The sequence below is a fragment of the Phalacrocorax carbo genome, chromosome 15, assembly GCF_963921805.1.
Source record: "Phalacrocorax carbo chromosome 15, bPhaCar2.1, whole genome shotgun sequence".
Classification (NCBI taxonomy): domain Eukaryota; kingdom Metazoa; phylum Chordata; class Aves; order Suliformes; family Phalacrocoracidae; genus Phalacrocorax; species Phalacrocorax carbo.
The window spans coordinates 1,649,063-2,066,297 of NC_087527.1; the positions used below are offsets into that span (position 1 = coordinate 1,649,063).

Here is a 417,235-nt window from a genome sequence, read left to right on the forward strand (position 1 = left end):
GTCAGATAGGTCCCATGGAGCACAGCATTGTGCGTCAGGCTTTAATCATATTTGTAAAGCTTCTGTGCAGAATTGGCACCTTCTGACTCAGCTGATGCACAGAGACCCAGCTCGGTTTTCAGAACCCTCTCTGCATTCTGAAAGATAGAGAAATAGTTGTACTGAGGAACAGGGATGGTGTTCTTCAGAGTCACTGGAATTTAATAGATGCAGAACAATTCCTCTTTTTTTCCCCCCCTCCCTGAGAGTTATTTCCCAGTGTAGTACCATATTTCAGTCTGGAGGTTGGGAATAACGCAAACCATCGGATCCACTTTTCCTTTTGTTCTGAGATTTGGATGTTACTTGGGATGTCACCAAGAAAACCTCACATAAACCTTCTATTTCCCAAGACCAGCTGAAGGTTGGTCCCACTGTGGTTCATTCAATTCATGGTTGAAATGACAAAAGGCTCCCTTTGATTTTCATAATGTTTAAGGCTAAACTTGTGAGGCTGCAAGCTCACCTGGACATCATTTCTCCCTGACTTCATGAAACAGGACAATTTCTAATGCTTCATCTATCAACTGCAAGAATTTCAGAGACTTCCTATTATTACTGGGAGAGAGAACACCTCTAATTTGTGAAAATACTAGGGAATCAAAAGGGTAACATAGAGGACCAGCAGTAGTTTAGATACTGCTGCATTTGTAGACGAAGCAACTGGGTGATAGAACTCGCATACCAATACCTTTATCTCGTCTCGTCTCTATCACTCTAGAAAAGTTATCATGTGAGCACACCGAAAGATCTGTGACCAGATAAATACAGGGCTTGTATGCAACCTCTGCAGAACTGGGGGTGACTGAAGACCCAAAGTCAGAAGGGAAAAGGATGGGGGACACACAGCAGCCCTGATACGAGGGAGTTGAGGGTTCCCTGCTGCAGCAGTGGTGTAGGTGTGCACAGAAACCCCAGTAGTGACATTTAGAGGACCCATTTATGCAGGGAAAGGAGGTAGAGTGGGCATTGAAATGCTGTTGTAGGAGAGAATGAGGGATTCAGAAGAGGAAAATGTTGGAATCACGGCAACCCATACACAGCCTGCTTGGGGGCACGCACGTGCCCCAGGCGTTGGAGGGAGAGCTAAGACATTTGGAAAGGTGTGATATGAGGCATTTGTGCAGCGGGGGAATGCAGCTTGCGGATTAAATCCTTGTATGAGAGAGCAAAATCTTCAAAGGAACGGCGGTAGATAGTGAGCTGCCCACAAGAAATGGGAAATAGAGGGCAGGCCGGCCATCTCACACGGAGGAGCTGTGATGACAGAGCTGCTGAGAGCGGCGCGGGGGTGGGGGGGGCAAGGCAGCAAACGGGAAAGGTTGTTTCAAACCGTGTGGGCTGGTTCTGGCTGATCTATGACTTGCTGAAAGCCAGAGAAACTGGTTAGTAACTCAGGCAGGCTGGAGTAGAGGCCAGGGCTGGACAGAGCTCCGAGCAGACCCACGCAGGCAGCTCACTGTGAACTTGGTCCCCGCAGAGCAGCTGAATCTGCCTGCCTGGCTGCTCCTCTCCATGCTGGTGTGGGGGTGGTGCGTCTCAGGGGCTACTGGGCAGCCCCTCCATGTGAAAGTACTGTGCAGAGGCAGGGAGCCTCTGGAAGTTGATATATGGCAAGTTCCTGGCTTTTTTTTTACCTCTCCTTGCTTATCATAGAATCATAGAATCGTTAAGGTTGGAAAAGACCCTTAAGATCATCGAGTCCAACCTCATACCAATGTTAAAAGATGAGAAAGACTCTCAGAGGAAAGAGTAGTGAAGTGATACTAAGACTCACTCTGAGGATTTGTAAAAACGGGGAGAATAGCCTGTGGTTGCGTTTGGGGAATGTAGAACATGCTGGATTCACAGGACTCAGCTTTAACTACAACTGACTTAAAATTCTGATTGAAGAACAAACGTGCCTTAATATAAGCTTCAAGTACTGCTCTATTTTCTGGAGTTGTTACCTTTTTTCCTCTTTCCTTCTTAGTGCTGAGTGTTGAAGCCCACAAGGCAATAACTTAACAACACTAGTATTTCCATGTTCTGTTTCTTTAAGAAGTTCATAAAACTTGTCACGATACCCCAGTAAAGCTCTTTCTGCTGCAGTATCTAATCCAAAGTAGTTTGTATCAGATTTATGTTCTGGCAGCTCTGTGATAAACTTGGACTCTACCACATTGCAAACACAAAAGATTACTTAAAGTTGTTGATACTGAATTTGAAGGACTCTTTTGTTTCACAGAGTCCTGTACACTCGTACCAGGGTTGTGGTCTCCATGGCTCTGCACCTCGTACATTTGCCAACTCAGGCAGCCTGGGATGAAGACATTTCCACCAGTGACAATTTAATATTTTGGTAGATTTAAGCTCTTCTTTGAGTTAAAGTTGTGGATCTGTAAAAGACATGAAGCATTGGGGAATTCAGTGAGGTCTGGTATTTTGACCAGAGGGCCCTTGAGAGGTAAATGCTAGGTTTCTCCTCTCTCACGTAAGTCCACTTAAACCTGATGTCTCAATGCGTAAGGCTTCCCTGCAACCCTGGGTCAACCTTGTGAAATTCCTAGAAAAGGACAATTATGCAGAGCATTATCAGACTCTTGATTCCCCCCGGTGTGAGGCCTTGCAAACTTTAGCCTGAAAACATAAAAGTCTGGAACTATGATGTCAGTCACACCGTCAACACAAAGATTATAGGTGTAACCAGAGGAGGAATTAATCACAAAATCTCTCTGATCTGAAATCAAGGAGAACCCTGGAAACAGCTGCCAAATACCCAAGGCCAGAGTCCTATCATCCTGGGGCCAGATCCTGCGTTATCCAGTGCTCTAAAGCTTGTTCTATCCCCACTTTTTGGAAAGAGGAAGGGTTCCTGACATCCATTGTAGAAGCTGGAATGTTTTATCTTTTTTTTTTTTTTTTTTAATGAATCTATATTTGGCCGAAGGAATAGTAGTTTTTCTTACTATGGCTCCAGGAGAGAAACACAGTTACTGTCTCTGCGCTTCCAAGTGAGAAGTTCACCTGATAACATTAGGTGTACCCTTGGGGTTGCAGCTCCCAGTGACTACCATCGTTAGTAGTACAATGTACTGTCTAACTGGTCCTGGGGCAAAGGATCAGTTTAATAATGAATTAATTAATCTTTAAATTACTTGTCTTGAAAAGGTTATATATTACTTGTGTGGGACCATGCAACCTGGTCTTTATATTGTTTCTGTACTCATGGCCATCACCATCTATTTTGTGTGTTCGTTGTCTGATTCTGCTGACGTTTCTAAAGCATTCACTGCATTTTGGGGTTTACTTCTAATGTTATATCCCAAACTCGTGACTCTCTAGCTCAGAGGGTCTCTGGTGGAGGGTCACTCTGCAGTGCTCCAAGACCTCTCAGAAGTCCAGGTGTGCAAAGGCAGCAGCTGAACAGGAACAGGCAGGGGATACAGCGAACTTCTCGGCTGGCATCTTGTTTCCAGCCCCATGCTCTGTACTGTTGTGTTCTGCTGTGAGAATCCTTCAATTCTTCTTCCCTGTGGGTCTTTAATGCTAGCAGATGGAAACGCAGCTCAACTTTCAAAAACTCTGAATAATTTATTAAGAACAAAATTGTTGGGTCTGAAAGCTGGTTCCTTCTCTTTCTCTTTCTCCTTTTCTCTCTGCAAACTGCCTTTCAGAGGCAAAGTTTCTAATTACAGGTCAGGGAGGCAGGTTTAATCACACAGCAGAGCCCTTGATGCAGCATTAGAGTGTTATTTATACACCTGAATTAATAGGGATGCAGCATTTCAGTTGAGAAGAATAAGGTGGTTTTCAATTTCACTCTTTTTATGTGAAACAAACCACATCAGATTCACTGGGCTTTTTGACCTAAATTATTAGGATTCTGAGTAACCAAAAAATAACTGCCGTGCAGAGCTAGAGCTAGAGACACAAGAATAGACAGAGAACTGCTCATGTAGCAGGGGAACAACAGGAGCAGGATGTATCAGAAAGCCAGGAGCGGGTAGAATGAGGAAGCTGTTGCAAAAACTGAACAGTGTAAAAATACACATATGCAACTGTCTGTCCCAAGGAAAACTCCTGGAGGGTGTTGGTATCCACAGAAACCGAAGGGCAGTCTGCAGTGAGCTGGCATGCACTCAGACACCTCGAAATAGTGTTGTTCTTTTAAGGCCAAGAATAGGAGAGGTGGAGATGAAACCTGAAGCGTGTGAGGGGTCCCTTGTACTCCATGCTGCAGAGAACGGGATCCCTGCACCATCAGTGCTTGGAGTCACTGTCGGCTTTTACTGGAGGTATTGGTTCTGTAGCACTGAAGAGAAGTGGGGAGTCCTGGACGGGATTGCTCCTGCAGCGTTGTGAGCTCCAGCGTGACTTATTTACAGCAGTTCAGAGATGAATTTTCTCTGCTATTTTGAATATGAAACTCAGAATCCCCTGTGGGCTTTCATCCGGTTTTATCTTTGTCTCTAACTTGTGTAGTCTGGCTTCACGTTTGGTTTTTGTTTGGCTGCTTGGAAAGTCTGTGAAAATTGCTAGAACCTTTCTGGACTTTTTTCAGGGTTAAAAAATGGGAGACCTGTGCCTATGCACCTGATTCTCTACGTTATGGAATACGCTGAGCTGACTGAGATCCTGATGCCTGGAGTCGTTGTTCACGTTCTGAGACAGGCCTGTGGTAGGTGTGGTACCTACGCACCAGGTAGATGTGTTGGGCCACGTGATGGGAAAGGGCCCCTAACGCTCAGCATTCCTTCTAGCAACAGTTCTCCTGCTTGTGGCTCACGGATAAGACACCTCTCCCACAGTGTGCCCAGGTACCTGGCAAAGCTATGACACTCACCGTGACCTGCCAGCTCGACACATCTGCCACACAGAAATCCCAGAGTGACAGAGAGGGATCCGATGCTTCAAAATGGCTAAAACGCATGTTCTGCAGGTATGGAGCGAAGCACAGCAGCCAGAACACTGGGCCTTATGCTCAGTATGTGAGACTGGGTATGGCCTTGAGGTCCGAGAAGCTGTATTTTGCTGCGAGTGGTAGATTTCTAGAACCCGTACTCAGCAGTCTCTAAGCTAAGCTAAGAGACAGAAGAATGCAATGCAGTCAGTGCCTGTATGATATGTTACTAAGGTAAAAGAAGGTTATCTCCTTTTGTAAATTTACTTTCAATCCCAAGATAGTTTTTTTTTTGTTTAGATTACCCATACTGTGAACCTTGTTCTCATGTACGTCTGCAAATCATTACCACGTCGCTGGAGTAGTATGTGCAGGGACTAGAAACTGATTCACCAGGTACAGAGTGTCACAGTGCTCCGGTCATCGGATCTGTCAGGCTGGGTCTCCAGCAGTGTGTCAGGATCCAAAACTGGGTTGCGAGCTGGATGGAACCTCAGTTGCAGAAAAGAGTTTACAAGCCTGAGAGAGCAAGCAGAAGAGAAGTCTTCAGCAGAGAGAGATGGAAAATACTGCTCCCCAGGGCGCAGCCCAGCTCTGCTTCCTAGGCTTTGCGTTGCCAACAGGAGGTTTTCTCCCAGGCTGCAAGGGAGGAGGATGCAAGGTCTGTGTGCGCTCTCCCTGTGACATCCCTGTTATTACTGTCACATACAGACGGCTGACACCCGCCGTGACAGAGGCACCCGAAGGTTTGGTGTTGTGCTGTACTAGATTACTTGTCGGGTATGTGATAGTCAGGCTGCCCTTCCTGTGGGAGGAGAGTTAGAGCGCACTGATGCTTTTTGGTATGCTTGCGGGTTTCTCCTCCAAAAATAGCTATCGGTCGAAGTGGGAGGATTTCAGAGATGGGAGAGGATTAGCAGTGATGACATGGATGGTCATATTTCAGGGCAAACACCTGTAAATCAGTCTAAGCCTGTAAGTAGCAACCTATTAAACCGAGTTCACCTCAGCAGTGCTTGCCCTGTGTCTGCTGAGCAGGGCTGGAGCCAGCCCTCGGAGCACAGCTGGCGCTACAAGCTCAGCCTTTCCCATCCTCCGTACCAGTGCAAATGGAGCAACTATGGATGTTTACAGCTGACAAGACAAAACACATTAAAGAGGTGATGACATCTTTTTAATACATCTTCTGTGTTTCTACTTATATCTTATCCCTTGTCTGACCCTTCTTGAGGCTCTGAAATGCTTTTCCTTCTTGTTTTGTTTTTAGGGGCTTTTTATTAGAGAAGGTCTTTTTAGCACAACAGACCAGATTAAGTCTTCCAGTGCTGCCCCTTCTGTTCAGCGGAAGAGCTGCCAGCAGGGATGCGTTGCCTGGTTTTCTAGAGGTGAAGCATACAGCTGTTGTAGCACCCTCTGCCCTTCCCAACCTGCAAGCATGCAGTGAGAAATCGGGATACTACCTTGAATCCTGCGTTATTGCCACCAGCCTCTCCTCTTTCGAAAAGGACGCCGCCGAGAGGAATTTCTGAACGAACTGCTGCAAACTCCTGTTTAATGAACTCTGCATCACAAAGTTTTCTTATAGACGCACGGCTTAACCATGAAGTATTAACAATTGTGAAGTTACTTTGTAAACAAACATGCTGTACCTGTGACCTGGCGATGAAAATGTTACAGGGTCGTGGAGCTCAATCCAGTTCTCCCATCAACTTCCAGAGTGATTTCTGACATTACGGTATTTTTGTGCCTGGGTTCCACTATTCCATTATCCTGGGTTTCTAGAAAAATAATATCAACCTCTCCAAGGCTCTGAAGACATACGAGATCTTTGGCTAGTTCATGCGTGCAGTTGAGATTGCATGAGGAAAGCATCCTTAATATTTTCTGATATTTAATTTTTCTGTTAACCACTCTCCCTTATATAAAACTTATATGTGTGAGTGTGTGTATATATATAATTACTCTTATGTAACTTTCTATAACTTAACTTATAATTTACGGCAAATATTGCCGTGAAAGAAGATCCAGGCATTTCAAATACTAGGTTTTAATAATAGTTTATAAGTTTTCTTCTTTTTTAGAGGAAGCCAGCAAAGTTTAATCATTCTTACGAGCTTGTCACCGCTAGGTTGGAGGGTCGGTTTATATAACATTTTCTTTGGTTTGGGGGTCAGTAGTAGATACTTCAGAGAAAGTATCTAGTATAAGAAGATGTACAATCGAGGTCACTTGGTTTTTTCACCTGTCAGAGAATTTTCTTCTGTAGGTGAGGCAGAGTTAATACCCAGCAGGAGCTGAGGTCCCAGCTCTGACCTCAGCATGTGAGCTGGTCCCATAGGGTCTAATAAACCACCAATTCCAAACGGACTAGATCCTTCCTTCAAGCTAAGCATGTATTTAAGTGATCTAATAACTGCAGAGCCGAGATCTGTTAAATCCATTAAATTGTCTCCTATTTAATGCAACCGGCTGTTCCAATTAATGATATAAATGACTATTTCTGTCATGTGACTACTAATATGGAGGTGCCCAACGGGGCAATATCTGACATTTTTCAGAGCACAGCGGTGCCGTTAGGTCTGCCAGGGAGCAGCAGGCTGTGTTTAGTGTCTATGTAACGCGGGGCACACAGCGCAGCTCGGGATAATGCACGCGCGTTTCTGGTGCCCATCTGCCCCCTCTCCCCCGATGTTTATTTTCTTAAAGAAACAAGCCCAGCTCACCTGATCATGGCAGTTGAGAACGTCAACAAATTATGGAGCTGTTTTATTTTCTCAGATGTTCTCATGATCGTGCAGACATTGCAGATGATCTCCTTGCCTTTGCTGGCTGGCTGCTGTCTCTGACCACTCTGGCAGGTAAACACAGCGAGCGTCCGAGGCCAGAATAGTGGGTTGTGAACAATGAAGAGCTGTTGTTTTTGTCTGTCACTTTGTATTCACAAATAGCAAGTTGTATTGTAAAGACTGAGAAATATGCCAAAGTAAGTCCAGGGAGAGATTAAAGTTCTAGATAGGCAACACAGATCTCCTTGCACATCTTCACACTGGTGCTGTCGCTGCCCTGCCTTTGAGCATGGGGATTCCAGTGATACTGGTGCTGGACTTTCCAGAAGGGACTGGGAATAAAGAAACAGGACAGGTTTGACAGGGCAAGTGTATTTCTACTATTTCCATATGAGCTCCGTAAGATAACTGCTGCGGATCTAAAAGGTTCTTAAGAGTCACCACTTCATCAGGTCAGTTACATACACTGTTCTCCCAAGAAAAGTCCAGCCTTCAAAACAATTTGCATCCAAAGAAATCAAAGTGAATGTCATCATTCCTGTTCTATGGATGCAGAAACTAGTATTTCAGTAAGAATTTATGCAAGTGAAAGAAAAATAGGAGTAAAATCTTGAGTAAGGATGCTCTTGTAAATACGTGGCCTGTGTCTTCACTAAGAAGCGTTCAGAGTTCCTTCTGGCTTTGGAGTTTGGGAATTACTGGGAACAACCGGTGTGCTTCTGAGGTGCTGCATTCATCACTTCAGGACTGTGCTGATAGTCGCTCTCCTTGCTGAAACACAGCACCCTAGTTTCATTCCAGGAACTACGGGCGTTAATGTCTTAAGAAACTTTTGTTAATGGTAAAGTAAGCAGTTTTGGGGAGGGGAAGAATCAGCTGATTCAGAAAGAAGATCCAGTTCTGCACATACAGAACAATAAAGATCTGGCTGTGGCAAAAGCCTGTCCCCAGATTTTCTCGAGTGCATTTGGGAGACACTGCACCTCTGTGGGAAGCGCGGTTGGCCTGGGTGCGTTGCTGGCATACAGCTGTCGGATAAAAAATGCAGCCTGTGCCATTGCCTGAGCAAAGAACATTTCATTTTCTAGTAGGCATAAAGAGTTGCCAGTGTCATTGAAATTTTGTGGCTCTGAATAGTTGCTGTAAATTTCATCTGGGCAATATCCCCAATTGTGTTAGACATAATTACATTCAAAGTTCTTTTTAATCATTTATTTGGAACATGGCCCAAGATTCAGCAGTTTTGGATTGGGACAGAAATTGAATTATTTATTATCAATTAGAGGTTGTCAGAGCCTTTGACACCACGTCGAGCTGGCATTGTTTGGTATCTGTATTAATGATCAGATAGATAAAAGCATGAAATTATTGGTTAGGAAGCTTTTATTCTAGGCTGAGAAGGCTAGTTTGCATACTTGGCTGGATGCTTCCCTACACTCACTGTCATTATGGCTCTGTTTAATCAAGTCAACGTTGCCTGTGGAATCGCTTGCCCATAAATTGATGAATTGAGTGTAAGAATAATTCCCCCTAGATGGAACCCAGTTGTGACTTCCCTTGCCATCCCAGCCCAGCACATTTAGACTCTTCTGCTTTGGCTGTGGTCTGCTATAGACCCTGGAACAATCTTTGTCACATCTGTTCCTTTCTTACAAGAGCAATTTATTGATGGCTGTTGGTGCTATGGTAATGCTGGATGCCGAGCTTTTGTTCCCCCAGGTGAGGGGATGGAGCTGATAACCTCACAGGTGTTCTTGAGTTCTCTTCACAGCTCTCTCCTGCATCCTTCTCTCATCAGCGTGGGTCTTAAAAATGGTTTTTCTTATTGCGTTTTGGCACTTTGCAAGAAACCTCAGCTTAGGAGGAAGATCACGTAACGGAAGACTGCATAGGGTAATCCCAGATACATTGCTGCAGAAAGGGAAACTGTCAGGAAGCCAGGGGAAAGGAGCGTGGGGAAGATCTCCTTGACTGGCAAAGGAGTGGCTGAGGAGAAAGGATGCTTGTGACGTTATCTCATCCCCGTGTCTTCTCGATTTGGCTGTTGCCAAGGTTAGTATAGCCTTAGTGGGAGAGAGAGGAGGGAAAAAACCCCTTCTAGGGAGACACTTGCACAATTTTTTGTGGCAAATAGGTATTTTTTTTGCCTGCACTCTGAGCTGCTGGAAGCAATGTGCGTTAGCCCAGTCCAGAGACTGATCCAGCATGTTACAAGGTATGATTTGAACAAGGTTATATGAAGGTACATGCTGGGTCTGGCGAGAGAGCAGGAAATTCTCGTATGATAGATGTAATAATTCATGTTAAAACTCCCTCACCAGTTCTACTCCCCATTGGAGTCAGTTTCTCTCATATCAATCTTCTGTGAACTCTAGTATCGTTTCTTGAGATTCACATAACTTTCTCAGTGAGATTACTGATCTGTGTAGGGTTTTCTTCTGGTTTGTTTTTTTTTGCTTCACTCACACATATCAAAAGCGGGGTTGTACTGCTGTCACAAGGGCATTATCACGTACACCGCTTTTTCAGTTATTTCATTACAGCAAAGGAAACTGGAACTAGAGAAAGGCAGAAGTTCTCATTTTACTGGGAGATGTTGAGATTTCAAAACCTTTTCCATTCCAGAATGAACCACATTTAAAATCAAACTTTCTTACAAAATGAAACTATGAAAACATTGTTTTTATTTCAGTAGCTTTAAACTGAAAAAAGTTATTTTATATAGTTTTATGTAACTTTTTATATAATAGCATTGGGTTTTTTTAAACTTTTGAAAAACTTTTCTTTACAGTATCCAATACACTGAAAATGCCAAAATAGGCCCTTTTGACATTATTGAAACACCTCATTTATTTTGTGGAACAGAAAAATGAATATGTTTTTCAAAACAGTTGTGTTTCAACAAACATATTTTTCCTTTAGCATTCCTCCACACACAAACACTCATTATCTAGACAAATATTTTAATACTACGTAACTCTCATTCTTTTCAAATTGGTGCCTGCATGGTAAGAAGTACCTCTTCCAGTGAGCTCATTTGGAAAAGCCAAAGCTGCATGTATCCAACCTCTCAGGCTCAGTACTGACCTCCACAAAGGAAAGTGTGGAACTGGAATTCCTGGAACAGACCGCTCTTGAAGTATGTGCTTTGTATCAAAGATGCTATTTCTCAAGGGGAAAAAAAAAACCCACACCAGAAACAACAACCCCGAAAAACCAAACCCAAACCACCCAAAACAAAACCCAAGCCAATCAAAGCCCAGCCTGTAACAACAAATCAACAAAAAAATTCCCCACTTTTGTTATAAATCAGCTTTTGTCTTGACTTGCAGAAGGTGCAATGGCCCCTTTATCCACTCAAATCCTTCTACTTAGGGGGAAAAAAAAAAAGTGGAACTGGAGAATGTGGCTTGTCTTGCTGCCTCGAGCCCTGCGAGCAACTTTTCCCAGCCTGGTAGTGATGTTTCTGATTCCCGACCTCCCTCTCCAGAAGCTGACAAGCAGCAGCGAGATTCAGCTGGGGCAGGCTTGGGAAATGACTAATTAAACAGTGATTGCAGGATTGCTTCCTGGCCTGGGTATCAGACCACAAGGGTGAAGCTTCATAAAGATAGAGTGAATGCAGGAAGCAGTCCTGCATATCTCCACAATGGGGGCATTATGGAGACATGCCCTGGAGGCTGCTTGAGACCTCGCTGAATGGATCCTGATACCATCGGGGAATGGAGTACCTGCTAGTTCAAAGCAAGCCTGAATGCAGGTTTTAATCCCTTCTGACAATTGTTGAGAGGAAATGGCCTTTCCTCTGACCTTATCGTTGTAAACAACAACTAGTCATCAGGTTCGTCCTGCTAAGGGAATAGTCAAGGTCTATGCAAGGATTTTACTTCAGACCATTTTTTTTTTTCCTTCTCTGATTACAATGGTTTAATTCTCTAGACCTGAAATGCATTCTCACCCCTTAATATACTGGCTTCAGGTACATTCTTTGTTAATTATTGAGTCCGTACAGCTCGGCCTGATTCAAATTAGCTTCTCAGAGCTGTGGGCAGACATTCCATGGCCAGTTTCGGTGCTCAGCGCTGTGGTTATTTCTGTGATAGGTGTTGCGAGATACCTTTTGGATGCACCAGTATCCCCAGAACAGGGTGTGAGACAAGCTGACAAACTCTTCTAGCATGACAGAGAATCGCTAAGAGCTGTAATGGCCAACAGGCAGGATGGAGGACTCGCTGCTGGGCATCATTAGTGTGGCAGTTTTAATGTGATAGAAGGATGCATAAGCGTCCGGAATTGCAGCAGTGGGTGGATTTAACTCTATGGATTCATATGGCTTTTAGTGCTAAGACAATACAGGTGACAGAGGAAATGAGACAGTAGCTTTTGCTGCTCCTGGAGTTAGAGCCAGCTGTCCGTAACCAGCAGGACAGAGTGATGATGCAGAAGAGGGCTGACCTGTTGTACTGGCAGAATTTCAGGGCAATGAAATCCACTTTCCCCCAGATCTGTGCAGGACTCTGCCACTGACAGGCCCCAGAACTGGGAAGCACATTGCTGAAGCCACCTGTAAGCATTCCCTTCCCAGTTGTTGCTCATCAGGTGCTTAAGTGCTGTAACAGAGATCAGCTGTCACAGCCTTTCTAGAAGGGAATTTACAAACCTGTTAGGAGACCATTTCTGTGCCTGCTCATAGACCTTGGTGGGGTATAGGAGGTCACTGATGGCTTCGTATGAATGACTTTTTAAATCTAGTGGAGGTTATGGGCACCACCCACCTGTCTGCTCTTTGGTGCCCCACGTGAAGTCAGATGGCTGAGCCAGAAGAGATTTCTCCCTTGTGCTGCACACTTTGGCTGATCACTACAAAACGAGGGACGGGCTGTAGACATCGGTGTGCCTGAGCTCTCTGGAAGTCACAGCTTTTTCACTGGAGCAAAGGGACATTTCTTCCCTAGGTAAAGATAATGAATTGTAATTTTTCCTTGTCGTTGTGATTGACTCAGCTTAACTTCTGCTTCTCTAGCTCGTAAGGATTCTTAATACATGCTTTGGCAAGAGAAACATGGTGTATTTTCAGTAGGCTGAAGTTCACTATATGTAGGCCCGTATTTCTAGTGAAAAACTTGTAAGGGTCTGCAAATGAGACAAGGTTAAAAGCTATTTTCCCTGGTTTTGTAGGAATGTCTGAGTGGGCTGTGGCAGGCTAAGGGGAGACTGGTGGATTTTTATAGAGAGGATGGCTGTTTTTCACAATTATGTGCCACCTGTGATTCGTGTAACGTATCTGTGAGCAAAGGGAAAAGCCTGAACGCTGGGGGGAGCAATCTCTGAACACTGCGTACATCTTCTGCCAAGTGGATGGTCAAGGTCAGGGTCTCAAGTAGTGAAGGAAACTGGCTGGGATCTGCCCTGGGCGTTGTCTCTGGCACCCACGTGTGCCGTGGCCATGAACAGACCGTACCCAAGGGGATGGGTTTCTCTGATTTTCACTGGGGATCTGTGGCTGTGGGTGGGAGAGGCTGTTATAATTGCAGCCTGTCCTGTAAGCACATGAAGTTGTTTTGCTTGATCTGTACCAAAATGAGCTGGGATCGCTTTGCTTCTAGTTTTGTTCAGAAAACAAGGCTGTGACCCACGTGTGCCAGCGGGACTGAGAGAGACGTGAGTAAGTGGGAAGGCTCTCAAGGAACTCTGATGTGATACGTCTGAAAGGATTTCCTTCCCTCCCACCCTGGGGGTTGACCCTTGTGGCAAGTTCATGTAATTAGGCTGCTTGGAGATCTGGTCACGGGTTGCAGCGGGCGCTGTATACCTCGCAGGGCACCGGCACGTCGGGGCAGCAGTGCTCCCATCCCAGTTGCCGTGTGTCGGCATCATCTGTGCACTCTCTGCATCTGGGTCGCGTTGTCAGAAGACTGAAAGGAAGGGTATCAGAGGAAGTACTCCCCTTTCAGTTGGGATTAATGCAGCAGTTCCTGAAAGAAATACTCTCTTTCCACCACACCCCTTTTCCCCTTTGAGATTTACTTATTTCTATATTTGTAGGTGACAGCTTTTTGCCTTGTTGTGGTATTTATCTGTGCTAAGGAGGATCATAAGAAGCTCAGGCACTTACTGATTCAGTAGTGGGAGCCATTTCAACAGTGATAAAAACACTGCTTTGCCCTCAGTTATGAAATACCTGTCACATTTTCTCTTCCCACCCTGAGGTTCACTTTAAGACTTCTTGAGTTATTTTCTCCACTTTATAGAGCTGTAACAAAGGATGGGTGGCTGGACGGCTGTGCCAGCTTTACCTGAGTAAAAGGGGCCGCAGAGAGGCTGAAAGGGTGCCTGTCAGCAGGCCGCTAATTGCATGTGTCCCTCAGCAGGTTGTCCTTCTACCGAAGAATGTTATCTTGAGATGAATCCATAGGCAGGACAGAAGGGTCTTGTTGAGAGAGGGAGGCCAGGGATCTATAGAGTGCTGCTACTTATCAGGACAGTGTCTTCCCAGCAGGTGCAAGAGTGAAAGAAGAGCACTAGCTATGTGAGATCTGCTTTGCCTTGCAGTGATCCTGTTAAAAGGGAGTACGCTTTGATTTTCTTTTGCATAAGGGACCACTTGGGTTGCATTTTGTGCTGCTCTGCAACACTTCTGGAAGTCTGCAGTAACTGGTTAGCATTCTGTGTGCTGGTTTGTGGTGAGGGAACGCTGCTTTTCCTCCTTGTGTTGTCCCATGCATGTTATGCTGTGACACTTCAAATGCGCTGTTTGTAAAGAAGAGGAATCTCTCTGTTTCGGAGCTTGGCGAATACTGTAATGCACTACCTTGGCAGATTTGTACCTGAGACTTTCCCCCGCCCCTTCCCTGTAAAGGAGCAGCACGCTTTGCTGTTCTGCACAACCTGAACTCTGGAAGTGTCTGAATATTCTTGTACAGCTCAAATGTTGCCTGTGGCCTGTCTTGGAAGCTTTTCACTGAGGCCAAGGAAGAGGGTAGTTACTTAAAAATACTCACACGTGGTTAGGCTTTTTTTCTGATCTACTGAGAAATAATCACAATCACTTCCAGATTATCTCTTTGACTCAAAGAAAGTGTCGCCAGAGCTGACAAGGTCTCATTCTCAATATGGTATATATTGTAATTAGGATATATATTGCCATTAGTACCCTGAGACCCCAGGAGAACATGAGCTGAGGATTTTGCTTGTCTGCCCTTACTGAATGCATGTGAGAGTCTCATGAATATTTTTGAAGCAGGTCAAATACTTGCCATGGCAAATCTATAGAGACCCTAATGAAAGCAATCCTTTGAGCAGGAGTGAAGGTGGATTTCTCCTTCCTTACAAGAAGGCTCAAGGAGTGCTGGAATAATTTTGAAGCAGTAGGTAATGCCTGTGGAGTGAGTTTTTGCTCTGAAGTTGGGGAGGGGAAGTTCCTGATCTTCATTCAGCTGCAGGCTGGCACTTAGCATATGTCTGGGGGCAGAGGCAGAGCCAGGTAGGGCTGTGGGATGGCAGTGATATACTCGATATGGAAACAGAGACGCTTCCCAAAAGCAAGTTTGCTGATTATATGGCAGGAACTTGGTGTTAAGGAGACTTGGGGTACGGTATTCTTTAGTAATTGTTGTTGTTATTATTTAGAGGCACTTACATTGTTAAATTAATATCTCACAAACATCATTACCCAGCAAAACGTCACATGTGATGCTGTTGGAAGGTGGGGGAAACAATGAAACTGAGGCAGCCTGTCACCCCCTCAATGCCTCCAGAGTGAAGCAGAGGAAGCCCCCATGCTGCTGGAATTCAGTTTTCGTGCCAAATGGATTGTGAGATCCTTTTTAACCTGACCCCGCAATCGGGATGTGCCTGAACCCTCAAAGGAGAGGGCTGGGTGGAGATGGAGGGTGTGAAGTGCTGGTCAGATGGGTGACATGGGTGGGTAAGACTATGTGGCCTTATCACTTCAGAGCCTGACTGCCAAAATGTCTGGTCCAATATTAGCCCCACCGATTGACTGAGAAACAGGACTACCGAGGAGCCAAGAGGCTTATCCCAGGGTTCAACAGCAATCCTGAGAATAGAAACCAGTACTGGCAAAAGAACTTGCTGTCTGCCTGGAGAGCCCAAAAGCGAGTAAACCTGCACCTCTGAACATCTGGCCATGGGGACTGAGAAGCTTGTGTTTAGCCGTTTGTGTCTCTGGCTGTTGGAAGTGGGCAGGAATCTTCCTGTGCTGTTAAGCCAGTGCTACATCCATAATTAGGGCCGAGTTTCATTCTGTTTCCTTGAGCTCACGCTGCCCTTCACTGACTCATGTTGCCGGAGCTCCTTTTCACAGTTCGGTCACATCCTGAGCCTGACTGAGTGCAAAAGACTGGTTGAGGTCCCAAACGTTGCCATCTTCATAACTAAAGTTCCCTCCTCCTAAGGCACAGGCAGGATCACTAATCCCCTTCCTGCACACATGACGCCCAGAGGGCTGGAGCCCCAGACACTTGGGGATGGAGCTGGTTGCAGGAGGGGAGGCCTGCATTTTAGTGGAGGTGGCAGGCGTCCTGTATCCTATTCCTCAGCAGCTCGGTTCTTTGTTCTTCAGGACTACGTATATCCAGGTAGATTTTTTTTTTTTCTTTTTAAAGAGGCAGAATAATCTCTATTCTGGCCTCAATGCAGGAAAGCTTACCCCCAAACCTTCTCTCTTGTTGGTTTGCTTGGTATTGCCTTAGAGCCAGGAAGGACCTTTTCTGTAAACTCCTGCATAGAGGAGGCCTGTTGCTGTGAACTCTTGCATAGTAATTAGAAGAAACAACTTTGGGCTCCCACCACTGGTTACGCAACATGGCTGGATTCGGCCGCTGTTTGTGACCACGCAGCCCGGCACCAGCCAGCTGGTGCCTCTGTCCAGAAACCCCTCCTTCGCCTCCATCCCCCCTCCAGGGCAGCCGCTTTGCAGATTGCAGGAGTTTCTGTCCCACAGTCAGCTCCCAGGTAAATCCCGTCTGGGACCTATCGAGGGAAATTGTAGCCCCTCAGCAGAACTGGTCCAAGTTTCCAAGGCAACTCTCTTCTAACCCCGTTTTGAACGCTGCCTCCTTCCCATAGCAAGCTGCCCGTTAGTCTCGTCGGCAGCTGCTGTGGGGAGCACGCCACCTCCAGAGTTGTCCTTCGCTGGGCTCTTTATCCCTGTAATGAGCAGCTGGGGGGGCGCGGGTGGCATGTGCTGCTCAGCCCTGCCGGCCCCCCAGGCAGGGCCCTGCGCCCAGCCCGGGAGACGCGTTCGAGCAAGCAAGGGGGTGCTTGTGCTTTTCTACCTTCCCAAGGAGAAAGAGGTGCTCGGGGCTCCCGGGAGGCGCGTGGAGCGGGAGGCTCGAGCACAGATGGGGCTGCTTTTAGGGTTTTTTGGCGAGCAGGAAGGTGACAAGTGAAGAAAAAGGACATGGCGTTTTATTTAATTAGAAAACCCAAACTCCCTAAAACTAGCCTCCGAAGGGCCTCCGTTGTCATCAGCTGCACAAAGAGCTGTGACAAATGAAAGGAACTGAGCAGAGAAAAGGCTGCTTTTTCTTTGTGTCTCTTTCCCAGCTTCTGTTTGCTTTGCTGTCTCCCTTGCTCCCATTGATCAGGCATGTGGAAACATTCCTCCTCCTGCGCTCCCATTGTGGCCGCCTGGTTGCCAGGCTGCCGTTGGCTTGAATAACTTCACTAAGCCAGGCCTCTCCAAAACCATGCCATCCGGCACGCTGGATGTGGGGCCAGACGCTGCCCTCCCATCCTCCTCCTCTCCCTCCCCCTCCCCGGCAGCGCAGGGGCGCAGTGAAAAAATGCGCCAAAGAACAAGGGAGGTAACGCGGAGCCCCAGCTGGCCCAACGTGGGGGAGAGGCGTGAGCTTGCCCTAAGAAAGTTGGGGCAGCAAGGGGGGGACAACAGCCAGCCTGGGTCACCACCCTAAAAAGAAGGTGGGTGGTTGGTGGTGGCAGCAGTGAAGGCTGCTAGCCCAAAGTTTCTGAGCAAAGAGGGGACAAAAAGGCACGTTTACAGGGGACACAAGCTAGTAAAGCGCAGCAAGGTAAACCCCAGCCTTGTTTCCTGTGGAGGGAAGAGGCGATGAGGACAGAACGGGAGGCAGCCGGCTGTGACTGGGAGCGATTCGTGGCCGGCTCTCACTGGCTGCGCTGCAAACGCGTCCCTTCAGCAAACAGGGCACCTTGGGCCAAGCTCACCACTGCCGCTGGCTCGTGCAGTGCCTCTTGTTCCAGCGGCGTTGCACCAGCTGGCGCTGGAGACGATGCCGGCGCAGGTGACAGCGGTGGTGCGAAGCGTGGCTGCACTCCTGAGGAGGGTGCAGGGGCAGGCCGGGGGACCGTACCACCAAGACTTGCCCCGGGATTAACTTGGGGTAGCTCTGGTGCTGAAGATACTGGATTTGAGGATAAGTCGACAGCCCAGGGACCTAGGGAGGCTCGTGCTGTGGCTGCAGAGGGGCCGGCACCTGGCCGAACCTGCCTGCAGCTCCGCTGCCTACAGCCGGATACGAATCTGGCCTATTGTTCTTAGTGCTATTTTTCATCAGTGAAATAGCAGTAAGCAATCTGTGCTTTCAGATGTGCTTATTGACTCAGCATGGCCAGGGCTGGATCCTCACCTGGTGTAAAGCAGCCCTGGCCCATCAGCTCATAGTGTCACCAGTGACCCCCATTTATTCTTCACCCTGCTGGCAGCTGTGGCCCGGCGCTCTGGATCAGAGGAGCTGTATGACCACAGGCTGAGGCTGCAGCCAGGCAGAGGATCCCCTCCCGGTGCTGCGTGGCCCCGGGTCTGTCCGCAGGGATGGCCCCTGCATCCCGGGAGGTGGAGAGAGATGTCTTAGGGCAGCTGGAGCCTGAGCGAGGTTGGCTTTGCTCTGCAGAGGGGTCCTGGGTTTGTACTGGTTTGAAGGGCAGGGACTGCTGAGCTCAGGTGATTAACATAACAATCCTGGGGCTCTGCCTTCATCCTGCGGCTAAAGCCTGGTTTGCTCAATCCAATTTCCAGCCTCTGCCCTTTCTTTAGCAGGCTAATTACACCGGCAGGACAGTGGAAATGACCTTCTTAAAGCCACAGTGCCCCTTGTCTACTTACCTGTCAAAACACAGGAGGCGGAGCACCGATATCATTCAGAGAAATAACATGTTTGGGTGCAATGGTCAAACCCACCGAAGCAGCAGAGCACTCCCTGAAGTTCAGAGTGGTAACCGCTGTGTTGTTTATCAGTAGCGATGTGCACTTGTGAAGATCTTCCCAAGCGAGGTCTGCCTGCTAGCGGGGCCACAGAGGTGCGGGGTCGTGCAAGTTTAAGGAATAGTAAGTGTGCAGTATTACACCAATAATCGTGCAAAGTATGACCATCTCGCGCAGCAACCTGTGAGGGCACTGGGCTGGAAAGCTCCTGCAGCGCTGGCTTCTCTCATTAGACATCCCAGCCTCATTCTGCCGCTGTGACGTGTAGCGCCCGGCTCCAGCGCGGCTCTGTCCTCCGGCACAAACCTGGACACGGCCTCTGGGGCCAGAGAGGCTGTGAGTGTTGTGATGCCCGGTCCTGCCGCAACTACGCCCTGGGTGTGGGCTGGGGCAGGAGCCCGCACGTGGAGCCTGTCTGGGGGCTGCAGCTTCAGGTGAAGCGGCACGGTAAGCCGCAAGCTGTCTCCCTGCCAGGCAAGCCGCAGGAAGCTCTCGGGCTGCGCACGTGGTGCTGATGTGGCCATCGACAGAGCAAAGGTTGGGTGCTCCCAAAGTCCTTCTAAGGGCTTGTCCACTGGAGCAGAGAGAGGTGATTTCCAAGGAGGGTAGAGTATGTTTCCGTACTAGAATTCTGACCAGCTTTGCAAAGACCTGTGCTGTAGGTGGTCGTCATAGTAGAACTATGTCAGCAGCCACATAAATCTGCCCCTTCACAGAGGATAACAGAGTAAAAGCTTGTGCCTGACCAGTAGCTTGGCACGGGACGTGTCTGTTGTTGTCCCGTTGGAACTGGCAGCAACACCTTGTCAGGGCTGCATTTTGCTTAGGGTTGTCTTTGTGTGGTGGTGGTACTTGCTAAGAGGTGAGCTACTGGTTGCAGGAGGACCTCCAAAGTGAAGCCAGTCTAGTTGGTGGCACAGCCATAGCTAAAGTTCTTCTGGAGCCGAAAGGATGGGTTTGCTATCTCGCCGGCTTGGAAAGGAGGAAATATGGTGAGCATCTTGAGGTTTAATGTAATGAAGCAGACCAGGAATAAAATTAACTGGATAGCTGATACAGATGTGTCAGTCACACTTTGCCCCAAAGCCACTGCTGATTGCTGAGACACCTGTTCCGCCAGGCATTGAGGAGAGGTAGGAAAACAATTTTCAATTCATGGCAGCCTTAAAGAGACCTGCTGCACACAGCAAATTTGATGCTGTGATAACTGACACTGTTTGTGACAGACAAATCTGTGGCTTGTGTAGTGAAGCAGTTCAGGAGTGCCTGCTGTCGCATACCAAAAGGCTGTGGAAATGGTACTTGCTAGGAAAAATGTTGCAAGAGGATCCCAACTACCAAAGGCATCTACAGAAAGGCAGAGCAGCAAGATTTTTGAGCGCAATGGGAGCTTTTTAATGATTAATTTTATTTCCAAAGGCAAAAAAGGCTTTTGATCTGATCCTATTGGAAGCTACAAAATAGGGAATTGTTGAGAAATGAGGTGGTATCAGGAAAGCCAATGCTCCTGCATCGAAGTATAAAGATAAACTGAACGTATCTGAAAGAGAAGGAAACAATTACAGGAAAGGCTGTTACTAGAAAACTGCAGGGAGGAGGGCAAATGCGCCCAGGGCAACAAGTCTAGAATAAATATAGGGAACAATCTTGGAGGCATGACCTTGCCCATCCTTACCACCACAGCCTTTTCCTACGTTTTGTTACTGGGAAGGTGGTCACAGGGGTTGCTCTAACAATGAATGCAGGCTTGTAGGAAACCGTACAATTGCTTAGTCTTCTGCAGAGCGATGCAGCTTTCTGACGGGGCAGGGACCCTGTTTAGAGCTATGCACAATAAGATGGACTTGCAAGTGTTACTGTTGATGACAAAGAGCAGCTGCTTGCTTCAAGTGAATCAGGCATCATTTGAAATTATGCCTGTGGATTAATTAAAACTTGTAAGGTAGGAAATGAAATAAATTGGTAACGTGTATGCTACCTGTAATGCAGGTGCACTATGAGACGAGGCAATCTAAAGCACACAAGAAACATTGCTTAGGAGGGAAAAAAATGATCGCTAATATGATTTGCAGGGCTGTTTGTTTGTTTTCCTACATGAGACTCCCTGTTGGAGGAAAGCCCTGCTGGTCCTGTAGGGCAGGGCTCTCCTGGGTTGTCTCTGGTCAAGTGGTGACAACGGGCAGCTTGGCAGAGTCAGAGTGTAGACTTTGCACTATCAAAAATGAAGGCAAGTAGTGTTAGCTCTTCTCCACGTGTGGTTAAGTGCTTTCCATGTAGCTGGTGCCAGGCACTGTCGCAGCCCACTGCTCACGAATGCCTTTGCCAGGTGGCGACCATGTCTGCTTTTAGTTGGAGTTAAGGACCAAATGAGACTTCAGTCTCTGTGTCACTCCTAAATGACACTTAGGCTCGTTTTTCAGGGAGAAGGGTTGGAAAACTGGATCCCATGACACTTTCAATGGGTGAATTCACTGATGTCTTTTTTTTTTCCTGTGCCCTGAAAAACATGAATAACTCACATGTATGTGAGAGCTACCCTGTACCACAGCTGTGTCAGCGGACGATCTTGTGTTTCCCTCAGATTTCACACCACCGTAAGTGACTTGGATCAGACAGTCTCTCAGAGAGAATCCACCAAGGGAACGCTGTTTTCAGCATCCCACACTGCCCCTGAACAGGAGTCAGAGACCTCCCGTTTGAGTCCGTATAGTAATCTGTTGCAGTGCCCCTGTTCTGGGGGAGATTAGTGCCATGGTGTCTACAAGCAGAGAGTATGCAGCCTGATTTTGTAATGAAGAATTATAGTAAAACAATAGGCAGTGCTACCTGCAAAGAATATCTGCTGTGTATGGCTTTATACAGGATAAACTGTCTGGCTTAAATATAGAAGCAGTGTTCTTCTGTCAGGAACTCTAAAAGAAAATGCGTTTTGAGTTGGTGTTTGCTGGCAGTGTGTTTGGTATGTCAATCACTTACCTATCTAAATTCCAAATGTAACAGGTAAAACAACATCAATTCATTCTCCTGTGATTGATGGAAATCATTAAACATTTGAGATGTGTGTCCCCCATCACAGTGCAGCAGTTGTCCGTCAGGATCTGGGACCCAGGGTCTCTTTCATAAGCTGGGCAGCGTGCTGTACCTCCTACAACGCTGGCTGTGAAATCTCCTTAGCTCCCGATTACTCCCTTTCTCTCACTCACAAGGACCTTGATTCAGCTACGTCTGCAGCAGGCTTTTAGTAACAAAACTTCTGTCTGAAACGTGCTGCGTCTGGCCAAACAAGCAGCAGCTCTTGCGAGGTCCTTCCAAGCAGGTTTCTCTCGCTGCCGTCTTTCCCCATGCACATGCACCCCATGCCTATCCCTGGATTTTCTTCCTTCCTTGTGGTGACTGACTCTGTGATTTTTGGAGCACAGGCTCACAGTGCCAAGCTAGAGGATCGCCAAGGGAAGCTTTAAGTGTTCAATAAAAGAAGGAATGCAGGCAGAAAAGAAAGCCCTGACTCGAATGGCATCATTCTCTTTCCCTCATCCCTTTGAGGTTCTCCTACCTTCCCTGCCTGCATGTGACCTCCCTCCTCTCCCAACCAGCCTCTTTCTTTTTTTCAGTCTTCCTCCTGCCCCTCACCCTCCTTGTTCATTGATCTCCCTTTAGGCTTTATTAGCGAGTCCCCCTCCCACCCTTTCTCTCCCTCAGTTTTTCTGATTCTCTAACACAAGACAATTGAATGAGGCCAGACTCCTAAGCCAAAGCTGGGGGTGAGAGGGAAGAGGCGTAAAGATTTAATGATATTGCCTCTTTAAGGAATCCCTAATTCCTAACACCCATCTCCTCCCCCACCTGAGAACCAATTAAAACTCAATGAATTCAAGTGGAGGCTTTTGTGCATCACATGTGCTTGACTAACAAAGCCTTCTCCATGCTGGAATAAAAGCTTCTATTCAGCAGCCAGTTTGTTCTAATTCAAATCACTTCCACTCCAGCATCCTCTCTTTCCTTGCTGCTCCTGAGTTCCCAGGCCCGGCTGCTGACCGACCGTGCAGCCCTGCCCAGAGCTCCGTGCTCCACCTCGCAGAGCCCTACCTTGGTGGAGGTGGAGCAGAGGACAGGAGATGAGCTCCATGTGGTTAACTGGGCAGTCCGTGGTCATTATAGCCCTGTCCCCAGGAGCCTGCTGGGCTGGGGGGTGAGCCCACATCGTGCCCTGCTGCACAGGAGCTCCAGCCTTGGGACCTGCCTCCGAAGGGGCTCTGCTGTGCCCTTGGGAAGCAGCTCATCTGTGCAGAGCCCCCTGTGTTACCCTGCCTATGAGCAGAGCTCAGCCTTCCTTGAAACCGGTGAAAACCCTCTGCTTTCCTCTTCAGTATAGGGGTTACGCAGATGTGGTGACACCTGAAGTAGCAGGGGAGTCCAAAAGCACACAAAGTCTAAGTGAGTCCCAGTAGTTTGTACTTTCATCCGCCTCAGGGCATAGATTGCACTACCTGGGAACCTGGGGGTTGGTTCTGTCCTCTGCCATGCCTTGAAAATTAAAAAAAGGGGCTTGAATAAGGTCATCTGGGGGATAGAATAAATTTGGAAGTCGAATAGCATGAAATATAAAAACCTTCCTTGAAAGCTCTGCAGATCTATGTTTTGAGTGACTTTATGTAGGGAGGCAATTCTCTGTCCACAGGTAATCTTCCTGGTGTCAAACAGGCTCTGCTCAGAGTGTCCGCCCGTCCTTCACTGACCAGCGTTCCCTGAGCTGTTAGCAAAGCTGGATGTGGGACACCTTTCCTCTGGTCCCACCGCCTCCTATTTGTAGAGACGCTTTTGGATTTTTTTTGGCTCTCGTAAGAAATCTCTGTTAGAAGCAGGCTGAGTGCTCTGCTCTGACGGCAACGAGGTTTTTACTCCCTCTGATCTCTCCTGGGAGTGAGCTCCAGCTCTGCAGGGCAGCTGCCAAGCAAGCTATCTGCTTTGCTCCAGAGCCTTGTCTGGTACGTGGCAGTTGGATCGCTCCTGAAACATGTGGCTTTCTCACGGAGTCACAAAGGAGGTACCCATCTCTTGGGTAGCTGGGACCTGTCCCACAAAGAGCGCTGGTAATTAAGGTGAGCTCTTGGAAGCTCGTCTGATATTTGCAGAGGCACCAAGGGTGCGATTGCATTGCAATCATCGCCTCATGCATCAAAAAGCATTGCAAGTCAAAATCATGGCATTTTGAACTCATCTCAAAGTCTGTAGGACTGGTAATTCTTCCTACCACGCCGCTTTGCAGCTGTCAAGCATGGCAGCATACAAGTGTTAACGCACATCAGTGTGTGTCGCAGTCTCCTTGTCAACTTTCATGAATGAAAGATCTGAACATCCCTTAGCGGTCCTGTTTCTCCATATAGCTGTGGTCTCTTGCATCTGACCACCAACCCCAGCTACGGCCAGCATCTCGAGCTGAAGATGTTTTAGTGTTCCCAAAGAGCATGTTTAGGTCTATACTTGTCTGTCTCATTCATGTGTTCATAAATTTGGACATGGAACACTCCTTTGCTGTCAAAAGGTTTTTATTGTTTAGTAAATTGGCACAAATTTTTCATCCAGCTTTTTTCTGTAAGTACAAGTTGGCCTCCACCACAGTGCCGTGCGGAGTTGAAAAAAATTTGTGCTTTGGATAGGTTTTTCTTTAGCAAACCCAGTCGTGTGTCTACGTAAACGCAAAAGAGCAGGGATTCTGAAAATGTGCAAAATGCACTGGGCTCTCAGACTAACCCACAAATTGTAAAGCATGGTTCTTCAAGTGACAAGTTAATTTCAGGTAATGCTATGCAGTATCGTGACAGTATAATCTCTGTCCATGAATACGGTGAGAGGGAAGAAGATCGGAACAAAATCCGTTGGTTTGAAAAAATACTTCATTCCCTGGGAGTGAGGGTGTGCTGATTATTTGGAGGAAGTTAAAAAGTATTTCCCTGTACAGCTTCTGGGTTATTTTCTGCAGCGTGTTCTGTCTGAAGATCTCAAACCTTTTTTTTTTCCCCCTTTTTTTTTTTTGAAGGTAGGGAAGAAAAAAATCTCAGTTTTCAAGTAGAAAACCAGAGTTTCTTGGTCCGAATCACCCAGACAATCTGTGGGAAGAGGTAGAAGCAGCACCAACAACTCATGAGCTTTACTGAAGAGCTCAGTCCTCTTTCTTAAGCCTTCTGTGAATTGCAGCAACTGTGTTGTAAACTGAGGTAGGGGGTTGACAGCGCCGTAGTGCCTGCTCAGGGACCAGCACGGCTTAGTTAGTCCCTAGGTATTTTTTGAATAAACACGTGTAATTGAAGGGAGCAGAAGATCTGAGCTCATGTGTTTGTGTGGTTCGGTGAGCAGAACAGCCCCTTCCTTCGTGATGCAGCTGAACTCTCCTTGTGTCGAACACTGACCTTCGTCTCTGGGGCTCTGCACTTCGTTCCTGTTTCTTGTTAGTGAAATGAGTTTGATGGTCTCAGACTTGCTAGTAAATGGTTTCTACTTCAAAACAAAGTGCAGTCAGTTTGGCAGGAGAGTCCCAGGTCTGACCTAAAACTAAATTACAGCTGACCCTGAGACAGTGAGGCCCCTCCAGGTCAGGGACAAGGGCATTGTCAGGACACTGGGAGCTTGCACTGTAATTAGCAGCAAAGGTATCAAATACCTCCGTTTCCAGCATTCCTACCCTTAAAGCAACATAAGCATAAAATCCCAAAATTTCTCCTACTGCAGCTTCACTAAAAAAAAAAAAAAAGAGGAAGTAAGGCTGAACAAAATTTCATTGATTTGTTTTTTCTCTGTTCCACAGTAAATCCCTCCCCATCTTAAACTGTCTCCCACAATCCCTTGTTCCCTCAGCATCTGGGAATGAATTTACCAGACGCTGCATTGCTTTCAAGGCTCCAGAATGGCCAACGAACTTGAGCACATTTTGTCTAGCTAGCAGGAGCGTGTAAAAGGAGCTTTCCAACTTCAAAAACTTGCTCGGCTCCAGAGCTGCTCTCCCAGCAAACATCTCTTCTATCCCCAGGTTTCTTCAAACACCAAAGAGGCTTTTTTTAGATTCATCCTCCAAAACATTATTTGTTTTAAATACACTTTATGTCACAGGAACATGACAATTTTGAGGTAGGAAAACACTTGTGCTAGCTTTCTTGGTGTCTAGCAGAGTGCCAGTAAGGAGCGGACAGCATGCTATTGTGGCTAAAAACATAGAGAAGGTATAGATTATGTGAGCGTTACGCTTTTGACCTAGTCACCTATGTCACCTAGACACCATGCGCTTGTGTTGCAGAAAATGCTGCATGCCCAGAGCTTCCTCAGGCCTTCTTTGGAAAGAGGAGTGTTTGCTATATCTCCAGCTTTTTGACTCAAATGTTCAAAATTGATGGGAAATTTTGGAAGACGCCTCACAGTTTCCATCCGTCACAAGCGGGCAGTTTCCAAACCCCAAGGGTGTCTGTGAAGCAGCAAACTTGGTGATCCCCAGAGGGGAAATGCTGGAGCAGGGCAGGACATATGAAACAGGGCTTCCAAAAACACCCGTATAATCAGATTACAAGCCTAGTGAGTCAGGATGTCACAAGCCTGAGTATGATCCCACTATTTCCAGTGTAACTCATGAGATTCCTCTCTTCTGGTGTCTCCAGAATTGCACTGGTCATTTCTGTAAACAGGAGAGCAGAATCTGCTCACTGATCGATCAGGAATGCAGCAGGTAGATGGAAGTAAAATCTTAAAAGCATCTAATTAGATTAAGTTTTAGTAGGAACCTTAAGTGGGTTTTTTTATGTTAATATTCTCCATTTTAATACATGTATCTGATAGAGACTGAATTGCAGAGGTTACTGCTTCATTCCTACTTCTAGTAAAGGGATTGTTCCAATATATATAGCGCACCTCCACTGTGAGAAAGGTTTCCTGCTGCTCCTCTGCATCCCCCTGCTTTTCTCAGAGTATCCCCACATTGCTCACGTCCCAGCTTTATGCTGAAGAACGCCTTGGACAGCTACTTTGGAGGGAGCTGGTCCTTTGCTGTTGCGGTGGCTTGGCCGCCAGCCAGCAGGGAGCTCTGAGGAATATAATGTGTGAATCACTTCTTGCTCCTGGTGGGAAAAGGGTCAGTGACTCAGTTTACTTCAGCTTGTGGAACTGCATGGGCATGAGGTAGGAAAGTTCTGCTGGGGCCAAAAAAAAAATAAAAATAGAAAAGTAAGAAGAAAGAAAATGGCATAAGGACCCTGATGCAGCAAATTCAGCCTTGAGGGAAATCCAGAGCAGGCAAAGGCGTGAAAAGATAAATGCTTAAAGGCTGTGAAAAGCAAGCAAAAGATACAAGGGCAAGAATGGACAAGTAGCAGCAGGAGCAAAGTATTTCCCACTAGACTATGAGCAGTGCAGAATCAGAGCTTGTCTTCAGGGAGAGGTTAGCTCACTGGGTCTGTGGGCAGGGGGAATCTCTGCGTCTTGGGACTGAAGAATGGATTTTGAGCCTTTTCCAGTTCCAGTCGCAACATATTTAAAAGCTGGTGTAGGTTGCTGCAGCTGGAATCTTTAGTAACAGCTGCCTCATTTCACATTCCCTAGCCTGGAAGGATTGGGAGCCTGTAAGCCTGAGTGAAGGTGCCCTGGGGTGGGGGAAACCTTCCCTCTCTGGAGGATGCCGCATCTGGCCCCGGAACGCCTGATCGCGGTGCACTGCTGTAGAAAACCAGGAGTTCTAAGAACAACACCCACCAGGCAAGTTTGTGCCTTGCTGTAGACTGTTCTTCCCTGGCAAACAGAAGAATGACAAGTGCTCCTGGACCCTCACAGCCTCCCTTGCCTCTGTCCCCTGTTCAGCAGGGAGGAGGCTCAGGCAGGGGTGACGTGTACAAAGCAGCTAAGCCGCTCCTGCAATCCGAGGATGGGAGCTTTGCCTGGGAAGACACTGGTGTCTGTCTTGATTAGGATGTGATGCCTGATGTAAGTCATGTGACAAGTACAAACAAAATACCTTGGGAAAACCTTGAGGAACCAGGACAGGCTGAGCTGCTTAAGGAGATTTACAACGTGTATTTCTGTCCTGTACATTTGCCTTGGTCTGAACCTTTCCTGTCGCAGGAGCTCTAGCATGCACCCTGGATTTTAAAGATGATCTTTTCTGTTCATTCCTCCAAATAATCTGTAAACCTTCCCAATTTTGTGCTGTTAAGTTTAACAGTGTAGTCCCAGTTACTTTACACCACCATAGTACCAGAATGCTATAAAGTTGTCTTCTGAGAAGTGCTGTTGGGATTTGTGGAGCAAAGGTCCCGTCAGCTTAGATTAGAAAGTAAGTCTTGAAGAAATGGGAGAGTTAAAAGCCAGTGTGAGTGTAATGGCAGAGGTAGGAAATCGATTTTGTCCTGAAAGAGAGGGGATGAAGAAACGGCTTCTGCTTGCTTAGCTCCTGTTGGTGTGTTGAGCCAAAAGTTCTCTGTTTGCGCTGGTAAGTGCCTCTTCCTTCTGGTGCTGCTCTGGGGCAGCGCCAGTACCCAGATTTTCCGCCTTCTGCAAGCATCTCAGCGGAGAATCCAGTCCTCCTTCCCCTGAGCCCTGTTCTCCCCTTGCTCCCCCATTCCCTTGGACTCTGCTATCTTTAAGGCAGATTTTAGAGGTCCTTGACATGGTGCTGACTTCAGCCCCAGATGAATAATTCACACATGCGCCAGACCGGCAGAGGATGTGCAGGTCAACTGATAATGCAGCATCACTGGTCCCTGCCTGAGAAGCTGGAGGCCCAGCAAGCTGTGCTGCAAGGCACCCAGCAGCGTCACTGCAAGGAGACACCGGTGTGCCTGGTGTGGTGCTGTGTTTGGGGTTTTTATCTTTCTTTCTTTTTTTTTTTTTTTGTTCCCCCCATTGGGACACAGGATTTTATTTTTAATGTATAACTTTAATACTTTTTAAAAATGTTAATACAGAAGCCCATTTTGTCTAAGCTATCTGGCAGCCACTGCACTGGGTGATGCCCTCAAACCCAACTCGGGCCTTTTTCTCTTACCCCTATTTACCCCGCTCAGTCCAAAACCTTTTCTGCAGTCCTGGTGGTGTGTTTGGTGCAGCTTGGCCCCATGCTGCACTGTCCTTTGCCCTGACTTGTGCCCATGAACCCCAGCCTTTACATTTCTCTGCGTTATTTCTCTCTTCTCTAGCCTCTATCTGTGCACTGGAACACACCCAGAACTCCCCTTTCTGTTAGACAAACCCTCACTTTTGCCTCCTTTACTCCAAACTCTGTCCTTTCACCTCGCATGATGAAGAAACTGTAGAAACTGAGGATTGAAAGTGGTGCCAAGAGGTCACCTCTGCGCCAGGCAAGGACAGAAGAGACCCTGATCACAAAACCAACATTTGCTTATTTTGTTCTTAAAAGTCTTTATGGATGGGGATTCCTTGGCCTTCTTGACCGACCTCTTCCGTCTTTAGCCATCCTCATCATGGCTAAGTTTCTCCTAATATTTAACCTTTATCTCCTTCTGTGCTAGCTGAGCCAATTGCCTTATCCTCAATGAGCACAAGGAACAGTTTAATCAACGTCTTCTTTAAAACGGTCTAGCACATCTGGTGGATTTCTGTTGTGTCCATTCTCATGTCTCTTCCCTAAAGGTGAGGAAATGCATCCCTCTGTATCACCCCATGAGAAGCTCTGAGCTTCCAGGCGAGGAGGGGAAGAGCAGGGGACAATGCTCTGCTTCTGGGCTGCGGAAGAGCCTCTTAACAGTGGATGCTGTGGGAAAGATCCGCTTCACACGGGTTGCTGAAGTGAGGCCTGGGGAGAGGTTAGGTGGGAGCAAGGGTGGAGCAGGAAGCAGCAACAGATGGAAGCCTGTGACAAACGGTAACTATGAGGTTAGGAGGAAGGTGGAGCTCAGGGCACCTTCGAGGAGAGAGGTCTCATTTTGAAATCCGTTGTTGCTTTCGGTCACTTTATATGCTATCTTTGGAGTGTTCTGTTAAGAAAAAAACCCAAACTAATGGGAACTGAAAACGTTTTCGGCTCCTCTTTGGAGAGGGGGACCCTTTGCAGGCTGCTGCAGAGCGGTGGCACCTGCACAGGGGCCAGGCTGGTGCAGTGCTGGGCGCTCTCGGTGCGCGGAGCAGCTCTGGTGTTAGAGCTGAGCAGTCAGTGTTTCCTCCCTCGTTTGCTGGACCAGTTCAGGTAGGATCAGAGAGAATGGACACCATGCAGTAGACTTTAGAGCTTGTAGAGAGGGAGAATAGTGGGAAGGGCTCTCTGATTTTTCCCTTAGCCATCACTCCCAGGGCAGCAAGCGGAAGCCTGCAGTCTCCTACTGCCCTTCAGAGACCTCTCCTTTTTTGCTGAGTCCCTATTCACTACGCTACAAGTTCTCTTGATGTTTTACTTCTATTTTCCATCCCATGCAAACCTCTTTCCCCTTTTTTGCTTTCCTGAGGCTCCAATCCCTCTTGCTGTTTTGTGATAACTGGGGTGGTCTCCTCCTCTCTCCTCCCCTCTCTCCTTTCTTCCAGTTATCCCAGTTGTCTCTACTTACTCTTCATACTCCCCTTTCTGCTGCTCCTTGTTCACCCACACCTGTTTCTCTTTTTCTCTCTTGCATGCAAGCCCTGTTCCTCTCCTCTATTCTTTCCCACCCTGTTCTTCAACGCTCTGCACCACGTAGCCTGTTTTCCCATTGCGAATCTTGCTCTGCGAGGTTTCTTACATGAAGCGGAGAAATCCTCGGTGCCTTTGCAGCCATTCCTCTCTTCCTGTTGCTGACTCTGTCCCTCCCCCTCCACCTGAATGGAGTCTAGATAATTCCATTTCTCTAAATAGCTCTTCTCCCCCTGTATGCCTGACTCTTGCCCCAAGCCAGCTCCTGCCAGGCAGGAGGGGGCTGAGCAGTGGGTTCCCTTTGGGGCAGACACCCCTGGCTGCCTTGTGCATGTGCTAGCAGGGAGGTTTTGCCATCAGCCTTTCCAGAGGGTCAGCACCCCTCCCAAAGCAGGAGCGAGCCCCACCGGAAGCCACTGCCAGAGCCTGGCATTGCCCCCAGGCTGCCTACTGAGCCGCAGTTAATATCTTCCAGGTTTGCATGTTCAGCATCGTTTCGCAAATATTACAAAAATGATTTGAATTCCAGTTCGTTTATCAACTGTCCAAACTAGATGAAAAGCAAAACTTCTCGTAGCACCCGACTGCCAAAACCTCCTGGCTAGAGACAGGTCTCCAAGACACAATCTCTCCTTAAGCCTTATATGATGAGGGAGGAAAAGAGGTGGCTGCTGTCCTGCCCCTCCCCTAAACTCCACTTTTTGGAACCTCCCTCTCACCATGAATAACTCCAGTGTCTGCCAGTGGTGCTGGGCAGAGCTTTGCCAATCATCCTCCTCAGCAGGAAGTGGACATGATTTTGATAGTGTCACTCTACCACACACGAGACGCTGAATAGCAGCAAGAAAACTGAGCAGTTTTGTTAATCTCGCTGGTGTTTGGCAACCTCTCAGCAGCAGCCACAGAGGCACTACAGCTGTCTGTCTGCAGCCCCAGGAATACAATGCTGCATTATTTTATATTCGGCAGATCATCTTTCCAATCATAAGGTCCAGAATGTTTTATATATTTACTTCTCTGTGAGGAAAGCTTCCTACTGTCACTAATCAACAGATTCTTCAAGACCCGCTGTCTGGTGTGTTACAGAGATAAATGAATTGATATTTACAAAGCATTTTGGGGTCCTAAGGTAGAAATACAAAACATTGCGTGTATGGTTTGGAAAGGGCCTCGGAATAAGTTACATGGTACAGTGTCATTCCCAGTGATGCAAGTCCAACCGCATCCTCTATCCAAATCCTCCTGAAGGCTTGCTTTTTCTTCCTCTGATGTTCACAGATGTTAACTCACATTGGTTCTATTCTCCCTTCCCCAATATTATTTTGGTGGAGAAAAAGAGAATAAACATAATGCAAAAAAAGATAAGAGTGAAGCATCTTCACACTGTGTCCCTCAGAGTGCTCTGCTTTATCTGTCTCATAAATAACACATATTTAAAATTATAGCAATACACTGGCAGTAAACCAAGAGATGTTATCCTTTAGTGTGTCCAACGCTGAGCTCTTGTTACTTGTTTCTTTCTTGTGTTTAATTAGCATTAGTACTGTGCCTATGTTGGGCAATTATGGAGCGTAAAACTTGTGCCAGGTGACTTGAAAATGTCAGTCCCCCCGTTTGGAGTATTTGCCATCCAAATGGGAGAGCTCAGCAGCAGTGAGTTTGGGTGGCAGGGCAGGCGCCAGCGGTGGCTTCCTGATAGCCAGCCATCGTCCAGGTTTCTCAGAACATACAAGAGGAGGTGGCCGAGAGGCTGCCTCAGCATGGCTGCTTCCACTGGCTGCGCAGCCCTTCCCCATCGCTGCCAGCTGCTGTATCACCTCTGCGCATCATTATTTATATTTTTCTTCTGCACCAGCCCAGCTGCCTCTCAGGGCACCTCCACCCAAAGCAGTGACTTCAGCCCTGTGGAATGACAAGTAGGTTATTCTGGAGAAGCAGCTCAAGCTGGACTGGTGGCAGTGGGAGCCAGGACGCTGTGCAGCTCGTTTTCCAGAGGTGGTTACCAAGTCCCTGGTGTCGAGCGTGTTGCTGTGCCCAGGTATGGGGCCGGGAGGTGGGATGGTGTCACTGACGCAGCTCAAGAAATGGAGTGGGTGAATGATGGTTTGGCAGAGCTAATGGGCAGAGGATGAATTTAACTCAGTGTTGAGCCGCCGGCCTTGGGATGAGCCCACGTAACAAAAGATACTATTGCAAAGTATTGTTAAAACAAAGGTGTCCTGGTCCCTGTCCAGGAGGGAGCTGAGGTGTATTGGCAAGTGGAGAAGCAGTCACGAGAGAAGGGGAAGAAGGGTCAAATGCAGATGGCACAGACAGCTGTCAATACCTAGTGCTAAAATGAGTAGAGCTACAGATGCACATGGGCAATATTTGGCAACCCAGTGGCGCACACATGCCTGGGACCCCAGGGTACCCCCTTGCAATAGAAGGGCTCACAGCAGCTGCCACCAGAGGTTTTGTGCCTGCTCTGTTCCGATGTGCTACAGACGCAAACGCGTGCCCTTTCTGAGAGCGATGCACGGCGCAGCCAGGAGAGAGAGGCTACAGCTCTCACCTGACTTCAGCTTTACAGGTGACAACCAGCGTTTCATTTGTTCCTGGCCGAGCTCCTCCAGCCCCCCGGGCCGGGTTGCCCAAGAGCAGTGGCAGAGAGCACGCGGACCTGCTCCAGAAGCCATCAGTATGTGGATGAACTCGTGTGGCAGTGGAGCGAGGCTGGAGCTTGGCACGACTCTGCCTGTCAATTTGTACGAAGGAGAAGCTGCGCGGTGACCCGGGGGCCAGCCCGGCCGCCCTCCGTGGGGATCCGCGGGCGGAGGGCGCAGGCTGGGCTCTGCGTACCTGGTGCTGCGGGGGGCTCCAGCAGCGGCTCCGCTCCGGGCACCGCCGTACCCTCCGGGCACCCTCCGCTCCCCGCGGGCTGTGGGGGGGGGGGGGAATGGAGGGACCGGGGCGCCGGGAAGGCGCTTCGGGTGCAGGTGCCGGGGGTCCCCGGTGCCCGGCTCCCGGCTGGGGGCCAGCCCCACTCCCGCCCTGGGAGCGCCCTCGGAGGGGCCGGTCCCGGGCCCTCCCCGCGCCCGCTTTGACTCGTCCGGTGCCGGCGCCCTGAGACCCCGGGGGTGGTGGTGGTGGTGGGGAGGATGGGGACACCGGGCCGAGGTCTCCGGGGTCCGCCGCGGCGAGCCCGAGCGCAGCGAGCCAGGCCGGGCCCGCCACCCTTTGTCCGCCCGCCGCCCCGGGGCAGGTGCGGGCGCCGCGGCCAGGGACAAAGCGGCCGCCGGGCTCCCGGGCTGCTCCCGCCGCCGCCGCGCCCGGGGCCGGGCGCACTCCCCAGGCGCGGTGCGGGCGCGGCTCCCGGTGCTCGGCCCCGGCGCCGCCGGCGGGTTTTATGCGCAGGGCGGCCGGCGGGCCGGCGGGGGTGGGAGGAGCCGGGCAGGTTGTGCCCGCCGGGCCCTCCTCCCTCGCTCCCTCCCCGCCCGGCGGAGAGGGGTCGGGGGAGGGGGCAGCATGGCCTGTCCGTCCGGCCCCTTTTCCAGCGCTCATCTGCCCCGGGAGTGCGGCGCCGCTCCTCGCAGGGAGAAGAGGTCCGAATGGAGACAGACGGCAGCCAGCCCGGCCTCGCCTCCCCGGACTCCCCGCACGACCCCTGGTACCGCCGCGGCGGCCACCCCCGCCGCTCCCCCCCGCCCCCCCACCCCGGCCCCGGCCCCGGCCCCGGCCGCCCCCTCCCTCTCTCCCCCCCGGCCCCGGCCCCCGGCCCGGGCAGGCGCGGCGGCGGCAGCGGCGGCGGTGCCGCTGCCAACATGGCCGATCCGCGCCCTCCCCTCCCCGCCCGGCCCCGCCGCCGCCGCCGCCGCCACCCCCGCGGGTCGCCGCGGCCCCCCGGCGCGGCCCCACTCACGGCTCTCTCCTTCCGCCCGCAGCAAAATGTTCATCGGGGGACTGAGCTGGCAGACCACGCAAGGTGAGCGCCGCGGCGCCCCGCACCTGCCGCCGGGGCCGGGGGTGGCGGGGCCGGGGCCGGGGCCGAGCCCGGCGGGGGCGGCGGGGCCGGGCCGGACCGGGACACCCAACGGTGGGCGCTGTGCTTGCAGAGGGCTTGCGGGAGTACTTCAGCCAGTTCGGTGAGGTGAAGGAGTGCCTGGTGATGCGGGACCCGCTGACAAAGAGATCCAGGTGAGAGGCCGGGCCCGCGCCTCCCTTCGCCCCCGCCGCGGCCCGGCCGCCACTTTAACCAACTTTCTCTCTTCTCTCCGCATCCCCTCTCCTGCCCGGGCTGCGGGGCTCAGGGGCTTCGGGTTCGTCACGTTCATGGACCAGGCTGGCGTCGACAAGGTCCTGGCCCAATCCAGACATGAACTGGACTCCAAGACGGTGAGATGACTTCTCTCATCTCAGGGGTGCATTTGCTGGCGGAGCGGCTGTGCTCGGAGTGGCTGTTGATTGCGGTGTTTGATTTCCAGTTAGAGGTTGTAAACTATCGATTCCCGATACGGATTGATCAGCCCCTTCTCTGCCCCTCTCGCCGGTGGGTAACCTTGCTGCCATCCAAGCACTGGCCTCACCGTCAGCCCTGGGGCCAGCGTCCTGGCGTGGGTCTGCAGATCCCGCTGATGGTTTTGCCCCCACCCATCGGTCGTAAGGCCCCTCTGAGGAGTGATCAGGGCCCTCTCGGAGCTGGGACACCTGAGCGCATTTGGGGCCAGGATTCACACCGGGAAACAGAGGTGGCTGCGTTTGGGGAGAAGGGAGCCGCCCCTGCCCCCCATGTGCTGCCGAGCATCGCTCCCTCCCCCCAGGGGTGCTGTCACCCACCACCCAGGCCCTGCTTCCCCCAGCCATGGTGGCCCGTGCCCTCCCCTCAGCAAAGAGCCTTCATGCTGTGTGCCTCAGAGACGTGCCCAGGTGAAGTTTTTGTAACGGTTGTGGAGGTTCAAGACTTTATTGTCTCCAAGCATGGCCAGCACCCGCCCATGTGGGCCACCACCAGCCTCTTGGAGCGGCTGCAGCTCCAGCCCTTGCCTTGCAAGTGAGGGCTGATTAGGAGCCCCGACTGGGTGAGCAGAAAGATTTCCATGGCTTCCTGGGTCAGTGGCATATCATGCCCGGTCCTGCCTTCAAATCTGCGGTGCCTGGGAGATGTGCAGGCTGTTTTGGGGGGGTGGGGGTGAGGTGTCTGAGTGGGAGGTCCCTTCTCTGTAGTTTTAGTGACTTGCCTTCCCCTGAATTCCTTTTCCTTATTGCTGCCCTGGGGTGAAGGTGAGGGTAGGGATGGGGAAGCGGTGGGGGCTATGAGGGGGTGGCACGGTGAGGGGAGGTGTTCTGGCTCCGAGCACAGGCTGCCGAGGAGTCCAAACGTGCAACTTTATTTCTCACAGCGCGTGGCTCGGGCATCCTAGCCTTTATCTCGGCAGAAGGGAGAGGGCGGGAGAGCGAGACCCTTTTTCTTAGAGTTTACGGTGTGAGTTGCAGTGAGATTTATGTCTGTTCCTGTTTAACTGCCTGGATCGCTCCCTTTGATGTGTACAGGTCCTTCCTCCCCACGGGAGCTCCCGGTTAAACCTACCCCAGCCTTCCTGGCAGAGGCTGGGTCCCCAGGACTCCCAGCCTTCCTCCTTTCAGGAGTGATGTAAAGTGAGTTTTGCTCTGGGGGAGGGTTACGGTAAAGTGTTTTGAGGAGGGCCCAGGGCTTTCTTTTTTTTTGTTTTTCTTCCTTTTTTTTTTTTTACTAGCCTGTGTAAACACAGTGTCTGCTCAGCTAGTCCTGTCATGAGTCTGCGGGCTGGCATAGACCCCTCTTGGAAAGGCAAGTGATGGATGTCTGTTGTAGCGCTAATCCTGAAAGTGTGTTGGGGCTAGGAGCGAGCCGAAACCCACAGTCTCCATTCTTCTCCCCAAACCGCTGCTGCGGCCTGCGTGAAGCTGCTGTGCAGCCCACTGTGCGGCCCACGCGGGCAGGGAGGGACGGGCAGGGCAGGGGCGGACAGGCAGGCGGGCGCTGCGGGAGAACAGCAGGGCCTCGTGGCGCAGGGTGCATGGGGACCGGCCAGCCATTGAAATTCCCAGCTGCATCTGCTCCGCTCGCCCCGCCGGCGTGGCAGAGAGAATGGGGGCAGTTTTGTCAGGGCCCTTCCTTTGTTAGGAACTTTGATCCTCTCTCCCCTTCCTCTTTATTTTTTATATAGCACACTTTTCAGCTGGGTCACATGTTTTGGGGTGTTTTGCCTGGTAATTGCCAGGTGAGAGGTTGGTCTTGTGGTACTGTGTGGAGCCTCCGTATGGCTTTTCCCTGCTGAACTGAAAGGCTCTGCTGTGAGTCATGGGTTAAATGACACAAACTCATCTGGATCCTAATTTAGGGCTTTATGAAACTTTGCAGGAAAAGGCCCGGTGTCCTGAAAGGCTCGGTGTCTCCTGGCAAGCAGTACTTGGGCAGACACTGTCTATCAACTTGTTGCTTCATTGTTTTCCAATTCTTCCTACCCTAACAAGGGTTGTTGGCCCGATTCTCCGGGGAAACCTTCTGCTTTTCAGACTCCTCTTTGTAAGCTAGATAGCAGTGGCCCACGGGGTTATTTATGGAAATACTTGATATAAGAATTGGCTTTGTGGTCTCAAGGTAAAAGATCTGCGTGACTTTGTAAAGCTGCAGCTGGCCGCTTCCTTGAGCTTCTTCTTTATGTGCTCTAGGAAGAGCAGGCTTGGCAGTGCTGGGTCGCCCTGTCGTTTCTTTGTTGCCATTACTGAGTTTTTGCTGGGTTTGTCTTTTGTGGTGGAGGGAGAGAACTGTGGCTCTCGGGCAGCACTGACTAACAGAGCAAAGGTAGCCACAGAGGTGTGATGAATGAACAAACGCAGTCCTGAGGTCTCACGGGTCCTTCCCTGCCCTTCCCCTGTTTTGGGGCACCGATACCAGCCGGGTTGACCCAGGAGTTACATGACTTGCGCAATTAAATGGTGCCTTAGGTGGCCTGAAGAGCATTACTGAGGAGCCTGGCCGGCCTGCTTGGTACGCCTGCAAGGTCAGGGGGATTCCTTGTCCCCAGAGCCTTGTGGGGTGAAGTGGAAGCAGTTTGTGCTCAAGTGACTTCCACGCACCACAGCCTGATCCCAGGGTTTTGTTTTTTGGATATGATCTGAGCAGTTCTGAATGCTCTTACTCTTAGCAGGTTTCTATCTAGGCTTGTAAAAAGGATTCATTACGTCAGTGGGTGACACTGAAACACAACTCCTCCAGGGCTATTTGTTTTAACACCAGAAATGAGGGAATAAGGTACCAGTGCTTTTGCTTTAACTAGAAAGACTCCAGCCACTGAGGAGCGGTCCAGTTTGAGTAACTTGAGTCTGGTACTGAACTCGCTCCCCTCCGCGTGTTCCCAGGGCTGCCCCTGCAGTCGGTTGCCCCGGCCTCCCTCTACCTGCAACAATAGCTGGTTGTGCAGAAGAATTTGTGAAATGACTGCCTGCTCCCTCCAGCCAGGAGGACGCGTTATCTCTGCCCAGTTGATCACACTCAGGGTAATGAGAAAATGAGGCCGAGCTTAGCATTGCTGACTATGAAAGCATCTTCTTGGCAGGAGCTGAATGACACTGGCTGAGAAGTAAAAGACAGTAGATTATTGTTTTTGCTTATTATCTGCCATCAACCTCCTGGTCTCCTGCCGTCCCCTGTCCTTAGAATTCTCTGTGGGTGTCTGCACTAGCCAGGAAATGGTGGGGGTGTGTGTGTGTGTGTGCGCAGGGAGGGGAGGGAGGGTTCGGATGCCCCAGGGAGGCACCGGAGGGTATGCTAATCTGACGGTGCTTGCAGCTTGGGGAGGGAGGTTTATTTTTGAGTTTATTTGTGCTCTTCACTTTTGCCTCTGTTTACTTACGTGCTGAGTTTATTTGTGTTGTAGACTGTGAGTCAGGATGGAGGTGGGGAAGGCAGGGAGGGGAGGTGGTGGAAGGGCATGGGGAGGCTGAACTCTGGGGCTCTGTGACAAGTGAAAGGACGTGGGACGGGAGGGCCGCCAGGCTGGAAAGCTGAACAAAGCAGTGAGAGGAGCTGGAGAAACACAGCTTCCTTTTGGGCTGTTTGAGCTGCCGGGCTGATGGGACGATGCTCTGGGCTGCACTCTCAGCTGCAGCGTGTCCAAGTGCAGGGATGAGCCAGACCTGCCTTTACCATAGGTCTTTGTAAGCTGATTTGTAGGTCTGGATCATCCCCAGTGTGATGTAACTTTACAGGAGTTGCTGTAAAAATAGGCTATAAAGAAAGAGGTGGTGGCTGAGGAGGAGAGGAGGCTTCGTGGGTGCTTGGCTTGCAGCTGCATTAGTGTTGTCCTGGCTTTTGTGGTGGTGGTGGTGGTGTGAGGCCAATGCAGACACGCGCTCATCCATGCTGAGCCCAGCAGAATGCGTGGCACCTGGATGGCAGCACAGGGACCGGCAGCAGGTTTATAGAGAAGCTGAACAGGCACAATGGAGCGCTCAGCCTGCGGAGGGGAGGTATCGCGTCATTGTGTGCAGCGCAGCCTGGGGAGAGGGGTAGCATGCTGCCCTCCGGCCGCAGCCTCCGCAGCCTGGGGGGCTTTGGACTCCTCGGTTTAATTTGTGCCATCCTGCCTGCTCTTTAATTTCTTCACCCTGTGTTTTGTGGGATGAAATGTTTGGCTTTTTCTGCGCTGCCCCTTTTCTGTCCTGTTACTACCCAGGTGAGCCCTGTACTTGTAGGTGGAGTGAAGAGGGAGAGCAAAAAGGCAAAAGAAAGCACTTTTAGTATGAGGCTGGTGATGCAGGGCACCGAGGGGCAGGCCAAGTGGGAGGGTGCAGCCCAGCCTGTTAATCCCAGCATGTGATGGGCTCTTGGGCGCGTCTGGCCAGCACTCAGCTGGAGACAGACCACTGCATGCTGGGACTTGTAGTCTCCCTGGATTACACCTTACTGAGCAGGAAGGATGTCTGCAGCCAGCTTCATTTTATGCACCTCAGGTAGATTATTTGGGTTTTTAGCAAGGTGCCACATGGGCAGAGATGGCCGTGTGCATGGAGGAAAGCCTGCATCTGTAAATAGGCAGCAAAAGTGTGTTCACCTGTTCTTCCCCACCTCTCTTTCAGATTGACCCGAAGGTAGCGTTCCCACGCCGAGCACAGCCCAAGGTAAGTACTGAGGGCAGTCCTTGCCATTCCAAAGGGTGAAATTTGTGGTGGTGGATCTTATCCCTCTGTGCAAGGTTTCCAGTGCGTGCAACAGAGTCGCTCCCTGGGGTCTGCTCAGGACTCCCTTGGAGCAGGAAATTCTGTGCTGCACCACCAGCGTGATGTGCTGTACTGTGGTACACTCCTGTCGGGCTTGCAGTGCAGCGTTGGGGGCTTGCATGGCACTGGAGGAATGGAGAGACCCCTTGGTTATACTTTAGGATGCACTAGTTGGAGCTGGTGAAGTAAGTGTTGCCCAGGGCAAATTTTGTCTTTCCGAAGTTGCCGCCAGAGTCTGGAAGCTTCAGGCCTAAGGAGATACAGAACAGCTCCATGCTGCAATGTGGTACAGGTGGAAGGAGGGTCGAGTTGGTCTTTATCCTTGAGAGGCTCTGGCATCAAAATGTGCAGTTGCAGGAACCTTCCAGGTGTGCAGCTAGAAATTTTTAACTGAGGAGCCAGCAGCAGGCTGGAGACTACCTTGATGCTTTGGGTCTCCCTTTAATTTTGCTCTTGGATGGGAGCTTTTGAGTTCAGAGTCCCAATCCCAAGTGCTGTCATGGGAGAAAGAGCTGGGGAGAAGCAGTGTCGAGAAGCAGAGAGGGAAGAGGAGACTGGTGCTGGGAGGGAAGTAAGAGGGATCAGGCACTGAGAACAATTGGTGAGCAGGTATCCTGAGTAACTGGAGCCAGGAAGCACATGGTAGGAATTGGGTTAATTCCATTAAGCAGTTTGGTGACAGAAGGTGCTTTAGTGTTAGAACGGGCTGCTCTCCAAGCCAGGGAATTGCTGCGGATTAGCCCTATGCTCCTTGGGGTAATTAGGACCATGTGTTCCTCTGAGAGCAGGGGTGTAGCCAAGCAGCTAAGGGGAGGATGCAGCTGGAGAGCCGGTTCAAAGGATGTCGGTGTGCCTGGCAGCAGTGGCCTCTCTCAGGGTAGTTTGTTTTCTTCCTTGTCCCAGCTGCATGAGTGACAAGTGGCAGAGGGATCTTTGCCATCTTGCAAAACCAAAAAAGATTTAACTGGGAGTTGACTGGGCTCCATTTAAGTGACTGGGGAATGGGTGCAAAATGAGGCTTCCTCCATGCAAGACTGGATGCTTTGCAATTTACAAGCTAGGAGGGCGAAGCCTGGGGAGCCTCCCTGTGCTGGCAGGCCTCCTGCCTATCTTTCCGCTCTGGGAAGCAGAGAGGGCATCTCTGGTGGAGCCTGGAGGAGGCTGGCTGTGTGAAGTGACAGGGCTGTGGGAAGAGCTGGAGGGATGGGGAGGGGACAGTTGTGCCCTGTGCCTTCGGGGTGGTGGGAAGGTGCCAAGAGAGTAGCAGCAGGTTAGCGATGGGAGAGGCTGGTAATGTGCTGTCTGAGGAGGAGGTGGTGGCTGGGTGCTGGCAAGCACGATAGGGCGGTGCAAGGGTGAGAACATGCCTTGGGGTCTGGCGTGGGACAGACCTGCTGGCCGCGTTTGGCCAGGGGGCCTCAAGGAGGTGGAAGCTTGGCTGCAGCAAAGGGGCAGGCGCTTCCCGGCAGAGGAGGGGATTCAGTGGCCTTTTGAGTCTCATTCTCTGCTCACCCTGGGTTTATTGGGTGAATTCCTGTCCTTCCCTCTTCCAGATGGTGACTCGAACGAAGAAGATATTTGTGGGTGGTCTGTCCGTGAACACTACTGTGGAGGATGTGAAACAGTATTTTGAGCAGTTTGGGAAGGTAAGTCTCTTGAGTGGTGTTGGATCAAAGCTGTTGCTTCTGGGGCAAAAAGGAGTTTTCTGAACTTCTGTGGAGGTGGGATTAGGAGCCTGCAAGTCTTCTGCATGGGGTTAGGTAGACTGAAAGTCAGTTATAGATGTTGGGTGGCTGTAATGTCTTTGTAGGGGCTACAGCCAGTGACTCCTGCCCTGTGTTGATTTGAAACAAATTGTTTGTGCTTGTTCCTGGAATTGGTAGGACCTGGGCTAAGGGAAATGATTTTCCACTTTTCCCTATCCAGAGGCCTCTTATGGCATTTTGGTCCTGCTGATTTGCAGTTTGTTTAAATGCTGGAGGAAGGTTTGTAGACACTCTTAACAGAACAGCTGTAGCATCAAACCTGTGATTTTGGCCTGTTTCTAACTCTGAGCCTTGTGATTGATAGTTTGGTAATCCTTTATTAAAATAAGCCTTTTGGTCCTGAAACTTCTCCTGCTGAGTTTTGGGCAAGCAGTGATGTTGGGTTTGGATGTTTGAAGAAAATTTGGCACTAAGGCTGTCCCTTGTGTTGGTCTGTCTCTTCTGTGCCAGCTGGCGGCTCACGGAAGGGTGGGCTTCTGTGGATTGAAGTCACTTGTATTGTGGTCTGTGAAAGCCAGGTATACAAATTGTGAGTCAGGTCTGAATCAGAGGATAGAAGGGGGCCTCGGTCTTGGCCCTTCAGTCCCCTGATAGGAGGTTGTGAGCATCCCAGGAGCAATTGCAGTCATATTAGGCTGAAGGATCCCAAGATTTTTAATGGGATAAGGAACTGAAGGGGATCATCGTGCCTAAATGCCGAATGCGGTCACCTCTGGGGCAGGACACTGTGCCTGTGTCACTGTTGTTTGGTGGTGGTGTGCATGGGTTTGCTGTTTGGGGAAGGAAGTGTTGGATTGTGTAGCTGCTGGGACCTTCCTGCCCAGCTGTGGGGGCAGAACACAGTTTGCTGGGTGGTATTCTGGCCAGGACCTTGCGATAGCATCATGGATGTGGAGGAAAGTACTGCAGGAACTGTAGAGTGTGAGGGTTGAAGGCTTTGGTATTAATTGCCTTCTGAAAGATCCTGCAAAAAGGGTTATGATATGTTAAAGCACATTAATTGGTGAAAGGAAAGGGAATTTTGTAACCAGTTTTGCCAAACTGTTGGAACTTTGGGGTAGAAAGTTAGGAACAAGTGTTTGCTCAGTACCTTTATTCAGCTTCTGAAGTCAAATCTGCATGTCCTGGTATGCTATTGTGACTACAAAGCGGGACTCCTTTGTATTTCTGCTCAGTCCTAAGAGAACGTGGCAACAGCAAAAGTGGTCAGATATCCCCATGTTTGCTAGTTGTTAGCTCTGTGTGGTTTTATCTTCTAGTAGAAATAAGCAAACTATTGCGTCCCCAAGAGCTTTTACATGGTGTCACCGCTAAAGGTGGTGTTGTCCTTGTAGTCTGAAGGTTGTTAGTTTGACTTGCATGTGCTTCTGCACTGCTGATGGATGCGTTTGATAGGAAAACAAAATGTCTTGGGCATAATCCCCTTTTAATCTTAACTGTACCTCTGTTAATTTGCAGCAGAAGCATGTCATGTACCACTCAGTTTACAAGTAGTTACAGTTGCTCTAGTTCGAGAAGTACTTTCCAGTTCTTTTGGGGTGTTACGCTGTTTTGTTCCTCTTGTTTAATGGTCATGTGCTGAAAGGTGTCCTGACGTCAGGAGACTGGCAAGAACTGGTCATGTCAGATTGTTTTCTTGGGACTGGACAGAAGGAAGAGTTCTGCATAGCTCAGTCCAATTCATTTCCAAAGAACCAGCATCTCGGACAACATCCGGCACTGAAAATCTGCATGAGGCTGATGCAGCTGGCCTCTTGGCTCTGGGGAGTTTCCGTGGGGAGAGGTCAGGGCTGGTCAGATTGACTCTCCAGTTGTAGGGCAGTTTTCTGACTCATCTGGACATTTCAGCTGAGGAGAGACTTCTCAGAGCTCTTGTATAAAACATCTCTCCTGGCCTGTAACCACCTTCTAGGCTAAGCCTCAGATAATTCACCAAAGGCTAGGAGAACTGTTTCCTGTGAAATTCTCTCCAGTTGGTAGCTCCGTGTGGCTGATGCGCAGGATCAGTGGGAAAGCTTGCTTCAGAGGAAAGTCTCCATGGCCATCAGCTCTGGGGTTCTGAACTCTGAATGTGCCGCTCTGTGGTTTCTAGGGCTAAGAAAAGCCTGTTGCCTTCCAATTTCAGATGTGAGTCATGGAGAACACAATTTTGGTACACAGGCTCTTTTGGTGTTTGTTCATGATACTCTGGGGACTCCTAGCTTTCAGAGGTCTCCTCGGATCCCTTCTTCAGAGGTATTCTTGGCACCTGACTGTGGTTTTAAAGATGCCATAAATCGAGGAGATTAAGTGAGAGGTGGTGAAGCTTCAGTTGTGTCATCCTTATCTTGGAAAGCCTCTCTGAAAAAATCTTTTCTAAGTCGTTTGGGCCCGTACTTCTTCTGGAATTGGATTGGGACTATCTGAAAAGGAGTTGTTAAGGATACGCTTTTAAAGCTGTTTCCTTAGAGGACTTATCCTCTGGGGAAACAGCTTTGTCCATGCTCCCTCTTCTTCCGAGCAGCCCCACAGTCTTCCAGGATCTGGCAGCAGAAAAATGGCTCCTCATCCTCCTGCCTGTCCAGGGAGGCATGGGAATGCGTAGAATCTAGAGAGGAGAGAGCAGGGAGCACCAGGTCATCCTGTCTTGATTCTGCAAGATCAAGGTACCAGGTTCCTGGGGGTGATTTTTAGTTGATCTTTGAGAATCCAGTGGCAGGCTCAGTTTGGATCTCAAGATTCAGGGAGAGATCATGTTCTGTGTCTGAGGACAAGGGAATACAGACTGCTGAATGGGTTTTGTGTGAAGGTTTTCTTCTAGGTAACCCTCAGGCTGCAAGCCTAAGCATGTGTTAGATTTGCTACCACTTAAGGCCTTTAAATTAGCATAGATGCTTTTTGAAAAATACATTTTATTCCAGACAAAAAGCATGCACATGCTTTAGGAATTAAGAGAGGAAGTGCTATGGCCTGCAGTACAGACGAGGCCAAATTAGATTATCATGATGTTCTTTCTAGTCCAAATCTGTGAAACAAGGTAGCTAGTGTCCATGCTTCTTGGGTCAGAAACAACACCTTGTGTGCCCATTAGCAGGAAAAAAACCTGAAGTTTGGTTGGGCCGGAGATGAAATGCTTTCCAATTTCATAAAACAAAATTCCCAAGTCTTGAGTTTTCCATTTTGCCGTTTCCACTTACTTTCCTATTTTTGCTTTGTTTTCTTTCCTTGCTGTGTCCAAAACCTTCTCTCAGCTTTGTAAAATGGAAGTGGCAAAACAAAAATGAAAATGTGTGAGGAGGAAATCCATGAGTATTACTTAGGGATAAAGGAAGAAAGGGAGAAGCTGGCACCCCACTTCTTATCAAAATGCTTGGTTTTAACAGGCACAAAAGGTGAAGCTTCAGAAAGGATCCCAAATACAGTGTGAGTTTCTCTGCTTCAAAGATCACTTTTTTTTTTCTTCCAAAACTGTGGATGCAAAATATGGGCTGCTGTTTTCCTGAGGAAGAAAATACAAAGGGTTTGGTTTTTTTTTAGTACAGTGAGAGAGACTGAGAAGTGCTCTCAAACTGGCTATGGTTTGTCAGGTGCAGCTGCTAGGGCTTTGAATATAGCGGGATCTCAAGGAAAAACACTTCTGGCTCCAAAATTGGAATCTCTCTGAGAGAGCAAGCTAAGGCCATGGACATGCTTTTTAAAAGAGATTTTTTTTTTTCAGCTGTAGGACAGAAGTCCTGGAAAGAACTTCATTCACAGTATGTGTAGCCAAGTGTCTTGGCTTAAGTTGGGTGGTGTTGGAGATCTGTAGACTGCACAAGGAAGTATTTCAACAGCCTCTCTAGATTCAGGCTACCACCCTCACTGAAACCTGAAATAGAAAGAGAGGAAGAAGAGATCTTGCACCTACTACCTCAGGCATAGCTAGTCCTCTGTCTAGGTCAACATGTATGAGAATGCCTCAGAGGAGCTCGAGTCCCAGCTTCCTCCTTTTCTACTTCACCCTGTGGGAATATGTTGTTCTGATTATTTTTTTGGGGGAAAGGTGTTGTCTATCAGAGTATTTTCTTTGGACTATTGGGTCTCTGATCTTGTAAGCAAGGTTATTTGTTTGAAATCATAACTGGAAAAACTCAGATCATCCTTTTCAAGAGTTGGTCTGATGAGGTTTTGCAGTAGAGAAAGTCACATAAATTACAAGATAGGAGGCTCAGAACAAATAAGATCTTTTTGTCATGGAGCTTATCTAAACTGTGAGATCTTTGCCCCAGGATGTTGTTGCTAAAATTTGCATAGACTCCAAAATGATTGGACAAATTCATGGAAGGTCTTCTAAATATACAGACATCCCTTTGAGTTCAGGAAATCCCTGAATCACAAATAGCTGGAAGATGATGGGAGTATTCTGGGGTCTATTGTAATATCATTGCCTTGTCTTTATGTTCTTCCAAAAGTGTCTGTTGTTCGTTGGTATCTTGGGGTGCTGTTGGGCAAGGTGGACCTCTTCTCTAACTTGGTGCAGCCAGTCCTTTGTTTGTCATTAGGAGAGAAGTCGGTCCTTTCAGAAACTAGGAATGTGGAGGTACTGGAAGAAATGGTGGCCTGGACCCAATTCAGGTGTTTGAACTCATGGTTTTCTTGTGTGCTTTAGCATTTCATGAAGCAGGAGTGCAAGACATACATTCACAATGACGTCTTTGCATGACTCACTAATCAGTTGTGGCTCCAAGAGTGCTTGAAAGGTTCTCAAAAACAGTCTGCATCTCTCCCTGGGCCTGCAGGTGATCTGTGTACGTGGATGAGTTGGTCATGAAAGCTCAGCCTCTCTCTGAGGCAGATTGTGCCCGGAGAGAGATCTGCACTCTAAAAATATCCTGGAAGCAAACAAGAAAAAAGATCTGCAGAGGTCCAAGGATGATTCTGACCTTTAGGCTGCCATCTAATACTCTGCCCAAATTCTGGACCGTTTGCTGCAGACAGGTTCTGAGATCTCACTCGGACAACAACTCTAGGCCAGTCATGACCAAGAGAAAACCACCGTATCTGAGGTGCTGGATTTGATAAGGGCTTGTGTGTCTGTCACAAATACATATTCATGTACACCTGCCAGAAAAATGGTGTGGTTGACTTGGGTTTATGAAATGAGCTTTTCCCTGCTGACTAATTGGAGAACCTTTAGATCCTGATGGGGAATTTCTTTAAAGGCTTGTTCCTGTGCTTACAGAGGGCATGATTTCTCTCACTTTGGATCAGGATAATGTTAATTAATTAATCCTTAATCTGCCACTCTCTGGAAATTTCAGGGATCAAAGCTACTTGTCAACCTGCTGTGGATTTCCAAACTGGATTTTGGATTTTCTTCCACAGATCAGAGGGCAATTTATGCAAATTCTCACATGTAACATGGTTGCAATGAACAGATGGGGAGGGGAGGAGAAGGGGAATCTGATCACCTCTCTTGCAGCAGTAGGCAGTTTGGCTTGTGGTAACAATGCCCCTGGAACAAAGGGTCCTCTATGCTCCGCATCTGGTAGGCAGATAGCCAAAAATGCTGTAGCAGTAATGGCCATTCAGGTCTTCGGTGGTTCATTTGATATTTGCCAGGTGCCCGTGGTGCAGTGCAAGAGCAGGTAGGAACGCCTGGACAGGTTGTCCCACTCACCTGTGGCAAGAGCAGGCTCTGTACCTTGCCCGAGTCTCATTCCCAGAGTTTTGAGTAGGATAAGAAGCATCCTCTGGGAGCTGTGCAGGCACAGCTCGCCTGCTTCAGGGAGCTGGGCTCTGGGACTGTGCGTCCTCCTCCCCAGATTGGCCAGTCCTGTTTGAGCAGCTGGGAGAACCTTGCAGGGTTGCTGATGCCCTCTCTTGACAGGATGGCCAAGTTGTGTCTAGATCCTTTTGGTTTACATTCCCCGTGTCAAAGCTGACTGGACAGTTGTTATTCTTCTGCCTGATTTTTCTACAGCTTTGTTGCCATGGTTCCCTCTAGGACCAGCCAAGCCATCTTTAGTTGCTGTTCAGGTAGAAGATGCCTGTCTCTACAAAGCCTTTGCTTGAATATTTACAACTGTCTTCAAGATCTGCCCATGTGGAAGTGCATCCAACATTTGTTATCAAACTTGTGTTGGAAATTCTATTATTATTTTTTAAATCCGCATGAGGCTGCCATTGGCTTCCTCCTCTGCAGACACCTATGACTGTCCCAGGAAGACTGAAAGATATTAGACTGGGACTAAGCCATTGAAAAAAATCAGGCCTTTTGGCCAAGGCCAGGTGGATTGTACTGCATTCTGTTTTGGTAGGAAATGCCTCATAGTTGTGCATCTGAATATTTTGCCCAGACTGAGGGCTGCTTTGGTGGAGAGTCTCTCTGAGACCTGTGACTGTCGCTTTCCTTTCCTGTCACCACCACATTGCTCTCATCAAAACCAGGTGCTGGTTTGAGAAGTGCCTGCCTCCTCCTCTCAGGGAGGTGCTGCTTGCTGCCCTCACGCAGGAGGTCTTAGTGGCAAATCCATGGAGGATTACAAGAGCTTCCTCCCCAGGGACAAACCTTTTTTCACTTTCTGAACCTGTTACCTCCACTGAGCCAAAGCCTTTCTTTTTCTTCCACTCCCATTTGGTTTTCCAAATCAAGAGTGAGTCACTGGAGACAGAACTTAGAGGAGGTGATGTTGGGCAGCTTGGGCTTAAGGCTCAGGGCTGTGGTACCTACCCCCAAACCGCCAAGTACCTGCCAAAGAAGTTGTCTCCTGTGGTAGGGTTCCTTGGGAAGGATACACCTAGAGAGCAAGAGTCACTGCTCTTGGGGACCCCATTTTTCCTTGACATTTTTGACCCTGGTAGCTCAACACAGGGAGAGACATCATTCCTTGAAATTAACAAACCTTGAACTTCTAACCTCAAATGTTGGATAACTGAAGCTTGGACCAGCAAGTTAAATTGTTCCCTGGGAGAGAGCCTTGACCACTAGGCTAAACAGTTTTCTAGTAAAGTGATCTGCTTTTCTGACTGTGTTTAAAGAATTGAAACAAATATTTATTTAAGGTTGGGGGGGGAGGGAAAGAGAATGGGGAGAAAGACAATTCACCCAGCAAAAAAGCCTTTGTTGAAGTACAGTTATAGTCATAGATTATTTCTACACCCTGATAAAAAGATCAACTTAGGGGTGTTTCTGAAACTCTTAAGTACAGTTTTCCACATGCTTCTGTATCCAGTTCTTGGGTAGCTGACCTGTTTAGTCTCTGTCAACCATCGGGGACTGGCTGGAGTTGGCACCTCCATTCCTGGGTGGTCAGGACCCCCCTTCTGCCCATTCCCAAATAGTCCCGTTCCCCCATTCGCACCATCACGCCCCTGGCTTCGATCCCTGAGGCATCGCCTGCCTCAGCCCAGGCCCGCTGCCTCCCTCTGAGGGGATGAGGCAAGATGGCGCCTCTTTCCCCCCAGAAGCGGGGCGCAGTCGGGGCGAGAGGGCTGTCGCTGCGCTGCGAGCCCCTCGCGGGCGACGGCGGTGTGCCCGAGCTGGCCGGCGGGAGGGCGCGGGCGCCGGGCTAGAGCGGCCCCGGCGGTGCCCTCCCGCGGGCCACCGCGGCCGCCACGCCTGCCATGCCCGCGAGGGCGCCGCCGCTGGCGGGGCGGGCGCAGCGGGGCGGCTTTGTGCGCGGCGCTAATCCGGGCGGCAGCTGCCATTGGCGGCCGCGTTGCCGTGGCGACGGCCCCGCCGGCGGCCGCCTTTGTTGGGGCCCGGCGCGGCCCAGCCGGGAACGGCCCGGCGGCGGGGGGCGGGGGGGGGGCCTTGGTTCGCCACCACAATAGCCGCTCACCGGGGGCCGCCACTCAGGCCTGGTTGCGGCTGCGGGGTCGGTGCGGGCCCGGCTTATGTGGACAGGAGTCGGCCGTCCCCTCAGCGGTCAGCACTTTGTGCGAGGGGCTGGATGGGTGTTTGGGTGGTGCTGGGTCTCGGGGATCCCGGCAGGTCGGGGCAGCCGGTCCCCGACCTCTCCCCTAGCTCCATGCCGCAGGAGGCGATGGCAAGAGCTCGGAGGGATCTGGTGTGAGGCCAGACCCCCTGGGCAGGGTGCTGGAAATGGCTGCTCCCCGTGGGCACAGATGAGGCCTTTCTCCTGGCTCCAGTCTGCAGCCTGTCCCACTGGCCTTTGTAGGCCCCAGCACTGCCTCTGCCACCCCCCACGTTGCAGGGTCCTGCTTTATCAGTGTGCTGTCCGAGACCACCCAACTCATCTCACCTGTTGCCTTGGAAAGAGACAAGAAGATCCTCATGGTTTTCTTAGCAATAAAAACCACCAGTTGTACCTATAGAGTTGGGGCCCTACAGTTGATTGGGGCGAGACTATTTCACATAATATGTTATATATGCATAGACATCTATCTATCTTAGATTTAGTTCATGGCGGGAAACAGATTCCAAACAGAGTATGTGTGTTACTGCAAATATGTTTGTTGCAAGATGAGCATGTTTTGGGGTGCTGGGTAGACACCTGATCTCAAAGTGCCAGGAGAAACTTAGAAAAAAGCTCAGATGGAGGAAGGCTGCAGCTCTCTTCTTGGCGTACAGGGTATGGTTGGGATGAAGCGGTTGCACGTTTTCTGGCTCTGAGTGCTCGAGTGCTGCGGGAGCGCCTGGGCTGTTGCCATGAGGTGGTTTTGTGTGTGGACGTGCACTGAGCTCTGCCACTTGCAGCTGCTACTGCTGTCCAGGCTCTGCGAAGAAGAGGTGGTTGCTGGGGCTGGTTGGCCAGAGTAAGTTGGCACCTGGGCTGTGCTCGTCCTCACTGGGTTTTTCCTTCTCGTGCCCATCTCCCATTGCCATGGGTTTGTGGGCTCCAGCTGCCTGATTTGAGGTCTTCAGGACCAGCACCACTGCCGAGTGCTGCTGAGGCAGCTTTCTCCCAGTGTTTACTGGGGAGGAGGACAGCTATGTGCTCAGCCTTTCTGAGAACTAGATGGAGGAGCAGATCTAGCTTAAAAAAAGAACAAAAACAGACAGTAAAACTTCTTGAAATATTTTTAAGCCGTGTCAGGTTTCCCCCCAGCACATCACTTTTGTGCTAGCACTGTGAAGGGAAATCGTGCAGGGGCAGGAGCGAGCGACGGTGAGGAACGGCAGTGTGATGAGCTGGCTGTGTCTTGGGAAGCTGCTGAGGAGTTGCTTTGGGTCTGTGTGAAGTCTTATGTCCCCGGTGGCTCTGGCTGGAAGCCTGGCACGTTTCTCAGGTGTTTCTTGGCTTGGCCGAGGGAGGCTGAGCTGGGATGGGAACAGCACGGGCTGAGCGAGAGCCAGGTTGTCTGTTATCACCTGGATCTTGCGTGGGGTGGATGTGTTGGATGAACTCAAGGGCATCAAAGATGATCTCTGTCTGCTTGTGGTGCACTGGAAACATTAGCAAGGGCTCCTTCCTTCCTCGTGGCACTGAGATGGGTGTCCCATCTTGTCCTGGGGGGCCTGAGGCTTGGAGCCCTCTCCCTTCCCTGGCTGGGGCTGTGGGCTGTCCATGAGTGAAGCCAGTAGCTGCCTGTGCTGGGGAATGGGCAGCGCTCTGCCCTCATCGGTGGGCTCTGCCAGAGACGGCAGCAATGCAGATGCTTCCTGGGGAGCAGGCAAGGGAACAATCCTTCCACTGAGTCAGGGACACATGGGGCTCACTGCTTGGGGAATGGCTGTCTTGCACGGAGGAGGAGGAGGAGGGCCAGGGCAGCTGCTGGCCAGAGACTGCTGCTGCCTCCCCTGAGCACTTGCATGTCCAGTTTCATAATCGGATTAAGGCAGTGGTATTAGAGAGGAGGGATGGGTCAGTGGGACAGGTTTACACTGGGGCTTACACGGAGGGGATTGGAAGTGTATTTTTTAACCCTACTGGGCCTGACCTGCAGAGTGGTGCAGATGCATCTCTGCAAGGCAACACCCGGCAGGAAGATGGGGGGGAAAAGTGGCACCAGGCGGTGATGTGCTCGCTGGGGAGGAGAGCAGCCCCAGGCCGGCTGGGGGATGGGAGCTGACCGCCCCTCCCCCCGGGAAGGCAGCCCTGCTCAGGCCTTGCAGTAAATTTGCTCTAATTACAGCCTCCAGCAGTGGGAAACCTCACTTAGAGGAAAGGCTCTGCTGGGGTGGGGGCAGGGGTGCTTCCCAGCTTTCCCAGGCAGGCTCTGTTGTCTGAGGCCTCTGCTTCCCCTGTCGCTGGGAGGCCCCTTATTCCTCTCCCCTCTCCAGCTTTGCTTTTCTCCCCCCCTTTAGTTCTCCTCTCCTTTGAGGCCGGGATTTGGGAACAATGCCTTCCCTGCTCCTTGCCCCCCGGCTGGAGCCACAGGCAAACAATTGGGGTCGCTTGCTGCTAGGGGCCAGGCCGAGGGGGCTCAGCCCGGCAACACCTGCCCCGAGCTGGTGGGGGGACCATGCTGGTTGTGGCTTGGGGCCACGCCTGGTGTGGTAGCTGGTGTGTGTGCACACACCCTGTTTCCTTCTTGAGGATGGGAACTCTCATCTTGATCCCTTCTGATTTGGGGAGGCCCGGGAAGCTCTGTGCAAATGTGTTGGAGGATGCTTGTGGAAACAGCAATAATCTGATCTGGAGCTCTTCTCTTTCCAGGTGGATGATGCGATGCTGATGTTCGACAAGACAACCAACCGACACCGAGGTGAGAGTGGTCTTCTGGCCATAGGAGAGGGAACTGCGGAGGGTTTGCCTCCTGCCTTGCCTAGGGAGGGGTTAGTATCCCAGCAGCAGGGCATGCGGGTCGCAGCTGCTCTTTATCTTGCCTGCAGTCACCCATCCTTTTGCATCTGCATCCTTCACCAGCGTCCCTTGCAGCACAGAGAGCTTTTGTCCAGTGTGTTTCCTGTGCTGTAAACTCGCCGAGTTGCAGATATGTGAGAGGAGGCAGCCCCCTCCCCTGCCCGCTTACCTCCACGGCTCCAGCCTGCAGTGTGTGTCTTACCTTGTCCCGAGTAATCTGAGCTCTGGGAAAGCTGACACGAGAGTCTGAAGAGTGCCTGCCTCTCACCCCTTCCTCGGCTCAGAGCCTGCTTGTGCTCCCAGGTCACCTTTTCTTACCCGAGTCTTGCTGGTGGAGTCTGGTTACAGGATGGGAGCAAGGCTGTAATATTTGTGCTGTCCAGACCTGGCCCACCCGTGGGTGTCCCTGCCCCCCACTCTCCCGGTGAGTCTTCAGACCAGTTGCCCCAGAGTGTGTCAGGGCTTGACACCAGCAAGCACTGCACCGGCTCAGAGATGTGTTGGCAACAACTTAACCTGCAAGCTGAGCTTTGGTGTCTTCTAAATCAGGGCCGGTAACAGCCCTGTGCTGGGCCACTCTCATGTCTGTTGATTGAAGCACTTCCAAGCACCTCTGCCCCCGGATCAGCAAGGGAATGCTCTCTTCCTCTCTGACTACACTGTGTGCCCTTCAGGTTTTTGCTTTTTTCTAAAGCCATTAAATCTACTCTGATTGCCTGGCCTATGATGTTGTTCCAGCTCCATCTTAAAAGGGAAGAAGTGTTAACCCCTGTTCCTCCATGGGTGCCTCCCAGTCCAATTAGTCACTAGTCCAACTAAAGGGGTGTGGGGCATTTTGGAGGGAGCAGGAAGAGCTGCTAGCTGCTGTGTCATCAGCGTGGGGCTCTGTCCAGAGTGCAGTAGGCCTGGTGGGGCCCTGGTGGGGCTCTGATGGGGCTCAGGACTGGTTTTGGCATCGGGGTTTTGCTCTTGAACTCCGGAGCTCCTCTGCTCATGGGTGTTGAGGTGAATGGCGTGAAACTACCTGGGCATAGACGGAGGAGTGTATGGAGAGAGACTTTTCTGGCAGTATGGAGAAAAAGTGGGGTTCTGGGCAGTAGATTCCTGTCTGTTTTTAAAAGTTATTTTAAAAGCACCATGGAATTGGCCAGTTCTGGAAAGCAGAAAGCTCTGTTTAATCCCAGCTTGCTTGTAAGGCAAGCTTAAAGACATCCTCCCACCTGCCTCAGTTTTCCGGAAACGGCTGCAGTCAGCTGAGAGTTTAGTCTGCCCACCCAAGCTAGTCTTTGCCAAAACTGTCAGCAAAGGGGTTGGTGAGAGAAAGGAGGTGTGAGTGTGGGCCAGGGGCCAGGAACATCCTGTCCTGTTTTGCTCCAGATACTAACCTTACTTTGGTGAAACTTTGCAAATTGCTTTGCTTGTGTATATCTGCCTTGCTCTGTTCAACTGCATTGCTGTTACTTGCCTGCTTATACGAGGCTTTACGACTGGTGACTGAAGAGGAAACATGCAGGGTGTTTCTGCTGGTGGGGTGCGTTTAGTGAGGATGGTGATGTCCTGGCAAGCAGCTGTTCGTTTCTCCACTGACTTTCTTTGTGTGAGCGTCTGTCTACTAGGATCCTCCCCAGCATTATCGGCCATGTGGTTTTACCTTGCAAATAGCAAAGTTTAAAGAAAAAAATATACTCACTTTGAGAGCAGTTGGGTTCAGAGAGCGGTGTCAAGTACAGGATGAGGCAGAAAGGGGAATCTATAAGAGAATGCTCCTGTTCTTCGTGTGCATAAAAGCAGGATTTGCTGGAGAAGGAAGATGAGTGGCAGCTGGTTTAGAAAGGGCTTATTATACCATCCTAGAAGCCCGTGGCTCCTTCTCTTCTGCCAATAAAAGGATGTGGGTAGCGGGTGCAAACTGCACAGAACTCTGACCTGATCGAGGAGTTTTGCGTTTTCTTCAGGTTTTGGGTTTGTCACATTTGAAAGTGAAGACATTGTGGAAAAAGTGTGTGAAATCCACTTCCATGAGATCAACAACAAAATGGTGAGTGTCCAGGCAGAACCTGGGGGAGAAGGGACAGAGACATGGGATGGAGAATGGAGCAAGGGCACAGGGGTAGGGTGTGAGGCACTTGGGTCCCAACACACTCTCTGCAGTGGGGAATCAGATTTAGTCTTTCCTGCAAAACCACAGCAGACAGTCTGAGAAAGAAACTCACAGTGTGGAGGTAAACCAGCACAATACTGAGGTTTCAAGGAGAAGAGCTAACTGTAATGAGAAATTATCTGGTACTTGGAGGTTTCAAAGTTACATGAAACCTCTTGGTGGCCTGGGAAAGGGGCAGGTTTTACATTATTCAGAAGTGAGGAAAATTAGGCTTTGAGGCCCTGGTGCAGGGCCAGGCAGAGCATCAAGGCCAGCACAAGGAGGAGAAAAGCAGTAGTTTGAGCTCCCCTTTGCCTGTGGTGGCTGCCGAACGAGAGAGGCTGGCAGTGTGCAGGCCAGAGGCAGGGACACTAGGGAAGGACAGTGGGACGGGCTGCTGGCGGCGGCCAGGGCTGGGATTGCCGTCGCTGTGGGCAGCCCTGCCTGGCCTGCAGCCTGGCTGCTGGCAGTGCTCAGTGCCAGCAGCAGTTGAGCCTGATCCTTACTTTCTTGTGGCAGGTGGAGTGTAAAAAAGCCCAGCCGAAGGAGGTGATGTCCCCAACGGGCTCAGCACGAGGGCGGTCCCGAGTCATGCCTTACGGGATGGATGCCTTCATGCTCGGGATCGGCATGCTGGGTAAGCCCAAGGACAGATCTCCTCCCCAGCTCCCGGTCGTGCCAGACAGGAGCTTAGAGGTTTTATTCCAAGAGCAGGCAAGGCGGTCAAGGGCAGCTCTTCCTGGTGCAAGGCCGGGGACGCTGGGAGGGGAGGGGGGGGGGCGGCACCAGGACCCGTTTGTGATCACGACTTGCCCTCTGGTGGCACCTGGAAAAACTGCGAACTTGTCACTGCTGCCCTGCGACAGCCAGAGCTGGCAAGATGCAGCCATGTGCTGGGCAGCAATGGCTCTCTGCAGCTCTGCGAAAGGTCCCACAGTGCCATAGCATAGAGACTGTAATTCTTTAATGGCTCTTGTGGAATAGGATGTAACTACATAGCTGAACTGAGTGTGGAGTAATATGTGCCCAGGCATCCTCCCCCCACACTTCTACAGGCTTTCTGATTAATTAGTTCATTAAAGAGCCCCTGAGCTTCCACTTGAAACAGTGGTCCATATAAATGTCCTCACTGTCATTTAAAGACTGTAAAAATGCCCTTAAAGTACTAGCTAAGTCTTGTCTCACTTTGTTCCCTCCTGCTCTGGGACATCAAGTATCTGGTATTGCAAGGAAAACCATACACTTATCATGGGACTGTCTTGTAAGGAGAAGTTGGTGACAAGCAGGCTGGGTTTCATGCCTATCAATGATTCTAAGGCAAATGTGTTCAGATAAAAAGATCAAAAAAAAAGGAGAAAGTCCTCTGTAGCCCCCACTTCCAGGCCTATAAACCCTTGTGTCTGGATCTGAGAGTCAAACATGATCCTTCCAGTGAGGGTGCTGTTCCTGGCTTCTTTCCCTCCCTCTATTAGTTCTAGCCAGGCTTGAGCTAAACCGAGAGTGCAGTTTGCTCAGGATCATAGCTGGTGTTGCTGGGTAGAGTGTGCTCAGCCTGGCTCTCCCTGCTAAGCCTGCCGAGTAGCAGTTAGTCACTGAACAAAACCCCAGAAAGGGCATTTCCCCCCCAGTGTTTTCACTTGACTTATTGAAGGAAAATAAATCTTCAGCAAAGGAAAAAGCCTTTTCTAAGCCATCTGAATTTAAAGTACCAAGCCTCAAGCTGAGTCATTGGGAAATCCACATACTCATGTCTTGGGAGATCTCAAATCAAATACTCATCTCCAAGTCAGTGCCCTGCATTCTCACAGGCTTGTTCTGTATAGGTAGTCGGCTTCCTGGGGAATGGCAGGAATTGTCCTCCTGCCCAGCACCAGCTAGAAGTGTTCTGCCTGTATTTGCCAGCACTTCTAGTGCAAAAGTGACTCAGAGCTATTCGGCCGTTCAAATGCCCCCACCTCCCTGGTCTCCTCCTATTTGTAAATCCAGCTGATGCATCAGAAAGCCTTAGTCTGCAGAGCTGTGAATTTCTGAGAAGGAAATCTCCATGTCCTTACATGTTTGGAGTAAAGAAAATATTAAATGGGCCTGCTAAACCTCTGCACACATGCAAGTCTGCAGAAGACTCTGCCCAGCAATTTCCTGGGGTTTCTGCTATTAGACAGATTTGTGCTTTCTAACACTAATGTGCAGCAGCCAGGCACGGAGGACGTGGACCCTGTAAGTTTGCAGTAACAGAGCCCTTTTTTCTTCCCCCAGGTTATCCAGGCTTCCAAGCTGCCACCTACGCGAGTCGAAGTTACACTGGCATTGCACCTGGCTACACTTACCAGTTCCCTGGTGAGTGGTGCTCCCTGCTTGGTTTTTTGGTCTGCATTCAGATGATGGGAGTCCCTGGCATGATCTGTGACCCAGGCTCTTCCCCTTTCACCCTTTCCCCGTTTGGTCTTTCTTTAAATTGGAGACGGATGTGGAAGGGGGAGGGGAGAAGCCCTGGAAGAGGTGGGAACAGCCTGTCCTTCATTAGGATTATCCTCACACTCCAGTGGCAGGAAAAGCCCAAGGCTGCTCTGATGCCCTTTATGTTAGCCTCCTCCGTAGGGCTGCTGCTATGATACAGAAGGGCCCCTGCAGCTCTGCCTGTCTCGCTGCCTTTGTGTATGTCTGTCTCTCTTTACCAGAGTTGCCACCACTCTGAAAGTAGCACAGAATTTTAAAACGTGCCTTTCTGTGGGCCAGGAAACTCCTGGGTACCCAAAATGCAGGTGCCTACGATGCTACGGTTGTGTTCTGAACAGCGCCTGGACCACTTGCAGCCTCCAGAAGATGTGCTGGGGCAATGGGCTGCAGGTCCCCTGCAAACTGGGTGGTTTCAATCCTCCAGCCCTTCCATGTGCTCAGAACATGGGCTCTGCAATCAATGGCTGGAACCTGTTGTACTGCAGCTGCTCAGAGCTTTCTGGGGCCTCTTCTCCCTCCCGTTCTCTGCAAGGCAAGGGAATGAAGCAGAGCACACTCAGGGAAAAGACTGCCTTGCTATTTTCTAGAGAAGTGGCAACTCTGAAGCATCCCTTCCTTATTCCGTCCCTCAGTGTGATGGTTTATATGAAGTCTTGATGTTAGGGGCTGGGAATGGGAAATTTCCTCTTTGCCTGAGGCAAGCCCAGGCTGACTGTGGCTGAAAGTTGCTGTTGCCTCCTAGCTGTCTGGAAGCTCTCCATGAATCCAGTTTATGGGTCTCGGTTGTAGTGGCTTCAAGTGCCTCATTGTAAACCCATGTCCAGACAAGTGTGGCGCGTACTGAGCACCCACTGGCATGGCAGCCGAGAGGTAGGATTGGATGGGTCACAGAGCAGTGCTCCAGGGCAGACCTGAGGCTGCAGAGTGAAGCTTGCAGTTGCCCTGCCTTGGCCAGATTTATTCTAAGGATAAATGGATCCTTTCAGTCTCCAGGGCAGGAGTCCAGCACCTTTCAGCACCGGTTATAAATTAGCTTAAAGAAGGCACTGGCCTGGTCGCACTCTGGCTGCAGGCTGCTCCCCCAGCGGACCCTGGCTGCTGTCTCTCTGGTGGGGCACTTGACAAGTTCCTAAGCTGTCTTGCATTTCATTTTTAGAGTTCCGTGTAGAGCGGACCCCTCTCCCGAGTGCCCCCGTCCTCCCTGAGCTCACAGGTCAGTCCCACTCATTTCCTAAACAAACAGGCTGGAAGGGGAGAAGGGGGATTTGGGCTGTTCCAGTGGTGTTGCTGCTCCACAGCCTTGTGCAGTTAGACTGGAAATGTTCCTTATTTCCTCTTCCATCTGTACGAGCTCCATCCAAAGCAGGGGCTGGAAAGGTGGAGAAGCAATCAGGAGCTGTGTGTGCCTCTGAGAAGGGCAATGCAGGTCATACCAAATGAAGGCATGTAATCCTTAGATGGCCTTTCCTGCTGCTTGCCTCATTTTTAGCTCCTCACCACAGAGTGGTTGTAAACCAGATCTGGAAGACTGCAGAGAGCAGGGTGACTTCTCAAAGGTCTACAAATGACCTTAACCTGAGCTGCTGCAAGGATGAGATTTGGAGTGCTGGGAGGAGGGAGAGGGTGTGGGGGCACTCCTGGTTACTCTAATCCCATTTCCCTGTGCAGGATGGGCTGCAGGGAATGCTCTCCCTGCTCCAGGTGGTGCAGCTCCCCAGCTACTCCCTCATGGGCTTCCCAGACTGGAGAAGCGAGCATGGTGGGACTCTGCAGTAAAATCCCGCAGTGCTCATAGGGAATTGCGGAATGAAACGGGGTCAAAGACCATTCTCCAGGGACTAGCACTGGCTCAGTGTCCTCGCAGTGCAAATACCCTCTGGATCCTCAGCCCCTGGGTTGTGTGCAGTGTGTTCTCTCTAGGTGATGCTCCTTCTGTCGACTTTCCCTTCCACGGCCATGTTTTCCCCAGCTCTGTCCTGTCTGCGGTTTCTGTCGTAGAAAAGCAGCTTTGTGTAGCACCCTGCTCCCTGTGTGCCATCTCATTTCCGTGGTGTTCTTCCCCTCCAGCGCTTCCTTGTCCCCACCTGTTTCAGAGTTTGAACCTCTCTCTGAAATGAGGGTGTGGAAAAGCTTCCTGAGAAGCTCTCCTGGAATTATCAGTTCAAACAGGCTTGAAAGGGGGTTTCTGTGGCACAGAACTGTGTCGATCCTCAGGGAGTCTCTGTTCCTGAGGATGCTGAGGTTGGCAGCCACCAACAAACAGATTGCCTGAGGGAGGTAGGGGGAGACTAAATCCTAGCTCCCTCTTAATAAAACCCTTCCCTGACACCATGTATGAAGCTCCTGACCCCCGCCTCTGAGCCTTTTGGTTGCCAAGCAAAGGAGATGTGGGCCCAGTATGTATTTACATGTGTCTTTTTCAGCAAAACCCATAAAATTTGTAGAGGAACATTGGTGACTTGGCAAAAGTGCTTTTTTCTCCAAGGTCCCTTCCTTGTGCCACTTCCTAGTGGAGGTGAATTGCTGGGGGCCCGGCTGTCACCAGCGGCTGGGGTGCACCAGGGCTCTGTACAACAAGAAGTTATTAATGCCGCTGTCCTGGCTGGGTGCCACGTTAGCTTACAGTCCTGAGTGTCTCGCTGAAGTACCAGCTGGGGATCATGGCATTCTTCCCTTCCCGTTACGCTTACCTACTGTTAAACAGTCACTGTACAGCCTCTTGGCTAGCCCAAGAGCTGCGGTTCCCGTGTATAGGCTGGAGTTGGTCCCACGAAGGGCAGGGCCCCCTTCGTTCCTACAAAGGCCTAGCGAGCTGTGCAGTGCTCAAGGGCCCTTGTGCCTTCAAGTGGATGCGTGTGTGTAAATGGGCTGCACTTTATGGGCTTGGCAAGTGGAACTGAGATGAGGGGATGGCACAAGCAGGGATGATTGCTCCAGCGTGCAGGGAGCTAACATGCAGGTGCTTTGTCATCACAACACAAACCTGGTGTCTCAGTAGATAGACTGCAGAGGCAAGAAGGGTTGTTCCTGGAAAAAGATCTGGCATGGTTTTGAGAAGACCTGGCCTCCTTTCTCAGTAAAACAGCATTCATTCAGCTGTGTGTTTGGGACTTGAAGCAATGATGGGGCAGGAGAGTGGCTGCCAGCAGCCTTTCCTCCCCAGAACAGCATCTTTGGGGGTGATGCAAAGCAGCAACATGTTCACATTGGCCCAGGGCCTGTAATGAGCGGCTAACCCAGATATAAGCCTCATATGACGTTTGCTTGAAACAGGCTGGTGCCTGCTACTAAATATTCCTGTATAAGCTAGCCTGGGTTTCAGCCTTAATGCGATTGATTTGTTCTGACCTCTTTTTATGGTGCTCTAAACAGAATCACAGTGAATTTCACATTCGAGCATGAAATGCTGACCCAGTCATTTTAAGGGCAAAGAGAAACATACTGGCTAGATGCCTCCTGCCCTGAGGGCTGGACGCCTGTGGCAGTAGAGTTGGGAATTAGAACTGCTACATATAAATTAAGACTTACTGTTTTAATTAAGCCATTTCTAGTTCCTGATCCCTAGGTATATGTTTTCTGCTCTTCTTCAGTGAACGGCAAGGGGTTGAGCAGTTCAGGAGTAAAACTCAGAGTGGGGAGGATGGTGTGTCTTGAGAAGAAGAGAGAAATAGGGAGAAAGAGGCTATTAAACTGTTATTAAAGAATAGCACCAAGGGTCAGAGAGGAGGGGCTGAGCCACAGGACACTATGCTGCCAGCTGCTGTGTTTCTCCGCATTTACAGCCAAAATCTGGATCTGTAGCTTCAGATTAACTGCATCTTGCAAGCTAAGTAGTGACAGGATACATCTGAAATTTCCCGCTTCTGGTTCAGCTCTTCCACATCGTGCCCCCAGCTGCTCCAGGGTGTGGGATTAGCAGAGCATGGCTAGTCAGTTTGCCCAGACATTCGCTGTGCAGAAGGGTACCAATAAATGCAGGGCTGTGCACTCCCCTGTTGTCATCCTCGGATGTCCTCTGTGGTGCACTAAGCCGATACGTCTGTGTGGGCCTGGTATTTTGCAGCAGGAAAGGAAGGCTCCTGTTGAGGAGTTTCCTGTGTAGCCACAGTGCCCCTGAGATGCCTGTTCCCTCTTTTCCAGCAATCCCCCTCACTGCGTATGGACCAATGGCGGCAGCAGCAGCTGCGGCAGCCGTGGTGCGAGGGACAGGTAACTGCCACTTTCCTCCCCAGCGCGGTGTCCCATCACGGAGGTTTGCAAGGGGCCACGGGAGGGGGGTGGGACGGGGTTGCATTTTTGGGATCTTCACCCTGTAGTTTTGCTGCCTCCCCTAGGTTCCACCCCTAGTCGCACCGGTGGATTTCTGGGCACCACCAGCCCTGGGCCGATGGCAGAGCTTTATGGAGCCGCTAACCAGGACTCAGGGGTCAGCAGTTACATCAGCGCTGCCAGTCCAGCCCCGAGCACCGGCTTCGGCCACAGCCTAGGGGTGAGTGTTCCCTGTCAGGCTCTGCGCAGGGGGAGGAAGATGGAGAGTGGCATGGCCAGGGGAAGGGGCTGCATCTCCATGTGGTGATGGAGGTGAGCAGCAGCGGGTGGCTCCCTCTCAGCCCACAGCCTGCTTTCTGGTTAAGAAATACCACCCACCGCAGCATCTGCCATGCCACCGCTGAGCCCCCGACCACAGACAGAACGTGCAGGATGCAGCAGTTCACTTGGGGCCTGCACCCGTGGGCTCCGCTGGCTCTCCCTGGCCACCACGCAAGGTCCTGATCTCCAGACCTTTCCCTGATCTCCAGACCTTTCCCTGATCTCCAGACCTTTCCCTGATCTCCGGACCTTTCCCTGATCTCCGGACCTTTCCCTGATCTCCAGACCTTTCCCTGATCTCCAGACCTTTCCCTGATCTCCAGACCTTTCCCTGATCTCCGGACCTTTCCCTGATCTGGCACAGACTTCCCAAGAGCCCGTCTTGGCCCTGATGCAGTGTTCGGCAGGGTGATGTGCTCTTTAGACTTGGCACCTCCAAGAGAAACCAGGTTTCCCAGCGTCTGGGCCATGGCTGAATTTGTTGTGGTGGTAATTCTCCTTCACTTTTGTTTACTTAAGAGTGGGGTTTGATTTCTTTGCAGGGTCCCTTGATTGCAACAGCTTTTACCAATGGGTATCACTGAAGCTGGGGACGAAGAAGGCAGGAGGTAAGAGACCTTTGAACAGGAATGGGTAATGAGAGAAGTTCTGAGCTGGCCCCTGTGCTTGGGCTCTTGGCAGGAGCTGTGGATGCTGCTGTAAGGCTGGCTGGCCTGACCCAGCCTGCGGGAGGAGTCCTGTGGCCAGCCTGGGGCTCTCTTCAGCACCAGGGGCTTGGCAGGTTGGGTTTCTACTTTACACTCCCCAGGCTGGGAGTGCTGCAGAGAGATTGCTTAGTGTCTGGGTACAGAGGAGAAGGAAATAGGAGCACCGACAGAAAACGAAAGGTCTGCAGGGTTAGCCAGAGTCACAACCCAGTGTTGATCCTGAGACAAGTTTGGCTCACCTGTGTGGCTGGGGAAGCCTCCTCCATGCAGCTGGTTGTTCTTGCTGCTGCTGAGATGACTGTCTCTGGGAAGCGAGGTTTCTCCTCGCCTACCTGCAAGAAGGACAGAAAGAAAATCTGTCCGATCAGTTCTGTTTCTGGTCCTCAGATGCGCCCGTGAGGGAACTGGTGGATGGTCTCCCTTTGCTTTGCAAATGTGGCTGAAGTTAGCTGGCTTAAAATTAAAAAAAAAAAAAAAACAACCCAAAAAACAAAACAGGTTTTCAAAAAGGAGGGCAAAAACTTGCAGGGAAGGGTGTCCAGCCAGGAGCCCATGGCAGCCTGGCAGGGCTGCACCAAGCTGAGCGCTGGAGCCGCAGCTGGACCCCGCTATGTCACAGGCCTCCCGGGGCCGGGAGTGCCGCAGGTCTGGACAGGCAGGCTGCACGGCGTGTGGGGCCCTGTCTCCCAGGCCTGCACCTTGCCATTAAAGACAGAAGCATCTCTGCCATGCCCTGTCGCTGTGCCAGCGAGATGCAGAGCAAGTCTGCACTGGGGCAAGTTTGGATATCAAGTATTTCTGTCGGATCACACCGGAAGAAAACCCCAAGGGAGAAGCTGTTGGTTGTTCTAGATCCTGTCCCTTCCCTCCCCTGCTGTGTCCTGCAGATTCCCCAGTGACCTAACCGAGGACAGCGGCTGGAGGATCTGGTGAGCCTCGGGGGATGAGCCAAGGTTACCTTTTTCTTGAATCAAACTGCACACTGCTGGCTGGCTGCCAGGCTCCTGCCGCCCTGCCCTGATCTCTCCCTTTGACCAGACCACACTGGACTGAACCTGAGGAGATCATCTCGCTTTCTTACTAACCACCGACGGTTTACGCTTCCCCCCTCCCTGCCCCCAGCCCACCAATTCTTCTTTTATTTATTTTATTAGCGGTTAGTTTTATTTTTTTATTTTATTTTTTTATCTTTTTTTTGGGGCTACCCCTTCTTTTTGTTGTTTGCTCTTTCCCGAGCTAGTAGACATATTTTATGAATTGGCTTTGTGATTGTGTTAGGTAGTTTTTATTGAGGAGTATTTTTATTTGGCTTTGAAACTGTTTTGAATATTTTCAACTCTGTTGTTGTTGTTGTCAGTGTTTTTAAAGCACGGTATGTAACAAGAATGCAGTTCTGAAGGAAAGAAAGAGACACAGAACAAAGGCTGAGAGGAACTGATGTATTTCTATTTTTTTTTAAAGAAACTGTTTTTAATTGTTTCTGTTTTGTAAATGTGAGGCTTTGAAAAGTGTGAAACTCCAAGGATCTGAAAACGTTGGACATCGCTATGGAACAAAACAAATGTATATTTTGCTAAGTGAAAAACACTATCCTTACAGCTGAAAGATTTTTTTTTCCCTAGGTTTAGTTTTCTGTGGGGTTTTCTTTTTCCTCCTGTATAATATGTAAATATCGTGAGCTGAACCTGGCTGCCGCCTGCAGCCTGGCTCCAAGGAGCAGCTCCAGGTCCTGGACTTGGTGCCGCAGTGTGAGCAATACTCTCCAGCAGAATCCTGACAGGACTCCGTTCTTTTTTTGTACACCTTTTACTGTAAGATTTTAAGACCTCTGATGAGATGGAAGGGGGGGTGGGGGCGGGGGTGAAACGTGCTGGCCATCGGCTGTTTTGCTGAGCGGGTTAAAGCTGCTTCCAATTGCTCGATGTACAGACTCCATCACTGGGCTCCGTAGTGCCAGCCTCTGGTTTGGCTTTAGGTAAAGGGCTTTACCGCCATTGCTTGTCTTGGTTACTTTGAAAGGAATTCACTCTCCAAACACTATCGCTTGTGTCAAGATTTCCTGGGAAAGGGGGTCCTCCTCCAGAGGCGAGGGTATCGGAAGGGGTGTCAGCCAGGGCCGGGGGAGGTTTGGGTGGTCGTTCTCTGAAGGGCAGGGTGGTGGGTTGGGAACTCATTAACGGGGAGAAAAGCATTAGGGTGGTGATTTGGGGGCGGGTTAAGGGCTTCTCAGGGATTATATGAATCATAGAATCACAGCTTCCCGTTTGCTTTACTCTGTGTTCTGACAGCTGTGGGAATTTGTCCGTTGTCCTGTGCAGGGGTGATCTGGTCCCTTCTCCAGAACCTGCCGGGGCTTCCCCTGGCATGGGTCAGGCCCCTGCGAAGGAGCTCTCTGCCAGGGGAAGCCTCCGGCAGGATTATGTGGGGCAGGTTTGGGCCTGGATTTCAGTGAACCAAAGACCTTGTTAAGGGGGGTGATTAAGCCTTTTATTAAGATGCAGCCAAACTCTTTTTCCCAGGGAAATAACAGCTTCATCTTAAGTTTTAAAAATCATTCCCTCTCTTCCCCCAAACTGAGCCCCTGTAAAGGAGAGGGGCCTTTAGAAGAGGACTGGGAGGGCCACAGTGCCCACAGGGCCCTTCTCTTCCCTCCCTCCCCCATCTGCCGGAGCCTGTCCTGACCTGGGCGATGCGTTTGGAGAGTTCTGTTTAGGTAAGAGGGTACTTAACAGATTAGTACTGAAAACACAAAGCAATAATTTTTGTTACTGAGACAAGAGTCTGTATGTCTGTTTTTTTAAATATTTCCTAATTAAAGAAGAGCTGCATTTTATTGGGTTTATTTTTATTCTATATACTTAAAATTTGGGTCCGCGGACAGCGCTTTCCTCCCTCTTGTTATATGCGCTGAACTGCTTCCGTGCCCCCTCCAGACACCCAAGGCCAGCTGTGCTGCTGCTGGGCTGTGATTCACTCTCTGGCCAGTGCTGCCACTGCCTGGAGGCTGGGGCTCCGGTTTCAGGGTGGGCATTTTTTTTAAAAGAAATAAAGCTGTGTTTTTAAGCCAGTAAGTTATTACACTCCAATGTTTGTTCTCTCCACACTTGTAACCCTTTTTCCAGATTTCAGTTTTAAATTCCTAATAAATTATTTGAAAACTGTCCTTCTCTCTCATTATTCGGGGGTGGGAGATTTTCAAATGGAGGAGATTTCAGGTGAACTTGGACCTGGCAGGGGTCGCATCCTGCCATTAGGATAAAAGCCCTGGGCAAGGCTCTGAGTCTGTGTTCTGCTCCCAGATTTTGGCAGTGGCCCAGTTATTAATGTGAGGCAGAGCTGGTTTTAATAGTAATCATGTCTCTTCTCCACATTACAGAGGTTTTGTACAGATATTTGCAGGGTCAAGAAAGGAGGAGATAGCGTGGTGCTTAGAAGTTTGACTCAGATGCTCTGGTTTCCTGACTATGGTGGACCAAGGAGGCTAAATATAAGGAAGTAACGTGGAGATTGGAAGGGAAGAAAAGTCCTTAACAGACAACACTGCAGGAGAAAGGTAAAGTATAACAGTGTAAAATAGGGTGGGGAGCCGCGTGCAGCAGCTTTTAATTAAAGAGAATTCTTAAAAATTATCTAAGGCTCAAGCCTGTAAGTTCAGGAACCAGTTGTAAGCTGGGATGTCCTCACAAGCACGCTGAGGATTAGTGGCTTTGTATTCAGCACAGGTTGGGGGAAACCAAAAATAGCATTGGCGGAAAAATCTTTACCCTGCTGGGATTTTTCTCATGAGGCACTCTTGTAACGCTCACAGGCTCACTTTCCCACACTTTGTGATCCTCTTGAATGAAAATGTATGAAGTCCAGCATATGACAGTATTTTTGATTGGGAACTTTAAAAAGCCAGGTTTTGGAAGTTTTCTTGGCAGCATCAATAATAAATCAGACATCGAGAAGTGGGGAAAAAGGAACCATGGAGGTTCACAGGTAACAGAACAGAGGAATAATAAAGAGTAACGGTGGCCAAAGTAGCAAAGGAGAAAGAAAACACTTAAATGGTTATTGAAGGAAAAGACAGTGGACTGATCTGTGGGCAAAAGATTAAATCCTTGTTTCTGAACTAACTGTGGTGCGGGCTGTCCTTTACATCAGCCTTTAATGTTCGCTCAGTATTCTCACTGTTGGGACACAGGACCTGAATCTGTAACTCAGCATCTGTTTGGCTTTAGCTAACCTGTGAGCAGGGAATCCCAGAGAATCAGAGAGGTTGTCAGAGACCAAAGAAGTCAGAATAGTTCTGGTTGTTCATCAGTGTGTCTACCTTTAACTAGGTGTCCTACGGATACGTCAACGTCCTATGTATACCATGGGCACCCTGGCATAGTCTCAGCCACTATAAGGAGGAAGATGTCCTCATCGTCCCTTATAGAAATGTGCATTTGAACCTACTGAAGTGTGCTGAGCCTTAAGATTCCTGAATAAGCATGCTGGCATATTAGGCTATTGTGGGAAGGTAGGCTTTGCCTCTTCCTCTGCTCTTGAAAATTGAAGGCTTGCTCGGTGCTTTAGAAATAAATCAAAGCCCTCAGATATGGTCTGAATTTTGGGGTTGTCCTGTGCAGGGACAGGAGCTGGAGTTGACGATCCTGTGGGTCCCTTCCAACTCAGGACATTCTATGATTCTATGAAATGCAGACTTGCTATCAAGTGAGCAGTCCAGGATCTGTATCTTGAGTGTGTAAAAATGCCAGACCTGTAGCCCTGCCAGCATTGGAGCCTCTGGGGTGTCACTATGAGTGCGGTATTTTGGACTTACCCTGGCTGGCTCCAGGAAGCTTTTTCTTACCCATTTTTTGATCTTATTTCAAGGTTCCCAACTCACCTCATACCTTGGCATAGAGAACCAAAGGGCCTAGCTGGGTTCTGCTTCGGTGCTGGAGAAGGAGAAACTGCTGTCTCTGAGCCCCTGAAGTCTGCTGTGTATGTTGAAACTTCCAACCCAAACCATTCTGTGATTCTATGATTTCCAGTGCAACTCCCTTAAGGTCACGTAAAATCAGACACCATTCCTTGTTTAAGCCAGGTGCGGAGGCTTTCCAGGTTGCTTGGCTCCTATTTCTTGCCTAGTAACACCTTCTCCTCTATGGTTTCAAAGTCAAAAACAGCTTCAAGTTTTTTTCAGTTCAGCTCATGCCACAGGTCATTTGGGGCAAGTGGGTGACCTGTACCTTATTCTCTGAATTAGGCCAAGAGAATCCACGGAGAGAAGCAGGATTAATAAGTGGGATACCATAAAAAGAGGATGCCTGTATTAGTAGGGTGGATATTAGTGTGCCAGCCCTGAAAAATGTCCAGATCTTTCAGGCTGGCTTCTAATAGTAGGATTAAAAGAATTTAGTAGCAAAAATCTAGAGAGCAAATATTTGCCTTCCTGGCTTTCAGAGATTTAACTGCACTGGCCTTCAACTGGTCATGGCACACCCTGCAGTCCATGGATTCCAATGGAAGAAGTCTGCATTTAGTAACATAAATATTGGCTTGTTTATCTTACACCCACGTCAAGGTAAGCTTCTTGTATAAAAAGCTGCATTTTCCTTTAGCACCAGACGCTCTGTCAAGTCCTCTGAGAATGAATTCCCTGGCCCTGCTTTTCCTGCTCTCTGGTGTGTAGGTGGCACCCCCCCTACCCCAGCAGCCCTGGGACCGGTAATGCCATGCCTAACTCTAACCTTTGCATCTCTTCTCAGTGGGTGCAGCCAGCGCTGCTGACTCAAGCCGAGCCATGTGGGGGTTTCGCAGCATGATCAAGTGCACCATCCCGAACAGCTACCCTCTGCTGCAGTTTGCTGACTACGGCTGCTACTGCGGCTTTGGAGGCAGCGGGACTCCAGTGGACGAGCTTGACAGGTTTATAAGACCCTCCTTTTACAAACCTCTTTCCTTGCCTGTGCTTTCCTGGTTCTGCATGCCAGCTTTGTCTTAGCTAGCCCTGCCTATGAATGTCCACAGACCTCTCCAGCTGCTGTGAATGAAGCTTTCTCTCAAAGAATGATTCAAGGAAAAAATGATGTGTAATATCACACCTTGATGCCTTATTACAAAGATAAAATATAATCCCAACAACTCTGTTTTCTCTTCTGTGCAGCTAAACTGCACTTGTTCCATTGTTTTTTTCCACATCAGTGCTGTGCCAGCAGGCTGGACGCAGCTCTGAGCACGCTGCCCAGCGCACGACCATCAGCACACGCAGGACTGATCTGCAAAATTCTAAGAACTGGCTTGGGCAGTTTAGAGATCACAAAAGACTGATGGCCAAGGCGCAGTAAATTGTGTCAGCTGTTGGTTCTTCAGCTACCGGGCACTGACAGGGGGTGGAGGGTGAATGCTGTCTTTTCTTTCCCTGTCCCCAGTGGACAACTCTGTGAAGATGCTCCAGTAAGTATGTGTGTACCAGATGCCTCTTGGACCATTAGCTGGCAGAACTGTGTCCCTCTGAGGGCCTTCATGTCTGCTCTCTTATCACTGGGTGTCTTTTTTCTGTTGTTCAGTGCCTTGTCAAAGGAATACTAGTGTATTTACATGTCTTACAGGTCAGCTGAGTTTGCGTTTATGGTATTTTCTGGCCTTTTCCTCCGTTTCCCAGGTGCTGTGAAGTACACGATCACTGCTACTCACAGGCAAAGAGACTAGAATCATGCAGACACATTGTGGACAACCCCTACACAAAGCCATACAACTTCACCTGCTCCAGTGGGCAGGTTACGTGTAACAGTATGTCCACTTCCGCGTCGCTCCACTTCAAACATCACTGCGGGGGACGGGGCTGCATTACACCCGGTGATTTTGTGGCAGGAAGGCGCGGTGCAAGTCCCTTCCAGCGGGGCTGGCTGTCAGAAACGGGGCACCTCACGCAGGCACTGGAGTGAATATTCTCCATATAGCACACAATTTAACATTTATGAAAGGTATACGGTATTGCAGTGTGTAGGGAAGCCTGTCACCTCTTCAGGGGATTGAGTCCCTGTGGTACTTTTCTGGGAGTCCCTTTAATGGCGGTATTTAAGAGACCGGCGTGCTGACTAGGAAGTGTTAGGCAGCTTCTGCTGGGCATATCTAATGTAATGGCGGAGCTTTTTTAGGGCTCTGGAATGGAGATAGGTAGCAGAGAGGCTGGCAAACAGAACTGCAGGGAGGGAAGGAAGGAGCAAGGAGACGGCTGGGCTGGAGCGCACAGCTTTGGGGGCCGAGGGTTAGCGGGGAGGAGCACATACACCCGCAAAACCGGGGCAACGGCAGCAGCTCCCCGAGCCGCTGCCACGCCCGGCGGTGGAGCTGCGGGTCTGACCGCTCCCGCTCTCTCCTCCAGGCGACAACGACGAGTGCGAGATGTTCGTCTGCAACTGTGACCGCGCCGCCGCTCTGTGCTTTGCCAAGGCGCCCTACAACCCCGAGCACAACAAACTGGACATCGAAAAATACTGCAAATAGTCGTCGCCGCCCTCCTGCCCCTCAGGGCGGCAAGAGGCCGGCGGCGGCCCCTCGCTAATAAAAGCCTTGCAAGGACCCGCCGCCTCCCTCCGGATCCCTGCGCCGAGCGGAATGGCGGGCGGGGCGCGAGGGGAGGGCGGGGCGCGAGGGGAGCGCGGGCCCCGCCCCCTCCGCCGACAAGCCCATGCGGCGCGTGCTGCGCCCCCGCCTCCGCCTTCTGTGATTGGCCCTGGGAAGCGGCGGGGGCGGGGAGGCCCCTCCCCTCTCCTCCCCGCCCTGCGGGCGCGGGCCCGCTCTGCCCCCTCAGGTGCCGGCGGGCTGCCGGAGGCTGAGCTGCGGATCGCTCCCTCCTGGGTCGCCTCACGGGGGCCCTTCCTGCCCTTCGTCACCCTCCCGGTGAGCGAGGAGGAGAGGCACTGCTCCTCAGGCTGCACACGGTTGGCTGCGGGGCAGCTGCCCCTCTCGCGGGTGCGTGTCCCGAGGGGCTTGAGCTGTTTGCCTGGCTCTTCGCTGCTCCGAGAGACCCATCTGTGCTTACCCTGGGGAGGCCGTCTGCCTAGCACTGATCCTGGTCTGGAGCTAGAGGGGAAGGGGTGACTTTGGCCTGGAAGTCGGGAGGCTGTCAGAGGAGCCCCTCTGAGGGTCAGTCTCTGCCCCAGTTTTCCTGTCCTGACAGGGTCCTGTGCCAGCGCTGCCACCCAGGCTTGCTGCTGTTGTGCTACGGAGGCACTTTTACTGGCAGAGGCTCTTGGGAGGGTGCTGGTGAGCTCCTGTGGTTGGGCCTGCTCGTGTCCCTCTTTGCTGACAGGGCAGGAGGAAGGCCCTGGTTCATCACCACGGAACAGCAGTCTTGCCTCCACCAGCCCGCGGAAGGCATACAGCCTGTTGTGTCATCTCTGATCAGGTACAGAATGCAGATCTTGGATGAGTCTGACAATGAGGATCCCCTCAGTATATCATTTTGCAAGCTGATTTCCTGAGAAGACTTTGAGGAACAGTCTTTTACACTCAGCAATACCTGCATGAACTGTACTCAGACATGGAGCAGAACCCATGGATCCGCAAGAGGGTGTTGAAAAAGCAGAAAGAGAAGGAGAAGGAAGAAGCCGGCTTAATACCTTATTTGAATGTACTTGCAATACCGTCCTAGTGAAGGTCACCGGATCTTTGAGGGTATTAGGTTAATAATGAGATAGGATAGTGAGTTACATTTTGTTCTTTCTCTAAAAAGAAAAAACCACAGAAGAGTGTGTGTCTAAGCCGTATACTCCATCTTAAGGCAGATTGAGCCCTAGTTTTGTATCAAGAGCTGTTGCTTATTTTTCCTCAAGTGTTTGTGTACATGAGTTTTCTGGAAACGTTGTGCTCTTGGGGTCCTTCACAGGAATCCTGAGGCTCCCAGATGCACTCCCATCATAGAGCTAAGATGAATCATTCCTAAGGCTGGAAGTACAATATGAGCCCTCCTGTCCTCACACTTTGGCTTTGATTTGTCTTCACATCAGGCTTTGATTTTGAAATTATTGTTTCTAAAGCAGAAAGGTCCTAAGTACATGTAAATGTTACTGAAATCCCTTTGTAGTGTGATAAATAACAAATCCCACTGTAAAGAACAACGTAAAATACCATCACTATCTAGAAGAAACACTGTACTTTTGAGCTATATCTTCACAAGCAGGGAAGAGAGCTGGGGTGCAACTGGAAGCATTTCAGAAATTGTTGGTATAAATTTTCCCTGTACTAGGAACTCTGTAGGTTTGAGGTGAGTATTATATCTACTCCTGGCATCCTGCATTTGGGGCATGCTAGCATTCCCTGGATAACCTCAATGGTTAGGTGAAGGCCACTGATTCATTCTATAGCTGTCTTACTCCATACAGGTTTTTATAAGCCTGTGCTTATGTTTGGTCCCTTGATCACGCATCTCATTCCCATGCCACTTTGGCGGTATGAAAGACCTAACAGTAGATTTAAACAGCCCCCTGAGTGATCCCAGTATATAGGGAATCTTCCTGCATAACATGAAGCTGCAGGCCCCAGGCAAGAGTGGAGGCAGGGGGTGTTGAACCATTTGTGCTGTTGCAAAGCTGCTCTTTAGGGCTTTGAGGAACGCTGTGGAAAGCAGAGTCTAAGAGCAGACTAGTACTGCTTAGACAGACTTACTGCCAGCTTATGGGGAGTGCAGAGTGTATGTGAAGGTCTTCTGCCATGCTGGTCTGTATTTCTGTTCCAAGCACAGTACCTGAAATACAAGGTATTGCTGTGTGCAACAAGCATGGGAGCTCTGAAGCCCTGTGCAGCACCACAGCTGTGGCAGCTGGAGGGTGAGAAGCTGGAGGGATGGTGGCTCTGTGGGCTTACGCTGCAGAAGTGAAGTCTCAGTGTCTTATCTTCCTTTTCTCTATTGTTGTTTTCTAGGCCAAGATTTTTCAGGCTCTGCAGGGAGAGCTGAATTACTCTAACTATATGGGCATTGCAGAGATGAAGGAAAAAGTACTCCAGCTGAGACGAGACATGCAGAGAGCAAACTATGCTCGTGGTAATGACGATGTTTCAGTTGCCATTTGGGCCTGGAGACCAATGTTAGACACTTGTACTGTTGCTTTTCCTCTCAAGCTCTGCTTTTCTTCATCTCTGCCACTGTCTAGTTGGTGATGCAGAAGGGAAAAAGTGCAGAATGTAATAAATGGGTATCTTTCCTTGGTGGGAAGGGAGAGGACACAAGGCTGCACACAGAATTGCAGATATCACCTGTATCTGGAACAGTGATTTTAAACCCCAGTTGGCTTGACTCTGCCTTTCACCTTCCTAAAGCAGTTTTGTTCCTGATCATTCAGGAAAGATCTCAGGAGGACTAGTGATACTGTTTATCGACTCTCTCTTTCAAGCTTTTTCTCAGCAGTCCTCAGAATACCTTATAAAAACGCATGGGCCACAGTATTATGTCCATTACCTTATGGAAAACAGATGTAGTGAGGCGAAGTGGCTTTCTGAATGTCACAATGTGACATTCTGGGTTGATCAGAGGGCTGAGAATTCACTCTGGTCTCATCCTTCGAAGCCTAGTGCCCTGTCTCCTGGGCGGTACGACCAAAGTTTCCCTCTTTGCTTTGAATCTGCTGTGCGCCTGTTGGCTATCCTGTTGCCTCTGGGGCTGGCTGCCCCAGAAGATAAGAGGCACAAATAATATGCATCTTTTGGAGCAGAAACGTCTGTTAGAATAGGGAGGCGAACATGTCTGAGTAATTAATAGCCAGCATTTTGAAAGCACCTTTTACCGCCACAGTGTTCACAGACAAGGTACAGAAAGCAACACATTCAGTTAAGGGTATTTCAAAACCTTTCCATTTAACCAAAAATATTACTTTGGCTTTGTCATTGTTTTAGCTGGGATAGGGTTAATTTTATTCACTGTAGCTGGCATAGTGCTGTGCTTTGGACTTAGTATGAAAATAATATTGATAACACACAGATGTTTTAGTTGTTGCTAGGGCTGGGTAGTGCTTACACTAGTCAAGGACTTTTTTCAGCTTCCCATGCTCTGCCGAGTGCACAAGAAGCCGGGAGGGGAGGGGGCACAGCTAAGAGAGTGGATCCAAACTGGCCAAAGGGACATCCCATATCATGTACGTATCATATCACTGCACGCGCAGTATATTCACTGGGGGGAGCTGGCCAGGGCAGGCAGCGATTGCGGCTCAGGGGCCGGCAGTGTTGGTCAGCGGGTGGTGAGCTGTTGCGTCACTTGTTGTTTGGATTTTTGTTTTTCTTCCTCCCAAGGTTTCATATCGCTCTCTCTCATTATTTTGTTTTTCATTCTATTACTATTATTATTATTGTTATTATTGGTTTATTTTTATTATTAAACTGTTCTTATCTCAACCCACGAGTTTTCTTACTTTGGCCCTTCCGATTCTCTCCCCCATCCCGCAGGAGTGGGGGGAGTGAGTGAGCGGCTGTGTGGTATTTAGTTGCTGACTGGGGCTAAACCACAACAGACAGAGACCACATGTGATGAACTGACCACAACCCCCATTCCCTGTCCCCCTGTGCTGCTTAGGAGGAGAAGATAGAGAAATCAGGAGGGAAGTGAGGCCCAGGAAGAAGGGAGGAGTAGGGGAAGGGTGTTTTAAGATTTTGGTTGTATTTCTCAATACCCTACTCTGATTTGATTGGCAATAAATTAACCTACTTTCCCCAAGTCGAATTGCCTGTGACAGTAATTGCTGAGTAATCTCTGCCTGTCCTTATCTTGACCCATAAACCCTTTCTTATATTTTCTCTCCCCTGTCCAGCTGAGGAGGGGAGTGATAGAGTGGTTTTGGTGGGCATCGAGCGTCCAGCTAGGGTCAACCCACCACACAAAGTGAGACCTTATTGCTGTTGAAGTCAGTATCAAAACTCCCACAAGTTAGGAGAGGAACTGAAGTTCCTATTTGATATTTGCTGCTCTGGCTCCAAGCTGAATGCCTGATTTTTGGTTTCCAGACCATATAGTGGGTATATATTGGCCTATACCTATATATAGGTACAGGTACATTAGACAATTATTGCTGTTCAGCACTGGCTGTTTCTGCTGGACTGTTGAAGGTCCCTCCCAGCTCCCTCAGCTGGCCCAGCTGCTGTGGAGTGCATCCTTGGCCTGCAGCTCTTTGGACACCACCTGCGTGCCCCGATGTGAGGAACTGTGCTACTTGCGCTGTGTGCACAACACCAAAATTCTCCTGTAGCCTGCCAAGCTGTAATTTGGGAACAGCCAACCCTGCCAGGCACGGAGAAGTCTGTGATGTGCAGAAATCCTGCAAAGCCAGTCACTCTGCTCTGCTGGTATCAGGTGAAATAACCAGCAGCTAAAGAGAGTGCTCCACAAATTCTGCCACGCGTTTGGTCTGCAAGGCTGGGCCTACTGTTGGGATGCTAAGCTCCTTGCTGCTGGCATAGGAATGGGAACCCATATATGTCTCTTAGGTCACCCTCTCTTGCCCTATTTTATTGTGGAGAGTGGTCCTTGGAAAGGCAGAGTCAGTCTGGAGAACTGAACAAGACTCAGAATACTTTATTTTAATGGTAATTTTGAGAGACCAGTGACTGTTTATTGAGGACTGGAATGTAAAAACTTTACCCAGCTTGTCTCTATGTTTCCAGTGACTTTCTGGACGCTGTTAGACTGCTCATGTCTTATTAAAACACGCCTGGTAGAACTTGCTCCCAGAGCCAGACACTGTTTTGCCACCTGGAGAGAAAAGAGCAAGTTCAATACCACTGTATACAGATATGGTGTTTCTGCTGCAGCTGTTTTACAGCAGTTACTTCATGACAGAGGATAGCATGCAATTTATCCTAGCTTAACAGATGGGAGAAGTGTTTTTAAGATAATATGAAGAGAACTGAATATAGGTGGAGAGTGTTACAAGTGAGGGAGCGGAGGCAATGGCTTGCAACGGTGTGTCCACGGACAGGTCTTGAACCTGACCTCCTAGGTGTGAGGGCTTGCTGAGTAAATGCTTAGATACTCAGCTCTCTGTGCCCCATTGAGCTGAACTGCACAGTTTGGTTTAGAAAAAACCTAAATGTTCAGTTGATTTAATTGCTCTGTCGTGCATGGTTACCTCCCTGAACCGCTGTTGTCTCTTGGCAGTGAGGATGGGGTGAACTCATAGGCTATGTGTTCTCTGTGCTTTAGTCTGTAACTAGCACATGCTTCCCTTGCCCCATATCTGCATGGGTAGGGTGGGTAAAAGGCTGTTACGAGGGACTTCTGCTCCCTTCCCCAATACACCAAGCAGTAGTGTTGCTGCAGCGACGAGCACGGCAACTACTGCTGACTCCAGCTCTTCTGCGCACCAATAGCATGTGCCATAAAAAGGAGGGCAAGGCCTTCTCTGTCCGTTATGGGTACCTATACCTCCTTCCCTATAAAGTGGTTGAGATGATTCATTTGCTAAATGCTGCGTGCAAGCACTGTCTTGTTTTTGTAACTGTGAAGTTGTGGTAACTGTGGGTTTGGTAACAGCCTAAAAGTATTTAGTAGACTGCTTCAGCAGAGGGTTAAGTAGAATAGGACGAGCTATAGAGCAAAGGGCCCTGCAGTGTTATGGGGTTCTGGTCACTGGAGGGTGATGGTGGGAGGAGTGGTTCAGCCCACACCTTTCTGAAATGCTCCTGCTGCCTTGCTTGCTTTTTCCGAATGCTTCTTGCCATGGGAGCTGCCCTTGTGAACTGCAGAAGGAGCTCATGGAAAGCACCAGAAAGGTGGCTGGCATTCTCTGGTCTTTTTTAGAGGATATAACCCCAGATCAACTGTTTTGGGGCTGGACACAGTATTGTGTGTCCTTTTTTTGTCACCACCTGAACAGAAAACACTTGCTGCAACTGCAAGTTTCTATAGGAGAAACATATTAACTTGCTTTGTAAGAGACCCGATTTCTCTTCCATTTTTCAGGGCATCACTGAAACTTATTTCCTGCATTTTTTGGGTGGTTTTCAAGAGTCACAAGCTCCATGTTTCATCATCCCCTTTAAAACAAGCTTTCCTCTTTGATCAGCTCTTCACAACTCCAAATTTCCCTCTGACTGAAAAGGCCAATCACCATAAATCTGGCAGAACGTTAGGAATTGTCTTCAACCCATTTGGCTGTGTGCAACTCAATAAATGGAGGTTATTATTCCCCTTCATGCTAAGCTGTGAAAACGCATCAAAAAGCATTTGCTTCTTGTCTCGGCTCCGGTGCTGTTTTCCCCAAGCTACAAAGGGGCTCATCTTAGTGAGAAGGCAGCCTTAACCCCACTTGTGTGATAGCCTCAATTTCCTGAGCATCCTCTAGCTTTCCTTCCCTGCAGGCAGAGCTTCTTTATTGTACAAGTAGTAGGTGCAGAGGCAGACGAGGAGCCTCGCTGCAGCCGTGGTCAGTTCTGTGCACCGACACAGGAGTCGAATGTTAAACCCAATTAAGTTCTGTCATGCCAAGTGCTAAATAGGGGAGAGTCATAATCTGATGTTTGTCATACGCCACCCGCTTGAGTGAGGAGCCAAGCACTGCCGCTCTCCCACCAGCCGCAATTTGTGTCAGATGATGAACTCTGGGGCACAGATTGAGCGGCTGCAGATATTGTCTTTAGTATTATGGAGTCCTGTTGGATTTTCCTCTCCTTGGTCCTTGCCAATGTGAAGATGTGGGATCATGCTGGAAATCTGCGTGTAGCATGTGTCTACATCTCTCTATACATTTCTGTTTTTGCAAGAGTCTTCTGATAAAGGAAGAGCAGAATGTCCCAGAAATCCTCTTTTATTAGCAAAAAGGCACCATTTCTGATTTGCATATGCTGAAGCTGCACATGTTTTCTGGGTCTCAGCAAAGCCAAGCAGCACTTAAGTCATTCACTCCAAACCACTTGCCTGTAGCGTGTCAAAGCCACAGCTCTATACTGTTAGGCCCTCTAACACAAGATGCTTCTTCCTTCCCCCCCCCTTCCCCCTTTATTTTTAGCCTTAGTAATAGTTACCTGCTTGTCTAATTGTCCTGTCAGGGTGAGTGGATATGACTTTCTTATTGTCCATCTGGGGCCCCTGCATGATTTCCTGTACCTATCTGGACTTGGGTACATAGGTGACAGAGCACCCAGCTGTGCAGCCCATGTTGGGGACCCTTGCAGTTAGAAAAGCTCACAGAACTAATACGATAGGAGGAAAAGGATTAATGGACTCTTTTGTGGTGTTATTCCAAACACATCATCCACCTCTTTTTTAAGGCTAGAAACAAACAAATTGAAGCTGTTTAACAGCCCATGTACCAGAATTTCCTGTCCCAACAGAAAGAAAGCATCAGCCAGGAGGAATCTGGCATCTGAAAGATATTTTCATAGTATCTATCAGTGATGAAAATTGCCAGACCAGTAGGACTGGAGAGGCAAAGTCTCGAGTAAATTGTAAATTACTGTCTCACTGCTGTTATAGTTTCTGTAATCTAAAAACACAATTGCTAAGGACAAGTTAATTCAGCTCTCAAAACCCCTGCACTGAGACACCACAGAGAATGGCTGGGTGTAGTGATAAGAAACTGACTTCAGGCATTTGGCTGAGACCCCCCTCGTTCCTTTCCCATTGACTCCAGACAGCCTCCTAGGACTGTTGCTGTTTACCTGGGGCTGCCCTAGGATGGATTATGTGAGACGAAGACTCCATCTGTCCTGCCCAGGCCCCAGGTTTTGAATTAATAGACTGAGGACACCAGTAACTTGGCACTGCTTTGAAATACATTGGGTTTTTTCTCCCCCTCTGCAGAGCTGCGAAGACTGGGAAAGGGCAACATCCAAGGCTGTCGCAGGGGAAGATGCACACGCCAGAATGTAGATTTAGTCACCTTCACTGCAGGGTTCCTGAACCTCCCAAATTCACCATGCCCAGGGTCTTCGGTCCTTTTCCAGAAGCTGTGAATAACCAGGTTTGTCAGTAGGAGCAATATGACTGTAAGATGTGGGAGGCTGCACTTACACCATACCCACCAGGCATGAGTCCTCAGGGCCATCTGCAGTCTGTGTTGCCCTTACTGTGTGTGAAATGTCTTTCTCAGGCTGCAGGACTTGATTGCAAAGTTTGCTCTGAGAATTTGGCTAGAAACAAAGGCAATATTTGCCAAATACCAGGGAGGGATCACGGCACCAAGCCTGACAATATTCAAGAAGCACTTGGACAACACCCTCAGACACATGGTGTGAATTTTGGGGTGTCCTGTGCAGGGACAGGAGTCGGCCTTGATGATCCTTGTGGGTCGCTTCCAACTCAGGACATTCTATGGTTCTATGAAATAGGAAGTAGCTTTTATTTGCTCTGGGTAACTCCAACCCCACTTTCAGAGGAACGGCAGAAAAATCCATTATAAGGGACTCTCAGCTCCTCTAGCCAAACCTCAGGAGCTTGTCCTAGTAGGAACAGCTGTAAGAAGAAGGGGAGAGCATAAGCTGTTAATTCAGCTAATTTCATAGTAAAAAAACTGTCCTTGTGCTGTTGTCTGATATGTACTTTTGCCACCCATAGGTGGCCAGAACTATAACTTCAAGACCTGATCTAAAATACTGGTGGACTGGTCCAACAACAGTGAGCCAGAAAAGGTAGGAGAGTATTGAATCATATGGAGGGTAAGGCTGGTTTAAAGCAGACAGGGTAGATAGAAAGGATCTGCGTTTCCTTCCTAGTGTTGGGGGAAGAGAACACTGCTCAGGCTCTGTAAAGCTCTTTTTCTGTTTGTTTCATCCAGTAACACAAAGATTAGCATTCTTTTGTTTAGTCTTTTAGGAACAATATTTATCCTCCTTTTAAAACGCCCCTCCCTTGCAAATTCTGCATAGGCTGAGAGAATAAAGCTGAACACTAGGTCAGCTCTTTTACCGAGTTTGTTGTTTTCCCACAGCATGGCTAATTCGCATCCTACAGTGCTCAACCCTGGAGGTTTCTGTAACTCCCTCCAGGCCAGTAACTGCATCAGTAAGCTGAGAAACACAAACATCTCCAGATAGGTCTTTGCTAGCTACCTGCAATGACAAAGTTATCTTCTGATAGCTGTTATCTCTCTGCATTGCGTCTTCCCACACAAATAGTCCCGAGGGAGTGACAGGGGAAGGTGCCAGTCAGCATTAGAGTGATGCAGATCTGGCTTTTGGTGTAGGAGCTTTAGGCTTTGGCATTTCTCAGTTGAGCGAACTTACTTCTCAGTGGTGTGTTGGGGAAGTATGTTAAGAGGTAAAGTGCTCTGATCCTGCTCTAATACAAGTCAATTTTAGTAGTGCTGGATCAGCTTAGCAGAAAAAAAGAAAAAAAAAGGAACTCCTTCATCTCAGCTTCATATACTTGTTGTATGTATGTTCATTTAACGTATAATAAACCGTGCACAGGAAATTTACTGTAAATGTTCATTTACTGTAATTCATTGTCCTAGTGGCTTAAAAGCATATAGTGTAACCAGTGAAGGATCAGGGTAACAGGACTCATTTATCGGTGATGCTGAAGAGACACCCTGACTCTGCTCCTACAGGCTCAGCTGCTGAACTGGAGACCAGGCAGGGATATATGTGGGAGGTTTAGTTACCTGTCACATTGCTAATGCTAAGCCCTCACCGGAAACATTTTATTTTTTGTTTTAGACTTCTTGGCAGTGCTCCCACACCTTCCCAAAATGCCAGGTCTACTGGCACTAAACCTGAAATCTCTCTTTTTAACACACCTATGTCATGCAAGTTTCAGGATGGTGCAGAAGATGACACAGACAGTGAGAAACCCAGCCTCAGTTCCTCTGCTATGAAGGCGTAAGTGTGTCTTCCTACATGGACAAACCTATGCAAATAAGCACTCTGTGCAAGCTCCCTGGCTGTGTGTGGAGATCCTGCTATGCCTTAATGATTTCTGCAACAGCTTTGTTTAGCAGGACAGCTGTACTATGCCAAAGGTGGAGTAACGTCTGTGAGCTTTCTTCACTACCGAACAGCAGATACCTAACTGGTTGGAAAGTGGGATCTCCATTAAATGAGCACAGCATGCATGGCAGAGGTCCTAGACTTACCTCGTTTGGCTTCTAAGTGAAGCCATCTCTCCTCTGACCCATAATAGCCAGACCTTGAAACATGTTAAGTGTCTTAATTCCCTCTACCTTCTGCAGAAATTGGGTGCCTAAGTATCCCTTAGATCCTGTGCTTTACTTGCTCCTCCTAGCATCGATTTGAATAAACGACAAAGCAAAAGAGAACTTTGCATCACGTGGTTGGTTGCCCTTGCTTTGCTACTTGACCTTTTAGCAGATGACTCTGGCATCCTTGCTTCCAGCTGCTTGTTACACTTCCCGTCAAAATATTAATACAGGACATGTGATGTGGTGAGTAGGACTGGGGCAATTGGAAGACCCCACCAATTAATCTCCCTTGTAGCCAGAAGGGGAGTGGTAGATTAATGCAGAAGGTCAGGTCGAAAAGATAGTGTTCTAGTCTGGGCAAGATTCTGTCTTTTATTCCATCAATGGTTTAATACATCTTACATTACCACCCTAAGGATGGTTACCCAGTAGTGATGGATCTCCTGTTAGGTGTGTGGAAAATTACATCTATTAATAGCTTGAGATTACCTCCTGAGGGAGGCCTGTTGTACAGATTTAATTGTATTTCTCTCTTAATTCATCAGCTGTTAGTAATTACATCCTGCATTTTTGCAATGGAAAAAATGAAACTGAAATCGCTATTGAGAATGCACTTAAATAAATCATAGGAGGGAAAGGAAATTACAATGCAAATAGTATCAGTCTTGTAAACAATTTTAATTCACTACTTAGCTATTCATTAATTAAATAACATCCTCAAAAAACACATTCTGAAAATGTAGCAGCCACACTGAAAGCAGTGCTGGTCAGGTTAGCTTAAAGTAGCTCCTCTGGCGTCTCAACAATATATAATTTTTAAAGGGTTCAGATAGTAAGCAGTTTAGCTTGTCAACTGGCAGCTGAGAGAAATGCTGACTTTCCCTCCTTGCTAGAAGATGTCAGCCTTATAGCCTGTGCTTTCAAATAATCTCTTACACGAGCAATATTCTTGTTCAGCTTATATTTTGAACCTTTTTTTCCTTAATGATCACTGTAGTTCCTCTTGCCTCTTGTTCCCCTTTGCACACTCCACAGTTGACCACTAGTGTTATTGGATCCTCCAGCAGATATCGTGGTTTTCCACATCTCCCTCCTGTGCTATAGCCTCAAGTTACTCAAAGTCCTTGTCCCTCATTCTTCTCTGGGGACAATTATAAAAAAGGTATTTTATTCTCAGATATGGTAGTCGGATTATCCCGTCACAGTGAATGAAAAGGCAAGGCACTCCTTACAATGGCAAGGTAAGGCAGAAAAGTACTTTTTCATCATCATCCTCCTGTTTCCTGGTAAGTAGAGGGTTTAATGAAGAAAACTGGTCAGGCTGACGTGTGTGAGGCTTGCTGCCCTCTCCTGGTGTCATCGGGGGCCATGCATTGGATCTCACAGCTGCCTCTTGGGTTGAGGTTTTCACCTTTTGAGATGATGAGTCCTGCCGGAGTGGAGGGAAGAAGCTGCTTTATAGATGGAACTGATTGCTTTAAACAGGATTAGCTGGATCAATTCAACCAGGCACAGCTTTTGAATTGTCAGTTGCAAAGGCAACAGTGCTGATCAGGTTCTCTGAAACTGCAGATGATCCCCTGTAGTTTTCCAGTTGTGACAAATGGATTAGAACTCAATGCTGCCGAGTCTTCTGGCTACTCTTGCCCGATTTTGGGGGAGCGTTAGGACTTAGTATGCTTTTTGTTTATGATAATGGGAAACAGTATCATGGCCCATCAGAGCCCAGAGAGGTGGTGGAGTCACCATCCCCGGAGGTGTTCAAACAACGTGTAGACGTGGCACTTCAGGGCATGGTTTAGGAGACAGAGTAGCGTTGGGTTGATGGTTGGACTTGATGATCCTGGAGGTCTTTTCCAGCCTTAATGATTCTATGATACCAGTTACAGATCAAAATTTACAGCCACCTTTTGGTGCATGTTGTGGGAACGTATTTTTAGTCAGCACATCTCGGTCTCAGCATTTGATGGGAACCCACCCTCTTACTCTGTAAGGTGACTGACCAGGGAAGGAACTCACCCTGTAGAACTAATTTTTCTCCTGATAGCTACCGAAGCTCAGCTTGTTGGGTCATGTGCAACAATCAAAGGCAGCAGCTCTCCACAGCGGGAATTCAGTTTTAAGGATGCAAAGTGATCTAAACGGGTGGGCCCGATGTTAAGGATCGCAATTGGCAGCTGCTTCTCCCGGGCAGCGAGAGCAAACCTGTAACCAGAGTACACCTGCAGGAATACCAGAAGACAAAATTACTGGCACCTTAGGCAAAAGAAGAGCTATGGAAAGGAGTAAGGAGAGGAAAGTAGTTGGTATTGGCAGTGGGAAAAGGGGCTGTGTGTACCTGCTGTGTGAGGCAACTACATTTAATTCAGGTAGGAAATTTCTTCAGGAGTGCACAGAGAAGAACAGCTTTTAACCTCCATCAGTGAGGAATTTGCAGTTTCATAGAAACTGAAACTTCATAGTACATTGAAGGGAAATGCCTTGTCTTTTAGCACATCTCTGCAGCAGTTTTTATTAGTTATCATAGGTACTTAAATGCTTCTACTCTGATGGTTCTCACATGGCCCAGCTTAGGTCGTACAAGAATGAACCTAAGGCATTTCAGACATTCCTGTACAAAGGATTATAAGCTTAAGAAGTGCAAGCTCAAGGAATTTGTTTCCAGTATCCCGAAGCCAAGAGAATCACAATCAGGCAGCCTTGGTTTCATCTTGTTCTAGGAGGCGTTATTTTTTTAATGTAATAGAACTTGTTCCTGGAAAATTTTTTTGTATACAAACTCTATTTCAAAAGCTTCCACAGGTTAAACAGTGGTTTCTAAACTACATTACCCTATAGATAAGAGGCTAACAGAGAAACCCCATTGTGACACAAAGGACAGTCCTAAGCAGCAACCAGAGATAGTTCTGCTCTTTTCTTCAGAATTTAATTAGGAATTAAGAGGGCCTAAAATCTGGTATTCACACTCACACTGTGCTGTAAGGCCTAGAAAGCTGCCAAAGGCTAAAAAATATAAGCAAAAAAATGTGGGGTGGTGATCTCTGCAGGACTGAATTGATTCAGGGATCTTGCCTTTATGGGCAACTGTGAACCTAGAAGGTACTGATGGAGGAGGTAGCAGAGAGACGTTGGAATGTGTGAATGGAGTTATAGCAGCATGAAGTAGATAGGCAACAGAGTGATGGGGAAGCCCAGACAGGCCACCTGTGAAGCCAGATTCCAACCACAGTAAAAATAAAATACAGAGATGCTCTGGAGAGGGTATTTTGATCCACAAGTGATTAGTAGTCCTTAATTGTGGGACCAAGGATTGTTGCAGGCAGAGTAGCATGGAAACAGGAATGCAGTGTGGGAGGAAGACCTGCTTACCTGCATAGAGGATCCTGCCACCAGCATGGAGTCTGATTCCACCAGGCGTTGGTGCACAAAATTCACTTTTTCCCGGCTCACTGTGTCTCCAAAGAATGTCACATCGGGCTTCAGGATTCCACCACATTTACGGCAGGCTGGGACTTGGAAATCACGCACCTGGTCATCTGTCAGTAAGACATCCCCATCCGGAGCCACACCGAACGCTTCAGCTTTCCAGGTAGGATTCAGGGCTTCAAAGTGCTCCTGAAGCTCAGAGCGCAAGATTTGGTCTCCACAGGCCAGGCAGAAAACCCTGAAATGCAGAGCAAAGTCTTAATGGAGAGTTTCACAGCAGCTGAAGATCTGAAATCTGTAATTTGTTCCTTAGAAGGCCCGGAAGGTCTGTTGCCATTATCCACATTTCTTTACAAAGTAGTACAGGTCAAGGAGCTCTCCTTCTACCTCCCATTGTTGCTTTGCAGGAATGTTCTAGAGGAAGTGCTTTGAACCCTACCATGCACCCTCTTTCCCAGTTCAGGCTGTGCTTTTTTATCAGGAAACTTTCACTGGGCGATCACAGCCAGACTGTGGTGGTCCTCTCCGGTCCACCCACCCTGTGCATTTCTGGCACTATCCACTCCACTTAGCCCTAGACAACCCTTGCATCCTCAGGATCCCCTTGTCCTCTTCACTAAGAGGACATTTGCTGTAGCAAGGAAAGGGGGAATTCTGACTGATGCATGCTTTAATGGAAATGATCCAAATAATGCTCAAAAAAAAGTGGAGTGGTGTTCATGTTTCCTAAACACTGTGCTGTGAACAGAACTGTTCTGTGACATTTTCCTCCACCCCCTAGCCCAACAGCACCTTTAACCATAGCATTGACATTTTGCCTCCTTTCTTTGAGCACATCATCTCCAGGGACACAGCATCAATATTTTGCCTCCTTTCCCAGCAGCTAACACTGCACCTGCTTGTCAGTCACCCCGAACGCGAGGCCGGAGGACTAACCGTCCTCCCTCTGCTGACAGAGAGTACCTGTGCGTGCAGCCGTGCAATTCTGTCACGCGCTGGCTCCCAGCTTTGGTGTGAAGGGCGTCCACATTCTGGGTCACCAGCCAGTGCAGCTTCCCCAGCTTCTCCCAGTCTCTTAGTACCCGGTGTGCTGCGTTTGGCTGGTGGGCAGAGAACTGGGGCCAGCCCACAAAGTTCCTCGCCCAGTACCGCTGCCGCGCACTGGCGCTACGAACAAACTCAGCATGCTGGATGGGCCGTCTGTCTGTCCTGGCGTACAGCCCGACACCTTCAGAGCGGTAATCTGGGATCCCCGACTCAGTCGAGATTCCAGCTCCAGTCATTACAAAGAGCCTCTTGGAGTTGGAAACAAAGTGCTGCAGCTCCTCTACTTCCACGGGATCTGGGGGAAGACAGGCTGGCACGAAAGCCAAGTTTGGAGAGGTCCTGGATACAGAATGGGATCTGACATGATGGGATCCGATGGCTCTGAAAACTCCTGACAACTTCCTGGCAGAGAACATGTTCAGCTAAAAGCCAAGAAGAGACACATGGCAGGCAAAAGAAAGCAAAGAGCATGTCCTTAACTCTGTTTTCTTGGGATTCTCTGGAAAATGATGCTGATAAGTTTTCTTTGCTCTTTTTTCTTTTTAGTAAAGAAACACAAATTATTTTGGAAACGTTAACTAAAGCCCACCATCCAAGGCCAGCGTTCACATGCGCCTTTCACGGGGGGCAACACCAAGGACTGCTCAAGGTCCAAGGACAAAGTTAGCACACCTGACTTGCAGCATCCCTGCTCTCCTATTCTGGTGTGAAGGATGGCTGCCTGAAAGAGCCCGTAAAGACCCGAGCATGCAGAGTCTTTCCCAGGTATGTGCCACCGGGCAGAGAGGAAATGGCAGGGAGGCCAAGCACCCCACCCCAGAGACACGGTGCCGCTGGTGCATCTGGTTCCTCCCCAGAAGAGACCCTTGCTCTGCTTCCTTTAACATTCTGCCTGCTCCACATCAGTCCTTTCTATTTACCCCATCCTCTGCATGTGTTGCGGGAAGGGAGAGGAAAACAACCTCGAAATGTTGCTCTTTCAGGACAAAGGCCTTGTCTGGAGTTACTCCTGGTTGTCTTTTTGTTTGGTTTATAAAGGCCTGGTGCAAAACAGGCCTTGAAATGGGACTGAAGATGATTAGTACACTGCCCAAATGCCTCTGGCACCTCCTCTTTTGGGGTGCCACCTCCCCAGAGTCAGTGGAGGGGTACTGCTTTGCTTCTCCAGCAGGAAAGGGGGCTTTGCTGAGAGAGAAGGGATCACCCAAATGCGTGGGGGACAGAAAGAACTGCCTGGCAGGTAGGAATGGGAGAAAGATCCTACTTTAAGGGAGGAAAGGGGGACAGGCGGGGTAGCTCTGCTGACAAGTAGCCTGGAACTGTGTGCAGAACCTGTTGTGACAGGAGTGGATTGGTTTGGACCTTGATTTTTTTGTTTCATCTCTCTACCAGTCTGTAGCTCTCCTTTCCCCATTTCACTATTTCAAAACTATTTTTTTCTGGGCTTCTCTATGGTTTAGCAAAAAAAGTACAAAAAGTTTTGAAAGAAACAGTACTGAGAATTGACTGTCTAGTATTTCCTCTCCCATCATCTCTCTTTGGAAGGGGGCTTGTATGAGATCTGGAAAGTGGAGGAAGGACTTTTAATTATTGATAAAGGGGGATGATCTCTAAAGAGTGGTTGCAACAGGGCCACACAGTCCGGTGCTTATGGCTTGCTTGGTAGTTTGGGACACTTGGATGCAGATTCATGCCCACTCACACTTCTGCCTTCGCCACCAGAAATTACTGGGAGGGCGCCTCAGGGACTGGGTCTCACTGGGAGTCCTCAGCCAGCTGCATCAGATCCCTTTCAGGTGTTAGAGGCCGTAGTGTGAGGGAGGGCTCTGCGCAGCCCATTTGCTGTCAAATGGTTAAAGCATGTGGGCAGTTTCATAACTGCTGCCTTGAGGAAACTTGTGGTGCCTGTGAGATCTGTGGCAGCTCTGAGAAAGTCAGAGGTACTCAAGTGGTGAGCTTAGTCTGAAAGGGTGGCACCTAAGAACTTTTGATGACTTGTTCTTCAGCACCTGGATGGTTTTTAGACTCCTGCTGTGTCTAAATTGCTTTGCCTCAAGTCTCTGGCCCCCCTCAAGTACCAGTTCTTACAGTAAATGGAGCAATATTTAAATACATTTAAAGTTTGGGTGTTCAGCAGTAAGTATCATGATACTAAGTGGATGGTGGTGGCAAATGGTAGACTTGTCTCAGGTAATCTCCAGTTCTCATGGCTTTTGTCGCCGTCAGTTGAATTACAGGGAAGATTGGATTTCCTCCATAGTCTGAATTACTTTAAATCTAAGCAGTGGATTCTGTTTGCAATGATTTTTGCTTTGTTTTGTTGTTTGGCAGGAGTTGCGTGGCTCATTCCCTCTGAAGAGGTTTAATTTTCCATATGAATTAATTAGAAGGGACAAAGTCTCCCAATAAATTGTAATTTGCTTTGAGAATAACTTCTGTCGTGGTGTTCCCCAAAGGCTGTTAAGCCAGACTGACAGTATTTAAATTGCTTTAATTGATGAAAATTCTCCATTCCTGTCCCTTATCATCAGAAGGTCTCTTGGAAGGACATGTTTCAAGGGGGAATGAAATGAAGATACATATACACGAGAGAGGAGGCAACGGGTAGGCCAGCATTAAAAATAACAGCTAGATCTGAGTGCCGCTGTGGCACGTAGCAGTAGGACAGTGTAGGAGAGAGACTTAAACAGGACAGAATATTTCCTGTGAAAATGCAAAGCTGCTTTTAAAATGTAAGTGCTCAGATGAAAAAATAACAATACTACATGTAATAAGTGAAACTCTTTAGACGCACCTATGGAGGAGATCCGAGGCTAGAGGATGTTTTTAACGCACATCCAAGATGCTCCACAGAGAGATCAGCAGAGTAAGGGAGAAGACAAACAGGGTTCTACAAGCGGTTACAGGCCAGAAACCCAGAGGGACACCCCCGTCATCCGAGTCTCTTGTGCTGTAATAATGACGTGGTGGGGGGGGGGGTAGCAGCCGAACGGAACCCATCTAACCCAACAGGAGCAATAAAGTAAATAACGCCCGACCACTCACCTCTCATAGTGCTGCCCAGCCCGACGGCGGAAGGAAGGGGGCGGCCCGCCGGGAGGGGAGTTTTCTGGGAGATGTAGTTCACAAAGAAACTCAGGCCGAAGCACAAAGACTACAATTCCCATGCTTCAAAGAAAAAAAACCAAACCAAAACCCCAACCAACCAGAAAAACCCCAAACCCCGAAGTCTTGAAATCTGATAAAGTCAGCCTGAAAACTGAGAGCTTCACAGGTGCCCTCGAGGAAAAGTACAAGAATAAAATCAGATTTAACTTGGTACAAATGCAAGCAATGTCTTTGATAAAACACCTCGTAGGTGCTTTCCTTATAAAAGCATGCATTTTCTTTTCACTGATACAAACGGGTTTTGGGCTTACTATGTGGCTAAACAAATAATGGAAGAAAAATCCACTGAGGGCTGTTCAGGACATCTCTTCTAGCTCAGGAATTCCCTGAGATGTTAAATTGGTGGAGGCGACAAGAGTACGCCAGGCTGATGCGCTCGCCCTGCGCTGGCACTGCCGTCGGCACCTACGTTTGGCCCCAGGAGAGGCAGGCCTGTCTGGCAGCCCCGATGTTTGTAGTTAAGCACAAGGATGGAGGAGTAACAAAAGTCTGGTCCATTGCACCGCCGTTAGCGCGGCCAGGTAAAGCCACAAGGTCAGAGTGGGACAAGTGATCTCTGTGCAGCTTTCGGAGGAGGCGTGGGTGAAAAATGAGAGGCCAGTTGTTTGTGGCCGGACCTCTCCAGGACAGTCAGGCACCCTAAGCCGCTTCAGTATTAAATTCTTTGCCACCGAAGAGCTCGTACCAGTCCTGTGGCTCACCAGCTCCTTCCTGGGCTCAGTCTCGCCCATTATCGCTTTGCTGGAGGTGGGTTTCTGCTGCCTTACTGAGCTGGCCTGATGAGACCTGACAGCAGGCAGAGGGGGACGGGGAGGGACCACCTCGCAGTGGGAAGGAGCTGGTGGCTCAGCGCAGCCGGTCTTTGCAGAATCGCACCAACTACTCCCACCCCTCAGCGCCCCCTTAGCGGCAGGGAGCTCTTCCAGTGTTTCCCAGTTGATCCAGCAGATCCTCCTTTCCGGACTGGGCAGGGCGGTGACTTCTTTGACCCCTCGTGTAAATGCGGCCCGCAGAGCTGACACCACGCAGCTACTTTTCGACCCTGGGGCCGTGCTGACCTGCCCGCGGCCCACGCCATGCTCACTGGCAGGACCCGACTGTGCCTCCGCTGGGTGCAGGTGCCGGGCTCGAGAATCAGGTGACGAATGTTACAGATTGCCTGGCGAGAAGGGGTCTGGTTGTTTCTCAAAGGAGCCTTATGTTGGTTTTTTTTTTTATTTGGAAGAACAAATAAATAGGAGGAGGTGCAGCCTGGGTCTAGGTGCTCGCCTATTTTACACATGATGGGCTGCTTTTCAACTGCATTCTCCAAATAGCTCTTGCTCAAGGCGTTGCGGGGATTTTTAATCAATTTTTCTCTCCTTTTATGGTTATTTCAAAGCCCAGAAGAGCCTGTGCCTGTATGTAGTGGCGTGTAATTTTGCAAGCACATGCAGCAGTGCATCCCGCTTGCTTGGTGCTGGGTGCCAGCCCTGCTCCTCCCTGCCCAGCCGCAGTGTGGGGCACGAACCCCCCTTTTGGCGGATTCCTCAGTCTAGGTGCTCCTTGGACTCTTGGTGCCTGTTTTACGGATTTAAAAACGTTTTCTATTTTTAAATTTAAATGCAGTGACTTTGCGTTGGTTGCCACTTGGGCTGGCGAGGGCAGCCCGGGCGCGGCAAAGCCCGTTTCACCCCCCCGAGGGGGCCGGGGGGCCCGCGCCGGCCCCCTTCGCTGCTGTCTGGGACGAAAACCGGCGATTTTGGCCAACCCCCGCGCCGCTCGGGCCCCGGGCGGCGGGACAGCCCCTTCCCCGGCGCTCATTACCATAGCGGCCTCCCGGCACCCCCCGCGCCTCCCGCCGCGCCGCCCCGCCGCCCCCCCCTTCTCCCTCCCCGGTACCCCCCCCCTTCCCCGGTAACGCCCGGCCGCCGGCGGGAGCGCGGGTGTGGGCGGGGGGCGCGGGGCGCGCGGGGGCGCGCGGGCGCGCTCTGAGCGGGCGGCGGGGCGGCGGCGGGGGCGCGCGGGAGGGCGGGGCGGCGCGGCAGCTTTGCGCAGTGGCAGTATCGTAGCCCGTGAGGGGAACCCGAGGCGCGATTATTGCTGATTGAAAACTTTTCCCAATACCCCGCCGTGACGACTTGAAATACAGTCGGCATCGGCAATTTTTGAGGGCCTCTTCGGAGGCTGGTTTGACGTGGTGAAAGGCAGATTCCGAGGCAGGCGGCGTCGCCGGGGGTGCGCTGGGGCTTGCTGCCGGCTGGGGCGCGCCGGCGCCGGGAGGGCTCCGCTGCTCTGCCGGCTGCGGGACGGGAACGGAGCAGGAAAGGACGGGACACCCCGGCTGGGGTCCCCCAGGGACGGGGCTGGCGCGGGGGAGCCCCTGCCGCGGGGGAGCCCCTGCTTCAGCGGGGAGCCGCCCACCCTGACGTCATGCCTACTTTGCATACTCCTTCCCAGCAGCCTTCGCGGCGGTGCCGCCGCTGCGCTAAACGTGCGTGAAAATTGCGGGGACGCGGGTGGAAAACGGGGTACCCCGATCCCGGCTTCGGGGCGGGCGGCGGATGGGGGTGCTTGGGGGGGGTGAGTGGAGCGGGGCTGGGCGGCTCGCCCCGACCTCGGCGGTGGCCCCGGGGCGAGGGGCGGCGGCGGCGGGAGGAGGGGGCCAGCTTTGCGCAGTGGCAGTATCGTAGCCAATGAGGTTAATCCGAGGCGCGATTATTGCTAATTGAAAACTTTTCCCAATACCCCGCCATGACGACTTGAAATATAGTCGGCATTGGCAATTTTTGACAGTCTCTACGGAGACTGAATTTGGGTGTGAAAAACAGAAAAGAGACCGTTTAGGAACCGGAGTTGGAGGAGAGAAGGGCGGGGTTCGGCGCTGGCCCCCGGGCTTGTGCCAGCAGTGGGGGGGCCGGGCAGGGATGGGGCCCCTGTGCTCGGCCCTGGGGAGGCCCCACCTCGAGTGCTGGGCTCAGGTTTGGGCCCCTCGGGACAAGAAGGGCCTGGCGGGGCTGGAGCGTGTCCAGAGAAGGGCAGCGGGGCTGGGGCAGGGTCTGGAGCACAAGTGTGCTGGGGGGCGGCTGGGGGAGCTGGGGGGGTTTAGCCTGGAGGAGGCTGGGGGGAGCCCTTCTCGCTCTCTGCAGCTGCCTGAGAGGGGCTGGAGTGAGGGGGGGGCTGGTCTCTGCTCCCAAGGAACAAGCGATAGGACGAGAGGGAACGGCCCCAAGCTGCGTCAGGGGAGGTTTAGGTGGGATATTGGGAACAGTGTCTTTACTGCAAGGGTGGTCAGGGCTTGGACCGGGCTGCCCAGAGAGGTGGGGGAGTCACCACCCCTGGGGGGGGTTCAAAAATTATGTAGATGTTGCACTTGGGGACATGGTTTAGGAGGCCTGGGGGTGTTGGGTTGGTGACTGGACCTGGTGATCTTAGAGGTCTTTTCCAACCTTAATGATTCTATGATTGCTCCAGTAATTTTAAATCTGGGAGCTGTGGCTACCCTGCATAACCCGAGGCAGAGCATGGAGGTTTGTTAGGTGAAGGCACGAGGGCCAAAAACAGGTTAACATAAAAAAACTTGGTTCATGTAAAAAAGCTCAGTTCTCTCCTTTTTCTTTCCAGGGTGTAGAAGCAGGAATTGGTGTGTGAAAATGGAAGGGAAGGAAGCAGGGTACTGGAGAAGCATTTCTCATGTAGCTCCTGCTTGAGGACATTCCCTGGAGGAGCACGATCTCTCTGAAGGTAGCTACGTGACGAGGAGAGGGCTGGTATTTCTGGAGCGAGTGAGGGGGGTGAGAGTCTGAATCATGCTCGGCTGGCTCCAGAACTGCTCCCCGACCTACTGGGGAACAGCACAGCCTGCATTTTGTGGGGGGTTGTTAACATCCATTGGCATCACTTGTTTTAAAATAATAATAATTAAAAAAAAGCTCCTTATTGTCAAAGGAATCACAAACCTTTACTCTGGAAAAAAGCAGTAGCTGGAATTTGGTGTAAAATCCTATTTTATAAATTAAGTAAACCCTATCTGTTTCTAACTCACAGCTGTTGTTTTATCTAATACTGAAGTAGACCCTCTGGAGGAAGACTAATGACTGTTGCTCACCAGCTCCCTGGCCCGAATCTCTGCTGGAGCGGGAAGCAGATGCCCTCTGTCACTTTGTGTGAGTTAGATGTAGCTTATATTGCTTACACGGTGGTATGTGCCATCCGGATGCTCCTACCCTGCCTGTAAGACCCTGAGCCTGGCAGCTATTTTAAACTACAACTGGGCAGAGTAGAAAACTTAGTAGCCAACATTAATGTTCCCTCTTTATCAGGTTTATTTGTAACGTTCAGCTGTGCTGGGTATCATACACACACAATAGTAACCAAAGAGTGGCAGCGAAACCTCCTAGACTGCCTTTTCCCCCCATTTGTACCGAGGTGCTAGCAGTGTCAATTTGAAATCAAAACCAGAAGCCGTTGCCCTTTGGCAGAATAAGCCGCACTGATAAATACTAAGGCACATGTAGTTTATTGTGAGCGGTACAGTTCACGTAATTGCTTGATTCATATAAACCTGTTGGTAAGCATTGGGTTTATCACTTGATTGTTTCTCGTCTCTTCTAGCCAAAACTGCCTGTGATAATACACTGGCGTGGTGCTTTCATCTTGCATTGCCAAGTCACGTCCTACATCTTATGCTAGAAACAAAGTTTGCTCGTTTAGCTGTAACAGATCCTTCCAACAGGTGTGAAGCTGGACCTTGAATGGGGAAGTTGCATGTTGAGTTTTACTGCCATTGCCTTAAGCCTAAAGCTCTGCCTGAATTTGTCTTTTATGCACTCACATCCCCTTGCATGATATTCATGTGGCAGAGCACAGAAAGGACACGCTGCAATGAAGTCATTGTCATCGCTCTGCAGTTTCAAGTCACTGTCTGGAAGGTGCACAGGTAAGCTTTAAACATGCCTTACAAGTCAGCGTGGCTTCATACCTGTTCTTCTCTGACATAGATTTTATCTGCTGAAAATAACAGTGCTTTTTCTAAGAGGTCTTACAAAACGAGCTAGGGTCGCTCCTCTGTTTGGCAGCCAGTCTGAGATTACAGCCCTGAAGGGGGCAGGTGGACAGTTAATCCATCGAGTCTCTGAGTGTCAAGTGTGTGGAGGTCAGTGGGTTAAGCCACCCTTCTATGGAGTTGCTCCGTAACTGGCAAAGGATGCTTTCACAAGAGGGAAGGTGCCTTGAGCAAGTGCTCTGCCTGGGTTGTGTGGAGCCAGGAAGTCCTAAGTCTAACATCAGGCTGATACTGACTCATTGTCTGACTTTATTTCCAGCTCCCAGCCCTGTTTCCCACCTATAACAGGGGGCAATAACTTCTCGTCACACCTTCTGTGAAAGATAAATCAAGTCATAATGCGTCTTAGTCACAGGGCACAACGTGAGAGGAAGCCCTGTGTATTTCTGTGAGGCACTACCTGCCTTCGTTCCCTGGTGCTTCCCACCTGGAACCAGTTATGAGGGATGTAGCTGCCCTCAGTGCCACTTCCCCCTCAGCCCCACCACCAGTCTCTGAGCACGCCTTGGGTGTGCTGCTCTGGTGGCAGTTTGCTGGCGGTGGCCATCCCTTGGGGAACGGCAGCTGCTTCAGCATGGCGCTTGTGCAGCAAGCAGGCGTTGGTGAGTCTGTAAGACTTTCAGGGACAGAGAGCATGTAGGTGGTGAGGAAACAGGAGTTCCAGGGCATTAGGAAGGACAGGAGAGGGTGAACATTGGGTGAATTTAGCTTGAGCCACGCCACTGAGCAGTTGTCTTAGCAGCTTGGATTTTAACCTGCCCCTACTCCTTAGGCTCTCACGGGAGGGTTAAGGACTGCCAATTTTACGTAAGAAATGTTAGTGTATGAAGAACAATTCAGTTACGAACAGCACCTGGCTATGAAGAGTGCAATGAGCTGGCTGGGCATGAGCCAGCAGTGCCCGGGTGGCCAAGGAGGCCACCAGCCCCCGGGCTTGTGTCAGCGCTGGTGTGGCCAGCAGGAGCCGGGCAGGGATGGGGCCCCTGTGCTCGGCACTGGGGAGGCCCCACCTCGAATGCTGGGCTCAGGTTTGGGCCCCTCGGGACAAGAAGGGCCTGGAGGGGCTGGAGCGTGTCCAGAGAAGGGCAGCGGGGCTGGGGCAGGGTCTGGAGCACAAGTGTGCTGGGGGGCGGCTGAGGGGGCTGGGGGGGTTTAGCCTGGAGAAGAGGAGGCTGAGGGGAGACCTTATGGCTCCCTACAACTGCCTGAAAGGAGGTTGTAGTGAGGTGGGTGTTGGCTGCCCAGAGAGGTGGTGGAGTCACCATCCCTGGAGGTGTTCAAAAATCATGTAGATGTGGACTTGGGGGCATGGTTTAGGAGGCCTGGTGGTGTTGGGTTGGGGGTTGGACCTGGTGATCTTAGAGGTCTTTTCCAGCCTCTAAGATTTTATGATTCTGTGATAATAAGGTTGGTTTTAAAAGCCGTATCACTAGAGGATAGTCACTCATGTGGCAGCCCTGCCTCCCCACGTCACTGACCCTTTCACAGCAGTGCTGGAGCCACAAGCAAAGCTTTGGAGGCAATGCCTCGGTTTTTTTTTTTTACACTGAGCAGCTTGGACATAACCTGTGGGTGCAAGCCCGTTTGGTGCTATGACATGTTAATTTTAGCCCTGAGACAGGATATAAACTGCTTTCTTGACCTGCACTCACTCACAGACTCCCAAAGGACGCTGTAGAAAGCTGAAGATAAAACCTGTGTACCAGACTACAATATGAACAGAGCACAGGAGGGACTTTAATTCTGCAGAAGTAAAAATATTGCCTGAGTCAAGACAGATGCCTGTCACGTGTTGCTAGAAGAAACATACAGATCCCAGGAAAGGCCACGTTTCTGATGGCCTTGGGTCCACTGTGCTGCCAGCAAATGCTAGCGGCTTATGTTGCTGTGCCTCGGGAGGGGAAGCACATCCTGAAGACATCACGGAACAGCCAGTGATAGGTTTTGAGAAAATGTAGCAGTCCCTTCAAATAACGCTTTAAAGTTTGCTCAGGGACCAGCAAGGGGGGCGTCAGGCGAGATCCATGGTGAAGCACATGGTGAAAGTCTTTGCTTGTGTTTGTGTTTGCTTAGACGTAGGTAAGGATGTAATTTTCTGAGGAGTCCTGGATCTGGAGTAAAACCTGGAATGAATTTCCTGGAGGCCGGTGATTATTCGCAAGCATCAGCTGTGACTAGGGAGGGGATATTTCCACGCCCATCTAGTGATTGTTCTTATTATAGCGTTTCTTAACACAGGAAATAATGATGTCTGTTGAACTGTGTTAGCTGGGGAAACTGGGTGTGTTTGTGCCTAGAGAATGAAAAATAAAGCATCGGAGATTGCTAGCAGCTGACCTCATGTTCTCTGCTTTTATGAAAATGCAGCCCCATAATCTAAGCTAGACAAGAGGACGCGTGCTGTTCAGCTCCGAGAACGTTCTCCGACTTGGTAGTATTTTGTAAGGAAAAGTGCTACAGGAGTTGTGTTTCCTGGATCCTTAGCCTTTCCCACACTGATAGTTTTTGCTGTATCTCCCATCAGATTCGGGGCTGAACACTTGGGCTGAGCAACTTCTTTTTACTGCCATGTCGACTTGGCCAGAGCGTGATGGTGGAGTAATCGCTAACCCCGACGAGGGTGGAGCTGCTCTGCGGTTTGGGCAAGGCTGAGGAGTTTGCTGCATTGGCACGTGATTTGTAGTGGTTTGAAAGAAAAAACAAGGAGGAAATGGTGCCTAGCATTCTAGCTAGCTGTCTGTATCGGATGGCCTACCGCTATCGCGTGCTAAATCCAGGAGGGCTGTCACAGTTTTTATACAGCAAAGGAGAAGCAGTGGCTTTCCTCTATGGTGGCAATGGCTTGTGGAGAATTGTTTGGGAAAGATTTCACCCGCCCAAGCTTTCCTGTGGGCCGGTTAAATCACCTGGGGCTCAGAAACGCGGATTCGTTGGAAGGCTCTCGGGGCGCGGAGCGGCAGCGCGCAGGGGTCCTCGGGGGCATCAGGACCCCAGGCGGGCACGGCTGACCCCGGCAGGCTGTCCTGCTCCTCGAGTGAAGAGCACAGGGCTTGGGGCTGCATTCCCGGCCGGGCACCGGCAGCCCCGGGGCTCCGTGGGGACGCAGGCCCGTGCCTCACCCGGCTGGGCTTTGCCCCCGGGGGGGGACCCCCGCCGCGAGGGGAGGGAGGGAGCCGCAGCTAGGCCCGCTCCCCACGGCACCCTTCCGCGCACCGGAGCCCGGGAGCGCGGCCGGCACCGGGAGGCCGAGCCGCCCCCCCCCCGCCGTGCCGGGGCCGGGCTGGCGGTTCCCGCCGGCGGCGGCAGGGGGCGGGCGCGGCGCGGCGGCGGGGCCGCGGATGGGCGGGCGCGCGCGGGGCCGCGCGGGGGCGGGGCGGGAAAGTTGCGAGGCGCTGAGGCGGGCGGCGGCGGCGGCGGCACCGGGCGGAGCGGGCGCGGCGGCACCATGGACGACCTGGGTGAGTTCCGAGCCCCGTGTGTTCCCCGCGGCGGGGGGCGCCGCCCCGCAGCCCCCCGGCCGCGGCCCGCCCGGCCACGCTGCGCCCGCAGCGCCGGCTCCGCGCCGCGGGGCTCGGGCAGGGCCCGCCGCCGCCGCCCGGGGACGTGTCCGCTCCCCGCGGGCAGCGCAGGCCCTCCCGGCTGGCCGCGCCGACCGCCCCCAGACCCCTTGGCTGGGAACCCGCGGGGCCCCCGGTCCGGGCCGTCGGTGTTCGTTCCGCGTCTGCCCCGGCCGGGAAAGGCGCCCTTCGGTCCCGCACCCCGGGAGCAGCGTGGAGCGAGGTCGGGATTCAGCAGGCGCCCCCTCCCCTGCCGCTGCCGCAACCCTTCGAGCCTGTTCGTGGGGCCAGATCAGTAACTCTGTGCGGGTAGGGAGGGAGGGGTGGCTGGGGAGCCCTGGGCGCTGGGGGGAGCACAGCCCCCGCCCGGCCTGCCGCCGGACTCCGAGCTCCTTCCTCCTCGTCCCTTCGCTTCTCCCAGGTGTGCCGAAACCTGCCGGCACGGCGTGGCGGGGAATGTCAGGCAACTGGTCTCACTGGAAAGATCTAGAGAGTTTGAGTTCCTTTGGTACCAAGCCGGAAAGGGGCTGGATCTGCCAAAATCCCTTGTGCTCTGGGAGACATTAGGGTGACTGAGTTCCGCTTGTGAAACTGATTAAATCAGACGCTGGGGAGGGGCTGCGATCCGTTACTTCCACCCTACCTTTAATAGAAACCAGACGTTCTGTTAAGATGTGCTCCAGGAAAATGGCAGTTTCATTACTGGACCTGGAGGCTGAGATTACAGTGCTGGCGTAAAGCTGGTGCTCACACCATCAGGAAACAGACTCTGAATTGGGCTAATGATAAGGCTGACGGGGCAAGGAGTCCACCAGCTGCATGGCGTCCTGGTGAAAGGTTCTTAGGGAGTGAAACCTCACCCTCTGCCTGGGTGAAGGAGCTGGTGGGGCAAACAGAATGAAGTTCTACGGCTGCTTCTTCTCTCAGTTATTGCTTCTTTAAATGGAGACGGTTCTGTTTACCCTTTCTCATATCCCTCAGCCTGGTTATCTCTTGGAGATTTGCTGCTGCTCCTACAGCAAGTTTCTAGCGTGTTCAGGAATGCGGTGCTAGTCAGAACAGGATTCACCCTGTCTGTGTATTGACTTGCTGAGTGGCCCTTCAAGGTGAGCATACAGATAGCGCTGTGTAGGGCCGGTTTAGTGTCTCAACAACATGCTCTTTAATGAACCGTGGGCGCTGTACTGTGCCCACCACAATTGCTGTGTTCCTTGAACAGTGGTAGTGTCACTTTCTGGTTGTTCAAATAGGTTACTGCAGTTTCAACACACTTTTGCTTTCCTTTCTAGGAGGGTTAGAGGTGAACTACGAAGAAATCCTGAAAAAGATCTGAATTTGTGTCTGTTTTGTTCTTCTGAGGCATTAAATGACTTGGCATGACCAAAGGTTAAAGTTGTGATCTGATTTTTAAAATAGAACTTTTTGTCTCAGCAGTTTGATTTCATGAGTTTTAGTTGTGCCATGGCTTTCTCAATTTTTGTGCAGTCTGAAAGACTGGGCAAGATCTGATTGTCTAGCAGTAAGCAGCTGAACAAAAAAAGTTGGACCCTTTTTCCCTGTAAGCTTTTCTTTGGAGTACAAAGTTTACCACGGAAAGGCACACCAGCTATTTTCCCTCTGCAAATCATTGTTAGCCCCAAAATTGCTCACTTATTTTTCTAAATCTGTTCATCTTGGGGCGCACACATAAGGGAACACTGCTGTGCTGGTGTAACTCCCCTGAAACAAGTCAAACTTTTGAACTGAAGTGAGAGTTGTTTGTTTTTCTTTCCTCGTTATCTATGGGTGGATTATCTGAGTTGTGGATTAACCGTGCCATGTATACAGACCTCTGCACTGGCTCTGTCCAGAGTCAAGTTGGTCCGGCAGGACTTGTTGGTTCAGGCGCGATGCCATGTGGACATAGCTGTGCTGCTTCCAGGGCTGGTTTTGGCCCAAAAGTAGTTTAGCATTGAGCCTGAGCTGATACGCCTTGCAGGTTCAGAGCTGATGTCAAGTAAAATCAGCTTAAATATTTCCACACCATGCTTCTGAATCTGTGTGGTGCAGAAATGACTAGTGACTGATGGACCTTGCTGGGCATGGGGGGAGCACCTCACAGAGCCCATTGGTGTGTCTGTTTCTCAACTCCCTGAATTTATCAAAAATCCCCTCTTCCCAGAGCTGATGGAGTTGTTCCGTGTGTACTAGTGCACTGTAAAATGGAGGCCCAGAAGTATCTCAATTTCTCGCTGCTTGGGCTGGAGAGGTTATAAAAACATATGTGAGAATGGATTTGTGTTGCTTTGGGGATTCATTTGGCGTTGGAAAAAAAAAAACTTTCTTCCCTTTTTTTTGTTTTTGTTTCCCCTTAGCATTGAAGAAGTGGTGTTACAGTGCACAGCTCACACAGGAAACTGTTGGAGCTCTGCAGGTGGAACTGGTGCACCCCAATGAGGTGGGGGAGCCTCCGTGGAACAGGACACGCAGTGCTATGTCCGCGTACAGAGCAGAACAGCATGTTGTGGGAAGGGGGGAGGAGGTGGTGGATTCGAGCAGCTGACCAGTCTTGTCCAGATTGCCTTCCCTGAATCTCTCAGGAAGCATATTTTGCGGATGTGCTTGGAGTTTGACAGGAAGCTTGCTGAATGAGTTTGCCGATGTGCAGCATTGTAAATTGGCACAGAGAGCAAACCTTTGTCCTAAAGAGTGAGAATCCTAACTGAGGGCTATCGCCCCTTTCAGGGGATTACCAAAGCGCAGCCTGGCGGCGTTACGTGCGGTGCTTCCAGCACGCAAGCGACCAACCATGCATATTTGTTTCAGACAATTTGGGACGTTGAATTAGATGTTGGATTATTCTTGGTTCTGTGGTGTTACCTTGTCTTAAGTAGTAGGTGTGAACAGTCCATTGGGATCTGCTGGTTGTGGAGGAAGAAACCTAATTTCGTGTGGTGTGTCATGTATTTGATGGTGAGAGAAGTAGGAGAAAGGAAACTTTACATTTCCTTTAGTCACATACTGCTTGATTTTGACTTTCAATGTTTTTTACAGCCTTTTGCTGAAAGGGGTTGTTTGCAAACACTACTGTGAAACTGGCTTTTTTTTTTTTTTTGAGCTTTGGTAACTCCAAACAGAAATGATGTTGCTTTTAGGAACTTTCTTTTGTTGGCTTTGAAATTCTCACTTCTTTACTGCTTGGTTTTGTGGTTTTGTTTTTTTTTTTTTTTTAACGCTTCAGATATTTTTAACTGGATTTTGAAATCAAAAACAAAACAGCATTCACTAGAGCTTGTAAAAGATGTTTTACAAAGAAGTTGCTTCTGTTCAATAAGGACATATTTATGTCAGTGTTTTGGCTGTGTACGTAAACTAGACTGTAAGCTTCTTATTTTAGGTGTGCTTGCTCACTTCTAGAAGGATTTTCCTTTTGTAAGAAAAGGTTGTTTTTGGTTTGGGTAGCAGTGTGGCTTAAATTCTGGGCACAAAGGTTCAGCGACACTGATTTTACTTTAAAAGTTGTTTCCCTCTATTTTAGGAACTCTAACCCACCCTCTCTCCAGGGCTTAATCCTCTCAAGATTGACTTTAAAGGGAGCAATCTTGCCATTGATTTTTCATGGGAGTGTGGAGCAGCATGCATGTGTTTCCATCTGTCATCTCCTAACGTTTGGGAGATTGCTGTGCTCTGCAGGCCTATGCTGTCCGTCCCTCTTTTGAGGGGGATGCTTGCCTGTTTCTGACTCAGCCCCTTCAGTCATACGGCGTGGGTTTTGGTCTTATTCGACTGAAAGTTTAGTGTGAAATTGCTCGTGGTAGGCTACGTCCAGGAAATGGCATTGGGGGGAACACTGGTAAGGTAATTTGGTCCCTTGGTTTTCTACTGTCTCAGGTTTCTGAGTCATTCCTGCCGCTGGGTGAGAAGACTGTAAACAGAACTAATACTCTGCACAATGGGGTTCTGACTTGTTTCAGCTTCTTAGCTGTTCTGACCCCTCGTAAAACAGGGACTTCATTGTCCTGAGCAACTCAGACAGGGAGTCCTCTGCCTCGAGCAGTGTGCTACGCAGAGAGAGGCTTCTTTTCTTGTTGCTCTATTTCCATGGAAAAGCTGGACTATGTGCTGTCTTTAGCTCCTTTGTCCCTTGCTGGGAGAGGTCAACTTATCCCAAGTGTTCAGCTGCCCTCCTGGTTAAAACTCATCCTCTGACACTTTCTACCACTGAGAAAGAAATGGGTAACTTCTCATACATCATCTTTAACTGTCTCTACTTGTTCTTCCTTTCTCAGGGAATCATGATACTTTAGTTTTCTCCAGACCCTTTTTTCCTCACCTCTTTCCCCTCGAAGTGTGTGTATTATAGGAAACAAGTTGCGAAACTGAAGAAATGACGGATAAAATTCTGAAGTCTGGCAGCAGAACAAGCAATAATGATTATCATCTACTTAGATCAGAGCTGGTTTTCTGATCTACTGCTAAGATAGATATGTAAATTCCTCAAATTAAATCTGTGCAACTAGCAAGGGGGGAAAAGCCTGTCCATGGCCACAAAACAAATCTGTTTGAATTGGAGAAATATATTAGTTGTGATACCAGGATCTACTGCAGCTTTGGTGAAAGCCAGAATGGATTCTGAATTCAGTTGTGTTGTGCTAGTTGAAAATCAGTGCGAATGAATAGGATCTCTGGTCCCAGTTTCCTGCTCTGTGTCTCAGACTATGCCTCCCTCTCTTTGTGTGCTGCTCTTCTGTGCCCCTTTTTGTCTGATGCGGAAGCTGCTAATGAAGATGCTGTTCTCCTCCAGCTGCCTGAAAGTCAGACAGTGTCTGTGGGAAGCTTCCCTGGGCTATGATAAGAAGATGGGGTTTAGGAAGTGTTGCTTGCTCACTTTAGCTGTCCTAACTAACTTAGGTTTAATAACAAGCCCTGGAAATACAGGTTGTCATGACTACTAGACTAATATATTTTAAAATGCTAGGTAGGGAACTGTGGAGACCTTTGGGTCCTGTTCTTGTTTCGCTGTGCGTAAAATCTCACCTTGCATCTCATCCAGTTTCATACTGCAGCCAAAAATGGTGATTCCAGCTTCCCCATCTCTTGTGTGCTTGTGGCTTGCTTAGTGAGTAGCGGGCTCCAGAGCAAATTGGTTCAAATTGCTGATCTTTTAGAAAACCAGCCCATTCCCACAAACTGAACGAATGATTTGCCACTGGATCAGTAAACGGCAAGATAACCAAATGCAGTGCAGTGTAGGAGCAAGGAGTGGCACCATTCCTTTCCATTTTGGGCTGAAGCTAAATGGATTGGAGAGAAAGTGGAAGCTGTGATTTCAAATTTAATGTGATTTAACTGCTGGCTGCTCTAAGGTATGGTGTGTTTTGGTTTCTTTTTTCCCCCCCGTCTCCCTTCCTTGTCTCCACAGTAACTGTTGGGCAGCAGTTAGCTGGATCAGCAAGCTGATGCTTCTGAAAGTCTTTTTTTTTTTTTTTCAGGGACAGTGGACTGGGAAGTAGGTGAGGCCACCTCTTTTGGCTGTGGTTTATGTTTAATCTAGCATAAGGTAGCCATTTATCCACAGCCTCAAAACTTGTCCTCTGCCTGCAAAATAGGGCTAATAGCACCATACCTGTGAAGTTTGTTTAATATTTGTTCAGATCTTTGTGTTTCTGGAATAGCTTCCAGCTGAAAGTATCAAAATAGCAACTCTTTCAAGCTTCTCTGGTCACCGTTGCTGGAAAAGCTTACAATGGCAGATTGGAAGTAGATTTATAAGTTTTTATTCCCTTCTCAGCCCTATTTAATGTTCCCTCTCTGCCTTTCTGATTGCTCATCCTTTCTTCATCCTATATTATGACAGGCTGTGAGTAGGGAGAAAAGATTTCCTTTCCCTTCCAAGCTCCCCACAGTAGTTTTACTCTAGTCTTTTTCCCTTTACCACAGAGCACCCTAAAGTCAAAGAATGTCGTGTGCTAAAGATATACCATAAGAACAGGAGGTGGGTGATGACTTTCTCATATCACTCTTCGCTATTTTTCCCATTCTTGCTTATTCTCTTTGGAAATGGCCCCAGAGCAACAGAAAGCAGGTGGCTGGGGACAGTCTCCCTCGAGTCACCAGTGTTAAAATCCATGCTTTCTGTTCTGTGTATGTATGTTTTTAAATATCTATGAAGCAAACAAAGTAGAAACAGCAGCTGGAGTGCTGTGGAACAAGTTTGGTGTTGGTGTTTCAGTTATAGGAACTTGAGTCACTGAGGTTATGTGTTTGTGCTATTTAGGAGTCTGGTAAGCTCTTTTTCTTGTAGCAGACAGTAATTATTCTGAATTTACATGGGAAATTTATCTCAGCAGTTTGAGACAACTCTAAGCTGAGGATCCAAGAGAACTTAGAGCAGGCCACAGTGGGAGGCAGCCTGCCCTGTTATTGCTTGGCTCCTTTTTCCCTGTGCTGGACGATGTCTACGATGTGAACAAATTTAGTTCAAGTTACTTAAATGATGATGGAGTAGCCTGAAGTCTTCAAATGCAGTTTGCCGTGCCACTTTTCACAGTGTTCTTATTATCATGTGCAAGTTTGATGTAAGTGACTTTGCTGGGTGAGCTACTGAGTCCGTCTGGCTGGCAGCGTGCAGTGGAATGTAGCTTGATTTCATGTTTTTTACTGCTTATTGCACGTGTTTAAACCTCTAACATTTTGCAAATGATGGGAAGAACATCAAAAAAAGTAAATGGCGCTCCAGGGAGTAAACTTGCTGAATGACACTTTGTATGGGGAATTGTGCTTTAAACAGCTCAGCTATAAATCAAACTGTATGGGGTCTCCAGGAATAAAGGAATCCCATGTTTTTGTCACAAAATTGAGCTGGCAGACAGAATTAATCCTGTGTCTGTCTAGACGCCTGATAGGATCTGCTTTATTTCCATCCCTGAAGAGCAAGGTGAGCAGAGAATTTTACTTTGTGCCATAGGGAAGTTTGTGGTGGCTCAGGGACTGTGATTAAGCTGACTTTTTGTAAGAGCAGGAGGGGGCAAAAAACCACACAAATGAGAAGTAGGTAGAAAAGGTCACGGGCAGGAGGGCTGTAAATGATTTGCCGTGGATTAGGGTCTTAATATTCCCTTGTTCTATCCTCTTCCACGGTTCTAAACAAGTTCAAGGCTTCCCTCTGAAAAGGTTTCTTTTGGGTTGGAGCCACTAATTTCAGCTGGGTCAGGCAAAAGTGCCTAAGGCTCATCAGTCAAGGTTACTGGTGCCCCATGATTTGGAATAAGATGATGGCCTGGCTGGTCTTCTCTGCTGCTCCCCATTGCTCAGCAGCTGCCTTGGGGCTAGGGTTGTTTTGTTGCTGCGAGCAAATTATCCCTTTTGGGCGGAGGTGGTCCACAAGAGTAAGATGCCTAGGAGTAGTACTTCTGGACTGCAGCTCTCTCCCTGTTCGTTACAGTTTTACGTGGGAGACTTTTCTTGGGCTGTGTAGGCCTGGTTAGGCAGCGTGATACACAGCTGGAACTGTTCTGCCTGGCTGTGAGCAGCTCCAGCAGATAGACAGGATCCCTGCAGAGAGCTGGAGCATTGGGGGAGGGAACGAAATGCCATTTCATCCACGTCATGAAATCTCTTATCAGTGGCCAGCTCAGTGTTGTGGGTGGGTGAGCTGTGCTGGCCAGAAGAAGCTGCCTTTTATTTCTGCTGTGAAATGTGAGGAGCTCAGTGCTGTCAGTCAGGCTGGGAGCTGTGCAGTGGCTGTGTGGAGTTTGGGATGAATTTGTCAGTCAGGTTCTTATAACCCTAAGCTTGTAGTTTTCAATCTGTCCTGCCAGTGCTTAATCGAGATTTGCTACTTGGCTGTCTGAGCAGTTCCCTTGGGCAGTGCCTCACAAGCACAGCTGCTCTGGCATGCTGCTCCCGTACTACTTAATTGCTTAAATCTGCCGCCTCCAGCACCTTCTGCCTTGGGATCACACTCAAAAGCCTTGGCCATGCCAGTTAGAGATAAAATCTGTGAGGTTATCATTCATTTTTCTGTAAGAGTTGGTTAAGGGCTAAATTTGTTGGATGCTACTTTACCATCAAATGTGAGGGAGAAAACTAGATGAAACAGATCACCACGGTACGGCTTACGGTGGTGTGAAATTCAGAGACCTTCTAGGCTGTCTGGGTCTGCCAGAGTCCTCTGAATGCATTGCTTAGGTTTGAAGATCACTCTAGGTGGGATGGAATGGCCAGTGCGATGTGACGTGTTTGGTGCCGCGTTCTCCGGAGCGGTATCGTGCTGGTGTGATCCTGTCTTTATGGAGTTGGGAAGCTGTTTGCTTTGTGTGTTGGGGAGGAGGGTTGAAGAGAAGGGGCTGGGGGTGGTGCAGGGAGGAAGCTTTATGTAATTCTTGGCTGGCTTCTGAGTAATTGTTTTAATGAAATGGAATGCAGTGTATTCAGTGCTTGCTTGGCAGAAACAGTGATTTTTTTAAAAAAAAAATTTCTATTTTTTGGGAGGGGGAAGGAGTTGGAGTAAGTCTGTTTTCCAGCTGCTTTAAGCAGTTACGCTTGGATTTGCCACACAGATAGGAGTGGAATATTGTTCTCAGCGAGGGGGCAGTTGCACTGCTGTGCGCGTGTGGGAGGTTGTCTTTGTACATTCAGTGTGCAAGTCGAAGAGCCTGGTCCCTCTGCTTCTCTGTGGGTTGTGAATGCCAGTGCGGTTCTGAAGTGGATCGGATTAATTTTAAAGTACCCAACAGTAATGGGACGATAGCGATGTGATTAGGTACATTTTCATATAAAATACATATGCATCTAGGTACTTGATAGGAAAATGAATCAATTTTCACTATGCCCTACTTCAGTGTATAGCAGGGAAGAGTATGATGAGTTGAGACAAAGAAGTCAACTTAATTTTCAGCAAGGCTGAAATGTAGGGGCTGGAAATCTTGATTTCTGTAGAGTAGTGCAAAATATTATCTCCTGTTATCTCCGATGATTGTTGGCTTTTATCATAGGATTGGTGGAGGAACAATCAGAGATCATGCTCAAAACCCTTTTTTTAGAAAGTAATTTGAAGAAGGGTTTATTTCATGTACCTATGAAAGGGAAGTTTATTCTCATGCTGCTTCTATTTCAGTATTGCTGGCATTTCCATTTTTGGTCAGTGCTGCAGATTGGTCTCTCTTCATCTTCACCTCTGAAAAACCTACTTTCTCTTTGGTCTTTGTAAATTTTTTTTTTTAATTAAAGTTTTCTGTGATCATGAGTACCCTTGTGAGTAAAAAGCCTTCAGTTGATAGAATAAAGTTTTTCTTTAATAACAAACCAACAACTTCTGTGCAGGGCACTGAGATGAAGAAGCTGCCATGTGTTTAATTGCTTTATTAATACCACTTCTGGTAAAAAGAAATCCTCATTATTTCTCTTGCTGTTGACAAAACGAGCAAGAGACTTGACCAATACTTCTGGCATGATGCCAGGTGATAGGTAGAATGATCGGTCATCTACCTTCTCCCAGTAGGAGGAGATAAGAAAACCTTAAACATTCTCCAGCTGTTCTCCACCTAGTGGCTACGATATATTCCAGTTCTAAAAATGTTAGTTTTCTGTCTGGCTTTAACAATTTTCTTGTCTTTCAGTAGGCCCCTGTCATGACGTTGTGAAACTCTTGGCTACATTCTTCTGCCAATACTTAAAAAAAAAAAAAAGAAAAAAAAAAAAGGAGCTGTAGAGCCATCAGCAATCTCCATCAAATTACCACCCACATCTTCTCTCAAAGTAGACTGGGGGACCAGTTCCCACATTAATTTCTGGAACACTGTCCTCTCTTCATTCCCAGAAGCTGCTTTTAAAGTAAAAAGCCGCTTTAATTAGATTTTTAACCACGTGCTTCTTGGCCCCTTGTACTCTGTTGTCTTTCAAAGATGTTTCTTGCCCACTATCTAATTACTTGGGTTATCTCTAAGCTTTAGTAGAATGCTCATCAGATTGAAAGCTTAATTTTAAAACTTTTCTACCTATTATAGTTATAAGTAGTACTAAGATCCACATGACTGAAAAATGTTAAATATTTTGTTGTCATTTCCCCCTGCCCTGCTTTGTGAGTTTACATTGTGCTTTTGGCAGCGCTTTGTGTAAAGTCAGTTGCTGATGATGACTTACACTTTTTGGCTTATAAAGAGTTTGATGTTACTTCCAAGTCTGCTCCCACTCTCCGTTGCAGAGAACCCTTGCAGAAACAAACTTCTTAAAACTAAAACCCCACCATTTTGAGAGTTACTTTCTTAGTAATTAGATTTTTAACAAGCCAGTTGAACCACGTACCGCATTTGACAAAAGTTCCTTTTTTTAAAGAAAGGGAAACAACCCGCCTCAGAGTGGTTGCCAGGTCAAGCCAGCAAGTCTTTTTAACTTGTCTTTATTCATATCTCAATATACTAACCTTTTATTTGGCATCCTCAGTATCTGGGTGAGATTTGCCAGGACTTTATTTCTCCTTATAGGCACAGGCTTTTCAAACTTGAGATACCTTGGTTTTTAAGGGTAGATTTGCATTTGTTGAATGCTCTTTGCATGTATGCTCTTGGGATGATATATGCTTGTAACTTACTGAATGGGAAGTTGCTGGAGACAATGAAAAATATTCTCTTCAAGGACTAAAATCTCACAAGTTTACATTCTGATATCCCATTTGAGAGACTTCAAGATAGGAATGTCTCAATAAGACTGTACTAAATATGGATACGATTGCAGTGTCTGTACGATTGCAGTGTGTCTCTAGTGTCCCCATTCTCTGTTGCTGAAATCCTCCTTTTGCTGGTAGCCAGGGCATTCTACCTCTCATGGGCAGAATTTGTGCTTCTACTGATTTTAATGAATTCAGGATTTACACTAATATTTCTGTTCTTCATTTCTGCATCTTTATGTGTGCCTCAAGTTTTGTAACTGGCTCTTTGCCTGGACGGGTCTATATTCAGATCTGTTTATGCTGCTTGGATAGGATTTCCACTGTTTAAAAGATGCTATTTTTTCCCTCCCTTAAGTTTCACGTCTATTCTTGCATAACCATGCAAATCTTACCCTTCCCTTTATTGGTTATAGGGTCCACATGCTTTCCTGTTTCTGTTACATTTAAAAAGGCAGCTAACGAACTTAAGATGTGCAAGCTTGGACAGCATTTTAGCTCTGTGTCCAAACCCATTTTTCTGCATGCAGATGGATAGGATTGTAGCGATCTTTAGCGATGTTGTTACTGATGATGGTTACCTGTGTGGCAAAGGGGAGATGCTGGGGTAGCTGAGGTGGTGGGCCTGCTGGCAGTTGAGCCAGTATAATGGCTTGCTGCTGCTGAAAGGGGGGGGTGGCTTTACTTTTACTCACCCTTACCCCTTTTCTGCTCCCTCGTTTGGCTGTTGGGACATACCCCATCTTTCTTGGTGACTGCCATGCTCATCTCTCTTTTCTAACCCAAAAGAAAGCAGTCAATTTTTTTGGCTGGGTGTGTGTTCTGATGGAGTGGTTCGCAGAGGGGTCTTGCAAGAGCCAGAGCCAACACAAGTAAGTGGCAGCAGCACATGTCTGGAAGAGGCAGTAAAACCTCTCCATTTTTGGCAGTGGTGAGCTGTTAATTTGCCTTTCTGCGTCTTGTGAGACTGTATGCTTTGCTGCGCGGCGCTCGCTGTCCAGTGGAACTCATGTGCTCCGTTTCCATGTAAACCCTGATGTAACATGCTTTCCTTCCCTAGATGAGTTGGACTCAGCAGTCACCAAATGATGATCTCCAAGTGGTAAGTACTCTACAGCTGTCGTAAGGTGTCCTCTTAAGTGGTCAAAGCGACACACTTGTCATTTCCACCTGAAGCTCTGGAGTGCAAGCAAAAGAAGCTTGCTGTTGCCCAAAGGTTTGGAAAACACTGCTGTGTGTTCACGCTGTTCTGATTTGCCACTGCTTATGGCACTAAGCTACTGCTTTGAAGCTGTTCAGAAAGGTTATGCAGTGCTGGATTAGCATGTGTTGGAACCTCGGTGCTGCTTATGACAATTTCCAGTTCAAGTCAGGCCCAACTACCTACAGTTATGCAAACCTCAACCAAATACAGCCCACACAAGACTTAAAAAATGCCCTTGTTTACGCTCATTTCAGTGGGCATGTAGCGGGTTGCTTGGTAGCAGCTGGGTACCACACACCTCTGCACTTGGCAGTTTTTCTCCGAGTCCTGTAGCGCAGGGCCGAGCAGGGTCTGGCACAGAAACGATGGTGGTGGTTTCTACTCTGCTCTGCTGTCCTTGTAGTTGTTACTGTTTTCTGCCTGTCTGTTTTCCAGAAAGGTGTGAGAACAAATTGCTCACTTCAGGCCTCTAAAGAACGTACTTTTGGGCTGAAGGAAGAAAGCTAGTCTGCTGGAGGAGACAGATGACTTTCTTTCCCAGCAGCTCTGCATGCTGCTAGAGAAGACGACTGATAGGTAGAGGGAGTCTTTCCTTTTATTGCACAAGGAGGGCAAACCGACTTTTGACAAGGTATTAATTATATGGTATCAACCTGACGTACCTGACTGGGAGAGAGCAGCACGGGTTTGGAGCGGCATCTGCTGTAGCGAGATTGTAGGGTATGATAAACGTCCCAGCGCTGTGACGCTTTTACTGCCCAGTGGCACTATTTCCATGAGTGTTTGCCTGACTGATCAGCCAAGGGACTAGAGATGCCTCGAGCCCTGAGCTTCTGTTTATTCCCTCTATCAGAGCTATAGTTTAAAATCTGTAGTGTCTTGTTTCCTGCTGATTCTATACCCATCCTTGGACTCTGTACTCTGTTGAATGGAGGTCTCCTCTGTACGAGATTTGTTAGGTGTTTGTAAAATGGCATTGCGTGCTGTGTTTTGACCTAGTGCTTGTGGAGTAGGTGCATGCTGATGTAGCAGGAAGGGTCTGGTTCCTCAGATAGCTGGCTTGGCTGAGCCTCTCTTCCTGTAGGTATACAAGGGAGTTGGTATTTTAATCAGAGGTCTTGGCCCTGGGAAATTGTCCCTGAGGGGTCGGTTCAGTGGCTGCTTGTTTGGTTTTCATGATTTTTTTGTTTTGTTTTGTTTTGGCAGAGGAGAGCAGATTTTGCTGGACTTTTTTGAATGTTGATCCCAGTTTCTAGAAACTTTCTGAAGGAAGCCAGCAGCAAATAAAAATTCTTATGACATGCACAAGGAGCGTTAACTTACTATTTTGTGTGCATAGAGGACTAAAATGGTTAGTGCATTGGCGAGCAATGTTTTTATTTTTTAACTTTATTCCATCTAGGATATTGGCTGAAATCCCAGGTCAGTACTGAGATGGTATTAACTGCTTAGTGTCTTGTGTAAGGCGTTTATACTCACTCCAATCTGTTCCTTCCACCAAACTCGGCCAGGAAGCCATTTCACTCGCGTTCAGTTTGAGTGTTGCTGTATTTGAACAGAGCTCGTGTCCTTTACTTTTGTCTGAGCCAATGTGCCTCCCACCCAGAGAGAGTTAGGTCAATACTGGCCATTTGCTAATGCCTTTGTCTGGGGCTTCCTGGAAATGCCTGAAGATCTATTTGCTGTCAGGCAGAGATCAGAAATAGATCTTGCACAAGAAGAGCCGCTCCAGGAGAGGACCGTCAGAGGCTGTACTTAACCGCTTTGGAGACCAAAGCTGTTTCCCATTTGGCAGTTGACACACAGGGAGAGGGATGGAGGCTCTCTAATTTGTGCAGATAGTTGTTCCTCATAATCTTTCATAGGGCTAACTATAACTGCCCGTAGGAGCACCAGTCTGCTTGCTGGTGAGGAGAGGATTCTGACAAAAGACTTGGTAGCAGGTGGAGCTCATAGCAGGCTGCAGATTCAGACTGAGAAATTCCAACTTCAGTATTTTTAGTACAGGCTTGAGAGTCAGACTTGCTTTCTATTCTGATATAATGTGGACTTGCCATATTACGTTGGGTTGTTCAGGGCTGTGTATCAGTTCTCCATTTCTGAAAGGTAGATGATTTTTCATGCTGTCAAGGGGGTGTGAATGTTAGGGTGAGGATTCTGATTTGTGATCTTCGTTGGAATTCAGGTGCAGTGGCTGCAGATGTTACTGCCTGCAGTTGCTGCAGGTCACAGCCTGTTATATCAATATAATTGAAATACGTGGAGGTTTAGATTCAGGGTGTGGAGCTGTCAACTGCTGTGACTGAAAAATGTGACTGTAAATATCTTCTGCTGTTATTCTGTTGTAACTTGTGGGTGAGACAATCATATGAGGACGGTAGCACTTAAATCATGGTGGTCTGAATCACCGGAGGTCATGAGTTGGTGTACTGAGTAAAGGCTGGTTAAGTCTGTATGAAGCATTTTACATATCACAAACTTTTCTTGTGCAATTTCCAACTTCTCTGTTCAGTAAACCAGAACCCGGCTTTATGCTCTTAAACATTGTACAAGTAATGAGAGTAGCTCTGCCTACTGCTTTCGCATGTGCTGTGTCACAGGATGTGCTGGAGCTATGACTTGCAAGTGCTTTACAAACTTTTCCTGACCCTCCTGAAGATTGTTCATAGAGCAGTGGAATAATTTCTTGACTAAGCTTATCCATCTTTGGTAATTGTTTCCTGTTGTTCAGGACTCGGTTTGAGAGTACAGCGAATCTAGATAGAAAGGAACCACACAAGGGTTTATTTTCACTTCTAGCATCATGCAACTGTGGGTCATCTGTCTCTGAATCGCTATACAGGGGCACGCAAGGCACATGTAGCAGACGATCTGGCATTCTCAGAAGCCTTTGGTAGCTGTGAAACTGAAAATATTTTTGTTTAGTGTAAGTTGGAACATGAATTCCGTTTAAAGCACCAGGTCTTAGCATAGGGTGTTTTTTCCTGGCATGAGCTGTTTGCTATGACTATAAACAGACTATAAACAGAGGGAAGTAAATACAAGATGCCTCTTTTCACTTCGAGTGTGGAGAAAGCCATGCTATAAAAAAAGAGGATGTTGTATGTGACAGGAAATAACCCTTCCCTCCCCCCTCCCCAGCACTTTATGGAAGTGAGAAATAAATGAGAGGACGCACCTTTGGGAGGGAGTAGGCTCTGGAACCAGAGATGTCACAGTGCTGTTAGTAAGTTCAAGTACTGCTCTTGGGAGGCAGTACGTGAAGATTACAACAGCCAGCTTAAGGTGGATTTGTATGGCCTTGCTTTGCTCTGTGCTGTCCCTCGATCTTCAACGCCAGTAAGAGTTTGCTCTTCCTGGTGTTTGTGTTGACAGCTTCCGAATGCGATAGCCACAGCAGTGGAGTGGACAGCTCAGGTTAATTTGAAGAACTTGAAAGGCTACGCTTGGTTTTGGCAGCTTTAAAGCTGAAAACAAGGAAACAAAAAAAACATTCAAACCATATTTTCTTTGGAAATTGCTCTGGTAACGTGTTCTTTTTCTGGAGCATCAGGCACACCCCTTCTGAAAGGAGACAGTATTTAAATCACAAATCACTTAAAGTGTGAGGATGCTCAGCAAACCTGTAACTTATTGAGGAATATTTCTCTCTGACTATGTGAGCACTTCTGTGCCATGTGAGACTTGTCATCTGTTACCTCAGCTCTCTAAGGAACTGTTTTGTGGTAGTGGAAAGGGGATGAAAGTTTTTCTGAGGAAGTTGGAGGAAGGCAGAATTATTGCATTTCTCTTCTGTAGGTGGTGGTTCATTTCTCTCAGCCAGTTTGAGCTGGGGTCTAATTTAGTGTTCAAGAGCTAAGTGGAAAAAATCTGGTCCTACAGGAAAATCTTTTGTGGTTCCTTCACACAGCTTGGACGGTAGGCCAGAGAGCGCTGGGGATTTGTGTTGTTTCATCCAGGAAACTGTGCTGACTCAGATCTTCGAGGGAGTTGCAGTGTCTTTCAGCACGCGTGCTGTGTCGATGATCCCATGCCCTGTGGGTCTACTTAAGATTAGGTTACCTTCCTGCCAACTCTGTGATGTGAACTCAGTGATTTCCCAGCCTGTTCCATCAAAGATGACAAGAGGTGGATCTGAGATGCTCACTCAAGGAATGGGGCTGCGGTTCCCAGGGACTGCTGGTGCAGCTTGAGCTGCAAACTGGTCACCTGGTTTCCTACAGACTGCCTGCCTCTGCCCTTGAAAGCTTTGCTGCTGGGTTACAGAGGAACTAGGTGACCCCTCGTGATGCTGGCTGTCTAGCTCCCTCACCGTGCTGACAAATACACCATTGCTGAGGTTACAGGGCGGGTCTGATTTTCAGTGAATGCTTGTGTTAATTTGAAAGCAAGTGGTGTACCAGTTCCAGGAAAGGTCTTGCATTGACCTTTATGGTTTCCAGCAGACATACAAATAGCCCCCGTGCCCCTTGGAGGGATCTGGTGGAAGGTCTGAGCTCACATGGTGGCCCCTGTTGGGTTTTTATAGCATGCAGAGTTGACTTGTCTTTAAAGTTTTACAGTCAGGAGTAGCCTCTGTCAAAAGCTAACTCTTAAGCTCGGCAGCACGAATAACACCAGCAGGTACATGATGTATGCAGCCCCACTGACTGGGCCGTATCGCGATTCTGGGGCTGCAAACCCAGAATAAATGTCACTGTAAGCTCAGGTGGAAGTGGCTGGTAGTGGTGAGGGATGTCTCCAGGATTTAAGAGCATTTCAGTTTGTGCTATCTGCTGATTGCTTCCTTTTCAGGCAGCAGTTTTTCTGGTCTGCATCTGAGATGCAGATTCATTATGGGAATTGGACAGGAGGATAGGTGATTTCTTTCAACTAATGGCAGGATGGGGTTGGATTTTACAGTTTGTGTCATGGCCTGAGTTTTGGGGGTGAAAGACAGTATTTCCTATTTAAAACAGAAGTTCTACTCACTTACTTAGATGAGGGCTAAATTCCGGCATTAGTCTCTTTAAAACATTTTCTAAAAGCTGTTTAAGTCATAAAGTGGCTGGAGCTATGCTTCCAAGAAATGTAACGCATTTATTTTAAAAACAAACAAACAAAAAACCCAACAAAAAAAAACCCCAACCCACTACCCAAAACAAACCAGCATCCCTGCAACTTTTACTGGATTAGTAAATTGAATTAGCTCAGAAAGTGTCTGGTGATCAGCAGGGTGAGTGCCAGGAACAGTGTGGGTTTGCATGCTGGGGGGAGTGGGGATTGCTGGGCCCTTCCCTTACACTGGCAACGTGCGGTGGTGTCAAGTCTGCTGAAACTACAGCCAGAGCACTTCAAGGGTTTGCATTTCGTCCCCAAATGTGCAGTGAGTAGTTACTGATAAACAGTTACTTAAATTGCTTTAAACAGGCTGTATTTGCACACTCTTTTACAACCCCATGCTTGGGGAGGGTGGTAGTGCATGTTAGTTGTGACCAGTTAGTTGGCCACAAGCTCTGGAATAAAATCTCCAGCTTGAGTCTCAGTGGTTGGGACAGGAAGCCACAATCATTGCTGCAGCTGATCATGCAGACCACATCTCACGGTGCAGTGTCTTGTCTTTGTTTAGACGTTTGCTGATAGTGGTCAGGGCTGGGTGCACGGGCTGCTGTACCGGGGAAAGCTAACTGGTTTGGCTAACTCGTATTCGAGTTATGGCATAGATGGGGTTCACGGTGGCTGTCATCATGTGATTTTGAAAGCAGTTCTGTCTGTCGCAGGGTGAATTCTTGTTTAGTTTCTCTCTGCAGCCTGGGGTAGCTAGGCGTAACAACTAGACGGTTGCCTTTGCCGTTTAAGCTTTTCTGAAACACCCACACAACTTTGTAAATCAGTGCCACAAATGCATAGTCTAGCTTGTTCTAAGGGACAGTATTGGTTTCAAAGTACAGAAGCTTCAAGGATTTTTACACATACTGTCTTCTTCTGGAGTTCACCGGTATTGATACTAGTTTGGCATTCTTTTTATTACGCAGTAACACAAGGCATGATTTGCGCCAATACCTGGTTAATGAGAAAGCACAAGGCTTCGAATAAACACCAGTCACTGGAATACATTAAAAAAAATAGCTGAGTGATTGTTTTTTTTTTTTGGACCATGTCATCTGAACTTCCTCTAGGCAGGTCTAGACAATGTGAAGTGAAAATACCGGTGGCTGCTCTGTGCCGGTACTCCAGCAGTTGTTAGGTCTTGCAAATGACTTTTGTGCCTTGAATTTTTCTGTGTCTTAAATGACAATCTGTCCTTGGTTTACAAGAGAGCTGAGAGCTGTTACGTGCCCTGTATTCTAACCACCTTCTCAACATATTGGTTAAATTTTGGAAAACTTCTATGTTTCTCCTTCTCAAAACATTTTGGAAAGTAAGCCAAGCTATTTTGCATGCTTCCTATATATGTAAACCAGAGGACTTTAGGATTTTAAGAGCATCTAATTGCACTTCATTTAAAATAAGACCTTAAAAATTTGTAGTCTTTGTATTTTATTGCTTTTGTAGCCTCTGATCTTTTTGCATTTAAAACCATTGATTAGGATATAATGCCTTGTGAACCTGTTATTACATTTCTTTTACCTGGAAGCTAATGGCTGCATTCACCTGTTTGATGATGGTTTTCATGTTTCTGGTGATTCTGTTCAATTTTGCTGAGAAAATTCAAAGCTGCTGTTAAAAAGGGTTGTCGGTGTTGCACTCTGGGACTCCTTCCAGGCTGAAACTCGAGGGCAGTGAGAAGCCCTGTAGTGAGGCTCCAACACGTCTTTTTGATGCGGCTCTTCTAGAGCATTGCAAATGTTTCTTTTGAAATGCTATTTAATAGGATAAATATACGCAAGCTCCCCATTCCTCTGCAGTTACTCACAATGTAAAACTGTCTTGCCAGGGCTTGGGTTACTGCCCTGAGCTGTCTCCCTATATGTGAGCTGCAGTTCTGCAGATACTGCTGGAGGCTGGGGAGAGAAGACTTATTTGAACCTAATGAGATTTTAGAAGTTTGGATTCAGGGGTTTTGCAAAGAGGCTGCTCGGGTGAGGAGTCTGTGAGCTCAGGGTGTAGTTCTGGAGATGCAATTCCCATTGTTCTTTTAGGGGACAGCAAAGATAAAGGATTTTAATTCAGTATCTTACAGGTATTAAGAAAAAAGGGCTGGAGAATGGTGTGTCATTCTGCAAATGAGGGGTCTGCAGTTTGTCTTACAGCGAGTGAGACATGATTATCCTGTAAAGTCCATGTCCTCATTGAGACATGTCCTTATGGCCGTATTGCTTTTTATTTCAATTTGCCAATCTCTGGGAACCTTCTGTCTAAGCCCAGAAAACCTGTAGCAGTTCTAGTTATTTGGGTAAACAGGGGTGTGGGGAAGAAGAGGGGAGGTCGAGACACCTGTTCTCTGTAGCTGCATCAGAGGAAACACTGTAGTTTGTGCTCAGACATTTAATCCCAATCACCCAGCGTGCTGTGTCTGGCCTGGCAGGGACATGCGGCAGTGGAGATGCTGTGGGAGATGGGACTCTGTGGCTGAATGCTGAAGGTAGTTGCTCCGTGCGGTGGCTGGATGAAGAATCCTCTCTCCAGGGTTGCTTGCTTTCCAGATGTGCTGTGCAAGAAGCAGAGCTACAGGCAACGTGCCGTTTGATGGATGTGCAGATGTGACTTTCAGCTGTTGAAAATGAAAGGCTGATATCTGAGGCATTTGAAGTATCTTGCCTCAGTTACGCTTCCATTTCCTCCCCAGCAGAAGAGATGTAGAAGAAAATTTGACCATCATCCTTTTGATCTGCTTCCTATATTGATAATGCTCTGATTTGCTGTGTCAGCATGGCTTAATAGCTCATCCTCAGTTCTTGAGAGAGGTGAGCTGCGTATGGAAAGCTGAGGTAGTTTTCTCTCTTCTGGCACATAATGCTCTCATCTTGGAGCTGACTGAGTATGCCGTGTGTCTCCAGCCCTTGCACAGGCTGGAGTTATGCTGGACACTCAGTAGTAGAAGGCTCCTCCTTACAGAGGAAAGCAAATTTAGATTTCTCTAAATTGCCTCACTTTAAAATAAATAAATAATGATAAAAAAATCCTAGGCTGCTGATGAATAGTGGAAAACTAATTACTGCTTGAGGAAAAATTAGCCTTAAAAAGTTTCTTGAGGCCAATTGGCAAACGTGAATTTGTCAGTGCCTTGTCACGTAGGTTTTTCCAGAAGTAGTTTGTACTATGTTCTGCTCTGCTGTGCCACCTTAATCAGGGAGCATTTGTAAGATGCGCAGAAGGCACAGGAAGAGGGCTGTGAACAAAGCGTATGTTTTGATACACCTGGGAAGATACATGTAAATAACTTTATTTCTTCTTAATAACTTTACTTAAGGGGTCTGAGTGCGGCTCAGGTTTATAGAAAAGGGGGTTGATGTGTGCATCAGTACCAAGGGGCCCTGGTGTTATCCATTCCTTTTCTGTACTTCAGAATGGTGTTATGATCCCTAAGGTGGCGTTACTGCTCTTTATCAGACAAACCTGGGATGTGGGAAGCTAAAGAATGTGCCCCTGCGGCTGCACATGAGGCCGTTTCTGCTGGAGGATACTGCATTTGCAGGACAGCGAGTGCTGACACGCAGCGATGGCGAAGGAGCCTGTGTTGGAGCCCCTGGAATGTGTGAGCTGTTCCTCGGCCTTACGGAGGTGTGGGCCAGGGAGGCAGTGCAGGAATGTGCAGTGTATAACTTGGGAGATGGTTCCTCTTTTCAGTTCAGCTTGAACTAGTAAGTGGGACTTATCCTAAGGTATTTTCCTGCTCTGTCATCTTGCTGATTTTCTTGGTAAAAGGGATTTTTTCTGAGCAGTTCAATGTGTTGGACATCAGGTTAAGAGTTCTTGTTGCAAGCTGTCTAAATGACTAGCAGAGCTTTGGCAGATGCTGGGAACTACCTTGAAGCTATGCAGTTGGTGTTAAGGGCCACTCATAGATATCTAATGTGTATGCAGAGCTGTGTGTTGGGATTGGAAGACCTGAATCCTGGGAACCTTGTAGTTAATAATGATTTTCGGCAAGAGGGAGGGAAGGGAGAGAGGGGGAAACTAACGCACCTGGACCTCCAGATGTCTTGGAACACTTTATAGCAGTAAAGGTATAAAATATGACATCATACTTCAACTGTCCTTCCTCCACAGGAAAATCTGTGTAGAAAAACCACTCGAATTCTGTGCTGGTTTTGGCTGGCGAAGAGTTAATTTTCTCCATAGTAGCTCGTATGGGGCTGTGTTTTGGATTTGTGCTGGAAACAGTGTTGACAACCCAGGGATGTTTTCCTTCCTGCTGAGCAGAGTTTACACAGAGCCAAAGCTTTTTCTGGTTCTCGTAGTGCCCCACCAGCGAGGGGCTGGGGGGGCACAAGGGGTTGGGAGGGGACCTGGCCGGGACAGCTGCCCCCAACTGACCCCAGGGATGTCCCACACTGTATGGCGTCATGCTCAGCACATAGAGCTGGGGGAAGAAGGAAGGGGGTGACGTTGGGAGTGATGGTGTTTGTCTTCCCAAGTCACCATTACATGGGATGAAGCCCTGCTTTCCTGGAGATGGCTGAGCACCTGCCTGCCCGTGGGGAGTGGTGAATGAATTCCTGGTGTTGCTTTGCTCACACATGTGGCTTTTTCTTTACCTGTTTAAGTGTCTTCATCTCAATCCATGAATTTTCTCACTTTCACCCTTCTGAATCTCTTCCCCTCCCAGCCTGGAGGAGTGAGCGAGTGGCTGGGTGGGGCTTAGTCACTGGCTGGGGCTAAACCATGACAAATATGAACACAAATGTCCTCCTATACCAGGGAGGATGTGGTTTGAGTAGCTGTCTGGCCTGAATGTGGTTTCACTTGAGCGCATAAGTTTTTGGTGGCCCACAGGAGGGAGGAGCCTCTGTGCCTCTGTCTCATGTCTGCATGCAGGTTCACCAGGTGCTTGGCCAAGTTACCTGAGCCCATGCAGTACCCAGGCGTGTGCACACTGAGATCCACTGTGCTACGGCAGACAGTGAATTCAGGTTATATCCGCTGTGTGACTGCACGAGCATAGTGATGACAAGGAGTGTCTGGGTTGGTGGTGTTTTAGCAGGTATTCCTCACGCTTCCACACCCTACTGAGCAGCACACTGTTCCCAGAGTGGAAAACACAAATTTCTATATGCACAGCCTATGCCTGTGAGTAGGCTGAGCCCTACTGAGTCTTTGGAAACCGGACTGATTCCACTCCATCCACGTGTCTGTGAGTTGGCGTTTTGCCAGTGGGCTGTGTTAGTAGCTTCTAGTAGGGGTGGGAGTGGAAGGAGGGGTGATCCTGCGGGGGAGCAATGGCTTGAAGATCGAGTATAACTCTGTCTCTTTAATTCATTGCTACAAAATGGTTAAATCTATCTTCTAGAGGTAAATGATCTCTGATCTTTTAACCTTGGGAGGTTCTGCCTCCTAGAGCTGTGTCTGTAGTATTTTAGGGAGTATTTGGGGCAGCAGTAAAACTGTAGTGAGGTCAGGGTGTGTGGTTGTTTCCAGAGTACTGGGCGATAGCCCCCGAGATGCTGCCATGTGTGCTGGTGTGAAGATGCATGTCTCCGTGCGGGGGCGCAGCACACGTGGCACCAGCAGAAAGTTTCTGCGTGCCTAAAATAGGGACAGGTTCCTGACTCTGCGGGGATGAACAAGTGAGGTGAAGTTACTGCCAAGTTAGCCGTTGCTGTCGGGTTTCATCTTTCTGTCCATGTAAGGATGTAGTGGTGCCCTCTGACGGCTGGTGGTTGTGTGAATTGGTCTGTGTCAGTGTGTGAGGATGATCCAGTCAACTACTTCCTACAGGTTGGGAGGGACTAACTGGTTGATTTACACCTCCTGTAGCACTGTCCCTCAGGAGTTGCCTTGGGAAGGAACGCTTCATTACCCAATAAATCGATCGGACCTTTAATATTTCTATTTAAGTGTTTAATAGTCTATTTACGGAGTGGTCACTGTAGTGAACTCAATCCTGTAACGTGAGGAGCAGCGCTGCACAAGGCACAGCATCTTTATTACAGTTCATCCAGTTACAGCTGTCTGGTCCCATTTGCCAAAGAAAGATAGAGAGGGATGTGTCTTCTTTCCAGTAATAAATCTCCCTTCTTTTCCCCCCATCTCTTGTCTCACATTGTCTTCTGGTAGTGTTAAAAAGTTGCACGGATCCTAAATGAATGCACAGTCCTTTGGGAACTCTTGGGATGAGGTGCTGCATGGAAAACAAAATGTTAATCCCTTTGATTGGGTTTTGAATAATCGCCTCCAGTCAGTCTCTGGACTGCAAAACTCCTTAGGCTGACCTCCAAGGGAGCGATTTGCAGCCTGCGCCTGTGGGTTGCAGAGTTGCTTCCCTCCCGAAGGGCGGCACCGTGCCACCACCGCTCTCGCCCTGCCCTCCTCGGGCAGTTCTGCTGCTGCGGCTGGACCCTTAGAATGGGCACAACTTCTCTAGTCCAGCAAAACTTCAGGGAGCTGTGGTTGCTGATGGGGTTGGATCAGAGAATAGTTTGTGTGGCTGGGAGCAGCAACTGGGGTGGGCATGAATGGGGAGACCTTCCCTCCTTTGTGGCTGTGAGCTTGGAAGGAGCGACTGGGGCGTGAGGAAGGGTCGACCCTGGGTTTGCAGAACATGGAGGTGAGCAAGCACAAGGAGAGGTCCTTTGCCACCCTTAAACCGGTGTATGAGCACCTGTCCTGCTCCCGGCGTGCTCCTTTTCCTGTCCCGCCGGGTGGGGTGGTGCCTTTGTGCGGCTGCTTTGGTACCAGTTGTAAAGCTGAAGTGCAGTTTGAGTAACAGAGTGATTCCTCACCAGCCTTTTCTCCTCCCTTTGCTTCCTGTTCCTCAGCTCTGCCTTGTTTGCTCAAGTCAGGAAGAGGGAGGGTATGGGGGAAGTTAATCATTAAACTCTGATGTCTTCTCCTTAACTCCTTCACAACCTGGGGGCAGAGCGTTCCTGGTACTTCCAGACCCCCCTTCTCCTGCAGACTTGTAAAAGTAAACCAGTAAATCTAGCCAAACTTACTTCTGTGCCATTAGTAAAAAGCAATGGATTTCTGTTCGATGGCTCATTCAGCAGAGCGCTGAGCTGAGCAGGAGGATTTTGTGGTGAGATGGTTACATCTGCCTGTCCTGCAGTGAGGGATGGGGGTAGAGGGTGGAAAAATGGTTTGGGTCCCCTCTGCAGGGCTGGAGGAGCCCAGCACCCTCATGGGATTTTCACTTCCTGGTGGAGTTTGATTTGCCTTTGTCATTGGTGGGGAGAAGCAAAAACCACACCTTCTCGGCTAGCACTTCTCCTGGAGGTTGTGAGCACGAAACCTCCAGTCATAGGACCTGCCTGGTTGAAGGAATTGCGGCTCTCCAGCAGTTCCCTTGAGGTATGTGCCGTTCACTCTGGAATCTACCAGCTGTTGTTTTGCTTAAAAAGATTAAGTTCATTTTTCCCCAGCTGCAGAAAGCTTGTATCCCTTGTATCTGCTTCTGGGGTATTTTGGGCCCTTTAGGAAGATGCCTGTGGCATAAATGTTTCAGAGCATCTTTTTGACTAAATGAAAGGTGTATAGGGTTAATTTAATGCAGTATTTAATTTGCTAATGGCTACATTCTGCTCCCTGAGGCGGGACTGCTTTTTTTTTTTTGTGTGTGTGATGCTTTGGTTTGTGGAAGAGTGAATATAAAAGCAGCACCTTCCTCATCTTGTAATGCAATAATACCGTCCTCCATTTGACCCTTTAATGTATTTTTTTAAAGGGTTGCTAAGTGCGTTGGCTGGTGTGGTCTGCTCTGCTCAGGAAGTGGCTTTGAGCTGGCAGGTGCCTGCCCTCTTAGAGCCGGTAGGCAGCCATTAGGGCGAGCAGTTGCTCGGTTGCTGTTCTGGTGCCACCTGATAACTTCAGCTCCCTGTGACCCTGGTGGAGGATACTGCAGGATGGCTCTGCTCAGGCTGAGCCCTCACACCCCAAACCTCAGCACCAAGTACCTGCTGTGTGCGGGAGGAGAACGAGAAATCCTGCTGAGACTGCCTGATGACAGTTGGGTCTGTGCGGAGGGGAGGGAGATTCAGGGGGTTCCTGATATCTCCTAATTCTGCTGAAGTTGCACTACTGTTGTCTGGCTGAATCCTGCATCTCCAAAGGGACCTGCCAGGTATGTCTTGATGCTCTTATAATGGACAGCGCTGATGTCCCTAGTGAACCAGCTCCTCTCTAATAGCCTTAGAGAGGTGTGCACTAGTGCTTGCTGCCCCAGCGGAAAGCTGGGCACCCGGCCAGCGAGGCTTTCTTTAGAAAGTGAGTACAGTGCAGACCTGCAGTCGCTCGCTGGAGTTTCCCCCACCAGGGACTGCAGCGGGCTCCGCAGGACAGAGGTCCAACAAGTCGGGATTTACCTGTGAGTCACCACAGAAGAGTGCAGGGTTGGGAATTGGCAGAGGAGAGTTCGCAGGGAAAAATCGGGAAAGGTGGGAATGCCGTTTCATGACCCATCTCTGGGGGGTCATGAGGGAGAGCGTTTTTCCTGCTTTAAGATTTCTGAGAGGCACTAACTGTGCGACGTAGGTTCCTCTGCCTGGTGTGAGTGCCGATGTTTCTAGCTGGTGGAAGTTTTTCTTCTCTTCAGGAATTTGTGAGCAGTCTCCACCCAGCAAATTGAGAATTGTTTCCAGGAGAAGAAATGGCGTTTACCTGGCAGCCTCTGGAAACTACTTAACTATTTGTGTGATGTACTGGGAGGGATTTTTGCTGAGAAAACTGAAACACATACTGCTGCTGCACCAATGGACTAATCTGAAAGTTTCATGCTTCTTCCACTACCTTAGACTCTGGAGAAAACCCCTCCCGAGATCTTGTTTCCTGCAGAAAGCAGTGCCTGCGGCCACAGTAAATGACTCTGATGTGGGGCCTGTAATTTGTCTGTGTCAATATCCTGTTGCAAGCTGATCTCTGGGCAGGTTTCTTCTAGGTTGCTGTTCTGCTGGGTCCACTGAGACTATGGGTCCCGGTTGTTTGGTGATTTTCCAGTTAAGACAAAAATCTGGGACTGACACTGTTTTTCTGGCTGCTTTGTTGCCTTTTGGTATTTTCTTTGTATTAGAAGTTTGATTAACCTGTTCAGTCCTGGGCTGCAGTAATGCTTTTCAGGGCATGTGGTAGATCACTGAGAAGAAAAGTACTCCCAAAAACTTTCTGATATGGATAACCTGAATGAGACGAAAGAGAAAAATCTCTAGCCCAGGATTTTACTTTTTTTTTTCCCCCCTTCCTTTTTTCCCTTTCCTGCAGACGCCTTACTGGCAGACCTGGAATCCACCACCTCACATATCTCAAAACGACCAGTGTTTCTAACAGAGGAAACACCTTACTCCTACCCAACTGGAAATCACACGTACCAAGAAATTGCTGTGCCACCTCCAGTGCCCCCACCACCTTCCAGTGAGGCCCTGAATGGCACTGTGATTGACCCCTTAGATCAGTGGCAACCCAACGTATCCAGATACGTCCACCAGCAGGTAAGTGAATGCGTGTGGATGGGGGGTGCGTGTTCTTTTTTTGGTGCAGTATCTCTCAAGGAAGCAGCAAGAAGTGAGGATGAGTTTGGCTATGAACAGAGTGGGGAAGTGGGGCAGAGGTGTGGGCTTTTAATAGAACTAACTGGATGGAGGAAATGGCAGAAAAGAATTTGAAACCCATTGTCATTGTTCTGACAAAATGGTGGTGTGATGAGATTAGTGTTAGTCATCTGCCTTGAAGCCTGTGGAAAGCAGACTGAGTTTCCAGCACAGATGTGCGACTCATAGGCAAATCTGAAGCAAATGGAGAATGTTGTTCCTGGTGTAGCTCATCTGTTAGAGGCTGGTTGGCTATATAGCAGATTTTTTTTTTCCTTCTGCTGGGCTTTGTTCTGCCCTCCCCATGTGTGGGGTTGCAATGCAGTAGTGTATATATTTGTTTTCTATTCTGTTTCCAATGCAAATCTCATTTCCACAGCCTCAGCCCCAGTCTCCCATATACAGCTCTAGTGCCAAAAGCTCCAGTGCCTCTGTTCCTAGAGACGGGCTCAGCTCTCCTTCTCCCCGTGCCAGTGAAGAGGAACACGTCTACAGGTATCTTGTCCTTGTTAAAAGATAAGCCTGACTCACAGCTTGAGCCTGCTGTGGCTCAAGCTGCCTTCTATAAGTGGAAGCAAACACTGTTCCCTGTGTATGTTGTGTTGCCTTGTGTTGGTTTTGATTACCTCTTTTATAAGAGGCCACTATAACTTTCATACTCGCTTCAGACAGTGATGTGGCCCTTCGGCTTGCTCCGCTGCAGAAGAGGTTAAGGATCCATCAGCTAGAACAGGATCTGGGTTGTGCTGTGAAGGGTACAATCCAGAGACAAGTGACAAATCCGTCCCCCTGTTAAGCAGCCCGAAAGTTCTTTAGGAGGTGGGTGGCCTTTGGGTCACTTGTCCCAGGGAACTCAGTCACCTGTGGCCTAGCAGGATGTGCATTGACTTGAACTTCCAAGTAAATTAGACCTTAAATCTTTCATCTCTGTAAATGATAGAGAGTGAACTGGTTTATACTTGCAAAGGTGTCTGCTCTTATGCCGAGAGGTTAGAGGAGCAGCCTGTATGGTAGGACGCACCATTCTGCTGACACGGGGATGAGGGAGAAAGAGGCTGTCAGAATTTCATCTCTGGTGGCCCGTACAGTGCACCGTGTCCTGTGTCCCTTCTTAAAGTGTGGAGACTGGCGTTCCTCTGGTGAGTGTTCTAACCATGCCTGGCTCTTTCTGCTGAGCAGGAAGGCGTTGTCAACCAGAAGTAATTCTGGCTAGAGGCAGGCATATCCAGAGATGGCCCAATTGAGGCGGTCATTACAATTTTTTCAGATGGCTGCATACAATTTGTACAAAATGGAGGTAACTACAGCCATAAGCCCTTCTGTACAAGGGTCTGGCATGGCTTGGTTCTGGTGTGGATTGTAGCTTGTGTGCTTAGGTTAGGAAGAAGCATGTGCTCCTCAGACTGCTTATGTGGACTTTTTTTTTTCCAGTCTGAAGAGAAAGATAATAACTGCCCTTATGGAATTTCGCAATTGTCACTGGTTACAGGTGTCAGAGTCTTAAAGCCTGTTACGTATTCACTTTTTGAGCATAATGTGGTGTGTGTAAGACAGAAGTCCCCATTTTGGATTTGGAAAGTATCTTTGATAAAATCAGAACCTCTAGAACACTAAAAGTTAGTCCTCCATTTGTAAAGCTAGTAGGAGAAAATAATTTCCCTGTCACTGATGACGGGAAGACTGTTATTACAGTGTAATTACTATAAAAATCACTGCATTGGTGCTAAGTTTTATGTCGAAACAGTTTGCAGTTATGTGTGGTAAATGGGATCACCCATATAGGGTAAGGAATAATGGCAGCCAGTGTTTTATGCAGACTTGTGCACAGGTAAACTTCTTTTAAGGCTTGTGTATTTAGTGCAGTAGAAAATAGTTTCAAATTACTTTCTTACAAATGGATTAGAGTTTCCCAAATTAAAGGTTTGAGGACTTGAAGAAAGACCTTGAGTGCTGCAAGAGGCTACCACATAACCTGCTGCTTTTGACTTCTTGTTGATAGCTTGAGGTTTCTCTCTGCAGTCTGTGCTGGCCCTGCATTCCCTTGCGTCAGGGGAGAGGTTTTTGCTGCTTGGTGTGATGTCAGCAGAAATAAGTCATTTTCCTGTATGCCAGCTAATGGTTCTGCTGCTGTTCTGTGTGTCTTGGAGCTGCAGACAGTTAACTCTTTTTGCTACAGGGCTGTACAGCGCACAGTCCGAAACCCTGAGGCCCTGTCCATCAGTGCTGTTCCTTTGTAACTGACAACTAAAGATGTGGCTAAGCAGCACCTGCACTGTGGTTGTTTCACAAAGCACACATCATCTTTCCCCCAGAGCTAAAAGCATTGGTTTGAAAAGAACACAGTATGTGTGTAAACTTTGTGAACCTAATGTAAGTTTCCATCCATCCATCCATCCATCCTCCTGCTGTATCTTGATGTAGAAGTTTCACATGCCCCTTTTATCTTTAGTTTCCCAAACAAGCAGAAGTCTGCAGAACCATCTCCCACAATGAACAGCTCCTCTCTGGGCAGCAACCTCTCAGAACTGGACAGACTTCTTCTGGAACTGAATGCTGTTCAACATAATCCTGCCAGTGGCTTCCCGGCAGGTAAGGAATAGCAAGACATTTGGTATGAGTGGATAGTTTGATTCTCAAAATAGTACCCTACTTTTTCCTCCTGACATTCTTATTGAGGGGGACCCCTCCAGCCCCTGGTCAAAGATTAATTTGGTATGGATGGGATCTCTTGAGGTCTGTGGTGCAGCACCCTGCTCAAAGCAGGCCCAACTTCAAAATTGGCTCTAACCAGAGTTTCAAAGTTAGATTAGGTTGCTCAGGCCCTTGCACTTTAAGTTCTGAGTATCCTCAAAGATGGATGTTCCACAAAATTTCTGGGCAATTTGATGCTCTTGCCTGTGATTAGCATGTATGTCTGGACCTAGGGGTTGGAATGACTCTCTTCTGCTCCCCTTTCTTAAGATGAAGCCACTGGAAGCCCATCACTGCCCAGCGTGGCTGGACCTCACTATGTCGTCCCAGAGAGCAGCAGCTCTGTGGGAGGGAAGGCTGCACCCCCTACGAAAGAAAAGCCAAAGCGAAATGGTGCACGTGGGATTGAAGACGTGCGTCCCAGTGTGGAGAGCCTGCTGGATGAGCTGGAGAGTTCTGTGCCAAGTCCAGTGTGAGTAGTCTTCTGGTGGTTGCTGGCTTGGGTGGGGTGTGACAGGCTCTTGTGGGAGTAGTGGCTGCAGTGTAGGGGCAGATGCTGCAGGAGAGCGACAGGCAGAAGATGGGCTTTGTCTCAAAGGGTCAGAAATCAAGCAGGCGCATGAAGACGCTGGTGGTCTTTTATCTGCTCCTGAATGAAAAAATACATAAGTCACGTTACAAGAGGTGGATTGTTCAAACTCGGATTTAAAGCTGATCACAAATACCCACAGTCTGACAAAATGAATGTTTGGTCATTGTCCATTCCTTAATGGATGGCGGGTGTGTGCCTGTGCTCTTGCACTGCTGTTAAACTTGGCAGAAGGACAGGGTCTGTGTGTGTTGTGGAAGCTGGGTCTGGGCGAGGGCTGGTCAGGGTAGGCAGTGCAGGTGGAACTCGCCGTGCTGTGCTTGTTTGGAGGGGTAGGGGGACTGGCAGTCTAGGAGTGCTCTGCCAGGCTTAAACACACCCTTTTTTTTTTTTTCCTTTTTTTCTTGTCAGCCCTGCAATCACCGTGAGCCAAGGAGAGGTGAGCAGCCCCCAGCGGGTCACTGCCAGTCAGCAGCAGTCCCGTATATCTGCTTCTTCAGCTACACGAGAACTGGATGAGCTGATGGCGTCTCTCTCTGACTTTAAGGTGCCCTATCATGACAACTTAATCACGTCCCTCCCCACTCCCAGACTCTCTTGCCTGTTAGCCACATCTGCTGACCTTAATCAGCCTCTAGAATGCCCTCTTTACCTCTCAAATTTGCTCTGAAAAACTTCCTGTGGTGGTATTTGCGCTTTTTCAGTGCTACTGTAGGTGTTCTTGATTGCTGTAAATTCTCGTCACTAGCAGGGTAAGGCAATTCGGGGGTCTGTTTTTCCTTTGGTTCTGCAGTTCCTGTTTGCCAAAGATAACGACCTTAGTTACTGCTCAGTACAGGGTGAATTATTTTGCTGTGCTGCAACTTAACAAGAAGCAGGGGAGCATGGGACACCGGTCTGCTTACTGACACAGACCAGGCTTTTCTGTTCTGTGGATGACCCTCCTCTTCGGAGTGTATTTTTACCCTGATGTACTTTCCCTGAGGAGGATCTTCCAGGCGTGTGGTGTGAGCGCTGAAGCCTTTGCACCAGACAGCTGGAGACTTCACTGGTTTCCATCTTAAAACAATATCTCTTATTCAGCTCAAAATGGGATTAAAGTCTGAGCTTCTTATGGGGGCAGAGGATGGCAAATACTATTCAGAATCTTGTTTGGAAATCCAACTATTGTGTTGGAAAAGAACTGCTACCGCAGTCATAAGTAGCACATAAAAATCCCATAATAGGATAAGCTTGGGAGTAACTTGCCTGTGGTCACCTTGATGCATGAAGCACTTGGCATATGTACTTGGATAACTTGTTCTTTAGTCATATATGTATGTATTGTTTTTGCATTAGATGATTAACTCTGGAGCTTATTTTCATGAGACTTCATTTACCCATAATTGTAACAAAATGAAAAACATTTTCACTTCTTGCTTTCCACTTTCAGCTGGTTTGCTTATAGCCTTACAGAATTACTCACTTGAATTTGTTCTGAGGGAGGTGGAGAAAGCAAATATCTAATATATTCTCTTTGTTGTCGTTGTTGAGTTTGCCTTTCTTACATACACGTGCAAGTCAGCTTTCGAATTGTAAGGAAGTTCCTAACTCTCTGGTTTTATCTCACATGGAAGCTTCTGCTGATGTTTGGTGTTTCTTGTCTGGGCTGAGCTCCCATCTCCTCCTACCGTGACTTTAGGTGGGGCAGCCAGAGCTGATGAATGCTTTGTGACGAGAGGTAGACAGGACATTCAGTGAGGCTTTGCTGTTTGTTGTTCTCTCTGTGCCACCGTCCATGTGAGCGCTTTTGCTGTGTGCTGTGGGTTTTGAGGAGGTCATTACAGTACCCGGAGTTTTGACCAAGTCCGTGAGCATGCACACTCTGCAGGACTTTGCTCGCCTTGCACTTGCTGGAATTGAATTCAGTCTGCCATTTCTGGCATGTGTACTTCATTTTGTGGGAATCTAGGAGTTACTCACTGTTTTCTCTAGAGTTACTGTAGTGTGTATTTAGTCAGTTGCAAATATTGACACCTTAGTGTTGCCCTTTTTCTCCATATTAGGTCCTAGGGTAGAGTACAGGATATGGACACGTGTCTGTTCAGTCCAGTTGAAAAACTGCACTGTTGTGAAGCTGGAGAAAGTTCCCCCCCATGCTGCTGGCATGCCCCTACCTTGTTCCTTCCGTGTGCTGTGGGAGCGTGAGTGCTATGGCCTTGTGCCCCCGCAGCTTTTATCAGGGCTCAGAAAGCAAGCTTGGGGTGTGGTTGCTGCCACCAGCCTTTACTCCTAGGCGAGCTCTTGGCAGCTGAGAGCGACTTTGCCCAGCACAGATTTTCCTCGCGAGATACAAGGAGGCGATATTTTTAAGTGTGGGTGTTCAAATGCTTTGCAAGCTTGAGAAAAGTCATTAGAATCTGTGTGCAACTCCAATAAAACTTGCATGACAGAGACTAGCCTCTTTCTGTAATACTGCCCGCCTTCCTGGCTTAGTTTCTGGTTGAGCTCTGTGAGCAAACTGAAATGCAGCAAGATTTTAAGATTTGGGCTTCATAAACACAGCATTAATATTTTCTGCAAGGCATTGAGCTCGTCTGTATCTAAACATTCTTCCTGAAGCACAAGGAACATTGTTTCTGTGATCACTTTCCTGACTGTTTTTAACAGTTATTTTCTTTTTTCCTGTCCTCCAGGTTGCTTCATTTTCCCTTCCCTTCCCTTTTTATTTGTTTTTACCTCCTCTATTTGTGCCAACTAGCGGTGTTAGCTTGCCCGTACAAATATATTTCTAGTCTGTACCAGTGGCAGGAGGTAAGTGAGAGAAGTGGACTCTGCAAAGGTGAAAGGTGAAAGGCCTGTACCAGAAGTACCAGACCTGTGTATGGTTGCAAAAAAAAAAAACAAAAACCAACAAAAACCCGATGCGTGATGTGTAATCAGTTGGAGTAGGTAGTTGGTACAACTAGAAGTTGCAGTAGATGGGGATGGGAGGAGTAGAGGCACTGATGTTTAATTTCCCTCATACCCCAGAGTAGAAGGTGTTATTACAGACTGATACTTGACCCTTTTATCACCTTTTGCTTCCTTTAATGAGTTGGTCATTCATTTTGCTTACAGAATCCATTTGATTTTGGTTATCTAGCTCATCAGTTAGAGGGCACTGAGATTACTTAATGCACTTATTTCCAATCTCTGCCATTTCTGTGTAATATGATGCCTGCTTACTGCATAGCTAGATGTTGGTATTTAACTGTTCCGTTACTGTTGAATGTTTAACCATTGCTCTTATTTTGGAGCTAGAATGTTTTTAATATGCTGGAAATACTTGCTTTTGAGCAAAATGTTAGTCTTGCCTTGAAAACGACTGACTTAATTTTAGGTAGTCTGGAAGCTAAGTGTGAACCACAGCATAAAACCAGGTAACTTTTACAGGCGCACCCAGCTTATGCAAAATACAGAGGGAGGGAAATATTGGGAAATTCCCTCATTTTAACTGTGGAATATATTTATTAGTCCTTTTCATCTCTGCTATGACTGAAAGTCTTGCTGTGCTACTTGAGGGGAGGAGCAATCTGTAATGAATTGTGGTCCCCTATTACTCTTGCCTTTCTGAGCACGGTCTCCCTGTAGTGGTACTGTTGTGACTTCACAAGCTTGTGTGCGTGCCACCTCCTGACCCCTTGGGATGGTAGCAGCTTAGCTTAGCTGAAGGTATATGTCTCTCCCATCTCCTGTCAGGTTTTGTGGATGTTCCGATTAATTTTATCCTTTTATTCATGATAAGTATCGCAGAAAGGTAAGTAGAGACTGAGATACTGTACGTGGGCGTAGGATGTTACGTGCCCCGTTATCTTGGAGCATAAGCATCTAACTTCTTGAGGCTTCTTTCGAAAATGTGACTGAGAAGAAGAGCAGGTGTTGATAGCTCTTGGATTTGGAAAATCCCATGTGGATACATCTTTAAAATTGAGAGGGCTCAGCATTAGTCTTAGGTTGACCCACTGAGAGAACTTGTCCAAGCTGCTGTTCTGACTTTCCCTTAAGAAAAAGGAGTAATGCTGGTATGTCTCCTGGAGTTCAGCCAGGAACCACTGAAAATGGGGAAAGGAGGACCCGTGATCTTTTTGTTTTCAAAAGACCCTGTCAGTCAAGGAGAACCAAAACCTCTGTATCAGTTGCTCATGTTAGAGTGTATTTTGGATCAAAATTAATACTGATTTTATTACAGTGTAAATGTGGAGTCTTTGGCCTAAGGGGAAGAGGCTAATCTAGCCACCTAAGCAATGCTTACAAGGGCATGGAGTGACTGACAGACTTGTATAGATTCAGAATGTGTCACGTCCAAGGTGAGATTAGTGATGTGAATAGAACAAAGCCCATGTCATCTGCTCTTGCTGTGAATGCCCTGAAGCTTTGTTTTCATTGCCATGAACTCAGCCAACTGCAGCTTTTTATTAGTGTATCAAGAAGAAAATGTCATGCTTTGTTCTAGTCATTGATTGCTTTTTTTCGGCTTTGAAGTGTAAAATTTACACGTCTGACTATGAGTAAGTTGTTAACGTGACCTTTACTCGCAGTCTAGACATTCCTGGGTTTGCAGCCGGCTTCCTGGCGGCTGTTGTGTGCCCCCATCACAGCTGCAGGTGAACCCATGAGCTGTCACTGAGAGGGTATAGGAAAAGGCTCTTGATGTCTGTAGAACTTCATCTCCTATAATCTCATGTGAAGATCAGCACAATGTCATACAGGTTCTGCTCTTTGATAACCCATTTCCCTTCCTTACTCTTCAAAGTACTGCTTTGGATCAACATGGCTCTTTGATTTGGAGGTCATGATTGCTGTTATGTTTAATTCTTTCCTTTTTTTTCTTCTCCTTACCTCTGCCCTTATCTTTTTCTCTCCTTATTCTTTCTGTCTCCTTTTTGCAGACTAGTTCCACTATGTCTCTGATTTCTGAATCCTCCCTAGAACCGGTTCCCAGTTCAGCAAATGCAGACTCCAGCAACACTCCTCACAGTTTAACGGTGCTATGCCTTTCCAAACACCCTTCTGCAAGTCACAGTGGGGACTCGACAGTGCCAACATCTGCCCCCTCAGCAGTCCTCTGCACTGAGGAAAGCAGTAACACGGTAGTTCTGCCTACTTCAGGGCATTCTGCTGCTCCTCCACACATGCCCTCTTTGCCAGAGACGGTCCCTGTGCCCCCACCACGGGTCTCTTCTGGTTATGCTACTCGTGGGCAGCAGATGACCCCTGCAAGCTTGGTTCAGCTAAGCAGAAAGTCTGACTCTTCTGTAAACGCTTCCCAGGCTGTGGCGGCATCCAGCGTGGAGCTTCTGCATAGATCTGGTAATGTGGAGGCACAAGGCCAGGAGCATGATTTGGCAAAAGAGACTGAGGAGAAGGAGCAGAGAACTGATCCCAAAATCTCAAGTGCACCAATTCCAAATGCTTTAAATGGTCAAGGGAAGGGGCAGGTACCTAAAGAGCTGGATTGGCAGGGAGCTTTTAGGGACAATTCAGCCCTTCCTTCCCAGGGCAGAAGTGTGGAAACAGCTGTAGATGAGCTGTGGGCCCTGGAGCTGTCTGCACGTGTGCCAGAGATACATGCAGTGCATGACAGTGTTTTGAATCCTGTGTATGAACCTTCTGTTGTGGCCCTGGATCGGTGGGATGTCTTCCCAGACACTAAAAACCAATTGGGCTTTGTAGTGGAGCAAGGACGGGAGCTAAAAGGTGAAGTACCACATGAAACCAAGACAGATGGCTGTCCTGACCTGGTCAAGAAGAGGCAGGGCAGCGAGAGAACTCCTAGGAAGGCAGGTACTGCTAACATGAAGAAAGCCAGAGGAGACAAGGAGAGTGAACAGCTCAGAAGCTCGGCAGTTGCTCTGGAATCTCCTGAAAACGTTTGGAAAGCTGAATGGGGTCTGCCATGTGTCTCCAAACCACCCACTGAGAGGATTTCTGCATCAGGCCAGGCAGGCACTGAATGAATGAATGAGTAGGAGAAGTCCTAGCTAGGACTGTTCTGACAGCGCACTAACATTTTCTGTGTGGTGTGAGTGTGCTCACCCACACTAACAGCATGCAGCTCTGAGCAGCGTTACTGACAGCTGCATGTCACGGAGGTTTGAAATCCTCCGCTTTATCTTGTGGTCTCTTCTGTGTGTTGCTCAGCAGCCCAGAACGTGGCAGTTGGCAGGGACTTCCCTGCGAAATGGACCTTTATTCCCTAGCTGAAGTAAGACTCAGTCCACCGAGGCCTCTGAAAAGTTAAAGGGCTGTTTCACACCACTGGAGGATGCTCCTGACTCGGGATGGCAGCTCCTCTGCTCTGCTCCCTTTTTAGGTCTCATTGCTGGGGCTGTTAGTGTTCCCTCCAGTGCTGGAGCTTTGTGCACCACACATCTCTGACCAAGAGTCTTATGCCTGTAAAGGGCACAGAGGCTGTTCAGTCCCCTTGTGATGCTGAGGTTTCCTTAATGCTCAGTGGAGTGGTCATGCTGCACCTCCTATCTTGGCTTCCTGCTGGTTAATCTTCCCCTTCCTTTGCTAGATAGTTATTTTTGGCTGCTGTGATTATCCTTACAGGGTTTTTCCTTGCACTGAGTCACAGCTCGGGGCTGTGCCAAGAGGAATTTTGGCATTGTGGAATAAATGTCATCACTCTCTTGCTCACAGTTGTCACTAATGGCTTGAGTTTGTGCTGTTGCATCTTGGGGCTTGCTCTGACATTGCTCTTCTCTGCTGATACTATTACCTTTGTCATTTAGATTAAATCTTTAATCAAGAGGACAAAAGAGACTGCGAATGTGCATCCAATGTATCGTGACCCCTCTCCAAGGCGTAAACTAGGTCCTGCCATATTTCACAAGACTGAGTTCCAAGATCGCTTGATTGAAGAGCTGCAGGACAGACTGGGCATCGCCAAGCAGGATCAGGAAGAGTGGAAAAGCCAGGATGACTGGCTGACAGAGGGGGTCGTTATCACTGCCAGACCCCAGGGGGAAGAGCAGAATGGTGGACAGCAAGTAGAGAAGGTAGAAAGCAGGGACATGTGCTGGGAAATTCTAGCATGTCCCCCTGTCCAGATAGCACTGTGTGGAGGTGCAGGTTAAGTTTCTGAGTGTCCTAAGCGACGTGAAATGAAGAACTGTTTCTACCCACACTTGTCTGTCCTGGAAAGGGAACCGGCACTCAGGTTCCAGTTCTTGATGTTTAAGAATTGGAGCGGGATCTGAGGGTGCTGGTGTTGGTATCTCTTTGGGCATCTCTGCTGCTGTCGCATATCAAATGTCCATGTGGGGATTATTTTTAAAAACATGCTTGTCATAGAGTCATGCTTTGTTCTCCCCAATACTGTACCTGTGCAGGAAGTTCTGGGTGTAAGATGGTGCGCTTCCTTCAGCTACACAGGGAAGCACATTGTCTAGTTCCCTTCTCTTTATGGCTGCCTTTTCCCCTTAAAATAAACATAGGGGTAACAGCCAGCCTTCCTGTTGCAGGAAGTGCTTGTTGGTTCCTCTTTGGATTTATTCACCTTTCTTCTTCCTCCGTGTCTTTCTAGGTGGTTTTTCCTCCAGAATCCCCGCTCCCCCCAAGGAGGACCGTCTCTGTTTCAGCCTCTCCCCCGCTCCAGCCTTCCAAAGAAGCTGCAAAGACAGTCCCTGCTAATGCTGCTCCCTCTGTCTCTGGCTCTGCACCTCTCCTCCCACTCCCACCTCAGCCTTCCCATGTGCCATCTACCCCAGCTCCTAGTCCAGTCTCCTCCTCTTCCTTCACCTTGGTTCCCCAGCCTCTCTTCCAGTGGGAAACTTCCGATGATGATTATCATGAGCTTTCTGTTGTGGGCACCCCTCCTCCTGAAGATCCCAGGCATTCCTGTTCTCCCCAGGCCTGGACCCATAGCACCAAGACAGTTGTTTCTGTTGGCTGTCAGACTGAAGATGACGCTTTCTTCCCACAGATGCAGGCAGGCTTCTCGCTTCTGGTTTGTTTTTCTTTAGCGGTGTTTTCCAGACTAACTCCTGCTCCCAACTTGATAGCTCAGTAGTTGTAATGTTCAGGTAAAGGCTGCGGGATAGGAGGGAGGACTCGCTGGGGGTATCTAATCCCAGCCGTGCCTGTCTAGCACTGCAAAGTACATGTATTGTGCAATAACCTGCTGGGGTGCGTGTGGTTCCTGTCTGTCCTGATGATCACTTTGTGCAGCAGGGACTCTGTTTTTTCCCTCTGAGGTGAAAAAGGTAGCTCTGGATCTCAGGCTGCAACTCTCCCTGCCACAATCTCGCTTGGAGTACAGGGAAGTAAAAGATGGCAAAATCTTGATACTGTAAAGAGCAAATCAGCAGTCCTTCCTGTGTTTGCCCACTTAGACAGGTGTCCACAGTGCGAGTGGATTTTCGGGGAGCAGATAGTATGATCAAGAGCTGTTTCTGCATCTCCTGTCAGGGAGGGGCTGCAGCTCAAGGGTGGTGGGAATTGTTAGTGTGTACGAGCAGTGCGGTGGTGTGCAGTGTTATGTGTACAGGCAGCTCTCAATCAGTGAGCAAGGAGACACCTCTGCATCTTGAAGTCTTGTACTTTTCAGGTGACCTGTGCTCCTCCCCTCGTCCACAGTGCCAATCTGCTGGCTGCTCGTGCACCTCGGGGCTCCCCCGCCCCTGAGAAGGCAGGACCTCCTTTCTGTTTCCTCAGCATGGTGTGCTCTTCTGCTCAATGAGCGTGCTGCAGGCGCCGCTAGAGCCTGCTCCGAGAGCTCCCAGCGCCATTAATGTAGATGATACCCTGTAGTGCATGGTTTCCTGCTTATTGAGCTCTAAATTGACCTTGAGTGATGGCAGATCCCATGGGTGATGGGAGGGAATTTGAAAGGCCTTTGCATGATAAATTTATGTGGATGCTGTGCTGGCTGCCCCCTGTAAACAGCTGCCTGCAGGTGGTAGAGACAACTCTCTTTCAGGTGGGGACTCACCTGCAAGCTGTCAAGAAGGCTGGATCACCAGGCCAGGTAGAAATTGTAGTGTGCACAGGTGGTTGTGCCTGCACTGAGGTGAGCTGTGGCTTGCAGGAGCGTGTGGTCCCTACAGGCAAGGGTGAAGTGCTCTGTTGCTACACATCACGTTCATCTTACCTCCTTTCTCTGTGGATGGCACTTAGCGTTTGTGTGTAGCGTTTGTGCCTGCCCTGCCTGGTGGCTGCAAGCCCATGGTTAGAGTGACAGAGGATACAGTTCTCTCAACACGGTCCAGCTGTTTTCCTCCTGCTGTGCCATGCAATAAGCCCTGGCTTTGTCCTGGGACTCTGGCCTGGCTTTGTTTACAAAGGCCTGTTGTCTCCCTCCTGTGAGAAGTCTCCTTGCAATGGTGTGCTTTGGAGGCATTCACTGTAACTGTTTGGTAGCAGATAACTGCTGCGTGGCAGAGGGTTTGTTTTAGGCTCAGGACACTGGGGTGTGATGGGGCTGCGCTGTGCTGCTGGACTGGGAGAGGTTGCAGGTTATAGGATGGCTGGGAGGAGAGAGGAGGGGAAAAGCTGTGTCTTGGGCTCCGTTGGGAGTCATGCTGCTTGCAAGGCAAGGCTGATGAGGAGTGTGTGTAAAGAAGCTAAAATTATGTATGTCATGAGAAATTTTCTGCAAATTAGTAGAAGCCAGGGTTTGTCATTGAGTAAGGTAGCCGACTGCAAGTACAGCCAGCTGCAGGACAGGGAATAGGGCTCCTCCTGTGGCTGGAAGGGCACGTTCTGCCAAGGCTGTGAGGCACTTTGGTGTGTCCCTGCTCCCCTGGCTGTGCTGGCAGCAGGCTGGTGGGTTGTTCAGCAGCGTAGATTTTTATGTCTGTTTTAATCTATCCTCTTAGTAAGAGAAAACATGCTCCAGACCAATGAGGGACTTCTCTGGGTCTCTCTAAACCTGGCAGTAGCTATTGCAGTGCAAAGTCAGCCAAAATAATGTGTATTTCATTATTGCGGTTTGCCTGCAAAGGGCGCTTTGGTGGCCAAAGAGAACATGTACTTTGTTTATAAGTTATGAATCTAAGTAAAACATTTCTCCCCCCTCCTCTGGGAAGCCTTTCCAAGCTGTGTGTACTGCGGTGGTGTAAGTTTCAGAAACAGCCTCTGAGACAAGAATCTTAATCCCTTTCCTCCCACCCCTGTGTATTTCCAGCAGTCCAATGATAGATGTGGCAGCCTTTCCACTGCAGCCCTGTCTGCCGGGCTCTGCTGTGGATGCACTGCCCTCTCTCTGGGTAAACAGCCGGCAAGTTGGAGGGAGTTATTCTGTTCTGCCTCCTCTTGCTTAGCTCAGGCGTGGGATGAGAGCCGCCTGATGGGGGCAAAGGAGTCTTTGCAAGAAGATCTGCAGAAGGTGGTGGAAAGGGAAGGAGGGGAAGAGAGGAGATATTCTAGCTGAAAGGGAGGTGAGATGAGGAAGAGGAAAGGGACTGCTATCAGAGAGGAGAGAGTGACAATTGAGAGAGTGCAACAGCATAGCAATAGAGAGAGGTCAAGGGGAAGGGGCCCCCTGGCCAGTGTCTCTGCTTTGTCAGCTGGCCAGGAGCTGATGAGGTAAAGGGAGATTTCTGGCAGAGACTTAGAGAGCACTGTACTTGGGAACTGATTGGGATCTGGTGACTTCTGCTGTATGCACAGTGAAAGAAAATCAAATTCTCAGGTCACAGCTCTGCTGTTACACATCCCAGGGTCTCTGCATGTCCCTGCATGGGCAGAATACATGTGTGTACTTGATCCTGGCTCTCACTGGCTTCTGCAGAGAGTGTAGCTGTCTCCTAGCAATCTCCTCTTGGTCTCTACAGAGGAACCACTGGCAGCAACAGCAGGCGTTTATCTTGTAAGCACAGCAGCACTTGCCTTACAGTCTTTGTTTTCTCTTCCCTGCAGTTCATGGCGCAGGGGAAAGCCGGGAGCAGCTCCCCTCCATCCACAGCCTCCAAGCCTGGCAGTCAGCTGGACACCATGCTGGGAAGTCTCCAGTCTGACCTGAACAAACTGGGTGTAGCTACAGTTGCCAAAGGTGTCTGTGGAGCCTGCAAGAAGCCTATTGCTGGGCAGGTGAGTTGAAGGTGCTATCTCATTGCTGAGTCTTGGGCTGCAGCTGGGAGTAATGGGGAGGGCTGTTTCGTGAGGCTGAAGAGACTGGAGATGCTGGAGAAACTGAAGTACTCTATTTATCCACTGGCTAGGTACGCTGTAAGCTCCTCCAGTGACCTCTACCCTGCCCTTGAGGGACTGCCCTCTCCTGAGATGATAGGTAATTCAGTTTTCATGCTACCCCAGTCCAGGGCTCACTTGAGTAGTAGAACTTGTCACTCTTGCTGATCTCCAGCTGGTATCTTGTCATGCAGTCTAGGGGAGAGGGAGATAGAGTTGTCCTTCATAATTTTTCTTCCCAACAGGTAGTTACAGCCATGGGGAAAACCTGGCACCCTGAGCACTTCGTCTGCACCCACTGCCAGGAAGAGATTGGGTCACGGAACTTCTTTGAGCGGGATGGTCAGCCCTACTGTGAGAAGGATTACCACAACCTCTTCTCCCCTCGCTGCTACTACTGCAATGGGCCGATCCTTGATGTGAGTTCCTTGGAGGGATTAAGGGCGCTAGCAAGGCCTGGGGGTTAATAATTCCACTTCACCCATGTGCCCTGGGTTGAAGATTTTGTTTGGGGACTTCTATTTTTTAATTTGCTCTGGCTTTGAAAGGGAAACAACTTGGCCCAGTCAAATTCTTACACTAGCGAGTGGAGTTAGTCCCTCTTACATTTGCTGAAGTTCCTTCAGAACCCCACGTTGCTCTGTCATTCTGGTAATGATTCCTCAGCATTTGTCTGTTGATAGCCTGTAGTAACAGGCACCAGTGCTGGTCCTGAGAGCTGGACGGGGCCCTGTATAAGGGAGGAAGCAGTGCGTAAGATCCTTTTAGGGTAAAAAAAAAAAAGTGTGCAGTGAGGAAGGCCTTGAATGAGCCAGAGGCGGGGGAGAATTGACTCAGCTCTCTAAAGGACAGCCTATTTTAAGGCATGCTCTTGTCAGTACCAACTTAATGCGTTCTTCTCCCTACCCAGCCCCCCGCCCCCCCCCTTACCTCCAAGCTGAAGCCATCATTTACATGACTTGCACTTTCTCTTCTTCTGAACAGAAAGTGGTGACGGCTTTGGACAGGACATGGCACCCTGAACACTTTTTCTGTGCCCAGTGTGGAGCTTTCTTCGGCCCTGAAGGTACTGCTGGTTTATGCAATCCCCTCCCTGAACTACAGGCAATGTGTAAGGCAGAGCTGCCGTTAGGCGCCAGCCTGAGAGATGACGGGAACTACTGAAGACGGAAGTTCCGAGGGATATAGCTCTTTATGAGGGAAGGATGCTAGCAGTGGTGATCTTTTCTCCCTGGAGAGGAAGGGTATGCATGTGCACGTGTGTGTGTGGGACAGGAAGGGCAGCAGAACAAGGAACGGCTGCCTGCTGTGTGTGTTAGCAGGGGGAAGGATGATCCCACCCGCGCTGGTTACCCTGCAGAGCTTGGCTGGCCAGAGGTAAAGATCAGGAGCTGATGTTCTTTGCCTCTCCTCTCCTTTGGCAGGATTTCATGAGAAGGATGGCAAAGCCTACTGCCGCAAGGACTACTTTGACATGTTTGCTCCCAAGTGTGGAGGCTGTGCCCGGGCTATCCTGGAAAACTATATCTCTGCCTTGAACACCCTGTGGCACCCCGAATGCTTTGTCTGTCGGGTAAGAAACCCAAGGTCCTTCGCTGCTGCTGTGTATGACCCCTCTGATGTCCACCCTGCAGACATCTGGTCCCTTATCAGGAAAAGGCGTCTGTGGGGTAGTGCAGGGCAGCCAGCCCCACAAGATAAAAACACGTCAGCAGCCAAACACCTTCTTGTTCCTCTGCCTGTTTACATTAAACTTTCTAGCTGCATTGCTCTTTCTGTTCCCAGCTGCAATTATGGACTTCTGCAGCAGCTCACAGATAAACAGAAACATTTTCTGTGACCTTTAAATAATTTTAAGCTAAGCTTCTCTCTAAGCACTTGCCTCAGCAATCAGATTTTGAGGATCTTTCTCCCATGCTCCATCTGACAATGTAAACTAATGAGACTGACCTTGTTCAGACAAACATGCAAGTCAGTGAAATAGTGGCAGGCTCCATACAACATGCACAATAAACAGGAATACTGCAGATTAAATGCTTGGCACTCTTTCAGAGAGCGTTGCAAATATTAACTCTTACAGGCCCCAAGAGATAAGCAAAATCAGCCAGTGTTTCCTGGAGTGGGAAGGGAAGGCAGAGACCAGAACAAGCAGCAGGAGCTGCCGATGCCTGTATGACGCTCAGAGACGACTGTCACCGTGCTGTTGGGACTGCCTCCCCAGAACTATCTGTGGCTCCCAGGTGGTGTGCAGAGAGCGGAGGCAGATGATGGCAGTCCTGGCTACATGGGGCTGGGGAAGGCTGTGCCTTTTTGTGCAGAGATGGAGACTTCTATCAAGGAGTTCTGCTTTTTTTTCCCCTGCTGCCATACTGCCTGTATTAGTGGGGCTGGCGCTGATGTCTTCCAGGACACGAGATAGGATTCTCTTCCTGGTTTTGCTGAAGCAGAGCAGACTTTTCAGCTGTCCTGCTGACCGAGGGAGGAGACTTGTTTAATGCACTGATTGTCAGTGTTAGAAAAGTCTTGGACTCGCTGCAGGCAAACTGCATTTGTCCCAACGTTGAGAGTGTTTAGCTGTCCGTGGCTCTGCATGCTGTTTGCTGGACTCCTGTGTACAAGTTGGGGTCCAGCTGTGTGTCCTCCCTGAGGAAGAGCTTGGTGTTGGGCTGAGCAAAAGCAGGATTCTGGAAATCTGGCTTCTCTGGGGCTTGCTGCTGATCTGTTGGTAAACAGGGCAGTATCCTTGATTCTCCCTGACATCCTGCTGCCTCGCTTTCCCCCTCGTACAAGGAGGGGAGTCTCCCCAGTTTTGTGGGGATGGTGAGTGCTTCTGTTGCAGGTTCTGACCTGCCTGACACTGAGGGGGTTGAGTTGCTCTGGATGCTAATAAGCACATAGCCAGTGTATCCTCTTCTCATCTATTCAAAATCATCAGCGCTGTAGGACAGTTTCCCCCAGTAGCGATGCGGGTATACCTGGTGGAGGTGTTGCAGGATGGATGATCCTGTGCAAGGTGTACCTGTGTAATACCAGCCATTCTGGAGAGATCACTTGTAAAGATTAATTGTGCCTCACTTTCTCAGCTGGAAGCAGTCCCACATTCATCAGAATTCTGCTGCATCAAAGTCTGTGTTGGTCCCTGCTTCTGCCTGCCAGTGTGGGGAAGCTGGAGTGAGATTAAAATGGGGGGGAAAAAAAAGGGGGGGGCCATGGTGCTGCAGTGTTTCCCACCTCAGGGGAAAGATTGTTCTCCTTCCTCCTGGCTGGACACATCTGACAGCTCATCTGTAGTATTTTCTTTGTAGAAGTGAAACCAGCTGTGGGAAGGAGTGTGGTTAGTTCACTTGCTTGTGGTTGTATCTGTCCATCTATCAGCCTTTCCTTGGAAACTTCTTGATGGACAGAGTTTGGCTCTTGGTTAGACAGGACGATGCTGAAAGGCAGCAGTTCACCCTGCTCTCACATTACAGCTAGGCTGTGCCACAGAGCCGGGGGGGCTTGTGGAGGTGCCCACATCCCCAGCTTGTTACACAATCTGTCCCCTTCTGCTTTATCCCACTGCAGGAATGTTTCACACCGTTCATCAATGGCAGCTTCTTTGAGCATGACGGGCAGCCCTACTGCGAGGTGCATTACCACGAGCGTCGCGGCTCCCTCTGCTCCGGTTGCCAGAAGCCTATCACAGGACGCTGCATCACTGCCATGGGCAAGAAATTTCACCCTGAACACTTTGTCTGTGCCTTCTGCCTCAAGCAGCTCAACAAAGGAACCTTCAAAGAACAGAACGACAAGCCCTACTGCCAGAACTGCTTTCTCAAGCTCTTCTGTTAGGGGCATCATAGATGTGCGCTAAGCATCTTTCTGCCACCCCTTTGGCAGTTCTGTCTCTCTGAACGTGACTGTGATTTGGAAACCTTACCAGGCAGGGGAGGAGGGTGGGGTGGGAGTGGGGTGGGAGTACTTTCTGCTGCTATGGAGAGGCAGTAGATCCAGAGATGAGACAGACCATTAAACTGGAAATGCCCTTGCTGTGTCTCAGTAGAGAGGGGCCAAGTCCCTTCATTACGGTGTGCGTGTCTGTGTGTGTGACTGTCAGCTGAGCTTAGCTCGAGGGCTCCAACGGGGAGATTTCACCCAGCCCCTTCCTGGCAGAAGGAGCCTTTGCCAGTACATTTCAGCCTGTGTCAGCTCTTGAGCAAATCGTGACGCTTGCAGACTGCACAGCCCTCTGCTTTGACACCTCTTTCTCAGGCTTTTGTCGGCTCGCCTGCAGCCTGAGCAATAGCACGGCGAGGGCACCCTGTGGTCTCAGTGCCACCATGGCTCCACGCACCAGACCCGCATGGTGTCTGTGACTTACTGAGATCGGAGCAGGCAGCCAAGACCCTGCAAGGGTCTCTCCAGTTCCATTACACTGTAAGGAGATGATACCACTTACTCTTTTTGTTTTTCTTTTTTTTAAAGAGGAATCAAGATGTTAATGGGTGGGGTGGGTTTTTTTTGCTTTTTTTTACCACCCCCACCCCCCCGCCCCTAGTTTGTTATTCCCTGCCTTTTCTCAACACACTGGAGCAGGACGTGGAGTAAGCCCTGACCGTCCCTCAGCACCGATGTGCGCTCCTGTGGGTGACAGCCTCTGCCAGGCAGCTCCGTCAGCACCCAGGCCTGCTCGGGGCATCTGCTCCCCTTGCCTGCTGCTCCCGGGAGAGAGGGGGAGGCATCATCCCTTCTTTAAAAGCAGCTGCAGAGAGGTTAGAGCACAGCCTTTTTCATCCATCCCTGTCATGAGCGAGTGAGACGTGTGCGTGTTTATCTGGCCTGAAACTCTCCCATCTATCAGGGCCTGAAACTGTCACAAGAGCAGGGAGAAGTGGAGAGGTTTAAGAAACCAGGAGGAAAAAAGGTCCAAACTTTGTATCCTTTCTTCTTCCTCTCTTTGCTAATGAAGACCTGTCAGCCCCTTGGTATTCCCCTTTTCTGTGCTCTTGTTAAACATGTTCCACTGAGAGATGCTAGAGCAATAACCTTTTATACTGACTGTTACTGGTATAACAAGTCCCTTGGGTCAGGTGTGTGACACACTTGGAGTTTTACTATCAAAGTGAATACTGTATCCTGTCTTTGATAAGAACCGTAGATTTCTACACTGATTTTGAATTCATATATAATTTACTTTTAATCCTCTTATACAGAAATTGGTTTTGAAGTGATTTTAAGAAAGCAACTTTTATATCAAGCTGTGCTGTTCTAGGCAGTTTGCCAGTTGTGCTGGTTTACTGCATCTGTAACCTCAACGCTTTGTTAAGCCTAACTAACATTCAATATTTTCTTTTTGCGGATTGGGAGGGGCTTGAATCTATGGGGAAGGGAATTTGACTATTTGGTTTTTTTTCCCCCCCTAGCACAGGCAGGTGAACTGTGAATAGCTTTTTTCTTTGGTTTTGGGTTTTCTCTTCTTCTGGGTCACCTAAAAGTGTGTTTTTTAGTTTTTATTGTAACCTGTAAACTGCTGTATTTGAATTGCCTGCCGTTCTCCCAAAGCCCAGCTTCCAGGATGTTATAGTGAGTCTTAATATGATGCTGCAGCAGGGAAGAGCTCAGACCTTCGCACTCCAGTTTCTCTTCTTCAGCCTCCTGAAAGCAGAGCAGGGCTAGCTGGGAGGGGTGGGGGGGCTTCCTTTTCCCCTGTGGAAGAAGGGTCTTGTGAAGATGTTGGAAGAGACAGACTCTGTTCCTGACTAGCTGCGTAACTTTGGGCCAGTCGCTAAACCTTACCGTGCCTCAGTTTCCCCATCTGCAAAATGGGGGCAGTTTAGCCTGGATTTGTGAGGTTATTGTGAGGCTTAGTTCATGTTTGCTAAAGCACTTTTAGGTCTCTGGCTGGAGGGTGCTATGGAAGGTGAAATATTACGATGAAATACCCGATGGCATTCTGTGGTACCAGCTGACGCAGCCCGGCAAGCGGTGTTTGGAATTACTTCTCCAGAGCGCTACAGCACTATCGTCGTCGCCATCTGTTTGTGCTTTTCAGCTTGGCAGGTGCATTAGGGGTCTGGGGGCAACTGTGTCAGAAATCAGCCTGACCTTAGGCTGGAATCTGTGGGTTGGTGTCCCGCCTAACCTTGCTGTGGTGCTTTGCTGCCCTGCTTCAGTCGCTGAAACTGTTTTTCACCAGGTTCCTGTACAAATGAACCTCAGTTTGTGGTTGTGAGACTGGAGGGAGCTGTGGAAGCACTAGAGCTAAAGCTGTGTCAGCGGGGCTGAGCGCAGCTCTCGGAGAGTTAGCGAGGCAACAAGCCTTACGCACGTGTCTTTTCATCTTTGAGACTGATCTGACTTAAAATGGACATTTCTAAGCTGCGTGTGCTTATCTTGCTGAAAAGGGCAACTTCATTTGGCCGCGCTACGAGGACGAAAAGCTGTTCTGTCAGGAGTGCTGGAGAGGGGCGAGACGTTTCTAGCACTGCTGCTTGTTGTGTGACACCTGCAAACTGTGTAATCATGTGCCTCAGTTTCCCTGTCTGGGGAGTCTTTAACCTACCTCACTCCTAGTTGAGGCTTGTGAGAGTGATGCTTCTGGCACGCGTGCCGCGGCGGGGTGCTGGTGGTGCGCCCTGCCCAAGGGGAGGCTCGCCTGCCGTTAGTGCTTAATAGAGATGGTTAAACGTCACCTCCTGAGCGAGAGGTTGAGCATGTCTTGGGTTTATCTGGTTTCTGACGTGCCGGGCTGCTGCTACGCGGACACTACTCTGCCAAACGGTGACTCTTCGTGGCCGCCACCGCCGATGTCCAAAATTGCCTGTTGGTTGATTTCAGATGCAGTTTCAGGGTGGAACGGCCACGGTGTGGTCCCGGAGCGGGGTGCTGGGGGGGAGACGGGGGTGCGAGGGCCAGGCGGGTGCCGTGGTGCGGCCCGGGGAGCGGGGGGCTGGGTGTCCCCGTCTGTGTGCAGCCCCCCGGGCCACGCGCTACCCCTGCGGAAGGTTTCACTCCCCCATGTCGGGGCTGGGCTGCGGGACGCTCTGCTGGGTCGACAAGTTATTTGATATTTTCCTCCCTTGTAAACTTTTTAACTCCGCGCTTTTTTTTTTCCCATTTAAAGTTCTTGCAGTTACGCTATAATAAAATTTTTACCGTTGTTCTCGTGTGTGTTGCGATTTTTTTTTCTAGTCCTTAAGATCGTGAGAAGCCAGAACCAAAGCGGGTCCCCTCTCGGGCTGCTCTGGTGGCCCCCCTCGCCCCCCCCGCCCCGAGTGAGGCCTGCAGCGCGCTCCTCCGGCCGCCAGGGGGCGCCCAACGCCCAGGGACGCTTTCCACCCCCTTCAGCACCGCCCGCGCTTTTCCCTGAGCGACAGGCGTGCTGCTCAATGAAAAGGGCGGCCCGCCCTGATTGACACGCAGTTGGGGAGCCAATAGGATGAGCTGGCGTAAGATCAGCGGCTCGTTGCGATTGGGCGTGAGCGGTGGTATAAAAGGAGGTAGGCCCGCCCTGCGGCCTTTCTTTCCCGGAGCCCTCGTGGAGGTGGGTGTGAGGCGCGTCGGCTCCTCAGGGCCGCAGCCGGGGCCTTGGGCCGTGGCTGGGGCCGTGGGCCGCGGCCGGGCTGCCGGGGAGCGCGGAGGCGCAGGGAGGAAGGGAGGGGAGGGGGTCCGGGCCCGCCTGAGCCGCGCTCCTCCCTGGCAGGTCACGGCTCGTCTTTAAACCCACCGGGCGATCCTTGGAGCACCGCCGCGATGCCCAGGGAAGACAGGGCTACCTGGAAGTCCAACTACTTCATGAAAATCATCGTGAGTGTCGGCGCGGCGCCTCGCCGGGTCGCTGCCGCCGCCCGGGCTCCGGGGCGAGCTGGGGGGGGGCGGTTCCGGCTGGCGTGGCCGAGGGGGGCCTTTGTAAAAAATGAGATGGGGTGCCGTAGCTTGGCTGCTCGAGGAGCCGTTACCTGCTGATTGAAGGGAATTAAGGCTAGACCGGTTTTAAGGCTTCTGTGCGAATTTGCTGTGGCAGTTATGGAGAGAATCTGTCCAGGGATCTAACTAGATAGCTGAGCAAAAGGTGTAGCCTTGTGGTGCACCCAGCCTCACTTCGAGCTCAGCACTCTCAAATCTCTGACAGAATTTTTTTACGTTTAACATGCTGATGTTTTAATGCTGGTCTGCACACTGGTCCAGGTTTTTTTGTGTAGTTAGAGTAGTTTTTTTGCTATAGCAACTCCTGGATGATTACCCAAAATGTTTCATCGTGGGAGCAGACAACGTGGGATCCAAGCAGATGCAGCAAATCCGTATGTCCCTGCGTGGGAAGGCTGTTGTGCTGATGGGGAAGAATACTATGATGCGCAAAGCTATTCGTGGTCATCTGGAGAATAACCCTGCCTTAGAAAAGTGGGTATCGCTGTCTGGGTTTGCTCCTGGAACCTGACTGGGAGGAGGAACTGTTGTCTGAGAAGCAGAACTGAAGGCTGTCGTCTTTCCTTCAGGCTGCTGCCTCACATCCGTGGGAACGTGGGCTTTGTCTTCACCAAGGAGGACCTGACCGAGATCCGGGACATGCTCCTGGCTAACAAGGTAGGGGAGAGCAGCCCCCACCAATTCCCTGGGCTGCCAGACACAGAATTAAAAATACAACTGAATCTTCATGGGGGGAACCTCGTTTGGTAGGAGTCCTCAGGGGGTGGGACCTAGGCCCCTGCAGCCTTAGCCAAACTGCCTCACTTGTGCGTGCCTGGGTGCTCTCCCTCATGGAGGAATGCTTCAGGGAGGAGTTGATGCCATCCCACGAGATCTGAGAGGTGAGCATTCTTCCAGCTTCTCGTTTCCTCTTTCTCCAGGTGCCAGCTGCTGCCCGTGCTGGTGCTATTGCTCCTTGCGATGTGACTGTGCCGGCCCAGAACACTGGTCTCGGACCTGAGAAGACCTCCTTCTTCCAGGCCTTGGGCATCACCACAAAGATTTCCAGAGGGACCATTGAAATTCTGGTTAGTGAGCAGTGTGCTGCTGCTGGTGGAGCCCTTCCTTGACTGGAGGGCCCCGAGTGTGGCAGCTGAGGCAGCTGTAAAGATTAAAGCTCCCATTAGCACTGAAATACCGCCTTGGCAGCCTGACTGCTGCACTTCGGGAGCTTGAAGGACGATGCCTGCCTTGGCTCCGGTACGCAGTGCGGGTGATTTAAGCTTTCATCGGATCTCAGGTGCCCGGGTGGGCTCTGCTGGAGGAGCTCCCAGGGGAGCTCCCTGGAGGTAGCACAGGAAGGGCGCTTGCTGCCTTTCTCTGGGCTGAGATGTACCTGCCTGTGTGGTCAACAGTTTTCTTACCTTGTGGAGCTGAGCTGGGAGCCTGTTTTTGTTGTGCTCCTTTGTTCCTTCAGCTCCCTGTCTTGCCACTGGAAATGTGTGTTTGTGTCCTGCTGCATTGATGTGCCTGATTTTTTTTGCTCGTATTTACTCATTTTCCCTTTTTTCCCCTCAGAGTGATGTGCAGCTCATCAAGACTGGAGACAAGGTGGGTGCCAGCGAAGCCACCCTGCTAAACATGCTGAACATCTCTCCCTTCTCTTTCGGGTTGGTGATCCAGCAGGTCTTTGACAATGGCAGCATTTACAATCCTGAAGTGCTGGACATCACCGAGGAGACCTTGCACAAGCGCTTCCTGGAGGTGAGTGCCACAACCCGTACCTGTTACGTTCTGCCTCGCTGTCGTGGCAGCCAGCGCTGCTCCAGAATGAAGTATCATCTCTGGTGTTTTCCGCGAGGTCGCACAGAGCCAGGAGCTCACCTGGATGCCCTCAGAAGTAGTCAGGGAGGATGTTCTATGGGCTTTTCCATCTGAAGCTGCTTCAGGAAGCATTCAAGGCCCTTTAAATCTCTGCCTTGTCTAGTGTCACGGAGCCGTCTTTCATGCGTGCATGGCACGCTATCCTTGTTACGTTGGCAGTGTAGGGAAGTGCCATCGTCTGCTGTGGTTTCTAGTTCAGGTTACTTCTCAGAGCGCAGAAACATATGAGTCTCTCCTCGTAGGGCGTTCGTAACGTTGCCAGCGTCTGTCTGCAAATTGGGTACCCGACCATCGCTTCTGTGCCCCACTCCATCGTCAACGGGTACAAGCGGGTCCTGGCCGTGGCGGTGGAGACTGACTACACCTTCCCGCTGGCTGAAAAGGTAACGGCTGCTGCGCAGGGGTGATTTAAAAACGGAGCCGGGCTCTTTCACAGGAACACTTCTCATGTTACCTAGTGTGAAAGGACTCCTCGGACCAGCCTGCGTGCGAGCGACCTGTCCTGAAAAGGGGCGCGTGCTTTCGTATGTAGTGTACGAATGGCAGGAGGAATTGAATTTTACCTGGCGTTCTTCCTCCCTCGGGCTCTTACGCTTGAGTGTAGCTGAAACATCTCCGATTCTTCATATATGGCAGCAATACATGCATTTGTTTGGCTTCTGGCAGGCCACAAGTGCTGCCTTTATGATTGCAAAGGTCAGTCCTTCAAAATGTTTGTTTCCTTTGAGTTTACTTTTTTCTTTCCTCCCCGCTCTCTTGCAGGTGAAGGCCTTCTTGGCAGACCCCTCTGCATTTGTGGCAGCCGTGCCCGTGGTAGCTGAAGCTGCCGCCCCTGCTGCCGCTGCCGCCGCTGCTCCGGCAAAAGAGGCAGTGAAGGAGGAATCGGAGGAGTCTGACGAGGACATGGGATTCGGTCTCTTTGACTAGTGGCAACCACCGCCTGTCTGTTTGTGTCAGTTGGTCCAATAGGAGAAATAAAAAGCTATTTTACACCTTCATGTGTGCCTGCGTCAAGGGTGTAGTCTGCAGGTGGCCAGGGCTGGGGAGGAGTGTGACTCATGGGGCTGCTGTGAGGAGCTGCTGTTCCTCCCTCGGGGCCTGCTGGGCCCCGCGCCGCTCCCCGCCGCTGGGCCTGAGCGGGGGCCTCGCCCGGCAGCGGGCCTGCCCACCCGTCCCCGTTCGCCCGCGCTCGGGCCGGACTAGGCCGGGCCTTACTAGGCCTCACCGCTGTCGCCATGGAGACGGGCCCGCCCCGGCCGGCTCGGCGCGCGGCTTCCGGCCTCTAGCGCTTCCGGGGTCGCAGGCGGTGCCATGGCGGCCGACACGCAGGTGAGTGCGGGACGGGCCCGCGGCGGCGCGGCGATGGCGGCAGGGCCTGCCCGGGCCGCGCCTGCTCTCGCTCCGCCGCGCTACCCTCGGCGCACCTGCGGGGCGCGGCCCGGCGCTCCGCGGCCGGGCGGGGACGTGGCAGCCGGCCCGGGGCGGGCAGGCCGCGCTGGAGCAGCCCGCGGCGAGGCCGCCCCGGCCGTGGGGCGAGGGAAGGGGCGCCCCACTGCGGGCCCCGGCCGGGGAGCCCGGGCCGAGCCGCCGGTTCCCGAGCAGCTGCGGGGGTGGCCGCGGCCTGGCGAGGGACGGCGGCTCCGGCGCCCCGCGGGGTCCCGCCTGTTCTCGGAGCCAGTTCCCGATCAGCGACTGGCACCGGTTGCGTCCCCCGGGCCCGGCGGGCCCAATGCTGACCCCGGCCCGCAGCGCCTCGACGCGGCTGCGGCTGCCGGGAACCCCCCTTCGGGGACGGAGATCCCAAGCCCTGTCCCCGGTCCGGGCGCGGAGTGGGGCCTGCCGTGGGGTTCCCGCTCCGGGCGACCCGGGGCCGCCGCCTGTGTCTTTTTGGGCTTCTCTCCCCAGCTGGGTGTGTTGGGCTGGGACGTTCCCAAGGCAAATTCTAGCCTTCTCAGCACCAGGTCCCTACTAGTAAAAACAGCACGTTTGCTCTGTATGCACTTGCGGCGGCGTTGCTTGCGTCCTGGCTCTGTAACTTGTGTTCGTGTGCATCCTCATAAAAAGAAAAAGCAAACGGGTGAAGCCTGTCCCAGCAGCTCTTCCCTGGAGACCGGAGGGTCAGAGTCTGTGCAAGTCACTAAGCTGCTTGGGAAGTCCCGTAGCATTATACGTGATTCCTGTTTTTAATTTCTAGATTGCTAGGATAATTTTAAGGTGTTTTTCGTGTCTGTACATCTCCCTGCTTGTGATTATGCAGCATGAGTAAGTGCAGCTTGGTTTGAGTTTGCATATGATGAACTCACGTAATTGAAAGGTCTGGAAGAAGACGAGCTCTTCAATGGTGGCTTGTTCTGTCAGTTCAGGTGGTAACGACATTGGCTGTCCTCCGCAGGTCGACCTGCACCGCTCAGAGGTGCAGCCCCTCTTCCAGCCAGTATTCAGGGGGAGCTCAGGGTGTGAGATAGTCTCAGGGTTGGGGAGGTGCAGGATTACCCTTCCTGCACATCAGCAAAAAAGCTTCGCTGAAAGCAGCTCTTGAGAAGGACGGAGGTAGTTGCCATTTCTCAGTTGCCAGGTTTCCTGTGCTTAGAAAAAAACCCTGTTGTGGCAAAACTGGTGGGGTCTTGCCTGAAGAGGGAAGGAACAGTTTCGATGAGTTTCTAAAGGCATGCTTATCTGCTGCCCTTGCTAAAGATCATGATGGTGGTGATTGTTATTATTAAGATATAAAGTTGCTCAGTTTAAGAGTGGAATTTTAAAAGTCTTTCCTGGAAAGCTGTGTTTTGGTTTATGTAAATGCAGAGAACCTGTGAGCAGAGACCTGGCTGAGCCCTGTTGACCCTGCACAAAACCTTCTGTCTTGCATATCTTGCAAAACTTGGAAGTTCATGGAAATGCTTTCAGTAGTTTAAGGAGCACGTAGCTGAGGACTTAGACTTCTTTCTTGTCTTTTCAGACAGTTTATCTCACTGTCTTGATACCATTTGAAAACTGAAACAAGCTATTTACAGGCATTAACCTTGGTGAGTGGGCTTGGTCCCTTCCCACTGGCAGACTTAGGTACGGAGCAGCGCAGCCTTGAAAAAAACCCATCGGGTTGAATGATGGGATTTTTTTTTGTTTTCCTTGGGTAACCTTGGGCGCTGCTGATAGCGTGTGGAAGGAGTCTGATAGCGAGGCACAACCTTTTCTAGTCTGGCGAGTCCAATTTACAAAATCCCTGCGATGTGTGACTTAATTCTGGAAAAGACTAAAGGCAAGCGGTTCGTTCTTCTGCTGCGCCTGTGTACGGAATGTCACAGCTATTGACAGCCTGAAACCACAGATCAGTTTTTCAGGCTGGGCGCTGACAGTCGGCCCTAGGCTGTCTGCAGCTAGAAGCCTCCCTTTGGGGGTGCCTCGTATGCTGAAAAGCACCTTTGTGTTCTTGAGGCGCGGGGTTTTTTGGTGCTTTTAAAGGTCCCGTACTCTAGGCTGTCTTACCTGTCACTCTGCCCTACTTTTAGAGGTGTTAATATGTCTTAGAGAGCGAGTGCCGTGACAGGGATGTAGGTTAAACAGAAAGCAGTCATCCTTCAGCCGAAAGGGGAGGTTTCTGAGTTTTATTGCATACGATGTACAGTGACCCTTTCCCCAGCAGATAAGACCATGGGTGCACACATTTGGTCACTGGGAGGTTGGCAAATGACATGGTTCTTTGCCCTGGTGCGTTGGTATCGAAGGCAGTCTGATGTTTTTTCATGTCTGTGTGTGGTTTTAGATTTCTGATACACTGAAGCGGTTTGCGGTAAAAGTAACCACAGCCAGTGTGAAGGAACGGCGAGAGATCCTCAGTGAGCTGGGAAAATGCATTTCTGGGAAAGGTAAAAGCGTTGGGGCACTGTTCTGGTTACCAGGGTGGAGAAGAATGTTAACATGTTTTGTTTAAAAGGCTGTCTGAAACTTGTGGGTAGTTTTTTGAAGCAGGGGGCTGGCAGCATTTGGAGTCCGTGCTGTCTCACAGCGTTAATTCTGTGTGTCTTCAGCATTAATTAATTCTAAGCATGGGTTTTTGCAGGTAACACAGAACTCCAGTTACTAGCCCTTGTGCTTTTCCAGTCAGTAGTACGTATATGTATGTAGGGAGAGGGAGAGTATGGAAGATTTTAGATAGTCTTAATAAACCAGTTGAAACAGATTTTTAAAAATCTTTTTGATTTTCCTCATTTTCTGAAGGTGACTGTGGAACAGCATGTGCTCCAGTTTTGCTCTTACTTTTAAAAATATGCACAAAATGTATAAAAAGAGAGAACTCTGACTGTGATCCTGGCAAGCAATGTCATAGATGTACAGGGGCTGTGAGCAGTTCACTGATCTCAGTTGTGATTTGAATGATGTTTGTGTTAAAGAATAAAAGCTCAGTGATTTACAAAGAAATATTTTGAAATATGATCTGTTACAGATCTTCCAGAGGGTGCAGTGAAAGGCCTTTGCAAACTTTTCTGCCTTACTCTACATCGATACCGGTGAGTAAATTGAGGTAGAAAGGCTGTATTATTTAATCTCTCGGTATTTATGTATCTGTTAGTTAAACAGCGTCACATAGACACGCGTTACACTGAAAGATGCTGTCTAGTAATTAGGCTCTCAAGTTACATTTCATATTTAAAGGTCTTACAACGCTTACCTTGTGTTTCACTTCTAATTTTGAAATTAAAACTTGCATCCTGTGGTTCAGTCTGCAAAAATGAATGCCTGTGTCCTCGGGAAGCAAAACTAAGGTGTCTTTTAGACATATTTTAGACACTTTTAGATTGGATTAAATTGTGGCCTGTGGTAGAGAAGCTGTTCAGAACCTGTGTTTTCTTTTGCAACCTGCCAGAGAGCTTCGACATAACTTCTCTTGGCAAAGGAAGGGAATGGAGCTTTCTGCCAGATACTTCTCCTCCTCTTGGAACAGCAAGGATAAAATAACTATTAGCTCAACTACTGAAATGAGAAAGCAGAGTCCTTTGTGTCATGCAAGTGTAGTAATACATGTAATGTTGGCAGGATTTATAAAGTTCACGGAGATATATTTTTCATTCTAGTGATGCAGCATCCCGCAGAGCCCTGCAGCTGGCGCTTCAGCAGCTCGCGGAGTCCCAGCCAGATGCAACAGCGAAAAACCTCCTGCAGTCACTTCAGTCCTCGGGGATCGGCGGCAAGGCTGGAGCTCCCAGGTGCTGGATTAACTTGTTTTGTGTGGAAGCAGCTCGGAGTTGCTGGTAGTCGCTCTTGTGTTCAGAAAGATGATGCTGCTTGCTGGAGGTGTTAAAAACGTTTAGAGACAAAGGTGTTAATGACTGGTCAAATGTTCCTCTCTCATGTCTCTTTCATGTAGTCTGTGAAAGGGGAAGGACTTTCTTGGTGTTACTGCTGGCAGATTGGGTCTGAGTTATGGTTTTGCCTTTGTGAACCTTCAAGTCTGGAGAGATGAGGAACAAACTCTTTTATCAAGAAACAGTCTCCAAAATGATGAGGAGAGGGGTTTTCCTCGCCCATCTGGTGTTCAGCTGGTGGGATTCAAAACCTTATTATAGACAGGGAGATAATGAGATTTGAAGCTGAGCTGAGAAATACACGGCTCGTCTATTGTGGTAGCACGTGGGAACACTAGTGGTTCCAAAAGGTGACTTAAGGTATTGCTTAGCTGGTAGAGGCCACAGAGTGCTGTCCTGCAGTGCCTCCGTGGCTGAAGAGAAGCGTAGCTTTTAGAAAAATACCTGATCTTGGTTTAACGGCTTGCAGTGATATGATATTCACCCTTCAGTCGCAGTGGCTGGCCTTGTGTGCAAGGACACGTCCTACGTTCTTTCACTTTGAGGGAGAGATCAAAATGGGGTGAGGATCCTCAGGGAGCTGCGAGGTGGGATCTGTTACCTGGAGTGGCAGGAGGAGGTGAGAGCAGAAACCAGAACCAAGTAGTGTGCCAGGAGGGAATGTAATCTGAGAAGGGATTTGGCAATCTAAGGCTGGGAAGCTCTGACAGTGAAGATCAGTAGATGAGAAATCTTGAGTCACTTCTTGGGCACTCTCAGCTGGCAAGGTATTTAACTCTCATTTCTGTAATGCCTCTGCAAAGATCCAAAAATGGTCTGTCTTCTGCTAAGGTTTTTCATTCCCAGAAGGCAAGATTTAGTTTCTTTTGTGCCATTCAGAAGTTGTAAGTGTTAAACAGGAGCCAGAACGCATAGCTTATGAGAAGTAATTATTTCCTTTAAATGCTAAGACTTTAGCTGTATTTTTCTGTGACAAAATTGCCTCACTTATAAGGTGGTCTTCTGATGGGCAAGGCCGAGTCTGTTATGGACTAGTAGGTCTAAGTTATGTACTGGGGGTTGTAGATTTACCTCCTCCTCCTGTTTGTACAACAGCAAGAGCAGTGGATCTGCAGCTCTGCTGGCGCTCTCCTGGACATGCCTGCTTGTACGCACAGTCTTTTCAACACCTGACAAGAGACAGGGCGAAACGTGGAAAAAACTGGTAGGTTCTTTTCGGTTTGCAGAAAAATCCCTTTAGAGATAAGAACGTAAATATTTCTGTGTCTTTTAAGTTGCTGAAACATTGCAAATAATTCTGAACATAACCAATAACGTCATGTTAAAATCCAGGTTGGCATGACAATCTTTTGCTTTCTGGTGTATTTTGATCTCTCCTGTTCTGCTGGAGAAAGCAGGAGGTGTATAAAGCATGAGAGCGGGGCAGTTTCGCACCTGTGCAGAGACGCTCTGCATTACTATGGTGCGTACCTGTGTTTCTAGACGAGGTGTGCTAGCGGTGCCTCTGAGGTGCAGCCTGCGGCGTGGCATGAATTCCTCGTGCCTCCCTTGAAGTAGTTGCATGTGATACTCTGTCATACAGGATCAAGTAGCTTTTTGCTTTCTTTTCACCTACTTTAACAACCTGCACGGGCCACCATGCTCATAGCGCCTTGGCATACAGTTGGAACACATTTTAAGAAGAGATGTAATCTGACAGAAATTGCCATTTTCGAAGTCAGAGTTTCCAAAATCGTTATGCATGGTTCCGCAAAGTGGCGCGTGTGGGATGAAAGCAATGGCAGCTGTTGGAAGAATTTATGTGACTTTTTCCTAAGCAGATTCAGCTAATCACTGCCATCTGACACATCTTGTTTGATCTGAGCTCTCTGAGACGCAGGTGCATGAATGTTTTCTTGGCTGTTTCTCTTTGCAGGTGGAGGTTCAGTGTTTGCTCCTTTTGGAAGTCTTGGGAGGTTCTCGTAAGCAGGCGGTGGATGGGGCCATGAAGAAATTGAACAGGCTCTGGAAAGAGGTGATGTATGCCTTACATGGTCATATTCAGTAGCTGTTTTAGGTTCTGGTGGGTTAATGTGCCTTTCTCTTCTTCTTTTCAGAACCAAGATCTGGTGGATCAATACCTATCTGTCATTCTTGGTCTTGACCCGAGCCAGAGTTACGCTGCAATGTTGGGACTTGTGGTGCAGTTTTGCACGGCCCAGAAAGAGGTTGATATTATTAAACGATACAAGGTAAATCTGTTGTACTGCTTTTTTTTTTTTTTTTTGGTAGTAAGTGGCGTCACTTCTCATCATGGAGAAGGGGCCTGAACAGATGTCTCAGTGAGGTTGGTACCTTGCATCTGCCCCTGATTTCATTACCTGTCAATTCAGTAGTCTGACTACTTTAGTCTCCTGACTAAAACAGCTGGGCTGGCTTTATAGAGGAGGTGCCAGATATGTGGCACTTTGGCACTTCGCTGTGGCCTGTGCGTTTATGTAGACGGCCAACACTGCAGCTTTCTGCCTTCTCCCCTGTTGTAGGAATGGAAGGCAGCGTTCAGCTCTCAGTGCGTTTTGAGTGTTGGGCTGAAGGGTAGAGCAGAGAGTACTGACCTCTGCTTGAGTGTTTTCTGTGAGGATGGAAGCAGAGCTCCTGCTTAGTGGATAGGGCTGCCGTCTGGAGGAGAGTGAGGTGGGGTGCCAAGCCTGGCTTCCTGGTGGTGTGTGGGGAGCTGTGTATAGGTTGCAACGTGGCTGTAATTTGGTGTTCCTACTTGTCCAGGGTGCTCTTCTGGATTTCTACTTGAAGACCATCCTTATGAGCAAGGCAAAGCCTCAGAAGCATGTGCTGGTGAGACATATTGTTAAAGCTGTTTGTGCTTTTGTCCTATGTGAAACGTCCGCTGCTATGCTGAGTGCTTTGTTCCCTTTGCAGGACAGCTGTTCCCCGCTTCTTCGGTACGTGTCTCATGCTGAATTCAAGGACTTAGTTTTGCCAACTCTGCAGAAATCCCTCCTACGGAGTCCTGAGAATGTAATTGAAAGTGAGTCTGTCATCTCTCTGCGTTGCTGTGTCAAAGAGTGTCAACAGTTATTCTTTAGAGGTCTGCAGTTGCAGGGGGAGCGTGTATCTCTGGACTGTGCTTTTGCTCCTGTGAGCACTGGTGGCAGGATACTCTGGGGTCTGAGGTTTGGATGTGGAGAAGCGACGTTTGTGGTGTGATCCCAGGTGTCTGGGTATGCGATAGCTACTCTTTGCACCGAGGACAGAATTTCACAGCTGAGTGCTAAGAGTAATACTGAATTAATCTGTTCACTGGGCATCAATTTCAGTGTTTTTTCATCCTACTCCTTACTGACCGTGTCTGCTCTTGATGTGAACTGTGGGGAGGGTGTATTAAAATGCTAAAACCAGTTACTTAACAAAAGTAATAGGCCATTATCTCTTCTGTCTTCAGCAATCTCTTGCTTGCTCGTATCTGTGAACCTGGATCTCAGCCAGTATGCTCTAGACATTGTGAAAGGACTGGCCAGTAAGTACTCGTAACTTCTGGAGGGAGTGATGAATTCAGAATAAAGTGTTCTTCAACTTTCTGGCTGTACCTCTAACAGCTTGATTACTGGTGAAGAGGTTGTTTTATGTGGGAGGCAGGATGATGCTGTAGCTTGGAACTGATATAGTTCACGTGCTGGTTCCACAATCTGAGTCAAGCCGCATGTAGAGATATGTCCTTGTCTTGCTGATTTTATGCAGTTTGTCCTAAGGAGCTTTTAGCTTGTGCATTATTTTCTAGGTCATCTGAAATCCAACAGTGTGCAGCTAATGGATGAAGCAGTTGTGGCATTGAAGAACTTGGCTCGACAGTGTAGTGATCCTTCGGCTGTGGAGTCGCTGGGCAGACACCTTTTTGCCATCTTGGGGGGTGAGTAAATTGTAGGATCAGCAGTGGGGGTGAATAAAGGTTTGCTGGCATCAAGGGGTTTTGTGTAGTGTATTTTCTGTGGTCTTTAGCTGCCTGCATGGTAGGGGTGGCTCAGCCTGGAGCAGAGGGAGCGGGGGCAAGCTTTTATATTTTTAGAGAAGATTCCTGACGTAGCACATTGCCCTCGTCTGTCTGTAAGTCACCCATTTGTTTCTTCTTGGCAGGCTCAGAAGGGAAGCTGACAGTTGTTGCTCAGAAGATGAGCGTCCTTTCAGGTGAGGATGCTAGAAGAAAGCTGCTTCTCTGGTGGAGGAAGTTCAGCAGAAGGCTGAATGAAAGGGATCTGTATTTAAACCTTTAGGATTCCCTGCCTGTCATTCCAAATTGGCTGTGGTTAGTGTCATAGAGGGTGCTGGATACCGCACACCAGTTGTTGACTTTCTCTTCAAAGGAAATAATTGGCTGGTAGGCTGAAATGTGTTATGCAAGGAAGAAGATGACTGTATCCTGAGTAAAAATGAAGACAGCGGTCCTGCAGGGTTGGCACATGGTGGATGTGACATACAGATGGAGTGACAAGAGAGAGAGATTTCTGTGCTAGGATCAAAATGCGAAGGGTCATTCTTGGTTGTTTTCAAATTGTGCGGCAAATGCCGGTAGTTTGGGAACTCATGAGAGAATTCTGTCCTTTCAGGGATTGGCAGCCTTAGTCACCATGTGGTTTCCGGATCCTCTAGCCAAGCTCTGACTGGAACCATGGCTGAGCTTTTCATCCCTTTCCTGCAACAAGAAGGTGAGACCTCTTGCCTTTGATCTGGATTTGCTCAGCTGCTTTCATCTTTAGCAGGGTTTTCATAGGGCCTGGATTCTCGCCTGTTGTGTTATAAAACCCCTTGCCCTGTTTTGATGAGGAGCCCCATGGAGACAGTGTGGTGTCTGTCAGAAGCATGTGCATTCTTTTCCTGCTTCCTTCTGATGTTGTTACCTGCTTTCTGGTTTACGTTCCTGTGTTTTATGCAACTGCTGTACTGATGTGAGCTCTGTGTTACTTCCTAGTCCACGAAGGCACGTTGGTTCATGCAGTCTCTGTCCTGGCTCTTTGGTGTGTTCGGTTCACCACAGAAGTTCCTAAGAAGTTGGTAGAATGGCTAAAGAAAGCCTTCAGCCTTAAAACCTCTACTTCGGCTGTGAGGCATGCCTACCTGCAGTGCATGCTAGCCTCTTTCAAAGGTAAAACTGTGCAGCTATTAATATCTCTTTTGACTGTGTGGCTTAAGAGAAGAGTAGTCAACTTTTGTACTTCCTGATATAAGTAGATAGCTGTGTGGGTTAAGAAAGATTTTATAAGGTGATATCTGTTCAATGGCCTCCTTCATATTTGTCCTTAAACTCTCTTTTGCTTTCAAGTTTATAAAGATGGTTTGTCTCCTTGTATAGCCCCCAAAGTAATTTTTGATGGTTTTATTTTTGTTGTAAGATTTCTAGCTCAGGGACGATGCTTTTGTTTTATATAGCACCCAGCACACTGGCATCCTGGTCTGTGGCTTTGGCTCTCAGAAGCTTTAAAAAAATACAGAAAAATTAAAATTAATGTGTTTAAAGATCTTCAGAAATTCTGAACTTTTGGTGATCCTTTTGAGATTTGCTTCTGTTGGTCCTGTCCCCTTTGACTTCAGCATTTCATTGATGGGTCCATAGGGGAGCAGTCTGATGCCTGTACTGGGAGTATGCCTTTCTTGTTGATGCAGTGTGGATCAAAAAGATGGTATTCATTTGCTTAAGAGAGCGATATCTCAATGTATTGTAAGGATACAACGGATTTGCTGTAATTTCCTCAATAGGGATATGAGTGAAATTTTAATTCTACATTTTTCTGTTGTAGCTACCAGGAATTTCTGTGCTATCATAGGGCTGAAAAAAAGAGCTCTTAAAGCTACTGAGACATCACACAGGATGGTGGTCCTGTGGCAAACTCAGTTAGGCAAACCTGAAGTTGCTCATGCTTGCCATGGGCAAGGGGGATTACTTGCATGTGATGTGTGCAGCTGTTCAAGGGATCAGGGCTCAAGATAATTCATATTCCAAAACAGTTTACTTGCCGCTGGAATGCTGGCTACCATTGCTTTGACCCACCCAGTGACGCATCCAGCTGGGGCACAAAGCAAACAGAGATTCTAACTCATAAGAGTTTGTGGATAAAAAACTACCTGTGAATAGTTAAAGTAGAAAATCACAAGGTCTGTCGTGTGTGAGGTGTTGCTTCTGCAAATACCGGGCACACCTAGCTCAGTTTCCATGGGAGCGAGGGTCGCAGACCAGTGGGTTTCCTTGACTTGTGAATGTGTGAAGTGGAACAAGTGGTTGTGGCTTGCCAGGGATTTACTTTCCCTCTCCTGGGGAAACATAATCTTTGAAGTCAGACTTCTTGTGATTTGAACCAATTCCTTTAATGTAACTGAATTAGCATTTTATTTTGCATCCCATGAACAGAAACTGGTATTGAGATGGGACTGTTTTATCTGTAAGGAAAGGACTGAAGTGGTTATTGTCTAGCTTTTCATAAAGTTTAATGATAATAGTGATTGGCAAATACCCTGGGACATTCAGAGTCTTCCCAGTATGTGTCTGGTTCCTTTTCTTGCCTCATGACAACAGAACCACCATTGATTCCCTTGTGGTGTAAAGTGTGAAGGACCATGTTGTTTTGTAACTTGTCTCTTTCTGTCTCCTCAGGTGACACATTATTACAGGGAATGGACTTGCTGCCAATGCTGATCCAAACAGTAGAAAAAGCAGCATCTCAAAGTACTCAGGTTCCCATGGTAACTGAAGGAGTCGCTGCAGCTTTGTTGATCTGCAGGATGTCTGTAATTGAGGGACAAACTGGTAAGGTCACAAAACATATATTGGAATCCAACATAAACAGGTTCTGATAGTTAATGCTTTTTCTTGACAACGTGCGTGAGAGAGAATTCCTTAATCTGTGTATTGTTTCTGCATAGAGAATCATTGCCCCTTTGCAAACCAGGGAAGGATTTATTCCCAACTCTCTCGGTTATGTCAGCGAAGAGTTTGTGCTCTTCCATGGCTTTGCGAATTCCAGCTTCCATTCACTTAGGGCAGTGTTCCTCTTTATTCTGACAGAAGACGTTTACCCAGACCTTACGTGCCAGGACTTGACTGATACATTAAAAATATTACTTGCTTGTTACTTGGGCAGTATTTTTACATGCCATCTTTGGAAAGCATGAGGACCGGAGTTCTGTCTTCTGTTAGAGGATATGATAAGAACTGTCTGAGTTTGTACATCTGCCACGATACAAAATTCTGGTGTGTTCTGTCCACCAGAAGCAACACACCACTTTTCTCCTTTCCCCCATTCTTAGGAAGGCTTGTCCTATGAAAGATTAAGGTGAAACAGGCTTTATATTTCACAAGTGCAAGTCAGAGAAATATGTTTTTTCAGCAGGTGTTTTTGGGGCGTGCTTCTAGTTCTGAATGGGAGAGATGAGAGGCTTTATAGCTGAAGACAAGTAAAGCTGGAAATAATTCGAGTGATTTCAGGAGACAGAATTCTACTGTATTTTATGTACACTGCTGTGTTCTGACTTATTTTGAGACATCCTTCATAGACATCTGTTCTTTTCCTGTCAGAGTCTAAGCTGAGTGGTTTCTGGCAGCTGATTCTGGATGAGAAAAAACAAATTTTTACATCTGAGAAGTTCTTGCAGTCTGCGCCAGAGGAAGGTAAATTGTCAGTTGTTGTGTATCCAGTTGCCGATGTATCTATTAGCTAGTGCTTATAAGAGCTACTGTTGCTGTTAGCGCTGTTCGGTGATCCTTGGAGGATCCAGTTTCAGATTAAAATGTACAGTGCACTCTTTCAGAAGTGCATCTAGGCCTGTAATCTAAGCTTGAGAATGAATTAATTTATTTCTTAATGAACCTGAGTTACCAAACATTTGTAATTCCAAATATGTATATTTTGTCAAAGTCTCTCCAATACAAAATGCGTTTGTGCGATGTCCCAGTTTGTAAGTAAATAGTTGCAGCCAATCTAAGGGACGTGGAGAAGCCTAAAGGTAAGATGATGATGGGAAAAAGTAAAATAAGGCTGAAGAAAAAGACATGTAGGTGAAAATCTTGAGATACATGGGGGAAGAGTAATAGCAGATAGGAGATCAATTGGGTTATAAATTAGTGTGTCTCTGCTCTGTTTTGTTCTCTTGTGTTTAAAGATTAATTGAAAAAAAAAATTAATGGAATGTGCCCAGCAGAAAGCATTGGCTACATTTTAAATGGAACGTTTTGACAATGAGTTCACGAATCATTTCTCTGAAATGAATTTGTTTATCTTTTGGTCCAAGCTTTGAGTAGGTAAAGTTTTCTAAGTGGGAGATAACAGCATTTCTGCTTTGCTTGCTGTGATCCCTGTTTCCTGAAGACAATGTTCATTCTCCCTTCCAAGTCTGCAAATGTTCTGAAACAGTGTGATTTGGAAAACTTTGTATTGCTCCCTTAGGATGTTAGCTCCAAAAACTAATGCTGATTTTTTGAGAGCAAATATTGTCATGATTTGTTACTGGTTATTTAAGCAAAATCATCCAGCTGACATGCTTAACATCTCCAAACTGTCTGATGTCTTGAATGTTGAAAGTCCTCTGTACCATATTTAACATGGGTTATAGCCCACCCCATGTTTCAGGGCTTTCTGCTCCTGCTTTTATGGTATGGCTGAATATTGATATACAAACCAAAGTGCCTAGTGACAGCTGAAGCTCAGAAGATGGTATGAGGTAAAATACCAAGGCTGCCATTCAAGTAGCATTATGCACTTGTGTGTGGATTCAGTATACGTTTTATTGTCACTGAAGACATTTCGGCAGTGCTCGGGAATTAACGGTATTGATGCGGTGAGCATTGTGTTTATCGTTTAGTTTGCGCTGTTGACTTAGACAAAAATACGCCACACAGTGATTGGGAAAATTCTGCTGGGATCCAGGTAACAGCATTTCTGTGAAATCATGGTTCTGCTAACAGTCTTGGCAGATCTGCCTTGGATTTGTCGCTAGCTTCAGTGGGAAGGTTTATATACAGGCTTAGTTTGGGTAGCTATTTTAATGTGTCCTGCTTGCTGCTTGTTTGTTTTCAGGTAAAAAAAAAATAAATCTGTTTCCTTATGAAGTCTCATGCTATTTTGAATATTTGTCTTTTCCCACAGCGATGTGTACAGTACTGCAGCTGACAGAGCGCCTTCTCTTGGATCATGCACAACGACTGCCTGAAAGTAAAGTTCAGTACGTAGACCGCTCTTGCTGCCACCGATCTGTGTCTGATCTCTGAATGTTAATGCGGGCAGCGGAGGGGGTGGGCTTGGGACTCTGTGCAAAATGTTGATCTCTCTGTGCTTTTGTGTCCGGTTAGTTTGCAGAGCTTCCACCCTTGCTAGACTTCTTTATTTCTCTGTTTCAGGCAGTATCACCGTGCTCTTGTTGCAGTACTGCTGAGTCGGACCTGGCATGTTCGAAGACAGGCCCATCAAACAGTTAAGAAGCTCTTGTCCTCTCTGGGAGGGTACAGACTGGCCTATGGGCTCTTGGAGGAGCTGAAAGTGGTTCTCAGTTCTCATAAGGTGAGTAGTCAAGAAGCCTAGTCTCTGCTTAGCCAGTTGTTTGCTGCCAATCACCTCCCTACTCTGGATTTGCTGTTAGTATTGACATACAGCGTGATATGAAGATGATTCAGTTCCAGATAATCTCCTAGAATGCCAGTCGTTACTAGATTACTGTGTATTACTGTGTCGGTGTTTGTGGTGTGCCTAGTCTTCCTTATATACACAGAAGACATATTACTCAAAATTACTTGGGGAGCAAGCTGCAGTTTTCCATGTCCTTCTTTTATTTTAATCCAAATTTAATCCCTGGTGGAAGACCAAGTGCTCCATTCCTTTCTTGGTGTCCTAGTTCTTTGACGCTGGCGTATAACTCAGGCTGCCTATTTAAAACAAATGTAATATAAATACTTTATTTTTGATAATAGTTGCTGCTAAAAGAAGGAAACAATGAACTCTATATTCTTGGGCATGCTGCTAAGTCAGTACCACGTCAAGTTGTATAATAGATTAAGTTGCATGAATTAGGTACCATGGCTGGGACTTTGTATTCTTCCCATGTCACAGATACAGCCTGAGGAAAGTATTTTTGAAAAGACAGTGGGCAAAATTCGACTCCAGAAGTTGGGCATGCTGTTCCCAGCCTGCTGGTTCAACCTTTTCCCAAAGTCCTCTTTGCCAAAAAGAATCGTTTTAGTTATATCTTACCCTGGCTTGCCAAGTCTAGTGTAGCCTTCCATTCTTAGTCTTTCTGTCACTCTTGCCTTTGTGCTTCTGTTCCACTGATCCTTTACCCCTTTTTTCCTTTGAAAACTTGAGGTTGTTAGTACTGACGGAGGGAGCTGATTATTGGTATTCAGTATGGTGTTACTGGGCGGAAGGGTGCTCAGGGCTCCGGAAGGCTTGGCATGATGTGTTAATGACAAGCTGTCCACTCAGGTTCTGCCTCATGAGGTCCTGGTGACAGAGTCGGGAGAGCTGTCGGAGCTAGGAAAGACATACGTTCCTCCCCGTGTCCTTCATGAGGCACTCTGTGTCATCTCAAGTGTGGCAGGGCTTGATGTGGATTCCTCTGAGCCAGAAAAGCTGGCACTGGAGATGCTGCTGGTGAGCCATCATCCGTCTGTAGGTAAGTGAAGGGACAAGACCACTTTCATGGCCAGTGTATGAGGTTTTTACCGTACCTTTTTATTTTATTTGCAGTCTGCTTCGTATTTATTATGCTCATTTATTGTCCTTGCTAGTGGCAGTGCAGCCAGGTCTTTGGCCAGCCCTCCTCATCAGGATGAAGATAGATCCCAAAGACTTCATCACCAAACACCTGAATGACATATTACAGAGGATCATTGCCCACACTCTGGAGAACCAGGTGATAAACTTCTGCTTTCCTTCTCTTAGTTTTGGGAGATGCTTTGGACAGGAGAGTTTTCTGGAGGAGTTAAGCACTAACTGGTCTATAAGGAAGGAGGTATGTCTAAAAGGTGGGGAAAAGGCAGGTTCAAAGAGAACGTCTCTGGTAAAAAGGAGCTGGGATTTAAGGGGGGAAGAATGTACACCAGCAACTGGGTAGGATTCCAGCTAAAATTCAAGTACTCACTGAACAAAGAACTAGGAATTAGAACATAATGTGTGCTGCCTCAACAGGGCATACTTTTTGGGGACAATTTCAAGGAATACTGATGATAATGTTTTTTCCTTTGTTTTCTTGGTAGTCATCTATGAATGCGGTGGGATCTCTCTCTCTGCTTTCACCTGGTAGAGTGCTCCCACAGCTCATCAGCACTATCTCAGCATCAATGGAGAATCCAGCTTTGTGCCAGGTTACTCGAGAGGAATTTGCCATCATGAAGACACCAGAGGGAGAACTGTATGACAAGTCTATAATACAGAGGTAAGGCTTTATAATTTCTTTTCTCTGTGCACCTGGGTATTGATTCCTGCCGGCATCTAGCGAGTGGGTTTGTCAGATGCTCTTTCTGGACAGGAGTTCCCGGGTTTGTGTGCCTGACCTTAGTCCAGAGCAGTGCTGATTCTTTTCTCTGCTTTTCCTTCTCAGTGCTCAACAGGATAGTGTGAAAAAGGCTAACATGAAGAGGGAGAACAAAGCTTATTCCTTCAAGGAGCAAATCATTGAGCTGGAGCTGAAGGAGGTGAGGTGATGGGAACAGGAAAGCCAGCAGTGAAGGTTCTGACACCAGGCTATCTTGTGTAGTTTGTTGCATGGCTTCTGGCATATGTTTGCACACTGTTGGGAAAGATTCTCTGAACTTCTTTCAATACCTAAGTGTTACCTTCTCTTATATCTGTATTTATATCAATTTATGTGGTATTCTACTTGTTTGTGAGTGCGCTTACTAGTTAGTAATAGTTGTTCTTCCTCTTCACCTCTTGTTCAATGTATGTTGTGTAACATTTTCAGTAAGGGTTGTTAAATAGGTGCTTCCATCTTGTAGACAGCCAGCAGTTCTGTTCAGTCCAGCCAGAGCAGTGGGCGTAGGTGGGGGGAAGAATTTGGTGAAAGCGAGGGAATGTACCAGGTTGACTGGAGTATTCTTTTATTAAAGGTTGACTTCTGTTTGCTCTGGAGAGGACGATATGCCTAAATTATATAATTTGTGGCCAATTTAAATGTGGTAGAAACTGAGGTTATGCTGCTAATGGGGCAGTAAAGTGTTGTTAACCTGCTGACTTTCATTTTGTGTCTACACTTAAGAGTGATATGCTTGGAAGAATATTTTGATACAGTTTTAAAAGTAAATTACAAAAAACCCCAATGTGTCCAACTGTCTCCTCTACCTAATTGAGGGGACAGTGTTAATAGCTCCTGGTTAATAATGTCTGTGGCTCTCTACTGCAGGAAATAAAGAAGAAGAAGGGAATAAAGGATGAGGTGCAACTGACTAGCAAGCAGAAGGAGCTGATGCATGCACAGCTGGAAAGGGAGTCTCAAATAAGAAAACGGCTGAAGGAGGTAAGTTTTGATGGTCTTTTTTGCCAGCTCTGCGGCTACCATGACCTGAGTCATTTTGATGAAAGGAAAATGGAGTAGCGTAGATAATATTTGGCAATAACCTGTTTCCCTCCCTTGGAGACGTTCACCCCCTGCCTGGACGTGGTCCTGTGCCCCCTGCTCTGGGTGTGCCTGCTCCAGCAGGGGTGCGACGGGGTGAGCTCCGGAGGGCCCTTCCAACCCCTGCCATTCTGTGATTTGTTTCATTCATTAGAAATTACATTTAATAACTTGATTTTTTTGGGAGTTTTTTATGGTAACCTCTTTAATTGTTTGTCTTACAGCTTGATAATGAGCTGGAAACAGCCCTAGGACTCCTGGACAGTGTTATAAAGAGAAAGCCTCCTGGTCTAACTCAGTACATCCCTGGTCTCGTCAGTTCTTTCTTGCCACTTTTTCGATCACCTTTAGCTGCTCCAAGGATTAAGAAACCTTTTCTTTCCTTGGCTTCTTGTGTCATGCCTGCTCGACTGAAAACCTTTGGTTAGTATTTGCAGTTGCTATTTAAGGGCAGGGTGCATTATTTTTATGGCAGGGTGGTGAAAACCCTTGCTCTTATAAGCTATGGATTATGACAGTGCACAACAGACAGCCAAGAGGAAAAAACACCCTGGAACAGTGCTTAGGGAGATGACTGTGATGTCCCAGAGATCCTACTGCTGGATGGGACTGGGTCCAAAAACAAGGAATTGTGTAGTTATTGTGACCACCTCTCGGTAGCACTTGGTCGCAATGGGATTGCCTCCCCTGTGCGGAGTTTGGAGGATGTGAGTGTAACTCACGCATATGCGTGTGAAGGAGGCTGTCCCCTGTAAGCTCCAGGGCTGCACTTCCTTCGCTGTGCCTCTCCTGTAGCCTGGGCTGTTGCCCAGAGCTTTGTTACAATTCTTGGGCCTGTGTTCCTGGCGATTTTTCTCTGAAGAAATCTTTGGGTTTAGACTTCTCATGGATTCTTTATTCTTTCATACCAGGTACTTTAGTGAGCCATGTGACCTTGCGCCTGATGAAACCAGAATGTGAATTAGATGAGTCCTGGTGTCAAGAAGAGCTGCCTACTGCTCTGAACAGAGTTGTTAGCTTGCTGCATGCCCATACCATTCCTAGCCGAACGGGCAAGGGAGAGCCAGGTAAAAAATATTGTAGGTGCCTCTGACGCACCCCGCCCCAGTCACTCTGTGAGCTGTTCTAGTTTTGAGGGTTTACAGGTGGTTTTAATGCTTTATAGGTGATGCTTCACTCTTTATCTTTTCTTTTTTTAATCGTTTAAGTCTTCCTAGGGATGAAAAACCTGCAGGTTTTTTTTGTGGTGGTAGTGGTGGAAATGATGTTACAAGTATAGGAAGTGTAGAAATGAAATAACTATTTTTTCTTAAAATGATTCGTACATAAATAATAGTAGTGAAATTAAGGCTCATCTTGCGAAGGACAGTTTCTGCCTTTCAACACCACTTAGCATAAGTGATTCAGTGAGACTAAGTGGAAAGACGAAATAATTGCTTGTTATCTGTGATCTCAGCAGTGAAGTGTCTGTGGCCTCTGCTTGTTTGCTGTGTAGTGCTGCAGTTCATGAATATTTTATTCTGGCACAGTTACAGAAGCAGCAGTTCTTTCCCACTCTTGCCACGAAGGCAAGCACGAATATTTTTACAGTGCCAGAATATGATCTGGGTTCAAATGAACTGTTTTATTGATTTTTTTGTTTTGTTTTGTTTTCTTTTTTTCTTCCACTGGGTTAATTATAATCTCAATCACTTGCAGAATCTGCTTCACGATGGGTCCAAGTACTTGTATCACGACACTGAAGATAATAATAGAGAAGAGGGAGGGTAGGTCTGCTTCCTTGGGAGGCAGGGATAGCTTAAGCTGTCTTAAAGCATCTGGTGTACTGTAGTGATAGAGGTGGTTCATCCAGGCTTTGGAGTTGTTCGTCATCTAGCTCAATTAAAAACTCTGTAGTAGATGGTTTATAATTTTTTAAAGGAGGTGTAGGATTCCGTTTGGTCCGTTACCCCAGTAGTTCAGTTCTCCTCTCACTGTCCTGTTGCCAGTCAGATCCACAGTTGTGTGACTGTGGCACTCGTGATCTTCACAGCTGAGTAGCAGCAACGGACCATGTTGAGCACCACTTTGGTGCCGAGCACCTCAGTGATAATTCAGTGTCTCCACTATGCAATTTATAGTAAGTGCAAATTCATTAACATTTGAATTAATTTGCAAGCTTATTTCCAGGAAGTAGTGGACGTATTTTCAACCCTCCTCCTTCCAGATTTCCTACAGCGCTTAATTAAAGGAAATATGATATTTTTTTTTAACTTCTCCTGCAGGAGGAAGGAAGTATGTTCTGTAACGCTTTGTTGGACAAGTAATGTTATATTCCCAAATTATTTTTCCTCATTTTCCAAGTTCTTCGGAGTGTAGTCTTGCAATATTATTTAGCAGAGGTTAGTTTCTTGGGTTACCGTGAGACCTAAGAGAGACTATACCTCATCATAATGTGGATGATAAAATATATCCTTCATTACTGAAATGCCGAGATACATTTTATAATCTTTTTCCTATTGGTCAATACCAGCTACCGTGTTAATAGAACATTTATCTTCTCAGATAAAGCTTCCTTCCTTGTGCTGCATGTAGAGGGACAGTTGCTTAAGCCTAAAAATATCTGGCCAATAATGAAAAAGGCAGAAAAAGGCAAATCGTTACTGAGCAAGCAGAGAGAAAAATCTGACATTCATATTGAACAGTTAGGAGCTCACCGTGTGTTTGGTATTTAATATCTCTCCCTTGAACTACTTTTGCAGTATCCCTGCCCTACATAAGCTGACTAATACTGCAGTATTGTATCTGCAGTGTTCTTCATCTGCATCTTAGAAATTTAAAATCTGGCGTGCTCTGACAGCACAGATAGGATGTGGAAAGCAAACATTTTCCCTAGACGTCTAATACTTGAATTTTAACTGGATTAACCGGAGGACTGGAAGGAGCATTTGTTATGTCCCATAGCCAAGCCCCTATGAGAAGGAAGGAGCAAAATCTTTTAACACGAGAATCCAAAAGCTTTAATTTTTTTCAAGGGTGGAGGGGAGTTGAGATTTGCACTGGAATTAGAGGAACCTCATTCTCAAGAATCTAGCTGAAGACTGGAGTGACAGGTTAGCTGGGTCAGTAGGAAGTGTTTAAAGGGAATGTAGCTGGCAAACGGGCCCCTACTTTGGGACAAAGGAACTTTAAAAGTGAATTAGGTAAATGGTTTCAGATCCCTGTGTGGATCCTTCTGCTCAGAAGTAAAATTGACCATAATTTTGGTTTTTTTAGCTTAATTCATTTTAATTCTCAGAGTGTACGCACAAACTTAATGCACTTTAAATAATAGATTTTACTTCAACTTTGGTTGTGTGGTGGATTTGATTTGTATCCCGTCGCCTGCTGCTTGCAAGTATTGCCATGATAGGCAAAACCAAGGTTTTGCCTATCTGTCTACTTTAATCCATTGAATTGTTTCAGTTTCATTTACAGTGTGTATTTTTGCACTGTTGAAGTATTGGAAGTAATTTGGGATCCCAATGTGACTATTAAAGCCAGCTTGTTGGTGTAGCAAGCAACAACATTAGGCAGAATCATAGAATCATTTAGGTTAGAAAAGGCCCTTAAGGTCATCAAGTCCAGCCTAGCCCTGAAATGCTGAATGTCACTGTTGGAGCCTTAAGTGGCAAAGTGGTAGAGGCTAAACAGGGCTACCTGTGTGTGCTGCTTTGAACAGGCTAAACTTTGTATGCGTGGGGTAAGTCCAGATACACACGAGACAGTGTCCTTTAGACCGGGTGTTTCTAGGGGCATAGAAGTACTTAGGGTCACTTAGCACGTTTGTACCTAAGGCTGAAGCTGGCCATATCCATTATGTGCTACCAAGGTGTATGTTTTACACCAGTCAATATTATGAAACAGAGACATGCTTAGAGTTGTAACATTTGGGAATACGACGAGGTCAGCTGTGCTCACAGGATTGTTTTTCCTGTTTGCAGGTGCTGCCCCATTATCGGCTCCAGCGTTTTCCTTAGTCTTTCCTCTCCTAAAGACTGTTATGACTGAGGCGCCTCATGACAGTGAAGACAAGGAGGAGTTTCTGGTCAAGATTCTGCAGATCCTGACAGTCCATGCTCAGCTGAGATCATCAGCAAATGGCCAGGCTTTGCTGGTGGATGAGGTAAGTGAGAGCTGTGGGGATCAGATGATCTCCTTCAACAGCTGTTCAGATGAGGCATAGGATAAAACAGCTAATGTGTAAACTGGACAAAGCAGATTAATTCTACAAGTTAAAGTTAACAATGTAAGATTGTTTTCTGTCACAGGTTTCGGTTACCTGTCCAGCTTTAGGTTTCGATTGTGATTTTTATAAGGAGCGTCATACACAGGCAAAGTGTTTTGCGCTCACAAGACATAAGGCTTTTTCTCCTCCCTCCGCCTTTTCTCCCTGCAACCTTTCAGAATGGCCCAGAGTTGCTGCCCCGGAGGGACATGCTGGTTCTGCTGACGCGGGTGATAGGAACGGGTTCTCCACGGTTACAGGTGAGTCCTCAGCTTCGTAACCACAGTCAGGATTCTGCCTAACTTTCATCAGCATCTAACAGAGGGAAATGTGCACCTAGTTCAGGTCTCTGAGGCTGGTGGTTGATACATTACCAATTTTCTCCTATGTTTATGGTATTCTTCTTGGGATACAATGCCTTTATCCTTTTTTCCTGTGGGTTTTATTGCACCAAACGTATTCTTCAGTTTTCCACAGGTGACATTTTATTCCTTTTCTAAGGTCTTTCTCTGGCAAAGAAATTTAGTAGTTGCTCCCCCAGGTAACCAGCAGTAAACTTTGTTCTAAGAGTTGAGATGGCAAAAAGGTCAAAAATAACAAAAAGGGAAAGGGTTGGACTGAACTCATCAGTTCTTGTTCTTGTCATGAACCTTTGTCACTGATCTTTGAGAATTTCTTCTCTTGTGATAGCACTCGGCTGCCACCCTGCGCTCTCTTTGACCAAATGCACAGAAGCAGGTGGCAGCGGTGGAATCTCTAACGCTTCCTCATGGCATTTTAGGTTTTGGCTTCCAATGCACTGACCGCCCTGTGCACAAGCAGCAGCGGGGAGGTCGGCTGTGCCTATGCAGAACAGGAGGAGATCGATGTGTTACTTCAGGCCCTGCAATCTCCGTGCATGAACGTTCGAGATGCAGCTCTCAGGGTAGGTGGGAATCATTCAGGATCACACTAAATTCCTTAATTTTTGGTGAAGTGTATCTTCTCCAGCAGTGATGAAGAGGGACTTTGGCTGTGATGCCAGTCTTTGGATAGTGTGTCTGCAGGAGGAGGCGCTAGCTACAATAATGCTCTAAGTAATGCTCTTTGTGCTAGATTTATCTTGCAGAAGGGAATACCCTGTGTCTATCCACTCCTTTGTCTTGTTAAAACAGGTGTAATTATGACAACTTAATGCCTTCTATTTACAATCACATAGAACTTAGTCTTAAAGAGAGAAATTGTTCAAAAAATTCCTATGTCTGTACTGGACCCACTTTTTGGAAAGCTTCGGGCTTAGTCACATCTCAGAATGTAAAAAAAGAAAGGAAGAAAAACCAAGGGTGCTTGGTTCTCTTTGCCATGAAATAAATTGCAGCTTAGCTGATCTGAGCTGGCTTCTCTGTACTTAGAAGCAGAGAAGACTCTAGTCACCAGAGCACAACCTAGTGCCTAATTGCCTCTCTGCAACCTGTTCTTGAGTTTCACCATCTCACATATTAGCAACAGGGAATCCTTGATCTGCATGGGCAGCATACTGCACGAGCAAACGTGAATTTTGACACTTCCAACCACTGAGAGCTTGACTTGGCAAAAGTTTTATGGGTTTTAAAGTGTCTGTTTCTAAAATCAGATCCTTGCACTGATTCTCCTGTAAACTAATTCAGGGACTGATGGAGCTACAAATGGTTCTACCAACTCCAGACAGTGATGAAAAGAATGGGCTGAATCTGTTGCGTCGCCTTTGGGTAGTGAAGTTTGATGTGGAGGATGAGATTCAGAAGTTGGCAGAGAGGTAAGAGTTGTTCCTGGCTGGTAGGATCTGTATTGGATCAGGACTGGATACTATCCAATCGTAAGGGGATCTCCCTTCCTCTCACCTCAGGGAGCTCCACTGGCAGGGGCTTTGCCTTCTGCAGGTGGAGGACAGCTTTAGGTCCCCCTGATACCGCATACAGCAGTGGCTTCTCTTGCTGAAGGGTGATCGCTCACCTCTTTGTCTGTGCTGCAGGCTGTGGGAGTCTATGGGTCTGGAGCTGCAGCCTGACCTCTGTTCTCTGCTGATCAAAGATGTCATCTACCATGAAGAGGCCGTGCGACAAGCAGGTGCTGAAGCTCTTTCCAGAGCTGTAGCTAAGTATCGAAACCAAGCAGCAGAAGTCATGAATAAACTTACAGAGATTTACCAGGAGAAGCTCTACGTAAGTACTCATGTCCTAAGGGGTTGACAGGCACAAGCTTGTACTTTATTTTCTATTTTTTTATTAATCACTTTTCCTTTTGTCTGTCTTGAGGATGTGCGTTAAGCCTACTGTTGCTGTGTTTGAGCTTATCACAGACTTTAATGTCTTGAGCCTCAAGTTATCAGCCAGTACTGGCACCGTTGTACAGGTGGAAGATATGCCTTAGGTGATACAGGAAGACTGTGGGAGAGCAGGGTCAGTCTAAGTCTTTTTGGGCCTAAACTAGCTCTCTGCTTGTTTTTTTTTACCATGCTCTTTTGCTAGTGGTATCATACCTCTGTGCAGTTTTATAAAAAGGCTTTGCAGATATGGCTGACAGTATTCCCTGCGTGGGTGTCCTTGAAAAAGGCACACTGAAATTTTTTCTCCTTCCAGAGGCCACCTCCAGTTTTGGATGCTTTGGGTCGAGTGATATCTGAATCGCCACCTGACCAGTGGGAAGCAAGGTACAGTCATCTGCAGATTGATCTCATCACTTCCTGTGCATCCAAATGAGATGTTCTAGATTTTTATTTAGAAGTTCAAGCAGTGGAGAAATAAGGGAATGTTAAAGGAAGAAAAGATATGCAGCTGTATTGACTTGCTGGTTTCATGCGTTCTTGTGGCAGAGAATATTTGTGTCCCTCAAGCAGGCTGTGCAGGGCAAACTGAAATGCTCTCAGTTCCATCAAGATATTGGGTGCTGTCTTCTCTGTGACCTGATAAGAACAGAGTCTTTCCCTCTTAGACTGACTGATTTTTGTCTTGTCTTACTGTGTTCCCGCCTCTGTATGTGCAATTGATAGTTTCAAGAGCAGCAGTGCGAGCCTTAATGACCTGGACAAATTCCAGTTTGGATAATTACTTTTTGTCTACTCATACGCCCTATACGGGTTTAATTGGAGATCATCTTGTTTGCTACCTGTCTTAATCGAATCTGTTCTGTAGGGCTGCTGTACCTTGTTGTAAAGCTGCTGTATTTCAGCAGTAGATGAAGTGATCCTGATGTCTGTCTTTATTGGCCCAAGTATCTGTAATGCTTAATTGGGATAAAAGTCATTATATGGCTGAAGGATTGTTGTCCTTTTGGGAACCTGCAGCATGGGGTTATGTAATGAAACGCATGTAGGTTGGACGCTCTGAAGCTCTTCGATTTTGTAACTGTTACCTCTCTCAATTTCTGTAATGTACTGCTGATAGCAAATGTGACTGTCACCTCAAGCAAATTCTGTGAAAAGCCAGTAAGCTCACAAGCTCACCATCTTTGCAGGTGTGGCATAGCTTTGGCCCTCAACAAGCTCTCGCAGCATCTGGACAGTTCTCAGGTGAAGCCCCTCTTTCAGTTTTTTGTACCGGATGCCCTGAATGATCGCAGTCCTGAAGTCAGGAAGTGCATGTTAGATGCGGCTCTTTCAACGCTCAACACTCATGGCAAAGTAAGTCTGAATGTTTCTCTCTCCAGCAGTGGAAAAAGATGGAATGAAAATGTAGATACTGTTTTGGAGCTCATAGAATTTCCTTTTTCTTTTAATTTTTTCTTATTTCTTAGAGGTTGCTGTTACTTGTAACAGCTGAAAACTTTAATGTGGTAGGAATTTTTGTGTGTTTGGAGTGGTTCTGTTAGTGACCAGTGTTGCCTAAGTGTAGTTCTTCCTTCTCATTGCTATATAAAAGAAGTTGCCTTGAATGCACTGGAGTTAAAATGGTATAAAACTAGAGTAATAAAAGTAAAATCAGACCACGGATCTTCTGATCCTGGGAAGGTGAGAATTTCTTTTCAGGCCTCATGCAAAGCAAAACATGAAAGCTTGCTGATAGTTGGCTTTAATTAAACTGAAAACAACTGAAGTAATTCAGAGAATAGAGGACCATCGTTCTCACTGCTAGCCCTTCTCCAGCAGTGTTAGATGGGGGAGGTGTCCAGGGCGTAAATTGCTCAGCTTCTGATTTCCGCCTATGTGCCAGTCGCCTGTTCTGGACAGCCCTCTGCATTCCTGTTAAGCCCAAGACAGTTGGAGTATTTTCATATTATTCATTCTTTCCTTCTGTTTCTTAGAAAAACCGCGTGAAGTTTTTTTTATCTTTCTGTTCTCCGTTTGCAAATGGAGCAAGCAAAAGAGCAGGCACTGATGTTTAGGCTGGCCGTCTTGCCTAGTAGCTTGCATTGCTTTTGGCAGAACCTCATGCTGGTCGGTTTGGGGGATCTAACTTTTAAGAGCCAACTTCCCTCTAGCAGGATATACTTGTTGCCTGTTGGGATGGCGCAAGGTTTTATGTGATGTGACACGTTAAATGAACTGTAAATACAGTGTGATTGTTCAGTTTGTTGGCTCATACAAGACCACTGAGCATAGCAAATCTCATTTGGAGTGGACTCTAGTGGTAAGTTCTGTGGTTTTGTTTTTCAGGACAATGTTAACTCTCTCTTGCCAGTGTTTGAAGAATTCCTGAAAAATGCTCCTAATGATGCCAGCTATGATGCTGTCAGGCAGAGCGTGGTCATTCTGATGGGTTCACTGGCAAAACATCTGGACAAGAGTGACCCTAAAGTGAAACCAATTGTTGGCAAACTGATAGCAGCCTTGTCCACACCATCTCAGCAGGTAGGTGCCTTCCTGGAGGAATTCTCGTGTGCCACGCAGAGGCACGTTAACACTACGATACTTTTAGGGATGCCAGAGAGATGAAAAATTGCTCTGGTGACAGAAAGCTGTCATTGTGGATGCAGTCTATGGGGAAGTTATGTTGGAGATTAATATTTTGTGATCTGATAGCTGGCGGGTTGTTTTACAGGTTCAGGAGTCAGTGGCAAGCTGTTTGCCACCCCTGGTGCCTGCAATTAAGGAGGATGCAGGAGGAATGATACAGAAGCTCATGCAGCTGCTTTTAGAGTCTGATAAGTATGCTGAGCGCAAAGGTGCAGCTTATGGGCTGGCAGGCCTGGTGAAAGGCCTTGGCATCCTCTCTCTCAAGCAGCAGGAGATGATGACCACGCTGACCGATGCTATCCAGGACAAGAAGAACTTCCGTCGGCGTGAGGGTAAGGGACAAAAGCTTTTCCCTCCCAAATGCTTCAAATTTCTCTTGTATCTTCTGCCATTGTAACCAGATCAAATGATACCTGAACCCTGTGCTTGCTTTATCTATGTTTATTTTACTGAATGTTGCAGAGACAGAAAGGGGACGTGTCCGTCGTGAGGCCTTTGATTGTGTATAGTGTCCTAAAATCGCTGTATTTGCACTGTGGTGGAGGAAGGGTTTCTGGTCCTAGCCAATGTGCTTGTATCCCTCCCTCCTGTTTTCGCAGGCAGGTGTTGCTAGGTGGGCTCTTGCTTCCTGAGCAGGAAGAGACCTGTACATATTCCACTCCAGCTGGTCCAGAGGGGCTCGCACAGCCTGCTTGTTCCTTTTGCTGCTGGATGTTTCCTGTCCTTACTTCTGCTTACCTAAGCTAGGACTCAGAGGGCTGTTACATTTTTTAATGCTACTGGGCTTCTTGTCCTTTCTGAGACCAGAAATCCCCACTACAGCACTAGCCACAAGTGCAAGAAGGCAAGAGACTCTCAGCTGTGAGATCTGAGTGCTTTTGGAGAAATTCTACAGATATTTGGCAAATTGTATCGTCCCTTTCTGTCCCCTTTAAATGAAGTTGTATTTTCCTGACTGTCCTTTTTGTTTCATTAGGGGCTCTGTTTGCCTTTGAGATGCTCTGCAACATGCTTGGAAAGCTCTTTGAGCCCTACGTGGTTCATGTGCTACCTCACTTGCTGCTTTGTTTTGGAGATGGGAACCAGTATGTGCGAGAGGTAAGATGCTTTATGTTTCTGAGAACAGAGGGTTATGAGAAGACCGAAACAGAATGGGTAGGAATACTGTTTGTAACTAGGCAAACTGAAAAGGTAGATCTGTCCCTTGAGATACCACTAATAGAGTCTTATCATCTTAATAACTGAAAGCATCTGATTTCATTGACCATTAATTGGGAGCTATTTGGCTAGCTCAGTCGTTGCAGTTAGGCGCTATTTTACGTGAAGGCTTTGTTCCCATTGAGTCTCTGAGGAAGGAAATAACATGCGTTGTGATTCAGCTTGTAAATGATCTCTTCTCCTTGGAGGCTGCAGATGACTGTGCCAAAGCTGTGATGAGCAACTTGAGTACTCATGGAGTGAAGCTGGTTTTGCCATCACTTCTTGCAGCACTGGAAGAGGAATCTTGGAGAACCAAAGCTGGTATGGACCAATATCTGACTGACGTGACTGAGAGTAACCTACAGTTCCCTTCGCTGTCATTCCCCTTGTTTATTCCTTCACCCCTACCCATGGCTGTGATAGTTTATTGTCTCATAAGGGACTGTGGAACTTACAGCTTTTGAGATACAAATGAGTTCCCTGACGCATTTGAACAACTTCTTTTTCCCCAGTAGATTCAAGGGACACTTTTTACCCCCATCTCTAGAAGCTGGAAGTTTCCTGCCTTTCTTCTTTTCCCTTGTACAAAGGAAAAAAAATGGTTTTAGTGTCTTTAAGTGGTATAGAGTGGCTTAATGCATTTCAGCCATTCTGTGTGTTCTGCGACTGGTAGATCTGAGTTTGAGGTAAATGTGATCATCTTCTCATATCTCTTCTTAATGCTGTGTATGGTTTTGTGTTTTGTCTTTTTTTTTTTTTCCTTCTTTCTTTTTGTGTACTTCATGCACAGGATCAGTGGAACTGCTGGGGGCTATGGCGTACTGCGCTCCCAAACAGCTCTCTTCCTGCTTACCCAATATTGTGCCAAAACTCACTGAAGTGCTCACAGACTCTCATGTGAAGGTGCAGAATGCAGGCCAGCAAGCTCTCAGGCAGATTGGGTCTGTCATCAGGAATCCAGAGATCCTGGGTAAGAACTGCCTGCATTTCTAATGTCCTGACATGACTGTGGTTTATAACAGCAAGGTTTATGGTCACAACATTTAGGATTAAATCCAAACTTCTACAGAAATGAAACTACTCCTAGCAAAGTCTAACGTGAAAGCTTAACAGCAGCTGTCCGCTTCAAGGCTTTTTTGAATGCTCTTATACATTTTGTCAGCTCGTGTTAATAGGGTTTCCTCAGTCCCTGTGCTGCTAGTTGCTTTAGAAGGATCTAAAACATCCCATGAGAGAACACCAGCTCACCCTGACATGCATTTTTGTTTCATGTACAAATAAAGTCTTTTCTCTCCCTTTTAAAAATGTTCAGCAATTGCTCCAGTTCTGTTGGATGCTCTCACCGACCCCTCCAGGAAGACCCAGAAGTGTCTGCAGACTCTACTGGATACCAAATTTGTCCATTTCATTGATGCGCCGTCCTTAGCACTGATCATGCCAATTGTTCAGAGAGCTTTTCAAGATCGTTCCACGGACACCAGGAAAATGGCTGCCCAGATCATTGGGAACATGTACTCCCTGACTGATCAGAAGGTACGGTGCTGAAAAAGCTCTCTTACTGCGTGCTGTATTTACTGTGTAGGAGATAACAGAGCAACTGCTAGAGAGAATTTATTTGATTTTGGATTTTGCTGTTAAGGTAGACAATATTAGAATCCATGCAGCTGCTTTAATTAAATATAGGTAAATTAACCAGATAATGGCTATAAAGACAGTGGAAATTCTCAGGTGCTTAAGACTTGGTTTTGTACTTTGGTCATCTACTTATTACCAGATTTATCCCGGTGAAAAGGTCTTGTAATTTTTACCATATAAGAATAATAATAAATAATTATATATATATAAATAAAAAATATATATATTATATATAATATATATAAATAATAAATAATATAAATAAAAATAATAAAAAACAAACAAGCAGAACCAGTACCAGTGAAACACAGATCAGCTGCTTACAAATGGGTCCAGGGTTTGTTTGAAAAGTATTTGTAGAAACTCACTGTAGGCTAAAGATCTGTGTTTAATTTTTGTGCTGATAATCTCTACCTATAAACCTTGTGTAAATGTTAAGAGTGTTGGATTTTCCTTAGATACAAAGTGCCGGGTTGCAAGTGAGCATCAAAAAGGTTTTGAGTGATCAGCATGGAACTAGTGTTGTTTCTTGGACTTGCAGAACAGTTCATTGTGCTTATTTGCAGGATTGTGAAAGTAACTGATTAAGCCCTCGGGATGTTAGGGATGATGGCTATATCATACACCTCCATATCTTGGATAATAAGGGGCTGAATGCCCTTCACATGAAGGTGACTTGTGTTTCTTTCTCATTTTGAATCTAGTTCTTACTCTTTGGGCTCTTTGTTTCAGGATCTGGCTCCTTACCTACCCAGTGTGACTCCTGGACTGAAGGCGTCTCTGCTGGATCCTGTACCCGAAGTAAGTCTTTTGTACAAATACAGTTTGTGTTTCAGTGTGTTAGGTTAGACTTTGTCCTAATCTCCTGTAGATCTGTAATCAGTCTGACACATCTGCCTTAGTAACTTTGACTGGAGATTCTGCCTATTTCTGTTCCTCTTGCCTGTTAGGTGCGTACAGTGTCTGCAAAGGCGCTGGGAGCCATGGTGAAGGGGATGGGAGAATCCTGCTTTGAGGATTTGTTGCCATGGCTGATGGAGACGCTGACATATGAGCAGAGCTCAGTGGATCGATCTGGTGCTGCTCAAGGTGGGGACAACTGTGTCTGAATACCAAGTTTGGACTTTCTCCTATTAAATCAGATTAGCTTGTTCTTTCTTGTGTTCATCAGCTCTGTTCCCTGATTTTTTTTCCAGGTCTGGCTGAAGTTATGGCTGGTTTGGGGGTAGAAAAGCTGGAGAAGCTTATGCCAGAGATTGTAGCCACTGCCAGTAAAGTGGATATTGCTCCACATGTACGAGATGGTTATATCATGATGTTCAACTACCTGCCAATTACCTTTGGAGACAAGTTCACTCCGTATGTTGGTCCCATCATTCCTTGTATCCTTAAGGTACGTAACAAAGGCCCAAAGAGTTTTATTTATTAGAGAATAAAAAGAAGCCTCCAGAGTAGTTTCAGCATCATATCCAGTAATTGAGACATGCAGAGACTTGTCCAGCATTGCTGGACTATGTAAAATATATTTTTAAAATTATAAATTATTTCTTCTTCCAAGTTATTTGCTTACTGTCATTTGTTTGTAGTCACTAGTAATTTCTTGAAATCACCTTTGTGCATTCACAACTCTACAGTTCATTTACTTTCCGTGGATGAGAGAGAAAACCTTGTTTGGTTTTCCTCCTGTTGGTCTTGTATGTTGTAGTGAGAAAGCCCCGTTTTCACGGACACTTTTCTGCCTCTCTTCAGGCACTGGCAGACGAGAACGAGTTTGTGCGGGACACTGCCCTGCGCGCTGGCCAGAGAATCATAAGTATGTACGCTGAGACTGCCATTGCACTTCTCCTGCCACAGCTTGAGGATGGTCTGTTTGATGACTTGTGGAGGATAAGGTAAGGGTTAACCATCTTATTCACAGACATTTGTCTTCCATGGTTGAAAAACTGGTGTGATTTAGACTCTGTGTTGCTCCTCAAGCAAATGCAGAGACCCTCTGGGAAGCAGAAGCACTTGTCTCTTTTTGCTTGTTGATTTGAACACAATGCCTTACAGCACCGAGGCTGAGAAGTCCTGCCAGCTGTCGATCGGGTTTCCTGGTACCTGCAAAGCATTCCTAATAGATTATTAATTCTGGTAGTGACTTTGAAAAGCCCTTCCAAGGCAGTTGATGTGGCAATATTTAGCCCTTCTGTATTGTTTTCCATTTTTCAAATTGCTGAGTAAGTTACTGGTCTCCTGCGTATGGAAATGGGCAGTGGGGCGCTCGCAGCTAATAGCAATCGCTCAAAAATTAGTGGTGCTAAAAGGCGTGTGTCAGCTGAGTGCTGATGAGCGCGCTTCTCCCAGGTGAGTGTCTTCTGGGTAGAGACAGATACTGGCAATGTTGTTGCTTCCTAGAGTCCAGGCTGTTCCCCGATGCGTTGCTTTGATACAGGAATTCTCTCAGCCTCTTCCAGTCTGGGATTCATTCCTTCCCTTTCTCTTTAGCATGCTGCTTAGTCGCGTAGGCAGACCGATCTTACGTGTCCGCCCGTGCAGCCCTTCAGTGCTGGCCCGGCTCCTTCCACTGCGTTTTGTTCACGACTGTACTTGATGTACTGTCGTATTTGGACAGGTACCACCTGAATACCCTGTTTGTAACACTTGACTTGCTCATGTTGCCAGGTTTAGCTCAGTTCAGCTCCTTGGAGATCTTCTGTTCCATATCTCAGGAGTGACTGGAAAAATGACGACAGAAACTGCCTCAGAGGATGACAACTTTGGAACAGCCCAGTCAAACAAGGTAAAGCTGTTCTTGTCTGTTGTGCCTTTTATTTTATTTTTATTTTTATTTTTATTTTTATTTTTATTTTTATTTTTATTTTTATTTTTATTTTTATTTTTATTTTTATTTTTATTTTTATTTTTATTTTTATTTTTATTTTATTTTTAAATCACCATGGAAAGCCTACTAGAAAGACATGTTGAATAATCACATATTTTCTTCTTTCAGGAGTGGATAATGCAATGTTGTTTCTGTATCTTTTCAGGCTATTATTAATGCTCTTGGTGTGGAGAGGAGGAACAGGGTGCTGGCAGGGCTGTACATGGGCCGCTCTGACACCCAGCTGGTCGTGCGTCAGGCCTCCTTACATGTCTGGAAGATTGTAGTCTCAAACACTCCTCGCACGCTGCGTGAAATTTTGCCAACCCTCTTTGGGCTTCTGCTGAAGTTCTTGGCCAGTACTTGCGCAGATAAGCGAACGGTGAGAAATCATGCCTTCCTGTTACTGCAGGTGACCATACAAACTAATTCCTGAAGAATACAGGAAAATTATTTTCTTTATTTTCTATATTTTTTCCTATATTTTGTCGTAATTTTCTTTTAAATTCATTAATTTAACTGTTCTGAGCGTGAGTATGTCGGAGTTATCCCTTTGCTGAAGGCAGCTGTGAAGACAGTGAAACCATTTATCTCTGGTTTCTTGCGATAGTAGGGTTTCCATTCCTACTGCTCTCTCTATACTGTGAACGGTAGTTTATGGTCAAAAGTTAACATCCGCTCACCGTTCACCTTCTTAAGTTCTATAAAACAGGAAAATAGTTCATGAATAAATTTTTGGGGACAGGTTGCAGCACGGACACTAGGAGACCTTGTCCGAAAGTTGGGAGAGAAGATCCTTCCTGAAATCATTCCTATTCTGGAAGACGGACTGAGGTCGGCCAAGAGTGATGAGAGACAAGGAGTCTGCATTGGGTTGAGTGAGATAATGAAATCTACCAGCAGGGATGCGGTAAGTTCTATCTGGAAGGTGAAATCTCCAGGCTCCTAGATATTTATGTTAGGTTGCAGGTATTGCAGTTGAGACAGAATAATACAGCTAGTGCTGGACTTGTTTTATGGACTGAATTCAGGGCTTATAACTAACATGAGTTGCTGTTCAGGCAAATACATGCATTTGTGTCTCTTGGTAAACGTAAAACATTGCACAGTTCTGACTTTTATGAGGTACAATGATAGAAATCATCCACTAGGTAGCCTTAGAGTACAGCAAGTATTTGTGTTGATTAATCCTGGTTTTCTTCCAACATATTTCAAGTGAACAGCAGTTTAGTTTAATTTGTGCAAATTCTGTGTTCTTACCGAGATGCGTGTGTCTGTTGTGCTTTAGATATTCTGTAATTTCATCTCTACGTCTTCAGGTACTGCTTTTCTCCGAGTCCCTAGTTCCTACAGTGAGAAAAGCGCTGTGTGACCCTCTGGAAGAAGTCCGAGAGGCTGCAGCTAAAACATTTGAACAGTTGCACTCAACAATTGGACATCAAGCTCTTGAAGACATTCTGCCATTTTTGCTGAAGCAGCTGGTAAGCATGGCTCAACGTTAGTCAACAACTCGATTAATGATGTTGTGGGACAGGTTTTGAATAATTAGCTTAAAGGAGAAGCAGGATCGTAGAGGCAGACCTTCCAGGGAATGGCAGCTCTATTTTGTCTCCTCCATGGAGTCATCCTAGTCATCGGTAGGGAAGGTCTTGTGGCTAAAGCATAGGCCCAAGAATTGCTACATCTGGCTCTGCTAGGGAACTGCCATAGTCAGCTGCTTAAGTTGTTTGGTCACCATTCCTGATACGGAAAATCTTTCTGATGTGACAGAGGAGCTTGGTTTGGGTTTTTGCTATATAGTATGAGAGCATTTTTAGATAGAAGGACTTGTATGTTGGTTATATGATCACATGGTAAATGCTCGCTTGAAATAGGGTTTATGTTGGTGTGTCACAGATCATCTCTCAGGTTTGTAACTTTCTCTCTCCCTGTAGAATAACGAAGAAATGTCTGACTTTGCTGTGGATGGCCTTAAACAAGTTATGGCTGTCAAGAGCCGTGTGGTGCTGCCTTATTTGGTGCCAAAGGTACAATTTGGAAACAAATTTTAAACTTCAGAACTGTGCTTTTTCCTCTGCTTGCTGCCAGTTTTCTTTGGACTCATATGCCAAAAGGAAGAGCATAGCTGAAGTTTTCTTCTGATTTTATGCTCAAAATATTGTCAGTTGGGTTGTCATGCATTTATACTTAGAAATTTTTCATGTCATAGGTGAATTTAGATTCCTTCTGAAAAAAACTTCTGATTGTCTTTGGTTTTTTAGCTGATTACTCCCCCTGTGAACACCCGCGTGCTAGCCTTCCTCTCATCAGTGGCAGGGGATGCTCTGACACGGCACCTGAGTGTCATCCTGCCTGCTATGATGTCTGCACTGAAAGAGAAGCTGGGGACCAGTGAAGAGCAGTTGGCAAGTAGCATGGCTCAGCTCTCTGTTATGACAGGTTGCCTGAAGATAGAGCTTTGGGTTTACTTCCCAGCACAGAATCTGTGTTCTCTAGACTCACAGATTGCATATTTTAATTCAGTCCATTAGCTGCTTCAGGATGAGCCTTTTTGTCTGGTAGCATATTGTGAGTTGAAAAACGTATGCTTTCCAAATCTATTTGTATCCGTATAAAAGTCTCTTTGGCCTGCAACAAGACACAATTCTCAGTTTACTTATTCTTGGAGAACTGCCAGAGTGTCTAGTTAACTTTGTATTTATTCTTGGTATAGAAGACTGAGAGATTAAAGGGCTGAAGGGAGGAAATCTCCTATTTTATATGCAGCACTCTTTCTGTGCTGCTTCCTGAAACACCTGGTATTTGGACTCTAGAGAACATCCTGGAGTTGTGATTGCAAATAGACACGTACATAAATTAGTGAGTCAGGAATGTTAGTGAGGGTCCTGTTGTCTGTATGCTGTAGATGCCCATTAGCTCAGCTTCTAGCCCCAAGGCTGCCTGGAGACCTCTAATGTACCCATAGACATGCTTGTAATTCGTATTACAACACACAGCATTAAACTACCTAAATAAAGAAAATGTTATTTGACAAGATGCACAGTCTCTGCGGAGTGAGTAACATGGGGAGACTGAGCTACTCCAATTTTGTACATTAGCCCTCCTGCAGCTGGAGAGCGACCTGTGCAGCAATCAGTTCAGTAGAGTTTGGTCATTTGTTAAATTTTGAGAGTTGGCTATATACCTATCCCTGCTCCAGGGCTGAATCGAGCCTTTAATGGTGATGTGACCATCTATTTAATGAGAAACGCTTAGCAAGTGGGATATGTTGCAGTGTTTCTTTAAGACATAATGCTGTGGATAACATGGGGAAACCTGGGTCTAAATCTGGCTTTGTTCTATTTGTGAGTTAACTTAAAGTTAATTTGGACTCTTTAGGAGATGGCAAACTGCCAGTCGGTAATCCTGTCTGTGGAAGATGATGCTGGACAAAGAATTATAATTGAAGACTTACTAGAAGCTACCCGCAGCCCTGAGCTGGGAATGAGACAGGCAGCAGCTGTCATTCTGAATATCTACTGCTCCAAGACAAAAGCAGACTATACTGGTCATCTCAAGAGCTTGGTTTCAGGCTTGATACGTCTATTCAATGATACCAACCCTGTAGTTCTGAATGAAAGCTGGGATGCACTTAATTCAATCACCAAGGTGAGAGGCAGCTTAAAAAGGTTACAGTGGTAATGCCTGGCAATGAGAAAACAGGGATAGCTGGTAAAATACTGCCTAAATTGAACCTTCTGTTTTGATGGTAAACTACATTTACATTTGCAAATGCTGCAAATATTTGAGAGTTGTAAGAGGAGCTTGACTTCAGCTCTATGAACAAGGAGGCAGGAAACAAGTGTCGTCTTGCCACGCTTGAGAGGGATTCAGAAAGGATAGGTGGTTGCCATGTTGCCTTCATCTTTGTCTTACCCCTCTCTCCTGCAGAAATTAGATGCTGGGAACCAGCTTGCTCTCATTGAGGACCTGCACAAGGATATCAGGATTGTAGGGAATGAGGCTAAAGGCAAGCATGTGCCAGGATTCTGCATTCCTAAGAAGGTAAAGGATCAGAATGAGCATGATTCGTCACAGCCACAATACCCCGCTTTTTGGGGGAACTGATTGATACGACTTTGCAGCTATTAAAACCAGTCACTATTGGGGCATTCCAAACCTGTGTGTTGCAGATTACTGCTGCCTTTAAGTTACCCTACAGAAGATTCCTCTTGTAACAAGATCTTTGACAATTCTGTTATGCATCTAAGTCGTGGTTGCTGCCTGCTTTTTGTGGGGGAGTAAGGCTGGACTTCTGTGCCAGATTTCTCTGGTTTAAAAATTCCCTGAGCCGCCACCACTTTTCTCATAGCAACTGGCTTAGTAAGGCATAGATGCAGGAAATCAAACCAAATAAAAGTATCTCTGTAAATGTGGAAGCAGGCAGCTGAAGGTCAACAGGAAATTCAGAGAGACTCTCCAAGTTTGTGCATCTGGTGTATAACAGGAGCAAAAATAAGAAACGTATTTTTTGCATCTTAGCTTCTAAGCCTTCTTACCTGATTTTCATGACAGGGAGTGACTTCCATACTCCTGGTGCTGCGGGAAGGTGTTTTAACTGGTAATCCAGAGCAGAAGGAGGAGGCAGCAAAGGCCTTAGGGCTTGTTATTAAGCTGACTTCTGCTGAAGCTCTTAAACCATCTGTGGTGAGCATTACTGGGCCACTTATTCGGATCCTGGGAGATCGGTTCAGCTGGAATGTCAAGGTGGCTCTGCTTGAAACACTAAGCCTTCTTTTAGCTAAGGTAAGATTCAAAGTAATTGACTGCGGTTTGTGAACATTTTCCACAGTAACCTTCAGAGATATCTGTTGCTGTTCATGTAAATAGGGCCAGGATGTCTGCTGGCGAGGGTTTGATGCTTCGGAATGGCACTGTAACGGGATTGTATTCTTCCAGCAGCTTCTGGCCTACCAAAAAAGCCCCCAATGCTTGATTCACTGGGCTGCTTAGAGAGATTGCAAAATGTTGATCCTACTTTCAAATGTTTAAAAACTACCATGTCATTGATCTCTCCACCATTTCTGTGAATTGTTAAGTGCAAAGATGATCATCTTATGTATCCTTGAATGGAGCTGAGCTTTTATTTAGTGCTCTGTATGCAGGAGGCTGTTCACGATGGCGTAAAATTTTTCAGCAACGCTGCCCCTCTACTTCAGTGTGCAGAAAATAAGATCAGATTTGAAAAGGTTAACAGTTCTGTGGTATTGTTAGATGTTTTTCCTATTTTAGTAGTACGTTAGATCTTGAATAAGGGCCGTTTGTGGTAACTGTTATAGAAGAGGTCATGCTGTTTTTAGGCTTTGATTTCTAGCCATGGTTTCAGACTTGACTGCACCACTTTCCCTTCTTTCATCTCTGGTATAGGTTGAGATTGCCCTGAAACCATTTTTGCCCCAGCTGCAAACAACCTTCACCAAAGCTCTACAAGACTCAAACCGTGCTGTTCGCCTTAAAGCTGCTGATGCTCTCGGTAAACTCATTGTCATCCATGTAAAAGTGGATCCTCTCTTTACGGAGCTCCTGAACGGAATTCGTTCCAGTGATGACTCTGCCATCAGGTAAGCCATAGGTGATATCTCAGATCTTCCTGCTTATTAAGGATGAAAGAAAGGGCTAGGATGAATGAACAAAACTAGTGTAGCTATTTGTGTAGAATCTCTATTTTTTTTTCCTCCCTTTAATTCTGAGAGTAGGAGTTAGTTACTAGTGAAAGCAGTTGACTGTTAATCAAGGGCTGTAAAGCAAAGAATGCTGTAAGAGATGGACCCAAGTATGCAAACGTGGAAGCATTCTCTAGCGTGGAGTTTTCAACTTGCAGAGAGAGTATCAGTCTCCTAACCTGTAGTGTACCTGTAGTGTAATTGCTGTGTAAGGAGCTGTTACCGGCATCCAGAGCTCAGTTTCTTCTGACGGGGGGAGAGGCAATGTCTGACTGTACGTTGCGATCACTTCTAGGGACACGATGCTGCAAGCTCTGCGGTTTGTAACACGAGGAGCTGGTGCAAAAGTTGATGCTGCAATTAGGAAGAATATCAGCACGGTGCTTCTAGGGATGCTGGGACATGATGAGGTACTGCTTCAGCCAGCTGCAAAGGATCCCTGCTGTAGACAGTCTTATTCTTAAATTTTAAATCTGACATTCTAACAAGTATTTTCTAAAATAACTTCTGGGGGAAATTACCAATGATAGAGTGGAAAGAAACTTATATAAAGAGGCATGTGGTTGGGTATTACTCACTAAACTGAATATGGTCTGTAAAATCAATCTCATTGGAGCCTTGTAGTGTGTTAGCTGAGAGTCAGGTGCAAGAATTAGAGATGCCCAGCCAAGCACCGGTAACTGCAAGTCTGTGAGTTTCATGTTTCCTTAGCAACTGTGCCTGGGTTCGACCTGCAGCTCCTCACCAACGTGTCTGAGGCAACTCTGAAGTCAGGATTTGCTTTTTGTCATGGAGAAAACCTGCAATACCTTCACTATATGCACAGATTTGTGTTTGTAGGCTCTCAGGTGGGGTTTGTCATTCAGCGTGAGAATTTTTTCAGATAATGGCAGATTTTTCTCTGATGAGTAAGCAGCTCTCCAAGTTCAATATAGGGTCTTCTGTATATGGCAGATGATAACAGTATCGTCTGTGAGATTAAAATTCATCATCTAGTAATTTCTTCCTTACGCTTTAATCTGTGCAACACAGGCATGCTAGAAATAGAAGAATTGATAAATCCCTACTGGGTTGTAAGTTTCAGGGTGGAGAGGAGTAGTGATGGGACAGTCACATAAGCAAGCCTGGAAGTTGTAAATTAAAAGTATTAATTAAACGAAAAATTAATTAAAAGTTTATTATGGAGATGAGCTCATCTAGAGATGGCTGGAAGCAATGCATGCTTTCTAGACCGTGAACCTAAACTTAACACGTCTTTTAAAACATTGACTTTCATCTTTATGACTTTTCCATTTAACAAATCAGAATTTATAGAAAATCTCTAATTCTTCTCTGCTGGCTTTTTTTGACTGTGGATTTGGCTTTAAGTTCCATTATGTACAACGAACCTTTTGAACTGACAGAAATCCACAGGTAACAGGAGTGAAGGGTGTCTACTAATATTTATTCCTCCTTGTTTTATTTCATGTCACCTTCCGTCACTTGCTCGTCTTGCCACTTCTCTGACGTGTAATGAGCTCACCCGGTGGTACTCTTCTCCCTTTTCTTGTTAGGATGCCACCCGCATGGCCTCAGCTGGCTGCTTAGCAGAACTGTGTGCGTTTCTGTCAGAAGAAGAGCTCAGTACTGTTCTCCACCAGCACTTACTGGGTAGGTGAAGCTGTTTACGGTGACCGTAACTGATTCTGACAGCAGGGGAAGATACGTGCTTAGCCATTGGTTCAGGCAAGCTTGGTGACTTAATTATTTAGGTTCTTCCTCTTTAACTTCAACCTGAATCTCTGCTGTAGATTTTCTTGTGCTTTTCTTTGCTCATGGCTCTTAATCTGTGCACCCCGGCATGTAGGTGCGCACAGGGGGAGAGGGTAGTGGCTGTACTTGGGGGTTACCCATACTACTTTTTCTGGATTTGTTTTCAGATGAGATAATGAAAAGTACCAGCCTGGCGAGTGGTTGCTGGTGCTGACACGGAGAGGATGGGAGGTGACAGGATGTTCAGGCAGGGCAGGTGGGACGGCCCTTCCACATTTTGATGCCACTGTGATCTTTGATTGGCTAATTGCAGACCACATCTGATGGCTTCACATGTTTTTGGAGAATTAACTACTTTGCCTCTAAGTTAGAAAAAAACCCATTAATTTTATAGGAACTCCTAGTGGATGGGAGTGCCATGGGATTAGTCTCCTCTGTGGGATTAAAAAGGGAATCCGGTAGCTGGTTTCCAATTACAGATTACTTTTACAGTTTTATTAGAGAGTCAAAGCCTGTGTAATTCCAGTGCCAAGCTACTCCATGCAGTAAGTGATGTGAGGCCAGCGGGGTTGAACGGGACAGAGTCACTTGTCTGGGTCTGGTGTTCCTGTCTGGCTGAGGCGCTGTGTTCCAGCACGGGTTGTACGGCTGTTTGGGAGGAGTGGAGGAAGCAAGGCATTGCTTTAGATGCTGCTTATTATTATGTCACTTGATGGAAGTGAATTGACAAACTGACAAAAGCTTTCTTAGATTAAGCGGGATGGATAGCAGGAGCCTTGCTACTGTTTCGTTCTTTCATTTGCAGCAGATGTCTCTGGCATTGACTGGATGGTGAGGCACGGCCGAAGCCTGGCGCTCTCTGTGGCTGTAAGTGTTGCTCCGAGCAGGCTGTGTTCCCCCAAATACTACAACAGCGTTCAGGAGATGATCCTCAGCAATGCCACTGCTGACAGGGTAAGTGCCACCCAAGGGCGGGTGAGTGCCGCTGCAAGCGCTTATTGGGAGAAGCTCCAAAAGGGGCGCAGGTTCCCTGTGTCACCGAACAGAACGGAACAAAAATCCCCAAGTGCCATCTGAAGATTCTCCCTTGGCTAGATGCAGTTTTGTAGTGAAATTACATGGCTGTTCTTATTCTTTGAGTTCTGATCTCTGTGGAGATGAGGATTAATAATCTTCAACTGCAGAATAGCTTTCCTTGGGAGTAAATTACACTTCTGTTACCCTATTAGTTCTCATTCGTGGGCCAGGTTTACAAGAAGCACAAATATTTCGTTTTAGCGGGAACATTTTAAATCTAGGGTTGAATGAGTGATTTGGTGTCGGGAACCTGGGGCCTCTGTGGGACCTGCCACCTTCCTCCAGGTGGCTCATAGTTGTCGCATTATGATTTATTTTTTTTTGGTCGTATTACCAAGTAACATTAACCAGTGTTTTCCTGCTTTGCATGCTACAGTTTTTTGAAAGATCTGGTTAGCCTTCCACAGAAGCTCACCAGCCCGTAAGCCTAGTTATAAAGGCTGTTGAACTCTGCTGTAACAACACTTATTTTTGTCTTTATGTTGAAGATTCCCATTGCAGTTAGTGGCATCAGAGGGATGGGCTTTCTTATGAAATACCACATGGAAGGAGGAGGGGACCTGCCTCCAAAACTGTCAAACCTCTTTATTAAGGTAAGACGTTTTATGGGAACTACCCGGCACGATCTGACCCTTTGTTTGAGCTAACTCGTGGGCGGCTTTCTCTGTCCAGTTCCTGTATGGTGCGCAAAAACGGAAATCTCGGTTGCCTTATCTTGGGAAGCTCTAAACCCTCTGATCCTTGAAAATCTGGATGTATCTTTTTGTGGCAAAGTACAGACAGAATCACTTCATCAGCCTGCCTTGCAGTTGTGACTGCAATACTGCTCCCCTACTGTAAAATGGAAATCTGCCTTTTGATCTTTCTGTGGTAAACTTCAGTTTTTCCTTTGCAGTAACAAACAGCCGGCAGAGAAACAGGGAGGAGTGGGTGGAGCGGTCAGATTTTTAGGGTTGCTAAAGGTCAAAGGGCCTTTGTTAGAAATGCATTAAACACCTCCTCCTACCTGGTTTTGCTGCAGTACTTTTTGACTTCCACTTTTGTGGAAGGGAGTAGCTCTGAAAGACAGAAATAAGAGAGACTGAAGTCAACGCTTTTTAAAATCCCTATCTATTTAAATATTCTACCTCAAAATTCCTTTCTTACTTGGTTCTGGGTTGTTTTTTTTTTTGTTTTCCCCTTCCCATAAAGTATCCCTCATGGGTAGAGGGGATCTGAATTTTGAACATTAGAACCTCAGGATATTTTTAATGTCTTAGAAAAGACAGGGGAAGATAGAGTGCTTTTTATTTTGTCTGTCATCTTTATTGTAAATAAAATGTGTTATATTTCCAGGTTTTACATTTCTTTTCAGTTTGCTTGGAAAACCACCAAACATGCAGGTTGACATGGTGATGCAGGCCATCATTCTTCAAAGCCGATTTTTTTTGTTTGAAATCCTACATTTATATACTAATTTGTATGATAATATTGTATTAAAATACAAGTATTGCAGTTCTCGCAATACCTTTATCACAGTATTAAAATGCAGCTGACATTCAGATGTTAGCTTTCATGTTTTAAATGTGTTGAGATTAAATAAAAAATGCAAAGCTCTAAATTTTTTTTTTTTTAAATAATGGAATGCGCTACTGAAGTGCGCCTTATTCCCCAACTAGAGGCTGACTTGGCTGTTGCTGCTGATTGGGTGTATTTTACAGAGGCGCTGACACTATCAGCTTTTGCTGCACTTAGTGGTCATTGTCATTTCCTGAGAGAGTTGGAAGAGAAGCGTGTGACCCTGCCATCAACCGCATTTTTAGAAGTTTTCTTTAGAAAGGTGTCTTGTTCTCAAGGTTTGATCTTCTCCGACTGTTACACACTTCAGTCAAACTTGTTGACTTTTTGATAACAAGTTTGTCTCATTTATACCTGTGAGTTGAAAACTGCTTGGGTTTTTTTTGTTATAGTTTAAAATACTTAAATTAGAAAAAAAAAAAAGATAAACTATTGCTTTAATACCTGTCCTTGGAACACCTGAATTCAAGTCCATCTTTGCCTCCTTCAGTGTCTCCAGAACTCATCCAGTGACATAAAGTTAGTTGCAGAAAAGATGATCTGGTGGGCAAATAAAAACCATCTTCCCTCACTGGATCCTCAGACAATTAAACCAATTCTCAAAGCGCTTCTGGACAACACAAAGGACAAAAACACCAGTGTAAGAGCCTACAGTGACCAAGCTATTGTCAATCTTCTGAAGATGCGAGCGGGTGAAGAAGTGCTTGAGGTACGGACAGAAGCAGACGTAATCGTTGGTAGAGGCTGGGCGGCGCGGCACTGCACTGCGTGTGGTTAAGCATTGTGCCTGGAGCCTCAGAACACGCTGGTGGTCTCCTGATATAGATGGCGTGGGTCGTTCCTTTTGGTGTTTAAGCCTTTATTGCTATTCTCATGCTAAGCCTTGAAGAAATTAGCAATACTGATACAGTGCAACCTTTCAGTGCAGCGTTACTCAAGGTGTTTAACATACCTCCCACGGTTAATGTAGTAGCCTTGCTTTCAAATGCCTTCAGCCCTCACTGTGCTGTAGTTCCCTTAGCCGGGACTGCAAGTTTATCGCTTTTGTCACTTGTGTAACCCTGCCGCAGCACTAGTGGTGCTAGGGAGGGTATTTTAGGGTGGACTACTTTGTACATCCATTTCCAGACCTCTTTTCTGAGCCTTAGCTGCTTTTGGATAGTTCCCATGCCTGGAAAACCAGATGAAGGATTATTGGTATGTTTGACAGATTTTAGATAAATATAGCTTGTAAGGTGCTCACCTTTATTCTTACTTCGAACAGTATGTCATAAGGAATTGGTAATTGGTGTTGTCTTCCTTCCACAGTCAGTTTCCAAGATTCTAGATGCTGCCAGCTTGGAGCTTCTCAACGAAAGCTGCAGGAGATCTCTGAAGAAGCTGGCTGGCCAGGCTGACTCTGATGAACAGATAGATGACACTATACTGACATGATAGTAAAGCTCCGGAAGACAAGAAGACACTGAACCAACCGCTGCATCAGCATTTCAACTCAAACACCTATTTTAAATGTTTTCATTTTTGAAAATGTCAATTCTGATGGGATCTCATGAAAAGGACTCCCAAAGAGTATTTTAGTATCAAATATACCAGAATAGCCTTAATTAGACTCACATTAGCTGAAAATTGAAAATTTGGTCCCCTTTTTGAAACAGATAATGCGCAAGAAACAGATATAATAATCAATACTGGTCAATTGTGGCCAATTGTGAGATGTGGCTAGAGCACATCAGGCTTAAACTCTGGTGACACCTGTTTCCTTTCCAGGGTCTGTGCAAAAACTCCAGTACTGGAAGTGTTGCAGCAATAGAACTTGGTGAAAGTTAAAGTGTATTGTTTTTGTGTACTGCTAACTTGCTGCTTGTGACGGTTCTGAAGACTGAAAATCCCTGTAAAACAAAGTATTTAAAGTAGCCTTAGAAATCACAAATGCGAAAGGGGGATTAAATGCAGCCTGTTTAAAGAAGGAACATTTAATAAAGGCTCTGACTTTGATCCTTCTGGCGTAAACTGTTCTTTTAGCAAATTCATTGGTCAACAAACTTAAACTGTGATTTACTTTTTGGACCTGCTTTTTCTAGGGCATGCAGTTTGGGTAGCGCTGTAATCTCTAAAAGCCTTTTGCACAAGTGAGGCAAGCTATGGTTTAAAACCAAGCCAGAACTGACATTTAATGAAATTTGCAAGCAATTATTCCCATTAATTTCTGAAGTATTTTTGACTACAGACAGCTTTGTAGTTATTCAACTTGTGAAAAATCCTCTATTTTTATGTCTTCAAAGGCTTCACAAGATACTTGGCACTTCCAACATACAGATTTTTTTATTTTTTTTGTCAATGAGTTGTACTGCTCCAAGAAAGCAGTATTTTATGTTACCGGGCCACATATACCTCTTTTTTAAAATTTTATTTTAATTGACTAATACCTTTTACGCCACTTGATGAAAATAGTGAAAACCTTGTTGCAGAATAGAAATTTTTACAAGGAAAAATGAACTTTACATTCTATGCAAAGTAATATTAAGTGAGCTTTACCTGTTTTATGAAACTACACACAAGCTGGTTGTACCTGAGAAGTCAGAGCATTAAGATTTGTTTCAAATGGGTGGGTGGTCGTGGTGGGGGAATCCTCCTTGCATGTAACTCTGGGTGGCTCAAACCATGACGAAGGGAGGAGAAAACAATACTACATGTCATAAAACTTGAGAGCCTCAAATGTAACCACATGGGAACGCCCATTCTGCTAGAACCAACTGGCCGATTGCCCTGGCAGCAGCAGCAAACAAAAGCATTTTATCTTCGCAGCACTAGTGCCTCAAAGGGCAAGATACAATCTCGCGTAGATACTTGGGAGTGCTGTACTTTGTTCTGGTCAAAAGTACAAGAACCTGTCAAAACGTTCTTGGTGTTACGTCAGTCCCGAGGCTGTGGTGTAGGCTCCTGGCAACCGAGGTTTGCCGTAGGGGTCAGCGGAATGCTGCTGGAAGGGGCTTGGGAAAATCAGCTATTTTACCCCTTACCTAAGATAGGCTCAGCTCCAACGGAACCATTCCTATATAGTTGGTTTTTACAGTAGTTTGTGATGGGGATTCCATAACCTCTCTATGCCATCTATTTCATTATATTAACTTTTCAGACTGTCAGAGCTTACCTCGTGTCTAAAAAAAAAAAATATCATTTTCCTTGCTCCTACCTGAGCCCACTGCTGCTTGTCCTGTTCCCACAGCCGCTGAAAATAGTTCATGTGTGCAGCAACTGCGTTTTCACTTCAGTTTTCTCACCCCTGGATGAAACAAGTTTAGATTTGGTTAAGTCTTTTCTCATAGATTTTCATGTTTTCTAAACTTACACTGCTGCCCTCTGTACTTGTTCCTTTCTGATTCATTTTTGCCTCCTCGTGTCACCTGCTGGACCAGGTCTTGCGGGGGAGGATATTCCTTTGCACGCCCTACGTAACACGCTGTTGGCTGTCCCAGCACGAGGCCTGGGTGTTCTTTCTTTGCAACAGCACAGTGCTGTGGATGCGCTTAGTCTGTGAGCAGCTATGAAGCCAAGCTAGAAAACTGCTCTTTAGCTATTTATTTCCAATCGTGTATTTATGCAGTTAGCTGTTTCTACAAAACTGCAGTACTTTCCAGTTGGTCTTACTGAAATTGTATTCTACTTATTCCATAACAGTTACCTGCCTTCTGAAGGTGGTTTTTAATTCTCATTTTGCCTTCCAAAATACTTGCAAATCTTAAACCATCTTAAAACTATGTATTTTGCACTGGATTGGTAATAATCAAAGAGAGAAAACTCAATTAAATGCTCTTAAGGATTTGGCAGTCTTAGGGCACTGGAATTAGTTTCATCCACAATGAATTAGCTGTGTTTTGGGATAACCAAGAAACAGCAGTGAATCCTGCAATGCAAAAGCTTTTGTCCACTGAAACACATACAAAATTTTATGCCATTCAAAACTACTAAATAGGTGGCAAAAAGCTCGGTGGTTGTATTGGAATCGCACTTCGTTGCAGACAGGAAGAAAAAAATCTCAAGTTTCTGTGAAGAATGGCTGTTTGAGCTCTTGATCATGGGCACCTTGGCTTTCCTATTTTATCTTGGATTCTAACTGATGCTCTACATCAACATGTGAAAGAACATTACAGTTAAATAGACGACTTTTTTAATTAACTTGTTAATTTTAGCCAGTAATATTGTTTTTCATTAAGGGTATTTTGATGCCTTCTATTTCCACCTTATGTAGCAGCAAGTGGAAAAACCCATTCATCTTTCCAAACAGCAGCTGCATTTCTGCACTCAGTTGAGTTGTTTCTGAGAGGGAGGAGTGAGCGGTAGGAGCTGACTTCCCCTTATTGAGAATAGGCTGATTTTTCAATTACAGCGAACACTGAATTTGGATTTTGATAGCTACTTTTCACTAAACTACTTACACACTGCAATATAATACATCATAGATAAAATACCCATAATTTTTGCCACAACATGAGAGCTGATAAATTGATTGTGCCAACTTGGAGACTAAAGAATTAATTTTTTTTCTCATTTCAAATGTCTTGAAAATACCAGTTGTCAGTAAAAGATGATTCTTCCCCACAACTGACTGTAATAACATCTTTGAACTGTCAAGCAACTGCCTCTGAGTGACAGCTGAACCGTGTGCATTTCAAGAAGATCAAGAAATAATTTATGAGATGTTTAAACTTACAGGGTGTTAAAAATGTCAGTGGAAAAGTGACAAATGTGAAAGCATAAAATATTCAAATATTTTTATTATTTTTTTAGATAAGTCAGTTTGTACTGTCCGTTTTATTAGGTAACATCACGCCGTCTCACACTTTTTACATGATGAGGTTTCATGAGCTTAAAAACAAAGGTAATAGGAGTCATTGTTATTTGGGGTTTGAGCTGGTTATTTGTATGCTGGATTCAAGGGATCTCCCTGCAGCTACGCAGCCTCCTCTGTCACCTGGATGCTCGGGGCATGTGTTGGGTTATGTGACAGGCTGCCCAAGTGCTTTACGGGGGTGGGCGATACGTGGTAGGGGTTGCTTTAGCACGGGGTTAAGTCTGGACTAGCTGCAAACCCTTTTTAGCAGGGTTTCTGTGAGCATAAGTCTGTTAAATAACACATGCTCCTGGCTGGTAACACTCCTCACACTCCTCTCTCCTGCTGCTCAGTTAGCTGCATCATACATGTTAGGGTTATGCAGCATGAGCTACAGGGTGTGGTGTTTTAAATGCATGAGTTGCAGAGTGATTATGAGGTGGAGGTCACCTCAGTGGATTTCAGGGTGTGAGGAACTTAGCAGGACTGAGCTCTGAAGGCTAGAATACTTTTCTGAAGGTTGAGATTAAGGAAGGTTTATAATACCTTATGATATATAATATAATACATAAGCATAGAGGTTAGCCATACTGTTGATCAGAAATATTTGGAAGATGCAATTTTACGTGCTTAAAAAAAAAATCATCAACCCAGACATGCTATTTTAGCCACACCAAGTTGGTTGGTTTCCAGATGAATTGCATACAAATTGGAAAAATACAACTGTGAACCATATTACAATATCCTATGCTGAAGAAATAAGAAATTAGAATTGGTTAGAGAAAAATGCCTTAAAAAATAGAATCATAGAATTGTTAAGGTTGGAAAAGACCTCTAGGGTCATCAAGTCCAACCACCAACCCAACACCCCCAGGCCTCCTAAACCATGTCCCCAAGTGCCATATCTACACATTGTTTGAACCCCCCCAGGGACGGTGACTCCCCCACCTCTCTGGGCAGCCCGGTCCAAGCCCTGACCACCCTTGCAGTAAAGACATTGTTCCCAATATCCCACCTAAACCTCCCCTGACGCAGCTTGGGGCCATTTCTTCTCGTTCTATCCCTTTTTACTTGGGAGCAGAGACCAGCCCCCCCCCTCACTCCAGCCCCTCTCAGGCAGCTGCAGAGAGCGAGAAGGGCTCCCCTCAGCCCCCTCTTCTCCAGGCTAAACCCCCCCAGCCCCCTCAGCCGCCCCCCAGCACACTTGTGCTCCAGACCCTGCCCCAGCCCCGCTGCCCTTCTCTGGACACGCTCCAGCCCCTCCAGGGCCTTCTTGTCCCGAGGGGCCCAAACCTGAGCCCAGCATTCGAGGTGGGGCCTCACCAGCGCTGAGCACAGGGGCCCCATCCCTGCCTGGCTCCTGCTGGCCACACCAGTGCTGACACAAGCCCGGGGGCTGGTGGCCTCCTTGGCCACCTGGGCACTGCTGGCTCATGCTCAGCTGGCTGTCAGCCAGCACCCCCAGTCCTTCGCTGCTGGGCAGCTTTCCGAGCACTCTTCCCCAAGTCTGTAGCGTTGCCTGGGGTTGGTATGACCAAAGTGCAGGAAATATTCCTCTTAACCAAAAGAGGAAACTATAACCAAAAATGTTCCTCTCAATCAAATTCTGTTGTATAAATGCAGAGAAACATTCTATAGCTTTCAAGTCAATGTTAAAGGAAAAAGCAATACTGCTAAAAACTGTCATTCTCTATGAAACATTCCGTGATCACAGCACAGCTGTGGCTGGATGGCACCTCTGAATTTCAGCTAGTCCAACCTCTGTGTTCAAAGCATGGTTGAGTAGAGCAGGTTGCTCTGGGCACTGTCCAGGCTGGTTGGCATCCACAACCTCCCCGGGCAACCTGGCCTGCTGCGTGAACATGCTCACAGTGTCACAGACACGGTTTGCAGTGGTGAATTTCCACTGATTTCTATCTTCTACTTGTGCTGGGGCCCTACCAAAAACATATTCAAAGTAGGTGTGTCCCACTCCTGAGGCATCTTTAGAACAACGGATTAGATAGATTGTCATTATGGATTTGCATTTTCAAGTCAACTGTCCTTGATTTCTGTGTCATCTTTCCTCCGCCCGCTTATAGGCTCGTTTTACTGTAAAGGTCTGTGTTCTTCAGTGCTAATACAGCTCTCCCTCTACTCTGCACTGGTGCAGCCTCACCTGGCGCGCTGTGTACAGTTTTGGGTGCCACAGGACATTAAGGATGTAAAACTACTAGAGTGTCCAGAGGAGGGCCATGAAGTTGGTGAAGGGTTTAGAGGAGAAACCATGTAAGGAGCAGCTGAAGTCACTTGGTTTGTTCAGCCTGGAGAAAAGGAGGCCGAGGGCAGCCTCATGGCACTCTGCAGCTCCCTCCCAAGGGGAGGAGGAGGGGCAGGCACTGGTCTCTGCTCTCTGGTGACCAACGCCAGGGCCCGAGGGAACAGCAGGGAGATGTGCCAGGGGAGGGTTAGGCTGGGCATTAGGAGAAGGTTCTTCCCCCAGAGGGTGGTGGAGTCCTGGAACAGGCTCCCCAGGGAGGCATCACGGCACCAGCCTGGCGATATTCAAGAAGCACTTGGACAACACCCTGAGGAACATGGTAGGAATTTGGGGTGTCCTGTGCAGGGACAGGAGGTGGCCTTGATTTTCCTTGTGGGTCCCTCCCAGCTCAGGGCATTCCGTGATTCTTTGAAAGACAAATGCATGTTAATGAGATACTGGTGTCAATGAATTGTAAAGTTATGGTTAAAATGTAAAATATCGACTTAGTTTAATTAAATAATCATGCCAATATTTTGGGTTGAATCTATGCTCAACTAAAATTACTTTTTAGATAGATGCAACACCTAGCACATTACCTTTTGTGTTTTTACGGATGTATTGAAAAGCCTTAATAACTGGGAAAGGAAGTCTGGAGTAATTTACATTTTCAAAACACTGCATTGTTTCATCTTAAGAGTTTAAAGTACTAGTAAGAACAATTATTTTTGTAGAAAAATGATCAAGAGAAAACCAGCACGCTTCTTGTGCCCTGTCTCCACCTAAAAGTGGAGATGACCTAAAAAGTGATAGGTCTTGCAGAGTCTGCATAGTCAGCACCTGTGCAATGGCTAGCAAAATTACTCAGGCTGTTTGGGTGTTAAGACAGCTGCGGGAACGCTGTCCAAAACTGCGGGTTTGGGCTGTCGATGGTTGCAGGCACAGCTGCAGATGTGAGGTCAAGGCCCCACCTGAGCCATACGTAGGCACATCTCTGGGTTAAAACTCCCAGGAATCTAATTCCAGACTGGCCTGAATTGCCAGGCCTGCGTGACACACCTGGGCATTTCACTTTGCTTTGCTGTGGCCTTCCTCACCTGCAGGTTGGGCTCTGAAGGGAACTGTTCTTATAGCTGTGCGACTCGCTGCTCTAGTGCATAGGCTTCTTGTTGAAGCAAAACATGTTCCTAGCCATTTTGGTCTTCTCCTATGCCTTCCCAAGAGTGGAGCTCCAGTGCCTGAAGGTGCTGGGGCTCCCTCACGCCTTTGGTGCTTTCCTGGGGGCGGCCTCCCCTTCTGCTACCTCGACGGGCCTCAGGCGAGCGCCCAGGGGAGCTGAGGTGGACGCACCGCTGCCTACCAGAGATGGCCTGGCGGCTCAGCACAGGGGTAAGACGAGCTACCAGTGGACGGGGAGCAGGGCAAGGACCCCAGTGCGGCAGAGGGACGGCACCAGCCCTGCCACAGCCCATCCCTCACAGACCTGTTACGGCCGCCTACGCGCGCCAAGAACCCTCAGCCCCCCCAGCCCCACCTCCTGCGCAGGCGCGGCCGAGGGGCACCGCCCCTCTCGCGCGCGCATGCGCAGCGGCCGCTGCCGAGCTAAGAAGGGGCTGGGCCTCGCCCTTCCCGCGCAAGCGCTTGGTGCCGCGTCTCGCCACCTGTGCGCATGAGCAGAGGGGAGGGGGCGGTGCACGCGCGACGGAGTGCCGGCGCAGCTGGCGGCCTCGGTCGGCAGCGCGCATGCGTGGCGGCAGGACTGTCAGTTCCGGCTGTTTGTTCGGGAAGTGGATCCGGCCCGGCCCGCCGCCGCCCCCGCCGCCGCCCCCTCCCCGCGCGCTCCGCCGCTGCCGCCGCCCCGGCCATGGCCAGGGACTACGATCACCTCTTCAAGCTGCTCATCATCGGCGACAGCGGTGAGGGCGGGCGGCGCGGCCCGGGGGTGGGGGTAGGCCGCTGGCGGGGTGGCCGCCCCTCGCCTCCGCCCTGAGGGGCCTGAGGGCGGCGGCGGGGCCGGGGCGGGCGGCCCTCTCCCGGGGCACCGGCGGGTTCCCCGCGGCCGGCTCTGCCGCGCCGCCGGTGTGGCGGCGCTGGGCTCTGCTCGGGCGGGCGGCCGGGGTACCCCCGCGCTCGGAGCGAGAGGGCGCGTTTGCTTGGGCTTCCTCGGTGTTTATCTGATGAACCTGCGGAACTGGCTACCGCAGGATATTATGGTAAATAGCTTGGCTGGCTTCAGGGAAAGGAAGGTGAGGCACGTCTGTGTGAGGTCGGTACCGGCAATTCCTGCTGGCATCAGCCTTTGCCAGCCGCATCTTCTGAGGGCGCCCACTCATCCCTTGCCGGGCCGGGGAGGGGATTCCCTTCTCCTCTGACAGACGATCTGAGGCATCGGTGGGAAGGGCTGGCAGCTCCTCAGCGCTGGGGACCATTGCTTCCAGTGTGGCAACTGCTACGTTCTAATACTCTTTTATTATCTTAATTATTCCTTGAGACTCTTTCCATGCTCCAACCTGAAGTTTCAGTCCTGCAGTTTGTGTTCTTTAAGAAATCCTTGAAGAGCTGGTAGCTTTGTGTACTTATAGGATGCAAGTACCTAAAATATTTAGGGATAAGGAGTATTACAGATTTTTGAAAACAGACCTGTAAGTACTTCTGCAGCAGTTTCAGACACTTCTGGAGGGCTAGCATGTGAACTCAGCCTGTGTTTGGTGCTTTAGTCTAGGCACATAAGAACTGGGGCTGGAAAGATTCCTTCCTTTAGTCCGTTTTGGTGTTGGTAGCACTCCAACAGCTTACAGTTTAATTTCCATAAACTGGAGAAGGTGGCATCCACCCTCTGCTTTTAATAGAGGTGTGGTCCATAAGGCAGCAGGTCCCTGCATGTAGCGAGGCATGGCTCTTGGGTGAGAGTGTAGTGTTGCACGATCTTGGCAGTTGTCACCTCCAGAAGCTTTAGTTGTATGTAAAAATATTTTATTCTGTGCTAAACTGTGTCTGCATGAAGGGATCGAAAGAGGGAGAGAGGGCCACAGCTTCAAAAGAGCTTAAAACCCTAGGCACTTTTGGGAGCCTATGGATTATTAAACCAGCTGCTGCATTCAGAGTAATGCAGTAACTCTCTTGCTTGCTGATGAGTTTCAGAACTGTTCAGGCAAGATAAACAGGATGGTGAAAACTCTGAGGAAGACTTCTCCTTGTCTTCAACAATTAAATGAAATTTTTAGCTGAGTCTTCTTGAGGCCCTATAGTGTATCCAGTGAGCGGGGAAAAAAGTGTTGTGAGAATTGTCGGGTTGTCTGTGGTTCTTTGTTGTAATTACATCTCACTATGTAGTTTGAATATTGATTTTTTTTTTCTTTTTCTGTTTTTGCTAACCCCAACAGGAAGGCTTTGTCCCTGCTTTCACAAAACAGTTTGCTTGCCTTATTTATTGATGTTTATTCCTTGCAATAGGAAGGAGACTGGTACTGCATAGGACAATTATGTCTCACCTGCTTTACCCTGTATGCAAATGTGTCAGGAGGGTAGTAGGTTTGTGTGTTTTTAGAACAGGTCATCTCGAAAAGCTGCTGCTGATCTCAGTAGTGCCAAATATTTAAAAATAATACAGATGATCTGTGCGTTGCATGTGCTGCTTTAATTAACTTGTGCTTCTTTAATTCAATCTATCATTCAGTAGGATGTGGGGTTTAGAACTGGTGTGGCACAGAAATTTGCTTTTAATTTTGATTTTGCAAAGCCAATAGGCCTCTTTGTATTGTTTTGTTTCGCTTTGCTGTCTTCAACAAGCAAAGAGGCCCTGCTAGCCTTCTCTTTTCAGCTCTTCAAATAACTCTGTAGGAAGCAGAGGGTCATGAAGAGTGTGGTTTCTCTATAGGTGAATAGTGCAGGTCAGAGGCAGTGTTTGTTTAGTGAGATTGTTGTCATCAGGAGCATGTAGCACTTCCTGAGCTCAGGAGGTTTCTCTAGAACCTGCCTGAAGTGCAGAGAGCAAGATAGACGAGACTGTGCCTGTGCAGTGGTGGACAGTCTGACAAAGCAGTGGTCATGTGCAGCCCATGCAGCTCTGCAGCATACCCAGAGGCTGACTGACGTTTTGAGAAGGTGGTGAGGTCTGACAAGTCTGTGGGTTTCAGCATCTACTTACTTTTTATTAAGCTGGAGGCCAAGGCTGCTTGGTCAAGAAGTATAATACTTGCTGAAAGCTTTTTTTCTTTTTTTTCTCCGTAGCTGACTGGTATTTTGCAGGGCTGTTAAAGTTTAGGAACTGCTCTGCTACCTTCTTTGAGCTCAGAGGTATTCAGTATATGCATGCTGTAACTGTATTTTTTAGTAGTGTTCTTTTTTTTTCTTTAAGATTTGTAATACTCAGTGAGAAGTGGGCATGTAGCATCACCAGACATGTGGTGATTTGAACTCTTTGCAAATGAGAATCATGCCTCCTGGAATCGTGCAGGTTTTTAGGGTGGGTTGGTCTGGGCTTTGTTTTTGGTTGTTTTTTGTTTGTTTGTTTTGGTTTTGTGTGTGTGTGCTGGTAGCTATCTTCAGATGCCAGCAGCTCTGAACTGTTGGACTTCTGTATAGTCTTTGCACGTGTCTTTTGCACAGGTCTTGTATTAAGAACTTGCAAGTTATACATCATCAAAACAATTGTTTAACTTCTGCCTAAAATGATTTAATAGATCACCTTCTAGTTCACCCTGGTGAAGTTGAATTTCCTCTTTGTGCCATAGCAGACTTCTTTTTAGGGGGGAAGGGAGAGGAAGGGACATTAACAGCAGAGATGTTATTCAGAGATAACAATTTTGAGGCATTCTGATACTCAGATTCCCTTGGTTGGGTGTGCAGAAATTAGCTTCTTACTGTTTTCTGAAGCACTGAAGAATGCTTCCCTGCAACAGGGTGTGATCAGGGTGCAATCAATCACATAAGGAAAACCTGGATGAAGTGCTACTCCAAGCACTTAGAGAAACGTTTCATGGAACATTTTGGTAAAAGGTACAACTTCAGAAAGGTATGTGTCCTTCCTGTTAGATGTGGAACAAGCCTGTTTTGGGTGGCAATATAGAACAATGGTTCCCAACTCCCCTGTTTGGTTTAGGCTTCTGTTAAACCGTGGCCTTGATAACGTAAGCTTTATAACACCAAACCCTAGTCTGATTGTCAAGTAGTCCAAATTCCACTGCTGTTCAGCACAACGTAGATGAATGGGAGGTAGGCAGTGGTGTTAAGCATGATATGCAAGTGAAATTCAACAGAATAGTTTAGAGCAGTGCTCTGAGTACTTGCTAATTAGCGTGACATACTCGTTTTTGGATCTTTCCTCAGCAAACCTAAGTCTACCGATTGTAAACTTGCTTTTAGTTACTACTCATTTATGACTTCTTAGAACTGACCATGGTTCAGAAGCTACTGTTTGAGATTTTGCTGAGGTCTTGAGGGAGGATGGAATGAAAAATCCCCCTGTATTGCTACAAGCAGCATATTGAGCCTTGGAGGGACTGCAGTGTGCTTGATCTGATCTTCAAGGAGAGTACTGAGATGAGTAGTCAACGTGGATGGTACTAAATTATCCGCAGACAAAATAACCTGGCTAGAGTTAAAAATGCAATGAATGGGTAAAATACTGTTATGTTACCTGACCCCCAAGATGACTGTATTCAAAGATATTGCTGTCTTTGTTTGTCATAGGTGTGGGCAAGAGCAGTTTGCTGTTGCGTTTTGCAGATAATACATTCTCAGGTGAGTGTTTTGTTTACTTCAGTAAGTGAAACGGTCAAGGTCTGCTCCGGTGCTTCTGGCTGGCAAGGAGTTGTTCTTCTGCATTTACTCACTGATAGCTGCACGAGGAATATGTTCCTAACTTTGCTTCTCTTGGTGTAATCCTATACAAGCCATCCAGTCTGATCTTCACTTGCAACTGAAAGTCCCACAGTATTTAAATACTGATGTGGTTCCAGAAATAGCTTAGATTTTTTAGCTTATGCTGTACTCTGTGCAGACTTCCTATTGGCCATTGGGGATTTGGATTGTTTGAATATTGTGCCTAAACCACTTGTATTTATAACTAATTTATTGGGAGGAAGGTCTTAGAAGAAACTGTATTCAAACTAAGTGATTGCACAAGCATTTAAAGTAAAGCTGTGTCTCAAAATTTTCAAAAGTGAAATACTTACATAGTTACTGTCCATTTCCTGAGAGAGTTGGGTGCTTACTCTTGACCACCAATGAGGTAGAAGAATAAATTTATTTTGTAACACTGAGATTTAAATTTTAAGGGTGGCATAGGAGGAGTGGCTTTATGGCTAGAAAAAAAACCTATTGGCCGCAGATAAAAATACGCAGGTCAGCCTGATCTGCTAACGCATTTTGAAAGATAAGCAGATAGGGGGAACCTTGTTCTCTGGTCCAGTCTGAGAGCTACTGCCAAATAGCATTCAGAAGTGTGCTTTGGGACACCCAGTATAAACAAGACTTAGGTCCTCACTTACCTATGCTTCCCATTCAGGCAGCTACATTACCACAATTGGAGTGGACTTTAAAATCCGGACAGTTGAGATCAATGGAGAGAAGGTGAAGCTACAGATCTGGGACACAGCTGGACAGGAGCGCTTCCGGACTATTACATCAACGTGAGTATAACTGCGCTTACTGGTATGTAGCTTAGTGTATGGATCTTGAGTTTAGAGTTACAGTTTAGATATTTTAACATTGCAGTTGATTAATGATAGCTTTGCTGACTTCTCTCAGCTCTTTTAGAGCCGATAGCAGTGGTGATATTGTGGTTAGGTTTGAAACTGGTATTTCAGATTTCCTCACTCTTCTGTGTGTTTCCATAATGGCTTTGTCCTACTCCTCTGCTGCTCGCTCCCAAACGGCGGAACTGGAGTTATTTCACTGTTCTGCATACGCTAGAAAACTTGTCTCTGTGCAAGAGGGTCACCCTCTGATTGTATGTGTTGGAGAAGTACAGAGTGCAAACCCTCTGTCAGTGTTGTATAACGAATGAATAGTTTTGAGAGCGAAGAATAGGGTTTCTGATATTTAGTTTTCTTTTAGGACAAATGCACTTTAGCGGCTATCTTTATGCGGAGTTCTGTTGAAGCAGGCATTCGCATGAAGTTAACCTTTTCCTTGGTTGAGCTCAGTTTCATGCTCATTGTCCTTTTGAACAGCGTGTGCACAGCTTTTCCTGTTCCTGGAGAAACCGCACCCAGAGCTGCGGTGGTGGGAATTAAGAATAAAATGTGTTTATAAACTGATTGCAGTAAAGGTGGAACTGCTCGCCGTGGCACTAGGGGAAGAGGAATAAGTACGCTTGGAAATGGGACTTTTGTTTCCTTTGGGTATTAACAAAAATACCTAGGTATTTCAAGAATTGTTATTTCACTTGGTCTTTCATGACTGACTCTTCTTTTGGTTCCTGTTTGAGAGGAGGATCATTTTCAGCTGATGTATTGGTTAACTTACTCAGACATAAAAATTAGACTGGTTACATCTGTGTTACATCTAAACAGCTAGAAATGGCAAAGTTGAACCTGGTGTGTGCACCGCCCCTTTCCTCTGCGTTTCTGTACGGATATTACTGGATTACTTCCATTGTTTCTTAAGTGTTTAGCTTGAAAAAACTCAGTTGCCTCTTGTAGGGTTCCTGTGTGTGACATCACTTCTTGTTTCATGGCAGGCGGCTTCGGGCAGGAAGTGGTGAGGGGGAGGCAGCGACGCAGTGCTGCGGCTCCATCAGCTGTGCATGTAGACTAGTCACAGAGTGCCCCAATTAGTGCTGAGTCAGCAAATGGCCTTCCTGCTTTCAGATTCCCTGACACAACTCGGAGCTACGTTAATGAGCGTTGGTTTGTGGGGCTGATGCCAGCTAGTTTAGAAAGCCATGGTATCCGGCACTGAATAGGGAATACCAGGAAAGGAGGCTTCCTTTTGTGAAGGGGAATAGCTGCAGATGGGGCTTTCTGTAGTGTTTTATGTAAATTTTTTTCCTTCAATGAATATTTAAAATGGAGAAGCTGAAATGGTTTGAGGGCATTTGTGCCATGACCTGTTTGAACTCTGCTACTGCTTTCTTTTGCATAGCTTTTTACCAAAGTGAGGTACATCTTCCCCTTGGGGAAGTAAAGGTCCCAGTTTTCATGCCTGAACTTGGGTAAAGTAAGTTACAGAATCTTCCATGGTCAGGGAAGAAAGATTTGAATTTTGTGCAACTTCAAGCAAAGAAGCTCCTGTGTCTGAGTGCATTTGGAGCATTGAGGAAAACACTTAGGGAATGCTGGCTATGTTGTCATGAGGGCTCCTCTTGCTGCTAGGTCAGCTAGCTGTGACTGTCTGGCATTCGCTGATATTTTTCAAGAGGCATCCTGGACCTAAAAACATCACCTATCAAAACAGGAGGTAATGAGATTCTGATTTTAGAAGTGGTTCTATCTTTTTTTATTGGCAAAGTAATACCATAACTGATGTGCTTATTCCAAACTGAGTGACAAATTCTGTTACCATGCTAGTATTTATGAAAGGGCTTGGGTGACAAATCACGGGTGGAGTGTGAGTGCACTGTCAACAGTGTAGTAGTCTTTGTGTAGTCTTTGACTAGAATGAGGTTTAGACTGAAGTTAAGAATATAAAGAGGTGTTCCTTCAGTGTTACTGTAGGCCAGGAAATCCATTTACAGTTAAAGGTAGTTCAGATTGATGTTGAGCCAAGCCTGGCAAGCAAGCCTGAAATTAGAGCCCATCTGGTAATAATAGTAATAGGTTGGAAGTACTGCTGTAGAGACCTAGAATTGCAAAATGGTAGAAGTGGTAGGAAGTTAATAGTAGAAAATTGGGAAACGTTAAAAGGTTGTTCTATTTTGGTTTTACTTGACTACAGCTACAGAAGCTGAAAAACAGAATAAAAAAAACTGTTAAGGAACAGAAATCAAGTTCATCTGCAGTATTCTACAGAAACTCAGGAAAAATAAACTAGATCAGAACTTCGGACTGGGAAGTGTAAAAGACAGCAGCTGTTTTTACTGTCTATTAAATGTGGAAATACTGGGATAGCTGGTGCCCAGTGGGAGGAGAGGCCAAGGTTGTGTGAATTTGGTTGGCATGGAGCGTCATCCAAACTCTAAATTGGTTTTAAATTCACCAGAGATGTAACATGCCAGGACTCGGCTGTATTAGCAGGAATACTTAAGGTGCGTGAACAACCAGTTCCTGTACCTGGTTTGCTCTTGTAGAAGGGACTACTCTGTCCTCATTCAGGACTGTGGTTTTAGAATTTAAGCTTTAAATAATAGTTGTCAGATGCTAGCTCAGGATGAATAGTAACAGCAGAGGGACTTTTTGATGTGCATTTTTGTGGAAGGGCGTGTTCAAGAGAGTGATAAGCTTTTTGAGATGATAAAATTGATGTGCCTTGTAAACCAGATATGACAGTGGAAAGACTAGTCAACTGACCTGTGACAATAGATGTGCTGCCAGGAACCTGAAAAAAAAAAGATTAGTGTGAAAACAGTTAATTAGAAGCCTCTGGAATTGGTTAGAATTCTAGAGGAATGAAAAATAAGGAAACATGTACTACAAACTACTGAAATATTAATGAAGTTGCTGGATTAAACCAACGACCATTGGCCAGTTACATGGTGGTTTGGGTTTTTTTTTTTCCTCCTTCTGTAAAGGTTAACATATGCTGGGCCATGTCTAGACTGCGCTCTTCCTAGAAAGGTTGGACTACATCATCCCTGAGGTCTGTTCCAACGTGTGATTCTGTGTGTGATACGATACTGAGCTGATGCAGGCAATAATACCCTGTCTCTTCTAAATCTGACTTAGCTACTGTCATGCTTCATGAAACTAGTTATTATAACTCCAGATGCTAACCTTGGGAAGCATTTACTGGAGAAAATCTGAGAACTTTCTTATTGGTATCTTGTAGTAGGGAGTACCACAACGAACAGCAGGATGTTCCCTTCTGCTCAGAAAGGTAGTCTTCAGACACGTGAGGGGAGAATGCAGGTGGCTGAAGGACACGATGAGTTTGGTTAACCAGTTCCAAAGACCTTCTGTATCGAGTCTGCAGTATCAGTAGGTAATATTTCGAAGGCAGAAGCTTGTATCTTTAAGCTTCTTTAAATATAATTCTATAGGTAGAACAAGCAACTTAGGTGTTTCTTTCAACTGAAATGCTAGCATTAAGCCTTTTCCACACCAAAGCTAAGTGTAAAGCCTTCAGATCTAGGTAACTTTTCCAACCCTATGGAAGATAGTTGGTTTCTACCAAGCATCCAAGGGTGTTTACAGGTCAGGTTTGGTTGTCTTTTACCTCAGTGGGATACTTTTATGGACACTCTAAACATGAATAACTGTTCTATAACTTTTTTTCCCTGTATTTCATTAATGTATTTATCACTAGGAATAGTAGCAGGTACTGGCTTTTGAGGTCTGTAGGGTACCTGGCAGAGCGCACCTACCGTATAGAGGACAGGTACCATCAGTCATTTAGTCCTTGAAAGGGAGGCTGAGAACTTCATTTCTCTTCTGCTGTCATTTCTATGGTCTCCATCTTCCCTAAAATGCAGCTGGAAAGAAGATAAGGCATTCTTTCCCTGGTGTCAAAGCCTCAACTTCCTCTTGGTTGCCAAAAGCGCAAAATTTACACCTACTCCTCCCTGAATGCCAAAAGCCCCATCTGTTCTCTACTCCCCAAAGCCTACAACTTGTTATAAAAGCAATTCTGCACTGCATTGTTCCGAAAAGTATGGGGCAGGATAAATCAGATTTTGTTTTCTAGTACTGTCCAGCATTTGGGGTTGGAGAACCTTTGCTGTTCTTGTTAAGCCTGAAATGTTATCTAGGACACAAGGCTGTATCTAACAAATGATAGAAAAGAACATGACAAGCTTTTTGAAAAAAATGTGTATTATAGGACTTAAGAGAGAATAAAAGGTAGTCATGGTCTTATCTCTTGAGCTGCTAAAAGGCAATGTCAGCCCGTGGAGAAGACGACATTTTAGTGTAGATGAGGGCTTGGCAACCTTTCTAGAATGATGTGCCAGACAATTTTCCCTTCCAAAAATAGAAGCAGTGTATGCTGGTGGGAACTCGGCAGGAGCTAGGGGTTGCTGTCTTGCACAAAAGAAGGTATTTCTGATGAAGTGGTTGGCAATATTAGTGCATCGTGGTGGGAACTCTCAGCTCCTGCAGAGTTTTGCATGCTGTCATGGTCTGTGCTGCTCAGTCCAGCCCACAGTCCTCATCCCTAGGAGCAAATAACGGCTATGCAGACGACACGTCAGGAGTGGGATCTGTATATGCAGGGTGCATGTTATTCTACTCCCTAACATCATATGCTTTGCTTAGAAGAAAACCTAGGTGCGTGGGCAAGGTGGGAGCAGCAGGATGCTCCGTTGGGTCCTCTGGTTTGGATGACTGGGATACTAGGCGTGGTTTTATGGTGTGCACAGCAGAATGAAGCAGCTCTGTGTAGGTGTAACTGAACCACTGTGCTTCTCTGAGGCTGAATGTTGTCTTTGCGAATGTAATGCTCGGTATTAGGGCGGAAGCAGTTGGTCAGCCTGAGGGTTGCTGAATTGAAAGACTGTTAGGTGATACAGGAGAGTTTGAAGATAATTAGTTTATTGTTCAGATGTAGAGAAATCCAATGTGTTGATAGGTTTGGAGATCTTTCCCTTTCTGATGCTATCACACAAAACAGTATTCATCAAAAACTGTGTCCTGTACATGGTAGTGTCAGGATCATTTTTGCCATTTGTGGATTCAGGCTATGGAATGCTTTTTCCTCCAAAGGATCTAAGTATAAAAGAAAGTTGAGCTTGTTGTAACAAAGTAAAGCACAAATGCAGTGCTGTAGTGAGTTCTAAAGCTATTAAAGGAACTGTTTGTAAATGGACTAGAATATTTCATAGAATCATTAAAGTTAGAAAAGACCTCTAGGATCATCAAATCCAACCACCAACCCAACACTGCCATGTCTCCTAAACCATGCCCTGAAGTGCCACGTCTACACGTTTTTTTTTTAACACCCCCAGGGATGGTGACTCCCCAACCTCTCTGGGCAGCCTGGTCCGAGGCCTGAAAGTACATTTGAACATTTGAAAGTGCAGGATCTCTTAGGGGCTGGGAATGAATAATTCTTACCTGAGTTAGTTCTTGCCAAGGGAAGTGAATATACAGTATAAACTACTGGTAAAACATGGCATGGAAGAAATATTTGACTGTGTTCTGAAAGTGCCCAGATAAGCAATAGGAGCGGGCTCTCCTGTTTCATGTCATAGAGGAGTATTGATATCCAGTGCCTGTCACTACAAAGGGTCATGAGAGGAGAGGGATGGGCGGAGATGTGTGCACTCTGTACGTGCTCTGTGCCTGTCTGTGGCAAGTCTGTCTTGACAGTTCATAAAGGTGGGTGGCTTCTGCTGTAGAGGGATGATGAGGCTAAAGGTAGGGAAGAGATAGTGACTTGCTCAAGTGCATCAGTAGCCCAAGTGAGCCAAAGCTTTGAGGCCTTCTTTAAGGTGGTGCATTTGGATTACATCAAAAGGCTTTGAAGTTCAAAGGTGTGCTCGATTAGTTGGAATAAATTATCAAAGAGAACCAGAGTGGTCACACTGGACATCTTTAAAGCACTGTGAAAGGGACAGTGCTGCAAGAGGTGCTTGTGGTAAGAGCTCAAGCTCTAGAAATGCTGCCATAATTTATGGGAAAATCCTCTGTTTTGGTATGCTGAATTCTTGAATTTATTTTATTAAAAACTTAATATAGGTCATAAGAAAGGGGAGTAGATAAAAGGAAATCAATAAAGCTACACAAAACATAAAAACTGGATGCTGGTGAAGACCTCACTGTCAACCATTTCAATTACTTTTTTTTTCCTCCCTAAAACTGACTAATTTGCAGCAGAGAAAATACTTGGTAGCCCTGTGAACGTGGCTGAAAACTGAGAGGGTGGAGCTTGCTTTTTGTTATATAGCATTTTCATGGTGCACACACTGCCTGCCTTTAGTAGGTTCATGCAGGTGATAATGTTGGAATGAATTCAGGTATTTTTCTTACATATCAGAATTGCTTATCATCTTTTCAATGTGCTAATTGCCTAAGACTAATGGGAATAAACTGAAATGAAGCTTATTTTTAATGGCTAAAGGTAGCAGAGCGCATTGAATGCACATATGGAGTTGATCTGTTGAGTAGGAAGGTGCGATCAGAACACAGTCGCTCAACAGGACAGAAATTTTTGTGAGCTCAAGAGAACTGCAACTGAGGGTTGAATATATTTGGAGATCTGCTGGAATTTTAGTCTGCAACTGATCTTTCACAGATAACAAAATTACTGCAAAAACTTACTGTGGCTTGTACAACATGAAGGTTCACATCGCAGCCAGTTCTGAGGACATTTTGGGGGCACCGCTGCCTTTTGCTCATGTAGCCAGAAGGCGTATTAATCTTTTGACAGTCTTGACAACCTGAATGGGGGAGTAGACAGCAGTCTTTGGGCTTCAACACCTGCTTATATAGACTAAATGAGCAGGGAGCTCTCTAGGTTTAGAGGAATAGCATGTGATCTGGCTGTTGTAAAAGAAATGTTGCCCAGTGCAAAGAAAATAGGGGCACTTGATCACTGTAACTTGGAGGTTTGTTATGAGTCCTGTAGAAGCTAAGTGAAAGAGAAAGAGCTGAGAAGGTGATGCATAGCTTGAGTTAATGTTTATTGTCTTTTCCTGCTCCATAGGTATTACAGAGGAACACATGGGGTCATTGTTGTCTACGATGTAACCAGTGCAGAATCTTTTGTGAATGTAAAACGGTGGTTGCATGAAATTAATCAAAATTGTGATGATGTCTGCAGGATACTAGGTAAGTTTCTCATCAGAGAGTTTCAGCATCTTAGTTAGTGGGCTGACCTGCTGAAGTACCAAACTGACTTTTTTTTTTGCCTTTCCTTTTGTAGTGGGGAATAAGAATGATGACCCAGAGCGAAAAGTGGTAGAAACAGAAGATGCCTATAAATTTGCTGGGCAGATGGAGATCCAGTTGTTTGAGACCAGCGCCAAAGAAAATATTAATGTGGAAGAGGTAATCTAATACGCAGAAGAGTATAGATAAACGATTTGGGGGGAAATGGTTTCAGAAAAAATGACAATTACTTTCTTCTCATGGAGGAAGAGAGCTAAAATGCTTGGTACAAGTGGCAAGTGAGTAGGTAAAATGTCAAAAAGAGATATCCAACTGCATTTGGAAGAGTTGGGGAAGTGAAATGAAGGAGCTCACGTTGCATTTTCACTAGCTTTACAGTGCTAACATATTAGGCATGTTCTCAGGAAAGACTTGTCTCTAGGGAGAACGCTTCTAGGAGGTGGGAGAGCCCAATCGTGTCCTGGCCTCGGTTGCCAGACTGACATGTTTTTATTTATTGCTTTGGGAATGGGGATAGAGGTGTTACTGATTTAGCTTGGGAGTGAGTTGGGAAGGTACTGGATTTCCACTTGGTCTGTAAAGGGCTGGGGAAGACCTGACCCATTACCGAAGTATCTAGAAAAGTGGAGCTGCTTCAAAAAAGCAGCATCCCACAAAAGCTAGCCCGAGTTCCTGGGTGGTCTGAACTTGCTTGTTTCTCTTGCAGATGTTTAATTGCATTACAGAGCTAGTCCTGCGAGCAAAGAAAGAAAACTTAGCAAAGCAGCAACAGCAGCAACAGAATGATGTGGTGAAGCTAACGAAGAACAGTAAAAGGAAGAAGCGGTGCTGCTAATGCCCTTTCCCTGCTGCAGAGACTCTGCTCTCAGACAGATCAGCCCCTCCAGCTAGACTCGGGCAATTCCACTGGGGCAGGCTTTGGGAGGACTTTCTCAGTTTTGTGCCGTTATTTAAAGATTATTTTTTCTCCATGTTTTCTATCAAGAGGCGCTGGCACCTTACAACTTCAGTGCCAAGAAGGTATCGGATGGAATCTTGCCCCCCTCTCCTCCCCTGCTCATTCCAGTGCGCCTTGTAGACAAGAAAGGACGTTGCCTACCAAGTGGACTAATTAACCCAAGAGTTTGTATATAATGTATATTGCTTTAACCAGCCTCGCCTCCCTCCTGTTGCTTTGGCTTATGCCTTCTTAATGTCAACCAATCATGGACTGCAGAGTTCATCTTTTTAAAGAAATAGTACAAAGTTCCTAATTCAAGTTGGCCCCAGGCTGGCAGCAACTGCTTCCTGGGGCCTCCGGCTTCATTTCTGTTGGGCTCCAGGCTGGCAACTGGTGCCCCTGGGGCCTATGGCTTCAGCTGGGGCTCAGGCTTTGTTTTCTAGGTACCAGGATTGCAGGTGTTGCTGCTGGAGCCTGGGGTTTCACTTCACCAGCCCCTGGGCTGGCAGCTGGTGCTGCTGCTGGGGCCTCGAATTTCAGTTTGCCATGATCCAGGTTTGTGGCTGGGTCCTGGGGTTTCACCTTCTTGTGCTGCAGCCCAGCTGTACCTGTGCTCTCCTTTAGTTTGTATCAAGATACCGAAAAACAAACTGACCTGTGAAGTGGGATTTATTTGGATAAAACTCTTTTTTTTTTTTTTTTTTTTTTTAAAAAAAGCTTAACTCCTTTGACCTCTGCTTCTGGTTCTGCCAGGGTCCTAAGTGAGGGTCCATTTCTTTTGAGAACAACAAAAACCATGTGATTCTGCCAAAAAACCCCAAACTTCTCCTTGTTGCCCTGTCCACAAATAGGCGATGTGAACTTGAATGTGAATTTTGGTGGCAAAGCTTTTGTTTTTGAGAGAGAAGAGGCATGAAAATAAATCCAGCTGTTCTGGACTGATGTCTGAATATGAAAGCTGCTGCAGGATCATTCCCAGGATTCTTCTGTTAGAAAGGAGGACTGCTGTTCAATGTAAAGAAATGGAAAGCTTGCTTGCTTGGGTTATGTGGTGGTGGAGGATCACCCTTGGAAACAAACTGGTCTCGCTATGCTCAGCAATGTTTTCCTGGCCCTTGTTGGCCTTTCTGGGAAAACAAGGGCTCAGGTCATCAGCCTGAATCGATGTAGTTAAAGGTGGAGAGTGTATGTGCGTGTAACTAGGATATCAAGTGTCTGGGCTGAAAGTACATGCTCAGCACCTGAATAATTGCTGAAATAATAAAAGAGAATTTTAAATTACTTAAAATAACTAAAAGGCATGGAGGGTATGACTTCCTTTAAGACCTTGAAGGTGGACGTGCTCCGTTTGTCATACATGGCCCTGTGGAGTTGCTGGCCGTAGTTTGGTAGGCTGTGATTCACGAATGTCCATGAGCTTTGAATCGGCCCACTTGTCTCCCTTCCTCCCCGTCCCCCAGGAGAGGCTAAATTTTAGTCACTTATTTTGCCTGCGTTTTTTTAGATTTTGTGGGTTGTAGTAAGAGCCCTAATCATACAATCACATCACAATCAATCACTTCAAAGACTTTTTAAAAAATGCAAACAATGAATGTGTAGCACGTTTTTTTTTAAATCCGTTCAGGTGCTGGGAGTGTGTATCCAGCTGCCTTCACCCATCTCTTTTCTTCACATATCTGTCATTGGTAACCCAAGAATGAGAATGAGCTGGGATGATATTGCTAGTGTGATAACTGTAACACTTGAGTGGCTGTGGAAAGTGGCGGTTTAAGTTACACCAGTCCATCCCGTCTGTTTTCTGATGTCGAATGTGGTGTGTGCCCAGGGGAGGAGCCGGGTCAGTCCTCAAAGCCTTCCTGTTGAAATGAAGCTGTCCTGTGCCGGTTACCACTTTCAGCTTCGAGGGCCCAGCTGTGTTACTTTGGGACTCTTGTGGTAGCATGTGTGCAGATCTAGGAGGGAATAACTTCATAGAGGCAGAAGTAAAGAAAATGTCTGAATTTACTGGAAATGATGCAATAAAATGAGGAAATGTTGCACCCAAGCCTGGAGTGTTCTCTTATATGGAAAGATTGGTCCTCTTTGAGTCCAGGTCTTTGTGGCCACGGTTTGAACTTTGCCAATCCAAGTGTCCAACTTCCTGGCTTAAAGTGGGATTTTTTCTTTATTTTTTTTTTTTTCCCTAGAGCTAGCTGTAGAGGAGCAGTTACCTCTCTGCTCTTGCCACTGACTATTGGATGGGGTGAGGACTGTCTCTCTAGTGGTGCTGATGTGAAGTCTCCTAAATGTTGAACAATGGAATGTCTAACTGGTTTGCAAGGATTATTTCTGTAATGAAAGTTTCTAATTATGCTTTTTAAATAATTTTAAAAAACTAAAAATAAAGGTTACAAGCTGCCAAATCTTTTTTCGAAGCTCTGTTTCCTCTGCTGTCCAGCATCTGGAGGTGGAAGGCGGCAAGCCGGGGTGAGCTCTGCTGTATGTAGAGGTTTTTTTTTCCTGGGGGGGGGGGGGGGGGGGTGTGGTATTGGCAAAACCACAGTTAATGCTGTAGTTGCTGGTGTAGTTTGAAATGTGACTGAAAGAGTACGCTGGAACTGGTAACCGTATTTCTGTGTGAAAGTGAGATGCTCGTGGTTTTACTATAATCTTCTGTCCTTTGGCTCAACAAAGTGTTGAGTGAGCTTTGAAAGCTTCTCCTTAAAGGCAGCAGGGGTCAGCCCCTGAGTTGATTAAAAAGCATCTGGAGTCTCTCCTTGCTTTCCCAGGACACGAACGTATGGGGGCTTTGTATAGGAAGCATGCAGGTGTTGCTGTGCTTTTTGCCCTTAGCCCACCCTCGATGCAAAGGTGGGCTATTGAAGGCAGGTCCTCGCTCTGGAGGAGTGGGACAGACGCTTGCTGGGGGAAGGTGCCTCTTCTCCTGGCGCTGCTCTGGTATGGCTACGTAGAGGGGAATCCCGAGGACGCGGAGATGGTCTGAGCTGCAGCTGGCGCAAGCTGGAGGTGTGTCACTGTCCATTTGTATTTTGTGTCTGAACTCGGTAACATCTGAATATCCCTCTAGATCAAGGATACAAATGACTGGAAGGTGGAGACTTAAAAGCTGGCCTTCTGGTTTTCCTGTGTGGCAGGAGGTGTTAATGCTTCAAATGTTCTTTCTCCAGGATCGTTCTCTTCTGAACATCTGCGAGTGCTTTATGTGGCTGAATTCCTTGGGCTGATGAAGTACTAAAGATGGGGTTAGGTGTTGTGGTTGCAGCTCAGAAAGTGAGCTTGTTCTGCAGCTGGGCAAGATAAGCAGTGACTTGAGAGCTGAGACGGTATATAAATGATCTGGTTTATTCTGAAGAGAACTATTTACAAAAGAAGTAGAGCATTGTTTTTACTAAAAATATGCCTTTATAGATTTTTATATGCGTCTTATAAAAACGATACATTTATTTACATTACTGCTACATACAAAAATTACAGCACTGTGGTATATGTACATATCTACAGATACATTCTTTCTGCTTGTCCCTGCTGTGTGCTTTTCCCCTCTCAATCTAAGGGAATCGTTGCTGCAGCACCCAGACACTTCCTTTCTTGGCTTTTTGGTTAAAACAATCTTGCTTTTTATAGCTGAGCGGGGAGTAGAGAGTTTGCCTGATGTAGAGGCATATCTGGAATTTACCATTCTAAGTAGGACAAATGCATGCAGCTATCAAGTCGTTGTGTAAGCAGCACTGCCTGTAACCTCCCTTCTTGCTTCTCTGTGCAAAGTTATTCTGTTGCCGTTAATTGATCTATTGTTCCACCTCGACGGCAAGTTGCTGATCTAAGTTTGTATCAGGATAAAGTGCTAGTGACTTGCCTTGCGTTTGCACTTGTCCCTTGTTTACAGTTGCTTCTTCCCTTGCAGAGTTTACCAAAGGGAGATGGATCCCTTTTCCCTCAGGCTAGTGTAATAAGCATTTGCCCAAACAGTCATCTGTTACTTAACTGTGGGAAAGTTCTTCGTAACCTTAATCTCAGCAGGCATCTTTTCTCTGTGCAGTGTTTGAACAGTGACTGCAGCGCTACTGTTTTATTTGCCATTCTCTCAAAAGCAATGCTGAGTGTTGTATTTAGAGCTGCTGATCCCACTCCTTCAATCTGCTTTGGGATCCTGAGTACCTGCTGGATTAATGTGCTTCCTCCATCTCATTCACTGGAGCCGATGTTTCCTTTATGCCACATGTCCTAGAAGCATCAAGTATCACAAGTAGAGTGTCTTCTAACCCAACACTGCAAGGATGATTCCAGGCTCCTGGCCATGACAGGATGGAGATGAGTGTTTTAATGACAGCTCAAGGTGGAACAGTCAGGGCCTTGCTAAAACACAACAAATGAGAATGTGAAGGACTGCACGGATGAGGTTTTTGAAAACAAAACAACAAAACCTAGCTGCTATGTTAAGGCAGTTTCTGTTCCTGTTGAGTAGCAGCTCAGCACAAGGAGGTCTCCTTTGGTCTGTTGTCCAGTTTATTAAACCCAATTCTCTGCTATTTCTGGGTTTAGTAGTGCAGCTGAGTCTTCAGGGGTAAGGGGCTAGTTTTAAGAAACCATACCCAACAGGCACCGTGGAATATGCTGACTTTCCTCTTGCGATCTCTTCCATCATGGTTATTAAATAAATAAAATTGCAACAGGGTTCAGGCAGGTTCATCCGTAAATGAAGAGATGTACTGTGCCTACCCCCAGATGCCTACCCCTGCGACTGAATGAGTCGCTTTCCGCAAACGTGTAGCAGAAGGCACCTTTCTTCATCTCGTTGACGCATCTTCACTGGATAACATAAGGCCTTGCCTTAGGGTTACAGACAAACATCCATCCATCCTCGTGGGGGTGGGGTCCCCCACAGCTGCTGGGCATGTGGCTTGAAGAGAGTTCTTGGGGCCTGGGAAGTAACATCCGACAGCAGAAAAAAGGTCCATGAGGACCAAGATGTTCACATGGCTTTCCCCCAATAAGCAGAGCATCGTTTTCAAACAGCATATAAGAAAGCTGTTCCTAGGTATTGCTGGCATCCACCAACCTGTGCCTAATTTTGCAGGTATCAGTTTATGTTAATACATATGGGCATAACTGAGGCCTGGCAGCAGGAGCTGCGGAGCACGTGCCGTATGTCTGCCCTGTTGAGAGTCACAACGTAACTGAGGTGGGAGGATGAGGACTTGCAGTCCTGACAGCGTGCTTGGTGCTGCGCTAAGTCCCTTTCCCTCACTTGCACAAGCGGGTACAAGCAGATACTCAACAGTTGAGCATTGCCTAGAAAGGAGAGGGCAAGGTTTAGTTTCCTTCCCTGCCTGTGAGACTCCAGACTCCTCTCCCTGTAAGCAGCAAGCTGTATTGGTGGTGCTTTATCAAAGTATTTCCTGGAGCAGGGTCTGCAGTCCAGGTTTCATTGCTTTCAAGTAAATGGGTTTTACCGCTCAGCTTTCCCACCATTGTTTTCAACCCCAAAGAGTACTCTGCTCCTTGCAACATGGACCTACCTCAGTGCAAATGATTTCATACCGATGTGGTAGTTTCATGCTAACAAGGAAAGATGGGAATGTTCGAATCGTTGTAGGCAGAGGATATTTGTACTGAGGTATTATGGATGCCCTATCTCGTACATAAGTTGAATAATAATAAAAAAACCCAAGCCACCAACCTCTTACCTGCTTCTTAGAAGAAGGTGTTTGATACCTAATTCTAGCAGAAATCTTGTTACTGTAAATAGTGAGCAGAGAGAGCAGCTCCCTGTAGGATGGTGTTTTAGCACCTAAGTTGCTGAGCAGGGCAGAGCTGAACGAGTACCTAGCTCTGTCTCCTGTGGGACAGTGTAGGCGGTAGCCTCTTTAAAGCAATGGGGAAACAAATCAGGGCCTGTGGGTATCAGGAGCTGGGAGCATGTGTGAACATTGCATGACAGCAGCAGGACGTCTCTGAACTTAGGCTGGCGTTCCTCGCTGGTTTATGATGGGAGACTGTGATAAAGAGCTGTAAAGTGCCCATCCAGTGTGCAGGGAAGGTCCCTACTTAAGTATTGCAGGATTTCCAGCACCACTGTGTGCATACACCAGATAGCTACATTCCTTCTCGTTGCTTACAGCAAAGCAGGCTCTGATCATCTTCGGTCAAAAGGAGATTTGGCCACCTGCTCACTGAAGGGCTGAGCAGCAAATGACCCACAGGCAGGGACAAATACTCATCATTTTTGTCAGGCTGTAGCTAATGTTACTGTGTGGGGCAGAGTAAGCCGCAGAATTTCCAGAACTCTGTAGACGCACTAATTGCCTTTGGCTTTAGCGAAGGTGGATGCCTGCGTGCTTTCTGAGGATGAAGCCTGCCAACCCAGCATCAAAGACCTTCTGACAACATTACAGGTAGGCTTTCAGTGAATTACTGGTGAGGGTTTTGGGGGGGCCTATCTAGTTGAAATGACAGGTTTCTTACTGCGTTTGGGAGGGGTACATCACTTTGGGGAAAGGTGTGTGACTTGCTGAAGCTCCACAGCTACTCTTGGCCATTAGAGAGACAGTAGGTGCCCCGGGACTGAACATCCACAACTCTTATCTAGCTTGCAATCTGTTGTAGGTGGTCAGTCTCTTGGGGAGAAATCCTTAACATTCTGTGTAACTACAGACTCTGCAACCCATATCTCTGTAACAGGAGGGAGATAGAGAAGACAGTAACATCAGCAATCTTACAACTGCCTTGATCTGCACGGAGCCTGCATTCCCAGCAAGGGGTGACAGCTACGCAGAGCTGCAGGGGAGATGGCGCACAGGCAGGATCTGCAGCGAGGGCTCAACTTCCATGGAGAAAGCTACGCTTGTCAAAACACGGCAATGCTGGGGCCAGAGGGACCGCAGGCGCAGTGAGATGGGTGAAGGATATCACGGCTGCCAGGACGGGAGGGCAGTTTAAGTGACTCCCCTCTCTTCTCTTGCAGTCAGCCCTCTTCTTCCCCCTGTGCTCGCTGTGATGGCAGTTCTTAGCCACCTGCGCTGCTTTGTCTTGGGGCTGCTTATTTCCTTCTCCAGCACGAGAATGCTTTTAAGACAATCAGATTATTCTTCACAGCAGAAACTGGACTGTGTCAAAGCGCCTAAAATATACCCTGAAGTGTATCACTTCACTTAAAGAATAAGAAAAGTTTCTTTCTATTAGTACACACTGTCAATTTGCAAATCTCCAGTTCATGTAAACATTTGGTTCAGACCAGGTGCGGTGTAAATAGTGCAGAGTCTCAAAGGTTAACTCCTTTGCCCCCTTCTTTTTTCCTCAGTGGATCAGAGTTGGGTCCATCAGCAAGCTGTGCAGCTGCCCCACTCCCCATCTTGAAGCAGGAATTGTTGGAGAGGTTTCTCTTTTTCAAATTAATTTTTCTTGAAAAAGGAAAAAAGACGGTTCCCTTCTGCCCCAACGGGCTCGTTCCCCTGCTGCTCCGGCCTGAACACGGGGGAGGGTCTGGCACTCCGCTTTGTGCCGTAGCCACTGGAGAAGGAATAAGCAAGCTGGCTCCATTCCTTCGGGTGTTTGTCCATCAGCTGCTGGTCAATGACCCTGTGCATGTCATCCTGCAGCAAGGGGAGAGGAGAGGGTTGTTAGTGGCAGCTGACGCTCTAAGGGAGCTCGCGCAGGGATGCGGCTGAAATGGGTGTGAAACGTGCTGTGATGAGATGGAGGAGGGATGACAAGAGCGGGGACAGGTCCAGCTCCCCACCTGGCAGCAGGCTCAGCCTTGCTTGTTGCCGTGAGGCTTTTCAGTGAGCGAGGAAGGTAAATCACAAAGTTCTGAGGGATAACTTGCCCAGGTGGTCTCATGGAGGAGCACTGGGTTTGCTTGGGGCCCTGTGACACCCCTAAACTACGTTCCCCTGCTGTCTGCAGCTTGCAGATATCCCCTTTGGGGGGAGAAATAAATAAAAAAGAACAAATGCATCTGAAAGCAAATGCCAGAAGAAGTAAGGATGTCTGTCCTGAGCAGGTCTCTGTGCTTGCCGTGTGGAGCAGGCAAGGCAGAGCTGCCTGCGCAGCCAACAGTCACTGGGGCTTCTCTGGGGAAGGTGCCACTGGGAGCCGCCGGGCTGGGGCCAGCCGTGGGCCCACCAGACCCCGCGTGGGTTTTGCACCAGACTTACTGAAGTAGAACTGCACTTGTCCCTTAGACCCACTCCTTCCCTAGAGCCAGCAGAGCGGTGGGGGCTCTCTGACTGGCAGCTTGGCGTGCACAACCGCACTGTGGTTTTTTAGATATACCAGAAACACTCTGATTTAATCCGTGTTTGCAGCACAGGGAAATTGCTCTACACAAAATAATTAGTCAGTTCTGTTGCTGCTAATGGCATGCTAATGTGTTCCTTGAAAACCTGGCTATCAATTCTACAAATTTTAAACCTTTAGATCCATTGTTTCTGCTATAATTGCATATTTGAACTGTAGCTTAGTGAAAACGTGTGTACACAAACTAGCCCCACAGGAGAAATCAACCCTTCTCTAGCGGTTTGGTCCCTGATTAGGACTGAGGGTGCTACCTGGTGAGAACGAGGATACTCTGGATGGGCTGTAGTGGTGGAAGTGCTGTTCCTTCACCACCTTGTGCAGGGCAGCACTGAGATGGAAGGGAAGGTGCTGCCATTACCCCGTGGGTGCCCCAGCTGTTCTGTAGCTCAGTGTGGAATAAAACCAGCCAACTTGGACTGGAAACTTGAACGATGGCTAATCTCCTGTTGCAGCATTTTTTGCAGGGAAAAGGATTGATAGACATGGCCTGGACCTGATTTTAGTACGGAGACTTTCCCTGGAGAAGCAAGGGGATGCAGAGCTACGTGGACTAGGGAAGCTTTGGATCTTTTTAGAGCAGGTCTGGAAAGGGGAAAGGCAGAGGGGGAGTTAAAGAGGTTAAGGTAAACATCAACATTAAGGTGAAACAGGTTTCCAGAGGTGAAGCTGCCACATGAAAAGATATAGTGCTTAGATTCTGAAGGCACCTCTTCTAGCGAAAGAGGTAGGCACCCAGGCTCCAGTATGGCAGATCTGTGTCCTTGGTTAACCACATAACAAGGAATGAGTATGATTTTAATATATATTTATATATATATATATATACAAAAAAATTTATATATATATAAAAATACAGTATGCACTATTGAGAGTGTACTGCATTTGGGTCCCTGTCAGTCTGGAGTGTGAATCAGAGAGCACAGCACTTGGCTGTGGAGATTCGGGGTAGATGTACGCAGCAAGGCTGGAGCAGAGCCGCAGTCCCTGCCTTGGCACTGTGCAAGGGCACAGGAGTGTCCGGCGATGAGGAGGGAGGACAACGCTAGTGGTATGGGACCCCTCTGATGAAGAGGTCCCATAAGACTGGATAACATGGTACCAGTGTGCTCTGGGCGTTCCAGGCAGGAGTTTCTGCTCTTTGCAGAATGGGTGAGGCTGAAGGAGGTGCAAATGGCATGTGTCCTCTTCATGAGCTGGATCTGGGCTCCCTTGCATGAGGTAAGGGTTGGAGCTGCCCAAGGCGGCCTTGGGGGCTGGTGGCTGTGGCCACGCAGGCTGCAGATCTCTACTGACGTTGCAGCATTGTCTAACCTAATGGTGCCCCTGTCGCTATTGCACTGAAGCCACTGAGCTCTCATTTCAGAGAAGCAGCCCTCGTTGCTTCCAAGTTTGCTCCATATTCCTTCCCTACTCCCAGTAACACCCCTCCTGCCCCCAGTCAGATAATGATGAATACCAGCGGGGGTCAGACTGGGCGTGGGGGTGAGGTGTGCATCCACTCCTGTGCTATTGCTGTGCTAGGCTCAGATGTGCAGGATTTTGCTTGTGGCATATTTTATAGCCTGTATGATTACGTGCGTACAGAAAACTGTAATCTTGTTGATGGTCCTTGGTGAAGTGCAGACTAGAAGTCTGCAAGAGCAAAATTTTATCAAATTAAAGCCTCCATTTATGCTCAGCTAAAGCAAAGATTCTCATCCCATTTTATCAGAAGCCTTAACCTTTGCAAAGTAGGCCCCAGTATTTTGGGGACTGTAAAAACACCTGACTTGTTTTGTGCCTCTGTGGTTGAGCTTCTATTCTGGGGACATTAGGTGCTTGGCTGCTGACTGGGGTTAAAGCACGGCAGGGTAAGACCTCACCATGAGGTGCAGGATGCTACCCCTTGTGCCCTGGCCTGATGCTGGGTGTGGGGGGATGGTGTGCGCGCAGAGTATCGGTGGGTGATGGAGATCCCCCACTGGCCCCTCTTGCCAGATGATGGTGAGGACAGGGACGGATGTGGGTGACAGTGGCAGTGAATGGAGCACGTGACGGGATGGCGGGTGCTTGGCGAGAGTGTGGGGAGCTCACCTCAAAGGCAGGAGGGGTGTACGACTAAAGCTGTTGGTACAGGAACTGAGAAAGGCCACTAGATCAGAAACCAAAGGAGCCAGATAGTAAAAAGCCCTGAGGAAGCAAACTGTAAGCAGGAGAAAGAAAAGAAAAGAAAAGAAAAGAAAAAAAAAAAAAAAAGAGAAACGAAAACACAGTGGAGTTGAAACAGGAGCGAGGTTTTATGGGAGAGGTTTCTACCGGTCAGGCTGGTTGTTAGTAGAGTCAGTCTTGCATGGTCTGCAACAAATTACTATAAATGGCCCAGACCTTTCCTCTTGTATCTCCTTGTTTCCTATTAAAGTAGCCCTCCCTCGATGCTAGTTTCCAGGAGGAGACAGCTTTGTCTGCTCTCAGGGGCTCTCTGCCCCCACTGACTCCACACAGAGCATCTCCAGGGCAGCTGCTGAACTGCCGTGGGTTTGGGTTTTTTTTTTTTACCTTGATGGAGGGTGAGATTTTAGCTTCTCCATCTTGCCGGATCTTCGGAATTGATGAAAACAGTGCAGCCAAACTGTGAAACAATCGCCACAATCTCTCTGCCTCCCACCTTTCTGCTCCATTATGGGAATGCAAGGACGTGCGGTGTCCACACGTCCCCAAGGCTGCGCCTGCCCAGGGACATCTCCGTCCCTGCACGGACACCTTCCCTCCCTGGGCCACAGCACGTTATTCTGCAAAGTGTATGTTATCCACACTGCGAGCAGCCATGAGATATACTTTTTCTCCATTTTAAATGGGTATTCCTGTATGATTAATTAACAGCTCACATCTGAGAGGCTTTGGAGCAGAGGAGGGCTGTTTCACCCCCCTGAGCACCACTGCATCACTGGCTCCTGCAAAGCCAAAAGCAAAAGCTCCTATCTATGGCTGCTGCAGCTGAGAATGCAGCAAACCCATAGGGAGGGGGGGAAAAGTCACCCAAAGGTGCTTCCTGGGCCGCGTGCCACCCAGACCCTGCCCTGCGGTGACCGGGGGCTGCTCACCTGCCAGGCCTCTAGCTGCTGCGAGAGGTTCACCTTCTGCTGGATGGCGTCCAGCAGCTGGCTGTTGAGGGACATCATGTCGATCTTGCACTTGGCCAGCTCCACCTCCACCGCGTTCTTCCTGGGGGAGAGTGAGAAACTGGGGCATGTGATTTTTTTTTTATTTTTTTTTTTTTTTTTTGTTTAAAGGAAGTGTTAAACATATCCTCGAGGAGAAGTCAACAATTTCTTTCATTGGCAAATCCCCAAATCCTAAGCTCCATCTCCGTCGTATTCTGGACAATCTATTCATCTGAAGAGTGGGACAGAACATCATTATTATAAAACCAGCAGATTTCTGGTAAGCACACTATGAAGAATGCATATGAAGATGAATATGAAGAGATTCCGATACACTGCTGTGTAGGATAATATAGAATCATAGCATGGTTTGGGTTGGAAGGGACCTTTAGAGGTCATCTAGTCCAAGCCCCTGCAGTGAGCAGGGACATCTTCAACTAGATCAGGTTGCTCAGGGCTCCTTCCAGTCTGGCCTTGAACGTTTCTTAGGCGTGGGGCCTCCACAACCTCTCTGGCCAACCTGTTCCAGTGTTTCACCACCCTCATAGTAAAAAAATCTTTTCCTTATATCCAGTCTAAATCTACCCTTCTTTAGTTTAAAACCATCACCCCTCGACCTGTCACAGCAGGCCTTGCTAAAGAGGTCACCCCCACCCTTCCTACAGCCCCCCTTTAAGGACTGAAAGGCCGCAATAAGGTCTCCCTGCAGCCGTCTCTTCTCCAGGCTGAACCACCCCAACTCTCCCAGCCTCTTCTCATAGCAGAGGGGCTCCAGCCCTCAGAGCATTTCTGTGCCCCCTCTGGCCCCACTCCAGCAGCCCCGTGTCCTTCCCGTGCCGAGGAGCCCCGAGCTGGAGGCGGCGCTGCAGGGGGGTCTCACAGAGCGGGGCAGGGGGGCAGCACCCCCTCCCTCGCCCTGCTGCCCGCGCTGCTGGGGATGCAGCCCAGGGGATGGTTTGTCTTCTGGGTTGTGAGCGCACATTGTTGGCTCATGTCCAGCTTTTCACCTCCCAGCACCCCCAAGTCCTTCTCCGCAGGGCTGCTCTCCATCCCCCCATCCCCCAGCCTGTATTGATACTGGGGGGTGCCCCCACCCAGGTGTAGGACCTTGTGCTTGGCCTTGTTGAACCTCATGAGGTTCTCACAGGCCCACCTCTCCAGCTTGTCCAGGTCTCTCTGGATGACATCCCGTCCTTCTGGTGTGTCAGCTGCACCGCTCAGCTTGGTGTCACCTGCAAACTGGCCGTGGGTGCACTCAATCCCACTGTGTCACTGGTGAGTATGGAAGTGTGCCTGGACACACGCAGGATCTACCATTAAGAATGGAGATCTAAACAAGGTAGAATCTACATTTAAATATTTTTTCCTTTTCTTCTGTTTACTAATTTATGGGAAAGGAAAAGTTATGTGCTAAAACCCAAACGACCCATGTCTGAACACTTGGTCGGTAAGTTGCAATATAAAACAAACAAACCCATTACAGAGTACAACTCTGCTTTTAGTTGGGACTTGGACTAAAGGAAGGAAGACTGTTTATCAGAACATATGCTTTTAAGAATGACAAATTGTTAAAGTTGTTTGAATTAAATGTTATGCTCTAAGGAAATTTCCCAACTTCAGTGGGGTTGTGCCGGCGCTTGGCAACCCCGCTGCTGTGTTTCTTTTGAGGCATTTGGTGGCTGCTGGGCACGTGATACCACGGCCAAGGTTGCCCAAAGGGCCTGAGTGCTCAGTGGCTGAGATGTTCCAGCTGCTACTGGCTAGTGGAGAGGAACTGTCCTCTAGGAAAGAGCAATTTCCGAAGCTGCCCAAGCTGGGAAATGCTGCTCACCAGGCTGGGAGCACACACTTTAGGTTTCTGGTTAACTGCTGTGTCTTTGGGAAGCTGTAACGTGACTTGCTGGGGACCATCTTTCCTTGCAAAAATTTTTGGGAGTAATAATTGCATCTTATTAACCGTAGCTAATTCATTGCTTCCTAATAGATCCCTTGTGCTCCTCTGCAGAAGAGCAATTTGGGAATTTGTGTTTATATTCCAGGTAGCAGTTGCCTGACACCTCCTATTATAGGATCCTACTTTCCTATTGCTTTCTGTGTTGCCAAACTTCAGCTTCAAGCTAAAAATTTTCCATGCCAGCTGTCTGCCTCAGGCAGTGATTTTATTTCTGTTCTGAGTTAGGGCTTTTTTTTTTGGGAGGGCTTCAACAAAAATGACTTAACCCTTGAGGTGCGAGGTGGGAAAGATATCAGGAGCCTCCCAGGTGGCTCGCTGCCTGAGAGCAGCCTGCTCAGTCTGTGGAGGGATGTTTTCATTTCTAGCAACAAGATGCTCTTGTCTGCTTTCACTTGCAGCCACTTTCTGCTCATTAATCACCCACCACTCACCCATGCACACTTGTCATGTCTCCCTTTCTCTGGGCTCCTGCCGCTGCAGGACAGTCAGCCGTAAATATTAGTGCTTTGTCCCAGCGGGGTCATTAGCCACCGTGGAGAAGCTGTACCCTTCCACTCCCGGCTATGGGTTTGAGCACCTTAAATAGCCTTTTGCTGTGAAGCTCCTTGTTGCTCCTTGGATATTACTGGGGGATTTATTGCGGTGGCAGTGTGTTGCCATAGCCACAGCAGAACCAGCAACCCACACGCACTGGAAATGTCAGAACTACCTCTCTGCACCCAGCAGAGCAGCTGGGATGCTCCTGACTTTTGCCAACAGATGGAGGTGTTACAGAGGACAGCGATGGAAATTTGGTAGCTGACTACCTGGGTGAGAGCAGCATGGATGATCAGGTCATTTAAGAAAAAGACGAAGGGATTGTGCATGCTGATTTAGTTCCCCACATCCTCAGAGGTGCAATGCTCTCGTGCTCCTCCTCTTGCTGAAGGTTTGAGTATTATGTGTTTCCATAAGAAGATGGACTGGTGACGTCCTGGCCAATCTGCTTATTGAAGAGATTATCAGATGTATCCTTTCTATCTAGAGCACAGGGGCATGAATATTCCTGCCCCTCTCCTTGGGCCAAAGGGTGCTCAGGGAAGTGTGGCAACCCCAAGCACAGAGCCAGGGAAGGCGGGGGTTTGGGGTACGGGGTAGCAAAACTGCACAGGAGGATGGGAAGAATAAAAAGTCAAAACAGTGGGAGAATTCTGAAAGGAGAAATAGAGAGTTACAGAACCGGCAATGCAAAAAAGACCCTGGAACAGGAAAGGAGAGCGCAATATCAGAGAAATGGTTTAGGGAAGAAGCCCAAGCAGGGCTTTAATGGGGATGGGCAGGAAAGCAGGATTGTGTGTCTGGAAGAGCAAAAGAAGAAAAATATGACAAATAGGGCAGACCTAGTGCTTCCATTTAGTTCCCTGAAGTTCTCTCTGCCTTGCTGTGACTCAGACCAGCAATAGGGATGGCAAAAACATGGTTCACAGCATCTTCCTAAATGCCCCCAATCCTGCCATGGGCCAGCTCTGGAAATCGGCGTCTCCTGCCCTGTTCCCAAGCTCCTGGCAGCATTTCCCAACACCAGCTAAGCCCAAATTCACTCCATCACTTTTGTAACAGCTACAGAAATTCGTGGAGGGTAGGAGAAACCCACCGGGACAGCATCTCCAGCCAAGGCACTCCATAATTGCCAACCCAGCTGGGCTTTGGCTGTTCGCATCACTTACTTGGCAATGGCCTCATCTCGGTCCCTGATGGCTTGCAGGAGCCGTTCATTTGTCTCCTTGTCTTCGGCAGTACCTCGCAGCCGGTCCCGTTCCTCCTTCAGCGTCGTCATTTCCACACTCAGCAGCGTGACCTGTGGGCAGAGGGAGGGCATGAAACCCAGGGTGGCTCAGACATATTCACCATGAGTGGGGGAAGAAAAAGACACAAGGGCCAACCTGGCAGCTGAGCTCTCCTGCTTGTAGGAGAAGCTGTGTCTGTTGGGAAGGGGCTGTTAGCGCTGGTGCAACCCCCCCTGAAATGTGGGGTTTGAGCAAGATGGGTCACCTGGACAGCCTCAGTAACATGCAGCAACAGCACTGAAAGCTGTGCGGGGCAGGGCCCGCCTGCAACTTTGCTGTCACTATGGCATTAGTGCTGAAATATTGCCCCTCTCCAAGCGGTTTGTCCTGTGCGTGCATCCTCTGAGTCTGCCTGTTGTATTCTGGTCTTTCCAGAGTTAAATTATTGTAAACATCATTTAATAGCAAAAAAGATTTTTTTGGAGAGGCCATTATGTCTCCTGAAGTAGTATGAAGCTGAAGACAAAGGATGTGCAAATTCCCTTTCACTCCATGGAAGGTGTTACTGGCACATCTTACAATTTTAATTAGACTTTAAAATATGTGTGGAGTCTTAAATAGTCTGAGAAATGATCTATCGTTTTGGTCCTGTGCAGAGTGAGTTAATAGGGTGTGAAATCATGTAAGGATTGCATTAGCACAGCTTTGTAATATTTCATACACCTTTAATTTCTTTGTCTAGGGCACACACATGCTCTGTTACGCTACTCCACCAACTGGAAACCCCTCCAGCATTTGACCCACCTTCTTTCTCTAAATGCAGCTCAGTAGTGCTTGAATCCTCAAAGAAATCTTTGAATAGAGGGCAGTTAAAAAGGGCTCATCACATCGGTGGCATGGGAGGGTCTGCCATGAGCATGGCATGTTGGGTCGCGGGGGGGTGGGGTGTGGGGATGGCGGGGTGTGGGTGTGGGGGGAGGAGGGCGAAAACGCGCCCTGTCTGTGCGCAGAGGCTCGCTGCTGGGTGCTGGGGCTGCCAGGGAATCGGGGAGCTCTGCCCGAGCTGTGCCCTCCCGCAGACCAGCACGGGAGGCACCTCAGAGCAATGATGGGCTGGAGAACAGTGGTGGGAGCTATGTGAAAGGTGCTGAGCACCACTGAAATCCCGGGGGACAGCAGATCAAGATGCCCCAAAAAACTGCATTCGGGGATAGAATTGTAGAATCATAGAATGGTTTGGGTTGGAAGGAACCTTTAGAGGTCATCTAGTCCAACCCCCTGGAGTGAGCAGGGACAGGGATTTGGGCTTTTAACATTTTTTGTCTGTGTTTCAGGTAAGGATGAGATGCTACAGAGGGAGGAAATGGACCAGGCAGAAGGTGTGAAACCACTTTCCATGGGCAGGAGTGATTCCTGTCTCCACCAGCTCACCTTGCTCTCAGGCAGGAGCAATGAATGTGTATGGTGCCACCAGGTCCCAAAAGCTGTTTAGGAGGAGTTCCCCTTTTATTGTATCAATGCCAGTGAGGGTGCAGAGGGCTGTGGAGGCAGCGATGCACTGCTACCCGGGGTGGACCAAATTTCTATGTGCATTGATTTTGCTTTAGTACTGAACTGACGACAATGTTGCCTCTTCTATGGGAGGTGGGAATAATTATTAATCTTTAGCAAGTGTGAGGCTGGGTTATGGGCAAAGCTGCGGGATGCGTGTACTTGCTGCGTGAAGCTGCAATGCTTCTCTAATAGCAATGTCTGCTGCACGTGTAGTTATGGCTCATCTTTCACCATATAACACAGAGGTGTGAGAAGAAAGTAGAACTGCAGTCTTCCCGTTACTCCCTAAATATTCAGAGCTTTTCTAGTCAGGGACCCCTAAAAGCAGAGATGGTGGTTCAGACTTGCGATCCAGGGTGGGTTCCCTGGCCCTTCCTGGCTGGGGAGTTCAGGGAGACCAGCCACAGCAAAAAGCAACCAAGTGCTGCTAGCTCCTGGTGTCCTGTCAAGGTCTCAAGTGCCCAGGAGCAGTGGTAAGGAGGTGCTGCACCCAGACAAGCAGGCTGGTGTATGGATGGTTGCTCAAAATCTGTGAATAAGCCTCTAACGGTCTCTATCAGCACAGGACAGTGGCAGCACAGCCAGAGCAGTGTCTGAGCGCATGCTGCACTAGGGGCGCAAGTATGGACCCTTGAAGGTGTCTCTTGTTGGTCTCTGAGTTGGTCACATCACTGAGAGGAGCAGTTCTTGGGGAAGGACAGGTACCAGGGCTGCGCCCTCATCACAGTCTGCCTCTGATCAGAGGCAGTAGCTTTGCCAGCAAGCCTGCTTCCCATCCGTGTACACATGCAGCTGTCGCTGCTGGGGTTATTAATGATGCTCTCACTCTTTTTCCTTCGGGCCCGTGGTGGGCGCTCCCATAGCCCTGCACAAGGCTGTCAGACCTTAGGTTGTGCTGACTTGCTGAACAAGGATGCGTTTTCTCTTCTCTTCTCCAAAGGGCTATGGCAAAAGGGCAGTATAGCACTGCTGACAAGACCAACCAAGGGCATTAATCCCATTCCCTGCTCAAATGCAGTTGGTACTGCACAAGCAGGTGCGCTAGAGGCTGCTTCTGCTGCAGCCTCCAGATCCCTTCCAGCATTTGGAAGCTTGTCCCATAGAGATAGGGATTGCAGCGCATCTCCTTGAATGCCTGCTTCCTTTGGCGGCTGTTGGCATAGGCCCTCAGCCACAGCCGATGCTACGTTCGGTGGGATGCAGTGTGATTATGTGCTTTGGGTGTGGTGTTGGTTTTGGTGTTGGATCATTTATTGCTGTTCAGATTGTCTTAGCCGGTCCCTGTTGGCCCTGGAGTGCTGCCTGGTGCCAGGCTGGCCATGATTAAGATTCTCTAGGTGTGCATTTATGAGGGTTTTGTGATGCTGCTGTGGAAGGCCCCAAACTTTGCGCCATGCCCAGCACAGCAGCGCTGGTTTGTCCAGCCAGTGGTTGCGTACACCCTTTATGAGGGCTTCGTGCGAGCAAGGCAGGTCACACTGGATACCTAGGGGTTTCCAGTACCCCGTATCAAGCAGCCTTGTGCTTTGGGGTCTTCTGCTGAGAAGAACTTAAGCGTGACAGGTTGGTTGAAAAGCAGATTGGGGGAAAGGTTTAAAGGAAGTTTGGCTGCTTGAGGTGGTGTCTGGGATGGGCCCCAGACATCTTGTCAAAAACTCTGATAGTAAATGCATGAAGCCTCTGCACTGAGCTTAACAGAATCTCCCTTATGGTTTTGGCCCAAATTCTCCTAGGTTATTTATTATGTTGAGCTATTCTGCGGAAGGCATGTCTTGGAGGATGAACACTGGAGTTACAAGACCACACGTAAAGAGTGGGAATTGCTAACCTGGCTGTGTAGTCGCTGCAGCTCCTCCAAACTCTGCCTCAGCTTGCCCCGTTCTCCCTCCATTAATTCCCTCAGGGCTCGTGAATCCTCGCTTGTTCGCCTGATCTGTTCCTCTAAGGTGTCGTCATCACTTCGTCGAGAGCTCTGACAGTGGGAGAGAAATCTCTTGCTCAGATTTCACTTTAAAAAAGGCAACTGCATTAATTTGATACTGGTTTGGGATGGGGGGGTACTAGACAAGGAAAAAGAAAGTGTGAATGTGACTTTGGTAGCGTTTCGGTTTTGTTCCCATATACCTCCACAGCAGAAACATGCTCAGCCAAGGGTGGTGCTTCTACAGATGATAAAAAGAGCATGCAGACATGTTGTCACCTTAGCATAAACCACATTTACGGAGACCTACTGACCGCTTGGTAACATAGCTATGGCCTCTGTGTTTGTAGATCTTTTGCAAGACTCTATTTTTTCATTTAACAAATACAGCTTCGCCTCTGTGCTCAGCTCTTACCAGCTGCACAAGTACTGAAACGAGGAGGGCGAGTACTCCCACGCAGGCCTGCAGTTGCAGGGTCTGCGCCGTCTTCCTCACCATGGCATCTCAAGTAAGTCATACTGGCAATGCAACCAGCTTGTGGGTGATGGAAATAGGCCTGATTCGAGCCATTGCAACAAGTGAGGTGTTTTTTCAAAATTCTGTGCTCCCACGGATGCGGAGTGGTCCTCCATGCCACCCCCTCCTCTCCAGCAGCCCTGGGACCATAACCCACAGACACTGCCTTGTGCCAGCAAAACCCTTCACCTGGCTGTGGATTTGAGCGTGGCAGCTCTTGCCAAGACATTTGTACCCAGTGTCAATTTGCAGGGGCAGGACCTACCCACATAGGGGTTATGATGGTTTTGTGATACTGTTGCTAATAAAGCAAGGATTAAAAAATCCTAAGGGAGATAACTGAACTGTGATGTATAAGACAATCTGCAGTGTTTGCATGTTGAAACTCTAACTTACTGCAAATCTCAAAGAAAGCCTACTTTCATTAGTTTTCCTGAATGACTCCCAGACCAGTGATGGTTGCATCAGCTTGAAACTTCTGATGGTCCGAGCACTGCAGGCTGAAACCCCCTGTGCTGGCTTGGCTCTTGGCTGACCATTTGAGACACATAATGCAGGCTGTGCACTGTGGCAGTCTATCTCTGTGGGACACAGAGGTTTTCTCAGAGATTGAGGACTTCAGGATCCAGCAGAAGCCTGCAGCCAGCTCAGTCACCTGGGCAAGGGGCCATACACAAGCCAAGGTCTGTCTGTGCCACCAACTTACCGTGGAGTCTGCCCCATCCAGCACGTTTTGGATCAGTCTTTTCAGCTCGCTGAGAGCTGCCCGTAGGCTGCCGGCTGGGACATCTTTGGCTGATGAGGTTTCTGAGGACTCGTCCATGGATGAGTCTGTAGAGACTGCTGAGTCTGCGCTGTCATTTCCTCTGAGATGGGAGCAGAGATATCGCACTTGGCAATATGCTTCCCAGAGCTGCAGCCTCAGCTGGAACAAGAGAGCCTGACATTAGCCTGAGAGCTCAAGGCCATGGAGATCCTCCTTCCATGGTGAAGTGAGGCACGTGGTGGCCAAACCTCACAAATATTTGTCTAGATTGCTATGTTGGCTTTGAAATGGATGCAGAGATTTACTTTCATATGGTCAAAAGGGTGTTGATACCAGGGCTGAGACCACAACCCCAGTTTTCTGGCTCTTGGTTCAGCTCCAAATCCAGATCAAATGTATTACACTCTCTCTCCCTCTGGAGCTGGTCACACAAGTTCATGGGCTTTCCCAGGGGCCAGAGGGCAAATACCTGTTCTCGTTCTTGTTCCAACTCCTCTGCCTCCATGCTCTGCTCTATCTCAGATAGCAGGGATGTGCTCGTTGTGTTGAAATTTTGGAGACTTCTCTCCTCACTGAGCTCTTCTACCTTCCCCTGCAGCTGCCGGTAGGACAGCCGCACCTCCTGGAGCTCCAGCTGGCTTTGGTGCAGCTTGCAAGAAAAAAATCAATGACTTTGTCAAGGAAGCAGGGAAAAAAAACTATTAGTGGAGGTGATATGGACTGGATGAATCTCTTGGTTTGTGAAGGAACTGAGAGGGAGGAATGGGTGTCACGAAAGAGGGTTTCCAGCCAGGAGGAATGTACTCTTGGCTGGTATTGCTATTTATTGGAGCTTAATAATCTCCAAATGTCATTAGAGACTGTTTAGACTCCAGAATATCCTGAAAGATAAAAATAGCAGGTTAATCAGCACTAAAATGAGGAACATGGTGAAGAAGTTGGGACTTAGATAAAAAAATTTGCTGAAAACAACTCAGCAGGAAGTGAATCCAAACAGAAAAGTAATATAGAGCTCTTTTAAAAAATCCATACATGTATATTAAATAAAAGGGAAAAAATATGCAGGGCTGTTTGGAGAGCTAGGGATTCAATGGTTGTCAACCCACAGAAGAGAAACGAAAAAAATCTTGCTCTCTACTAAGTTGTCTGAAGCTGCAAAGGTGCCGGCTTGCTCTCTGAGGAGCGATGTTTGGTGACACATGGCTGGGAACACCGTGGGGCTTGTTGGGAAGCTATCTGAGCAGTGAGAGCTACGAGGGCAGTTACTGCCGCCTGGGACAGCAGGGTCTAAAGAAGCTCCTTCTGGAGCCCATTCTATTATTAAAAAATAAAGTAAAATGAACTGCAGCCAGAGTTCCCTGCTTCCTTTTACATTTCCCTCATTTCCCCAGCACCCTGTCCCATTCCCTTGCTCAGATCTCCCTCCCAAGCTGCTCTTTGCTGCCAAGATGCCCCATTGTGGCTCCTGTTATCTGTCCTTACGGGGAACACCCAGGACCTTGCTTGCTGCCATGCTTACATGAGCCTTTTTATTCTTCCAATTGTTTTGTACCCCAGTTCCTCATTATCTTCCTGGTCAATTTTACTCCAAATCACGTCTTTTCCTCCATTTTCCCCCCCTTCCCTGTCCCATCACTGCCTCCTCACCTGCAGGTCCTTGTCATGGCTTTGTCTCTCCAGGATGAGGACTCGGTCCTGCAGCTCCTCCACGGTTCCCTGGAGCAGGTCGTTCTCCTCCATCATGGCACTAAGGCGATGCTCCAGCTCTCGCTTTCTGTCTGTCAGCATTTTGATCTGCGGAGGAAAAGGCAGTGTGGGACCCCGCACATTCCAGGGAGCAGAAAGGAGGGAAATCACATTCCCAAGAGAGAAATGAAACAGCAGAAAGCAAAAGTATGCACATACATATCCTGAACCTGTATGAGAGAAACTACCTCTGTGTGTGGTTTAAAGCTCAGGGAGGCTCTGAAAGGAAACTCCTCCTTCCCTAGGCTGCAGGAGCAGCTCCAAAGGGTCTGGGTGTCCATTGGCAGGAGGCCAGGGAGCAGGCAGAAATGTCCAAGCAGATTAAGTGAAGAGCAGCCCCGCTGACCCCTTGTACCTTAAAATTTGCAAGACTGGGCAAAACTAGTTACTTTTCCTGGCTGATCCCCAACTAAGCATCACGGTGTTTTCGCCTGTATGTGCGCTGGAAACCGCAGAGTGAGCCTGCGGGATTCTGCTCCCTGCAGGGCTGCGCCACAGCACTGCCCACAAGCTTTTCTTAATTGCTGCATGTTCGCCAGGTCCTCACCAGGGATTTTTCTGTCTTTTCATGTGTGAAGACTCCTTTCTGTGCCGTGCTTATTTTTAGTCTCCCGGTGATCGGTTGCCTTTAAAATTGGCTCATTTCTTTTAATTGTCAAGGGCAGTGATTTCAGGTGAAAAGGGACAACATGCCAAGCAAAACCTCTGTGATTCAGTTAGCTGGGAACAGTGCACAGGATGAATCAGCACTAACCAAGGTCACTTCTTGTTTAACCAAGAAATAGGAACCTTTTCCCAGATTAGTACACGCAGGACCTCTGGGGACTGGGTATGCCATTTACTAGTCTAGTATAACCCTAAATATTCCCTATGGCTTCCTTTCAATTCATGGACCACAGACAAATTCAGCAACTTCCCACTGCTTTCTTGGCCTCTTTGGGACCTTGTCTCTTTGTTGCTTTCCAGGATGCCGGAAAGATTTGGCTGCATGAAGGAATATTAGAAAACTGTGTGGATTTGCTATTTTTGCAGGGTAAAGGCTGCTGTAGGTATTAGACAGCTGCTCTCAGGTGACTAATGGTTTCTGAGCTATCTCTTCCCACCACCATCATGATTTGCGTGGGCTGGTGAAAAGGGATGTGGGAAAAATAACAGGTATGATACAGAGATTGTATCAAGAGTTCATATTTGGTACCCAAACCAGTAATGAACTCTCTGTGAATGATGGTGTAACAGAAAAAACAGCTCTGCCATGGGCCCTGGGCCATAGGAAAGGCACAGGGGGAAAGTTTGGATTTGGAAAGCAAGAGACGGGAAGGAGGTGAGGAGGCAAGGTGAGGCATGCACCGTGACAGGCATGCATGATGACAGCAACGCATGCGCGGGCAAACCCTTTCTGAGCCTCTATACTTACTTCAAGGACCTGCTGCTCCCCACCAAGGGGAGGGGAAGAAAAGGCGAGGGACCAACAGGGAGCAGGTGGGAGCGGGAGAAAAGAAGAAATTGAGAGATTTTAAGGAAAAGCTTTTCCAGACAGCTTACAAATAAAAAAAGCGGTAGGTTGGTAGAGTTGGACGTCTTCTACCCCTCTGGTTCCTGCCTACATGGTCTCCAGTGACCCCATCAAGAAAGGGAAGAAGAAGGAAGGTAATATTATTTCTGCTAATGTACCAGAGGCAAAACAGGCAGGCACTCCTTGCTTTCCCGTGTGCGTGGCTCAGAGGCAGGAGAGGATTGCTCCTTTCTTTTCAAGCATGAGAAACAGAAAAATAAACCCCTTGCAGACATTCCCACCATGCCCCAGAGTTTAATCTGTACTGGGCAGCAGCTCTGCAAGAGCACAGCCATGGTTTAGCTCCTGGAACGTCCTTCTCATCTGTTGATTTTGCAGGCATGCTTGTGGCTGAGGCAGCGGTGGAAGCTGGTCCATGCCACCCCAGCCAGCCCTGGGTTGCTGCAAAAATGCTCACTGGGGGAGTCCTTTGGCCCACAGCTACCATCTTTCTCTTTGTTTGCTCCAAGCAGCAGGTTTTCATTACGCAGTTCAGTGGCATTCATTATACAAGTTAAAACAGCCATTGGCCACCTTTTGGAGGAGTGGGGCCGAGCGCAGGTGACTCACCTCAGCCTGGAGGCTCTCCAGCCGCACGATGTGTTGGCTGCTGGAGGAGTTCTTCTCCCGAAAGTCCTCCCGGAGGGTGTGGACCTGCAGGGAGAGCTGCCGCTCCACCTCCGATGCCTGCAAGGAGACACAAGCTGGCGTTACCCTGCGGGGTTGTCCCATGGACAGAAAGCAGTTATCGCCTCCTGCCCATGGGAGGATCTGCCCCAATGGGACTTGCGCACAAGCCCTAGTTTTGGCAGAAACTCTGAAGCCTGCAGAGTCTGGACAACAGAAAAGCTCATCCTAGATGGACATTGAGGAGAGCAGCTATTTAGACCATGTCGATTTTCCCCTGGGGCAGCCAAAGGGACACAGCCTGTAACTTTCTTCCATTGCAAACTAGCCTAACTCCCATGGCCTACAGGGAATTTCGTTTTCCTCAAAAATAGTAGTCTGATCAGGGTTGAGGAAGAGACCAGGCCACTAACAAAGGCAGAGGGGAGGCAATCTCCACAGACCCCCCCTGAAACACTGCTATTAAATTAACATTTTCTAAACCTCTGAACATGTTTAGCACAGCTCTAAAATAACAAGAGTTCTTTGCCTCTGATGCCTGGCTCCTGCCAGGGCCAGACGGAGGAGCAGCCGCTCCACATGCCTGTCGGCGCGGGATTGCTGGGCTTGGCCCTCTTTCCCATTTCGAAGGATGCCCCATTTATGCGGGGTGGTTTGAGGACAGTGGAAAGGCCGTTCCTACCTGCAGGATCCAGGCTGCAGCCCGCCTCTATAAATGACAGCTTAGACTTGTTAACTACTCTCCAGGCGGCTTTATGGCTGATTCTTACGTGGTGAACACACTTGTTTAGGCTTATAAGAGAACATAAGGTTTTTATGACAAATCCCTAATGAGACAGCACAAATGGATGTTTTTCAATTTAATTAGCCTCCAACGGGATCCATTACACTTAGGCATGGACCTCCCCCTCCAGCAGATTAGCTGGAATTGAATCGATCCTCCTCAAGAGATGGCATTGCTGTCCTGCTTGGGACACAGACAGAGCTGTATGTCCAACGGCAGATGCCATCAGTGGCCACAATGCCTTAGACAGGGAGGTGAGATAGGAGGGAGGACTGGGGGCAGGCGGACAAAAACGTGTGTTGGGGTCAGCAGCTGCGGGCAGGTTTGGGAGTGCATCCTTATGTCTGGCAAACGTGGGGCAGGATTTGACCCAGGGTGCTCTGGCTGACAAGGAGCCCGAGGCAGCAGCTCCACCAAAGGGTGCAATGACTTTGCTCTAACCACTTGTGACCTCAGGAATGACCCAGCCTGAGCTGTGCACAAAGGCAACATCACCCTCTTTTAAACCGGTCCCTTATTTTGCACAGGCTGCAGCAAAATAATCAGAATCAGAAGCAAGGTAAAAGGTTGTTCCAGCTCCATCAAGTGGAGAAAACTGTGGTTGCCCCCAAAGCTGCTTGATTGCAGGGGCAGCAGAAGACAGAAGTGTGGCCACCAAAATCCAGTCTCTGACCACTGGCTTCTGGAACAACAATAAGAAATAATCTTGTCTACTAATTGGGTTTTAGTTCCCTTCTTATCCTGGATCAGTGTAACTGGTCTTTTACCCTTCTTTAAAGCCTCACATCAGAGGCCTTTGCATATTTCCCTCACCTCATTTATTTAACAAAGCTTCCTTGCACGGGCAGAGTACACAAAATGTAATGATAGCACAGCACTATAGGAAGGGGGTGGTTATTTTTCTTCCCTTAAGCAGCTATAGATTTCAAAGCATCCTGAGCAGCTATTAATTGGTGACACTAAAGAAGATGGATGGATTGTGCTTTTTTTGAATGATTCACTTGCTTTTGTAAAGACTGCTGAAACATCTTCATGCTGAAATACTCCGCAGGAGCTATCAAGGATGAGAAAGCACCAGATGAAAAGCATGGAAGGATTTTGCCTGCAAGATGCTGACCACACTCCCAAGGAGCACAAGTGATACCAGATGAGATGACACACTAGTTTTTAATGGTTAACTGTATAATGTAATTTATGTGCTAGAACAAGTCTATGTACAGACAGTGTAAACGTACAGTATAACAGTAGAGAAATGAGAGAGTGTTAATGGCGTTGTAAAAATCCCGGGTAAGACAATATATAGCTGCTGTTGCTAGTTCTAGTCCCCATGCTCATATTGGAGCAGGTGAAGAGATGGGCTGCAAGGGTGATCCAGATTGTGGAGAGTCTGTTATATGAAAGGAGACTAAAAAAGGATGGCTTGTTTTATCTCGTGCAATGAATGCTGAAAGAGTACTCCCTATAAATACATCACGGCTAAGCACACAGAAGGGAGAAGTGCTATTTAAGCAGAAGCACAATTTTGGCAGAAAAAATGATGTGCATAAACTGGATAAGAGTATATTAAGGCTGGGAATAGGAAGATTTCTACATTTCCAAGGAGCTGCGGTATGATTCCTTCTCCTGCACCATTACAGTAGGAGAAATGGTTGCAAAAATTAATTTTGTGATGGAGCTGGATCACTTCATCATGCAGTTTCTTTCAGAGGGCTGCCTATGACAGAAGGGAAATGAATTGACCTCAAAGGTCCTTTCCGGTACAGGACTGCTTGCAGGACTGTAAGGTTTGTATTCATCAGCTTTAAATCATCATCTGGAATTTATCTACTTGCTGCTCAGCTTACATGCTCACACATCTTATTCCCGCAGTCATAGCCCACATGGAAGGAAGAAAGGATTCACTTACTGTTAGCATTCAGGGCCCTAAAGCAGACAGGATGTTACAGTGTCACCTCAACACACACCATTCACATCATACCTCATGCAGCAGAGAAAAGTTAAAAATAAAATACTTTCTTTAGCCTCACACAGTGCTGACCAGCCATTTAACAGAAGTAAACAGAAATTAATATATCATGTGTTTCCCTCCACAGAGGAATGAAGAAAAGTCTTCATCCAGTCCTTCTAGTTAGGGAAATGGCCATACCTTTAGCCTTAGCTTTGCAGAGATTTGATTTTTCATAGGCATGTGTCAAAATCTTCTGAGCTGAGCTCTGGACATGGAAACCCCCTTTTCATGCTACATTTGTTTCATAGGGTCTTAATACTGCTGCTGAGCTACCCTTTCTAACTGATTATAAAGTCTAGATTTTAACATCCATTTGCATTATTTTATGGAAAACCACCTTGACAGTGTCAAGGATTTGTCAGGCTTTATGGCGTATTTTCATACGGCGCCTGCTTGGGCTCTCCACACTGCTGTACACGTGTGCATGTGTACACGTGTGTTTTAAACCATGAGCTCACTACTGAGTCCTTCTAACATGCTCTTTTACTTAGCGTCATCAGAAGATGTAACCTTCTATCTACATTTTCCCTTTATTTCTCAAATAAGCTATGGCTTTTGTTGAATTGAAGCCAGTTTCTTCTGCCTCAGCCAGTCTGTCTTTACTCTCATTATGCAAACTGTAGGGCTGTCTCTTCACCATCAGTGTTTTCCTAAACATTAAAAGCTAAAACCTTTTGTGGTTACGTCAATCATTTAGCGATGCATTGATTTTGCTACAGAGAAGTAATATTCTTTCTAAAAAGGCAGACATATATCGTCCAACATCATAGCTTTGCTCTGTAGTTAAGAAAGAATTAATTTCCCGGGTATAGGCAAATTAGCCAACACAGCCACCAGGCAGAGTTTGAACCATATCTGCAAAAGCATAGACATCAATTCTCAATTAGATATACTCAATCAACTGTGAGAGTTGTTTTCTGGACTTCAGGCAAGGTTTAGATGAGATTTGGGCAGTGCAAGAAGAAAGTTTGGCCTCTGCTCTAATTAGGGATTTTTTTTGTTGTTGCAAACCTGATTAAGTTTCTCTCATGATTAATTCTGAAGTGCTGAAATACACAAAACTGTGTAGATATTTGGCAGAAAAATATGGCTTGCCGGTTACAATAACTCTGAGAGGTTTAACATCTGGGATATATGAGCAAGAAATAAATAAATGCAAATAAATTGGAGCACTGATGCTCCTGTGAAGAGGGGATCTTTGATCTTTGAAATGTTTGGGATGGACTGTGGGAAACGAACGGCCTGTGGGTAGGTCTCATACAAAGAAAACCCTCTTTTGGGGAAAGGTTTGCTAAATAAAACTAACTGTACAAAACATCCAGCTATAAGTTATGTCAGAAAGAAAAGAAGAACGGAAAAAGTTTAATAGATTGTAGCTGGGTGAAGAAACCAATGCTTCCATATGATTTACTCCTACAAACAAGATGATTCAAATTTAACAAAGGATATTAAAGATTTTCTTGCCTAAAATAGCTAAGAAAGAGAAGTCCTAATTAGTGCTAAATTTGTAACACTCAGGAGACCGTGTTATCCCTTTTATTAATTTGCTAATAGCTTTGTTCAGGGGACTCCCCGTTCCCACTGTGGTACCATTAACACTTCAAACCACTAATCGCTGCCTCCCCTGGCTTCAGGTTCCTGGATTCCCAGCTCTTCTCTGGGAGGAAAATATATTTGGCTACTGAAACGCAAGCAAAAGAGGAAACAACAAACCTCCTGCTTTAGAATAATAATTAAAAAAAATACATTAATCCGACTGCCAAGGGAAACCCCAGAGGGTTGGGATTGCTGCCCCACCACCACAGCCGGCACCCCGGCACCCCGGTGCCCACCGGCGGTGGTGGGAAGCCTGGTTTTCTAGGCTAGCTGACGCATGCCAAGACAGCAGTGAGGCTGAGACTATTTTTGAGCCCTTGACATGCTGGCACCATAAGCAACCGTCTCTATTTTGCATACCTGGAGGTTTCCCGCTTTGGGAATCTTTGAGAGATTTTTAGCAAAGCTGTTAATTCAGGTCAACTTTAAACTGTTATTCGAAGCATTCGCCCCGGTGCGCCAGCGCCGCCGCACGCGTGGCGAACAGCAATGGCCCAGTGGCGGGCTGGCCAGCCGCCAGCCCAGCCGCTCTCTCACTCCCCCTCCTCAACAAGGTGGGCGGAAAATAAGATGAAAAAAGTTCACGGTCTGAGATAAAGACAAGGAGGTCACTAACACAAATTCAGGGGAATTTGAAGTAAAATTAGTGACTGGGAGATGTAATGGGCAAAGCTCGGGCTGGCCATTGCCAGGGACTGGACTAATAGTGGGGATTTGTTGTTGTTGCAAAGCGATGCAGGGACGCGGGGTGGAGCTGCACTGGGTGTATATTGCCCACCTTCGCAGTACTGTGATGGTGCAACTTCCATTTTGGTGCGAGGAGATTGTTTTTTTTCTGGTTGATGTCGTCAGCGAAGTTTGTGAAGGCTGTGTGGCGTGTATTTTTGTGACAATTCTTAAATACGTGTTTTGCTGAGGCAAGGGCTAGAATTTATTGGGCCTGGGCGTCCAGGCACCGGTAGCAGGGCTACAGAAACCTCTCTGAGGAGAGGCCGGGGCTGCCCCAGGCTGGACACAGCCGGTTCCAGCCAGTTCTGCAATGGCTCCGCTGCAGGGCACAGCTGAGCCCCCCAGTGATGCCAGTGATGTCTCTGGAACAATGCAGGTAAGATTTACTTCCCAACACAGGTTTCTTTCTGCTCAGGAACTGTCCTTGCGACCGGCCTTGCACCCGTCACCCCCCTCCCTGGCGTTCCTCTTGGTTTTGACCCACAGGTGACAGCTGCTTCATTTAGGTAAGATCTGTGAGGCGGCCACAGTAGGGACGTGCAGCATCCAGGCTGAGGTGTCCTCACTGGGGCCCGACACTGAAGTCATTCATCTATGTGAAACTGTGAGCTGGATGTGGCACACTGCCTCTCTGTCGCCTTTTCCAGTGCAATTCTGGCAAATTACGTCGTATCTGGCATTTGGTACTTTCGTACCAGGCACCTTCACACTCAGCTATCTGCAATGGTACCTGCATGCCTCCTCCTGGTTATTCCTTCTCTCTTCTATTCAGAGGATCCAATAAATCCATATCTGCTTAGGCAGAAGGGTTTGATTTTGTGGCCCACTGCCGGACCTCCTTTGTTACAGCTGTACAGCTGAGCCTTCCCTTCAGTGGAAAACAGGCTGACATTGTAGAGCACGGGCCAGCTAGATTGGTTGGGGCATCCTTTACTGACCACAGAGCAGGTGGACAAAAGAGGAAACAAATGAGCTTTTGTTTTAGGATAAAATGAACCTGTCAAGAAAAAAGGGAATCAAAGATCTAAAGGACGAGGATCCTTAATTGCCAAAGCAAAGAGTTTGAGTAATGGAGAAGAGGCACTGGAATTACTCTTTTGTAAACATCAGGCTCGGGACACATTACTGATGGGAAAAGCCTCACGGCTGTAGCGTTAAACCTAGTCTGAGAGGGTTCTGTGAGACAAAGGACAGCAGTGCTAAGATCTGCACTACTTCCACCGTCATGACATTCTGGAAATATGATACTTTATTGTTTGTATGAAAGTGAGAATTCTTTGCTGCAGATCCGTTCCCCTTTCCCTTCTGTAGGATAAGTAGGAAATGCTTGGCATGTTCTTTGACCTCACTCCTATTTACCCGAGTTTTAAAACAAAACAAACCAAGAATGTGAGTGGTTTCCTCTCAGCACACCCCAGCAACGCAGTGGGCGCGTGTGGCTGGCAAAGGGTTAACGCTGCATCAGCTCAGGTGCCTCACACCTGAGAGGCAGGGGCCGGGGGGAGCTGGCTACAAAAGACAGCAGGGAGCAGATAGCTTTTCTTCTGCGTGGGGCTGGGCTTGCACCTGCCCAGGGAGGTGGAGAAGTGTTGTTAGAGAGATGTTTGGCCTCTTGGTGGAAACCTCCACAAAACCTGAACGTGAACCCGTTCAGCCTGAAGCTGGATTGCCTGTTTTGGAGAGTGAAGCGCTTGCGTTGGCTGACTTTGGTTGGTTCCCAGGTTTCACATGGCTGGAGAGAGATAACTGTTGTTAACTCAGGCACACTAAGGTACTGCTACTTTTTTCTTTCCAAGTGTCCTTGAAAAATCCTTTTAATAGGGCTAGTGAATTTTTGCCGCATCACTAAGCAAAGCGTGAAAGAGTAGGTAGTCAGGGTTTTCCTGGCAATGTAATAGCTTTTTTTTTTTCCTCCTTCCTATACTCTAAGGCTAGTTGATATATGAGAAGCAGTTTGCAAGGCAAATGTCTGAATGCTTTGGCAGATTGCTTAGGGGAATGAATGCAGAATGGTGGTCTTCCTCTTTTTTTTTCCCCCAGTAAGTGCTCAGGTAACTGTTTGGCCGAGGCCAAAACCCATTAGCTTAAACTAAATCATCTCACAGGATTTGGAACTGCTGTTTAGAGCAGAAGCAAAGATGGCTGTGTGCCATATGAGGGCACCTCTGGCTGGGTGTAATGTCTCTAGGTTCATTGTCTGAATGAAAGAAGTAGCTTCATAAGTGGATGTGGGTTGCGCACATGTTTTAGGAGGCGCTTAAACACAAGCCTCCCTTTTTTTTTTTTTTGTGGTTTATTCTTGACCTAAGCGTTTGGTTCTTGTGGAGATGAAAATACAGCGTGTGGAAAAATGAGTCAGCCTGTTTCCTGTGGGAGGGACCGCCGGAGGCCGGCTGCTTTGAATGCTGCAATAAATTAGCACTGGAGATAACTCAGAGGACAAAGTGTGCCTGGAGGACACGCAATGCTAAGTAGTGCGCTCCGAGGCTCTTGCTCTCTGCGTGCAAATTCTGCTTGCAGAAGAAATGTGGGAGCTGCGGCAGCCTTGCACAGTGGCTCCCAGAGCTGCTGTCTGTTGCAGGGCTCTGAGCGGGGAGCTGAATATGGGGCTTGTTGGCCGCGACTTGGCTCCTGGTTGTTGAGAAGGAATAGGGTAATAAAGTGTAACACTAGCAGGCTCTTCTAGTTCTGTGTAGATGCTGCACATGACCTTGAATGAAGCATTTGTTCCTCTGCACTTCAGTTACCTATTTGTAAATGGAAGCAGAAAGGCTTATGGCTTAAATAATCAAGTCTGGTGAGGCTAAAGTGGAGTGAGAGGAACCACCACATCAATTTCAGAGGAGCACAGCTTGGGTCCAGTGTGTTGCAAGGGGGTCTGGGACCTTCAGGTTAAAGTCTGGCGTCCCCCTTGCCTCTGTGTGAGGCTGCGGTTTCTGACCTTCTGCCTTGGCCTAGCAGAGGGAGATGGTACAGTCTGAAAACTGGATGGTCTGTGTTTTGCATCAGTAAGTTCGGTCATCTGCTCTCCTAGATAACTTCTAACGCATGCTTAACTTCCATGAGTAAGTTATTTTTCCTGACAAAAGGCATAGTCATTTTGATACAGCATTTTGGTTAAGTTACCTTTGATGCGGGTTTTAATCTAGACTTTTTGAGCTCAGTCTGACTTTTCTACTTGAGCTAAAGGATGAAAAATATTTTTTTCCAGTAAATTTCTAGTGAGCCATAAGTGTGGGTCAGATGAAATACAAAATGCCTGACTAGTCTGGAAACAGCTGAACTGGAAACATGAAAATTCAACATGGTCATTAAAACCTTTTGGAAAAAAGAAGTTTATGATGGTGGAGGTGCAGAGAAATGTAACATACCCTCCTGCTCCGAGAGGCTTTGCTGTCTTCCCCTGGTAGTCAGAAGTCAGGAGAGCCAACCTCCATTCTTGCATTTATTTTTTTAATGAAATTGTTTTAGTCTAAGACTTTAAACCTGGAGGTGTTCAAACTCAAATGTCTGTGCCTGGAAGCAAGACACAATAATTAAGCTTCTTGCAGTCTCTTACTCTGGCTTTAAGCACTCTATCTCCTTCAGTTCAGAGAAAATGAACTGAGTTCTGTTGGGGATACCTACTATGTGATGGCAGGCTAGTAGCTCTGCCTGCTCTTGCAGCCTTCATCTGTACACCCTGTTAAGCTCAGAATAAACTCTCTTAGGATTTAGTAGTAATATACAAACAAAAGGTTTTCTAATATACCTAGACCTGACGCTCAAACTTGCACTTACAAACATGTCCGAGTGCACAAAAATACTGGTGTCCATTCCTATACATGTGAAATGAGTGGATGCCAAAAAAGATGGGCAAAATTCAAGGAGTTAGCTTAAAATATATTAATCTCTCTCAGGAAGCCTTCAGACAGGAAAAGAGAAAACATATCTACATATTAGAAAAATATATCCATTTAAACTTTGTTGTAGATTGACCTGGGAGATGTTTTCTTAGCTTTTAAATCCTTGCCAAGTCCGACTCCCAGTAACTTCCATCAGGCTGCTTCTTAAAAACAGTACTGATGCGTTCGTTCGTTTCTTTCACAACTTGATAAATTCATTTCAAAACCCAGAGGAGGAAGAGCTAAGAATTCTTTTCTTTTTGTGGAGTTTCACTTGACTAAAGCAAGATAGATGATGTTCTGTGCAGAAGGCTTATTTCTCATAGCTGATGCAGTAAAACTTGTGGCTACTTGCTGTAGAAAAATAAGGAAACCCAAACCCTGTAAGGAATATTGGCCAGGATGGGAGCTACAGATTCAAACTACTCCATTCACTAAAACATTCACTAAATGTTTTTAGAACTGATAGGTGCAGTAGGGTCACAAATGAAAGGTGAGAACCATAAAAATGAGCAAGTGCATAACAAATTTTTTTGGGGGGGAAAAAGCCCCACGTGGCACCATGTCACAATCGCAATGCTTAAATAAAAAGGCCCAAATCTACTTTCTTGAAGGATTGTTCTGGAGCTGTTAAGTCACATTTTACTTGAAAAATATTTCTTGGTCAGCTAGTATTTGATCTGTCATTCTAAACACAACAGAACTGTGCTGGGTAGCTGCAGACAAAAAGCTTCTAGAGGTGCCATTTAGCTTAGCAATACTTCTTCCTGTGCTTCAGCAGCCTCCAGCTATTCCTGAATTGTTCTCCCTTGTTGGCAGCATGAAAAGATCTGTTTAGAGCATAAGGTCTTTGGAGAAGACTGTGAGCACAAGGCAGAGCTTGCTCCTGGTGATCACTGACAAAAGATAATTACAGTTTGTTAGCCATAACATCTGAGCACTCTGATGTGCTGAAGGTGAATACAGATCTAGACTTTGTACATTACCATATGTAGTAAGTACGTGAACTCTTGCCTCCTCTCAGGCCACCTTTGCTCTGTTCCCACTACGGTTCAGCTTATGGCTCGGTGCAGCAGATGCTTGAACGCAGGCGGGCTTGTTTACCTTTTTGTGCGGTGCCGCAGATGTAAGCACTCGGGGGATTAGGTCTTTAAGCCCTAGATCCTCAGGGCAGGCGCTAGGCCCTCAGAGCAGTCTGCGCCCCGATAGGGATAGGTAGTGTCAAATATGTAACAGCAACTTCTGGCACACCGCAGCAGGTGTATTCACAGCTGAGGCTAAGTCTTCCAAACAACACCTGCAGCAGCTTTTGGGAAGCTGCTCAGCACTTCTCTAAGTGGCCAGATCTTACGCATGTGTCAGCCCAGCAGGTGAGGTGCTCCCCTGTAAAGCCTGCACGGGTGTTGCTGTGGCCGGAGTCTCTGGGTGCTGGGAGGGTCCAGAAACAAGAATGTGGATCTCCTTGGAGCCTTGTCCTCCTACAATCTAGCTTTAAAAAATTTCTTGCATGAATTTATTTGAATAACAGCTTTTGGCAAACTCATTGGTATTTTGATGCTTTTAAGTCCTAAAAAAAGCTGTGCTTGAAAATAAAAAATAAAGCAAGTAGATGCGGACATCGAGCTTAGCTGAAAAGCAGGGTGGGTACAGCACATGCTGTACAGTATGTATAAAATATACTATGCTCTGCCATATCATATACATGCGGAAGAATGCATTATCAGGGACTGGAAAGAGCCCCTCTCTGTACAAGTTTCAGTCTTCGGTGCATCTGTGAATATCGCTTAAGGTAAAGGATGGATGACCCTGTACGGGAGAAGTCACCCAGTCACAAACCTTTCACGTATTCAGTTATTTTTCTGATGAAGGAGAGGTGCGGTGCTGTCAGAAGGGGGGGGGAAAAAAAAGCCAAACCCTGTTGTATCAACATCCCAACTGTGTTAGAGTAACTAATGTGAACTAGAGTCCACTGACAGCGTTGCAGACAAAGGCTCTATGCTTGGCTGTGGACAGCAAATTTGGCACACACACGCTATACTTTCACCTATAGCCAAGGTTTTGCTATATTTGCAAATAAAATTTGCATATTTGCAAATGTAGGTCAGGCATCATTGAATTGAAAGCCCTTTCACCCCCAGTCTGAGATGCTGCTTGGAGTGCTAAGAATCATTCAGGCTGTGGGTTTTTTTGGCACTGAGGCTGTTGCTTTCTGACAACTGACCCCACACAGACACAGCAAGCTTGGGGTGAGCCTGGGCTGGGGCATGCAGCAGTGAGCGGGTGCCAGGCAGCTGTGGGGACTGGGGGTGATCTGCAGCCCAGGTTTCTGGGCAATGAACCCACGAGGCTGCCTGCCAACCAGTGCTGGGGTGCGGAGACCTGTAAGCATTGCATGGTATCTTAGATTAGGAAACATTGTACTGACAGGTGCTGGGAGAATTAGCAGCCTGTCCTGAGTGTCTGATGCTGAGAAAAGATATTTTTTCCCTGGTGGCTGAAGGTTTGATGGCTGAGGCTTTGTCTGGAAAGAAGTAGCATCCTTGGTAAACCAGGTACACCTTTCTCTGGTTGTGACCAGAGAAAGGGGAGCATGCTTCCCTCCTTCACCAAAATTCTCCATTTTACCCTCAGTGATTTCTCATGGAGGGGCAGAATGTGTAAAGGCCTACAGGTTCCCTCTGGGAGAAAGGGGAGAGGGCAGGCTAAACGTTGGGTTTGGCTCTGGTGCTTTTAAGCAAATGTCAGTACTGAGGATTGCCATGTACCCTGTGTATGTGCTTTCTGGCCCTAACTTGGTAAGAGGGGACCAGACAACAGAAGTGGTGTGGCGGTGGCTGTTCTTCAGCTTCAAAGTCTCCCTGACAAGTTACTGGGTTGGTGGAGTATGCTTCACTTTGAAAGCCCTGTTTGAGTGTGCTCATACTTTAACTGTGGCAACTTTCATTGCTTTCCAGTTGTGGTCTTTTATCAGTTTATCTTCAGCAAAGAGGGCTGCCTCGCGTGAGTGTGTGTGGATTATCCTGCATTTGAGCACGGACTGATCTACTGCTCCAGTTCTTATGCTACTACAGTAGGATTTTAAAGTGGGATATTCCCTAGCACCGTTGCATATAAATGATTAACTTTCTCTTCCTCTTGCTGTCCAAAAGCGAGAATAATGTGATCAGTAACAGAGGAGATCATGGCGTTCTGCTGCCAGCAGTTTTTTATTCCTCCTGCTGCTGTACCTGAATTTCTTTATGTGCACAAGCCTGTGGTAGCAATACTAAATCTACTGAGTGCTTGCTGTGTGCAGGAGTGTCTAAAATAGTGTTGCTCAAAACTTCTGCCAGTACATAGGCGTGTGAGTTAAGAAGACTTTTATCTGATTTGTGCTAAAAATCACCTGCCTTAAGCCACTAACACCTTTTCCCCCTCCTGTCTTGCACATGATGGGGTGTGTGCTGGAGTCGGCAGATGGCTGGGGAGCGAAGAGGTCTATAGAAGCATGCAAAGAAATCATGTTGCATCATTGCTAACCAGCTTGTGCCAAGACTTGGATTTTCTTCCGCCTGTCACTACCCTGCCTACACTGGCTTCCCTGTTACCGCTTGGCTTGGCTGTTTCGTGACCTACATCCTGGAACAATCTTGGAGACCTTTATTCCCTCCTGTCTCTCAGCTCTCTTTAGTTGATTAGTCTAATAGAAATCAGCCATGGCACATTGTTGAAGTCATATATAGACATGATGCTGTGCCAGAGATTTGTTTGCTTAATTACAGAAATACTTTTATTTCTGCTGTGGTGTGTCTGGTTTTTGGTTTGCTGCTGAGGCTGGTGCTTCTTTTAGTCGTCTTTCCTTGGCTCTGCTCAAAGACTTTTTTGTCCTGTTGAATTAGAGCAGTCCTCCCCAAGCTGGGACATTATGAAGACTCAAATGGACTAAGAAGGAACAAGCAGTTAAACTGTGTCACTTGCGCACCACAGGCTGAAACACTTACACACTCCAACCCTTAACACTTGTGTATAACGCAGTGCTGCTCGGCTCCCTGCACCGGCACACTCTGCTTTTCCTGCAGGGGGACAGGTCTCACCTGTGATGTGTTAGTACCACGTACGGCAAAAGCCTGCTCTGGGTACCCAGGCAGGCCAAAAGGGTACCAAGGGACAAATAACTTCTTCCTTACCAGGCCAACACGACATGGAGCAGAGAAATGCTCCACTTGCAGAAATTAATAGGTTAAAGTGTAGCATAAGTTTGAGCTCTTGTGGGGATTTAGAATTTCTCAGTGTGATCCCCACTGGCACCAATGGACAAAGGAGATAAAGATATCAGAGCCCAAGTTTTCAGCACAAGCCATCTCTTAAGTACTGATTCAAAATGTAGCTTTACTTGTCAAGCTGTGAAATGCCAAGTATATCCACGTCTCAAACGTATTTGTTTGGAGGACAAGACAAATACTACCACTTAAAAGGCTCCATATTAGTTTTCATCCTTACTCAGGTTTACTGAAAGGTTCTTGGATTTAATGTTGTTTATGGCAATGTTTTAACACTGCCAGGAAAGAAAAGCGTTTGGCCAGGTCTCTTCATAGGGTAGGAATTTACACGAGGGTTATAAAGCTCACTGGGGCTAATCCCTGCTAGCATTATATACATCATCTGACAGTTGCCAAGGAGACAAGGATAATCTCAGTGAGACAAGATATGTGAGAAGGGTATTTATGGACATTTGCCTAACGATGCTTGTGGAATGCACCAAAAAGTGATTATCTGAGCGCCCTTGAAGTTCTGCCTTTTCTGTGGTGAATATGAGAGACTGTTGGTGCACAAGCAAAAAGTTTCCCCATGATATTAAAGCAGCAGCAACTTGGCCTTGATGTTTTCAATGTAACCTGCGGTGGCCTCATCCACTGCTGTGCAAAAGGGCAGGCCAGGCTTTTGCGGTGTTGTGCGATGGCGGTCCACCTGTCTGTACTCTGCAGCATCAGCAGGCTCTGTACACACAAACAAGCCATTTCAGTCTGTGGCGCTGACACAGGCTTCATGAAAACTGTCCGCTTCATGTGCTTGAAATATGAGCAGGCGCCTCATGCAAATGTCTTGTAAGCCATGTGAGGGGAGGGAAGAGCGGAGGGGGTATGTGTCTTGTATATAAATACACAGAGGCATAGAGGTGTGCTTTGGCAATGGCTTTCCAGCATAAGCAGCTGTTTCCTCCTTCCCTGTCCCCAGGGTGAGCCAGCTGCACCGCACCCAGCTGGCTCTGGGTGCTACGTCACGCTCCCTGAGCGGTGGGAAGGGTTAACATCACGGACTACTTGTGGTCATTTTGGTTAGATTAGGCTGTTTTCCCTGACCTGGGGTGGCTTATAGCTCTGTTTAGAGACATTAAAAGAAGTAGGAGAGCTAATATCTTCATTTGAATAAGTTCATGCTTGGAAAGACTTCTGCATCAACTGTTTCACATAGCAAAATACTTTCTTGGCAGTGTGTTCCCTGGCTATGAGACGGGGCAGAGATTGATGGAGGCGGCCTGTATCTGGGACCAGGAGCACTAAAGCTGTGTGGTCTGGAACTGTCCCACACCGGGGCAAATCTTTCCTTCCCACGTTGAGGTGAGGCAGTGACCTGTAATGAAGGGGAAAAAGGCTGCTTGCCTCTGTCCCTCTCCTCCAACTTGACCTTCTTAGTTTGTAGGACTGTCTCTGGATTGAGGATTATGAAGGATGGGAAGACAGAAGGAATTTCCCAAGTTTTCAAAGGCTGATGCAAATGGTTCCTATGAAAGGAAGGAGCTGTTGAGAGCCAGCCTGCAGCTGATGGGCTGTGTCTTGTGGTGCCAGAGTTAATCTTGGTAAGCAGCTCTGAGCTGCTGGGTTGGATAATGCTTGGAATGGGGGAGGCCTCTTTAAATGAAGTAAATCAACCTGTTAACCCTCTGTAGTTGGGCTTTGAGGAGTTGTTTTATATTGTACACATCAGTGGCTACAATCTCAGTAGAGGTTTCTGCAGTGGCACCTGCCTCCCCTTCTAGGTGTTCAGAGTAAAATGGTGCTTTGCCTGTTTATTCCAGACAGTCAAGAAAACTGCTTGTGAGCAATATTTCTGCCTGTCTCCAATCCTGCTCTTAAATGGCACTGTTCTCCATTTGCTTGCTTTGGGGTCTGCATCCAGCATGGGCTCCATGTGAAGTCAGGCTGCTGCCTGGGAGATCTTGAGGTACTTGTGTTTACTTAGCTTTAAAAGCACCAGGGACACGCAATTGTGTCTGGCAGGAAAAAAAAATTAATGCTGTTCCCAAGTGTGAGCATCCCTTTCCACCTCTCCCTGTGGGCTGAACTCATTCCTCCATGCCATGAAAACAAGCCAGATGAGCCTGAGCAGGTTGAATAGTGGCTTTTTGGGCTGTCTTGCCTTGACTGAGATGAATATGGGATGGCTCAGCAGATCTGGGGATAGAGCTTTCTTGCAGCAGAAGTTGATAAAGGAGCCCAAGGCTGGGAGTTCCCTCCTTGTCTGCAGGGTAAGGGCCTGTGCCCATGGCACCAGTGCTTCAGGCACAGAAAGGCCCCAGGAAGAGGTAGTAGTATTAATGAAATAATAGATTTCATAAGCATTTGCCTTGAGCTCTTAAAGCTTTCAATATTTATTAGTCTTCACTAAGATGTCTGGTCCCCTTGTGCTAAGGTGGAGAGGGAAATAAAGAGTAAGCAGCACAACTTTTAGGAAGGATTTGTGCATAAAGGGAGATACAACATCCAGTAAAGCCTAGGGAAATAAATCTGTCTGGGTTAGAGGCCAAAACTACAGATATAATTTGAGTTGGCAAATCCCTGTGCAACTTCATAGCCGATCAATAGATGTTATTTGGACAAATATCACAATGCCGAATCCTACAACCAATCTCTTTTGAACAAACATGGTTATTTCAGGCTTTCTCCTTTGGCTTCATTTAGACAGAAATCTGCTGGAAAGTGTGACTCCCCCAGTACCTGAGTCTGTTCAAGAGTTCATGTTCACGCAAAGATTGGAACCTACTCCTGAATAGTCCCCTGTTGACATTTGGTTTCACCCCTCAGTTACCTTATGCCCATGTAGAGTGAAAATGCAAGCCTGTTCCAAAGCCTTAGAGATCACTTCTGTCTTGAGTATTCCTTCAAGCTTCTCTGCCTCTTTCCTTCAATGTTCATAAATAGCAGGAAGACTTGACCTGATGTTACTGAAAGTCCTGGCTGCATAAAAGATAGAGAAACCTCAGAAGGCCTCTTTCAGACTTAACTTTGCCTAGCTCTTCTCATGCCAAGGCAAAAATTGGCCAGCCTTGTCTGACCGGTCACTACCTGGCTGCTTACCAAAAGCTTCCTTTGATGGAGGCCTTGTAGAATCTTTGGGCCATCTGTTCTCCTTCTGAGCTAACCTTACAGCTAGGATGTTTTTCTTCATGTCCAGTCTAATTCTTAGCCTACAACTTAGACACATTGTCCTCTATGTGAGGGATATGGAGAAAAAGCTTAAACTCCATGAAGGAGTAATGTCTGGACTACTAGCATTTTCCTGGGGTGGTACACTTTCAGTATGGGACATAGCTCGCCACATTCCTAATCCACACTTTAAACACCACCACCAACCCTCCCCCCACCCTTTATCCCCATTCTGTAAGGTCAAGAGAAAAGCTCAAACTCCAGTGCAGTCTACCTAGAGTGGAGAAGAGACTTTTTCCTTTACTAGGGTCTTGTTCATCGGCTTACACTGGCAATTATTGCCTTGTCTCTGTGTCCCAGTTTTCTGGTGTTGCAATAAAATCTATGCAAAACACTTGATAACCAAGTAAAGAAAAAAGAGGAACTCAAAGTACTTCTCTGAAAGGTCACCTTCTATTAAAACTTGTGGATGTTTATTTGGTCCTGAAACACTTCATATGCAAATCTACTGGGACTACGGGTATCTTCTGTAAGTACAGACCCTTCCCTCTAGCAAGTCTTAATGCTTGTACCTGCCTTGTGGCTCCTGTGTGAGCAGCCAATCTGCTGGTCTGTACTTGAGTTGCAGAAGGCTTCATTTTTCCTTGATGTGAGCTTGTAGGCAACCAAATACAATGGTGCTTTGTTCAATAAATAAACATGAACAACTTCTGCTAAATAGTTGCCAAATGGAGTAGCTTTCTAAGAGCATCCCTGTTACTACAAAGCTGTGCCAAGTCTGGAAGTGGATTCAGGAACAGACTTCCAAGTATGTAGAGAACAAGGGAATCGCAAGGCTAAATTTTCTCTTCTCTGTGCCGAAAGTGGAGGCCAAGCTAACCCCAGAGGAACTGAGGGATAACATGGTCTCACATCAGCTTAAGGAACAAAACTGCAGAGGCAACTACCAGCCTGAGGCTGATGGCAACTTAAGCCTCAACTAATTTTTGAGATGTCTCCAGGAGGGGAGAAAGACTGAGGGACAAAAGGGAAGACAGATGCAGGTCAGATGAACTGCACAGTGTGACTAATGGTATTAAAGGGCAAATTGAAGTGAGCTGGATGCTTTGGGTACCAATATATCCCCAGCTCTTGTTCTGTGATAGCTCTACGTTCATTACACATCTGCATTACTGTGCTGCTCTTGGTAGAATCATAACCCAGCTGAAACTATCCAAGTAATTCTTCCTTTTAAAAATGTTCTTTACATGCTTCAAAATTAGAACCTTCCAGGGAAGAATAGTTAGGAGGTGGTGAGAACAGTTAATGGAAATGTTCCCAACACTCCTTATCTTGGTGGTCCCTCCCCTCAGACAGTGACAGGATCCTGTCCACGAAGGAAATGGTACAAATCTCTGCAGCTGCAGAACGGAGCCTCTATAGGAGGATACGTAGTGAAATTGTTAGGGTGACCTGTATCTCCTTCAAATGAAATGCTCTCTAGCTACTTCTGGCAACATTTTACCCCAATCATTCTGTCATGCAGGTCACTTGATTCACGTCCTAACGTGCCAGTTGTTTCCTGTTGTACTCACCTCTAGGCAGCTTCTTGTTCCCATCTGCAGGGGCATTTCCCACCCCATGGTGGTACTGCCAAGCATAAGCCAGCTCTGTATTGCACTGCGGCATCCCTCAGAAGTCAGCAAGAGAGTCTTGCTGATCCTATATCTGTGCTCAAAGTAAACTGGCTTTTGCTAAATGGCACTCTAAACAAAATGTTGATTAAGATCTAGGCTATTTTGCAATGGGCCTCTATGACTTCTTAGGTAATTAGAGCACCTAATACAGCTGGCAAAAAACCCCTCAGTGTAGAAGAGACCTCCCTCTTGAGCTATTGTCTACTAAATTGCATTTAGAAAAAGCAATCAGACTTAAAAAAAGGGAATTTAAAGACTTTCATTATAAGGTGTGCAAACTCTATAACCCAGAATGGCTCTTTAAAGATTGAATGCTTTTAATTGGGTTTTTCTTACGTAGATATTTGCAAAACCTTCAACCATGTTTAGCTCTGGCTCTAGCTAGTAATTCAGTGGCTGGATGCAAACACCTTCTGTGTCCTACTTTCTAGAATCTCCAGGAGGAAGTGTTTACAGCAAGTGTGAATAAGCAGAAATATTTTGAAAAAAATTTCTTCTGCCCACATGTTCCTACCTCTGAGCTACCGCAGATTAAAACAATTCCTATTAACATAAAGACTTGGACCCAAACAGAATAGCCACTTGAAATTTTTAGTGCAGTGTAAGAGGGGAGGAAGGGACTCATTCAGATTTTTATCTCCTCAACCCAAAACAAGTTCACCTTCAGTTTCACGTTGGATTCCTGCTTTCAGATGTTCACGGCTTAGTGGTGCTGCTAATGTCTCAAGGTGGGAGCCTTGCAGAGACTTCCAGCATCTCTTGCAGAACCACTTGTTAGAGGTGAAAGCTGGGCTTGGCTGAAGTGCAGAGAAGAGCAGTGTATGGCTGACTACCAAATGTGTAACACTTACGTATATTTGTTCTAGATGGTGCTCCAGACACTCATGCCATGCTGATGTGCTGCTCAGGGTGTGGGGCGGGCAGGAGGTCCGGGCTCTGGGGATGTCTCACGGGGCCAGTCTCTGCTGCTCCATCCAGGCACCGAAAGCCTCTGAGCCATATGCAGTGTGGAGGTTAAGTGGCTCTGGCAGATAATTTCTGTCACGCTGTGCTCCCTGAGCTGGACTCACCATGGGAGACGCGTTGGGCCAAGCCCTGGCGAAGTCACCTTTGCGTGGGTTGATTTACCTGCTCACAAGGAGCTCTCTTTACCAAGAAAATAAAACATTTGCCTTTTACCCAGCAGGCTCAAAAGCTCAGTGTGGGTGGTGTGGACAATAGACTGCCTTGAGCTGGGAGATCTCCAAGGTGATTTTGGGGGAAGAACAGGGGAGGAAACGGGGGAGGGGGATGAAGTGGTGGATGCTGGGGACACATCCTGGCAGATGGGCCTCTGCCATCCACCCGCCTGCCTTGGACGTCACTAGAGCATCTCCCTGCATGTCTGCTGACTGTCACAGCATTACAAGCAGAGAAATCACACCCGGTTGCCACAGCAACGTCACCAGCTGGGCCTGTGGTGTGCTGTCACCTAGCAACCAGCAAGGGGTCCCTGGGGATGGCAGGGTACCTGCTCCACTGCCCTGGGGGAGGATGGAGGTCCCACCCAGCCCCTGGAACTGCCGGGTGCTGTCGTTTTTCCCCTGAGCAGGGGTTTGTGTAGTTCCACTGACTTAATAGTAACATTTTCCGTAATAGTAATTTTTTAACCCTTTTCCTAGAGAGGGCTTTGCACTGTGGTTCAGTAGCAGTGTGTGCCCTGTTTTATTCTGTGTGCAGCTTTCTGGCCATTCCCTCAGTGCTCGCCACTCCTTAACCGAAGGATACAAGGGTAAAAATCTTGCATGAAATGAGTGGGTGCAAAATCTTTGGACAAACTCCCTAGGCGTGCCTGCCCCCCACCTTTGCTGAAATTACTTCTCTGGTATTTCCTGCATTTATGCCTTGGTGTCTGGGTGGCCCCATTCCATTTGGCTCCTGAAACTCTGGGTGCCCTAAAATGGAGTTAATGGGTGCTGCAAGCTCAGCCAGGCTCTCAGCAGAAGGTTGAGCCTTTCTTCCTGCCTGTCTCCCTTCCCGCAGGTGGATGGTGGGTGAGTGCCACTCAGCAGTGACCCTGAGCTGTTTCTTCATTACCTTCTAGGACACTGAATCATTTCATTGAAGGACTTTGCAGGCGAGAACACGCAGCTGCAGTCACGTCCTATATTTACAGCTTTAGCATAGAAAGCCTTAGCACTCCAGTCCTGATGTGGCATGAAGCTGAATTATTAACAAGTGCTCTCTGCTAGGGGAGAAGTAGCTGGTGAGAAGGAGCCTTTCCTGCATGTGCACTAATCAGTATTCACTGGGTGATCGGGGATCTGGTTACGTAGTGCTGATGCTCCAGGGGAGCAGGGTGCTGGAGGGTGCTTGATGTGGTTAACGGGAGGTTTGATGGCTTCAGTGTTTGGCTCTGTCTTGTGCTGGTATCTGCTTTCCTCTCATCCCGCTGTGTGTAACATAACTGTGCCTTATGCCAGGCACAAAGCAAGGCTGGAAGGGCTGTCTGCCTACCCCAAGGAGTGAGCATCCCTACCTACGCTGCCATGAAATGCAGGTACTTCAGCCCCTTCAACAGGAAAGGATGCTGCCTTTTCTCCTGCAATCTCTGCCTCCATTGAATTTAGGGTGCTCAGAGGTGTTGCAGATCTAAGATTTGCTATGCAGGGCTCCATGTGCTATTGAGTAGCTCAGTATGGAGTTCCTTACAGCAAGCTACTCCTTACTGAATGGGTCAAGTAAACACTTTCAGCCACAGCAAAAACTAGAGACTTTTAATGAAAAAGAATTCAGGGTAGTGACTGATCTGCACCTTGGAACGTGTGGGTAGCCAGAGCAACTTTCTTGAGCCTAGGTCCGCTCAGGATTGTCTTCTGTTTAAAAATAAACCCCCTGAAGCAGTACTTGCAAGTCAGTCAGGCTGAATTTGTCTGCACTAAGCATGGAGTTTCCCAATATACCCTGCTGGGCTATTGGAGACAACTTAATAAACAAGAAACGTAAGGAGGCTTGTATAAAGCATCTGTACAGATAAAAAATTGAATTAGAGACAAGCTAGCTCATAGTGTAATGGCTACAGACCTCTGGTATGGCAAAAGCGGTGAATCTTGCCCAGCACACTTTTTTCAATGATTAGTCTTGTTTCCTTAAAACCAATGTTGTCCCTATGCTGATAGACTCAACAAACCACCTTTCAGAAAAAGCTCTTCAAATCAGTAATTGACAGTAGAGCTGCCTCTCATGTCAATATGTTGTTGACCACAAACGGATGTATTTAAAGTAAAAGTGCTTTGGAAAGGTGAATATTATATGGTCAGCTCATTCTTGAATACAAACACATTTCTCTCCAATCAAAGCCAGGCAGTGCCTGCCAGTCCTGTGAAGCTAGGCAGCACGTTACAGAGCAAAGTTAGAAACAGAACTCCTTCAACTGAAATATTACTGACAGGAAGGTTTTGTGGCTAGCAAATAAAACCTCCTTTGGAGGATTGCGGGCTGGCTATCATTTCCTTGCTGTACCAGAGGGATTGACTGAAACACCTCATTCTTTGCAGCAGGATGTTGGCATTAGATGCTGAGTGAATATAAGAACTTGGTGATTGAGGGCCCCTCCGAGGGATGCCGCAGCCGCCGAGTGCTCTTCCCTAAACACAAAGAGCTATTTCAGCGGTGCAAGATGACACTCTTCTTCCTGCCCCTGAAAACAGATTTTCATTGCAAAAACTACCTGAGCTTGACATTGTGAAATTATTTCCTTATGCTCTATGTACCATAAAAGAAGCCCAACTGAACTGGGAAGGATACAGCCTTGCCTGAGCTACATGCAGCAAACAGCTACAGGAGCCCAGCGCTCGGTAGCAGGAAATGTGTGGGAAAGCCATCTGGTGAAGCCACTTAGAAACAGTGTGAAAGTCTTTTTTCATTCACTTCCTGACAAAGTAGTAATATGTTGCCTCATTATAGGAAGAGGGCTGCTTATTATTATTTGCGTTAGTAGCTCCTAGAAGCCCAAAGGTGGGGACAGGACTCTCGCCGTGTTAGGTGCTGTGGGCACATGTAAGAGGAGACCTTTCCCTATACCCATTCCCCCCACATTTTACAGCCTAAAATGACAAAAGCATAGGAATTTTTTTTTCCACAAATAGGGAACTGAAACAGATGGGAGAGACTGAAGGAGCTGGAAACAGAACACGTAATAATTCCCAAGCCTCGACTTTCTCAGCAAAACTGTACTTTGACTCCTATACCTTATCTTTGAGCATTTATGGTGAGTGGTACGTACCTCGGCATACCGCTTGTAATGTGCTCTGCAGTTCTCCTAGGTAAAAACAGCATTTAGCTTGGTGTGGGCACGGTTCTGAGAGCTACTACATGCTTTGCTGTGCTGAGGCAGGGGGGAGGGAAGTCAAATCAACGTGCAGAAGGGATTTTAATCATCACGTAGCAAATTAAAAAATAAGGCTAGTGTGGAGATCTTAAACTTGATCTTTGGCATCTGAATCATGCCTTTCACTATGAGCTCCACGTCCAGCCCACGTAATTTCCCCATGGTTTAATACTGCTGTAACCCTGGGCAGTATCTCCATTCTGCTAAAAGCAGAGAACCACACAAAAGGCTGTATTTCAAGAGGAGGCAACGTTCCTTATAGCCTACTTACTATTATTAGATATGTAAAGCTCCCCTATATCATCTCATCTAAAGACCTCAAATAATTTTATGGACCTTATTTTAGCCTCTTGGTGACTCTGAGGCAAGACAGTTATCCCCATTTTTACACTTAAAATCCCCATCTTTGAGTTTTCCTTATCAGTCTTTTCCAAAATTGAGGATGGATTTTTTTCAGTCCCATGCTTTAATTGCAAGACAGAGCATTCCAGGCCCCTTTGCTATCCTTGTGTGGGTGTGCGGGACTGCATGCTTGGTTGGTTAGTATTTGTTAGGTTTTAGACTGGAAAAAAGTGTGTGCTTGGGTTGGCCTTTTGTCTCTGGGGAAGGCAGGATTAAAAAAAGTCCTAAAGCTTAATTAGTTGGTGAAAGAATATCACAGTAGCGAGAAGGAGGAGGTAGGATGAAGGAGATGGTGGGTGCTGCCCTGCTTTGAGGTCAAATGGGCTGAAGCCTAGAGACCCTGGCGGAAGCAAGCAGGACCATGTGGGCTGGTAGCTTGTGAGGCTGAGACTGTCATTTGACATATATGGCCTAGTGCCAAGGGAATACTCTCCCTAGGAGAGAGATGCTCAAGTATTGTGAAATTGGGCCATGAGGTGTTAATTGCTAGAAACTGTAGAAATCCAAATTTAAAGAGCTCATACCTACTAGTGTAGAATGACTCATACCAGAGAGCAACCTGTCTGCTCTGTGAGTGAAGCTCCTAGTAGGGTGTACAGTGCCGAGGCTCTGAATAATGCTTTCATGGCCTTATCACAGACTTCTTATAACCCTCTCCTCCCAAACAACCCACTGTGACAGAAAACGCAGGTGGAAAAGGCAGAACCAGGAACGCAAGGAGGATACCAGCAACATGTCAAAGTTCACAGAAGCTGTACCAGCATTTCTTTATAGGGCTTTTCCTCTCTCAATGCCCAGTTCATGATCCCTAGCAAGACTCCAGCCTATGGCAATACAGCTGTAGGCAAGCACATCCATGCAGCTGTGGTTGTCCTTTTTATTTATTGAAAGCCTAGGTAGTAAAAGGATCGAAAACTATGTGGGTGCAGGTTTAAGCACTACCACTGCCTCAAGGATTATGTGCATAACCTTTTCAGAATAAGAGACCAGACAAATAAGACTACAGTTGCACTATGGAGCAGCACATGTGGAATACTAAGCACCCAGTAATCAAGTGCTAATATAATGCTGAGATTTTAAAAGCCTCAACCAAAGCCCTGGGTGAATGACAACGGACCATTTCCAACTCTGTTTCAATTTGCCCAGTCTCATGACTCTAGGAAGACTGCCTACACCCTTGCTATATCCATTGCTATATTTGAGTTACTAGCAAGTTTTGACCAGGTGACAAACTCAGTGAGCACCGGATTTTCCTCAGCAGGCATAATAAGCTAGCTTTATCAGTCTGCCTCATCTGCGGTGGAGAACAACAGTCCTCTTCTCCAAGTGGGGTTGGAGCAGTGAGGGCAGCACCAACACTCAACTTCTTCCCAAGATGTGGCAGTACTAAAGTGGGTGGCAAAGACTATTTCTGGCAGTAACAGGGAGTTAAGGGAACAAAACCCATGCTTGGGCGTTGTGTGCTGGTAGACTTAACTTGGTTGTTCCTTTGCACAAGGCTTAGCTGAGCAGCTCTCTGAGCATCTGGGCTGCGAGAGGCTCCTGTAGCACAAGTGTCACGTGAGGATAATCCCATGCAGCTTAAAGCCCAAAGCAAGCTGTCTGGTTTTCCCCTCCTATCTTCTAGACTGGTCTTTCAGTTTGTGCTTATGCTGGGACCATAACAAATCTTATATTTCCCAGCCAATGATGGAGATCATGCATACACAGAAAATCACTGAAGGTCACCAAATTTAATGGGAGCCAAGTTCTTAGCCCTGAATAAGGAACCTGACACAACACAGGAGCTCTGCAAGGGCTTGGGTGGGATCTCTCATCCATGTTGTTTGTGAAATATGCTCTGTCCAGAGAAGAGGTGAAAGATCTTCACTAGCTCATCTGCTACACTTGGGAGATACTTCTTTAAAAACATGGGTAAACTTAGCAGTGTTCCTGAGTTAAGGAAGCTGGGGGGTTGGTTCATTGGTTGTTTTAAAGCCAGTTAAAAAAACAGATCCACAGACTAAGTGGCTTTTTTAGTACTTGACAAGAAAATCTATAGCAGAATGAGGAATGATTTCCTCAAATGCCAGTACAGAGTGTTATACCCAAGGCCTGCTCTCCTCACCTCCAGAGGCAGAGGAGAACTGCATACCCAGATCGAGTGAAGACACCTGTACGCTTGATCCATTTCAGAGTCTTCTGGTCCTAGTGTTGTGACCGAGGTTTTGACTCTCCCTTAGGCAATCCCTGTTGTTTGCCCCAGAGACTCACCTCTGGGGGAATCTAGTGTGAAATGGGCTCTTACACCATTAGATGGGCCTCTTCAGCATGAGTCTGTGGTGTGTGTTTTTGTTCTAGGCTATTTTTGGGGATGAGCAACTGGTGAGAAGAAAATGCTTTAATCTGCTGGAGTAACTGTGTTCTCAAGCATGAAAATTATAGTTTGTACTAACTGTCCAGTGGAGAGAAAAAACCAAGGTTCTTAATTCTAGAAGACAAGTTAACTTCTTGGGGAGGAGGCAGAAACTGTTAAGTTTTTTCCTGTCAGAAACCCATGCTGGAAGTATTCAGTCAATTAAGCTCATTTGTAGCAGCCTCACTACAAATCCTCTTTTATTCAGAGGTGAGTTAAGCTCTTTGCTGGAACATGCTGATTCCAAGGAATTTCAGTAGGTTCTCACACATCTAACCATGGCAAAGTTATCTGCAGGGACACACCATCTTAGAATAACATCGTATGTTCAATTCTACAACAGCATAGCCAACGAATAAAGAGGCCAGCAAAAAGCCTTTCACCTGACTGTTACAGAATAGCCTTTTTCTTGCATGCTATGTTTGTTCAGATTGTTTGTAAAATAGAAACGGATTTTCTAAATTTAGATACAAAAACAGTTGAGAGACATATCTACGCAGTAAATGATCACTCAACTCAAACATAACTGTTTTGCCATTGAAATGCAGCACTCCTTAAAGGTGTAAAATTCAGTTTAAAGGCAGCATGTTTTATAGGGACACCTGTGTTATCTGACCAGATGCAGAACCATTTTTTTTTTTCCTTAAAGAGAAAGCCTTCCCACTAATTTGCCCGAAAGGTGGTTTAGAGCAGAGCTGCAAGCCTTTCCCAAGACCGAGGCGGCTGGGTGCCTGCCCTCACCATGCTGCGGTGACTCACCCTGCTGAGCTGGTCCAGGAGTCTTTGGTTCTGTTCGGAGAGTTCCTGGACAGCCCGCGTCTTCTCGCGGTCAGCTTCACGCAGGTGAACCTGCTGCCTCTCCAGCTCATCCTGCAGCTGCTTCACGTCGCTTTCCAGTTCAGACACCCTTCCTTCCCATTCTCCTTCTCTGTTTTCAAATCGTCTCCTTAGTTCGTGTTTCTCTTGTTCTAGGTGCTAGATAAAAGGGGGGAGAAGAGGTTAGGAAGGGAGGAAAAAAGTGAACACTGCCTCTTTTTCCCCTTCTATGCTTTGGGCTGGAACCTTCTGTGCAGGAAAGAGAATGGTACTAAAGCATGACATGCCATGGAGGCTGCAGTCCCATGTCCAGGGCAGGTCACTGGCACTAAACTTGCTTTCTGTTTCCAGCAATTGGCCTGTCCTTGGCCTCTGGAGATCAGCACATTGAGTTTTTACTGAGACAACTGCCAAAAGAGTAAAGCAGGCTGCATGTCAATAGGCGGAATATATAGGTCAGGCAGGCCAATAGATTTGGCAGAGCCTAGCTTAACTCCAAAGCAATATTTCAGTGGGCAGTGGCATAATTCTTTTAAAAATTGCCTTTATAGTCAAAACTACACAAATTGTATCCTTACTGCTGATGAGGAATCTAGATGAGGCATCTTTCTTGTCATATGGGTCTTATGAACAACAGTTCAGTTATCTATCCATTTGCTCCTTCTATTCCTGACCTAATTCGTTGTCTGGTAGTTTGAGAGTACACGGTAACATTGTTTGATGCAATCTGCTCTGGAATGGCAATGGATGCAATGAAGTAGTTTCTATAGACATTATGTATACGCATGTTCTGGGTTGCAGATTATTTAGAAACCACTTTTAGTTCTAGAGACTGCTCTGCTTAGGACTGGCTGGACAACGGGGGACAGCACGAATCTGGTGGATTTTTTGCGTGTTTTACAGGCTCAGTTAAATGAGGGCTTGACTGAAACAGAGCTGCAAATCAGGTCAAAACAGATTTATGTTGTGCCATTTGAAAGAATCCCAGCCCTGAAACTCTCAGCTTGAATTTCCCCTGGTGACCGAAGCCACGTGCATACTTGCAGAACAGTCACAGAGTGGGGACATGGGCATGTTGCAAGATTAGCAGGGAAACCTGAAGAGCAGGAGCCCTCTCCTTATTGGCTGTCTTCTGTCCCCCAGAATAACCTACTGCTACCATCTATCAGATTCTCCAGCCTTTTTGGAACATGTCTTAGCAAAGAACAGAAACCCACTGGGCCCAGCACTGGCAGCACTCACCCAGTTTTTTCCCAGGGTATCATCCCCCGGTGAGCAATCAGTGAGCAATCCCCATGGCACTTACAATAGGAGGAGAAAATAAACCTGCTAGGGGGGAAAGAAAATTGCACTGCATTTATGTGAGGTGGCTTTTTATTGCTTGTTAGAAACACAGGCTGTGAGGTGGCTGTTTCCCCTGGGTGCCTGCTGCTGCTGAGACACAACCTCCCTTGCAGGGTCTCTGCCACCTTCCCGAGCAGGCCTCAATGTCAAAGCTCTCCACTTCGCCAGCAGCCCTCTGGCCTGTGTTATCACTGATCTTCCACCTCCTGCTCTGCAGAAGATGCCATGTTTCCTCTTTCTCAACCTTATATCCAAATCCTTTCCTATGCTCCTTCCAGTGCGGTCTGGCAGCATCCTGCTTGTACCCTTCCAAATCTTTCTGCAAATCCAGGACTTTCTGGAAAACCCTCAAATGTCAGGGAAGGCTGATTAAAAACACTGGCCCAAAGTAAAAGTATTTCCCTGTGTTTCAGACACTAAAAGAGTAGGCACCCCTTGCAAAAGAGAGCACTAAGTCTTATAATAATTATTTTTAATGCAGTCGGTAGGCATGAGATCTCAGCACCAGGCCCATGACAACCATTGCAAAGAAATCTTGTTTGTAGCCGAAGTGTGGCTGGAGCAGCCACAATTTCACTTCTAGCAGCACACTGAAAATGCTGTCTTTTTTAGCTCTGTCTCCTTTACTGCTAGGCAACGTTTAGAAAGATCCAGGGCCTTCTCTAAATGGAAGATGAAACTTCAGCCTGCTGAGGAGCAGCACTGCAGCTGAAAGTTCCCCAGACTACTCAAATGTGATTTAGAAGCCACTGATAAGCCTTGTCAATCATTTAAAATCCACTTTAGGCCTTTACAGCAAAAGAAAATTCACACTACATACAGCTCCAATAAAGGGCCATCACATAGGCTGGAGTTAGAGGGAGACAAAGAACATCAAGTGTACCCTGTTGCGATGGAGAAACCAGAACAGTGCAGTGGGGCACAGAGAGGCTGTTGCAAAGAGGGAGGGTAAACCAGACTGGACGTGGTGACTGATTCCTCCTGCCTCCTCCAGCAGCCACCTCCCCTCACCCGCCCTCACCCCAGCACCTGCACAGCTGCAGATCCGGATAGGGTTTTTTTCTCATGTAGTGATAACAAGGCAAACTGCTGTCCTTGTTGGGGAGGTTCTTGTTTTCCGAGTGTCTCTCCATCCAGCAACTGCTCACTGATTTTTATTCAGGACTGCTTTCTAGAAGATGTTTTCTTCTGAAAACAGCTTCTCTTCAACTTAACTGAGCTGGGCTGGTCCTCATCGAGAGGTGAGAGCAAGAGGGACTTTCCCAGCTGATAAAGAGAGTTCATACTGTAAAATGCTTGGACACAGTGAGCTTCTCAGTCAGAGGAGCAGAGGTATTAGCTGGTTTAATCCCTTACAGAGGATAGAACTGACTAGGATCATGTATCAGAATTCATTACAGGTCTTCAATTCTATGATTAGAAATTAATTTGAATTCAGGCTGTGAAGTGAAAAAGTTGCCAGAGTAGGTGTATGGCGGGAACGCTGCCGTTCAGTAATGGACCCACAAAACTAGAACGTGTTTAGTCTTGAGGCCAAGCGCCAGAGGAGCAGGCCAGCATACTGTCTTCGCTGAGCTCTTGCAACCAACTTTGAGCTGTTAACCGTGAGAAAATCTCTCCACCTAAATGCTATTTAAACATCGCTGTATCAGCTGCAATTGTCACCAAGGATCTCATCTGAGACTTTGTTTCTTGTCATCGTCAGAAAGTTCTCAGTGGTGGGGAAGGAGGTAACAGATGTGGGTCCTCCCTCCCTACTCCTCCGAAATTGAAAAGCTTATTGTGAAATTTTGCTCTCTTCAGTGGCAACAGGAGGCCGACATTTAAGCTGCAGAGGCCAGGATTAGCAGGCTTGTGTTCTAGAAGATTAATGTTCAAGTTTGATTTTTTTTTTTTTTGTGTGAAGTAGCACCGTCTTAGATCTGCCAAACCCAACAGAAAAACATCTGACCCTTAAGTAGATAACAGTGGCTCCTATCAGATGGGCAGCCTGAAAAGCAGGAATCTCTTATTCAAGAGTGATAGTAATGGGATGAAAAGATGTGAACAATTGGGTGCCTTTACCACCCCTTCATTCACCTTCTGAATGGGCCTGCAAGAGCAGAGGTAAATATTTGGGGGATGTTATTTAAAGTACTGTAAAGTCACAGTTTTTCTCCTCTCCTTTTCATCTTTCCATTTTGCAAACAGCGAGCGGTATTTCAGGCTCCCGAATTCCCTAACAGGCAGCTCAGCAACTACCTAAACTTGTGCATTTTTTCCTTTAACGGCAGGAAAGGTTCCACTCCAACTCATCGGGAATACCACGTCAGCACAGCGCCACGTACGTCTGTCTGCGCTTAGATCAACCTGAAAACATTTGCTCTGGCAAATTTTAATGCTCTGGGAAATGTTAAGCTGATAAATAGTGCCACTAGACAACAATCTGAGCAAATGTCACTGTCATTATTGTTTCTATCAGAATAGTAAATGCAGAGAGATTTCCCTGCAAAAAGAAAGGGATCAGCGAGGTAAAACGTTAAGTTTAATAACAGAGAAGAATTTTGTCAGGAGAACAAAGGCCATACAGTAATTTCACAAATCCTCTTGAACTTGATATGTAAGTCCCTGGGGAAGGAACACAGCCATATGCAGAAAGAACTGGTGTAGGGCTGTGACTTGGAGTTTGAATGTTAACCCAGCACTGTCCAAACTCTCTCCAGAAAGGTGAGAGGGGCTTTTGCTCAGCCTTTAAGCAGTATTACTTACTGAGAGAATTAAACTTTCAAGAGTATCTTTGAGAAGGGTGGGGGTGATAGTGGCTCGCTCACACAGTTGTGCAAGAGAGTTGTTCCAAAAGAAGCTGCCTGGACAAGTCTCCTTCTTTGTAATAGCTCTATTTCATCCTTAAAAATCAATAAACAGCTCAATCCACTGAGTTCCTGGCAAACAGCCCTCTCCGGATACCTGTAGGTATTTTTCAGAGCAACCAGCTAACAGAGACGTATCGTTAGGGCTTATCTCCCGCCATGCCTGGTGCCTGAGCTGCAACAGCTTAAGCACAAGGGTAACATATGCTCTGTAGCTCAGTACCTGCTGTATAAATTTAACTTCCGAGGCATTTCCGTGACGAGCCAAGCACAGTGCACGTCTCCTTGCCCAGGTGCTGTGTGGCTCCTGGGGCAATACAGCAATCGCAGGAGCCTCTCGAGGCAAGGTGCTGCAGCCCGTCCCTAGGCCGATACGCCAGCTCGCAGCCGGGGCGGGGGAAGAACAGCAGATTTGCCTCCCCCAGGCCTAAAAGGGTTTTCTTAGACCCCTTCTTCCCCATCGCGGCCGCAGGGAGCTGTGTGGGCAGCCCGGCAGGGCCCGTGCCCGCCTGCCGCCCCCGGGATTTGCCGGGGAAGGGCCGCTTTCCGCCGGGGAAGGCGGCGGGGCTGCCGGGGGCCGCGGCCCTGAAGCGGGGGCCGTTGCGGAGCGCTGCGGGCCGGGGGAGGGAGGGAGGGAGGGAGGGAGGAGGGCGGCGGGGCCTCACCTCTAGCTTGTCGGTGAGCTCCTTGTGCATCCTCTCGTACTGCCGGCTCATGTCCTGGTTGCGCTCCAGCAGCGCCTTGCCGAGCCGCGCCGCCAGCACCAGGTCCTTCTCCTTCTGCCGGATCAGCGAGAGCAGCTCGGGGTCGCGGGCGGCGGCGGCGGGCGGCGGCTCCGGCGGTTCCCCGGCGGCGGCCAGCAGCGCCAGCTCCTCCTCCAGGGCCAGCTCCAGGGCGGCGGCCCCGGCCGCGGCGGCGGCGGGCGGCTCCATGCCGGCGGCGCTGTCCGCCTCCGCCGGTGCTGACCCGGCGGCGGGCAGGCGCAGGCACGGCGCCGACATGGCCCTGCGCGCCGCCACCGCCGCCGCTCCGCTGCGCCCCCCGCGCCCGGCCCGCGGCTGCGGCTGCTGCTGGGCGGGGAGCGCCACCGCCCCCGGCCCCCGCCCCCCGCCGCCGGGCCACCCCCCCCCCCCCCCCCCGCCCCGCCGGCGGCAGCGCCCGCCGACCGCGCTTATGGGCGCGGGGACCGGGGCGGGGGGGGATGCTCGGGGCGCCCCGGCCCGGGGGACGCGGTGGGTTTGCGTGGGCGGGTTGGTGCTTTTTCACAATCCTGCTCTGCCTGCTGGAACCGCCTGCCGGCGTCGGGTCTCGCTGCTGCAGGCCCAAAATCCCCCCTGCACATCGGGGCGTCCCGGCAAGCCCCAGGAGGGAGCTTGGCACCCCGGCAGGGGCACGGCACTTTCTTCCTGCTCACTCCCCATTCCTCCAGATCCCTGGCGGGACTCTTTTGCTTACAAGAGCATCTCTCAGGTTCCTTCTGCTCGGTGGTTCGCCCCTGGAGAGCTGACTACAACTTCCAACAACCACCGGGGCTTGCTTTCAATTTCAGATTGTTTAGGATGTTCCCGGATAAAATTTGTCTTAAAAGCAGCCTTGGTGAACGTTGGGAGATGTAGGCAACTCTGCTCGTAGCACTTTTCTCTCTGGGAGGAGACTCTGTCGGGGGCAGGACCAGTTGCTTTTCCAGTTTTGGTTTTGCCGACTTTCTCCCCTCTTAGATCCAGGCATCGCTTTCCATCTTGCCACGGGAGGGAGGCTCAGACAGAGTGAAGTGGGCTAAAACTGCCCATTGTCACATTTGCTAAGGCTTCGCTTCCTCAATTTCTGATTATGCTTTCATTTCAAGCGAGGCTTTAATAATGATTGAACAAAAGCATTTTTAAGGAAACCTGTGCTTTTGACTCCCTGATCCTGCAGAAAGAAATGATGAATATTACAGCTTTTCTCTTTAGCTCTGCTTGCATGGGGCTCGCTTTCATTCCTCCTACAGAAGATTCACTTAGACCATGTTCACCTTCATACCGCTGCTCCAACCCATCAGCTCGAGGATGGTTTCGGCTGTGACGGTTGAGGGCTGATGCAGTTTTCTAGCAGGGCTGGCTCCTGCCTTGCATCAGACCCAGGGCCCTGGAGAACTGCTGATTATTTGTAACGGTTAGAGCATGAATTGTGGCAATGCAAACTTCCCTCTGGCCATCTGCCACTGGGACGTAGCCTTTTGTGGGGGATACGCCCCAACAGCCCAGCTAACAGGACCTGTCAATACTTGGCCCTTTTCCTGGCAGTGTCCGTTAATGCTAGTGGTGTTTTTGTAATGTGAGCACCTGCTCTCCAAAGAGCTGGTACCTCGTGCCATGCTGCCTGCCAGCACCTGCCCCACAGTGGTAACTGTTGGCTACTGTTCCCCTGATTTCTTTTGCGCTGGTGACCCAGGGGTGACACCTTCTTTAGCTCACAGCAATTCCCCCGGGCACTGATTTTGCTAGACTTTTTGTCCTTGCAGTCAACAGACGCTTGCATTGCTGGAAAGTGGGACTCACCATAAGGTGAGATGATCTGAACAGTATTGGCCCTTTTAAAAGAACCCCCCTGCCCCGACACGGGAACCATGCTTTCACAGACTTAATCATCGCTATTTAAACAGAGGAAGGCGTTTAATATTTAAACTGATTGTGAGCACCTTCTGCTGGAAGTGCCTACTACAGCAAACCAAGCCTTCTGGTGTGATTAATGAAACCCATTGCGGCATTAATTTTCATCTGTAACACTTCTTTCAGGGTATAAAACAAAACGAGATTATACGGGATGGTTTTAATTCCCCAAACACAGCCTGAAACAGAACCTATAGCTGCCGCTGTTAGGATAGGGAGAGGAAAAAAAGCTGTTGCCTGGATGGAGAGAAAAAGCACATATAAATCAGTGCTACGTAATGCAGATATGCCACCATATCAGTCAGGCGTCTATACAAGCTTAATGCTCATTTGGGGCCTATTGACTGCAAAACATAACAGCTTTAACCGGAGTAACCTTGGATTAAAGCTTTGTTCACAGCATGACCTGTTATTTTAACTTCCACTTAAAAAAAAAAATCCATTGTCACGTGAATTTAATTACTGATTTGACTTTTTAGAAATGCATTAGGTTACTGTCTTTTGGAACTCCTTTGTATGTTCCTTTACTAGTATTTTATCTTGTGTATGTTATCCCAATCAAATATCCATGAAAAACTGTTAAGTATACAACAGTACCGCTTCTTTGCAGTTGTTGCAGGTGGCATTATCCATTAGGATCCTAAAGTGTACTTCAGCTGAGAGCTGGGAGAGTTGCTGTCCATAGGTGCACACCCGACTCCCGTTTCTGCTCCTCTCCTAGTTGGCTACGTCCTTTGGAGAACCTCAGCCTAGAGAAAAGAACAATGAGTTAAGTGAAATGAGTCAAACATGAGGGTTTTTTTAAATTGCACCGCTCAAGCCTGATGTGAGGCTTCACTACTCGGGTACTAAGAACTGCACGTAGTGGGTAGCTCTTGCGGAGACTCACATCAAGCGTTTCAGGAGCTGATGCTCTCACAGTGCAGAAGGTGCCTGTGTGTACAGTGCAAATGATCTTTTAGCGTGGAAATCACCACAGGAATGACCCTTTCTGAAAATGCAAAAAGGCCAGGCTGATTCAGACACGCAGAGAACTGAGAGCAAGTGACTGACGCAAGTGGTGTCACCACATAACACAAAAATGTCACCTTGTCCAGGGCATGCGAAGGCCTTCTCTGTGGTATTAGGAAACGAGGGTGAAAATAAAACATTGGTGTAAGAGAGTGGTGTAAGATTGACTGTAAGAGGAGCAATCATTCTTTTCTTGCTCAGGTGGAAAACTTACAGGGCTGTAAAACAAGAGCAAGTAGCAAAACGTTCTATCCTATAAGGGGGAAAAGGACAGCACTGGCTTTGTTGCCAAGTAACTTCCCCTTCTTGCTTTTCCCATTCCACTGTACCCAATCCAGTAAATGAGCGATGGGGGTGGTTGGAGAACTTCACCCAGGGGGCCGTTCGGGGCAATCTGCCAGGGCATTTCACTCTACTGAACATGCTCCTAAAGGAGCAGATACTGAAACAGGCAACCCAGATTAAGCTATGGATATGGCAATGTGTATTGTCCTCCCCAGAGGGTCACGGAAAGGTGAACTCTAAGCTGTGCAGGCTCTTCAAGCCCAGTGTTAAGTATATTGTTAAAACCAATCTTTGTAATTAGTATTCTGCCTAGAAATCTGCAGGGATTTCACCAGTCAGTCTCTTCACAAAGGAAGTGTGGCAGAGGGTCTGGGCCTTTGGTGGTTATATCAACGAACACTGGAATACGTAGGAATGTACAAGTTAAGCAGGACAAAACATTTTTCACACATCAGAAAAGCCGCAAATCCAATAAATGCCCCAGTGCTTCAATCAATACTTTCACCTCAGCTGTGAGGGCAGCACTCAGAAAACAAGCACTGCAAGGGATCATCCTTTTTTATTTAGAGTAAGGGGAGAAAAAGACGTGTTGCGGGAAAGCCACAGCCAGACCTGTAAAAGTAGATTATTGTCCTGTGCTTTTAAAGCTGAGTGTGATGAGAGAATTCCCATCAGCATCCTTAATCTTCCTGTCAGTGGGCTGACAGTCTTCTAGGAGAGGCCGCACAAGCTATCAGGTTTCTTTTGCCACACTCTCTCTCTCTCTTATAGCTGTTTGAATGATTAATTGCTTTATTTTTCTCTTTGCTTTACTGCAATTTATTTCTGACAAATGTTTTCATTATTCTGGTTGTTTGTGTAGCTCTGCGGTGAGGTTTTTCAGTGTACCACAGCCTCCTGCTGCTGGAAGATGAGCAGCAAGAGGTGCAGGTAGCCTAAGAGAGTTTGCTCAGAGTTTGCAGTTACCCAAATGAATAATTAAAGGACATATGTGTCTTGCTTTCGAAGCAGGCCAGAACTGCAAAGCCAGAGATAAAGACTCATGCGTGACCTTTTTTTCTCTTTGCTTCTGTCATGTCCAAAACTATCGGGCATGTGTGCACCCACGTTTTCCCTGGTGCTGGGTAGAGGAAATACAAGATGGGAAAGCGTATTTGCAGAGGTTGGTAAGGGAGAAGTCAACAGAAATTTCTGGTTAAACAGAAGGGAAAAGAAAGCTGTTATAAGTGTTAGTTAAGCAACATGTAGTATAATAAAAGACCATCCTGATTCTTCCCAGGGCTCAAGGTCCCCACAGAGTTCCTGGCAAGTTTGTTGTTTCTCAGGGTTATCAATGTTACATCAGTTAGAGCAGAAAATGCACTCATCCACCAAGGTGACTCATAACATCGAAGGCAGGGGAAAAATCCCTTGACTGCTAAGGGCATAAAGCATGGTCTGGGTGACTCAGGACTGCCTAAGGACAGGGCTGACACCATACTGTGCTCGCCCTGCTGCCTGCATGTAAGGAACACGGGGTGCAAAGGGAAAAGAATAGGGTAATAGTTCTGACTTGTTATATGGCACATACGAGTATTGTGCTGAGACGTCTATGAGTTAGAGACGTAAATGCTTTGTACTGCAGCTTTCAGTCACTTCGAGGTGTGAAGTTTGGAAGCACGTTGCAATGTCCTCTCCAGAACAAAACTGACAGTGCTGGGAACGAGCAGAACTACTCTGGAGCTGGTGGAGTTGCGTGGCCAATATTTCAGGCCAGCTTGATTTGTTAAGGGTACCACACTGGCAATTTGACTTTGTTTCACAGCTGGCCTCGACCAGCCATATGACATACATGCACCTAGGGCTCCTTCTCGACTTACCATGCTCCAGGTAGACTCCGGAGACAGACAGGGTCCAAGCTGGCTCCCCCTCACTGGGACAAACCTCCAACACTTGTCCCAGGAGGGCTCCCATCCTCACATACTCTTGCACCAGCTGCAGGGATGGCCATCGTGTGCCTTCAGCATCGTGTTACAGACAAATGCTGCTCAGAGCTGCTGCAGCACCGCTTTTCATCGCTTCAGCCTTTCTCAGCTGGAGAAGCCGCAAAGGAACAAAAAATATCCCAGGGACATGGTAAGCACAATAGGGTCCAGAGCAGAGCAGGGAGAGGGCTGTGCAGGGTGGACACCACAGGCCTGCTTGAGAGGTGTTAGGCCCGAGCTCTTCCACACAAACCCGGCCCTGGGCTTGCTGCTTCTGCGGTCCACAGGGGTAAAGCGGTAATGGCTCCACGGGTAGACGTAGATCTACATCTAGACTAGGGCTGTTTTGTTTTTAATGAAGTAGGTGTTCTCAGCAGTGGGTGTGAGTTACTCCCTCTTGAATCTTACAACATGACAACGTTTGACAAGTCTTTGTGGAACAAACACTCCTGTTAAAATGAAAAAGTAGCCTGTGCCTTTGCTCATAGGAAGACACAAACTGAGTGAGATGTTCTTGCTTGTATTTCCTTATAGGAAACCACTAGGTCCTAAAATTACTTGTCATAGTTTTGGCCATGGAGTTCTGCAACCATTAAATGATTAGATGTGACTTTGTGCTTTGCTGTGGGGAAAAATATTTGTTCACTACCATCTTCCTCTGCTTCTTACGTACATGCTGCAATTTGTAGTGACTCACTCACGTTAGCAGAGATGGTCTTTGATCTAGCATTACTGGATTGTAATTGGCTGTGTTGACATGAAGCAATCTTGGTTTTAATGCAGCCTCCTTCACTCACTCTTGTGGTCAATTATTTCATGATGGCAACTCTGCCAGGTATTTTTGCTTCTTTGAGCAGTTATGTTGTTATGGAAACTGGTGTTCTATAAATTATCTGATGAGAGGCCTGATTCAGTTCTTGGGAACAAGAAGTTTGAAAGTAAAACATACAGAATAACCATTTTTAATTAGCTATATATTTATTTGTGTAATTACTAATCCTTAGGGCCTATTAACTGTTTGGTGCAAATACCAGCACCTTCACATCGGTGCAGGATCTGGTCAGTTGTTGTCCCTCATTAGAGAATGTGTGACCAGTGGATACGCACAACTGAAGATGAGCTTGTTCCTGCCTATGTTTAGGTGACCCTCCTACCAACCTTGCCAGATTTGGAGGACATCTCTGTGTTCCATCTGCAGGGCTCACGAGCCTTGCCCTGGCTGTGCTGTGGCCAGTGCTGCATGCTGCTGTGGCAGGAAGAATGTGTCCTTTTGTCTTTGATACCGAGATTTATGGGGGACTGGACACTGCAAGAGATTGATAATCTGATACAAGAGCCTCTTGCTCCTGTTCCATCATTCAAAATTTCAGAGAGGCTGTGTGCACAACAGTTTCCTTCCCATCTACTGTTAGTTTCTTGCCTTAAGATAAAGGAATGGGCAGCCTTGAGGGGTTTTGGTTTGGGGTATTTTGTCCAAAAAACCCCTACCCTTTCAACTGGTGCGAAGGGATCCCTTATTTACTAACCCCAAGCACTGGAAAAAAATCACAGACCCTGAACTGTCACGTCATTAGAAGGCAGATAATCCTGCCTGGATGGAGGCATCCTGGATATGTGCAGCACAGAAGCTTTCAGAGAGTGTTTTTACAGCACCGTTACCTATGAGAGGAGCAGCTTTTCAGCCCCAGAGCTGTTTCCTCAGCACTTTTCAAGAGCATGAACTATGACAAACATGTAGGTGGAAAACCATTGAACAGATGTAATTAAGTTGCTCCTGGTTAGCTGAAGCTCATTCTACATAGTGGAGGGACCCTGTATTAGCATGAGTTAGTCAGTGCTGTTCCTCAGCATCCTTCTCCTTTTTCATGCTTTCAAACTGTGCTTTCTTTATTTTTGTTTCTTTTAAGCAGTTCAGTTACTAAAAGGAGCACCATTACCTTATACATGTTCACCTTAAGCCTTAATTTAAATGCCTGAACTTCTTGGCATCCAGATGCAGAGGCCAGGCAGGGTCAGACGTCTATCAGTGTGCGTTCTGGTAACATGATCGTACTTGGAAACATTCTTGTTTTTCACGCTGCCCATATCAGTTCAAGCTGGAAAAGCCAGGTATTGCTTCTTAATATTGACTAAATACTAAATTGCTTTGTAGTGTTTACTAAATACTAGCTTTTGAGAAACAGAGTCCTCTGGGTTGAAACAGGTGTTCAGAAAGAAGCCAACACTAAAAAAAGAATGAAAGAAGTAATAAAACTTTTAAATATTGAAGTCCGAGAAGTCCAAGTGGCTTCTATTCAAAATGCCCATTCCTCCTGAAACAGCTTTCAGGAAGTGAAGTGGTGTCTGTGAATGCTGCAGGACAGGGGCCGCACCGGGACATCAGCCTCCTGGGACCCAGGAAAAGTGGCTCTGCACGGTGGTCTGGAGCAGGAACCTCTCCTCCTCTTGGCTCCGGAGGGCACCCGGAAAACTTCCTCTGCTGGCTTGGCCATAGCGAACACTGCAAGTACTGGGAAGAGAGCTTCCAGATGATAATTTGTTTCCCTGTCTGAGTAGTGGGGTTTAATGTGGGGGTTGTAATCAACCTTGCTATAAAAATATCCAAGTCTTAATCTCTCCAGAAAAATGAAAATCCTGTGTCCTCTCATTCTAGTTGTTAGTTTCTAAATCCCTTTCAGTTTGTCAGCAGTTGTCCACTTCACAGAGAGTTGCTGGACTGGTGTATCACCTCTCTGGGGCCTGCTGCCCACGTAACAGGTAGTGCAATCAGATTCAACGTGGCAGACTGTACGAGTGCAGGTCAGCTCCGGCGGGCAGTAAGAGAGATTTGGATTTTTTACAAACATGGTTGCATATTGCGGTGTGAGAACAATTCACCATGAAATTAAACTTGTTACAAATAATTTCCATTTTAAGCTCATATTTATGTATAAGTTTTCAAGAGAAAAAGAATTGCCAAATAATAGCTAAGACATACTGTTGAATTATGGGTATTGGTTTCTGTTGTTTAATTACCTGCAGACTGCACTGTCCTGCTGGCAAGGCAGCTGCAGAACTTTGTATACTACGATTCAGCTCTCTTTCATCTGGCAAGTGTCTTTCTTTAGGATTAAAAAGTAAATTATTTTTACATCATTTATACAGCTCAAAAAATAATGCATCTTTTCTCCCCATTTGGGGACTTTTATCACTAACAGAAGCATGACTTTGGAAGTTTTTTATCTGTCTGCTTTACTGCCAGCAGAAGAACCCCTCTGAACAGCACTATGCAAAGATCCCTGACTATTACACATGCAGTGTCATCTGCTTTTGGAGAGGCAGCAAAACTGGACTTTTCCAAAAACTACATACCATCTCTTCTCGTACTGTTTGCTTTCCAAAGGTCTTCATAGAAACTATAACAAGGCAAGTCTTGGGGTAACAGTGTCCTGTAATCACTGTTCCCCTTTCACAGAGGGATGAGAAGCCAAGGCAGCAACTAGGCAACAGTCCCCAGTTCCCAGGTCATGCACAATCTCATTTTGAAGTTCTGACTTACAGTCTTAACCCTTAGATCACAATTTCTCTTCAAGAGCCAAGCTGCAAGAGGAAAACAAAAGAGATCCTATTAGTATCTTCCTGTAATGACTACGCTACTTTGGTTTTTGAGACAGACTCCTAAGGATCAAGGAAGGAGACACTATAACACAGCTGAAGTCACAGATGTGTAACGGTGATGGTATTAAAAGAGCTGAATAGAACATGAGTGAGAGAGAAGGTCGCAGCTCCAAAGAGGTTGAGATCAAAATATAAGACCTATGGAAAACATGAAAGCGATTAGCCTTAAATACCAGAAAGGGGAAGGGGAGAGAATGAATCCATATTACAATAATTATACCGTTCATTTTTAAATTCTGAGATAAATTGTTCTTGTAATTTGAAAAAAAGAAAAAGTATTTCTTCATTCCTGCTGGGAGGACCCAGTTCACACTAGCTGTAAATGTGTTAGGACAGAAAAATCAAAGTGTTTAACTGCTGCGAGGCACTCTCATCATATCATGATTCCTTCTGAGGCAGTAATTCAATGATTGATCAGAGGAGATCTAATTAACTAACTGCATTATATGAAAAATAGCGGCCATGGTACGACTGAGTTCTCAATCCTTGGTGAAGTGAGAAGAGGGGTCAGCAGAACCGCTACCATGGACTTCCAGAGGGCAGACTTTGGCCTGTTGAGGGCGCTGGTTGGGAGAGTCCCTTGGGAGGAAGTCCTGAAGGGCAAAGGAGTCCAGGAAGGCTGGGCTTTCTTCAAGAAGGAAGTCTTGCAGGCGCAGGAGCAGGCTGTCCCCAAGTGCCACAAGATGAACCGGCGGGGAAGACGACCGGCCTGGCTGAACAGGGAGCTTCTGCTGGCACTCAGGGAAAAAAAGGAGAGTCTACCGCTTTTGGAAGAAGGGGCAGGCAACACAACAAGAGTACAGAGACCTCGTTAGGTCTTGCAGAGAGAAAATTAGGCAAGCAAAAGCTCAGCTAGAACTCAACCTGGCCACTGCTCTAAGGGATAACAAAAAATGTTTTTACAAATACATTAACAGCAAAGAGAGAACCAAAGAGAATCTCCACCCTCTATTGGATGTGGAGGGGAACATTGGCACCAAGGATGAGGAAAAGGCTGAGGTACTAAATGCCTCCTTTGCCTCAGTGTTTAACCACCAGACCAGTTATCCCTGGGGTATTCAGCCCCCGGAGCTGGAAGGCAGGGACGGATCACAGAATAAACCCCCCATAATCCAGGAGGACGCAGTTTACGACCTGCTGCGCCACCTGCACACTCACAAGTCTATGGGGCTGGATGGGATCCACCCGAGAGTACGGAGGGAGCTGGCGGAGGAGCTTGCCAAGCCACTCTCCATCAGTTACCAGCAGTCCTGTTTAACAGGGGAGGCCCCAGATGGCTGGAGGCTTGCCGATGTGACACCCGTCGCCAAGAAGGGCTGGAAGGAGGATCTGGGGAACTACGGGCCTGTCAGCCTGACCTTGGTACCAGGGAAGATTATGGAGCGATACATCTTGAGTCAGCTCACCAAGCATGCGGAGGACAACCAGGGGATCAGGCCCAGCCAGCATGGCTTCATGAAAGGCAGGTCCTGCCTGACCAGCCTGATCTCCTTCTATAACCAGGTGACCCACCTAGTGGATGAGGGAAAGGCTGTCGATGTGTCTGCCTGGACTTCAGCAAAGCCTTTGACACTGTCTCCCACAGCATCCTCCTAGAGAAGCTGGTGGCTCATGGCTTGGGCAGGTGCACCCTTCGCTGGGTAAAAACTGGCTGGGTGGCCAAGCCCAGAGAGTTGTGGTGAATGGAGCTAAATCCAGCTGGCGGCCGGTCACGAGCAGGGTTCCCCAGGGCTCAGTGTTGGGGCCACCCTTCTTTAATATCTTTATCAAAGATCTGGAGGAGGGGATCGAGGGCACCCTCAGTAAGTTTGCAGATGACACCAAGCTGGGCGGGAGCGTTGATCTGCTTGAGAGTAGGAAGGCTCTGCAGGCTGGATCGATGGGCTGAGGTCAACTGTATGAGGTTTAACAAGGCCAAGTGCCGGGTCCTGCCCTTGGGTCACACCAACCCCAGGCAACGCCCCAGGCCTGGGGCAGAGGGGCTGGGAAGTGCCCGGCGGAGAAGGCCCTGGGGGTGCTGGCTGACAGCCGGCTGGGCATGAGCCAGCAGTGCCCGGGTGGCCAAGGAGGCCACCAGCCCCCGGGCTTGTGTCAGCCCTGGTGTGGCCAGCAGGGGCCGGGCAGGGATGGGGCCCCTGTGCTCGGCACTGGGGAGGCCCCACCTCGAATGCTGGGCTCAGGTTTGGGCCCCTCGGGACAAGAAGGGCCTTGAGGGGCTGGAGCGTGTCCAGAGAAGGGCAGCGGGGCTGGGGCAGGGTCTGGAGCACAAGTGTGCTGGGGGGCGGCTGAGGGGGCTGGGGGGGTTTAGCCTGGAGAAGAGGAGGCTGAGGGGAGACCTTATGGCTCCCTACAACTGCCTGAAAGGAGGTTGTAGTGAGGTGGGTGTTGGTCTCTTCTGCCAAGTAACAAGCGATAGAACGAGAGGAAACGGCCTCAAGCTGCATCAGGGGAGGTTTAGGTTGGATATTGGGAACAATTTCTTCACTGAGAGAGTGGACAGGCCTTCGACCAGGCTGCCCAGAGAGGTGGGGGAGTCACCACCCCTGGAGGTATTTAAAAGATGTGTAGAGGTGGCATTTCAGGGCATGGTTTAGGAGACATGGGAGTGTTGGTTTGATGGTTGGACTTGATGATCTTAGAGGTGTTTTCCTACATTAATGATTTAATGATTCTAAAAAAAAAAGATGAAGAAAGTTGTGATACCCTGGGTATCACATTCATCAGAATCTTTGCTCTGCTGCATGGGTGCGGGTGTTCTATGGTAAAGACAAACCTTCATTCAATATACAACCTAAAAATAAACCTTAAACGTTTCCTTTGTCTTTCTGTCTTGCCTTTCCCATATTATTGCCTGGCATACTTGTAGACATTTTAGGAATTGCAGAGACCATATTTGTCACTTACATATTCAGCATTCACTTAACTGCGTAAATCTAATATTCACCCACACATGGCCTATATGGGGGTGAAATTCAGATTTGAACATTACCTTAATAAAGTATCTTCCATTCTTCTTTCCATATTTAAATTTTGCTTTGTAGCATTCCATGCCTGCAGAGGCTAGGCAAGCTCAGTCTCATTGGAAATGACGTTTATGGACATTTAGTGCCACCTCGGTCTGAGTTCAGAGTCAACTTCTCTCATGCGGTGTCTGAAAGCAGCGTGACCTGCGAACGAGAGATGTGACAAGTCTGAAGCTAAATATTATTCATTGGGATTGATGAATACTTTGACATGCTGTTGTAAAAGGATGCAGAGATCATGTGCATATTTTGCTTACTTGACAGCCTTTCATCTTAGATGTGGAGACCGTGACAATACCTGTTGTGCTTTGGACTGTGATTCTCCTCTCTCTCTGACAATATCTTTTGAACCACATGAAATCAGCCTTGTTGGGCAGGAAGAACAGAGTCATCAAAAGTCATCTTACGTGCATTATTTCAGATGCTGTGGGCTAGCTTGCATTATCTCCCACATACTTGGGTATCTGGTTTCTTTCAGAAACACTTCACTATTAAAAGAACATCTTAGTTTAAATGAATGTATTTTTTGCCTATTAATAATCCTCTTTTATGTCAGTGTCAGATCATAGAATCATAGAATCATAGAATGCCCTGAGCTGGGAGGGACCCACAAGGACCATCGAGCCCAGCTCCTGTCCCTGCACGGGACACCCCAAATTCACACCGTGTCTCTGAGGGCCTCGTCCAAGTGCTTCTGGAATATCGCCAGGCTGGTGCCGTGATGCCTCCCTGGGGAGCCTGTGCCAGGGCTCCACCACCCTCTGGGGGAAGGACCTTTCCCTAATGCCCAGCCTCACCCTCCCCAGGCACATCTCCCTGCCATTCCCTCGGGGCCTGGCGTTGGTCACCAGAGAGAAGAGATCAGTGCCTGCCCCTCCTCCTCCCCTTGGGAGGGAGCTGCAGAGCGCCATGAGGGCTGCCCTCAGCCTCCTCTGCTCCAGCTGAACAAACCAAGTGACTTTAGCTACTCCTCATAAGGTTTCCCTCTAAACCCTTCACCAACTTTCTGGCCCTCCTCTGGACACTCTCTAGTAGTTTTATGTCCTTAATACACTGTGGCACTCAAAACTGCACCCAGCACTGGAGGTGAGGCTGCCCCAGCGCAGGGCAGAGCGGGACAATCCCCCCCCTCGCCCGGCTGCGATGCAGGGCTCGATGCCCCCCAGGGCACGGCTGCCCCCCTTGGCTGCCAGGGCACGCTGGTGGCTCGGGTTCAACTTGCCGTCAAGCAGAGCCCCCAGGTCCCTGCAGAGCTGCTCCCCAGCCTTGTGTTCCCCAGGCTGGCTGTACAGCCCCAGCTGCCGAGCCCCAGGGGCAAAACCCGGCCCTTGCCCTTGTTAAACTTCATACGGTTGGTGATTGCCCAGCTCTAAAGTCTGTCGAGATCCCTCTGCAGGGCATCTCTGCCCTCAAAAGTGTCAACAGCTCCTCCCAGTTTTGTGTCATCAGCAAACTTAATTAGTGCTCTTTTAAGTCCTGCATTCAAGTCATTAACAAAGAGATTAAAGAGTACCGGCCCCAAGACAGACCCCTGCAGAACCCCAGTGGTGACTGGCCACCAGCCCAGTGTAACCCCATTGACTATAACCCTTTGAACCCTACCTGTCTGCCACTTACTCTCCCATTGCAGTACGTGTTTATCCAGCTGTGTGCTGGACATTTTGTCCAGGAGGATACTCTGAGAGAGAGTATCGAAAGCTTTACTGAAATCCGAAAAGATCACATCGACTGGCTTTCCTTGGTCAGATAGGTGGGTGACCTTGTTATAGAAGGAAATAAAATTTATTAGGCCGGACTTTTCCCTCGTGAGCCCGTGCTGGCTGGGACCAATGACTGTGTTGTCTTTCAGGTGTTTTTCAGTAACTCCCAGAATAATCTTCTCCGTAATTTTACCAGGCACAGAAGTGAGACTGATGGGTCTGTAGTTATCGGGGTCATCCCTGTTGCCCTTCTTGAAGATTGTGACAACGTCTGCCAGCTTCCAGTCAACTGGGAGCTCTCCAGATTCCCAAGAGCATTGAAAAATCGTTGAGAGAGGTCGTGCTATGACATCAGCCAGCTCTTTAAGTACCCTTGGATGATTCCCATCAGGCCCCATCGACTTATAGGGATCCAGCTGGAGCAGCGAGCCCTGCACAAGTTCAGGGTTTATTGGGAGTTTATCATTCCCACAGGCACGGTTCTCTAGCCCACCCCCAGAGCCCACCATCGGTGTTGAAGACCAAGGCGAAGAAAGCATTAAGTGTCTCTGACTTGACTATGCCCCTGCTTGTGAGGTGACCGTTCTCATCAAGCAATGGGCCAATGTTATTTCTGGCCTGCCTTTTGCCATTAATGTGTTTTGAAAAAGCCCTTCTCATTGTCGCTCACAGCACCGGCCCGCTTCAGCCCTGACTGAGCTTTGGCCGAACATATTTCGTCCTTGCAGTGGCAAACAGCATCCCTATAGCCCTCCCATGTTGCCTGGCCTTGCTTCCACTGGCCATATACTTTCTTTTTCTCCTTATTTCAGGAAGAATATCCCTGGTCAGCCAAGCCAGCCTTTTGCCTTACCTGCTTGACCTCCTACACTTTGGGATGGCCTGCTCCTGTGCTTTAGGAGGTGGTGCTTAAAAAGTGACCAGCACTGATGGACCCCAGCACCTTCAAAAGCTTTTTCCCTTATTGAAGAATTTAATTAATTTTTATATTTTCCCTCACTGTTTTTATTCAAGGACATCACATAAATAGATCAATATTGCTTCCCCAAATTTATTTAAGTGAAGAAATTTCATCAAAGGCCAAAAGGAAAGGAAGCAACTACCTTCCAAAGCATGACTGAATATCCTCCCAAAAGAGGCTACGTGGCTTGGCTGTGCCACACAGTCTGGCCCAGAGCTAGTTATCGTTGCTACTCCCTGGGTCAGTTTTGTGCTACTCATTGTCAGGTAAGATACATGCTGTGCCAGTTTTACTCCATTTTTTAGCTCCAAAAGAGTAACCTATATACAAATAACTGAAATATTTACTGGTTTTCCCTTCAAGTTGTTTGCTTAGTGTTTCAGAAGTTACTCTGCAGGAAAAAGAAGATGCTTCCACATAAAATGGTATGTCTGCAGAGCTCAGGAAAAGCTCAGCCTTATTCCTCAGAGCACACTAACATCCCTCTCCTCTGCACCTGCTCAAGCAGGGCGGCCGGACAAGACGATCTCCAGAGGTCCCTTCCAACCCCTACCATTCTGTGATTCTGTGCAGAAACCTCCCTAGGAACTTACTGTGGGCATGAACGGTAAGAGCGGGCTACTGTGATTTTTATTGTGTCTGCACATGTGTCATCCTTGGTTGCTTCCCTTTTTCTCCTGATGAATTATCAGCTCAATAAGGTGTAGCATAACTAACCTGAAGTGCTATAGCTGTCAGAAATTGGAAAATCATTCAGCAGCACAGTTGGAGGTTAGCCTAAGAGCCTACCCCAGCTGATGGCGGAAAAGGCTTGGGGGTGAAGGAGGTTATTTATGGGAATCATTTGCTCAACTGCTATAGAATTAGGTCTTACAGTTGGAAAGAGAATCTGTAATAAGGGAACCTACATCTTTGGAAAAGAGCTGTGTTCTGAGCTTCGCATAATGCTTTGTTAAAAAAGTTGGAGTTTTCTTTGTATTTATAGAAGATTAAACAAAGGGTTCCCCTGAGCTAGCATACTCTCTGGAAATTATTTTCCAGCCTTTTGTGTCTAGTATTTTAGCATGCTTCTCTTGAACTTTGTCCAGCTTTCTGCTACCATTAATTGTATCTATCCGTCATTATTCTGTTAAACTCTTAGTATACCTAACTTCTTTGGAGAATAAGAGTAATTTTAAATAGTTGGAGAATGTTGGCTAGGCAAGTGATTGTGTTTATAAACCAGAAACATTATGTTCCTCTTTATTTACAATTATTGTAAATGGAAATGCATCTATTATTTGTGTTTCTCTGAAATTACATATCACTCTGTCAGACACCTGAAGACCCATTATCACCCCCATAGTTTTTGTGTTGCTTTTTCAATGAGAGAAAATGTCCTTTATTGGCCTATCTCAGAAATAGCATCTTATCAGTTGGGAACTGATTTAGAATTCTTTTAATTCAGCAGGTCATTAGAATATATATGGCACTTCCAGGAAAAATCAAACCACGTGGAAGCAATAGACTGGCAGTTATGTCTGATCAACAGAAATAGTCCGGCATCTAGGGAAAAAGTGATGATCATTTTTCTTCTGAAGCCTATCAACATTTAACAAAACTAGTTTTTTTGTATTTTTAGGCCATTATATGAATACCAATAGTTGGGTTTCTTTTTTTTTGGGGGGGGGTGGGGGTGGGGATGGGGGGGAGGGATGGAGAGGGTGAAAAGACAGGCAGCTGCAAGGCTTTGCAGCAGATTCTGATTCTTTATTTTGTTTGACCAGATTTATCAAGCTTCCTCTGTTGAAATATCATAGTCTATGTTGGGAATTATGTCAGGAAGCACAATATGTGCAGTGTGGGTGAGTGAGCTTGCATAAACTGTCAATGAAGATCAATTATAGGAATTATTGAATTACACATTAGATAAGAAGCAGATGACTTTTTTTGCATGCAAGTGCGGTGTTAACTATTTTTGTCTAAATTAAAATACAGCCATACAGGCAGTGAAAATCTGTCACTAAGCATCACAAGCTACCCAGGCTTATTGATTATTTTTTTCTTTACGATTGAAGTCCTGCAGTCTCGTGGTTTTGGCATGAAGCACTGTGCAGATAAAGGGAGAGAGCATCGATCTACTAACAATGTACAATTTATATGCAGCTTGGGCAGAAATGGCCGCTTACAAAAGACTTGATAGGGATGAAAAGAAAAACATTATTTAGCAGTTGCCATTTTCTGGTGTGTTGTTGGTACTCCCAATTCATGCTGTGGGAGTTGGGTGTCCTCCTGCTCATACCACAGCTGGGCAGTTGACAACAGGTTGTTGAGACAGGCTTGTTCCTGCACCTTCCTCAGTTATAAATACCTTGTATCAGTCTGTTTATTGGATCTTTTTGAATGTCTAGATGGCTTTTTTGCCCCAAGAGGCTACCTAGAAGGTGGGAAGACTGGCTTTAGAATAGCCAGCCTTGAGCAGACTCGACACAGCTGCTGAACACCACTGCCAGCATTGCCTGTCTGTGCCTCTGGCACAATTTGGTGCTGAAGAATCCCAGTTTGCCAAAACAGAAAAAGAGTAGGGTTCAAAGAGCGCTTTCCACAAGAGAAATTCACAGGAACTAGATGATACATCATCTTTTGATGGTGGGGTACTGAAAGGCATCAGAATGCAACCCAGGAGAATACAGAGAAGACAGAGGTGCAACAAACTATGCAACCTGTGTGCAAATGCTCTTTTATTCCAGCATCCTGTATTCTAAAATGTAAAATCTTTGTTTCCTAATATCTGTTCATGGTGGATTGAGTTGATGCAGAATCCAGCCACCTCTGCTGCTTTTACTGCTGTCCTCTGGAGGTTTTTAAGTGGTAGGTGGTGTTCTGCTTTAGAAAGGTTGTTAGCAAATACCAGGTACTTAGCACAGATTTTTTTTTTTTTTTTGTAATTTTTGAGGTTGGCTCTTAGGCTTTTTCTGATAACTGTTTGATATGAAAAGCTGACTACTTTCTGCTTCATGTATAAAAGGTTTAAGAATTGTAATATGTACTATGCCCCCAAAAGTTTGCACCTCTCCCTTTGTGTCCAAGAAAGGAATTGCTGTTAGCTGGTTTCATCCACTGGCCTAATTCAAAAATGCTGCATCTGATCCATTGCAAAACGCACAAGGCTCATTGCTCTAAGGAAAACTCGATGGCCGAGTGATGGGAAGGGCAGGAAGCAGAGAATATTCTACCTTAGTACTTATGTAATTAATTCAATTATAGAGGAGTTTGAAACAGTAGCATAAAGCCACCTTATATTAAAAAGTGATTTTGAGAACTTTAAGTCCATCTGCTGTACTTTAAAAACAAAGGAAAAAAGAAAAGCAGTCCTAACCCTTTTTTTGCAGGAAATGTTTATGCCGCAGAAAGTCTCTTGCATGGAGTTTCCGTTCCTCTTTCAAGTCCTGTATTTTAGTATCCAGTCTTTGGCTAAAAATGGCTAAATGCAATTCCTTGGCAGACCATAAACACTGGATCATTGCAACAACCTCCCACCATGCTTTTTTTTTTCTTCCTCTTTGAGGAATAACATACTGGTTTTGTAGCCTTTTCCTTCCAGGTAGCAAAGGACATTTAAAAGCGTAAGAAAACAACATGGGCCAGGCCAGCAGCACTTCAGGAATGGTGAACAGCACTCCAAAAAGAGCAGCTTGACCATGCCGGGGCCTCCAAAGCAGCCAGAAATTGTCATTCAGTCCCTACATGAACATTAAGTTACTTCACTGTTTGTCTCTTAATCACTTATTCATCACAATTCTTATTGTGGAAAAGCTGTTTAAAAATCAGAATCCCACAATAGTCACTGTAAAGTATTTCTTGGCCTCCAAGCAAACAGTATGGGACTAATTCTAGGAGAATTAAATAAAGTAACATGTAGGCTGTCATTGCTGAGTTCTTCAAGACAGGAATGAGCTCACCCACTCAGAGCAAGAACATCTTAAATCTGTAAAGTACCAAAATCGTGATTCCAAATTAAAAAATAGACAGGCAATCATATCTAAATTTCTTTTAGTCTTACCTGGAAGAGTCCTTCTACATTAAAGCTGTCATTGCCTCGTCTGATGCTTTTATTTATACTCTGAACAAACTGCTACTATTGTTTTCTACCCTATTGCGTCTTGCCACCATGCCTATATGGCTGCAGCGCACAGATGATTATTTACTGGAATTTTTGGAATGAATCTTCAAAAGAAAAAAGATAAGAATTTCTTTCAAGTTCAGTTATATGGAGAAGCCAAGTCTACCACTGTGTCTTAATTCACCAAAGCTAGTAAAAAGTTGGTTTTTTTTAAAAAAACTTACATAATTTTAACAGACATATTTTGTTTAATCTATTTTAATACTTAATTTTGATGCTTCAGTCTGACAGCATTTGTTTTACTAAACTGTAGGTAAGAGCATGTGGTTTTATCTTGCTTTTAGATAACAAATCTTGGAACTGTAGTATGCTGTAGCTACATATCTCAGCCAACACTGGGCTGCAGGAAAGCACCTTATGCTTCCCCATGACTTCTACAGCAGAGACGACTGGAGCAACTGCCTCAGTGTGGGGCTCTTCCCAACGGAACTGGAGTTTGCAACTGGTATTGAACTGACCTATTTAAAAAAAAAAACAACAAACCCACAACAAACTAACAACCAACCCTCTTTCAAAAAGGGGGATGTTTTCCATGCCAGTGGAAAACCGATTTAGCGATGCTTCCCCCCTCAGATGGCTGCCTGCCATTTTGTTACATAGTGTAGTTTCAACATCAGTCTAACCTTACTTATTCTAGAAAACTCCAAACAATAGCTAGACCTGTTGTCTCCAAAATCACAATGGTATAGTGACGTATCAGTGTCTTCGAACGCCATCTAGCTAACGCCTAAATTAATTCACATTCTTACACCTTTCTGGAAGTCAGCCAAAGAGATTTATGGGTATGCATGGCTCTGCTACTCATCAATATTGCAGAGGGAGATGTCTGTCTGGCACATCTCTCTTTCTGGCTGATCTCAGGGACAGAGATCAGCTAAGAGCCTACTACTTATATCAAGACAGAATGAATCTTTTGGGGCTCTTTCCCTTGATGACGGTCTGATTTCCAGTTTCCGAATATAGTGCATGGACTGGATTGAGTCAGAAATTCTTTCACCACAAATCAGGATACACAATGTTCTGCAACCCACAGGAGGGTGGGGAATGCCAGGTTTCGAAATGCAGTTCCAGCACATGGCAATGAAGCGCCAGTGACCATCCCACAAGCAAGCAAATCATTGTTTGTTGATCTAAGGCAAGGAAAAAGTCCTCCTGTGAACGTCTAGAATTCATTCGTCTTAGGACCAATGTGAGATTAAATTCTAATAATGTTTTAATTGTGCTCTCAAAATAATTTTGTCTCTTTACTATAAAGGTATCTCAGTTCATATCGTCTTCTGGGATCTATGTAAAATATAATTTGATATGGCCATCTCCTACATGATTCCAGAGTCATTGAGTATTCTGTTATATTTGGTTTCCAGATGATAAACTGCACCTGTCCCATTCTGGGTTTTATCTTTTAAAAGAGTTCAACATTGCCTTACTTTCCACATCAATGAAAACATGCCAGTAGTTCTTTAGCTACATTTAAAATAAAATGTTTATTATACTTGCTAAGATACTTTGCCAGCTTTGTTTTAATTAAGCCCCTATCACTTGTTGCTCTGCAACCTATAGTTCCCATTAAGTCATGACAAATTTAGTTTTCAGCTGCTCCAGGAGATGTTAATGTGAACACATCAATATTCATGTGTCTTGACAGATCATGAGGTTTAATAAATTTCTTTCTATAAAACAATTTTTGTGGAATCAGGGGTGTTCCTGTGATAGCACAAAGGAAGTCTGAAGATGAGGTAAGTAAAAGATCATGTGCTTTTCACTGGATCTAAAAATTAACAAATTATTTCTCCAGTAAGTAGTGAAGAATTTGTTTTAGGATGAATGTAAGAAAAATTAACATGGAAAATAATTAGGATTTAAAAAAAGCTTTACCTTCATGTGGCTAAGTGCCCAGTTCGCATATAGAAAGGACAGTTAGTGACCCAGTTCAGTCACCATTCCCTTTTGGTCACACCAGAAATTTAGCACGATTATGTTGTGGCTTAAATAGAAATTCAACACAGGGCTGTATGTTAGGAGGGTTTGGTAAGAAAACGTGTTCAGGTAGTCACTGAACTGTGTGTGCTGGAATGAGGGTTCCTCAGACCCGGGGCTAGAGCTGAAGAGCATCGCATGTATCTGTCTGCATTTTTATAAACTAAAAAAAAAAAAAAAGATAGATGATGGCTCCCTATCTAATATGGAAGCTACCATGTGTATCTAAAACACTACGTTAATGGCTTTTACTTCTGTAAATATAAAGACCATAAAACCAATATGTAACACCACCCCCATGAACATTAGCACTTATACAATACTATTATTAGCATATGGCTAATACAAACAAGAAAGATCTTTAATATTTCAATCAAAATAACCTCGAAGAATATTATCACATGTAGCTCTGTACCTAACTTCTAGTGGAAGTCTATGGAAGAAACACCTCACAGCCATTTAGGTCTTTTAAGGTTTTGTTTCCTTTATGCTTATCCTAGGAGAATGATTGCAGAATGGTGTTTTTCCAAAAATTCTATTGAGGAAATTAAAAATAGTGCAGAAGGAAAGACAATAATTCTTTTCCTCATGATCATTTCTCTTTGCCTTCCTATCATCTCTGAAAAAGAATTTACTTACCTCTTCCATAACTGTTATTCCTGAGGATGTGCTGTGCAAATATACATGTGTCCCCCGCAGTGTGCAAGACTGTTGCATCTTGGTTGGATATTTTGAGATAGTTTGGGAAAACAAGGGGCAAAAACCACGCCTAGGATCTAAGGATTATTTAGGTCCCATTAAACAATGGTGAGAGCTACTATTACCAAGGATTTATGATAGTATTCAAGTCAGCCAGGTTTAAGCCTTTATTTTGGTGCAGAAAGTGATAACGTAGCTACGATCAGGGTTAGGGCTAGGAAAAAAAAAGGAAGAGCTTGGTTTATTGCAGGATCTTTTAAATACTGGTAAGTTAGAGAAGGGAACAGAGCTGATGAGGGATATATCTCAAATAGATTAGCTATGGTAAAGCCCAGCCATAACATTCAACAAAAGAATCACTGAAGAACATGATTTATTTCTGGGGTCCACATACTTCTAGGTTGCCTAGGTTGCAAACTGCTACCAGTCTGCATGAATGGATTAAAATTTGGAAACAACAGAGCTGAAGAGATTTCCAAGGTAGGACAAAAAATAGGCGGTTTTTGGTCATGCTTAGCTCTTAGAATTGTGACAGCACAAGCTTTTTTTTATTACCTTCTAGCCATATGTATGTAAGTCTCAGGAAGTTAGATTCCTGGAAGCAGTCACAAGCATCTTGCTGCTCCAAAGATGAAGATATTTAAGAGTGATGCTGCTGTAAATACAGAAGTTCACAGTCAGATGGTGTTGGGGGGATTTGGCATCTCTCTGTCCATTAAAATATGGTGATGTTAGTTTGGTTTAGAATCCGAGTGCCAGGTTCTTGGCAAAAAGTTGGCATACTTACATGCCTGATCTTTTACATTTCCTGAAGGGTGTCACAGAGACAAGCAACCTTTGGAACATGGTCACCTTGGTGCACTATACAACAGGAGGAGAGAAGAGAACGCTGGCCAAGGAAATAAAGGAAAACCCCTACTCTTATAATAAAAAAATTCCAAACAGATGGTAACCAATTCAATGCAATATCAAAACATGTTGAGCACCATCTTGGGCCCTCCTTTAGGGAAAAACATAGAGCTATTTATTCCGTCATGCTATTGAATGACCTTTTAATTTAATAGTAGGGAATAAGACCTTGTTTTATACAATTGCAGGTCTGCTGCTGCTGCTTCAAGTTAAATGAGGTTATCCACAGGAGCAGTGATATATAATTTGGCCATTATAAAGGCAAAGAAGTGGTGTACTATTATTGCTCTTGATACATATATCCTACGTATGAAGGAACCATCACTTTCACTCTGAAGACTTCAGATCACCACTTTAAAGAAAAATGAAATGCATGTTCTTCTGAAAAGGTATTTTTTTTTACCTGAGACATCTACAGTGGGTACTGAGGTTTTATCACTTAAACTGCACAGCTTTTCTCTCTCTCCTCTACTTCTTCCGTCTGCCACTTCAGCTTCTTTTCTTAATGTTTGATAACAGTTCTGGTGCAGCTGTATTTATTAATACTATTTCATTTTGCTTGTAGATGTTCTTGTTTATGCGAGTCTTTTACACAGCAACAAAGAAGAAAAAACAGTAAGTAACCTTCTACCACATTGTTGCTTCTAGCAAAATACGTGCTTGAGGGCCTCCTTGAAGGAAATGAATCTGACTTAACTTGAGCCCACACCTAAATTTTGAGGAAAGCTGAATCTGTCCCAAAGAATGCTTTTAACAGCCAGCTTCCTTGCTTGCAAGCGCTCAACAGTACCCAAACGAGGAAATCTTATTTGGGAAAATGAAGTTATAAACATGAAAATTGTAGCAACTAAACTCAAATTCTAGTTGAACCTGTCAGGCAGTTGAGAGGCCAGTTAGATAACTGAGGCAAACTTGTTAGCCAAGTAGGGCTGTGTAATGCGCCTGGCTGGTCAAACCAGTTTGGGATATTTTGTGGGAGACCCAGAAGTAGTGTTCATATTGTAGAAGGACAAGCCTAGCCTAATGCAACTGATATGAAACCTTTTATGACCCATCTCCTCATCCAGTTTGTGGATCAGCTGTTCTACACCATCCTGCAGGAAAGATGGAAAGAGAATCAGCCACACCTTGTTATTTGAACACAGTATGGAAACGAGCTGTCAGAAGGAGAACCCATCTCTCTTGCTTCCCCACTTTCTAAATCTAAACTAAGGTACAGACATGGTAATTCCTCAAGTGCCACTAAAAACAGTGTGGATATTTAACAGTAATTTTGGCACTTAAAAGAGAGGGGGCTAAGGGCATTTGTGCAGCAGAAGGGGAAAGGCAGAGGAGCCTAAAGTTGTCCACTTAGTTTGGATGGCGGACAATGGGACTCGTCCAAAATCTAGGACAGAGTACCCTTAGATGCGATAGCGTTCCAAGCATTGAGGCAGGATGTGGTATTTTACCAAAATGTACTAGCATGAAAATCAACCAGTTTATGAAGCTCGTTACTGCACTTCTGTTTAAGAGCTGATCTCTCCTGTGCAATGCAGTTGCGATGAGACATAGACAATGACAGTGTCCTGAATGGAATCCAAAAAGTAAATTGGCAGTGCAGGTGGTGGACAATAAATTAGATTTTAAAAACTCTTTCAGGTTTAATAACTTGAAATGAACCCAGATATGCAAATCTGAGACAAGAAATACACCAAAAAAATGTCAGTGTTCCAGGGGTGGACTGGAAGAGGTGGGAGGAAGCACAAATCTGTAAAATTGTTTGTATAAAGTCGTAATATAATAAATCCATCAGTGCATTACTTTATCAGTTAGATGCCAAGCCAGCATTAGCATAATTAAAATCATTGCTGGATAGCAAAACACCTTGTTTTATGTCAGTACACAGCAACATGATTATTCTTAAGGAACCCCATCACCTAGGCTTCTGTTGCCAGCTTAAATCCTGCCAAGACACTGTGTGACTATGAACAGTACTTTGAAATAGCAGCCTCTGTTTTGCCTAACTGATGTTTGCCGATAGCATCAGTGCTTTCGTTCTGATGTTCCCCAATGACATCACTGGGCTGATCCACTGTTAAACAAGGTCCCACTGCATTCCCCTTAGGGTTTTGATGGGTGGCACATCAGCACTTTGGAGGGGATGCTGAGCTGCAACATCTTCACCAATGCTTCACTTGAAAGCTCACTACCCTCTAGATGAAGAAAACGGCCACGTGTATCACGCACACACACTGGGGACAGAAAGGTCAAATATGTGGTTTAGAGAGGAAAATGTAAAGCTGCTGTAAACCCTTCTATTTCCCCTCTGGCTGTCCTACCTGGCAGTTAGCTGCTGCCAACTATGACGCCTAGCCTACGGTTGAACCAGCTCCAGTCAGAACTATTAAGAATGACTCATTTTTGCCTTTCAAAATTTGGCAAAGAAAACCGTGGCCTGCCCTTCCCTCCTGCGGCCCCGGCCCCTCGGCGGCAGGCCGGCCCTACGGACAGACCGCCAACCCGACGGTTAAAACCGTTAATCGGGGCGGCGGGGGGGCAGGGCGACGCACAGCTGACGTCCCCAGGGGGCCTCAGCCGCGCCTCTAGGGAGGCGGTGCCTCGTGACGACCGCGCTTCCGCCAGACCGGCCTCGGGATTGGCTGGGACGGCGGCGCTTGGTGCGCGTCATCGGAAGTGATGGTCGCCGGGTTACGCCCTTCGCTCCGTTCAAACTTGGATGGCGGTAAAGTGGGGTGGGTTGGAGGGGGACTGCGGGGAGTCGGTGCGGCTCCGTTAACCACTAGTCCCATTACGGCCGCCGTTTGGGGGGCGCTCTGCCCCCCCCCCCCGGGTTTGGTTTCCGCCTACAGCCCTTCCCCCTCCGCTCCTTTCCCCGAACATTAAACACAGTCATTGCTGTTACGCTGCGGCTGCGTTCGAGCTTCCTAACTTTAATAAACTGCGGCTCTGAGGGAACGCAAACGTTGCTTCAGTTCTGCCCCTCTCATCCCCCCTTTTTAAGTGCGTCTGCTTGAAAGTGTCTCTTCTCTTTTTCAGGTGATCTTTTCTACAAGATAATACGTATAAGATGTTGAAATTTAAATGCGGTGCCCGAAATCCAGTAGAGGCAGGACCGACGGAGTCCATCGCCAGCCGAATCTCTCGGCTCAATCTTCTCTTTCAGGTGAAGAGCACCTGGCATGGGTTTAGCTGTCTCGGTTTCATCCGTGTCCATACCCAGCGTATCAAAATACAGTTTTGCTTGTTGGTGTGGGCACTCCAAGCATGCCTCTGTGGGTCTTTGGAGGGAGGGGTAAAAGAAAGGGGTAACTTGTTGAAGTTCAAAGCGTGTATCTGGTTTGCACAATGGTCTGTGGATACTAGCTGGTCTTACGTTTATGTGTATCGGTTAATGTTCTAGCCTGAGTGGATTTTCCCACATAAAGATGGAATATTCTGTGTTCTGTAATCTGCAGTTTTTTCATGGGTGATGTAACTGAGGGTTTGCCATGAGATGGATTTACTGAGCCAGCTGCTAGTTGATTATCTGAGCTTCAGCAGCTTTTCCTTCTAGAGCTAATATTGAAACTGCTTAAACTGTACCATGAAAAAACCATGTAGTACAATGTCAAGAATAAAGCCAGTCAGATCAGAATCACCGGTAGGACGTAGATTCAAGAAAGCTGTGATTTGAACTTTAACAATCTTTAGAGGATTGCTTTGTCTAAAAGTAAAATACCTGTAACAGCCATTAGAGATAGACATAGCAAATTGATGTATTTACATCACACTTCTGCATCATTTGTCTAATTTCTGAGATAGTGATTTTTAAATGGGTAATGTATAATCTGCTCCATACATATGTTATTGGTTTGAGGGTTTTCATTGTTGTCTGAGACTCCATCTGCTGTTGCTTCTTTTTTTTTTTCTAGGGGAAGCCGTTCTTTGTGACTCAACAGCAGATGTCTCCTCTCTCCCGGGAAGGCATCCTTGATTCTTTATTTGTTCTTTTTGAAGAATGCAGAAACCCTGCTTTAATGAAAATTAAACATGTTGGCAACTTTGTCAAGAAGTGTAAGTTTGTTTAGACTAATTTTCAGGTGTCATTTTAAAAGGTGGTGCTTAAGAATCTGAATGTTTAAATAATGCTTCAGTTGCTTTGATTCATTAATGACTGTAACCCAGGACTTTGAGCATCAGACGTTTTGTGGACAGACCCAATGTTGCAAAGGGGACCTTGGCAATCTTAGCTGGGCTTTGTTCAGGTCCAAAAAGGTCAAATGTAAGTGGCTTTTGAAGTGCTGTGACTCAAATGGGCACCCTTCTTAGTCTGTACTATATTTCTGGTTGAGGAGGTACTGTCTTTAAAAGTGTCTGAGTACTGTGTACAGCAAAGCTCCAACCCTGCACAATAGAAGGAATGCAGATGTTGAGAGCAGGACAGTGACTAGAGGTACGAGGGAAAAAATATGTAGAAAGGAACTTGGTAATACTGGTCTCTTTCAGCCAGAAGTAATGTTTTCGATTCTATGTGTTATCTGAGTTTTGCATGTGTAGCTTGTAAATAGTAATTCTGTGCTTCAGAAATATAACTTCTGATAGAGTAAATATTTTACTGATGGTGTGCTTGGATTCTTTGCGGGTGGGGGGAAAGGCTCATCAATCTTTCTACTGAGACACTCTAGAAAGCTGTTTGGTTGGAAGTAACTTACCATGCCCCCTACGATAGCTCCATCCAACAGTTTCTAGATACTATTAGCAGAGAGTAATTTTCTGCTAGTCTGAAGAATTTTTAGAACAATCTACAGAGAGCAATTGATTTTCACAGTGCATGCTGGTTGAAGCTAGTCAAAGCAAAACTTGAACTGAATATCTGAAATGTCACGTCTACGGTTATTTGTTAGACAATAGACTAGTGCCTCCCACAGGCAGAGGAGAAAACCTTGCCACTTGACTTGTAGAACTCACGGCTGGGTGAAGCCCTCATATTTAGAGAATACACTTTGTATTGTAAAGGTTGGTTGGAAAGAAATTAGAAACAAAAGATGCTCTCAGCCTATGATGTTATGAATGGGGCAGAATTATGGTTGCTATGGGAACCGTCTTAACATTTCCTGATTCTTTTGTATGTACCATATTTCAGTCTTAACTATGAATTAATATAGTCTTTTTCTAGTTCTTATGCATACTGGTTTTTTAAGAAGCATATTCTGGAATGATTTAACATTTCTTAAGAGTCTGGAACTAAAATTTTTTTTGTTCCATTTTATTCCCCATTTATGTTGTTGCGTTCATTATGAAATGACAGTTGGCTAATGTAAAAATAAGTGTTTTATTTTCATAGATGCAGAGACTATAGCTGAATTAAGGGAACTGCAACCCAGCGTGAAGGATTTTGAAGTAAAGAGTGTGGTTGGCTGTGGTCACTTTGCAGATGTAAAAGTAGTAAGGGAGAAGGTTACTGGTGATGTATACGCTATGAAGGTGATGAGCAAGGAGTCCTTGCTGGCGCAGGAGCACGTACGTATATTTTTCTGTTGTGACAGTAGAACGATAATGTACAATTTATTGAACTTCACCTTTTTGACACCACTATTAGAATTAAGTTAAAAATGTATCTTGAGAAGGATCATGCTACATTTCAGTGAAGTAATAGATTTGTGTGTAGTTTTGTTGTGTTTAAAAGCCGTTGCCTTAGACCATGAATCTATTGGGTGAGGTGCCATCCAAAACAAAAAAAGGCCCTTGTCTCAAGGTGCTTACCATCTAACTGCAAGACAGCTAAAAAAAGATGAAGAAAATACTGGATTGGTATTGATCAGCTTGATGGTGGCTTGAATTTTTAGGCAATCTATTCATTAAGGGTTTTATTTTAAAGAGCGACATAGAATGTCAAGAGTGGGTGTGAAGGCAAACTGTGGTGACTGGATTTTTATGGAGAGCCTCTCACTAGCTTGAGAAATGTGTTACTTGAAAACTTAAAAAAGGGATAATGGAGGTTGTTATCATAGTTTGGTGAGAAACAGAAGTTACTCTTTCACTGACGTGAGATGATAAGTAGGACAGAGATACTCCATGAAAGACCTTGTGAATTTATACAGCAATATCTGCATCAGTTGTTCCCAATACTTGGTGCAGCTGGGTTGCTCCTGAGATCCCTCAGCATTGTTTGTGGCTACCAGAAGTGAAGTTAAACTAAAATTACTCTTGCTATGGCATAGGTTGACAAGAAAGCAAGGTATGATACTACCCTCAATAGGACACTTGCTTGGTCTTGTTGAGTGTGGGTCTGTGAAAGTAGGGAATGTCAATCTAAATGCACTAGCAGTATCTCTCTAGTAAAATTAATTTCTTGATGTCTGGCTGCACATCTAAATAATTAAATAGTTGATACAGGATGTTTTCAAGAAAACCTTGTATTTTAGTAGTGTACAATGAATTTATTACTGAATTAGCTGTAAGATGCTACCCCATAATTGCTCTGGCTTCTATTTTGCTTGTCTGATTCTTTTGAGATTAGTTTCATTAGGGCCAGTCCAGATGAGGTCAACCAAGATTGCACTCCAGACTGGTATATGCTTCACCAGTTCGGAAGGGGAGCTGGCCTTTGTTGCAGGGACTATTCAGCTGAAAGCAAGCTAGACAACAGAAGGCGGGAGGGGAATCAAAAACACAAAGGAGTGAAACTGCTTTTCTTTAAAGGTGCACATCACAAGGAAGCAGCATTTAATATTTTCTGTGCAATTTTTTTTGTGATGTGTGCTTTTGGCACAGACTCAAATCTTCCTAAAACTTGGGGACTCTAATGTATTCTAGCTCATTTTCATCATGATATAACTGAACGCTTCCTTTTTTTGTAGGTGTCATTTTTTGAAGAAGAGCGCAGTATATTATCTCAGGGCACCAGCCCGTGGATTCCACAGTTACAATATGCATTTCAAGACAGGAAAAATCTCTACTTGGTAATGCCTAGTGTTTGTTTCTTTTCTCCTCTATTGAATGCTATTGCCATCGTTAAGTTGAAGAACAATGTGACAGTTGAAATGTGCTCATTTTCTGTAAATTTTCCTGCATTATATAACAACTGCTTTATATGTAATATGGAGGAGTTGAATGGTGTGTCTTTTGTATATATGGACTTTATCTGTTCTTTAAAATTTTATGTAGATTATGGAGTATCAGCCTGGAGGGGACTTACTGTCACTCTTAAACCGATATGAGGACCAGCTAGATGAGAGTATGGTGCAGTTTTATCTCGCAGAGTTGGTTTTAGCCATTCACAGTGTCCATCAGATGGGTTATGTACACCGGTAGGTAAAGATTGCTTTGCACTGCACATAATATTGGATCAGTATCATTCCAGAAAAAGTGTTCTGGAATGATGCATTCTTGGTTTTTTGCCCTTTTTTTTTTTTTTTTTTAATAATCCGTCCTCTTTCAGGATGATATTTCACATGCTGTATCAGGAGAGAAAACTAGAAAATTAATCAGACTCCAACTATAATTGTAGCTAAAGGCGTTAACTTTGATGTAAAGTTCAAACTAATATCAAGGAAGGATTGTTACATATATTTTCTGAAGGCTTAGTAATAAGAAGCCTCAATGTTGCACTATAAAAAATTAAAATCTTTTCCAGAGATCGTTGCTTTTAGCACCAAGTAGTATGGGAACCAAGTGTAGTTGTTAAAGCTTGTGTGCTAGTTGGCGAACAGGGCAGTATAGGATGTTGGAGTAGTTAAATATCACAGAGTTTTCTAAAGATTATATCGTGCCTTGAAGGCTGTTGCTGCACGCGTTTTCAAATCATGTTGGTGTTTAATAAATGTTTTGCATTCTGAGGTTTTGGAAATGTTATGAAGTATTTTATGTTCCAAGCAGCTGTAGTGGCTGCACTTAGAGCACAAGCTGTGCCTTTCTAATGTGGGGTAGCTGCCTGGATTTGAAAGATGTACAGCATAAGTTCTGAGGAAGTTTGGGAAGAAAGCTACATAATACTTCACTGGAACTCAGTTAGAAGGTAGTCAAGGTGCGAAACCACCTTCTCTTTTCACCTTCTATCAATAATTATTAACTTTCCATGAAATAAGGAAAACTTTACTACTTTCATATTTGTTTGGAAACAGAAAAGCAGTTGGAAATAAGACACCCACTTGTTAAGGTTTTATGGAACTGAGCACAGGGTTGAGTGTAGCTGAAAAGGCATATCCTGTTACCTAGATGTGACAGTGGGGAATGGTATGGAAAGGTACTAATTGCTTTCTTCTTGCTTACAGAGATGTCAAACCAGAGAACGTTCTTATTGACCGAACAGGACACATTAAACTGGTGGACTTTGGGTCAGCTGCCAAAATGACAGTGAACAAAACGGTAATAATGTGGATTTAAAATGGCTTGCTTGGATAGTCCAGTCAAAGGAAAACTAACTCTATCTGTTCCTTGATTACACCTTGTGCTTCTGCCTTTCTTGTCTGATATGGAGTCTGTTCACAGTGATATTTTTCCATTTGTGAATGGCTTTTCAAACATGAGCTCCAGTATCTTTTGCAGCTCTCAGCAGATATATATTTGGTTATTAAAATTTTAATATGCCAGTAAGGTAAAGGCAAGTCGACTTTCTTATCGTGCTGCACTGCAATGTGAAATCGTACTTCTAGAGACTCTTACAACTGTTCGGTGCTGCGTTTAAAGAAGGACATGGTTTTATAATTGTTCATAATTGGAATGAAAGTTGTGTTTGTTGTAACTAAGGTGGCACAGTTTTGAAGTCGGGGAGCTCTTGGTTGGAGAGAGTCACATTCCAGTGTTCTGAGCGTTACTCACCAGAAAGCACTATATTCAAAGCTGTGAATTGGTTGAGGTTTTTTGTAAGTTGCTTGTAAATTTAGGTAACTGAATACAATTTCAAGCGATAATTTGAAATGAAAATATATCTAAGCAAGAAGTTCTATACCAGATTCCTGTCTTGTTTTACAATTTTGATTTTTTTCTTGTAGCATTTTCTTACTATCGTCACTCTTAGTGTTCTCTTCCCTGTTCTTCCCTTCTCAGTGCTTCTCTGCATTGCATTTTTCTCTTAAACTTGTCTTCACTTTATCTTTTCAATCATTTTCAGGTGTTTGTGTTAGTTTGCCAGCTGTTTTGTTTCATTCTTTATGCCACTCGGTGCAAAAATGATTGCAGTTTTGGCTCCTGAATTATGTTTTCTGAGCACTCCAGAAATTCAAATACTAGTACTTTTGCTGGTCATGAACATAAGGTAAAAAGGTAGGGATGACACAGAATGTGACAAAGGCAGGGAATATTTATGTCTAAATTTGACACGCTGAAATTTCAGCTACGATGTCCCTAGTTGAAGCAGTGCAAACTGCTGAAAACATCAGTGTTCAGTAATCCTGTGCTTTTTAGAATGCCACTTTCCTACTGAAGCTGTTTGTAGTTTCTAGTAACAGTTAGCTCTGATAATTTGACTTTTTTTTTTATACCAAATAGCTTGCTTTCTGTTTGTTTATCAGCAGTTTTCTTAACCTTGCACTTTTTTGCTTAACAGCCTTGCTTAAAATTACTGTCTTAAAATTCACTTGGAGGGCTGAAAATTGTGTCTCATTTAAAAAAAAAAAAAGAAGAAGAAAAGAAAAAAGATTTGTTTTATTACCAAGATCACGATGAACAGAAAGTGCTGTAATTTCACTTGGTACATCTTTGCGTCTAGGTAAACGCCAAGCTACCTGTTGGCACACCTGACTACATGGCACCAGAAATGCTGACGGGGTTGAATGGGGACGGCAAAGCTTCTTATGGTGCAGAATGTGACTGGTGGTCCCTAGGAGTCATTGCGTATGAAATGATTTATGGAAGGACTCCATTCACTGAAGGGACTTCAGCAAAAACTTTCAATAACATCATGAACTTCCAGGTAGAAACAGCTCCTTCCATGTTCTTGGGTAAAAAGGCTGTAACTAAAAATCGTGCTTTTACAGTTGAAAAGAGAAGCTTATGGGTGTCTTTTACTTTGTGATGTTCATCACATATCTAGAATATATGCTTTATGGTGTTTTTATATGTCTCCATATTGTAGATATCAAGGTATTTTTTGTAACAGGTGTTTAAAAATAACCATCTGCAATGCATGAAATAAAGATTTAGCTGTCCATCTTAGGCACTATAATCGCAGCATCTCCAAAATAATCTAGAAAAGGGATTGAAAGGATGACTTGTGGATTGATAAAGTTCCTGAATCTTGCTAAGTGTTTCTGGATAGTAAAGACAAAGGCTAGCTGTGAAGAGCTGCAGAAAAGCCTGAGGATATTGAGTGCCTGTGTGATTAAAACATCATGTGGAATTTAGTGTAAATAAATTTCAACCAATGCATGTGAAGGGGAAAGTATTCCAACTGTACCCAGTGGTGGGCTTAAGAACAGAATCCTGATGTTATAATTTATGCAAATGTTAGTTTAGTTCTTAGTAACAGTCCAAAAAGCAGCACGTAGAATAGTAGGAGTTAGTGGGAAAGAAAAGAAAGAAAAAAAGAAGTGTAGCTGGGAGGAAGTGGACGAAGAATGGTTGCCCATTATCTCTTCTAATATGGGAATTAGGGGCATCAAATGAAAGTAGCCAACAGTAACAATGTTACAGACAAAAAAGGATACTTCACATAGCACATTCTCATGCTGGGGAGCTCTTTGCCCTAAGTTTGCAGCTACTGAATGTTTATATGCGTTCAAGGAGTGACTAGAAAAATTCATAGAAGAATCCATTGAGATCTGGCAAACACACAGGTGTCGTCCCTGGTTCAGAAAATCTTAAGCCACAACTCCTTGGAAGTTTGGGAGAGTTTTCTGGGAAGTGTCTTGTTTTACTCTTCCATTTGTGTATGCCGTTGGCCATTGTTCAGCATAAGGTGGTGATCTGGGTCTCGCATTTGTCTGATCGGGTAGGATTGTTCCTGTGTTCCTACATTTACTGCTGGGAATGCAGAGAGAAGCCTGTTTGGAAAAAATGCACAATACTTTGTGTGCTATAAATATTTATCCTTTGTGCCTGACATATCTCAGAGTAATAAAACTTAATCTTACTGTCCTGGGAATGTTTTCCTACTGAGCAGAAATCCTTTTCTTTCTATTGCAGAGATTTCTGAAGTTCCCAGAGGATGTGAAAGTTAGTAGCGAATTTCTTGATCTGGTCCAAAGCCTGCTTTGTGGGCAGAAGGAAAGGCTGGGTTATGAGGGACTCTGCTGCCATCCATTTTTTTCTAAAATTGACTGGAATAATATCCGTAACTGTAAGTAGAATAATACTGCATTTATAAACAATTTATGTCTCTCTGGGTAACATGAAAATTTGCACAATGTGAGTAATTGCGTTTGATCTGAATAATTATCCCTAATGAAACAGGATTGTGTCCTGGAGAAGATGTTTTTAACAAAACAATTCATTTTGGTTTTTGGGTAGGATATGCTAACATCTCTGAGGTGAAAATTTTAAGGTAAGATGAAGTTTAATACAACTCTCTATGAATTTCTGATGCAACTGCCTTATTACTGCAGGCACTAGACTGGAAAATCAAAATGGTCCTTTCCATGTCTTTCCTCAGTTTAAAATGCATCAGTATGTTCTTTCAGGCATTTTCCACCTCAATTTGCTTAATTTTGGCTTAATCTTAGTATTTTTTATTGTATCTCCAGATTTTTCTGTATCATTGCTTGTGATCTGGCTTCATTTACATTTGTTTGTTGTTTTTTTTTTTTAGCTCCTGTAGGTGATTAAAATGTCAGTGGTCACAGGGGCATTGGAGATTTTCCTCAAAGTTATTATGGCCAATATATGATTAATTTTTTGTCAAAAACCTGTTCATTCTACTATAATTGGAATAAAATCAGTGAACCAAATAATTTTCTGTGCAGAAAATTGTTTATAATACTATGGAAGCAACGGAATTTAGTATTTGGAAGTACTGAGGCACCAGCTCCAAGGCAAAAGCAAATACTTCACACATCATCAACGATCTTTGTCTGAGTGCCTGACTTGTGTTGGATAGTATTTTAAATTATTTGGTCTGTAAGATTATCTGGGCAAGGAACATGTCTGCCTTATATTCTTTATCAAATATGCTGTAAGAGCAATGATTGTGCTCCATTTTCCATGATAAATTGCTAAGCCAGTGCTGCTACTTTTGATGACTATCTCAGCACTTCAGCTGTCAGCTCCGCAGAATGTTTACTCACTTTTCTGTTGATTCATTAATTTTGAACTTGTGGAGCTGCTGTTCTGTTAAATTCCATTGTTTCTGCCCTTTGAGAGCCATTGAGCCTTGAGTCTTTTTCATCATTTCAGCTTGCCTTTCCCGGACTTCAGCTCACTCTGCCTTCTTTCCTCGGAACCGTGCCTAAGCCACCACTTTCTGTTTCTGAAATTTTTGTATTGCATTTCTATCATATTATCTCGGGTCTGGAAAAAAAATGGCACGTGAGCTTATGTTCTGGTGTTTCCTTGGCAATCGTCTGTCCAGTATTCACACAACTGCGCAAGTTAATTGAGTGTTTTGCCATTTCCTGTGACAATGGTGATACTGACAGACAGTCTGGTAGGCAGCCCTGATGTCATTATAATGTTGAAATAATCATTTGGGATTTTAAAAATCCCATTTCTCTTTGCAGCTGGCCGGAGGATTGCATCACTCTCTGTAATATCCGGGCCTACCTACTGTGAAGATTCATGCAGTTTTGACCCCTGACTTTGTTGTTATGTCTCGTACTTCATAAAACCCCACTGTAACTAGCACAAAACACAGCAGTCGTCTTGCTTTTAGTAGGAAATTCAATGTATCACCTAGTGCTTTGCTCTCCACAGTGGTTCTCCATTTGCTGGTTTATTCAGGGCAGTGTTGCTGTCATTCTATTCAAAATCCTTGTTGGGTTTGACCCTGGCTATCTAAAAGCTAAAAGTTTCGTTCTTATCTTGACCTCTGCTGATAGTGGTGTTTAACTGGAGCCTGAGAAAACTAGGAATCTAGTGAGTGCTGGAAGAGGTCACAGGATTTAGATTAAAAACCTCACACCCTCAAGTTAATCTGGTGAAAGATTTTTGGGGGTATGAAATGTTGAACTCGATGATCTTAAAGGTCTCTTCCAACCTACATGATTCTATAATTCTGTCATTGTTAAATAAATTCTGTGTCAGCACAGTCAGACTTCCCTCTAGTCTATAAAAGTAATGATGTTATTTCTGTTTTGGACTGAGAAAGGTAGGGAAAAAATTGGTACCTTTGCCTTGCAGGTATTTAAATTATCATGCTGGGAACTACAGGGTAACTATTCTTAATGCATCAATTTTGGTCAAGAACGTGTCATTAACGGGTTTTTCAATGTTACATTTTGTTGTTATGGTAACTTATGAAACACTTGACTTTTCAGTAAACCCCTTCCGAAAGAACAGTTGCCTCTAAAAAAGTTCCCAACTTTTATGTGTTCAAGTAGCACGTGTCTGTAGAACTAGCTCTTAAGTTACAGAAACAGAATCCCATGATTAAACCTAAGGTCAGGTTTAACTGACTCTGTCTGAACAGGGAAATTTCCCCTTCCTTGGAGTATTGCGCTGAAACATATTTATAGGTTTTGCTCTCTGTTGATTTCTGCTATTTAATGACTATGAAGGCTTCTAAAAAACCCCCCAAAACTGGACATCTCCACCCCCACTCCCCAAACCAAAGAAAACAAAACACAACTTTTGAAAGATTATGTTGATTTACTTGACAGAATTTTCTGAAAATATTTTTGGAATTTATTTACGTAGAATGAACATATTTCTGTCTGTGTTTCAGATAAATGATCAGGATTTTAACTGGAAAGTTGATAACAGAACCATCTGAGTACTCGATAAGCATCAAAAATCAGGCATAGACAATGGGGGTGACATACCTGAGTTATCAGCAACAAGGTTGCATTCTACGTATTTTGGGGATTTTGTTAATCACCTCTTGTTATTTGAAATCCATAAATTACACCGACTGTGTAATTTGGAACCAAAAATCTGCCTGCTGAAGGCTAGCTGAGAAATGGCCAGAAGACACTTATTGTCGTCATCTAAGCGATATATATGTATAGCATAAAGAATCTTTCATTTTAAGACTGTTTCGTAACTGCAGTCCAAGAGGTTTTGAAAATGGAATGGCGTATTTGGACTTGCATGAGGAAACTATATATATGAGAAGAAAAGAATTAACATCTTGTGCAAACAGAAGAACTTGCGAAAGTTTTGAAGACTAATCTTTAGGCTGTCGTCTTCTATTAAACAGGCAGGAAGGCAAATCTCATTGTTCGTAAGTCCAAGGCTCTCCTTATCCTTATGACCCCAAAGCTGCCATTCAGTATGTTAACAGTTAAACACATTGTGATGTTTCATTTAAATGCTTGCCTTCAGAAAAATGTGTTGGCTTGTTTCTATAAGCGGAGATCACTTTTGTTAACAGAAATGCATGTGTTGGATCATTGTCTTGGCAGAACACAAAAAGTGTTAAGATAATATTGTATAGATTGGTTAGAACTAGTACAGTGCCTTTTTTTAAAGTGGTCTTGGAGAAAACATCCTTAAATTACCTCACTTGGACTTCCTATTTTCTATTTTTCTTCCATACCACTTTACTCAAATAGGCCTCTTAAAACCTGAGGAAGAGGAATGCCTGACTGACTTAAAAAGGCTGTGTGGATGCTTTTCTTTAGAAAGCATATGTAGATCACCTTGTAGAGCAAGAAGAGACACATTTTTATTCTTAAGAAACAGTCTGTATTTCCTTTAAATTTCCTATTTCAGTTATGTCTTTCACTGTCCCGGGGGAAATGCAGTATCTCTCTTCTGAATTTGCATGAAAATATTTTGAAAGGATGGAAGAGCCCGATTAAGGCAATGTTCCTTGAACTAGTCATAAATACACACACTAGTGCAGAGTTTAAAAAACACCAAACCAAAAAAAAAAACCACCCCAAAAACAAACCCAAAAAGCTTCTTCCCATAAGAGATGTTTTATCTAATCTTAATGATAAACTGGTTAAAGTACTGCAGTATATGTGTGATGCTTCTGGTTTTTTCTTCTTTTTTTTTTTTTTTTCCTTCTTTTTAAACTTAGCAACCTACAACACCCCCTTTTCCTCTGAAAGTCATTCTTTGGAACAGATGGAAGAGGGTTACATCCTTCCACAAGTGGGGAGGTATCTAGGCAAGCAATTGGCTTTTTTAAAACATGCAGTTCTCTACAAGATACTTTAAATGGTAAACAGAACATGTACATTCGTTTTTAACATATCAGAGACAAAAAGAGGCCTTTATACCAGAGTAGAAGCATCAGCTTTACTGTCTTGAGTAAGTTTTGCCTCCCTTTTGGGTGAGCCTGAAAAACGCATGTTTTTCACCTTGTCAGATGTGACGGCATGGTTTTAGCGTTTAGTTCTCAGAGGCTTATCTTGACCTCTGCTAAAGGATTCTTCTTTCAAGGAAGCAACTGATAAGTGCATCGATGTATTTGCATCCACCGATCTTCATCTTGTTCTGAAAGTACTATAGTTGTGTGACAGTCCTCTGATTTTAAGCAAGAAATAATAATTTAACTAGAGATTATGTCACTGTGTGACCCACATTTGAGAACAAAGTGGATCGTCTGTTTTAGCTTGTTTTTACGAGCCTACTCTGTTTATTCTGTAGATGATTTGGACATCAGGCAAAGGACTCCTTAGTCTTAGGAATAAAAGACTATGAAGAAACTACCAAGTAATTAACAAAGTCAGAGGGAGCAGATCATTTTTTTTTCTTAAAAACATATCCTCTTACTCCTAGGTGACTTTTCCTCCAGTGCCCCTCTGAAGTTCTGCCTCTCCTGTTCAGTCACTGCTGACAGTTCAGAACTACTGAACATCTAGAGGTGGTTTTGTGCCTCAACTGTTAAAAGTTTTCAGTTGCTAATGTTTCTTGCTACAAATATTGTAACAGTGTTATACTGCAAAGTGTCAGAGGTTTTGGTCTGTTAGTCATGGACTTTCAGTGAATGCAAAACAGAGGGCAAATGATTTTTTCATCATTTAATCTAATGTTCACAATCTCATCTTTTATGAAATATGAGAGGAAACTCTAGTGTAAAACACTGTACTCCTTAAACTAGTTTCCCACCAGCCCCAAAGGTTTCCTCTGTCTCCCGTTGAGTTTTATCTTTTTGCATCCATTGTTCCCCCATTGAGTGCTTTTCATCTCTTCACGTGCATGCTGATCTTAGGCCTATTTACATTCTATTTTCTTTCATGCATGTGGTTTGACTAGGAATTCTTATTGTTGGTAAGAGGAAAGACTTTCCTTTTAATTGCAGGGGCTTGAAGATGACTCTTAAGATCTTGGCTAATTTCTGGTGAGAAGTAAGGCACTGGATCTCTCTTTCAAAGATGAAGTCAAACGCTGAGGAGTATATACCGGGGTTGTTACAGCATTATAAGGAGGCAGCTATATTGGTTTTTTGCTACCTCTTTAAGAAGGATTCTAGACTTCCCCAGACGAAGCGAATTGTTTGCTGTTTTCTCTTATTACTTTATCTCGTAGAGAATATCTGTCTTCAAAGACAATGTTAAAAACCCCACAGCAACCCCTTCCTGTAAAATGATGTGCAAAGTTCTTTCAGCAGAGGTCCTAAACTAAAAAATATTAATTCCTGAACTTATCCTCCTCTGCAATGAATTAACTGTAACTTTGGGCTTATATTTGCATTGAAGATGATATACTTACAGACTGTTTTCTGTTTCTTCTCTGTTTTTAATCATTAAGAGCACATGAAAGAGTAGCTGGACATTATCCTGACATTAAGTCAATTTAAAAAAAAATGCAGATCCTAATCAACAATCTGTATTCCAAAATTATGTTTACAGTACATAAATGCCAGCATTATATTGGATCTAAATTTATATTATAACCAATAAAATAGCAGAAATTAATAAAGGGTTGATATTGACAGAAAATTGAAGTGTTCTGGAGCCAGTAAGTAAAACTGCTTACTACAGAACCTATTTAATTTGTGTATTTTCCCCACTTATCTCATTCTAATGCACTTGGAACTACTGTACGTGAGCAGCCTCCTATCGGCTTCATGGAATTTCTTCTCACTTCCCTGCTTGGGAGCAGCATCAGAATGGCTCCTTGGGGAGCTGCTAACAAAGCCTGCGCATGTAGTTGTGATTTGGCAGTTTGTACGGACAGATTTCTCTTTTTTTTTTGCTATTAATGCTGGTCTGGTGGGTAGTTTAAGTGTGCATTTGTCTAGAGAATTAGGAGTTAAAAAGCGGGCTGTGAAAGGCCTTGGCAACCTAGAGGGAGCTAGCAAGCTCCAGCCGTGACTCATTCTGCCTGTGTCAGTCAGATAAGCATCAGCATCTGTCACCAATGCAGGCAGGTAGGGTTAAACTCCGAGCATGCAGAGAGCGGGGAGCAGGGAGCCTGCACTGCAGGGGCTGTAGTGTTTGTTCCCGGTTCTTCAATTCTCATCAGCCCTTCAGCTACAGGAGATCTATACTGGATCCATGGTAACGGTTTTAGCACACTACACTTCCCTCAGCTTGTGACGAGGGGCTGTGTTCTAGCTGCGGACTGAAGAGCTGTCTCCTTTACAGAGCGAAAAAGACATTAGTAGATTTGCAGTGAGTGAGGACCTGAGTGATGAAATAAATATTAAGAAAAAAAAAAATCTCAGAAAATGTGATATAATGAGGTAGAAATTGCACAGCAGGCTTTTGCATTGATTCCTTTCACACACGTAGCCAAGCCAGCAGGTAGCTCGGGTGCTGTACACCATTGAGAAGAACTTGTTCTTTTGTTCTGTTAATTAAACTGAAGCAAACACGAGGAAATCAGCTGAAATTCAGCAACTGCTTAACAAGTTAAGTGGTACCAGTTTAGAAATTATAGTAACAAATACATTGTAATTCCTGCTATTTATACCTCTCTTCAGAGCTGATTGTATCAGAGCCAGACTGCAGTGGTGTCCCAACAAGAGTTCTAGATCTTTAGCAAGCTCTTTTAGAGAAATAAAACCTTACTGATATTCCTTCCCTTCCTAAAGACCAGTTAGCTTCTAGTAGCTATAATTTATTAGAATATTCCAGGAGGAAGACCAGTTTGCTGTTGATTAGAAGCCCGTGCTGGGAAGATTCTTGGTAATATTAAAGGGTAGATGTAGCCCTTAGCTGACTAGCAAAGGATCAGGCTACATTCTTATGTAGTGTCACTAATTGGATAGGTTGGAGACATTTTCTTTTTCTAGATGAATCAGAATGGAATTGCTTTTAGCTATGTTACAGTAATGATTTTCTTAGCCTGCTGCTTTCATTTGATTCAATGTATGTGTTTTTTTTTTTTTTAAAAAAAGCCCAACCTGAAAAAAAGATCTCCAGAACAACAATCCCAAATCCCCAACCTAAAACCCAGTTTAATCGGTGTGGGAGACGTTCTGCCTGCAGAGTGGTAGCCATGTTGGTAGCTTAAGGGTTAATCTCTTGTTGCTGTAATACGATTTGAGAGCAGCAGCTCAGTCTGCTTGTGTTAGCAAGATTAAAAGCAGGAGCTGCAGTGCCATTGCAAGGACTGAATGAGTGGGACTGTTGCAGAGTGAACTGTAGTTGAATTTTGTCTTTTCTTCTTGCTTTTTTTCACCAGCTCCTCCCCCCTTCGTTCCTACTCTCAAGTCTGATGATGACACCTCAAATTTTGATGAACCAGAGAAGAATTCGCGGGTTTTATCCTCTACGTGCCAGTTGAACACAGCAGGCTTCTCGGGTGAAGATTTGCCGTTTGTGGGGTTTTCATTCATCAAGGCATTAGGGATCCTAAGATCAGAGTAAGTAGGAATTATTGCTTAGGTAGATAGGACCTTTGGAAAAATGTGAAGGTTTGTTACAGTGAGGATGGTGTGTGCGTGGGGAAAAGCTGATTTAACTGGCCTGTACTCTGCTTTAGGGAAGCTGCCAGATTCTGGCTTTATCTGTTGCTGCTGTGGCTTGTGCATGTCCTACTGTTCTGTGATTATTTCTGGGATGATGGGGAGGGGAGGGAATGGAAAGATTTATTATAAAACAGTTATTGTTATAATTGTTGTTCAAATACTTTGAATTAGTTGTTGCTGTTAACAGGGAGCAGTAGGTGATTGCATTTCTGGTATTGCAGATCCCTGAAAGGAGGAGAATACTGAGGAGTTTGGAGATGGGAAAGGGGGGGGTGTTTTATTTTATTGGGTCAGAGAGTAGGCACCAAGTACTGGGGATGTGTAAGGCTGAATCAGTGATCCACAGAAATGGAGCTCCACCAATCTGGGAATGTGCAGTGATGGGTCAGCGAACAAGAGAAGGAGCTTCGCAGCAGCTGACTGTGTGCTGTTGGGTCAAGTTAAATACGAAGACTGCTGTATTGTGTGTTAAGAGACTGGAGATTCAGATGAGGTATGCAGGGCGTGTGTGTGTGGAGGAAGGTAAAGGTCTAGAAAAAATGGTGTTCAATTGAAAGAAAACATGCTTTCCGAGAGAATGGAGTCAGAGAAAAAGAAGAATATAAATAGTATGGTATAAAACATTTGGTGTGGTGAGTGGTTAGTTTCCGATGATAGAGCTATTGAAAAAGTACTAGTGCGGTACATTAAGTTGAGAAGTCCTTACTTTGGTATCCTGAGGCCTCTGAGGAATGCGATGGCTTTAGCTGGGGTAGTGACTCAATGCACTAAGGCGCTGTGTTTTTATGTCAACCATCGTTCATTGCTGCTAGTTAGTTCCCTTTAGGGACTTAGTTGTCAATCTGTCTTAATTAAGTTTTCATTTTTTTTTTTTGTCATATTGGTTGTGATAGTTGCTCTGCGGTAAGTGTGTAACCAAATCTGGAGATACTGTTGACATCTTTCTTCTTGCCCACACTGTGAATCAAGGTTATATGATGGTTATGCCAGTAATAAATATGGAATCTTTGTCCTTCCTCACCAGAGTTGCTTTTATGACAAAAGAGGAAGGAATGGAGAGGACATAACAACCAAAAAAGTATTCTTTTGATGAAAATATCTAATAGTCAGCAGAATTAGAAAAATTGAATGTTATATCTGTAGATACCTGGGATTAAAATCCATCTTGATTTGGGAGTGAAATAACTTATGGTGTTATCTCTTCTGCCTGGGGAACTGCAATTCATCTATCAAGGCTACATGACCATTCATGACAGTCAGAAAAGGCTCAACAATGACCATAGATGTAAGGTAAAAACGTATATGCAGTCGGGGCTCAGGAATAGAACTGAAGGAGGAGTGTGAGGTAAAGTCTCGGGAACAGTGGTGTAACAGTGCTGGAGGTTGAAGGCTGAAAAGTGATATAGATATAGCAGATTGATTGATATGCTTTCTTTGCGGAGCTAGTACTGAAGATGTGTATTGAAGTTACCAAAATTCAAATACAATAGACAGGAAGGGGTTCAGCAGGAGAATATAGAGATTAATGTGCTCCGGAGAAATTTTGACTGAAGTAAAATTTCTGCTTGGTATGGCCTGTTTTTTTTTTTCCTGAGCTGGAACAGAAAGACATCATGTACTTAATTTTCCCCCAAATAATTCTAATATAAGTATATCTTAGTGGCTTCTTTCTTTGAATGAGGTCTCGGTAAATGCATTTTGATATTTTTAGCAGTAAATACTCGCATTTTGTTCAAAGGTGATTTAAATATAGCGAAGAATGTACGGAGACTTGAAAATATCTGTATTTAAATCATGCAGTGACTAGTTTATTCTCAGTATTGCTGCAGCACTGTGTCATAAAGGTAACTTCTTACTTACAGAATATTGTGTGGTGTATGTTTTACTTCAGGAAATAAAGTACTGTTTCTGTCCACAGTAGCTTGAATATCAAATTCTAGATGGGGAAGAGAAGAGTAAATAGGGGGTAGGCTTATCTGTTGTGAATCTTGGGATGCCTTCTCTGGAAGGTCCTAATTCGTCAAGTTTATCAGTCCAGAATTTGTCTTAAAATCTTTTGTCCAAAAGTCTAACCCTTACGGTTGCTAAGTGATGCAGGTCTGTTTTCCTGTGTCTGCAGCATGATAGCTCTAATGCCTCTAGTGCTGCTCACAGTTAGGCCAGGCAACTGCAGAGTGCCGTTAACAAGGTCCTTGAAACTTTCATTGCTTTTAATTTGAGGGCTGTCAAGTTATGAAGTTTAGGGTTATACTCTTGCCCTTGTTCCCTGGACAGTAAGAAGCCACAGCTGAGCTAGGAATTTCAAATACTTCATAGAAAGGACCGTTCAAAAAAATTCGACGGAAGGATAAAAGAAGTTCTCGTTTCCATTCTCCTATTTCTCCCAACCACGTAGGGTTAGAAGGGTTCACCTAAGTCCCTGTGACCTGTTGCCAGAAATTATATAGTCGGTGTGTAGTTCAGAAGGGTCCATTGAATGAAAATGTTCTGTATGTTGTCCCATACCATGAGTTTTGGGAAGAATTTGTGACCCTATAACAACTGTAAGATCTAACAAAAGAGCAAAAGGCACGACAATAATGTGTTGCAGGAAGCAATCAAGAAATCAAGGGCATTGCTTATGTCTTAGGTCCCTGTACTAGCAAAGTATTTGTTCAAATAAATCTCCTGCATGATTCTAAGATCTGGCACCAGGCTGCAGAGAAGGACCAGCTAACTTCTCCCATCATGGCCTCTGAATTCTTGATTTGGGGGAGAAACGCCTGCTTGACTGCAAATTTGGCTGCTGGTTTGGCTGCGAGTGTGTGACTGTGACAAGATAAGAGGCAACTGAGCGTTTAATTCCATTAAAAGCCAGCCCCACCTTACTTCCAATCCCTAACTGTGGCTGATCTCCAGTGCTTTAGAACAAGGGAGAAAAACCCTTAGATGCCAGAAATATGCATCAAGTGGTGAAAGAAAATTGTTCTTGTCCTTTGCAGAAACCCTCAGGCATAAGATATATACATCATAAATCCAGGGCTGACCAAATATACCAAAATACCTAATAAAAATAAGTACCTAAGAAAGTATTCCAAAATATCTAATAAAAAAAATACCTAATTAAAGAAATAGCAAAGTTTATATCATAAGCTTGCCTCTGTCCTCTCTTAGACTGGAGTAAAGAGTTAAAGGGGCCTGACAACTAATGATGTAAAACTTGGGTTAATAAAAATTACTTGATAAACCAGAACCTAGAGATACATTCACAGGCAAGGCTGACAGTGGGACTAGTACCTAATCTCAGTTACTGATATAGGGTTTTTTTGGTTTTTTAATTATCTTTCAGAATATAAAAAAAGTAATCCTGGTAATTCTTGAACTGTGGTCTGTGAGGCTTTGGCAGATGGTCCAAATCATTGCTTATAGGTTCCTAAGAAGTGGTATTTTTCAAGATTTTTATTTATTTCTTTGTTTATTTTTAATTTGATATGGATTCATGATTGTCGTTATAAAATACTGAGAGTTAAAATGGGCCATTCGTCCAAAAAGAAGGACTACTGATTTCTTCCAAGAGTTTGTTGGGTTCTGGTAAACTCTTTCACCAAAGATAGATGAAAGAGGAAGCAGAGGATGAACATACCAAAAATATGCTTTGCTTCAGCTAGCTCTATTCACAGATTGATGGTATCACTGTTTGGTTTTGGTTGGTTTTTTTAGGCCTGAGCAAGCATTTACGAGGGGGCGGAAGGTACAGATGAGTATAATGCTAAAAAGAATAGAGCATGAGGGACGGGGGATGAGATTATAGGCATGTTGTGTGGGGGCCAGGATTAGGACAGATGGTGTCAATCGTTGTGAGAAGAAAGAAGCACAGGTGAGTTGGGGGTTTATGAGAGTGTCACAAAAGGACAAAGGAAGGTATGAGGTATGATGCACACGAGACATTAAGGTACGAGTTTGATACCTCAGAATCACCTTATTGCTTTTCCTCTACTAATGCTTTTTTCTTCTGCATCTCAACCCCATTAAGACTGGAGGAGGTTTTACACAACTAGCACCATTTCTGATAGTTCTGCTGGTTGAGGCTGTTGCTGATCTAGCTGTGAAATCACTAGATAGTCAGCTGTAACTTAACTTGTTCTTAGTCATGCAGGCAGTGCTTCTTTTGAAAGTAAATTGGCACAGCTAGTGCTATCAGTGCTTGGTACTATAGAATTTGGGCTTTTTTTAGATCTCATTGCAATTTTCTTACGTGTACTGGTTACCTTTTGTTCCTCCTTTTTTCAAACTTCAGAGGAAACAGCAGAAACTGCCCTGTTGTGCTAAGAGAATTGATCCAGATGTGGCAATTAATTACGTGAAACCTGAATGGATAGAGTTGTATCATGGCTTTTGATGTTGGATTGTATGCGTTTAATTTCTGAGATGATGCTGACTGAGGAGGAATATAAGTGCCCCAGCAATGTGGGTATTTTCTACCTTGTCATGCCACGTTGAGAGCTTATGTCACCATGACAAGGCTTATTAGATTAGTCAGTATTCCGTATCTCTCGATTTCCTCTGTCTGCCCCCTTTCTGGTACTTTGAAGGTTGTATGGATGTTCATGAAGTTGTTCTAATGTAATTTGTACACAGGAAAGAATTGCTGGGAAAGGATGCCTCTTAAAACCTGTGTCCCCAATGCTAACTGAAATCAGCTTCATTTGGGTAGGAGATGTACCGTTTCCATGGCAGGAAAATCATCGTGTCACCAGGGCATATATTTTTAAGGAATTTCTTCCTCCCTTTGGACAGGGATGAGGAAGAAAGATTGTACTTCGGGTTTGTAGCCTTCTCTTTCCTTACAAAACTGAGAGCAACCCTGAGGAGCAGCTCCCTCTGCAGTCACGGAAGGAAGTTCAAACTTCGGGCAGCGCCAGGCTCCGGTGCTCGGTCCCGTCCCGTCGCTCCTGCCTGAACGAGGTGTCTTTGCAGAGCTCATGATCTCGCCTGAACCAGTCCCGCAGCTGCCTGTGTTGCAGTGCATATGGATGCTTGAAGCTGGCTTGCTGCGAGAAATGTTTGAAATGCAAAATGGTGACTGTAATATTAGGTTCTGGTTCTTCTAGTATCAAATGAAATAAATAAGCAAAAATAACAGATAAAATTAGCCCCTTTAGGGAGGTGAAATGGAAGCAGCAAATAAAAACAGGTCTGTGAGAACTGGCCAGAGCTTTTTTAGGTAATGCCTCAGATTTGAATAAAAGTAAAAAGGTGATGGCTAATGTCGAAACTAAGTGAAAAGAAAAAATAAAAAAATTCCTTAGCCAGTACAGTAAAGACCTGTAAAGCTAAATTTTTCTTACAGAAAGATTTTTCAGACTTGTCTCAGTACAGATTTGCAGCTATTTACATATATTTGATTAACATTTTAAAGCAGATCCCTTAGTGTCTTTTTTAGTTAATGTGAGCCTTAATTTGTATTTTTAGACTGCTTTTCTCAACTATTCATTTTTAGCCTTATTTGTACACCCAGCTGTTAGGGGATGTAATATGCATCTTTCTCAGATGGCTGCCTTTCCTCTGTAGGAGTATAGACACGCTTTATAAATTGATTTTTAAATACAGTGATCTGATGGATCGGCTTGATTGGACCGGGACTAAAGGAATGATTTACCAAAGCATTCACTTTTAACATTTTTTTTTTTTAATTAAGTCCTGATCATATCTGTATTGTTGACATATAGGATACTTTCTTCTAAGTTTTTCCACATCAGGTTTCTGAAGAAATATTAATGTTTGACCTTTCAAGGCAGATTTCGTGGATTTTGCTATGTTTGTTTGCTCAGATCAAAACAGTGTTTCCTAATGACTGCATAAGGTGATGGTACTGAAGATCTGTTTTGATACAGTTATGTTGCTGCAGCATTTTCATAAAAATCCATGTGTCTCTTTTCTGTGACTATCCTGCCTATCTATTTGGATTAAGGAGTAGCTTTTTCTCAGAAAATGGTGGTGATGGAATCAAACTTTACTGGGTGTTAAGAAGAGACTGTGCTGCTGTGTGTGGGTGTGTGGCTATATGCAGAGATCTGCTCAGAGCTCATTTCTCTCCATGGGGATAACTGGCTGCATACCAAACTGTGGCCAGGAGAAGGAGAAAGCAATGTGTGGGCAGACTGTATGATCTTTTATTAGCACCTTCATTGTACTTCTGCATCTCCATCTATCAGTTAACACTGGTTCCATCATTAACCGCTTAAATATCTAGTTTGAATTATTTTATGGGAGGAAGAACGTGATTTTTTAAATTACGTTTTGATGTGTGTACTTAATATTTTGTTTGCAAATTACACATATGAGACTGCAAAGCACTAAAACTATGCTCCAAAACATCGAGTGGCTTTCTATCCTTTTCTAGAAAGAATTTAGACTAGCAGAAATGGTAAACTTCTTACATGTTGAGTCCCAATTAGACAGAAAGATTAACAACACGTAAATGTTTTCCCCAGGTTTCTGGAGCCAAATTGTTTTGAATGGTACAGTGAAGTTGTAAGTCATTTTCTTCATGAGGCACAAGTAGAACTCTGAAGTTCTGCAGTGTGACTGCATATTGTTATTGGTTGGGTTTGTGTGGATGGTATGAATTGGGTTAGGAAATTTTCCGTTCAGTTTTGATTCACAGACGGTAACTAAGGATATTAAATTCTTCTTCCTATGGTGCAGATTATGGCATGCTACTTTGGTGATAATTTTAAAACCTGTTTAAAAATAAAGTACAAAATAAAAAGCAATCCTCTGAAAATTTCTTTCCAAATGGTTGCGTTGACTTTATGCTTTGTTTTTGTTACACTATAAATCCATACAAGTTATGCAAAAATGTTGCTGTGATTTATTGTTGTGCACTCTGACATAAAAGTCACTGATGGAAAGTATTAATATTGTAACTAGAAGTACACGTGGATTATTTAATAATGTTATACTGTCATCAGGTTTTATGGTATGTTTGATCTGAAATCATGGCTGTTAGACTGTGATTACTGCATCTTTCTTTTATCCTGGTATAAGTAAGTACCCAGTAACTGTACCAGGGCTGCATAAATGCAGATTTCTGTACCCTTTGCCTATATTCATGGTGCTGTTTGGCTTTGCTCTTTTAGATCTGTTTTTTCAAGCGTGGATTCTCCAGCCAAGGTCAGCTCTATGGAAAAGAAACTTCTTCTCAAGAGCAAAGAACTCCAAGACGCCCAGGACAAGTGTCACAAGGTATTTATTTACACGATTGGCCATCTCCATTGCTCCAGGAATCTGCAACCACTGTATGTCCGGGGATCTGTCAGATGCTGCTGATCATCCAGACTCGTGGTGGGCGAAGTGTTTTTCCTTCAGTGAGGTGGCTTCCTGTCCAGTACAAAGGGAGATGAATTTAGGCCATGCTGTTGCTCTAGATACTTTTATCTTAACAAGAAGCGGCTCTGGATTTTAAACAGTCCTTTTCTCAGCGTGACACAGAAGACTGCTTCTTCCTGCAGGCTGTGCCTCTTCATCATACGCACAATCACAACAGTACTGTTCTGAGGTTCTCTTCCTAACTCATCAGCTTCTACTTAGAAAACTGTTGTCACATCACTGCTTATGGTGAACATCTTATAACAGTTGCTGTGTTCCAATAAAGGGAATCCGGTGGAGTATTTTAAAACTTACTGCTTGTTTGAGACTTTTATGAGAGTTCGATTACTTTTCTCCCTTCTCTGTTCTGGATTTGACCATTTGCTCCTGACAAGGAGATGGGGGGAAACCATCTTCTGGTCCAGCATGGATTTGGGATAAGGTTAAAGTGACCCATCTCTGCAAGTCAGGTGAAAAATGATTGTGTCTTCTTTGCTAACTGGGGTTCGAAGAATGACTGAATATGAACAAGCAGCTTGAATGAATGGGGTGACTTAGACTTACTACTTGTCCTTAAGAAGAACTGTGCATTCCTGGAGCAGAGACAATGGTATCGGAATTTAAACACCATTTGGAGAAACATAGCTAGAAGTCTCTTGGAGACAAATTCCTTACAAACAGGGCTCTGAAAGTAGCAGTTAACAAAGCTTTTGAAGTCCCCTTTATAACCTCTTGATATTTATTGCAGATGGAGCAGGAAATGACGCGGTTGCACCGGAGAGTGTCAGAGGTGGAGGCTGTACTTAGCCAAAAGGAGGTGGAACTGAAAGCCTCTGAGACCCAGCGATCCCTCCTGGAGCAGGACCTGGCCACCTATATCACAGAATGCAGTGTGAGCCCTTACACCAGTCCTTTCAGCTCTGAAGGCCTGAAATCTCATGGTCTTTGCCTTTCTCTTCCATCATGGTTTCAGTGGGGTACTTGATGGAGAGAAAATATGATGTGAGAGGATATCTGTTGAATATGGAGCCCTGAATTGTTTGCAGAGGCTTGCTTGATAATTTTATTCCAACTTTGTTTTGTGGTCATGTGCTTAGAGCATACAGGAGTAACTGCTGTCCTGGTCTTGCTGAAACGATTTGTGATGTTTGTCTTACTCGCTGTGCTAGAACATGCTTGGGTTTGACTTCTTGCAGGTTTCTTAGCCAGAATAGGATGGGGCCTAATCAGTACCTAGACAGAAATCTTCAAGGACAAATAAGAGGATTAGGAAACAATGGTGTTGCCTCCATCTGCGGTATTCTGAGTTCAGACCAATCCAGTTCCCCAGCATAATGTCTGGGATGATGCTGGGACAGGTGCTATTTTTCAGATAGAGTATAAAAATGAGGCCTTAAAACTGTGTCTTCAAAGATCAGTTGGCATTTTTCATGGGAGCTGGAACGTCTGCCCAGTTGCCCTGGCAAGATTCCAATGAGGATATTTTCATTCTAGTTAATAGTTGCTGTATTTTCAGCTGGATATAATACTGTTTCCTCTCTTGTACCAAGAACAAAAATCCAGACAATACTCTGTTTGGGGGAATTGAAAAGCATTTCTGATGGGTTGGTTTGTTGGGAAGCATATCTTAAAACGAGGCTGAGTGATTTTCCTATACCAGATGCTACTGGGAAAATAAAATGTAGTTTGTATCTTTCCGTTGAAGAATAATATACAGTTGATAGGAGGGCCACTGGTCTGTCAAAATTTGCGGTTAAGGTATGTGGCGAGATATAGAAACGGCTCTTCTGTTCTTTGTAGAAGTTTAATGATGATGAAAGGATTTAACTCACTTAACAGCAACAAGAAAAATGAATGGGCTTGTTAGTAACATGAAGTTGAAGGATTGTATCTCAGTTGTGAATTAATAGTGCTAGATAAAATATAGATGAATGCCGTCAGTAATGGATGCCTTTTGTGATCTCTGTTTGGTTTTTGTCCTAAATCTGATGTGAGGAAGTAAAGACTTGAACTAAGATTTCAGTGTAGTAAACAGTGTTTGTAAAATGGGCTGCTTCTATCCAGGTAGAAGCAGCACTGGCCATAAATGTCTTTAGGGTTCCATCATCGGGGCCTCAAATTTTTTTTTTTGATGCCTCGCTGCAGTCAAGGAGGCGTTTGTATAGCTAAAGACCTTTATTATACAGCGTCTGAAAAACCAAAGACTATGTATTGAACATTTTACTTTCTGCAGAGCTTAAAGCGAAGCCTGGAGCAGGCACGGATGGAGGTGTCTCAGGAAGATGATAAGGCACTACAGCTACTTCATGATATCAGAGAGCAAAGCCGAAAACTGCAAGAGATCAAAGAACAGGTATACCTGCTTCTTCGGGGAGCAGGGTGGCTGTCTACAAATAGGCATTCTTGGCATTTTCTAGCTCTGTTGTCAGGATTATGTTTTATGTTGTTAGGTTGTGATGACTCCCAATCTGTGTGTTTTCACGTGGTTTCTTAAAATGGGAACAACAAAATTACACTTTTGTGTATATTACAAGTAAGCACAAACTCCAGACTTCAAGTTTCTTTTCCTTGTCCTGAAAGTAGTTTGTCTATAAAAGCAGCTTAGGAGAAAGTTGCAGTGCTCAAGTAATATGCTGCATTAGAAATGAACTATCCATTTGAAATGGTCAAGCTGTACAAATTTCACAAGAAGTTCATGAATCTGTACCTGGGAGAGAACGGAGCTAGCCTTAATTTCGTGGTTTCCTTTTTTTTCGTCTTCTTTCTTATCTGGCCATTTAAAATGCTTAATAGTATTTCAAAATAGAATCTGTGTTGCCTAACTGTTCTTTTCCTGATTTAATCTATTTCTACCAGAACAATGTTGAAAATTCATTAATCCATACAGTTGTTCATAAGGAAAAATATGTCAAAATGCAATGAAAATATGGTGACAGATGTGGACATTATTAGGATTTAAAGTGGTCTACAAGGCAGAACCCATTCAGGTCTATGAATTAAGAGCAATGTATTGTACTGAGAAAAAGAAACCGAGATTTGCTATGGCATTCAAACAATTCTGTGCAATTATCTGTTGTTTTTCATCTTCAAAGCACTTTACAAACATTAACTGACTAATTTCATAGTGTTTGAGACAAGGAAGCCCAGAAACCTTGGTAATAATTCTTCAGACATGAGCAGCTCTTGAGTAAAAAATAATGAAATGCAAAAGCAACCCTCTGGATGTAGTAGGCCTCCGTAGACTTCCACAGCATTCTTCTGGATGGCTGTTTTATGTGATAGAAGGGATCTAAAGCTCATTACACACTGTTCTGGTGCTTTGCTAGCAAAGTTGCTTTAAATATTGAAATGTGGAACATTTTTGGTGGTGATAAATATCAGTAGATTCTTAGGCAGTACAGGCACACGTAACAGAGAAAAAAGTAATGCAAGTAATTTTGTCCCGGAGTCTTTTAATTTGGCTTATGAAGATTCACAATGACATAAAAATGCTGCTTAGGTCAACAAATGAATTTGTAATATCCTGCAGACTTTCATATCTGGGGAGGTCTTCTGAGCTATCTGAAGCTCATGTGCAAGAACACTGCAATAAAATATGCAGAGATAGTTTTGCTGACTCATACCAGCAGGTGGATCTCAGCCATTAAAGACTTGCATCATTATTTTTAAGTCAGAGGGAACTGGGAGGTGAGATGGAAGTGTCCCTTAGAGCTTTGCTGTTGAAAACTTGAAGCTTGAGAGAGAATGAGTCAAATTAACAGAAAATCAGAATCTTCAAAACCCAATAATTAGGCATTTGGTATTTTCAGGCCAAGACTGTAGGTTCAACGTAACCCCAGGTACTTGAACAGAAAAACACAGGCTTGTTTTGTTTTGTTTTGTTTGGGCGTGTGTTTGTTTTTTTGTTTTGTTTTGTTTTGCCTTTTTTAACTAAACCTGTGTTCTGGTCATTTCTTGATGAAGACCCGTATGAATGGATGAACTTGCAACAAATCAGAATCTATATTTTTTGAAAGGCTCACTCATTTATATAGCAGCTACCCAGATGTGACTCGCTTCAGGTATATGCCCTGACGTTGCCTGTCCATTAATATGTGCTTAAGTGCATCTTGATAGTTTTTAAACTATGACCAGTGCTTATGCAAGAGGTACTGTTCTGTGTCACCTTGAGTGATGTGGCCTGTTCCTCTGACCTGACAGTGAGATTTATTCAAAGATAACTGTGCAAACATCAAGCAACAAGAAATACTGAAATATTACTAATTATCTTCTCCCTCCCTGTTCTCCTCCCTTCCCAACCACTTGTTTTCACAGTGGCAACTGTAGTCATACCTGTAATTCTTTTGGTCAGGTGTTTGCTGATACAACAGCTGAGTATTTTAGGAAGTCTTAATGAATTATGATTTCTGCGCAGACCATGTATTCCTTCAAACCATTCTGCCTTTTTTATTCACAAATGTGTTTGTATGAGAGGAATATTTGCATTAATGTATGCTTACTTATTGTAAAAAGGCTCTAATTCTTTCCAGCAGGAAAGTAACATCATCCATAGAGAGACTAACTGGAAAGAGTAGGCCCCCTGTCTGCCTTACAAACTGGAGAATCAATCTGGGGATTCAAAACCAAAGAGCAATTCTGCTGTGCTCCCCGTAACGGGTAGTAAAGCAATCTATTAAAAAGGCCAATTCTTTAAATATCGGCATAAGCTCTCCATGTTGCTAGAGAATCACAGGCTGACATTAGGGTCAGCGTTGATGTGATCACTTGTCTAACTGAAGACAGCTGGCTGTCTGGAAGGAATGATGACAAACCTGCTTTTGTCATGAGGCAGTTACTCTTTTCAACATGGGGATAGTCAGGTGTGTTGTAAGGTATTAAAATGGGAAAAAAAGATGGACTCCCCCACTGCCAGTCCTTCATAATCTTTTTTCCTAGCTCTTGATGCGCATGTTTTCTGCTTGTTCTCAGCTTTGTAAAGAATACTTTGGTTTGGGTGTTTGTTTGGCGTGGGTGGTTGTTTTTGCTTTTTTTTTTTTTGAGGAATTTTTAATAAAATGTGTATTTACAGGACTCAGTAAATGCTAAATAAACACAATTTTCTTTTTCAGTAAAGATACGAGAAGCAATCTCACGAGCTAGCCTCAGTTTGAGTACCCAGTCTCATTGGGATAGTCAATTCAAGTGTTGTTCTCCTACCTTCCCCATCCAAATGCCCTATTTTGTAGTCTCCTGTATGGGGAATCGTTATTTCTGCGTATGTAGGCAAATATGTTTTATGGGCAATGTGTTTTTAGACAGTTTTTCTAAGTTGATATTTGATTTTAGGTTGTCTCCCATACAGAGCAATATGATCCTTTTTAACTCTGTCAAGAGAAAATAGCTGATGGCTAGAAGCCACAGTACGCTACCCCTCTGCTTCTCCTGCTTTCCTTTTACCCAAGCTGTGCAGATCAGATCTGGGGTAATTGTCACGTTATCAGCCTGAGAAAATATATCTTGAGGGAGCACCTGGGCATTTAGTAGAGACACCAACTCAAAGGCACATTTCTGTTTCAGAAATTAGAAATGTAAGTAATTTTTATCATTTGTATGTAGATATTTGTGTTTTTGCGGTAAAGCTACTCTCAAAAAGCCAATGTTTTACCTTTTATGAGGTATTGACTTGAAAATGGCAAGACTCAAACCAGAACACCACGGATATGTTATTTTATTTAGCTCTTACTGTCTTATTTTGTACTTCACTTTTCTTCCACATATTCTTAAATGCGCCTTTTGCCTGCAGTCAGTATTCTGGGATCTGCTGCTCCAAGTGTTTCCCCTGTTGCCTCTTGAATGTAATACCTTTTCCTTCCCTTCCACCTCAACTACAGGAATATCAAGCTCAAGTAGAAGAAATGAGGTTGATGATGAATCAATTAGAAGAGGATCTTATTTCAGCTCGCAGGCGTAGTGATCTGTATGAATCGGAGTTGAGAGAGTCCCGACTGGCAGCTGAAGAATTCAAACGTAAAGCTACTGAATGCCACAACAAATTGCAAAAGGTAGTTTAGGCTTCGCATGAGAGGGGGCTGATGCTTACTTAAATTTCTAGTGCAGTTTTACACAACACAAGTTGTGTTTGTACAACTAATACAAAATGTCCTTTAATTGTACACTCAAAATAATGTAATTTATACTTTGGGTAACTTGTGTTTAAATAGCATGAGGTAATGACTGGGTAGGAGACCAGTGTATTACAACTTTTCCTGAGACTTTTATATATTTTATATTTAAGTTGCAGGTTAAAGATCAAGGAAAGAATGAAGCAGGAGAGCTGTATTCCAAATTGGAGAAGGTAAGCTACTTTGGTGTCCCGGAATTTGCTTTCTTGGTCTTTCATATTATTCGCAGAAACCAAGAGTGTCTTTGGCTAGTCAGTGGCATGCACAGCCTCGCATCCCTCCCTATTTTATTTATGTGTGTGTGTATATATATATATATATATATTTTTTTTTTTTTTTAATCTTGGTGTGATTCACTGTTCTTTCTGATTTGATAGAAAGCTGTGTCTGCATATCCTGTTCTTAATGGATTGTGCTCAGAAGATAGGCAAAGAGAGGCCGTTGTGTATAATCTGAGTTTGGAGTTAGGTTTTTGATGCGTAAGGATTTTCTTTATGAATAAAGAATAGCAAAGGAGAAATAAAAAGAATTATGAGTATTCTTACCCTGAACAATCTACTTGGTGACCAAAATATGAAATCAACCAGAAGTTAGTAAATTTGCCAGGAGTAGGCAAATTTTGCCAGTAGGAGTAGATTTTGCCAAGGAACATTTTGGTGTGTTGGAATTTATAGGGAGAAACAAAGAGTTTTGCAAGCAAATTAAAATAAATATGCTGTCATAAGTAGAGAGCGCTTTTTCCTTTTTGGTTTTATGACACTCTTTCCCCCATCTTTTTATTCAACTGTAGATCAATACAGAGCAGCAGGCCAAAATCCAGGAGCTGCAGGAAAAGCTGACAAAGGTAATGTCTGGGTGGTGAAAGTGAATCTCCACAAGACTTTCCACTGAAACCTTAATGTAGAGGAGGGATGCACTTTGTTTTATCCTCAAAAATAGAATTAGTCATAGCATGGGGGATGATGAGGAAAAGGGGGTGGGAACTGGTATCTGAAATCATTGGTGTTCTCAATATGCTTTTGGCTCTTGAGACATGTCAGCAGTGTTTATTTTTACAAATGAAGCTGAGTCAGAACTGGAGTAGTGTAGAGAAATTTTAATTTAAAAGGCCACTTTGGGTATGCCGTATGCAATGCGCTGGTCCCTTGCTTCTGAAGGCAGGGTTCGGATGTTTTTAGCTCACTAGTGAAATGCACGTTGGACTTGGTTTCGTCTCCCAGTATACTCTGTTTTAATTGGAAAAGCACTTTACAGTTCAGTTCTTCACAGTAAAAATGTTGAATGGTAAGGATTCACAACAGAATTAAAATAACTTAGCAATGTAAGCTGAAGGAAATACATAATACCTAATGTTTGCAGCAGTGGTCAGTCTATGTTACTCACGAAGGCGCTGTAAGAACAGTAGGGGAACCCCTCTTATTGGATCTTTCAGCAGAAAAGAAGGGGGTTGTCATAATAATCCACTGAGAGGGCTTTTCAAACTCGGCACCTGCTGAGAGAGTGCTTTTTCAAGGGTTTGTGATCTAGAATACAAATAGGAGGCCAAAACTGTATAGAGACAGAGCTTCTAATATCTCAAAACAGTCATGTTTTAATCCCCCGTCCCCTTTTCTCCTTTCATTAATTCTGAGAAATTGCCTGTAAGCCAACAGGTTATTCTCCTAGTGTTTTAGTAAGAGTATTTTGTGAGTTCTTTCCAAGAACTCGAGCTGAATTTGGGGGTAGACTTTATTTTCAGTACATAGAGACAATTAGAAACTTGCAGTACAGCAAGCCACACATGTAGATCTCCTGGATTTTATTTTTTTTTGTGAAACAGTAAAGAACTATGTAACAGAAATTAGAATTTGAGTTCCTGCACATATTTGTAGGTTGTCTTCATTTTAGACTGCTAGGCCAAGGTTCTGTAGCAATTTTGTTCAGAACGTTGACCATTTCGAGGTTATGAACTTTGCATACCAAGTTTTTGTGTGTGTTTTTCTTATCATACCTTCCTCCCCCCTCCCCCTTGGGCCTTTAGGCTGTGAAAGCTAGCTCAGAGGCAACTGAACTTCTTCAGAATATCCGTCAAGCGAAGGAGAGAGCTGAAAAGGAGTTAGAGAAACTGCAGAATCGGGAAGATTCTAATGAAAGTATGAAGAAGAAATTGCTTGAAGCAGAGGTGAGTAAAAGAATGTCTGTCTAGAATAAATTACTTACTGGGAGCGTGTGTCAGTTTAGGAACCCTGGAACACCTGGATGACTGTGAACAGTTTGTATTCCTGTAGTAACTATGCATGGGAAAGTGATGTTAGACATTAATCCATTTTTAATGAAAAAGCATATATTTGAAGAAAACCAAGAGGCTTTTTATTTTCAGTGAGGAGTCAATAAGGACAATAAGGACATGCGGATACCATAAGGGCTTTGAGGCATGATGAGGATTTAAAATACAAAAGGCAACCATATATTGACTTCTTGAGCTGACTTTTTCTAGAAACTACTCATTGCTTTGTGGTAATGCGGGGTTGGTTAGCCTAAGTAACAGCTAATAATTGCTCTGCAGGAACGGCGCCATTCTCTGGAGAATCAGGTGAAGAGATTAGAGACTGTGGAACGAAGAGAAAACCGTCTAAAAGAAGATATTCAAACTAAATCTCAACAGATTCAACAGATGGCAGAAAAAATTCTGGTGAGCAGAGCTGAAATTGAAAGATAAAGGGTAAGAGTTTGTAAGAAAGGGGTAGGAAAGGAACAGAAGACAGGATTGCATTGAACAAGATGGAAATTGTTGAATAAAGAGATTTGTTTCTTGTACCAGTCATACTGGAGAAAGCTTAAGTGCTCAAATTCTGTTTGCACCTTTAGTTACAAACTCACTGCTGTACCTTTAGTCTTAACACTACTCTAAAATTCTAGTTGTCTCAGTGGGAGCGCTTTTAAGTCAACTTAGTAATATTTGAATTAATTACATAATGTTTGTTTCAGAAGTAAAACATTCTCAGTACAGGATACTGCAACAACAAAAACATTGATATCTAGCTTTTAACCTAAATTGCGAAGGAATTTTAGAGGTCAGATCTACTTGAAATGCTTATATTTTGAAGCAGAGAGAAATTAGTCATCTAAACTGTTTGTCTCCAAAGATAATATCTGTCAGGAATCCATTTTCACCCACATACCTTCTCTGTTGGCAACTTCTTGCTTCTCTCCCTGTTAAACCCATGAAATCTTCATAGTGAGCTGGTACATCTGTCTTCGGTGACCCAAGCAGAGGGTGTTTCTAATACTTTTACTTCCCTGGGACAGGAAGCATAATTTGATAGTGGAATAATAAATTAATGTTGCATTTCTCATGAGTTCTCTTTCTGCATTGCTGATATGATAAGGAAAAAAAAAAAACTTTTTATTGGTAGCAATCCTGAGCATAAACACACCTGAGGAAGGCCAAATGGAAACGTATACATAACCGTATTTGGAGTCAACAGGTGACCCTATCCTTGTTCTGGGTAATAGCTGCGTATGTAGACTTCAGCGTCAGAATGCCCGAGCGCTCTCGAGAAGAGTTCTTTAGTTGTGCTGTTTCTTTCCAATTGTTTTGATAACATGAATGCATGGCAAGTAGGAGGCTATGGTTTTGCTGGGCACAGAACCAACTTTATGTTTAGAAATAGCGTAAAACTTTGAATTGTTTCATAAGCCTCTTGTGTATAGTTGGGGATTGTTCCTTGGTTTTGATTACATTCCCTGTGGAGGAAAAACTGGAAGGGAATGCAGAAATGTCGACTAATTGTTTTACACCATGGGATATGTTTAGCTCTTCTTATAGATAGTTTCCATGGAGTTCTGACAGAACGTTGGAGAGAGACAAAAGTATTTTATAAAAAAGTCAAACAGGCATTGAAGAAGAAATACTACAGCCTTTCCTAGTCCCTTGCAGCTCTGATCTGGAGCACAGGGTAATAGTTTCCTTTTTTTTGCACTTCTACCCTGTTTGTTCCCTCAAGTTGATCTCTTCAGACACTTTTGACTTTTCCTGGTTTAGAAAGATAGGAAGGGAGCTGAAGATACAGAATTGCTTAGAATAAGGTTGAAATTGTTCAGTAAGAGCATTGGTTTCATGTACGCTTGTCTAGCAGTACCTGAGAAGTACCTGCTCATCTGCCTGTAGAGAATTGAATAAGAAGTAAGAAACAAGGGAGACGAGACTTATTACTGCTTGAACGTGTAGATTATTGCTGTGATGCTAATAACAAAGTTAGCACTACGTAGAGAATAGTAAGTGAGAAATGGAATGGTAAGAGACTACCTTTTTAAGCCCACACTGGCTGTTAAGTGCCGCTGCAGAAACTGGTGAAGCTTTTGCTACAATATGAGCAGTCTGATGCTGTAGCTTTGAAACTGCTGCTGATCTGGTTGTCTGATTCTCTGCCAGGACCTGAAACGTGTGGGCTTCTGGGGGAGGTGAGTCGTCCCTCTTGTTGCTGGGAGACATATTTCAATTGCAAAAATCAGCAATCTCCATGCCTTGCAGAAGTGTCGGGTACTAGGCACTGTAGATGACCTACTTTTGATGAACCTTCTCTTTGATTCTTGCTTCTGGAAGAGAGGTCTGTTACAATTACTGGAGCAAAAAAACTCTTTGTATGTTTTCGAGATGAGGAAGATCAGAAAAGAGAATACGAAAAAGAGCTAAATTAGAAAAATCAGGAAATTTTCCTGTGCTATGCAGTAATGAAGGCAGACAGGAGACCTGCATGCATCCCAAAACCTGAACTTGTCTATGCCAGAGTCGGTCCAGTGGTAGTGAATGACAGACCTGGATCTGCCTATTGTTCTAAGGAAATTGTTGGAGTGGCAAATATCACAATGAACGAGCATAAAGTTCTAAGTTAAACTCTTGCAAGGTGTCCTGTTGAAAGGTGATTATAGGTATATCCCCAATAATACAGCCAGACAGCAGAAACAGCTAACTTCTGAGACACAAAATTATTTACGTCCTTACTGTGCATGGCTCAAACTATGTGATGTGAAGGAAGGACGTTAAAAATATTCCGGTATGTTGTACCGTATATATATTGCATCCTGCACTTTTAATTTTCCAAGCAATTTATAGTTCTGACAACATTCATCTGAGGAATATAGGAAAGTAAATACTATTCCCAGTCTATGAATGTTGAATGAAAAGCATAGGCAGCAGTGCCCCATTATTGAGGTCTTCTGTGAGAAAACAAGTGAGAGACCTCGGTAAAAATAGATCTGAACTTCCTGTGATGCCACTGCGGCTATGAAGTGGTTATAACTGCTTGTTTTCACAAAACATCCTTGGCCCATCTTTGGCAATATTCTACAGGGAAATGGAGATTCCTACCATGGAAGTATATCTTTAGCAGTATATCTGCTCTACAGTAGGTGGGTCAGCAGCAACATGCAAAGCTTAAAACTGATAAATGTGCAGCTCTCATAATGGTTTCTTACTAGGACAGCCCTGGTCTTGGGATTTTTATAGTGTGAAGCCTTAAAAAGAGAATGAATGGATGTTTGATACCTGTGTAACACATGCAAGCAGCACCTACTATTTCTTTGTGTCTGAATATGAATCTCTGCTGCTTTTAGGAGCTGGAAGAAAAGCATCGTGAGGCTCAGATCGCAGCACAACATCTGGAGTTGCAGCTGAAACAGAAGGAACAATTCTATGAGGAAAAACTCAAAGTAAAAATATCTCTTATCTTCCTACAAGCTTTTGTGGGTAGAATGAGTTCAGGGAAAAACAGTTGCCTTTAGGCCCTGATTGCTTTGTCTTATGAGTTGCCTTCTTGCTTACGACTACTGAAATGTTTAGGGAGCTTAGTGAAATCTGAGTAAGTTTTTCTTCTAGTCCATGCGATTGTACCTTCTCTGTCTTTGGCACTGCATTAGAGCAGGTGGCATTCGAAGTCAGAGCTACAAGGAGGCAGTTGTTGATTGTAATTTGACTATTGCTGACTAAATAATGCTTACTTAATGCTGTTGGATCTCACATCCTAAAAAAGGTTTCTGTTCCTACTGATAATTTTCTAAGAGTATTCACAACGGCCTACCTGCAAGTTTCCAATTCAGCAAATACTACAGCATTCTGAAATGCCATCTTCTTGGAGCGGTAACATCTACCAAAAAGCCACAGAAACCACCCGCTTTGTCTCTGTCCTTTCCAGGGTAGCATAAGAGTTTAACAAACACTTAGAAATAGAATCATAGACACCATCTAAAATTAGGATAAACAAGTTGGGAAATAGGAGTATGTGCAGTGGCTAAGGATTTTTCGAAAGGACCTGCGGTACGTCGGCAAGTAAATGCATTTTGTAAGAATCTTTGTTTCTACTAAGCATAATCTGTTTTCAGCAATCTTTATCTAATACGTTTACCTAGGACTTTAATTCTACAATTCAGCTTAAATGTGAGAGGATGTAGCAGTTAAGAGGAGGGAAGGAATTTCTATGGGAGAAATATGAAGGAAAAAAGACAAGAAGGTTCCCTGGCAGACCAGAGCATGTGGTAACCAGTAAAGAGAGGAGAGCAATAGAAAGCAAGAAGGTCAGAGGTAGATGTTGGGAAAAGAGAAGCGGTGACCTTAAAACCACAAAAGAGGATAGGGATTGGAAAAAGATATAAAAGAAAAAGAGCCAGTGTATTACAGGGACATGTGATACAGGGTTTAGAAGGAGGAACCAGGAAGCCAAGAGAAAAAGGTTCAAAGGGATGAAAGAGGACATGGGAGGTTTGTAACTAAGAACAGTAAAAAATATCCTGTGGTGTCCATACTTTGTGCCTTTGAAAACTTGTCTTTGAAGGAAATGACCTTCAGTTTAACAACTGATTTAAAGCTCTGGACATACATATGTAATATGCATTTTTTTTAAAAAATATGTAACAACTAGCTACTTCAGTCCTGTTCCTAGTGACAGGTATTCGTGCCACAGAAAGAAGTCTTTTCCTTAGCTGGTTCATTTGGTGTCTCAGACTTGAAGAATTCTTGGGGACTCAGTTGCCTTCTCATGCATACTTACGGAATTTACAAATTAATTCTGAACCATATTGGCAGGGCAGCCAAAGGCTGTGCACTTCCTTACCTCCTCTACTATCCGTCTTGGGGTATAGAGTTTTTCTGTTTTCTGCTGCATTAGTCTGGAATATTCCTTGAACACAGTTCATATGACTTAAAATAATAATTACAAAAATCTACAGTCTCTCCATGTCTCTATAAAATTCCATCATTAAATTCAGTCTTCAGAGCTAACTGAGGGAGTGCTCCTTTTTGGAGTTTGCTCTTCCATGGATTTCATGCAATTGCATCTTGGGTTTAATTTTGCTTGCGATATAATTGATTGCTTTAAAAAAAATCTATCTATCTTGACAATTTTCTTTCTGCTTGCCCTTTGCCCAGTGAAACAGATATAGTTTAGACAAAAGAAATGTCTTCATTTAGGTGTTGGAAAATCAGATGAAGAAAGATCTTGCAGATAAGGAAGCACTTGAGAATATGCTTAGAAGACATGAAGAAGAAGCACGTGAGAAATGTAAAGTCCTGGCTGAACAGAAGGCGGTATGTATAGTTGAATTGGAAATCAAAGTGTTTTAAGAGTAGCTTTCTGAGACTCTGATTTCAAGCAAGATAATCTTGTTTGAGGTTTTGTAGTGCTGCTGAGCTGTTTGGAAGGAAATCCACTGATTAATACTAATTTTAAAAGACATGGGTTTTTTAATTCAAAGTGTCTTCAAGAATATTTCCTTAAAAGTAGCCACGTAGTTTGCTGCATACCCATAATTTTGTGCATTGATAACATAATGGTTGCTTTCTCCTAATATTAAAGCAGTGGAAAGCAGTTGTAAATAGCTCCAAATCGGTTTTCTTTTCCTTTTTTTTTTCGTTTCTGGAAAAAGTTGAGACTTTTCTTAAACATTGTTTTTATAATCGCTTCTATTGCGGAGTCTCAAGGGCATATTGCTCTATTTCAGATGATCAATGCAATGGATTCGAAGATTAGGTCACTGGAGCAGAGAATAGTGGAATTGTCTGAGGCCAATAAACTGGCAGCTAACAGCAGCCTTTTTACCCAGAGGAACATGTAAGTATAGCAGCTGCTGTCATACTGGTCACTACTGAACAGTTCTTAGTAAGATCTGTGCTCTTAATTTAAAAGGGGGGGGGGGCGGGGGGGGGGGTTGGTTGCAGGTCTGCTGTGTTGCCTGCTTGTTTTTCAGTGATGCAAAAATATGCTTGTTCTTCAAATAGTTGTGGTTCGCTGCGTATTTTGTTTCCTCAAACATGACTAGGAAAATTGGTTTGTATTACAATGTTTACTTTGGAGTCTTTCCTAAGGCTGGTGCCTTGTGCAGGTTTACCACACATGTTAAATGAATACTAATAACTTTAAGGTCTAAAATATCTCTGGAGGAGCTTATATTCCTTTTTGAACATAGATATGGCTATAGATTTATATTTTCCTTGGCTCCTGTGACAGTTACATGATGTTGAAATGGAAACCATTAAACACCTTTCTTTCACAAAGGTGCCATCCTGCCCTGATGGGTGAGAAGACAAGTAAGAAACCCAGATTTTTAAGCCAAGAGTTTTTCTGCATGTTTTTGAATTGCCGATCGCAAGTGAGCTATTTTGTTACTGAAACAGGCAGAAGTAATGTGAAGTAGGAGGTATGCCAGCTTCAGCTTCAGAATGCTGCTTCAGTTAGTTTTGTTTCCTTCCTCACCCAGATAGCACTTGTGTATATCTCTGTTGCCTTCTCGGCTTCAGCCTCTCTTTAGTTCTCACTAATGACCAGTTTAATAGTTCAGTGTTTTGGGGGTAAACTACTGGTAAAGATCTGATGTCACCTTGAATCACTGTGTGATCAGCAGTTGTTCTTGTGGTGAATTCTTATTTATTAAACACAGAGGAAATCTGTGTCAGATCTTTTTGTCTGCCTGAACTTTATTTTAGCTGAGATACCTTGTCCTTGTAATGACATTTTTCCTTCATAGATGACTTAAAGGCATTCTAGTTCAAGCATAGGAAAAAGGGTGGATTGTTTGATATATCCCACAAGGTAGGGCTAAAGTAGTATATGCTCTTACTGAGTTAAGAGATCATCAACTTTGGCTGTCTACGGAGAGGTTTTCAGTGTCCGTCAGCTGCTGAATGCAATGTCAGAGTGTCTCTGTGGGAATCGCTTGGATAGATTCACCTATAATATTGAATAGAATCAAGCAAGGATGAATTTTGGCAAGAGTGCCTCTGGGTTTTTTCCTTTTCATTGGTGATTATGCCTCCAGATGTGTAATGGTTCCAATTTTTGTTGTATTTTGAATATCTGGCAAGTTATTTTAGCCAGAGCAGCCAAAAATATTCACAGAAATAACCGAGAAACTTCATTGTGTTGCTCTGTGCTCCTGATGGCCTCCAGTTAATAACCCGGGAAGTTTGTTGAGGCAGCAAAAGCCATAACTTACTTTCAGTCTGATATAAAACAGAAGTATTGTCTCAATGTGCACCTGGGAAGCATGTGCAAGGTCTAGTGTCGCAGGCGTTGGTGCTGAACTGAGTGTAAGGACTTAGCTGAGCTGGATGCATCCTCTGAGAGCAGGACACTTGACTGGAGATCCATAGAAAACAGGAAAAAAATAGAGTAATGTTTTAACATACGGCTTACAATAAATTGTTGAGAGATATACTGTCAAGTAGCATAATTTTGCAGGATTGGTAGAAGATAGTACAGAATTAACATTTTTAAGAGAAATTTGCTTTATTGGGCATGCAGATAGCTAATGAATTTGTGCTTAATTTGTGAACTGTGGTGGGGAAAATGTATAAGTCTGTTGTTGGACTATATTTTGAATCCACAAAAGCTACAGCTAATCTGAGCATGTTTGAAGGGGAGAACTAGTGATTAAACCCTTCAGAGGAGAGGGGAACTCTGCTAGCTTTTGTTCCATCAGTATCTGAGGAAACTAACGATTATCAGGTTCCTGAGAAGACAGCCCAGTAAACAGGAGGAAGTGAAATAACACCGTTTGACACTTCTAGCTGGCAATGATCTGTAGAGGTAAATTAGAAAAAGCGGAAGGGTGAAAGGGCAGTTCTGTGTGCAGTGCACAGAAATGTGAGTCAGAAGACTGAAGTTCTATTTTTAGTTTTGTTAAGTCTTCCTATTTGATCTTGGGCAACCCACATAATTTCTCTGGGATAGGATTAATAACAGCTTATCTCACAGTGAACTTCTTAAAATATTAATTCATTAATATATGTAGAGCTTTGTGAGACTTCTAAGTAGAAAGCACAATATGATGCAGAATTTTCCAGTGCATGGTCGAATGATTCCAGGAATTGTAAATAATGTAGAAAGACCATTATTTCCTCCTCCTTTTTTTTAGGAATCTATCCATTTCAAATTCTTATGTTAATAATTAGTTGTTGCCAACTCTCAATTCTTACGAGCGCCAGCAATTATTTTTGTTCACTTAGTAGATTAAGACTTTGATCAGAGGCAACAAAGCTTCACTTCAATGTTGGTCAAGTTCTAGGTCCACTACAACTTTAAAAACCCCAACAAGACAAGCCACAACACACTACCCACCCAAACCCTAAACCATAGGGTTTGTCTTATGGAAATATATTGTGTGAAAGCAGCTTTTCTTAGCATTTATTTTTCCTGTACAGAAAAACATGTAACAAGGAATCGGTGAAATGAGAAGAATGAACCACATCTTAAATATTGTTGTAGATTACCGTGTACAAGACCAATTTTTCTGTGCAGCTTGCAAGCATAGCGTTTTAGTGCTCTGGGTGTATGTTGATGAGTACACCAGTATGTGGATCTTCTGCAGACAGGAATAAAGAGTTGACTTTTTTTTTTTTGGTTGCGATGTAGAATTTAAGCTATGAACTTAACAGGAAACTTGTAGTCCTTACTTCACCCCAGTGAAAGGACGCATGTTAAGGACATTTTTGATTTGTCACTTTTGCTTTCTCCTATCAGGAAAGCCCAGGAGGAGATGATTTCAGAGCTCAGGCAACAGAAGTTCTACTTGGAAACACAAGCTGGAAAGTTAGAGGCCCAGAACCGAAAATTAGAGGAACAATTGGAAAAGATGAGTCATCAAGATCACACTGACAAGAACCGCCTGCTGGAGTTAGAAACTAGGCTGCGAGAGGTGAAAACTTGGGTTTAATCCCTCCAGAAAAACTTCCTTGAATGTACCCCATTTTGAGTATTATAGTGAGAACTAGAATTAAGTTGTTTTAGTTCTATAAGTCATAAAAAATGGTATTTTAAGGTGTATTAATTTAGTTTGGCCTAGCAGTACTTTTTTTTCCTTTTAAGTTAAAAAAAAAAAAAAGATTGCTCATTAGAAGGCTATAAAAGTATTAAGGATTTATCATTCATCGACCTAACTGAATCTGAGCTTTGAGATCATCTTGCTTTCTCCGAATCATATTTATGGGGTTTTTTTGTACAATATCCGTATAATATTGTCCAGCTGGAGTGGTTAAGGGGTAGAGAACAAAAGCTTAGCTATGTACCACGACCAGCTTAACCACAGCCTTAGAGCCTACAGAATAGAAAGCAAAGGACACAACAGAACTGCTGTAAGAAAACAGGAGCCCTGTTGCTTCACGCACATTTTTCAGACATTTTCTGGAAAGGAAACCTAACAGTAATATGAAAATAAGCATTTTTAAAGATATGTGAACTTTGCTTCATTTTTAGTTTTGTATCAACTAGGGTGGATCCACTTCAAATCTGCTTTTACCTTCTCCAGTCTCACTCCTCTAATTTTCAGCTAAGACTGAAATCTTGCCTTTAGCTGAGAGGGTTGGATGACCAACAGCAGTGCTTGTTTGACTGGAAGTTGGTTGGGACCAGTGTAAGATTTCTGGCAGGCTCGTCACGCATCTGCAGCACAGCAGACAGATTCACTTGGGGTAGCAGGGAGCCTGAAGAAGGTGCTGAGGTTTGGAATTGATTTTGAGCGCGGAGATCTGTTCTGATGCTTGTTCATTTCTTATCCATTTCTGGAAATGACATTTATCCCTCAGTATATCCCTTAAGAAAACCTTCAACAGAAGCCATTCAAATAAACCAGAGCCAGATGATCTGGTTGGTTTCTTTAAAAAGAATCTGAAGGGAAGATGAAATATGAAAGTCAACTACAAAATGTATGTAATGTTTCCATACGCATAAAGATTAGTATTCATGTTTATGCCTAAAGGTTGTCAAAGAAAGATTCTTAGATTCTCAATTTCAGTGAAAAGTTCATCACAAACTACTTCAACTTTTACGCATTTTACATCAACATTTGATATGTGATATTGGAGCCACAGCTGGAACGATTCATGTGCCCTTGTTGTTTCAAAATGCCAGGTTGCTTTTAACCTTTTCCAAAGCAAACAAGTGGTTTTTAGTAGTAGACGAAGCTGTGTCCTGACTCCTCAGTGATTAAGCAATCTGTCAAGATGTGATTTTTGGGATAGACGTGGCAATGGCATCTTAAAGCGTGGTCTGAAGTAAGATTACATTGCCTGTATTTTCTTTGTTATTAACCTATATGTGGATCCTACTTTTCTTTTCCTCAGGTTGGTCTAGAGCATGAAGAACAAAAGCTGGAACTCAAAAGGCAGTTGACAGAATTGCAGCTGACACTCCAGGAGCGGGAATCTCAAATTACTGGGCTGCAGGCTGCACGGACAGCCCTGGAGAATCAGCTCCGCGAGGCCAAAACTGAGCTGGAGGAGACTACAGCTGAGGCAGAGGAAGAGATTCAAGCTCTCACGGTAAGCGCTAAAATTCGTACTATGAGCTATATATACAAATTAGACTGATGCAGGTGCATGTTTCATAAAGAGGCTAAAATCAATTTATGCTGTTTGATTCTTAGTTTTCAGAACAGGGTATGAATTGTGCCTTGTGTTGACAGAGGCAGGAATGGCTAAAATGTAAAATTTTCTCTCTTTTATTATCTTTAATCATGTGAATGCTTCCTAGTGGTGGTTCATTGCTGCCAAAACTGATTCATTGTTTGTAAGAGCATCATTACTTTTGTGATGAGGTGAAAGCTGCATATGAAATCATTATTGTTAGGAGCTTTTACTCTGTGATTTACTTAAATAATATCTCATGAGTTTGCAAGTACTTGTTGATTATAAATGTTTTGATTATTTTTTTTTTCCTGTTAGTTACCGTGCTTTGAGGATACTTATTTGTGGGGACCCCCCCACCCCACCCACCCCCCGATTCCTATGAAAATAATGTTGTTAGCACATAATTTTATTCCAATGCTTATTTCATTAAAAATTGTCACGTGTCTTGCATTTTCTGGTGAGGTGTGTGAATGATAAAAAGGGAAAAAAAGTTCAATTCCTCCCCTCTGCCTTCCACCCCCCCCCAGTAAATGGAATTCTAAATTATATGCTGCTGGTTGCTGTCTCTTGAGTACAAAAAAGATGCTTTCAAACTGCTTGATTCTAAGAAATATTTCCTTCATAAAAAATTCCCAGGGCTGTGGGGGGAGAGACTGGAGGAGTATATGATCTGCTACCAGCTAACCCCCATCGAGCAGCAGTCTTACATGACCTTCAGTTATTTTGAAGTGTTGAAAATGTGCGTTCTCTTGCTCCAGTGGCATTTGATCAAACAACTGTTCCAAATATTCCTGCCATTGCTGTTTTTCGGAAGGGATGGTGGGCTCAGCTGAGATCGGTGCTGTGTTATGTTGATGCTTTGGGTAGAAGAATGGGCGAACCGTCCGCTCAGAGTTGTTCTAAAGCGGGTACATGCTGGGAAAGTACAGCAACAGCAACATCAAGGCTTCAGAATAACTGAATAGAACATGGCATCGTTTCTTTTTTGCTCTAAACGGGCGGTCCCCTCCCAGCTGAAAGCTTTGCCTAACAGCTAATGTCACTGCCAATGGGATGGCGACGTGCTTGGTACCCTTACCCTACACCACCAGTGAAGCAGATGAATATTTATGACCTGTGTTCACTCAGGTATCGCTTCAGTTAATTTGGCAAAAGGGTAGTGCTTTTGGACCAGCTGATGTAAGATAGTCCAGTTCGGTGGACTTGGGAGGATTTCTGTTACGGATTTTTTTTTAATATACTTTTTTTATTTGTCACATTGCCTGTTGTGGTAAGATAGCTTTTCAGCTATCATATTTGACTTCTGCTGAACAGTTTTCTCCTGTTTAGTCTCTTGGCTCTAAGGAAAACGTTCTGAATGAAGAAAGGTGGCTGGACGTGCTAGTGCACTAACCTTTCACGTGTAAAGTTTTCAGATAGCGTATGACATTAGACGCTTGTTAAATCAGTTTAATGAATTTTGAGAGAGGCCATGAGGCTGAAACAAGAACTTCTGCTTTGTCATGCTTTGCTTGTAAATTAGGAGGTAAAATGGTGCATGCAGTGCTGCATTCTTTAAAATAAGTGTTTGCACTTTTCCATACTTTGGATGCTGTCTTCCAAAGAATTGATTATTATGTTTCATCACTGCTTTTTAGAGAGGCTCAGGGTTAAATGGTACTGTACGGTAGGATTCAGGTAGGTTGGCAGAGCTGTTTGGGATAGCTTGCATAATACTTCATTATAGTTTTTCTTTGCAAGCATTAAATTGTATGCAGTATTTATTGTTTATGGAAATACCGATCTGGATACGGAAGTAAAACCAACTCAAATTTAAACGTCAAGAATGTACAAACTTAATATGGAATCGACGTGTCTTCTAGTGACCGTTTCAGATGGAACCTTTTACGTAATTCAGTTCTTGAGTTTGTACATTTTTCTAAAGTAGTTTGGAATTGTGAGTTTAAGTGTGTTTTGATTAAGTAGGATGTGAGTTTTGCTAATCAGTTCTTTGCCACTACAGAGCGCTTTCATAGCCTGCAGCATCTGCCTTCCAAACTTTGCTTGCTGGTAGATTGTTCTGCAGTTTGTTTAGCAACAGCTGTTGGATTCGAATTCTAATGTATGAAAAATTGATGATTAACTTCTTACCTCCTTTAGGCACATAGAGATGAAATCCAGCGTAAATTTGAAGCCCTTCGTAATAGCTGCACAGTGAGTATTAAATACAGATCATTGAATTATTCTGAAATTAAGGATAAGGAAACAATTTACTTATTTAATCCTTGATGTCACTAGTTCCTCATGTGGACTTCTGGCTTCAAGGTGTTAGTAGGAGCTACTCGGATTGGATTTGATTTCTCTTAGGGTTCAGGTAAACCTCAATTTTGAGGTTTTAGTCCAATCATGAAATTGACACTATTCTTCTTTTTGAAGAAGAAAGTAAACTAAAATATCTCATTGCAGTGCAGCTAATAAGAATGGTGTAGCAGCTGCAAAAAATGATTGTAGGTGAAGATCTTTTTTGCTCACAAGAAGAAAGGATCTACCTGTCCCAACTCCTGAGCTGCATTGTAGATCTAGGCCAGAGTGGAAGAGCCTTCACGCTACTCTGGGTTTTAAGGAGGACTTTAACACTGTTGGAAGAGGCAAGAAATGTTATGGTTCCAAATAATACATTGACATGTAGTCATCTGCACACAGAGCAGACAAGACTCTAGGATCTTAATTTGCACTTTCTATTGCTTGAGATCTTTTGACATATTTTTAGATTAATTTCATCAATCCAGGACAGAGGTCCGAGGGTTTGTCTGTCAACAGATTCTTCCAGATTAATGCTATCATCAAACTTGTTAATGATGTTTGATGGAGACCATCTGACTTCCAATGACATGAAATACAGAAGTGTTGAATAAGGACCATAGTCCTCTGGATCAGCACTGATTGCTGATCTTTCTAGGCTTTTTCTCCTTTCCCCACCCTGTAAGCAGGGCTTAATTGCTGGGTTTTTTAATCTTGATCCCTACTTCCAGTGATTTCCTCAACCTTTATTTTTTCACGCTGTAGGACTAAGTATCTAATATACATGTCTTCATCTTTCCAAAATACCTTTTCAGGTTGAGAGTTATTCTGTTTGCCTCTGTTGCTCTTCAGCACTAAGCAAGGGGATGATTCTTCTGTTCATAGAATATACTGATATGAAGCAATGAGGAAGTAGAGCTTACCAAAGTGTGTTAACCTCTATCTAAAAGAAATCCTGCACAAGAAACTTTATGTTTTGTTCCCTTCTTTATTTACTTAGATTGATCCTCTAGCTCCATGTGTGCTAGCAGGTATCTTACATCCATAGCTATCTTCTTTTGCTCTGTCTTGCCCTTCATATAGAATGACAGCTTTCCGTGAAAATGCTTATGTGATCTCCATGCAGGCAAAAAACAGTTGTGGAAAATTTGTAGCTGCTTTTCACTGCATGGTAGGCTGCCTTCCAGAGGTTGTAACTCATTATCCAGTAGTGCTTTGGCTCTGTAAGAGCAGTGAACAATCTCCAGCAGCGAAGAGTGACCCATAACATTTCAAAAATGTTGAGAGCTTCAAAGGGTCTGCATAAAAGGGTTTCTAAAAGCGTTGTGCGTTGTAAGGCCCTTCAGTGGGATAAGTGGGATCAGACATCCTCATCAATAAGAACTTAATTAAATAGTTCCTAAATGAATAATACATGCTCATCATACATTCTCTTTCCAGTCCAGGAAAATGCATGTATAATTTAATTGACCATGGATAGAAACTTTGTTATGTGTTATGAGTGGTTCTAGCTGTCCATCCTGTCTACCAAGGAAGACTGAGAGAAAATATAGGACAATCTGCTATTGACAGTGAGGGATCAGAGAATGTTTATTTCGGTGCCTTCACCAGATGTGTTTCACCTAAGTTTTATCTGATTGTGACGAGTATGGTGCAGGCTTTCCTTTTTGGTGCCCATGTGATTCTAACTGAAGGTGATCAGAATTTATACTTTTAAAATAAGGTAACACTTCAAGGGAATAATTGTAATATGCAGCTACTTACACAGCATGATAATGCCGGGGTTTATTCTTTTAGCATGTTTTCAAAAGATACCATTTTTAAGCTGAAACCAAACTCCTTGAACTAGTCTGGCAAACTTTGGTATGGAATTATTTTTTATTTAATCTTACTGAGAAGTCCAAAACAGTGTAAGAATTATGAAAATAAGATTAGACAGGGAAAAAAATTTGAAAGATTGAATTACTTCAGTACTTTCATAGCATTTAAAAGATAAAAATACTTTTCTTTGGTATTTCTTTTCTTTCTGTAGCTTCACGAAGGTCACAGCTTCTGACTGTAGAGGCTTACACCTCAAGTGTGTGTCTGCTTTCCTTGTACCCTCCTTGCGTTCTTGTTCTTCCTTTTGCTGAGATCTCTGACAAAGTAGACGTTTCTTAGGTTCTCCTGTTTGTTCATTTGAAATTTGCTGTGTTTTGGGGTGTGTACATAGAGACCATCGCTATGTTGTTGGTTGTAATTTCTGCCTTGTTTGTGAATTTCTATTCGGTTGCTCTGATAGCTCTGCACTGTTTCATCTTGTGACGTTTCTCTTTTACTATTGGGGGCCAAAAAGAAAGTGCAAGCATTTGCTTTCTCTGTCTCTTAGTTGTGCGAGAAATAATAGGATACGTAGTTACAATAAAAATTGTAAATTCTGGTACCCGCTGTACGCACAGAGAGGTGCATGTGGGCACATACGAAGAACAGTATTTTATCATAACTCACAATGATAGCTCATCCGGCAAATCTGTTGGGGGAGGAGCGTTAGTTCCCTACATTTAAAGAATTTTTCTATCAAAATATGATCCGTTTGAGATCTAAAAGTATTTTCCAGGCAATCAGAAAAAGATGTGGAAATAAAAGGCATTTTCTTAAATAGGAGAATTTACATATTTGTCAGTTGTTTCCAAGTGCCCCTTAATTATGGCTTGTTGTTGGATCATCAACACATTTGAAGTTAAAAATACAACTGAATAATAGTAGAATTGTTTGAAAAAGAAAACATTCAGTAAGCGGGTGTTAAAGTCTATAAATATTTAGAAGAAAAGAATCCGATAAAGTATTTACACTCAGCTTAGTAAAACACAATTGCAGGGAACGACCATCTGAATCTTCTGGGTTTTTTTCGGGTACAGGCTGTCGCTTTTACCCTGGCACGGAGAGTGGCATTTCTTAATACTAATTGGATATTGCATTTCTATTTATTCAAGATTTCACCAATAAAACAAGGTTTATCTTCTCTCCTTGATGTTATTTTGTCATAACCTTGTGTTCCTATCCTAAGCATTAACAGGTGTGACTCTGCACTTGTCTATGAGATTGGATATTGAGGCATTAAATCTGCAAGCCTGTTAGGTACCTGTATAATTTTAGTCATGCATGAAGTCCTGCTGACTTCGGTCTGAGAACCTAATTCCACATCAGCTCAATGAGCTGGCATACAAGAATAATCTGCATTCTTGAGAACTTCCAAAATTATGTCTAAGATGGTATATACTTTGATGCTAAATTCTGTTTCTGAGTAAAGGGATCTTGCCCACTGTAACAAGGCTAATACCCAGGCAAAAGCTTTTATATGGCTTTGTCAAATTTTTATAAAAAGAAGGAAAAAAAAAAAAAAGGCTGCTGAGTGGGAGGGGTTATCCCTGATTCTAATTTCACAGAAAACGTGATGGCAGGCACCAATTATAGGCAGAAATGGAGCTTCGTAGTTTTTGTAGCCTAACAAAAACTCAGAGACTTCTCGGGTGTCGGTGAGGTGTTGCTGTGAAAGAAGGTTGATGGGACCTTCACCGTGGATGATGACATCATCATCATTTGAGGATGAGGCTTGTGGTTGTGAGAGGCAGCTCATCTCCTGGGAACTAGGATAGAGAAGTCCAGGAGACTGTATATTTTAAGAGTGGGCTGGCGTGGGAAGGAGAGGAATGCAGACTGTGCAGTGTCCTACTACTCTGCAGCTGCTAACGAGAGCGATGTCCCTCACGCTAAGCTGTGATGACTTTTTGGAGACTGAGATCTCCAGGTAAGGTATGTTTCACGTTGCAGATGTTGTCTGACTGTGGAACAGGGAAGAAAATGAGGAGTTCACTGTTATATATCAATCCAACAGGTCGACGTTCCAGACTGGTATCTAGCTGCAGCTGTGTTCATTCAGAGGCTCGGTGTTCTGCTCCATTACGATGCTTGATATTTCTAGAAAAGCTTTGTCTCTTGGATCCAAATGTGAGCAGGTTAAGGCGAAGTGAGTCTGCCTGCTCTTGCTTCCCCCTCACAATAATTTGGGGCCGAGGGATAGCTTTTTCTTTTTTTCCTGTTTACTTCTGACAGCTAGCTTTCTGGTGAAGATTAGTGGGGACGGGGAGGAGTGGAAATGGATAGAGTAAAACTGTGCATTAGCTTGGAAGTTCTGAATTAAAGTTGTACAAAAATTGCATTAAACTCCAAATAGCATGCTGCTGATCGCGTCCTGAAACAGTTCGCTTGCTGTGTCCTAGCGTCTCCTGCGTGTGTATTGGGGGCATCTGAGAACTGAGACGCCTTCGTGAAGGAACAAGGCTATGGAGAAGTTTGTGAGCTGCAGTTAGTATTCTAAAACGGTTTCCTTGTCTCCTTTCCATCGTTATTTTGCCTGTGGTTTTGATACGTGGCGCATATGGATTAAAGTTTGTACATTGCGTATCAGAATCAAACCTGATCATCGTAGCCCTGAACTGCTTGTTGCGATGATATTTCATTTGTGATCCATGCCTAGAGAAGTTCGCAGGGCCAGGTGTGACAGCTGTGAACCTGCGCGACCTCGCAGCAGAGGGACACGGCTTTTCTGTAACCATGCAATGGGGAGGGAACTGTGCTGAATGTGGTCGCTTTTGCTGGAGAGCTCTTATGCTTGAGTGGCTCTGTAATATTTAAAAATGAGATAGTCTCTTCTGTGTCGGTATAAAGATAAGTTGTGCGCTTAGGTGTGGCATGTAGTGAACAATCTGCCAAGATCAGTGCGGCGTAGTTAGATTATATCTCTCTTTTGTGGATTAGTTGGGACGAAGTTGGGCATAGATTGAAGAGAAAATTTCAGTTGCTCTTTGAGTGATGGTACAGTGGCACCAATACAGTGGCGGCCTAGATTGTCTAGGATTGCTCTTCCAAGCTTTCAAGTGTTTGTTCTATAAACTTTAAATTTGAAGATTTTTGTAATTGTTGCATGGGTTTCTAAGGGATAAAATAGTGTTTCTTACAGATTTTCCATTAATATACTTCAAATTTAACTCCAGAATACCTCAGGGTTGGTGGGTTGATTTGTTTTGGGTTTTGTCTTTCTTGGCTTTGTTGTTTGTTGGTTTGGTTTGGTTTGGTTTGGTTGGTTGTTGGTTTGGTTGGGGTTGGGTGTTTTTGGTTGTTTGGGGTTTTGTTGTTGTTTTTTGTTTGGGGTGGTTTGGTTGGGGTTTTTTTGTTCGTTTGTTTTTGATATTGTTTTGGGGTGGGTTTTTTTGTTGGGGTTTTTTTTTTTTTTTTTGCCTGGGGATTTCCTTAACTGAAAACAAAACCACCTAAATCTAACTGTTTTCTGGTACAGGGTTCTGGCATAGGTTGTATGTACGTATGCCCAAGACAACATTTCCTATCAAATGTGGTTTTTGATCTGTTTTTTCTATCTTCTTGGTTCCCACGACAGGTGTTTGTATCATACCATGTCCCATTTTCCTGTGTTGGTATTACCCGTTACTATTTAGGCTTTATAGTATTTATAAACTCTAACCCTGTTGGGTTATATGTAGCTGCAGATAGCTTTTAAAAGTTGGATTTGTTAACAAATTTCCTCTTTCCCCATGAAAAAAGGAACATTGTACTGAAAACAACAAATTTTCTCTTTTAAAAAAATTTAAAACTATCAATCTATATAGATTACATCATGTAGGTTATAATATATCTGGAATTTAAGCCAAGCCGTTTTGGAATTGTTAATAAATATACTGTTAGGAAAATATTCAAGACAGGAGATCCCATCACTTCTTCTGGAACCCTCCTTTCTTAACTGCTTTGTTGTTTGTCTTAAGTTTTCCAGAAATACCCTCCTAGATAAAATGTAACAGTGAAATATAAAATAGTTTAATTTTACTTACATTCAGGGAAAGAAGTCAAAATCTCAGAACATAGAATAGAGGCAAATGGAAGCTTAACTCCAGCCCTTAAGGGATAAAATCAACTCAAAATACAGGCAGTTTTTAAAAATTAAGTAGTTCAACACATGAATGCTGCATGTCACCCCGTCCATTTTGTGTCGCCCCCATTTCTGCTTTCTTGTATTTCAAAAGTAGTTTAATAAGTTTCATAGAAACTATTCATATATAAAATATATGTGGAAGAAATTATGGATGTATAAAATATATCTTAAAACTGCCTAGATATGTGGTGTGGTTAAATATAAAAACAAGTAGAAGAAAAAGAGATATTATCTTATCTGGCGGTTAGCAGAAATCTCAGATGTTAAATCACTTCAAAAACAAATGTTCTTTTATTCATTTTTGCTTGTAGAAATACATTTCTAATTTCTTATCCCTGAAGCCATATAGACACATCCTTACTATACCGTCTGCGTGCTTTGAAAACTTGACGCGTACGATACAGAATAAAATGTGTATTTTGAGCAGGGCAGTAAGAGTGCTCAAGAAACAACCACCGGGTCAGATTTTCATTGGAAATGTTGTGTTTTAAAGTATGAATCATTTTGATTTGACCTCGAACATATGGGTAGCAGGAACTCCCCTTCACCCAGCAGGGAGGTATGTCAGTTGGACTTTTTCTGCTGAGAGTTTAAAAATCAAATACTGCTAATTTAGATCTAGGAGAGGCATGGCAAAAAGCTGCCAAAATACACATTCCAGATTTTTCAAAGAGAAATGGTTGTCATCCTTCCAGATAGCTGAGAAGAGCTGTATGCTCTGTGCTCTACTGCTTTAGATATTTAAGTCCTTGGCTTGTGTAGGAAATTGGAACATTTAAATTTGAAAGTGTGGCCAACTGTGCTCTGGGATTTTAATTTTTCCCATTTAATGAAGTATCTTATTCACTTTTCTTTGACATCTAGGCAAAAATGCCTCTAGAACATATTTGTAAGACTTGAATATGAATTGTATAGAGCTTTCCAGTTTCTGAAATTCTTTCTGTTAAGCTGATTTCAAGCTTATACTGAGGCTCCTTTCTCTTTAGTTGTAATGGTGTTGTTTTTGAGTTAGGAGGAGGGCTGGGTATTCATCCATTCAGTGTTCATGGCCTTTCATTCATAAAAACTAAATGCGACTGTGAAAATGGGCCACGCTTCTTCATGTTTTTCTTAAATTGAAGGGGAATGTGGTTTAAAGCATATAGTATAATGCTATTCTGATTAAACAAATGGATGCTTCCGCTTCATTAAAGGCAAGGCTATTGTCCTTGTTGAATTTTTGCTTTTCACTGATTTTTTCAGTTAGTCTGTTGTGCTGCCACACTTTTTTCTTTCTTCATACATCCAGTGCTGCCATCCATAATGCTGTTACTTTGACAGAATATCTCTCTTAAAATTTTTCTGCTTTCCTGGTTGCACACGGTGTTCCATACAGTGACAGAAACGATTGCTAGGCAGGTTCATCAGATTGTACTGCCCCCACTGCCCCTCTTGGTCAGTTTTCTTAAGTATGACACTTTGAAAGCCTCTCTGAGAGGTGTGAGCCTCATTGCATTTAAGGGGAATTGAGGCAAAAAAAGGTAAAGTGCTTTGGCAAAGGCACACCGTAAGCCAGCAGCAGGTCTGAGAATACAAACAGAACTCCTGACTCCCAGTCTAGTGCTTTAGGTGTGGCAGTTCTCTCTCAAATAATAAATTGCATTGCAGCATATTTATTCTCTAAACCCAATTTTAAAAAATCAAGCTGTTTCCTGTAAGAAACAAAATTATTCTTAATCGAAATACACTTCTTTATATAAAATTTACCGTTACAATATTGCTTTTGTTTAAATTTGAAACAATTTAAAAGCCAGGTTGTCGCCTTGCTCGGCAATAAATGGTTCTGTGAGAGGAGAATGCTTTTTCCAAAAGCTGTACTCGCTGCCATGTAATTCAATTTCTTTTTCTTTCTAGGTGATTACGGATTTGGAAGAGCAGCTGAACCAGCTCAGTGAAGACAATGCAGAACTGAACAATCAGAATTTCTTCCTCTCCAAACAACTTGATGAGGCTTCAGGGGCCAATGATGAGGTTGTGCAGTTGCGAAGTGAAGTTGACCATCTCCGCCGAGAGATCACTGAGAGGGAGATGCAGCTTACCAGTCAGAAACAAGTAAGGCTGGATGAGTCTGGATCACAGTCTCTTTGTCATAGCTAGCTAATTTCCTGAAAGGCAAAAAAAAATGTTTTAAATCTGGAAACCTGTAAGGAATGGATATGCTTCCAGGGGCCACGGTGTTTGAGCCTTCCTTCCAAGAGCAGTTGAATGAATGGAAATTTTTGGTATCTCCCACTGTATTTTTATGCAATTTTATTTAGAAATTTTGCACGCTAAAGATATTGTAATTTAGAATTATTCATTTTAATTTTCTGACCCTCGACACCTCAAAATTTTCATAATGAGAGAGAACTGACGTTAACGGCGATCACAAGTGAATGTATGGAAGCCTTGAAATAAATGGGTTGTGATTTACCAGCTTATGTTTGCTGCCAATTTGCATGTACTGTAATTTAAATGGTAAGGCTGAAGCTTAAAGTGCACGCTTGATGTGGGATGTGAGAATTGATAGGAGGATTTATTTTTAGACTATGGAGGCCTTGAAGACAACATGTACAATGCTGGAAGAGCAAGTAATGGACTTGGAGGCCCTGAATGATGAACTCTTGGAGAAAGAGCGTCAGTGGGAAGCATGGAGAAGTGTTCTAGGCGATGAGAAGTCCCAGTTTGAATGTCGAGTTAGAGAGTTGCAGAGGATGCTGGATACTGAGAAACAGAGCAGGTCTCTCCCCCCTCCTCCTCCTTTTATTAACTTTTATGAAAATGCTCTATAGAAGCTAGTACAAAAATTATATTTAGAATAGGATATGGGAGTTGGAACTAAATATAAAATCTTGTGAGATAGTTCTAAAAATGGATTATTAGTTAATAGTCATTCACCAGTGATATTGTTCCTTCTGTTTCTTTGCAAGCGAGCGATTCGTGGGGAGTGGAATTTATCACTGCAGTTTATACGATGTCTTGATTTATCATCTTCTACTTTATTATATGGAGAAATAGTCTTTGCTCCTAACTCTTCCTGTGGGGTCGTGAAATTTTGAGGCTGTAGCTCTGGCAGGGGCTGGAACAGGGTCGTATAATACTAAAGTGTTGCAGCAAACAGGCTGGCTTTGTAAAGTAACGTCTTGAATTTGAGGCAAAACCCTGAAAGAGTTATTGATGCTCCTGTGTGCTAGGAAGAGGTCAAGCCCAGAAAGGAGTTAGGTAACATTATCTTTCATTTTAATACAGAGTGAGAGCAGATCAGCGTATTACTGAATCTCGCCAGGTGGTAGAACTAGCTGTCAAAGAACACAAGGCAGAGATTCTAGCCCTCCAGCAAGCACTGAAGGAACAAAAGCTCAAAGCTGAGAGCCTGTCTGATAAGGTAAGTAATTTTTCAACCCTAGACTTTCATAATTAAATGACATACCTTTCTAGAGATATTACTTGTAGAAATGTGGGTTTGAGCAGCTTTTTCAAGATGTCAGAGCAAATTAAAAAGACTAGAGGTCATAGAATAGAATTCTGTCTTCAAGCCAAAGACCTCGTGTTTCCCTTTCAAAAAGACTAAAGCAGAAAGCAGCCTGTGACGCCTGGAGCGCACGGTGAAGTCCTTCAATACCTTGATATCTGCATTTGAGCAATGGCATACCAAAATGTTGTTTGGTTGGTTTCCCTCCTTGTAGTAAGTAAGGATAATTGTATCGTTTTTCTTCAGTGTGTGCTTGGTGAAGTTGGATTTTAAGACACTGAAATGCTATATTTATTAGTGTTCAATGTTATTCTGACCGTCTATCCCACCTGCCTAGCTCAATGACCTGGAGAAGAAGCATGCTATGTTGGAGATGAACGCACGCAGTTTACAACAGAAGCTTGAGACAGAAAGGGAGCTCAAGCAGAGGCTTCTGGAGGAGGTAAGCTTGGAAATTCGTGTTCTATCTTCAGAAGACGGTTCCCCCTCTTGGGGGGGGGAGAGGAGGAGTTGTGCAATTAGCAGTGTTACACAGCCATCCTCCTTCTGTATAACTGGGGAGATTAATACAGTTGGAGGTTTTGCTCTAAGTTGTAAATAAAAACTTCGCAAAGTGTGCGGCCATGTCAGTGAGCAGTAAAAGTGAGCTGCTCCTCAAGGGAAGGTGAGCTGGCAGCCAAGGGTGACCAGCAAGGCAAGGGCAGGGACCTTGCAGCTAGTGGGCGCAGTCCCACAGTATCAGAACGAGAAGAGCAGAGCAGGTTTGGTGAAGAGGTTCAGCCAGCGGCCCAGTGATCGCTGCAGAAGTTCGCAGTGCTTAGGCACATCCTAGGTCAGGTCTGCAAGGCAGGGTCCGTGCACAGGCACAGCATTCTTACAGCATAGCTCTGACCAGAGCAAGTGCAAGGACCATAGCTTAAAACCAGGCCTGGAGCCAACGTGCGGAGGGTGCATGGGTGGAGGCCACAGGTGAGGCTTTTCACAGCTCTTTTTTCATGATTTAGCTTGGTTCGTGGAAGTCTGACTCAAGGTTACACACCTGCACCGTATCAGTGAGACACTGAATGCAGGCAGCCAGAGCCTGGGAGTAGGAGAAGAGGCTGCAGAGGAGGATTTCAGGGCAAGGGTGGCTACAGGCAATTAGACGGGGCAGTTAGAGCCTTTTGGTGGACTTGGGGTACTGACAGGATATCCTAGAGTTGAGAACTCATTATGGATGACAGGGAAAGATTTCTGTGTCTTGCTTCATAACACATGAGCATTACTGTTTTTCATACTTGGGGATTTTCTCATCAAAGAAGTATAAAACCTGAAAGAATTAGAGCAGTTCATCATGTGCCCTCTTCTGTGTTAGTTGGAGGCAAAGATGTAAACAAGTGGACAGAATTTTCCTTACCTCATATGACTCTAAAGGAAGGAGTTTACACTGGCTTATAGGAAAGATTTATATTTTTTTTTTAATTACAAAGTACTGAGATGGCTTCTGGTGATTGTATAGAGAGCTTGAGAAAAGGGAATTGAGAGATTCTTCATCTGTATGCAGTCTTAGTAACAATTACAAGACTTTAAATGCTTGCAAAAGCAAATAACTTGAGCATGCAGTTGAAAGAAATGGTGTCGCTACAAATTAATATAAACACACCATGTAGAAGTTCTTGTTTAGACATAATGTGTTCTGAAAGGAAGGAAGGCTTCTAGTATGTTGTAGATTTCCAGCTTTTAAAGAATTGTCTGTTTCAAGTTCTCTGCAATGATGCCTATTTTACGAGGAATGATAATATTTAATAGCTATTATTTAAAAACAAGCAAACAACAAAACCAAAACCCTGGCCTTTGTTTTCCTGTTAACAGCAGGCAAAGCTGCAGCAGCAAATGGATCTACAAAAGAATCACATCTTCCGCCTAACTCAAGGTCTGCAAGAGGCTCTAGATCGAGCAGATCTTCTGAAGACTGAAAGGAGCGACCTGGAATATCAGCTGGAAAACATTCAGGTGAGGGTGAGGAAATGGTTGGCAGGACTCTGATCTACTGTTTCTGTGACGCTTTGCTTATACTATTTTTTAGCTCTGCTCTGCTATTGAGTTATCTCTTTGTTTCTCCTATTAATATGAAATTTCTTATAAGTCTGTGTGGTTCACAGGTTCTCTATTCCCATGAAAAAGTGAAAATGGAGGGCACTATTTCTCAGCAAACCAAACTCATTGATTTCCTGCAGGCAAAGATGGACCAACCAGCGAAAAAGAAAAAGGTGGGTGAAAAAGGTTTGAGAGGCACGGAATTAAATTATGGTTTTGTGGTTAGTTACGTGCTGTGTATTCATAATATTCTGTTTTATCTTTCTTTGTGTAACCCAAATGTGTCCTCATTTAAGAGCATTCGGAGTTGCTGAACACAAACTTTACTAGGCAGAATGTGTTCTTTGTGGCTTTTCCAGTATGTTGTTGTTCCCACAATACTTGGGCTACAGCCCCGTAGCTACACCTCAGTGAGGCTGGAGGTATAGAGAATTTTAACCATGCTTTCTTTTTTTAATGGTAAGTATGTACGTGTGTACGAACCTACTGTGTATCTAGAGTGGTTGTCTTGTAGCTAGAGCACAGGATTGATCAGTCAGGCGATGTGACTTGTGTCGCATCTGTGTCGTAAGCCGTTCTGTCATTTTGAATTGAGTAATTTAATTTTAACCACGTATTTTGAGATCCTCTGTTTAGATGCTTTCGGAAACTCAAGGTGTGAGTACTAACAGGTAACGTACGTCCCTCTTTAAATTAATCCATATCTCAACATTTTCTCTCCAGTGCCAATGTGAACTAAAAATCCATGCTTACGCATATCAGAATTACCATTAGGCCCTCTGGCCGGGCTGCCACTAGCTAGTGTCACTTTGCCTAGTTTAAGCCATCTCTTACTAGGAGTTAGGAGTTGTCTGTGTGTTTCTGTTGCTAGGGCCTGTTTAGTCGGCGGAAAGAGGACCCTTCTTTACCCACACAGGTTCCCCTGCAATACAATGAGCTGAAAGTGGCACTGGAGAAGGAGAAGGCTCGTTCTGCTGAGCTGGAGGAAGCTCTACAGAAAACACGCATTGAACTCAGATCTGCTCGTGAAGAAGGTAGGGGTTAACAGAAAAGGTGAATCTGGAAGGAGACGCACGTTTTTGGTCTGAAAAACGTGCCTTTAAGTGTGTGCCACCATAGCAGTAACATATGTTGTTTAATTCTTACCTACTGCTGTGAGGATGCAATAAGGCTACACTTTTCTCTGCGGGTTGTAAACGCTGAATGGTTACACAGAACCACTGCTATCAACTACTGTTTCATATTGGTTATTTTAATGAGCGGCATTTATCTCGTCTATAGCTGCTCATCGGAAAATATCAGACCACCCTCATCCATCGACTCCAGCCACGGCCAGGCAGCAGATCATCATGTCTGCCATAGTCCGCTCGCCAGAGCATCAGCCTACTCCGATCAGTTTGCTCGCTCCACCCTCCAGTCGCAGGAAGGAATCTTCCACGCCAGAGGGTAGGTTCTTGGTGAACTCTCCTGTTACTATTTTTCTGTCTACTATTTCAAGGCTCTTTTTTTATTTTTATTTTTATTTTTATTTCTATTTCAAAACCAAGAGGTTTCTTCAGTATAGCAATATTTGATGCTAGGTTTTGCTTTTGTTTTTGGCTTAAAATTCTCTATTTGAATTATATAATTTATTTCTGAAAACTTCAGCAAGGGAGTAACTATTAGCATGAATTGTTTTAAAAGCATGGGTTGTTTTTTTTTCCAGAGGAGGATGTTTTTTGTACGACTCTCAGCATTGATCAAAAAGATGTATGGCTGTTTCCTTAGCAGTTAACATTTTTACTTGTCTAAACTGCAGATTTGTTCTGCTGAGTGGAAAGATTGCTTCAAGATTTTTGCTAAAGGGAAAAGGCTTTGGTTAGCCCTAAAAGGAAGACACCAGGTCAAAGATGACCTTAATATCCTGTTAACTAGAAAAATGGGATACCCTTCCATATTCTTGAGAATGGAGGGGAGATGATCATCAGAAAAAAGGAAAGCATTGAGGGCTCTGCTCCTTTATTCTTAGCTAAGCAGTATTGCAGAGTGAGTGTTGAACCCAGAGACTCTGGGAAGAGCAGGAACCCGCAGACTGGTCCAGCCATCACGGACGGCTGGGGAAGCACAGGGTGCTACGAGGATGGGTAACACTGGCATGGGAAGATGGCCTCAGAGGCAGGTCGCTGGCAGGGAGGTGTCATGTTCCTCAGTGGAAGACCATGCCTTGAAGGATAAGCGTTGCTCAATGTAGCTCTGCTAACAGGGATTTGAGGTGTCCTTTAAGGTCTGCTGGCACTGAGCGTTAGCATGAAGGCTGTGTGAAGGAGGCCTGCTGTGTATTGATTACAGCAGTATAGGTGTTGAAGGGTTTGTTAGCTACGAGCAAAATTGAGAGATTAGCTTAACACATTGTAAGGATTGGAGCTGAGCGCAGACTTGAAATTTAGATGCTTTGATTGACATAATCTTGCTACACCAAACACTAGCCATTTCAGTTCTGCAGTCTGTTCTCAAGCGGCACAGTCTGTGCATCTGTATAAGGTAATTACCGAGGTGGTAACGTAGCTTAAGATTTGCAGATTGCAAAGGAAACGAATGCCTGTGTTCAGTGGGGATTTGGTAGAGATACGTACTCACTTTTTATTACCTTGGCCTTAGAATGCCAAAACCTGCTATAATTTTCATCCCTATCACAGTTTTCATCCTGATAATAAATTTTGTCCCTTCCAGAGTACAGCCGACGCCTGAAAGAGCGAATGCATCATAATATCCCACATCGTTTTAACGTGGGGCTAAATATGAGAGCAACAAAATGTGCGGTGTGTCTGGATACTGTGCACTTTGGGCGGCAAGCATCCAAATGCCTTGGTAAGAGCAGAGCATGTGCCTAAATAAAGTGCAACTGGACGGTAGAATGAAAAAGCGCCAGCCATCTAGAACAGATTTTCTATGAAAGCTGAAGAAGGGACCAAGTATGAAGACTTTGAAACTAGTTGGTGCAAACATTCCACGTTAGAAAACATTTGATGGTTGAGAGTAGGAGGAGATTCTTGGAAAAGCCGGCGTTTGTGCGTTAGAAGTTGAGGCAGCTGTGTCATGATTTTTTTTGTCATTTGACAGAAGTTTTTGTCTGTCCTTTTGTCAGAATGCCAGGTGATGTGTCACCCAAAATGCTCGACTTGCCTGCCAGCTACTTGCGGACTGCCAGCAGAATATGCCACGCACTTCTCTGAAGCGTTCTGCCGGGATAAGATGAATTCCCCCGGCCTGCAGCTGAAGGAGCCAAGCAGCAGTTTGCGTCTTGAAGGATGGATGAAAGTGCCAAGGTATAAACGTGAATCTTGGTGCCGTATCAGGTGCTGAAACATTTGGAACAGTTCCTTATATTATCCTGGCCCTTACAATGTGATAATCGGTACATCCCCATTACGGTTAATTATTACCCCTGAAATTTCTAGGGGTTGCATGCTTGTTTTATTCAGAATCCAAGCAGAAAATCCAACACGGCTTTGTGCTTATTTTCTTCAGGAATAATAAACGTGGGCAACAGGGCTGGGACAGGAAGTACATTGTCCTGGAGGGAACGAAAGTGCTCATTTATGATGCAGAAGCAAGAGAAGGTAACTTAGCACTTATAGGAAGAAGGCTTTTTTTTTTTAACCTTCAGATATTGTTTGGTGAGCTGAGAGGCTTAAAGATTGTCCCTGATGGCTGTGGCCATACGTAATTTAGCCAAATCTTCTGTAATAAGGCAACGGTGTTGTTTTCCTAGATCCTTAACAGTTTGTCATAATAATCCAGCTGTGAAACATCCAGTGTGTATCCACTTGATTTTGCTATCACAGTTATTTTCTTGCTATTTACTTGTTTGTTCTTCTTTCTTAACGGGTCTCCCCCTTCTCCCCGCAGCCGGACAGAGGCCTCTGGAGGAATTTGAGCTCTGCCTTCCTGATGGTGACGTTACTGTTCATGGAGCTGTAGGAGCTACTGAACTTACCAATACAGCAAAGACAGGTGAGAACCTTACGTAGATGAGGTCAAATGGATTTCTTCTGGCTTGCCATCAGTTGACGTTCTGTTTGGCTGAACAGAATTTTCTCCCTTTAACTTTCCCTCTGTAACTGTGTAATTTTGAGGTTACCTCTATCTGAATTAGGTGAATGGGTCAGTCATCTAGATTTAGTTACACATAGGCGGTTGCTTCTGTCATGGTAGTTGAACTGTGAGTAATATAATCATCAAGCCAAGTGGAAGTAAATTTTAAGAGCTTTGTAACATACTTAAAAGAACTCGGTTTATTTAAATTTCTTCTCTCAATGCTCTCTATCAAGTGTGAAGTGTCATAATTCCTGCCACCATTGTGCTCTAACCAGAAAGTCATTAACTTAGAAATATTGTGGGGTGTATACAGTCTCTTATGATGAAAAAATGTTGATGTTTTGATTTGTATGTATTGAATAGAACTGATGAAAAGATTATGTATGTCTTGACTTTAACATTAAAGGATACAGATTGATAAAAACAAAGGTTTCCATAACCAATTTTTACAGATTTTTCTTGAACAGTACAGGGAAAACTTTAGTCAAGTGGCTGTTTTTGTACTTTTTTTTCCACAATGGTATTTCTTTCTCTTTTGAATAAAAGGCAAGAGATTATTTTTATTTAGTAGAGACAGCATTGCATACATCCAGCCAATATTTAGCCTTAAGTAGCTAGCCTGTACAGGACTTGTAAAGGAGAAACCTATGTATAAATTGCCATGGTAACACGACATGATAAATACAACTTCTCTCCAATGAGGCTGAAAGGTGTTGATTTTAAGTCCACTGACAATATTCCAAAAACTAATCTAAGTCTTATTCTATCTATATAACATCTCAGATGTGCCATATATCCTAAAATTGGAGTCTCATCCACACACCACTTGCTGGCCTGGTAGAACACTCTACCTGTTAGCACCCAGCTTCCCTGACAAACAGCGCTGGGTCACAGCACTGGAATCAGTAGTGGCAGGTGGGAGAGTTTCCAGAGAAAAAGCTGAGGCTGATGCTGTGAGTATAAAAGTTTCATTTAATAATAAAATATTCTGGGAGGGAGCAGAGTTTTGAAAAATAATTTTTCGGTATTTGACATGCTGAGGTTTAACTGAAGGTAAGTTATTACTTCTGCCTTATGGTGTACAGTACGAGTATCAGGAAGGTAGCTCATTGTGAGGCTGATGCTTTATATTACAATACCCTTCTTTAGACCTGGGGAGTGTAGTAAGGGGATCCCAGATCTCTCTAATTCCAGCGAACGAAAGAGCAGTTAGGACGTGGTTTAAATCCAGTCTCATAATGTACCACATGGAATGAGCAAACCTCGAATGAAAAAAAAGAAACAAGCAAAAAGCTCCCTCCTCCTCCCATTCTGATGGAGTCGGGGGGTTTGTTTCTTGGGGGGGAGAAGAAGGGTTTGTGTGTGTGTTTTATTTTAAGATTTATTCCTGATAAGAGGTTAAACGGATTTGTTTTGATTTTGGATAGCCTTTTCCATGGTTGTTGCACTGATAACTATTTTCTGATAAAGGGAGATTTGATTCCATGACCTTGCATGTTAGAACGTTAGCTCTGGAGGTAGGGAACATCTGACAGCAGGAAATCACCTCTTTTCTCATGCCAGCATTCCTTTTGTCTCTGAGGAAAATACATGCTGCCACCAACGTCTGGACTTTTTTTTTTTAATCCTTCCCCCAGGAAAATTTCCGTGCTCCACTGCAGGAGACTGGGGGAGAGGGGAAGGATAGGGACAGCGATAGGTTCTGTCAGAGTTTAGGTTGATTCTGATCCGTTTGCCTGACTGTGTTTCAGGTAGATAAAAGTTTACTAATTCCTTTGTAGGTGGTATCCCCGCAATTTTTAAGCTTTCTGAGATAAAGAAATCTGTGCCTGTCTGAAATGATGACCTTACACTGTTAAAATAGTAATAGGGAAAGAGAGAAAGATTAACTCAACAACAAAAAAATCTCTTTGTCATTTGCAGAAATTGCTCGGAAACTCCCTGCTTAAGCTAGAGGGTGAAGACCGTCTGGATATAAATTGCACAATGCCCTTCAGTGACCAGGTAACGATCATATTCCGTTGGGCCTCTCTGAGTATCGGCTATTTCATTCATGGAAACGGTACCGTAAGAGCAATATGTGTAATTATACACTTGTTTGTTGGTTTGGTTTGTCTCCTTGCTGGTAAACGGTATGATCCAAGTTTGCTCCTGGAGCATTCCTTGCTCTCCTCATGTCGCGCTCTTTTCCATTTTTTCCCGTTGTCACTGTAGGTAGTGCTGGTGGGTGCAGAAGAAGGTCTCTATGCCCTGAATGTACTGAAGAATTCCTTAACGCACATCCCGGGAATGGGTGCTGTCTTCCAAATTCACCTCATCAAGGATCTGGAGAAGCTGCTCATGATAGCAGGTGGGGGCTGCATGTTAGTGTGTGCCCTGCAGTAAAGGGATGGTAATTGCTTTGTGCTGCTAGGGGTGCTGCGGCGCCCCAGGGCCCGGCTTTCCTTCAGCTTCGTTATAGCCTTTTTTTCTTTTTCTCTCAGTATATTGTCAGGAACCAACTACTGTGGTTAACAGAGAGTTGTCTGAAGCTCTCTTGTAAATGAATATGTGAATGAAGGCTCAGCCGAACTTTCAGGAGAGAGTGATTCCTCGGTTTCCAAAGCTGAGGGAGGGAGGAACCAGACAAAATATTTCTAGCTTTGGGGTTAGTCAAGTCGTCATTTTAAGTTCAATTTAAAAAGCGTTGAGCTGATCAGTGAGCATCTCTCTTCCTAATCACTGCATAACCTTTATTTTTAACATAGGTAGCCATTTGAGGACCACAATGTGATCACTGGGGCCTGGGGCCAAGAACCATTAACCTCTCTTGCCCTAAGCATTAATCCATGTAACAAAATTGGGACTTCTTTCACGGGATTGTTTAAGATTCCCTTAGGAAAGGGACACCAGCTCTGTGGTTTCCCAGAGATAATCCTTCCTGCACTGACATAGGCACGCTGAACGTTAGGGTGTATCTTCATCTGAAAGCCCAAATTATCAAGCCTCTATATGACATTTGTAAGGAATGAAAAACAAACTCTCTTGTTCTGCCTGTTCTGCATTTTTCTGCTTGTGAAGATTTAAGCTGTCCATGCTGCATTTGTTTCAAGGTGCTCAAGCAGGGGGTTGGACAAGATGATCTCCAGAGGTCCCTTCCAACCCCCACCATCCTGGGATTCTGTGGTAGAGAAAAAAAAGCAATTGGAAAAAGAAAACTCACGCAAAATTAGGAGAAGACTATGTTACCGTGTCGCTAGGCTTCTGAGGGGAATTGGGCTTCGTCGATACGCAATTTATTAGGGCACTTCTTGGAAATCCATTGTCAGTCCTCTTGGCGCAGAGAGGCTTTTACTTTAAGAAGTTCTGAAGGGTAAAATACAACTTCCTGGCTAATTCTGAGTAGCGTCCTAATGAGGCCATGTTACTGCGATCTGCTAGACCTTAGCAACACTAATAATCCACAGAGAGAATGGTGGTCCTCCCAGCAGATTTACTGCCTTGTTGTGTGCTTGGGTTTTGTAAGTTTTCCATTTCACTTTTAATAAGAATAATCTGGAATGAATTCTGCATGATGCATTGTGACTGTTACCACAGTAACAGCCTGTAAGGATAGGCTGCTGCTTAGGTAACAGAACAGGCTTTTGTAGAGAATAGGGAGTTTTCTCTTGACAAAATGTGACCATTTTTGTTTCCAGGAGAAGAAAGGGCTCTGTGTCTCGTGGACGTAAAGAAAGTGAAGCAATCTCTAGCCCAGTCTCACCTCCCAGCCCAGCCTGATATCTCACCAAATGTCTTTGAGGCTGTCAAAGGGTGCCACCTTTTTGCTGCTGGCAAGGTAGGATACGCTCCCTCACGCCCCTTTAGGCTGCACCAAGTTTAATATTAATGAAATCAGCATCTTTATTTCACTGGCAACAAATCCAAGGTCTATATTCTTGTTTTAAATCTTTCTCTGAGTATAGGAGCTGGAGACAGTATGGAGGATCTACTGCTAATATGAATAAATTCAGTCAGGATGACATGACAGTATAGCCTAAACTGCTACCTAGTAAGAAATAGTGTAGCACAGTGTAACATGTGAGGATATGCCTCCTCGCAGTTGACTTCAATTTTGAGATTTATAATTAGTGAATTCCATCCACTGTTTGCCCTTGAATGTCATGTAACACTTTCCAGGCTAGCAAATTTACTCAGGCATTTGCGTCACTTGATAACGCTTGATATTTACATTAATTCCCAGTTTTAGTATGGAACGTTTAGCCACAGCAAAAATTCTCATTAACAATTACTTCTGCAGACCACTTTGATAACAAACTGAACATCAGTCATCTCAAAGAGACGTTTAAGGTAACAGGTTTGGGGTTTAAAAATTAGACCTAACCTGTGTGAATTTCTTATCCCTTTTAATGAAACATTTTTCTGTGGAAAACCTTTGAACCTCTTATTGACTTCTTTCAAGTATAAAAGGAATCATAGAAGCAGTCCAAAATCACAATCTCTCTTGAGAATGCAAAGAGGCTTTTCATTATTTCACTAATTCACAATAACTACCCTATTAAAAATGTACTTGCTTATCTCTGCAAAGTTCTTTTCGTGGCAAGATGTATTCGGATTCATTTCACATGCTCAGCATTAGAATTTACTCGGTATCCCCGCCCTGAACTAGGCTTGTTATCTTCCTTACAGGTTGAGAACGGCCTTTGTATCTGTGCAGCCATGCCCAGTAAAGTCGTCGTCCTGCGATACAATGAGAGCTTGAGCAAGTTCTGTATCAGAAAGGTAAGCTTAGACATTTCCTTCAGTAGCTAAGGTAATTCACGTATTGCACAGACTCTGCTTTGGAGCAAACATCTTAAACCTTTTTGTGGGCACGTTTGTCAGCTAAAATGACAGCAAATTGCAACGCGCACCGATTAAAATTGGAGTAGGCAGCAATTTCCTGTAGTGAGAGATGCAGAACAGAGCTGTGATTTTTTTTAAATTATTTTTTTTGAGCCACTGGACTCTGTTCTAATCATACCCTTGCTTATTTACCCAAAAATAGGCCGCTTTCTTAATTATCCAGCAGTGTTCCTTCACCTCTGTTGGCTTGGGAGAAACCCATAACAAATGACTTCTCTCTTCTTTGCAATTAAGGAAGAAACGGGTATCTGATTTTTACTGTTCCAGCGAACATCAAAGGGTATTTGGTATTATTCCATCACAGGGTAGGCAGCTGTTTCCCACGCTTACCCTGCTTTACGTGTACTTTCTCCTGGCCAGCAAACAAGGCAGTAAGGCGTGGATCTCGCACGTGTACCCCTGCGTGTACCCCTCCCATGACGTAACCCTGTACGGCCCCGGTACGCGCATCGCTTCCTCTGCCAGGCGCGGGTGCGAAGAGCAGAACAGTGGCAACTCTTCTTCACACAGCCGGTTGCAGGCACATAATGCTCGAGCATCTAACCCACTCTTCCTCTCGAAGACATGTCCAGTGAAACGTCACAAATACATTTTTATATGCTCGTACACGTCCAGGAAAAAAAAAATAATAATAGGGATCTTTCCTCAGAACAGAGAGTTTAAACACTGCCCACCTTAAAATGGGCCGGTACCCAGAAACCCGTCTCCTTTCCAATTCACAAATTAAGGGATGTTCAGGTCACGCTGCATATTCCTGTGAGCTTCTGCAGGTTCCTTTGAAGGCACTGGTTCAATTTACAGCTTGACTGAGGCTTTTATCCCCACCGAGTGCTACACTGGCACTGCTGTAAGAAGCAGAGTCGGCACAGTAATTCGGACGCCGACCTCCTTGGAAGTAAAGGCATGTTTGATGGAGAAGATCTTGGCACAAGCAATGTGGATGCCAGCAAACCTTGGAACACCTGAAAGCATTGTAGCTGATATCAGCTCTTGCTTGCGGAGGAGCAGCAGCCGGCAGGAAACCCTGAAGATGTGGCGTCTCTGTCCTCTGCTTGTGCTGCCGTTCACCTCCACGGCGCCAAGAGCCTTGACAAATGCTTGTAAAAGCATGTAAAGGCGTGTTTCAGAAGGCAGGTTCTCCAGACAACTGAATTTAGATCCTAACAAGATGGCAGCAAGCCCAGAATATGCTCTTCTGTTCTGCCAACTAAATTTCCAGATAAACTAGGAATTACGCAAGGAATCTTGTCCTTAGAAGATCTGGGGATCTGTGTGTTGTGTCAGGCCAGCCTGCAGTGCTATCCTAGCTGCTTGATCGCAGCGCAAATCCCGGTGGGCGACGTATCTGTGTTAGGTTGTGCGAAGAAGGAAGGAAGAGTGTGTGTTTGTCTTCCTTTTGCTCAAGGAGCATCAAGCTGATGTCCTAAGTGTTAACAGCAGAGACACTTTGCTTTTGAGAGACAGTTAGTGACCTTGAGGTTGCTGTCTTTCCCTTTTAAAGGGGTAAATGTGGCAATATATCATCTTCCAGAATAAGAAAAATCTGTAAACTGTTTTAGTGAACTAATACTGGTCTGTACTTTCCTGCTCTTTTCCAGGAGATTGAAACCTCTGAGCCTTGCAGCTGCATCCATTTGACCACTTACAGCATCATCATTGGAACCAACAAGTTCTATGAAATTGAGATGAAGCAGTATACACTGGAGGGTAGGAGGCGCTTCCCCAGGACCGCACCACGTGGCTCCACAGACCCTTTTGGTGGGGCTTTTCGAAAGCAGTTTAGGAAAAAAAAAAGGTTGGTGCTGATCAGGCTGTTTTTCTCCATTCTCTTTGCAGAGTTTCTGGATAAAAACGACCATACTTTGGCCTCTGCTGTGTTTGCTGCTTCCACCAACAGTTTTCCAGTCAGTATCATCCAAGTGAACCCAACGGGGCAGAGGGAGGAGTATCTGCTGTGTTTCCATGGTAAGCGCGCTGCGTGGTTGCGGGGTCGTAGCGCTGCCTCTGCTCTCTGGTACGTGACCTGTCAGGAGGTACCCAAGTCCTGTTGTAATGGGAAGCTGAACAGAGGTGACTTTCTAGAACGTGGTAACAAAGATTTGGTGAAGACTGTGGATCTAAAAGCCCTGCAAGAGATATGGCTGGTAGTTTAAACAGCAAGATGCACAGGGCATTGGTGCTAAAATAGCACTTGCTGAGCTGCTTTTGGCCACTTGCTTCTGGCTAAAAAGTTCTCCGTGCCTGTGGATCGGTTGCCACGAGTAGGCTTCTGTGCCTGAAGGGAAGGGGTTGGAGTCGATGTTAAGTGCAAGCAGGTGTTTGATCATCCTGATAAAATGTTAAGGGGTTTTCAAACTTTGGCATTCTTGTCTGGTTTCCATACAGACAGACGAGACTTTAATCTTCTCGTGATTAAATAAAAGACGGCGTTATTTTTTGTGTAGCTGCTCTTGTTGGCCCTCTAGGACAGTGTCATGGAAATGCACAGGAGGGCTTCAGAAGCCCATTGGCAGTGATCTTGGCTGAGTTGCAGTAGGAGTCTCAGTCTTCCCAACTGTGGATTAAATAATCATCTTACCTTAATTGGTATAGAGAGACCTAGAACTGCGGGACCCTTTGGAACTGAAAGTACCGCTGCATCCAGCCGAGTCAGTGTCAGAGTAATTCATGGCACCCTAGGCTCTGCAAGGCAGTAACCACCCCGTCCCTGCGAAAAAGCCCAGGGTCAGTTGCCTTTGACCATTCAAAAAGAAATGAATAAAAACCAGGCACGTGCTGATGACGTGATGTTACTTTTCTTGGCAGAATTTGGTGTCTTTGTGGATTCCTATGGAAGACGCAGTAGGACGGATGACCTGAAATGGAATCGCTTGCCCTTAGCTTTTGGTACGTGTTGAGGGACGTTGGTCCCTCCGTTATGGAAACTGGGAAGCACCCTCATGGGACAGGTGTTCGTCACTCAGCGCCTCCATTTCCTCTTCCCTCTCCCAGTTCTCCTGGAAATTATGGAGATTTTCCTAGGATTTAATATCATTATAAATCCAAATGGCAAGCCTTCTGAAGTGTAAACAATTTGAAGAAAACTAACCTAAAGTTTTATATTTCCTTGCTGCTCCTAGCCTGACCGAGATTGAACTGGCTAGTGGAATTTTTAATGACGCTTGGTAGTTTCCGAAATAGCCAAGAATAGATAACATCAGTGTGGTTCCCTCAGGCCTGTCGCGCTGCCTAATGGGATTTCGTTCACTTAATAGTCTGGCTTTAATGCCTTTTTCATGATACTTTGGTTAGTAAAAATTTTTGAGATACAGATAGTTTCAAAGCGACAAATCCTTACACTTGCATCTCCCTGTTTAGATACATTGTCTGTGTCTTATTACAGAAAATATATTGCCTTAAGTTTTCCCAAGGGGCTGTGAGGCTCTGTTGTGCTCACTGATGCTTTTTAGAAATTTTTAATAAGAGAATTTTGTGGTTTTCCTCCCTCTGTGATGCTCCTTCAGCCTACAGGGAGCCCTATCTCTTTGTGACCCACTTCAATTCCCTTGAAGTGATTGAGATTCAGGCACGAGCTTCTCTAGGGTAAGTTGTTCTCTTTTCATCACTTTGAACAGCATGTGCTGCAAGAATATGTGTGCTTCCCTGGAAAAGGTACAGTGCTGTCATTGTAAAGAACTTTTTCCTGCAATTTTACCCAGAACTCCCGCACGAGCCCACTTGGAGATACCAAATCCGCGGTATCTAGGGCCCGCAATTTCATCTGGAGCTATCTACTTGGCCTCCTCCTACCAAGACAAATTAAGAGTGATTTGCTGTAAGGGCAATCTAGTGAAGGAGACCAACAACGAGCAGCACCACAGAGGATCTTCTGCTACACGCAGGTATGATGCAGTCTGTGCGTTACGGTCCTCGTGCACCTCGTAAGCAAACTTTGCTCCAGGTGGCTTTTTCCCCCCCAAATGTCGATGCCCTCGTTCCAATCGCACAGGCTGGCGTTGGCCAGCTATTGTCATGCTGGAACGGAACAAAGAGTAAAAAGCCAGAAGGCAAAGAAACATTAACTCTGTAGGATTATGTGGGAAATCTCCTCCACAAATGCTTTGCGATCCCCAGCTGGTTTACTTTTATGTTGCGATACAGCTGTGACTTCAAAGCTTGGCGAGCTTAGATGCTATTGATAGGACACTAAACATCGATCGACTGTCACGATCTCTAAAGTGAGAGCCCCTTCCTCTTAGACAACAGCATGCCCCGGGGGGCAGCATTGGGCAGCTGGGATATGATCTGGGGCCGTTCCGCAGAACGGCGATACTTCAGACAGGTGAATAGGTACTGGGGTTGAGAAATTGAGGCTTGCAGCTCCTCCTAACCTGGCCTGAACATCCTGGAGCTACTGGAAATTTTGTCTGTGAAGAGGCGTCTATCAAATTTTAGTGTATTTTTATATGAAAAAGTACGCTGGTGCAGTATCCGGCACCGCGTAGTTCTCTGGCCTGTTGCAGAGACGCGGCTTACCTTGGCAATTCATTACGGCACTTAACTAGTGTGGTGAATGTAGCGGATACTCAGCTGTCGAACTACCTGTGCGCTTTTCATCTTGGCTCAGGGAGGTCTGATGCTTTTTCACCCAAACACTGCTGGGTGTTCGGGGAAAGTTACATTTTTTGCTAAAAGAAAACGTAACGTGAGGTTTTTGTCGCTCAGCTGTTCGCGTCCATTATTTTTGAATGACAGCAGCCCTAACAAGAGAGGTCCGCCCACATACAACGAGCACATAACCAAGCGGGTAGCATCAAGCCCCGGACCACCAGAAGGTCCAAGCCACCCTCGAGAACCAAGCACACCACATCGGTACCGCGAGGGAAGGACAGAGTTGCGGAGGGACAAGTCACCTGGGCGACCGCTGGAGAGGGAGAAATCTCCAGGCCGGCTTCTGAGCACCCGCAGAGAAAGGTCCCCTGGAAGACTGTTCGAAGAGAGCAGCCGAGGACGAATCCCTGTCAGTGGTGCCAGAACTCCTCTTGCTCAAGTCAATAAGGTAAGTCAGGAGCCTGCAGAACTTTTCAGTTCTCAGGGAAGGGCATGTACTACAGAAGAGCTGGTGCTACTGTAAAGTGCAAGAGCAATTAAAATGTCATCCCCCCCAACCTCTATTGAAGAACGGAGCACACGTGGTGTAACTCACTGGCCCTGTGAACACCTTCCCTTGTGCTGGTTCTGTAAGTGCAAAAGCAGCTGGACTCTGGAACAGACTAAAGTCCTCCAGATCCGAAACCAAAGGTGCATTTACCAGCAGAAATGATGGAGGACTTGAAGGGGAACAATGTCTGGAGAGGGGACCATGGGAGCCTGCTGCATTCTGAGCGATGCTGATAGTACTTGCCTTTGTCAGAATTCTGCCCCCTAGAAGCGAGCAGGGATATGGCACTTGCTCAGCGGGAGCAGCAGCAGCAGTTAGGTGATGTACTGCTGCTGGCACCTGTGCGTATGTGAGAAAAATATGTGCAACCTCTAACTGTTGTTTTATTTCCCTGCCAGGTCTGGGACCAGTCTTCAGTGTAAGTCTCAGCTAGACGAAGTTACTCATCTTGACCTGCAGGAAAAAAATGGAAATATACTGAGTATATGCACTCCATATGTCTGCTGCCCAGCTGCCGAAACCATTCCTGGGCCAAAGCTCGCTCTGCCTCGGGAGACGTGACGCTTCTGAAGATTGTTCGCATCTCAGTTAATTTCTCTGCACTTTCCTGCACTCCTGTTTTTGCACTTTGTACTACTGTTACCCTTTCAAGCAGTTCATGAACTTTTTGTATTCACTTTAGTCCCTAGGAGTTCATCAAGGAAATTAAACGGGACTAGAGTCCCACCCCAGGTCTTTAATGTGGTTAGCACCCCTGAAGCAGATAACTGGGCGTAGTTCTGAGACATGGTGGGAATTCCTGATGCCCTGGAAACAGAAGGGCCGAGGTGAGCGAGTCTCTCAATAGGGGTGATTGGATATTCTCTACAGAACACCAGAAAAATGACTTAGTCTGTTCACATGCCACTTCTGAAAGTTATTTTGTTCTCACTAAAATTGCTCTAGAGCAGCTCTGATGGGGAGGGAAGAACCCTGCTTTCAATGATCCTGTGTGCCCAGCCCTGAGACAAAGTGCATTACCTATAAGCTACTGGGGTGTAAGACTTTATTCAGGTCTTCTGCATGACAGTTCACTGCATGCTGCTGCACCATCACTGGCTGCTCTCTCCTTTTAGGTTGCTTTGCTGAGTAGTGTATTGCACCTCACTTGTAAATTAACTGAAACCTTTAGATTACGCTGCAAAATAATTGTTAATTACTCTGGAAATTTGGCAACGAAGAGTTAACAAGCCTTATTGTATGACAAGACTCACAGCCACGCCTGGGTTCTGCTCTCAGCAGTGAACAAGGTCCCTTCAGAAACGCCACCGTAGTCCTGACGGTCCCACACTCCCCAGGGGGACGCGCAGCCCAGGGCTGGCGCTTCCCGTGAGCTGTGACTTGTCGTACAATAAGAACCAAATGTCACGGCACAAGAGGACACTCACAGCGAGCACCTTTGCCTTGGCTTCTGCGTATCTAACCTCGACCCATTTATTGCTTTCTATTCTCTTTTGCTGTGAACATGAAGCAGAGAGCAAATGATTTTCAAAGCAGGTTTTGACCATTCAATCTGCGAAAGCATCATTCTAAGTGAACAACCATGTTCTTTACAACTGGAAAGAGCAAAACTGCATCCAATCTTCCCTTGGCCACACTCTGAAACCTCTGCTAGTCCCTTGCGAGCCTGTGCTAACCTGTCCTGGAAACCCATAAGAATCCAAATGCCTTGTCAGTGTCCTTTGGCGAGTTTCATGAATATCGTATTCTGTTCTCTTGTCTGTTGGGTTATTTTAGATCAGATGATTTGGCAGGAAACTTGCTGAAAGTTTTTGTCTCCTGGTCTGGATATTTCGAAAGGTCGCTGAGATCAGTCTTTAAATCTTTGCATCTCATGGAAGATCTTCAAGACCTCAGAAAGGGGCTTGTCGAGTCCTGAAAGTGTATATCTTTGTGTCTTGTTCGTGAAATGCTTCCTGCTATAGAAATAGCTCAAAGGACTGTACATATTTACAAGAAACTTTATATTCGTAACAAAAGGGAATTGAATTGGTTTCTACTTTTTTATTGTAAACTGTGCGTTTTTCAACGCTAGCTTTTTGTTTTAATGGTGGTTGTGGACAGCCATCTTCAGATGCTGGAGGGGCCTCAGCTTAGTCCTCCTCGCTCCCATGAAGAAATAATTGTAACATTAAATTGCAATTGAAGCTTGTTAGCATAAATGAGGTTTTAGGTCTCTCAAAGTACAGGATTTTTCTTCATTACCTTTTTATTATTGACAAGGGAGGGAACCAGAGGGACAGTTCAACGCTCCACCTGGAAAGTATTGAACTTTGTTGTTGAACAATAACCAAATAAAACAAATAACTATCTTGACTGGCATGGTGAAATGAACGCTTCCTTCTCCGTAGAGTAACACTGAGCCATCCTACCATTGCGCCCAGCATTAGAGGCTGCGTTAACCTATAGGCGTCAAAGCTTACCAAAGAGCTAACCTTGACAATATTTAGTATTTTAGTAGTCGTTATTCCCTGAACAAGTAGCGTAAGTGGCTTCCCAAAACCCAAGCATCTTCGTACGAACTAAAACAGGTGCATTCGTCCAAATAGTTTACTATAGCAGCAGCCAGCTGCAAACACCGACAGCTAAATTCTGCCCTCACGTACTTAACCAGTGCTGGGGCAGAGGTAAGACACGTGTGAGTACCTGGGAAAGCAATCTTGCCCTGGTAAATGACCCGCACCTCTCGAGCTGGGAAAAAAAACCATCTTAATTAACAAGAGTGTGATCTAACGACAGGTTTGGGATTTATCCCGGCAGCCGTACTGGTAGCAAAGCAGACGGAGATACTTACTCATCCCACCGCTGTAATATGCTGGTGCTTTAAGGCCTAATAGCTGCAACTGTAAAAAAAAAAACCCACAACAAAACATTCACTGATCAAGTCAGATTGAGTACGACCTGCAGTTACTGTACATCTCTTACACCTGCTGGGAAAACTTGCTAGATCAGACTTAAATGTAAATACATCTATTTTTAACTGAACCAGTTTTTACAGGGTCTGAAGTATTCTTTCACAGGAAGAGGTTTTTAATATTCACACTGCTGCCTACAGTAACTTAATTTGTCCTCCTACTGTTCAGTGTTTTTGGTTTTGTGCACATACCCGCCCCCCTACCCCCAATAAAGGGCTTGTTGGAGGGTGTGTGGGTGGGTTACTAATAGCTCCTCTTACATTTTGGTCTACATGACATTCTTCATGAAAGTGCTCTACATAAAAACCAAGCTGCTTGATTTATCTATTGTGCCTACCATCTGATGTATAATGATGAAATGCTAACTTGTTAAATGTTCCTTTATTTCTATTTTACTGTGCACAAAGAATACTTATTTAAAGCTCATTGTTGCAGTCCTATGATGCATGATCAGAATTGTAACAAAACTAAAATAATCCAGAAACTGGTGGAGTAAAAAAAAAAGAAAGTATTTATTGAGCCTTTTGATTACCAAGAACCCTGCACAAATCCACTGTCAGCGCGGCCACCCCAGGCTGTGCTGGAAGTTAGGGGTCGGGGAGGGCAGGGAGCTCGTGTTCGCGCTGCCGCAGCGTGGGCCAGCTTACCCAAGGGTCCCAAAAATGACTGTAACAAAAGGCTCTGCCTCGACCTTAAATAAATTTAAAAAAAGTGCTCTCCTAGCAACATCCAAGAATATCCATAACGGCGCAGCCTGTGAGCTGTGGGTGTGGAATGTAAGTGAGCTAATAAATCCAGCTCTTGAGCCAGCTTCTGCCTTTGGAGGGATTTGATTCATCCCATCACAACACGGGACCGCAGCGTGATTAAGCTAATTCATTCACCTGGCAAGCACAAAACAACCTAGCAAAAAAAAAAAATTTAAAAAGCCACCAAACCCACCCTACCCTGACAAACCAACCGCGCCGGCCTCCCGCGCCCTGCGCCAGCCCCGCGCCCTGCCAGGCGCCGGCCCGCCGCCACGGGGGCGCGGGGGGCTGAGGGGTGCGGAGGCACGCCCGGAGGAAGGCTGCGGCTCCTGGGGGCGTTAGGCCGGGCCACAGGTGCCGGGGAGCACCAGCCTCCGGCAGCGCCCTCGCCCCAAGCCGCAGAGCAAGGCGGGGGCCGGCACAGCCCTGCCCGTGTGAGCCCGCAGGTGCGGTGCCGGGCCACGCGCCGGGCACAAGGCCTGGGCCCCTCACCCTGGCGGCCGAGGCGCACAAACAAAGCCTTTTTCTTATTCTTTCTTTTTTCCTTTTTTTTTTTTGGGGGGGCTGCACAAGCTACTGGCGCAGTGCCAGCTGCAGCCCGCCCTGTGCCAAGTGCGCGTTAGCATCTGAGCCCTCACTATGGGCTGCAACTCACAAGGAAAAAAATAAACTAAACAAAAAAACTTTCAATTAAACGGCTGGTTCTGTCCCGTGGCTCCACTGTAGCAACAGTGATGAAAAGCCTGGGGTGTCATGCCTATACACAATTGGGAAGTAAAACAAAAATCTACAAAGCTTAGCAAGAACAAGTGAGCCCAAGTCCATAAGCCTTGCACACTTCCACCTCCCTCTCCGGGCTCCACTTCTCAAAAGTGCTGCTCCTTTAGTCTTTGGCTTGTGAAAAAATTTGTTTAGCAATTAAAAAAAAAAAAACAAACAACAAACCCCGGCCTTACTAAGCTGCCTGTAAGCGCTTCTAGCAAAAAATAATTCTAGGTCATTCAAACAAGAACCGTGTGGTATCATTGCCCTGCTGGCACTCAACGCGTTTAAGGGGACGCGGCGCGACGGCTGGCTGCCGCGATGTGCTCACAGCTACTCGGCTTCGCGCACAGCTGAACCGTTCCTGCCGCTGCTGCCGCCCAAACAGGCGCCAGCACAGGCTGCGAAAACGCCGTCGCGGCCTTTGCCTCCACAGCACGTGCCCTGTGCCGGGCACCCTGCAGGACTCGGCCAGCAGCATTGCGTTCCAGTGCCTCGGCCCGCGGCGCCCGCGCCCCCGCTGCGGCACCTACCCCCCGCCGGCCCGCGCACAGCCCGGGACCAGGCTCACCCGGGCCAGCACCGCACGTGGCCTGTCCTGAGCCGCCCGGGCGCTGAACAGCTCTAGTAACAGACCACAACCCCATTTATCGTGCCAACGGAGTGCCCACCACGCTCTTTGCTGCAGCACCATTGCCCTGCAAGGCATCGGGCCCTGGCACACTTGCTGACAGCGCTATGGAAGGAGAAATCGTCATTTAACATCACTATTTCATATTATTTAAGCACCAGGTTTCTCTATGGCAGGGACCGGGCGAGGAATGGCTGTGGTCACACATTTGCCTACCAGCATTCAAACATGTAGGCATTTTTCACTGAGTTTACATTTCAACAAAAGGTGATCCTGTTACACGAGTGAACTGGAACTCTGCCAACCTGCGCTCCCTCGTCTGCTCTTGACATATTGTTTTTTTCACGCCCTGATGTACGCCCAGCTCAAGCCAACAGGACCCTCCCCCCGCCTGGCGGAGCACCCCAGCAGCCCCTGCTGCTCTGCCGGTGCTAGCGCTGAGCACGCCTGCCCCAGCCTCCTCCCCGACCGCCCCACAGGCCAGCTTCTTCCAGTGCTAGTAACGCTTAGAGGGTTGTGGCTCTCCCGCCCAGCCTCCTCCAATGTGACACCACAAAACACCTCCAACCTGCGATTACATGCTGCCAAGGAGAAAGGCTTGGGGGAAAAAAGGTCTGCTTGAAGAGTGGCTGCTGGAACAGAGAGGAGCTGAGGGGAGGGTAAGGGCAATACCAGCTTCGTCAGCCCTAAGGAACCGAGCCCTGGAGCTTGTTAAGTAATTGGACTCTTGTTCTTCCTGTACACTTTACACCACAAACACGCACTAACATCTCCCTCGCCTTCTTCACTGATTAACTACAGGTGGACAAAGTGTTCCGAACTGCATCTATGAATGCAAAGCTTGCACGTCCCACCAAGGCATAGAACTGCAGTCAGGCAATCACAGGTTATTAAAAAAGAGTAACAACTCAAGGCAGCTGAGGCTGGCAAAGATGGGAAGAAAATGACAAAGCAAGCCACCCACTTTTCTTGAAAATGTTTTATTTGTTTCTAAAGAGGCTGAAAACAAAAGCAATTCCGTATTCCAGAATACCAAATACTATCCGCAGCACAGAACAAAGAAAGAGTTTTCAGAAAACCATTGCACTATACCCAGATCTACGGAGCTACTCAGGATAGCGCAACGAGGCTAGTGAACAGATCCGAGGGTGGCAAACCACCCTTCCGCTGTGGCTGGTTCCACCCAACGCTGGTTGCTGCAGCTTTTGTCCCCACTCAAACTCCTCACAGGTTCGTGCGAGATGCTCCTCGCCGAGGCGGGCGGCGGCTGGTTATCGTTGGCACAGTCACCGGCGCGCTCAGGCGCCAAAAAGCAAAGAGCGGGACGGGCCTGGCGCGTCACCTCCTGAGCTGGTTCCTCCAGGGCAGGCCCGAGGCACGCTGGCAGGCAGTTTTGCATTAATGTTGCATTTGTTTTTGGGATAAAACAGGCGGCGAGTACCAAGTACAGGCAACCTGGCTTTACTATAATCACTTAGAAAACATAAACAGAATAAAGAGTTGCAGAGGCCCCCACGGCCCTGGTGGCAGCACCAGGGATTCTACACCCATGGTCAACGCTGCAACCTGGAGTGGAGGCCTGGCTCGAGCCCCGGGCACAGAAGAACGCTCCAACCGCTTACACCGGGGGGCAAGTTTGGCCACTGCGATACAGGTGACTTACAGCCACCTTCAGGCTGTTACTGAAGAACTAATCCCTAATCTGAACGCATCGCTACCTCTCCCGGCTTAAGGAAGTCCTTATCAGCGACAGCAAGAGAAATCGGTTTAAAAAACCAGATTACTTCAAGACGCATTTACGATTTAGAAATCGTAAATCCAGAAAAACTCCAGCCATTAAAAACAATTGTCTTTACCAGAAATTCCACAGGGGAAAAGATGTATTTCCGTTCTCACAAAGAGAAAAACCACAGAGCTATTGACAGCAAACAGTGCGCCCCAGTCTACGGTAAAATAAAAACGAGCTTGTCCGTGATTGTGCCGCTCAGTTTTGCCTAAGAGGCCGCTACAAAAAGATCATCAAAGTTTGGAACTTGCTACTGAAATAATTGCGTTTGATGAGTTACAAAGCAGTAGTGGGCTTGCTTTTGCTGAGCGTTGAGGTCAAGTAAGATTCCACAAGAATCCTGAACTTTCTAGACTTCAGGCTGGCTTGTTCGTTTCTTACGGTCTGCCTCACCGCTAAAAGTCTTTAATCTGTTGCTGCCCTCACATTTTTCAGCCTAATTATATCAGTGTTTTTTTAACTGAGCTGACAATGGGCACTGACACCCTTGCTATCGGTCTAGTTGCCACGAAGCTGCCATCTCTGAGAACTTCCAAGGTGGAACTAGGAAAATAAGGCCAAAATAGGAGAACTTGGAAGTCTCAGAAACAATGTGAAATCAGAGTTCATTTGCTACAGCACAGAGCAGGAGTACATTTGGTTAAAAGGCAAATTTTTTTCTGAGACTGCACTGGCCCAGAACAATTGGTCACAAACCACTGTGATGTTCATATTGGCTTGTACAGCAAAGTAGTCACGTATTTCTTCTTGTAACGATGTGTAGCACTCAGCACCATCACTCCATCCTACAGGAGACGGAAAACAAGCGAGCACGTTACAGGGTTACCTAAAAGCTGCAAGCGTGAAGAACATGCCCTGGCCTCTCACCTTGATAGAAAGTGCGTAGAGGTGGTTCAACATGACATGGTTGGGTTCTGGGAGCAGAGCAGGATCACACTGGGGAAAAAAGAAAGCAAGACAGCGGGAAAAAGAAACTCTCAGTTTACTCCTCACAGCTGATGGGTGATCAACACTGTCTGTAACTAGCCGTACCCTCAAACTCATCACACTGCTTCTTATGCCGCGTCCATCAACAAACGCAGACAAAGTTTCAGAACAACCCCGGATCCCTCGAGGGTGAAACCCTCTGCATCCTCCCTGCGATGCTGAAACAGACCTCAGTTCTCAATTATTTTTTACGTGCTTCTGACATTTGAATAGTGTTGCAGTGGGAAGATCAGGGTTTCTGGGAGTAAAATAGCAATCTAGTTCTCTCTGCAATTTTGAAGAGACTGAAGTAGAAAAATAACTTCAGATAGATCCATCTGGACACATGTAATAAGGAATTCATCAACACAGCAACTATTCGAAGGTTTTTTCCCTCGCCTGTCCCCAGATTTTCCCCATCTGTTCACACCCTCAAGGCCCTTATTCAGCAAAACAAACGAATGTACTCACAGAAATGCCCGTGTCCTTATTCAGGATGACCTGCAACAGGTGGGGGGGAAGAATGGGTGGTGATTTAAAGCGCTCCTCTGCTTTAAAAGCATAGGGCTCCTGGTGGTACGGTCCTGGGGGTGAACTTGACAACTCTGCCAGAGAGATGTTAAATATTTATTATTAAATAGTCTGTATGAATATCTGCTCTCTATAGGTATGTTTTTACTGGTTTTCCAAGTCAATTTTCACATCCAGGAACACGTGGCCAAAAGAAATGAATGGCATGTAAGTACAAGAGCTGCAGCAGCCGATGCAGTGCCAGAGGATCAGTCACCGCCCCAGAAGGGATTTAAGATGTCCAAAGCCTGTCTGACTTGAGACTTGCTGTGAAGATGTGGGAGGCGGAGTCCTGAAGGCCCTGCTGCACTCCAGAGCTTCACTGCCATCTCTGCCCAGCATTTCTCCAGCAAACACTTAACAGTAAACATTGCTCCGCAACGTTACTTCCAAGGGAAGCGCTAAAAACATGATACGCGCATAGAAGGAGCTCTTCAGAGTCAAAAGCAATACAAGGAAAGGCTGTTACAGCACGTGGGGGGAAGCATCTACTAGAATCTCCTCCTCGCTTCTTACACTGTCCAAGTCTCACAAATCATACTTCTCCAAAAAAGCTTTGTCCAGGGGAAAGTGGCACACAGCAAAAAACAACCAAATGCACCTTCTGCCTCAGAGCCAAAGGACAGGTCTGAAGGAGGATTTCAGGTACTATTTCAATCACGGTCTCTGTCCCTACAAAGGTCTATAAGGAACAGGTGGCAAGGCTGATCTGAGAGGCGACTCAAGCTAAATCTTACCTCTCTTCTATTACACTAGAGTATGAAACTTATGGCAAAAATAGCATCTTTGTATTATTCTGGGATACAGATCATTTATACTGAGAGGATATGACATATTCCTGATATTCCTGTGCCTGTGTTAGCACCACTAAGATACACTTAATTTGTACCTCTTCATGTGCAAATTCCAACCTCCTCAGCCCATCTCCTTAGCAGAGAAAGGCGGTATTAGGAGCAGCTTAAGCTGGCGACATGGGTTTGATGTTGTAAGGCAGAGACTGATCCACCACCGAGCACCCCAAAACCAGCCATTTCACATCGCACAGGCAAACAGAGCTATGAAGCACCCATCACTTCCTCCTAATCAGCTCTACAGTGACCTGGGTCGCTCTGTCAGAGGCTTCCTCCTTTATGCATTCCACATTCTTCCTCTGTGCATTTCTGATTCCTGCACACGTTCACAGGGTCTGACAAAAGTGGAGATTAATCTATGCTGGAGCTTTAACTCCACATAAAAAGGAAGATGGAATTTTTAACAGCTCTAAGAAGTGTGACATAAAATTACCAGTATGCTCATACCAGACATGTCTGAACATTTCTGGGAATCCACCATCAAAGCATCGAATACTTCAAAGTCAGTTTTCTTCACCTGTATGATGTTGTTGACGGTACCTAGCTGGCTGGTTACTACTGGCTGGGAAGAAACAAGACACAAAACTCAGAATAAAAAAGCTAGCAGGGCTATTAGATTCTCAAAACCACACAATCAGGATTACCAAGAACAAGATAGATTGCTTTTAAAATATGCTAGCACCAGATATGAAAAGAGCTCATAATTTCTCAGATAGTGTTAGGTTAAGGGCAAGGGCAGGATTTAGGACTGGGGGGGATGCACGTCAGCTGAACCTGCTAGGCCCACAGCACTTGATAAATTCTTGGGCTACAGAAAAGACTAGGATCAGGTTTAGGCTAAAGTGAACAGTGAGGATGCAAGGAGCTAAGCTTTACTTTTAGCTTCTACTGGGCTTTCAGAGCCAGGCTAAGATCTGCATGGCCTGATGTAGGACAGGGTATGGTTGGTATTGCTGGTTTACTACTAAAGCTAAGACTAGAATCCAGGGCAGAGGGTTCTAAGAGCTAAACTTACTGCAAGGTAAATTCTGCAAGGCTCTGCGAGGTTTGCCAAGACAGCGAGAAGACTGGAACCAGCAACTGTGAATGATTAATTCTGAAGCAGGTAGGGACTGCTGGGCAGGCCAGGGTTAAAGCTCATTTCATAGCAGAGGAGGAGGAAAAGGCCTGGTAGATTTTGGCACAATTACCGGACTATGAACGTACCTAGAGGAGCAATAGCAACATTCTGGCACAGAGAGCAAGCAGAGCACAGAGAGATTTGGGATGTCAGCGATGCTACAGTGCTTTAAAAGACAGTTTGGCACTAGACAAGAAAAGCTCACCGTCTCTTATAAACCAATACACAAGAGATCTGGTCCCCGTTTGTTACAAAATCTCCTGTCCTTTGAGGCTGTCAGTCTGACGCTGCCACCAAGGCCAGCTGGGATCAGAAATCTCTCTCTCACCAGCTTAAGAAGTCAGTTTCTGTGGTAACCAACACCTTCTCTCTGAAAAGGCCAGCTACTGGTAAAGAAACCAGCCGGTCTCCCATCTTCAGGTGCCTCAATGACTACATACGGTGAGCCGAAGAAAACATTACCTCTGAAGGATCGTGCGTCCACTGCCCATCCACAAAGAACTTGTACTGGTGCTCTCCTTCCGGCAGGTCCAGGATTGCCACAAAGTTGTTGTGACTAGAATTTCAGACAAACAATCAACCCTGAAATATTCTAAAGAGTGTGTCAACCTATAAACTGTGACAAACACTGTAACACAGAATACAAGCCTCCTTAACATGCAACAACTTAAGAAGGCAGCGCCACATCTAAGAGAAGCTCATGCAATCAAACTAAGGCTAACGTTAATGATCATTTCTTCTGTGACAGTAAATCCCGACACATCTAGTACCACATTCCTGGCATCAAGGAATTGGCACTGAGCTTTTGTAAAGTCACCCTCACATCTTCACGTTACTCATTAGTACGTTAAACCTCATTTTATCTGCAAGACTCCCGCTGATGGAACAAGATCCGCTTACTCGTATTTCCTTGCCTTTCACAATTTGCCATCATAAATTGCATTTCACAAATGCCTATGAAATAAATGAACAGCGACTAGAAGATGAAAGCAGCAACTCAATACTTCTGAGTTACTTTGGGCCTGAATAGCTCCTGCTCCGTAATTTTGATACTCCTGTGCTGTGAACTTCCTGATTCTTCGGAAGTCTTCACCAGCATCTCAAAAAAGCTGAGGAACAGTTCATTTTATGCAAACAATTCAAACAGGCCACGCAATACCAGCATCTCTCTCTACTTCTCAGGTAAGGAGTGCAAGCGTACCACCACGGAGCTAGGTTTGAAATTTCAGCTTGGAATAATGAACTCTTCTGCTTGAGCATATTTCATTCAGTAACACAGTTATACCCAGCCTCTAAAGAGGTCCAAATACCTCCTTTCCCAGACTACCTAATCTGACAAGAGACAAAACTGTCTTTTTTTGTGTAATGGACATTTTTGGCCTTCTTCCAGATTCATTTCACCATTTCCCATCTCCCAGGCTTTCTACTTAGAGTATGACAGTAATACTGATGTTCCACTGGCCTTTCTTCCAGCTCCTATCTTGATAATTTATTTCACATTGCTCACGCACAGAAGAATCCTCCCATACCATTTCATCAGGCCACTATGCTCCTCCCTTAAGCTTCCTAAGAAATTAAGATGCTTCTGCAGCAATGACAATGCAGGTAGCCACTCACTGAGATGAGAAACACCAGAAACTGGCAGGAGACTAATCTTTCATGGATATGTCATTGCTGACAGACTTGGTACCTTAACACAGATTTATTCTCTCGTTCATGTAGCTTACCAGCAGGTATCCCAGGCTCAGAGTTTCCTAAGCAGAATTTGGACCCTTTGACCTGGGCAGAAGCCAGTGATACGGCAAGAAAATACATCTGCCATCAGAGACACTATGCTTAAAGCCAACTTCACTTCACCTGCGATACCCCAGGTAGCAGACTACACAACAAGGACTGGTTTGGGTCACTCCTGCACAGTGCCTAGGGAGCAAATCACTCCTTCAAAATTGACACACAGCTCAACTTTCCTCCTGTGCCATCCAAGAATCAAAAAGTCAGATTCTCATCAAGGGCTTGAGGAGAGAAGCAGGAAAGTGGTAAATCCAAGTGCGATACCAATCTTATCGACTGACCACCCTCCTCACTGCACTAAGCATTGCCAGTCCACAGGGAGTATCACCAATGTAGCAGCGGCAGTTTATTACCTCCTCGTCAGAGGAATTTTGCTCCAGTTGTTGAAGGACCCAGATAAATAAACTTCCTTCCCTCCTCCGGTCCAGCGAAAGACTGTTGGTCGAGCTTGAGTGGGAGTTTTGTCATTCACTTCCAGATCTTGTTGCCAAGCTAGGAATTCTTCTTTCTCCAGTGGAGCCTACAAGCACAAGGTCTTAACTGAAAGGAATTCTTTCCCAGCAGACTTAGACAATCTATATTTACTGAAGGCATTTTTGCGCTCAGGCACTATTCTTCGAGGTACAAGTCTACCAGCAGTTTTTGCCAGAGGGAGATTAGGAACTCTGCATTTCTAGATGCTGTTCACAAATTTATTTACACAAATTCTGCAAAGACGTTAAAGCCTTCCAAATTTGCCGAAAGAGTGGAAGGCAAAATAATCCCTCTTCCTCCAGCCTAGAATAGGTTAAAAAAAATTACTTGAGCTCACAAGTTTTCAAAACACACAGATATAAGAAGAGGGAGAAAAATAATTAAGAAGAAATACACTTAAGAAGCAGTTAGATTATACAAATATCGTAGGCATAAAATTTGTAGTTGGCAGAAAGATTATGAGTTGTCTATAGGGAACAGCTCTGTCCAACGGTCAAAATCTAAGTGTAATTTTCTGTTAAATATTCTTATGAAACACAATACATGGCAAGATATTCCTAACAATCCACCTAAACTGTACAAAAAACCCAATTAACAGATCTTTCAATATGGAAAATAACAGAGAGGTGACACATCGCTGGTGACTGGAATATCCGAAGGAAGCTGGGGCACTGTACTCAGAGCTTTGAGCCCATTGCATTTTAGTTTTTTATAATTAAGTGTTGCTGGAAAACATGATGTTACACTCACATTTGCTTGAACATCAATGCAATATCTCCTTTGCGTGGGCAGCAAGGGAGATAGTTGTGTGTGTAAACTCAAGGACAGTATTACTGGAGTTGCTAACACCACCGCAGCAGGACAGCATTCCCAAAGCTAACACTGTTAGAAGACAAGAACAAACCAGCAATACCTTCATTTCCTCCGAATGGAACAAGTCTGCATCTTCAGGACTGTCCATTAAGATTTTTGGTCTATCACTCTCTTTTGTACTGATTGCTCCTCCTGAGCTGTCGCCTCGGGACGCCTTATGTCCATGACGCTCCAATCCAGCTCGCTCGCTGCTTGTGTTCCCCATTTTTATGGGTCTAAAAGAGGCGGAAAAGCCAGATTATCACGTGTACGTTTGAAGCCAGAACACCAGTAGGCAGGAGAGCAGGCTCACCAGTAGACCTGGGCTCTGCTTCTGAGCTGAAGAGCCTAAGAAACTTGACTAACCCAAAGCGCAGGCACCTTACAATTACATCACGGTCAGAACAAAGACGCTAAATGACAAGTTTTAGCTATTCTTGATAATGTGCTACCGTTCAATATCCTAGCATTCCTGCAAGACTTGGCTACTCTAAAACAGGTATCTGTCACTGCAGCACACTGGTATCGGCTTCCCAAGCTAAGTACTTGTTCTTCTGTCTTCTGAGTAGCCACGCATGTAATGTTCCACCACACCAGTTGAAACATGAGTAGAACGTTCTGTCAGAATGCTTCAAAAACAGCCCCGTAGAAATATGACTTCACTAGAAAGCAAAGTCGTCTCTCTCAGGTGGGAACGTGCTGCGGAGGCTCCCAGCGGCTGGCTGCGGCGCTGAAGCACGCACAGACGGTCCTGCTCCCTCCCGCTGCCCCGGAGGCCTCCTCCAGCCCACGCTTCCCTCCCGGAGGGGCAGCAGCCCGCTGGACAAGGCACAGACCCGCCACTTCCTCCCGCCCCACAGCGCTGCGGCCGCGGCCGCGGCGGGGAGGGCCGAGGCTGGCTGCGCGTGCCAACGCCTCGGAGGGGCCGCGGGGAGGCGAAGGGCGGCAGCTCGGGGGGGCCGCGCGCGCCGCGGGGAACCGCGCGAACGGGGCCTCGCGGGGCACGCGGGCGCGCGGCCGGGACGCTGCCTGGTTTCCTGCAAGCTCCAGTTACGGACGTTGCCCGGCTTTCAACTGCAGAGCTCTCCGCTCCGTCACGGCCCGAAACCGGCCTCAGGGTGCGCGACTGAAGTAAATAAACGGCTAAAGACACGGGTATACACACGAACGTTATCTGGCTACGTGAAACCGCAACAGCTTTGAGCGTTCCCTGCCTTCCATAGGTACCGATCCTGCGAGGTGGACTTTCGGGAAGGCCCGGATGAAGCCGAACGGCCCCGAAGCTCCCACCACCAGCCACGCCCGGGTGTTCCACCTCCCGCCCCGGGCACCATCGGCACACGGCACGGCTCCCCCGCAGAGCCCCAGGGCACCGGGACCGCTCGCTCCGGCGAAACCCGGGCCTTGCAGCCGAGGGGCTCCGCACGCACACCCGCCGCGGCCTCACCGCCCACCGTAGCGGCCCCGGCCCCCGCCCGGCCGGGTGCCCCGGAGCTCCCGGCCCGGCCCGGCCCAGGAACCCACCGCCCGCTCCAGAGCCCGCCGCCGTCCCGCCGCCGCCGCGCCGCTTCCGCTTCCGCCCGCGCGTGTGCCCGGGCGGCCGCCCCCGGGCAGAACCCGAGCCCCGCGCGCAGGTTCCGAGGGCGGCGGCCAAGGCCCGTTACCGGCGCCGCGGGGCCGGGAAGGCTCCGCCGGGGCGCCCGGCTCCGGGCCCGCTGTCCCGCCAGGGCTGCCCCGCACCTACTGAATGCAACTGCTACACCGGTGCCTTAGGCGTGAGGTCGGCGGCAGGGCGCGAAGGCCCTTCGCCTGCCCCTCGGAGCTGTTTTCTCCAAGTCACCAAGAGAGGAGGCTTTGGATCTGAGGGCGAATTGCAGATGAGGGAGTGCCGGGACGCTGCAACGAGGCAGTGACTGCAGTTCTTCTCTTTGTGAGACGGGAGCGAGAGCCAGCTGCAGGGGTGCTGACCATGGTGGTCACAGCAGGCTGGGAAACCATCAACACGGCTCTATTTCCTCTGAGGAAGCACAGATGGAAATTTAAGTCCTTAACTGATAGATGTTTCCCAAATTAAATTACGCTCATATAGTTCTCTAACATATTTCTCCAAGCATTTCCAATTACACTATCTCATTTTACCCTCTGCTTTTCATCAGCTGTTGCTGTCTTTCTACTTTTCTAACAGGCAGAAGTTGCGAGGCCCGCAGGTTCCTGGCTCGGCAGTTCTCTTCGCGAGGAAAGCGTTGGTTTTTTCTCAACCGGTCGAAGCAACCTGCAAGCAGACGGAAGGATTCCTACCAAATCGAAGTGTATCCTTGTGGCACGCTGTTATGCTGTGGGAAGAATTCCACCGGGATAGACGGATTCTCTGTGCCTAATCGCAAGTGCACGGCTGGCTCCCACAGCACATTTTGAGGAACAGCTGCTCCTAGTCTGTCTTTCACGGGTAGAATACCTCGGCACGGGACAGCCGGCCAGAGCGGGGTGAAGGGAACGTGTGGGGGCAGCTCCTCCCCAGCCCTCACAAAAGAGTTACACTGCTATAAAATGCAGCTGTTGTTATTTTGATATTTCACACAACTTAGCACTCCTAAACTGTCTCCAAACCCCATTGTTTTGTTCTCCCCAGTTCTTTTTTGGCCAGCACCAATGCACGTGCCTCTGTGTGTGCTGGTCACGTCTGCAGAACCGTCTGCCGCATTGGTTGGAGACACACGCTGCCGTGCCTTGTCCATTGCTTGCCCAGCAGCACCAGTGTGATGATAGGCACAACAGCCTTCCAGACTCACTTTGGGGCCCATCCTCACTTCTTTGCAATGGTTGTTACTTCTAAGAACCACAGATAGGTAATAAACCACAGGGTAAGGACTGCTAGTAGCTCACGAGGCTGTAGCAACTAGTCTATGGTAGGTCCAAGTGTTATTCAATTTAAAGTTCTGGTACTAAAATGTGATGGTTCCTCCCTACGCAGAGATGAACCATCCATCCGTGGTGTGCTACATCCCAAAACCTTCGGGAGTTACTGGCCTGTGGCCAGGATGGAAACAATGGACACAGACATCTCAGCCTCTTGGTGGCTGGGCTTCACTGTCCCTGCCTTCTCCTCCCTCTTTTCCCCCAAACTGCTTTCTCTTCAACCCTGATTCTTGTCTTCCCTCACTGCCAGTCATGACAGGGGTGTAGTGCAGTCCTAGAGCAATCAGCCTGGAACTCTTTTTGTGAGGTGCGTGGTCCCCGTGACTTATGAGGGCCGGATGACATTACACCATGAACCAGCCTTACACGGGGGGCTTACCATTGCTGCCCTCTCGATCATCACCCTGCCTCCTCCCAGGCATGCCTGTATGCACGGTCCTTACGAGCCCTGGAGGATTGTTGCCTCCCGTCAGCTTGAGGGGGAGCCCAATTCCATTACAGCTGTTAATGCAGCTGGATGGAAGCGCCCGCTGATGCACATTTGGGAAGCATGAGATTCGCTAAAGACATGCCACAAAGGCCTGGCAGAGCTCGTCCACCCACTGATTTTCTGGAACCTCCAGTTTTGCTTCTCCCTTTAACAGCATCTGTGACTTTTTGCCTCCTTCCCAGAACTGCAACCTGAAGTGCACAAAACTCCTCTTCCACTCCATCCAGGACCAGCCTCCACATTCCAAAGGAAGACTACAAAATCCCGTTTCGCTCCTGCCCCTTTACATACCTGTCTTAACCTTTCCTTGTTGCCAGATGAGGATGTAACACACGGGGAGCTGCTTCACCTTCTTCCGTCAAGACTTCCATATGTGTCACAAATGAGGTTCCTGGTTCACTTCCCTAGTGAGAATGTCAGAGTCACTTGTCACTGAATTTATCATGACAACTCTCTCTAGTTTTCTAAACTGCCATATCTCTCGGATGGGGGACACAGCATCAGGCCACTTAGGCTTAGCTAACGAAGCTAACCTTAGCTAAGCGCTCTTGACATTGGTACAAGAATAATTTGTTCCCCCGCAGTTTAGCTGTGTGCATTGCCTTACAGTTTTGGGGGCTGCCCAAGAACCGTGACTGTAAGCATTTTCAGTGAGAAGGAGAGGAAGAATTAGATAAAAATTCCTTCTCACCTCTGACATTAACTGCCAGCATGACCTTCAGGAAGACTCTCAATTGCTTTTGCCTTTAGCTATTAGCTTTCCATCAGCCAAAGGAAGGTGATGCTAGGTTGGGTGAATACTGCAAAATTTTTTAGCTAAATACAAACTCAAAACTGCAGATTATTTTCTCCTGGTGTATTCAGGACCCTGCTTGTGTTCACTACCCACATTTTCATGGAACAAAAACTCAAGTAAACATTACATTCAGGCATCACAAAAACAAATATGAAATTTTGTTATTAGCAATCTCAGCAACATTGTGAGTGCTCTAGGATTTATTGTTCGTATGCTCAGGATAAAGAAGTGGTATCATGGAACTGTATGTTGAATCACGACAGTTTGAATTGCAGATGGCAGGCTGGAGGGGAAAAGGATCAGGGGAAAATGTAACCAAATAGTTTTGAATAAGAAATTATCTTGAAAAAAAAAAAAAAAAGCACAGTCCGCTTTCAGACCATCCACAACCCGTAAAACAAGATAAAAGCTATTGATTAAAAGCTTCGTCAGGTCTCATGACTGTGCTACACCACTTCATTGGGCAATGTGAGGTTTTAAAAGGAGATGCCTGTAAAACACTTGCAGGATATGAAGAGCCACCATGGTCTCTGTGTTATTTACCGTGTCACTAGCCCAAGCAAAGGTCAGCTCCTTTTTCCCTTACATCTACTTTCTTCAATAAACATGAACATGACCTGGGCTGACTATTAAAATTCCCACAGAGCATCTTATTCGGAGATTAATGTCAAGGCATTTTGGTTCTTTGCTCATAAGGTCATGAGACTCAGCAGACTCTGTCAAAGTTCTAACAATCATGACAGAGCACTTCTGGTGCTGTACAGGCTGAGGGGTCAAGTGAAATCACACCTTTACTACTGAGTCATTCTACCCCCTTGAAGATATCACTTACCATCTTTCTTCAGCAGCTGACTCATTTTCAAAGAAACTAAGGACCAAACAGGATAGATCTGAGGCCAGGAGAGACCTGTGTTAGGGGAATGTATGTCTTCGATTAAATGGCATGAAGAATGGCCTTACAAACCTTTCAGGCACAAAGAGTCAAAGCTAAACTCTTGTGCTAGCCCCAGCGAAGGGATGGCGCTCACCAGCCACTTGTGCTGTAGGCCAGAATCTCATTTTCACTCCTTGGATTATCTCCTGGAGTTGGTTAAAATGCAAATGCGATTAAGCCCCACTGAACACTGGTTGAGATGTGTGTACACGGGGCTGCCATGGCTCACCACTACCACACAGCCTGCTCTGGCGTGCACCCCTTCATTTCAGTGGAGTTTCCCCTTCTCTTACCCCAGAGTATGTGTTGAAAAAGAAATGCAGTGGCCTAAAGTCTGACACTGTGCAGTTTGAAGTCCTGATGAATCCACTAATATGTGGCAAAGTACTTTTTCCTTGACATGACGCAAGCTTATTTAGCCAAAGAGAGGTCACTGCGAGCGAAGCAGAAGCTGACTCAGCCCTAGAGCTCAATATGACAAAACCATCCTCAGTCATGAGCTGGTAGATCAAATTCAGACATGCCATAAATCACATTATAAAGGACACAGGAGCAAGTGCGTCGTGTAGCTTCTGTGCTGTGGAGAGTGAGTTAGGTGGTAGCAGCAGCAGAACTATCCTAGAGTTCAAGACAGGATAAATTTAACTACAGAAACCTTTCAGTTAAATTTCTTACTATAACCTTCCTTCCTACCTTGGGCTCCCAAGTTTGCTCCTCCCTCTTTACATCGCCTGAGTGATCTGTTTCCAAACCCCCTCCTTCTTTTAGGTCACTTCTGAATTTAGCCCATTTGCCAGGCTGCCAGGGAGTGATGCAGAGGAAGTCGGGCAGCCTCCTTAAAGGCTCACTCACATTTCAGGGACACATGCCGTTGCTGTGCATGCAGAACATGCCGTTGCGCTTGGGAAACGGAAAATTGTGAGTACACATAAAATCGCTCATAGACCAGTGCATCCCTCCGCAACTCCTCTGCTCCAGCGTAACACTGCCCACCTTCAGAGACCTACTAATTAAAAATGAGGTTGGAGATGGGAGGATAGTAAAAGGAGACTGACAGTCAAGTAGCATTTCAGCCTGAAGGTGCTGGCTGTGAAAAGGCTGAGGGCTCAGTCTCAGAAGAGCCGTGGGTTAGGCAGCAGCCACACAGACTGCCCTGCACAGGCCTTCTGACATCTCTGACTTTGTCTGGAGGTGTCTCAGGGCAGGTTCCACGTCGCTTCAACCTCCTCTTAGTTTACCCCGTTATTAGGAGTGAAGGTTTGGCGATAGAGACTCTTCACTCCACAAAACAACACGTTCTATAAAGGCTCCTGAACAGCTGTCAGGTAACTGGGGTGTGGCTTACCAGCTTGACCCCGAATCAACCCAGTGACTTTCTTTGTATTTAAATCTTACTTGTCTTGGGGAATCCAGTACTTCAAACGCATCCTCTTGTGCATGTGTGCACACACAATGCGCACAAAGTGAAAACCAACTGGGAGGAGGACCCAGATGCAAATCCATAACAACATCCAGCTTAAATTAACTGGTTGACAAAATTAGGGTCCAGGTAAGGAAATGAGCCTAGAGAGAGATGCTAGCGCACTGTTCCAGCAGATGCATCTGTTCTGGTTCTGAGAGCGATGGACACGGTTGTGGCAACCAGATATAACCTATCTCTAGGCTGAGGTGCAGAACGCAGTTCACACTGTGAGCACATATCCAAAGATGCAGGTGCGAAAGCAACAGTTCTGGAGCCTCGAGCCACACCGTGCATGGATAGTGGTTGCAACCGCATAAATTGAAGAGCCAGTGCTGATCTTCAAGTCACAAGCTGTAAACTCCCGGGTGGGCGTGCAGGGAGGCACCCTAAGAATTTCATTTCATATTGTCCCCTTGACTTTTTTTTTTTGCTGTGCAATCTGATGAAACATACACCGCATGTTGTTTAAGCATCTGGCTGACCCCCTTCATTCAGCAGCAAAGAAACTCCTCTTATATTTAGAAGCCCTCTTCTAGGGTTACATATCAAGATACATGCACACTGCTGTTTTGCAGAATGCAGCTGCCCTGTAAGAAGCGAAAGATGCTAACATGATCCAGGAGCTGAGGCCAGCAATTTCAAGTTTCCATCTGTCTCTGCCTGTAATACATGCAGGGAGGAAAAGAGAGCTGGACTTCAGGCAGTAGTTGCTGCCTTCAGCGTGCAGGAAGACTGCATCAAAAAATGGAAGGCTGGAGCAGCTTTGTAGAAGGAAGACTCTGTTCACCTGCCCAGGACACGTGTTGAGTTGAAATCCATTTTACTGGTCTTTCCACCCCTATTTCGTGAAATAACATCATTCAGCAGATACATACGACAGCTGTTCTTTTCTTTTTTACAAAAAAAAGGTAGGTGCAATACAGAATAATAATGGGCCAAACCTAAACCTAGATGCGTGATGATGAAGAACAGGTAATTTCCGGAGCCTGTCAGAGATAATGAAATTTGTCTATGTGCCCCTCAAAATATGAAGTGGGCACTAATTTCTCAGGCAACTGCATCCTCCCTTCCACACCCCCTGCTATCACCAAGGGACTTGCTGATTGGGGCAGTAAAACATCATTTAGCTTCCCTGTGTTTGATACCTCGCTTTGTATGGGCCTGTCACACCTACAGCAGGACGATTCCGTTGTACAAGCACCATATTCATTTGCAGCACAAGCTGTGTTTGACTGCATTTCTTTCTCAAACATGGTTGAAAATTTATGTAAACATAAATAAATGAAGAGAAATTATACCAATACATTAGTAAAGCAAAAATAAGATTACCTATAACATAGAAGCACTAAAGGACATTAGAGGAATTGCTGCATTTTCCCCGCTCTGTCACATTAAGTGGTTTAATATAAAGCCTTTATTTTTATACCAATCAATAGCACTGTAAGGTAGCAACATTTATCTTCAGAAGCACTGAAGACACAATGGCTCAATTCTCAATTATATTAAGAGCGAGACTTCAAAGCTATTTACGAGCATCAAGATGCAAGTTAGATTTCAAGTATGGTTTTCAAAAGCATCTGAACAAATCAGGTGTCTAGCTCCTATTGATCCAAATCCTTGTTAGGCACTTCCAAAAAATACTTCAAGTTGCCTACCCCTATCCTCTGGTTCCCAAATAACTTTGGAAATCTCTCTCCCCTGCTGGCTGTGGTCTAGTTTCCAGTACTGGAGTTTAATATTTTGCAGGAGGATGAAACTTTTTGCACACACTTTGATTCTTGAGTACACTGATGTAGAAAACTATTACTACAGCAGCGCGACGGTGTTTACTTGGATGCCAGCAATTCAAGGTGGTGGAAACCTGACCTCTGTTACCTGCTGAGAGACCTCCTTTGGTGACCTCATTTGACCACTCCCCCTCATGGCTGGAAAGCCCCAAAGAGACCTCCCAGCGACCATTTTGAAAAGGCCTCAACGCTCTTGCTGGATGCTGTTTTGAAAACGAAGCAGAGAGCCTACCTTGCTGATATTTTGGGCATTAACTGATTGCCAGCAACGTCTGAATGTAGTAACTACAGTACAGACCGGTTGTATGGTATCATATAGGCCAGAAATTTTGCTTTTGCTTTGATTCACTTTATTCTGAAACTGTCCAAGGGGTTAGAAAAAGGGATATTACTCTTTAAAATAGAAGAGGCAACAAAACTTAGGAAAGACACTTCCCACATACCAGAATGGACTTGAATTAAAAGTAATTTTATTCCACTTCTCAATGACAGTTCTATCATATCAGATAATAAGGCAAGCTACTAAAAGTCCCACAAGACATATCAGACCATTGAAATAGTATTCAAAAACCAAAGAAGAGTTCACAGAACAGCTAATTCTTGGGATCATCAAAAACAGTGGCAAGATTCCCACATGGGCAAATTTGATCAGAGCAAATGCTGAAGAAATCAACTGATTTCACTAGTATTTGTGAAGTTTTATACTGGAGTAATTAAGGATAGGTGATGCATCACTGACTTCAATGAAAAACAGAATTTGGCAGAAAGAAAAGCGAAAAAGCACATTAAAAGTCTAATATCAAGGCACAGAAAATACATGCTGCTTCCAGGCATATGCTTTAACAGGTAAAGGTGTCCGGGAGATTTTTTTTTTTTTTAATAGGTAGTTGTACTCCATCCAGGTGTGATTCTTTTCTCACTTGCACCTGCAAAACTCCCATGCATTTCTGGGTAGTCCGTCCAGATTTATGCTGGCGCAAGGAGAGTAAGTGTAAGTCGGCATAGCTTGCTTGAAGGTGTAGTAACAGTTAAAGCAAATGGAGCAACAACCACTGAAGATGTACCCAGTTGTCTTAATGCTCACCAGAATGTACTCCTTTTAACGTGGAATATTTGTGTGACAAAACAAATACATTCTTTCAGTTTTCAGCTAATAAAAAGCAGCTGTCCCGTGCTAGATTTTCATAAGGTATCAAGAAACTGCTGTAATTTAGAAGCCATCAATTCTGTAACCTAAGGTTGTTCGCTGAGTAGTATCTTAGGATTAGCAAGACATAACTACATAAGGGTACAAAAGTCTGGCCATCTCTAACTGCATTGATATATGGACTATTCATAGCAAGATGAGAGGATGTACTAAACAAAACAAGACATGAACAAAGCAGAATGCAATGAAATTATGTGACTTGCTAGAGGAAAAATAACAAAGGGATGAAGAAGAACATCTATTTAAAAAGAAGATCTTTTGTCAGATAAAAAATAGGAACTTTTTACATACGTGAAGTTTAAAGAGGAAAATATGATCAGTGCAACTTTAATGCAGGACTGGAGCTAAGTCAAGGGAGTTCAACAATGAAAGACAAAACAAAAATAGATCATTAAGAAAAATATGGATGCTGTGGAAGAAGAGTGTCTCTTAATAATCAAGTGATTGAAATCGGTCCCAGGTGGTTAAAAATCCAAGGTAAAGACCTAAAAGCTGAGGACAGAAGAAAGCAGCCGCTGAGTCAGAGTATGCCCATGGCATTATAAAATCACATAGCAGGATAAAATCACAAACCTGTGGTTACAATTGTGTTATGTTTAGACTACTTTAAAGCAATAAAAAAAATCCTTAATGGCCTGATCCAAAACACACTGGAGGCAACAGGAGTTCTACTAGCTTCAGCGGGCTGTGCATCAGATCTTACATTGTGCACTATAAGCAGTCCAGATATGTGGGCTTTCTCTGGCCAGGGTCAGCCAGGGAACATCATGGATCCAGGATACATTCCATGTAAATGAGAAAGAAAATGGAGCTGTTAGGGCAAGATCTTATTATACATTAGGGTAAAAGAGAAAATGCTGCTTTATACTGAGATTTCTTATAAATAAATAATTTTGAAAACCTGGTCACACTGTACTGATGAACTAAGTGGACTACCAGGTCATCCACCAGCAACATGCCTCTGCAGACTTGCAGGGTCAAACCTAACAGTCTGGAATGAAGGGTTTCCCTCTCTTCTTCTTTTTCCCCTCTTGAGGTTTGCATGATGATATCCCCTAAGTGCAGTCCTGGTCTTCAGATAGCATGCTGCAAGGACAGAAAAATACATATTTTTAAAGGAGGAAAAGACAGAGTTTGCCTTCTGAGTTTAAATTATTAATTCTACAGATCTAATGGATACATTATGCCACATTAGTGGCACTTGTTCTCTTAACAAACATCCCTCTAGATTAGTGGTTCAATACAGTTTTGATTCAAAGAGCTAAGTTTCTAATGGCACCGGTCATCTGTCAATCTGAACTGAATTTTTAAACTGGGTTACCTGAATCAATGCAAGTTAGGATCTTTCATTGCCAGGAAAAAGGGCTCTTATTTGACAAAGTTTCATGAGGTCAACAGCATCTCTGCTTCCTTGAAGTGGTACATAAAACAGTCAGGCAAGAACAATATTTTCAGCAGCAGACAACTTCGTGAATACAACAGCAATACGTGACAGATGTTTTAAAAGGACTGGGTAACCCCTCTTGTGTATCTGCATTAAGAGAGGAAAGATCTGAGAAGTCTCCTCAAATTCTTGTGTTGGGGTTAGGTCTCAGACATTACCCATGGATGTACTGATCTCACTGGCTTGTCCCTGGATGCTGGGCTCTTCTTCATCAAGCAGCGACCTTTTAGCAGCTCCTTAAAGAGACATCTAGGACATGAGGCACTAAACAGTAAATATATCCTGCAGACAGCATTAACTCCTTTGTTGATTGTCTCTTGGATGCTACTCAGGACTCCAACAGGCAGAGTCTATTGTGCATTTCCTCCATGCACTGATGAAACAACTGGACAAGAATTTTTAATGTGGTTTGCTGAGGAAATGAGGCTGATGTAATCACATTGTATCTGTGCATCTACATGTGTCTGCTCACTGCTCAGCCTCTGAGTGGACTGAACATGTTTGATAGACAGGTAGAGGACTTTAAGCTCTTATATTTTTACAAATCCAGTAAAAAGAGGTAGGGTATTAAGGAGATAATCAGTTAGTGCCCTTACTGATAGAAAAGCAGCGGTATGAGCTCACTGGCTAGGTGGACACCAAGAATTAGTATGGGTAAAAGACAATAGAAATGCCCCGACTTCAGACTTTGCGCTCTATCAGTTACTGGCAGGTCAATCCCTGCAGCAAAAGGCAGGTAGTCTTTCTCAACTCTTTTTTTTCCCTGTAGTAAGGTTCAGAGAACAGGATTGGCAATGTAAAGATCTGGAGGCTGGCTGTGTAGTTCCTGTCATCTTGCTGGCCCTCAGTTTATTCTGTCTCTCAAAGAGAGACAGGCAATCAGTGAAATAGCTGTAAAGGCTTTTGAGAGCCTCAGGCAGGGGACAGCAGAGATATTAAAAATAATCTTGCCTGCCCTTTCCCCCTGAAGAATTATTTCTAAGTTAGTAAGAAAAACATACATATACATCTGTCCCTGGTGCAGAGTCTAAATGCTGACTCCTTTTCCTTCTACTAGTAATGACCAATGTTGCATTACTGCACATACACTTGATTTAAGACCCTACTGATTACGAAACAGTATAAGCTAGTACTTTCTGCACAGCCTGGCTGCGTCTCTGTCTTCCTTCGAAGCCATGCTGACAGGTGGTATTTCTATGACTTCCTTGGGGTGAAGTTCTAGATCAAGTGAGATTAAAGAAAGGGTCAGAAGTTCACACTCCTCTACGAAAGCATTAAAATATCATAATGGTTTGCATCAAATTCCAAAGTCACTGAACACCACTACCCTTCTCACATATGTTATTACCAGAAGATAATTCTACCCTGCCTGTGGTCCTGGGGTTCAAGATAAACAAAGACAACGAACATCTGATGTGAATTTAAAAGTCTTGGACACTGGTCCATTGGCAGGAGTTTGTTGCATTCCTTTCCTTCAGTACTTTGACTACCCTTCCTCACACCAAAACTGCCGCTATCTCAGTCAGAGCTCTACAGAAAAGCTTGTGCCTTTACTTCACTCTAACACCTCTTAGTAGTTCTCCACATTCTTCTTGACTCACTCCCACCTGCTCAGACTGCAGAGAACCACTGGAGAGGTACACAGAAGACATGGGCTTTATATGATATGCTTTCTGGCTCAGTTGGGAAGCAAAACTCGTATGAGCTCTAGTTCTGCCCTAAGCAGAATTGTCAAGCGTCACTCGGGCACTAGAGATAGTCTAAAAGCATGTGCTGTAAGAAGCTGCATATTGTTTCAGACTACTAACAGGCTATGCAGCCAACCCAGCAATGGAATGAGAACGCATGATTCCCATGGTAGCGTGAAGTTGAATACAACATGCTGAGATCCAGTTAAGAAAAGGGTTTGGGATTGCCCAGGAATATGTTTCCCTAAATCCCATCAGTGGAACTCAAATGAAATCCAAAGACACCAAGCACCTTGTGTTATTAAAGCAAAACAAAACAGAATTTGGAATTTTCTCTAAATATTTGCAGGCTGCTCTGAAAACACAGATTGCGAACTACTGGAGAGCCCTCATTCACTGACAAAATGATTAGCTTTTGCTGATCACAATACTTAGGAAGAGACAGGAAGGCTGACTCCAAATCCATTCAAGTCAGCGGAAAGTCTACTAACAGGCGTCATGAACATGAACATGAGCATAACAATAGCAGTACTGGGTCGGAGCAGACAGCCATCCTTGCAGCATCCCATCTCTGACGCCTAAAGGGACAGATAAGAAAAGGCTATGTCCAGGGTGATATTTCTCCCTTTAGTACCTTCCAGCTCTGGCCATCTGCAGCTTAGAAATTCCTGAGCCCAATATTATATCTGCATCTTTGCATTTAAGCTTTTTTGGTAACTTCACTTGTTGCTGTTTCAAGTAATTTGTATTTTTTGTATCCACAGCAACCAGAAGAAATAAGTCCCACAGCTGCACTGTATGTCACATGGAAAAATACCTCCTTCTTGTTTTAAGCTGCATTCCTTTGATGCCCCTTCACCTCCTTCATAACAGACAACAAATAATCACTGTTTATTTCACTGCCTTTAACTACTGATTCCTAAGTCTTTCTTTCCCAAACCGAAGAGAATGTGTCTATTTTGTCTGTCCACATACAGAGGTTTTTTCATACCGTGCAGCCCTTCTCTCTCTCTTCTCCATTGTGTGTGTGTGCATGCACACCTGTGTACCACGTCTTCCTTAAGACAAGAACCTCAGAGCTAGAGGCAGGATTCAGGATGTGGTTCACAGCTGAGTGTCGCCTGCCGTTGGGTACCTTGCCGTTCACTCTCTAACCAGGCATATCAAGGCCCCATGCTGGCTACGGCACACAGCCCACAGTGATGTCTCCTGATGGAAGACAAATACGTCCCTTTTCTCCCTGCAGTTCTTAATGGGCAACATGCCTATGGGCACATATGCAGGGCTAGACTCACTGGTAACACAAATATCGGTTTAAGTTACATCTGAGCAAGCAGTGGAAGTGTAATTCAGCGTGCAGACCTGGCAAGGTAGGAGCGCGGGAGAAGCTGACAGGAGAGGGTGAAAGTTACAGAATGGAGTAAGAATTAATTTGGCCTAGTGTGGAATGAGGGACAGCCCTGATTCAGCACACACCGCAGCTTAACACTCAGCGGCTCCTCAGCATAATGAGGAAAGCACCAGTTTACATTGATCAAGACAGACGAGTTTTATTGCTAGGCTGTTAACTCCAGTGATGCAAGTGACGGCTTCCCCTTGTCTACATTCAGGGTCATGACTGCAGAAGGTAGATGGTTCCCAAGTGTTGGGTGGGCTCTGTTCCAGGCTATATATATATATATATAAGTATCACTATATCTCTTAATGTATGTTTGCTAAAGATAACATGCCAGTGTTAAAGACAAATGAGGCTCTCCAATGCAGCAGTAGAAGCCCCGTGTTGGCTTAGCACCGAGTAAATCTTCAAAATGAAAAGTCAAGGCTGTTTCTTACATGCAGACGTAGGTGTTGCCTCCTGTTAATCCAGTGCTACTGTTGCTCTGCAACTGAAGAAACCAAAGGCATGCAAGGAAGCTCGGGGCTCAGAGTCCCCTTTTCTTGAAAGGTGAAAGGGTCTTCCTCTTCCCGAGTTTACCAGTATTATTGGGGAAATAATGCCACTGCTCAAAGCAGGAATTTCTTGCACTTCCTCTCCCTGCAGCTTCTCCCATTTCTACTCTCAACACCCCTGGCTGATGTTCTTCTTCCTGACTGAGGCATGTGGAGTACCATGGGGGCCCTCCTCAGCTCTGCTTAAAGCACAGGACTTAGCCCCTTTCCTAAACGAGATGGAACACATAGTAGGTTTGGGTACTGAAAAGACAGAAGAGATGTCAGAACAAATGGATAACTGGTTGGAATTTTTAATAGAGCACGTGGGTTTTGATACTCAGAGGGTACTGAAATTTGGCAAGTAAGGACTGACCTCATTGAACTGGTTTTCTAGAAATGCCGTTCACTGAGATGAAATTACTTTCCAGTGAATGCTGAAGGAATCTGGGTCCAGAGAGGGAGAAGTATTTGAGTGTTCAATTCACAGTGGTTTCAGTGAGAGACGCTCAAGAGCAGCAAAGGATTTTAGCAACTGAGCTGTGAGTTTGCACAGGAGGCAGAAGACAGATGTTGACGATAGCAAGGGACTGCTAGGGACTGTGCAACAGTGGTGACAAGCCACAGGGCACCATCTCCAGAACTGCTGGATGCCTTGACCGAGGTGGAGCTTCAGAAAGAGGATGTGGGCGTCCAGGTTGCAGAGCTGTACTCTGACTGAAGTGCTGAATCTCCAGGGAAAAGGGTTCAGGAGGAGGTAAGCAGACTGCACATCATCAGGGTGTACAAACAGGAGACCAACAGGGTCTTCACAGAGACTTTGGGGAGGGGAGTGCCTGAGCTCCACAAAGCAAAGGATGAACAACTAAAGACTACACTTGAACAAGAACTGAATGGAGATGTCCACGATGGGGAAGGGCTGAAGTTTGTGACTTCTGGCAGGAGAAGGAAGGTTGCTTCTTGGCCCACAGATCTGCATTTCCAGGACGTGTGTAGCCAGCCCCCTGGGGGAAGGTGAGGAGTCGTTTTGAAGGAGACTTCAGAGCCAGCTGAGCCTGAACCAAGTTTCTGTACCAAGAGGAAAAGTTGTGTAACAATTGATAGAGATTCCCTCCTGCCAACCTGAGTGGGGTGTCTCAGGTTTGTTGCTTTCCAGAATTAAAGAGTTGGGATGTTGTGGAAGAACTTCCGAGGCTCATCCAGCCCTCGGACTCATTACACCTTGCATCTTTGCTACTGTCAGCAGAACCATGTATAAATCAGAACGAGCTAGTGAAGTTTATGAGAGGGTCTGTGAATACTCAGGTAACACCCTCTGTGAGAAGCTCTAGCAGTCATGGGAGAACAGATAAAGTACTAACACAGATTAGAAATGGGACGGTAGAAGGGGAAACCACAAGCTTCAGGGAGAGATACCAAAGAATATGGAAGGACAATACAAGGGGGTGCTCCCAATGGTAATCTGTAATGAGCCTTTGAAGGTCAAAAGGCGTCACAAGGAATGTCAGTAGGAGCAACTGGCTAATATGGTAGCTGATGAATTTCATGTGGATAAAGTTGCTGTTAGTAAATAATCATGACCAAGGTACAAATGGATGTGAGATAACTGCATGGAGCACACAATGTCATCCACACCAGTGGCATGTCAATCCTAATTTATTTAGTATTAGTTAGGCAATTTAGTATAAAATATAAATGTCCAAGAGTAAGGCAACAAAGGGGACTCAGCTAAGCATGGAGGGTGGAAAGGCCAGTTGAGTGGTCCTGTTCACTCATTTTCACATCAGAAGAATAAAGATTGCTGCTCCCATCAAACACTTTTTTAGAAGCAAGGGCTCTTTGGCGGGTGACAGGTCAGAGGGAGAGGGGGAGTAGCAAAAAGACTGGAAAGCCAGACAGCAGGGTGAATCCATTAAACCTCAAGTCCTCGCGGAACTCAAGGTACCATTTGGCCAAGAGACCCTTATGGAAACTATTCGCTGAATACAGAAATTAATATCCCAGCACTGTGATGAGGGTCCCCAGGCAATGCTTCCATCTAACACAGAGATTTTTCTCTAAAAAAAACCCAAAACCAATTTTAAAAATCCTCAAAAGACAAAACTTAAGAAAAAGCCATAAAGTTGTATTATACTGATTTACTGCTGCTTATTTCCTTGAGGGTAGGAGAGAGAGAGGTGCTTACAAACACTAGCTGGATGTAAAATGCTAACCACCACTAATATCTGGCAGCAGGCTCAAAGAAGCATTCACACGTTCAGCACACAGGGTCCTACAGCAGTGGAAGTGAAATGCTGACTACAACTGGATGTAGGTAGGTTAATGGGAACGCTTCAGGTCAGTGTTGTCTACCACTCCTCATGCTGCCCTTCTCTCCTCCTACTTAAAAAAAATTTATTGAGCTGCTATCCTTGTCTGAGAAATGATGAGTAAGGTAGTAGAAGCGACGAGAGGAATTTACTGCTGCTGTCAATTACAAAACTTGGCACACCCAGCCTGAAGTGACTTGGTTTTAAAACCGTGAAGGCTGAACAAACGAAACACAAGCTGAACCAAAGAGAGATTCGTTCTTGCAAAATGCATGGTAAATTACTGAATGTTCAGTAAGCTTCTGATTCTGCAGCACCATCCACTAATATCGTACAGAAATGGACCCCATCTCCGCTAACTCCCCTGCAGTTCAATATCACAGAATCACAGAACCCCAGGCTGGAAGGGACCTCAGGGGTCATCTAGTCCAACCTTTCTAGGAAGAGCAGAGTCTAAACAAGATGGCCCAGCACCCTGTCCTTCAAGTTTTTGTCTGAAAATGTTGTACGTGTTTAGCCAGGTACTCCATTCCACTGCCCAGAGATGTTTGCATTTCAGTCGTGGATGAGGTGATCTCTGTTTATAGTTTATACGTAAGCTTGTATAGTGCTCTGAAGGGCTCTCCAACCAAAACAGCCCATACTGAACTGATTTAAGTTGGTTATTTTAATGGGAAGTACACATCACTGGAGAAAAGAACATACTGTTGCACAACCTTAAGAAAGGGTATCAATACCCTAACTACATTTGTCCTGTTTTCCAAATAAGCCAGTAATCCATCTGGGTAACCACAGAAATTCGTCTGCTGAGCTTCTTCACTGCTGTTCCAGGTATATGAAGGGAGAGCAATTACACAGCACTGAAAGTGAACAACCTTCTCCCACAGCAAGCCAAGTCAAAATCACATTTGTGGTCACTTTTGATATAGTTTTCATCTCCTTAATATCAAACAATAAAATAGTAATTGACTGTTGTCATCCTCTTGCAAAGTTAAAAGACTTGTTAAACAGATTACGAGACTGAAAATTAGCACCTGGGAACTCTATTACCTGAAATCTAAGGATCTCTATGCACTTGGCCTTGCAGGTGGTGAAACTGAGGGGCAGAAAAGCAAAAAAAGCAACTGGCCTAAACTGGAAAAACCTATGGGAGCTGCAAGAGTTTCTAGAAAATCCACCGCTGCTAAGACACGGTCATTTGCATTTAACAACAGACAACTGAATTTCCTAAATTGCAAAGTAAGAAAAATTGCTCTTTTGGAAAAAATGCATGCATCTCTAAATTTTAACATTAGTAGATAGTTCTGACAATCTTTAGTTTCTTCTTCTGAAGCGCATGCACAGAGAAGAACTGCTTGCATCGGAACTAGTAGCATTTTGCTTACCGTTGTGAAATGAACTACGCAATAGATGCCAATGATGACGAGGCCAATGATAATCGATGCGACAGCAACCCAGAGTGCGTTGCGACCCAGTCTTTTTGACCCTTCTATATCTCCTTGATTATAACTGTTTAAAGCCTGCAGAAGAGAAACAGAGAGTTTGTGACTTCTTGTAAAGAGAAATCCGTACGCAAACCAACGCGACTGCTCTGAGCCAGCACTGAGTTCTGTGCACGTTGGCACTGTAGAAAGGACTTCAGAAAGTGGTGATTTGCTTTGTACAAACAAAGATCCACTGCCAGCAGTGCAAGGCAAGCAGGGAGTCCAGTTTTCTGTTCCACTCGTTTTCAGTACATTTCATTGCAACTACAGCTCTCTTATTTTCAGTGGTGAAGCTACATTTGTATGATGAGTTTTCTTGTACACACCAGCATAAGAGCTGTCAAATCGACTCTAATCCACCCACTTAGAGAAATCAGTGGCTTTTATCTCTGGATATATTTTTGTAGTGTATGTGAATTGTTAGTTGGCCACTTCGCTAGCAGGCTGCATTTTTACAGGAAAACTTCTTTAAAAAAAGCAGACTAATTTTCTATTTTTCCAATGTTTTACTTTTCAAGACAGTTTGAAGAGTTCATAGGTAGTTTTCTGGTGGTAGAAGAACAAAACAAAACAGAGAAATATAGATCATCTGAATACAACATCTGGTGCCATCTTCATGGGCTAGAAATTCTGTCCTTTTCCATTTTAGAACACACTGATGATTATTATCATATACATCCTGAGGTATGCATCAGTCACATGGATATTCTCTCAACAGACTTGAGGTTATCCAGCCATGATCTAGCAGGTGCTTTATATTATTACACGCAGAGATTGCAAGGTGTGATAGGACTGCTGATCTTGTCTTTTGTGAGACAGTCTATAGTATTTTCTGAATTAATTTTTATTTTAATCAGACCATATTTTAAAAAGATTCAGTGAAAGACACTGAAGTATGCTAGTACACGAGTCTAACACAGTTGATAGTAATTTTTTCCCAAGAATAAGATGCTATCAAAGAAAGATCAAGTATTATTACTAAGAATTCTTTTGTAAGATCAGGAGAGTTTGAGTTCATAAACCATGACATTAAGTCCAGATTTCTTTATGAAATTGCAGTATTGAACTATGTCAGCATACTTCCTTGGGGAATTAGGTTAGTCATAACCTGTTCTTCAGTATCTTGTGAGTATTCTACGAAGCATCCCAGAAATGGGATACTTCGTGGGGGCAGAAATATGGGGACCTGATCAAATGAATAGTTCTGTGGACAAAATAATTCAGGCTGTCTTTAGGAAATGACTGCTTGAGGTACCACCAAGTGCTATTACAAAAGTGCTTTAGCTATGAATTACTTTTTGTAGCAAAGACAGAACAACAGCTAATTCAACAGAGTGAAGATCTGAGACTGTGGAGAGCAGGAAAGGAATGAACTTCAGAAGATACCAAGCATCATTGCAGAGCCTTTTTTCCCCAAGCAGAAAAATAATTAGGGTCATTATCTGTGTGTGTTCTGTCGATTAGTGAGCACACAGCAGTTAATGGGCTAGATGCACTGCAGTAAGAACACTCATGCCAAGACAGTCCTAAAGCAATGAAGCCTATATTCCTAGAATTGCATCTCAAGCATAAGTGCAGGTTCTTATTCTCTAGAGTCTAAGAAAGGCTGAGCTGCTGATGCATTCTTGCCCTTAAAGACAGCACTGATACATTTTTTCCTCTTCCTGGAAGCCTACATATGCCTAAATATTTCTCTATTTTATTTCCCTGAAGAGTATCACTAATACCTCTGCTCTGCTTTCAAATTTCATTGAGGTTGGCTAGGGGACTTAAAGGATATAGTGGGGAAAGAGTGAAGAGGTGGAAATGAGAGACAGAGACAAATACATGTCATCTCTGATTCTCCACCAATGGTGCCTCCTGTTACGAAGGGGGGCTGGCACAGTTCCGCTCACCTAAGTTCCTCCACTGTTTTCAGCAGTCCTGTCTACAGGAGAAAAGCTTTCTTAGGTTTCCTCAAAACACATTAGAAAGGTCAATAAAAAGAGCATCAGGAGAAACATAGCTTGCCTTGGTCTTGAGCAGGCTGACTCCTCCTGCATCTGTCAGCAACTGTGAATGTGACTGGGGCTACAAGGGAGAAACGTGGAGAAGCACCACTGACACCCCAGCCCTGACGTTGCTCTCCCCACCCATCAAAGGACTCACTTTCCATGACATCCAGAGAGCAGCCCCGCAAACACCCTAAACTCAGTTCCGCATACATGTGGTCTCAAGACTGAGACACAGTTGTAAGCGAGACATGGCAGCACCAGCTTGCAGTTCTGTGCAATTTTACTAATGTATTTAGGAAGTCTGGAGAACGTCCATCTGATTTCTGCAGGTGCCGCATAAATAATTCACCCTGTGCACTTCAATAAATAATGTCATTTTAATACAAATCCATGATGAAGAGGAGGAAAACAGCATTAATGGTAAAGAGGAGGATTTGGGAGAGATGAGGAGGAGACAACAGTTTCTTTATTAAGAGGTTTAAATTAAATGGCATAACTCAGACAGCATTGAAGAAAAAATAAGAGGTTTGGGGGAGTGGTTGGGGTCTGATGCAAAGCTCTTTGGAATTAATTTACTTCCATCAGCTTCAAAGGGCCCTTGGATCAAGCGTCCAGTTTTCAACATTAGCCGTAGACAACAGTAACTGTTAAAGCCTTAAATGTTACATCGGTTTGTTTCCAAGGGCTAGGCAATATATGCAGAATACAGCATCTGCATGTGACATTTGGTCTGTTCAACTTTTAAAACAAATTTCATCCATTTTCAACCTGGCTTTTTAATCATATTTTTACCATATGATTTCTCATGTTTCTTCTACCTCGCTCACTATGAAGTCATAAACTAAATTAAAGCCACAGTTCTGCAGCTGCTTATTTACTTGAGCAAACTCAGTGACTTCACCAGGTTCAAACACATCTATTTATAAAAGATATTCTCACTTCAACAATGAAGCAGCTTAACCTCATATGAACAGAAATTTGCTGGATTAGCTACAAACTATTAATCCCTTTTAATGTGCATTTTCTGTTCCACATTCCCAGAGCACCGTTTTTGGCAAAGCAGAGAGAATACTGAATTACTTCAGAAATCCTCCTCTATATCTCTTACAAATCTGGGCACACCAGACTGAGGTTCTCTGATCAACATTTTCTGTGCTTTCCATAAGCCAGGCTGTAACAAACCTTATTTGGCTGTGCCTGGAAATGAGACACTCACTCTAGTTCAGATCAAAGGAAGAATGAGACGTGCTGGCTCAGTATGACTCCTCGCCGCGAGAACAACTTACAGGAAAGAAGAAAGAAGAGGAGGGACTCGGGGAGCAATTCAGAGCCAGGCTTGATCTCTGCTTTTTGGCAAATGAAACGGGCAGGTGATGAGCAGGACACAACGAAAGGGGAGTTTGCTCTGCAGGCTGTATAGCAGCATGCCAACAAACACTCAACTTCTGTGTCTCTGGGGACGGGTCGAAAGTGTTGTGGCAGCGGAAAAGCTTACCAGTTAGCAAAGAAAAGGGCTGTGCAAAAGTGCTTAAGAACAGCTGCTGACCCTTCTTGTTTAATACTCCTGAAGCAGGTACAGGCTGTACATATGGTATTAGATGTCCAGGTACTTACAAGCTACTTAAAAAAGAGCTGTGTAAATAATAAACTTTCTAAGTAAAGAGAAGTACAGCTGCACAGGAACACTGGTGACTATGCTAGTCGCTGACCTGACCAAAGCCCACACATTGTACGTGGCTTGTTAGGATCCCAATTAGAAGAGGTGACTCCCTCAGAAAGCAAGTTCCATTCTTTGCTGTCCCATGGCTTCTACCACCCTCTTGCCCATTGTCTCTGCTTAGGGATACTAATCGATAGACAAGGCATCTAAATCCAAGGGTAACAAATGCAGCCAAAGAACTTACTATCAGAGGCAGATGAGCCCAGATTGTCACAGCTTGACCGCATACGTTGTTTGAAACATGCAAGTGGTTCAACAGAAATGTGTCAACATTAAGAGGGAGTTAGGAGCAAACAATCAGGGAGAAATAGCTTTTGGGAGACTGTTTTGAAATGGCTACAAATCTAAGGCTCTATGGAATTAGATGACTAGTCTTGACGAACAGATCTTTGAAATAAAGACAACTGAAGGTTGCCTTGAGAAAGGCCAGTAAAGTTTGTTCAACTATCAGACCTCAGTGCTGGAACAGAAATATCTAAGTGACGCATTTTTCAGAGCTGTCCCATAGCCTCCCTCTAGCTCTGATTCCGTGAGTCGGATACAGCCAGTCCACCTGAGCCAGTTCTCAGATACAACTGCCAGTTCACTGCCAGCTAAGTGCTCTTTGGGCTCACAATAGGGGGAAAAGAGACAACTGCAGATAGGAGCTGAAGAGCTCTGTGACACACTGCCTAGCCACAGCCTTGCACCAGAGAGGTCTCTTCTGTCGTGTGAGCCTCCTGATTTGGCACCTGCACCCCACACTCCTGCCCTGATGCCTGTGATCTCACCTATGTGAGAAAGAATAAGGAAAGTCTGAGCGAGGCAGTGGGCAACTAATTGTACAGCGACACAATATAGCTGCTGGAAGCAAGAGGAAGCAGGAGAACTGACAGCACCTGGCTGGAAATGCAGAGTACTGCCGAGAACAAGAATTGTACAGATCTCCATTTGCTAAAACTACCAAGCAATCCTCACCCCTGCAAGTGACCAGCAACTAGTTTGAAGAGGCTGCTCCTGTAATGCAAATATATGGACACACTGATGCCATTAAGTTTCCGTGCTACGAACTATCCTCTTACCCCTGTCACGAGAACTAGATTTGATTCACAAAGGAGGTAAGGAACAAGAAAAGGTTATTATCGCAATAGGGAGAACTCGGGACAGGTTGATTCTAAAAATATAGTCAAGGAGGTAAGATCTCAAATGGTAAGGCTTGTGCCCCCAAAGGTGAGAAAGAAGTGAGGAAAAGAGTGCTGGAGTTGAAAATGGGGCAGCAGAAGAGACTGAAGACAAATCTGTCATTTAATTTGGGGGTGTGTTAGAGCCCAGACTCTACTTTTGGAGTGAAAACATTGTCTGAATTGAGAGCACTTAAAGAGGACACGACACAGGCAAAGAGGATGCTGAACCATGCCCCTCAAGAAGCCAACAGGACTTTCCCTTCCAGGCCCATTCTAGGAAATGGAAATTTATAAAGAACTTCACTTTTACGGGTCTATATCTCTTCTGACACAAGATCTCAGGCAAGCTCTGCAGACTATGAAGGTATATGCTGTAAGAAAAGAAAATACCCCCCTCTTGTATGTCAGTGTTAACCCTCAGCAACTCTAGGAGAAAAGCTAAGAGAGGGAGGATGTAGATCCCAGAAGTGGAAATAAAGCCAGCGTAGGGTAAAATGCAGAACCTGGAGTTGAGGTTAATGGAGCAGTTACAGGTTGCAGCTCTAAAAGGCCGGGGAATCAGGCTGTGGAAAAGAAGTTGGACATGTTATTTTCATGGAGAAGGAGAGGTTTTAGGTAAGAACGACGTTGAAACAGGAGCCATTCACACGCAGTGGAGATGAGTGGTGTGGTTTTTGTTTCCCCCCCTTCAAGGGAGTGGGCAGCTGAGACCTGCACAGACTGTTTAGCATTCAGGAAGTGCTCTTCCCACCCTGGTTTCTACATATCCCCTGGTGACAGTTACTTAAGCCTGACTCCAAAAGCCCGCGTGAACTTCAACTAGGGCGTGGGTGAAGATATCTCCATATGGGGTGCAAAAATCTTTAGAGGCCAAATTCTGTCCTTGACAGTTAACTTTTGTGCAACCCTGGTGCTTTGGTGAAAGCACTGTCACAGTGAACAGATGCTCAAAGCCCCAGATCATCAGCTTTCATTACTTTATATAGCACCCGTAGTGTCCACAGACAGAAAAGATGCTGGGTACCAGCAGAACCCAATCTTCTCAAATCAAGGAAAAAAGCACATTGCACAGTTACGTTAAGAACAAAGATAATAAACATGTAGAAAAAAAATTACAGCTAATACTTACCAGGACAAAAACGTTGTGAAGATGCCTTTGGAATAGCTCCTTTAAGTAATTTTCAAGCTTAAACATATATCCCAATATTTAGGTGTGATTTCTGATCAGTCTTACTAGTTCTAAAATAGTGCGCTTCAGTATATTTTTGATATAGGTAATTCTTTTTATACTTAATTGCAGAAGGAAACAACTCTATTTTTACTTACCTTTTCAGCCTGGCTGTGAGAGAAAAGGATGAAAATATGCAACATGTTTTGAACCCTTTCCAGCCGCTAAACGATAGAAATACATTGCAGTGTTACTGATTATGCTGGTCATGTATCCTATTAGAAAAGTCTGGATCTGACTCTGCAACTTTTAACTCAAAGAAGACTCTGTTTTAACAACGCCTTTGAAGTTAATGGGATTGCTGGATTATTAAGGACTATGCAAATCAGTTATCGCTTGTAGGAGCAAGGTTGCTCCCTCAGCGTACTCAATACTCAATTGTATAAGGGCTTTTGTCAACAACCTGCAATCATTGTTGTGTGCATTATTCTAGCAAATACTGTCGGGCTACAGAACCTGTTTAGTGGGGAAAAGGCTTTTCTATCATATTCGATTAGATGAAGTAGAAACCACACCTGTTCCTTTGCAAATCTGCTTTCTGCTCCCTGACCGCCACTTTCACACCCAGACAGCGTGTCCGATCCGGTGTGCAGGTTCGCAGATGTAACGAATCCCGCCAACCGGGATAAATCTCCCTCCCTTATATAGCCTGCTATTGAAAACTTGAACTGCCTGTCGCTCCACGTTTCAGCTCTGCTGCCGGGACAGCTAAGCGGGCACCCTGACCGAGCCGCTGATGCTCTCAGGCTCGCTGCCTCACCTAACTTTGCCCACGCCAGGGAGAAGCGGTGAAAGGCGGCTGGAGCCCGCTGCCCTGGCGGCGGGGCCGGCGCGGAGAGCCGGAGGTCGCCCGCCACACGGACGGCCAGCCCCAAGCCCGAGGTCGCTCGGGGACCCGCCGGGGTGCTACTCACCATGACGGCGAAAACGAAGGCGACGATGTTGACGGGATAGGCGGGACAGAAGCAGGCGAGGATGCTGAGGAGCAGGTAGTTCTTGGGCCGCGGCTGCGGCGGCCCGTCGGGCAGCTCATCCTCGATGTTGGTCTCGGGGCTGTTCTCCAGAGCCCTCTTGATGTCGGCACCGGCGGGGAGCGCGGACATGGGGCTGCGGTGCGGCGCGGCGGGCGGGCGGCTCGGAAAGCCCAGCGCCGCGCACCGGGCAGGCGGGACCCCGCCGCGGCGCCGAGCCAAGGGAGCCGCCCGGCTCGGCTCGGCTCGGCACGGCTCGGCTCGGCTCGGCTTGGCACGGCCCGGCTCGGCTCGGCTCGGCAGGGCTCGGCTCGGCACGGCACGGCTCGGCACGGCTTGGCTCGGCTCGGCAGGGCTCGGCTCGGCAGGGCTCGGCTCGGCACGGCACGGCACGGCTTGGCAGGGCTCGGCTGGGCTCGGCTCGGCAGGGCTCGGCTGGGCTCGGCTCGGCAGGGCTCGGCTCGGCGCCTCCCCGGGACGAGGACAGGACCCGGCGGGGCGGGGAGGGGAGGGGTGGGGGCCGCCCGCCGACGGCTCCTCTTGCGCCAAAGCTTTTAACCCCGGAGGCTATGCACGGGAGGAACCGAAAAAAAAAACCCCAAACCCCACAAACCAAAAACCCAAACCCAAACCAAACGGACACCGTCGGCGCTCGGAGCACGGTGACCCGGCGGCGGTTCAGTTAAGTGACTGGCACCGAATTTGCAGTACCGCGGGAGAACTTCGCTGCGTTCTCTGGCTCGTCTCCGGTGTCAGTGCGCTCCATCAGCCAGCGGCATAGAGTCTGAAAAGACATTTCCTTCGATCTGGGCTGAATTTGTCATCCCCCAACCCCAGTGACTTTCTAAACCACAAAAAAACCCTGGTAGGAAATAACCGACTTAAAGCATTTTGGTGCTCAGGCCCAGAGTGTTTTGGCCAATTTTTAGCAAGCGATTCAGTCCTTACGGAATGTAACATCTGTAAGGGGAAATCCACTTGGGGGGATGCAGGAGGGACAGCAAGGAAGGGGATCCTTATTATTTCCAAAATCTACCATATGGAAAAAAAAACCAAAACCAAAACCAAACCCCAAAACCAGCAAATAAAAATATGCTTCCATCATAGTTTTGAAGTTGGTGAGGGAAAGTATGCCAGCCTGCACCCAGAAAGGAACAGGGTCTGTTTCTGCCACATGATATAGGAAAAAAGAACTTTATACCTGCATGAAGCTTCAGCAAAATGGAGAGACTTCTGATCAGATGAAGGTTGGAGTTCAGATTTTGCTCTCTCTTGTCCCTCCTGAGAGCATTTCATTAATTAAAGTTAAGAAAACAGCAATGTATGTTTAGAGCTTTATGAATGAACTACTTCGGTTACTGGGAGTTTTACAATAGACTTGAATGGAGCCACAGTTTCACGTTTCTGGATGTCATCCTACAAGATAAAATGCAGTCAATGCAGTAAAGACATAAGAAATATAAGTGCAGTATTTTTACTTTCATTACATTAATGATCTGTCAGCTGCCCACCTGGAATATAACGTGGAATGAGAATCTGCTGATTATCAAAATGTCAAAAGAAAAGATTCTGTGTCTTTAGGAAAATGCCAGAGTCACATCTGCTTGCCAATGTACCCATTAGCGTTCAGGCACAGGCTCTTTGTAGCTGTAAGATCTCTGGTATCTTTGTTCTCTGGGGACTTTAAACACAGTTACCGGACAGGCTCAGAAAACACAGTTCGCATCACACCACACAATTACTTTTAGAATTTATTTCAGTAGGGATGGAGGCCATGGCCTTACCCTCTACAAGGGATCAGCATCTTCCAGGGCCACTCAGCCTTTAATCCATGAGAACACTTTCAGGGAAACATTGTAATGGCTTAATGAGTTTGAGTTTGTCTGCTTGTAGCTGCAACACTCACAGGTAAATAAGAACCTGTGTTAAAAAGAAAGCGTGAATAAGTACATCAACTTTGTAGACAAGGCAAAGATGTGTGCAGAGATTAGCCAGGGAGACGTGAAACTGGATAATGAGGAAAGGATGTAGATTCTTACTGTCTAACATAGAATCATAGAATCATAAAGGTTGCAGAAGACCTCTAGCATCAAGTCCAACCACCAACCCAACACTCCCATGTCTCCTAAACCATGCCCTGAAGTGCCACGTCTACACATCTTTTAAATACCCCCAGGGATGGTGACTCCCCCACCTCTCTGGGCAGCCTGTGCCAAGGCCTGACCACGCTTGCAGTGAAGAAATTGTTCCCAATATCCAACCTAAACCTCCCCTGATGCAGCTTGAGGCCGCTTCCTCTCGTTCTATCGCTTGTTACTTGGCAGAAGAGACCAACACCCACCTCACTACAACCTCCTTTCAGGCAGTTGTAGGGAGCCATAAGGTCTCCCCTCAGCCTCCTCTTCTCCAGGCTAAACCCCCCCAGCTCCCTCAGCCGCCCCCCAGCACACTTGTGCTCCAGACCCTGCCCCAGCCCCGCTGCCCTTCTTTGGACACGCTCCAGCCCCTCAAGGCCCTTCTTGTCCCGAGGGGCCCAAACCTGAGCCCAGCATTCGAGGTGGGGCCTCCCCAGGGCCGAGCACAGGGGCCCCATCCCTGCCCGGCTCCTGCTGGCCACACCAGTGCTGACACAAGCCCGGGGGCTGGTGGCCTCCTTGGCCACCCGGGCACTGCTGGCTCATGCCCAGCCGGCTGTCAGCCAGCACCCCCAGGGCCTTCTCCGCCGGGCACTTCCCAGCCCCTCTGCCCCAGGCCTGGGGCGTTGCCTGGGGTTGGTGTGACCCAAGGGCAGGACCCGGCACTTGGCCTTGTTAAACCTCACACAGCTGGCCTCAGCCCATCGATCCAGCCTGCAGAGCCTTCCTACTCTCAAGCAGATCAACGCTCCCACCCAGCTTGGTGTCATCTGCAAACTTACTGAGGGTGCCCTCAATCCCCTCCTCCAGATCTTTGATAAAGATATTAAAGAAGGGTGGCCCCAACACTGAGCCCTGGGGAACCCCGCTCGTGACCAGCCGCCAGCTGGATTTAGCTCCATTCACCACAACTCTCTGGGCTCGCCCACCCAGCCAGTTTTTACCCAGCGAAGGGTGCACCTGCCCAAGCCATGAGCCGCCAGCTTCTCTAGGAGGATGCTGCGGGAGACAGTGTCAAAGGCTTTGCTGAAGTCCAGGCAGACACATCGACAGCCTTTCCCTCATCCACTAGGTGGGTCACCTGGTTATAGAAGGAGATCAGGCTGGTCAGGCAGGACCTGCCTTTCATGAAGCCATGCTGGCTGGGCCTGATCCCCTGGTTGTCCTCCACATGCTTGGTGAGCTGACTCAAGATGTATCGCTCCGTAATCTTCCCTGGTACCAAGGTCAGGCTGACAGGCCCGTAGTTCCCCAGATCCTCCTTCCAGCCCTTCTTGGCGACGGGTGTCACATCGGCAAGCCTCCAGCCATCTGGGGCCTCCCCTGTTAAACAGGACTGCTGGTAACTGATGGAGAGTGGCTTGGCAAGCTCCTCCGCCAGCTCCCTCCGTACTCTCGGGTGGATCCCATCCAGCCCCATAGACTTGTGAGTGTCCAGGTGGCGCAGCAGGTCGTAAACCGCGTCCTCCTGGATTATGGGGGGTTTATTCTGTGATCCGTCCCTGCCTTCCAGCTCCAGGGGCTGAATACCCCAGGGATAACTGGTCTGGTGGTTAAACACTGAGGCAAAGGAGGCATTTAGTACCTCAGCCTTTTCCTCATCCTCGGTGCCAATGTTCCCCTCCACATCCAATAGAGGGTGGAGATTCTCTTTGGTTCTCTCTCTGTTGTTAATGTATTTGTAAAAACATTTTTGTTATCCCTTAGAGCAGTGGCCAGGTTGAGTTCTAGCTGAGCTTTTGCTTGCCTAATTTTCTCTCTGCAAGACCTAACGAGGTCTCTGTACTCTTGTTGTGTTGCCTGCCCCTTCTTCCAAAAGCGGTAGACTCTCCTTTTTTTCCCCGAGTGCCAGCAGAAGCTCCCTGTTCAGCCAGGCCGGTCGTCTTCCCCGCCGGTTCATCTTGTGGCACTTGGGGACAGCCTGCTCCTGCGCCTGCAAGACTTCCTTCTTGAAGAAAGCCCAGCCTTCCTGGACTCCTTTGCCCTTCAGGATTTCCTCCCAAGGGACTCTCCCAACCAGCGCCCTCAACAGGCCAAAGTCTGCCCTCTGGAAGTCCATGGTAGTGGTTCTGCTGACCCCTCTTCTCACTTCACCAAGGATTGAGAACTCAGTCATACCATGGCTGCTAAGCCCAAGATGGGCTCCGACCACCATCTCTCCCACCAGTCCTTCTCTGTTTGTGAAAAGGAGGTCAAGCGAGGCACCTCCCCTGGCAGGTTCACTTACCAGCTGTGTGAGGAACTTATCTTCCACGCACTCCAGAAACTTCCTAGACTGCTTCTTCTCTGCTGTGTTGTATTTCCAGCAGACATTTGGTAAATTGAAGTCCCCCACTAGAACAAGGCAACTGATTGTGATACTTCCTCCAGCTGCTTGTAGAATACTTCATCTACCTCTTCATCCTGGTTGGGTGGTCTATAACAGACCGCCAGCAGGTTATCTGCCTTGTTGGCCTTCCCCCTCATCCCTACCCATAAACACTTGACCTTATTATCAAAGTCGCTAAGCTCTATGCAATCGAAGCACTCCCCAACATATAGAGCCCCCCCGCCCCACCTCTCCTTCCTTGCCTATCCCTTCTGAAGAGCTTATAGCCATCCATTGCAGTACTCCAGTCGTAAGAGTCATCCCACCATGTCTCTGTGATGGCAACTAAGTCGTAGCTATCCTGCTGCACAATGGCGTCAGACATCTAGTTTAATTGCCTTTACGGGGGACCTCCAAGAGGGTGATTCAGAGACTGGTGGAATTACCAGTCACATCAGGGCAACAACCTGCACTAACTCTTTCTCTGAGAACCATGACGAATCCAGGCACTGTTAAGATGGACCCTGTGCAGCCCTTGCCAGGACTCTCAAAGACATAGGCCTAATAGTAGAACCTGTGCATTTCTAGAAACAGTAAGGTTTAATTGGTCAAATGTGGCTGCTAAGGGCTGCTAATGGATTGTAAAGAAAGCAGGAGACAGGAAGTGGTGAGATGTGTGGAGCTACAAAAGATATTATAGGTATTCAGGGGCAATCTGTGATAATGAGAACTCATTAAGAGGTTCGTGAGACAAAGGTTCTGTCAGGAGGCAGTTATTGTAGCTGAACTTATTGGTTTGTGTTATGCAGAAGATGGTTTAAAATCCAAGAAGTATATCCTGTTGGGACAAGATTGATTAAATTTTAAATGGCACCGACTTGTAGCCACCTACTGAGGCAAAGAAAAAGGAGGTATTCTGCCAGTAGTTTGGTTTTGCAGACTGCAGTGATAGAGGGTAGCTGTATTCCCGAGAACTTGGGAAAGGCTCTTACCTCAGAGGGAAGAACCACTGTGCTGAGACGGCTCAGCAGAAAGCTGTGAAAATTATTTAAGAACATTAACTGAGGGTTTTAAGATGTAGTTCTATGGAGAACAATCATAAAAATAGCCCTCCGAGAGAATGAGTCAGAGTACCCAATATTCTTGCTTACAGACTTGCACTTCAAGCTGAGTCTTGAAAAAGAAACTGATCATTCTGCACAGAGCAGAGATATTTCCCAGTGATATGAGTACGTCAAGATGCTGGATAAATTGCTTATTGGGATGGGCAAAGCAGATGGGCTAGAGACATGACAGTTTCAAGATATATATTTTTTTAAAGGTCTTCTTCCCCTGCGTTCAGAGGGTGCCGTAGCTTGACAGCAGGCTTTGTTGTGAGGCAGAATACAGTCTCTCCACCACACTTGGCTGTATTGCTGCCTGGTGGGACCCTCCTCAAAGGCACGTTCATGGCTTGCAGCAGTTCTGGAAAGAAGTTCCAGTGTCTGCACGCGCAAGTCAAAGTCCACATAAAGATCAAAAATGGTGGTTTAATGCTCAGAGTTTGTTTGGGAGTAACGTGTGTCCAGCCAACATGATACACGGAGCTTCCTTCTTGGCTCTCCACAGCACTAAGAGCAGAGTCTCTGCAACTCGTCACCACTACAAACTCTTCTCAAGTGTAGAACCATGCCAGATGGAGCTGGTGGGACCTTGTACTGGCCTGAGAGACTGGTCAGATGGGCTACGCTTCCCTGGTTTGGTGTTAAGATGAGGGAGGCATTTCTAGATCACAGTTCTTGCTGGAACAATGTGGCAATGTGTCACCAAACCGGCCTTACCTGGGACTGTGATTAGCAGGTCAATCCCTGTGCAGCACAGCTGGTGACGTTCAACAGACCTGCATTATGGGTTCTTGTTGCTCTTAAGTTGTCAAGAAATCTGCGTCACCCAAGCAGTTATCGGAGGGAAATGGCTCCCTGTCTGTTCCCAGTCAGCAACGCCAAACGAACCAGTGGCTCCAGCTTTTCCTCTTTGCAGGCTTCCTGCTAAATCAGTCCTTTCTTCTGTACATTTTGTACATTTTAGTGCCCAAATTTGCTTTGCACTGATAGGCTTTTGCTTAGAAGCCTCTCTTTATAGTGAACTGTCTTTTTTACTTCTGCCTGAACTTCAGCTGCAGAAAACATTCTCATTTTTATTTATTTATTTGTTATTTTGAGGCCTTAAGCCCAAATACCTCCATAGTTTGGGATTTTCAAGTTTTGGACCAGAACTCAGTGCCTGGTGCTTATCACTAAGAAAGACGCCATATGTTTTATTCTATATTGTGGTTAGAGCTGAACAGAAGTTACAGAGCATCCTGAATAGGGCAAGATATAAGAGAAGAGCTGTCCTGGTCGTTATTGATCTTCAGATAATTCTTTCTAATCTTATTTCGTTGGCTCCTAGAAAACTTCTTATTACAAATACAGAATGTTTATGTGAGTGTGACATTTCATCCTGAACCCAGGACAAGGAATAAAGTAACTCAGAATAAGGAATAAAGAAGTAGCCTCAGTATGATGGCAGTGAATATACTACTATTAACCAACAGACAATTTGGATAAAAATGGAGATTATGTTAATGACTAAAACAGGTACAGCAGATGCTTAAGCAGTAGTAAGGAATGCAGGACTTCTACAGTTTCAAGAAGAGCAGAGAAATAAATCGATTGTAATTTATTGCATTGACCCCAACACAGCTGCACCATGAAGGTTTACTGGCAGGCTTTGGACAGTGGCCATTATGGTTTTGATTTTAGATGTTTTGGTATCTCCTAGCTGCTGATTATGTTGTTTGTATAGTGGAGCTTGCAGATAGAAGCAATTTGTACAGGCATGTTGAAAGCATTAAACTTAAGCATGAAAAGAAAGAAGGAAGAAATCTGGGAGGCTGCTTAAGGCTGCTTACTGCATTTAGTGACTCAAAATGAATATTTGGATCAAACTCTCTGTAATGTTACACAAAGGAAATTGTTGTAATAAGCAGCATAAAGATAGTAGTTCCTAGCTCTGAAGTAACTTTATTGCAGTATCACACAATGTTCATAAATTCCATTCAGGCAGTGCTGGATAATGACAAATGAAAACCTCTTTATCCAGGAGACGGAAACTAAGCTTTCTTGAGGGCCCTTACATTCCAGCGATTCAGTGGGAGCCTAGCAAAGGTGTTATTAATTTATGAGGTGGAATCAGATAGGTACAATTTACTGGTTTTCACGCATACTAACTATTCACACAGTTATACTTTTGCTAAGACAGGGAGCTGCTGTATTATTTAACTGAATACCGTAGTCAAGGAGTTTTTGCAGTCAAGAATAATTTTGATGGTGATTTCTCATGGAAGGCACAGCAGTGGGTGGACTTATAAGACAGAGACAACTTGTCTGAAAATTATTTCTTTTCCGTGCACGGCCCAAATGTTGAATCAAGAGGTCTACCTGCCCTTAACTCCCTACCATAAATAAATGGGAACATTCAGGAATCAAAGGCTGTCAACTTTTTTTCTTGTTGCCAACTGGCATATATTTGCATTACATCACACTTCAATAATTAATTTAGACCTTTCCCTATGTCTGTTCATATTATTCTCATTATTTCTTCTAGTACATAACCAGACAGGGCACACCAGGGGCATGTTTCAGTTTTCCTGCTTTTGAAGTGGATGAAATTCAATATGTGGCATATTAATTAGTAGAAAGTGTAATGGCTGGAAAGATGTATGTTCAGTTCCTTAGCAATGGTGGATCAGGGCTCTTTTTGCTATTGTATTTCTGTGGATATTACTCAGTTAGCAGTGTCTGTGAGGCTGATGCATTATTCTACTGCTAGGATTAGCGTACACTGATGCTGTAATAGGTATTGTGAGAGAAATGCCTTTCTTAGTTTAAACATAACTTTGCAATTTTACCCTTACAGCCCTATACTCTTATTTTCCACTGTGGACTATAACTGTGGGCTGTGGCTTTGCAAACATCAGAGGTTCACAATGAGCTGTTAGCTTTGGTAAATTATTCATGGTAAATAAATATGTGAACAGGGAAACTTTCATGTGAACGCTTCCTTCACAGTCTGAGATTGTTTTTAAATTAACTGATAACCTTCTGAAGTACTATCATAATTTGAAGCCAATAAATAGGTTGACTGTGCAAACCTGCTAGTGCTTCAACACATGTGAAGATGTCTTTATATGTTTTTCATGATCTATCCTTTTCCATTCTATCTCCTGGCTTCTGACCTGTCCGATTTAGTCACGCATCAGCATTAAAGGATCTATTACACCAGCTCAGACAGCAATGGGCATCTGCTGGGTGCTGTGGGTGACCTGTGAGGAGCCCTTGTTTTATCTCAGTGTTCCATTTCCCTGCAAATGAGTTCATGTTCTTGGAAGTTTGTCTCCGTGTGACTGACAAGACAGTCTGTTGTAGCAGTCCTTTGTAGCACTGAAATAGCAGGAACTTTAACCATCTGAAAACAGAGCATCACAGCTCAGCTAAGTCAAATTTCCTTTAGAATCCAAGTGGGGAAGAATGCACCCAAAGTGAGCTTGCATGCCTTAGGATTAAAAGTTAGGGGAGATGAATCTCAGGCAGAAGTTTTGCTTATAAGTCACTTCTAAAGCACATTTTGAGTCCATTGCCATGCTAAGAAGTGTTCTTAGCAGCTGCCTTCTGTAGCATGCCTGAAGAGCTTGAAAATTTAGGCTGTGCTGAATGGAAGCAGTTGCAGAGCCTAAGAGCCCTTGCAGAAAGAACATGCAAGCCTCTCCTCTAAGGAAGGAATCTAACATACACGTCCTCACTACTTTTCTTCTTGGGCCAGGTGGCTATTCCTCAGGTAGGCCTGTGCCTGGTTACTATGGGCCTGTCTGGGATACAGGATGACGGGGTGACTTACGTGTTGGTTGGCACCTGCTATTTTGCAGCTAGGCAAAGACCAGAAAGTAGCATTGTACTGTTAAGTTTGACTGATCAGGAACTGGGACGTGCTTTTTGACCAAAGAGAGAGAATACCCAGGGACATAGCCAGTGGTGCACACACTCCGCTGGCGTTGACTTAATTGCTGTGGCCTCAGCTCTCACCCTGCCCTCTTCCTTACACGTTGGCAATAGTGAGACTTTTTTTCTGAAGAAAGCCCACAGACCTTAGCATGTACTTATTGCCTGACTGAACTCACGTTTGGGTTTGCTGCTCAGAGTTAGCAGGTATTAAAACTCTCAGATATACTTACATAATTTTGATTGGGCTCTGCTCATGTTTTGCAAAGGATGGAAATATTAGCAGCTTAGTTGAATGTATTTGAGATATGTTAAAATAGACTGGTTATGTTTTGAAATTTTTCCACAGCTGGGAAGTGTAATAGTATTCTTCGTATTTAGGCCTTCATCTCCTAAGAATGCTATCTCACACTGATGTTCCAGTGCTAGTTTCTGGTGGACAGTTATCATTTATGCAATTTAATTAAAAACAATGTTGATACAGCATTTATTTAAAATACATCATAACAAAACCACATTTTTTTCTCTCTCACTGTGTGTGGACAGCCTATACTACGTTACATCTAATTTTGCCTGTTTTCTTCTAGGAATAGGTACTACTAGGGGGTTTAAGAGCAGACACCTTCTCAATTACATCTATCTTTCTTCTAAACTGGGCACCTAATTTTTCAGATTTCCTGCTATGAGAATTAATTTCAGATGTGGCCATGCAACGCAATGCTGTAATTTCAGCCTTCTAGAAATATTAATGAACGTTTATTTCCTAGGAGTTCCTGAAAACATTTATAACAGACCTGTGGGTTTAAGAATTTGAACAACTTTACCAACTTGCATGGTATTTGTATTATCAAAGAAATTGCAAAATAATTTGTACTAGCAAATAACTGAAAATTGCCATTTTGAGTAATTTTAATAAATTCAAATGTTTATGAAAGTATTTCAGGACTATTTAATATTATTTAATCTCATTCTGTTAATTAAGGCATTTGATGCAGACAATTAATTTAATTAGTTCTCACTCACTGCACAGTCGGCCTGGAATCTCTTCATAGTCTTCTCTGGATCATCTCTAGCTTCACACAATACAAACAAGAGCAAAACACAGGCATGGCTACACATGTTGTTCCGTGGCTGGGCTAGGTCAGTTATCTTACACCTAGGGAGGCCTTGAACCAAAAGGTGAAATGCACCCATTAGGGAAAGTTTGGATCTGGACTCAGATCTGAACTTGTGGGATAAGTGGAACACTAATTGTTCTGTAAATAATTAATATACTTAGCACTTTTCCCTTGTATTTCCATAGCATCCCATAGGAACCATATCCCCTCTCATGCATATGCAACACGTGTACTCTTCTTTTATTAAGGATTCCCAAATGCAGTAATTAGAACAGACAAATTTGGATCTGACTGATCAACGCCACTCCAGTTTATTTCAGTGTAATTGCAGTGGCCTAGAGCATGATGGTGAACATGGCCCAAAACTCATTTTACTATTATGTCAGGAGATCGTTCGATGGAAAAAAAGGCAACTGAGACACTGTTTCTGGGATATGAAACCCACCAGGAAATAACCAGGACGTAGACATAATGGGACATGATTCTTTTTTCTAATTTATAGATTACATTTATCACAATTTCAAAAAATGTAAAAACAGAGTGTTCACTTTTGTCCTGCCACGTCAAGTCAAGTTGCAGTACAGATAAAGCTACTGTCTGGATAGACAACAGCACATCAGACTGATAAACATGAAAATATTCTATTCTGGAACAGTATGGCCATGCTATGCTCCGTGGCTATCAAAAATCCAGACGCAATACTATCACAGAAAAAATGCTGTAGAGGGCTACTCGGAAAACTGGGCTTTAGCCATATACCTCCAGTCAGGTGGTTTCTTTTAGCCCCCCCCTATAGCTAACGGCGAGACAACTGCTTCTCCAGAAACGGTCGGAATCCAGAGTACCTACGCTAACTTGCACGGGTGTAGGTACGTCTGGATTTCCGTGTGGGTGAAGGGGTTCTCGTCCCCTTTAGCTATAGAGGGGGCTGTGACTACAGAGGAAGAGTGGCTAGCTAATACTCCTCACCTATGACTGAGGAGTCTCATTGCTCATCCCCATTCTGGTTCCATACTAAATGATTGTTTTGTTTAATAATTCCAGTATTTGCTTTCTACACTTCATGCATGAGAAAATATTGTGGAATTTGGAGAGGCCTTTTAAAAGGTTAAACAATACTCAGTCCTTGCTTATGTCCTGGATTCTTTTTCCAAGGGTGCAGCAGGATGCACTGCAAACCTGCAGTAATCAAGTCTATCTTTTTTCATGAGCAAAAGCTTGCTTTTTTTGTCATTTTTATCTCAGCCTTTTCGATTATATGGGTCACAGTTCTTCCTCTTTTCCTACAACAAATGGGAACAGTTGGATATTATAATCTTCCCTCCACACTTTCTGTGCAAGGTTTTCATTATAGACCGTATTTCCCTTAGCTGCAACCTGCCCTACTTTGTAAACGTGGTTTGAAGAACCATACGTAGGCAATAGCCTCTTAAAAGCAAGTGTTTGTTAGAATATTCTGAGAAACATTCTAATAAACTATCTGTGCAAGACAACATTTTGATGACTGTTAGAGTAATCTGGCACTAGAAATAAATTAGATGCCCAGTTATCAACCATGATGGGTTCTTTTAAGAATGCACTACAATTTATAGCACAATGATTAAATCCATCATATATAGTTGGGTGTAATTTAAAATGTAATGTTCTAAAATATAGCCACCCTAATAAAAAGCTTTATAAATCACATAGGAAACAACCATTTGCCAGGAAAAAAAGGAAAGATATGTCAACAACAAAATAATCCTGTCTTTTTCAGCCTTTTCCTCCTTTAGGGTCTAATCTCGCCCCTGTGAAGTGCGCTGCAAAAGTCTAGTTCAACAACAGAAAACCAGAATCTTGAAAGCTGAAATTGTTAGTTGTTGGAAATAACACAGTTGTGTGGGGCTGATGCAGTAATCAGTCTAAAGTCTGCAGGAGATTTGTGTAGCTATAGCATGCCAGCTCCTTTGGAAGGCATATTCTGATGGGAAAGAGTTAACTTGGAGGCTGCTCTGCTTTGTGCAAGAGCAAATTCTTTCCTTTCCAGTGGAATACACCCTTTATTTTCCTTTTGCCTTTTATTCCTCAAGACTGCACTTTAGTATGGAAATAGCCACTTACTGCAAAGAGGGAGAGAGTCTCAGCCAGCTGTGGTGGCATCCACAAAACACGGAGCTGAGTGGATGGTTCAGTGGTATGAATGCTGCTGTTTCCCTGCCTTCTGGCACAGCAGCAAAAGAGCATTCCTCACTTCTCGCTGTTGGAAGGGCTCCTGAATGAACATCCTTTCTGCTTCCTGTTACACAACTTCAAATATGCTACAGTGACGCTGGTACATTGGACTCTACCCAACAGTCTCAACTTTCCCTTCCCTCTTCAGTTTTGTCATAAAACACAAGCATAAGGTACACCAAAATACATCTACACCCCATCTTTGACACTGGCCAATGACAGATGATTAAGAAGAGTACAAGGTGCTTCAGACCCCAGTACATCCTCCCAGCTTCTTGCAATCAGCTGTTTATGATCTCTTCAGGAGGATGTTACACAGTGATTTCTTTCAGCCAGTACTCAGTTAAATCAAGGAAACCAAGGTTTTTCTAAAGAAAAACAAACACCCTAACACAGGGCTGCAAATTTTATAATGGGAGAAAATTACACTTCCTACCCAGAAGAACTGAGGGGTGGGATGGAACAAGCCACGTCAACCCTTGTGAGGGTTAGAACAGAAATGGAGAGGGGAAGATGTCTACTTCTAAAAACTGTTTTTTCTAGCTTCTCTAGATGATGAACCTGGTGGGCTGACTAAGGTAACCTTCCCTGATACAGATCTTGCTATTACTTTCAAGGTGCAATTCAGTTCCAGTCGAAGTAGGAAAGATTAAGCTTTACTTCTGCTCATTGCACTTCAAGGCAGTAAATGAAGAACCTATCTACATATACATACATGTATATTTGGTGTCATTATTTCTACACTGATGATTCAAAACAGCTCTGATAATATTTTCCATAAACTAGCTCTTAATAGACTAAGTCATTAAATCATTACTCAGACATGCTTCCCAGTAAAACACATCTTGAAGGGGCCTCTGAACCTTTCAGCATCCAGAAAGAGGAAATCAAGTTTTTGGCAGTCTGTAGATATAGTAGGATGGGGACTTCAGCAAGAAGAATGTGCCTGTACAGAAACCTCTCTGCCACTGAACAACTAAAGGATTTGTCCAGATCAGTGACCTCATGCCCTTGGGACAAGTCCAGCACTCATCCTTCTTTGGAAGCTGCTTTTAGGCACATGAGAAGAAATGTCACCAGAGACAAGAAATTAAGGTTGGGGTATCTGAGAATCCTTCCCAGCTGCATTTCTTCTGTCACATCTCTTTTTCCCTTTGATGACTTTCTTTTGGTGGTTGGTCAGCTTTCCTACTGGGAAGTGTATTTTTATTTTGCTTTCTGTAGGCTTGCTGCATAGCAAAAAGTATGGCTACAAACACTCAGTGTGTTGAATAAAAGATGGAGCTGCTGGTTACAAGATCAGCCCTTGCACTTGTCATAACACAACCAATTCTGATTTTGCAGTAATCAATACTCAACAGGGTCAATAAGAATCTTTCCGTTGCCCGTAATAGGAGCTGGAACTGGTCCCCAAATATCCTGGGGTTTGTTAGACTGAGCTTTTATCTCCTGCAATTCTACAACAGTGGTATTTATTAAGACTTAGCAAAAAGAATCGTTGTTATTAATGTGTGATGCCAAATATAGTTGCGCCCCTTTAACATGCTGGCATGGTGCCATTAATTTACAAGACAACAGAATAGAGTGGTGATACATAAAGCTGAAATTCCAATTAGAAAGACGTACCCTGATTTCTGAATACCCCTACAGTGATTGTGACATTTATTTACAATAAAACAGCCTACCTCCAAGAAAGAGATGAACCCTGTTTATAAGATGCTGCTTTTTATCTCCGATATAAAACACAGTACTGTTGTTGACATAAAGGAGAGTTGACTTCTTTTCTACCGTGGTAAAATCCTTCCTATGAAAGGAGAGTAGAAGTGACAATTTCATGACCATTGTGACGTGGAAGGGAAGGGTGAATGGTGGAAGAGGCATTACTTATTATTTTAACTGATGACTTTTCCTGTAACTCACATCAGCCTAATATCTAAGCAATTCTCATACAACAATAACTTTCTGCCCTGCTACCAGTGAGACCCAGTAAAATGTTCTTTCTTCAGTTTCACAGAAGTGCAATTGGGTTTGGATGAGACTGGGAACACATCAGGCAGCAGGAAACAGGATCAAGATTCTCTGTCTGCAAGTTTAATGTCTGCATCCCCCAAACACCTCTCCAGTGCATGATGTAAGTGACCAACCCAAGCCTGCACAGTTTGTTTTGGCTAATGGAACTTGCGAATGCCTGCCCATTAGCTGGAATTGTAAAGGACCAGAACAGACTGGGAGGAAGGATGGGCGGACAGAACACTAACCCAGCAGCTATACCACACGCTCTGTTGACCTTTAGCAAATTGCTTGGACTTTTGGTGCATCCATCTCCAATGTCTTAAATGGGTTACTTTGAACCTACTGCTTCGGTAGACCCTTCCAAGGTGAGCTCAAGATTGAGAGATGTTCACAGAAGTATTTGGGAGAACCTAAGATATCTGCAGGGAAAAAACCCAAAAGTTTAAAGAGCCCGAGTCTTCTTTTACCTGGGTACTGACCTCTAACCTCTTTGTATTGTTTCAGTCCTTTAAATTGGCAGACAAAGACTTGAGCAGGGTTGAAGATCTTGCCTGAAGAAACTCAGTTTGTCAGGAAACAGGAAAAGGGAAGCTGCTATATTGCTCCAGAGGAGCTCTTTTCCACTTCAGAGTAAAAGAAGCAGAATTTTTTTTCATTAGGCTGGTGCTGGAGGAAGAGGAAAGATGATCTATTTTCTTTTTAGAGGCAGAGTCCCTCTTGTTACCTGGTGGCAATCAGAGAGAGCGCCATTGTCAAACAAATACATACTTAAGATATTTGATAATCCCACAAAAACATCAGAGACTCCTAACATTCTCCATAGGCATCCTGCTTTGGGAGCTCAAAGAGCTGCTCAGACATTAGCTAATCACATTTGGCACAATCATCTCATCTTACATGCAGGCAGACACACTAGGTCACATGCTTGGCTGGTATAAAGTTTTGATTTTGGCAGCATGGCTCATGTACTCCAGCTAAGGATGAGCCCCTTTGTTTCCACATCTCATATGTAAGGAAAACTCACAGCCTTGTACCTGCAGTTCCATATAGCAAGGAAGGACCAATATGAAGGTTTCACCTTGTGTAACCACAGT

The 417,235-nt window shown here is 45.8% G+C and overlaps 12 protein-coding genes, 2 long non-coding RNA genes and 2 other non-coding genes across 37 annotated transcripts; 11 read left to right on the forward strand and 5 right to left on the reverse strand.

Annotated features, from left to right (window-relative positions):
- The first annotated feature begins 5,043 nt into the window (after positions 1 to 5,043).
- LOC135315839 (uncharacterized) lies at positions 5,044 to 6,861 on the forward strand. The gene is made up of 2 exons (XR_010375324.1): positions 5,044 to 5,582; positions 6,189 to 6,861. It is a non-coding gene; the product is annotated as an uncharacterized LOC135315839 (long non-coding RNA).
- Positions 6,862 to 31,078: 24,217 nt separating this feature from the next.
- Positions 31,079 to 34,049, reverse strand: LOC135315837 (collagen alpha-1(I) chain-like). Of its 2 annotated transcripts, XR_010375323.1 has the most exons (3): positions 33,348 to 34,036; positions 33,061 to 33,243; positions 31,079 to 32,408 (listed from the first exon to the last, which is right to left on the reverse strand). XR_010375323.1 is itself a non-coding variant. In XM_064466488.1 (2 exons), exons 1-2 carry the CDS (start codon positions 34,047 to 34,049, stop codon positions 32,336 to 32,338), a joined length of 1,062 nt encoding a protein of 353 aa, XP_064322558.1. In that variant the 3' UTR covers positions 31,079 to 32,335. The 2 variants fall into 2 exon arrangements, 1 of the variants encoding a protein (XP_064322558.1); XM_064466488.1 differs by having other exon boundaries at positions 33,061 to 34,049.
- On the forward strand, positions 33,828 to 64,276 carry MSI1 (musashi RNA binding protein 1). 4 transcript variants are annotated; one of them, XM_064466484.1, is made up of 15 exons: positions 33,903 to 34,155; positions 34,430 to 34,470; positions 34,601 to 34,682; positions 34,796 to 34,880; positions 39,606 to 39,647; positions 41,300 to 41,392; positions 52,096 to 52,144; positions 54,198 to 54,280; positions 54,902 to 55,019; positions 56,639 to 56,719; positions 57,996 to 58,052; positions 60,980 to 61,048; positions 61,156 to 61,328; positions 61,972 to 62,037; positions 63,024 to 64,275. In XM_064466484.1, exons 1-14 carry the CDS (start codon positions 34,097 to 34,099, stop codon positions 62,011 to 62,013), a joined length of 1,074 nt encoding a protein of 357 aa, XP_064322554.1. In that variant the 5' UTR covers positions 33,903 to 34,096; the 3' UTR covers positions 62,014 to 62,037; positions 63,024 to 64,275. The 4 variants fall into 4 exon arrangements, with proteins under 4 accessions (XP_064322556.1, XP_064322554.1, XP_064322557.1 ...); XM_064466485.1 differs by having other exon boundaries at positions 33,908 to 34,155; positions 61,174 to 61,328; positions 63,024 to 64,273; XM_064466486.1 differs by lacking the exon at positions 57,996 to 58,052 and having other exon boundaries at positions 33,828 to 34,155; positions 63,024 to 64,276.
- Positions 64,277 to 65,399: 1,123 nt separating this feature from the next.
- Positions 65,400 to 69,686, forward strand: PLA2G1B (phospholipase A2 group IB). Of its 3 annotated transcripts, XM_064466490.1 has the most exons (6): positions 65,400 to 65,689; positions 67,000 to 67,110; positions 67,573 to 67,693; positions 67,878 to 68,037; positions 68,774 to 68,901; positions 69,497 to 69,686. In XM_064466490.1, the coding sequence occupies exons 3-6, from the start codon at positions 67,603 to 67,605 to the stop codon at positions 69,616 to 69,618; spliced, it is 501 nt and encodes a 166-aa protein (XP_064322560.1). In that variant the 5' UTR covers positions 65,400 to 65,689; positions 67,000 to 67,110; positions 67,573 to 67,602; the 3' UTR covers positions 69,619 to 69,686. The 3 variants fall into 3 exon arrangements, with proteins under 3 accessions (XP_064322560.1, XP_064322559.1, XP_064322561.1); XM_064466491.1 differs by lacking the exons at positions 65,400 to 65,689; positions 67,000 to 67,110; positions 67,573 to 67,693 and adding an exon at positions 67,700 to 67,793; XM_064466489.1 differs by lacking the exons at positions 65,400 to 65,689; positions 67,000 to 67,110 and having other exon boundaries at positions 67,138 to 67,693; positions 68,774 to 69,586.
- Positions 69,687 to 69,856: 170 nt separating this feature from the next.
- On the forward strand, positions 69,857 to 80,343 carry LOC135315831 (uncharacterized). The gene is made up of 4 exons (XR_010375315.1): positions 69,857 to 72,157; positions 77,900 to 78,059; positions 78,653 to 78,726; positions 79,756 to 80,343. It is a non-coding gene; the product is annotated as an uncharacterized LOC135315831 (long non-coding RNA).
- Positions 80,344 to 80,896: 553 nt separating this feature from the next.
- On the reverse strand, positions 80,897 to 87,892 carry SIRT4 (sirtuin 4). 4 transcript variants are annotated; one of them, XM_064466127.1, is made up of 5 exons: positions 87,756 to 87,892; positions 84,627 to 85,112; positions 83,607 to 83,901; positions 82,257 to 82,459; positions 80,897 to 81,666 (listed from the first exon to the last, which is right to left on the reverse strand). In XM_064466127.1, the coding sequence occupies exons 1-4, from the start codon at positions 87,875 to 87,877 to the stop codon at positions 82,295 to 82,297; spliced, it is 1,068 nt and encodes a 355-aa protein (XP_064322197.1). In that variant the 5' UTR covers positions 87,878 to 87,892; the 3' UTR covers positions 80,897 to 81,666; positions 82,257 to 82,294. The 4 variants fall into 4 exon arrangements, with proteins under 4 accessions (XP_064322197.1, XP_064322196.1, XP_064322199.1 ...); XM_064466126.1 differs by having other exon boundaries at positions 80,897 to 82,459; XM_064466129.1 differs by having other exon boundaries at positions 80,897 to 82,459; positions 84,627 to 85,132; positions 87,756 to 87,834.
- A 2,011-nt stretch (positions 87,893 to 89,903) lies between these two features.
- LOC135315882 (U4 spliceosomal RNA) lies at positions 89,904 to 90,044 on the forward strand. The gene has a single exon (XR_010375365.1). It is a non-coding gene; the product is annotated as a U4 spliceosomal RNA (small nuclear RNA).
- A 480-nt stretch (positions 90,045 to 90,524) lies between these two features.
- LOC135315881 (U4 spliceosomal RNA) lies at positions 90,525 to 90,665 on the forward strand. The gene has a single exon (XR_010375364.1). It is a non-coding gene; the product is annotated as a U4 spliceosomal RNA (small nuclear RNA).
- Positions 90,666 to 91,481: 816 nt separating this feature from the next.
- On the forward strand, positions 91,482 to 144,563 carry PXN (paxillin). Of its 3 annotated transcripts, none has more exons than XM_064466665.1 (12): positions 91,482 to 91,601; positions 92,720 to 92,796; positions 122,663 to 122,889; positions 123,368 to 123,483; positions 125,438 to 125,577; positions 125,950 to 126,151; positions 126,680 to 126,815; positions 137,156 to 137,326; positions 137,671 to 137,844; positions 138,410 to 138,491; positions 138,850 to 138,998; positions 140,990 to 144,563. In XM_064466665.1, the coding sequence occupies exons 2-12, from the start codon at positions 92,742 to 92,744 to the stop codon at positions 141,254 to 141,256; spliced, it is 1,719 nt and encodes a 572-aa protein (XP_064322735.1). In that variant the 5' UTR covers positions 91,482 to 91,601; positions 92,720 to 92,741; the 3' UTR covers positions 141,257 to 144,563. The 3 variants fall into 3 exon arrangements, with proteins under 3 accessions (XP_064322735.1, XP_064322734.1, XP_064322736.1); XM_064466664.1 differs by lacking the exon at positions 91,482 to 91,601 and adding an exon at positions 92,528 to 92,592; XM_064466666.1 differs by lacking the exons at positions 91,482 to 91,601; positions 92,720 to 92,796 and adding an exon at positions 96,290 to 96,380.
- A 271-nt stretch (positions 144,564 to 144,834) lies between these two features.
- RPLP0 (ribosomal protein lateral stalk subunit P0) lies at positions 144,835 to 148,191 on the forward strand. The gene is made up of 8 exons (XM_064466667.1): positions 144,835 to 144,947; positions 145,107 to 145,210; positions 145,629 to 145,804; positions 145,900 to 145,987; positions 146,251 to 146,397; positions 146,888 to 147,073; positions 147,436 to 147,576; positions 147,956 to 148,191. Exons 2-8 carry the CDS (start codon positions 145,157 to 145,159, stop codon positions 148,118 to 148,120), a joined length of 957 nt encoding a protein of 318 aa, XP_064322737.1. The 5' UTR covers positions 144,835 to 144,947; positions 145,107 to 145,156; the 3' UTR covers positions 148,121 to 148,191.
- Positions 148,192 to 148,382: 191 nt separating this feature from the next.
- GCN1 (GCN1 activator of EIF2AK4) lies at positions 148,383 to 192,014 on the forward strand. 2 transcript variants are annotated; one of them, XM_064466726.1, is made up of 58 exons: positions 148,383 to 148,522; positions 150,954 to 151,056; positions 151,635 to 151,698; positions 152,263 to 152,394; positions 153,589 to 153,697; positions 154,409 to 154,507; positions 154,590 to 154,724; positions 155,257 to 155,325; positions 155,410 to 155,518; positions 155,933 to 156,007; positions 156,269 to 156,397; positions 156,622 to 156,672; positions 157,092 to 157,190; positions 157,454 to 157,627; positions 159,131 to 159,283; positions 160,052 to 160,144; positions 161,619 to 161,694; positions 161,870 to 162,029; positions 162,948 to 163,137; positions 163,253 to 163,377; positions 163,721 to 163,899; positions 164,065 to 164,158; positions 164,866 to 164,979; positions 165,303 to 165,501; positions 165,990 to 166,145; positions 169,041 to 169,222; positions 169,504 to 169,584; positions 170,106 to 170,249; positions 170,971 to 171,098; positions 171,315 to 171,504; positions 171,922 to 171,992; positions 172,796 to 172,961; positions 173,934 to 174,128; positions 174,319 to 174,565; positions 175,210 to 175,331; positions 175,640 to 175,754; positions 176,224 to 176,403; positions 176,746 to 176,966; positions 177,801 to 177,869; positions 178,019 to 178,157; positions 178,265 to 178,461; positions 178,818 to 178,960; positions 179,733 to 179,850; positions 180,098 to 180,313; positions 180,677 to 180,841; positions 181,251 to 181,412; positions 181,866 to 181,958; positions 182,193 to 182,336; positions 183,310 to 183,579; positions 183,862 to 183,975; positions 184,486 to 184,716; positions 185,338 to 185,531; positions 185,929 to 186,043; positions 187,187 to 187,283; positions 188,191 to 188,339; positions 188,951 to 189,055; positions 190,510 to 190,728; positions 191,328 to 192,014. In XM_064466726.1, the coding sequence occupies exons 1-58, from the start codon at positions 148,505 to 148,507 to the stop codon at positions 191,451 to 191,453; spliced, it is 8,013 nt and encodes a 2,670-aa protein (XP_064322796.1). In that variant the 5' UTR covers positions 148,383 to 148,504; the 3' UTR covers positions 191,454 to 192,014. The 2 variants fall into 2 exon arrangements, with proteins under 2 accessions (XP_064322796.1, XP_064322798.1); XM_064466728.1 differs by having other exon boundaries at positions 188,194 to 188,339.
- Positions 192,015 to 198,795: 6,781 nt separating this feature from the next.
- On the forward strand, positions 198,796 to 212,660 carry RAB35 (RAB35, member RAS oncogene family). Its single transcript, XM_064465894.1, has 6 exons — positions 198,796 to 199,005; positions 202,781 to 202,831; positions 203,598 to 203,721; positions 210,833 to 210,957; positions 211,052 to 211,176; positions 211,724 to 212,660. The coding sequence occupies exons 1-6, from the start codon at positions 198,954 to 198,956 to the stop codon at positions 211,850 to 211,852; spliced, it is 606 nt and encodes a 201-aa protein (XP_064321964.1). The 5' UTR covers positions 198,796 to 198,953; the 3' UTR covers positions 211,853 to 212,660.
- A 2,524-nt stretch (positions 212,661 to 215,184) lies between these two features.
- On the reverse strand, positions 215,185 to 267,069 carry BICDL1 (BICD family like cargo adaptor 1). The gene is made up of 10 exons (XM_064466385.1): positions 266,719 to 267,069; positions 261,804 to 262,019; positions 235,742 to 235,858; positions 233,521 to 233,667; positions 232,343 to 232,522; positions 231,814 to 232,032; positions 230,498 to 230,641; positions 227,056 to 227,186; positions 223,336 to 223,456; positions 215,185 to 219,549 (listed from the first exon to the last, which is right to left on the reverse strand). Exons 1-10 carry the CDS (start codon positions 267,052 to 267,054, stop codon positions 219,349 to 219,351), a joined length of 1,812 nt encoding a protein of 603 aa, XP_064322455.1. The 5' UTR covers positions 267,055 to 267,069; the 3' UTR covers positions 215,185 to 219,348.
- A 24,653-nt stretch (positions 267,070 to 291,722) lies between these two features.
- On the forward strand, positions 291,723 to 364,665 carry CIT (citron rho-interacting serine/threonine kinase). Of its 8 annotated transcripts, none has more exons than XM_064465819.1 (48): positions 291,723 to 291,777; positions 292,092 to 292,218; positions 292,967 to 293,108; positions 294,379 to 294,554; positions 295,895 to 295,996; positions 296,202 to 296,344; positions 297,308 to 297,401; positions 298,744 to 298,947; positions 300,159 to 300,312; positions 307,710 to 307,890; positions 315,117 to 315,222; positions 316,094 to 316,237; positions 317,579 to 317,698; positions 321,216 to 321,386; positions 321,620 to 321,679; positions 322,297 to 322,350; positions 323,527 to 323,667; positions 324,052 to 324,177; positions 327,102 to 327,197; positions 328,951 to 329,067; positions 329,481 to 329,590; positions 332,498 to 332,672; positions 334,096 to 334,293; positions 336,520 to 336,573; positions 344,537 to 344,734; positions 345,208 to 345,401; positions 345,911 to 346,046; positions 346,471 to 346,575; positions 347,985 to 348,125; positions 348,275 to 348,382; positions 349,081 to 349,243; positions 349,491 to 349,655; positions 350,919 to 351,056; positions 351,334 to 351,514; positions 351,717 to 351,808; positions 352,098 to 352,202; positions 353,070 to 353,239; positions 354,210 to 354,290; positions 354,501 to 354,636; positions 355,964 to 356,103; positions 356,955 to 357,047; positions 358,769 to 358,877; positions 359,007 to 359,135; positions 359,976 to 360,056; positions 360,674 to 360,752; positions 360,869 to 361,051; positions 361,875 to 362,208; positions 362,709 to 364,665. In XM_064465819.1, exons 2-48 carry the CDS (start codon positions 292,123 to 292,125, stop codon positions 362,730 to 362,732), a joined length of 6,249 nt encoding a protein of 2,082 aa, XP_064321889.1. In that variant the 5' UTR covers positions 291,723 to 291,777; positions 292,092 to 292,122; the 3' UTR covers positions 362,733 to 364,665. The 8 variants fall into 8 exon arrangements, with proteins under 8 accessions (XP_064321889.1, XP_064321892.1, XP_064321894.1 ...); XM_064465822.1 differs by having other exon boundaries at positions 361,905 to 362,208; XM_064465824.1 differs by having other exon boundaries at positions 349,126 to 349,243.
- A 3,702-nt stretch (positions 364,666 to 368,367) lies between these two features.
- On the reverse strand, positions 368,368 to 377,430 carry PRKAB1 (protein kinase AMP-activated non-catalytic subunit beta 1). 3 transcript variants are annotated; one of them, XM_064465899.1, is made up of 8 exons: positions 377,341 to 377,430; positions 375,878 to 376,052; positions 374,844 to 375,010; positions 373,162 to 373,255; positions 372,027 to 372,141; positions 370,630 to 370,763; positions 370,060 to 370,128; positions 368,368 to 369,977 (listed from the first exon to the last, which is right to left on the reverse strand). In XM_064465899.1, the coding sequence occupies exons 2-8, from the start codon at positions 376,040 to 376,042 to the stop codon at positions 369,900 to 369,902; spliced, it is 822 nt and encodes a 273-aa protein (XP_064321969.1). In that variant the 5' UTR covers positions 376,043 to 376,052; positions 377,341 to 377,430; the 3' UTR covers positions 368,368 to 369,899. The 3 variants fall into 3 exon arrangements, with proteins under 3 accessions (XP_064321969.1, XP_064321970.1, XP_064321971.1); XM_064465900.1 differs by lacking the exon at positions 377,341 to 377,430 and adding an exon at positions 377,264 to 377,283; XM_064465901.1 differs by lacking the exon at positions 377,341 to 377,430 and adding an exon at positions 377,132 to 377,150.
- A 7,252-nt stretch (positions 377,431 to 384,682) lies between these two features.
- Positions 384,683 to 401,698, reverse strand: TMEM233 (transmembrane protein 233). The gene is made up of 3 exons (XM_064465941.1): positions 401,282 to 401,698; positions 394,164 to 394,298; positions 384,683 to 386,494 (listed from the first exon to the last, which is right to left on the reverse strand). Exons 1-3 carry the CDS (start codon positions 401,468 to 401,470, stop codon positions 386,483 to 386,485), a joined length of 336 nt encoding a protein of 111 aa, XP_064322011.1. The 5' UTR covers positions 401,471 to 401,698; the 3' UTR covers positions 384,683 to 386,482.
- Positions 401,699 to 417,235: the final 15,537 nt, after the last annotated feature.

Excerpts from the sequence above, each read along its gene's own strand:
- LOC135315837 (XM_064466488.1), bottom strand. The coding sequence starts at position 34,049 with ATGAGCGCTGGAAAAGGGGCCGGACGGACAGGCCATGCTGCCCCCTCC. Across the intron at positions 32,409-33,060 it reads ACCTGTAAAGCTGAAGTCAG|GGCTGAAGTCACTGCTTTGG; the intron begins GTGAGAGCTGTA and ends GTCATTCCACAG.
- TMEM233 (XM_064465941.1), bottom strand. The coding sequence starts at position 401,470 with ATGTCCGCGCTCCCCGCCGGTGCCGACATCAAGAGGGCTCTGGAGAAC. Across the intron at positions 394,299-401,281 it reads CCTTCGTTTTCGCCGTCATG|GCTTTAAACAGTTATAATCA; the intron begins GTGAGTAGCACC and ends TCTCTTCTGCAG.
- CIT (XM_064465819.1), top strand. The coding sequence starts at position 292,123 with ATGTTGAAATTTAAATGCGGTGCCCGAAATCCAGTAGAGGCAGGACCG. Across the intron at positions 300,313-307,709 it reads CTGGAATAATATCCGTAACT|CTCCTCCCCCCTTCGTTCCT; the intron begins GTAAGTAGAATA and ends TTTTTTCACCAG. Across the intron at positions 360,753-360,868 it reads CAGGCACGAGCTTCTCTAGG|AACTCCCGCACGAGCCCACT; the intron begins GTAAGTTGTTCT and ends AATTTTACCCAG.
- SIRT4 (XM_064466127.1), bottom strand. The coding sequence starts at position 87,877 with ATGGGAATTGTAGTCTTTGTGCTTCGGCCTGAGTTTCTTTGTGAACTA. Across the intron at positions 85,113-87,755 it reads GCTGGGCAGCACTATGAGAG|GAAGTTGTCAGGAGTTTTCA; the intron begins GTGAGTGGTCGG and ends GTTCTCTGCCAG. Across the intron at positions 82,460-83,606 it reads TGGCAGGATCCTCTATGCAG|GTGTACTCTGGTTACAGGTT; the intron begins GTAAGCAGGTCT and ends GTATTCCTGCAG.
- BICDL1 (XM_064466385.1), bottom strand. The coding sequence starts at position 267,054 with ATGTCGGCGCCGTGCCTGCGCCTGCCCGCCGCCGGGTCAGCACCGGCG. Across the intron at positions 232,523-233,520 it reads GCCATGACAAGGACCTGCAG|CTGCACCAAAGCCAGCTGGA; the intron begins GTGAGGAGGCAG and ends TTTTCTTGCAAG. Across the intron at positions 223,457-227,055 it reads CGAGATGAGGCCATTGCCAA|GAAGAACGCGGTGGAGGTGG; the intron begins GTAAGTGATGCG and ends ACTCTCCCCCAG.
- RAB35 (XM_064465894.1), top strand. The coding sequence starts at position 198,954 with ATGGCCAGGGACTACGATCACCTCTTCAAGCTGCTCATCATCGGCGAC. Across the intron at positions 199,006-202,780 it reads GCTCATCATCGGCGACAGCG|GTGTGGGCAAGAGCAGTTTG; the intron begins GTGAGGGCGGGC and ends TGTTTGTCATAG. Across the intron at positions 211,177-211,723 it reads AAAATATTAATGTGGAAGAG|ATGTTTAATTGCATTACAGA; the intron begins GTAATCTAATAC and ends TTTCTCTTGCAG.
- GCN1 (XM_064466726.1), top strand. Across the intron at positions 156,398-156,621 it reads CCTTTTTGCCATCTTGGGGG|GCTCAGAAGGGAAGCTGACA; the intron begins GTGAGTAAATTG and ends TCTTCTTGGCAG. Across the intron at positions 172,962-173,933 it reads CGCTCAACACTCATGGCAAA|GACAATGTTAACTCTCTCTT; the intron begins GTAAGTCTGAAT and ends TTTGTTTTTCAG.
- PXN (XM_064466664.1), top strand. The coding sequence starts at position 92,543 with ATGCTAGAAACAAAGTTTGCTCGTTTAGCTGTAACAGATCCTTCCAAC. Across the intron at positions 138,492-138,849 it reads AGCTTTCTTCGGCCCTGAAG|GATTTCATGAGAAGGATGGC; the intron begins GTACTGCTGGTT and ends CTCCTTTGGCAG. Across the intron at positions 138,999-140,989 it reads CCGAATGCTTTGTCTGTCGG|GAATGTTTCACACCGTTCAT; the intron begins GTAAGAAACCCA and ends ATCCCACTGCAG.
- PRKAB1 (XM_064465899.1), bottom strand. The coding sequence starts at position 376,042 with ATGGGGAACACAAGCAGCGAGCGAGCTGGATTGGAGCGTCATGGACAT. Across the intron at positions 375,011-375,877 it reads TCCATTCGGAGGAAATGAAG|GCTCCACTGGAGAAAGAAGA; the intron begins GTATTGCTGGTT and ends TTGTGCTTGTAG. Across the intron at positions 373,256-374,843 it reads AAAATTCCTCTGACGAGGAG|TCACAACAACTTTGTGGCAA; the intron begins GTAATAAACTGC and ends CTGAAATTCTAG.
- RPLP0 (XM_064466667.1), top strand. The coding sequence starts at position 145,157 with ATGCCCAGGGAAGACAGGGCTACCTGGAAGTCCAACTACTTCATGAAA. Across the intron at positions 145,988-146,250 it reads ACATGCTCCTGGCTAACAAG|GTGCCAGCTGCTGCCCGTGC; the intron begins GTAGGGGAGAGC and ends CTCTTTCTCCAG. Across the intron at positions 147,074-147,435 it reads TGCACAAGCGCTTCCTGGAG|GGCGTTCGTAACGTTGCCAG; the intron begins GTGAGTGCCACA and ends CTCTCCTCGTAG.
- PLA2G1B (XM_064466489.1), top strand. The coding sequence starts at position 67,603 with ATGGCACACCCTGCAGTCCATGGATTCCAATGGAAGAAGTCTGCATTT. Across the intron at positions 67,694-67,877 it reads TATCTTACACCCACGTCAAG|TGGGTGCAGCCAGCGCTGCT; the intron begins GTAAGCTTCTTG and ends ATCTCTTCTCAG. Across the intron at positions 68,038-68,773 it reads CCAGTGGACGAGCTTGACAG|GTGCTGTGAAGTACACGATC; the intron begins GTTTATAAGACC and ends TCCGTTTCCCAG.
- MSI1 (XM_064466484.1), top strand. The coding sequence starts at position 34,097 with ATGGAGACAGACGGCAGCCAGCCCGGCCTCGCCTCCCCGGACTCCCCG. Across the intron at positions 52,145-54,197 it reads GACAACCAACCGACACCGAG|GTTTTGGGTTTGTCACATTT; the intron begins GTGAGAGTGGTC and ends CGTTTTCTTCAG. Across the intron at positions 54,281-54,901 it reads ATGAGATCAACAACAAAATG|GTGGAGTGTAAAAAAGCCCA; the intron begins GTGAGTGTCCAG and ends TTCTTGTGGCAG.